At 45.0% G+C, this 576,716-nt stretch overlaps 4 protein-coding genes across 10 annotated transcripts in view; 3 read left to right on the forward strand and 1 right to left on the reverse strand.

Moving 5' to 3' along the window:
• The first annotated feature begins 77,090 nt into the window (after nt 1–77,090).
• Nucleotides 77,091–328,510, forward strand: RCAN2 (regulator of calcineurin 2). 2 transcript variants are annotated; one of them, XM_075554084.1, is made up of 4 exons: nt 77,091–77,315; nt 300,877–301,050; nt 303,681–303,852; nt 328,298–328,510. In XM_075554084.1, the coding sequence occupies exons 1-4, from the start codon at nt 77,091–77,093 to the stop codon at nt 328,456–328,458; spliced, it is 732 nt and encodes a 243-aa protein (XP_075410199.1). In that variant the 3' UTR covers nt 328,459–328,510. The 2 variants fall into 2 exon arrangements, with proteins under 2 accessions (XP_075410199.1, XP_075410200.1); XM_075554085.1 differs by lacking the exon at nt 77,091–77,315 and adding an exon at nt 218,273–218,359.
• A 51,271-nt stretch (nt 328,511–379,781) lies between these two features.
• Nucleotides 379,782–389,082, forward strand: ENPP5 (ectonucleotide pyrophosphatase/phosphodiesterase family member 5). Of its 2 annotated transcripts, none has more exons than XM_075555004.1 (5): nt 379,782–379,910; nt 380,211–380,340; nt 382,119–382,985; nt 386,346–386,522; nt 387,806–389,082. In XM_075555004.1, the coding sequence occupies exons 3-5, from the start codon at nt 382,127–382,129 to the stop codon at nt 388,231–388,233; spliced, it is 1,464 nt and encodes a 487-aa protein (XP_075411119.1). In that variant the 5' UTR covers nt 379,782–379,910; nt 380,211–380,340; nt 382,119–382,126; the 3' UTR covers nt 388,234–389,082. The 2 variants fall into 2 exon arrangements, with proteins under 2 accessions (XP_075411119.1, XP_075411120.1); XM_075555005.1 differs by having other exon boundaries at nt 379,807–379,895.
• A 6,260-nt stretch (nt 389,083–395,342) lies between these two features.
• ENPP4 (ectonucleotide pyrophosphatase/phosphodiesterase 4) lies at nt 395,343–409,365 on the reverse strand. Of its 4 annotated transcripts, none has more exons than XM_075555007.1 (4): nt 409,205–409,365; nt 400,029–400,887; nt 399,242–399,412; nt 395,343–398,709 (listed from the first exon to the last, which is right to left on the reverse strand). In XM_075555007.1, the coding sequence occupies exons 2-4, from the start codon at nt 400,861–400,863 to the stop codon at nt 398,345–398,347; spliced, it is 1,371 nt and encodes a 456-aa protein (XP_075411122.1). In that variant the 5' UTR covers nt 400,864–400,887; nt 409,205–409,365; the 3' UTR covers nt 395,343–398,344. The 4 variants fall into 4 exon arrangements, with proteins under 4 accessions (XP_075411122.1, XP_075411124.1, XP_075411121.1 ...); XM_075555009.1 differs by having other exon boundaries at nt 409,123–409,358; XM_075555006.1 differs by lacking the exon at nt 409,205–409,365 and adding an exon at nt 409,047–409,196.
• A 28,528-nt stretch (nt 409,366–437,893) lies between these two features.
• CLIC5 (chloride intracellular channel 5) overlaps nt 437,894–576,716 on the forward strand; it is a 193,455-nt gene continuing 54,632 nt past the window's right edge. Inside the window, exons 1-2 of one of the 2 annotated variants that reach the window (XM_075554086.1) lie at nt 437,894–438,451; nt 574,749–574,858. In XM_075554086.1, the coding sequence (XP_075410201.1) occupies nt 437,894–438,451; nt 574,749–574,858 (668 nt within the window). Of the gene's footprint in view, nt 438,452–504,379; nt 504,443–574,748; nt 574,859–576,716 lie in introns of those variants that run through there. The other variant, XM_075554087.1, reaches the window with a different exon arrangement.

A 576,716-nucleotide genomic window follows, 5' to 3' on the forward strand; every position in this document is an offset into this window, starting at 1 on the left:
CATTAAAAAAAGATGGAATACAAATACAGAACCACTGTATAGGTTGGTGTTTAACCACTTCAGGAAGAATTGCATGATCCAGATCTGATAGTATTGAAGGGGAAATCTAAGCTGTACTGAAGGCATTTGTCGGGGGGCGGGGGGGCATCCAAGAATTGACAGAATATCAATTGAGATGTTTCAATAAATGATGGCAGTGCAGGAGGTGCTCATTTGTCTGTGCCAAGAAATTTAGAAGACAGTTACCTGGGCCACTGACTAGAAGAGATCCCTATTGGTATCCATTCAAGGGAGGCGACGCAAAGGGATATAGAACTTATCAAATGGTGTCATCAACATCACACACAAGTGACATTTTCTTGAAAGATAATGTTTTAAAAATGGTTATAGCAGTACACTGACAAAAACTCAGAAGAGAACAAGGAAAGAGGAATATCATTACCATTTTCAGATGGATCGTGGCAGAAAGCAGAGAATACCAGAAAGATGTTCCCATGTAATTTATTGACTATGAAAATGCATTCAACTGTGTGGATCATAGCAAACTATGGGTAATATTGTGAAGAATGGGAATTCCAGAACACTTTGTTGTGTTCATGTGGAATCTGTACATAGACCAAGAGGTGGTCATTTGTACAGAACAATAGCATATTGCACGGCACGGTTTAACGTTAGGAAGGATATTTATCACTGTTTTAATCATACACATAGAAATGTTACCTGAAAGCAACCAGAGAACTCATTATCAGCCAATATCATTTAGGCGAAATTGGTTTATTGTCTGTTGCCTGGTCAAATCCAAGGAAAATCCCAGTGAAATCTGGCAAATTTTGATTGTTCCAATAAGTTTGTGTGCTTTCCTTAGAAACACAATACACACCAATGAGTCCCTGACATTCTTTGGGGTGCTCCATTGTCTAGACGCCTGTTACAGACATTTGTGGGACCTAACATATCATGTGTCCTCTGGCTCAGTGATTACGTCCTGAGAACCAACCTAAAACACCAGTACCCTCTGACTTCTGATTCCAACTATTTCCCTATTTTAGACAGGGTTCTCTAGAGAAACAAAACCAGAAAGCTAATAAATTATATAGATAGATATAGAGATGATAGAGATAACATAAGAAATAAATGGTTACTTAAAATATAAAGGAGTACAAATGACTCAGTACAACTCACTCCGGTGAGACAGCTATGAGACAAAGGCAGTCCTTCAAGTCTTGAGGGCCGCCGGGTAGTCCTCTGTAGAGCAATTCAGGCTATCCAGCCACAGGCAGCAAACAGCAAGGCAGGTCAGCAACAGTCAGCCAGATGACAGGGTCCGACAGTCCCCAGCTCAAGAGATGTAAATTCCAATGATGTGGCGAAGCAGGTCTTGAAGGAACCTCAAATTACAACGATACAGTCCACGGGTTAAGTGTCCCACAGGTAGTGTAGTGTGCAAATTGAGGCACACAACAAGCAAGGCAACTGCACACTGGTCCGATGATCAAAGAGCAAGAGACAAGAAAGGCGAGGCTCGCTGAGCCGTTTAACTCTCCACCCTTCAATTAATCCCACATGTGTTTATTGACCAGGTGGGCACAATAAACGTTAACTATCTCACTCCCTCAAAGCTTGTTTTTGTTGTTAGCTGCTAGTGAGTCGGCTTGACTTGTGCCAACCTATGAACAACAGGATGAAACACTGTTTGGTGCAGCGCCATCCCCATAGATCAAGTTGTTGTTATCCGTGACATTTCTACTGGTTGATTTTTGGAAGCAGATCGCCTTTCTTTCTAGTCTGTCTTTATCTGGAAAATCGACTGAAACTTGATATCCTCTTTATTTGTAGATGTAAAAAAATACAACAACATTAGAAGATTTAAAATATGTATGTATGTATGTATGTATGTATGTATGTATGTATGTATGTATGTATCTATCTATCCATCTATCTATCTATCTATCTCTCTAAGCCCTGGTGGCTCACTAGGTTGCAGTTCAAAACCACTAGCCGATCCCTAGGAGAAAGAGGAGGCTTTCTACTCCCATTCATTGTGGCCGTCTCAGAACCTCCAGGGGGTGGTTCTACTCTCTCCTATCTGGTTGTGAAGAGTTGGAAATAACTCCATGGCAGTGAGATGTTGGAGCAATCAATAAGTTCGACATGATGGGCTATAACTGATCTATTTTAGACGCATTCTCCGCTCCATGGACTATAAAGGGAACATGAAAAGCAAAACTCAACAACCCATCCATCCATTTTGGTTTTGATATCAGGGCTTCTAACCAGCTCATTCCAATTCAACCCCTCCCTCCCCCACTGTTGAGCATTTGCAATTCCATCTCAGATATATTTATACTGTATTGGAATCTATAGTTTAATAAGATCCCCAGGTGTATATATATATGACTAGATGTATATGTATGCATGAGAATTACCTGGGGTTCTTTAAGACTTATTTGAGACCTCTGTAAGAATCATCAAGAGTCTTATTATGATGTAGATTCTGATTCAGTGTATCTGGGGTGGAAATGGAAATTCTTGGCAGTGGGTCAAACTGAAATGAACCAGTTCTAATACCTGTTTGAGATAGAAACGAGATTGAGTGAGCTAGTTCAGTATACAGCAGGGCAAGTAGAAATGGGGAAGAGAGATAACCAAGGCTTGGAGAGGTCACTCAGGAGCAGAAGCTCAAAGAAATGAAGACTTTCCTCCACAGCCAGCAAAGAGAAAGAAATCCCCTCTAGTCAGCATCCTCAGTTAGGACTTGTGGTAGTTAGGTGGCATGGAGTCAGCCCTGACCTATGGGGACCCTCGGCAAAACAGCACGGAATCTGCCAGGTCTGGTGGTGTCCTCGCAATTGTTCTTATGCGTGAGGCCATTGCTGCAGCTACTGTGTCAGCCCATCTGGTTGAGTGCTTTCCGCTTTTCCACTGCCTATTTCACCAAGCATGGTGTCCTTCTCCAGGGACTGGTTTCTCCTAACAACGTGTCCAAAACACGTGAGATAAGGCCTCGCTATCTTGCCTCTAAGGAACGTCTGGCTGTACTTCTTTGGAGACAGAGTAGTTTGCTCTCTGGCAGTCCGTATTCTTTGTCAGCGCACCACCACTCAATTTGGACGTCGAGGCTCCCGGATTTGAAGAGGCTGACGTTCTGTTTGTTAAAAACACCGCCTGTTATATTTCTTTTATAGTAGTTCTAGAGAATAAGACAACTCAAAGAAGGACCACTGAGTTGTACTTCTAAGGCTGTACATGTAGAAATCGGTGAATTGGTTTGTGTTCAATGCATATTCTCAACAACAGAATAAAATAAGGAAGAAAGAGTCAAACTTCCCCTCAGGATTCTGGTAATGGGACCTCTATTTTTCCAAGAGCTTATTTCTCTAAGCATTTTTGGTTTGCTAAGATAAGCTGGTTCCTCTGCAAGAAACTTTTTGACGATCACCACTGACTGAGACAATTCTTTCAGTGATATTTTCAGGTTACGTTGAGTCTCTGGACTGAAATTTAGACTACTGCAAAAGCCAACCTCTTTCTCCCTCTGCCCCTTCAGACATTCCCCCACTTTCATGCCACCCAAAGGTCAGGGATTCAAAACCACCAGCTGCTCCTTGGGAATATATCAGGCTATCTGCTCCCATAAGATTCAAAGTCTCCCCATACGATCACTGAAGACAAATGGGTGCATAAGCAAATGTGGTGAAGAAAGCTGATGGTGCCCAGCTATCAAGAGATATAGCATCTGGGGTCTTAAAGGCTCGAGGATAAACAAGTGGCCATCTAGCTCAGAAGCAACAAAGCCCACAGAAGAACCACACCAAACGGTGCGATCATAGGTGTCAAAGGAATCAGGTATCAGGCATCAAAGAACAAAAAAAATCAAATCATTGTGAATGAGGAGGAGTGCAGATTGGGGACCTAAGGTCCAACTGTAGGCAACTGGACATTCCCTTACAGAAGTGTTGAGGGCAGGAGACAAGCCAATCAGGGTGCAGTGTAGCAACAATGACACATACAACTTTACTCTAGTTCCTAAATGCTTCCTCCCCCACACTATCATGATCCCAATTCTACCTTACAAATCTAGCTAGACCTGAAGATGCACACTGGTACAGATAAGAAGTGGAAACACATGGAATCCAGGACAGATGATCCCTTCAGGACCTGTGCCAAGAGTGGCGATATTGGAAGGATGCAGGGAGGGGAGGGGTGGAAAGGGGGAACCGATTACAAGGATCTACATATAACCTCCACCCTGGGGGTTGAACAAAAGAAAAGTGGATGAAGGGAGATGTTGGACAGTGTAAGATATGACAAAATAATAATTTATAAATTATCAAGGGTTCATGGGCTGGGGGAACAGGGAGGGAGGGGAAAAAATGAGGAGCTGATGCCAGGGGCTTTGGTGAAGAGAAAATGTTTTGAGAATGATTAGGGCAATGACTGTACAGATGTGCTTGACACAATGGATGGATGTATGGATTGTAATAAGATTTGTATGAACTCCCAATAAAATGATTTTTTAAAAAGATTCAAAGTCTTGGTCAGAATCAACTGCATGGCAGTGGGTTTGGGGTAGGTATGCTTGGACATTGCTAATGAGTAGATTCTGTCTTATTTTCTTGACTTCTGTCTGTCCTGTGTTACAGAATTTCACAGGACCACAGCTCATCTCCGCGATTAGTGCAGTTCCCCCCCCCCCCCTTGAAATGCCCACCATCATCATAGTTTCCTCTCCAAATTACATATATTTTGAAATCCAGCCCAAGTCTCGCCCACTCCAGAATAGCTTCTATAATAGTATAGCCTCCAGGAGATACAGACCTTGCCTCTGCCCCTCCCCAACATCCGTACAGTTCCGGCTTGTATTTCCCTGAGCTGGGAACTGTGGGCATTCACTTTTCTAGCAAAAGGCCTGTGCACGTGCTCACTATTAGTTTTGCTTATTCTCTACGTGTCAAACAGAGGATGGTGATGGTAAACACAACTCATTTCTGCTGGTGGATCGGCGGGCTCAGGTGCTGAGACCCAAGGGAAGGAGGGCGTTTCCATCAGCACACAGTAAAGTCTGCACTTCAGCGAGCGAGCAAGAAAAAAGAGTGACAAGGGAGACATGAGCTGGTGAATCTTAGTGTTCTCCCGTGGAACCTAAACAGTTGGTAAGACATCAATCCACCCATGACCAGGATTGTCAAGAGTGAAGCAAGACCTGCAATCACATCTGAACACAGAGAAGACAGGAGCATCGTCCAGCCACGAAGGTGACTCTGCATGTCCCTGTCCGACTGTCCAGAGTGACCATCGCCTCTTTAGCAGTTATGGTTTGGCTTCTGCTTCATTCCTCCTGCCTTCTGGGTAGGATTCTTCAAAGCTGCTGCTGCTGCTGCTTTTTGGCCGCTTCCTGCCTCCTCCAATCCCTGCAGACCAGCCCAAGCCCTGTGATCCAGCCCTTCCAATGCCCTGTGTGCCGTGACACCCATCATGGCCCCGGGGAGGGTTTTCCCTCATGGAAATGAGAAATGAATCCAATATGCTCAACTCCCCGTGTGTTCCGGAGGGCCCTTGGTTGGAGAACACGGACACTAGAAATTCCTTTAGCTATAAGAAACATATTCCAGTCAGATTGACTTTGGGTTGTGTGGGCTTGTGTTTTCAGGGTGTTTGAGTGCTCAGTCTCCTCCCCCCAAAAAACCACTAGGGCAAAAACAAGCAAACACTAGGGCACTTGAGAGTAATGACAAATGTTCCCGTGAGTTCACACACCTGTTCTCTCCTTTTATGACTCTCTCCCACCCAGTTCACCCCACTCCAAAATCAGACAGCGAGATGCATCAATCAAAGCAATTTAGAGTGTTTTCACAGTGTTTTTTTCCCCTTCCTTTACAGTTCTGCAACTTGACATGAAATGTTGTAAACCCAGAATGGTATACCTGCTAACCTTCCCTCCTCCACCCCCACCCCCACGTCGGAAGCAGACTCTGGCCTGAAAGAGTATCTCTTGCTTTCAAATCCAGCACCTTCCTTCCACCTCATTGCCCCTTTGATTTTTAGTCACCACAGGCATGGAGTGCTGTATAAAGAAATATGCATTTTCTTTCTCCATCGACGTAGTTAGTTTATTGTGCCAACCTGACCGATAAACACATGTGGGGTTAATTGAAAGGCAGAGGGATAAATGGCTCTGTGAACCTCGCCTTTCTAGTTCTCGGGTCTCTTGCTTTGTGATGGTCAGACCAGGGTGCAGTTGCCTTAGCAGTTCCCTGCTTCAGCTGGCAAGGCTCACTTCCTGCAAGACATCCCCGAGGAGAAGCCACTTGGACCTACCCTGATGCAGCCCTGGGTGCTGGAGCAGCCATGTGGAGACCCCTGCCAGCGCTGAGATGCTTACACATTCACTGACTCGGCTTTCCTCCTGCAGTCGGCATCATAGTGTGTGTTTTGTGAGATGGAGGAGGACTTTGTGGATTGGTGTCGGACATATGGGTTAATGTTGGACTTGTGGGCTTGGGCAGCACTGGGTTGGGATGTTTTCTTGATGTGCACTTAACCTTTATATAAAATTCTCTCTTATACGTTAGCTTCTGTGGATTTGTTTCTCTTAAGTACCCAGACTAATACATCCACATAGCATTCAACTTATCTAAGTGGATTTGTTTCTCTTAAGTACCCGGACTAATACATCTACATAGCATTGAACTTATCTAAGTCTACAAGGAATAACATTCTAATTTAAGCTATGCTGGGTTTTTTTCCCCCACCCAGTGAAGGATTGGTTTTAAAACAACCTGCACTACTGATACAGAGAACTGGGTGCAATAAAAGGTAGCCTCAAAAATGTTTATGGGAAAATCGCACCATTTGTTAATTCCTCGCTTTCACAAACATTTTGAAACACCCTTATTCTATTTCTCTTTTAATCAGTGTCGCCTCTGCAGTGACGTGATTCTTCTGCTGCTGCTCAACAGTGGGCTCTGTGCAATTGGTCCTCTTGGTGGTCAGGAGATTCTAAATGGACTCTTCCCTAATTTGAGAGCATCTCCTTGAGGTTTCCCCCTGTAACATTACACTTAGTTATCCCAAGTCTTACAACCATGCTCAAATAGCATGGCTAAAAAGGTGGGTTTATTTAGGTAGAGGAGTCTAACCACACTCCTGATTTGGGGAGTCATTTGGCAAAAGTGTAGCTAATGGCTAAAGGGGAAGGAAACGAGTCATGAAGCAGGTGAGCTGCAGAAGCATCTTTGTATCCCAGTTGTGCCATCCTCCGGCAATGAGCCACAGTGCAAAGCAGTAACGATCTGACAGAGTCCCTGCTTCAATGCTGTCTCCTTTAAAGTGGTTCCAAATGATTTCTGTGCTGCAAAACAAAGCCAGCTTCTAGAAATCACTAAATAAATAAAAGGATACTCTGGCCTGTTATGAATGCCGTTTTCTAGTAATCAGAAGGGCTGGGGGTTATGTGGAGAAAAAGAATAATCACTCATTGAAATGTAAAAGGTTTGGATTTTATTAGGAATTTCCCACACACCCACACTTCAGCTTTGGCGAGCCCATCCCCTGCAAGGCTACGTTTCCTATGCAAAGGAAGCATTTACCTAGAAACTACTCTGTCTCAAGTCATAGGAGGAAGTGTAAATCCCATCCCTCATGTAGTTTGCAAAGAATCCAGTTGGCAAGCAGGATAAAGGGATGTGTAAAGAAAAGTGCTGTAAGAGACAGAGAAGGCCTAACTCATCGCCTGGGCATTTATGACGCATGATAGACACCCTCCTGCCCACCGGGTCAATTTCAAGCCTGGCTGCTTAGGGTTCATTCTGACTCAACTGAGGTTAGACTAGTTACTAATCTCTCCATGGCTGCATTCCCCATGTGTAAAATAAAAATATTAATTGTACCTTCTCTGATCATTAAGCATCTGTGGTAGTTATATAATCTGGTGTCCATTTGAGAGGAATCTGAGCGAAGTGGAGTCAAGATATAACCTCTGTATGGGCATGGCCTCCTGAGAATTCTGGGATTCTGGAATTCTACAACACAGGTCGAAAAGAGGAGTGAGCTCTGGGCGAGAACTACTGTTGATTTAACAGTCACATATATGAAAAAGAGTCAGGAATTACAGCCCGAACCAAAATCATTGCCACAAGTCGATTCTGACTCATGGCAACTTGGTGCATGTCAGAGGGGAACTGTGCTCCATAGGGTTCTGGGGACTGTTTTGTTGAAACTACTTTGCAGGTCTTCTTTCCAAAGTGCCTCTAGATGGACTTGAACTGACAACTTTTGGTTTAGCAGTAGAGTACTTACCCATGTGTGACACTCAGGTACTCCTGAAGGGTTATAGCAGACAGTAAATTGACCATGAGTCAAAAGAGTGATCTGATAGCAAAATGACTGTGTTAGTCTGGGTACTTTAGAGAAACAAATTCACAGAAACTCATGTATAAGAGAGGGTTTTATATAAAGGTAAAGTGCACATCAAGAAAACATCCCAACCAAGTGCTGCCCAAGCCCACAAGTCCAACATTAACCCATTAACCCATATGTCCAAACCAATTCACAAAGTCCTCCTCCATCTCACAAAACGGACGCAATGATGCCGACTGCAGGAGGAATGCCGAGTCAGTGAATGTGCAAGCATCTCAGCACTGGCAGGAGTCTCCACATGGCTGCTCCAGCACCCAGGGCTGCATCAGGGCAGGCCCATATGACTTCTCCTTAGGGACGTCCTGCAGGAAGTGAGCCCCACCAGCTAAAGCAGGGAACTGGCCAAGGAAACTTCACCCTGGTGTGGCCATCAGAAAGCAAGAAACCTGAGAACTGGATGCTCACTGAGCCATTTATCCGTCCACCCTTCAGTTAACCCCACATGTGCTTCTCAGTCAGGTTGGCACAATAAACTAGCTACCTCAATGACCATCTTCAATATTATTATTTGTAGCCATCTTTCTCTTTCAACAGACTTAATAGAAAGCATGTTCAGGACAACGGATATGACTATGTAGATCAGACCACATATGGTATTTGTATTTTTTACTTGCAATTCTGATTCTTTTGTTGTCGTCATCCTCCTGGTCCTCCTCCTCCTCTTCCTCCTCTTCTTCCTCCTCCTTCCTCCCTCCTCCTCCTCATTCTCCCCCTTCTCCTCTTTTCTTCTCCTTCTCCTTCCTTTTAAAACAAAGCAGCCTGGCAGGGATTGGGTCCAGGAGAAGCAGGTATCCTAGTGAGAGTGGGAGTTGAGAACTTCACAAAGTGGAGCCGTGACCAAACAGAAGGTTGAAAAAATAAGCACATGAATTGAGGATACTGGAAGTCATGCTCCTTTCTGTCAATGAAGAGAGGTATACAATTGATGAAGAGCCAAATGAAAATCAGTTCTGTGGTGTTGGATTAAAATGACTGGATTTGTATAAAGTCATGGTTTTGAGTATAAAGCAATAGCGTGAGAAATAAATAAAGATTTAGATTTGTTTGTTTCCCTACATTTATGTGGGCGGGGAAGTGCAAAGTATTGCTACTAAGGCCCCAGTTCATACATGCATGGACTTCTACACAGGAAGTGTGATTACATGTGTGGTTGTAATCAGTGGATGCTTCAGAGACGGTCTCTCAAGCTTAGGCCCATTAGAGAGCCTTTTGAAAAGGGGCCCAATCAAAACCATGGTTTCTGAGTAGATCTGCTGGGCCAGTTACATTCAAGGCCGAACGGTCAACTCAGAAGGCTGTGGTGACTATTTTCTGTCATTTCAAAGGGTCATCCTGATAGATTTCTCAAAGGACAATCAAGGGGCTTTGAAAACTGATGAGAAAAAAGGGTAAGTTGGCACTAAGGAATTCCCACCCCACCCCACCCCACCCATCAAGACAAAGCAGTTGTTCTTTTTAGTAAGCAAGGGCTTTTCTATTAGAATTTCATTGGGATCCCCTCCACCCTATACTCTGATCTTGCCTTTCCGACGTTCACTCTGTATTATACCTTGATTACTGAGCACTCTCTTTGTAGAAGCCTATCGATGACAGTACGAAGCCATGATGGCGTGGTTACTCTTTGGGCTGCAATTTGAAAGGTCTGCAGTTCAAAATCACCAACTGCTCCAAGGGCAAACAGCACGACTTTCTACTCCCATACAGAGTTACAGTCTCTGAAACCCACAGGGGGTCTCTAAGAATCAGCATCGATTCAACGGAAGTTAGAGGCTGACCATAAATGCCCCTAATCCATTTGCTGAGTTCCCACATGGATTGTCTCCATTGAATTCCTTCTGATCATTAACTCAGGCAGAGCGCATTGGAAAGTGGATTTCCTCTACCTCATCCAGCCAGCCGAGGGAGAGGAAGTCTCCCTTAGGGGGTTGTGTGGGCGCATCCTTGAGGGACAGAATAGGGAGCCATGTAGAGTTGAGTCATGCTCTATCATTGGTACCCTGACTGCCTTGGTTGGAAGGCTTTGGGCCAATCTTGTAAGATCTTCTTATCTCACAATGCACATGTCCCAATCATGGTCCTATTCCCATGTCTGCAGTCCCCCCGTAACTGTGATGTATTGATATACCACCAGTCAGTAATCTGTGGCCGTTTTCTTTGTGTCCGTGCCTTATTTCAGCAGCTGGGTAACTATGGATCCTCCGAGACCATTTTGGCTTTGTGTTAATGGTTTTCCTTATCAGGATGATATGTCTGTATTATAAATCTTCTCTTTAACTAAATTGGAGATTGAGGTATCTCTTGTAGCTTACATGAGTTCTCCAAACTCAAAAAACACTCTTTGAGTCCCTAGCCAACAAACTAAACTCAGTGCCATTGAGTTGGTTGTGACACGTAGCTACGCTGCGGGATAGAGTCAGACTGCCCCGTTGGGTTTCCAAGGCTGTAAATCATTATGGGAGCAGAGAGCCTCATCTTTCTCCTGCAGAGAAACTGGTGGGTTTGAACTGCTGGCTTCACAGTTAACAGTGCATCGTGGCATTTACTATGCCACCAGGGCTCCTTTGAAGTCCTCAGAAGATGCTGAAACTGCCATTTAGTGTGCTGTAAACTGAAGAGGGCAGGATTCTTTGGAGAAGGGCTAGAGAGGTGGAAACATTGCCTTCAGATGTGTATAGACCTAGATGGAAGACACGTGGGGAAAAAACAGCTTCCCATTTTGTTATTTTTGTTTGAGTAAGGTTTTTATGAATTTGTAGCAACACAGTTTTTACTTAACCTGTATATTTGTGTAAATATATAAATATACATACATATATTTCCACTGTCAGGATCTTGGCGAAATAACAAACACGCAGCAGCTGTCTAATCACCAGTCTCCACTAAGGGGAAGCAGAGCTTGTTGGAGAAATGGCTGAGTCCAAGGCCCGAACTGGCAAAAAGTAATTGAGACCTGAAGGTTTTTGTTGTTCCAGAATGTAAGAGAGCACTTGAAGAATGATGGGGTATGTCAAAAGACACAGAACCGGCCATGAAAGCAGCAAATTAAATAATGATAGTGAACAATTAGAACACTTGGAATAAAAGGGAAATTTGTGAGCTCACAGCTATCGATAAGTAAATACAAAGACTCTCCTTATAGCAGAAGGACAACTCGTCCATAGGAAAAAAAATGATAGAAAAAAACATTAATCAACCCTAAGGGTAGTGAATGAAGTTAGAATGAAGAATGTGATTCTGCATGGTCTTACAGAAATAAAAATAAGGGGGAAATTAAGTTTACAGAGGCAAACTCTGGTGGATCTCATGTTACGTTACTCCGTACTCAAAATTCAGACCACTTGGAAAGGGGAACGCCAACGTCAGATGCCACACAACAAATGCAAAGAGAACAGGTCACTTCCGTGACAGGCTCAGAAACGTGTAAGCTCTACCTAACCATGAGGAAGCATCAGTTAGACGCCAATGGAGCGACAGTTTTCAAACTGACTGGTCAACTGTCTTCAAAACTGACAAGTTCACGTTATTTTCGGTGGCAGGAGAGAAAAGAGATGTCTCAGTCTGATGAAAGTTCAGACCTCTTGGATTCTTTTCAGGAAAGGGTCTCTGTCTAGGAAAAGGGATATATCATGTTTTTGTTGTTGCTGCTGTCATAACTTTTCTATAAACTTGAAATTCTCAAAAAGGAAAAACAGTACAACTACTGGAAACACTATACATATATGTATATTTAAATAAAATCAAAGTAAACTCACCGCCATCGCTTTGATACCGACATATAGCAAGCCTATAGGACAGGGAAGAACCGCTCCTGTGGGTTTCTGAGACTGGAACTGCTGCCAGGAGTAGAAAACTCCATCTTTCACTCACAGAGTGGCTGGTGGTTTCCCACTGCTGATCTCGCAGGGAGCAGTCCAGCGTGTAGCTGCTACACCACCAGGGCTCTCGAAAACACTGTGTGGTCGTGAACAAATAATGCTGAAACTAATGAGATACGACTTATTCATAAAAAAAGATAAAGTCAGCAAACAATATGCTTTTGGGCAATTCCATTCTGTCCTATGGGGTCGCTGTGACATGAGATTGCCTTTATGGCCCTAACAGCAACTATGCATCAAATAATCCCCTTTTAAAAACATTTTATTAGGGGCTCATACAACTCTTATCCCAATCCATACATTTACATACATCAATTGTATAAAGCACACCCGTACATTCTTTGCCCTCATCATTTTCAAAGCATTTGCTCTCCACTTAAACCCTCTGCATCAGGTCCTCTTTTTTCCCCCCTCCCTCGCTGCTCCCCCCGCCCCACTTTTTAATTAAAGGTCTATCTATTTAGCTATAGATAATCATAGATCTAGGAAATGCATGCTGTCTGGGGGCCATTCTCAGCTGTTGTTGGTTAAGTGCTGTCAATTAGGTTCCGGCCCAAATCAACCTTTTGTAGAATAGAATGGAACACCACCTGGTCCTGGGCCATCCTTACAACTGTTATTCTGGGGCACCCACTGTGTCAAGTCATCTCCTTGAGGATCTTCCTCTTTGTCCTGACCATATACTTTAGTCTCAGCAAGTGACACAGACGACAGCAACAGCAACAAAGGGGGAATATAGTATCCAAACCACTGAAAAGTGATCTTTATCATAATCCTTCAAAATGTCAAGGTCAGTATAGATTCATAGTGTGTAACCATTGAGAGGTCGTCTAGCTTAATAGGCAGGTTAGTTTCATTGAGGCTTCAAAGCCCTTGTCTCTGTGATTGAATTCAACTCCCATATTCTTAAGCTCCATCACTCGCCTGTTAGCTTGACACACCCATGGAAAGACTTCAACAAATTGCTAAGATACTGGAAGCATTCACGAGTCTAGGCCAAGAAATGGCCTGAAAGAGCCAACAGAATTCAGAAATTATCCAACAGTATAATTAATATTGCTTGCAAGTAAAAATTTTTTTTCTGAAGAAAATTCAAAAGCAGTTGTAGAAGTACATCAAAAGGGAGCTGCCAGAAATCCAAGCGGGATTCAGAAGGGAATGTGGAATAAGGGGTACCATAACTGACTTCAAAAGGGTCTGGGCAGAAACAGGGACTAGCAGTGCTGTGTCTTATTGCCTCTGCAAAGCCATTTGACTATGTGGGCCATAAAATCTCTGGGTAACGTGGAGAAAAACAGAAATCCCAGAATACTTCATTGTGCTCGTGTGGAACCTATACATAAACCAAAGGGCAGGTTTTGTTGTTGCTGTTGTGTGTGCTGTTTAACAGAATAAGGGGAAACTATATATATATTTTTAATCAAGAAAGATGTGTCTCAAGATTGTATCCTTTCACCATACTTGACTTGTCTGCTGAGCTAATAACCCCACCTCCCCCCCCCCCTGCAATTTGACTATATGAAGAAGAAAACAGCATTGGAAGAAGGCTCATTAAGATGACTTGAGTCACTTGCTAATGAAGCTCAAAGACGTCAGCATTCAGTGTGGATGGCAACTCATGGTACAGAAAACAACCATTCTCACAGCCGGACTGATGGACAGCATCATGGTACAAGGAGAAATGATCGAAGAGGTCCAGGATTTCATTTTACTTGCATCCACAATCAACACGCATAGAAGTAGCGGTCAAGAAATCAAACGGTGTGTTACAGCTGGTAAATTTGCTACCCAAAACACCTCTTTAAAGTGCTTAAAGACTAAGATGCCACTTTGAGGACTAAGGTGTCCCTGCCCCAAGCCATGGTATGTTCAATTCCCCCCGTGCTTGTGAAAACTTTGCAACGGACGAGGACAGCTGGACAGGTAATGCGCAGGATGGTAGTGTTAGATGAGAGGGGTGCAGAACAGTACCATGGACTGCCAGACGGACAAACAAATCTGTTTTGAGGGGGAAGCACAGCTACGTAGAAACAAGGATGGTGACACCTCATCTCCTGTACATTACACAGGTTGTCGGGTCAGAGCAGTCCCTGGAGAAAGACAACAGACTTGGCAGACAGTCCGTGAAAAAGAGCAAGCCCCTCGAGGAGACGGACGAACACAGCGACTGCAACAATGGGCCCTAGCAGAACAACTCGGAGAGTGGTTTGGGACCCGTCAGCTATTCCTTCTGTCGAACAAGAGGTCCGTATGAGTCAGAACCAGCTCACTGCCACACAATCACAGCATCAACACACAGGATCCACCTTTTCCCTTTGAGCAACCTCTTTCAGTTCTGTGTTTTCTCAATTACAAATGGAAGACCGAGTCATACTGCTGCTGGGGGTTTCTGAGGCTATAAATCTTTGTGGGAGCAGAAAGCCTCTCTTTTTTCCTGACCTTGTGGTCAGTGCCCAGTGTGTCCCCCATAGCATGGCCAGGACACGTTAAGGATAATTCATAATAGCTACTTAATAAGGTTGCTGCAAGGGTTGAATTGCTGGTGCTGCTGTTCAGTGCTCCCGAGTCTGTTCCAACTCACAGCGACTCTCCGGACAGCAGAACAAGCAGCACCGGTCCTGGGCCATCCTCACCATTGATCTTACACTTGAGCTGAATGTTGCAGCCACTGTGTCCATCCATCTTGCTGAGGGCTTTCCTCTTTTTTTGCTGCCCCTCTATGAAGCATGATGTCCTTTTCCTGGAACTGATTTCTGCTGACAACACGTTCAAAGGATGTGAGATGAAGTCTTGTCATCCTCCATTCTGTATGTGTTTCTTCCAAGATAAAGATGTTTGTTATTTTGTCCGTCCATGGTACTGTCTATATTCTTAGCCAGCAGCACGATTCAAATGAATTGGTTCTTCTTCAGTCTTTCTTATTCAATGACCAACTTTCACATATACAGGAAGCGATTGAAACTACCATGGCTTGTGTCAGGTGCACCTTAGTCCCCAAAATAACACCCTTGTTTTTCAACACTGAGGAAGTCTTGTATAACTGATTTGCCCAATGTGATGCATTCTTTGATCTCTTGACTGCTGCTTCCATGAGCATTAATTGTGAATCCTAGAAAGATGAAATTTGTGACAACTTCAGTCTTTTCTCTGTTTATTATGATGTCAACTACTGGTGCAGGTGTGAGGGTTTCGGTTTTATTGTCACTGATTTGCAATCCATACTTAAGGCAACCATCCTTTATATTCATCCGCAAGTGCTGTAAGTCTTCCTCACTGTCAGCAGCCAAGGTTCCTAGGGGGAAGGACAACAGAAAAGTGGTAAGGGAAACAGCAGTCAGTGTAGGACATGGAGGGGGAAATTATAAAGTATCAAGGGTACACGAGGGAGTGGGGTGAGGGAGGAGGGAAAATGAGGAGGTGATACCGAGGGCTCAAGTAGAAAGCCAATGTTTTGAGAATGATGATGGCAACAAATGGACACATGTGCTTGGTACAATGGTTGTATGTATGGATTGTGATAAGAGTTGTACGAGGCCCCAAAAATGATTAAAAAAGAAAACGATGATGGCAACATATGTACAAATATGCTTGACACAATGGATGCATTTATGGATTGTGATAAGAGATGTAAGAGCCCCCAATAAAATGACTTAAAAAATCCTACCTCTAATTCTGATGATGCATTCTTCTTCATATAATTTGTCTTCTCTGATGATTTGCTCAGCATACAGATCAAATATGGTGAGGACACAATCCTGACAGACCTTTCTTGATTGAAACCAAGCCTCACACTGCCATTGAATCCATTCCAACTCATAGTGATCCTGTAGGACAGGGTAGAACTGCCCCTGTGGGTTTCTGAGACAGTAATTTTTTACAGGAGAAGAAAATCTTATCTTTGTCCCACAGATTGGTTGGTGTTGGAAACTGTTGATCTTGCAGCGAGCTGTCTAACATGTAACCACTAGGCCACCTGGCTCTTTAAGCCATGCCGTAGTCCCCTTTTCTATTCACACGACTACCTCTAATCTATGCACAAGTTTCACACATGCACAATGATATCTTCTAGAATTCCCATTCTTCTCAAGGCTATCCATAGTTTTTTTTACAGTCCACACAGCAGAATACCTTTACGTACTCAATAAAACACAAGCAAACATCTTTCTGTCATTCTCTGCTTCTGTCAAGCTCCATCTGACATCAGCACTGATATCCCCTGTTCCATATTCTCTTCTGAAACAGACTTAACTTTCTGACGGCTACCTGTCAATGTACTGCTGCAACCATCATTAGATTCTCTTCAGGAAATCTTTATTTGTATGTGCTATTAAAGATATTGTGCTATCGTTTGCTCATGCTATTGAAGCGTCTTTCTTTGGCATGGGTACAAATAGGAATCTCTTCCAATCAGTTGAGCATATAGCTGTCTTCCAATTTTCTTAATGTAATCCAACAAGTGAGTGCGTCCAGTCCTTCATCAGTCTGTTCAAACATTTCCATGGGTATTTCATCAATTCCTGGAACTTTGTTTTTGGCTAATGCCTTTCAGTGTAGCATGGCCTTCTTCCTTCAGTACCATTAGTTTCTGACCATATTGTACCTCTTGAATTGGGTGACCATCCAATAGTTCTTTTGGTACACTAACTCTGTGCATTCTTTCCTCCTCCATCAATATTTTGATGCTTCCTCAAGTTTCAACTTGAACTTACATAGGAGCAATTGATGGGCAGTTCGCAGTTCGTCCCTGGCCTCGTTTTCACTGCTGCTATTGAGCTACTCCCTAGTATCTTGTCACAGATGTGGTCAGTTTGATTTGCGCCCATGTGTATATTCTCTTTGTGTTGTTGATAAAAGACATTTTTGACGAGAAGTTGTTGGTCTTGCAAAGTTTATCATGTGACCTCCAGCTTCATTTATATCAGCAAAGGCAGTTTCCAACTATTGTTCCTTCTTTTTTTCCAATTATTTTTTGCATTCTAATGGCCAATAATTATCAATGCATTTTGATTGCATATTTGACCAATTTCAGATGGAAGATTCTATTAAAATTCTTCAATTTTCCCATTGCTAGCTTTAGTTGTTGGTGCATAAATTCGAAAAGTCCTTACATTGGCTGAATTTCTTTGTATATAGGTAGATATTTTCCTACCACAGGGAGCACTGTGCTTCAAGATACATCTTGAAATGTCCCCTTTGAGGATCAATGTGATGGCATTCCTCTTAACTCTCTCATTTCTTGCATAGTAAATGATATGATTTTATGATTCAAAATGGCCAAGGCAACTCCATTTTAGTTCACTATTACCTAGAAAATCGATCTGTATGCATTCCACTCCAGTTTTGACGACTTCCGTTTATCTAGCGTCATACTTCGTACATTCCGAGTTTTAATTAGGACAGATGTTTCCAGCTCTTTCTTCTCGTTTTGAGTTGTGCCCCAGCCGCAAATGAAGGTCTCAAAAGCGTTTCTCCCACAGGTTTCAACATCACTGTGGTCAAATTTACCTTGAGAAGGCAACACTCTTTCAGCTATAGCTATATACACACCGTATATACTTGTGTATAAGCCAAGTTTTTCAGCATGTAGCCTGACATAGAGTTAATAGCAAAGTGGGTTCGAGATGCATGGGAAGACATTCCAGAAGACATGGTGCGACGTGCCTTCCAGAAATGTAGTATTAGTAATGCTATGGATGGCAGTGAAGACTGCGCTTTGTATGAAAATGACAGCAGTGATGGTGATGACGGCGATCTCAGTGAGGACAGCGTCTGTGATGACCTCACACCAGCTGAAGCTCTGCATAGGGATACGGATGATGATGAGGAATCCAGTTTTGAAGGATTTTAACTCTTTCCATTTTAGCTTGGTTGCTGATTGAACTCAGGGAATAGTACTCTTAAGGTATCATTGTTGATACCTTAGTGTTTTTATTGAACCTATTTTCCACTTACTGTTCTGGTTTACTAATGTTAAATGACTTGTTGTCCTATTATTTATGTTTTTATTTAAAATAAATATTTAAATATATTACCCCACTGATGTCTCAATTTTTAGTAATTTTATTTTCATTTGTTTTGATTATTGAAACTCACCAATACCTTCTGCATTTTCCACCCTAAGCTTATAGTCGAGTCAATCAGTTTTTCTGGTTTCTGGGTCGGCTTATATTCGAGTATATATGCTATATATATATATATATATATATATATATATATATATATATATATGCATGTCTATTTATTTATTTAAAAAGTAATGTTATTGGGAGCTCACAATCCATACATACATCCATTGTGTCAAGCACATTTGTACATTTGTTGCCCTCATCATTCTCAAAACATTTGCTTTCAACTTGAGCCCTTGGCATCAGCTCCTCATTTTTCCCCTCCCTCCCCGTGCCCCCTTCCCTCACGAACCCTTGACAATTTATGAATTATTATTGTTTTGTCGTGTCTTACCCTGTCCGACACTCTCAGACATATTTTGAGCGCCCAGGGGGCTCATCTTCTGACACTGTCTGACTCTTCAGGACGTTGTCAGTGGCTGACAAGGTTTAGGCTCCATCCTTAGGTTGTCAGTAGCTAATTCTTCCCAAGCAAGCAGTTTATCCCTTCTGTTCTTAATCTGGACACCTGCTAACACCTGTTCATTTGGGGGGACCCTGCTCCTATTGGAAAATAACAGTGACAGAGCCTCCACCATCACAGCAACACACAAGCCACCCTGGTGCAAAACACTAACCGACAAGTGATGGAGGGTCGAATTAGTGGACACAAAAATTTTGGACAGAGATGTGAAACCCAGTAATAAGGATTCAGTATGTTAGAAAACCATCAAAACGCCTAACTTTATTTAGCAACACCCTTAACAGCAGCTGCCTGTTATCTCTGCTCGTTCCACTCTCCAAACTTCACTTCAAACTCAGTTCCCATGGAGTCTGTCTCTTTGTTCCCGGCCCTTCTTTCTACTCCTCCTTTTCTAAGGTAAATTCACTAAGGTGGGGTTGGTCTCTTTCCACTTTCCATCTCATGTATTATTCTCCAGTCTTCATGCAAGATGACAAAGATTTTCCTTAGTAGCCCGAGAAGGAGTACTGTGAAAACTCATGGAAAGGCTATGAGAAGTCACAGGAAACATCTAGAAAAATAGCAATAGCCACATCCTGGTGGTGATAGGTCTCTTTATGGTGAGCACAGTTCATGTGTTTTCAATCAAAAAGTTGAAAGTTCAAGTCCATTCAGAGGTGTGCCTTGGGAGAAAGACGTCGTGATCTGCTTCCACAAAATCTGCCATGGAAAACCACCTTATGGAACAGTTTTAAATCTTGCACCCACAGGACCTGCATCGACGGGACTTCTCCTTTTACTAAAGGTTCTGGGCATCGTGTCAAGTCCTTAACATACGATTGGACTCCAAACAGCTGTGGAGAAATTCCAGTCGCTTCTAACTCAATTTTCCACAACCTTTTTGAAGTCCTCTCTTCTATAAACCCACTTAAACTTCTTATTAATCATCACGCTCCTCTAGATTGCAAACAATTTACCATGGGCATATTACTTTTATAACTTGGACATTTTATTGGTAAAGGTATACTTATAAAAATAAATCTTATTAAGATAAGGGCCACTAGATGGGTGAAGAGTCCACAAGCTACTAAGAATAGACTTTTTTTTTTAAAGGACTAAGAATGTTTGACCTGGGAAAGGGTGCCGGGAGTGGGTAGATTATGAGAGTTGCCTTCACATAGTTGAAAGACAGCTACTTGGATGGGCAATTGGACTTGGTGTCTTTGGCCTCCCAAAAGTTAGCTAGAACCTAGAGAAAATTTTAGGCAATCAAGTTCAACAAGGTTATGCTTTCAGCCATATCTATACAGACTGTAGAAGGGGCACAAGGGTTAAGCTCTGGGCTGTTAAATGAAAGATCAGCAGTTCAAACCCACTGGCAGTTCCGGGGAAGAAAGGACCTGCTGATCCGACCTGCTGATCCGTCGCTCCACGACGTCAGCCTCAAAAGCTTTAGGGGACAGTTCTACTCTGTGACAGGGGTCATTATCAGTTGGAATGAACTGGTGGAATTCACACACAGCATCGACCAGAGAAATCAGCCAAGCTCATCAGCCACAGCAACAAGCAGGCCCTGTCTGGGTCAGCAGAGAAGTAGATCAGATCGCTGATGGATCACTTCAAGGCAATCTTTATAATGTGAGGAACTGCACAGGTGATACAGAGGAAAAAAGGGAGAAAGGTCTATTTATGTAGCAATTAGAAAGGTGATAAAACACACAAAAACGACTTTAATTCGCTGATCCATTCCCAACCTCAGACTGGGTTTACACCCTTCCTCCCTTCCGTCTTCCCCACTGCCCCTATGAGGACAATTTGCATCACCCTCTCGTTCTCACTCATCTCGGTCCCGCCCACAGCTGCGCCACCCCAGAGGCACGTGATTCCTGCCCCTGGGAATTGCTTTATTTTCTAAAGCAGAAGGCTCCCCACCAGGGTTCTCTTTGTTCAGCCCTTTGCTGCGAGTTACCAAGGTCCCACTCCCCTTGTGTCGCGCACCCTCCCACAACAGGAGTCCTTGAAGCCTGAGGCGGACTGTCCAGGGGCTGATGACGGTGAATCCCAGGAGACGCTGCGAAGTCCGCTCAGGGGCACCTTCAGCGGTGTGTGCTGGGCCCGGGGCCAGGCTCCAGACAGAGGGCGTCAGCGCGCACCAAGCTAGGACAGGAGCACCCAGGAGAGGCTGCCAGTGTCCTCCTCTATCAGCCGGATTTTGGCGGGGGGGCTGGGGGGTAGGAGGTTCAGTCACCTTGAGCCCCTCTCCCAAGAACCTCACGCCTAGTTTGTCTCCCCGCAAGTTTACTCTTTGATGTCACCGTCCAATCCACCTTAGCTTCGGGGTCAGCCCTCTCCCCACCCTGAGAGTCCAGGGATCTCCTGCCAGGACGGGACCCTCTGCACACAGAGACCCTCCTGCTTCCCCCTCCTGCACCGGGTCCCAAAGGATCCCAGCCCCCTTTCTGGCACCCAGAGCGGGGAAAGTGGGGGTGTGGGGCTGAGAGCTGGGTGGGGACGGCTGGGGAGTGAGCAGGGGATTCAGAAGGGCGTCGGGTCAGCCTGGAGGGGATGCGCGGAGACCAGCCCGGGGCTCGGTTTCCCGGGGTCTGATTGGAGGCTGGCCCGATGAGTCGGAGCTGGGGGCGCGCCCAGCTCGGCGGGCTCCCGTGAGAGCCGCGGGCTCGGCCCCTCCCCGGAGCCGCTTTGTCCCGGGTGACGGCGGCCGAGGTGGCTGCGAGCAGAGGGCTGCAGCCAGAGACCAGCGACTCCCGGAGCCGGAGGCGGGGCGCGTCGCGCACGGCCCCGGCCCGCCCCCACCCGCGCTCGCCCGGCGGGCAGGTGAGCAGGCAGCGCGCGCCCGCAGTCACCGGCCCCGGACCGCCCGGACCGCCAGGACCGCCCGAGTCGCCGCCGCCTCCTGCCCAGCAGGTCGGTTACGTAACCCGGCCGGCCCCGCTGGGCCCCCGGCACCCCGTCCAGCCCCGGCTGCGGGGCTGCGCCCTGGCTGTGGCGGAAGAGGGGGACCCCGGCAGGGGAGGGCCAGAGCGGGCCGCATCTGGGGGGCTGGACAGGGGACGGAACTGGGGTCTCTTTGGGCCAAGTTGCCAGTTCCCTTGGCGACCTGGTGGACAGAGGGTTTCCTGAACCCCTCCCTCACCTAGAGGGCGCGGGTCGCTCACTTGTACCCCAGTCCGCCCGCAGGTGCAGTGGCAAAGGGGTCCCTCTCCCTGCTAGCAGCAGCAGCAGCAGCTGCAGCAGGTGCATGAGTGAGGGGAGGGGGATGACAGTGGGAGGTTCCCAGGACTGAAGAGAGGAGAGGGATTGGGCTGGAGGGTGGGGGGGGGGGGCGGCGGCCTGGATGTGGGGAGAAACAGGGGCACTTTCCTGGGGCTCCTTGGAAAGTCAGAAAGTGCTGGGGACTGGGGGGCGGGGGGAAGGTGCTTTGAGGCACAGCCCACTGGAAATTGTCCTGCCAGGGATTAACGGACTTGGGTCATCTAAAAATAACTTCAAGTTTGAAAAGTGAAATGGACGGGAGCGCCCTGTGCAGGCTTCGTCCTGCCAATGGGATGCTTCGCGCTAGAAGTCGCCCTGGGAACAGGCAAACCCCAGCCCCTGATCCCTAAGGCTGTCTCCCAGTCTCCCTGGTTTCTAGGGCGCCTGGGCTTGACGTTTAGTTAATGATTTACTCTCTAAGGTGCTAGGGTGTTCTTCTGATCCCCAAATGGTCTGTGCAGAGTGCATGCTTTGAACCTCTCCACGGGGATAGAGGTGGTCAATAGACACCCGAAAAGACTTCCTTTCCCCCCTTAAGTCTCCAAGTCAGAACAGAAAAGTTTCTGGGGCTCCTTTGAAGCAATCAATGATGGAAGGATGCTGGAGCAGGCCAGCCTGAACCCCTGCCTCCTTTCAGCCCGAATCCCCCTAGAGAGGGGACGTGGACATCTGGCTGCCTTTCTGAGTCTCCTCATTGATTTTCTTTAGCCCTAGGGCATTTATCTTCAGTACGCTCAGCCATGGCGTTCAATTAGTCTAAACTGTGAGTTGCATTTGGCTCTCAAATCCACTGCAAATCAGATCAGCATTTACTGAGCACCTTCTACCTAGGTCTGTCTGGCCCACAGCAGTGTGTGAAGGAAACGCGCACCAACTAAAACAGCAGGTTTCTGAGAGAGCAGTGGCGCAGCTTGGTGTGACAGATCCTGCAGAATACCTCCCCCAATCCCGAAGCACACACGGTTCTCTCTGCAGTGGTCAATATTTACCAGACCCAAGGGGGAACCGGAGAACTTTGCCAGTTACTAGTACTCATCCCTGCTCCTTTAAGACCAATTACACAATCATTTGTAGATAGTCCTATATGTTGCCGAAATGAGCTTTCTCTTCATTTAGATCAACCTTGACATTCGCTGAGATCTCATCTCCCGATCCATCCCCCCACCCCCTACCATCAGTTCATTAGTTTCTTCAACAGGTATACATTAAGCATCTACTGAGTGCTATGCAGGCCCAGTGCCAACGGCTAAAAGAACGGAGCTGATGCTTCTTGAAACTGCAGCACTCAGGAAAGAAGGCTGAGGCATGATAGTGATTTAGGGTGGTGTTTCCTAAGGACAGGAAGAAGGGGTGGGTAGAGGGATCAGGAGGGGTTTGCAGAGGCATTCCCAATGGGATGGAAAAGACTTAGGTTTGCCACACTGAAGAAACCAGGACATGGGGGAAAGCTCTTGTTCAAAGACATGGAGGTGTTCTGAGGTTAGAGAGTGGCAGGGGAGTTTGGGAGGCATCAGTAAGCTTGGACTATGACTATATCTTGCAGAGAAAAAACATCTTTTACCCCGTCTTTACAGTAAAAATGTTTTCATCTGACTTGTAGTTCACAGAGGTGGTCAGGAAGTGGTAAGGAGGTGAGTCTTTAAGCAGAATGAGCTCAGATTTTAGGCCCCCCGAATAGTCCAGGGAAAACATGAAGTGTGAGTGAGCCTGGTAGAGGGAGGGAGGGGGAAGCTATGGGAGAGACACATAAAGGGAGAGCCAGGGCACCTGGGTACCAGGTGGACTGGGAGTGTAGAAGTGGGGCTTTGATGTCTAGGAGGTTGAACTTGTAGCTTCCCGAGGAAGTAGATGAGAAAGAACAGGATTGAGCATGTTGAGGGTTTTTTTTTTGTATCTCCAAATGAAAAAGCCAAAGATCACCTTTCTTTTCTTTTATTGGGGGCTCTACAACCCTTATCACAATCCATCCATCCATCCATTGTGTCAAGCACATTTGTACATTTGTTGCCATCATTATTCTCAAAACATGTACTTTCTACTTGAGCTCTTGGTATCAGCTCCTCATTTTTGCTCCTCCCCATGTCTCCACCCCTCAGATAATTTCTATTTTCAAAGGTGACTTCTGCTGATCTTGCTCTCCTTCACTCCTGAGGCTGGTTAGGTTTCCCTTTTAAGGAGAGGGATGTGGTTTTTATTATAGAAACCTGTTTCTACTTTCAAAGGAAGTGTAAACATTCGCTATCAGTTACCCTACCTACTCTTAGTAGGAAGAAGAATGACAGTGTTGATGATGATAATGTCTACGGTTGGCTGAGTGCTTTCGTTGTGCTTAGGAGCCCTGGTGGTGTGGTGGGTCGTGAGTTAAACTTCTGACAACAAGGTCAACAGTTCAAACCTCTCAGCCTCTGCAAAGGAGAAACAGGAGCTTGCCAGCTCCTTTAAAAATTCAGTCGTGGAAACCTTGTATGCAGTCACTGTGAATTCGCATCAACTGGATGACAGTGGGTTTAAATCATTTCACACCCCTGCAATGTGCTTTTTACCCTCTGCTTGAGTCCCTGTGGGGAGTGCCGACAAGCAGCCCTGATCTGAGAGTCAGGAGTCCTGGGCACCTCGCTTGCTGTGTGATCCTTGCAACGTCGCAACCCCTAGCAGGGCTTGAGTGGTTTTTACTCTGTACATTGATGGGAGAAGAGGTTGCTTCCATGATCTCTAAGAGATCCCAGCATGCTGACGGCCTGCTATCCTATCTCAGATTTCCCTGCTGCAGGTTAGTGTGGAAACCCACCATCGCGGTGTGAGATGGAGCGTCCTCCTCCTTGCAATGGGAGGTGAAGGCCCGTGCTGTAACGGTGTTGTGAGAACTGAAGCAGTTAACAGAAACCAGGCATGCCATAGACCTGCTTCCCCGAAGGTGCTCAGTAAATGGGGTGCCTCGTCCCACCCCCGCAATCACAGACTTGCAGAAAGCGCAGGTAGACTGTGTTTGATGATAAACTCCTACACCATAGTTTGATAACTGCCACCTCTTTGGTGAGTGTTAGCTATATACTAGTCAATCGTGAAAGAAGGGGGGGGGCACTGCAAATATTTGTGGGAAAATTCCATGAACTTTTAATTCCATTTATCCATGAACTTTTGGAAACCCTTTAATATAGGGTCACTAGGAGTCGCATCGACTCGATGACGGTGAGTTTTATTTTTATTTCCTGAAGAATATAAAAGCATAGTCCACTAAGATAAAAGTCTTTTATGTATTTATTTATCAAATACCCTCTTAGATATAAGTTATGCTTCATCATTACACAGCACAGTTTGAACGCTCTCTTTTTGTAGCTTGCAAACATGCTGAGATTGCTGTTAAAAATCAGTATCGCCTATGGTGGCTGATTATTAATCCAGCATGGAAATCTTCGAGGAGGGACCCATGACCGATTCCATGTGTATCGATGCCCACTTGGCCTTTCTCCATAAATAATTGCTGACATGAACCTGCTTGAGGATGTTTTGGAAGACAGAAGCAGCTTTAAACTTAGCACCAGCTGTTTTTCGGTCCTTTCACAATGGGATCACCAGTCCCACATGTGACAGGGAATAAAGACACTTCTCTGTCACTCGCACGTCCTGCACTCTGCAACGCCCATGGAAAATACTACCCCCAGTCGGGAATGAAAGCGACTTACTGAAAACGGATCTCCCGTAGTCAAATCACCTCAACCACAGGAGGAAACGTGGGATTGTAAATCTGGAGCATATGCATTGAAAGACACGCTAGCGGTCACTGCTGAACAAAAGAATTGCATGACTTTTAGGGCTACGTCACTGCCAAAAAAAACAAAACCATTTGATTTGCTGCTTTGAAAATATGTGCAAGAGAACATCTACCGGGTCAGCAATCCCTACCTGTGCAGCTAATTGACCCTGGACACATTCTGTAGAGGTGTGTAACCATTCTTACCCTCCTTCTTCGAATTGTTCTGTCTCCAGGAACGTGAACGCACTCTGCCCAAGTATCCTATGGGATCTTTCTAGTTGGTGTCTTCAATTTGACCCTGTGCAGGTGGCTCTTTAAAAGAGCATGTTTGTTACTTGTTGCTTTTCTTTAAATTGTTGCTGCTTTAGTTCTGCTGTGGTGGCAACTGCTTCATTATGTCATGAGAGAATGGGACACGCCTGCTGTTAAAAAGAGGAGGTTCTCAGAGGGCATGGACCAGACTACATAGGTCTCTTACTGCCTAGGCGCACAGCCTTGGGCCCCACAGAGGAGTCTTCAGAGCTTGGGGTTAACATGGAAAGGCCCCGATTCTAGTGTCTGTGCTGTCACTTCCCAGCTATGTGACCTTGAGCTTCCCATAGACTTCCTTGCTGTAGGAGCTGACCCAGGTTGAATGCTGTCCCTGTTCCAGGCAGTGTGCTCACCGTGTTACATACATGGTCTCATGTAATCCTTATCATAACTCCGTGAGGAGGGAATGATCATCGCTCTGTGCCCATGGGGACACCCTGAGGCTCAGGGACAGCAAAACACTCCACACTGGCCTCTGCACTGGCATTGCTGTGTCTGGACAGAAAGCAGACTGATCCTGCCCACCTGGCGGAATGGCGAGGGCGACAGGCTGTGACATTTATGGCGGTGCGCTGTGCATCTGCCCGGGACAGCTCGTATGGTTGGGTGCGGCACATGTGTGAGGGGAGGGAGGCCTTCTGTCCAGGATGACCATACACATGATGGTGTGAGTTTAACACGTACAGAAAATTCTGTTTACTGCAGTTAGAAAAGCATATTTTTTTTTGGTGGAAGGGGTCCTAGTGGCACCATGATATAAAAACTTGGATGCTCCCCTCAAGGTCACCAGTTGAAACTCAGCAACTGTTCTGAGGGAGAATGGTGAGATCCTCTGCTGCTGTACTCACTTAGTCTCTGAAGCCCACAGGGGTGGTTCTGTCTTATCGGCCATAACAAGTCGCAATCAACTTGATGGCAATGAGTTGGGTTTTATTCTTTGGTGAAGAAAAAAAAACACAACACCTACTGACCTACTCCAAGAAGAGAAAAAAACCCAAAAAGATCCCAAACTATAGAACATAGTTCTGCTCTGAGCCCACACAGGATTGCCAGGAATCAGCTGGCAACTTGGGCCGGCTGCGTTGGTAGATTGTTTGGGGATTGCCGTTTCTTTCAAAGGTAACTTACTGGTTGTCAGTAGCAAGAATGGGCCAGGTCAGGCCATGGAAGGTGGCCCTGATGGTAAAGGAGGACAGAGAACATGGCTAACAGAGAAGTGGTAACTACCAGAGGGGTGTTTCCATATAAACAGGAGAGGCCCAATGTCAAAACCAAGGTTGAGGAAAGGCTAGGCCCCATGCAGAGAGCAAGAGGGAAAAGTCTTCAACCAGGTTTAGGTCTCAGATGAGTGACAGGCAACTCAGAATAGTTCTCAGTGTCCGTCCACTGCTAGGGAAAACTTGGGACTGGTCTTTTCCTGAACACATATGCTTCCTGTTCAATTGTTGGAAAACACAGAACGTTACACACATTGAAAATTAAAAATCACATCGCACACAGCCTGCAAACGAGAACTACTAGTGATATTTTTGTTTTGTCTGTTGAGGTAAAAATCATGGAACCTAAAATTGACCATTTGGAAAGAATATTTAGTACATTCACATGGTGGCACACCACATTGTGGTTCCGAAGTGTTTTCAAGACCTCAAAGGAAACCTATACTTATTAAGCTGGTTAACCCCGTCTCCCATCTCTCCAGTCCTGTAGGCACCAATCTCTGCTCTGTTTCTATAGATTTACCTATTTTTAATATTTCAGATACAGTATGTGTGACTGGCTTATTTCACACACCATTATGGTTTCCAGATTCACCCACGTGCAAACTGTACTTCATTTCTTTTGTGCTGAATCATATCCCACCAGGAGCCCTCAGTGGTCAGAAGGAATTCATCAGAAGCTTAATTCAAATGGGGACCCTGAAAATGGCTTTTTTTTGGCTTTCACTGTCATCCCAACCTTCTGTAAACTGGGTGCTCAGTGTTTAAGCTCTAAAATAATTTCCTCCGCTGACCTTGGATTTTATTATTTACAATCCTAGGGTCGCACAGGCTGCTGTGCTTTGTCCATGTCGAGTTGTCTGTCACCTCAGTTAGATGGCTCCTTTTTTTAAAAAAAAGACAAGCCTTTAAGACCGCAGACACTATTCTTTCTAGTAGCTAAGTACCAACTGATTTCTTCACCACACTTTACTACAGCGCCTGTATCTTCAGTGGCCTCTTTATGAGGGCAGGCATTGAGCAGGGTCCCATGTGAACATTACTTTTAGTAGCGTAGTGGTGTTTTCATGAATAAGAATAAGCCCAAAATTCTGCTACTAGGTTTCTAATTCATACATGCACAGGTGTGTTCCAAACATGTCTATGGGATCGGTGAAAGGTTGCATACAAGTTCTTTCATTAATACCCCTTGTCTTAGTCTTGTTAGGGTGATTTCCCCCAAAAATGTCCTGATTAAAACAGTGGCTTCCAAGGACATCTTCTGTGCCAGTTCAATTCAAGGCAGAGGTCAGATCAGGATATGACACATGTTATTTGGATCCTCAAGGGATGATCCTGGTACATTTCCTGAAGGACACAGGGTGATCATATAGTCTTTTTCTATGAAGAAGCTTTAAAATAAAGAAAAAGAAAATTGAATTGGTGAAAAAAGGCCAGGAAATTTCACTGAGGATCTACCCTAGCAGTGCATCTGCTGGTTCTTTGAGAATAACAAAGACTTTCCATGGGAATTTCTTTGGGACACCTTACACCAACCACCCTACAGCTCTGCTCTACCCCCTTCAGACTTATTTTTGTTCCCAAATTAAAAAAAACACTGAAAAGGAACACAAAATGAGTCCCTAGCGGATACCCAAACTGCCATTTTGATGCGCCAACCATCAAAGAGCGCAGAATTCTTAGGGGAAAGGTTGGCTGGGGTTCAGACTTCTAGTGACTCTGTGTACAATGGAAGGGAACACTGCCTGTTCCAGCGCCTTCCTCAGAATTGCTCTTAGGTTTGAACCCACCGTCGCAACCGCTGTGTCACTCACGTCGCCCAAGGCCTTGCTCTTTTGGCTCCCCCACCACTTTCCCAAGCTTGACGTCCTTTTCCAGCGGCTGGTCTGTCCTGATAACAGGACCCAAGCACCTGGGATGAAGTCTTGCCATCCTTGCTTCTAAGGAGCATCCTGGCTGTAGGTCTTCCCGCCCAGACTTGTCGGTTCTTCTGGCAGTCCACGGGGCCCATATTCTTCACCAGCACCATCTTCCACATGCATGGATTCTCCTGCCACTAGAGACATGTAAATGCCACCTTCAGAAATCTATAAGCCTAACCGAGGGTAGATCAAGAAACAATAACTTGGAATGTTTTATTTTTGTGTAATAAAGTTCTCTATGATATGCAGTAGTACATTTTGACTTTTCCTCATAGAATTTCATTGCAAATTATTTACCCGCTCCCCTAGTGTTGGGTATTTCTGATTATCCAAAAATATCCCAAAAAGTGCTGCGATGAACATTTCTCAGCATATTTTAAAAATGTGTTTTGGATCATTAGACTAGATGTTTCCAAGGGATGACATTGACTAGCTCGTTCTGCATCTTGAATTGCCTTTCATTGTTTTTCTGGGCAAGTTCTACCCATTAGTACTCAGACGAGCAACGGCTGAGATGGCAGGCATCTCCTCTGCCCTGCGTGGAGGCGCTCCGTGAGGTGAGTTCAGGGTTGATTGGTGGTAGTGCCTCTCACAGAGAACCCCATGCTCTGGAAATAACGGTGCCTAACAGGCGCTTCGGGGCCTTCAACCTTCTTTTTTTTTTTTTTTTTAAATTTTAACAATTTATTGGGGCTCATACAATTCTTTTCACAGTTCATATATATACATACATCAATTGTATAAAGCACATCTGTACAGTCTTTGCCCTAATCATTTTTTTCTCTTTTCTTCTTTTACATTTTATTAGGGACTCATACAACTCTTACCACAATCCATACATATACATACATCAATTGTATAAAGCACATCCATACATTCCCTGCCCCAATCATTCTCAAGGCATTTGCTCTCCACTTAAGCCCCTTGCATCAGGCCCTCTTTTTTTTCCCCTCCTCCCTCCCCCTTCCCCCCTCCCTCATATGCCCTTGGTAATTTATACATCGTTGTTTTGTCATATCTTGCCCTATCCGGAGTCTCCCTTCCCCCCTTCTCTGCTGTCCCTCTCCCAGGGAAGAGGTCACATGAGGATCCTTGTAATCAGTTCCCCCTTTCCAACCCACTCACCCTCCACTCTCCCAGCATCGTCCCTCACACCCTTGGTCCTGAAGGTATCATCCACCCTGGATTCCCTGTACCTCCAACCCTCATATGCACCAGTGTACAGCCTCTGTCCTATCCAGCCCTGCAAGGTAGAATTCGGATCATGGTAGTTGGGGGGAGGAAGCATCCAGGATCCGGGGGAAAGCTGTGTTCTTCATCGATACTACCTCACACCCTAATTAACCCATCTCCTCTCCTAAACCCCTCTATGAGGGGATCTCCATTGGCCGACACTTGGGCCTTGGGTCTCCACTCTGCACTTCCCCTTCATTTAATATGATATATATACATATATACATACATATATACATATACACATATATACACATACATACACACACTTATATCTTTTTTTTTTTTTGCATGATGCCTTATACCTGGTCCCTTGGGCACCTCGTGATCGCACTGGCCGGTGTGCTTCTTCCATGTGGGCTTATTTGCTTCTGAGCTAGATGGCCGCTTGTTCACCTTCAAGCCTTTAAGACCCCAGACACTATCTCTTTTGATAGCCGGGCACCATCAGCTTTCTTCACCACATTTGCTTATGCACCCATTTGTCTTCAGCGATCCTATCATGGAGGTGTGCAGTCAATGATATGATTTTTTGTTCTTTGATGCCTGGTAACTGATCCCTTTGGGACCACTCGCTCACTCAGGCTGGTGTGTTCTTCCATGTGGACTTTGTTGCTTCTGAGCTAGGTGGCCGCTTGTTTATCTTCAAGCCTTTAAGACCCCAGTCACTATCTCTTTTGATAGCCGGGCACCATCAGCTTTCTTCACCACATTTACTTGTTCACACACTTTGGCTCCAGCCGTTGTGTCGGGAGAGTGAGCATCATAGAGTTCCAATTTAATAAAAGAAGGTATTCATGCATTGAGGGAGTGTTTGAGTAGAGGCCCAAGGTCCTTCCGCCACCTTAATACTTGACCTATAAATATAGACACATAGATCTATTTCCCCATCCTCCTATATATATTTGCATGTACATGTCTTTGTCTAGACCTCCATGAATGCCCTTTGACTCCTAGCTCTTTCCTCCATCTCCCTTGACTTTCCTCCTGCCCTATTACCATGCTTCATCGCCACCTGGGCTAGAGTATACCTCTTCTCTAAGCAACCTTACCCTTGATCTTTCCCAGCAGGCCTGCCACTCCCACTTCTCTACCATTTGGGGTCCCATGTTTTTCCCTTGTCCCTGGGTTTGTTAACACCACTTCCTTACCCCCCCCTACCCCCCCACCCCAAGTCCCCCCAAAACTGTCGGTCCCGTTGTTTTTCCTCCAGATAGTTCATCCAGCCTGTCCTATTCAGACAGACCTGTGGAGTCACTAACATGCATGAAAACTAGACAGAGGAAAACAAAGCAACAGTATACAACCAGACAACAAAACAACAAAAACAAACCACTGATAAAGAACAGAATAAAACAGTTCACAAGAGAAAAGCTTGTAGTTAGTTCAGGGATCGTTTGCTGGCCCTTAGGAGCGTTTTCCAGTCCAGTCTGTTGGGGCACCACGCCCTGGCCCCGAAGTCCACTTTCAGCATTCCCTGGGGACCTTGCCACTCCATTCCCTTGCTGTTCCGCTGCACTCCCCCAGTGATTTGCCTCGGTGTGGTGGGATCAGGTCAGGTGCAATTCCCACACTGTGTCTCCGGTGCTGTCCCCTGTATCGCCCTTAGTCACTGAGGGGCATCATGTCTCATAGTGGGGCCAGCCATGTTGTTCTCTCTGTGGACTGGCTGCTCTACTCAGGAACATCATCATCACGGCCTGGTGGGCCAGGCTGTGCTCCACTCTCTCCTCCTGCCCCTTCATCTGCTCCCGTGTGCTCTGAGCAAATATGTCCATCTCCCAGAGCTGCAGAGTCAATGTCGTCCTTTGGAAAAAATTCTTTTCGGGGGAGGGGCAGGAATCCACTTAATTTATGGTGCTGGGGCCAGCCTCCCAGACCTCTCCGCCGGTTCCCTCCTCCACACCGGGATATTGCGTTCACACCTTGCGACACTGGGTTGAAGTCTGGTCCCATTCAACCTTCTTTATGGAGCGGAGGATACGATGACTGAAAACCGTTTAGGGTTTAGTCTGCAGGAGGGTTCTTTGAGGAGCTTTAGGAGAGCAGCGCTTCCCTGGTGGCGCTCTCAGCAGCAGCTTGGCAGTTGGCTGCCACAGTCTAGGTGCGGACTTGACCACTTGCAGCTGCTGTGGGAACCCGTTGAGCTCCTGATGCTGAGCTAAGCTGAGCGGAATAAGGCAGATTCTGCTCAGAGGAGAGCGTGTTTCCTCATCCGAGCCCGCCACAGTCTCCTGGGTTCTCGGTTCGGCAAAACAGCGTCTTCTCGGCCTCCAATGTAAGCAGCCAGTTGTACGTGCTTGTTTGCATTCGCGCTACTGCTGAACGAGGTGGTTCTGCTTGGGTTCCCTGTGGGGTGAGTCTCAGAAGCATATGCACGGCTGTTTGCACCTTCCGCTACGTGGGGTGCAGTGACTGTTGAGTAGCCCAGGCTGGACAACGTACAGTTGTCACTGTGAAGTGGCTGCCTGGAGTCTGTTCTCGATGTGTAGCGCCCCCATGTGATGGAGTAGAAGGACCCCGTGGGGTTTCCTGGGCTGTAATCTTTATGGAAGCCGATCACCAGGTCCTTCTCCTAAGGTGCCCCTGGGTGGGTTTGAACTGTCAACCTTTTGGGTTGCAGCTGAGGGCTTAACCATTGTGCTACTTGCACTGCTTGAATAAAGAGCTGGCCAATCCATTTGAAACTTTTTTCAAAGTCATTTAGATAGTAGTTATTCTAGCATTTTATTTGGATGATTCATCAGAGAATACCTTTCAAAATAGGTCTGAACATTCACTATTTTTGTTCATGTAAACGACTCATTCCAATTCTTTTCCCTCACAAACATCATTTAGGCTGTGGAGCGGCAAACTGTGGCCCTCGAGCCATCTACAGCTCTTTTTTTTTTGGGGGGGGGGGTACAAACATAAAGCACTGAAGTAAACTTGAAAAAAGTTAGAGGATACTATTCAGATAACGTTGGTTTTATTTCCTTGTGAAAATCTATTGAATGCTCTCAACTCTTTCTTTTAACTGTTGTGAGGGACAGAATTGGCTCTTCCATCTCCAAAGTTTGCCAACTCCTCATCTAGACCAACCCCAAACTAAACCCACTGCCATTGAGTCGATACTGACCCAGGGGCAGAGTAGACCTGCCCCCGTGGGTTCCTGAGAATGTAACTCTTGACGGGAGTAGAAAGTCTCATCTTTGGCCCTCAGAGTGGCTGGTGGTTTTGAACTGCTTATCTTGCTGTTAGCAGCCCATTGTGTAACCACTCTGCCACCAGGGCTCCTAAATCATCTAGAAGACAGGCTAAATTCATAAAATGCTGTGTTTGAAATTCTGCAGCAATTAGCCTTAAAGCCAATAATTCCTGCCAGTGACAATTCAAAGTCCAGTTGCTACTTCTCTCAGGAGGTTGGATAATTTGTCAAGTCAGAAATCATTTATTTGATTAAACTTGCCTGTACATGAATTTTGGAATAATGCATGTTAAATTCAGGTGAATTAGAGAGTGTTCAAACAGCATTTTACTTGCTCACATCTACATCTCTTCACCTTGACAAAGACAAGAGCAAGAAAGCAGAGTGCCAGTTCATGAATATGTTGATTTCCCCACCCCTGCTGTGGACATTAATGATGTTCATTTGACTTTTTATGATGTATAAACAACCATTTATAAAAAGCTTAAATCTCAGCTTGGGAAGATATTTAGCAACTGGCATCCTTTCAGTGCATCTACTTGGTATCCTTTATTTTCTTATTTCTCTGCCTCTTGGCAATTTTAATTCGACACACAGCTGTTGTTTAGCACGAAACTTCAACTTTTGACAAGGTGACATGTAGGCGAAGCACTAAACGGAGAGATTTGCTCTGTCCACTTTTCAAAGGCTGGCCTATGCTGACCTTGTGTCTAGGTACCACAGCTCAAGAAAGCCCCCACCCCACCCTGCCCCACATGACTCTTGGCTGGACCTAAGGTGGGAAAGGACATATCCCTTGAGTTCGGTTTGGAACCATGCTGGGAAGTCAGAGTTTGTTCTGGAATGATGGCAACAAACATTTGCAGCCCAATTTTGAAAGGTTGGCGTCAGGTGGCGGGGAGATGGAAGGAACAGCTCAGACCTGCTATGATGCTGTTAAACTTAAGGCTCCTGCCCCATGTACAACAGACTGAGATGCTGCCCCCTCCCATGCCATGATTGAGCTCTCTGCTCCGTTTGTGGCAGCGACTGTATCAATCCACATGGTTGAAGGTCTTTCTCTGTTCCACAGACTCTTCTTTACCAAGCACGGCGTTCATGCCAGGGACCCGTCCCCCTTGATAACCTATCCTGCGTACACGAGACAAAGTCTCACCAGTCCTGCTTGCTAGCCTTCTGGCTACCCTCGCTTCTACTAAAGCAGGTTGACCCTTTCTTCTGGTAGACCCTTCTGTATGCTTCACTATCGCTATAACACAAGTGCATCCGCTCTCCTGTCTTCTTCATGGACTTCCCAGCCTTCGCATTCATCCAAGGCGATGGGACATGCCATGGTTTGGATCAAGGGCACCTCAATCCTCACAGGAAAGTCTTTGCTCTAAGGCAATATGCACAGTTTGATTTCTTGACTTTGATGCGTGCTGATTGTGGCTGCCAGTAAAATGAAATCTTGGGACCCGTCAATCTGTTCTGTTCATTAGGTTGTTTAATTGATCCTAAGAAACATAGGATTGCTACATTGGAGCTACTGTTGAGTTGGTCACCTACTAATTGCCATCCACTCACACCATCTCTCCGATTAAGCAAGAGTAAATCGTGTGTGCCACACGGGGATTACGTATATAAACCCCCCACTATACTCACTGTCATCTAGTCAATTTCTACTCAGACTTGCCCTGCAAAACAGAGTAGAACTGCGCAATAGGCTTCGCAATGCTGTAATTCTTTCTTGGAGGAAGACTGCTACGCCTTTCTCCAACAGAGCAGCTGGTTGGAGATATAACTGAAAGGTTGGCTGTTCGAGCCCACTGAGCAGCACTGTGGATGCAGGCCAGGTGTCTACCTGTGGAGAAAGCCAAGGCAACCCTATGGAGCAGTTCTCTCTGTAGCCCGCGGGGTCACCATGTGTTTGGAACATTGTGGTCTATAGAATTTCCAAGGGCTGATTTGGGGGGTAGATCGCCAGTCTTCTGTTCCTCATCTGTCTTGGCTTGGAAGCTTTGGTGAAGCCACAGTTTTGCTGGAAACATCGGAATCATGCAAGCCCCACTGACGGAAGTGGCTGTACCTGAAGAGGTCAATTAGTAGGTAGAAGTGAAAGGAAGAAAAGCTCGTGTGGGCCATGAGGCAGCCCGCCGTGGCCTTCTGGCTGCATGGTTCTCCTCTGCATTCTCTGGTTCTTCAAGCTTTTGTTAACCTACACCGTTCCTGAGGCCACCAAGCCCGGTAGGGAATGACTGGATCATGGAATGACCTTCAGCGACTCACATAGGGCATCGATGACTCCTCATGATGCTTCTAATTAGATTCTTTAAAATTGCAGATCACGTTTCCTATGTAAGTAGTTAAACCCTTGGCTACCAACCAAAAGCTTGGTGGGTTGAACCCACAGCTGCTCTGTGGGAGAAGGATGTGGCCATCTGCTTCTATAAAGATTGCAGCCCTGGACTCCCGTGGGGCCATCCTACTCTGTCCTCAAGGGTCACGCTGAGTTAGACTCGACTAGATGACCGTCATTGTATTTTGAGGTCTATCTAGTCCTTGCCTGGCACACATGATTTCCTCCTGGCTACTAATTGGACTGCTAACCACAAAGTCTATGGTTCAAGCCCACCCTCTGCTTTGTGGGAAAAAGATGAGACTTTCATCTCTCGTAAAGATTTATAGCCTTGGAAACCCTCAGGATATCAGTGGTTTGGTTGTGTTTTACACTAACTGAAAGGTTGGCAGTTCAAGCCCACCCAGCTCTGTGGAAGGAAGGCCGATGTCTGCTTATGTAGAAAGTGAAGAAAACCCCACAGAGCTGGTCTGTTCTGTAACACACACGTCACCCTGGCCAGAATGGACTTAATGGTAACCAGCTTGGCTTCAGTGTCATTGTCACCCTTTATTTCACCTCTTCCTCTTAGTTGCACCATTCCACTGTGTCCCCACTACTGCACCTGGCTATTGTCTTACCACTCAACCCAAAGTGTGATATTATGAGAAGGTTATTTTATCTAGACACCATTAGAAATATACTAATGGACCTTCATGAAAGCCAATCCTGGGTATTTTTATGACAATATAAATGTCAAGGGCATACCTTATTGGAAAGAAAACCCACAGCAAAATTAAAGAAGAGGCCTTCTCCTAACAGACAGCCTGACTTAGAGGATTTGCTATCTGACCACAAGAGCTCCTTTCTCTGCCTTCAAACACCAGCTCTTTTTGAGGTATCCTGGCTCCGGAACAGAGATCCCAGGTTGTCTCTGTCCCAGGACTTTCTCTTGGTCTCCCACACTGCTCACACAGCACCGTCTTAGTAACCCAAGAATTTCAAAAAATTAACAGAGTGCAGCCTTCTCTCCGAAAGAATGGTAAAATGTAAATGACAGGGATCATCTTTCTTCCCCCAAAAGGAGGAAGGATGTTTACATGACAGGTTATAAACAGTTCTCTAAAAGTAAAATTTTAACTTTATATATATATATATATATATATTTTAAAGCAGCTGGTAGTCACTCAAAGGCAACGGATGAAGTGGCCATTATGCAGTTTGGGGCAGGCCCGTCTCTAAGAGAGAGCTTTTCTTTGCCAAAGGTTTCGTGAGTGGCTTCTCACTGTTCCCCTTTCAACCAGCCCACGGTTTTGTGTGACTTTTGATAAAGTCAACATTGGCTCTCAATTTAATTCTGACTTATGGCGACCGTAGGTGTGACAAGAGTAGAACTGGGCTCTGTAGTGTTCTGATGGCTGGGCTTTCAGAAGTACATCACCAGACCTCTTCTTGAGGTGTCTCCAACACGTTGAGCCATCCAGGGAGTCCAATAACTTCAACGAGCCACAGCAGTAGGCCAGTTGTCCTTGAAGGAGCCCTGGGCGCACTGGGCTGAGCATGGGTGATTTACACCCACTAGCCACCCCAGGGGAGGCAGATGAGGCAATCAGCTGAGGCAGTTTGCTTTTGCAAGATTTATACCTTTGCACCCCCAAGGAGCAGGGCTACTCTGTCCCATAGGGTCATTATTAGTTGGACTCAACTTGGGGCAGTGGGTTTCTACTTTATTTTCGGTTTCTATCCTATTCTATTCAGATAGTTACAGATAGCCTTTGTGTTATCCTAACCATTGTTTAAAGAATCCATTCTGATATGTATTTCTCTCCTCACGTTACAGCAATATCTCAATGACATGACGTGGTTATTCTTGCTATACTGTAGGGTTTCTGTCAGTCATGTCTTTCCATCAGTCATGGCAGTATAAAGCTACCAAATATATCCATTTCTTTTCCTAATTGCAAATTGACTTTTTAAAAAGTGGTTGCTTATTAGAAAATCCCAGGAGACCAATAGTCATAAGTGAAGCTTGGCTGCTAGAGACCCGATATTATTTCTTCACTTTCTGTTCTAATAAGTAATGAACCATCAAGTTGTTTATAAAGAAATCACAGTCCTTAAACAGCAAACTCAGAAAAAAATTGCATGTAATGTGTAGATATTAAGTATTACAGAAATGCTAGATATAAATCCCAGCTAACAACCAGGATAAGAGTTGTTTTCCTAATAATTAACTAACGAAAACAAAGTTATTATTTTATGTTCTTGTATCTTCATTTCTTTAACTTCGGGTCTTTCTTTAAGGTTCATCCTTCCATATACCTCAGTACTTCACCCCCAAATCCATCACACTTTATTGAATCTTATTTATGGCACATACATAATCTAGCCTAAATACCTCATTCATTCATCTGTTCCACTCATTCATTTAATCCCACTATGTGCTTATGGAAGAAGTCACGAGATCAAAGGATATATTGCATTAGGTGAATCTGCTGCACAAGACCTATTTAGAGTGGTGAAAAACCAGGTGGTTACTTTAAGAACTAAGGTGCACTTGACCCAAGCCGTGGTCATTTCCATTGCCTCATATGCACGTGAAAGTCAGACATTGAATACGGAAGACATAAGAAGACTGGATGCATGTGAATTGTGGTGCTAGCCAAGATTCTTGAAAGTACCCCAGATTCCTAAAAGGACAAACAAAGCTGTCTTAGTAGAAGGATAGCCAGAGTACTCCTTAGAGGACCGGCAAGACTTTGTCTTGCATACTTTGGACATATGGGCAGGACAGACCAGTCCCCAGAGAAGGCCATCATGCTTGGTCAAGTGGAGGAGCAGTGAGGGAGAGGAAGGCCCTCAATGAGATGGATGGACACAGCGGTTGAATAATGGGCTCAGGCACAGGAACAACTGTGAGGATGGCCCAGGGCTGTGCAGTGTTTCATTCTGTTGCGCAGAGGGCTGCTATGGGTCAGAACTGACTCATAATCACAACGACAAAGGTGCCTGGGCTTGCCTCACCCACTGGGGAATCCAGACGAGCCCCTCTCTTCAGTGAACTTAAAGGGACATTTGGGTAGTTCAAGTGGTTAATGCGCTTGTCTGCTAGCCAGACAGGCTGGAGGTAGAGTTCACCCAGAGGCAGCTTCCAAGCAAGGCCCTGATGAACCAGGTCCAAATGTGGGGTCATCAGGAATCAGAATCAACCGATGGCAGCTGTGTCTTTTGGAAGGCCTTAATTGTCTCATTGGTCTTCTTACACGTTCCAAATGGTTGGCAATTGCCCTGCGGGAGAAGACTCAGTTCTGTTACTTCCTCTTTGTTTCTCTTGCTACACCTGTCATAATGGCTGCATTCAGCCAGGGCTATAATGAACTGATCGTTTTACCCGCTCTAAATAATTCAGAAGCACGAGTCTGAAGATTTCAACACCCTTGCCTTTGTTCTTCTCACGCCACTATCAACTATAGGCATAGGGGGTTCCACCAGCTGTGTCTGTCTGCTTTTATTGTCCGTGCCTGTGAGGCCTCTCCTTTTCAGAAGGAAGGTTAGGACTGCCTCTGTTACATAACACAGCACCAAATGTGATGGAGACTGGGGTCCGAACCTCCCAGATGGATAGATTAAAAAGGCTTCTATTTGGAGCACACATTATTTTGAAGTGCTTTTCTTTCCTTCTTTTTTGGTAAGACGACACCTCCTCTCCAATTTGATGTAAAGCAACCGCACAGGAATAATCGTGGGCCTTTCTGGAGTACCCGGTAAGCACAGGGCACTCAGCTGAGCAATTTGCATGTTGCTCTGACAACTACCAGGTGAGGTCCATTCTATTTTGATCTCTGTTTAGACCAGGAGACTGAGGCTCAGGGAAGCACCTTGCATACCATCTTACAGGTCACAAGCCATGGCTGGGAGTCCCCAGGGGCCTCTCCTGCCTTTACAGATCACCTCTCCTCAAAGTCACATTGGTCCAGGCACGCTCAGGTGGGGTGAGGCTGTCGGATTTCTATTTGAAAGTGTTTGGTTTTGTGGGTTTGAGTTCAGTGATAACAAATAATATTCAGGAAAGATGAGACTTCCTACTCACATAACGAGTTACAGCCTCAGAACCCCATGCCCTCCCCCCCACCCCCCGGAGAATTTCTTTGGTGCCCTCTAGGGTCTTAATGAGTCAGAATGAGTTTGTTTGTTTGTTTGTTGTAGGACAGGACAGATGAGCACCTTGTAATGATGAATCCTGCCGTGTGGTCTTGGTCATTTGTGCGTTGTCTCTGTAAAAGTCAGCTTGGCACTGATCCTACTTGAGTTGCCCTGTATTTATGGGGAAGAAAGGGGGACTTACATTCTTTGCATCAAGGGAGGACCGAGCGACTGGGTGGTGGGTCTGCTGGTGCCTAATATTTAGCTTTGTTATGAATAAAAAAGGCCAGGAGTGAGGAACTTTCTGTGCTCCGAATACCTGCTTTTGGGGCCTCAGTATCAAAGTCGTGATAGGAAGGGCAGGCTATTTTTAGTGAGACAGCCCCATCTGAATATTAAGCCCTTGTAGTTCCACCTGAAGTGGCTTCATCCGTTTATTTGTATTGGCTAGAAAAGTATTTAACTGTGTTATCAGGTGGGACTAATCCCTGAAGAAGGACATCCTGCTTGGTAGAGGGTCAGTGAAAAGAAAGGAGATAACGGACACAGCAGGCGCAGATGCACCTGCAGTGGGGAGGCCGGGGCAGGAGCCGGCAGCGTTGTGTGCTGTGTGCAAAGGGGCCGATGTGAGTCGGAACCCACCCAATGGCACCGAATAAGACCGCCAACAAAGAAAGTGAAGTTGGTTTTAGAGGAGCTCAAGCAATGAGAACTGAATGCTTAGTATTGCTTAAGGATCATTATGATTAAAAAAAAAAACCCATTAAATCAAAGTTGGCAGACCTGGATAATTTTTTTTCTTCCCCCATGAAAGTGTTCTGTACATTTCTCAAACGTGAGGCTATGGAATGGCTTTGCATTACATAATGAAAGCCTTTTCATTCGAAACATGCCCCACTGATTCTTGCCCAGGGATCTGGCCAGCCCACAAGGATGTCTTCAGTGAGAAGGTAAATGCTCTCTGAGGGGAGTGACGGCTCACATAGGGTAACCCTCTCCATGCCTGTGCTTCTCCAGTGCACTTCTGATCACCCCCATCCATTAGGGCACGTTCAGAGTCTTGATCACTCTGGGTCCCAATTCTGACAGTGGGGTATGCCTCTGTACTAACCCCTGGCTGGACGTCACTTGTCCTCATCACCTTAAGTATTTGTGAAGGTGGGCTAGGAGGTGCCACCTGAGCAGAGGCATTAACAACAATGCTTGCTATTGTCAGTGACCGTCAAATCAGCCCTGGGCTTGTAGTGACCCCGCATACCGTGCAACGACAGGCTGCGTGCATTCTCAGGTGTGCGCCCAACGGTTGGGGACCACAGGGTTTTGGCGTGCGGAGTGGCAGGTATTTCCAGTTCAGCTTAGTCTGGAGGTTCTGCTGTACTCCGCTCAGCATCACAGCAACATGCAAGACTGCACTGATGGGTGGGTGGGGACAGTGCACGAGGGACCTTGGTCAGGACTGGAACCCAGTCCCCCTTGCTTAGAGGCCACTACTTTCCCACGTTAGGACTATCGGTTGGAATGTAAAAGGTTTCTGACTTAAAGATTTAAGTGACTACATTGGCTACTCTTTTTAGTACAGGAAAGTGAAAGTCTCGGGGAACAGACACACCCTGAGAGAAGGCATATAGTTTCATGTATGTGTCCTTGCTTAGCATGTCACCAGAGCTTAAGAATCATTCCTCAGAAGAGTTTGGAGCTTTGGAACCAAGCATGGTGAGTTCTGATGGTAGGGGTGGGGGTGGGGTTGAGGTGGAGACTTCATAGCTTGCGGGCCTGTGCTGTGGTTTGTGGTCAAGGGGTAGGTGGCCCAGGAAGTAAAAGCTGGCTTAAGAGCAGTGCCAACCTTGCGTAGCCTAGTGGCATCCTTTAAAAGAGGAAATATCGCTTCTAGGTACTGTCATTCTTTTTATTTTTTTAAGATATAATACTTTCCACCCTCTTGTAATAAAAGGCTGGCACATACAAGTGCCTAGTGTCTGCTGTGGTTTTGTTATCATTTCTATTACTGTTATTCCCAGGTTTCCCCACCGTGGCAGCCATCACGGTACACAGAACATGGCTGAGTACAGAGGAGAGCATCAGCCAGGGCGGCCTCAGAGTCATCCCGTAGCCCCTTTGGCCTCAGTTTCCTAGTTCATGTCACTTAAGCGGCTGGGCAAAATGATGCCTACAGCTTCTGCCAGCTCTTTCTTCCTTTGCCTATCTCAGTCTTGGCAAATAATCACAGCAGTGCTCTTAGAGCTGTGTTTCCTCGAGGAGAATGACCCTTGGGTGTTCTTAACCACGTCATGTCTGTTCTCAGTGACCCTTTTATACGACAAGTTAGACTCCGATGCGACAGCAACAACACATCACTGTTCCAGGACTTTGGTTTCGTCTTTTTCACACTGTGCTAACATGCTCAGTAATTCCCATCTGGAAGTCTCCGTTCCAGTCCCCAGACACGTTCACCTCTGCTTCAGAATAAGACTTGCCCACTTGATTTTATGTGGGTGATATTTAGAGGGGTGCAGTACTCTTTGATAAAAGGCTTTATTTTATGAGTTCATCTGTTCTTTAGAGAGAAGGGACCCCTGGCGGAGTCTTTAGGTTAAAGGTTCATGTCGTAGCTCAGACACATAGTCCTCTAGATTCTACTGGCCCAGAAAGTCCGAACTTTACATGACCTTGAGCTCTCCTTCACATTCTCTGCAGCTACGAGTGTCCGCCTCTGGTGGCCCTGATCAGAATGGGTGTTAGTAGGGGGTCAGGCACCAACTGGTTATTCTGGTCTCAGTGAGGCCATGATTTGCGTAGACTATAACTGCTGTGGACTAGTGTCTTCCCAGAGTGATAGAAGACCGATAAGCCAAAAACCAAGCTTGTGCCATTGATTGGATTCTGATTCACAGTGACCCTACAAACAGTAGGACTGCCCGTGTGGGTGTCCATGCTCTATGTCTTCATGGCAGCAGAACACTTCAACGTTCTTCCTCAGAACGGTGGGTGGGTTTGAACTGCTGACCTTGTGGTGAGCAGCCCAACTCATAACCCAGCATTCCAGTTGAACTGAAATATGACTACCTTATCCATTGGGTGTTTTTGAGTATGCTTTTATCTCCCATCTTTAAATGTAGGGCTATTCCCAGGTAGGAGGTTTTGGAATTTTTACCTTTGTCATCTCTAACAATAGAGGCTTTCAGCTCCCAATAGCTTTTGAGGACATCCTTAGGAGGAGAAGAGCATGAACCAAGCTTATTGGATATTTCTAAATGTCTAGAGCTTGCCATTTCGTGGTAGGAGCTGTGACTGCTCCTTTAGCTAAGGCTATTTTTAACTTCATAGCCTTCTGAAGAATGCGTCCACCTTAAGGCTCACGCAAAAGCTGTAGCCGACATTGCCTTCAGGTCTGAGACTCCCGGAGAGGAGAAAGGACACCGCTGGCTTGGCAGGAATCATTCATGTTACTTTATTGACAAATGTTTCTTTTGTACATGACATAAACAAGTGTCACTTATACAAGGAGGCTTTGAAAAGTTTGTTGGAAAAGTGTAATGCAAAGATCTTGGAATTGTTTTACATGAGCTTTCTGAAGCCCTCTCTCTAGCTCTTGTCATGGTCCAGGTATGGTTTTACATCTTGTATTGGGACCATGGCAGTTCATTGTTAAAGTACAGCCATCCCGTCCATTTGACAGATTAGGAAACGGAGGCACAGGAAGGTCAAGGAAGGCACCCAAGAGCACACGGCTGGTAACGGCACAGGCAAGATTGGAAGTCAGGCAGGAGGGCTCCAGAACCTGCTCTCAACACTGTCGGTGTTTCTTCTGAGGGCTGCATTGTCATTAGGCTTGGATGTTAAGTTGACCACGTCACGTTTTCTTAGTAGCATCTTGATAAATCAAACCTCTGTCTTTAGGGATTGAAAACATCACACATAAACTAAACATAAGTCATGAAAATTGACACTGAGGATGAGCTGGATGACATTAGCATTTTGTCATTTGTGCTAACAAGTATACTGGTGGAAGGTTCTGGATCATCTGAGCTGTCGCTGGAAGCGGGAGGGTATTTCTAGTCAGAAAATTGGTGTTGTCTATCTAGCCTCTCACCATCAGTTCCATGGCAAGCCAGCTTCTCACGTCTGCCTATTGATTTTTGTAACGATCAGCATCTGAGTCCATGTTTTCAAGCCGCTGAAGATCCTGGTGGCGTTTAGGAAGAAAAAGAATTCCAGTTAATCTTTCCCTGTAAAATAGCTTCACGAGCTCTCCCTTCTTGATTCTTTCCTCTCAAATCCATTGTCTTCATCTATCAGTTTGCTTTCTTCATGATCTATGAGATGTTCCTCACTGGCAATATCAAACTCAAAATCCAGCCTTCTTTCCATACGGACACTTTCCCCACTGTTCTCTTCCATCACAACTCAGCACTTTTTCCCCATAGTGTCTGCATGCATTTCCCCACAACTTCCTCATAGGAACATGCACCAAGGACATTAATTAACACCCTCCTCCACAGCAAGAAAAGGAAAATTGGGCATGGGGATGGAAGGGTGGTTTATAAGTCACATAAATTTTAAGCCAGGGACTCCTAACTTACATGAGTTTTGTAGGTAGTAAACAAAAATATTAGAAACTGAGAAATTTTCAAATTAAGCCTCAAAGTACTCACCGATAATTTTATGCTAAAAAATGAGTTGATCAATGTTTGTGGTTTGGGAGTTATTTTTGCTCTTGGTTGTATTTTGTTTTTAAGCTACTTGAAGCTTATAGGGTTCGTGTACCCTTAAACTCTGGAATTGGAGAGGTAAAGGGCAAGACTATCGAGTTAGAGATTTGCTCTTGGTTGTATTTTGTTTTTCCCCTAACATTTGGGTCTGGAGATTAAGCTACTTGCAGCTCATAAGGTTCGTGTGCCCTTAAACTCTGGAGTTGGAGAAGGTAAAGGGCAAGACTATGAAGCATGATATCGCAGCCCAGACATCCTGTAGCTTCCTTCCTGAAATACTTTCTGGTGACACAAAGGTTTACAATAATCGCTCCTTCAACAAATACCAAGAACATATCCTGAGCATCTTAATGTTCAGGATACAGAGAACTTTCTGTGTTGCAGGATCTTACAGACTTCGAGGGTCAGCCTGTGTTTTCTGACTCACCCCTTTTCCTCCATTCTAAGTGCCTGGCACATGCCAAGCCCTCAAAAATATTACTGGAATTTTGGGATTGATTAGAAGACTTTTGATAGCATTCTAATGATGCCATCCCTAATAGTCACTGGATTTTTTTCCCTGTCTAATCAAAATAGTATTGAGTAGTTTTTGATGATTGGCTTCCCTCCATGCAGGCCAATGAGCTTTGCCCCCATTTCCTTCTTCTTTTTTTTTGGCTGGTGAGCTTTAAAGAAAGAGGATTTGTATCAAGACTCAAGACATCTTTATTCAAGGTTCAGTCCTTGCTTTGTTTTAGCTCGAAACCCCAATTCCCTCTAATCCTCCCTTCTCTACTTTGTGAAATGGGCAATATTAAGAACTGCTCTGGTGAGTGAAGGGAATGGTATTATCCAACAGGGGGCAGAAGAGCAAACTCCAAAGGGGGTCAGGAACAGGGCAGGTTGCTGGGAGGTTGAGAAGTTGCTTAAGTGGTTGAATGCTAACATGTAAATCCCCACCTAATTTGCAGTAAAAGGTTTTAAAAACAGCAACAACAAAGAGGAGCTGATACCAAGGGCTGAAGTAGAAAGAAATTGTTTTGGAAATGTTGATGGTAACATATGTACAAGGGTGGTTAATACTATTGAATGATGGATTATTAGAAGATTTCTGAGTCCCCCCCACCCCCCAGTAAAATGATTAATTAAAAAAAAACACCCAAAAAACCCAGGCCTTGGTGAATTTTTAAAGTCGTGGGAAGATCAGATGACATGGTAACATTGATTACAAGGCATGGAAGGTATTATTTATTTGGGCATGAGCAGTCAGTGTTTTCCTACCACCTACACCCCACCCCCACCCCGGCACATTCTTTGATTGTTTCATTTAGTCATCTCCATAGTTCCTCTTTGTTTTCAACTTCAGAAAGGGATGCATGAGATCACTTGTGAGATGAACAAAGAAAAGGCCCATAAGAAAGACCATGTTGAGGTGAATCACACATCTCATGGGACCCAGACTGCTCTGAGACCGCGTGTCAGGTTTCATGGTCAATAGGTTTCTTTTGTTCATCAAGTGTTGGGATTTCTTCATCAAGGTCGCTGGCACTGTTAGTGGCTGTCGAGCTGATTCTGACTCCTGGCAACTGCTTCATTGGGGTTTCCAAGGCAGTGTGCTTTCAGAAGTAGATTGTTGGCCCTGTCTTCCAAGGTGCCATTGGGGTGAGTTCTAACTATCAGTCTTCAGGTGAGCACTGAAGAAATGGCCAGGGGGCCACAATGTACCTCCCCTGGCTCACAAGACTCGTTGACATGCCTCCGGCCTCCATCCCTCCTCCCCCTATTCTAACACCCACTGCCCTCCCATGGCATTCTCCTTCTGTGACTAGGTCTGATGACCGCAGAACAGACAGACAACATTCATGGTTATTGGGTTTATTAGGGAAGCAAACAGGTTGTGACTGAGGTAAGAAATGCTCAGGATATGGTTGTTCAGTTAGAATAGTTTCCTCTTTGCCACACCCACAGGCATGCCTCTCTCTGGCTGCCAGGCTTGTAACATGCTGGGGCAATGTTACGACATTCTCTAGGGCTGCCAGTATATGCCAAAAGGAAACACCACTCCACTATAAACCTCAACCTGAAGGCACCAGCTTAGTTCCCCCAATTGAGTGCCCAGAGGCACCCCACTCCATGAGCCAGTCGGCCTCCTGCCCAGAGGCACTCAGCTTTCACTTGCTCTGTGGACTGAGAAGTCCAATTCACGGTCTCATACTCAGGTTCTTGACTCTGTTGCTGCTCTGCTGTTACAGCTGCCTCCCGGACCAAGGAGGTTCAAAGTGGAGGAATCCTCGGGTCTGCACACTACGCTCCACACCTGCTCACTCTTGCTGATAGTGAGATTCCCTGTTTCCTGCTTCTTAGAGGACTCATTTCATCCCCAAGCAGGATGGCAATCACAACCAATCCTGTTCACAGTTCCTCCCTGCGGAATCATATAATCCAATCCATATCTTTCCCACCTTCTTTTCCAGACCCAGTAGGAAAATGAGCCTTCAGTGAGAGGATGAAAGGCTATGGCTAGAAGAGCCTTATTAAATCCTTCCCTGTATTGCAAGCCCTTAACTGTTTGTGCCACCAGGGACTCCTAAGGTCATGGTAGTCCCTCAATAACTGTGAGTTGGATGGATGAATATTGGATACATCCTCACTTCCACCATTGGACCTTAGAGTAGCCGTCCTGTTCTCCAGGCCATCACAGGCAGCGGTTATCTGGAGGGTTGGAGCTACTTTTTAACGTAATAAAAACAGACCAGAGAGGAGTGAGGTTTGGAGAGAAGAGTCTTGAAAATCCTTCTTCACTCCCCTGCAAGTGGAGGGACGCTGGCGAGGAACAGCGAATCTCTCGGAAACCGACTTTCATCTCCTTTCTTCAAAAGGCACCCCTCATCCCTTGACGCACTTCACAATGCACTGCCTACCTTACGTTAGAAATAAACCACTGCTCTGTATTGTCACGAAACTAGCCTGGGCAGAATATGGCTTCCAGGCCTCTGGAAGCTTGCTCAAATGGATAGTTCTTGAAGACAGGAAAACAAACAACAACAAAGAGCTTTCACACCAGAGCAGAAGCAAAGGAGTGACAGTAGCAGAACCAAGAACTGTGCATGAGACAGTGACGTGGACGTCCCAGCCCACAGAGCGAGGGAACGCTCAGTAGCTTTGGGCAGGAGGCCAGCTTGAGGAATGGGATACTTTGGTGACTTCCGGTCCATATCTCTCCTTGGCTTCTGCTATCAGTGTACTGGAAGGTGGCATGTGGTTATTCCAGGGTTTCCCTAGCTCATAGTCATAGGTCTGTGGGAGGCACAAATGACTTGCTCTCAGCCACCAGCTAAAAGGTTAGTGATAGGAGTCTTCCCAGTGGTCCCCAGGAGAGAGGGGTGGCTGTCCACTTCCATAAGATGAAAACTCTTCAGAGTATGGTTCTATACACACACACACACACACACACACAGGAACTAGGGCTTTGAATAGACCTGATGGCCCTGGGGTTGGTTTGGGGCTTTAGCTTATCGTCATCGGGAGTCTTGAGAGCGTCATAGGAAGCCTTGAATCCTTGACCATAGGCTGAAGATGCCCAGCCGATTGCTAAGTGAATGGTCCTCTGTGCCAGGTGCTGGGGATGAAAAGGGGGCCCAGACGTTGCCAATTTCTTGGTCAAATGGGGGGTCCAACCATATTGGATCATAGACTGCAGCAAAGGTCAAAGAAATGTTTAGAACAGAAGTGGGGGGCGATGATGCTGGGTGCTAGGGCGTGCGCAGCTAAGACCAACAACAGCGCTGGCGTTATGGGCGGATGTTGAGTAATTCAGCTCCACGTGGCACCGGCGTTTGCCAGAGCTCTCTGAGGACTTTCTGAAAATGGCTTTCACCTCAACTCCTAGAAGACAAAGGGTTTGCAGATGTTTACCTGCACAGAGAGGAAACATTTTCCAAGCTCCTGGGAGATTCTGATATAAAGAAACAGGAAAGTCATTTAATTTATTATTGTCAGAAATTTCAGGATATCACATACCACCTCAGCAAATCCTTGGAAACCCCAAACTGTGTCTAAGAGGGCTCCCTGTTATGACTCTTCGAATGTGAGTATTACAATACTAAGACAGACGATGTTCACCTTGAGAAAACAGCCCTCCCTTGACTCACTCAAGGTGGGGCGTCGGTCTGTGCATCCACTGTTCTTCCAAGAACACCCACTGCCTCTGTGCCTGTGTGTCTGGCCTCCCTTATACCCCCACTCCCATAGTTTTCCAAATACTGGCATGCCCAAGCTCTCCCACTGTTGAGTGAGCACTTGTTCAAGACTTTGTCTTACCCTGGAATATCTCATGAATATCCCCTTCCCCAGCTGTCTGCGGCACTCCACACCACCGACTCCATTTATTCTTCAGCACGAACTGCTCATGGACGATTTCCCCATTCCCCTCGGTGGAAGCCCTTCCTTCTTTGACTGCTTGTGCTTCTTCTGACGGCCACTTCAGTGACCCCTGAGCCCTGTCCCTGAGTCACCTTAGTGCCTTTTCTCTACCTAGCCGTCCCGGAAGCATAACTCTTAAACACTTGGCCGCCATCAGAAAGGTTGGCAGGTGGACCCCACCGCAAGGTTCTACAGAATGACATAGGCACCTGCTGGCTGAAATAATCCAGCCATGGAAACCCTGTGGGACAGCTCTGCTCAGTCATCTGGGGTGGCTGTGAGTCAAAGCCAAATCAACAACAAACAAGAGCAACTCGGGGAGCTGCCTAGCTCTGAGCTAATTTGGGAGAAGGCATATACTCTCCTGCGTGGTCTTGAAAATGTTCATGTCAATTGTTTCTTTTCCTGCGGACTTGTGTAAAGAATGCCCTTCCAGGATGAAATTACAGAAGACAACAGTCTAACCCCCATGGGTATTTTGAATAAGCTATTCAGACTTGAATGGTAGCCAGCCGTCTTTTATTGTCGGACATAAAAAGGTTTTGATGATTTACCTGACAATGACCACTTTTAAAAGAACCCAAGCCTTAGTTTAAGGTAACAACACGGGCTCGGGCTCGTGAATGCCATGGACAGCATGCACTAGCTGATTTTACACTGGGCTAGCCCTGCCATTGATCCACTTTATACATGCCTATCCTTCAGATGCGGTTCTCGGTGGTGATATGGGAGGGTTCGGTTCATTAGGGTGCTGGGAGTTTAGTAGTGATTTCTAAACTATCTTTCAGGATTAGAAAGAGTAGCGAGTAGTAAGAAAATAGCTGGTTAAACAAGTGAATTCAGTGGACGTTTCCTGAATGCCTACTGTATGCTGGTGTGTATACGTGTTTGCCTGGCCACACGTGCAGATGATGGAATCCATGCTATTGAGAAGTGCGTGGGTCCTTGTGGAGGGTTAAACCGTGTCCTGCAAGATGTGGCTTGTGGCTAACGGAAGGTAGCATCCATATGCACACCAAACCGAAGTCACTATTGTCCAGTCACTTCCTCCTCAGTGCAAGCCTATCGGACGCAGAACTACCCTTCACCCGAACTTCTGAGGCTGTACATCTTTACAGGAGGAGAAAGCCTCATTTTTCTCCCGTGGAGGGACTTGTGGTTTTCAACTGCTGACTTTGAAGTTAGGACTCTAGCACATAACCGACTACCCCAGTTGAAAATTAGTGGGAGAACTCATAAATGTATATGACCCTTCAATATGATTTATAGAAAAAGCCACCGATGCATGCCTACCTCAAGAAGTCAACGCGTGGGCTGTTACTGCTCTAGGTTTTAGAGATCAGGAAAATTGTCACTCCAAAATGAGTCTCTGGTCACCTAGAAAATGACAGATTCAGAGTTTAAGCTTCGTGCTAGAGGCTTGTCCTGCGAGAACTTGCACTCCCTCTGGTTTACCAGATGCCACCCTAAGTAGCTAGGCCAGTCTGCATCTACAACTTTTCTCCCATCAGAAGAGATCCTCCTAAGATTGGTTGGTATAACACAGCTGGGCTAATCCTCTGGATTCCTTCTTTCAGGGAGATGTTTGCGTTTTGGAGTGGGCTGGCACCAAGGTTGAGGTTTATTTTTCCCAGTCAGTTAAGAATGTCTAGCACATCTCAGTTTGATACCAAGTCCTAGGCTGAGCTGTAGAGGCACAGTGTGAACGTTACAGGCACAGCCAGTATTTGTGGAATCTACTGGGAAGAGATGAAATTCAGCAAGAGAAGGACTGTGGCGGAGGAAATCTTCACTGCCCGACATATTTCCTGGGCGAACCCTGCAGAGTGCCGTGGATGAGTCTCAGAGAAGTCTGACAAAGACTAAATGAATGTAGAAGGCACAAGGGGCTATTGGCCGTTTTCACTAGTCTTGGTTGAGTGCCTACACTACACTTATATGTTACAGCACATTGTTGTTAATTAAAAGGAGATCCCAGTACATCCATCTCTGGAATTTATGTGTGTGCTTTTATGTATAGAGGCAATCTGCAGTCTATTAAACATAGGCTTCTAGTATGTGGTTTGGACTTCATCGTGTACCCTCTTCTCTCCCCTCACAGAAAACACCAGACACGATGCCTAGGTTCTTAGAATAACCCCCAAAGCCTGTTGCATGCATGATGTACTTGAAGTATAATGTTCTATTCCTGGTTTTAGAGATCTTAGAAATAATTTCTGGAGCAGGGGGAATGAATATTCAGCATTCTCCCATTTGGAACACAGGCAAGAGAGATTTTCCCACTGTAGCCTTTATAGCAAGAACAAGATGTTGATGAGTAATACCGAAAGAAAGTCTACCGGGTTCAGGCCCTGAGGTCTGGGGTAGATAGATAGCTACTAGTGCAGGTAAGAGCTAGCAGGTGGTGTGTGTGTGTGTGTGTGTGTGTGTGTGTGTGTGTAGTTGTTGATGGTTTCAGATGTTTGTCAGTACTATTGGTGATGCGTTGTATGTATTTATCATGGAATCCTTATAACATATGCATGAAATGTGTCTTCCTTTCCTAGTGGTGTCGTAACCAAGAACACTGCAAGGGAGCTGATTTAAAGAACAAAAACTATTTTCATAGAGTTCAGAGTCTATCTGGGCATAACTTTAGTGGGGAGGCCTTCATTGTCTATTTCAATTTCAAAGATGGTAATTTTGGGATTTCCCGGGTTCACAGATGTCTTCCATCTATGTCTGTCTTCATTGTATGTGTCTCCGTGTCCACTCCACTATAACGCAAAGGGGATTAAGTATAGTATATGTTCTATAGTGCTCTACATTGGTATGACAACAGAACAAAAACCCCAGTTTCCAGACAGGGTTGTTGATTGTCAGTGTTATTTGTTGAATTGTATAACATTGGTATATGATTGTGATTGATTGAATAACATTGTTATTGACTGAATATGTATCTCCAAAATATGTGCCGTCAATATTAACCCTTAAAGTATTTACATAAGGGCACTTGGGATTGGGTGTTCTTTGTTACCGTCCTCCTTGGGAAGGGGTTTGCTGCTATGCTGATGAGTTTAGGGTGTGTCTGTCCCCCCTTGATCTAGAAGAGAGCACACTGAAACATGAAAGGAAGCATATTTCAGTGAAACCTTCCATCCTTCCAGAGGCAGGGAGGTTCATCTTGCTCTCTTGATGTGGCTGATGATTTTGACCTCTCCTTCAGCAGTGCTGAGACAGGGCGCCACCAGGGCTCCTAACTGGATGACTAAGTCAGGTTACAGGTACAAAGGTTAGGATTTCAACATATTTTCTGGGAGAAAGAAATGAAATATTATTATTGTTATTCCTCTAAAATGGGGCTAGAACTCAGGCATCAGACTTTTCCCACAGAACTCACTCCTGCAGTCCCATGGCTCTAAGCATCTTCTTTGATATCCCTTGCATCCGCAAATCGCCAGACTCAGCACCGGCTGCTCATCACCTAGGTGAGTGATGGGAATTCTTGAACGGACCTTCTCATTTCTTCCAAATGCACACCTCCCACAGTCTTCTCCGTCTTAGACAAACAAACTTTCATGTTTCTCAGTACTCTGGCCCAAGCCTTGATGATGTCCCTGCATCTTCTCCTCTACTATCTCCAGTCCAGCAGCAAAGGAAAACCATAGGGGAACTTTCACTCCGCCCTATAGAGTGGCTATGAGTTTGAGTTTGGGGTTTTAATGTTTTCATTAGAAGCTTTTATTTTGTTGGATATTTTCCCCCAGGTTAAACATCTAGAAGGGTTAGTTGGAAGAACAGGGAGGTGAATGGACTTCCTACTGATGCACACAGTATGGAAAGGTTGCTTATACATGTTGTTAGCAGCCATCAAGTCTGTTCTGACCCAGAGCAACCCTATTACAACAGAGAAAACACTACCCTGTTTTGGGACCATCTCACAGCGGGTCTTATGTTGGATTCCATGTTGCAGCCATGATGTCAATCCATCTCATCCTTTGATCCATCCATCCCTCTTCCTCTTTTTCGCTGCCCCTCCACTTTACCAAAGCATGATGCCCTTTTCCAGGGACTGGTCTCTCCTGATGGTGTGCCCAAAGTACACGAGAAGTTTCACCATCCTTGCCTCTAGGGAGATTTCTGGCTGTGTTTCTTCCAAAACAGGTTGGCTTGTTCGTTTGTCAGTACATCATGGTACTTTCAGTAGTCTTCGCCAGCACCATAATTCAAATGCATTCATTCTTCTTGGGTCTTCCTTATTCAGGGCTCAATTTTCACATGCATCTGGGGCAATTGAAAATATTACAGGTTGGGTCAGGCACCCCATAGTCCTCAACACTTTAAAGAGGTCCTGTGCAACAGACTGACCCAAGGAAATGGCTCCTTTAGTCTCTTGATGATTGCTTCCGTGAGCATTGATTATAGATCCATGCCTGCTGAAATCCCTGGAACTGCCGATCTCTTCTCTGTTTGTAGAATATACATATTTGCTCAGGTTATTTTTTATCAGGAGTTTGCTAACGGCAGTGGTGAAGCCACCAATTTGATTATAATGGTCCCTTCATGACGGTTTCAGTTCATGGCAGTTAGAAGTGTGTTCTGCTCTTAAGGACACGTGGCTGCCGTCATGGACACACCGCTTCTCACCATACCTCAGTCTGTGCATGTTCTTTGGGAGAGGCAATGTAGAAACCAAGAAAGTTAGTTACCAGATCTCAAAAGGCTTATCAGGGAGGCCTGGTGGCAGAGTGGTTACACATTGGGCTGTTAACCTCAAGATCACCAGTTTGAAACCACCAGCTGGTTCATCGGATAAAGACACCCAGAACGAGGGCAGTCTCAGAAACCGACAGAATCAGTTCGACCCTATCGTGTAGACTTACTACGAGTCAGAATCAATTTGATGGCAGGTGTGTTGAGAAACCTGCTGAGCTATTTTTCCTTGGTTCCTCTTCTGACTCAAGATCTCTCCTGAGGCCCCTCTGCATGTCTTCCCATAGATAGTACTACCCAGACAGGTTCCACCCTCCCCAAGCCCTGGTCCCTAGGGAGGTGCTGGGAGACGAAGAGGTGCGGGGAATCGGCTCTTCGGAGTAGTCGTTCCCAGTGGCAGCTGCCCAGCAAGGACTTTAATGAAGGCTTCCGTCTGTTTTTCTAAGCTAAAATCTGGGTCAGCATCTTCCTGTAAGTCATACTTGGCAGCAGAAGTGGGGGACTAATTATGGATCATCCTGAATGGCGGCTTTTTGTGACAATGTGGAAGGAAACGTGGGGTCATTTGCGCAATGAATCAGCCTGGTTTGGCTTCTCTGTTGGGTCCCTTGGTTGAATAAGTGGGGGGCAGACAGGCAGCATCACCGGGCAATCTTGAGCCTGCCCTGCAGAAGTCCAGCTTGCTCCTGTGCAATTTGACAGAGACGGCAATTATATGTGATGGAAAACATCTTCAACCAAAGGATTGTAAGGGTTTTTGAAGGTGACCTGAAGCCACGGGGGCAGTGACTTGCTTTTAGATCCGTGAGTGGCACTAGGAATCTATGCTGAAGACGAGTATGCTCTGCTTTCTGCACCTCCCAGAGCAAGAGACAGACTCTGGGAGCCTGGAAGTCACTCAAGTGAGAAAGTAGGAATCAAACGCGAGCTAGGCTGTGGGAAATCTATTGTTGGGGGAGACAATCAGACAGGCGGAACTCTGTGTGTGTTGCTTTCCACGTGTCTGGCCAGCACTACAGAACTAGAGCTGAGCCGCGTGCCGCCCTTACAGGAAGAAATAAGCATGCTCCACATATGGGAGGGGGTGGAAAATACCGTCAACGAATAGACAGACTTTGCCAAACATTGTAAATAACAACATATGTGCAGGCTGGACAGCGGCACAGAGGAGTGAGGCAGAGCAGGCCTCCCAAAGGAGTGGAGATAGGTGGCTGGTGCCGGTGGGGGGCTGTGGGAGCTTCAAGTTCTTCCTGAGAAATATGGTGACTTCTGGTAATCTGATACTTAAAAAAAAAATTCCAAGTTGGAAAGTGGTGTTGAAAGGAAAGTGAAGGTGAAGTCAAAACCTTTAGTCTGAGGGCCACTACCGGACCATGGCGTGGACTCCAATTGGTGGCAATCCGGGGTGTGTATCTGAGGAGGGTTGTGTGCCACTGGACTTTGACTGACTGGGTTTTTTTGGAAGTCCATCACGAAACCTTTCTTCTGAAGTGCCTTTGAATGAACTTGAGCCTCTAACCTTTGAATTAGAAACCTAGTGCATTAGATTAAAGCAAGGCACGTAAAAGAGAAAGCTAAATATATAGGCTGATATAACTGAAGGGTTTAAGACGGGTCCTTGTTATTGGCCTAAAGTCATGTCCTACCCTGGACTCAACACTAAAGACATCTTCTTTGGAAAGTAAACAGGTACCAGAGAATGGGTCACTAGCTTGATTGAAATGGGTCAGATGATCCACCAGTGAAAGCAAGTGACCAGGGCAAGTGCCGGAACTTTGGGAGTCATGACGGTAGCAGCTCTTGAAACACCTGACCTCATTTGGACTTCTATTGTAATTCCTGAAATCGAGGCTTGGCCACCACAACTCACGTGCCTGAGCTCCCAAGGTAAAAATGTCATGGAAGGAAGGGCTAGACCTAGGGACTGTATGGTCTGTGCCCCATGGTCAGTCAGCAGCGGCTGAGGAGGAGGGATTTGAACCCAAATCTGTTCAACTTCAAAGCTTCTGTGTTTGTTACTATAAAAATGCAGCCTTTACCAAAGAGCTGGACTCTAGTAACCTGCCAAGAGATCTGGATTTGGGAGAACATCGATCTATGTAACAACACTATGAAATCAGTACTATTTATGTTGTATACAGTGCCCCGAGAGATTCAGCAACAGGTCTGAAGTCACAGAGCTAGAAAGGGGTGATTCCAGGAGCCTGAAGACCCCGCCATATTGTACCAGCACCCCCATGCAAGAAGGACTACAAGCAGGAGAGCAGGCGCTGCAGTACCATGTGACAGAGACAGATGTAGCTCCATAGAACACTACAATGAGTCGTGCTAAAAACCATCCCAAACCAGAAACCAGTTGCCATTCTGACACTTGGTGACTGCATGTGTCTCAGGATGGAATTGAGCTCCATAGATTCTCAAATGGCTACTTTTGGTCACCAGGCCTTTGTTCCTAGGTGTCTCAGTGGACTCACCTCTCTGACGTTCACTTACAGCTGAGCATGTTAATTGTTTGTACTACCGCAGTGAATTATTTAATGTGACTGATCAAGGCAAAGGCTCCATCTTTCCCACTAAACAACCTTTTCCTGGGTGAGAAGGTGGGGGAAACCTGGATAGGATTTCCCTGTGAATAACTGGTTACAGGGTTGATTGTGATTGGCATCCTGCTGGGTCTAAAAAGAGCCCTCAGAGAAGCAGGAGGAGGGGATTTCACTACCAGCAAGGGTCAGGGGGTGGAGCATGTCCTTCGCTGCCCTTTTCTGATGAGCCTCCACTTTGGGACTTGATGTTACCAGCTTCCCTAAACTTGCGGGTAAGGAAGAACCTATGGATAGACATACCAGCACCCACAAGAGTTAAGCTATTTCCATGATGCCGTTCTGTGTGGCCATTGTAGTTAATGGCAGAACCTGGAATATGAGGGACATGGGGTGGCTGCTGTCAGGCTAGTGGAGTAGGGCAGCAGCCAGGAAGCGTGGGGCATTTAGGATATATTTGATATTCCTCGGGGTCAGTCTGTGTTCATTTTCATGTAGGAAATGGTTCCTTCAGCCCCCCAGGAACTCATGCTAAAAACAGGTAACCTTTATTGAGCTCAAACGTGTGTCTTGGTCACAGTTATGAGCGCTTTACAGGTATTAGCTGTTCGATACTCAGCGCTGGGAGGTATATACGTTTGTTGTCTGTACTTTACTGGTGAGCAAATGCAACCCAGGTTTGGGTTAAGTGACTTGCCAATGGTCACACAGTCGGTTGGAGGACTGAGAGTCAAATTCAGAGGTCCCCTTCCATGTAGAAGCCCTGGTGACACCATGGTTCTTTTGGTAACAGAATGGCTGAGCGAGTTTGAACCCACCAACTACTCCCTGGGGAAAGAGGAGGCAATCCACTTCCCTTAAGATCACAGCTTGGGAAACCCCATGGAGCGATTTTACTGTGTTCTAGTGGTTCTATATTGGGCTGCTAACTGCATGGTCAGCAGTTTGAAACCAGCAGCCACTCCGAGGGAGAAAGATGAGGCTTTCTAGTCCTGTAAAGAATTACAGTCAAGGAAACCCACAGGGGCAGTTCTACCCTGTGTTATGGGGGCGCTATGAGCTGGAATCAACTTGAAGACAGTGAATTTTGCACGCTCGGGGGTGGGTGTGGTGGTGGTGGTGTGTGTGTGTGTGTGTTTATAGGCTCACTATGGGTTGTGATTGATGGGATGGCAGTGGGTTTGGTTTTGGTGTGGAGAAAGAAAGACTTAGGAGTGAGGCAAAGTTAGTCAAATCCAACTGCTCTGTATACCATTGATGCAGATGCAGTCCTGAGAACAAACGACGTTAAGCACACACTCGCTGTTGCTGCTGGTGTGCTTATTAACATCATTGTTGACAGTGCTAGAATTTAATGCTAAGCCTGTTGATTCTCTTCTCTGAACAATGATAAGGCAGTGAATAAGCGTGACAGGGAAATTATAATCTTACAGGATTCCTGGTTTGTGTTGGGCTAATGCGATGTTTTAATTCAGTGAGTTATGGAGAAATGGTTAGCAGCAATTCTCAATCTTCCTAATGCCATGACCCTTTCATACCGTTCCTCATGTTATGCTGACCCCCAACCATAAAACTATGCTCAGTGCTACTTCATCACTGTCATTTTGCTACCATTTGAATCAGGTGACCCCTGTGAAAGGGTTATTCGACCCCCAAGGGGGTCACAACCCATAGGTTGGGAACTGCTGGGTTAATGTGGTTCACTGCTAACCCAAAGGTGGACAAGTCTATCTATAGGCACCTCGGAGGAAAGGTCCAGTGATCTGCTCAAAAAAAAAAAAAAGCCACTGGAACATGGTTCTACTCTCTGACACAGGTGGGGTCACCAGCAGACAGAATGGCCTCGATGGCAACTGGTGGTGACAGTCGTGAGTTCTGGACAGCCTTCAGTGTGGAAGAGGCATGGGTGTTTGTTTGTATTTGAGGGGGAGAGGTGGCATAGTGTATGCCGGGTTCTGAGACGGGGAGATTTTTCTTTGGTTTCCTCCTGCCCTGCTTGGAACCATTTGGCATTCAAAGTGCCTAGGCTGAGCCAGTACATTATCGGCTAGTCCTTTCAGAGTGTGTAATCTGCGCCTCTGGCCTCCAAACCAGTTCTCACTAGCTTGTTCTCCTTCGTCCCCTTTTAATCCTCCCTCAATCCCCTGATAACTTTCAGTTCTGCCTCTTCTGTTCGAGCAGACCCTTCTTGGCCGGATTTTCTTTAGAGCTGCAGCCTCCCGCATTCCCTGCTTGTTTTTCTGCTCTGACCTCATCTCTGGTTCTCCCCAGCATCCCGTGCCCCACCTGAAAGATAACAAGGGGCAGTGGATTTTGGCTGCCATGGCAACCTTCCCCTGCTTTGCTGTTCACTTTGCAAGCATTGGTCTCCCATGAAAAGTTAGTTTGCATATAATTGCTTGGCTCCTTCAGAGATCTTTGGGCATCTTTTTATAATGGGTTTCTTACAGGAATAATGGAAGGGTGGCCTTTCTAACTAAGGGGGGATTGAGAGTCTGCCTCCCACATGGGGAGCAAATATCCCGCAAGCATCTACATGGAGCCACTCGCTACTCTTGCTTTTATTCCTGAGAAAAATGCAGCCACAGAGGGTGAGTACATTGTACAAGACTGGAGTTGGGCTGTCGATTTACCCATGACTCAGGTTTACATTGGTAAAATAGGTTCACTTCAATAGCACTTGATCGTATGTTCAGATTCTAGATTCCAAAACTTGGCTCACCATTGGAATCACCTGAGGATCTAGTGGAATCACCTGAGATCCTTCGGCTGCTAACTGCAAGGTGAGCAGTTCAAAACTACCACCTGCTCAGTGGAAAAAAGGGTTTTCTACTCCCACGAAGAGTGAGTTTTGGAAACCAACATGGGCGGTTCTCTGTCCTAATGGGTCATGAGTCAGAATGAACTACAGCAGTGAGTTTGGTTTGGAAAGTGGGCTCCTCTCTCTAGAGATTCTGATCCAGTAGGCTGCAAATAGATCCAAGGGATTTGTGGTTTCACCAGATCCCCAGTTGTTTCCAATGATCAGTCAGGTTTGGAAACCAACAGTCTATGCTTTTACAATGTTTTCTGCATCTAATACCAGAGATCCACTCTCTCCCCTTCTCTGCCTTGCCCGGTGTCTCCACATAGCCTGCTTTGTTTCCGCTCTTGGAAGACTCTCCTTTTCTTGCCCATCAGGTCGAGGGAAGTTTTAAGTTTTGAAATGTTTCTTAAACGAAGCACATTCGCTAATTATCTATATATCTTGATTTTAAGGTTGTGATCAATCTACATCTATCAGAATGGATCATTTCATTCTTTGTAAGAGAATATTTTAATTTATAAGCATAACAGCTCTTAGGAAATTAAAGCAGAGCTTTTTGTAAAACAAAACATGCATCTAGAGGTGAGAATTGTATTTAGAAGGCCTGAGTTACACCAGTGGAATTTTTTCTACAGTGTACCCTCTAAATGGACGGTTTAAAACTCACCAACAGCAATTTATTAATGGACGGGGCAAAAAATGAAACACATGGAATATGTTTCAAGTTAAAGAAGTCCAAGATTGCTTCTAATTCACTTCTCTTGGCTGACTCAAAAGCAGCCTTCATCTGAACAGATGCCATTTTGAGCAAAGATCAAACACTAAGTGTCCAATTATAACTGTTGTGAGTTCAAGCAAAGGAAGACTAGTATAATGTCCAATTAGAATGATGTGAAGTATTTATTGTTTATCAGGCCAGCCCAGACTGCAGGGGGAATGTTCAAAGGACCGATCCACCATACTGCAGTGCCCGTCTTCCCTGGCCAAGCTGCTTTTATACCCTTCAGGAAGGGCGGAACACAGAAAGCAGAAGCAAAAGCAAGTTAAAATTCTTATATTACTAGGTAAGCAGCATTGACAGAAGTAAAACAAAAGCACATTTGGGTGAAGTTTCAGGTGCCTTCTTTTGATCCCATTCCTGGATTTGTCTCCGGCTTGCCCTCCTGGTGAGCACCTTGTCCCTGGCAGAAAGATGTACAGCTTCTCTTGATAAGGAGGGAGGGGTAGTTTGAACAAGAAGTGTTTTCAACCTGTGGGTCACGACCCCTTTGGGGGTCAAATGACCCTTTCACAGGGGTCACCTTAGACCATTGGAAAACACATACTTCAGATGGTCTTAGGAACTGAGACCGCTCCTCTATCCATCTCCAGGTGGGTTCACCCACATGCAGATACGCCTACTTAAGAATACCCGGTGTGATGACATCATCATGCCAACCCCATCACATACACCTCATACAAATACATACACAGGTGTATGTGACAGGGTTGGTGCCATAATGTACTTGTGTGGACGAGTCACGCATGTGTAGAGAGCAGATGCTGTGTGGAAATCAGCTACTCTGTTAAAAGCAGCTACTGTGTTGAAAGCAGCAGTATTGGAGGTAACATGACACGTCATGAATTATAATTACTGGGTAAATGTAAAATCATGTACTGTAAAATCACCAACTACTGCTATATATATGTATATATATATACATATACATATATATATATATTCATATCTGTACCATGGGGACTTAATCTAGATGCTGATCAGTCTTTTTATATTCAGCTGTGGCTGATGTGAATACTGCCCCCTTGTGATAGTAACAGGTATGTAAAAAATCGTAAATCACAGGAAACTTTAATGAACAGTATTGACTGAACTATGCCATGTATCATCTTTTGTATTATTAAAGCCATTGTTACATATTTTCATTAGCAAACCATCCCATGACAATGGATCATGTAGAGAAGAAGGTTAAAGATATATATGTATATAGTGGGAATTTTTTTACAGTATGGTTTTACCTCAATAATTATAGCAGGAATTGAGAAACCACAATGTGTTATTTAAGTTCTATTAGCAGAATCTATGAAGCCAAACAAGCTAAAATGTCATTTTGATAGCAAGCATCCAAGCTTTGCTGGCAAGGATACCAACTATTTTAGAAGCAAAGCTGATGGACTCAAGAAAGCCAGACTTGACACTGGTGGCAAATACAAACAAAACATAGCAGCCATAGAAACTTCATATTTGGTGACACTCAGAATCGCCAGAGCTTTGAAGCCTCACACCAGTGCTGAGGATTTACTGTTGCCAGTGGCCAAGGACATTGTTAGAGTTATGATCAGAGACGAGTTTGTTATGAAATTGAATGCAATTTCTTTACCTAATGACACTGTCCACAGAAGAATAGATGACATGTCTGCTGATATTCTTGATAAAGTGATCCAGGAAATTAAATCTGCTCCACTTCCAATATTAGCATCCAGCTTGATGAATCTACAGACCTTGCAAGCTGTTCACTTATTGGTTTACATGAGGTATATTAATGGTGACTTTAAAGATGAGTTTCTTTTTTCCAAACCTCTTGAAATGACAACTACTGCACGTGAGGTCATTGACACAGTTGGTTCCTTTCTGAAAGAGCATAAGATCTCTTGGGAAACGGTTTGTGGTGTTTGCACAGATGGTGCTCCAGCTATGCTAGGATGTCGATCTGGATTTCAGCGTTTGGTACTGAATGAGTCACCAAAAGTCACCGAAACTCACTGTGTGATTCATCGGCAAATATTAACAATGAAGACGCGGCCACAAGAGTTACAACAAGTAATGAAAAACGTCATAAGTTCTGTCAATTTGGTGAAGGCGAGCACTTTAAACAGTTGACTGTTTTCAAAACGGCAACGAGTTGGATGTGCTGAATAATGCTCTGCTATTGCACACTGAAGTGAGATGGTTGTCGAGAGGAAAAGTTTTAAAACGTGTTTTTGAGCTTCGTGATGAACTCAAAATGTTTTTTAATCAGAAAGCAAGACCACAGTTCAAAGCACTTTTCAGCAATCAAAGTGACCTGCAGAAAATAGCTTACTTGGTTGACATCTTTGCCATCTTGACTGAGTTAAATTTATCACTGCAAGGACCAAATGCAACATGCCTCGGTTTGTCTGAAAAGATCCGATCATTCCAAATGAAACTTCAGCTTTGGCAAAAAAAAAAATTGGATGAAAATAAAATTTACATGTTGCCTATCTTATCTACTTTCTTTGAGGATCATAACATTGAACCAGACAAAAGCATTCCGTTGATAATTTCTGTGAAAGAACACTTGCACATGCTGGCAGGTGAAATTCCATCGTATTTTCCAAATCTACCTGACACCCCATTTGCACTTGCCAGAAGTCCATTCACAGTCAAAGTTGAAGATGTTCCTGAGACAGCACAAGAGGAGTTCATTGAACTTATTAACAGCGAGGCAGCGAGAACTGATTTCTCTACAATGCCAGGTATAACATTCTGGATCAGGTGTTTGTAGCCATATCTTGTTCTGTTTCAGACTGTGTTGCACTTTCTTCCATTTCCAACAACATATCTCTGTGAAACAGGGTTTTCCAGCTTGTTGGTTATCAAGTCTAAATACAGAAGTAGACTTGTTGTGGAAGATGATCTTCATTGTGCTCTTGCAAAGACTGCCCCGAGAATTTCGGATCTGGTGAGAAAGAAGCTATCTCAACCTTCACACTAATGTTGGCTTCTTGCACATACTGTCGCAAAATGTAGCAATGTCATATACTGTTATACTAAAACTATTACCCATGCTGCATCATGCTTCAAGACAAAATTTCATTTATTTGTAATTAGAAATATTTGACAATATAATTACATATTGTTTTGTGATTAATCACTATGCTTTAATTATGTTCAGTTGTAATCATGAAAATACATCCTGCATATCAGATTATTTACATTATGATCCATAGTCGTAGCAAAATTACAGTTATAAAGTAGCAACGAAAATAATTTTATGGTTGGGGAGGTCACTACAACATGAGGAACTGCATGAAAGGGTCGCAGCATGAGGAAGGTTGAGAACCAGTGGTCTAAGGGCACTTACAGAACTTCCTTCCATAGTGATGTTAAAGCGATTTCCCTCAGGCCAAGCAGAGGCTGGTCACAGGCCTCAAAGAGAATGACCTTTGGAGACAATGTTCTCCTGACAGTTCTGCTTCAATGTGGTGACTTGAGCTTGTCTATTTCAATAACACACCAGAAGGTCACACACTGCCTTTAGAATCTGAAGAATTCTCAATCATGAAATACCACTTTCTACTGCATGAGTAAAGGTCTACACTGATGATTAGAAGAAACATTCCACCATACCAAGGGACATGTGTTCTAAATACAAAGGTTCACTGCCTTCCTCCCCCTGCTCTGGGTGATTGCACTTCTAACTCAAGGCCAACAGCAGTGGAGCAGTGCTTTGCAGCACGCCTTCCCACCACCATGTGCAAACCAAATGACCCACGCTCCTTGAGTTAGAAATGAGCTCCTGAATGCCAAATCAAAATACCATTGCCTAAATAAGCAAGTCACGAAAAACCTAATAAGCACACACATCTATAACTGCAGCTAAAGTGTTTTCAAGTAAGAGAAGGCCGACCAAGTTTTAATAATCCAGAGAAGAGTCTCCATAGCAAGTTTCCTGTTGGGAACTTACCTAATTCATTAACAATAAGACTGAATGAGACATAATAAAGCTTCAGAAAGCTCCAAGATGTCAGTTCTTTTTTTTTAAATGTTTTATTAGGGGCTCATACAACTCTTATCACAATCCATACATATACATACATCAATTGTATAAAGCACATCCATATATTCCCTGCCCCAATAATTCTCAAAGCATTTGCTCTCCACGAGATGTCAGTTCTTAAACCCAAGAGTGCCAATCCTGTAAGCTCCCCAAGGGTCCATGGGAAATTTTTTTAACCCTTTTGTTGCCAATTCCTAGACATTCCAGAGATCCCACCAGCAAAGACCATTTTGGATCCTGCAGGAAAGACTCATTTGTTGTAGGGGAAGAAAAGAGATTCAAGATCCAAATACCATTTATAGACACATTAAGCCTTGAATAAGACAAAGATATGTCAGACATATGAGCTGGAGGAGGGTGCCACTGAAACAAAGCCTTAAAGCCACCCAAAGATGTAGAGCAACACACTCTCTGAAATAGGATATGGGAGTATTCACAAGGGAACCTCACAAAAGCATGATGGGTAGCAGAGCAATACATCACAAATGTAGGCAGGACAAAGCAGTGAGCATGGGATTGTGGCACCATGCCAGTATTCTAGATCAGAAAACTTCTGAGTTTCAATCTCGGCCTTCCTGCTAACCAACTAAGGCAGTTAAGTCTGTGAATCATAGTCAAGAGGATGCCCACCCCAAATGCTCCATCAAGACAGGGCAGACCCAGTCAAGTCCCTAAGGGCTAGGCCATCCCTCCCTGGACTGGCTAAGAGAAGAGTAGGAATCTGTTTTTGAATGCACTCTGCTGGAAGGCAAGGATATTGGCTAAACCCACCTCAAACTTGCTGCCATCCATTCTAGTCCAACTCATAGACGAACCATCAGAAAGAATTCAATGGTGGCTGAATCTCTGTGGAAATTAAAAACTAATTGAAGGCTTCTGTGGTAAGAAAAACAAACACCCCCAAACCATAGGCTTCCGTAACTTTAGTGTTCAGAATTTAAACTCTAATGCACCTGCCCACACCTTTGTAAAGCATTTATTAAACTATTTTCATGGTCCATTTTGAGCGTGCCATCTGCTCCCTGCCTAATACATTGCCTAAAGTTCTCTTTTGAGTGAACGCTCCAATATTGCTTGCTTCGTTTAAGAAATCTACAATTCATTGAAGGTCATTATAAAGACAAAGTTTTGTGTCTTCCAGAACAAGCTCCACATACCCCACCCTCATAGAAGATGGCATTTTCAGCAAGACTGTTTGAAATGCCTTTTCCTGGTAATGCCATGTTTGGGGGAATGAAATACAAATATTTGATCTGCTTTTTGTAACTCATCTTGGATAAAATTGAGGCTCCAACTCACTTCTCTTTTTTTTAATGCCCACTGAAAGAATATGCTGATTCTCTAATCCTCCTGAAGAGCAGGTGTGCTAGACTCACACAGGTATCCAGACATTAGCCCATCCCTGCCCCGTGACAGTCAGCTGCAGAAGGTGGTGATGAAAGCAAAGTAGAATCTTTTTAAAAACTTCTTAAGAATTCATAGCTGCCGCTTCCTCAGGGAACTGAATTAATTGAATTATTGTCCTGTGGGAGCTGAAGTTGAACAATGCCCCCCCCCCCCCGCCCCCCCCCCCGCCACCAGAAGGTGTCCTGAAGGGAGTCCTGCATGGGGAGCACAGATGAATTGCTTTCAAAACCGTGAGTTGGAGACTGCAGTGCTCTGGGTTCTTTCAAGACCCATCTCAAATGGTATCAAGAATAGCACGGGGTTCACACAGCTTGGCAGGTGTGAAATTTGTGCAGCTGAATTAAATAGCCTCCATTATGTTTCTGAAAGAGCTCTAATGGGCTTCGGTGGCACACAGCCTAAGAAGAGCCTGTCTCTCCTTTGGAGCTCTGGATGGCTGGGATGGTGTGCCCCGGGTTATAGACAGCCAAGCACCCCAGTTACGAACCATTCCTACTTGTCCTTCCATGTGACCCGAATTTGCCCTCACTATGAAACAATGGAACCTACCCCTAAAAAAGCCCCAAACAACATTGCCCTTGAGCCAATTCAGACCCAATCAGGACACGATAGGACAGTAGAAATGACTGATAGGGTTTCTGAGGCTGTGAGGCTTTACAGACTGCCTCATCTGGATCCAGGGGCTGGCTGTTTAGTTAGCAGCCCAGTGCTTCACTTACGTGCTAACAGGACTCTGGTCACCAACCTCTTCTTTCAACACATTCTTCACCACAGTGACCTTCACTTGCTGCACAGCCAGCTTTTAGATTGCAAAAAGGGCTTTGAGCTATTTGCTGCACTCAATCCCTCCCCACTGATGGTGTGGATTCTGACTCATGGGGATCTTAGGGGACAGTCCAACGGCCTCTAGAGGTGGTGATGCTGTGGCTTGTTAGGCAAGGAGACTGCCGCATCTTTCTCTCTCAGAGCAGCTAAACCACACTCACTGCCGTGGAGTCGAGACAGACTCCTGGTGACCCTGTAGGACAGGGAAGAACTGGCCCCGTGAGTTCCCGACCTGGTCATTATTTAAGGGAATGGAAAGCCCTTAAACTGCTCACCTATCAGCATCCCAGCACATGCCCCACTGCACTACGAGGGCTGCTTTCGACACTGAAGTAAGGTAAATCAGAAACATCAGTACCTGTTCCCCCTCACCTGTGAATCCACTGAAAGACAGGAACAGGTTTCATTTATAATTCAGGGTTCTACAACAATCTGACAAGCTAGACAAAAGCACTGTAATATCCTGAAGCGTGTCCAGTTGTTTCAATACCAAAAAGGTACCAAATATTCCTCTTCAGTGAAACTGGTTCAATCATAAAAGTTAAGATGATTACTAAAATGATGGCTATTCCTACACCCATGCTCTTTTCTAGTAAGCTCCCTTGTTACGCGCTGAGTCTTAGAACTGAAGGGACCTTAAGCACGGCAAAACTATACTCAAGTGTAATGTTAATTTCCCCCCTTCATTTTAGATCGAATCCATTCAACCCAATACTTAAAATGATCATTCGCCATTTCTTTAAAAACAATCAAACAAACAAAGGTTTTTGGTGAGAGTTGACACGGAAGAGTAGATTCTCACGAACAACGTCACCACTCCTGCTCAGGGACACTGCTTTCCCTTTTCATCTCTTGCCAACGTTCGCAGGAGTCCTTCTCTCATGCTTTTATTTCCATTCGTCTAACTTCCCTGCCCGCCCCTCCCATCTCCTCATCCGTGTTTCAGGGTAAACGTTGACTAGTCATTTCGTACAGATGTTTGTACAGGAGCACAATACTCGCAGGTGATACTGCTGATTTTTGGACTGAAAGGTGATCTCTGGGAGGGTTTCCGTTTGCAGTGTCAGGGGTCTCTTGCAGATAATCTCAGGGATCCTCCAGTCTGTACTAGTCCAGTAAACCTGAGAAAAAGAACAGAGTTCTGTTCAGCAGTTTTCTCCCTTTCAATCTGGCAACATCTATTGTGCACCTGGACAGAGTGCTCTGTAGTTGTAGCTGGGAACCATTTAGTTCTTGGTTTCAGGGTAGATGAGGCCATGGTTCCTCATAAGTCTCATTCGGGACTTAGGTCCTAACGGCTATTTCCTTGTTGGAGTATGTAGCTGCTTTCTTTCCCTGTAGCTCTTGAGGTGTTGAGACCAACTGTGTATCTTACATGGCTCTTCGCAAGCTTTGAAGACCCCACGTGCTATTTTCCAAACTAGGATGCAAACTATAATAAACATTATGGGCTACCATAACATATCCAATGGCTATCTTCTGCATCTGTTTGCTAACTGTACCCGCTCAATGGGAGCATTTGTGTGAATGCCCTGCTAATTTTTCACGGTTCTGTAAAAAAAAATAATATTGATCACTTATATCAATACCTTAGGGTGAGGAGTGGGAAGCTGGGAGCAGTTTGGAAAACAGAGGTGACTTATTACTTTCTTTGGTTAAAAATATGGTAGACCATGCCAGTTGACCAAGTTGTCCTACCCACTGTGGTCCTGAGCACAGTCCTGAGAACACAGCCAACCTGTCCTGGGAGGTGCGTGGTTATGTCTGGGATAAATCCATGACTGTGCTTCTCACACACGCTTTCTAATATGTGTGAATATATGCACAGCATGTACAACGGGCATATTCAGATTGGTATGTGTTTAAACCTTCACCAACGACGCCCCTTATTCCTGTGTTCTTCTTAGTGTCGGCGATTACCTCGGTCCAGTTTGGAGCAATTCACCCGAGATATTGCCTTTCCTACTGTCAAAAATAACAAGTGTCTACTCTCTCCAGCGTGTCTTACCTTCCCTTTTCCATCAAGGAAGGCCAATATCTATACATACGCTGATATTTGTCTTTTTATAAAGGTGGGGTTATTTGCTGCTTGCCCTGCTGTAATTGAAGGTACAGGCATTTCCGATCTACTATTTGCTGAGGCAACATTACATTCTGAGTTTTAATCATTAGTATTCAATTGGTATTTTCATCTGGAAATCCTTCCCGACTGGCAAATCTCCCATAATCCATTTACTTGTTTTTCAATCAAAACTGAACTTGAAGTCAGATGAATTATTCATCCCTCATTTCCATTTTTCCTACTTCCTTATTTATCCTCTTCAGCATGGAATTGAGGTAGGTCCTCACACACACACACACACACACACACACACACACACACACACACTTGGTGACCACATTGCAAAAGGTTTTATATTTTTAATTTTAAAAGTACATGAGTTGAATGTTTGGCCTTCTTTTGCCTAGAGAAAAAATAACCCCCAATTAAGTTATTTTTACATGTCTTGCTAATTTTTCTCCTTTTGTGGATCATGACTTCCTATTCTGATAAACATTCTCTGAATAATCTGGGAGATGAAAAATATAAACAGCCATATTATGAACATCCAAAGGAAATGCTCAAAAATACTAGAGAAAGCTTTTGTTACTTTTGTTAAGGGCTTTGAGTTCCATCTTCTTGACTGTCTTTCAGCCTAGGGATAGAATCAGCAGCTTTTCTTTCTTATACATTTTCTTAGTCATGGAGAGATAAAACTCTTAAGGTGAGCAAGAGACCTTAAAGGAAATGTCAGCCAGTCATGCTCCCGTCTCACCAAGTGTATTAATGGTTTGCACCTTGCAGGGCATCGAGTGAAGGCCTAGAAGTCAAGTAGCCCCTGTGAGCTTCTCTCTAGTGTTTTCTAATAGTGATTTCTCTTCTCTGCAGCTATCGAAATGTGAGGTTCTCCCCAGGGAGCTTTGCATTTTCATAGTGGTTTCTCTTTTCCAGATTCAAGTGGAAATCTATGCTTTCCAAATGTCAAACCACAAAACAGGGCTTTAATAAATGATGGTACATCTAGACACTGAAATCCTGGAGACTATTAAGATGAATATTTTCAAAGACCATGTAATGTTCTAGGGAGGGAAATCTATCAGTGTTGCTGGATATAAGTGGGATTCTGAACAGTAGAACCTTGTTTTCTTTAAACTGTTCACATGCACAGAAAGTACTGGACAGGAAAACTCGTTCCTTGGGAGACACTGTACCCCTCCAGGTACACACGATGGAAACACGTGGACGTGAATCGTGGTGATAACTGTAGAACATGAACAACACTGAATTGTCTGTGTGGAGATTGTTGCCATGGCAAATGTTTTGTTACAGATATATAAATTAAAAACGATGGCAACATATGTACAAGTCCGCATGATAGAATTGATTTCTAGATTGTTATAATAGCTGTAAGGGCCCCCCAATAAAATGATTTAATGCCATTTTTGTCAGTGGCTTTCTTTTTGTTGTTGTTGTTGTTTTTGTGGTTGTTATTGTTTTGTTGGTCTTGACGTCCTTTGTTTGGTTTTTGCTTTGCCTGGTTTTTGCACTTATTAATGTCTCTGCATATCTATCTAGATAAGATAGGCGGATAAACAATTTGGAGATGAAAAGAATGGGACCAATGGTTCCAGGGGATATGGAAGAAGGAGCTGGGGTGTGGGGTGGGGGAGGAACAACCCAGGGACAAGGGAACAACAGGGAACGAAAATCAATGGAGAGAAGGGCGTAGGGTGCCTAGTGGGGCTTAATCAAGGGCAATGTAGTGGTAGTAACTACTAAACCTGAATGAAGGCTGGTCATGATGGTGGAACAAGAGGAAAGTAAAAGGAAAGAAAGAACCAGGAAGCAAGGGACATTAATAGGGGTCTAAATACAGGCACGTACATATGTGAATATATTTATGTACAACGAGAGGGGAATAGAACTATGTACTCATATCTATATGTTAAGAATTAAGGTTGCAGATGGACATTGGGCCTTGACTCAAGCACTCCCTCAACACAAGAGCACCTTGTTCTAACAATCCTACATTCTGTTATGCTCACCTTCCCAACACAATTGCTGAAGACAAAAATGAGCGGATAAGCAAATGTGGTGAAGAAAGCTGTTGGTGCCCGGCTAGCAAAAGATATAACATTTGGGTCTTAAAGGCTTGAAGATAAACAAGTGGTCATCTACCTGAGAAGCAACAAAGTTGCCATGGAAGAAGCACACCAGCCTGTGTGATCATGACATGTTGATGGGATCAGGTATCAGGCATCTAAGACCCAGAACAAAATCATACCTAATGTGAATTAGGAAGTGGGGAGAGGCATGGAGTGGAGACCCAATGCCCATCTGTAGACAATTGGACATCCCCTCATAGAGGGGTCACAGGGAAGAGATGAGCCAGTCAGGGTGCAGTAGAGCAATGATGAAACATACAACTTTCCTCTAGTTCTTTGATACTTCTTTCCCCCGACTATTATGGCCGGATTTCTACCTTACAAATCAGAGTAGACCAGAACATGCACACTGCTACAGGCAAGTGCCCACAACACAGGAAATTAGGATAGATAAACCCCCCAGGGCCAACAATAAGAATAGAGATACCAGGAGGACAAGGGGAAGGTGGGGAGAGAAAGGGGTAATTGATCAAAAGGATCAACATATAACCCCCTCCCAAGGGGACAAACAGCTGAAAAGTGGGTGAGGGGTGACAGAGGATGATATAAGATATGGAAATAATCTATAACTTATCAAGGGTTCATGAGGGAGGGTGGACAGGGGGAGGGGGGAGAGAGGGGAAGCTGATATTGGGCTCAAGTGGAAAGAGAATGCTTTGAAAATGATGGCAGTATATGTGCAAATCTGATTGACACACTGGATGAATGTATGGATTGTGATAAGATATGTAAGAGCCCCCAATAAAAGTATTTTAAAAAGACTATAATAAAGAATCGAGCTTACTCATTAAAAAAACTCAAAATAAATAAAAAATATAAACAAAAGACTGGAAGCAAATATGCCAAAGGGCTGAAAGAAATTGTCCCTGGGTTAATGGTATTGTAAGGAGCCATGGTGGTCAGTGGTAAAATCACTTACCTGCTAACCAAAAGGTTGGTGGTTTGAGCCCACCGGCAGCTCCCTGGGAGAAAGCCCTGAGCACGTGCATTGTAAACACGGTTTGCCTTGGAAACCTACTCTGGTTTATGGGATAGCTATGACTCAGAATAGAGTTGAGGGCAACTGGTTAATAGAATTTGACTTGTCTGTTTTATTTATACCTGTCTTAGCCAGGTGTGTTAATCTGGGTAGACTAGAGAAACAAATCCAGGGATACTCATATGTGTATAAGAAAGAGCTTTACATAAAGAGTAATTAATTGTACATTAAGAAAACATCCCAGTCTAGATCGAGTCCATAAGTCTGATATTAGCCCATCTGTCCGATACCAATTTGTAAAGTTCTCTTCAGACTCAAGAAACACACGCAATGATGCCAAGTGCAAGAAGATCGCAGGCCAGTGGGTGGGAAGTCGTATGGATCCAGCAACTTTGTAAGCATCTCAGCTCTGGCAGGGGTCTCCACGTGGATCCTCCAGCTGAAGGCATGTGTCTTGTCAGCTGCAATGTCTCCCAAGAAGTAACCCTGTCTCCTTGTTCCAGGGAGCTATTTTATCTCCTTAGCGCCTCCAAATGAGGTCATCAAGCTGTGACCTGATTGGGAGACTAAACTCCAACCCTTCACTCTTAAGTACTCCACCCTTTCACTCCTAAATCACAAATTGAGAACTGATTATGCAACTACCACACCAGGTTTCTCAGTGTATAGACATGTGTGTGTGTCATTTGTCCATCCATCCATCCATCCATCCCTGGATGGCACAATTGATAAGGACACTTATTTTTGGCTGCAAGGTTGGTGGTTCAAATTTACCTTAGAAGATTCGAGCTAGTGTGATTTGTTTCTAAAATTCAAAACCTTAAAAACCATGGATTGGTTGTGACTACACACACAGGGACACTGTGAGGCAGAATCTATTGGGTGACAGCCACCAACAACCACACATGTGCACTTGCATGCACACATGCCACCGGTTCTGTTTTTAAAGAATCAGGTCATCCTATTGTGGAATGGCAAGCACAAGATCTATAGGTCAAACAACAAGCTGAAGATTCCCATAGTCTTGTCTCCCCAGGTCCATAGGTCAGGTGATAGGGAAGACTGAAGAGAGAGCTCATCTGGAAAAAAATGTCTATTTATTGTCTGGAGGCAAGTAATCCTAGGGGATACCCCCTTTTACTCTTAAGGACTCCGCTGCTTGCATGAAGTTCGCACACATTGTGATTTACATAGAACCAACTGATTGATTCACATGTAACAACTACTTCTTCATGACATCTGAACTAGTATTTGACCAAACTAGATAATATCAAAGCCTAGTCAAGTTGACATATAAAATTACGTAGCTCTACATTCTATTTAATTTTCCAGTTTTTTCTTCAGCACAAATTTAACTTAGATAATCGAGAAACAAACTATATACAGTTAAAAATTAGGTGGGAATCTTTCATGAGATCCAAGGTCAGATTAAGAAATAACGATGACACATGCAAATGTTCTTGTGCTGTGCAGTCAGTGACTGCCTCTAGGCTTCCTTGTAGTGGTCAAGAAGAGATTTTGCATTAATTAAAAAAAATCAGTTGGCTTGGGTCATGGAACCTATAATTAAGTAATTAATTAATTTTTAATTAGGGAATTCTCTTCATCTTCAACGAAGCCTTACTGGCACTGCTACGTGCTGAACTGGTACCTCTGAGGCTAGTGGTTCAAACCCACCAGCTCTTCTGTGGGAGAAAGAAGAGGCTAGCTGTTCTTGTAAAGAAACCATATGGAGAGTTGCTATAAGAATTCACAGGATGCCAAGGGCTTTGGCTTTTGGTTTTTTAACTTCAGAGACTCCCCAGGGTGGTGTAAATGGTTAATGCCCTTGATTGCTAACTAAAATCTAGAAGTTCAAGTCCATGTAGAAGTGGCTTAGAAGAAAAAGGCCTTGCATTTTACTTCTGAAAAACCAGCTGTTGAAAGCGTTAGGGAGCCCAATTTCACTCTGACCCACATGGGGTTCTGATGTCAGACCACTTGAGGAGAACTGCTTTCAGGGGTTTAGTCTTCAGGGTCCTGGTGTCAGTGGACTGTCGATGCTTAATCATCTTGCCCTGCTCTCATCATAAAGGATTTTATAGTATGCCCTGCCATGTCCCGATTATGTAGCAGACACTGGCTTTGATCACCTCTCCCTTTCCCATTTCATTATCTTGCCTCCTGCTACACTCCGAAGGGAAGCCATTCGATGCTATTGTCCATGTTTTATAATGATAAATGGAATAACAGAATGATCTCTTGACCTCACCAGGTTATGCAATGAGTCAGTACTGGAGCTGAAAAGAGCTTCCCGGGCCGCTTGGTTCAAACAGATTACTAAACTATTCTTCCCTAGAGGTACGTAGGATAGAGAGGTTTGCCGTAAATGCATTCACCTTTTAAATCCTTACTCAAAAGGAGCTTAAAATAAAGTCTCATGAAGATAGTCATATTGCTACAGCTTAGAAGGTAAGAATATTTCAGCAAACTAGAATGAGTCTTGGGTGAGGATTAATATTTGGTCTTTTTAATTTGTTCAGCAATGGCTTTTAGTTTCTTGACAGATAAAGAACAATTGAGACATTTTCCAAGAACACTTTGGGATCACATTTTATCTATTCAAAAATGTAAATAGGATTAAAAATAAAATGAAAAATTAACCATGTCTATATGTCATGCTAGTGGATGACTATGACTTCATTATTAAAAAAGTTATAGTCCACTGATAAATAGTATTCTAATATGTCTATTAGTAATTTTTGCTATTAAAACAATTAGTATTCTAATAAGTAATAGTTATTGGGAGTGCTACACTATAAATTAAAATATATGCATATATATTTCATTAAAGATCTCTTGCAGTTGAATTATCTTCATATTAATGTCAATTTTCTTTTTAACTAATACACTCATGTATTTTAGATTGCTTATAGGATAAATCATAGCTTAAAACATGTGTCATATTTTTATTTAAAGCTATTATATTGCTGCCTTAAATATAGAAGATATTGCATTAGAATTTTAAAAGTTTTAGAATACAAGATTGTTCCATTACATTTTATATAGACTATAATTTTTTTTTACTACAGTTAAAGTAATCTTAGAGTCATTAGCTCAGATTCTATTACTTTTGCCTTCTATTCCAACTGAAAGGAGCCCTGGTGATGTAGTGATTACCTGTGGGCTGCTAGCACCAAGGTTAACAGTTCAAAACCACCAGCCGCTCCAAAGGAGAAGATGAGGCTTTCCACTCCCATGAAGAGTCAGTCTCACACTGTCCAATGTCGCCCTGCACCCACTTTTCTGTTGTCCGCCCCCAGGGAGGGAGTTATATGTAGATCATTGTGATCAGTTCCCCTTTCTTCCCCCACCTTCCCCTTCCCCTCCTGGCTGGTAGTGTTACCCTAATTATTGGTCCTGTGGGGTTTATCTGTCCTGGATTCCCTGTGTTTCCAGTTCCTATCTGTACTAGTGTACATCCTCTAGTCTAGCTGAATTTGTAAGCTAGAATTGGGATCATGATAGTGGGGGCTAGGAAGCATTAAAGAACTAGAGGAAAGTTGTATGTTTCATCGGTGCAAGACATAAAAAATTATAAATTATCAAGGGTTCATGAGGGAGGGAGGGTTGGAAAATGAGCTGATACCAAGGGCTCAAGTAGAAAAAATATTTTGAGAATGATGACGGCAACAAATGTACAAATGTGCTTGACCCAATGGATGGATGTATGGATTGTGATAGGAGTTGTGCAAGCCCCCCCAAAATTGATTAAAAAATAAAAGAGTTAGTCCCAGAAGCGCACAGGGGCAGTTGTGCTCTGCCCTACAGGCTGGCTCTGAGTCGGCGTCGAGTCAATGGCGGTGAGCTTGGTTTGGCTTGCAGGAACCCTGGTGGTGTTGTAGGTTATGTGTTGGGCCAACATTTTCTTCATTCTTAAGCTCATCATTAGCTACCCATTCCACCCCACCCATCTCCCTCGCTATAACCCTCTGAGTTAGTTAATTGTGCCAACGTGCCCGATAAGCACATGTGGGGTTAATTGAAGGGTGGAGGGGGAAATGGCTCGGTGAGCCTCGCCTTTCTAGTTCTCGGGTCTCTTGCTTTGTGATGGTCGAACCAGGGTGCAGTTGCCTTAGCAGTTCCCTGCTTCAGCTGGCAAGGCTCACTTCCTGCAAGACATCCCAAAGGAGAAGTCACATGGACCTACCCAGATGCAGCCCTGGGTGCTAGAGCACCCGTGTGGAGAACCCCTGCCAGCACTGAGATGCTTACATGCTCACTGAATTGGCTTTCCTCCTGCAGTTGGCATCATTGTGTGTTTTTTTGTGAGATGGAGAAGGACTTTGTGGGTTAATGGGTTAATGTTGGACTTGTGGGCTTGGGCAGCACTGGGTTGATATGTTTTCTTGATGCACACTTAACCTTTATATAAAACTCTCTCTTATGAGTTTCTGTGGATCTGTTTTTCTAAAGTACCCAGACTATTACACCCTCTCACAGCCATCAAATTGATTTAGACTCATAGCAACCCAGAGGGCACAGTAGAGCAGCCCCTGGGAATGTTCAAGACTAGCTGTTAATGGGGGTAGAAAGCCGTCCCATCTGTCTCCCTGCAGTTGGCAGCCCAACTCGGAACTGCGACACCACCAGGGCTCCTGCTGTAACCCTAAGAAACTGTGAATCCAGTTGCTGCCCCTCTAGATCTACCTATCCTGGGTTTCCTATAAAGAAAAACATACCCCGAAGAAAAACACACACAAACTCCAGCAACACAATTAAATGAAGAAAAATACCAAAGAGAAAGCAGAAAATAATAAAAACAAGAACAAATTTAAAAGGGAGAGCAAATAATCAAGTGTTAAATTTTAACCTAACTCTCAAAACCACAAAAACCAAACTCACTGCAATCGAGCTATTGCCAACCCAGAGTAACCCTGCAGGACAGGGTAGAACTGTTCCTGTGAATTTCTGAGACTCTAACTATTTTCAAGAATAGAAAGCCCCAACTTTCTCCTGCAGACTGACCAGTGGGTTTGAACTGCTGACCTTTCAGATTGAAACCAAACTTGTAACTACTGCCATGAGGGCACCTCTTACCCTAACTGCTATTGAAGGAGCCCACTTTCCAATGTACTTTCTGAGAGCAAGACTCTTCACATCCCTGGTCATTTGATTCTTAGAATGATTTAAAGAAAAAGTATAGGCCCTGCCATACAGATTCTAAGAAGAAACAAACACTCAGGGCCCAACTACTGTAAATATTGGGAGCTGGGCTAGAGACCCAGACTTCCAACTACTGTCCTGGTAAAGTGCTTTTTGGACCATAGCATGATACAGTCTTGCCCAGAAGCAAAGTTGTTGGAGAATTTGTGGGATAGAGAATCAGAGGATATAGTAACGTAGACTTCCTGAATCTGTCCTCCCTCAACAGCCCCTACAGCTCCTGGTTACACTCCCCTGCCCCTCCACTGAGGACGGAGAACACATCTGCATCTCTAACACATGACCTTCCTTGCCTCCTCAGAGATGAGGGGAGAATCGTTCTTCGTCGGCATGAGGACCCCGGGGCAGCCTGTGCACATCTTGGAGGACGGAGGGCTTTTGCTACTCTGCTGCATCGACAGAGACTGGGCTGTAACCCAGTGCTTCGCCGAGGAAGCCTTTCAAGCCATCACCGACTTCAACGACCTCCCCAACTCCTTGTTTGCGTGCAACGTGCACCAGTCCGTGTTTGAACGGGAGGAGAGTAAGGTAGGCTGCCTTTTTGCTGCTCCTGAAATGTGGGGACAGGTGGCATTCTCTAAAAGGCTTCCGGTTGCTAATTGGTGGTTGATGTTTTTGAAAGCGTTTGGTTGGCTTTCTTCTTGGCATGCCTGGGAGGATGAGCAAAGCCTGGCCTATTATCGGCTAATGTTGGAAGGACAGATGACAAGGCTGTAGATGAGACTGTGTGGAATCAGTTCAAGTCCTCTGGGACTCGTCGGTCTGTCTAAGACAAAACAGTGCTGCCAGGAATGCAGATGGCAAGAGACACCCATTGGACCAGGAAGCAGATGTCCTCAACTCCTTAAAGTTTTATTTTCCCTTATTCTGCCAAATCACCTAATTTGCTTTTCTCAAACAACGCAAGCTCTTTTCTCCCCGCCACCCCTCCCGTGGATTGATGAATGTTTTAAAAATAGCATCGTAAAGTGGGACTCAACTCCTGCAAGAGTTCCCTGGAGCAGATAAGCTGGTTGAGTACCGCTTTGCTCACTGATAGCATGGCGGCCTCGTGGGTGATGGGTTGGGTTGCTAGCTGCAAGGTTAGCAGTTAGAATCCTCCAGCCGATTCTTGGGAGAAAGACAGGCTCTCTCTCTACTCCTGTACAGACTGAGGCTCGGAAATCCACAGAGGTGTCTCCACTCCGTCTTTTAGGGCTTCTCTGAGATGGACTCCACTTGATGACGGTGGCTTTACTGTGGCGGGTGGTGCTGCGCTGTGTGTGGTGTCAGGGTTTGAAGGGCAGTGGTAACACCTTGATTTGTAATCCCTGGAGAACGAGGTGGTCTGTATACAAGAATTTTCCAGAAAATGAAGCATTGCATTTGAAGAAACTAACTTGATTTAATTTAAATATCTTAAAGTTTAAACCTCCTTAAATGCCCTTTTTAAGCATCTTCCCCCCAAAAGCAGAGGAAGTAGCATATTTGGAGATCTTTCTAAAGTTTAATACATATTTCTCTGACCTTTGGATGGATGGGGTTGGAAAGAGCAACATCTTTTCCTTCGGATGTGGATTTGTGGTTGTAAATATCCAGCATCAAACATTTGTAAAATCCGGGCAGCATTGGGGGTGGGGGGGCGGGGAAGAAGGATCCTTTTCTCGTCTCTAAATGAAAGGCTAGTTGGAGTCTGGGTTGGAGACCTGGGGTAGGGTTTAGGATCGATATTTCACAAATGCCTACTTACTGTGCTAATTGTGGACTCTACACTCTGTTGACCAAATATGCTGACTGGAAGCCTGTCTTGTGCATGTTTATGGTCGTATAGGTAATCCTGATAGTCCCTGAGAAAGCTACCCTCGGCTTAGGAGTCAATTCAGACTGTTTAAAGATAGTTTTATAATACTGTTGTTTTGGGGCTCGCTTCGGCAGCACATATACTAAAATAATACTGTTGTTTTGGAGCTGGACAATTGAAACGATGGCCTGAAAATAGCTTGGACTCCAAGGAATTATACATGATGAGTCGGCAGTGGTACAATCACCAGATGGCAGAAAGTCAGAAAACGACCGCTGGGAAAGAAACCAGGAATGTGTATTGTGTGATTACAACTGGGTTATAAAACAGTGTCGATTACTCAGGAGAAGTGATTTTCTGTGGCAGACTCTGTACAGAAAATTGGGACGACGTGCCCCTGCTTTCTCATTCTCTCACCTTATGTGTCTGATCAATAATTAAAAGGTGTTTCCTGTGAGGCTTCATGAGGATTAGCATTCTTTCCTGCTTAGAGATGCCTCTCACTCGATTGAAACAAAACAACCTAGAAATGGGCCAGTTTCATGGACGAGAGCTACTCAAGCATGGGTGGTCAGGGGACCAGAACTGAGGACACAGAATGACAGAGGGCTGAGAAGAATTCACACACAGTTGGCTGCCCTCATTTGTTTTGATAGTCTGATCTATGACCAAGTTCAACACATACCACCACCGCCACCAAGGCCACCCCCCCCCCTCACCACCATGGCCACCGCTATTAATTTTGGCTCCTAGTCACCCTATGAAACGAGCCGGTGGGATCTCCCAGGCTGTCACCTTGACCACAGCAGACTGCTACATCTTTCTCTTGCAGGGCAGCTGGGCGACTCATTTCACCAACCTTGTGGTTCCCAACCAATTTCTGAACCACCGGACCAGCCGGGCTCCTATAGATACAGACGGGGTGCATGGGGGCGGGCATTAATCAAGCCTGTGGGGAAGTGGAATTACAAGAGACTGGAATCTCCCTTGAACTTTTTCACGCCCTCTCATACATATATATTAACAGAGGATACGTGACAAGTATTTGCCCCCTACCCTGAAAGGTTGGGGTGCTAACATATTAGCTGCCTTATTATCCTGGAGATGGTTCCAACCGCTGCTCTCCTCCCTCGGGAAGGACTGAGAGCTTTGGAGCTTCCGCCCTGTTTGCCCACCTGCCTGACCTTTTCCATCTTGAGGTAATTTGGATGGCACAGAACTTGACTGCTCATCATACCTGAACAGGTAACACCACGGGATAGTCTCTTCTGGCACTGGGTCTCTGCTTGTTGGAGGGGCAGGGATTCTGACACGCTCGTCTCTGCTCTTCTATTTAAGTCCTTGGATTCTGACACCTCAGGAACATTTCTTTTTGAAACAGCTCCAGGAGGGCCGTGACGCTCCCTCCCATTTTCTGTTCGGCACAAATGCAGGGAGGTGGTCCTTTGGTTTGGTGCTCTTTCGCGAGGAGTGCGCACATTGCATCTGTAGTCCACGGAGAGAGGTCAACACGGAATAAGGAGACAGATAACATAGTGATGTATTGCCTGGCTGTGTGTGTAGGCACACTCACACACCCATTAAGATCATAAAACATGGGGGTCCTTAAGCTAAACACGAAAGGATACATTCTACCAAAATTGGAAGGAGTTGAAAGACCAGGCTCTACTGACCGCACTTAGTCTTTGTGTTTCTCACAAATGGATTGTCTCCATGCACGGCAAGGGATTAGAGCGATTCTCAGATTCACAGTGTTCACTCAGTGGTCCCTCACGATGAATTTCAACCGATTTCGTCTCTTGAAGTGTGCCGAAGGAAATGCGAATCTAGCCTAACACTCAACAGTAGGTATTCCCCTGGAGAATTTTAAGAGTTAAATCTGCCATTACTTGTGATCGTTGCTTTATTCCTCATGTACGTAGTAACCCCAGTCGAGTGTCTATGAAGAATGTGAGAATGCTCTTTGACCTATACAGCTTCATGTCCACAATCTTTATACCCTCAGTTCTAAATCTGCAAAGATCTAAGAACCAGGGCATGGTTTTTGTTTTGTGTTTTTTTAAATTTTTCCCATGACTCATTTGGAGACAGAATCTCACTTGACCTAATTTATTTGTCCTCAGTATCTGACCAGAACTGATGGGAAATGTGCATGTAGTGTGAATATGCCTGTGCTTCTCTGCAGAAACAGTCGTGTCTTTAATTACTGGGCAGGGTCTCTGGGTGGTACGGATAGCAGTTAGCACACTGGGCTGCTCACTGTATCAAGGTTGGAGGCTTGAACTCACTCAGTGCTTTGGAAGAAAGGCCTGTAGATCTAGTTCTAAAATTGGCATTGAGAACCCGCTGGAGCCCAGTTCTACTTTGACACACCCAGGGTGGCCATGTTCTTCACTGACACACTTGGGGTTGACCATGTGTCACAATCAACTTGGCAATAACAGGTTTGGGATTCATTGCTGGTCCCCTACGGGGTGTTCAAAATTACAAAGGAGATTAGAAATTTTGTCTATCTCAGACCTGGCTGGGGCACCAGACCATATGTGTTCCTTGCACCGAATTTCCTTTCCAAATTCCCAAATCCTTCATGCCACACTATTCAGGTCCTAAACCTTTTATGCAGGGAATTGTGGAGCTGTCGAATATTAAGCTGTGCACCTACACCACATGTCTAACAAGAAGCCAGCATGGAAATCTGGATTGGATGCTATCACACTGAGCATTCAATGCATGTGTCCATACTAAGACACCACTGTCTGTCGGGAATAAAGGACACAGTGAAGCCAGGATGAGCACTGGACAGGGACACTGTCTCTATGGCCTCCTCAGATACCATCGAGACTCCTTTTCGGACAAAAGCTTGATTTGCTGTCACTGCCTTCACTGCCACCCCTGCCCCGAAACTCCTGGTGAATGGTCCAACTCTGGGTCCACTGGGCAGCCTCCGGGTCAACCAGACACTTACCGCTGTGTACACAGGTTTGTCCCGATCCAGACAGCCTACTCCAAGGAACGTATATTACAAAACACTTGGTATCAGGCAGTTCCTTTTCTTCAGGGATGTTTTGCCTTGACTGACTTTGAAGTCCCTTCAGGCAGACAAAATGTGTGTTCTTCTTTCTGGTCCTAGCCCCTCACACAGGGCTTGGCCCATCGTAGTGGCCGTGCTGTTGTCCTTAGGTGTCCTCAGCTTGGCTTCAAGTCATAGCGACCCTAGGGAATAGCCCAACAAACACTGGTCGGTCCTGCACCATCCTCACAATGGTTGTCATGTTGAACCCGTTGTTGCAGCCACTGTGTCGATCCATCTCATATGCTGCCCTGCCATTCTACCAAGAAAGGTGCTTTTTTTCTAAGGACCGGTGTCTCTTGATAACATGTCTGAGAGTCTTGCCATCTGGCTTCCAAGACCATTCTGGCTGTACTTCCTCCAAGACAGATTTGTTTGTTCTTCTGGCAGTCCATGGTTTATTAATAAATATTCTTTACTAGTATTATAATTCAAATGCATTAATTCTTTGGTGTGCCTTATTCAGTGTCCAACTTTCACATGCATACAAAGAAACTAAAAATAGTCTTCAAAGTACCCGTCTTGCTTTTCCACACTTTAAAAAAGTCTTGTGCAGCAGATTTGCCCAAGGAAATATGTCATCCGGTTTCTTGACTGCTGTTTCCATGAGCATTAATTGGATCCAAGCAAGATGAAATAGAAGCTCTATCAATATTAAATTATACCTTCACTTAAGAAAACACTGACTGAATTAAGACACAAAGAGGTGGGTTTGCCACAAGTGGGTAATTAATTTGAGACACAGCAAAGATTAGAGCAAGGTTTCCTGATGTTTAGTCCAGTTCTTAACCTACCATATTTGACTGTGGAAAAACAGGTGCTAGAAAGAAAATGGACTCTCCTTCACCACGGACAGTGGCATCAACGGATTTCAGATGGAGACAACCTGGGAGATGCCCAGCAAGATTTAACTTAAACAGAACTGGGTTGGGTCCAAAGCACTGTGATAGTTAAGATACTCTCTTCTTGTGAATAAACCTGTTTTATTAATCACTTCATCTTTGGGACATTTTAGCAGCTCATTCAGTATGCCAAATGAGTTAAACTTTGGAAGTGTCTTGAGCACATGTATGTTTATAACTAGCCCTTGGAGAGAAAGTGGAGGGAGCGAGGGAAAGGAGGAAAGCAGCAAGGAAAGCTGAAATCAGTGCTGTTTGAAGACTTCAGAAAACATAATGGGGATGATTTAAGGCTGAGTGAGGCAGTCATGCCAAGTACATGTGGCAAAGGATGAACAAGGAGATAGCAATCTACTGTAGATTAAGTATCGCTGAATAGAGGTTGAAAACAAACATGTCATTCAACTGTGAGTATGGAAACCTGAGAGTAAGAATGCGGCCAAGCATTAGCTTAAATATGAAAACAGGAAACAGTTAAAGGAGACACACAGCTCTCAAGGGGTTCTTAGGAGTTCCACGGACGCTCTCGTGTTGTTTCTCCGTTATAGGTGGATGCGACATTTACAGGCTGGGTTGCTGCCTTAAAGAATCGCTAAATGGTAAAATGATGGTTCATGGCAGTGTCCAAGTATTTCTTTTTAGTACTTTGGTCTTGTTTCTTCCTTTCGCTGAATGGTGGCTGGACATCCATAATTAGTCACTGCTAATTACCTGGGGGCAACCTGACAGATGACAGGCCTTGTCTGGGGCAGAGTTGAAAGCTGTTGTAGGGACAGTCCCTGGAACTTGAGCCTTTCCTGATGTGACTAACATATTCTAGAAGCATCTTTAGTGCCATGTTTCTCCACAGCACTGAGTGACCCCTGAGGCCCAAGAATCAGACACACCTCTCTCAATGCCCCTAGTTAACTCCCTGGAAATACTTGAGACAGTGGAAAGAATAAAGCCGGATGTACATAGAGTTGAGAAGCACTATTTCTGTGCCTGTGAGTAGGTGAGCATACCCCTTAGATGATACCTAGATAAAAATGGCTGATGTGGTGCATTTATTCTAGGATACTGAAGAGGCCCCCCTCCCCTTCCTGGAAAAAAAGATACTTGGAATCTACTTAATGTGGCATCCACCAGAGCTGCTGCTGTGATGGAGAACCTTTGTGAATTATTAAAATGTGCCCTGTTGGCAGAGGCAGGCTTGGGGTAGCTTGCCTGGGAGGAGGAATGTGACCTTGTAAAAATGGTGCTCTCTCTGTCTGACCAGAGCAACACAGCCCTCTGTAGGAGTAGGTGTTGGAAGGCAATTGGGCTTGATTCGCTATTCTTATTTTTAAAATGGTGAGGCGTTGTTAGGATCTGACCACCTCTAACTTCATAAGGGCAGAAGATCAAGGTCAACAGGAGCCCAAAGCCAATTCCTAAGAGGGTGGAATCTGACATGGCCCGACACTCCAAACTTCCTTAGCAATTCTGACACCAGCTGTCCCTGCCATAGCGCTCTCTGCTTTTCTTCTGGGGTGGAACATTGATTGCAGTGGCCACCCAGAATGCACAGGCAATACTCATGATTTTGATTAGGGAAATTAATAGGCTCCAATTAAGCATCAAAGTTGCTCAGGACACCATTTTTCGGTTGGAACAGCCTCTTCCCAGCCGTGCTTACAGGCAGGTTCATTCTAGTTCTTGGTCTGTCAGTCATGTGGCCCCATGCTTCTGCTCTACTTGGGCAACATTACAACGATCTTTTAGCGCTGCCAATAAATGCCCATAGAGTACACCACTCCTCCATAAGCCTCAGCACAAAGGTGCTCTGTTCTAGCTCCATAGGTCAGCAAATCTAGCTCTCCAATTAAGTGCTGGGAGGTACCCTACTCTGCAAGTGAAACTCAACTCGACTCATTTGATTGGGAAGTCCTATACTCTGTCTCATGCTCTGACTCTTGCTGTTACTCTTCTGATGTCACAGATCTATGCCCTGGATTGAAGTTCAGTGTGCAGGGATCTCAGGAGCCACCGATGCCCTCTACTCCTGGCTTCTCTATTAATCCCCCTTTTCTGCTTCTGAGGTGTGGCTCCTTTCATACCCAGTAGGATAGTAATATTAACTAATTTCCACCCTCGGGGTTCCAAGTTTTCACAATCACAGTTAATCCTGTTATCAAAGCCAAAACTGATTCATGGAATCCTATCAACATCTTTTCCCACTTCCTCTTACCAGGAAAAGAGCAACTACACCTGGTCTTCATGGCCCCACCTGTTGTTTAGTAGGCGTTACAAAGACTATGGCCAGAAGAGCCATACCCAGTAAATCACTGCATCAGAGGAGGCCTTGAGAAGTACACAGATGACATAACTGTCACAGTGGCCCTGTTGTACTGAGAACATTTTAATTATTTCTTATTTTAAAGGATACTCAATTGACATTTGAGCAACATGGGTTTCAACTGTCTAGGCCCACTTACATGTGGATTTTTTTCTCTGTGACTTTTACAGTCAGCTCAAGTGTTGCATGTATCTGCTTAACATCCCAGGTGATGTTAGCTCTGTGCATGAGTAGTTTCTCTTCAGTACCTGCTAGCCCCTTACCCTTTCATCCCCTCTAACTGGAGGTCAACCCCGTGTTTGGTATGACTGTTGATTGCATACATTCTCATGTAACTTGGCAATTCTACTCTTAGGTAAAAGAATAGGAAAACAATTTTATTGAAATAAAATTTTGTACTAAAATATTCACAGCAGTATTGTTTACAATAGCCAAGAGATGGAAACAATCCGAAGGTCCATTAGGGGATGAAAGCATTTTTTTAAAGTGGCATATACATAAACCAAATACTATCTAACCATGCAGTCGTAAAAAGAATGAAGTGCTGATAAAAGCTGTGACATAGATATATCTTGAAGCTATTATGCTAAGTGAAGCAAACCAACATGAAAGGCTGAATATTATATGATTTAATGTATCTGGAATTCAATATATTTATATTCTTCCCCATTTGTATTTGGAGTAGGCTAATACACGGAGATGGAGATCAGATTAGTGGTTGGCAGGGGCTGTGGGAAGGGAGTGGAGAGACTGCGTAATAGTTTCCATTTGGGTTGAGAAAATTCTGGAACTAGATTGCAGTGCTATTACATAACATGGGAAATGCCATTGAACGATATACTTCACACTGGTTATGTCTTAGATTCTTATGCTATAGCATGGCTATCACTCGTGGGTGTCTTTAACAAAGAGACATTAATTAATGTCCTCACAATTTCAGAGGCTAGAAATTAGAATTCAAGACATTGGCTTTAAGGGACAAGAGGCCTACTGGTGTACGCTGAGCAGTTTAACACTACTAGCTACACTCTGGGAGAAAGAGAAGGCTTTCTACTTTCTATGTTTCTAGAGTAGGAATCCCTGGACCTATCTAGGAATTGACACAATGTTGTGGTTCGTTTGGGCTCTAAAGGCAGGTTTCTTCTTCCATATTAGCTCCAGGGGAAGATACTTGGTTGTTTGCTTATTTTCATATGAGCATCTCTCCCTCTATTGTACTTTCTTCTGTGTCTAATCCATTTTTTAATCTCAAAGAGAACTGGCTTAACACTCAGCCAGCATTAATATGGTCTCACTAACCTAAGAAGGAAAGTTCTTTTCCCGAGTGGATGTAGGATTTATAACACAAGTTTTGAGGGGATGAGGGTTTATTTTAAAGTATTTTTACCTCAGTATATGTGTGTGTGTGTGTGTATGTATATATATATATATGTGTGTATATATATATATATATATATATATATATATATATATATATATATATATAAATTCAAGGGATCACTCTTGAATTCCACTGCCTAAGAGGCAGTTGGAGCGGTGAATTCCAGAAGGAAGGAGAAGGCGAACGTTATTACTGTTGTTCTTTTCTTGCTCTCGGCAGCTGAAGATGACATGGGTCACCTTGACCTCTCTTGGCGTCCTTGGTGGTTGACTCTGGTCTGCGTGGAATTCTTGCGCGATCCAGAGAAAGTCAGAGCATTTTGTCATGAACTTTAAAATGGCCACCACAGTGTTCCTCACAGCAGGCCTGACATTTAGCTCAGCGGGATGAGATCCGTGGGAGGGAGATGGGCCGAGTGCTAGTTCCATGAAGAGTATGTAATATTTACGAGAGTGGGGCTGTGAGGGGGCTTCCTTTAGTTCACCGCTTTCTACTCATCAATCATTTTAGTCTCACAATGCTCAGTCAGACTCCTCTAACTCTTCGGAATAGGTGTTCACTAGCAGCATCAGTCTAGTTTATTTGTAAAAGTTCAATCGTTTATGTAGCTATGTTGACAATGCTACATTTTACTAGGATTGTTGTATTCTAACCCTATGTATGGGGTAGTGCTCTTCTGTCCGTTGGCTCACTAGGAGTCAGAATTGACTTTCAGGCAGCAGAGGTAAAAGCCAGGTAGAGTAAAGAACACACACCAAATTCATTGCCAACAAATCCGTTCCAGCTCATGTGGGGGCATGGGTGGTGGTGGTGGTTAGGTGCCAGCTAGCTTGGTTGCAACTCCTGGGTAAAGGTTAATTTCCTTCATTAAGTTACATTTGAAAAGGAAGCTGGATACTTAAATAATCCTGGACTGTGTCAACTCCCTGTGGAGGCCCAGCCCAATTGTGCTTTGACCTCCTAAGCGGTGGGTTTTGAGACTGTTTCACCTCAGCCTCTGTCACCTGCAGATCTTCTGTAGGATTCATGCTGCGGGTTGTTTGCCAGGCAAGGGTTATGCAATACATTTCTGTTAGCACATAGTGCCAGGTACGCTGTTTTCCCTGGGGAACTAGATAGATCTGTCTTGGAAGAGGTACAGCCAGAATGGTCCATGAGAAAGAGGATGGCGAGACGTGATGTCACTTCCTCTGGGCATGTTATCAGGAGAGGTCAGTCCCTGGAAAAGGACATCATGATTGGCAATGCCGAAGGGCAACAAAAAAAGAGGAAGACTCTTGACAAGGTGGATTGGCACTGTGTTGCAATAATGGGCTGAAGCATAGAAACGGTTGTAAGGTCGGTGCCGGACCAGGCAGTGTTTCTTTCTGTTGTACTCGGGGCTGCTGAGTCTCAGCTGACTAGATGACAGCTAACAACAATGCAAAAGGAGATGTACATTTTCCTATTACATAGGAGCCCCGGTGACGTGGTGATTTTGCGGTGGGTCACAGGTCAGCACTTTGAGACCGTGGACAGAGATAAGATTTCCCCTCCTGTAAAGCTTTATTAGTTTGGGAAACTCATGGGCAGTCCTGCCTTGCCCTCGAGGTTCGCTGTGAGTCAGAATCTACGCAATAGCAATGAGTTTTGTATTATGTTTCTATTTTTTTCCCTGGGTCTCAGGAAGCTCAAATTAAAAGCAAATGAGTACTCATAGCAATTCTACTTATTCTCATTGGTCTTGATCATCTGTTTCTCTTCTATCAACTTAATTATGCCAGTATATCATTTAAGAAACTTAAATTTTTTTGCCAATTAAACCTTGTTGAAAATTTAAGGATGTCTATAGCAATCATCCTTTAACAAGTGAGGAGGCTGGCCAGTGGTTATTCGGGGTATATTTTAAAATTAAAACATCCTTCGAAGAGTACCACTCAAGTGAGTAGATGTCATACTTTTAGAGTAAAATAAGTAAACATCACCGTGTTTTGTTGAAACTCACTTTTACTACAGCAATTGTCAAGCATCTTCCGGGAAAACAGTGTAACTTGGCGATCACGGTGGAACCACATTGTTTCCATTACACGTGCGGTGGGGAAAAGTACCCGGTAATAAAACAAGCCCTTGTTCTGAAATCGGATCACGAGTCTCATATGGATTCATGAGAAAATGACCACCACTGTTGACTCCTTTGAGGACTTGTCTATTTAAAGTTGTTCTCAAAATAGGTCAGTCTAATTTTGAATCCCAGAATCTAGTAACTTAGATTATTTCACGAGAAGTTTGTCATCTCAATGTCTTTTTCTTTTTTTAAAAATTCTTTCCCCTAAATAGATTGTTTTCTTTACTGGTGTTGTCTTTCACAATGTTACAAAACATGAACTGGAAATCTGCTTAGACCTCATTGCTGAAGTTCAAGGCTTTGGAAGAAGCACATGAAAGGGAAGGATTTAGGCTCTTCAAATAGCCTCTCTGGACACCGTCAGAGAAGTGTTCCTGCAATATCAGAAGTTCGGCATTGATAACTGACTGTAGCAGATTGGTCTCCACCGGCTCAGCGTGTTCTCAATGTGGGCAGAGGGGGACTTCATGGTTGGGAAGAAGAGGAGAGAGTGTTCTTGGGTTTTCCTAGGCCTGCTTTTGTCCAGCTTGCTGTTGACAACTGAAATCTCAACACCAATGGAGTCTTCTTTCCCCTTAAGTAAACGTCCTGAGGTTACATATCCCAATGCACGTGGTCCCTTGTAATGACCTCTTCTCTATAACATTCCTGGTAGCATCTTCTTTGCAGTATGTTGAGTGGTGCCAAGCCCTTGCATGTTTAGGGTGCATTTAAGTTTGTGGAACCAAGTCCCTTAGATTCAGGCATAGTGAGCCAGGTGAGCAACCGACCTGAGTCATATTCATTTGAAAGCGACACACAAACACCATAAAGAGAAATAGCCATACAAGAATAAAAATGATCTACTTTTGGAGCCTGGGAACTAACCTTTGACTTGTTCTCAAAACACACGATGAAAGCCTTGTTTCAGCAAGGTCACCATTTTGGAGAAGGAGCACTGGGTTGGCTGTATTTGGAAGAACCTAGGGTATTAAATCAGATGCAGAATTATTTTTCTTGGCTATTATACATCACTTACAATGTACCCAGCTCTGGCTCTTAGAGCCCTGTCCATTGCTGAGCAAATAGATGGGCTCTGTGGTTCGAGGCTTAATCTGTACTCAAATATCTGCTAAAGTAGCTTCGAATCTTTTGGAGTTTGAAGGCATTCAGTGGTCAAGAATCCCCTTTGTAATGAATGTATACACTATGTGTATGTGTATACATTTAGACATATACCTAGATACATATATTCTAAAATGTACCAGTGAACACAAGTTGTACAACTGAAATATTTGTTATTGAGCTAGTGCCAACTCATGGCAATGCCTATGGGGCGGGCAGAACGGCTTCATGGCGTTTTCAAGGCTGTGACCTTTGGGAGCAAATCATAAGGGCTCTCTGGCATGGGGAGAGGGGGAGGTGCACCTCCGACCTTTCAGCTTGACCACTTGTGCCCCTTGGACTCCTATACAACTGGGACTGCATGTATAAGTGTCCCAGAGAGGAGACGGATTCATAAATACAGTAGCAAGTAGAGCGATTATGCCACATTCGTCTACCAATAAGTTACTGAACGTGTACTAAATCCCAAGTATTGTTCTAGGCACTGTGAGAACAGAAATGCAATGTAGCCCATGCCCTCGTGGAGCTGAAAGTGTCTACTTATTCACTGCCCTCGAGTCCACGCTGAATCACAGCGACCCTATAGGCCAGGGTAGAACTGCCCTTGTTAATGGGCGTTGAAGGCCCTTTCTCTCTAATGTCCACTGGGGGACGTTAAGTGGAGTAGACCTCAGGCACCATGAGCACTTTCAGGTGGATGCCGTCAGTACAAGAATACAGGCACGGAGAACTACGAGGTGGAAGGCAGGCCTCAAGACATATTTTGTTCTTCAGTTCTCAATGACACGCTCTAAGCTGCACCGAGTTATGCATTCCTCCTTCAGGAAATGGGCTGGCATCGGTGACTTGAGGACATGATTTTTTTTTCAGGCCCTCTGCTTGTGTAATCAGCATTGTTGTCTGCCCTGTCTCGTTGCCTGTTGGGAAAGGATGACTGCTGAGGGAGGGAGGCAGGCAGAGAGAAAAGAGACTGCCTTTGACCTTGGCAGGAGGAGCTTCTTGTCCAAATAAACCAAGACAGTGACAGGCGAGACATGCGAGGTGTGACCCACGGGTCCCAATTTTTCCCTTCAGCGTGTGAAATGTCTGCTCTCCTCCAAAGGTGAGCTGTGAGCTGGCTGTTTTTAAAAGCTGCCACCTGTGAGCAGAGAGAGGGTGTTCTTTGACAACATGACATCACTGAAGCCTCTAGGCATTGAGTCATCATTATTTTGAGGAAGCTCTGGGCTTTTTTTGGGTGGATCTAAGAATAGCCCCAGTGTCCGGACTCAACAGCGATCCTGTCACCACTCGGCAGTTGCAGTGGAATGCCATCTGCGTTTCCACAGTCAGGGCACACGTTTTCACAGGTTACCTCCAAACCTTCCCTTTTTAGGCTCGCCTCTATTGGCATGGTGACTTTATCCAAAAGTGCTACTTGAAGCCGCCTGGTAGCCGTTTGCCATAGACGGGCATATGTCTTATTGTACACAGCAACAGCCTCCAGAGCAAAGTAGCGAGTCTGAATCCTAATGGGCTTAATATCTGCACTCAATACCCTTAGTCAGCAATCTTACCCAACTTTAAGACCTATTTCTGTGGTGGAGCTTTATGCATCGAGGGGCTCTGGACATACCTCACTTATTTCGCACAGGAGACCCAGGGGACTAGAATGCTGTTGGATTCTGTGGATGCTCTCAGAATCAACACAGACCAGCCAAAGCAAACGACACTATAGCCCGTTAGACTAAATATACATGGAAATTGCAGCGTGCATTGGACCTTGATGACAGGGCAATAAAAAGGCTTGAGCAAGCACAGAAATGGAACTTTGGGGGTCACTGCGGGGCCTGGTTTTTCCATTGCCTGGTCAGAGGATACACCCAAATATGATCAGGGTCCTTCATGTGCCACTTGTAAGCCCATAGGAGTAATAATGGTTGGTGAGCGCAGCCAAATGCTTTCCCAACTGAAGCATAAATGGAAACAGCTGCTGGGCACAGAAGGAGGCCGTTGTTCAACGTTACATCATCATGGTGTGTGTCTGTGTGGGTGTAGGTGACAGAAGGGCAGTCGCATTATCTGTGTCTGTCTGAGTCACGGGCCAGTGCATGGCCTGGGCTTGTTGCCGAGTGCCTGCTGGGAAGGCTGAACTTCATTTTGAACCATCGCTACTTTGATGGGGTGCGTTTCTGCTTTCATGATCCCAGAGCTCAAGTATCGTCCCTAAGTGGGAGAATAGGACAGCAGTGATCAAGAGAGAAGGTTCGAGAATCTATCCCTCCACCTTGGACAAAAACTCCATTTCACCACTGGTTAGCTGTGGCCTTGGGAACTTTATCTAGCCTTTCAAAACCTGTTTCTTCTTCCAGAAAGTGGCAATCAGGGACACTAGTTGCTTCATAGAGTTGCCAGGAGGGTATAACGTGATAATACTCCAGGTACCTTGATCATAGTAACTGTTGAAAAGTGTTGACTAGCAATAAGAATTTGTGCCAAACAGTCTGATCATCTGTATCATTCAAAACCCATAGGACTCTTGTCTTCCTTGCCTGTGGTTGCTGCGTAACTCACCAAAGAGCAGAGTGCTACTCACCCCCCATGTCTAGTCTTCCTCCCCTCGGAACTTCCGAAATCAAGATAAGGAAGTAAACGGATTGACTTTCTTTTGAAGTTACCATGGTTGGTAAGCTCTGGACTACTAACTGAAAGGTTAGATGTTCAAATCAGCTAGGAGGTACTTTAGGAACCAGGCTAGCTTCTGAAAGGCCGCTCAGCCTTGAAAACCCCACGGTGTAGTTTCTGCTTCGCAGGTATGTGTCTCTACCAGGCAGATGCAACTTCACGGGGACTAATAACAAGAGCCTTTACAAAAAGCAGATCAGGGACAAAACGTTTGCTCTCTTATATAGCGGATTTCCAACAGCCCACGTTTCCTTCCTCCACCAATCAAGAGCCAATCCCGTGTTCTCCCTCCGCTACCAATCTGTAGAAAACTCCACTTCCTTTCATGCTGAGTACAAAGTTCAAAAGGCTAGATATAGTCACTTGGAAGTCCTCGATGTGTGTTCTATAGTTTGAAGCTTGATATTTCCGGGCTTTTGTGTTTGTCGGGGAATCCTGGTGGTGCAGTGGGTTAGGCACTGAATGGCTAACTGCAAGATTGGTTCCAACCTACCAGCCACTCAATTAGAGAAAGTTGAGGTTTTCTATTCCTATAAAGATTTAAAGAGTTACAGATTTGAGACAGTTCTTCTGTCCTGCAGGGTCCTTATTAGTCAGAATTTACTCAATGGCAGTGCGAGTTGGGGAGAGAGAGTGAGTGTTAGAGGCTGAATGTCTTTGGAAGGTATTTTAAAAGACAGTCTGTTTTGCCTTTTTTAGCCCCACTCCTACTAGTTTGTCTTTTCATCAGTATCCAGAGACAACTGAATTGGTTAACCAAGCCTTTTTTTGGTGAGTCATTAGTCATTGAAATTTTAATGTCAGGAAACAGGCCTACTTTGCTGTTGTTTCATGCTCCTTAATAGAAAATTTTGTCTGTGTTAATTGTGAAGTGGATCTGATTACTTTAGAAGAATCCTTGGTGGTGCAGTGATTAAGTAGCTTGGCAGCTAGCGTCAAGCCTGGCTGTTCGAACCCACCAGCCACTCCAGGGGCAGAATAGTGTGCCATTCTGCTTCCATGAAGATTACAGCTTTGGAAAACCCATGGGGAAGTTCTACTTTGTCTGTAGGGTCGCTGTAATCCAGCATTAACTCGGTGCCGTGCATTGAGGTGGTTTCATTTTTATTTATTTGTCATTAAAAGGGATTTCTATTTCCATCATAAAGAGAAGGGAAATGAGAACAGAGCCTTTTAAAATCAGAATGGTATATGTATACATTCCATAGGAAGTATGTCAAGGTCCTCAGGAATCCAAGCATATTTTCTAAAGAATGTAGTTGGGGAAACGACATAGCCACCTACCACAATGGTATTATTCAGCCATGAAGAGACATGAAGTTCTAATACATGCTGCGACGTAAATAAACTTTGAAGTTATGTGAAAGTGAAATGAGAGACAAAAGGCAACTGTCATATGATCCCATTTGGAAAGGCACCTGCAGAGAGAGCAGCCGGGTTTATCAGTGATGGAGTCCTTGCGTGGAGCAAATGGTGACGTGCTCTACTACGGGGGGGAGATTTGGTGGGTGAATCCACCGAGAGGCACCTGAGGGGACAGGCCTGGCACCGAGGTAGCCTCTGTGAGCACCCGATGGAGCAAGTCTACCGGGCACACATGAGACCGCCATGAGTGGGCATTGAGTTCATGCGGTGAACATCAAGGCTAAAGGGCAGGAGGAAAGCGGGAGGGGAAATGGGAGCTACTGCTGCAGGGAGCACTGGGTTAGGTGATTGGGGAAAAAATGTGGAAAAGAGTAGTGCTAATGGTTGTTTAATGTGGTGAATGCTACTGAATTGTCCATGTAAAGATGGATGAGGTGGCAGATATTTTGTTATATGTGTTTTGCAATCATTTAAAAAATCGCCAAATGAAAAGTTGATATTTTCTCTGAGAAGCAGCATTATAAAAAATGTTTACATTGTGCTTTATACAATTGATGTATGTATATGTGTGGATTGTGATAAGAGTTGTATGTGCCCCTAATAAAATGTAAAAAAAGAAAACAAAGTTTACATTAGTATGAGTGATTTTACCAAATAGTATTTCATACGATTACAAAAAAACACCAAATTCTTCTGACAACCTTCTACAATCAGTACAAACAGAATGATAGTTAATACCATTTAGGGTAGCCTTATTTTGAGCAGTTTTATTATCACGTAGTTCACATAGTATCAATTCAGTGGTTTGAATATCTATTAAAAAGAGCTGCGCAATCATCGCCACAATTTCAGAACATTCTCTTCATTCTTGTCCTCATTATTATTAGCTCCCCATTACTGCACACCCCCCCGCCCCCGCCACAACCCCTAAGAACTATTCATTTAGTTGCTGGCTGTATAGGTTACATATGCTCGTTTTCATCTAAATAAAACCCTACTGAAAAACCCCAACACCAACAAAATAAAACAGAATACTCCCCACCCTTCCCAGAGGAAGCAGGATGCAGTAGAAACCAGAACAGAGTCAAACGGAAAGGGGACACACTGTGTTCAACGTCAACCTAACTATTCTGCAGTAATCCACTTTGCAGTGCACTCTGAGGGCAAGACAATTCATATTCCTGGTTAGTGGTCTGCAGGGGTTCCGTGGAGGTTTCATGCATGGGAGGACTCTGGAAATGGACTTAAGGGTTTGTGATGGGTCTTGTATTCATCATCATCGTCATCATCATTGATCATTCATCAGAATTGAAGCGCTGATGCAATTCTCCCCTTTGATCTTGTTGGCGTCAGTTGCTTGGAGCCAGTTCCGACTCAGCGTGACCCAGTGTGCCACAGAAAGAAGCTCTGCCCGGCCATGCACCATCCTCACAATATGGTTCCTCTGGGCGAGCCCATTGCGGCAGCCACTGTGTCGGTCCATTTTGTCCGTTCATTATGTTCTTTATTTCTAAAGATGGCATTTGATGGCAGCATCCAAAATAAAAAGCAACGTACGATAAAAATGACACAAAGTAGTCGTTTTGATAAGTGACACTTTAGAAGCTCCTACGGCGCTCAGTTGAGTGAGTAAGGATAGCTGACCAACAGTCATTCATCAACAAGACATGGGCCCGCCTGTAGTTTGAGGGAATTTACGGTAAGGTCTCCATTTCGGTCACATATGTGGCTGCATATTTGGCCTTTTATATATTTATTTCCCACACAAATCATCATGATTTGACATAAATGTGTAAACTATACATTTACTTTGTAGCTTTGAGTACAAAGTTAATGACTATTATAGCCCCCCCCCCCCCCGTTTTAATTGGAAATGGTATCGATATATTTGAAATAAAGCTGTGCTGTGAAGATAGAGTTTGTTTCTAATATTAATTCCACTTTCAATTGCCTGAAGTAGATGGGTGATCCAAACGATGGTATAAAGAATTCTTTTTGTCTTAACTTTTGATGAAATATTGTGTTAAAATTAAAAGGTTGGTGTTGCTCTACCATTGTGAGGTCTTAGGGGTGTACTTGTTGACTTGAAAGGACAATTTTAATATCACATCTCTCTTAGACCATACCTAAGAACAAGTGATCCTGTGTTCCCTTCATACCATGCAGACATGGGAATTGCCTCAGCATTCCTGGTTGTTGAGCGTTAGCACAGACAAGGAGGGGACCCTTTCTGAGATGTTTTCCTTCAGTGAATGTATTGAGGAATCATGTATTTGATTCAGAAAAAAAAACTCAAACTCACTGCCGATGTAAAGTCGATTTAGAATCAGCGAGACTCCATAAAGCAGAGTAGCACTGCCCCTGTGGATTTCCAAGACTCAATCGTTATGGGGGAAATAAAGCTTCATTTTTCTCCTGCAGAGTGGCTAGTGGTTTTGAACTGCTGAGCTGGCAGTTAGCAGCCCAACATGTGACCTCTGATGCCACCAGGTCTCTCTGTAATACATTAGAGAGGTGCAAATGGTTTTGATATGCTTGCTGCTAATTGAAAGATTGACACGAGCGAAATCTCCAAAGAAACTATTTCTGAAGAACCAGTACTTTGAAAGCCCTATGGGCACTCAGTTCTACTTTGACACCTATGGGAGGTCCCTGTGAATGGGAAGAAAACCTCCAGTGGCAACAGGTTTGCTTTCTAGATACATATTAAATCCGCGTCTCAATTTCTTTTTCTTAATATGTATCCTCTATTACCAGGGCCACTCCCCATGCTGTGTCTCCAAATACTGTCCTCTATAGTGCTGTGCTATTCTATAGGGACATCGTGTCTCAAGCTATTGTCGGCTCCTCAGCCCTCTCTGTGCCTTAGCTGCTCCAAGCAAGGATGTCGTCCTCAAGACTTGGTGTGTCAGAATGGGGTCTAGTCCCTCACTCTTTTTCTTTCTTTCTTTCTTTCTTTCTTTCTTTCTTTCTTTCTTTCTTTCTTTCTTTCTTTCTTTCTTTCTTTCTTTCTTTCTTTCTTTCTTTCTTTCTTTCTTTCTGTGTTGGCTCTCATGTGGGTGGGATGGGCTGGCCCTTCTCCCCAGCCTGTAGCTGCAGTGTAGACCTCTATCATTCTTTCTTCTAGGGCGGGGAACTGCATGGCTTGGATTGGGGCTGGCGGTAGCCCTCTCTGTTAATGGATTGATCCATGCAGTTACATTGCCCTCCAGGCTTGGTGTGCCATGATGCTGTCTGCATTCTCTCTCCTTTTCCTGTGGAGACATAAACAACACCCTCCCGTGAGTGGAGTAGTCCCGTGCTCCCCCAATGCCATCGTCGCCCCACTCCCTTTTCCCCTTCTTTATGTTGGATGCCATATACGTCATTGGGCTTGGTCTGTCCCCTGCCCTTGTACCGGTCCCTCAACCCATGCATTATATATGAAATAGATTTTCTTCTGTACCCACTGTGTTGATTGGACTTATCTCAGTGGTTTCATGTTGTACTTATCCTTTTGTGCATGGCTAACTTATGGCTTAGCATAATTTCCTCCAACTCTTCCCATGAGACAATGAGCTTCATGTGTTCATCACTGTTGTTTAGGGATGCATAGAACTCCATTGTGTGTATATGCCAGAATTTTCTAATCCACTTATCTAGCAATGGAAATTTAGGTTGTTTGGGATCTTTGTCATTGTGAATTGCGCTGCAATAAACATTGGAATGCAGATGATTGGTCGCAGTATCTATTTCTTACTTCTTCTACGTCTATGCCCAATAGGGGCATTGCTGAGTTGTAAGGTAACTCAATTTTCATTTGGTTTAAATATCACCAGATTGCTTTCCACAGTGCCTCTATGTATCTACAAGACAACCAGCAGTGGATGCAAGTTCCTATCTTGTCACAACACCTCCAACACTTGTTGCTCTCTGATTTTTTGAACTGGGCTATCCTCCAGGGTATTAGGTGGTATCTCATGGTTGCTTTAATTTGCATTTCTTGCATGGTTAATGATTGGGAACATTTTCTCATATGATTATTAGCCATTTGGGTTTCCTCCCTGGTGAAACTTCTGTTCAGGTCTTTTGCCCACTTCCTTAGAGGGCTCTCTGCTTTTTTCTTGTTGCAGGCTAGGAGGGCATTGAATTTTAGTAATAAGCTCTTTGTCTGATGTGTCATTGCTACCAATCTTCCAGTCTGTGGGTTCTCTTATGACGTTCTTGGTGAAGTCCTTCAATGCACACAGGTATTTTATCCTTAGTATATCCCACTTGTCAATTTCAGCTTCTTCTGTGTGTGCCTTCCCTATTTCGGTTAGCCTATGTATTCCCTTCTCAGGTTTGTCTTGACCCCTTTCTTGATGGCCCTAATAATTTGGGGTTTTACTTTGAAGTTTGTGATCCGCCTTGGATTTGTTCTTGTGCATGGGGTGAGGAAAGGATCCTGCTTCATTTTTCTGCATGGAGATATCCATTTTTTCCAGTACCCTTGTTAAAGAGGGCATCCACTTCCCATCTGATGTTTTTTGGGGGGTCCTAATTGAAAATCAGTTGTCTATATGCTGCTGCTGTTATTTCACGGTTTTCTGTTCTTTTCCATTGGTCTGAGTATCTGCCATTTTTCCATTACCAAGCTCTTTTGACCACTGTGGCTATATAGTATGTTTTAAAGTCAGGTAAAGCAAGCCCTCCGACTTTGTCTTTCTTCTTGAGGAGTTCTCTGTTAATTCTAGGCTTCTTCCCTCTCCATTAGAAGTTGGTAGTCAGTTTTTCCATTTCTTTGAAAAAGTTAGTTGGTATTTATATTGACATTTTACTATATTGAGTCTTCCAGTCCACGAGCATGGGATATTCTTCCATTTGTGGAGGTCACTTCGGGCTTTTTGTAGTAGGTTTCTGTAGTTTTCCTCATACAATTTTTTTTCTTTTTGAGAGGTAGAGGGTTAGGTATATCCCTAGGTATTTCAATTTGTGGTTCGCTATTTTGCAGGGCACCACCTTCTTGATCTCCTATACCATGGTCTCGTCTGAGGCTCTTGTATACAGCGATCCGACAGACTTATGTTTGTTGAACTTGGATCCAGCCATTCTTCCATATTCCTTTATCACTGCCAGCACTCCTTTTGTGGAGCTTTTGGAGTTTTCAATAAACAGAAACATGTCACCTGTAAATAACTATAGTTTTGTCTCTTTATTTCCCCAGATGATTACCTCTAACATCCGTTCGTGCCTTATGTTGTTAGCTAGGACCTCCAGTACAATCTTGAATAAAAGTGGGGACAAGGGCCGTCCTTGTCTGGTACCCTTTTTCAATGGGAATGTTTTCATCATTTCTCTATTGACTATGGCATTGGCTGTTGGCTTTTCATAGGTAGCTTGTATTAACTTGAGGAATTCCCCTTCCATTCCTGTCTTCTTGAGTGTCTTAATTAGGTATTGGTGTTGGATGTTGTCAAATGCTTTTTCTGCATGTATTGATCTTATCATGTGGTTGTTATCTGTAGTTTTTCTCAGTGTGATAGATGAAGTTAATGGACTTTCAGATGTTTAACCATAGTTGAAGCTCTGGAATGAATCTCACCTACCGTATATACTCAAGTATAAAACAACCTGAATATCAGCCAAGGCACCTAATTTTACCACAAAAACTGCATGAAAATGCTGAAAAACTCGACTTCTACACTCATATATATGGTAATTATGATGGATGATTTGTTTAATATACTCTTGTATTCTATTGGCCCATATTTTGTTAAGGATTTTTAACAATGCTTATTAGAGATATTGATCTGTAATTTTCTATTCTTGTGGAACCCTTGCCTGGTTTGTGTATCAGTGTTATACTAGCTTCATGCAATGAATTTCGGAGTTTACCATCTTTTTCTATGTTCTGGAATACTTTGTGCATGATCAGTGTCAACTCCTCCCTGAATGCTGGTAGAATTCTCCTCTGAAACTATCTGTTCCCACAGTTTATTTCATTGGTAGTTTCTTGATAACCTTATTGTTCTATTTTATTGCTTTGGATCCATTGAGGTTCTTGACCTCTATCTGGGTTAAACTAGGGAGGGATTGTTTTTCCAAGCATTTGTTCATGTCTTCCAGGTTGTTGAATTCATTGGAATGCAGATTTCCATAGTAATTTATAATTATCCTTTTAATCTCTTTAGGGGCTATTGATGCTTGTTCCTTCCTATCCTTGGTTAAGCTTTCCAATGGTCTTTCAATTCTGTTAACCCTTTCGAATAACCAGCATTTTTTGCTGCATTGATTTGTTGCATTGTTTTCTTGTCTTTCCACTCCTTTATCTTCACCCTGCTTTTTGCTATTTCTATTCTTTTGCTATTGGAGGGATTGTTCTGTTGACTAAGTTCTAGTTGCTGAAGATTTTGTGATAGCATATCAGTCACAAGTCTCTTTTCCTTTTTCAAAGCAGTATTAATTGCCATCAAATAACTTCTGAAAATTGCTTTTGCTGTATTCCATAGGTTTTGATACATTGTTTTCTCATTCTTGCTAATGTCTAGAACCTTCCTCATTTCACCTCTAATTTAGGCCAGCACCCACTCATTTAGCAGAAGATCATTATTTATCCTCCAATTATTTGCCCTTGTATTTTTGATCATCCTTTTGTTTATCTCCAGCTTTATGGCGTGGTGCTCTGAGAGGGACGTCTTATTGATCTCTAGGTGTTTGAATTAACTCAAGCTTGACTGGTGCCCCAGCATGTGGTCTATGTTTTTTAATAAGAGCCATGTGTATTCTTTTGCATTTGATTAGGGAGCTTTATAAATGTCTCTCGGTTCAAGTTGCCTAATTGTGGTGTTTAATTCAGTAGCTTCCTTGTTGAATTTATTTCCTGGTGGGAGACTTCTCTTTTTCTGATAGCGGTTTATTAAAGTCACCTACTATGATTGTTGAGTCTGGCGATTTCTGTTTTTTTTTGTTTGTTTGTTTTAAACATTTTATTAGGGGCTCATACAACTCTTATCAAAATCCATACATAAACATACATCAATTGTATAAAGCACATCTGTACATTCTTTGCCCTAATCATTTTCAAAGCATTTGCTCTCCACGTAAGCCCTTTGCATCAGGTCCTCTTTTCCCCCCTCCCTCCCCACTCCCTCCTCCCTCATGAGCCCTTGATAATTTATAGATTATTATTTTGTCATATCTTTCTCTATCCAGAGTCTCCCTTCACCCCCTTCTCTGTTGTCTGTCTCCCAGAGAGGAGGTCACATGTAATCAGTTCCCCCTTTCCAACCCACTCGCCCTCTACTCTCCCAGTATCACCCTTCACACCCCTGGTCCTGAAGGTATCATCTACCCTGGATTCCCTGTGCCTCTAGCTCCTATATGCACCAGTGTACAACCTCTGCTCTATCCAGACTTGCAAGGTAGAATTTGGATCATGGTAGTTGGTGGGAGGGGAGGAGATGAGTTAGTTAGGGTGCGATGTAGTACTGATGAAGAATCCAGCTTTCCCCCAGATCCTGATTTTGGTTTTTGAAGAATTTATTTGACATATTTTGTGGGTCTCCCATTAGATGTGTATATATTTATTGTGCTCATGGGTTCTTAATATACTGATCCTTTTAGCATTATATTTGTTATGGTTTGCACCTTGGCATTGATTTTGTCCAAGATTCGGATTGCAACCCCTGCTTTGTTGTTGTTGCCGCCATTTGTTTGCTATATTTTTCGCCAGCCTTTTATTCTTAGTATTTTTGTCTGTGAGCTGAAGAAATATTTCTCATAGGCAACAAATTGTTGTGTTATTGTCTCTGAGCCAGTCTGCTAGCCTTCATCTTTTAATGGGTGAATTCAAACCGTCGACACTCAGAGTTATTGCAACAAACTGGATTCGCTGTTTTCTTGCCGTACATATTGTGTTGGATATTTTCCTTTCTCCCCACGTAATGTGCTGATTATATGGGAGGGGGGGGGCTTCCTTCTTGCCTTCTTTTCACCATTGTGGCAATGTTATCTTGGTATTGTTTTCGGCACGTTGACTTCACAGTGGGGTTGTGCTATGTGGTGGTCTCCTATTTGTATTTCGTGAGTGTTTGTCTGCCGGCCACAGTGGGTTGGCAAGGATTTATTTTAAGGGTTGGATGTCTTATGATGTATTCTTTGAGTTTTTCCTTGTCTGGGAAGACTCTTACCTCTCTGTCTAGTTTAAGACAGTTCCAGGTGATAGAGGATATTTGAATTGGATTTGTTCTCTTTCAACTTTCGGCAGATGTTACTCCACTCTTTCCTCCTCTTCGTGACATCTGCTGAAAGGTCTAAGCATATTCTTACCTGAGTAACACTGTATGTGATGGTCTTTTTTTTCCTAGTTGCTCTTACGAGGTTTTCCTTTCCCTCAGAGTTGGATAATTTAATTATTATGTGCCTTGGTGATTCTTCCTGGGGTTTGGTATAATTGGTGTCTCTGTGTTTCCTGTATGATTGTCTGATTCTCATTCTTTAAAGTGGTGAAGTTTTCTTCCAGGAATTCCCTTGCTTCTTTAGCTGTTGATATCTTCATTGTGTCTCATTCTGGTATACCTATTATTCAAATATTGTGCTTCTTCAGAGCATCTGTCATTGGTCTCAGGTGTTCTTCCACCTTTTTGATTGCCTTCTTTGACTACCTTCTTTGAATGTCATTCCTGCCGGTTGAAGTCTGCCTGCTTGTCCTGAAGCTCACAGGTACGACTCTCTCCACCTCTTCTTGTCTGTTTGTAATATCTGTTAGCTTGGGGTTTTTTTTGTTTCTGTTATCTCACCCCTTTATGCTTGTATTTCTCTTTTGTGCATGGATTTCATCCCATTAGTAGTGAACTTTATCCCCCCCCCCCCAATCCTTGCATTCTTATTTTGTTTTGCCTCTCTCATTTCCTGTACAATTCCAAGCAGCATTCTGAGATTTTTTTTTTTTTGAGGAAGATCAATATCCTTCTATGAGCATCGTTACATTTAGGACTACCTCAAATGTTGCATTTTCTCTTGTTTTCTTATAGAGGGTGTTGAGGTAGCTTGCTGTTTGCATGTTCTTTTCGAGGAGCTCGGTGCCATATTCCCAGAAGACATGGGGACCCCAAGCATTCTTTCTATGGGGCTGGTAAGAGTGATCTGTAGAACGACCTGTGGTCTACTGTGTTTCATTACCAAGCTACAATGTTGGCAAGGTGTCACGGTGGTTTTGTGGCTGTTGGTGTTGAGGGGCCCTCAAAGGATGGCCTATGACTGGCAGCTGTAGGTGTGACCCTGGACTGGACCAGGGAAAGCCTGTGGTGTGGCAGCAGGATTGGTCTGGGCTGTCCAGGACATCACTGGGTCAGGTTGTGCTGCAGAGGGGCTTCAGAAGTGGGCCAAGCATCAAGGGGGCCACTGGGCTGGGTTGGTTCAGCATGGATACCATAGGGCTAGAGCCAGTGGATGTGGTACCTGCAGGGCTGGAGTGGGCCTATTTTGAGGGCCAAGAGATGTCTGATGGGTAAACTGTGGATCCAGGGAGGGGGCCTGATGTGGGGACCTGGGGTGTGGAGCTGCCCAGCACAGGAGCTGCAGGTCCAGGGCAGGAACATGGGAGGTGGAAGGATGTGGTTACAAGGGGGATGTGCCTGAGAGAGGGGATTGCAGGTCTGTGCCTGGCCAGCAGGAAAGTGGCAGGGCTGCAGCAGCACCGTGGGTAATATTTGGGGCCAAATAGCAGACTCTTGGGTAGGCCGCAGGCCCTTGATGCTACCTTAAGAAGTTCTCAGGGCCTGGCACTGCCCAGCAGAGAAGCCTGGGGACATCAGCAGTCCTGTGGGTCAGCTACGGGCTGGGGTTGGCTGGCGGAGAAACGTGAGGTCATGCAGGTACTGCGTACAGTCCTTGGGGGGCAGGCACTGCCCAGTGGATATACTGTGGGTAATCTCTGCGCCAGGGCGCTGCCCCACAGAGAGTCCGGGGAGCTGCGCTGGTGCAGCAGGAAAATTGCATTGTATCAGGGGCAGGCTGGCAGAAAAGCTGTTTTTGCAGCAGTCTCACTGGAAAGCCACAGTGTCAGGCTAGCGGAGAAGCTATGCAGTTGTGGTCATACCACATGTAGGCCCCTGGGGCAGAAGCAACCTGGCAGAGAAGTTATAGGGCCATAGCTGATGTGCAGGAAAGTTCCCCCATGTATGACATTTAAACGGAACTTTGGCGGTATTGTGGGATAAACTTTGGACAGCTAAGTACAAGGTCAGTGGTTCAAAATCCAGCAGCTGCTCTGTGGGAGAAAGGTGAAGCTTTCTGCTCCCTTGAAGATTTGTAGTCTCAGAATTCCAAGGGAGAAGTTCTCTGCCCTAGAGGGTCTCTGTGAATCAGAATTGACTCCACAGCAGTGGGTTTTATGACATCTGAAATTGAGACAGGGAAATAAATACGATGCTGTGCCGGCAATCAATGAAGAGAAAATCATTTAGCTCTTGCTTGAACTTTCTAGCAAATTCTTCCAACTGTGTGTATCTCTACCTTCCATAGTTTGTTTCTGTCTTCATTCATTCATTATTGACACCAGCTGTAGTCTCTGTCAGTGATCATTTTCCTGATGGATGGCAGCTGGGGACTCTACACAAAAGTATTTTACACGTTGAATCAGGAGTGATCTTTCTCTTTTTCCTTCTCCCTCAATTTTTAAATAAGCCTTAGAATCCACAGCTACTAGCCCCCCTCGGTTTCTGTGCTGGCTGTTTCCTATTCTTGGTGCAAACACACTGGGGGTTTGCTCGCGTTCATCCCTTGGAGGAAAGCAGTCTTCTATTTCTGAGTCAGAACCAGCATAAGTGAAACCATGGCTGTTATGTGATAAGGGTTGCAAGTCCACATGTCCCATGAAGACCAAACTTCCAACCAGATTAGAATGAATAAGCGGGTTGACTTTAAATACAACTGTGAATATACACTCACTCATAAATTCCTCTTCTCTGGCTCTGTCTGCTTCCCTTCAGCTATCTCATCCACATCTTTAATTGCTACCAGTACCCAAATAATTACCAAATTTCCACCCGTGCTTTAAATCACCACTGGGAGCTGTGTAGCTGATCGCTCCTCCTCAAGGGCTATTCTGCTATTCATTAATCTTTCGCAATTTTGGTACTTCATTTATATTTTGAATACTGTTTGCCTACATTAAACTGAATATTTCAGGTGCGGCCCCATGATGGGGCTCTGGACCATTCTATCTGTCCCTACTGTTCATCTTGCACTTCATCTTTTAAAATAGTTCAAACGCATGCTCTGCTGTATGGCACGCTTTTGCTTACGTGACTCCCTGACATTGTGTATGACATTACCTGACATTGTGTATGACATTACCTGACATTGTGTATGACATTACCTGACATTGTGTATGACATTAGGGTCTTCTGCCTTTACCGTTTGTTGTTATTGATGTTGAAACATAATACAAAGACTACATAAATCTACTTCCTCTAATATTTTCTTATAGTAAAAGTAATCAGTTGCCAAGGAGTTGATTCCAGCTTCTGGCGACCCTACATGAGCCTGAATAAACTATGTTCCATGGGGTTTTCAATGGTTAATCTGTTTTCAAAAGTAGATTGTCAGCTATTTCTTCCAACCCACCTCTGAGTGGACTCTAACCTCCAACCTTCTGTATACCAGTAGAGGGTGCTTGTGCCCTCCAGGAAGTAACTCCAGTACATAAAGGTATTGCAAATATAATCTGTACAGAGGAAGACCATGGAGAGAAGTTATAACCTGGTTGGAGATATCTACAAATACTAAGAAGAATGCAGGTGGGGGGATGTTAACTGCTTCAGCAGAATGCAAGAAGCTATCAGTTAAAGTGCTTCCAGAAGGGAGAAACAAAAAGAACAGGCAGGCAAATACCCAAGACAGTGAACTCCTGAGAATTCACCCACAACTTCTCAGCACAAAACATCTGAGAATTGTAGGCCCTTGGATAGCAGGCACAGTGAAAGGAATTGGAGAGCTACATTGATGAAAGAAGGCAGTGTAATGAAAATTTAACCAGCTTCTCTATCTGTCTCCAAACACCTACAGATTGATTACTTGACAGACCAGAGATTGAAGATTTTTCTCAGGCTTCACAGATCTATTTATTTAGTCAAGAGATGTGTAGAATGTTCTAGTCATTTTCCTAAAAGTACAAATAAAGCAGATAAACTTTGTTATCACTTTTCCAGCTTATCTTCTAGTGAAAAGACAGCAATATATATTATGGTTTCAATGGGGAATGAATGGCAAGAGGGTGACACTGGTGTGGCGACAGATACTTCCTTTTCATTGCTTTATTCGCACCTTTGATCAATGAACAGAAATCGTTTCCAAGACTACTCTCCTTGCGAACAGGAGGACATCTGGTTCTATTTTGTTGGCCAGTACTATCAAAGACAAACGGAATAGCCAACCTGTCTTAATTCTAGTACGGTTCATCCTGTGGCTGAGTTGGGGTCCCGAGTAAATCAAAGTTTAGCAGTTCAACTCAGGCTTCTGCCTTTGACCATCTACGATCAACTTATCAATACACTCTCTGTAATGACCACTTTCCTCCGATCCCTCAACTGTGGTTAGAGGGACTTCACCCGAGGTTTGTTTCCCCGTGTAGTTCCACCAATGAATCCTAGACTCCCACTGTCATCCATAGCCTTCTGCAAAGCAGATTCTGACTCTCGGCTCTGATACTATGCTCTCACTTCAACTTCAGATTCTATGCCTCACATTCCTTCGATGATTGATGGTGTGCTTCCATGTGGAGTCAGTTGACATCTCTCTTCTTGGCACCACCTAATTCCTTCACCACATTTTGCTATAGCACCCGTTCTCTTCCTGGAGGCGAGTATCGAGCAGGGCCATGATGCAAGAACTAATTGTTCTTATGTTAGACCTGGGAGTGAGTGTGATCCCCCAAAACATACCTGGATCTATGTTTGTTTGTTTGCCTGATTGTGGTCTTTCAACTTCAAGAGGGTGACTTCCAATGACGTAACACTCCTAAACAAAGCAGTGCTGGTGGCATAGTGGATTACTCAGTGGGCTGCTAACCAAAAGGTCAGCAGTTCAACACCACCAGCTGATCTAGAGACAAGATGAAACTTTCTACTTCCTTAATGAGTTATAGGCTCAGAAAGGTAGAAGGGCAGTTCTCCTCTGCCCTATAGGGCCGTTCTCCTCTGCCCTATAGGGCCACTGAGGCAGAATTGACTTAATGGGAGTGAATTTGGTTGGGTTTTTGACTAAAGGAAAAATACAAAACAAGCATTTTGGGGAAATTAAAACTACATTATTGTCTATTAAAACTTGGCAGCACATTTACCCTAGGATGCATGCAGGACCTGTTCCAGTTACCAAAATCTCATGTATTGGGGGGTTGCATTGTTTTGTTTTTTTAATTGTACATAGTAGGCATTGTGTGTAGATGATGGGGGCATGTTCGTTGGGTGGGTAAGACAAATAAATACAGGTCCTCAGGAGTATGTTTTAGTTCATGGTATTAATCTTTGGAAGCCTTCCTGTTAAGTATGTTAATGTTTAATGAGTTGGCACAGAGGGTTGCGGGACATGTGTTTTTACTGAGTAGATTAGAGGAGAGTGGATGTTATTGAGGTACAGGAAGCAGGTTCTAGAGGTGTGGTGGCTGGGGTGTGTGAGGGGATTTAAAATCCCCCAGAGTCCGCTGTCAACCCTGTAAATGATTCAGGGACAGTGCAGTCCTTTAATTATTAGTGTTGGTGACGGAAGGCCCCGTCATGGTCGATTACTGCACGACTAACTCTGCGCTCGGCATGTACAGTCCCAGGGTGGACAGAGGCTGGTGCAGTGGGTGCCCCAGGTGGAGGGGCTTCTGATCAGAAGTCAGTCTGGCAAAGGTCAGTGGGACCCTGTATTTGGTGCTACCTTGCCAGAGGCAGGCAAGGTCACCGAGTAACCCTGACGTGCGGAGTTGCAATTCTTCTAGAGAGGTAAGGAGCCCCGTGGTTTCCTCCTCAGAATCTAATAAGAATAACTCTAGCAACTACCTGGAGCCAGCTACCCCATGTTGAGCAGAGTCTCAGTCTCACTGGGCTGGCTCTCTCCGTAGATAGCTGGGGCTATCTATCTGGAGAGCCTACCTGCACCCTTTTAATTAGGGGTTTACTAGGGGATCCACAAGGGGACTATCCCCGTTGGGATTCACATGTGCAGACCGCAGCAGTCTCCAGTGTCCAGGGCCTCCAGAAGTCCACGTGGACATCCTTGTGATACCTTAGAGGGGGAGGCAATCCTGGGCCTCCTCCCCACCCTGGTGGGTCTCTGCACCAGAGGGGAATGGAGAGGGTAGCAGGTGGTGTCACATTGCTCAGCCAGGCAAGGCACTGGTGGGCACAGCGTCAGGGGGAGTGAGGCACACAGGTAGCCGGGGTGGGGGTGGGAGGAAGTCCAGGAACATGGCATGCAGAGGTCTCCTGGATGACGTAGAAACACAGGAGAGTGCGGCACATGGGTCCCAGGTGGGAGGTGGGCGAGGCAGATTGCTGAACGCCAGTGCCAGGGCCGTAAACACAGGGGATCATGGCACTCATGTTGTGGGGTGTGGGTAGGGGGAGAAATCTCAGGAAAATATGATGTGTGTGGGTCTGAGGGTGGGGGGGGCATGGGAACGCAGGGGAGTGCAGGGCACAGGTCACCATGGGGAAGGGGAGGGAGCAACTCAAGGGATCATGGCGGGCTGGTTGGGAAACGCAGGCGAGCTAGGCACAGCGCATCCAGGAGGGGGGGCTAGGGATCACAGGGAAATGCGGATCAAGGGGACCTCCAAGGCTGGGATAGCCAGGGAATGCGGCCCGGGGTCCCCAGCGCTGGGAAAACACTAGGGAATACGTGTCTTGGCGAGCACAGCTGCACCTTTGGTGGGGAAAGTGACAAACATCCCCGCAGATCCTGCGGCCACACACAGGGAACTCCTGAAGGGTGACCCTACATCAGTGCCAGCTTCCCAGGAGCCTCCGGTCTGTTTGTCTTGAGCTCATCCTGTATCCGAGGGATCTAATTGCAATGAGACGTTCCCCTTGGCAAGCGTTCATATACTCACGATGGACGTCTTGCTCTGGCTAACAGTCTCTTTAAACTTCCTCTTCTTATGGAGAAAATGGACTACGCAAACAAGGACTGACTGTGAATGTGTGAGCGCTTGTTACCAGTCCCAGCACTCTGTGACCCGGTCTTGCGACTCCAGAGTCTGAGTGGGCTCGACCCTGCGGTTCCATGGTGAATTCATAAGGCCGACAGTGAGCCCTTCTCCATCTGAAGAAGCAGCCAGCTCCGAGGGTTATACAGACACACCTTTATACGAGACTACCTAAGCTCTCCAGAGAGACGTGGCCAGGTAAACATCCAAGTGATCTCCATCGGAGGCTCCCGTCCTTTGCCTGTCTGTGACTTACTGGGAGGGCCCAAAGTCCATCTGATGATGACCAGTGTTTGAGGCGCTCCTTCATCTCAGTAGCAGCAGTCCATCCTACTCTGTTTGACTCTTGGGCTTATAGTCCCTGCCCCTGGCTCCTCTCCCAAAGGCCTCCCTGGGGCTGTCTTCTATCTTTTGTGTTGCTCTCTTCTATCTTGGGCTGCTCAGTGTCTCCCATCACGCCCATCCCTACCTTATGCCTATCTCCCAAGTCCCATTGACATCTTTCCTGTACTCATTGTGAGAGGATTGAAAGTGGTAGCCCGGCCCACCATTTGGTCAGGTCCTGAATTCCTCTCCTCGTGGGAGCTCCTCCTGCAAGTGGCCTGCCTTGACTTCCCGCCAGACGGACGGCCTTTTTTATCTCCTGTGCCTGCTCCTTGCCTTGAGTCTGTCATGAAGGCCACCTCTGGCCCCAACCCCCTTACTCCCTTCCAAAGAACAACTTCTCTAAAGGATCTAAAACGAACACGCTCACCAGATAGCCCCCGCGCCCCGGGCAAATGAAAACGGCCAACTTTCAGTGTTGACTGGCCCTCTAAAGGAAGGTTTAGTCTCTTTACTCTTGCGTGTGTTTGGGCCGTTGTTATAGGCAACCATGGTCATCCTGATCAATTCCCTGATATTAATCAGTGGCTTGCCCTTGCTGAGTCACTGCCTCCCTGGTTACAAACCTGCTTTGACTCCTCTGCTCATGTGCATGTTCTTTTGTCCGGAGTTTCTGCAAAGTTTCTAAAAGTCCAGTTTTCCCCGTATCTGTCCCTGAACACCTCCTTCCAACCTCACCCCTTCTTTATCGTCCTCCTTCCTCTGACCCCCCCCCACCCATTTATCCTCTTCCCCTTCTCCCCTTTCCTCACTCCCTTTGTCCACCCCCCTTCAGCCCCACCGTGAACAGCCAGAATCCCATCCCCATCCTGTCCTTCCCGGCTGGGTAGATGACCCTCATGATGAATCTTCAGGCCTCGCTTTCTTCTTTATATCCCCTTTCTGACTCCTAGTCTCACCAATTGGAAGTCCCCAAGCCCCCTTTTCAGAAAAAATCGCATGTCCTCACTTCCCTCATCCAATCTGCTCTCCGCACCCACCGTCCCACTTAGAAGGACTGCCAGCAACTCGTCCTTGCCCTTCACTTCTGAAAAACCTGAAGCAGCAAAGGCAACTCTTGCTACCCTGCCTGGTACTTGGAATAAAAATCTACATGCCCTCTCTGAGCGGCTCCTACTCCGCCAGGAACCCCTATTTTCCCTCATTCCATATGGCACTAAAAACGTATCACTGTTTCTTGTGGTTGGTATAAAGGCCACTGCTGAACCCCCACCCACCAATTTAAGTAAAACAACTAAGGTAGTTAGTTAGTTCAATGTCTGGGCATTTTTCTTCTTAAAAAAAAAAAAAGTAAAACCTTTGTTCTAAATGTCCCATAGACCCTTGTAAAGGGCCCAGTGTCCGACGCTGAGAGCATCTCAGCACCTAGCCCAGCAACACTGCCCTCTGATACTGAACCCGTAAAACCAGAGAAGGTAAAAGGCCCCTCCAGAATTCTACCTTTAGTTGAGGCAGCTAAAAATTTGGTTCTCTAATAACTTATAAGCCTTTCACTCTTAATTGAATTCAAGCAAAAAGGAGAAATGTTGGGCTCCCACAGGTCCTGGCAGCCCTAGCTAATCATACCCCATCTACTCCCTCCAAGGTTCCCAAAACCCTGGCACAGGTACAAAGTGACATGTGTGTCGGCATCCATGTCACTGGGCAAAAAAATGCCCCAACAGAAATAAGCCTCCTTAAAAGTCATGCTATTGTTGAAAGTAGACTGGCCCCAGGTGGCACTCTGTCCCACTGGGAAGACCCCAGAGGAGAATGGTCCTCTGGCAAGCCTGCAACTGTAACCAGAGACTGAAACAGCCCAGCCAGACGGCCCAGCAGCAAAGATTGCCATTGCCGGTCTGTAACTGCAGGTGCGTGTGGATGTGGGAGGTAGGCCAGTCAATATTTTATCTCACACTGTCCACTCTGTCCGACCTAACCTCCATCCTCAGACCCCAAGCAGTAGCTTGGCCCTTAGAAATGACTTACTGTCTCCATTGTGCTTGGAGACCACAATCCTCAGAGGGATTCAAAAGAAAATTAATCATCACCTACAATGAACTCTCAAGAAATCACACAATACTCAGGTAACCTGGGAAAATGCACTGCCAGTAGCTCTGTCAGGTCCCCAAATTGCCCCATGGTTCCCTCCATGTTTAAGCCCCTTCTCCTTGATCTCAGTGGGAAAAAGAGCCCCCATAGGGATTTTTAAAGGGAGAAGTACTTTTTTTGGGGGGGCATTTCAACACACCCACTTAGTTTTATTAAAAGGCGATGGCACTGATTTTTTTATATTTAAAAAATTATATAAAAGCTATTAGTAAACTGAATAATATTTCTGTCATAAAACTTGGGGTGATTTGTAAGCTTCAGCCACAGCATAGCCTGTATTGTCTGGACTCCAGCTAAAAGTCAAGTAAAATAACTAAGAATGTAAGAGGGAAAGATTGCTCTACCCGCCTGTCTCTGTAAGCCGTAAGATCATCCTGTTAGTGTGGCTGGTACCTGGATTTCACTCTTGATCCTAAACCACTTATGTAACTCATGTCTATCTGTAAAACCCTAGACACACTTTATGTAGTTTTAAAAAATTTTAAATCTAAGTATGGTGACTAGAAGGCAGGTCTCCCCTTACCTGGTTGTGAAAGTAAGCATGTAAGTGTAAATTGGTGGTGTGTAGGAATGCCCCCACTTCCCAATTCACTAAATGAAACTTGAAAATGTAAGCAAGGATCTTAGCCAATCCCCTTAGGAGCAGCCTTTCCTTGTAACAAAGTCGGCTATGAATACGGAAATGTCTTTCATACAGCAAGATGCCATAAAGGGAACCAAGTGCCCAAAGGAATTCCATCAATAGAAGTTCACCCAGGCCCCCCCCCTAAAAAAAAGAGTGCAAGAGAGCGAGAGAGAACTGCCCCTTTGTGCCTGGTGTTTTCTTGAAGGCCTAGTACTTATAAAACTTTAGACCTGTGGTTCTCAACCTTCCTAATGCTGTGACCCTTTAATACAGTTCCTCATGTTGTGGTGACCCCCCAACCATAACATTATTTTCGTTGCTACTTCATAACTGTCTTTTGATACTGTTATGAATCAGGCAACCCCTGTGAAAGGGTCATTTGACCCCCAAAAGGGCCAAGACCCACAGGTTGAAAATCGCTGACTTAGAGGAAGAAATTCCCCAAATTCCCAGCTCTAGCCAGTTTGAAAAAGTTATTTCCCAGTAATTCTTTTTTTTTTTAAAAACATTTTATTAGGGGCTCATACAACTCTTATCACAATCCATACATATACATACATCAATTGTATAAAGCACATCTGTACATTCTTTGCACTAATCATTTTCAAAGCATTTGCTCTCCACTTAAGCCCTTTGCATCAGGTCCTCTTTTTTTATTCCCCTCCCTCCCTGCTACCCCCTCCCTCATGAGCCCTTGATAATTTATAGCTTATTATTTTGTCATATCTTGCTTCCAGTAATTCTATCTGCCACAACTACTGTTAAAGTCCCACGACAAAGTGCGTGGAACCACTGTTCATGGGTCAAGCTGTAGAAACCATTGAAACCAGCTCCCTCCGACTGCGATCAGTCTGAGTGAGATAAGGACACATATGAGCCATGAGACAACCTTAAGAGGGTGTGTCACCAGCACCCTAAGACAGTTGAGTACTCTGCAGAAAATCTGACCTCAAATCCACAAGTCTTTAAGTTCATAAATGCGATCACTCAATTCCTATGTTTAAAGTAAGCTTGCAAACTGTCAATGTAGTGTTAAAAATACCTCCTGTGATTTCCATTGGAATCTTCCAGAAGTAGGCTAGTCCATCTTTCACTGGGTATTGACAGCCATAGCTCTTACCTTAGCCTTGCCGAAATGGTTCACCTGCTTTGTCTCTTCCAGAAGCCAGCAGATTATGTGTGACACTAATCCAAGACGGTCACTCCCAGGATCACCAATATCTGGATCACCTCAACCCCATTCACAGGAACCCTAAGTGGATGACATCCCTTCCCAAGAGAGCAGGGGATATGGACCCCAAATCCCATATGTCAGCCAGAAGCAGCTATAACAACTGCCCAGAGTCCCCAGTGAATTGGGTCCCTCCTTCATGGAAACTGAAGACTAGGGATCAGGGGGTTGTCTCCACCAAATGCCTAAGCTAAACAAAACTTAGCTGACCAGGCCACCTGCCCGACAGAAGCAGAACCTTGGAAATGCTTTAGCCAAGTTGTGTGAAAATTAACACTACCTAGACTGAAATGCTACCTTTGGCTCTATTGAGAAGCAGGTGTTCCCCTTCGGCACATACATTCTCCCTTTTCGAAATTATGTGTGGGCCACCTCTGCCTCTGGTGCCTCCATTTGCTAGCCCCTCCCTCATGCCCTTAACCCCCAATACCTTCTCTAGGCTCTCCAGTCTGTCCAGCAGGCACAGGCGGATGGGTGGTGCCAAGTCCCACCCAGACTCTCCTTCCTTCTGTATCTACCTCTTGTCATTGCCATCAGTTCCATCCCGGGACATTGCTTACATCCAAGGTAGAAAGACAAAGACTCGAGCTTGCTTAAAAAGGACCCTCCACCATTGTCCTGACCATGACCATAGCCTTGAGAGTAGCCGACCTGCCTTCCTGCGTCCCCTTCTCCCACGTCCAGCCAGGCCCTCCACTAATGGGAAGACTGTAAACATGTCCAGTCCCCCTTCAAGTCAAATGCTGTTCCTAAAGCTGCTATTAATGCTATGCGCCCTTGGCCCTGAAGTATCCTCCACCTTCGGGTCCAGTTCAGTGGACCCCAAAAGTTAAACCTCATCCACCCTCCTGGGCTCCAACACAGAACAAAGTGAACCCCTCTCATGGTATGTGTGCACCTCGGCCTAAGTACAGCTGGCTCCACTCCTTTCTGTACAGCAGCCTTAGCAACAGGGTGTCTTGAACTTTCCTCCCTGTCTCGCTACAAAGATATGGATTTAAATCCTACCAAACAGAAAGGGTCTAAACTTGTTTTGTTTTGCTTCTCTCTCAAGGAAGACATTGTGCAACGTTAAGCGAAACCTGTTGTTTATTGTCATTTAGGAGGGGTTATAGGTACTTTTCAAAGTCAGAGATAGCTTAGAAAAGAGACAGAAGGAGAAAGAATCATGGGGCTCTTGGTACCATAAAATGTTCAGTGGGAATCCGTGGTTAACATCTCTATGAACCGGCTTTGCCAGTCCCTTGGCTTGGCTGCTGTTAGTGTCAAGTTTGAACAGTCCCGGGGCCTCACAAACTGCCTTGTAAAGTGTGTTCAAAATGGCATTTCTTCCATCCATGTCAAGACCTGTGGGCCCAGTGTATCCCCAGAACCCAGAAAACTGAGCCAATGCTGGGACCCTCCCACTAAAAGAAGTGGGGAGTGTAGTGACTCTAACCCACAGTAGAAGTTCTCCAGAGCAAATGTCCTTCCTTTGTCCTTACCCAATGTCCTGAGCACATGTTTGTTCCTCCTGAGACCCTCTCAGACCCTAGCCTACCCGCAGATGTTCCCTCCTGACCCCTCCCAATATTCTGCTAGACCCTGTCCCTGCTCCCTCCCCATCTGACTATAAAACCCTGCTCCCCCCACCCCCCACCATCTTTCTAGCAGGAGAGTGTTTTGGGCACCCTCAGTTGCCGGCTGCATAAAGGCTTAACGTTATCACAGTGGTGTGGTCTGATCTTGCTCTGATGGTGCAGGGAGAAGAAGCTGTGTGCTCCCAGGAACAGCTGAAGCCTCAGAAGCCCACAGGGGCAGTTCTGCGCCCTTAGGAGGATCACCAACGGTCAGAATCCACTAGGTGGCAGTGTGGATTTTGAGTTTGGTGGTGCAGTGGCTGCTCTGTGCTGAGCTGCAAATGGAAGGTCGGCCCTTGAACTCACTAACCGCTCCTTGGGAGAAAGAGGTCGGCAGTCTCCTTCTATAAAAGCCACAGCCTTGCAAACCCTATGGTTGATTATCATTGGGTCAGCATGGACTCGACAACAGGTTCAGATGTACGGGTCCTGTGTACGAAGTGGGTTTTGTATTAAGGAAGAAGTTCACTCTTTTATTCTCGGTTTCGGGATGTATCCGTTTACCTCTGAGTATTTAGAGCCAGCTGCTCCTTCGATCCAAGCCTGTTGGTGAGTTGCCGAGCTTTCGGCTGCCTGCTGTTTCCCCAGATAGATCCATTAAAGTGGTTGCTACTAAAAGTGGTAAAATTCCATGCCTCTTAAAGAAAAACCTGCTTCATAATAAAAAGAATGACCCCATCTGCAAAACAAAATCTGTTTTCTTTATAGACGACGACTTTATAGGGTTGCCGATGGCATCGTGTGACTCAGTGAGCTAAGTCATGGTGTAGCCCTCCCCACCCCCAAACCATTAACCTTCTTTCAAACCGTAACATACCACGCAGATCTCTTCTTGTTGCTAGTTGCCGTGGGACGGATTCTGACTCATAGTGTCTTTATGGCCAACAGAATGACACACTGCTGGGTCCAGCACCATCCTCACACTTGTCATGTTCAGCCCATGATTGCAGCCGCTGTGCCAATCCATCTGGTCGAGGGCCTCCTTGTTTGTTTTTGCTGACCCTCTACTTTACCAAGCATGGTGCCCACTCCTAGATATTGCAGCCTCTTGATAACACATCCAAGTTATATTTGGCCAAGGCTTATCATCTTCCCTCTAAGAGGACCATATGGTTGTATTTAGTGAGACAAACCTGTTTATTCTTCTGAAGGTCCATGGTATTTTCAGTGCTTTAATGCCAAAATTCAAAGACATTGGTTCTGATACTATTATCATCAGTCCTTAGTAATGATTAATTTTAGTTATAAATCACTTATAAATATCTCTCCAATCATGTGAGTTCTAACATGGGTGCTTTGTAAACCCTTTCTACGTTGACTTTATACGTTGCAGCAGGGAAGGAAGACTTGAATTATTTCTTTCTCTTTCCTTTGGTTACTCCTCCACTCTCAGTTATTGCTACAGGCTCACAAATGCTGTGGGGGTTATAGTTAGATGCCATCGAGTGAGCTCTCCGCCATACCGACCCCACGCACAACAGAACAGAACACCGCCTGCTTCTGAGTCCCCCTCCCAGACTGCCCCTGTGCCTGAGCCCACTGTTGCAGCTACTGTGTCAGTCTATCTGCACAATGTCCTTCTCCAGAGACTGGTCACTCCTGACATGTCCAAAGTATGTGCAGACAAAGTCTTGTCATCCTTGACTCTAAGGAGCACTCTGACTACTTCCAAGATGGCTCTGTCTGTCCTTTCAGGAGTCAGTGGTACTTTCCATTTTCTCCAGCACCACAATTGAAAGGCATCCACTTTTCTTTGGTCTTCCTTATTCAGGGTTCCGCTTTCACATGCATTTGAGGCAATGGACAGTACCCTGGCTTGGGTCAGGTGCACCTCCATCCTCAAAGTAACATCCTTGCTTTTCAATATTTGTGTAGGTCTTGTGCAGCAGATTTATGAATGCAATACGTCTCTTCATTTCTTGACTGCTGCTTCTATGAGTATGGATTGTGGATGCAAGTGAGCCAAAATCCTTGACAACTCTAACCTTTTCTCCACTGATCATGATGTTACTTATCGGTCCAGTTGTGAGAATTTTGGTCTTCTTTACAATGAGTTTGTGTTAGTCTGGGTTGACTAGAGAAACAAATTCATAGACACTCATATGTGTGTAAGAGAGAACTTTATATTAAAGAGCAATTGTACATTAAGAAAACATTCCAGCCCAGTCCAGATCAAGTCCATAAGTCTGATATTACCCCATATATCAATACTAGTCCATAAACTTCTCTTTAGACTCATGCAGCCATGCAATGACATGGAGTGCAGGAAGATCACAGGCCAGTGGGTGGAAGTCTTGTGGATCTAGTGGTGGTGGAAACATCTCAGCACTGGCATGGGTCTCCATGTGGCTACTCCAGTTCCAGGGCTCTGGCTGCATCAGTGTGTCTCCATGTGTCTTGTCAGCAGGAGGACAAAGCAGAGAGCCTATGTGTATCTGGCCTTCAGTGAGCTATTTATCTCCAAATGAGGTCATCAAGCTGCAACCTGATTGACAGGCTAGACTCCACCCCTTCATAATTTCATAAATTGACACCAGATTTTGAAACTAACACAAATTATAACCCACAGCGAAGGCTGCAATCCTTGATCTTCATCAGCACGTGCTTCAATTCCTCCTACTTCCAGCAAGCCAGGTTGTGTCAGGTGCACATTTCAGGTTGTTAATATGCCTCTCTCCAAGCTGGACGCCCCGTTCTTCACATCATCCAGTTTTTCAGATAATTTCCTCAGCACACAGATTGAGCAAGTCCTGATTTCAAAGCAAACAGTGCTCCGCAATACTACCTGGTAGCTAAGGCACCAGAAAGTTCGACACCATCATCAACCACACAAACGCTGACCGCATTGCGCATGGTGTCTGCTTGCAGCCCTTGTGGAGGCAACCACTAGATGGGAAGCTGCATTTTAATTGGATGATAAGGACTGCTCTGGATGGAGCATGTCAGAAAGTCTAAAACACTAACAACATGTCATTTTAGCCTTGTAGGTAGATTGCTACTTGCAAACTGAGCTTTAAAATGTTTTTGTTGCAACTACAGGGACATTTTAATTTACAGAAAAAACGAATTGCCGTTGAGACAATGCAGGGAAGGTTTAGCATTGCTGTGTCGCCTCCAGGGCGCTCCATGCCCCTTGCACTCCCCCTAGCGACACCACTGAGAACTACTGAACAATAAGACTCGGGGAAGGGCATTTTATCCTGGAGAACACAATGGTGAAATCACTGTTTAGAAACACTTGGAATACTTTATTTAAAATAGCAACCAAAGGACAATACAATCAACTGGGGGGGGGGGGAGAAAGTACAATTTCCATGGGCACACCTTTCAAAAGAAGTGATCCGTTTTCATCTGAAGTTAGGTTGCTTTATGAACCACAGGGGAATGTGTAATGCATGTTTGGTAGAGAGGCAAACTTCATAAGGATGCTTGTGCTTTTGAAGATCAAGAATCAAGTTTGATGGTTGCTTTTTCTTTTTTTTAAAGGTAAGCAGGCATATACATGACTTGAGAAACTAATCACAGGTATTCATGCTTTCGGTTGTTCCAATTATAATATAACCTTTTCAGCTTCTAACGGTAGAAAAATAAGCAAGATGTTAGTCAAGATGGGAAGGCAGAGATACCTTTTATTCATTTTTATTTTTTATACAAAAGGAATGATTTAATGACTATCAGCAAGACAAAGTAATCAAATTGTGCTTCTTATACAGACCCGGGGCAATGAAATGGGTAGCTACAATTTCCCCGTACAAGCGTGAAACAATATTCATTTGAAATAACCCCCTAACAAATAACTGCTGGCTGATGAAAACACACGAAGTTTGATCAGCCTCAACCACAAACTGATCATTGTTGGGGTTACACATATGTGAAACTCAACATGATCCCTCTATTAAAAAACCCGAGAGTGGTAGACGCTCATAATGTCCCTTTCTAGACATGACATGGCATACTTCAATGTTTTCAACGTTCAATTCTTCAATTTGAAGTTACCGCTATATGACATGAAAATATTTAGATAACATGCCTTCTTCATACAACTTGGCCTGTTTTTAAAGCTGGCTCCAGATATTTCCACATCACTGAAGTGGATAGAACATGCTTAGAGGAGTGGCAGAATGCTCGACATCATCCACACTGCAGGAGTTCTTTCCAACCGTGAATATCAATCAGCAGAGTGGCAAAACTCTCAGCTACAGAGGACAGTAAGTGGAAAGATATATAAGGAAGGCAAAATGCTGTGTATGCACTCCTGAGAGGAAAGGGTATATACTCGTGTCCCGTGAATGGGTCCAGAGGACATCTGGATGTTCCATTGTGAACTTTATCCTATTGCCCGGCTGACGGGCTAGATCTAATTTCACCCCCTACACGTGCCTATTCGACCCAGCGCCAAATCCTTAGCTCTCTCACTTGTTGTTTTCTGAATACAGTTTTGTTCACTTATACATTTTGCTTACAAACAACTTCAAACCTTTTCACGCAGAGAAGGAGAAATACAACTTGACACGTGCTGTGGGTGGAAAGATCAGCTCTTCAGAAGAAAGAGAGTGCTGCTCTTACCATCTTTGACTTTCTCTCTCCCTCCCTCCCTTTCCTTTTCCTTCCACCCCCGACAAGATGGAAAAGTCTAAGAGGATCGGCCTGTGCATCTAGACACTGGGAATTTAGTCTTGGTCGACCATAACCAGCCTGTGACCTCAGATGAGCCACCAGGACCTTACACGCCGCTGGGACTGTGCACGCCTCATTTGGAAATGAAAAGGCCAATTGAAAACACAAAGATGTTCTCTCCTAGGCCAATTCTGGGAATTCACTTAAGCTATCCAGAAATATTAGAATTTCTCGGAATGAAATGAGGGGAACCAGATGGTGCAGCGCTCAGGGTTAGACCTATCCCTTCAGCTGGACGCGGGAACAAACTCACAAAGGAACATCAGCTGGCTTTCGCAAGTCTGCGTGGTCCTAAAGTCATACAGAGTTAGCAACAAGTTGCTTGTCTAGACGTTGTCTTCATTCCCTGTGAAAGATGCCCTGGAGGAGTTCCTCCCCTCCCTGGGCCCCTCCCCCCAGTACTGTGCTAACGTTCCTGTGGTTCATCATGTTGTAAAACTAGCTTCTCAATCTTATGACTATTTCTACCTTCTCTGACTTGAGAGAGGCACACAGCCTGGACAGACAGACGGAAATGACAAGGCTAGATGGTTTCCATGCCCCCAGGTTCTTCAAGAAATTCAGTGCATTGACTCATGGCTCGGATGCTGGTGAGGGAGAGGGATTGATTGATTGATTTTACTTCGAGGGGCTTGCTGATGTGATTGTGGAGGCTAAATCGGTAGGTAAAGCTACAGGCTAAACACGCTACAGGCTTCTGTCCCAAGGCCTGTAGGTCAGGTGACAGGGAAAGGGAAGAATGGAGAGTTCTGGGGGGAAAATGCCTCTCCATAGTCAAAACAAACTCTCAGGAAATGCCCCTGCTGGTCTTAAAGCCTTGAACTCCCTGACAAGCCTGCCCATCGTATGGAAGGTAATGTGCTTTACTTCAGGTCACTTGATTTAATTACAGACAGCTACAGCATCTACATGAGTCCTTCTCAAAGAACCAGGCACCGAAGCCTAGCCAAGTTGACCAGGGAACCTTTATATACTCCCGCTGTAGTGTCTAGATATTTTCATGTGCTGGATAAAAACGTATTTGATGAGAAGTCAGGGGAGTGGTCAGAAAAGAGTCTCCTGAGATCCCGTGCACTGAAACTGCTTTCCCCCCACTGCTCAGAAGACCCTCATGTCTTTATGCTGTGATGGCTGCTGTGCCAGAAGAGCTCCCACACCCAAGATCCTCCATGGGCTGCAATCTGCAAGGTCAGAAGTTCAAAACCACCCACAGAGTCTGCAGGAGAAAGACAAAGGATTTCTGCTTGTGCAAACTGACCCACAGGAGCTCTTAGTTCTACCCTGTCCTACAGAGTCATGAAGAATTTTTTTTTTAATCCACATAAAATGAGAATGTAATCAGTCCTGCATTTTAAAATGCAGTTTGCCGGCACGGGGCATATGATGAACCAGCAAAGAATTTAGAAATAAGCTTGACTTTGCAATAACAATTTATGTTCTTTTCTCTTAGAAAATGGATTCAAGACTCTAGGCTCCCACCCCCCCTCCCCAAAACAAAACAAAACAAAACACTGCTGCCGCCTGCTGGTCGCAATAACTAAGTGGAGAGACTGAAGGGCATGGTTCAATAAACACCTCTTGATAGAATCTTGGAGATGATTAGAAATCTCCGTGGAGCCAGGAGAGTTATCTTCCCGGGAGAACAGACTTCCTGGCATGCAGCCGAGGTGGGTTTCAAGCCGGCCTCAGGCACGGACACCGAGGGAGCAGGAGGGAGAAATTAGGTGGAGGGAACGGGTGACTGCAGGTAGAGAGGTCGGACCATCAACTGCACAAGAAAACCACTGCTGTCGGCTCGGTTCTGATTTCAGCGGACCCTGTGGGTTTGAGCGGACCCCGTGTGTAGGGTTTTCCGTGGCTGACCTTCTGGAAGGAGATTGCGGGACCTTTCTTCAAGATGTCTCTAGGGAGCCCTCCTCCCTCCAGGGAATCATTCTTCGCCAACTTCAGCTGCATCACCTTGACCTCAGCCAGCTCAGGATCCACTGGTGATTGTGTAATGCTCGGCTCATAGGGACAAGGCCCTGACTGTATCACTGGCTGGTCTCCATGTTGTTCGTACACCCTCCTGCTGTGGTTGATTTAAATCCTCCTACCGTGGGTGGGTCACTAAGTGGCAGTGTGAGGAAATTCATGCTAGCCCACCCACGGTTCACCCGTTATACAAGTGAATGCCCTCGTGGGTGCACCTAATAATAAAACCGTTAGGAAGTGTTGACTTATGATTTATGACTTGGTTGTAAGTACACTTTGTTTACCTGAAAGCCTATGTAATTTAATTTTCAGTAGCAGTCGTATTTGACCTACCTCCAGCAGGTAAAATTGGGGGCGCATCCTACAGTTAGTTTTCCACAGGGGGTAGGAGCTGGCTCTGGCACGGCATTGGCCAAACTCCCAGCATGTCGGTGGACTCAGTGGGTCAAGAGTGGGGGCTGATAATCCACATGTCTAACCATTTCCCAGGTGAGGCGGATGCACGGATTCCACGGACATCCTTAGAAACCCACTTCATCCGAATAGGCGTGTAGACCAGGAGTGAGGATTCCGTTTAAGTGGCTCAGAGATGGCTTCAGTGAAAAAGGGACCTTTGAGCTGAGCACTAAGCCATGAAAATCCTTCAGCCTCAGACAACTGGAATCAACAGCACCGTCCAAGGCAGTGGCTCTCCACCTTTCTCAGGCTGCGACCCTTTCATACAGTTCCTCATGTGGTGGTGACCCCTAGCCATAACATTATTTTCATTGCTAATTCATCACTGTCATGTTGCTACTGTTATGAATCGGGCGACCCCTGTGAAAGGGTCATTCGACCCACAAAGGGCTTGCAACCCACAGGTTGAGAACCGCTGGTCTAAGGGGTCTCTAAAGCAACAGAACCAGTGGCATGTTCATGTGGGAAGAGGGGGAGAAAGAGGTTGGTTCCTAGGATCCTGGGGCCTGGCACTTTCAAAACGTCATAGCGCGTGCAGCAGCACGGAGACGCTTGTAGGTTTGCATATTAAGCTCTACAGACAGGCTGTAGAAAGAGGGAAGAAAGGAGAGAGAAACAGCAGTTTCTCCAAAAGTCTCCATCATCCAGAGGCAGGACATGCTCTAAAGGCGACTCTTTGAACCAATGGCTCACATGACATTAGATAACATTATGGAAAATGATGACTTTTTATATGAATGCAGTACAGTATAACTGGTCTACCATCTGGGTAACGCACCGAGAGTCATAGCTTCACCAAGCTGACACAGTTGGCCATCACAATTGCAGCGGAGAGTTTGCCTGCAATAGGAGCAGGCCTATTTCATGCATTGGGATATGTTTGGAGAAAACAGAACAATATAGATTTAGGCACTTATTCTGGGAGTCTGAAAATGAGCACATTCTTGTGTGATTGCTGTTATCCTCTCCGCATGGAATAAAGCAAGTTCATCTGTCGATGAAGTGGGGAATGGTATTGGCTCGTAGCAATAGAAAACTCATGTTGGGATAGGAGAAAGCCATGTTCCAAAGAAGCATTTTTAGAGTTGCTATGCAGTGTTCATCTCAGAGTGACCCTACAGGACAGAGGAGAACGTCCCCTGTGAGTTTCCTGGACTGTAACTGTTTATGGGAGTAGAAAACCCCATTTTTCTTCCATGGAGCTGCTGGTGGTTTTGAACTACTGACCTAACGGATGGCAGCAACCATCGAGCCACAAGTCAGTGTTGACTCGATGACAGTGAGTAAATGGCCGTTTGAGATTTGGGGCAATGAATGTAAAGTGAACGCAGGTGGAGAAGTTTTGGCATTTTCTTAAGTGACACCGAGGTGCCCACGGGGTTGGTGCCGAGGCGAGGGGGCATGGTTGGGCGCCTGAGGCTGGTCAGATGAGAATGTGAGAGCAAGATCTTTGCAGTCGTTCCAAGAGTTTGCAGGCACTGATCCCGATGTTAGTGGAGATTACACGTGGAACTCGAGCTGTCTGAAGAGGCGAGGACATGGCTAATGGAGAAGTAGGAACTTGAATAATCAAGAGGGAGCATGCTGGTTACTTGAACGACTTGCTTGAGAAGCCCAAGTTGCGTTTCACTGATTTGGCTCACAGTAGAGTGCTTCTTTTGTGGAGATAATGTTCAATGACGACATCATCCCTTTCCTTTCCTGAAGTTGAAATAAGAAGAGAGAGAAATTTGTGTTTCAGCACAGCGAGGTCAGGCAATGTATACGAGAGAGGTGGAGCCTGTGGGAGAGAGCATGATGTTGGTGCCCCACAGATGGATTTCCATTTCAGATCCTTCATTTACCAGCTGTGTAATCAGGGGCACAGAAAAGAACTCTCTGGTCTCAGTTTTCCCATCCGTGAAATGGGCCCAGTAGCTTCTGCGTTAGAGTGTCGATCTAAGGATTAGAGCTCATGTATATGATTCACTTGGCGCCGTGCTTGGCACTTAGGAAGGAGCGGGATTGTTTTCATCCTGATGTCCTTATACCTTTGATAAAAGTACTTTTTAGTGTTAGCTTGTTCCGCTGGATCAGCCTACCCCAAGTGAGACAGAATATGCCAGATTCTCCCAATGGGATATATTTAAGGAATCCTCTTCTAGATATCATCTGGAAGAGAGAGACTTACAAAAATGACCAGAAGTGGAACTCTTTCCCCCATGCTCTTGCTTAGCGTCAGTGAACAGCTTCTTTCTCTGAATCCAAATTGCTAGACGTCCCTTGGTTGGCTGTGTAGAACTACATTGTCATCTGAGTTCAATGCCACAGTTTTCTCCGCCAGGCTGTTTCTCTCGACTAGCTTTGTAACCAGGAAGCTCAGAAACAAATCATAGGTCCGAAGGGAAACATCTTCTGCGAGAGCTCTGTGAGCTTGGACAGGCAGATTGAAACAGTGAGGTGTCCTTTTTATCTCTTAAATAGGCAAAGCGAATGAGAATGGTACTATTCAATAGGGACAGAATGTGCCGTGAAGCCTCAGTGGAAGGATTTTGCAAATTGATCCAAAGAAGCCGTTTGATAATACAGCGAGAGTGATACAGAAGGCCCAGGTGTTTCGACCCAGCAATTCCACACCTAAGCGTGTATTCTAAGGATGTGGCAAAAGAGAGGTTTACGAGAGCAGATGCACTCATTACACAGAAAATAGCCAAATAATCAAAGGGCAATCAACTGGAGACCAGCTCTAGGAGCATGGTTTCAAAGGCGAGTCACGTCAAATGAGAGCAAATGCTGTAAGACTGAACTCACGGGAAAGCAAGGTAACGTAAAGCAAGCTTCCCATGGCTGCACTTGGACGAATGATCGCAGGAAGAGTTATTGGGAAAGATCTATCAACAAGTTAGCCATTATTATTTCAGTGTGGTAGCATCACACACACACACACACACACACACACACACACACACACACACACCCCACATACAACACCTGTCTACATTTTCCAAATACTCTGCAAAAAGAATGCGATGATTGCATATTAAAGGCAAAGCATTGCATTTAAGAAAGATCTTGGTCTTGGGTTTTCAGTATGACACTAGATTCTCCCTTCTTACTGTTTGCTTCCGGTGACTGGTTCCCACCACCCCTTCTCTACTGGAATTCTTATTTTAGAGGTGACTGTGCAAAAAGAGTCTCTTTCAAAGCCATTTTCCCTGCCTTCATCTGCCTCTTTCCTACGACCGTCGCATCTTTGTTTTCCTGTTTCAGTAGCAGCTTTGTCAGTTCATGAAGGAGGCCTGGTGCCTTTGTGGGCTGGGCGTTGGGTTGCTAATGGCAAGGTCACTGACTAAACCCATTGCTGCTCTCAAGGAGAACGATGAAGCTCTCTGCTCCTGAAATGACTTACAGTCTCAGACAGAGGTGATGCCCGACTGCCACGCGCTGAAAGGCTTTCGTTAGAAGCTTTGAGTGGGAGCCCTGAGGACAATATTCCTGCTCAGAGCAGCCAATGCACAGAGAGGACCATGGGGCCAGCCTCTCCATGAGACACGATGACAGAATGCCTCACTGACCCATAGCACTATAGGGGACAACACTGGAGACACAGTGCAGGCGTTGGGCCCCATCTGACCCCACCACATGGGGGCGGAATGCTAAGGACATGCAACAGAGCAGCAAGGGGAGCAAAGCAATGAAGTCACTGGGGAATACCATTGGGGCCAGGGCGTGGCACCCCATCAGACTCAACCTGCAAACACTCCTAAAAGTCAACAGACCTGAAATTATTTATAGGTTTTTCTTTTTTCGGTTGTTAGGTTTGTTTTCTTTTATTGTTTTGTTTTGTCTTGTTTTTGTGCTTATTATTGTCCCTGCAGGTCTATCTAGATAAGATTGGCAGGATAAACAATTTGGAGGAGGAAACAATGGGGACACGGGAGTGGGGAGGTGGGGGTAAAAGAAAGGGGGTGTCAATAAACCCTGGGACAAGGGAACAACAGTGATCTAAAATAGATGGCAAGGAGGCCGTAGGATGTCTGCTGGGGCTTGATCAAGGGCAATGTAGCTGAGAGGAATTACTGGAACCTGATTAAAAGTCATACATGATAGTGGGACAAGAGGAAAGTAAAAGAGATACAGAATTAGAGAAAAGAACTTGGAAGCAAATGACATTTATAGAGGTTGAAATAGAGGCATGAGCATATGTAAATAAATATATTTATATATAACAATAGAGAAAGAGGTTTATTTGCATATACTTATATGTTAAGTATTAAGGTAGCAGAGGGATATTGGACCTCTCCTCAAGTACTCCCTCAACACAAGAACAGTTGTTCTAATAACCTGGCATTCTGTGATGCTCACCTTCCTGACACGATTGCTGAAGATAAAATGGGTGCATAAGCAAATGTGGTGAAGAATGCCGATGGTGCCCAGCTATCAAAAGATCAAATGTCTGGGTTCGTAATGGCTTGAAGATAAACAAGCAGTCATCTAGCTGAGAAGCAACTAAGCCCACATGGAAGAAGCACACCAGCTTGTGTGATCATGAGGTGTTGATGGGATCAGGTAGCAGGCATCAAAGACCCAGAACAAAAAAATCATATCTATGTAAATGAGATGGAGGGCGGAGTGGAGACTCAAAACCCATCTGTAGACAATTGCACATCCCCTTACAGAAGAGTCACGAGGAAGAGAAGAGCCAGTCAGGGTGCATTATAACACTGACAAAAATACAACTTTCCTCTAGTTCTTTAATGCTTCTTCCCCCCAACTCTTATGACCCTGATTCTACCTTACAAATCTGGCCAGACCAGAGCATGTACACTGGTACAGATAAGAGCTCAACATAGGGAATCCAGGACAGAGAAACCCCTCAGGACCAATAAAGAAAATAATGATACGAGGAGGGTAGGGTGAAGACGGGGGAGAAAGGGGAAACTGGTCACAATGATCGACAAATAACACCCCCCACATGGACGAACAGTAGAAAAGTGGGTTAAGGGAGACAGCGGACAATGTAAGATATGAAAATAATAATTTATAATTTATCAAGGGTTCATGAGGGAGGGTGGAAGAGGAAAGGAAAAAATAAAGATCTGATACCAAGGGGTCAAATAGAAAATATCTTGAAATGATGATGGCAACATATATACAAAAGTGCTTGCCACAATGGAGGGAATGTATGGATTGTGATACGAACTGTAAAAGCCCCCAAGAAAATGATTTTTAAAAAAATTTTAAAAGGAGGTTTGAGTGAGAAGAAACTAATTCAGAATCCTAAGAAACCAACCTAAGTGGTCAGATAGAGTGGTGGAACCCCTGAAAGTATAAACCCTTATCTCACCCCTCAGGTCTGGAAATGGACTTACCCCTCTAGCTCAACTTGCAACTACACAATAGACAGGTCTCATAAGGGGCACAGTAGCACTAGTAAAGCGCACCTTAGAATAGTCCACTATTTGAGATGAAGAAGGCAGCATTTGCTCAAGGACAATGTTCGGAGGGTTTGGGCAGGAGAAAGAATAGAAACAATAAACATGGAGCAGAAGTAGATAAATGGCACGTTAAGGGGATGAATGATTGAATGTAAAAATGATCTGCTTTGTAAACTCTCACTCAATTCTCTCTCTCTCTCTCTCTCTCTCTCTCTCTCTCACACACACACACACACACACACACACACACACACACAAACACACACACACTTTAAGGGGAAAAAAACCCAAACAAACAAGAAGTGCACTTTCGGAAGAGCCTTCACTTGTTGTTAGATGCCATTGGGTTGGTCCAGCGCCTAGGACCCCATGGACCACAGGAGGAGACACTGCCCAGTCCTGTGCCAAGCGCACCACCGTTCATATGTGTTCCGCCCATTGTGGCAGCGACTGTCTCAAGCTATCTTGTCAGGGGTCTTCCTCTTTGCTGCCCCTCTGCTTTCCCTTGCTCCCCTTTCAGCCTCTGATCTCTCCTGCTGGCATGTACAGAGCACCTGAGACAAAGTGGCTCCATCCTTGCTTCTACAGTCCTTGGTACTTTCAATATCCTTGGCCAGCACCATAATTCAAATGCATGGATTCTCCTTCTGTCTTCCTTATTCAATGTCTAACTTTCACATGCCTATGCAGTGACTGAAAAGACCAGGGCTTGGGTCAGGCACACCTTAGTCCTTAAAGTAGCATCCTTGTTCTTTAACCCTTTAAAGAGGTCTTCTGCAGCAGATTTACCCAATGCAATGGATCATTTGATCTCTTGACTGCTGCACCCATGAGCATTGATTATGAATGTAACCAAGACAAAATCCTTGACAATTTCAACCTTTTCTCCATTCATCATGATGTTACCAATCGGTCCAGTTATGAGGATTTGGGTCTTCTTTACATTGAGTTGCTATCCATGCTGAAGGCCATCGTCCTTGATCTTCATCAGAAAGTGCTTAAGTCCTCCTCACTTTCAGCCAGCCAAGGTTGTGTCATCTGCATAGGGCAGGCTGTTCCTAAGCCTTCCTCCAATTCTGATGCTGCATTCTTCATATAAACCAGCTTCTCTGATGAGCTTCTCAGCATACAGATTGAACAAGTACGGTGAGAGGGTGCAACCCTGATGCACAGCTGCCTTGATTTAACACGTGTTTTTTTGCACAGCTGTGTCATGCAGAGCTTGCCTCGGGTTCTGCACGCGTATAGTGAAGTGTTGTGGAACTCACATTCGTCTCAAGGCCAGCCATGCTTTGCTATATTTAATAAAGCACAAGTAACTATCTTTCTTCTATTCTTTCCTTTCAGCCACGAGCTATCTCATATCCTTTGATATGCCTAAGTTATGTGGCCTTTTCGGAATCCAGCCTGAACCTCTGGCAGCTCCCTGCCCTTGTTCTGCTACAACCATTGATGGAGAATCTTCAGCAAAACTTTACTCGCATTTGACAATAATGATATTATCCTATATTGTTCACATTCTGTTGGCTCACCTCTTTGCAATGGATACGAATACGATTATCTCCCAGTCAATTGGCCAGGGAGCTGTCTTCCAATGTCTTGGCATAGAGGCATGAGTGCTTCCGGTGCTTCACCAACTTGGTGAAACATTTCAGTTGGTGCTCCATCGCTTTTGGGAGCACTCCTTTTAGCTAAAGCTTTCCGTGCGGCTTGGACTTCTCCCTTTAGTACCATTGGTTCATCTGAAGTAGCTGTTGACCAGTTCTATTTTTCACAGTGACGATGTATTCTTTCCATCTTTGCCCATAGAAGCTTTCACTGGTGCCCTTTGAGGCTAGATTTGTTTCTTTAGATTTAGGTTTTTGTTTTTTTTTTCAGTTTAAGGATCTGTAGAGCTTGTTCTTCTTGGATTTCTAACTCTAGGTCTTTGCACATTTCCTTATACTATTTTATCTGTCTTCCAAAGCTGCCCTTTGACACTTTCTATTCAGCTCTTCTGCTTCATGCTGTCTTCCATTTGCCTTCGGTACTCTTGTAGGAGCAACGTGTAGAGTCGTTTCTGACCTCCACCTTATTCTTTCTTTCCTGTCTTTTTAATGACCTTTTGCTTTATTCACATAGGATGTTCTTGATGTTACCCGCTAGCGAATCAGGTCTTCTATCATGAGTGTTCAGTAGATTAATATTCCTGAGATAGCCTAGGAATTCAGGTGGAATACACTCAGGGTCCTATTGCATCTCTCATGGACTTGTTTTCTTCAGCTTCTGCCTGAAGCTGGTTTGTTTCCCAGTTGGCCTCTGACCTGGCTTTAGCTCCAGATATTGGGCTCATCGGCCGGCACTGTCTCTGACAATGTTGGGCTACTATTCAGGAGGCTTCCAATATCTGAAGGTGTTTTGCTGCTACCTAGAAGGTTTTCCGTGGCTAATTCCTCTGAAGTAGACAGCCTGTACCTTCTTTATCTCCTTCATCATCTGTTTGAGGTCTGGAAGCTCGGCTGCAACCTGACACTTGGAGCGACCCAGATGGTGTTTGAAATACCAGGGGCACAGCTTCAAGCATCACAGCATCGTGCAAGACACTGAGGTATGACAAATTGACAGGCAGGTTATGGAGACTTAGGAGTGACTTAGGGCAACAAAAAAAGGAGGGGAGGAGCTGGAATTTATAAATTTTCTAATCCTTGTAAAGCAGTGGTTCTCAACCTTCCTAATGCCATGACCCTTTAATAACACTTCATGTTGTGGCGACTCCCCATCACTAACATATAATTATTTCCACTGATACTTCATAACTGTAATCTTGCTACTGTGATGAATTGGGCAACTCCTGTGAAAGGGTCGTTTGACCCCCCAAAGGGGTCGCGACCCACAGGTTGAGAACCACTGCTATTGAGGGTCACAATGAGTAAGAATGGACCTGACGCCAGTGGTTTGTTTGGGCTTAACATTTTAGTGTTACATACACTAAAACTGACCCTTTGAAGTGCATGTGCACCCCCTTATTCTTGGCAAGCCCCCCTTTTTAATGAAACCAACTATGGCTGTGTCATATTCTGATTGATGAATTTGTTTGTAAACTGATCCTTCTCAATCTTCTTTGCTGGGTCTTCTTCTCTCTGCTATCAATGCTGTCCGCGCTCGGTCTCTCTTAGCGCTGTTTCCAGGAGCTTGTCCCTGCAGATCGCTCCCCACGTTTGCCTCAGACCAGTACATCCTGACACCCACTAGTGCACCACGAATACTTGAAAACTCGTGGGTCCATGGCTGACGTCACTGTTCTGTGGCCCCTGCCACACAGCTTCAGTTTTCTCCCCATTTGATGCCCAAACATATGGGTGTTGGCAATGCCTTCCAAGTCAACCAGCATAGGAGTTTCAGAGACGCACTGGTGTCTTCTGTATTCTTACTGGCTTGACTATTCAGCCATCGAGTCTGGCTGATTTTAGTTTAAGTCTCTGTTTTGTTTGCGTACCCCATGCCCTGGTTTCACCCTCACGGCTCCTGCACTGCCTATGAAGACACCTCAGTGGTCTTTGGATGACAGCCCCCCGCAGTTCTCCTCATTGTTGACGGAGTCATCTTTCTACTGGTCTTTCCTAATTAAATCACTTTTCTGAACCAGCGCCGCTCTGCCAAACAAAGTCAAACTCCTTGCTTTCGGAACCCGAGACAAGGATGATCTTTTTTCCCTGGCCCGTGAACCAGTACTGAGCCCGTGACACGCCTGGACTGGGCCGCATTGGAGAATTCATGATCTCTGGCTACACCCCGTTGACTCTTCTATCATGGTGCATGCATTTCCATTGTTCACTTCCTCCTCTATCTCTCCTAATAAAATAAGGACACCTTTCAGGATCTGCTCAACGAACCAGCTTCACAGAAGTCCCCTGCCTTTTCTCTAACCACAAGTAACCTTCCTCACCTTTGCTACCCCGGAGCCACTAGTCTGGAACCTTCAAGCACTGACCACCCCGGCTTTTACAATCTGTCTCCTGCTTATCCCAAAGCTGAGCCTTGTGTATCTATGTATTGTTCCTGACACCAGCTTAGAGCGATGCGACGTGAGTACTTCTGAACATATTGAGAACTGAAAAACCATTTTAAAGTATTATATTTCAGGACCCCTGTAGCCTGAGTGGCCAACACACTGTTATTTGAATCTGTAGTGTTGTTTCTAACACCCAGCGTCCACGGTGCACACAGTTGGTGAGACTGTGCCCACCTTCGTGCCACTTTTCATAGCTCTACCACCCCCTCCAGTTGCCCGAGGGTCCAGTATAGCTCATGGTGACCGCAGATGGATGCCTCTCTGTAGAACTGTGCACTCCATCGGGGGTTTCAGTGTCTGGCTTTTTGCAAGTGGATTGTCAGGCCTTTTTTTTTTAAAGGCACCTCTGGGTGGATTTGAACCACACACCTTTTGACTTGGCAGCAGCCAAGCACATTAACCATGCATACCGCCCATTGGCCACTCACTCCAGGCGCAGGTGGCTGGAGCTCATAGCTCTGCTGCGGGAGTTCAACTGATGGGGAATGCCTGGTCATCAAGCCTACTCTCTGCCCACTCCTGACTGCATCCCGCCGGTTGGTAGGGGGGTTGCTTTGGTAGAAAGCCTCCCCTTTCACTTTGCCAAGGGTCTGCTGGACCACCTTGGTGAGCAGAAGTAGCTCAGGGGTGAGCTCCGCCCCGTGGCTGCAAGGGTGCTTCCTATCCGGGACTTACACCCAGCACAGCAGGGAGAAAGGATACAAGGCAGGGTGTTTGGTCCTCACCACGAGAGTCAGCTTTCATCCAAAGGCCCCTCCACCCATAGTAAATCTTGTATTTTTAAAATCATGTGCTCTGAAAGTAAAAGAGAAGGTAAAAAACAAACAAACCCTTCAACAACAACAAAGGGGCATATATTTGAGACGCCATTCATACTAGTGTGCTACTCTACAGATTCCTTTAGGGATCTTTCCAATTAGGCTAATCCACAAGTATTAACAAGGCATTGTAGTTGCTTTTACAGAACTCCAGGAAATTTCACATCTAAAAATATTTGCAGGATCTATCATTCCATTGATCTGCCTCCATTTCTAATTCAATTAGCCTCATTAAGAGGTCGAAGTACTGATTCATTGCCATCATGTTTCTAGAATGTCATCTGGTCTTCAAAAGACGTGCTTCTGCTCATGGTCTACTCTCACTCAACTGGTTTTCCAGAAACTTCCATCACACCCTGTGTCACGGTTTGCAGCTCTCTTCCTGTCCACCTGGGTGGAATTTATTTAGGTTTCACATAGGCATTTTGTTTCCTTTCGGTATCAGTGCAAGTGCTTTTCTTCAGCAGGAGGTAAAACTTTAATGGTACCCAGCTTATTCGTTGCATCTTCTTAGAGCTGGGATTTGGGTTAAAGAGGAAGAACTTTTTGAACATAATAACAACATTGATTAAGAAAGATCTCAGGGGTAAACCTGACTCGAACAATTAAACCCTGGCCGGTTGATCTACCCTCTCATGTACATTGGACCTGATCTGGTTTATAACATTTTCTGTATTTTTTAGAATTTGTTCATTTTGGGGTTTATCTCAGATGTGTCATGTCATTGGGGGTCACCCTCTTGAAGTTGTGTCATATATTTTTCTGTTTTTCAGTATATGGCACCCAGGATTGATGAATTTATAGGGACAGCAAGCAAAATAAGGGTTTCTGGGGCATGGTGTGGTGGTGGTGTTGGTGGTGGAGGTAGAGGTGGAGATGGTCGTGGTGGAGATGGTGGTGGTGGTGGAGGTGGTAGTGAGTGGAGGTGCTGATGTCAAGGAGTCCAGGAAGAAAAAGAATGTTCGGACACTGATTGTGGTAGCAGTTGTACAATACTGCTTGGCGTGACTGAAGTATGAGATGATGTGATATATATATATAAATTCCCAATTAAAAATACCTTTTGTTTGAAAATGAATAAACATAAGGGTGCGAAGTGAAGGGCTTGTATCATTATTTATTCTTGGCTCATTTGGCTCTAAGTCAATTAGGAATTTGCAAAGGAATGCATGGAACGAAGTGGCATGAATAACTTCACCGTCTTCTCTTGATAACTAGGTGGGCTAAATAAGAATTAAGGAAATGAATTGCGACATTCATTGGAGGTGGAGAGGGTCTGGCAATGGATTAGAAAAAGCTGAAGATTCTATTGTTTTCGTTGAGCTCTTATGTTGCTACAGGAAGAGACGATTGGGAGCCACTGTCCCTGGAGAAGGACATCTTACTTGGTGAAAGAGAGGGACAGAGGAAAAAGAGGACGGCCCTTGACGAGAAGACTTGACATGGTGCTGGCATACGGGGCGAAACATAGGAACGATTGTGAGGATGGTGCACGACCAGGCAGTGTCTCGTTCTATTGTACACAGGGTCGCTGTGAGTCAGAACCCCTCACGGCACTGAGCAACAATACAGGAAGATAGTACTAAAATAGCCAGAGGGAACCTAAAGGATTGGCAGGCAGAATTGTAGAACACTAGACTTCCACCTCATTAATTCCTGGATTTTTTAAAACCGTTTTTACTTTAATATAGAGAGCTTCAACGAGTTCATGGAAAATTTGATTAGCTTTTAATTTCATTTTTCCATGAATTTTTGAAACTTTCTATGTAGGTACCCCATACTTTACCACCATCACCTCCCATATCCACGTAAGACCCCAATTCAGAAAGCAACCACAGACAACAGCGCCCGTCTTTATAAAAAGACCCATAGGCTCTTCTCACTGTTGGGTGTTTGAAGGTGCTGGCTCAAGGTCATGTGGCAAAGACATGGGTTGTGATTCACCCTAAAGCCTGCCACGTGGGAGCTATGTTTGGGCCTTTTGTGAAGCAGCTGCCTTCCAGTGTTATGTGAGAATCATGGTTGGCAAGGCCCGAGTTGACACATGGCTCAAGGTCCTATTGCCTTTGTTAATTTCTTAACCAAACCAAGTAGACTTGGTTGTCAAATTGACTCAAACCTTGGGGACTCCAGGCGTGTCCATGGAACTGTGCTCCATCATCTTCATCGGCTGTTTTTTTTCAGAGAGATTGCCAAACTCTTCTTCCAAAGTGTCTCTGGGTGAATTCCAAACTCCAGCCTTCCAGTGAGCATCCGAGCACATTCCCTGTTTGCATCTCCAAGGACTCCAAACCACATTGGCTAACAGTGAGCAGTTACCAGATAATATTAGCTAACGTGCTTTGGAATTGTTCCAAGAGTTCCTCTATAGCATAGAATTTCCCCACAAAAATAATAAAATCGTATATCCTAAACGTTGCTCTGATATGTCAGTTTTCATCTCGACCCTCTTCCAGATCAGGCATCCAGTACATGCTTGAAGACTGCAGGCAGAGGCAAGAGACTCGGGCTGTAGGAACTGCCTTGGGACCAACATGTGGATTAAAATATTAAGAAAAAATAACCCCAGTGATGTTGAAGTGATGCCAACTCAGAGCTGCCGGAGGGGACAGAGTAGAACTTCCCTGTAGTTTCCCAGGCTGTAAATTTGTGTGGAAGCCGATTATACCACATCATCTTCCCTTGTAACCGTGAGTTTCTATTCCAACCACCAACCTTTCCTTTATCAGCGGCTACACAGAACCACACTCCCTGCCAGCAAGTCATTCTGACTCCCGGTAACCGAATAAAAACAAAACCAAAAAACTCCAAAAAGCAAACTTGCTACCATCAAGCTGACTCTGGCTCATAGCGAGCCCACAGCACAGGTTTCTGAGAGGGTCAACCTGTAGGAGAGTAGAGAGCCTCATCTTTCTGGCAGGTCTCGTGGTTTCAAACTGCTTGACATTGCTGGGGGCAGCCCAGTACATAACCACCGAGCCACCAGGGCTTCTAAGAGTGGACGCATGTATGGATTGTGATAAGAAATGTAAGAGCCCCAATAAAAGTGTTTAATTTTTTAAAAAGTGATCTCTTTAAAGTGGCTTATTTTCCTGCCATGCCTTTCTGCCTTGTGGCCTGGAGGTGGCGACATACTATGCCCAGTGCCTCGCAGCGTTTCCCACTCTTGCTCCACCTCCACTTCCTATCCAGCATTCTGCTACCGATGTCATCCACCCACATTTCAACACTTTCGGTGAAATTTAAAAAAAAAAAAAGAAAGAAAACAGAAAAGTCTTTTATGAACTTTAGCAAGAAAGTATTTTTAAAAATGTATAAGAAGAAATACTAAACACTGGCATCATTCCTGGCACGACGGGCTCTTTATGCATGGTAAAAGAATGCATGAAGGACTCACCGTTTAGTAACATTATTACTGAAGAAGTGATATCGGGGGGGGGGGGGAGGGTCTAATCTTTCCATGGGTGCAAAAGACCACGTCTCTGTTGACCCCTGGGAACACTGGTGGCTTCACGTTCATGCACTGCGCTGCTAACTGCCGCTGCACGGGAGAAAGACAGGGCTTTCCACCGCTGCACAGAGGTACAGGCTCAGAAGCTCACAGGGGCAATTCCCCCCTGCCCCGCAGGGGAGCTGTAAGTCAGCCTCAACTCGATGGCAGAGACTTTCCTGTTCCCTTGACATCGTGGAGTGAAAGAAGAATTAAGCCGTCTCTATCAACAGTTAGAAACCAACACTGTGGCCCTTCCCCTGGGTGCCACACTTGGACTGCCGTCAATGCGGATGAGATGGTATTGATGCCCATGAAGGAGTTAATCAACCCTGGAAATGTTATTAATCATGTGAAAGCAAAGTCAGTATTATGAGATTTGTGATGTCATTACGTAATCTGGCACTGCCTTCGCATTTTCTAGCGCAACAAAAACCCATCACCCACAAAGGAGCCATAAGTGATGTGCCTCTGAGCCAGACCCCAAAGCAGTCCTTTTCTTATTCCGAATCTACTTGCTCGGATGTGGTCAGGAATCCAGTCAGCTAGAACTTCAATGCAGAGAGGGAGGAGGTAGGCTGTGTCTCCTGGTGCTTGGTCTCCATCACAGGAACGGAGCCCTGGCCTCGCTCACTGCTCTAGGAGTCCAGTGGCCACGAAGTAGATCCCGACTCTTAGTGACCCTGCAGGACAGAGGAGAGCTGCCCCATAGGGGTCCTCCAAGGCTGTGGTCTCTATAGAAGCCGATGGCCACACGGTTTTTCCTGTAGAACCGCTGGTGGGTTTGAACAGCCAACGTGTTTGGTTAGCAGCCGTGCACTCCTGCAGGGCTCCCCCTACTGGTAGTCTCCAGCCTCAGTCTGATACCGTTCATGGAAAACACGAACAATGCTGACATGATTGAAATTATGTCTGCTGTTCCTCCAGCCGGGATTTAGAAGAATCTTCCACAGCTGAAGACAATAGATCCAGTTTTACCTCTGTCATAAATTCTGGAAGTAAAAAAAAAAAAAAGAGTTATTTTTCAGTAGGTTATAACTTTTTAAAAAACGTTTTATTAGGGATTCATACAACTCTTATCACAATCCATACATATATCAATTGTGTAAAGCACATCTGTACATTCATTGCCATCATCATTCTCAAACCATTTGCTCTCCACTTAAGCCCTTTGCATCAGGTCCTCTTTTTTATCCCCCTCCCTCCCTGATCCCCCCTCCCTCATGAGCCCTTGATAATTTATAAATTATTATTCTGTCATATCTTGCCCTGTCCAGCATCTCTCTTCACCCCCTTTTCTGTTGTCTGCCCCCCAGGGAGGAGGTCATATGTAGATCCTTGTAATCTGTTAGGTTGTAACTTATGGTGATCCGTGTCATATTCATCCTCTGTGGGTCTAACTCTGCTCATGATTAAAATCCAAACCCACTGCCATAGAGTCGACTTCAACTCAGAGATCCTACGTAGATCGGGTTCTGCGGCAGGAAACCTTCTTTTGAATTGGCATGTCATTCACATAGCATGCCATTCAATAGTTGAGTCATATTAAGATTTTTGTAATCATCGCTGTAGTCCATTTTAGAACATATTTTTCTGCTTGTCATTATTGCAGGAGCTCCCCGTTCCCCCAGCATCCCCCACCATGCTCCTATGTCATTATTTATCTGTCTCTGTGGTGGCATCGTGCTTAGGCATCGGGCTGCCAACAGCATGGTCCCAGACAATCCTCAGGAGCAAGCCAGGGTTTCCTACTTCCATACAGAGTCGGTCTTGGAAACTTGCAGAATTTATTCTACACTGCCCAGCAGGCTCACTATGAATCGGTATTGAGTCGATGGCAGTGGGGTTGGCGGTTTTGACTTTATAGCTTTGCTGGATTTCATATACAGAATGACCTACAAAACAAGAAACAAACCAGGGGGACAAGCCCAATGAAGGCAAGTCTAGTGGCTGGTTTGGGGGACGTCGACCACCGGGCATTTCTTCTTAGGTTCCTCTCGAGGTGGGTTGTTTGTGCCAACCTATTTGCACCAGCTGGCACCTCGGAAGCCGGGCTCAGGTGCTCAGCCCCGTCAGTGGCCACCACCTCCCAGAGAGACGCTGGGCTGCAGGCTGAGCAGCTCGCCAGCTGGTGCGGCCGGCCGGCAGCAGGTTGCTGCAAAATGCCTGTGGACGTCGCAGCTGCATAGCACCGATCAGAAGGCTCTGACACATAAATAGGTACCCGAGCAAAATCTACAGGCAGAGCAGCGCGAACCACCTGCCGGGTAGTAATGGGAACATTGTCATAGAACTTGAAAAGGTGCTCTCTTCCAGGTAGCAACATGCTCATGATTCTGAAAGGATGCTGCCCAGGAATGCATCAGAAACTGTTTCACAGCTTCGCTGGGGAGCCCATGGCCATGGACTCAGAACCTACTCGTCTTGCCTAGCAGAGCTGATCCTTTACAGAGGGGCAGAGTCACCACTGACATGTACAGCTGTGTGTTCCTTCCAAGTTCTTGTTTCATTTAATGCCCTTTTGGGGGATACCCCAAGGTTCGAAATCTTCATGTCGTTCCATCGCTATTTTTCCTTTGGCTCGCCATCTTTCAAGTGGTGCTTCTGAAAGTCTGCCTGTTGAGCGAGTGTGTGTTCTTGTTATCAGTCACTGTGGTGTTGGCTTAAGGGATCATACCATTGCCCAATGCTGGGCCACTGGCCTGCTCAAAGCCATGGCTGCAGCCCCTGTGTGTTTTGAGTGACTTCCAATCGACCAGTGCTATGTTGGACACTCTGCGGCTGTGACCTGTCAGGTTTTCATTGGGTAATTTTCTCAAGTAACTTGGCAGGCCTCTTTTCTTAATCTGGTTTAAGCTGGAAGCTCTTAGGAAATGTCTTCACCATGGGTGAGTCAGCTCGTATTTGAAAGACCGGTGGCATAGCTTCCAGCCTCTAAGCAAGATGCAAGTTGCCATAGAAAGCCAAATGGACAGGTAGTGGAACATTATTTAATCTCACCTTCTTGCTCTGGTGGCGCAGTGGGTCATGCACTGGCCACCAATGGGGAGGTCAGCAGTTTGAAACCACAAGTCGTTCCATGAGAAAAAGATGAGGCTTTCTATTCCGTTGAGGATTGTGGTCTCGGAAACCCACAGAGGCAGTTCTACTTCTTTCTATAGAGTTGCTATGTGTAGGAATTTACTCAGTGGATAGAGTTGCTATGTGTAGGAATTTACTCAGTGGATAGAGTTGCTATGTGTAGGAATTTACTCAGTGGATAGAGTTGCTATGTGTAGGAATTTACTCAGTGGATAGAGTTGCTATGTGTAGGAATTTACTCAGTGGATAGAGTTGCTATGTGTAGGAATTTACTCAGTGGATAGAGTTGCTATGTGTAGGAATTTACTCAGTGGCATTGAGTTTGGTTTTTTATTCTTTCCTATTATTACACCATTCACCCCCTGAGATTCACAGACATCAGCTCGAGAGGCACCTCAAACACTTCAGCATCTTACAGGCCAGTGGGCCAAACACTAACTTCCTCTACCTCACCTGGCCGGAGCAGGGAGGGATTTTGACAACCCAGGTTGCTGGGCCCCAGGGTCATTGATCCTGAAGGTCTGGAGAGGGGCCTAAGACTTTGCACTTCTAACAAGTTCCCAGGTTGATCCTGAAGGTATTGGCCTATGGACCACTCTCAGAGAGCCATAGCTGGAGCCCAAGGTGTGCATTTCCAGAGTAGGTGATCTCAACTCAAAAACTCAAGCTCACTGTCATTGCGTAGAGTCCGATGGAAACAACCAGAGCTCCTTAACTTGGCTGATAAAATAACCTAAAATACCAATTATCAGACCCTTCGCTAAAGAGGGGACTGATAGGTACCAAAAAACCTTTGGCCTCTATGTCTTGAAAGAGAGCCCCTTCTACTACTCTTCTCTACATTGACAAATCCTTCTTCTTCAAGGCCTAGGACTTCCTTCAGGAGGTGGTCACTCAGAGAATGAGCACTCCTCCAGGCTTCTGAATAACAAAGAACTTTACTCTTCCGGCTCCAAATTATTTTTGAACGTGGACTTAGTGTGTTTTTGTGTGAAAATATACCCAACAGAAACACACCACTTCATCGATCATATCTGTGTGTCCAACTCAGGGGTCCCGGTCTTGGAAAGCATGCCACCTTTCTCAACAACCCTTTCCTCATTCACCCTGTTTAACACGCACTCACTGTCCCCCATCAGCTGTCTGCCTGCTCTTTTGCCTAGGTGCTGTCCTTCTGAGCTGAATGATACCTGAGGTATCAAGTCAAAGCGGTCTGTGATAAAGAAAATGTGATGTGTGCCTTCTACTTAACCATCTTTAAGTTTATGGTCCCCATTCCATCTCAAGCCCCCAGATAAGGAAAAGTAGCCTGAACACCTGTTCATGCCACACTCTGTAATTATCCTGGGGCTTTCTAGGCAGATTATCTTTGGTAAAACGTTCGGTGCTGTTAATAACTCACCTGAGGGGGTAAAGGTACTTGAAGCAGTGCGGGAGCATGGAAGAGGTAATAAGCCAAAAACCAAACTTATAGCCATCGAGTCAATTCTGACTCTTACCCACCCTAGAGGATGGGAGAATTGCCCCCGTGGGTTTCTAAAGCTGTGCAAATCTTCATGGGAGCAGACAAGCCTCACCTTTCATTGTCAGGAGTGACTGATGACTTCTAACTGCTGACCTTGGGTTTAACAGCTGTGTTAGTCTGGGTACTTTAGAGAAACAAATCCACATAAACTCATGTATAAGAGAGAGTATTATATAAAGGGTAAGTACACATCAAGAAAACATCCCAACCCAGTGCTGCCCAAGCCCACAGGTCCAACATTAGCCCATATGTCCAACACCAATTCACAAAGTCCTCCTCCATCTCACAAAAGACAAACAATGATCCCGACTGCAGGAGGAAAGCTGAATCAGTGAATGTGTAAGCATCTCAGTGCCAGCAAGGGTCTCCATACAGCTGATTCAGCACCCAGGGCTGCATGATGTAGGCCCATGTGGATTCTCCTTGGGGATGTCTTACAGGAAGTGAGCCTTGCCAGCTGAAGCAGGGAACTGGCTAAGGCAGCTTCACCCTGGTCCAACCATCACAAAGCAAGAGACCCAAGAACTAGAAAGGTGAGGCTCACTGAGCCATTTATCCCTCTGCCCTTCAATTAACCCCACGTGTTTATCGGCCAGGTTGGCACAATAAACTAACTACCTCAACAGCACACTGCATAACCACCAGCAGTGAAAAGTATTTTCGATCTCCCCTTTTCAGCACCTTCCACTCACCTCTGTGCCTGCCAGCCTTGGAAAACATCACCGTCTCAAGAGCAGCTCCCAACAGCTCTGACCCACAGAACTGTTTAGTTTTGCTTTCAATCAAAGATACCAACCAAGTATGCATGTGTGCACACACAGACACATACATATGCATACATGCAAATGCACACACATGTAGAGGCACATGCACAATATACTTATCTAGATATACAGCATACATATGTCTAGACAAGCTATAAATAGCAGTTGTCCCTCGTACGCATGGTTTCTTCTTTACAAGGTTTCAGTTATTTGTGGTCAATAACTTTCCAACAATTTCAATTTCATACCTTCCTGAACAATAACTCGATGAAATCTTATACCATCCCCACACCATTCTGCTCTATTGGGGAGCTGGGTTCCTCCTCCTCTGCTTAGCATGAACCTGAAAAACACATTTGGGTAAGTGACCACCCTGTTCCCTGCTGTCATCTGACAGGTTAATGCTGCTCATCTGGGGGACACTGTGTTGCTGTTGGAAGGTTCCCTCAAGTTGGTTCTGACCCATCGTGACCCCATACACAACAGAGCAAAAGACTGCCGTGTCCTGAGCACCCTACATCTGTTCCTGAGCTTGAGCCCATTGTGCAGCCACAGCTTCGACCAATGTCATTGAGGGCCTTCCTCTCCCTCGCTACCCTTCCATTTTCCACACATGATGTTCTTCTCCAGGGACTGATCTCTCCTGACCACCTGTACAAACTACACAAGACAAAGTCCTTGCTGCCCAGGAGCACTCTGGCCGTACTTCTACAAAGACAGGTTGGCCTGTCCTTTTTAGCAGCCATGGGGCTTTCAGTAATCTTTTTCAGCACCAGAATTCAAATGCAGCCATTCTTTTTCAGTCTTCTTTATTCAAAGTCAAACTTTCCAAAGCCTTTGACATGGCAATTGAAAAGACCATGGCCTGGGTCAGATGCACCTCAGTCCTCAAAGTAGCATCCTCGCTCTTCGATACTCTAAGAAGGTCTCGTGCAGCAAATTTACATAAAATAATTTGTCGTTTGATCTCTTGACTGCTGCTTCCGCGAGCATTGATTGCAAATGTAAGCAAGACAAAGTCCTTGATAATTTGACCCTAATCTCTGTTCATCATGGTGTCACCTATGGGTCCAGGATTTGGGTCTTCTTTACACTGGGTTGTTATCCATCGTCCTTGATCTTCATCAGCAAGTGCTTCAAGTCCTCCTCACTTTCAGCCAGCCAAGGTTGTGTCATCTGCAGAGCGAAGGGTGTTAATAAGCCTTCCTCCAGTCCTGATGCCACCTTCTTCTTCAAATATTCCAGCTTCTCTGATGATTTGCTCAGCACACAGATTGAATCCTGATGTGCGAAGACATAGCCTTGTCTCACACATTTCCTGATTTTAAACCAAGCAGTACTGCCTTGTTCCATTCACACAAATACCTCTTGATCTATGTTTAATTTCCACACGAGCACAATGTACCAATGACCAAAACTAAATTTACTGCATTTGATGCTGACTCCTGGCAACCATATAGGACAGGGTAGAACTGCCTTTGTGGATTTCCCAGACTGTAACTCTTATTTTGGGATTCCCATTCTTCTCAAGGGCGTCCATTAGTTAGTTATGATTCACAAAGCCGGATGCCTTGGCACCGCCAATGAAACACAAACACCTCCTTGGTCTTCTCTGATTTCCCTGAAGGCCCATTGGATATCAGCAATGATATCCCTTGTTCCACATCCTCTTCTGAATCCGGCCTGAGCCTCTGGCAGCTCCCTGTCAATGGACTGCGGCAACTGTTGTTGGATGATCTTCAGCAAAATTGTGCTGGCTTGTGACATGGTTCTCTAGCTTGAGCACTCTTGATGGGAACCTGTTCTTTGAATGGGTACAAATATGGATCTCCTCTAGTCAGTTGTCCAATCGGCTGTCTTACAAATGTCCTGGCATAAACAAGTGAGTGCTTCCAATGCTTCCTCAGCTTCTTGAAATATTTCCATTGGTACTGACAAGACTAGTTGTTTGGGGTATCAGATTATCTATCTGTCTGTCTGTCTATCTATCTATCTGTTGCCATTGAGGCAATGCTGACTGCCCCTTTGAGTTTCTGAGACCGTAACTCTCTAAGGAAGTAGAGAGCCCCATCCTTCCCTCCTCCATATGTGTACGGGGAGGAAAATAGCATACATAAATAATAGGATTCAGTACTATCCACAGATTCAAGTCCGGGGATCTTGCAGCTTTTCCATGAAGATAAGAGTGGAGGAATGGACTGTCGTGAAATATACTTCATGCCACTGAAACACCTAGCAACACGCATCACCCTAAATAAGTGCTCAGCGAATCCTTGCTGGTTAGTGAGTCCAGTTCTTTTAGGTTTTTTGTTTCTTAAACTTCTGTAGCTCCAGTTATTCCAATTCAGATGTTCCTTGTATGTTTTGTAGCAACATTGCCTCTTTTCCCCAATAACAAGCCATGCCTTAAAAAACAAATCTTATGTATGTTCTGTGCGCTTCTACACAGGTTTTCAGACAGAGTCCATGCTTGCTTCCCTGGCCTTTACTCTGCCTGGGCTTCATAACCATCGCTGCCTTGAGCCTCTGCTTCCTCTCGCACGGACCTGATTCCAGGTCCCGACAGGGTGCATTTGGGGAAGATCAGCAGGCACTCACTCATTGTGGAGGCAGATGCTCCGACTATTTTCCTCTCCCAGAGTCTCGTCTCATGGGAATGTCCTGGAGGAACCTGGTCCTACTGTTGCTGTGTTCATTGTCCAATGAGTTAATGATCATTTTTGTTTCGCTCTAAAGTAATCTACCACAGAACTAAATTAATTGTTTCACTCTAAAGTAATCTACCACAGAACTAAACATGTACCGACTATTGAAAGGGGTTCAATTACTTCCGGGTGAGGCGATGGTAGAAATTTCAATCAGACAAGAGCTGCTTTCCGCGGGTAGCGTCCACAAGTTACTTTGAAACAGGTCTGAGCAAACGGAAATTAGGGGACTTTACCAGCAAGCCCACTTTGGTTAGATAAACAAGTCAGGCAGGCACAGTCTTCCTGGGGAAGAAGACAGGTGGATTGTGTGTGTGCGTGTGTGTGTGTGTCCTTGCACTTCTCCGTACTTTTGCTAGTTCGATTTCCAGCGCAGATGGGAATTTGACAAACGAGACTGAGGATGAAAGGGGGTGGCAGGGGATGAGTGGCCATGGAAGTCTTGACCCAGTGGACTCGGGCCGGCGTGAAGGAGAACAGAGCATCGTGCCAAGAAATCAGTCAAGCAGCCTACCCAGACAACGTGAGCAGCTGAATGGACAAAGCAGAAGAAGGGATCCCTGGGTTAGGTAGAGGTGGGGTACAGGAAACCAAGAGTGGGAACTGCAGGTGGGATCTCGAACTTGGAGGACTTTCGAGCAGTGAGCCCTTTGTGACTGGTTGCCCTTGGTGTAAGACGAGGAGGTCATAGAGAAGCTGCGCGTCTCAGGTACTGCATCCCCAGAGAAAGTCAATTTCAGGGTCCCTTGCGGAGGAGGGCACAGGGGGCGGAGTCTATAATTTAAGGCTTGTTTAGGGCCACAAGAAGCCAGGGGAAGGATGTGGAATGGATTCTCCCCCGGGATCCATCCAGTCAGTACCCTGATTGTGAGCGTCAGCCTCCAGAACTGGGAAAGAATGCAATTCTGAGGATTTTGTTTGTTTATTTTAAGCTACCAAGCTTCTGTCCTAGCCTTAGGAGTCTCTGGTGCCTTGCCTGCCAGTCTCTATATCACAGAGTCAGGCTGACACACTCGTTTGGAGAATACAAATACCTCGATTTATCAAGCTGTAATATGAGATTAAATAAAGCATGCCATGTTAAAGTGCTCTGTAAACTCTGAGGGATTATGTGAATGCATAATAACGTTTATTTTGTAGCTGGGAACACTTACAGGGAAGACTTGTTTACATCTGAGGACAAGCAGGAGAGTGGAATCAGGCAGAAGACAGGGAACAGGTGGTTCAAAACTCCACATGAAAATAGACCCCAGTCCCAAGGCAATGGTTCCCAACCTTCCTCATGCCCCAGCCCTTTCATAGAGTGCCTCATGTAGTGGTGACCCCCAACCATAAAATTATTTTCATTGCTACTTCATCTCTGTCATTTTGCTACTGTGATGAATTGTCATGTAAATGTCTGATATGCAGGCTGTTTTAGGCGACCCCTGTGAAAGGGTCATTTGACCTCCATAGTGGTCATGACCCACAGGTTGAGAACCGCTGTCCTAAGGCAAGGACAAGGCAAAGCTGGGGCTTTGAAATGTTCTCTTATCCTGTGGACACATTGCTCCTTCCATAAACCAGGGCATGTCTATTTGAAGGGCCTTGGTCAGCGGATCTGCAGTCTTTAATACATTTCCTCTGAGGGGGCAGTGTGTGTGAATTTGGGTTCCAAAAACCAAAGTTAGCAGCAAACTTTTGGATCATACTCAGCTGATGTCTGAGTGACATCCTGTGATGAGCCTCAGTGCACAAGGCTCAGTCCCATCTTGGTGCCCTGAAAGAGCTGGCTCGTGCCACTTTCAAAGGGGTTCTAATCATGGGTTCCAGAAGAGTGTGGCTCCAGCCTGAGCCGCCTGCAGACGCTTTGCAAAGGAGAACGGTTCTTGTGGACTCCTGCAGTGGATTTACATTGTGTTTGCAACTCCGGGTAAGTTCGACACAGAGCCGAGTGCGTGCCGGCTCCCTTTGCTTCTCTTAGGCACGTGCAAGCCACTCTTTACAAATTCATCACAGTAAGAGCTAAAACCAAGCACTCCGGAATACACAAGGGTTCCGTGTGGCTGACAGTGTGCTCTGCTAGAAATCCCATCCCCCATGACATTGTGGGTTTGCCTCTGGTGGCCGAGAGCAACGTCGTGTTGAACATTTGGCATGCCCGGGCTTCTCCAGGGCTTGCTTTGTTGTCTCAAACAAGCAACACACACACACACACACACACACACACACACACACGCGCGCGCGCGCGCACGACTAGGAACCATCCTTGATCAGCTACAGTTGCCTCCCGCTCTTTTCTCATTAGTCTGTAGGAATCAGAGGAGTAAAGCTTGCCAACGTGGCATCAAAGTCAATACAAAGGTGGGCTTTGGGATTCTGTGCCCATCTCTGCCAGGAACCTCCAGATGATCCAGAATCTGTGCATATGATTAGATAAAGTTTCCGTCCTAATAGGTACCCCTGAGTGGGACAAACGGGCCCTAGGCTTAATAGAAAGATTGGTGGTTCCAGCCCACCCCAGAGGAACTTCAAAAGAAAGGCCTGATGATTTGCTTCGGAGAAGTCAGAGCCAGGAAACTGGAAGGCAATTCAACGCTACCACACATGGATGGAGTCATCGCAAGTCTGCAGTGACAGCCACAGAAGATGGTTTGCTGTGTTTTAGTTTTGTCATCTTGGTCATAAAATTAAAAGCCATTACATTTAATATCATTGTTTCAGGAGTCAGAGACTTCCAGGGGGTCCAGTTAACAGTTTGGAAAATGTTCATAAAAGGAATTGGCTCATAATACAGGCTTGTTTTCACTTTATGTGCATTGCAAATATAACAGATATTCACTGCCGATCATTGAGAACATTTTGAGACTCAAAGGAAGAAAATAAACATTATTTATAATGCCATCACCAGAGAAACTCATAATTAACATTTCAACATGCATGGTTTCCCCCAGGAAAATATATCTGTATGTATTCTTTCTAGAGGTGCCCTGGTGGTGGAGTGGGTTATAAGTTGGGCCATTAACCACAAGGTGAGTGGTTCAAAACTACCAGCAGCTCCTCTGAAGAAAGATGAGGCTTTCTGCGTCTGTAAAGACTTCCAGCTTCCGAAACCCCACAGGAACAGCTGGACTCGGTCCTGTAGGATCCCTTCCAGTCAGAACTGACTCCATAGCTCGGCGCGTTTTCTGTATATAGTATTTTTTTGTATACTCTCTGTAAAATGATTTTCCTTGGTGAAGTATTGAGTTGCTTTCCAAATTAATAGACCTTCTTCCACAAGAACCATTTGGTTACACATGGGACTGCAATCTGCAAGGTCAGCAGTTCAGAGCCAGGAGACTGAAACTGCTTATAGAAGCAGAAAGCCCAACCTTTCTCCCAAGGAGCTGCTGGTGGGTTTGAACTGCTGACCATGCAGATCGCAGCCAATGCAAAATCACTACACCACCAGGGCTCCTACAGATAGAATATGTCCCAAATATTAGAATTTCTGGATCTAAAATTGTGCATTCTCTTGGACACAGAAATTAGAATATTCAGAACATATTAAACACTCTTGCACCTTTCTGAATTGAAATTGTGATAACTCCATACTAGGTGATAATTCAGGCTTAAGTTGACCTTCAAAATCTAATGATTGACAGTTACTTTGGACAGGGAGAGCTGAATTAAAATAGTACATTTTTAATGTTACAGAATATTGATGTTTTTCACATGCAAAGTGTCTATTACTCATTTTAATGACTTAAGTTTCTTTTTAATATAAAAACACTTTTGAATAATTCAAAAAACAAACCAATAACTGTAGACTAGCAAGGATCTGCCACGCTAATAAGAAGTCCACTTCACCTAGTTTTCTCCAAAGTTAACATTTTATTTAACTATAATGCATAATCCAGTCCAAGAAATCTACAATGGAACAAGATTGAGTGGGCTACAGACCATACTCAGATTTTACCAGGTTCTAGACGCACTTACTCTGTGTGAGTCCAGGTGTGTGTGTGTCTATCTGTGTCTGTCTGGGGTGTGGGTGTAAGTGGGTGCCTGTGGGGAGGAGAGGGTAAATATAGCTCTTTGGAAAACAGCACTGGGTGTTTCTGTTTGTGTTGCCACCTCCACAACCATGATAGATAATGGTCCAGTCATGGGGAAAGAGTCCCCCTTCCCTCTAGTCCCTGGTAACCTCTGCTCTGTTCTCCATTTCTAGAAGTTTGTGAGTTTTAGAATGTTGCACAGGTAAAATTAGGCCGGGCCATTTATTTTTAAACATAGTAACGCCCACAGATCTAGAAAAAATGTGCGTGTTATTTTATTTTCTCAACTTAAATGGCCATATAGTACTTTGCTTTCAAGGTTGTTGTGATGGAGATCATAAAGGACAGGTCCCTTTTTGAAACCATGCAAACCATCTGACAAACCCTTTGAAAACAGAAATATAGTCTATTTATTACCTTACCCTCTCTAGCACCATGGGTGACCTTAAAAAATGTAGTAGCCTGGTGAGCACAAAGAAAGGTCGGTCAAAGAACCAGGATGGCCAATACCCTTGAGAGCAACAGAATCTCAGTCCTGCGTGTCACTGCCATCTAGCACAATGCCAGGGAAATAGTGGGTGGAAATAAGTGTCATTTGGTGGAGGGAGGGAGGGAGACAATCCATGATGGCTTTTCTAGCCCTGGACCCCGGTAGCTCTTCTGGGTGGTATTCTCATGGTGAAGCAAGAGTAGACGGTGGCTCTCTCACCGTTCTTCTGTGACACCATTCAAATAAACTGTGGGTGGGACAGTAGCTCTTAGTGTCACCCACTGGAGTAAAGAAACCCAATCTGTATGTGGTACCGTTGGCTTCCTTGTACCTTCAATTCAATCTTCTCCCGCCAGCAAAAATAAAAAATTAAAAAAATCTAGAAGTATGGCCAAGATTCCAACAAGAAAAAGACAAAAATGATGTAATATTCAAGAAAGGAACCAAGACAGTAATAAAATCTAAAATTAAAAAAAACAAACCCATGGTCCACTACCATTGTTGACGCCAACTCATAGTGAATCTATCAGATAGAGTAGAACTACTCCACAGGACGTCTAAGGCTGTACCCTTCATAGAAGCAGACTCTCGGAGCTTTCTCTCACAGAGTGGTTGGTGAGTTCAAACCAAGGACCGTTTGCTCTCCAAGAAGGGTAGAAAGCATATCTGTAATTTGTTCTAAGTGGAGAATTCCTGGATTTGTAATAGACTCATCGTAAAGATTGGGTGAATGTGAAGCTTGAACTGTGTTCTAGGAAACATGTGACATTCTGGACCATGGACGTAAACTCTGCCTGGGAGAGATGGCCGCGGGGTCCCTGGCTGAGATAACACATAGCCTTAACAATTATTAAGAGATCAGCTTGTCCCCTCAGAATTTGGGGAGAATCAACTGCAAAATGGATAACAGTTCATAGATCATGTCTTGGTACTGAATCTTTAAGATAAGTGCATCACAGCCCTGAGCTTTGATCTTGGGAGTATGGTGCCCGTAATATGGCAAATACTTCTTGCTTAGTTGTAAAGTTAAGTAGGGCTCATGGTTGGTGTTACAAGAAGCAGAGTAATGATGAAATTAACCAAACCTCAACCTCATAGTCTTAATGAGTATAGACATATATTTTGTAATCCTTGACTCTTATTTGTGGCTATCTGTGATTAAAGATATTGAAATATCCTCACATTAGAGTGTGTCTCAGAGGTGTTAATGTCAATGGAGGTCACCCGCTTGAAGCTGTGTTATATGCTTTTCTGTTTGTCAGTATATGAGGTCCAGAATTAATGAACCTACAGAGACAACAAGTAGAATAAGAGGTTTGGGGGTGGGAGGTACAGTGGTGGTGGGGTAAAAGGGAGAAGAAATCAAGGAGTCCACGTAAAAAAGAATGTTTGGAAACTGTGGTAGCAATCATACATTTTATTTTACATGATTAAATCTGGAATGATATGATATATGTACTAAATCTCAACTAATAAAAAAGATATTGAAATAATCTGACATATTAGAGTGTCATCCAATTAGCCCTGGGTTTTTTATTTGAAAGTATAATAAATATTAGGTATATTGTTTTATTTAAGTATAGTTAAAGAACTTGGTTACAGTTGTGTTTTGGGTTTTGAGTGTTTGACATCACTCTTAGGTACAACTGATCACCTCGCTTACTTGAAATACTTTCTTCACTTGATTCCTGAGACTACCTCAGTGACTCCTCCTCCTTGTCTGCTCCTATGCTGAGTTGTTTTAATTTCCTCAAGTTAAAGCACCCCTAGACTCAGCCTCCAATCTTTTCTATCTCTTCGACCCCATCTAATCTACAGTTCTACCACTACCACCTGGCTTTATATCCTGTGTACATCATGATGACTCCCAATTCTCTGACCTGAGCCCCTTCCATGAATCTTCATGTGCTGTGACACCCCTCCTTAATTTTGGAGGATCCCTGGTGACAGAATGGGTTATGAATTGGGCTGCTAACTGCAAGGTGAGCAGTCCAAACTTGTCATCTGCTTTCTGTTACCTTAAAGATTTAAAGACATGGAAACTCACAGGGGCAGTTCTACTCTGTCTTCTTGGGTTATTATGAATCAGAACACACTCAGGGGCAGTGAGCGAGACTTAATTTCAAGGCATCTCAAGCTTTTCATGTCTAAAACTGAGTTCATTTTTTAAATCCCCACCACCCCTGACAAACTTATTTGGATTAAATCTTTCTCATCTCTGGAAATAGAAACTAGTTGCTTTGCCAAAAATCTTATGGGTATCAGAGGTCTTCTGTCTTTCTCACAAAGTAAACCCAATCCATTAAAAGTCTATTTAGCATGCAAAATAAATGAAGGGACCACCATCATTTCCCACTTGGGTTACTGGAATAGCCTATTAATTTGTGTTCCTTCTTTGCCTTGAACCCCGCATAGCAATGAGATGGATCCTGTTGAAAGGTAGGACAGATCCTGCCCTTGACTCTTTCCCCCAAAGCCCTACAGAGGTTGCCATTTCACTGAGCACTTATGTCCAAGGCTAATCTGTGTCCCACGATACCCTAAGTGAGCTACATTTCAAATAGAAAGTGGAAAGGAGAGCAAGAGAGGCCATGAATCTATATTACAGCTGTATCTCTGTGAGGAGAGAGCTTCCACTGAGATGGATAAGATCCTAAGGAGTAGCTGTAGTCTTACATCGACACCAAAAAAGATCCTATGTGTAACAAGTAGCTTCAACATAACCATGTCTATAGCCAAGAAGTGAAAAGGAAGGGACAGATGCACTTGAACTGTGGTGTTGGTAATACGACAGTGAATATACTGTGGATTTCTAGAAGAACACATGAAACATACACAGTACAATCAGAATGCTCGTTAGGTGCAAGGAAGGTATGATATGGGCTTACTTTGGACCCGTCATCCCAAAAGACCAGTCACTAGGAGAAGACATCATGGTTGGTAGCAGGTCAGCAAATATGAGGGAGACCCCAGCAAGAGAGATGGATACAATTCCAAACAACAGAGTCCAACTGAGGGCCTTCAGAAAGTTCACAGAAAAAGAGAATTCTAAGATCCTGGGACTTCCCCACAAATGTTTTGAAGCGCTCTCCTGTACTGCCACGAAGATGACACAAAACTAGGTAAGGCTGTGTGTGCCAGGTCATGAACGTCAGAGCTGGCCGGAGGGCACCCAGCAACCCAGCCAGAGCTCTCCAGCTGAGTCTGAATGCCCTGCCGCATGGACTAGCCCTTTGCCTAACTGTGTGCAGTCAGGCTAGTGCTCCGTACTCTTATTTCTCTAGCCTGCCCAGCCACTTTCGCAACGAGTACGTCATTCCTGTGGAACTGGCCGAGGCAGTCATGGAAAGTAGTCCAAGACTTATTCAGCACATCTGGCTTTACGCAAATGCCAACTCACAGCTCCACTGACGTCTCCCGGTTAAGACTTTGGCACGCAGGCCTCATTTCAGCACCGTGCTGCCTACATGCCTTCTGCCAAGGAATAGAGTTCTTGGATTCCAGGGCACTCGGCACCTGTCAAGGACTTAAAGCTGATCCCGGTTCATGACATCACGTGTCACTTCCTTACCCACCGAGGGAATAAGCATGAAGCCCTGGTTAGAACGCTGTGTTCTTTTGAGTTGTCGGTGCTTGGCCTCGTCACTCAGGCTCAGCCATCAGGCGGACAGCTAGCTCAGCTTCCAGACCTTCCTAGCCTTTCATGTTGTTCCAGAGGTCAGACTCTGGAGCCCCTGTGGGCCAGCACAGCCCCCATGTGGCTGGGTAAAGGAATGGAGGGAAGGATGTTGATGGCAAGGCCAATGATTCTCCTTTCCTGGAGAAGCGTGCAAAGAAGTGTCCAGCTGCATTTGCAGAGGCTGGAAGAAGTGGGGTGGGGCTAAGTGGACACCTTCCCACTGTTGTGGTTGGTGAGCTCTGTCCAGTCAACACTCCTTCACAGGGAACCCACGAGACAGGACAGGTGCTGCATGGGGACTCTGAGGCTATGAGGAGCCATTGTGGAGCTGTTGGGTAAGTGTGGGGTTAGCAGTTCAAACCTGCCAGCCACTCTGCAGGAGAAAGATGAGACCATCAGTACCCATAAGGCTTGACAGCCCAGTAGCCTTTGAATGGATTGCGATGAGTCAGAACGAGCTGATGGCAGTGGGTTTGGGTAATCTGTAAGGACATTGGTACTTCATTTTCGCTCAGACCCACTGGGTGGCTTCAGTCCACCAGCTTTTAGGTTAGCAACCAAGCACCTAACTGGTGTGCTACTAGGTCCCATGACCCAGGAGTAGACTGGCAAGGTGGCAGGCGGATGGGCAAGAAAATGGTGGAGACCCTCAGAGACAGAATGAGAGGGCGGGCATTCTCTAAAAATGTATGTGTCAGAGTAAGTAAGGCAACAGACGCAAGCAAAACCGAACCCAAACCCAAGTAAACCTACTTCCACTGAGCCCATTACCACCCATTAATCTTTATGGGAGCAGGCAGCCTCATCTTTCTCCCCTGGAGTGGCTAGTAGGTGTGAACCTCTGACCTTGCAGTGAGCAGGCCATGGGCCCACCAGGACTCGTAGAAGAGCCTGGGAGAGTGGACAATAGAGAATGGGAGAAAAAAAATCACCCTTCCAGTAACAAGTTGTTTACTATGATCTCCTCTGGCAACCCTTGTTGGGATCTAAGTACTACCTGCGTGGGTTCCTTTGGCAAAGGAGTGTGTCTAGAAAATGTTATGACCAATAAAATGATTTAAAAAATCAATAACCACACAGTGAAAGTTCGCAGTCAGTGTCCAGTGCTAATCACATCCCCCAAGGGTGGTGACCATCAATGGCTGGGGAAATCTGTAGCTCGTCAATGACATTATTCTCTTTGAAAGAATTAAGTATTGGATGTATAAAAATGGATTGCTACGGAATCATAAAAAAAATTTTATTAAGTAAAAATATTGAAATGTGAAAAAAAGAAAATGTTATGTCCGGCTACTGTTGTCCTTAAGAAACACCCCATACCTCACCATTTCCTCCGGAGCAGCAAACCTGAGGTAGAGTAGTGGGAGCCTTATTTTTTTACTGGGAACCGATTACATGCCATAAACTGTGAGTTATTTTTTTTATTTTCCACACCAGATCCGGGAATAAGGAATATTCTTCGTCTCACATCACAGGAGCACAATTGAGGTTCAGAGAGGTTAAACAACTTACCCACAGCTATGTACTTTAATAGCTCTAAATTCATGGGAACTAAATCCCAAACCCTAAACACTCTGCTGAAATTTTATAATACATTAACATGTTTTAAAACGTTGGAAAGAGCTTGAAAGTCATCTGGCTCTTGTTTTTTAAATTCCAGTCCCTAGACTACTTTGGGTCAATGATCAAATGTTTGATGGTCCGTTGCAAAATTAGAAATATAAGGCCAATGGTAGGAAAAATTTGCTCAGACTGAACTTGGAGAACTTTAACTTCCAATAGTATGATATTCTTTCTGGGTATGCCTCTATACATGACCCCTTTTTAATGAAAAGTTGTTAATAGTAAGTAGATTTCCAGTGAGTGTACTCAGAATTGTGAACCTTGCAACCTTATGTTGGCACTTAAAAAAAAAAAGCTTTTGTAAAGTGAGGTTGGCTTATAAAATCTAAAGTCTTTATAACCCATTCATTCAGCTCTATCTCCTACTTTGTAATTCTCCACAATCGTCTTAGAAGATGGCCAAGCAAGTTTTGTTTTTGACAATTCCAGGGGCGCAGTGCTCACTGTCACCAGTGAACATGGGAACCACCATCTCTGTCCTGTCCCCTCCCCGACCACCTCCAATCCTATGAGTCAACATTTTTGAATAAGAATTTTGTGATTGGCAGTTTACTCAGCTAGAACTCTCCTGACTTCCGCTGTGGAAGTCAGCCCACTCTGGATCTCATGACGTAAGACCGCACCTGCTCAACAGTTGTGTTCGCTTTTGCTCTCAAGATTTAAAGAATGGCCCTGAAGGTCACGGAGTAGTAGGCCCTTTTCCTTGAAGAAGGAAACCAATGACAACTTGAGAGGCTACTCAAGCCAGTATCGTGTCCAGTTGTTTGCTTGGTTTTTGGGTTATCTAATGGAGCAATATGCTAAACAATAACTGAGCAAAATGCTCAAAATTAAAAAACAAAACAAGTACTGTATGGAAGAGGGCATTTAGACTCTTGTCTGTTGCCCTTGTTGTTGTAAGGTGTCTTTGGATCAGTTCTGGCTCATAGCTACCCTGGGTATGACAGAGACACTGCTGATCCTGGGCCATCCTCATCCTAGCAGGTATATGTGAGCCCACTGTGGCAGACACTGAGCCACCCCATCTTGCTGGGTGTCTTCTTTTTCTCTGATCTTCTACCAAGCAAGACGTCCTTCTCCAAGGACTGTCTCCCGATTGTCCAGAGGAAGTGAGCCATCTCGCCATCCTTGCTTCCAAAGAAGAGTATTCTGGCTGTTCTTCTTCCAAGACAGATAGATGTGCTCATCTTATGGAAATCTCACCAACACCATAATTCAGATCCAAACACATCGATTTTCCTTTAGAGCAAAGTAAAAAGACCGACTTTCTGTTGGGAACAGCTCAGCTCTAGGTGTAGCAGATGTATTCTGAAAGCATTACAAGGGTAAAAGGAATCAAAGTCTGTTGATACAGTATAATAGGCACTCCGTTTATCTGCAATGTATTGAATATTAACACACTTGAATAAAGTTACAAGCTGGAACTTTGAACAATTTCACAATGTTACAGAATCAGTGACACATTTAACTTCTCCCACTCTGAGTTCTCTTTGAAGTTTGTCCACTTCAATAAAAATAATGATCAGACGACTAATTGACTTCAGAATCTCAGGGTCCCTGTGATCATAGACCTGACCATTTTTCATAGGACATACAGCAAGCGTCTGAGCCACTTGTCATCCGGGTTTGTTCAAAGCCTGGCCAATTTTCAGTTAGTTGTTCTCAGCCTCAGAAAATAATTGCATGTTTTATTCACTTTTCTTTGTTCGCAGCACTTCACGAAGTTAAAAACAAACATAATTGAGGTGAGGCTTTAGCAAAACTTTTTATGAGATGATAGAAGAATTTTGTCAGATCCATATAACTTCCTTTCCAAGTCGTCCTACTGGGCCTTCGAATCGCAGGCTCTTCCAATCGCAGGACCTACTTGAAATGTCACTCCCTAAACATGTGGCAACCGGACTAGAGGTATGACTATTGGTCTCAAGGACACCATAGTCACAGGGGAAGGGGGTGCTGGGGAGCACTGCGACTTGACTCTCTTTATATTCACACTCCACACTACCACTGTATTTGAGTTCAGCACACGCTCACTGCGCACACGCAGACGACTGGGCACTGGACTAGGTGCTGGGGCAGCAGGATGCCTAGCAGGGGTCCCCTCCCCAGAGGGTCTCACAGACCCACGAGGAGGCCGGTGCCCAAGCACGAATGTCACTGTTGTCGGTATTAAAGGAAGAGACTAGTTAGCAGTGCTGGGGAGCACCAAGGTGTGGCTTGGGCTTGCGAGGACTCTTCTTGAAGGAAGTGCATCCTGGTCTGGGTCTGGGAGAGTAAAAAGAGAAGGAACGGCCTGTAGACAATTGTGGTGGCTGCAACCAGGCCGGCTCCAGTTCTCTTGTCCTTAGAGTCGCGGAGAGAGTGTCGAACAACAGCGAAAGAGCAGATTGTGTTCCAGTTGATGATGATGCCGCGTGCTGTTTTCAATGGCCCCGTAGGGTTTGCTAGGCTGTAATTTTTCTGGAAACAGATCTCAGTATTTCTCCCTTGGGGTCACTGGGTGTGCTCTAACGTGACACTTTTGAGCTGGTCACCAAGGGGTTTTCCATCGCATCACTGGGGCTCCTGTGAGTTTAGGTAAAGGCCCCCCAAAACTACAAAGTGCCCTATTCAGAGGGCAAAGTGGCAGGCGGGTGAAGTGCGGAGGCAGGCTGTAGAAAACCTTACCTTCTTCGCTCTTATGTGGCCCAGAGTGTACCCTGGGCCTGGGGAGCCTTGGGACGCTTTCATTTCATTGTTAAAAGCGATTCAGACAGTATTGGCCTTCCTTCAGGCATCTGGCTGCCTGTTTCCATTTTCTTCCAAAGTTGATCAACGATTGATTACCATGTCATTTCTGTCTCTAGCACTCGGTTTCATTTGCATGTTTCCATACACTTTGCATTTCTGATTCATCTCACTCATTGCCTTCTCCATACTCGAGTCCCCAAATGATTGATAGTGATGGAAAAACACACACAACCCAAAACACATCAGAAGCAGGGCAAGCGTGCCTCTCCATGCCCAGATCTTCGGCATGTTGTAGGATGCTACTTACCTGGATGCCTGCTCTCTTTTCCTTCTCACAGAGTTGTGCCCCTGTGGGAATGAGGCCTCCCCTCTGCTTTAAGAGAAGGTTTCAGTCGTTGAAAAGACCCCTCCGTCTCTGTGAGGCCAAGGGCTAAACCCTTCGATGCAGGCAGTGGTGGTTCCGTGGCGGCATTCTTGCCTTCCTTACGGGGGACCTGCGTTCGATTCCAAGATAATACTCCATAGCAAAGCCACCGTCTCTCACTGGAGGCTGTGTGTAGCCGCCAGGTTATAACAGACTAGGTTCCAATGAAAACCCTATGGATTACATCGACCTTTTGTCCTTAGATTCTCTTATGAGTTGGGAAGGGGAGGGGAGGGGTATCAATTAATAGTCCTGACCAGGTATCCATGGGTGAATACATTACCTTGGTCACAAACAGGAACTTCACGCTAAATTGCTCAAAGAGAAAGACTTATTTTTCTCAGGTTGGTTTTTCTTGACATATTTCCAGGAAGGAATTGCAATGAAAAGACTGCTTTCCATTTCTGGCAAACACGGGAATCCGAGTCAACTCCATTTAGGATTTATTTTGACATACTAATCAAGCCTAATTTCTATGTAGCTGCATTTGACTCAAAAAACACCAGTCTCTGCGACAAACACAGGGTGGCTCGAGCAGTGCGGACGCCAAATCACGCACCGGAGCATTTTTATTAATAGAACCACCGTACACGTGCAGTGCTGGCTTTCTAAACTCGCCTGCCGTTTATTTTGCTGGGTTTGCACCGCTTTCTTGCTTGGATTCTGTGGCGCACCAATGGGATCATTCCCATTCTTTCTGGAAATTGTGCTTCTTCTCAGAGGGAAATATTCTCTTCTGATACGGCTTTCTGAGGCCTCCAGGGCTGAGCAGGTTTGGTCTCTATTACGTAAATGAGAGAGTCGCTGGAAGATGGAATCAACTTCAGACTAGAAATTCTTACTATGAAGCAGGTACTGTGTTAAGTAGGTAACAAAGGCCATCTTACTTAATTCTCACAACCCCCCAAGAAAGGAAATACAAATATTTCCCATTCAAGATATCCAGACAATAGCACCAGGAAGTTAAATGGCTTAGGTTCTCAAGATGTAACAAGCTAATGGAAGACAACATGGGATTCTAAGCCTTGGAAATCTGAAGCTCCATTATCTGGAACCTAACCCCTCTCACTACGCTATCTCCCACAGGAAACATACAAATCAAGGATAAGGAAGGGAAGATGTGTGCTACATGCTTCAAGCCAGTTTTCAATCCGCAGGCATCTCGGTATGATGGTACTTGTAAGAGTGTTGGACTTTGGCAATAATGGAAACCACAGATCCAGGTGAACATCAGTCCAGGCTTTAGTGTTCTGGGTTGATCCTCCAACAAGATACATTGAGGTCTTAACTCCCTCTGATCTGTGAATGGGGGTCTCTTTAGAAATAGAAATTTTATTTTCTCATGTTCATGAGTTAATGAATTCATGCTGAAGCTGAGAGGACCCTAGACTTAATTATTTCTGAACAGAGGCCCAATAGCAATGGAAAACACACACACACACACACACACACACACACACAGCCATGTAAAGATAAAGCTACAAGCAGTCAAGATGCCCAGGAATACTCAAGGGCCCAGAGAGAGGCGTAGGGCCCCCCTGTGGAGCCAACAGCCTGCTGATTGGACTAACAGCTTCTCAAATTGTGAGGCAATACATTTCTCTTCTGTAAAGCCCGGCCCCCACCTCACTTCTGATTTGTGACATTTTTGAAACCACGGCCCTTGAGAATTGAAATACATTTACTTTGTGCTGCAAACACTTATACTCCAGGTAAGAAATCTGCCAAGATGGTGATGCAGGATGAGCAGGTAGGAATGCTTTGGGCTGAAGTTCAATCATTGGACTTGACCAAGGTAGAGAGGAAAAATTCTGTGCAATCTTGGCAGGACTTTTGACAGTAATGGCGTCGCTCTATAGAAAACTAGCATCCCCAGGGACATGGTGCTCTGCTAACTGAAAGGTAAGTGGTTCAGACCCATCAGCCTCTCTCTGTGTCCATAAAGATGTAGCCTATTGGAAACCCTATATCACAATGCTGTGACTCAGAATTGACTCAATGGCAGGAGATCCTGTTTTGGGAGTGAGAGGGTGGGGAGGTTTACTGGAAACGATGACTTAAAACATTTCTCCCCTCCTGTAAAGTGGGAAGTCAGTAGGCTTGCTTCCCGAAGCCTCAGTATTCTGCAACGCAATGTGTCTTGCATTTCTGCACCCCACTCGAGCCTGTACGATAGAAGTCAGCTCGTCTTTCTCCTCCCCCCTGGATTCCTGTGCTGGCACAGATGCCATCAGGCTACCGAGTTGGATTTCAAATGCCCAAACCAAGAATTTTGTTTTTTCTATTTCACTTTGCATAAGAGAACCAAATTAGCGAGCAGTGCCCAGAGTTGGAAACTGAAGTCCAGAGAGGTTTCCCAAGGTCACACAGTCAATTAGGGGTAGAACTCGTATAACATTCAGGTTCAAAATCTCTGGGCCTACGGATCTATCTACCTCTCTAAATTGTTCTTGGTGCTACTTAAACAGAACACATCATCTGTCTTTTAATATTGCCATCGTTTTTTTTTTCCTGAAATGAAATGTGAAAGGGGTGTGAAAATATGTGTGTGCGTGTGTGGGGGGTTGTGTGTAAAATACACAAGAAGCTTGAAAAATTTGTGGGGAAAATGGAATAGAAAGATAATGGATTTTTCCATGATCATTTTGAAGCCCCCTTATATAATTGACTATTTCCATCTTTTTCCCCCCACATTGCTCTGTTATAATGTGAGCTGATTGAGAATATTACTCTGGATTCCCAGAGACAGGAAACCTGACCTAGATAATAATATTGTGAGTATATTCACAGCATCGTATCTATCGTCCAGGCACAGCCGTGCCCATCTGCATATCTTGTTTATTTGCTTTTCCTTATCAAAGGGGTTCATCTCCTGCTTCATTTTTGTTCCACCTGATAAGGATGCTATTTTGTTCTGCTGTGAAATAGCAAACAAACCCACAGAGTGCTTGACAGCATACATTTTATATGCTTTATCTCTTTACATCTGCATAAAATTGTACTAAGTCATAAAAATGGCATGTAGGATGGATCCTTATTTTGCAGATTGGAACTCAAATTATTGAAAGATGATGTCTCGGCCAGTTAGCCAAGACTCAGGTCTCCTTTCTCTCAGACCATGTTTAGAGTGTGGAACTCCCCAGCACTGATGGTCAACTGAGTTTCCAAACACTCTGGAGTATTTTTTAAAATGCATATTGCTGGATTCCTTGTATTTGCATACCTGCATGGGGGCCTGTCTTAGGCTGGCCTCCCTAAATACGCACAACCAAACTCACTGCCATCAACTTGGTTTCGCCTTATATAGAGACCCTAAATCAAAGGATAGAACTGCGCCTGTGTGTTTGCAAGACTGTGATTCTTTATGAGAGTAGGAAGCTCCTCTTTCCTCCCATAGAGCGATTCACAATGGCTAACCACTATGCCACTGGGGCTCCGAAGCAAAACCAGAGAGGCTTATAAATGGATATTTATAAGAGAAAACGATATCAAGAAAATGGCTCACACAGTTGAAGTGGGCAAGTTCCAAGTGTATGGGTCAGATGTTAGGTTGGAAGCTTCTCTTGGCTCAAGACTGAATAACCCAAGATCCACAGGAAGAAAACAGACTGGTGCCTGTAGAGGCAAATGGATCTGAGGTCAGCAGGCCTGATTGCAGGCTGTGGATCTGCAAGCAATAGGGCACAGTTTGGTGCTAGTCTGAAGAACTGGAGGCCAGTGAGCCAGATGCAGGATCCAGACCCAGCAAAAAGGTAGCTTTTCCATAGCATCCACTTATATTGGAAGAAGGCCCCTGTGTTAGTGCAATTGGACTAGAGAAACAAATCCAGGGATACTCACATGGGTATAAGACAGAGCTTTATAACAAAAAGTAATTGCATATTAAGAAAACATCCCAGCCCAGTCCAGATCAAGTCCATAAGTCCAATATTAGCCCATAAGTCCAATGCCAGTCTATAAATTCCTCTCCAGAATCACGCAACACATACAATGATGTCGAATGCAGGAAGATCACAAGCCAGTGGGTGGAAAGTCCTGTGGGTCCAGTCGCAGTGGAAGCATCTCAGTGTTGGTGTGGGTCTCCACATGGCTCCTCCAGCTCCAGGGCTCTGGTTGCTGTCAGCATAGCTCCATGTGGCTTGTCAACAGGAATGTGAAGAGAGAGAACGTGTGTGTCCCACTTCCAGAGAGGAAGAGGAGTTCCCAGAATCCCCAGGGGAAGGCCACACCCACACAGAGTCCTCATTGGCTATGACCTGATTGACAGGTGAGACTCCACCCCTTTGCTCAAGTTGACAGATTATGTAATTGTCACAGCCCCCCAGCCTCACCCCCAGGAAACTTAGTTTTAATTGATTGTTAGCTGCGTAAGTGCTGCATCCCACCCCAAACCTTTTTTACAATCGGGCCCCTGGTAGCCGATCCAATTCTGGATTTGGTCATATTGTGCTAGATCCCATCATGGGGGTTTCCTGTGAGTAGCGTTACCCATGTAGCACTAGGTGCTGGGGGTGCTGTCTGTGTTGTATTGGAATGCCCAGCATAAGTTCAGTAGTTCAAACCAACAGCTTTTCTGGAGAATTATGAGGCTATCTGTTTCTATACAGAAGGTACTACCTCAAAAATTGTATAGGGGTCACTATGAGGAAGAATCAGCTTATTGATGGTGCAAGCTGCCTAACCACCAAGACATCGGCCCATCCATTCATGTTTCTCACCAGCTGCCAGAGGCTACGGATGCCCTGGGTCTGAGAACCGCTGCTTGACAACTTTGCAGTAATACCTTTGAACATTTGGCAGGTAATCAACCCCTCAGCTGCAATACTGAAATCACCAAAGCTCAGAAAACCCTTTCTTCTCTGCCCCCCAGCCCCCAGAAGGTTGGTGCAACCTCATTTGGCAGCCCTATCTGACCTGAGCGGAGGTGGAGCTATTTATAGGCTCTATTTAGCCTTGGGTGTGAATGTCCATAGAGTCTGCTGCAGAAATGTGAACGTGTCGGATGGAGAGGGGCTGCCCCAGACCGTGCTGGAGGATGATCCATAATGCACAGTGTAATTCCTTTTAAAATCTGAAAAATGCGGAAATCTGAAATACATCTACTGCCAAAGATTTCAGAGAAGGGACTATCAATTTGTACTAATCTGACAAAAGGACTGTTTTTGTTTGTTTTTGATGCTGTGAAAGAAAAAAAGGAAAGGGCAGGGGACAGTTTTTAGATAACCAGGGAAATATACAAATTTGATCTCGATATAGGCTTCTTGAGACATCTTTTTAGAAGCATGTTTTAAAGCTCTGATCCTTTAGCTGCAAAAGCATTGCTTGACTAACTGCAAAAACAACGTCGACAAGGCCCCTCCCCGTTAGCTGGGCCATTCCCCAAGCGCACAGCCATCTGAAAAGATGGTTTCCCAAAGCTTCATTAGAGTGAGCTCGAACACAGCAGCCGTTGAAAGGAGGGCGCGGGGCCGGCAGTGCTCCCGTCGGTTGTATACTGACTGGACAACATCTCACAACAACGACAATGACTTTGAATGGTGACTCCATCCATAAGACCATCCGTGCTTTTCACCTGGGTTCCCAGACTGAGGTGTGATGTCTTGAAGACACACCATGGCTTGGGGAGAGGAAAGCTTAGTATTTTTATTTAATAATGACTTAGGCTTTCATCGTGACTTAGGCTTTCACCATTTCATTTAAAGGTGCATGCTTCATCGAGCTGGTATGAAGCTGTGAAAAGCATATTCATCAGGAAACACTACCACCTGGTAGAAGTGGATTCTCTCAAGTTGCCTGAGCAAAAGTGAGTTACAGAAGGGAAGGAGAAGAGCAAGTCAACTCTCCAAGCTCGTGTATCCGGAGCTTAGAACATTGTATTGTTGTTTTCTAGAGTAGTGGAGGCTGTCGGCTGCAGGGCTGGTGTAGTCACGGCTCCTTCGTTCAGGCCTTCCCGAGGGTGTGAAGTCCCAGAATTGTGAATCCCGCTCAGAAAGTCTCATTTGCAGCAGCAAGGAGACTGTGTGGAAGGCTCAACCTCCAGCCTTTATGCGTCCACATCATTGGCAAACTCCCTAGGCCACGTGGGAGGCCAGCTTCTCTCTGTTTTAAAGTACTCACCTGCCTGTCAATCCGTCTGTGTCAATCTGTCTCACTGAAGGTTGTCCTGTTTTTTTACTGACCCTCTACTTTATCACAATGATGTCCCTCTCTAAGGATCGGTCCTTCATATGTGGCATATTCAAATGCATGAGATGAAGTCTTATCCTCCATAATTCAAATGCATCAGCGTTGCTTTGGTGTTGCTTGTCCCTGGTCTTGTTTTCGCAAGCACATGAAGTGATGAAGAAGAGTATGGCTCCCAAGAGGTGCACCTTAGTGCTCAACGTGATTGTTTTTGTTTTGTTTTCACATGTTAAAGAGGCCTTTTGCAGGGTATTTGCCGAATGCAAACATGATTAGATTTCCTGACTGCTGTTCCCCACAAACATTGATTGGGAATCAATATAAAATGAAATCCCTGACAACTTCAATCTTTTATCATGATGTTTGTTGGCCCAATTGTGAGAACTTTTGTTTTGTTTACGTTGAAGGCTATGCCATGTTGACGACTGTAGTCTTTGATCTTCATCAGCACATCTTTTTTGTTGTTGATATTATTACATTTTTTCCCTCAAATGATATTTTTATGGACATATCTTACTCATTCCAATATATCCCTTCCCTTCCCATACAGTTCTGTGTTCAATCCCATCAGGTGGGACTATACAATCTTCAAAGCTATCGACTCTCCTCTCCCTGCTTTCTCCTCCCACCCCTCACTTCCCGTGCCCTCCAGGACCCATTACTCCCGTCACTGGCTCTGAGGGGTCACTATCTTGACTACCATGTACTGAGCCATCTTAAATGAGCAAATGAACGCAAGTCTAACATGACCAATAAGGTATATCATATATGGACCATAGTTGTAAGGGAAGGAAATCTTAAAGAACTAGAGGATAGTTACATGGTTCATCGGTGCCACACTGCACCCGGATTTAGCCTCTGTTCCATGAGGCCCTACTAAGAGGGACTGTCCAGTCATCTTGCTGGTGGACTTTGGGTCTCCAGTATATCCAGTCCCCTTCATATAAATTTGGGTACATGGTTTTTGAACTTGTAATACCTCTTCCTGTAGATACCTCATGATCACACAGGCTGGTGTGCTTCTGCCATATGGGCTTTGTTGCTTCCCTGCTAGATGACTGCTTGTTTAACTCCAAGCCTTTAAGGTGCCAGAAGCTATATCTTTTGATAGCCTGGCAGCATCAGCTTTCTTCACCACATTTACTTAGCACCCATTTTGTCATCAGTGACCTTGTCAGGGAGGTGAGCATCCTACAGTACCACATTATTAGAACAAACCCTTCTTGTACAGAGGTAACATTTAAGTAGAGGCCCAACGTCCATTTGTTTTCTGGTTGCATTTACATACATACATACATAAAAATATACACATATTAATATATATTTATATATGCATATATATTGGGTTTTGTTTTTTCCCCTACCCTATTATTATGCTTGCCTGGTTTTCACCTTTCAGTAGTTTCTCTCAGATTCAATTCAATTGATCAAACACACCCAGAAAAACTATCCCCTCTATCCCCTCCTCACAGTCCGTTTTAGAACTCTTACTATTCCCCTATACCCACCCTTGTTGGCTCCCCTCTCACCTCCCACCTTCTCTCCTCTCATGCCCCCCAAGAACTGTCGGTCCAGCCACTGTCTCCGAAAGACTGCCCATTCTGGTCTTTTTGTGTAGATCAATGCCAAAAAACAAAAACAAGAACAAAATAATATAAAAAGAAAATACACACATGAATACAAACACATAAAGGAAAAACACCAACATACAGGTAACCATCAGACTAACAGGGATCGTGACGTAGAGCCACATTCGTGTTAAAAAGGCGAGTTTCCCATAGGTCCATGGTGTTATTCCCACAGTTTGTGATGGAGTGTCTTGTGCACCACGCCCCCCCCACCCCCAACCAAATTTACAGCTTTGACTTTCAGTGTGGCCCCCTTGTGAGTAAACTCCAACCAGTTCTGGCGGGGTGTCAAGTGCTGACAACTAAATCAGAAGTCCACACTCGGTGTTCCTCAGGAACTTGGTGGCTCCATTCCCATCACTGGTCCATTGTGCTCCCCTCCTAGTCTTCTTCAGGGCTGTCCTCTGCCACACTCTCATCTGGGGAGAGGCCGTCATGTCTCAGCTACAGCTGGCCCCACAGTCCTCTCTGGGAATGAGCTGCCTCACTCGCGAACATTGCCCTTGTGGATTGGCATGCCAGAATGAGGTCCACTCCTGCTCTCCCTTTCTCATGGAGACACAAACAATACCCTCCCTTTGGGTTGATCAGTGCCCTGACCTCTCTTCCCCCCACCCCATTGCCTTTGCTTTTTACCCCTACCCCTCTGTGGGCCTTAAAGGTATATGAGAGGCGGGGAGAAGATGACTTTCATCAGAGGTGCTAACTAACTCTTGTTGATGATGTATGAATCTCTGGGTTTGGTCTGGCTATGGCCATTATATCTGTCCTCTGCCTGAGATTTCTGTGTTTCATGCATTTTCCCTTACGCTGTTCTGCTATTTGAACTTATCTCAGTGGATTTATGTTGTGCTTGTCTTTTTGTGTTTGGCTAACTTTACTCCGCTTAACATCCTCCAAGTCTTTCCATGAGATGAGGTGGTTCACCACTATTTTTTAGGGATGCATAATATGGTTTTAAGCTGGTATGGTTACTTGATTTCCATCTGAATTAGGCATCACCAAATTGCTTTCCACAGTGGCTGTGCATTATAATGAGCGTTCCTATCTCACCGCACCCTTTCCAATATTAAAAAGTTGATGCAAAAATACTATGACTCCAACCAGGTGCACCTGAGTTCTTAAAGTGATCACCTGAGTTCTTAAAGTGATTGCTTTGTTCTTTAAAACTGTGAAGAGGCCTCGTGCAGCACCTCTGCCCAATGCACTCCATCCAAAATTAGTGACAATTTTCCACGACGTGTATGAAACCCTCATGCTCAAGAAGCACCACGGTGACACCGAGGCGGAGTGCTTCCTCCACTGCCAGTGTCACGATCTGAACCCATCAGCCACTTCCTGGAAGAAGAGCCTGCCCGTCTGCTCCCATCAAGATTGTCTTCCCAGGAAACCCGATGGCACAGCCCTCCTCTGCCATAGTGGCCACTACGAGTTGGGATTGACTTGAAGACACACAAGAGCAAGAGCAACAGCACTCAAGTCAAACGATTGGACTCAATGTGTGCTTTCGATGGGCCAAACATTTAATCCATCTGATGAACTGATAGCTCTTTACCCCATCAGTACCACGGACTTCAGAGTGTGCTGGCTAGCGCCTCAAATGGTTCTCCATCTAAAGAAACTCCTATTCTGAGTCAATATCTTCCATAAGGAGAAAGGAGGTTTCATGCCTTATAATTAACCACTTCTTAGCAGGGCTAATGTAACACGTGGATGGGACAGTTTGATTTAGTGTCTTACACCTTCTAATTAAGTACTTGAAGAACCATACAGGGCCTCTTGAACCATAATTGGGTCCATATACCCCAAGATGTATTGATTTTCCATAATTTCAACCTCCTCTGAACCCCGCATTTTTAACTGGACAAGATCCCTATACTAGAAGACTTGATCCCAAGTTCAAATGGGAGGTCAGTGATGATAATAGCACTTGACCATTTTTTGAGTTTCTGACACTCTGGGCCAGGTATTCTTTAGCTGTGCCAAGCAGCCTCTAGCTTTCAGTAATGCTCGCTAAGTTGTCTTTCATCACAGTTCATGCTCCCCTGTTTACTCATTCATAGGAATCTGTTTCTAAAGGACAAGCCTTGCCTATTTATAAACAAATCACGAAACCCATGGCATCTGCTAGGGAAATCTCAGCCCCTGTGGACCGACACCATGATTAACAAACAAATGGCCATCAGCTTAATTATAAGGAATAAGGTGATCAGTTCACCAGTATTCAGTTTGTGTCTACTCTGAACAAGCTGCTACGATACAGTGGGGTGGGGGTATGTGTGTAAATAATCATAGTGTTCTCTGCCAGGGAGGCAATGCCAACTCCTACTGACCCTATTGGACAGGGTAGAAATGCCCCTCAGCTTCCAAGACTGTAGCTCTTGATTGGAGTAGAAAGCCTCATCTTTCTTCCAAGGAGCTGGCTGGTGGTTTCCATCTGATAACTTTACAGATCACAACCCCACACATAGTCACCGCACCATTGTAGTAGCAGCCGGCATTTTCTGGGTGATGACACACTAATGGTGGGCTTTAAAAACCTTACACGTTTTTAAGGCCACTATCACTCTCTTTTTTAGCTGAGGAGACTGAGGTCTAGGAAGGGTAGCCTTGTCCAAGGTCATCCAATCACTAAGTAGCCACATGGGAGCTCAAACCCAGATCTTTCTGACTCCAAAGTCTGGTATTCTGAGCGATTTTCTGTACTGTTCTTCCCTGCATGACTACTTGAGCTTGTCAATATCTAGTCTTATTTTTTTTAGAAACTTGAACTGAAATAAATTTAGATAAAATAGACACAAATCTTTTTGAGCAAACAGGAAGCAAAATCCTCATATTTTCGCAAGTCCGATAGTACTATGGGCAGATTATTAGGAGTGGCCCCCAGAGGCAGTCTGCTCCATTATCTGGCTCCGGCCAGGAAAAGCCAGCTGACTCTTGGAATTGATGGGCAGCTTCACTTGGTCAGTGATAATACACACCTCTCTATACTCAGGACTTGGTCATTTACTTGGGGCCTCGTCTAGAGGTGAAAGTTGGACATCGAATAAAGAAGAACTGAAGAACTATCGAAGCATTTAGATTATGGTGCTGAAGAAGAATACTGTAAGTACCATGGACTGCCAGAAGAACAAACAAATCTGGCTCGGAAGAAATACAGCCGGAATGCTCCTTAGAAGCAAGAGGGGCAAGGTATCATTTTATGTGCCTTGGATATGCTATCAGGAGGGACCCGTTCCTGGGAATGGTCATCTTGCTTGGTAAAGTAGAGGGGAGTCAAAGAAAGAACATTGACCACACAAGTTGACACAATGACTGCAACCCGGGGCCCACACATAACAATTGGGAGGATGGGGCAGGACTGGGCAGGCTTGGCTTCTGTTGTGCACAGAGTCACTATGAGTTAGAACTGACTCGGAGGCACCCAACAACATTTTACAGTTGACACACCTTGGCAATTCTGCTGGGAATTAGGCTTCTCCAATTCAGTCGTTGTAGAAGGAATTAGGGAAGTTCTCCTTCTGCTAGTTTGGGACACTGCTCACATACATTTTCCAGGCAAAAGGCATTTCCACTCAGCTCTTTAAAGGAGAGCTCTGGGGTCTTAATTAACTTTCCGAACCTGTTCTTGAGAAGCATCCAGGTTTCCCAGGGGCATGTCAGTCACTTTTGGGGTAGGTGTCTTTGAACACCAGGTGAGAGGCAATAGCTTCTTTGGGCCTCTTCCCTTCAGGAGAGAATGTGTCCCATTCAGGTCAAGTCCTTCCCAGAGATCTGTTGTGGAGTCTTTTGCCTTGAAGAAGATGGGGGTACAGGGTCCTCACACAGCCTGGAGTCTAAGCTCTAGCTGGGCTTTAAGTTGGAGCCTATTCTGGGTGGCAGCATTCCAGTACCTTGTCTCCTCATGGGATTATCTTTGACCTTTTCCACATTGCCCTGAGAAATAGTCATAGTCAAAACAAACCTGGTCTGCTTTTTGTGCAGTATAAATTGTCATGGAAAATGATACCCCATCTGTTACCAACCTCCTTACACATATTCCCATGAGCAGCTACTTTTAAAATGTAATGCCAGGTTGGGGACAGGTGGGGACAGGAAGCAACACCTTGCTTCTGTTGAAGTTGTTCTTTATTTCCTGTTTTCTGATACACACTCTGTGACTGGAATCTCTCCCTTTGAGCTCTTATGGCAAGGAGGCCCAGAGCTCAGTCTCTTTGCTGATTTCAGCCCATCTAGTACTTCGCTCTTGTAGGAGATTTCTACACAAACAGAACCAGTGAGGTATAAACCAGCCACCACAATGCTCTAGTTTGATTTTGTTTTTGAGACTCTAGATAAGTAAGAGGCACGGAGTAGATGTTTAATTTGCAATAACTGTCTACTGAGTACTGGGCTTTGTGCCTGATGTTGTGCAGCAGGAAGACGATGAGGGCTGGGATATTCCTGTCGAGTCAGATTAGATGCAGCCCCAGATCACCATCTATTACAATCTTGAAATCTTGTCAATTACAGCCAAAGTCAAAGGTGACTGCAACAAGAGCTCGACCAAAGTGTCCAAGGGCTTGGCAGAAAGGAAGAGGCACTGGTAAATGTTCCAGGGTACATAGCGCTTCCGCTGCACATTGGAGAATGAACACGCATTAATAGATGAGAAGAAGAAACAAGATATGGCAGATAGAACAGAAGATACCACAGAAGAGAGGGCTGCAAAGGATCATCTATGGCGTAAGAGCATTTGGGTATGAGGGATGGTTTTTGACCCTTCACAGAGCTTGAAGAAAAAGATGAAGCAAGGAATGCATTTCATGGTCTGTTGAAATTAGATGAACTCCAGAGTTCAATAGCTAGACATAAACTTTTATTAGCATGCGGTCACATCCATCCATTCACATGTTGCTGATGACACAGCAGTAGCAAAATGGAATCATTTTGATGGAGACTTTATGGCCTGTAAATCCTCTGGCCCTACAGGGTTTGCTTTCCCTGGAATAGATGCATAAATGTACAGAGCTGTTTACCTTTTTACCTGGGATGACAGAGTGGTTGATGAAATGAGTGCATGTGGCAGAGAGGATGCTTGAAAGGTAAACTGAGGCCATATTCAAGATTTTAAAGAGTTTACTGATCTTTTGGGATTTATGGGTCTCCATGTAAGGGTTCTGAAAAGTTGGAATAATGTGATTTTATATACAAGTAAGGAAGTGGTGTTAACAAACCCAGGCATGAGGGAACAACAAGTGATCCAAAATCAGTGGCAAGGAGGGTGTAAGAGGCCTAGTAGGGCTCGATCAAGGGAATGTAACCGAGAGGAATTACTGAAACACAAATGAAGGCTGAGCATGATATTGTGACAAGAGGAAAGCAAAAGGAAATAGAAGAAAGAACTAGGAGGTAAAGGGCATTTATAGAGGTCTAACTACAAGCATGTACATATGTAAATATATTTATATAGGATGGGGAAATAGATCTATGTGCATATATTTATAGGTTTTGTATTAAAGTAGCAGATGGACATTGAACCTCCACTCAAGTACTCACTCAATGCAAGAACACTTCGTTCTGTTAAACTGGCATTTCATGACGCTCACCTTCCCAACATGATCCCTGAAGACATAGTGGGTGCATGAGCAAATTGGTGAAAAAAGCTGATGGTGCCCGGCTATCAAAAGATATAGTATCTGGGGTCTTAAAGGCTTGAAGGTAAACAAGTGGCCATCTAGCTCAGAAGCAACAAAGCCTACATGCAAGAAGCACACCAGTCTGTGTGATCACGAGGTGTCGATGGGATCAGTTATCAGGCATCAAAGAATAAAATCATTTCATTGTGAATGAGGGGAGTGTGGAGTGGGGACCCAAAGCCTATCTGCAGGCAACTAGACATCCTCTTACAGAGGGGTGGCGGGGAGGAGAGGAGCCAGTCAGTATAGCATTGATGAAACATACAACTTTCCTCTAGTTCTTAAATGCTTCCTCCCCACCCACTATCATGATCCCAATTCTACCTTACAAATCTGGCTAGACCAGAAGATGTACATTGGTACAGATAAGAGCTGGAAACATAGGGAATCCAGGACAGATAAACCCCCCAGGACCAATAATGAGACTAGCAATACCAGGAGGGTAAGGGGAAGGTGGGGTCAAAAGGGGGAACTGAGTACAAGGATCTACATATAACCCCCTCCCGGGACAACAGAAAAGTGGGTAAAGGGAGACATCGGACAGTGTAATAATTTATAAATTATCAGTGTTCATGAGAGAGGGGGCAGGGAGAGATGGAAAAAATGAGGAGCTGATACCAAGGGCTCAAGTAGATAGCAAATGTTTTGAGGATGGTTAGGGCAACATACGTACAAATGTGCGTGACATAGTGGATGTATGTATGGATTGTGATAAGAGTTGTATTAGCCCCCAGTAAAGTGATTTGAGAAACAAAACAAAACAAAAACCCACTGAATGCTTGGTGAGGGTGGGGTTGTAGGAGGAAGGCAAGAATTGTTTTTAGATACAGATATAGATACATAGTTATACCTCCCCAAACCAAAAACCTTTTTTTCCCTAAAGCAATGTATTTTTTTTACATGAAACAACCTTATCACTTTCAAAGTAATTTCCATTACACTTAATACATTTGTCAAATCAACATTTCCATTATTGGAAACATTTTTCAAACTTATCTGGAGGATTGACAGCACCTCCTTCATTGCTTTTCTTCACCTCTTCTACATTGTCAATTTGCTGTTCATTCGTGTCCCTCTGCATTCATGGAAACAAAAGAAGTCACACAGAGCGAGGTTAGGTGAGTAAGGTGCGTGGGGCAAGAGAGGCATGCTGTTTCTTGCCCTAATCTGGCAGACTGAGAGGGCTGTGTAAACAGGTGCATTGTCGTGGTGGCAAAACAAGTCCCCTGTCAGCCACAAATCAGGCCTTTTTGTGTTGCACAGTTATGCTATCTTTTCACAACCTCTAAATAAGCTTAATTAACAGTCTGACCTGGTGGAACCAAATCCAAATGCAATATGATTCAACATATTCAGCCATTCAGGAAGTTGACAAATGTCTAGAACAAGGTTTTCATTTATCAACATTTTACCTCTTTTGAAATGAGAAAACCACTTATACACTTGACTTTTTCCCATAGTGCTGTCTGTAAGTTGTGTTCAACATCACAACAGTTTTTTTAAAAAACATTTTATTAGGGACTCATACAACTCTTATCACAATCCATACATATACATACATCAATTGTATAAAGCACATCTGTACATTCTTTGCCCTCATCATTTTCAAAATATTTGCTCTCCACTTAAGCCCTTTGCATCAAGTCCTCTTTTTCCCCCTCCCTCCCCGCTCTCCCCTCCCTCATGAGCCCTTGATAATTTATAAATTATTATTTTGTCATATCTTGCCCTGTCTGGCTTCTCCCTTCACCTCCTTTTCTGTTGTCCATCCCCCAGGGAGGAGGTCACATGTAGATCCTTGTAATCAGTTCCCTCTTTCCAACCCCCTCTCCCTCTACCCTCCCAGCATCGCCCCTCACACCCCTGGTCCTGAAGGGATCATCCACTCTGGATTCCCTGCATCACAACAGTTTTGTGGCATTTTTTTTCTGGAGCAGGAAACAAGATTTCACAGCCACACACCTTTCTCTTAAATTGGCCCTCACAAAAAAACGAGGTTTGAGTAAAACTGCTTTTACAACAAAATTCACTAGGACCAGAAAGAACCTTCCCAGGTGATGCCACTTCATACACTAACTCAGAGTGAGTTTTTGATGCTCATCTGGTGGGAAAAAGGCGTACTACAAAAGCTCTGCTCTTCCCAGCGCAATTCCAGTTTGGGGGGCTGCCCCCTTGTGTATATGTATATATACTATTGTTGGGGGAGATTAATTTTGGATCAGTTTCATTTTCCAAATAACCAAGGTCATGGACGTCTTGGAGTTTAAGCTGTCAGTAACAGAACGCTGTTTACCTTCACTCTTTTTGTAACTGAACTGTCTGAAATAATGTGCCTACAATTTCTGTGGCTCTAAAATTATGCTCTCACAAATCGGATTTGATAACAAAAAGTGCTGAGCTACTGGAGCAAACATAGGCCAGCTTGAGGAACTTCAGGTTAAAATAGGAAGGGTAAAGGGTCAAAATGGACCTTAGCAGAAGCCTCCCAGTAGCTTTTCTTTCTTCTGACAGCCAGGACTCGGCATGGCTTTGACAAGTTGCACTTTTGACTGTGAAATGACCAAGGACAGTCTGGAGTGGGGTTTGCTCCCAAACTGGAAGAAGTCCATCTGTCGATGTGACCAGACAAAACCGTGTATCTTATTTTGTAGCTGTAAATACTCCAGGACAGTTGGACCCTTTCGGGATTATCATGTCTCAAATGTCTCCCAATCCTTATCCATTTCTGCAATGCATTTGCGTGCAGAGATCTTGCTCTTGGAGAAGAACCCATTAGAGTAGATAGGAAGAGAAGCAGAGCCCTGACCCGCCCTGGGTTGATGCCTGGGAATCTTAGTTGGGCTGTGGCAGGGCTGTGAAGAGCCAAGCATGCAGTGCCATCCGTGGGTGTATAGGTGAGCTCCAGCAAGATGCTTTATCTCTAAGCCTCAAGCTTTCCTCTGTGGTGGGGGTACGTGACATCAAGTTGCTTCCAGCTCATAATGACCCCCCGTGGAACAGAACAAAACACTGCCTGGCCCTGTGTTATCCTTATAACTAACTGCTGTGCTTGAGCCCATTGTTGCAACCTTTCTGTCAGCTCATCTCATCTCATCAAAGTCTTCCTCTTTTTCACTGACATATTTCACCAAACACGATGCTCTTCTCCAAGGACTGGTTCCTCCTGATGACATGTCCGAAGTCCAGGAGACCAAGTCTTACCAGCCTGAATTTGAAGGGTCAATCTGGCTGAACTTCTACCAATGCAGATGTCTTCACTCTTCTGACCACCATGTGCTTAATATTCAGTGCCAGCACCACAATTAGAAGACATCTAGTCCTTATTATTCATTGTTCTGATTTTGCAAATGCCTCCCTGCCTCATAGGACTGTTGTAACGTTTAAAGAATAAAATGCACTTGAAGGTCTAGCAGAGTGTGGTACAAACCAAATGCTTGATAACTAGTAATCAGGGATGACTCCTTTATTCCATCCTATGTTTTGTGTGTACAGACTGCTGGGAAATGGGATGATTGTAACCAAGCACTATCTTGTCATGGGCAAGGAGAAACACCCTGTAGCATGCTGTTGTGGAGAGAATTCTTCCTCTGGTTAGTCTATATGCTTCCTGAAAGTTAATATTGGATAAAATCTGAAAGGGGTGTCTGGCTACGAGTCCACCCCTAGTTCTGGGCCAGAAGTAGAAGTAGATTACTCAGTGAGATACGCATGGGCTTCCTTATGTTACTTACAAATCTATAGTGAATCATTTCACCTGGGTCTTACCACTTCTGTGGTGGAAAAGAAAACCGTTAAAGTGTCCACTATAAATAACCAAGTAAACACAAGTGAGTTTGTGCTTGCTTACTTACTGTGAGCTTGCTTTACTGGGTATTCCCGGATTCAAAATTTGAGTAGAGGCTTTGGAGATAGGTAAGAAGATGCTGTGGCATTGGAAGAGAGACGTGCCAGTCATTCCTAAAAGCAGAATGTTTGAGGTGATGAAAAAGAAACAAACAAAAATGTGAAAACTGTTCACTATAGATGAGTAAGATAGCATAGTGAACCTGTGTTTACCTTGCTTGTGGTTTAATTGGACCCTGTACATGGTAATTCAGTACATGTGTATTGAGTACATGCTTCTATTCAGGATATATATATATATATATATATATATATATATATATATATATATATAATTTTACTGGGAGCTCTTACAGCTCTTATCACAATCCATCCATCCATTGGTTCAAGCACATTTGTACATTTGTTTCTGTCATCTTTTCCAAAACATTTTCTTTCTACTTGAGCCCTTGGTATCCGCTTCTCATTTTTCCCCTCCCTCCCCCATCCTCCCTCCCTCACGCTTGATAATTTATAAATTGTTATTATTTTTTCATGTCTTACATTGACTGCTGTTTCCCTTCACCTACTTTTCTGTTGTCCATCCCCCTCAGAGGGGGTTATATGTAAATTATTGTGATCAGTTTCCCCTTTCACCTCCCACCTTTCCCCTTCACCTCCTGGTATCACTACTCTCATTATTGGTTCTGAGGGGTTAATCTATCCTAGATTTCTGTGTTTCCAGTTCTTTTCTGTACTGTGTGCATGCTACGGTCTAGCCGGATTTGTAAGGTAGAATTGGGGTCATGAGAGTAGAAGGAGGAAGCATTAAAGAACTAGAGGAACGTTGTACGTTTCAGTGGTGCTATACTGCACCCTGACTGGTTTGTCTCTTACTTGTGACCCTTCTGTAAGCGGATGTCTACAGATGGGCTTTGGGTCTCCATCCACAACCCCCTCCCTCCCTCATTCACAATGATATTTTTTTCCTCTGGCTCTTTGATGCCTAATACCTGATCCCATTGACACCTCATGATCACACAGGGCGGTATGCTTCTTCCATGTGGACTTTGTTGCTTCTCAGCTAGATAGCCACTTGTTTATCTTCAAACCTTTAAGATCCATGATGCAATATCTTTTGAAAGTCAGGCACCATCAGTTTCCTTCACCACATTTGCTTATGCACACATTTTGTCCTCAGTGATCATGTCGGGAAGGTGAGCATCATGGAATGCCAGATTATTAGAACAGTGTTCTTGCATTAAGGGAGTACTTGAGTGGGGCCCAATGTCTGTCTGTTACCTTAATACTAAACCTATAAATATATTTACAGAGATCTAGTTCACTATCATTGTATATAAATGTATTTACATATGTTCATGCCTGTATTTAAACCCCTATAGATGCTCTTTGCCTCTAGTTCTTTCCTCTACTTCCTTTTAGTTTCTTCTTGACCCACTATCATGTTCTGCCTTCATTCAGGTTTCAGTAATTCCTCTCGGTTACGTTGCCCTTGATCAAGCCCTACCGGGCATCCTACAGCCTCCTTGCTATTGATTTTAGATCACTTATTGTTCCCTTGTCCCTGAGTTTGTTAACTCCCACTTCCTTTCCTCCACCTCCCCTTCTCCTGTGTCCCATGGAACCATCATCCTGTTGTTTTCTCCTCCAGATTGTTTATCCCACCTATTTTATCTAGATAGACATGCAGAGACAATAATAAGCACAAAAACAAGACAGAGCAAAACAAAACAGCAGCAAAAAACCGAAAAACCCCAAACCAACAACAATGACCAAAAAAGAGAGAAAAACCTATGCATAGTTCAATGTCTGTTTGTTAACCTTTAGGAGTGTTTTCCAGTCGAGTCTGATGGGGTGCCTCACCCAGGCCCCATCTATTTTTATATTCCCCGGGACTTCATTGCTTTGTTCCCCTTGCTTCTCTGTTGCATTCCTTAGCATTTCACCCCAGTGTGGTGGAGTCAGATCGGGCACAATTCCTGCACTGTGTCTCCAGTGTTGTCCCCTCTAGGGCTATGGGTCAGTGAGGGATGTCGTGTCTGTGCATTGGCTGCAGTGAGCAGGAATATCATCCTGGGGGCTTAGTGGGTGAGGATGTGTTCCACTCTCTCTCCTTCCCTCTTTGCTTGCTCCTGTGTGCTCTGATTAGACATGTCCCTCTCTCTAAGCTGTAGCTTCAGCGCTGTCTCCTGAAGTGAATTCTTCTGGGGTGAGGGGGAGGATGTCCATATAGTTGGGATTAGGGTCAGCCTCACAGACCTCTCTATTAGTTCCCTGCTTCATGCTGGTATGTTGCATTCACTTCTTGGTGCACCGGGTTGAAGTCTGGTCCCTCTCACCCTCTCCTGTAGAGATATAAACAATACCCTCCTTTTGGGTGGGTTAGTGCTCTGTTCCCCCTCTACCCATGTCATTCCCCACACCCCTCCTTTTTAGTTGTATCCCTGGCTTGGGTCTGGCCCCTGCCATACTACCTGGACCTCACCCTAGGAATGCTTGTATACAGTAGCTTTTTCCCTATTCCCCTTTCACATTTTTAAGCTCACCTCAGTGGACTCATGTTGTACTTGTCCTTTTGTGCTTGGCTTACTTTGCTTAGCATAATATCCTCCAGTTCTTCCCATGCGGCGATGTGCTTCATGTGTCCATGGCTGCTTTTTAGGGATGCATAGTACTCCACTGTATGTATGCTTCACAGTTTTTGTATCCATTTATTCAAGACGTATCTATTGAACATCTGTGCTTCCTTCCTCCTTCTGAGATTCCCCTGACTTGGACTTGATCTCATGGTAGATGCCATGTGGCGTGTGCTGGACAAGTTGCCGTTGTTTGGTGCAGTCAAGTGGGTTCTGATTCATAGCAACCTTGTGTACAACACAATGAAATACTGCCAAGTTCTGCACCAGTCACCCAACTTTGAGTACGACAGCTGTATTCTACTGGACATTGTTGGTTGTCCACTTACCTTTCTCCTTTTCTTAGTAGAATAATCTCAAATTTCCCCCAGCCAAATCCACTCTCTTCAAAGTTACTGTCTTAGGGGACACCAAATGGATCTGATTAGTCTTAGCTGACCCCAGTTTGATCTGATCAGTCTAGGGATAATTCAGTCTCCTTTGTTAGCAGGGGACTTGAACCGGCAACTGGGCTTCAAGTTATGTAAATGAAAGAGTTCACATAAGTGTTTAACCAATACAAGTTGGATTTTCTGCAAGCATACATGCCCGCTCGATGTGATTACATTCTGTGTACAGACTTTATGGTTTTATTCCTCTCACTTGTCTCCTCTGGTGTTGGGTGGTGAATGGCTGTGGAGTAGAATTGGCCTGAAAGGGCAGTGAATTAGATGGGCTAAAGGCTAAGACTGTCACAGCCATCCCCAGTGGACTTTACACTTCTTAGGTGTTACATAAGTATTAAAGGATGCCATTTGCAATGCTGTGTAATTTAGGACAATGGGTAGGCAAAGATGTGGTTAATGGGGTGGGGGAGTACCCTTCTTTTTTCCACTTCTCTCCTTACCCCTGGCGTGGTGGACAAATATGATTGCTTCATTGGGGAATTAAAAATGGGCATGCTTAGATTGGCCAACATTTTTTTTTCTTTCTTTGGCATGGAACCTGCCTGAAAAAGGCAGCGATTCTCTTCTGCAGGCCATGCCGTAAGCCTTTACCTGGACAAACCCATTACAAAAAGGCTTCCTTGGCCCAGCGTTACCTGTGATAGCTGTCTGCCCTGATTAATAAGAGCAATATCCTGACCTTCATCTTTACTTGCTTATTTTGTTTCCAAAATTATTTAGAGCCAAAGCTATTACGTGGACACCCAACTGTGTTGACTCTCATTATAAATAGAGGTTGTCAGAAATCACCACCTAGGGTAAAAACACCTTAACCACCAGGCACAGCTAATTAAAAGGGCAGAGCCAGTCCCAACATGCACATTTTCCTATCCAGCCTTCGGTAAAATTAATTCTTAGCCATTTGGGTCATGGATCCTTTGAGAGAGAGATGAAAGCTGTGGATCCTCTCCACGGGAAAAAAAATGCGCGTGCACACACGCACATTTTTAAATACAATTTCAAGAATATATATCCCCCGCTCCCAGTCATCTCCCCACGTAACCTTTAGGGATGCCCATGTAATTAATTCTGAATTAAATTCTCAGAAGATAACAGATTGCACAGTGCATATAAATCGAAGACGACAGAAGCCCGCAATGGAGAGGCATACCCTACTGAAGGTCACCCTGGTGGAGCCTGGAGAAGCGCTTCACAGAAGAGAACGCAGAGCACACGGGACCTGGGTGTGGGCGAGTTCTGAATTACCACAGATGTAAAAGTCCGGGCATCTGTCAGTTGAGATTCCATCTGGAAACAGAACGCTCCGGAGATTTCAAGGTTAAAGCAAGACACTCGAGTCTTGCGGTATCCAGGGGCTAGCAACAGGGCAAGGCTCTCTCACCCTTAGGCCGGAAGGAGCGAGGAGATGCAGTGGTTATTGGGGAGTGCTGGTTCAGCGGTAGGATTCTCCCCTTCCCTATGGAGACCTGGTTCGATTTCTGCACACAGCAGCCCAGGCACAGCCACCACGTGTCTGTTAGTAGAGGTTTGTTTGGCTAAGATGCTGAACAGGTTTCAGTAAAGCTCCCAGACTCAGCCAGACTAGAAAGAGGCTCCTGCTGGTCTCCTTCTGAAGGGTAGCCAATGAAAAGCCCATGGATGAAAGAGGTCACTCATATAGGACCTGGTGGCATTTTCCCCCTGTTATTCATGAGGTGCCCATGGATTGGAGACCAACTGGACAGCTGCTACTTAGAGAGGCAACAATGACAATTGCTGTAGTCATGTGGGAATGCAAAAATGCCTCCTACTCTTTCGCCTGCCTCCTCCGTTCCTCCTGCAACTCCCAGTAAGGAAGATGGGTCCTGTGTTCCCCAAGCACAAGGTAGGTGAGGAACGAATGGTTCGTTGCCATGTACTCATTTCTCATTCATAGTAACCCTGGAGGGCAGAGTAGAATTGCTCCTGTGGGTTTCTTAGACTATAACTTTTTGCTGGGCTGGAAAGTTTTATCTTCCTCCTCTGGATCAACTGGTGAGTTTGAACCACCGACCTTGTAGTTAGTGGTCCAATATACAACCACTATGACATGGGGCTCCATTGAGATAGAACTGCTCCTACGTGTCTCTGAGATTGTAACTGTTTACACAAGTAGAAAGCCACATCTTTTCCCCACAGAGTGGCTGATGGCTTCGAACTACTAACCTTGTGGTTAGCGGTCCAATGCATAGACCACTATGCCACCAAGGCTGTCCAGGGAATGGAGGCAGGAAGTAGAGACTAGCCAACACAGGGAGAAGCCTTGGTTGTGTAGTGGGTTACATGTTAGGCATCTAATCTCAAGGTCGGAAATTCAAAACCACCACCAGCTCTTGGGAAAGACAAGACTTTTCTACTCCTGTGAAAAATTAGTCTTGTAAACCCTCTGGAGCAGTTCTACCCTGTCCCATCGGGTTGTTATGAGTCAAAATGGACTCAATGGCAGTGCGTTTGTGTTGTTTAAAGAACCGGGTAAGGTTAGGAGCCAGAGTAGAATTCATGGGTGCTGAGGTGACCTTGGAGGGGCCTGGTGGCCTGGTCCTGTAAATACTTATTTACAGGAACTCTATGGGGGTGGCTTTCCTCCATCTCATGCAGTCACTATGAGTCAGAATCGGCTCAACAGCGCACAACAACTCGCTACACTGAGAGAGTTCCACAATGATCTAGGTGGGCATCATACGCAATTCAGAGAGTAAAGAGACATTTACTGCAATCAGTTGAACTGCAAGAACAACTTAGAAACATGCAGTCCAGAATCCATTTGTTTTAAGTTATTTGCCTCCTACATGCATTTTAAAATGCTGGAATGAGTTGCCGTGTATAAGAACAAGAACAAAAATGGGAATTCACTGGGAACAGCTGATGAACAAGGATGTCCCTTGAGAAGTCAAATGCTTCTCCCATGCCATGATCTTTCCAGCTGCTCCGTATGCAACGGTGAAAGTTGGACAACAAATCAGAAAGGCTTGGAAGAGCAGGAACATTTGAGTTATGGTGTTGGTTAGGGTGTGGAAAGTACCGTGGACTGCCAGAGAAATGAAAAAGCCTGTCTTAGAAGAAGTACAGCCAGAACACCCTTTATAACTGAATGAGGGGAGACTGTATCTCACGTGCTTTGAACATATGACCAGGAGAGACCAGTCCCTATTGGAGACCAGTTTGAGAACCTCTTACTTAGTAAAGTTAGTGGGTCAGCAAAATAAAAAAATAAAAGAAAGAAAAAGAGGAAGATCCTCAATGAAAATGGATTGACATAGAGGCTTCACAGCACAAACCTAACAATTGTGAGGTTGGCACAGAAACTGGGCACTGGTTCCTTCTAGTGTCCATAGGGTCACTGGCATCCAGAGCCAACTCGACACCACACAAGAGCCTGTACAAAACCAGTGGGAATTAACTATCATGTACAGAGAAAAGTGGAGAAGAAAAAACATCAGTGTACATCTGTTGCTTGTATGATGTTATCATTTGAGATTATATGGATCTCAGCAAGAAAATCACCCTCCTTAGCTAAAAGATGTGAATAGACGGGTCACCTCTACCCACTGCTGCGTGCCGGCGGCATGAAAACAAAATGAATGACTTTCCGTCTCGACCAAAATGATGGCTCGGCATAATCAGATGATCGGACTTGAACCTGAACTGACATTTCATATTCATCTCACCCAGCCAAGCCTTTGAAGTTCCACCGTGGCATACTTTTAATACTGGGGCTTTCAGAGCTTTCTAAGTAGTCCAGCATCTCATGCAATCTTCAGACTGTCACTGCTTATTTAGGCTTTTAGTTGGTAAGAGCAGGTACTCTTTTAAATCTCCTCCTAAAAAAAAATAAATCAGGGATTCCACTTGTTCATGTGATTTGCCAAGCCCAGAATTATCAATGGCTTGGGGGGTGGGCCGGGGGGGGGATAGATAAATGAACTGCTCAGCTAATGCTTTTCCATTTCATCACCACACCACTTAAGCTGTGTTGTGTAGTCATTGTATTTGTTAGGTGCCACTGAGTCGGTGCCAACCCACAGGGACTCTGTTCAGTAAGAGGAAACACTGCCTGGTCCTGCACCATCCTCACAAATGTTCCTTTGCCCAAACGACAGCAAGAAGAGTTGACCAGTTCAGATAGTGGCTTGTCCCCTTCCCCGCCATCACCTTGCAGAAGCCCCCTCGAATGCTCCATTGAAATTTGTATGTAATTTCATAATGGTTGGGCCATCAGCCAGTGCACATATGCTCAAGTTGTAGCAGGTGGGGAGAAGGAGTCACCTGAGCGGGGCGGGGAACGAGAGGATGGCCGGAGGGATGATTGCACTTCAGCAAGGTCAGGGAAATGTCTGGCTCATTCCTTGTTGTGCCTCTGAGTTGATTCTGATTCACAACAACCTCATGTGACGGAGTGTAACTGCCCAGAATAGTTTTTTTTCTACCCTGCAATCTTCACGGAAGCTTGTCACCAGTCTTTCTCCTGTCTAGCCCCTAAGTGGATCCAAAGTGACCACCTTTCCGTCAGCAGTCACGTGAGGAACCAGGATGCTGCCAGGGCTCCTTCTGGATCATTTGCCCAGACCAGGCTTTGGGATATATTTTGTCTGGGGAGCCATTTAGAAAGGTCTTAACCATGCTTGTTGTTTTCAGGTGACTTCCAGTTCATTTATATTCACAACGACTCCGTGTGAGAGAGTAAAATGATGCCACGGGGTTTCCTAGGCTCTAACTTTATAGTCAGGGCGACTCTCCTGTGGATCCCCCAGGAGGATTCCAATTGCCGATCTTTCATTTAGCGAACCGAGTACCGCCACCACTCCTCCTCACGATGAAATAAAAGTGGGATTGATTTGGAGCGGGGAATGAAATGGATGGATGCAGGAAAGAAACTGGGTGACCAGGAAAGAACTGACCTCACACCGAATGACCTCTGGCTGATTGTTGTAGCAACAGATGATAGGAGGTTGAATATTTAGACTCTGGAGGGAAAGGATCCAGGTTCACATCCTGGTTCTGCCACCTTCCAGCTCCAGCTTCACCTTGAGCAAGTCACCTGAGCCTCTCTGCACTTCAGTTCCTCGTCTGTGAAATGGAGATAGGAGTGTTGCTGTCAGAGTTCTTCGAGAGTCCAATCATATATTGTATGCAGAGCATTTGGCATAACATCTGATGCAGACAAAGTCACCAACAACCCGGGTTTTTTTTAATTCTCTAAAATGTGCTTATACATGGATCAGTCCAAACGTGTTGCTACAAAATCGTTAGAACATTTATCCAACAAAAGGGACACAGTGCAATGCTATTGGTCCCCCACATTTCCTCCATCTCAGCCTACCGGTTCCTGAAGGGGGCGTTCCCCTCTTTGTCACCTGTCCCCTAGGGAGCCTGCTCTCTTGTGTTCACACCGCATGAAAACAGCAATGTCGGCGTCCTCCAGGGGCTCAAACTGTGTTTCTTGGACATGTTCTTTGAGTTTGGGGAACAAAAGTAAATCCAAAGGCGCAAGACCAGGGCTGCAGGATGGAGTAAGGTTTCCCAACAAAACTGTTGGAAACCAGCTCTTGTTGCCTCTGAAGAATGGGTAGGTGCATTTTCGTGATGGGGGAAAAATTCCTCAGTACAGCTTTGCTGATCCTTTTCTCACCGATGCAGTTTTTAATTTCCTGAAGATGCCTCCTTAATAAGTCCCTGTGACCAGTGTCTTTCTGGGAACTCTCTCAAGATGACCCCGTTAAACATTCCAAGAAGCAGTTGCCTTTACCATCTAACCTGACCTCTCTGCTTTGAGTTTGCCTGGCCCCGCAAATTCTCTCAGAAGCAGTGTCTTAGTGAAGGACTTGGTCTGCAGTTACTCACGGACTGCAGAGATGCGCTACAACACGTCTATAGCCTGGACTCTGGCATTCCTCAATGTGAAGCAAGCTCATGATTTGCTCACCAAACAGCGAACCGAGAGACAGCTGATGATTCAGAATTCAGGAAGGGAAATGAATCATAGAAAACAAACAAACAAAAACCTTAACATAGCTACTAATATTAGTCCACATGGAGACTCTTAAAATTGTAGATGAAGGCAGGACCATTCGAAGAAACGAGCATATTCTTATTGTGTCTTACCTGTGTATAATTGTGCATTTTAGAATAAAAATAGAAATGCTCAATATGTTTTTGAAGGAGGGGCTGCAGAAAAAGAAGGAAAACCAGCAAGCGGAAACACAGAACTATGACATATGGCATTGCAGTGAGGGGCAGCTTTTGCCAAATAAATGCATGTCCTGACAAAGGAAATGATGAGCTTCCGGCATGAGACCGTTGGCAGCTGTGTGAGGTTAATTTCCCTGTCGGGGTTTATTTAATGGGTCACCCTACTGATGTACATTGTACTTGGTGACTGTATGGTTGGCTTTAAAATGAAGGAGAATGCAAATGCAAATGGCTCTTTGAGCAGACAATCCGGGCTGAGCATTTTCTCCAAAATAAAACTGTGTTGCTCGAATTCACTCAAGGGCTTAGACATTGAGCAGGAGGCCAACAACTAAACAAAAAATGATGGTGATACAGGTGTCGTCCCCCACCCCCATTGATGTATAAAGCCTTGAATCAAGTTCTAGAAAAGGGACGCCTCATTCATGATGTTTGTGTTGGGTTTAGAAACCTTGGGTGGTAGAAGTGGTTTAATTCCCTCTGCAGTTAACTGGAAGGTTAATTTGAGTCCACACAGGCATGTAAAAGACATGGTGATCCACTTCTGAAAAATACAGTCATTGAACACTCTGGATAAAAGCAAATAGAGGAAAGTACTAGGAGGAAAAGGGCATTTATTGAGGTCTAAATACAGGCATGTGCATATGTAAATATATTTATATATGAGGATGGGGAATAGATCTATGTGCATATATTTATAGGTTTAGTATTAAGTTAGAAGATGAACATCGGGCCTCTATTCAAGTACTCCCTCAATGCAAGAACACTTTGTTCTATTAAACTGGCATTCCATGATGCTCACCTTCCCGACATGATCGCTGAATACAAAGCAGTTGCATAAGCAAATGTGGTGAAGAAAGCTGATGATACCTGGCTATCAAAAGATACAGCCTATGCGGTCTTAAAGGCTTGAAGATAAACAAGTGGCCATCTAGCTGAAAAGCAACAAATCCCACATGGAAGGAGCACACCAGTCTGTGTGATCACAAGGTGTCGATGGGATCAGGTATCAAATAACAAAAAATAAAGTGTGTATCTACCATAGAAAACATCCTGTATGAGTGATGGAAAATAATTATATTGTATGGTTTTAAATTTCATATGTGTAATACTAATCCTAAAGACATTATTGAAATTTAAGTTTACATGTACTTAAAGAAAAAAAAAGCTCCATGGAGTGCAGGTCTACTCTGCCATGACTATTGCTGTGGTCAGGATTGACTCGATGGTATTTGTTTTAAGTTAGGTCCAGGGTAAGCATCACTTCTCAGCCATAGTACTGTTTCCCACTAGACCTCAGAATTCTTCCCCACACACTCGTCTGTATGAACCTAAAAGAATTTTTTTTGAAAAACGAAACCTATTTCTAATTCCAAGCCTTGACTGCAGATTTAAGTTTCTAATCCCTTGTTTAATGATATATTTTTTCTGTCTCAAAAAACATTACCTCTGCTGAGCTCCCCAATACCATGATGGTAGGACTTGAAGAATTCAGATAAATAAGCTTTCACTATCTAATCCACCTGGAGAAAAATGGCCATGGGATTAACCATACATCTCTGTAGGCATCAATAATACTTCAAGTCTTTCTAATCTCTGAAATAAAACTGTTAGCAGTAGAAGCTCTATAATGGCAGGCAACCTCCTGATATCACTTCTTTCAGGGAAATTCAAGCTAATCCAATTGCCGACAAAGCTGTTATCACTGTACTCTCAGAAAAAATGGTACCTAGTTCTTGAATAAAATAGGCTGTAGCAAATGTGTTATGTGTTTGTCAAAAATTCAGCAGATGTATATGTTTTAAATAATATCTTGACGTATCCAGCCAGTACTAAAGACCCCCTTTTACATGCTAAAAAGCAAAGATCTCTCTTTGATGACTTAGATGTGCCTGACCCAACCCATGTTTTTCAGTCACCTCATACACATGTGAAAACTGGACAAAGAAAAAGAAAGACGGAGAAAGAATTGAAAATATATTGGTGAAGAATGTTGAGATAGCTATGCATTAAGAGAAGAATGGACAACTCTGTCTTGGAAGCACAGCAATAAGGATCCTTGCAAATGAGCATTGTAATGAAGTCCCGAAGAATCCCAAAAGTAAACTTTTGGGGCAAGGAATGGCACCTCACCAGACTCAACCATAAAACACTAATAAAATTGAGCAGACAGACCTGGAACTATTTATAGACTTTTCTTGTTGTTTGTTTGGCTTTATTTTTGTGTTTATTATTGTTTTTGCATATCTGTCTAGATTAGATTGGTGGGATAAACAATCCCAAGGGGGAAAAATGAGAACAATAGTTCTGGGGGATATGGGAGATGGGGAGGAGGGGGAAAGGAAGGGTGGGGAGCCAAAAAACTCAGGGACAAGGGAACAACAAGTGATCTAAATTCAATGACGAGGAAGGTATAGGATGCCTTGTGAGGCTTGATCAAGTGCAATGTAGTCAAGAGGAATTAATGAAAGTTAAATGAAGGTTGAACATGGAAGTGGGACAAGGGGAAAGTAAAAGGAAATAAAGGAAAGGACTGGGAGACAAAGGATATTTATAGAGGTCTAAATACAGGCATGTACATATGTAAATATATTTTTATAAAATGATAGGGAAATAGATCTACATACATATATTTATATGTTAAGTATGAAGGTAGCAGATGGACATTGAGCCCGTGCTCAAGTACTACCTCAATGCAAGAAAACTGTTCTAATAACACTCATTCTGTGATGCTCACCTTCCCGACACGATCCCTGAAGGCAAAATGGGTGCATAAGCAAATGTGGTGAAGAAAGCTGATGATACCCTGCTATCTGGGATCTTAAAGACTTGAAGAAGAGCAAGTGGCCATCTAGCTGAGAAGCAAAAAAGCCAACATGGAAGAAGCACACCAGCCTGTGTGAGCATGAGGTGTTGATGAGATCAGTTATCAGGCATCAAAGACCTAGAACAAAAAAATCATATTCATGTGAATTAGGGGGAGGGCAGTGTGGAGACTCAAAGCTCATCTGTAGACAATTGGCCATCCCCTTACAGAAGGGTCACAAGGAAGAGATGAGCCAGTCAGGGTACAGTATACACCAATGAACCATTCAACTTTCCTCTAGTTCTTTAATGCTTCCTGCCAATATCATGACCCCAAGTCTACCTTACAAATCTGGCTAGAGTATTTATACAGATACAGATAAGAGCTCAGGACATAGAACCTCCTCAGGACCAATAATGGGAGTATCAATACCAGGAGCGTAGGGGAAAGGTCGGGGAGAAGGGAGAACTGATCATAATGATTGACATATAACCCCCACCCCACAGGGGGACAAACAACAGAAAAGTGGGTGAAGGGAGACAGTAGTCGGTTTCAGACATGAAAAAAATTAATAAATTATCAAGGGTTCACGAGGGAGGGAGGATAGGGAAGGGGGGGGTAAAAAATGAGTAGCGGATACCAAGGGCTCAAATAGAAGGCAAATGTCTTGAAAATGATGATGGCCACATATGTGCAGATGTATGGATTGTGATAAGAGCTGTAAGAGCCCCCAATAAAATGTTTATTAAAAATAAGATATGAGCATGGTAACATTTTGTTTAACGTACTTCGCATATGTTTGTCAGAAGGGACTAGTTCCTGGGAAAGCTGTCACGTTTGGTAAAGTAGAGCACCAGGAAAAAGACGACCCCCAACAAGATGACAGACACAATGGTTCAAACACACACATGACTGTGAGGATGGTGTGGGCACGGGCAGTGTTTCATTGTGTTCTACGCAGGAGCTGAGTGGGAACCAACTTGCCAACAGTTAACAACAAGAACACATTTATTTCCAGGTTCCCTGGATAGTCAAGAGCCCGAGGCAGCAATCAATGTAGCTTCTAAAGAGCTTGTCCAATCCATTATTTGATAGGAAAGAAAAATGTCACGATTCAAACTGGCCTTTACTCACTCACTCGATGAGTTGATTGATTGCTTTACATTTCACCTAGGCTTGTGGCGTCATGGCACCAAAGTGCGTGCCAAATCAAGGTAGGCAAGCGGACACCCGCATAGTTCTCCATTTGCTAATGAACAATCAAGCCCGGGTCAAATCACTCCCCAGTGTTCTATATTTCCACAGACGCTGCCCATCTCTAGCCATTTCCGTTTGCTTTGTGGCTATAGAGATGTGATTGTACTTTACTTTGGCTTCGGATCTCCCAAATTCTGACTCAAGCTCTACTTGCTCTCTCCTTTCCTCCTGGTAAACCCGTGCAGCTAAGTGACTCCCACTCAGTCGATACGTTAGATAACTCAGCAGAAAAGATCAATGGCTAGCAAAAGGGCATCATGTTTGGTAAAATGGAGGGCCAGCAAAAATGAGAGGGATGGATGGATAGAGCCACCACCACAGTTCACTCACGCATCTCAGAGACCATGGACTTGGCACAGGACGAGGCAGCGTTTTGTTCTGTTATACATGTTGTCATGAGCTACAGCCAACTGGATGGCGGCAAGCAGCTGCAACAGCAATGCCAAGGCTGCCATCCATATGGATATCCTGGGAGCACTGGGGTGCCTCGAAATACTGGTATTCATTTGGGAGCGAGATCTAACAGATGGCCACTCTGCTCCAAGGAATAGCCAGATGTTTTTGCTTAAAATACTATAGGCATATATAGTTGAATCACTTTAAGATGGTCCCTCTCTCTCTAGGATCAACAGGTAAGCCGCCCAGCCAGATTCTTACCCACTTGTAGCAAAATAAGAGTGCATTTGCTTGAGTCAAGTTTGGTTTGTTTGGCTATTTGGTCCCAAACAGATGGTTGATGGATCATTTGAAAGGAAATGATAGCCCATTATTTTTGCAATTTGTAAGCTCAGTCTCTGTTCTCTTTTATCTTCAATTTCTCAGATAAATGGTGGCATCGTTGGAGTCTTTCCTTAGGAAGTTTATTTTGTCCTCTTATTCATGGACCAACAGCACCAGTATCTCACAGAAACTGGTTTAAACTGAAAAACTACAAGTCCTACCCCCTAGAATCTGCCTTTAGTAAGATTCCCAGAAAAATCTTATCTCATAGGTGTTTAAGAAGCACCGGAGTAGGTGGCTGAACTCTTCTTATCAGAAGGAGGCTGAATGATTATGGGGTGGCACCAATGATCTGCTCTTCTGCTAGCCAGGGTTTGGGGGAGTCCAGCCTGAGGGACACCTACTAAGTGCTGCTGAGTCCATTCCAAATCATCAGTAACATTGTGATACACGGAGAGCTGTCGAAGACCCCAAATCACCCATACCAGCTAATATCACGTGCCTCACCAAAGAGGACCCATTCCCGCCCTTGTGGGGGTGAGTTAGTTAAATGTTTGACTAGCGTGGTCTTTTAATGGTGTTATAAATATCGAAATGGCTTTTGGGAGAAAAAAAAGTTACCCATCCCTGCTTAACTACCTGAAAAGTTGGCAATCTAAACCCACCAGGAAGCCTCTTAGAAGAAAGTTCTGGCACGCAATTTCTAAAAGACCCATATCCAGCCTCACATCCAGATGGATCCTAAGAGATGGTTGTGTAATTGAAGGGAAGAAATTAAGAGACAGGCAAAAGTTTTGGGGTGCTCACCTGCAGGGTGTCAGGAACCAGGGCCACGCAGGAGAGAGAGTATGTGCTCTTAACATCAACTTATATACTCTTGGGCATGCAAGTCCCCCTAATTAGAGGTAACCACATATGTAACAAAGTGGGCTGTACCCTAACCTAGAGGTCCCTGAGTTCATTGGAAGAATAACCAGAGCTCTGAGCAGGTAAGGGGGAGTGACTGTCCTCCGAGCAGGGAGAACAATAGCAATATGTCTGCTCCCATAGATGAAACTGCCCCAGATTGCAATCAGCTATGTGCTGGTAAGAAGGAACTTTAAGGTAGTACTATTGTGGAAGGATACTGTGGGATTTAATGTTAGTTATGAGAATGTGATTGGAACTCATCTCTAACTCAGAAGTGTGAAGGTCTCCCTCCACTCAGAATCCTGACCTCCCAGGCTCCTTACAAGATGAGAATAAAGAATTCATCCGCATACCCTCTCTTCCCAGTCCTGTCTCCCTGCAAAAGACCATTGCATCTGCAAGCTATGGAGCACGATTTTGTTCAGCAACATATGGGGTAACCATGCATTGAATTCAATTAGATGATCAGACTGCAATTGGTTTGGGCTTTTAGGAGTGCATAAAACAAAAGGTTGTAGGATGCACGTGGTATGAGAGACAAGAAAATACCAAGGCTTTGAAGGTAGACACCCCCCCACCCCTACACACACACACACACACACACACCCCACCCGCACTCCTATGTTCCAATCTTCCTGCCAGCTCTGAAACAAAAGGCAAATTATCAGTGAACTTCGGTCCTGGGGTCTGTACACGGTCATCTATGTTATTAAACTGTTTCTCAGTGGAAATGAAACTGAACTGGGATGCACTGGTCCACAGCTGATGTGCTATCTCCCCCATCCCTCCCCTGTCACATGCTTCCTCCCCATTCTTGATGGCTCCGTTCCATCTTTGAAGTCACCATAGTCATTCAACACAATGATTATACACATTTTTTAAAGATAATCAGACCCATTTGGGTATTTGAAAACATCTAACTATGTACTTCCAGAAAATTATCTCATTGATAGCCCAGTCAGTAGAAGCACAGTTCAATGGCGTTGCTCCTGTGTGCAGGAGAGTTTTCTGAGAATTGGTAAGAAGTGATTGTTCCAAGTCAGCCCATGCTCCAACACACCCTCCTGCCCATTATTCCACTGACAAAGAACTGCAGTCTCAGGTCAAGTGCTGAAGTAGAAGCAGGGTGTCATCAGCATCTTCCCAGTTCCCGGACCTCCTCCTCCTTTCCCTCTCTAGTGCCAGGCAGTGCCCAGATGACACCTCGACTGTCCAGTAGCTGCCCTGTGGTATTGATCCCGACAACCCTGTCTTGTGCACGGGTTGTTTCTGTATATCAAAAGGTGCTTGTTCCAGGGTCTGTACTCACTGAAATGGAAGGCAGTTGCCAGAAAGCCACAGAGCACTGGCTCTCCACCTTCCTCACGCCGCGACCCTTTCATACAGTCCCTCATGTGGTGGTGACCCCGCCAACCATAAAATTATTTCTGTTGCTACTTGATCACTATCATTTTGCTACTGTTATGAATCAGGCAACCCTGGTGAAAGGGTCGTTTGACCCCCAAAGGGGTTGCAACCCATAGATTGAGAACCGCTGCCCTAGAGCAATTGTTTGCAAAAGGTGCTCCGTGGACCAGGAGTGGCAGCACGTGAGAAATGCACACTCTGGGGTGGTGCAGGCATCTTGTCCTGGACTGCGTGACTAAAAGTGAATGGTGGCCTCCAAACCACCTGGAAGCGCAGCCGCAGAAAGGCCTGGCAATCTGCTGGCATCATGATGACAGCCAACAAAACCCAAAGAGTAGTTCTTTTCTGCAACACACAGGGTTGCCAATTATCAACATAGTCTCCCAGGCAGCAGGTCTAGTCCTGTTGCCCCAGACCCCCTGAGTCAGACTCGGGGCTGGCATCCAGTTATCAGTGTTTGCTCAGGCTCGTCAGGTGACTCAGATGCACTCAATTTGGGACCCCAGTGCATCACAGAAAAGCCGCCGAGCTAGGTTGGGGCAGGCTGTGGAGGCTCTAAATACAACAGCAGTTTCCAGCTGAAGTCGCCCAGCCCTTTGGTACCACCTCACTCAACCACCTCACCACCATCCAGTCCATTCCGACTGCTAGCGAACCCATAGGACAGGTTAGAACTGGCCTATAGGTTTCCAAGACTGTCACCGTCTGTGGGAGTTGAAAGCCTCGTCTTCGTCCCACGGGATGTCTGGTGGTTTCTGACTGCTGACTTGGTGGGTAGCAGTGCACCAGGTCACCTCGCAGCCTGCAGGGCTCTGGGTTTAGTTTTAGTTGGGGCTGCTGAGAACTTCCCTTTCCTGCCCAGAGATCAACAAAAAAATGGAATCTCCATTTTCACAAGATGCCCAGAGGTGCGAACCAATTTCCGGGCAATTCTTATGTATAGGTCAGATTTCATTCTCAGGTAGGTACCTTGTGAAAATGGAGATTCAGATTCAGTACACCTGCGATGGAAAGGCAAATTCTCAGCAGGGGGTGGAACGGAAATGGACCATTTTGAAGCTTTACTTTACTATGGCTATATATTGCTATCATCTGGTAGATTTTAAAAAATGACTCACGCTTGGGCCCCACACATGGAGTATCTACCTGATCTCCCAGATGATTCTCATGTACACGATGGAGCGGGGGTGGGGGTGGACGGAACCACTGATTAAATGAACCTTGGTAGGGTAGTATTAGAATCACTTGGCGCCCTTACCCTACCTCTGCCTGGGTCCCAGATCATTTGAAAATAAATCTGAATATCTGTAGATTTTAAAAGGTCCTGTTGACATACTGAGGTTATGCATTTGGGTTGCTGATTGCAAGGTCAGCAATTCGAACCTCCTAGCTGCCCCATGGGAGAAAGGCGAATCTTTCTGCTCTCACAAATCTTTACAGCCTTGGAACTCCACACGGGCAGTTCTTTGTCCTGTAGGGTCACTCTGAGTTGGAATCGGCTGGGCAGCAATGAGTTCCATATGTTTATGAGGATAAAGCTTGAAGACATTATGCAGAGTTCGGTAAGCTAGACACTAAAGGACAATTAATGTATGGTCCCACTGACAGGGCAGAATCTAGAATGGGAAATGCCCAGAGACAAGGAGACCCATGCCCAGCAGGGACCAGGAGGAGGGTTATTGCAGAATGGGTACCGAATTTCAACGGCGGGTGATGGATACGTTTTGGAAACTGGGTTGATGGAGTCACACCATGGTGAGCGTGACCAGTATCCCTGGATCACATGGAGACACCGTTCAAATGGCCAGCTTTCATTGTGTTTATTTTACTGCCACTTTTTAAGAATCTTTTTCAAGATTCACCGTCAGGCTGAGAGTGCTCATCAGGTTTGACAGATGCTGCTGCTGTTAGCTGCTGGCATGGCACCCCCGCACAATGGGATGGAGTGCCCCGGACCACTGTGATCTGTAGGCAGAGATTTTGAAGGTAGACCAGAAGCTCTGCTGAAGCCTGTTCAGCATCGTAGAACCACACAGCGTCCCGTGGTGGCTGCTTCTGACGCGCAGTGGCCAGGAATCAAACCTGAGTGTCCCACAAGGAAGGAGACGACGCTCCCGGGCCTCACATGCCTTGTGGACAAGGAAACGTGGAAAACCTGTCCACCAAAAACCCCTAGATGGGTGTCGGTGTCTGCTCATCTGGCCACTCTTGCAGGTATTTACAGTTCAACTGCGGACACCACAGATACCGGCTGCAAGAGGGGAAGCTTGTGGCTGGGAGAATCCCAGCCCTTTGATCAGCCCTTAGAGATACTGGGGACTTGGGACCTGCCTCCTATCAAGGTGGGGGCGGGGGAGGGGCACATGTTCTCCATGCTCTCGTCCTCGCCCTGAGGGAAGCCCCTCCTAAATTGTACTTATGCTGGGTTGCAGGAAGCCCCAAGCAGTTTGGTCCTTGTCGAAGTGTATTTTTTCATTGGCTTCATAAATCCTTGCACCCCGTAGGATTTGCAGAAGCCGCGAAAAGGATTTCTGCAGCCCAGCCCAGTGCCGCTTTAAAATGCCACTGCCATCGTTCCCAGCACCGTACAAGTGCTTTTGCCTAGATAAATGTCATCTTAGACCCAGGGCACCGCCGGGATTAGAGCATTATTGAATTTTCCATCTGCACCTCTGATTTGCATGTTGTAAAAATAAACTAAAGATTTTATACAAAAAAATTAGTTCCCAGGTGACTGGATAGATTTTTCCAGTTCGAAACGAGCTGCTGTGTTCTCTGAGGGGAAGGAGAGATGATATCCCAGCTGGGAGCTAGGAAAGACTCCCGGGCATGACCTGAGTTTCTTCCTGGGCAAAGTGGAAACTTACTGGTAACTACTTTCAAAAATGTTACTTTGCCCTAGCCTCATCTTGATGTCTGCACAAGCCATTTATACCTCCCCTCAGTACGTCCTGCTAGGGCAACGGTTCTCAACCTGGGGGTCTCGACCCCATCGGGGGCTAAAGGACCCTTTCACAGGGCTCGCCTGCTTCATCATAGTAGCAAAGTTATAGTGATGAAGTAGCAACAAAAAAAATTTTATGGTTGGGAGGGGTCACCACAACATGAGGATCTGTCTGACAGGGCTGCGGCATTAGGAAGGTTGAGAACCACTGTGCTAGGGGCTTAGTAAGCTCGTTCGGAAGTGCTTGTGAGCAATTAAAACCAAAAAAACTGCAGCATATGCTAGCTGTTTGATGAAGTTTAGCAAGGCAGCCGCTCTGGGCTTCTGTCTCGGTGTCTGTAAAGCACTGAGAGACCTCTGGCTTACGCAGAGGGAGAGGAGTCAATGGCTTCTTGCGTTGTGTACTCCACCACTCATCCATCAGTGTGTGGTGTTTTCAGTCCCCTATGTACATGTGAAAGCCTCAGAGGCATGTGAAACAAGGCAGACTGACGAGGAATCAATGCACTTGAATTATGGTGTTGGTGCAAAATAATGTATTGTTGACGGATGGCCAGACTCAGTCAATCTGTCCTGGAAGAAGGACAGTCAGCAGGTTCCTTAGAAGAGATGATGGTGAAACTTCATCTCATATACTTTGGCCTTGTTGTCAGTCTTTGTAAAAGGATCCCATGCTTGGCAAAATAGAGGTCAGCCCCAGATAGGAAGCCCCAGATAGGACATGGTTTTTGGTGCGCGATGGATTGAAACAGGGGCTGCAACAGGGAACGGAAGCATAGAAACCATTCTGAGTACAGTGCAGACCGGAAATGATAGGGATAAAAGTGATGCAAACACAAGCAAGTATCTTTAATGTATTGATGCCTTCAGACTCCAGCCTGGACACTGATCCTTTCTGGGGACTTTACATGCAGTCTCCCCTGACTCCAAAACAGTTCTGAGGAGTCGGTGATTGTGACTGAGTAGGAGGGCTCACTGCCTAGATATCACACTTCCTAGATCTGCATGAGGGCTATTCCAACTCAAGCAGTGTCTTAGTGTGCCTGAATCAGTGTTTCCACCCAAATCCTAGGCTTCTGAAATTCCTAGTACCCTGTGTCCTGCAGTTCCTTTTACCCAATACCCCTGGTGCTTATACTTTATACTTCTGTTGTTAAGTATGCGGTGGCTGTGAGCCAGAACCACTCACTCCGTGGTGCCTGGCAACAAGGAGGCATCTTTTAGCGTACTCCATGCAGCGACCACCTTTCCCCTTGCCCTCCTCTCTCTCACACATATGGAGCATGGTGACCAGTGGACGGTCCATGACAAAACAAAAACATGGGGTTTTAAAATCAATCATTTAAACGACCCTTTCAGGCCTTATTTCCATTCCATAAATTATCATACTATTTGAAAAAATTGTTTCCATATTAATTTCCACGTGAATTTTAAGGGCATAGCCAAAACAGACACTTCTTTGGGGGCTGTTTAATAGTCTAGTGAGATGACCCAGATCAAGTCCCCTGATCATCATTTAGCTCCCTTGAGGTATGTTTTTAGATAGGGTGACCAGCAGTCCTGATTTGCCCCTGACTGGAATGCAGGCCTTTCAGGGTTCAAACTGCATGCCTCTGTTACTATTGTTTTACCATTGGCCTTCGAATCCATTCCAACTCATGGGCAATCCCGTATTGTCCAAGGACACTGAGCTCATGGGGTTTTCAATGGCTGGTTTTCTAAGAAGTAGATTGTCAAACCCTACTTCTAAGAAGACCTGCTCCTCCAGTCTTTGGTGTAGCGGGGTGGGGAGGCATGGGGGGTTGGGGGGTGGTGATGGTGGTGGGGAGCCGGTTAACCCTTTGTACCACCAGAGTCCACAACTAGGTTAACCCTGAGCAGCAAATAGGCACTAATGTTTCAGCTGATGCTTCATTGTTGGTTGGCACAGAGGTACTTGGGTATGCTGGGTAATACTGGGATGTTGGGTACTTTTGAGTATGTTGGGTAATACTGGGATACACATATAACCTGGCAACAACCAGGCTGCATTGTGGGAGGAGATCAAAAGCATCCCTACAGATGCTTCCCAACTAAATGGATAAAAGACAGGGCTCAGAGAGTAGGTATTGGGGAAAACTGGCATATTTCCTCCCGCTTAATTATGTAGTTGTGTGAACTTGATCCAAGGGATCCTGGAACCGCTGAGTTTGCATTTTCTAACTTGGTAAAATGGGAAGAATATATAATAATACCACCATCCAGGCATTCATTTCTATTAAAATCCAAATCTCACGGACTAATCCTAGACATCATTTATTCTATTTCAACTGAGCACACAACTGACCCTAAAAGCAAGTATCAAGAGAGGGCAATTCTTTCCTCAGCTGTAGACCTACCCAGGAAGATTCCAGAAAGAATCAGAGTCAAGCTTGGACTTTCCTTAGTTATCCCTTTAGATTCCTGAGCTGGACTGGCGTGAAAATAGGAATGTAAACTGCCTTCTCTATGTGCATATCTCTGCTCTGTCTCTTGGCTGTTGACTTTTTCCGACTCCGTTTCCAGGAGTACTTTGTGAAGGAGGGTCATTAACAGGAGCATTTGATGTTCCTTGAGACAACTCTGTGCCTGTGTCTTTATGAATATGTTTCCACGATTGCCCTTTCCCTTCCTGAGGAAGCCCTCTGGGGGCAGCAGGATGGGAGGAGTCAGTAGCTGGATGGGCAAGGAAGGGCTCAGCTGGTCCAACTGGAGCAGCATGTGGGGTCCATGCAGAGTCCTGAAAGGAGTCACGTTATTCCTCTGCTTTATCTTGGAGACTTTGGGGTTCCTTTGATCTGCCCCAGTAAGTTACCACAAGCTTTACATGAGCCCAGAGGCACTACTCAGTGCCTGCTCACCCCTCTGACTTCCTTTGGTGCTCTGGAAAGTAGCAGCTGATTAGCTTCTTGGTTAATCCAGAAAAGTGTCAATAACAAGCAAATAAACCTCATGGCCATCAAGTCAATTCTAGCTCAGAGTGATCATATAAGATAGACTAGAACTGCCCCTGCGTTTTTTCAAGACTGAAGTTTTTTACAGGAAGAGAAAGCCTCGCCTTTCTCCCAAGGGCGGCTAGTCAAGTCGAACTGCTGTTCTTGTGTTCAGTAGCCCAACACATCACAACTGGAAATGGAAAAAGTGGGCAAATCCCAGAACTGACGTCACAACTAGCCAGTGTCGCATACTGGGTGTGTTAGGATGGGTCGACTAGAGAAACACACATGTATGTGTAAGAAAGAACTTTGTATCCAGAACTCATTGAATATCAGGAAAACATCCCAGCCCAATCCGACTCAAGTCCTAATGTCTGATAGTAGTCCATAAGGGTCTTTTCAGACTCGCGAAGCCACATGCCACGGTGTAGAATGCCGGGACATCATCGGCCAGTGGGTGCAAAGTCCGCCGGTTCCTGTGGATGCATGTCCAGGGCTCTCGCAGGTCTCAGTGTGGCTTGTCCACAGGAAGGTGAAGGCAGAGAGTGGGGGAGGTCCTCAGGACCCTCCTGATGAGGAGGTTACTCCCACGAGGAGTCACCATCAGGCTGTTACCTGATTGACAGCCGAGACTCCACCCCTACATGTGCTTATCTTCAAGTTGACACAAAATTATGTCACTACAACACTCAACTTTGGATGCTCTATTTAACCAGTTGGAGAATCAGTGCTTTTAAAAGTCTTTTTGAGCAGCAGAGGATGAGAGATAGTCATAGGCACCCTCACCTGGTGTCTATAGGAGAAGACATCAAAGGGTCCGTGTGTTGTGGGGAGGGGGTGATTGTCTAGGATACCAAGGTGGACCTGTAGAACCCAAACTGACCCCCTTACCTCCTGTTTAGGGTTCAGAATGACAGAAGCCAAACCCTGAAGCCCTTATGTCAGTTTCACAAACTTTCTGGGCACACATGAAGCAGTCACGGATATAGCTTCCTCCGGGAGGAGAGTCTGGTTCCCATTCATCATTTGCTCAGTCATCTTTGATCCAAAATAACCCGTTTTCCAGTCCTTTACAATATGGGAAATTTACTTTAAAATTCATAAAGATGAGTGGACATGGTTTTTGGAAATGAAAGAGATAATTTAGGGGAGTCTTCAAAACGTTAGTGGAACATGTGTACTATATAGAAGCAAAGATTTCATTTTTGCACTGAATTAACTTGTACTAAGTTGCTACAGCATGTCTGACTGGGATCTAAGTTGTGGCACTAAGGTTAAGACATTGGATTAAGTGCCCAAGCCTTAACTCTGTGTAAAGAGCAGCTATCAGAACCACATGCATTCTGCTAAACTTGAAGCAAAACCAAACATCACATTCATGGGGAAATTTGGATGGAAGAATGGGAAAATCACTGATGCTTTACAAAAAGTTTAGGGAGAAATGCTCCCCAAAGAAATCAGCAGTTTACAAATGGATAGCACTCATTGGAAGAGGGGGGCAGACAGCATTGAAGGGGAAGCCCACCGCCACAGACCATCCACATCAATTTCTGAGGAAGCAATTCTTGTGAGTGCCCTCAAGTGAGGAGGGTCCAAGATTACAACAGAAGGAATGGGCAACACCAAAGACCACTCAATTTATTCAGCTTCCACAATGCTGCCCGAGTTGAGCCAACTTTCCACTCACTGATGCCCAAACTGCTGCACCCAGATCCGCTGCAGACAGGAAAATTTAAACAAATGGGATTAAGGGTAGTGTGTTGTGATGAGTATCAGCATGTGCAGGGTGAATCTCTTTCCCAGGCTGTCTCCTCACCAAGCACGGCCATGCACAAGAAACCAAAGGATCAGAGTCAATGAAAAGTCCAAGAAGGTTGTGAACAAGACAAATGGTGACATTTCTGCTGTATTTCTGCATTTTTAAATAGACCCAATCCTTCATTTGTTAATGAGAGACAGGCCATGCACTAAACATTGTTATTTAAGGACAAAAAAATTCCCCGGGGCATAAAGTTATGATAATTTTCTCTTCACCACGCTGCCTGTTGAACAACGCTATTCTTGTCACTTGGAAAAGATCCTCGCTTGGTGTCAAGATTGCCCACTAAGGATGGTAAGCATGGGCTTACTTGTGCCCAACTACTAATGTGTACTGAACAACCTCATGTTATCCACACATCGAGGATTCTGCTTTTAGATGCGACTGGCTTCCGTTTCCCCCCCCAACCCCACAGCACCTACTTCCACGATGGAAACCTCTTCAGATTTACAATCCAGACAAACTGGGGGGTACAGTTCACTAAAGGTTAGACCCATTTGAAGCCTGGACTCGCCTTGCCCTTATTTGGTAAGCTGTCCCTTACCTATCTATGAGGGAGTTTTTAATGCTATTTTTTTTAATTAAGGAAAACTGCAGCCCTTTCCAGCCACCCTAGTCAGATGTGTGGATTTCCAAGACTCTGTGGAAAACTAGAATGAACAAATAACAGGATTTCCCCCCAATCCTTTTGAAGCTGTCTTGTGTAATGGACCAACTTGGCCAGCTGCTTCCCAGATTGGAAATAGCTGTCGTGTCAGGTCCCTCCAAGCCTCCTCAGGGACCAGCAGCAGCAGCAGCAGCAGCAGCAGCAGCAGCAGCAGCATTCCCTAGGGACTTGTTAGAAATGCAGAACCAAGTGCTCACCTCGGACCCCTGGAGCTCATATCTGCATTTTGGCTAGAACTGCAGTTGAGTGTGGGACAGGGTCACCTCTGAGAAGCACCGTTGCATGTGATCAAGGACCCACTATAGAAATAATAGGCCTGTGTTCATGGTGGCCGGACAGACAGTCACTTTCTCATATATGGTGAGACATGTGGATGGAGGCTGGAGTTTATCCCAGAATATAGAGTAGTGGAGACAGATTAACACAGTGGCTGTAACAATGGGCTCAGGTATAGGAACAACTCTGAGATGGCACAGGACCGGGCAGTCTGTCTTTCCTTTGCGCATAGGGTCGCAATGGGTCGGAATCAACTCAGTGGTACCTAACAACAACATAGACTACCTGAGATCAAGGTTTGCTTCTTCTACCTACTCCATGGCCCCTAACAACAATAACACTGATTAAAACACTTATCAGACATACAGAGAGGCTGTTCTTATTACTGTGGAAAGATAATTCCCCAATCCCTTTGTCTTCCTGTTTGACTTGGTTCCTCTGGAGCTCATCCAAGGCTCCTGGAGAAAATGACTCATTGCTTCTGGAGAGTCTTCACGGATGGGTGTTTTTAGTCAGTGGTGAATGGGAGCTACGTGATTGCTTTGGTCTCTTAAACGAAACCTCTCTAGCTTTCCGGACACGTGCAAAAGTCGCACAACTTGGTTCAAGAGTTAGAAGAGCTCGGATTTGTCAACAAGGGCAGCAGGGCCCTAATGCTGAGTGCCCTCATTGCACAGTGTTCCATTGCTCTGTGGTGTTTCTGAGCAGCCTGCGTTTATAGGGATGATGGACAGGATTTCTGAGAAGGTTATAGGGCCTTGCCCTGAAGACCTGAGCCCCAGAAGCTGCGATGGAGGAGCTAGTTTGTTGCTGATGTGTAGACATTTTAGCCTGATCTCCAAGTAGAGTCTTTGGCTTTATTATGGTTGTTTAGGGAGACAAACTCTGGTTGTGCATTGTAAACATTTTAAAATTCAAGCATGCATATTAAACAGTGAATAAAACATCCTCTTATGAATGACTAGCTCTAATTGCGATTTTAAAAAGTGTTTCCACTGCCACTTACATAGGCATTTGTTTAAGTCTTTGTGTCACGACATGTTTCATTCCCGCAACTGTGAACAATTTCTAGGAAATTGTCAGGAACAGATAATGTCCATTCCAATAAAATCGAGGCATTCTTTACAAAGTGGATGTAACATTTAGTCCAAAGCATATTTAATCTTTCCCCCTGAAAACTTCCCTGCAGGCTTCCTAGAACACGAGAGGGTGGAATAAATACTTTTCTCAGTCGTTGAAATGTACCCTATCACTAATCATATGGCGCGTTCTACTGGGAGAAAGGAGTCCTGGTGGTGCGGAGGTTAAGCACCAGGCTGCTAAGTAAAAGCTCGGTGGTTGAAACTCAATAGCTTCTCAAGAGAGAAAAGGTCTGGCAGTTTGCTCCCATAGAGATCCCAACCTAAGAAACCCGGCAGGCCAGTTTTAATGTCCTGTGTGGTTGCTGGTGGTATAGTGGCTAGGCATTGGACTTCTAATCACAAGGACAGCAGTTCAAAACCACCAGCTGCTCCAAGGGAGAAAGATGAGACTCTCTACTCCCATAAAGAGATACAGCCTCAGACACCACAGGGGCCGCTCTACTCCCTTAGGGTTGCCTTGAGTTATCCTAGATGCAGTGGCAGCGAGTCTGGATTGGGGCTTACGGGGTTGCTAAGGAACCCTGGTAGCTAGTGCACTACTTCACTGAGCAGCTAACCATAAGGTCAGCGGTTCAAGTCCACGTTTCTCCTCAGGAGAAACGAGGCTTTCTAGGGGAAGGTCTACTGTACTTGTAGGGCCACTGTGAGTCAGATCAGACTTGATGGCCGCGAGGGTGGGATAGGATGGCTGTGCGTCCAAATCAACTCAACAGCCCGCCCTGCGTCGTGAGGAGATTGTAAGACAAAGGCCCGTCACAGTCATGTGGCTAGTGGGACGGTATCAACGACTATCGGGCTTGGCTATCCTGTTGAGCGCTACCTAGGGAGCTTTAAAGGGCCTGGTTGGGCCAGGTCAGGGGGCTCTCATCCCCAAAGATTCCGATTAGTTCAGAGGATTGCCGCTCCATAAAGGTGCTTTTTAACTTTACACAGACTCACAGAAAGTTGCTGCGAAGGAATCCCGAGGCGGCCTCGGGTGCCATCCACAAAGGAATCTTGGCGGCGACTAGGGATGCCACGGTGGGCCGTGCTCTGCTGTGCTGGGGCCACTGTCACTCGAAATGGGGCGGCAGCAGCAACCGCGTCTTACACACCCGCAGCCCAACCTCACAGCCCCGTCACTGAAGTTGGAAGGATAGTGTTAACTAGAAGACGTAGACCTCAACCAGACCTCACCAGTCCGAGTGCGAGGGATTGTAAATGCTTCACAGGTGATCCTAAGGGGACGGGATTAAGTACCTTTGCTTCTCTCTCTCTCTCTCTCTCTCTCTCTCTCTCTCTCTCTCTCTTTCTCTCTCTCTCTCTCTCACACACCTTCCTAACCCTGCTCTGTGATATACATACACACCTACCCCCACAGGTGACAATTCTCGATACTCACCTATACATACCTGAAAACGCAAACGGCACTCAAGTGGAATCCCAATCTTAAACCTTCCAAGGTTTGTTAGCAGACTGCAGGATCAAAGTCACTGGAAGCACACCTACCTACAGGAAAACCACATCTCACGAATCGAATCGCTCAGAATGTATCCCGTTTTTGAGCTCTGATGTCAAACAAACATGTTGACCATACCCGACAAAGTAAACTAAGGTTTACGACTACCAGGCTCAAAGTCCAAGTCAGTAAGGAGAAAAACATTCCATGAGTCTTTAACATGTGACATGTATAGACACCATTTAGGGCTGAACCTCTGGTAACAGGGTACGCTTTTTTTTTTATACAGAGTGATGCATAAGAAAAAGCCATTTATCATGTTCCAAATGCACACGGGCATCGACTGCTCCCTGTAAATAAATGGGCGAGTTCCTGTCTGCCACTGCGGAAATTAAACATGGCCCTGGGCATGTTTCCATCCCTTTACTCTTTAAAAGAGTCGGAGTAGGTATTAATCACTGAAGCAGTGGAAGTAACGAATACACGTCACCTTGCATCCTGGTTTCATTCTACTCTCGGCTGTTAAGAGTGAGGTTCGATGGGAACATTTGTAACCATAACAGGAGGCGTTGGTGGTTCTGCGGTCGAAGTCTCGCTTTCCTCTGGAGACCTGACGACAGTTCCCCACCAAGGCACCTCTGCATAGCTCCTACCATCCTTCAGAGCAGGTGTCAGAGTGCTGGGACCCGGAAGAAGCCCCAGCAGACAGACTTAGGGAAAAGAGGCTGCTGATCTGCTTCTGAAAATCAGCAATGAAAACCTCACGCGGCACAACATCCCAGACCTCTGTGCACGGGGATGCCATGAGTCTGGGGCCAGCTGGATGGCAGCTAACAACAACGACAATAACCATAACCATAACATTCTCTAAGCTAATCCTCTGATGGGGAGATTGCCTCTTATTGTGATGTGTTTTTCATCCAGAAAAATGAGTCTTCCGTCGTGTTTCAAGATTTATGGACTAAGGGTTGTCGGTGCAGGCTCCACTCGATACTACCTATTCCTGCTTCCAGCTCCCAAAATGAACAGAACAAGCCCACTGCTGTGGAGTTGATTCTGACACCTAGTGAATCTCTGAGAACTGCCCCACAAGGCTGTACACTGTACAGGGTAAATCCTTAAGGAAGTGCACTGTCTCATCGGTCACCACAGGAGCAGCTGGTGGTTAGCAGCCCAGCACTTCACTCAGTGTGCCGCCAGGGTTCTTGCCTCTAGTTCTGTTATCTCTACATATGGATGCTTGAAGGTCTTTTAGGATCCCGTCTCCAGGACACAAAGGTCTCCAGGTGTTTGGGATTTAGTGGGTGACTTGTCTTCAGAGGCCTCCCTGGACCCCCTTTGGTCTGTCTTCCTTTCAGTGACAGAGTCTGTCTTGTTCGCTGATCCCTCCAAAGTGCTCAGTGTCCCCATGTTACCTTGACAACTTCCTGCTCCTCACCCAGAGCCTGCATCTCCCAGGGGACTTTTATTTGGATGAGTTCCACAAAGTTACAGAGCGCTTACAAATGTCTGAGTAAGAGTTTGAAGAATAAATATCCTTTCTGACTCATGTAGAAAAGCAGAGAGTCAGGTTGGAAATGGCGTGTTCAGGAGGTCAGACTACGGAAGCTTGGAGGACTGTGGTAGAGCCAAATGTCTCTGAGTTTGGGAGAGAGGTCGTAAGACCTTCTGACCCTGAAGATGTGGCTCCTGAATCAATCCTGAGAGAGGAAAGGAGGTGGGGTGTGAGGAAGGGAAAGAGCTTCCTTCTCAGGGATTCTCCTTCTTACCTCCACCTCTTGACCCATCAGGGAGCCCCGGAGGTCCTGTCTGGTAAGCATTGAACTGCTGACTGCAAAGTCTTTCATTCAAACCCACCACCTGCTCGGTGGGAGAAAGATGAGCTGATCGGCTCCTGTCAAGACTTGTCTCAAAAACAGATACAGGGTTGTTGGAATCGGCTTGATAGTAGTGGGTTTGGTATGGTTTGGGTATTGGCCCACTGGGGTCCCTGGGTTGTACAGATAGTCAATATGCATAGTTACTAATCAGAAGAGTTATGGGTTCAAGTTCACCCAGAGATGTTGCAGAAGAAAGGCGTGGTGATGCACTTCTCAAAAATCAGATATTGAAACACAGGGGGCACCAAGAGTCAAATTGCCTCCATGTGTCCACTAGTGATAGACATGCTGACTACTGGAGGTCAACTGGAACAAGACAAGAGCCTTTTGAAGGCTCACCAGATCAAGCCTGTCTGGTAAAGAGGTGATTGGCTACGTTCTGTAATTTCAGAACTCCCAGAGGGACATCTGCTAGCATGTCCCCCACCCACTAGGGACTAAACACCTTAGTGGTCTATCTGACTGCATATGCTTGTCTGGGTTTTTGAGGACGTTAGCTTATTGTGCCAACCTAGCCGATACACACATGTGGGGTTAATTGAAGGGCGGAGAGATAAATGGCTCTGTGAGCCTCACTTTTCTAGTTCTCAGGTCTCTTGCTTTGTGAGAGTCAGACCAGGGTGCACTTGCCTTAGCCAGTTCTCTGCTTCAGCTGGTAAAGCTCATTTCTTGAAAGACACCCCCAAGGAGAAGCCGCATGGACCTACCCTGATACAGTCCTGGGTGCTGGAGCAGCCATGTGGAGACCCCTGCCAGCACTGAGATGCTTACACACTCACTAACTTGGCTTTCCTCCTGCAGTCGGCGTCATTGCGTGTGCTTTGTGAGATGGAGGAGGACTTTGTGGATTGGTGTTGGACATAGGGGTTAATGTTGGACTTGTGGGCTTGGGCAGCACTGGGTAGAGATGTTTTCTTGATGCGCACTTACCCTTTATATGAAACTCTCTCTTACACATGCGTTTCTGTGGATTTGTTTCTCTAAAGTCCCCCGACTAGCGCAGTCTTCATGCTTGGCAGGGTTGACTGCAGTGCCCCCCTATTTTGAGAATGGTCACGGGCTGTTATGTGGCTGTGTGCCACTGAGTCCGTTCCAATGCCCCGTGGTCTTCTAAGACAAAATCGAGCCACCTCCCTTGGCGTCTATAGGCTGTATTTTATACCGGAGCAACTGCCAGCTCTTTCTCCTGAGGAGCTGCTGGTGGACTCGAACCACTGAACTTTTGGTTAGCAGTGCAGTGCTTACCCATGGCACCACCAGGACTTCTTATCGTTAAGAACAGGAGTTGTGTGTTCAGCGCTCACTGTAAAGCATCTGATCCTTCCTAGCACCAAACAGTGAACAGGGGAAGGGAGTGACCAGTGTAAGCCTGCCCAAAGACAGAGACCCTGAGGACATGGCATGAGAAGTCTGGGTGATGGGGAGCCACAGCAAGATGACACCTTCCAGTCCCTGTCCTGGCTTAAATGCACAAATGCAGTCTATACCCTCCAGTCCCTGGGCCGCCTCTGACTTCATGCAGGTGGATGTTGTTTGGTTCATTGATCATTGCCAAGCATATTGCCTGTTCTGTCTGGGTCCCCTTGAATCACTTATTTTCCTGGCCATGAGCTGGCCTGTTCTGCCAGCTTGGCGCTGTGAACTGTTTGCTAGAGATGCTATTAAATCTCTCACCTGTGTATCTTGTGAGCTCTGCAGCCGGAAGATAAAGCCTCATGGCGTGTGGAGCAGCGGTATGTGAGAGACTTGCAAGGATGTGCTTCTTTCCATCCCTGCTAGGGAATCTCGGATGAGAGCAAAGATGAAATGTCCACACCAGCTGCCCCTGGGCTTCAGTGGTCTCCTACAATGAGACAAGACTCGACCCTAAAACATGTTGACCAGAATACGAGACCATGAACATTCTCTGCAAGAAGAAATAGAGCTTAGATATTGCCTAGAAATGCCTTAAAGAGAACAGAAAACTTTTCCTGTGAACGGTCAAATGCTGGAAGGGTTCTGTGTCCTAGAAGCAGCTGACAATAGCTAGCAAGGGTGGAAGAGCAAGAGCTTTGGAGACAAGCATATCTTGCTTCAAAGCTCCGCCCCTTTTACAAGCTGTGTGATTTGGGGAAAGGCATTTAACCTGTGCACTTGACTCAGTAATGCCACTGCTAGGCATTTATTCTATGTATTAAATGATAATTGCTAGGATGCTTACTACATTAGCCACATTTCTGGGGATTTTACACATGCAAACTTAGGCAATCCTCACAATAACCCTACAGGAAGCTGGACCACAGAGAGGTTGGCTTGCCCAAGGTCAAGGGGCATCATGGCGCATGGTTAGGGAATAGACTTATTCCAGCACTGCTGTTAACTAACTGTAAAGGGCTTCAAACAGAGCCTAATCCATAACTCCTCCAGAGATGTTTTACTTCTGAGAGAAGAGCCTCTCATGTTATTGATGCCTACAGTGCCCACTGATTTAGAAATAATTTTTAATTATAGAAAAGAGAGCGTTTGGAATCAATTTCAGCAGCACTGCATTGATTTTTTTTCAGGGGTTGTGTTTAGCCCATAACTTGACCTGGCACTAGAATATTAGATCAGTTTGACCATGAGCGTATCGGATCCTGGGGTAGGGGAACTGGTTAGCACTCCACTTCTTATTGAGAGGTCGGCAGTGGTGGTCTGCTTGGGGAGATTCACAGCCAGGAACACTCGATGGAGCAGCTCTACTCTATAATACATGGCTTGCCCTGCGTCAGAATCAATGAGAGAGTGGTGGGTTTCTGCTTTGTTTATCATTCCTGTTTGGGCATAGACACAAATGCACAGAAATAATGAAACTTATACCAAGGGTGGTCCTCAAAATCTATGCCTCCAAGGCAGTGTGAGCCCACCCAGGGATGGTCTGCCATAGTAAAAATTATAGCCTACATCACCTGATAGAACAATTCTGTTCTGTCATCCATGGGGTCGCCATGAATCCAAATCAATTGGGTGATAATAGACTTTATTTATTTGTTGCTTATCATTCCTTCTTTTAGGATATGGACTAAAGTGTCCAAACTAATGTAATTGATGCCCAAAGGTCCTCCTCAGATTCCGTGTCTGTAGGATCACTTGCTCTGTTCTCACACGTCAGCCAGCACACTTGCATGCCCGCTAGTCTCTGTGGAACTGTCTTCCTCACGAAGCAACACCCTCTCCATCTTGACAACTCCACGCAGCTCTGCACGGCTGGCTCCTTCGCCTGCAGACTAACAAATTCTTCTAACACTGGAAATAATTTCGATGTGGGGACACTCCCTATAACACAATATTCCAGAGGCTGTTCAACATCAGATCTCATGCCTAACCCTCTCCTGCTTTGACTCTTTTAGTAAAATACACACACACACACACACACACACGGATATCACAGTCTTATAGATGCTGGGCAAACAGTGGCAAATACAGTTACCAATGTCCCTGGCCTTATGATTTTACAAGCTAACGAAGGGAGAAACCAGCAAACAGACATATGCTATAGGAGATGATAGTGGCAAGGGTGCTGTGAGAAAGAAAAACACGCAGCCAAGGTGCTAAGGAATGGTGGGGAGGTGTGATTTTAGAAAGGATGATAAGGGAAGGCCATTTGAAGAGAGATCTGGATGGAGTGATGGAACGTCTTGAGGGGGGTGGGCCATCTCTAGCAGATGGAACCCATGTGAAGGTCCCGAGGAAAGTATGGTTGGTGGGTTCAGTAACAGAGTTGGTGGTTCTGTATCATCAAGGGTGTATGCAGTGTGATGAAGGATGAGAACCGGGAAATGGGACCATGTGGAAGCCACGTGAGATGGGTTCCTCCACACTTGAAGAGACTTCGGGCCTTATATCATTATAATTGGAAGCCATTGGGAGCGTGATATTGGGAGTGTGGAATGATGGGAGTTGTTTTGAAAACGTACATCATTATCGTTTAGGTGTAGAAATAGACAATCGGGAAAGTAGACGGGAAGCCAGGAAAGGAAGCATCAGTCCGAGTGAGAGAGGATGCTGGTGTCCACCAGACTGAAGAGTTGAGAATGGGCAGACTGAAGGTGGACTTTGGAAGTTTGGTCGGCAGGATTTTCAGATGGGGTGCTGACAGAGGAGTGTAAGAGGAGCCAAGGCAGACCCCATGGTAAATGCTGGTACTCCTCTCTGCTATGGACAACGTGTTTAACTTGTGTGTCTGTGACTATCTTTTGTACTAGATGTAAAATGCCTTTGAGACCAGGAATGGGTCTCAATTGTTTGGATTTCCAACCCAGCCAACCAACCCATAGCTATCATGTTGATTCTGACTCAGCAACCCTGCGCGTTGCACTGGTCCATAGTTGCCAAGGTTACAAATCTTCACTCAAGTAAACTGCCGCAGCTTTCTCTTCCAGAGTAGTTGGAAGATTTGAACTACCAACCTTCAAATTAGCAGTTGAGAGTTCAATCACTGCACCAACAAGGCTCCTTCTGTGTTACTCCTCTCTTAATGACTTTCACCGTAACTGTTACAACAAAAACGTATGAAACAAATCATTATCATGCCCCAAACATTTATTGGGGAATGGAGGTCCTCGATGTGAATATTTGCTCAGGATGTGCTATGTGGTTTGCATATAATGGCTCATAATTTCTCTGTCATGAAATAGGATTCATCATATTTGCTTTTGTAATGGAAACAGTACCAATGTGCCTAATGGTAGGTGGCAAATTGAGCGGTGATATGGCGTAGAGACCCCTCAGTTTTCCGTAGTGCCGCACTAAGAAGAGCAGACACGGTTTGAGGGGAAGGCGGTGGTGGGGAATACCGTGCATTTCAGACCTACACGCTTTGTTGCTGCTCCTGCTGCTCATGTCACTGGCAGAGAGACATTGCGGACTGAGCATTCTTTCCTTGGAGGTCTGTACATGGCCTCAGAGCCCCTCTCCCCACTCCAGGTTACCAGTTCCGACTGACCCAAGCCCCACATGGAACAGCTGAGGAAACGAAAGCTCAGACAGACTCTAGATCGCTTACGTGGATAGTGACAAACTAGTGGCCGAATGTGTACCTGGCTCTGCAGGCCAATGTGATGCCAAGAATGGGGTATCAGAATGAGGAGGGACAGGGCTCCTGTTGTCGCTGGCTACCAAGGGTCTGGGAGAGTCTGTCATTGTTACAGCCAAAGACAGTTCAGCTTGTTTTGCTTAATCCAATGTTTACTTCTGCCGGTGCTGACAGGGTTCTGAATGGCTTCAACATTCACTCAAAATCAAGCACATAGACCTTAAACAATATGAAAAGAAACAGGCTTTGCATAGTCCTAGGGGGGCAATGAAGAAGTTTGACAATGCTCAGAGAACTTTCAAGCAAGGGGACAAAAGGGAGAAAGGTTGCCAGAACAGTGTACATGTCCCCAAGGGAGTATCAGACGATCAGTTGATAGTTCATTACTCCAAGGGCTGTCAGACTGGTGCTGCGTTTCTTACCTAAATGGCCCTTTCCTGAATGAGAGCCTCCTTGAAGAAGTAAAAACTTTAAAAGAAGTGTTTACTGTGGGGAACTTTGTACTGTAGGGAAGGTGGTTGTGCCATCTTGGATCGATTTTAATAAATGAAATTTCAACGGACCAAATCCCAAGCACTTTTAGATTTCCAGTGTTTGATAACAGTATGCTAACTCTTTCACCCGCTCTGTCAAAGCGGCAGGATTGCATGTGTGTTAGTCTGGGTAGACTAGAGAAACAAATCCATGGACACATATGTGTATAAGAAAGAGATTTATATGCAAGAGCAATTGAACATTGAGAAAACATCACAGCCCAGATCAAGTCCATATTACGCCAGTCCAGATCAAGTCCGATATTAGCCCATATGTCCGATACCACGAAACACATGCAATGATGCTGAATGTAGAAGATCACAGGCCAGTGGGTTGAAAGTCCTTGGATCCAGTGGCATTGGAAACATCTCAGTGCTGGGAGGAGTCTGCATCAGGGTGGGTCCATGTGTCTTGTCAGCTGCTATGTCTACCAGGGTATGAGAGAGTCTCCCACCTCCAAGGAGCAAGGACCAGATTTCCCAGAATTCTCAGGAGAAGGCATGCCCACACAGAGGCCTCACTGGCTATGATCTGATTGACAGGCTAGACTCCATCCTCTTAACCCTCAAATTGACAAAGGATTATGTACCTACCACAGTATGTGCAAAGGAGGTGCTTCGTGGACATGTGGCTGCTGGGGCTTAGGAGAGGTGGGACCAGAAAGACCCTCAGAATGGGTTTGGGTGAATAAAGAGCTCATGGGCTCCAAAGATGTTTCTGCCCCACAGAGGACGAGCTGGTCATCATTTCGAATTCTTGTCCTTAGCCTTTCTCCCTTAGCCTTCCTATCCAATGGACTCATGCACGATGTGACCTCATGTGCCGGTGCTGTCCTTCTGAAGCGTTTACGTATCCTTCCTTTTATTAAATGCCTACAGAAATCACATTGCCAGCTCAATCAATCACTTTAGATCTGTCACACAAAGATTAATTTCCTCAGCTCAGAAAGTGACACAAATGATATTTCGGTGGTTTGACTAGAGGCACCGTCACCGGAAATCTAGTCCTGATGATGGAGACTCGCAGATCCTTTGTTTGAAATCACAATATCACATTCCACTCACGTCTGACTTCCCGTCACAGCATCCTCTCCAGACCTGGAGCAATCCAAGGCCGTGCTCATTTACATGCACACAGGTGTGGTTTACTTACTGATCCACCACACACACACACACACACACACACACACACAATCTGTCTCTTCTTTCCATGAAAGGAAGCTGCCTTTTGTTCTTTGAAAAGTTTCAATTGAACAGGTATCTCCTAATCAATCTAGCTCCTAAATGTGGATCTTTTCAGTTACACCTTCCTCTGACCAGTGACTGCTTTTTCACCCCCCTCACCCCACAGTCTGTGATATAGACTATTAAGTATGAAGCTATTTGTTGCTCACCTCAAGGTCAGCAATTTGAAACCACCAGGCGATTCATGGGGGGAAGATTGGTCTTTCTCCTCCTGTAAAGTGTTAGTTTTGGAAATCCACCAATCTCCACCCTATCCTATAGGGTTGCCATGAGTTAGAATTAACTTTTATGGCCGTGAGTTTAGTTTTTGCATTAAGCTTTTTAATGCATATGATGATTCACATTTTGACAAGTTGCCTTCATTTGAGATGTTAGGGAATTGGATTCTTCAAGCCAACATGGAAAACATGTATTCCTACCATTCAGTAGGAAAATACTCACATCCTCCACACATGGAAGGTATTTATCACTTACTTTTCAGCACTATTTTTGAGATTGTTAATAGTGTATCGTTTTAAGTGCTGGTGTTAGGTTTCTGGGGTGGTTTCCTCAGTTCTGGCTTCCGAACATTGAAAGAATTCACGCGGCAGAAGCACTTTGTGAAGAGAAGTTTCAGGTAATACAGTCGCAGAGAAGACATGTTGTCCATGGCAGGCGTGCCAGGCCGCGCGGGGGACCGCGCAGGAGAGGAGTTCAAGACTGAAGATGGCCGCTTCAGGAGAGCGTGAAAAGCCATGTGGACAACGGCGTGCCAGAATCCAAAAGGGAAGGAGAGAGGGCACGCGGGTGTCGCCGGGCACGTGGTTGAGGATGTTGGCCGTTCTTCATGGCTGAGTGCAGACGCAGGTTGCTGGTGCCTGATGTACTTGCCTACGTTGACCTCCACCTGCACTTAGGGGACCTTGGTCTGAACACGGCCAGCTTTGGATCGTCCCCATCGGTGTCTAATGGGCGCCTGATAAATTCACCCATAAATTTACCCTTTCATATGTGCTCCCTGTTTTTCGACGTTTCTATTGCTTTCCATTTCCATGTAGTCTAAGCAATTTGTGTTTGTGCGCTCTTTTAAGTAGTGTAGATATGCATTAGATGAATTCTGTTAGCCCTTTCCTGTTGAAATGTGTCATTTTTTGCCTGCATATTTTAAAACTGGATATAAGAAAGTTTACTCGGTTTTAAGTAAACAACCGAGTATTGGCACAGTTAGAGTTATGCAGCCGTTAGCACAGTCCAACTTTTAAATGGTTCCATTTCCCCCAACAGATTCGTGTCCATTTGCAGTTAATTTTCATTCCGCCCCCCCCCCCCCCACAGGCACAGCTAATCGATTCTGTACCAGTGGACTCCTGCAGTCGGGGGAACTTGCAATGGGCACCTTGCAGTTAGCATCATGCTCTCTGGGTCATCCATGGCACAGCCTGCGGGGTCAGCAACCTGCACTGGAGAGCCATCTGTACCTCTTTCAGTGCGTACACGTGGCTCTGGAATAAATGGAAAGTGTTTGAGGCTATTATTTAGATAGACAATGGGGATTTCATTTGTCTGTAAATATATCCTTCTCTCTCCGGAGTGAGTTTTAAATTGCTGTGAGGAACAGGATTGGCAATTTTGTCTTAAAAGTTTGCCGAGCCCTGGTAGAGGCTGCATTGATAGTTTTTTCCCCCTACTCTTGCTAAATAGTGCTTCATTGTACAACATTTTGAAGTCATTCATTAGTATTGTTTCAGATTGGGGGCTATTATGAATAATAGTATTGTGAGCATTTACACGTAAGGCTTTCTATCAACACATTTTTATACCGCTTCAGTGGGAAACTCTGGATCATTTATTGTACTGATGTTTAACGTGGTAAGAAACGGCCAAGTGTTTTCCAAAGTGGTCGAACCATTTCACATCCAGGTATCTGAGGCTTACTCTGGGATGAGGTAATACTGATATATGAGTTTGTCTTCATATTTGAGATACTTTGTGCTGAAAATAGAAACCTAGTTGATCAGTTCCCTCTTTTTTTCTTTTTGTTTCAATTTGAAAATGTCTTTCCATTCTCTTCTAGCCTCTACTGTTTCTCGCAAGAAGGCAATTGTCATTCTCTTTGTTCCCTTTTAGGTCATAGGTCTTTTCCTCTTTCAGATTTTAATGCGTTCTCGTTGGCTGTGATCCTCAGGAGGGTGAGAAAGATGTGTCTAGGTGTGGCTATCCTAGGGTTTGGTGAGCATATTGAATTTATGCACTGTACCCCGGTGTGCTCTGGGTTAGGTGTTGGACTCATGTGGGCATGATGGTTGCCTGCAACTTTCTACCTTTAACTGGAAGTTGCTTTGTGATTTTTTTTTTTAAGATTCTTGATTTCCAGAAAGATTATTTCAAGTTGGGTCTTTACCAGCAGCATAATAAAAGCTCTATTTATATTCCATCAGAAATAACATCGACCATTTGAATGGAGATTGCCAAGCCTTGCTTACCATAAACTTGCACTATGAGCTTATTTATGATTCCTCTGCTGAAATTCTACATCTTCCCCTCTGTTGTCTTCTATACCAGGGTCCCAGAGTCACAGCACAAAGAAAACACCAACCAAACACACACTGTTTCTTCCAACATAGAACATTGACCGCAAGTCTTTTTGCCTTACCTTCTCTGATGAACTTGGCTGGCTCACCTAGAAAGTGATCCTGGGGGTCGCATGATACCTTGGGCCCTTGAGAACTGCAAGGCAAGGAGACGTGGTTTTATACATGAAGCTGAGCGACAGAACAGACAATCTGTTTGGAGTAATACTACCACTTTCGAGAGGTTCTGGGCTGTACATCTTTAGGGGGGCAGAAAGCCTCTACTTTCTCCTGCAGAGAATTTGGGGAACCTTGGACCATTGGGATAGCACGTAGTTCATTTAAATGAGCCAATTCTTTGTGTCAGTTCCTCATTTTCTCTATTCTTTGGACCCCAACCTCATTGAACCAATCAAAAGACAGGTCTCAGCCAAAAAATGTGGTTTCTCAAAGTTCCAGGATTTCTAAAGGATGGGCCTCAGAAGAAAGACCTGCCATTCTGCTTCCGGAGGTCCCACGACCTTGAAAACCCTCTGGAAAATTCTTCTCTTCACACATGGGCTGCCATGACTTGATGGCAACAGACTAGTGGTTACTTGTTCACCTGCTAGCCAAAAGGCTCCTGGTTTGAACCCCGCAGAAGCTCTGTGGAAGAAAGATGTACCAGTCTACTCCCAGGAAGGGTATAGCTCTGGAAACCCCTTTGGGGGCAGTTCTACGCTGTCCTATAGGGTCTGCATGAGTTGAAATCAACCAGACAGCAGCAGGTGATAGCAATGACAACAGCTTCCCAGTTAAGACCCATTCATTTAATTATCCATTCACACGCACACACTGAAGGACCTCTTAAGTGTCGAGCATTCTTTTAGCTCCCGGGACAGCAATGGTGTATTAGGCCAGTTGACTAGAGAAACAAAGCCAGAGACGCTCATATGTGTAAAAGAGATCTTTATATCAAAGAGCAATTGTACACTAAGAAACTATCCCAGCGCAGTCCAGATCAAGTCCATAAGTCTGATATTACCCCATATGTCCGCTACCCATCTATAAATGCTTCTTCAGACTCACACAACACATGTGATGACACTGAATGCAGGAAGATCACAGGCCAGTGAGTTGAAAATCTTGTGGATCCAGTGGCTGTAGAAGCATCTCAGCACTGGTATGGGTCTCCACGTGGCTCCTCCAGCACCACGATATCATCAGTACCAGCTACCGTCTCGAGCCTCATCAAAGAGAAGCAGTTCCGACCATCGCATTCTGGATGAGTTCATGAAACGTTTGACCAAATATAAGCCAAACAAAATGAAACTCATACAGAGACCCAAGAGTGAAAGAGTAGAACTGCCCTTGTGAGTTTGTGAAACTAACTCTTTCTGGGAGTAGAAAGCTTTGCCTTTCTCCCACGGAGCAGCTGCTGGTTTCGAACTGCTGCTCCTGTTAGCAGACCCATTTGTACCCACCATGCCACGAGGGCTTCTCTGACCAACGATAACAAGCTGATTTGTAAGTTGATGATTTTGTATGACCTGCAAATGATGTTATAAATATTCAAATGGCCTTTGGCAGAAAAAATGGTTCTCCGCCCTGCTCTGGAGACTCTGGTCGATGGGAGAGCAACTCTGCTGTACAGTAGCTCCTTGACCCAACCTTATAAAAACCCATCAATTTTATTTCAGGATCCCTTGAAAATGGCCTACCCTCCTGTTTCCTATCATTTCACTCTCTCCCAAACCAAACTCACTGCGATTGAGTAGTTTTAGGCTCATAGCGACCCTGTAGGACAGGGTAGAACTGGTAGGAGCACTGTAACTCTTTCTGAGCGTAGGAAGCTCTGTCTTTCTCTACGGAGTGGCTAATGGATTCGAACTGCTGATCTTGTAGTTAGCAGCCCAACACATAACTGTTATGCCACCAGAGCTCCTTGATTTCACCCTAAGCACAGTCTTTATTCCACATAAAGTTTTGTCCTCGGGTAAAATAGGTTCCTCGGGGACGGGACCGCTGCAAGTTTCCTGCCACTTGATGCTGATATAAATTGTGTCCTTGAGAAGACACTGTAAAAGAAGAGAGGCGAAAGTTAGTGGGTGCTTGAGTCACAGGAAGGAGTCACCAAGGTAGAACTAAACCCCGAAGGGGAAACTGAGGATCCACCTGAGCACACTTCTGGTTTTAGGATTCTAAACAGGCCCACTTTCCTCGATAAACCAATAACCTCCCACGGAGACTCATCACAGCGGGATTCTTCCTTGAAGACACACACGTGTGTATCTCTTACAGCTCTTTCCAAAACAGAGTCTACTCATTTGCCCTACTCTTAGGCCAACGGCCCAGAGGAGAAGGCTCTGTTGCTCTTCGATGGGCCCTGTCCCTCGTCTGGGTGGGTGTCCTGTGAGGTGGCGTACATATAACATGTTCCTCATGACTGAACAGGGTTGTGCTACATGCAGCCTGAAGTGACCAGGCCACCAGGTGCTTGAAATCAGCAAATGCTACAGATTGGGGGGCTCTTCTATCCAGAGATCCATGTTGTTGTTGTTATTGTTGCCAGCAGACTGCTGTTGTGAAATCCTTAAAAGCAAATGTCAGGATAAGTCCTCGCATATAAAAAGAGAGAGAGAGAGACTGTGTTGCCACTTGATTAGATGCCTGGGGTCTTCACAGTTGTTTTCCTTTGCAGGGAGGCTACATTTGGTAGGTCTATTAATGTATGTATTGCAGCCCCTCACTCCCTTATAGGACAGGGGCAGAACTGCTCCTGGGACTGGAAATCTTTACAGGAGTAGAAAGCCTCATCTTTCCCCCTCTGAGCAGCTGGTGATATTCAAACTCATGACTGTGAAATTAGCAGCCCAAAGCATAGGCCCTACACCACCAGGGTTCCCCTCAAGGTGGTGCAAATATTTATGATACTTGGATACCAACAGAGATGTTGAAAGCTCGCTCATCAGAGGCTCATCTGAAGAGAGGCCTAGCAATTGTACTTTAGAACACTCGGCTGTTGAAAACCCTGTGAAGCCCTTTCACTGTGCACACATGGGGTCTCCCTCAGTCAAGATCAGCTTGTTGGCAGCTGTTTGTTTGGTGGTTTTTTTAATATGCTGACACCTCATTTCAGGAACTGTATTGGTGAAGTGGTTAGGAGCGCCACTGCTCTCCAGGTCAGTTGTTGAGCCCATCTGCTGCAGCGAAAGAGAGGCAGGCCCTCAACGAGATGGACGGACACAGTGGCTGCGACAGTGGGCATACGCATAGGGACAATTGTGAGGGTGGTGCTTCTTTCTGTTTTGCTCAGTGGCCCCCAACAACAGAGGCAGTTTTCCTACATCCTATAGGATGGCCTTGAATCCTAATCGGCTCAATGACAGGAGAGTTTGGTTTGGGTTTGGCTGAACTGCAGGAGAGACAGACAGATCATCGCCACAGATCATTGCCATCCTTCTTGTGTAAAGAAGGTTGATGCCCGTAGAAACCCAATAGAGCAGTTCCACTCCATCCTATGCAGTTACTATGGGTTGGCATGAACTCAACAGCAAGGGGTCTAGGCCCTATTTACCCTCTCAAAGTCTATGCCTGAAACGAAGGGGCTCGAAAGCCTATCATCGCCTCTCACTGCCTCTTCCATCCCCACACCCGGTCAAATGGATATCCCCTCAATGTGCTTCCACTTGCCCTGTTCTTTCAGGCATTCCCTGATGGCTTCCCTTGACTCTTCCCCTATTAAAGCCTTGTCCTTGCTTCAAGGTCAGAGCAGAGATCTTTCCCTCCTCCTTACCACTCATCTGGCCTAGCTCCCTTCAGCATCCATCGCTCTTTCTACAGTGTTTTCACGAAATGCTGTTATACCTCTCGGACACCAGCACCACGTGTGTGTGTGTGTGTGTTCATGCCTTATCTCCTGCCCTGGATTTTCCAGCCCCTGGAGAGAGTGATTGTTGCTCCTTCATCATTTTATCTAAAGAGTATCTGGTAGTGAGCTCTGCCTGCCATTCAGTGTTAGTTGTGTCATGGCTCTGCATAGTCTCTGCATCTTAAACCATATCCTGAACTACATAAAGAACCTCATGCATGCATGTGTGACACACACACACACACACACACACACACACAATGTCATCAGTCTAAAGCATAACATTTCATGTAACAAATGCTTCATTGAAGGCAAGCGCCAGATTAAAATGTAGTCAGTGAGGAACAAACAGATATTCTCCTCCGCAGGCTTCGGGCACGTTACCTTTCCCACCCGTGTGCAGAGAGCTGGAGCACTGTGTCCGGTCATGTTAGATAGCCTGCTATGAATCATGTTTCAATGGCCAGGGGAAAAAAGCCACCGCACTCCCCCTGGGAGGAGATCCTGCTAGAATATTAGTGAGTTCTAGTGAGACTTCCATAACTAATGACAAAATCAAAACCAATATGCTGGGTCTGACCCCCACCTCCTTGGGCACTCCCTACTGTGAAACAGCAGCAGCAGCAGCAGCAAAAAAACCAAACAAGCTGTTCCTTTTGGGTGCATTCGTTCTTTCAGCAACTGTTGTCTGCTTTCATTCAGCAAGTGCTGTCTATTTGGGCCAGTAGGCATGCTGAAGATAGAAAGGTGTGTTTTTCCGCAGCCCTGCGCTTCAGGGATTCACGGCCAGGAGAGGAAGCTGAGCAAGCAAAGGGACATGGTCAAAGTCTCCTGCGAAATTGAGCCTGGAGGCTCTGACAATGACCCACATCTGTGCGCTTGCCCATTAGATGCTGCCATCTGTGCCTGAGGGTGATGTTCGCCCAAAGTCCTCGCCAAGCACTCGCGGCGTTTGGACGACCTTGGACGCAGCCTGCAGCCCTGAGTTGGGAAGGGCGCTTTTCAAGTCAGCATCTGTACTTACGTGCTTCAGCTAGAATTTCACAAACCTCAAAGTATCCCCTCTTAGCCAGGCTGCCTAAATAACTGATGACCAAGAATGGATTGCTATTCAGCATGTGCCCGGGATGCCTTAGGATGCGCGGGACCTGCGGGGCAGAGGGAAACAGAAGCCATCCGATTTGCAAAATGCCTCAACTTCCTGTTCATCCGGGAGGCGGAAAAAGGTCAAACCTCGGGAGGCTCCATGGCAGAAGGATCCCCAGAGCCTCCGGTGTCAGGTTTTCAGGCCCCCTGCTTTATGCAAACATAAGCCCTCGAAACAACAGCCTATGACTCAGTTCCTAGCGAACGTTGCCTGAATTGATTTAGTCTGAGTTCAGATTTAGCACATAATCATGTTCAATTTGCTCCGCTGCACTGCCTGGAGATAAAAGGCTTGGGGAAGGGGGCGGGGGGAGAAAGAGCTCCAGCTCGTGTCAGTCTTGGTGGTGATGTCATTGCCAGGAGCAAGCCGCTGGCCGTGGTTGCTCCGCCGCCCAGCGAGCTGCGGGCTGCGCACAGTGGCAGCAGCTCCAGGTGCCCGCGCCTCCCGCCGAGTGGCTGAGACACAGCGGCTGGGCCTGCCTGGGTGCTCCCCCTGGGCGCTCCCTCCCAGAACTCCCACCTCGCAGGCTGCCTCTCTCGGCCGACCGCTCAGGAGGGGGGATGCCATCCCCTAGCATGGACTGTGATCCTGCCACCCTGGTTGCCTGTCTGGTGGATGTCGAGGTTTTTACCAACCAGGAGCTTAAGGTAATGCACCTGCCGTCCTGTGGGTCGCGGTGGCTGGACCCGGAGCCGCTGGGCAAAGCCTTGGCCGCTGAACCAGAGCAGACTTAGTTTCCTAGTTTTCAGCGCCGGGTGACATGCATGCACTGAGGACCAGGCTGCGTGCAAGACAGCAAGTTAGAGAGAGGGGCTGAAGCAGTCATTCTCTTTCAGGGCAAGGACATCGGCCGATATCCGGTGTTTTTCATTTTTTTGGTCTCCTGTACCAGGTGCTTCCCCGGGCGCTCCTTTCACAGTAGACATGTGCGGTGTTTCTGTGTATGTTCATGGTGTAGCCGTGTCAGGAGAATTAGCCGGGCTGACTGGTGAGAGGGGTTGGACAGGCGCACTCAATCCACAGCGCACCGGGACCCGCTGCCCGTGCGGGTCACCTAACTAGGCTGCGATGTACAGGCATCAAGCGGAACAAAAGCTGTGCTTCCGTGGAGAGCGGTGTGGCTCTTCCCAGCTCGCTGGCAATGGAAGTTGGAGAGCTGCGGCCGTAGCGTGCTTTGTCAACCACAGGCAGCAAGTCATTTGTCTGGAGCAGTTGGCTGTACGGAAAGTTCAGGAATAAATAAATGTTGCGTCTTAGGACTTGGTATGCCATGCGGCCCTTGAGCGCAGATGCGTCTGCAGGAACTGTTTAATTGTCCTTTGTGGGTAATTGTCCTTTGATGAGAGTCATTCTCTTCGCTTTCCCCATGTGGCTGTATGGGATGAGAAGAGATTCTGTTTAAGGAGGATGGGAATTTGATTTCTTCTCTCCCGTTGAATATAGGAACTGGCAGATGCTTCTTATTTTAAACACTACACACACACACACACACACACACACACACACACACACACGACAGTTTCTCCTAGTGTGATTGGAAGAATAAAAAGGGATTCGCATCATGTAATAATTTTTCCATCCGTGTCCTAGTCTTCATTTAAAGGGAAATCAGAAATTCTCTATTATTGGGTGTTCAGGGGACCCTTGGTGCCTCGGCGGGCAGGCATTTCTGTGTTCCTAGTTCAGACATTAGTGGTTCAAGATTGAGGTTTGAAATGCTCTTTGGAAATAGACTCAAGAGCCTGGTGTGCTTTCCTTGTATATTCTGTGCCGCTCTGTGATCATTCATTCTTAGGCTGGCGCTGCTATAAAAGAGTCCACCACCTGCCAAAGGTTTCAAAAATGAGACTAATGACTAGAGGCTGCCACTGGCGGCATCCAGAACTTGAGAAAAGCACGCAGAAGCTCCCAGCTCTGCTGGCCCCACCGGCTGTCAGCATTCCAGAAGGCCCAGTGACCATTGAACCTACCCCGTTTTAAGCCAATTTCAGGTGTGTACAATGGAAGGGGCAGGAAGATACGGGGTTAAGGGCACAGCCACGAACCAAAAGATTGCAGTCTGAGCCCAGCAGGGACTCTGAAGAAGAAGTAGCAGTCTGTTTCCATGAAAATTTACAGCCTCGGGAACCTACAGTTTCTGAGACTAACTCCTTCTCCCAAGGAGCGGTTGGTGGTTTCGAACTGCTGATCTTGCAGGTACTACCTAGAGTAACCTCAGCAATACATATTTGGTGTTCAATACATACTAACTTTCAGTCTCACTGTCATTGCCATCTTTTTAAATGTGCTACGATGGGGGTAGGTTATTTTGTCAGTTTCTTAGAATATCCTAATTCCTGCTATGTTTATATTAATGCTCTCAGCCACCCAGCTCACTGCCATTAGTCCTGCAAATCCTGACAGGAGCAGTCAGCCACCTATCTCTCCATTGGAGTGACTGGTGGGTTTGAACCAATGACCTTGCAGTTAGCAGTCCAGTGCCTAACCCACAGCACCACCAGGGCTCCTTAGTCCCAGCCACAGGCAGTGTTTTTCTCTTCTGCTCATCACCCAACCTGCACACACATGTGCAACTTAGAAAACATGGCTTTTCATCGCAGACTGATCGGGCTCATGAGGCACAAAGAAGACAGTCCCTTCGAGTGAGAGACGGTGAGAATGGAAAAACTAATGAGGGTAATTCTAAGAGATGGGCTGAGAAAACTCACATACTTTTATTCAAAAGTGATGTTGCTGATTGTCACACAGAGAGGTTCAAAGATCAAATCTTGGGTACCAAACAGACTTTCCCTAAGGGTCCCCTTCTCCTTAATTGATTGAGCAAACAACACACAGGAGCCAGGAGTTCCCCTCTTTGAATTCTTTGATATTCACTGTCTAGTTAAAGGCTTGTGCCTGGCAAGGATCTGCCTCCCCTGTTGACGTCCTCTTGGCTGTTGTTGGCCTTGTTTTCCACCACCCCTCCTTTTCTACATGTGCTGAGAGCTACCTTCGAGTAGGCCTGGCCTTCAATCCAGGGTGACCTCCATGCACCATGGAATGAAATGCTTCCCAGGTCGGAGCCTTCCCATGATCAAGTTGCAGGTCAAACTATTTTGCTCAGAGGTCTATTGATTGATGACCAAACCTTTTTTCCCATCATCCATCTTTGTTTGGGAGCTCTGCTGGACCCAGTTCAGCATCATAGCCAAGTGCAAGTTGCCACAGGCCTTGGGTGTCCACATGCAGACACCGTTTGGTTTCCAACACGTAGACGCCTGGAGAAGGAGCCACATCCGAGCGATATAAAAACTGGGTGCCTTCCACAAGTGTAGTAGTTTAGGTTACGTGGTGACAATAGGCTCAGGATAGAGGGTCTAGGGTGGAGGGTAGTATCTGCAAATCCTGTGTTTTACAGAATCCAGGAAGCCTCCTCCTCAATAGGGAGTGTTAGTTAATTTGATATACGGAGCCAGAGGGCCTCCAAATACCTAAATTTTACCAAAGCTTGCTCGATCAATAGTTCTAAAAAAGAGTTGTAAAAGAGGCAAATGGAGTTCTGCCATATGTGTCTTTCTCAGGACGTTCCACTGCTGGTGTTGACAACTCGGCCATCGCTCTGTGATGACATAGCAGGGCTTTCAACGGGATGAAACACTATGAGAAGCCCTTGGTTGAAGCGGTGATGCATTGAGCTATAGAATGTGCGCCAGAGAATGAGTGTGTGGGGTTGATTTGCTTCAAGGGTCTCCACCACCTTTCAGAGAACAGCTTCTCCCCTCAGCGAGGAACAGGACCTTTTAGGAAATGAAAGTGATCAAAAGATTGATAAGGAAATTCATATTTCATTTTAGCCGTGTGGTGCTGAAACCTGACTACCTGTTAGTATGACCTGGAGATCTTTTGAAAAATATCGACAATGCCCACAACTTTAGCTTAGCTGGCCTGAATGGAGCCCCACATATAGGTTTGTTTGTTTGTTTTTAAGTTATCTCAAGTGATTCTTATAGATAGCCAGTGGCCTGTATTCTGGAACATGTAAGGTCACTTGGAATAGTTGGACCCCTATCTTCCAACCAAGCTCGGATATATACAGTTTTATGTCCCTTAGGAATTGTGAGACGTGCCCAGCCCTTTTTGATCATGTACCCACATCTCCCGACTAGCAAGGGGCCAGTTTGCCACCTTGTGGAGACTTTTATGTTGCTGTCCTACTGGGAGCTGTGGCTCCGGTGTTTTAAATCCTAGCAAGGCCACCCATTAGAGATAGATTTTTCTGGAGCTTCCACAAGGAGGAAAGGCTTGGGGCAGTAGTCAGCGAAACTGCAGGGATCACTACAGCCTATTGTCCGATACCGTGCTGGAAGGTGGCCCTCTAGGTTCGAAGGTCACATACACCAGCCACGATGATGTTGTACCTAGGGTCGCTATGAGATGATACCTAACATCAGTGATGGACTCAAACATCAACGGCCATGAAGCTAACCCAGGAATAAACAAGGTCTCTTCTGGTTTTGTAAGTGAATCATCCTGAGTCATTAACAACCACATATCTCCGGTTCCTCTGTCTGGTTCTGAGATGCACTATACCCTCTTTCTTCCCCACTGCTAAGACTTTCTGGCCTCCTCAGAGTGCCAGTGTGCCTCGCCTGCTCCGGGAGCATCGCCCTGCCCTTTCTCTGTAAAGGGTAAGCTTTTCTGTCTAGAAGGAGGGGTGGAGGCATCCTTTCGGCTCAGCAGGATTCCCAACTCCTATCCCAGGGATTCAGACTTGGTTTTAGGGTGCTTTAGGAGACAACTGATGGAGCCCCAGTAGCAGAGTGGATTATGCATTAGGCTGTTGTCCACAAGGCCAGCAGTTCACAACCACTAGTACAGAGTCACCGTCTCATAGAGACAGTTCTGCCCTATCCTACATGCTGACCTCATACTTATTATATGACGCTACCCCCCACTCCTGATCCTTTTTAATTTTAAAACCATTGGAACTCTGGGGGTAGATAGCAATATAAGACATTTATTAGCTAACCTGACATTCCATGATGCTCACCTTCCTGACATGATTGTTGAAGACAAAGCGGGTGCATAGAAAATGTGGTGAAGAAAGCTGATGGTGCTCGGCTAGCAAAAGATACAATGCCTGAGGTCTTAAAGGCTTGAAGATAAACAAGTGGCCATCTGGCTGAGAAGCAAAAAAGCCCACATGGAAGAAACACGACAGCCTGTGTGATCAAGAGGTGTTGATGGGATCAAGTATCAGGATCAAAGACCCAGAACAAAAAGTCATATCATTCGAATGAGGGGTGTGCAGAGTGGAGACCCAAAGCCCATCTGTAGGCAACTAAACATCCCCTTACAGAAGGGTCTCGGCAAGGAGACGAACCAGTTAGGGTGTAGTATAGCACTGTTGAAACATACAACTTTCCTCTAGTTCTTTAATGCTTCACCATCATCCCCACTATTGTGACCCCAATTCTATCTTACAAATCCAGGTCGACCACAGCATGTACACGGGCACAGATAAGAGTTGGAAACCCAGGGAATCCATGACAGATAACCCTTCAGGGCCAGTATTGAGAGTATCAATACCTGAGGCGTAAGGGGAAGGTGGGGGTGAAAGGGGAAACTAATCACAATGATCTACATATAGCCCTCTCCTAGGGGGGTAGACAGCAGAAAAGTAAAGGGAAATATCAGTCAGTGTAAGACATGAAAAAATAATAATTTATAAATGATCAAGGGTCATGAGACAGGGAAGGTGGTAAGAGGGGAAAGATGAGAAGCTGATACCAAGGGCTCAAGTAGAAAGAAAATGTTTTGAAAATGACTATGGCAACAAATGTACAAAATGTGCTTGACATAATAATGGATGAATGTATGAATTGTGATGAGAGTTGTATGAGCCCCCAATAGAATGAGTAAAAAAAAATTTATTAGCAACATAGTAACTTTTTCTGTGCTTGAAAACTTAAAAGTGCCCCAGACCTCATACTTAACCTCCTGAATGGCCTAGGCTATTTGAAGGTCACTCCAAAGCCCTGCCCACTCGCTTCTGCTTTTTAAAAATTGCCGGTATCCCCTAATCTGTGTGATCTTGGCCAACTCCTTCCGCCTTCCCGGAGGACACACGAGGATGGTGCTGAGAAGAGGGCTCCACGGCTTCCTGTATAGTGTTTTCCCTTGAACACAGCCCTGCAGGGTTTCTACCTGCGAGCTAGGTCATGGTGTTGTGTATGTGTCAGGAGGGGGTTGTCCTGGGAGAGAAAACAGATGGCACATTGTAACCACCTACTACAATGGATTCTATTGGAGATTTCAAATGCTCGCATTGCTTGGTGGGGAGATGGGGGGGCGAATGATGGAGGTTGCCTCGGGGATGGTACACTTTGCACTGTATTTTGAGGGCCTACAGCAGACACAAGTGAATGCACAGGTATTGGGGGGTGGTTTCAAAGAGAATCTGTGGGTGTCATGGGAGTCGGTGGAGCCTTAGCCCACTGCTTACACGTCTGCAAATGTAGTGCAGAGGCAAGGCTCTGGCCAGGTCCTAGACCCAAGGCTCTACAGAACTCTCAGTGACGCTCTTCCGGAGTCTTCAGAAAGCATTGTGTTTGCTCCGGAGAATGGATGGGTTCATGGGTGTGCACTGGTGTTTCGATTCTCCAAAGTCGAAACTCTCTGGAGGTATTGGTGGTATTTCCAGGAACCACAAGGGTAGCAGAAAAACTCATTCTTTGTGCAGTGGCTGCGATAATTGAATAATATTGTTGCACATCTGTGGACCGCCATTCCTTTAGGAAAACCCGACGGAGGTGTGGGAATATGTGTCTAACAGGTTTTGACCCTCTAGCAAAGCAAAGCCTTGCCTGTTCTCTGATGAAAACGAGGTGGACTGGAATGGAGGTTATTCTGCAAATAAATTAGGTAATACCAAGTTGGGAGTTGGAAAATACAGAAAATACAGAAAATACCCCAGAGTGTTCTGACATACTTGCATTAAGACAAGTGTCTGGAAAGGTGAAATCTAGAGCCTTTTCTTCCCTCCGAGGAAAGCAGCAAACATTAATCACCATGAGGAGAGAATTATTTCATGCAAGAGATCAATGGTCCCCAAGAAGAGTGGCAGGCAGATTTCCCAGCTGTCTGTCATGCTAGGGAAGGACAAGGTAGACAGTATGATGAAGAGCTAACGTCAAGCACGAACTTAACTGTTTGGAAGGGCAGCTTAACTGTTGAGAAGTGCCCACAACTCTTAATAGAGGCCACCTCTGACCCAAGTGTGGGCTTTATTGAAAACAACCAGCACGAACCGCATCTTCATTAAAACTGCTCTCCTTCAGAAGCAGATTTTAACGTGAAACTCGGAGCATATGCCATCTCCATCCTTAGTGATTATGTGTGAGTATGAATAGCAGTCGTTTATAAGGGCCTGTTTTAGTGCTTTCTGATGAAGTTTAAATTGATATCTAAGAAGGAAACTGGCATATGAGTCATCATTTAGCCCTTTATGTGCTTAGGTGGAAAGCGTAACGCACATTTCATGGACACTGATATGTGTATAAGAAAGAGCTTTATACACAAGAACAATTGAATGTTGAGAAAATAGCCCAGCCCGGTTCAAATCAAGTCCATAAGTCTGATATTAGCCCATATGTCTATTATCAATCTATAAATTCCTCTTCAGACACAAGAAACACATGCAATGACGCCGAATACAGGAAGATCATAGGGCAGTGCGTGGAAAGTCTTGTGGATCCAGTAGCAGTAGAAGCACTGGCAGGGGTCTACATGTGGCTCTTCTAGCTCCAGGACTCCGGCTGCATCAGTATAGCCCCATCAGGCTCATTGTCAGTGATGTCTCACAGGAGTGAACGTGTGTCCTGCCTCCAGAGAGTTATTTATCTCCTTAGTGCCTCCAAATGAGGTCATCAAACTGCGACCTGATTGACAGGCTAAGCTCCACCCCTTCACTCTTAAGTCTCAAATTGACAACAGATTATGTACCTACCACACTCTCTACTTTATCTAGAGTGGAGACTTTATATTAGAGATACTTGAGGATCCAGAATCTACCCAATTAGGCCTGTGCTCAAGAATATTCATTACATGCACTTTCATCTTCCCCTTCTGGGTGAGTTTATAAAATATACCCATACGTATCCAGATGATCAACTACATGCCCATTCATATACCAGGGGGCTTCCTAAAGTCCATGGAACAATAGAAGTAGATGATAATGGAGTCTTCCCATGAACTATTAGAAGCCCCCTCATCCACACTTGTGTTGTTAGGTACCTTTGCTTTGATTTTCAGCTCATGGCGACCCAATGCAACTGTCCCAGGGGTGTTTCTAGGCTGTGATCTTGACCCAAGCAGACCACCAGGTCTCTTCACTCAATGGAACCACTGGGTGTATTTAAATCCCCAGCAGTCAAGCACTATGTGTCGTGGCTCCAGGACTCCTACACATACACTTGCACACACATACACAGATACACACATGAGGGGTCTTCAAAATTCCATCGTCTTTTCATTCCATTTTCCCATAAAATTGAAGTCCCTTTCCATATATGTGTGTATGCATAGCTGTTTTCTTCCAGGACTGAGTTTTCCTGGAAGCTCTAACCTTTCAACAATGGTCTACCTTACTAGCTTTCAATGCTCCTAAACATGTTGATGGAACTCCTAAACATGTTATATGCTCCTAAACATGTTGACGGAGACCTCACTGGACCTAGAAGTGTCTTGAACAGTAAATCTAAGCACCTCTATAAACAAACAAAGAAACAAAAAAACCAGGAACTCATCGCCCTTTCCCTTCATGGTTGTATATCAGAGGGATATTTCTAGCCTTAGAGCTCAGTAGTAAAATTACTTTTCAAACTCCTGTATGTCAGCTCTCAACTACAAACTTTTTATTTTTTAAGATTCAAGCAATGGTCTTGATCCATCACCTTCCACAAAGATGGTTTCTATCCTTCGCTGTTACATTGGTCTATGAGCCAACTTTCATGTCCCAAAATAACATCTTCCTAAATACACTGTTCCAATAATGGGGTAATTTTCTGATTAGTTGAATTTGGAAAGATTTTGGAGGATGGCAGACCTGGGCAAACTGTGTGTGTACATAGGTCACTATGAATGAGGATCGACTCAACCGCAGGAGTGATCAAGTCAATCCTAATTCAGTGGTTCCACAGGACTATGTGAGCCCCAATTGATTTGCCCACAGGGGACCATTTACTATGTTGAGTGTTAGACTGTCTCACACGATGACCAACTCAAACTTACAGAGATGTTCATCTTCAGGGATTAATATTCTATGTTAAACATAGACAACTAATAAACAAAACACAAAACAACCCCACACCATACAACTACTTTTCCCATTAACTAAATAATTCTAAGTGCCCAGCATTTGATACTCACTAGGTGCTCCCGGTAATTCCTATAATATCCCTAGGCACCTATTTATCTGGCTCACGATAGACAGGCCCTTGATGCTTTGAGAAGCCAATTTTTTGTGTAAGATCACACAGGTATTAATTGGCAGAAGATGAAAACTGTGCCTCCCTCTTTCCACTGCTGAAATCTCCTTGAGCATTAATTAATGAGCCATTAGTCAATTGCTGGTGTGGGCAATGTAAACTGTGAAAAGTAAGACATCGACCACATAAATAATATTTCCTCTGGTATTCAAAACACTGCTTTTATCTTAACGGTACATATCCGAGATAACACAACTTTCCAGACTTTCCAGAACTTATCCATTGAGATTATTTCAGCCTTTTCTAATCCAATGTTGTGACAGTTCTAGATGATTGATATTATGGGATTTAGTTTTAAATCCAGTTTTCATTTACACCTCTAAGGGGGAAATATATTGGAATATCTAAGTTCTCGCCCCAAGTCTGATGACACTTGACAGATTCTGTATCTCCTTCTGGGTGTCACTGAGCATTTGCCGTTGACTTGTAGAGAAGCATTGTAGAGAAGGATTGGTCGAACGTGTTCATAGCAAGGATCTTGATGTTTTATTTTTGAACACCACTTTCCAGATATACAAAAACTTAGTTTTCTCAAGAAAAACGCACAACTGAAGTGGAAAACTTGGACTGTGATTTCGTTCACAATACTACACGAGATCTTTTGGTGTCTTATTATTGCTTGCATCGATAGTTCATCTAGAAGAATCAATTTCATCTTCTGGGACTTCACTGTTCCACTGGTATTGACTAAGAAAATCATTGCAGGCCATCTTTCCTAGAACATCATCCAATTAGTAAACTTTATAATGATAGCAGCAGTGTATTGTGCACTTAGTACACTTGTCCGGCAATACCCAAAGCACAGGTAAACCTGATGATGCAGTGGAAAAGCACTCAGTGCTGACCACAAGGGAGGCAGTTCAAACCCATCCACCGCTCAGTGGGAGAATGATGTAGTAGTTGGCTTCCACCAAGACTCTCCAAACCAAACTCTCTATGGAGTCGATTCTGGCTCTGAATGCCCCTCTCTTAGAACTTCCCCTGAGGGTTAGCAAGGCTGTATGTCTTTACAGGCACAGAGGCCCCATCTTTCTCCAATAGAGCAGCTGGTGGGATCAAACTGCTGACCTTGTAGTTAGCAGCCCAACATATAACCTCCAAGGCACCTTTTCCATCATTATTACGGTGGTGGAACTTCTGGGAGGCCATGACACTGTGCCCTTTAGGACCACTTAGGGTTGGAATTGACGTTCATTGACCTGCCAGGATTGGGTTTTGCATTCATTATTCATCCATTCCTTCTTCCACTGATGAGTGTGTACTGAATATCTTCCATGTATAAGGTCTCAGACTAGACTGGAGATATAGAGATGAACAGTCTCATCATATGCAAAAGATGGTGCTGTCATGATACAGCGTGAAGCTGAGGAAGCTTGGGGGTGCAGGGCAAGTTCAGCAGTTCAAAACCACCAGCTTGTCCTTGGTAGAAAACAAAAAGACTTTGAAATCCAAAATCTCACCCTGTTCTGTAGGGTCAGGGCGAGTCGGCATCAACTTGATAGCAGTGGGTTTGCTTTGTTTTGCTTTTTCTCTTTTCTTGTAGCCTGTGCCTCCGCAGTTTCACTGTTCCCTAAAAGCAGGAGCTGTGCTGACCTCTAAACAGGCCTCCTTTGCTCACCAGGGTGTGTGAAGAAGCATCAAGCCCAGCCCCTGGAGTCAGTTGTCCTAGTAAGAATTCTCTACGTGGCTGCTGAGCCCCTGATGGACAATGTGACTATGACCGAGGCCTTCACCTCTGTGGACTTCCCTTCCCTCAGCTATCACGATGAAGAGACCAAGACTGGTGCCTACTTCCCAGATTTGTGAAGATGATTGCTTTTATGACGGTGTACCAGGAACTTCTCACAGTGCCTGGCATGTAGAAAATGCATATTTTGGCCTTTATCATCATCATCATGATAGTTATTAGCAGTAGATGGAATTTGGGGAGTTATTTCTGCTATACCTTACCTGTGCCTAATCATACCAGACGGTACGTAGTTTTCTTCTGACCTTTGAACCAGGCTGGAGTGCTCTCCCCTCAATGACCCTTGTGGTCACAGAACTGCAGAGCCTGTGACTTTGCGTATCTCTCTCCAACCCTCCTGATTAAGGAGGTCTCTTCAGGGCAGAAAGTGTCAAGTGCCTGGATGTGGGGGAAGGCCAGCCCTCCACAACTAATCGCGGGTTCAATAGACGTAATTGTACAGTGATAATAAGTAAAGATTATAGTAAAGTCATAGAAGATAAGAGAGATTGAAATAATGGAGTCAGACACATTTCATGGTAGCATGCTCGCTTTCTGGACGGCCATGATCTCAACAGCCATGACCCCTGTAACCAGGTCTCCACACAGCACTGACCGAGAGGGCAGGAGAAGAAGGGAAGGACAGTAGGAGAGGGGACAGGGGACTAGGGGAGTGAGGGCTGGGAGAGAGAGATTTATTGTGAACCAAGGCTTAGATATCTTTTGGGGAGGTGAAAGCCCAATTACAGGTAAAGACATACATCACAGGAAAGGGTTGTACGATAGGTAATACAGTAATGGGAGGGGGACAATCTAGGGATATACACACAATAGGAAGGGGGAGAGATTGGGGATACACATGTGACAAGATGGGCGGATCCTAGATTCAGGATGGTAGTCCAACTTTGGATGTCACTGAGCAGGTTTGACCTGTTCCCTGGCTTTCCATGGAAACCATTATCAGTAGGGTGTGAACCTCACCTACAGTGGACCAGACTGATGGCTGCAAGCCTTCAGGGAGAAGTAACCCATTGTCCTTAACACCAGGGAGTGGGCTCCACCTGTGGTGGGACCAGACAGTAGTCTGAAGGCTGAGTGCATCTGACCTCCCAGCAGAAGCTAGCGAACAGCCTCTAATGTTTGGCATAGCTTTGGGGGAGACAAAGCTGGGGAAAAGCCTTTTTATATCCCAAACCTGGATAAACAAGACGTGCCCTCATTCCTCAGCTAGCCATGGATGGTGGAAGTCCTGGATGTTGTCTGCGTAACAGGAAAGGGAAGTAGCCTGAATGGAAATGCAGGTGTAGAAGCTCCCTCTCTGGCCAGATGGGATTCATAGTCTCCAAGGCTGCCACCTCACTCACGAAGCCCAAGACAATGAACCCAGCAGACGCTGCCTCATCCTCTTTGTTGAACTCATTTCCTGCGTGTCATCTCTCCTCATACTCAGCTGTAACCACGCTGCTCCTGATCTATGTCAAGTAGCCTCCTGACCTTGCATTCTTCTCAGAATGCTCTTCCTCCAGGCGACCACCTGGCTTGCTCCGTAGGTATCATAGAGCCCTATTTTGACCGCCAGATCTAAAATAGCACACCCTTCTGGCCACTCTCCATCCTTATTTGTCGCCCTCCCACTCATCACAACATGGCAGCCAATGGGCTTTTTCCATTTGTTCCTTGTCTGTCTCCACCCGCTAGAATGTATGATTGATGGGGGCAGACTCTTTTCTCTTCAGTAACAGCTGGGTCCCTCTAGACGAACATGGGGTCATCTGGAAAAAATATGTGTTGAATAATGAATGAATGACAGGCTCCAGTTCTCAATATTCTAGAGTGTGTTATTAGATCACCTTCTTTGAAAGGATGGTCTACGCTTCTCTTAGATCCAAGGTCAGTTTTAATGAGCACCCAGAGACGTGTACATGGCAGAATGCAGAGATTCTGAGTCAGATTCCCAGTAAGGAAAAGAGAGGTTATACTCAGCATTCAAGTCTTGAAAATATTTAAACACCTCTGCGTAGGAATATTCAATGATGTCACAGACTATCTCCACCACAGTGATGTGAAACCATAATTGCAAGACACTCAGTATTGACCTTCACATCCCATTTCAACTCTAAAGCTGTAGAGATAGGTGGAAATTAGATTAATTACTCAAGCTGAGCTAAATTTCTCTTTTGCTTAATGGGCATCTTGCTCCCAAAGCACCATACTCTGCCACGTCTACCTGCTGGTGACTGCTGATGAACAGAGTTATAAAACCCATGTAAATGATCCTGGGATTCTTTCAACATTTAAGAGAATGAAATGCACACTGTTGATTGCTGGACTGAATAAACGGTAAATATGAATTATCAATGAGAGGAGTATGGATGGTCTGTATTATATCCTTATTTTTATGAACATATTCCATATTTAGTAGTGTGTGACTAAGTAATGTTCTATATTTAAGTAACAACATATGACTAACGTATGCGTGGCCTCAAAAGATTTGAACCCTTATTCAGTGAATAATTGCTCATGCCACTCCTTTAAAGTAGATAAGTAATATTCTCCATGAGAAATTCAGGTTAGAAGGGTTCAACCAAAGGAGATTCCAAATCAGTTCCTGTTACCCACTGCCAAATGGATCCAATTGATCCCGACTCACAACAATCCTAAAAGCCAGGGTAGAACTTCCCCAGCGGGCTCCCAACGCTGGTGGAGTGACTGGTGGATTTTCACTGCTGATCTTTCAGATAGCAGCTGAGCACAACCACACGCCACTAGGGCTCATTCCAAATCGTGACAGAGAATAAAAATGATGACTTTTCTCATATGTCAGAGATAAAAATGTAGGTGGGTGTCTATTGGAAGTAGTTATGGTGGAGGGGTGGCACAGTCGTTCATGTGCTCAGTCGTTCAGCAAAAGGATGGAAGTTAAAGTTCACCCAGAGGTGCTTTCCAAGAAAGTCTTGATGCTTCACTTCAGAGAAATCAGTGTGTTCATCCGAGTTGACGAGAGAAATACATCGAGGGACACTCGTGTGTGTAATGGAGAGCTTTATATCAAAGAGTAAATGTATACTAAGAAAACATCCCAGCCCAGTTCAGCTCAAGTCCCATAAGTCCAATATTAGCCCATAAGTCCAATACTAGTCCATAAATCACTCTTCAGACTCATACAGCACATGCAATGGGGCAAAACGCAGGAAGATGACCAGTTGGTGGGCACCCAGTCCTGTGGATCCAATGGCAGTAGGGAGACACATCTCCAGGCCTCTGACTGCCATCAGCCTGGCTCTATGTAAATTGTCAACAGGGAGGTGAAGCAGAGACAGGGTGTGTGGCCTGCTTCCAGGGAGAAAGGGGAGAACTTCCCAGAATCCTCATGAGAAGGCCACACCCGCAAGGAGACATCATCAGCCTGCGACCTGCTTAACAGGCTAGACTCTACCGCTTGACTCTTAAGATCCTCAGGTTGACAGGAGATTATGAAACTACCACAATCAACCATTGAAAACCTCATGGAAGGTAGTTCTGCTCTGCCACAATAGGGTCAGCATGAGTGGGAATTTGCTTAATGACAACTGGCTTCTCATTATGTAGAGCAGTGGTTCTCGACCTTCCTCATGCCGCGGCCCTTTACTACAGTTCCTCATGTGGTGACGTCCAGCCATAAAAGGATTGCTACTTCATCAATGTCCTCTTGCTATTGTTATGAATCTGGCGGCCCCTGTGAAAGGGTCATTCAATTCCCAAAGAGGTCGCAACCCACAGGTTGAGAACCCCTGATGTATAGAGTTAGTGAGCACTCTCATTTGTTCAGTCCCTGTTTAATAAATGTAATGGAGCATTTGATATCTATCAAGCATTGCTTCAGCACCTGGGAATTCAGGAATAAAATCCATGTGTCTTGCCCTCAGAGTTTGGCCGTAGGCTAGTGAAGGCATGGAAGTAGTAAATAGATGCTAAGTATGGAGGCAGTGCCATGCTTTGAGTAGGCCCCCGCGTGCTATGGAAACGTACATGAGAAGATGAGAGAATATTTTACCAAGGAGGTAGCTCTTGAGGCGCAGCTTTGCAGTGGCTGTACCTCAGGTTAAGATACATGGGAAGGAAGAGGGCTTAGGAAACTCAGAAGTGCCAGAGAAAGAGGAGAATTCTGGGAAGTGACGTTCTGGGTAGATGTGAGGCCAAAGTTACACCATGAAAATTTGACCCTTTGGTTCCAGTCCACTGGATTGGGCCATGGGAAGCATTGAATCAGGAGAGGGGCTTTCATTGGGCCGAAAGTTCTCTGTAGTCCAATGCATGGCTGCATGAAGGGGTAGAAAGCAGAGAGCAGAGGAGGGCCACGTGGCCACGTTGATCCCAGACAGAGGCCGTGAAGGCTTATGAAACACAGAGGTAAAGTGTAAATGTCTGGACTTATATTTAACATTTGTAGCTGCCTCTCTGTCTATTCTTTGTAAAAGGACACACATCACAGTAGGAAAGAAATCATCTTGAGTCTGCCACTGTCATTCAGCTGGGTTTTGTGAGCCCGGAGCATATTCACGGATGGTATTTAAAACGTGTGTTCAATTCGCCTGGTTGTCTCACAGGGTCAGGAGTCTAAAATCACGAAGCTAACCCATTCCGCTCTCTGGCAAGTTGCCTAGTCCAGTGCGGAGAGAGGCGAGCATGCCATAGCAAATGGATGCTCTCTACCCACAAATGACACCCTTCGGCCTCTTCAAATTTCTAACTACTTGGAGGAACTTGATGATGCCGTGTGCTGAACCCAGACTAGTCTGGGTCCCTTTGAAGAGAAAACGCTTTCACAGAGGCAAATAAAATAAAAGAGAATCCCGTGAGTTCATCATACCCAAATGGAAGAAACAGAAAAGCGTGCTGGTCGTTCCTGTCTTTTCGTTGCTGCCTACGCTGCCTCGGCTTGGTTGACACGGAGGAAATGCCGGATGAGGGCATGCCTGCTGGCTCCTGACTCCGCACCTGGCTTTGTTTTCAGCAGCAGAAAGGACGAAACTGAGCAGGAGGAAGCTGACCGGTCTACCAAGATGGGCATGATCTAGAAGCTGTGCAGCTCACTCTTCTCAGATGCAGCTGGCTAGAACACAGGCACTTAGACCCATCTGGCTCCCAAAAAAGGCCTAGAAGTACCGCCCTTGTCCTGGGTGGTCCTTTGTCCAGGCAAAAGTCAGGGTTCTAGTATAAACAGAAGAGGGACGTGGATATTAAGGGACAACTAGCAGTTCTGGGATAGGCGACAATGAAATATTTTAAGTCAGACATTTACAAATTTAAGTCCTCACATAAGCAAAATACATATAGACTTGAGTATAAGCCAAGTTTTCTCAGCACATTTTATAATGGTTTCTGTGGTAAAATTAAATGCCTCGGCTGATATGCAGGTCGGCTTATACTTGAGTATATACAGTAATCGTCAGAAGGGCTTAATGAGTCTTCCCATCACACAGTCCTTGGTGAGTTACTTTAAAAGGATTTCATTGGCTGTAACAAAATAATAATTTGTAATTTGTCATGGGTTCATGAGGGAGAGAGGAGCAGGGAGGGAAGGGGAAAATGAATTGCTGATACCAAGGACTCAAGTGGAGAGCAAGTGTTTTGAGAATGATGAGGGCAACAAATGCACAATTGTGCTTGACACAACTAATGTGTGTATGGCTTGTGATAGGAGTTGTTTGAGCCACCAATAAAATGATTAAAAATAATATTTGTTTAAAGGGGCAGGGTTTGATCTGATGTTTGAAAGGCAGGGCAGGTACTAGGTACTCTTCAGTCTGGCTTTCTCCATTCGAGGTCAGCTGCTTATCTGCGAGCCCTGTAGGCTGCTTCTCCAGTTCACCTCCAAGCCTCGGCCCTTACGGTTCTTCTTCCATACTAAACAAGAACCACCCACAGCGGTTCCATTTTGTAAACCATTGCCTTCTACTTAGATAGTTCTCTTCATTTGCCTGTAGCTCTTTATTAGCAGATGATGAGACCATTTATCATCAGACCCAGATGACCATTCAATTCTTCAGTCATTAGATGAAACGAGTTATGTAAAATAAGAGGTAATCTTCTGTCTGCATGGGTGCTAAGGTGCCTTGAGACTTTCTCCATACTTCATAGACACAAGGATCTCATGATAAAGCTACGGGAACGGGCTGCTGAGAAATGGAGCACTGACCAGAAGGTGGAGGCACTGGCTACAGGGACTTCAGGCAAGTTGACCTCCCTAGATGGCTGGTGGAATGAACCATCTCTAGATAAGCAGTGTGTGGCTTAGATGAGGAGGGGACGGGTTTTTAGAATGAGACCATTCTAAACTGGAACTGTCCATAACACTTAATGGCTTTGCAGTCTTGACAAGGTTTCTGCTTCTTTGAATAGCCATTTTCTCATGTGGTTGTGACGATGCCCCTCTGAGTTGTGGTAAGGGTGAAATAACACATGCAAAGCACAGGACAAAACCTGCTGCCTTCAAGTCACTTCCTAGCCTGTACATCTTGATGGGAGTAGACAGACACATCTTCCTTCTTTAGGACAGCTGGTGGGTTTGAACTGCCAACGTTGACGCTAGCTGTTCAACGCTTACCTGTCAGCACCAACGGAAAACAAGCGCTCACTAAAAGGCTGCTCTTTTTCTTGCCTCTTCCAACTTTAAACTTTGAGATTAAAATGTCTGGAATTGAGTTCAGTCTGTATGAGACGTAACTCTGCTAAAGATACAGCAGTTCTCTCACAGTACTCTAAATTCGGTGCCCTCCAGTCCATGCCGATGTATAGCACCCTGTGGGAGAGGGTAGAAGTCCCCCCCTGTAAGTTTCCTGGACGGTGGTTCTTGACAGGAGTCGAAAGTCTCATTTTTCTCCCGCCAAGCAACTCATGGTTTCCAACTGCTAACCTTGTGACCCCCCAGCCCAACTCATCGCCACGACACCAGCAGGGCCCCACCGAGGAGCATCCATTAGCTACATCCATCAAAATTATATGTCATTTCCTAAAATCCATGAAGCTTCTGAGCAAAGCTCCTCTATGGCCATCATTCATTTTGGCTGAGAAACTGAGTAAAACGCCACCAAATTTCAGGCTGAAAACATAAATATCAATCCGTCCTGTTCTCCCATGAGATCTCAAGCATTGGTGACACCGGCCAGTAGCTTCCTTTGGGTCAGCACTGTGTCAAAGGGATTATCAGACAGTTGTTTGCTTGCCCTGCTGGGGAGAGGAAAGCACGCACCGTTTGCATTCAGCCAACCAAGAGATGGCTTTGAAGGGAATATGAACTGGTCTCTTGGTATTATTAATATTTTACACAGATATTAGCAAGCCAAGTTTTCTACTGAGTTTGTTGAGCCAGGGCAGTGAGTGCTCCTCGTTGAATCCTTTTCGTTTCGGTTACAGAGCAGAGGCTCGGAGCACATTTCATAAAGGCTTCTGGATGCCTCCTCACTTGAGAGTCTTGCGCATGGAAGGGAAATAAAGGGAAAGCACCTGAAGCTTTTGAATTCTGAATGAGCCCAACATAAGAGATGCCGAATGTGTCGGCCTTCTCGGGAACCTTCCACCACATCCACCTACACGCTTGTTCTAGGCAATTATCGTCACGACCCAGGCTTAGAATCCTTACTCATCAACCACTTTTCACTGACTTCACATTTAAGCAAAGGCACATCTTTTCCGGTTTTTCCCCCCTCTGCTAAATTTGAGTTGAAAAAAAACTGCTTATAAGAATGTAATAATGAATGAGATGCTGTGCAAACCCTGATATATCTATACCTACATCTATATCTATACCTACATCTATATCTATACCTACATCTATATATCTATACCTATATCTATACCTACATCTATATATCTATGCCTATATCTATATCTATACCTACACCTATATATCTATACCTACATCTATATCTATACCTATATTTTATATATCTATACCTATATCTATATATCTAAATATATCTATATCTATATATCTATACCTACATCTATATATCTATACCTACACCTATATACCTATACCTATCTCTATATCTATACCTATATCTATATCTCTACCTACATCTATATATCTATATCTATACCTATGTTTGTCTACATAAACCTCCTTACCCTAAGATCTTAAAATTGAACAGGGCTATAGTTTGTGGACATTCATTCAGCCTCCTTGGTTCCAGAAAATCTGAATTTCATTTAGAAATGAAAATTCTGTTCTTCTACAGAATCTTTGGTTAAAATGTTCCGTCAAGGTAGCCTAGAACCAGGCACTTCTGGTCTCAGTCAAAGGGGGTGGTTTGTCATGGTAGGAGTAGTTATCGATTTCATTGTTCCCTCCTACTCCTGCCTCTTCTTTTTCCTCTGTTGCTTCAAGGAAATCGAGAACAGTTATTGTACCTGAAATGACATTTAAGACTTGAATCATAAATATCTCCCTAAGCCTTCTTAAAATGAAAAACTAATTTTAAAAAGAGTCTTCCTTGAGCACTGTGCCACTTGAAGAGCTGCCTGGATGGGATCAAGTGACAACACCAACTGGAATGAGTAGACAGGGACTTTGGGGGCAGTGAGCTTCTGGTAGTGGGAGCAACAATTCAGCAAAGGAGGGTGAGAACCGTGGAACAACTTAAAGAATGTAATTGACATCACTGAATTGTACATACAGAAACTTGAATGGGTGTGTGTTTTGATGTGTATATTTTCAGCAACATAAAATATATATATAAAATCTAGTAGAGCTGAAAGTGTAAGTGCCACGAGCAGGTACAAAGTCAGTAACCAAGTCTTCTAGGATGCGTGACTTCCCTCTAGTTAAGAAGGTGAAGGTGAGGGCAAGTTTCAACTATAGTCATATTTTAAGGGTAAAAGTTATACAGTAGTCACTTGTGGTCCATAGCTATAGATGAGTTTTAGTTCTATGTGATCAGTTGTGTCACTAAATGGAATAATTTGCTAGCCTGGGAAAATTGGATTTTACATTTAAAATCCACACCCTTACTCCTCTTCAGTCTTGGGAGACTTAACATGACTGTTCTCCATTCCAATGACAATAGTGGGTTCAAGATGGCCTGGATGATTTTCAAGAGCACACATTTTTCACGTCCTCTCATTCCCTGTCCTTTCAGCTTGGACCAACTTCTGTACTTAAGTAATCCACTTGCGGATGCTTCCATTTGTAACTCTTGACTTTTGAAACCCTTAGAAGAGGCATAATTTTAATAGAAATAAGTGATGTTCTTCCAACTGTAGGAAAATATAGGTGAATAAGCAAAGAGATAAGAATGTTAACTTCAGAAAGGATAAACATTCTTGTGTATCCCTAAAAGACCAAAATATATGAGCTGGCTGTAAAAAAAAAAAAATGTAACAATCAGGGAACCATTGATGCTAGGGGGCAATGGTGACTGAATCCTGGATGTGCCCTGTTGTGCCACACATAAACTCTTTGGTGGCTGGCTTGTGGAAAGGGCTGATGAGACTGAGGGGAGGGTCTAATGTGGGAATGGTGGTGACTCTAGCACCATGGGATCAGCAGCTATTGATTAGCCAGTAGGGGCTTATTTCAATAGATTCATAATTAGGATGGGGGTAACAGTGTGTACTGCTGCAGGCTTATGCAAGGTGCAGTGGAAGTTAATACTGTGGAGTGAGGCTAGGTCTTGCTTTCTATTACCTTAAGCACCCACCAAAGTGTTTACAATGAATTCCATGAACCCTGGGGAATCAGCTGAGTATAAGAGCCATAATCTAAGAAGATGGTGCTGCTGCAGAATTCCACCCTGGATCCAAGAAAGGAAAACATGGGACAGGAAACCAGGAACCTTTTGCAATCCTTGTGTCAACCACGTGTCCACTTCGTTGTATTTTCTAAACCCTCTCCTGAACGCTACACTGAATCTCTGTAGGATGGACTGGAAAGAACGCTGAACTAGACTTGAGAAATCTGAGCTCAAGTTTCATGTCTACCCTTGCTAGCAATAGGCAAGAGCAAGACTCTTGAGATTTTTAGACCTCCCTTTGCTGGTCTACGAAATGGTGAAAAAGTAATTAATATTGACTCCGGGCTATGGTGAAGACTACATGACAGCATTTTGGGTGGTCTTCTGCCTTACATTGTCATCGCCTCCTGACTACCTTTCTGCATGCTTTTCTTTATCATCTGCTTTACCCCTCCTCTTTCCCATCTGTTAGTTCGTATGTTACTGAGTTGATTTCCACACTGAGCATGCTCCAGCTCCTCCATTATCCTTCCTCTTCTTCTGTTTTCTGGTTAAGGTGTTTAGAGTTCCAAACAGTTAACAATCAACTCAACTCTTAACTGAAAGATTGGAGAGTTAAGTCCAACCATAGACACCTCAGAACCAAGACCTCGTGATCTACTTCCAAAAAACCGTCCATGAAAACCTTGTGGAGCACAGTGCTGCCCCCGCCACACATGGAGCCACCAGGAGTTGGGGGTCAGCTCAACAGCCAATGGTAGTTTAGCCTTTCAGCCAGGATTTTAGGGATTCAAAGGGCTTTAGAGACAATTCAGGGAATGGATAAGGGCATCATCCTTGGTAGAGGGTCAAGGAAGAAGAGGATAGTCCTCCAGGAGACTGCGTGCCTCGGGCTGTAACAATGGTTTCCAGCAGAGCAGTGATTGTGAGCATGGGGCAGGGCTTCATTCTGTTGAACATGGGCTCCCTGTGAGTCAGAACTGACTCAAGGTCAACCAGCAATAACGTTGATCTCCTCCTGTGATTCACTTGTCCCTCCTCACAGACACTGTTTTAAAAATTATTTTTTTCACTTTTCCAACCCCACCACTAAACTACCGCACTGGGCCCTCCCCTTAATCTCATCAGACCTCTCCACAATCGGCAGCGAGAGAGTTCATGGGTGGCACAACAGGGCATAGCTAAGAGTCAAGTCTCCATGGCAACAGCCAGCGTCCGTGCCTTCCTGATAGATAAATAGCAAGTTTGTTGTGTGTTTTTGGCTTTCTGCCATAAACCTATTTTGTTCTTTGAGGCTAGTTATTGGGTTCTCACTCAGCACCCCGGTCTTTTTTTTTCCATATCAAAGCCAAAATCTCCCCCATGCATTCTTTTGATGACATGGTAGGTCCCGTCTTCCCAACACGCAGCCCTGCTTACACCATACTTTATATTACCAGATTTTCGCTCCCTCTTTCACCGTCATCTGAAGCCTCATACTTGGCCATGTTTGTCTCATTTCATCCTAAAGTATGTGGAAAGAGCACCCAATCTCTGTCCACACACACACACATCCCTTGACTTTCCCCATCTCCCTCATCTCACACATGTCCTTTCTATTGACATTGCAAAGTGGGCCAATCTGCCGAAGGTAAGAGTTCATAGTCACTTGGGTCACTGATGAAGGGCCTCAACAATTATAGCTCGGAAACCCCTCTTTGGCTACAGTAAGTGGTTAACATGTCTTGACACCATACTACTTGCCTGGACTACTTTGTTTTACCTATATTTTCCCACTGAGTATGTCCAACCGCATGTGCACTGAGTGCCACGTGCATGGTCCCTGCTTCACGGTTGACGAGAGTGAGATTAAGGAAGTGCTACTCACACGGCCAGAAGTGGCAAAGCTGAGACCCAAGCCCAGGAGCTCTGGTCCAGAGCCCGTGCCCTGAAGAACGGCACCGGGCCTTCTTCACACCATGTTTTTCTCTGCTGCCTGTTGATGAGAGGGCTCCTTCATTTGTTGTTTATATGTTCAATAATCACATTAGGGCTTTCGCAGGATTTAATAGAAAGTGTAATTACTGTTCCAATTACTGTAATACATGAAGTCATCTTTTTTTCCCTTCCTCCTGCTCATTAAAAAAAAAATGCTGCTACAGTCACAGGCCAGCTACCGCCATTCAGGCAGACACCAATAGAAAATAGTAGGAGGCCTCCCAAGAGAGGTGGTGACATTGCAATGCATCTGCTCCGCGGTGCTAGCCCTGTGCTCATTGGGTTCTTGCCCAAGGCCCTTCTTGTCTACTGCAGAGTTGAATTCCTTTTATCTCTGCCCTCCCTCCTCTAGAATGTAAACTCCATGAGGTGAAGAATTGTCTGTATTGGTTCTTCCCAAACTCACAGCTTGGTGCAGAATAGGAGCAAGGGCAATTGCATGTTGCATGAATGCATGTCTGGACTAATGAGTGAAATCATAATTAGTGACACATCATAAAACAGCCCCACTACCCTTTAAGGACATCCTGCATTTCTTTGTTGTTCCTGAGAATACACTCAATGCAAAAACACACCAATTCCATCGCTACACGGACATTTCAGGGGCACTGCTTATGTTCTTGGATTACACAATCGTTTCCACCCTCCATCTCAGAGTTGCTCCTCCCCCTTCACATGAACTCATTGCCCAAAACTTCCTATCTAATCTATTGAGTGTCTATCCGTTTGATCCCACTCCATAACTCTTATTACTTTCTGAATTTAGATATTTGGGCTCTGAGATGTACTTATTGTCCACTCACAGCCTCTCATCTTTAAGTCGCAGATCACCAAGGTTGTGATTTCTCCCAGGACCTTAGCTTGCTCTTTTAGGCACCTGTGCCCCTCCTCTGCATTTCCTTACCCCCTTGTGCTTTTCCATGTCATTGCATTTAGTGCATCATCCAACAATGGAGCGTGTTCATGAGTCTCTCCCTTCTGCTGACCTTAAGCTTTTGAAAAAGTACGACGCCATCTTCTCTAGGTTTGTTTTCCCCGGCACCTGTGACTGAGTTCAAATATGGTTTCTTCCCATAGGAGTTTGGAGCCACCAGAGTAGACACAAACTAGCCAAGGGTGAACGGAAGAAACAGAAATTGCCTTTTCAGGGTGGGGGTTCTTTTCTCAGTCCTTATTGACTGCTCTCAGTAGAACAGTACATCAGCAAACAAACCAAAAATCCCTGCCTCTGGAATATTAGAACAGAGGGAGAAAGAATAAGAAACAAGTTGTAGACCAGGCTTTTCACTGGAGTGATATGGAAGAAACGGGAAAAAATAGTGGAACGGGATAGGTAGGAGCTTATGAGTGGGAGAGTTGGGATTTTCAATCAAGAGTCCTGATAGACCTCGCTGAGACGGCAGCCTTGGAGCCAAGACTTGAGAAGACTTTCAACAACGTTCACTGAGTTTCTTCGCCAGTGGTTCCCAACCTTCCTCATGCAGTGACCCTTTCATACACTTCCTCATGTGGTGGTGACCCCCCCGCCATAAAATTATTTTCATTGCTACTTCGTCACCGTAATTTTGCTACTGTTATGAATCCTAATGTAAATATCTGATATGCAGGATGTATTTTCATTGTTACAAATGGAATGTAGTTAAACATAATTAAAACATGACTAATCACAAAATAATATGTAATTACATATCGTGAGATATTTATGTGTTTAAGGCGACCCCTGTGAAAGGGTTGTTCGGGCCCCAAAGGGGTTGTGACCCCCACGTTGAGAACCACTCTTCTACGAGGAGTTGAAGTCTGCTCAGGGTTGCGCTCCAGTGCAAACATGGCCGTGCCACCCGGAGCGCGATGAGTGTGAGACTAGATAGAACCTGACTCCAGGAGAGAGAGCTCACCATGCTCTGTACATACCGCACCCCGTCCCCATCCTTGCCCCTCTGGGTACTCCCTACCCTACCCTTTCCTAGTGCCCCCTCCCGCCCCCCGCCTTTAAAATGGCCTGCCGCGCGAGGAGGAAGATAAAATTGGAAGCTGTGCGTTTCTTTGGAAGAATTGCAGAGGGAGGTTCTCTGGGGTGTGTGGGCCCCTGTCCTGGAGTATCGGGGAGCCTTCTGCATCCACTGCGTGCATCGCATACATTGTCCCTGGATGCTGGGGTCCTTGGAGCAGAAGAGCAAGGAGCAGGCCAAGGCGAAGATGGTTTCAGTTGAGCCATCTGCTGACAATGCTGGGTGTGGAAAGAAGCCAATCCAGGAGCCCCCTCAGATGTCACCCTGCTACTGACAGGTTGCTTGCTTCTCAACACGTTTCTTGTCACCAGGTGTCATTTTGCATACAACGGTCCTGCTCTGGCACGCTGGCATGTCTGCAGTGCGCTGCCTCTGGGGGTCCCTGCAGGCGGTCCCTCAGAACTACACCAGCAATATGGACAGAGACCCTCAACTTACCAGGGCGGTGCCAGGCCCACAGAATGTTCTCCCTGCAGTGGAGAATAGGATGACACCTTGGTTTTGAGAGCCGATGACCTCTTCACAATTCCTGAACAGTCTGTTCCATTTCTGACCTATTAAATTGGTCTCAGTGATTTCCGTGTCTTGATGAGCTCATGAACCAACAGAATTTTTCATCACGCTCTTGGCCTCTTGCCAGGAGCTATCTAAGAAGACTTGCTTCAGCTCATGGCTAACAAAATCCACATTTATTCTTGAATGAATGCTCCATGTCGTTGTCTTGTGTAGCTGATTGGCTGGATTTAATTTATCATGATACCTCTCCTATTAAAACTATGGCGTCTTCCTCTGAAGTTGGAGATGTGTAACATTGACCATGTTTAAAGGCTGGTGAATGCAAACAAGGAGAGGTCTTATTTGAGTTCCAGCTCATCCTGGGTCCCTCAGAAAGAAGCCTCAGAGACAGTAGTAGAAATGCAAGTATAAACGAATCGTGGGTGTGAGCCCGGGAGCAGGGATGGGGACCACGTGGCAGAAAGTGGCGAAGGTTATGGAGTTAATAAAAGATTGTCAGTGGATCAGACACCCACACTCGATGTGGTACGCGGTACCTAGAGCCCACAGGATACGGCTGGAGAGACTGTTGGAACTCAGATACAGGATCTTCTACCAAGGAAGCAAGGGAAGCAATAACTCATTAGTTCCCACCCCTCGTTCGTCCAAGTGTCTCCTCACAGAGAGTCAACTCCCTTGTTTTGACCAAGGTGAGTCATGGAGCCACCTGGTCTAGGTCAGCAAGGGAGACTGGGATGGGAAGACACCAGCCCTAAGTCAAGGCCAAGCCCTCGGGTTGTTGCAGAGTGCATGAAGCTGACCCAAACCACCCAGAACTGGCTGCGGAGGCCGTGATTGGAATCAGACTCGTGGGGGCCAAGAGAATGTAAATGCACAAAGGTATCCAATACAAGCACCTGCTATTTCTGATATTTCACTGTTTCAGTGTAGTCTGTCTTGTTCCAAAAGGGGATGGAATGTAAAGTTACCTATCATTCGCATACCACTCACTGGGTCCCAAGTCCTAAACCTGGCCAGTCAATTATAGCAATTCAGCGTGTAATTGTGATGTCTTTCTATCTCTGTGGTCTGTTTGTTGTTGCTGTTGTTTGAAGTGAACTTGTTTGTCACAAGACTCCAAGTCCACTCAGTTTGGCTTGTCCTCCGTTTTCCTTTAAGCCACTCAGACCCCTGTTTAGGTTTGAGGGCTATGGAATCTGAAGGTCTCTGTGGTCTTATTAAAACCATTTGAAAGAGTATCAGTACAGTGCCTAGTCTATGTAAGACTTGGATTTGTTTTTCATTTTATTTTGTTGGGAATTGACACGGAGAATATAAGCTATGGTAATATGATAAATTCTATTTTCAGTTCCTTCCACATTGTATTATATATCAAAACTTCAGTTCTCCCACTGACTAAATAGCAGTCTATTGTATGTATGTGCCACGTTTTGTTTACCCATCCATCTAGTGATGGGCATTTAGGTTGTTTCCACACCTTGGTTATTGTGCTGCGATGAATGTTGATGTCACATTTTTTTTGAGTCTTTGCTTTCAAGACAATGTGCTGCATGACTCGAAGATATGCAGGGACCTATGGTAGTTCTATTTCGTTTTTGGTGTTTTGGGGTGGTTTTGTTTTACTTTTTATTATGGATAGGGTAAAAATGTACTGAGCATATCAGTTTTCATCCATCAATTTCTGCACATGTTGTTTCACCTCAGTGATTCAATCCCCACAATGTAGCATCACTTCGTCCACTGCCCACCCGTGTTTCCTGTTCCATCCCTCTATTTCTCTTTATCTACTCTGACCTTGAGTAATTGCTACTCTTTCCATCGCAAATAGCTGATTATTCTAAGATGTGCATAAATCACTGATGTGTTTGTTCCCATTCTACACCTGGTTATTGTTGAACTGAAAATTGAGCCAGCCATGGGCGGAGTTCATTTCCAGTGCTGATGGGTCACTCGGGGTCATAGTTTCTGGGGTCTCATCAGTCTCTCTAACTGGTAAGTCTGGTCACTTTTTGATTTGGAGTTTTATTCCACATTTTATCCCACTCTGTCCAGGATCTTCTCCTGTGACCCCTCTCGGAGCAGTTGGTAGTGGTAGCCAGGCACCACTTAGTTCTGGGCTCGGGGTCATAGAAACTGATATTCACATTGTCCACTAGTTCATCACACTAATTGTTCCCATGTGTTTTCATTTTTCATCATTTTTCTTACCTCCAAACAGGGAGACACCACTAGTTGCCCCTGAGATGAACCGCTCGTAAGCTTTTAAGCACCCAGTTGCAGCCTACCAAAGTCAGGCACAGAGCACTCTTTGTGGACTAGGTTAAGTCAATCGACCTGTGTGTCCCCTGAAGCAATGGACCTAAACTCCCAAACCAGCATCTCATTCATTCAAGGTCTTTGGGCATGTTTTGCTTGATGACTTCTATCAAAACGCTCCTACTACAAACAAACCCTAACTGTAGGTCCTTGGTTACTGCGGTGACTCCACGGTAACGCTAGGGTATCCTGTGGGGCTCCTATTTTGGTAGCTCTGTGCTGCTGCTCTTCTGGCATCTCCTCCTCTTGTGCTTGAAACATCTTTCTTCTCTTTCTACTCCTGTGCTTGGGGGAATGGGGGGGGGGGGAGACGGGCCGTGGGGAGGTGGAGAGAAGCTTCATTGTCAGCATCTTTCAAACCTGTCAACTATCCAGACAACTCCCAAATGGTTTCTGAGCTTCCGGAGTTTCTAACGAGAAGCTTTAGGTTAGGGAAAAATTTCATAAGCGAGACACAAATAGCATTAACCATAATAGAAAAGATGGATAAATGGGACTGTATTAATATTAAGAACTATATTCATCAACGTCACAGTCAGAGAATTCGATGACAGGCCACAGACAGGGAGAAGACACTTGCAACGAATACAGCTGATACAATTGTTTCCAGAATTTAGGAAAAACCCCTACACATCAATAAGAGAAAGACAACCTAATTCCACATGAGCAAAATACTTGAGCAGAAGTTAAAAAAGTATTAGATATGCAAATATCTCAAAAGCATTTGAAAAGATGTTCCAAATCATTATTGACCAGGCAAATGTAAATTCAAACCACAAGGGGAGACTATTATTCAGTCAACAGAGTGGCTAAAAGCAAAGAGATAGTCAATGCCAAGGGTTGGCAAACATGTGAAGTAACTGGGACTCTCTCACATGACTGCCAGCACGGGCACAGTATGACAGCCTTTTGGGGAAATTGCTTGCAGTTTCTTCCAGAATGGAGTATCTTACCTATGATCCAATACGTCTACTTCTCAAGAGAAATGAATGCAGATGCCCGTGAGAAGACAAAGACAGCAACCTTATTATGCTAGTCCCACAGTAGAAAGTGCCCACATGCTCCTCATCAGAAACATGGATGACTACGCTTAAATATATTCATACAATGGAATGTTGCATGGCAATATAGACGAATAAGCCTCAATATGCAACAGGGTGAAGCATATAAAGTAAGTGAAGATTACAAAAAGTACTTATTATCCCATTTATATGAAGTTTAGGAACAAGCAAAAACGAATCTGTTGTGATTATTAGGTACCACCAAGTAACTTCATTATAGTCAGTCATGGTCCGTGATAGAGTAACTGCCTCATGGGAACCCCTAGCTGTCCCCGTGGTTGTTACATAATCTGCTATCAATTTGGGATTTGAGAGGATTACATGTGAGGGGTGGAGGCGGGAGTCACTTCTCTCCCTCTGCTCACTCCCTGAGAGACGCTCAACTGATAAGATACATGGCACTATGCCCGGGGAGCTGGAAAAGCCACATGGACCGCCCCTGATGTAACCAGACCTCTGGAGCCAGAGACGCCACATAAAGACCCCTGCCAGTGCTGAGATGCTTATAACGCCACCGGATCCACAAGACCTCCAACCCACTAGCCCATGATCTTCCTGCATTCAGCATCATTGCATGTGTTTCGTTAGTCCAAAGAGGACTTTATAGATTGGCAATTGGACATACGGGCTAATATTGGATTTATGGACTTGATCTGGGCTGGGCTGGTTTCTCAATGTTCAATTACTCTTGTATATAAACCTCTTTCTTATTCACATGTGAGTCTCTATGAATTTGTTTCTCTAGTCTGCTCAGACTAACACATCCCCTTTTCAAGAACTGAGACCAAACCTTAGCAATCTTCCTGGACTATTTTCTCTCCCATCCTCTCTACTTCAGTAAATGTTACTGATTTCATCTCTACAATCTGTTTCTCACCAACCCCCTCCTCCCCTCCAAGTTTTCACACCTTAGCCCCATCACCTTTGTTCTGGACGCTGCCTACAGGGTCTCTTAACAAAGTCCCTTGGTTCTACACCTGCTCTCCCAGTCTCCACTTTCTACTTAGAGGCCAGACTGATGCTTTGCAAATATTCACTGGGGTGTGTCACCTAATGCATAACCCACCCCCTCTATCCCCCTCCCCCAGTAGCTTCTCCTCTGAACCTGGAATACAATCCAAATCTGTTTGTCCAAGCTCTTCTTTATTCAGCATCTTTTGTGGTACAGATGGTTACAGGTTGGAGACTCGAGTTTATCAAAAGGCACCTCAGCAAACTGCCTGGTGATCTTCCTCTGACAATCCAGCCCTTGAGAGCCCAGTGGAGCACAGTCCTCTGACACCTTTGGTGTTGCCCTGAGTTGGGAGTCTACCCAACAGCAACTGGTGAAACTTATTCATTCTCTATGCAGAACACACAGGCCCTCCTTCAGTTTGTGCCTGGAAGGATCTTCCCTACCTGGTGGGTGCTTTCTTTATCACATCTCCAAAAGAGGCCTTTTTTCACTGTGCAACCTGAAGTACCTAGTCCCTTTATCCATTGCTCCCCATCATGGCACCATTATGTAAAACTTACTATAGTCTTAGATGTTTGCTTGTTGTCTCCACCACCCTGCTCTCAATAGAATGGCCATGCTTTGAGGATACCATGCTTGTCAGTCTTGTTCAAAAGAGACCAGAACGGTGTTTTTGGCAGACACTTCAATGGCTGTTTGTTGAATGAGAGTGTTATATTGCTTGTGGAATTTCAAATACCTAGGAGGATAGGGTTGTCCCAGCCTGGGTTGGAACGTCTGCCTCTGGATTATTTATCTCTAGCCAAGGTTTCCAGGTCCCCAGGCAGACTTGGCCTGAAGGCCTATCCCTGTGCCTCTTTGTGTTCCTAACTGCTATTCTAAGCGCTGTTCACTATGAGCCCCCACTTTCCTCAAGTGGACACGTGAGACCCGGAGTGGCATTAGGGCAGCCACGACAATCCATCCTGTCATTTCTCTGTTAGCAGAGCATGTGTCATCTGTTCCTGTCTTTGACTGTCTGTCTTGAAATCATTGGTGTGAACTGCATGTGGATAAATGTTTGCCTCCATCTACACCTCCAAGAAAGACACGTGAATCTCGTTTCCTCCAAGAAAGACACGTGACCTAGGTTTTCACTGGTGGACAAGATGATCCTCTTACTCTACACATGGTTTTATGTTGTTGTTTGGGGGTGGGGGGACACCATTGAGGGTTAACTGTTAATATGATCTTGCTGTCCTTTCATTTAAAATCTGAGTTTAGATAACCCATCTGTGTTTTGAGTTTTCTATTTCTTTTAAAAATTGAGTACTAACACTAGCAGGAAAGTGAGGAAAACAGAATCCTGTTTTAGCTTCTTCTAGCTAAACGAAAACTCTAGACCGTGGTCATGGAATAGTGAAATATATGTCTAGCTAGTGGTAAGAATTATAACTTGCTTTCCAACTAGTTAGAATTCATACACAACTTTCAGTCTAATAGCCTTATTCATTCATATGCTACTTTTCCCGAAGTTTATCTTAGCAGATAAATGCATAACATACAAAGGGGCTTCAGAAAGTTCATGGAAAACTAGAATTAAAAGATAAAGGAATTTTTCCATGGACTTTTTGAAGCCCCTCTCATATGCTTGTAAAGAATAAAACAAAAAAGATGTCTTTGAAGTTAATTTGTTAGGTATAGAGCATGGGAAAAGTTAGAAAATACAATAAATTACGTTGTATTTCCGAATGTTTATTTCTCAGAGACATGTACCTTTGTTACTAGAGAAATAGAGGATGAGATCGGTAAAGAGATTTTTCAGATGTTACTTACTTGTTTCTTAGATAATAAAATGTAATATAGCCACTCCAGAGTTTTTATTTCTATTTGTATCTCTTTTTACAATCTTTTACACTAATCCTCCATAACAGGCCGCCTACCATACTTTTCTCATTTGTTATATATGAATGATGAGGTCTACTTTGTAGGTTTTATTGTTCTATCAAATGGGATCATTCACATTTTATATTTTGGTACATTTGGTCCAGCGTAGGTTCCCAAATGGTGGCGGTAGTAGGATCGTTATTGTTCCTGCTTGACCCATCAGTCAGCTTTGCTGAGAGCAGTCGTGTGCCAGCACCTTGGTCATGAACACACGCCTGGCACACGTTTGCGTCACAGGGACCATACCGCGGCTCTTGACTCTCACGCGTGTTGATGCTCTGACCCTGAGAGCCCTTTTCTTCAGAATGTCACTACCCACATGTGCAGGTGTCTATCAGGGCACTTCCAAAACTTCATGGGAAATGTAGAATGAAGAGATAATAGGAATTCCTCATGATTTTTGAGGGTCCTTCATGTCTTAATTTTTGTGGCAAACTTCTCAAGGAGAATGTCTAACCAGGATTAGCTTGTGTGGCATTTATTATTAAAGTGTGGGAAAACCTTTTGGTTCATGAGGTTTTTAAGGTTTATCAAAATAAGAGGAAATATTTTTAGTACACGTATTGGTAAAAGTGCATTGGGAAAAAATTGATGCACTGGCAGAAAATAAACTGGAATTCAAGAAGCCGGGGTGAGAAATTAGTCTACACAAAAGAGACTGCATTGTAAGCGTTGAAAGAAGGATGAGCAGTCTGTGATAGCAGATGATTCACCACCGGAAGAGAAGTTGAAGCTCTGGCTGGTTGATCAAATTCTATAGCTTTCAGTGTGGATTTCACTTCAACTTCAACACAGCATACATCTGACAGCCGAACTAATAAGCAACATCACGATAAACAGAGAAAACAATCGATGTTTTAGTTGCTCGTGGAAGGAACAGACAAATCAAACGATGTATTGTACAGGGCAGGTCTGGGGCAGAGGACTTCTGGATTGTGTTGAAAAGCCAGGATGTCACTGTCGCTTTGAGGACTACAGTGTGCCTGACCCGAGCCAGGACATTTTCAAACCCTGGTAGAGTGGGTAACACTGTCCAACAAGACCACCAGCCACTATTCAAAAGAACGGTGAGTCCTTTGACTTCTGTCAAGAGTTAGTCTCGGAACCCCCACGGTTAGTTCTAGCTTGTCTTATGAGGTCACCATGAGTCCGAATCGACTATCCAGCCTTGAGCTTGGCTTTTGGAGCATTTCTCTGCCTGTGTGCATGTGAAAGCAAGACAATGAACAAGGAAGACCCAAGAAGACCCGACTGTGTGAATGAAGGTGTTGGTGAAGAATGTTGACTGTTCCATGAACTGCCAGAAGACCAAGTAGATCTTTGTTGGACAAGTCCAGACAGACAAAGTGGTCCTTAGAAGCAAGGCATGGCAGTTACACAATCTCCTGTCAACTTGCGAAGAGGTGCAGTCTAGCTTGTCAATCAGGTCCCAGATTGATGACCTCATTTGGAGGCACGAAAGAGAGAAATAGCTCACTGGAAGCCAGAGACACTCACTTCCTGTGAGACAGTCCTATTATCAAGCCACATGGAGACACATGATAGAGCCAGAGCCCTGGAGCTGGAGGAGCCACATGGAGACCCATGCCAGCACTGAGATACTTATACCACCGCTGGATCCACAAGACTTTCCACCCACTGGCCTGTGATCTTCCTGCATTCAGTAGTCATTGCGTGTGTTTCATGAGTCTGAAGAGGAATTTATAGTTTGGTTTCGGACATACGGGCTAATATAGGACTTAACGACTTGATCTGAAATGGGCTGAGTTGTTTTCTCAATATTCAATTGTTCTTGTAAATAAAGCTCTTTCTTATACACATATGAGCGTCTATGAATTTGTTTCTCTAGTCAACCTGGACGAACACACAAGGATAAGGAGACTTTTGCTCACTTGTTTGAACAGGTTATTTCGAGGGGCCGGGACACCATGCTGAGTTAGCAAGTCCCTCAGAAAGATAGATTGCCATGGTGGCTCCATCAGCAGGTTAAAATATAGCAATGGCTGTGGGAATAAAATCAAGACAGGGCAGCATTGCATTCTGTTGTTCGTAGGTGATAGTAATTACTGTATATACTTGTGTATAAGCTGAGTTTTTCAGCACAAGAAATGTGCTGAAAAACTGGGGTTCAGCTTATACACGAGTCAGTGGTACACCAATGAGGTGTAACATCTCACGGGTGATTGCCGTTCCTCCGCTGTTCATTCAAAGCCCCATTGACACTGTAGGGCTTTGAATGTTTGTTTACTCACATCTAACCAATCAGAGCCGTCCTATGACATGGACGGCTCCAATTCACAGAAGCACCCGTAATGATTCACTTACAGGAGCAGCAGAACTGGTAAGGACGTGTCTGTGGCTGTGCTCCATCTCTCCCCTGTGGTCTCTGTGTTAATTCACATCCTGCATTTCCCACCCTAGGCTTATCCTCAAGTCCATCAGTTTTTCTGGTTTCCCAGGTAATAATTAGGTACCTCGGCCTATACTCGGGTCGGCTAATATTTGAGTATATATGGTAGGTGCCATCGAGTTGATTCGAACAACAACGACTAGCGTGGGAGCAGGGGTCCAGGTGGCACAGAGATTAAGCGCTTGATGACTAAACAAAATGGTAGTTTGAACCCATGCAGTGACTTCAGGGGCAAAAGACCAGATGATCTGTCCCCCTCAAGATCATAGCCTAGAAGATCCACGGAGGAAGCTCACAGGAGCTTGCAATGAGGTGAAATAGATTGAACAGCAACTAACACCCACCACCACAGCATGAGAGTGGTACTCCATTTATTTGCCTGCTGACCTCACTGCTGCCCCCAGTCCAACCACATTATTTTCCCTTGCTTGATCATTGACAAGATGCTGCTGCATCTACCTGGAGCATCAGCTACCGGGCACTCCCAGGAAATCAACTGTAGTCACATCTACAGGTAAAGGCCGGCTGAGTTGGAAAAGCTCACCGAATACCTCATGGTACTGAAGGCAAAGAAGGTTATCAGTTATTCCCATATTATTCTTTTGTACGCTGCAGAGAAAACCACGGCACATTGGAAAGCGTGATAGTGGTGTTCAGCACTGTGTCCTTAAGCAGTGCAAGGTCCTTCAGCAAGGTCCTTTGGAATGCAAGTCCCTAACCACAGCAGCCCAGCTTCTGTATGTGGAAGCTGCAGTGTTTGGGACGCTTCCGAGCTAATGAGGGGATTCTAAGTAGGTGCAATTTGTTTCAAGGCAGCTCCCCTCCCCTTCGTTCACTTGGGTCTCCCTTTGGTGAGAGTTTTCCCAGCAGAATACCCATTTCCTTTTCTTCCCACTCTCTCTCTCTCTCTCTCTGAAGTGTCTACCTTTGGGGGGCCTTCGAGACTTACACCAATGATTTTTCTAGTGAATTAGAATTTACTGCCTTATTTGTTAACTCCTTAGGTAGGAAGCATTTGGAAAACCTGCTAAGGAATTGTCTATTAGAGTACATAAAGCAAACCAAGCCAGGACTGGCCCATCGACCGCCTTCCAACTCCTGATGGCTCCGTGAGTGTCAGCACAGAGCTTTCCTCCATGGGGTTTTCAAGGGCAGCATTTGGGGGAGCAGAGCCTCACCCCAGGGAAATGCACTGTGATTACTCCCTTTCTGGGGACAGTCTCTCTCCTTTGTTTTTTTTTCTCAAGTAACAAGAGGTTGCATCTTCTCACCTCACAAGCCTAGTGGAACCCATGCTGAGCCAATTCATGTCTGCAGAATTTTTTGTGCTGAAATTCTGGCTTGCAAAATTGGATACCCTGGGAGGGTGCCTGCTACGGCAAGGGGGTGCCAGCTTTGCAAGCTGCTTAAATTTAGGAACAGTCCTGGAAACATAATAAAGGGATGCTATGGAGTAGGATCCAGCCTTTATCACCAAGTTCTCTTGTGGAGAGTGCAGAATACAGGGGGTGGAGGGGGGGATATTAGGATAGCTTACCCTGAAAGGAAGGAAGGAACGTAGAGGGCCTTTGGTGAATACAGCGGGGTACACGAAGAGAGTAGACTCTGACCCTTGGGAGGCTTGGCTTTGAAACCTCTCTGCGTGACTTGCTACCTACATAGCCTCTCTGTCAGGAGCAGAAACTGGTAGTCAGAAAGATCTATAGGACTTTTTTTTTTTAACTTGTAAGAAGGAGGTTCCTTGTGGGAGCAAATCTTCCGATAGGTATTTGTAGTTTTTTAATGGAATTTTTCTCGTTCCTGGAGCTTTTTCAACACATCATATATACTTGTTGGGTAGAGACTGTTTCTTTACAAATACGAGATTGCATGGTAGATTGGACAGGCTCTGAGTGTTATGTAAATGTATCCCATCCTATTAAATCAGCCATTATGATTTAAATATGATGATCTATTCCTAAGATAAAATATTTACTTTTTAACAATTTGGAATGAAATAGGGAATTCAATTTCCCACAAAGGATGATATATTGAGTAAATAAAACCTGAAGGCAGAAAACCATTAGCGTCTATGAGGGAGTTAAAAAATTTCATGTGAGAAAGTGGAATGAAAGGACAATGGATTTTTTTCCCACGTACTTTTTCCATCCCCCACTCACTGCGCTTTGTTGTTATTGTTAGCTGCCATGGAGCTGGCCCTGACTCATGAGGCCCTAATGTGTAAGGACACATTGCCCGGCTCTGTACCATCTTTAGGGCCATCTTTGTTGAGTTGGGGATCTTCAGAGTCAGGTCAGAGATGCTAAGGATACTTTAGACCTGACTTATCTAATTGTTTTTCATTTGGAAGGGAATGTGTGTCCCTTTCAAGAAATGTCCCCAGGGAGAGCCACGAGAAGCGTGTCCCCAGGTGACACCGGGTTGGTAAATCGTTATATCCCAGTCATGCCTCAGTGACTCAGAAACACAATGTTGTCCCTATCCTCAGGGTGTCACAATGTCCTAGCTGCTCCCTCATGCATACACACTAAACAAACTCACAGGAAATTGATGTGCAGGCCCGAATGCTGTTTTACTAATATGTACTGGGAAATTTTTACCCACAAAAGCAACTGGGTGCTCACATCCTCTGGCCTAGTCCGAAATCAACCTGAAAGCCAATGGTCATTCCAAGATTGTTTGTGGAAGGTGGCAGCAGAGCCAGGGCTCTGTGTCCACTGACTTGGTGCTCTTCCTGTGGCATCCCTTCTGTATCTGGGGCACAGCCAGCACACTGTTGGGTGTGGTCAGCCAGCCCATGTCCCTTACTGGTATTTGTTTCCTTTGAGACATGGTGATATTCAAGGTTATACCCAGGGCTTCCTGTCCATGATGCTTTCCAGTTCTAAGTCTTATTGCCTGGCTATTAGGAGATTTCCATAATTCCATGGGGCTTTTTTCTTTTTGGTAGATAAGTTAATTTTCAGTATCTTGCTCTTATCCTTGTGGAGTTTATTTGGGCACTCCAATTCCATTAGACATTGATATGATTTTTAATGTCTCCATTTTAAACAATGGAGGGCAATGGTCATTCAAAGATAGGATTCTGGTCTCTGTGTTTTCCTGGCTGGTGTACCCCACGTGTAGCCACACATCCGTTACTGTTGAGAGGATGTCAGGCACGATGCAACAGAGCTTCCAGACTAGGAGAGGGTAGGAAAATAATCAGGAGATCTACTTCTGAGGGAAAAAGTCCAGCCACTGAAAACCTTAAAGATCATGGTGGATCCATGGGCAACCAACCGTGAGGCTGGCGTAAGACCAGGCAGGATGCCATACCATTGTCCATGGGGTCAGCCTGCTCGGTTGACTGAATGACAGCTAACCACAGTAGAAAGGATAAACAGTGCCTTCCTAGCAGGGGCTGGTGTTTATTTATTGAGTGCTTACTTTGTTTGCTTATCCCACTTCCTCACTTCCTTCCCCCATTTCAAAGGAAGATGGATTTATTTCTTCTTTAGCCGAAGGTAGCACTACTTTCTCTTCCCTGCTGCCTTTCCACATCCATCAGCTTTCCTTCTCATGCAGAATCCTCAACGGTCCTTTGGGCGGAAGTCCAGCCTCCATCGCTTGATTTAGCAGTGGAGTGCGTAACCATCTGTACTAGCCAGGGCATCGCCGATGACTACAGAGGCCCCAACTAGCCTTCCTGTCTTCCTTCTACACCATCTCCAGCCCCTTCTTTAGACCACAGATGGATGAATGCTGCCCTCTTTCGAAAGAACTTTAAAAGGCAAAAGTGATTCATGCTCACACTAACACCCCACCCCTTACCCCTGGAAAAAGAGCGGAGAGAAAAGCCATGGAAACATAGCAACGGAAATGAGTTTTCTAGGACTTAAAAACTCAGATCTGGCCTTGATGAAGCACACTCATGCATCTCCTTCCAGTTTCGTTTAAAATGTATGCATGTGCGGGACTAATCAGGGGCCCTTGTGGCCTAGTGGTTACAAGTTGTGCAGCTAACAGTTCAAGGTTCAACCCATTCAAAACCACCAGCTGCTTTGCGGGAGAAAGACCTGGCTCTCTCCTGCAGAGAAGAGTTACAGTCTTGGAAAGCCATAGGGGCAGTTCGACCCTGTCGTGTGGGGTCACCATGAGTCAGAATTGACTCGATGGCAGTGGGTTGAGATGGGACTAAGACTGTTGGGATCCACTGGCCTTGGGCCGCGCTCCACGATGGAGCCACTCTGGTGCTGAACATGTGCGCGTGCATTTCTTCATCACTTGAATTCATGCTAATGTGTGTAATTCTGTACCTCCTATCTCTGATTATTTCGTAGGAGAAACCCCTAGAAGTAGAATTCTTAGGCTTAAAATGTATGAGGATTTTTCAGGATTTTGATACATTTTGACCAATTGCTTTCAAGGGGAAAAAAGGCAACTGATTATTTCCCTCTGTGGCACATACAAGGAGCTATCCCCAATCCTCCCACCCGGATTTTTCCCCCCAAAGCTATGTATTTTAAATTCCTTTACAAAATAATCTTATCACCTTCAAATACTCTCCCTTACATTTGTCAAATCTGCGATTCCATTCTTGGAAACATTTTTCAAGCTCATGTTTGGATGGATGACAGCACCGCCCTTGTTTCTTTTTCTTCACCTCCTCTGCATCGTCAAGTCGCTGTCCTTTCACGTCCCTCTTCAGTCACAAAAGCAAAAGGAAGTCTCATGTAGCGAGGTCAGGTGAGTAAGGTGTGGGGGGCAAGAGAGGCATGCTGGTTTGTTTGATTCTTTGCCACAAACGGGCACACTGAGATGGCTGTGTGAGCAAGTGCATTGTCATGGTGGCAAAACCAGTTTCCCAGCTGATAAAAATTAGGCCTCTTTTTGTCCAACACTGTTATGCAATCTTTTCGGAACCTCTAAACAGAAAACTTTATATACAGTCTGACCTGGTGGAATGAACTTCAAATGCACTACAAGTCAACATTTTTGTCTGTTTGGGAAATTGACAGATGTCCAGACTAAGGTTTGTCATCAATCAATATTTCACCTTTTTTTGAAAGGAGAACACCACCAGTAAACTCGAGTTTTCCCCAAACTGAGTGCTGTGCTTGTAAGCTGTCCTCGGCACCGCGACAATTTCTGTGGCATTTTTCCTGAGCAGGAAACAAAATTTCACAAACGTATGCTATTCTCTTAAATCGACCATCACACACACAAAAAAAGAAGGTTTGAATGAAACTACTTTTATAAAAAAATTCACTATGACCAGAGAGAACCTTCTCAGGTAACGCCACTAGGTGCAGTAACTCAGAGTGAGTTGCTTGATGCTTGCCTAGTGGGGAAAAATGTATACTGTAAAACTCTGCCCAGCAGAGCTTTCTCAGGGATTTTTTTTGTACTTCCTAGTAAAAGCAGTTGTCTTACTCACCCTTGCTTGGATAAAGGACACCATTTAATAGTGTGTTTTATAATTCAGTAATTGAAGAATGGAACCTTAGTGTTTCTTCAAGGAAATTGAACATGTTTCCATAGGTCAATTAGTCATAGATATTTCTCACTCTGTGAATTGCTTATTTATATTTTCAGGTTGTTTTCACATCCCTATGTCAGTTGCTCTTTTATTCTCCTTATGAATTTGTGTGAGTGAGGAGCATTCTGAAATCCGGTGCTGGCCCTTAAAGTCTGTTTTGCCTCCTATGATCTTCAGGATAAAGTTAAACCCCTCTGCTTGGCACACAATCTGCTCTTCGCTTGCCCTTGACTGCCTGTCCTTGCTGTGCCGAGTCGCACACAAATACACCACAGGCCATTCGGAACTCTTTCCGGTTCTCAAAATAAGGCATTTTCTCTTTATGCCTCATGTCTTTGCAACCTACTGGCTTCTTTTTGTCCCCATACCACCTCTCTCCAGCTCCTCCTGCTTTGCCCAGCAAACGCCCGCTTCCCTTAAAACTCACCCAGTAGTCGCCTCCCTCTGGGTGGGACCCTCTTCGACCTCCTTTCTGGTTTGTGTCCTCCTCTTCTCATTAGGGTCCCCGGTAAGCTTGTCGGTTAGCCTCTGGACTGCTAACTGCAAAGTTTGGTGGTTCAACCCCACCAATTCATGAGGTCAGTTATCATAGCACTTTATTTTTCTCAACGAAAAATCTAAACAGAACAAAAGAGCACTCATTTCCATCAAGATGATTCTAGACGTAGGGAGCATAAAATCAGTTGCTAAACACTTAAAGAAGGGAAGGATGGTCTAACGATGGGATGAGTGGGGAGGGAAGTCAGGAACTCGAGGGTTGCTGGGTGGGCAGGTAGATGGATGGATACTAGTTCTAACAGCATACTTGTTCTGTAGGAAGTGTGCTGCTTTGGGAAAGAGCAGCTTGTCTGTTAATAATGAATCCAAATCATTCCAGCGGATCATTTAAGGCTCGGTGCAGTTAATTGCTAAGATACAGTAATTATTACAGCGCTAAGAAAAAACTAGCACAATTTTGCTGTGCAACTAAAGACAAAATCAGCAAGTGAATCAGACCCCAGAATCTGTCAGAAAGATACCAGGGATGCCTATGAATTATCTTAATAAGCATTACTTTTTAGACACATTGCCTTGAAGGAAGTTAAAACAATGACTTTGTAATTTCCCTTGAGTCTTTAATCATGTACTAGCCATTTTATTGTCTCATATTTAGGTTAAGGAGCCCTGGTGGCATGATGGTTGCGAGTTGGCCTGCCAACGCCTTAGGAGCCCTGGTGGCTTAGTGGCCTAAGCATAATGGTCTGCTCACTTCAAGGTCAGCAGTTCAAACCCACCAGTTGGTCCATGACCTGTCTGTTCCCCCAAAGATGCAGCATCTCAGACTTTAAAGAACAGTTCTGCTCTGCCCTATAGGGTGGCTATAAGTCAGAATTAGCTCAAAGGCACTGAGTTTGGTTTGGGGCTTGGCGAAGGCTTTCATTTTTATATTTTTAGGCATATATATTCCACTGATGCATATTAACTTGACAGCACTATATTAATATTGCTCCAATGATTCATTTCCCCCTACACTTTTCCTGGGTTTCTAAAATAGATTTTTCCCATTATTTTCTTTATTATTTTAGGAACAGAGATTTATTAATATTTAAAATTGTCCGGGAACAATAATTCTCATCTAATTAAAGGTGACTGTGACTATCTTGGGAGGGAATATAACTGTTACAAGAGGGAAAGAAAGAATTCACATAAAGTTCAAAGCCACTGAATTCCATTTATCACTGACAGAACAATGAACGAAGGATAGACAAAGGACTTCCTGTAAGCCTCCTGCCAATGACCTTCATGCATTCCTCCTCATGCTTTAGCATCTCAACACTGACGCATTGTATATTTTACATCAGACTCACTGCACAGCTATCGTGATTACGGATTCCATTGTGAAACTACGATGTGTTTTCTTATTTGCATTAGTTCCTGTTCTGCATGCTCCAAGGATGCTGAATTAAGGAAATCCTATAGTGGGCCACAGGCTAAGGCACTGTAAAAAACAAACAAACAAACCCCAAAAGCAAAAACAAACAAACCATGAAATCCAAGGTCTTATATAAGATGGATGTATATTATTGTTATTATTTTGTATAATAGCTAAAAAGATAACTGGCAGGGTTTCACTCCTGGGGGGGGGGAGGGGTTCACTCCTGGCTCCACCTCTGGGCCTAGCATGGCTGTGCTGGTCTCCATTCCCAGCCTGTGGCAGACAAAACAAACAAACGAATACCATGCATTAGAAGGCTGCGATATTGCTTTAAAATGACGTTCAGAAACGTCGTGCATCACTTCCACTTGTAATCCACGGGCCCACTCATCATCCATCACCTGGGTACACTCAGCTGCAAAGGGGGTTGGAAAATGGTCTGTGGCTGAGCAGCCTTATTCTGAAATGAAATTTGAGGAGGTAAGATCTTGCTGTTCAAAGAAGTGGGTGGTAAGAGGCGAGGGAAGGTGGACAGCACACAGTGCCTGTCACATATCTTTCGATTTATTCTGATTCGTAGATTTCTAAGAAAGGAAGGACGTTACTTTGGGGACTACCGTGCGCCTGGCCCAAGCCAGGATATTTTCAAGCGCCTCGTATGCATGTGAAAGCGGGACATTGAGTAAGGAAGACTAGAGAATGGGTGCATTTGAATTAAAGCGCTGGTGAAGAATATTGAAAGGACCGGGACTGTCAAAAGAACAAATAGATTTGTTTTGGAAGAAGTACAGCCAGTGTTCCTTCGAGGCAAGGATGGCAAGATTTCATCTCACGTATTTTGGGCATGTCAGGAGAGACCAGTCCCTGGAGAAGGCCATCATGGTTGGTGAGGTGGAGGGACAGTGAAGAAGAAGAGGCTCTGGACAAGATGGAGTGACACGGCGGTGCCACAATGGGCTCACACATCACAACCATGATGAGGCTGACGCAGGACCAGATGGTGTTTTGCTCTGTGAAACATCGGGTCACACTGTGTCAAAGCACCTTACAATAACAGCAGCCACGTGTTCTTGATTGTCCTTGCATGGCCCCCAGTTTCAGTGTTTTCTACTCTTGAGACACATAAGCTAATAGGAAATGAAGGTGCTTTTCTCTCCCACACTGTGCCCATGGGGAAGTGTCTTTCTGTGTCCCTCCCTGTCTTCTCACCCGGCCACTTTCTGTATCAACTCATAGTAACGTGAAGACTGTGTGTCTTCTTGGTCCTGAAATAACCGATGGAGTTGGAGACAAGCCGATCATTTATTTCAGTTTCTTGCATTTCCTCTTGGGTTTTCCCAGATGTCAAGACTCACCATCCCATTCTTGATCCAATACGTCCCTCTGCCTGACTTGTTTCACTCGACCTAATGTTTTCCGGGTTCCTTCATGTTGAGCATGTATCAGGACTTCATTTCTCTTCACGGCGGGGTCCCATTCCATTGTACATGGATGTGCCAGCCTTTGCTTATCCGTTCATGTGTTCATGGGTGCTCACTTTATTTCTACCTTTTAGTAATGGTGCCTAGTGCGGCGGTGCAATTGGTGTACATGAAAGTTGGGAGAAAATGAGGAGCTGATACCAAGGGCTCAAGTAGGAAGCAAATGTTTTGAGAATGATGATGGCAACAAATGTACAAATGTGCTTGACACCATGGATCTATGTGTGGATTGTAAATAAGAGTTTTATGAGACCCCAATAAAATGATTAAAAAAGAAAAAGTTTGGGAGACAGAAGAAGGGATCTTAGTGTAACAACTTGAGCAGGATTTGAAGCTTGGAAAGAGTATAGGAATGTCTCTTGATGCCTCAACTCTACTTTTCCTATTTCCCCGGGAATGCTGATTATTTTTCTAGCCCGTTTTGACGCAGGGGAGAGAATGTTTCCCTGTGCATTCAAGCTATAATCATCTGACATTAGAATCTTCTAAGGGGACTGATGGGGGATTAGAGAAGATGGATTCGCTCAGGTGGGCAGTGGGTACTGTCAGGTGGCCCTCGGGTCCCTCTCTCCCCTCTCCTCACCTGATGGTGCCGGGATTCCTTCATGGCGGGGGTTCCTCACGAGAGATGAAGAGGGAGTGTCATGCAAGCTGGTCTAGTTTTCAAATGCCACTCTGATGTGTTTACTCCTTTCTTCCGTGTAGTTGGCTTATTTTTATTGTTCCTCACAATAGCCTTTTATAATACATCCAGTTGCCCCGGTCTCGGCTGCCTGTGCAGCTGGGGAAAGGAGGGCAGAGTGAGGGGGATTGGAAGACAGAGGCTTCATTGTCTTTGTACTTCAATTTGACCTTGAAAAACCTCTCATGAGTATCATCATCCGACAGCAGTAAGGCGCCCAGTCCCCTCCAGGAAGGACAAGAGAATAAGTCTACAGTGGGTGGCGATGGAAGCCCTTGGGTGGTACAAGTGATTAATGTGCTGAACATTCAAGGAAAAGTGGGAGGTTCATGTCTATTCATTCAGAGGTACCTTGGACGAATGGCCTGGGGGGTCTACTTCCCCAAATCCATGCCCGGCACCCTGAGGAGCACAGTTCTTAGTCTGACACACACGGTTGTGGTGAGTCAGAATCAGCCCTATGGCAGCGATCCGGTGAGTTGGGTGGAGACTGAGATTGGGAGGAGAAACATAATTGGCTTCAGTTCGTATTATCTTTAGCTATTTAGAAAGCACTTTCACTTTGAATAACTTTTCTGATGGTTCTAACCAACCATCAAGTAGGCAGAGAAAAGATCACCTTCATTTTTGCGGCAAAGGAAACCTATGTGATAGCTGCCCCTGCGTCACAGAATCCACTGTGTCTGCCAGCAGTTCAGTGATCCTTCACGCAGAACCTGTAAAAGGTGCATTCAACCAGGCCCTGAGGTAAACCCCTACCGGGCTCACTCGGTTTGGCTTTGAGTCTTCTCTAAAGAGATTAAATGCATGGCAGTGAAAGGCTATTAGGTGTGTGTACACTTAGGGGTCATGACTATTTTACTTCTTTGAAAGGTTTCTAGCCTGGCAATTCCATTCGAAGAAGCTCCATTGAATGGGACCTTTAATGGAAGTCATGTCTGATCATGCCATCACAGGTGGGATGCCTTGCTTCAGTAAGATGCTCACCTGAATCCAGGGGAACATTATTACCAGTTCACACTAGGTTGTTCCGATTCATGACACCCCTATGTGCAGCGACATAAATGTGTGCTCCATAGGGTCTCTGGTGGTTGATTTTTCAGAGTAGACTACCAGGCCTTTCTTCCAAGGGCCTTGAGGTAGACTTGAACATACAATCTTGGGTCTGGAGCCGAGTGCATTGACTGCTTGGGGACATTGCATAGGCCTTAGCAGACCATTGAAGGGGCATTGTGGGAAAGGAAAAGACTTGCAGAGAGGCTAAATGAACTCCTCCAGATTAAGGGCCTATCTGATGCTTCCTTATACGGCATCGAGTCTTGCACAGTGTCTGGAATTAGGCTCCATAAATATTTGTGGAACTGAAACGGAATAGAACATGGAAACTCGGCTCCTTTGCAAGGTTGAGTGAAAATCAAATCTTGCCATGCCTGCCGAGTTGTGGTGTAGGTCAGAGGGCCTGGACATAGTTATGCTCTTGTCTGTTACTCTCCCTTCAGTAGAAAGCAGCATGTCTACACAGTTGGTATCCTTTTCATGTCTCCCGGGGCACAGGGCAGGGTCTGCCAGCCATTTCCTCAGAGGCCACAAGGTGTAAGGGTTCTTTGCTTGTGTCCTTAAAGTGCCTTGTTGTGCTGTTCTTCAGCCCCAAGATAAGCTGCAGGGCTGGAACTACAGAGTCAAGTCCAACACTCACACATTTCCCTAACCACTCTTGCCACAGAAACTCAGAGAGTACATCTCTGTCCTGACCCCATGGAATTAAACACATTCTACTTCTTGTTTGTTTATATAATCCTGCTGTCTGTCCTTGGAAACGTGTGCTACCTTTGTGGACAATGTTATACCCCATCCCCCCCACCATCATCCAGCAACAAGAAGATATATCATGGTATATAATAGCTACTTACAATGGCTCTTGCTTATTAGTCATCTATAGGTCAGGAGGAGCCCTGTTGGCAGAATGGGTGACCACTTGGCCTGGTAGGTCACCAGTTCAGACCCACCAGCTGCTCTGCAGAAGATAGATGAGGTTTTCTACTTCCAGAAAAATCTACAGCCAGGACACCCAGGGAAGCACTTCTTTGCCTTGTGGGGTCAGAATCGACTAGATGGTAGTGATTTGGTTTTTGGTTCTAACCAAGTACTTCCTGATGACACTGTTGTTTATCTGTTGGACTGCTAATGGCAAGGTTTCCAGTTCAAACCCACTAAGCACTCTGAGGAAGGAAAATGAAGCTATCTGCTCTCGTAAGAGGCACAGCCTTGGAAACCTTATATAATGCCACCGTGCATCAGGACCCACTTGATGGGATTGGTTTGGTTTTTGTTTGGCTTCACAGCCACCAGGCAAGCCAGTCATTTTTTCCCCATATTACAGAACTAGGAAACAAAGGCTAGGCACCTCATACGACAGCAGGTCTGTGGCACAGCTTCTGTCTACTCCAGAGTTGCTTGCCTCTAGCAAAAGTAGGCATCTTCCACCGTCACATTCAGAAGGTAGCTCACGCCAAGCAACTTGCCACTAAGTGCGCGCTGAACACTAAATTGAGTGGCATTTCCCAACTTTAGTCCACATGTCACCTGAATCAGAACCCCCAGGCCCCCGTCCTGGGTCCACTCCACTAGAACCTTGTGTTAGTGACTTGGGACTGTACATGGCTCTCAAGTTCCCCCAGGGAAGACTTACACTGCTACAAATGTTGTCAGACCCGGGGACCAAAAGCAGTGTTTTTCAAAGTACAGCCTTGGAACCACTTGCATCTGATTCCCTGGAGGGATGAATCCAAAGGGTCGGACTCCCTCCCTCAAGACCCGATACAGACCAAAGTCTGTTTATACTTTAGAAGGTACATTTCATTTAGTGTTTCCCATTCTAGTGTGTACACTCACACACAGATAGGGGGTGGGTGACTCTGGTTCTATGTTACATGGGTGACGCGGTGTAGAAATCAGGACCTAAACTACTTGACAAAGTGCTCCCCGAGACGGACTCCTTCCTCTTAATCTTCACTCCTCCTTTTCCTGACTCAGGAAACCTGGTGGCGGACTGGTTACACAGCGGGCTGCTCATCGCCAGGTCCCCAGTTTGAAACCACCAACTGCTCAGGGGGAGAAATATGGTGCTTCCTAAGCCCCTAAAGAATTACAGGGTCAGAAACCCACAGGCGGCAGTTCTAGCTTGTCCTGCGGAGTCGCTGTGAGTCAGCATTGACTCTGAATTTTGGTGGGTTTTTTTGACCTACATCAGAGAACCAACAGACATCTGCTAAAGTAAAGCAAACACACATGGGTGAGTAAGTGGGTATCAAAGGCAGCGCAGCGTCAGACAGAAGGCCTGGTATGGAAGCAGTATGCAGGAATAATAAATAAGAGGAAAATGAATGAGGGATTGATAGAATGTGATGGCTTTGAGAGGAATGGCTTGAGGTGTAGCTTAGAGGAGGAATATTTAAGACGTAAGCCCCATAACCCACGAAGTTCACCGGGCATGCTGTTTGGCTCAAATAAACGACAGTAAAGAAAATCTCCTTCAGCCCTTGTGGGTGAGAGTCCCCCGGAACACAGCCATCTGAAGAAGCTATCGCAGGAGGGAGGGGTGGGGTGGGGAAGGTGGACGCAGCGTGGCAGGCACCTGGTGACTCACTTGCACGCCAGCCCTGCATCGCCCATGACTCAGGCTCCGACCTCAGCACAAGCCCCATTCTGTAGAGTTTCAGGACTGCTCAGGAGCAGTCAAAATTCCAAAGCAAAAAGTGCGTGATTCCCCTTTGCCCAGGATGTGTCTACTCCAGAGGTTCCCAAACCTGGCTGGTGGTCTGAGTCCCCGGGGACTGCCTTTGAACCCTGCGGATTCTCATCTATCGAACTACATATAAATCCTGTTTCTCCTTTCCCCATTCCAGAGTTCATGTTTACAAATCACTCGTGACAGTGTCTGTCCAGTCTTGGGCCAGGAGGAACATCCGTCCTGCTCACAGTGCAGGGTGGGCTGGCCAAACCCATGGACCCTTTCGTTTGCCTATTTCTGCCTGGACAGTGACTCCCACTCCGTCAAATCCTATCACCTGCCGTGGAACATTTAGGCTTTTACTAAATGATAGGGCTTTGGAAAGACAGATCGATAGACAGGTAGATGAATGGAGGAAGGGATGGGAGGACAAGCAAACAAATGTGTATTTCGTATTCAATAAATGCTTATAAGTTAACAACGCTGGTTAACCCATTCTTCTTTCATTCCACCCCAGACTTCTACAGCACTTCTAGTAAGTCTCAATGGAAAATCCGAAAATAGGGTGGCTTCAGTCAGAAGCAACTAGTCAGCAGCTGGTTCAGGTTTGGGCTGGGCTTGATTTGGAAAATTCAAAACTAGGAGCAAAAGGCCTCCGGGAGTGGATATAACTTTGGCCTGAGACCATTTATGAGCAAAAGCCCTGGCAACTCCTTGGAAATCTGGACATGGTTACTTGAGGTTTCCTGCACATATCATGCCACCAGGAAAAATGGGCAGACTTGGGCACCTGATGAAGAATTGCTCCCTACGTTGAAATCACCATAAACTGATAAGGATTGACAAACTCAACTGTTTTTTTATTTTTGAGAACTTGAGTCTAATCCAAATGTACAACAGCAAGGGGGCTATTAACCCAAAGAAAACCCACTGTTGTCTTTTGAGTCAATTCAGACTCATAGGACACAATAGAACCGTCCCCGTGGGTTTCCGAGCTGTAAATCTTTGGAGGAGCAGGAAACCTTCTCGTTCTCCTCCAGAGTAAGTAGCTGGTGGCTTTGAACTGCTCCTCTTGTGGTCAGCAACCCAGCATGGACCCGACTACACCACCGAGACTTCTTACAGAAAGAAAAGAGCGCCCGAGTTCTAGTAGGAACGTTGTGGTGGTTTTGACCTTGACTGCTATCCCCCAGTCCCCGGTCGGGTGGTGGCGGTGATGATTGCAGCGGTGGCAGCGGTGCACCTCACTGGTGCCAAGGGATAATAGGGCCGTGATTTTGAAATACAGTGGCTGTAAATTTGATCCATCTGCTGGTTCCCTGAGGAACCTTTGCAGAGGCTGACTGGTTGTCTTCTAGCTCCCTGGGGTTGGTGACATTTGGCAGACATTGATGGCATCTCCTGAAAGGTTTAATGTCATGGACACCCCATGCCCACCTGGGTAATGAATCACAGAAGGGACAAGCAGCTGGGAGAAAACCCAAACATCTAGGAAGGAAGAGGCCAAGGGCAACGTTCCTGAGAGACTGGGGCTTGGCAAGGGGACTGCAGTGCACTATGGGAAACAACAGTGTGGTGCCCACACTCTCGGCTGACTGTGTGCTCAGAAAAGATCCAAGAGGTTGGTAGGCCACCTCCTCTGGTGGTCCTGTGGGTGCCACAGAAAGAAACGGCCACAGAAAAGATGTAGGGGGCCCGACTCAGGGCTGACGGGGGTGGTACTAACTCAGGGCTCACTGCAAAGACTAGGGGGCAGTGTCTGCTTGCCTGCTTGTTTGGACCCAAGTATTTAAAGGAAGCTCTTTCAGGTCATTGGCTGATGCCTAAAAGAAAGGCAACAGACTTGAATGATTCCACACAAAATAGGGAATGCCATCCTCAAGAAACACAATTTGGAAAAGTCGCCCAAGGCGGACAACTGAGGCTATCTCTTTGCCCTTCAAAATGATGGCCCAAGGTAGTCCTCATCTATAGAGAAGAACAATAAAGTATTCTCTGAACGGGCTTGGATTTAGAACCAAGTTTACCAGGACATAATTTTAAAACCATGTGCAATTCACACTCCATCTCACCTTTTCTTTTTATTTCAATTCGATCTTGACAAACCTCCGTAAAATGAAGACTTCGGTGAGACGGCCCTACAATTCCATCAAATTTGGCAATCTGGAGGCTTTATTTCATGTGTTTAATACACAGAAGGAAAGACAGAGAAGATTTGTTACAGACATAACTCTGTCTTTGTCTCTCGAACTGAATTTTGGGAAAGGGCGTGCAACTGTTTACCTGCAAGGCCAGGAGGCGCCTCATAGATGTTCTCTGCACAGTTGCTTGGAACACCTGGGCCCATCAGTAAGATCAAGTGCAGGAGGCTTTAGGGCAGCGCCATCAATGAATCCTAGAGCAGGATGGCTCCTTCTCAGCCCAGCTCAGGGGTCTGTCCATAGGGAGCCTTCTGGTTTGGGGGCGTCATTTAGAAAGTGAGCCTCAGCAGGTCCAACGGGTCAAGACAGAAGGCTTCTTCTCAGAGGAACCTCAGAAGTAGCAACGTGTGCTCTTCCCATAGCACTTCCGTGTGACCCATTTTTGAGTTATCAGTCACCACAGTTTACAAGCTGTGCCTAAGTTGCATGTGGGCCATTTCCATGGTTTCTTTTGATGGGAACATCGAAGTTATTAGGAAAAACTCGCATTAGTGTCCTAAAGTACGTCTTTACATTGTCTCATACAATTAAGAAAACCATTTAGTTGGCAGCCAGGGTGGCATTCAGTAGGTGGGTGAGTCGACAAATTGGGGGTGTCCACGCTGGAGCTAGTCTACAACAAAAGAGAAAGAGCATCAGGGAATGAAAGGCACGGAAGCCCATTACAGGCATTTTGCTAAGTGGGAGAAGCTAGGCTGCAAAAGGTTACCGTATATACTCGAGTGTAAGCTGACCCGAATACAAGCCAAGGCACCTAATTTTACCACAAAAACAGCACTAAAAATGTGCTGAAAAACTCAGCTTACACACAAGTCTATACAGTACCTTTACCTACTTTATACTCTGAAAGAAGCAAGACTATAGAAACAACAGAAAGAGAGGTGGCTTGCTAAGAGCTCAAGAAGGATGGAGAGAGGACAAATGGAGAGGCGAAGCCCTTTCTGTATGATACTCGGAGGCAGACACATGCTATTACACATTTGTCAAAACCCACAGAATTGTACAACCCAGAGAGGGAACTGTGCTGTGACGTTGGACACGCTGCTTAACCTCCCTGAGCCTTAGTCTCCTTAACTGAAATGGGACCAATCCACCCTCCTTTGTGTAGCCCGTTTGCAGCATCAATTCTGCACAATGCCTGTCCTTGGACTGATGCCTGCCATATACTGCGTGATCATTACCTGTCGTCTCTGATGACTAGTAGCTAAGAACCATTAATAATAAACTTTAAATAGACTTTGGCTCCAGCCTCTTTGGGATCCCAGGGGAAAGCATGTTCCACATGCCCACAGAAACACTTTAAAAGCGGTTCCCTTGTGTCCAGCTCCTCGCTCTTTCTGCGTGCACCATGAAGGTCCCCCTTGGACCCTTGTCACAGAGAGGATGTGCGGTCCTCCTGAATCACCACCTGCAGAAGCAGCGTCGTTCATGAATAGCCTCTTGAACCATCCATCCAAATCTTAGCTGCTCAGGCTTCACTTGGGGAGCTTGTTTCAAACACTCTCCCTGAAATCTCTTTGCAAGAAGCAAACCAGGGCATTCTGATGCCCGTGCCAGAAGTGGGCATACGAGGACAAACTGTGCCCTTGAGGCCAGGCTTGCCCACCTAGGCAAATCCCCTCACCTGGGCAATCCTCCTGGGCTGTGTTTAGCTCGCTTGCACCTGTGAAGGTGTCTAATTACCCTACCACAACCCTCCTAAATGGCTGCTACTGGGTGCTTCTCAACCTCCCCAAAGCCCCAGCTGCCCGGCTCCTGCCCAAAGAGCCCCTCACTAGCCAGCCAGTAAAGAAAGGTAACACCTAGCACCACATAAGACAGATAGGGCCGCTATACTCTTCCTGATGCTACATTGTTATCATTTTCTTAAAAGCAAATGATCGTAAAGGGAAGACACTGTCCCTGGGTGCAAAAGCCTCCCCCGCTATCTCTTTCTTGAGGCACCTGCAGCTTGCTGACGACTAAGAGGCTTCGGGGCCCTTCAAACCCAGTTTCTTTCCTCATTGAGAGAAGAGACAGGGTGACCCAAGCTGCCAATCCATCAGCTATGATAGTGAACCTCTGCGTTTCTATTTCACAAGCTGCAGTCGGCCAGCAGTGCACGTAGCCATGGGAGCAAATAGAATGCCCTCTCCCGCACTGCTCTTTGAGGGAGGGAAAGGCTCTTGTCCTTTACATGGCTAGTGGGTACCTGGGGATGCCCTTTATTGTTTGTGGAGTTCATTCATCTTGCCAGATGGATCTTTTTTTTCCCTTTCTCTCCTCTCCTTCCCTCCTCCCCTTCTTCCTTTATTCCTTTCTAACCACACACCCCCCGCCCCACCCCACCTCACCCCAGCCCTCTCTAACCCACAGTAGCCACCATTTCTCTGTGTCTTCTGCAAATGCCCTTTTAACTGTTGAGGGCCAACATCAGGTATGTCGTGTTCTGGTGTGCCATTGTTTTTCCTTGAAGAGATTAAAGTCTTCTTAATACTTTTTGGTTGACTTATTTAAAAGTTATTTTCAGAAGCTGGTTCTTCAGGGATTCTGTGCCTTTAGATGTTCGGGTGAGCCACATTCCTGCCGGCCTCTAATTTAGAATGATGGATCACTCACCGGCACTGCCAACTCCTGGTTACTGCAGCACTGCCCCAAGCTGGTCTGAGCTCCCTGAGATTGCCCTTGATCTTTCAGGGTGCTGTGCAGTAAGGAACATTTCCCTGAGAATACCGAGGCATGGGTTCTGATCCTGGTTCTTCCGCTAACCAGCCATACGACCTTGAGTCACACCTCTCCATCACTCTGTGCCAGAATGTCTTCATCAGTCAGACAGTAATGATGACACCCAGGCATTTGCATGTGCTCGCCGCTTAACATGGTTTCATTTTGCGATGCTTTTTTGAGCATCAAAAGGCGATGGGAGTTCAATGGTAACATTCTCCCCTTCCACGCAGAATATCAAAGAACTCTGGTGGTTATGCCTTGGACTACTAGCCACAAGGTCCACAGTTTGAAACCACCAGCAGCTCTGTGGAAGAAAGATGAGGCGATCTACTCTTGTAAAGAGCTACAGTCTCGGAAAACTGCAGGGGCAGGTCTACCTGTCCCGTAGGGTCACTGTGGATCGGCAAGGTGAATGATGCCTTAGGCTGCTAACTGAAAGGGCAGCATTTTGGAACCATCAGCTGCTTCTGGGGTGGGCAGTGGGGGCGGGGGAAATATAGGGCTTTACAGTCTCAGAAACCCACAAGGGACATTCGACTCAGTCCTATAGGGTCGGGGGTTGCTCTGAGTTGGAATTGGCTGGATGGCAGTGAGTGAGAGATATGGAAGATTAGTCCCAATCTGTGCATCTCATGAGCAGCCACCACCTGGCTAGCAGTGAGGCTTGTGTGCTATATTGTGAATGGATTCTAGTGGAGCTTCCAGACGAGGAAGAAAGGTCTGGCGATCTACTTCTGAAAACCAGCCAAGAAAAACCTTGCAGGTCACCATAATCCACTCTGAAACCAATCGTGGCGACGGCGTAGGAGGGGAAGCATTGCATTCTGCTGTGCATGACACTGCAGTGAGTCGGCGGGCAGCTTGACCATCTCTGAGGGATGCCCTTTAGCCGCACGCCTGTGTGCATGAGCTCAGTGACTTCCTCAGCAACTCTAAGAAGCCCTTCTTCTTCCCATTTGGCAGATGAGTAGATGAAGTATTACGTAAAGGCCACGTGACATGAGCAAGACTGTCCTACAGGCAGAGCAGAAAAGTAATCCCGCGCAGCCTGATGTACGCGCCCATGTTTTTCATCACTGTCCTGTCCCTGATCTAACTGACCTCCAGCTCTCTGAGCCCACGCGCAGGCTCCTAAGACATCTCAGTCCAGTGTGCCTGCCTCCAGGGTGGCCCCTCGATGTCGACTGAAGGGCCTTGGCACAGCCTGAGAGGAGATGCATTCTCTCTCCTTGCCTCACACAAGTGTCTCAGGCTGTTGCCCCCTGTGATGGATGACAGAACCCTGCACCATGAGTCAGGAGACCTGGAATCATGTCCCAGCCTGCCCTCTTTCTGATCCAATGCTCTGAGGTGATTCATTGAAGGGTAATTGGACAAATCAAATGCCCTGAGGGTTGTGAAGTCCTTTCTAGGCTCCATCAGTGAGGTAGAACCATTCATTTGATCAGGCAGCCACAGTGAGGGGCATTTTGCCCTCCCTGTCCCCCAAGACCTCACCCAAAGTCTTTTGGAGCTGAGTTGAGGTCGTGCAAACACCACCCCCTCCAGCCCTGAGCCCGACAGCTCTCTGGTTTCAGTTGCAGATGGAGTTGGCATGGTGAACAGTTGGCTCCCAGGCCATGTTAGTCCTGGTCCCCTCTCTCTCTTTACCTAGGTTTTTCCAGATGCCACTTGGGCCACGTCCTTGCTTTTTCATTGCCCCTTTGGACAAGGCTGGTCGGTTTAGTCATTCTTTTTAAGATGAAGTTGCTGCTCTGCTTCTTGCCCTGATGTTCAACAGAAGTATCAAGAGTCAAGCTGAAGGGCCTCCCACTACCTTGGAGTCAAAATACCTCCTTGTGTGGATAAGAAGACTGAGACCCGTAGAAAGATCATGATTTGCCTGAAGTCATCACAGGTTTAAGGACTGGAGAGACCCTGGCCTCAGGATTTATAGCTTAATTCCAACATCTTCTCCTCGTTCTTTGATTCACCTGCTTCCAACCCATGTTTGGTATTACTTTAGCTAAAATAGTAAATACGCGGAGCGTGTCTGGAGTCCCTGGTGACAGCAGGGGCTCATAGGCTCGGTGGTTAACTGAGGCTGGTGGTTGAACCGTACCCAGAAGTACCTTGGAAAGTAGGCCTGATAGTCTGTGTCCAGCCATGGGAACCTATGGACCGTAGTCTCCCTCTGACATATGTGAGGTCACCCTGAGAGAGAATCACCCCCAAAGGAACTAGTATTGGGCACCAGCCACTGGTATGCTACACTCTGAGACGTGCGCCTGCATAAATCATTTAACCCTCAGGAGGTGGTCACACGGTAAAGGGGAGGGCGTTGAAACACAAATAGGTTAAGTTGTTGGCCTCATGGCTGGAACGTGACGTGATCATTGCTTTGTAAAGATGCGTCAACCACTTGAGGAGTGGAAAAAGTATCACTTACTCTCAAGTGATTCAGAAGAAACGATTTGGTGGGGGGGGGGGCAGTGGATGCAGAGGGTAGCTAAATGAGGGGGCACAAAAATCATGCAAATATGATGAAATGTTTGGGGAATCTTGGTAAAGGGTTTGCGGAAAACATTGTTGTACCGTTCTGTTCTTGAAGCTTTTTTGTAAGTCTTCCAATCAGGCCAAAATACAAGGTTCGAATAAGATACTGATGGATGGATCACTATGTCTGGTGGCCTTTGGGACTGAGATACTTTCCATACGAAGGACTTAGGTGACATCTTTGTGAAGGAGAGGGGAAAAAAATAAAAGGCAAATGGCTGGAAATGGCCATGTCATGGTCTGAAGGTTCTAAAGTAATTTTATTTTTTTTTCAATCAGGGAACTTCAGTTGTGACTCCTGAGCTAGGTAAATGCCCTCAGTAAGTCTCCTGATTCTGCTAAGTCATTTCTTCCGACCTTTGAACATCTAATACCAAGTACATTTCAAGTAAGTCAGCATTTCCGGTGACTTAGCCACCTTACTGCTCCAGCTACTCTGAGCACTTCTGTCTGAGAAGATGCAGTTCAGGAGGTGAGTGGGAAGGGTGAAACTGAGAAGTGGCTAAAAAGAAAGAAAGAAATCAATTCAATAGTCAATTGAAGCCAACTCTCCAGCAGCGCTTCCCTTGCCCACTCTCTCCCATGCTCCGGCTCCTCTGTGCCTCACTCTGGCATGGATAAAATATATTTTGGTGGAGGAAGGAAGTGCCAATGTAATAAAGCACAAAGGAAAAGGAAAATCTGCTTTCTAGACAGTCCATGCCGAGAACAAAGTCAGTGAGCATTTCTGAGCATGAAAGAAAATGTCTTTGTTTGGAGTTCTGTTTTTATTTCATCGTCTTTACTCTCTCTCACTGCCATTGAGGCCATTCCGACTCATAGCAACTCTTAGGACAGGGTGGAACTTCCCCTGTGGGCTTCTGAGTCTGTAACTCTTATGGGAGGAGACAGCCTCATCTCTCTCCCTCGGAGCAGTTAGTGGTTTTGAACTGCTGACTCTGTGGTTCACAGCCATACATGTCATCGCTATGCCACCAAGGCTCCTCCATAGGCATTATATGGATTCATATTGCCCTATTTGCCCAGGACGGTCTCAGTAGGGACCAGGACTACTTAGTGTTATCATCACTACCTCCTGTCACACTTAAGGAATTGCCAATTTTGCACGATAAATTCACAGTTATCTATTAATATGAAAAGCCTTTCCATCCCATGGAAGACTAAATTACACCCAGGGCACTCTCTTAAGTAGACTGTTGGGCTTCATAGAAGGAAAATCAACCAGATCTGGAAAAATAATCCAAAGAAAACCTCACCCCACACAACAGAGATGGATATACAAATAGAAAGCAACCTTTTTCCCTGGGACAAATGAAACAATAGGAGACTTGAGAACAACAACAAAAATCAATGGAACAGAGCTGTTTGGCTGATCTTCCATTTTCCCACGATGAGAAACTGGGCTAGAACAAAGCTGCCGTGACTCCGGGCCCTGCCAGGCAGAGCTTTGCCTGGTTTGCCTTCTGTCCAGCTTCCATTTCTACAAAAAGGCGTGAAAGCATCGGTGCCATCGGCTCGAGAACTTCAGGAAACGTACACCCAGGGAAGTCCACCTGGAAGCCACTCACTGTCCCTTCATCGTCCGGCCCTCTTGGTCCTTCTTCAGTTCACAAAGTGGCATGCACACTCGCCGATCCATCTGGAAGCAAAGCTCCACCGAGAGGAATGACAGTGTCGCTGATGCTCAGCCAAAGGGGTGATTGAAGGCTGTCCAGAGAATCCTCAGTGCAATTTTAACTCCCATCCTTGAGTGGTGAAGAACTGAGGAGGCAGCTTACACCCTTTATTTATGAGCGTGTGAGATGGCTTCTTTCAAACCCGGACAGGCTTTCATGTTTAAAGAGTTCCCCAAAGCCACATTTTGTGGAAACTCATAAAGTGCATTGCGTGTAGCTCTTAAGATCTGAGAGACAGTTCTGATCATGACTAGATTGTAGTTTGAACATGTGAGACCTGTTTCAGGGACAACAGAGTGATAGATCTCGATAGTTCTTTGAAAGGAGCATCATTTATCTCTGGACCCACCTTAGAGATGCTCCTAGCCACGACGGCCAGTCCTCCTGGTGGGTAGCTTGTCTCTCATCAGAAGGTGTTTTCTGTGAAAGTATGCCTTATGATGGTGTGTTAGTCTGGTTTTCTAGAGAATCAAAGCTAGTGGCACACACACACACACACACACACACACACACAGAGTCGGCGGGGGTAGGGGGATTTGATTGAGAAAATGGCTCACACTATTGTAGGAAACTTCAGTCCAGTTCAAGTATGTGGCCATACGTCAAGTCAGAGGCTTCTCCTGACCCATGTAACTGTAGGAGCTGGTGAATTGGGAAGCAGGAAGACCATAGGCTGGTAGACTTTGGATTCCCAAAGTCAGCAAGTCTAGCTTGTACCTGCAGAGCCCAATTAATCCAGAGTCAGCAGGTCAGATGGCAGGCTGTTGGTGGCTCCCAGAGTCAGCAGGCAATATGGTGGGACATTGGCTTAAGTCCGTAGAGCCATGGCCAGATTCAGCAAGAAGCAAACTCACTTTGCAAGAGCATTGACTTCAGTAGAAAGTAGGCCACACACACACCCCACCAGGACATTTTCTTCCAATTGCATCAGGATAATGACCTGAGTAAGAGGGTTTGTCTCCACCCACATCCTACAACGGTGGGGCTGCTCACAGCAAATCCCGTCACTGTGTTGATTACATTATGCCAGGTCACTTCACTGCCAAACGAATGAGCTTCATTGCCCAGACAAGTTGCTATAAAACTTATCTATCACATGTGGGTGCTGCTGACTTCGTTACCCAAAGGTACATGTTATAATTTTAAGTCTTACCCTTTGGGTAATATTTAATCATGCAGTGAGACGCCCAGAATTCTATGCATTCAATCTTAGTTCCATATGTATTTTCTCTTGAGATACTCACATTCCTCATTTGGGAAAATGTACCAACTCACAGAGAGGGTGGTGGCCTTCGGGGATGTTCCCCTGCTGTTGTTCCATTGGAAGGGCATCTTCTATCCTGGGTGAACTTCTAGGTAGGATCCATTCATCATGGAAAGCCCATGAGAAACTAACCAAACTGCAAGGTGGACATGCAGGCTTTCTTAGAGGCAGGTCGCAGACTCGGTGGTTCAATAACTATAATGCCCCATATTTTTGCAACCCGAAAATAATATCCTAAAACCCCTATGGTAGCTTGGCCACTTCTGGCTCTTCTCTTGGTCACTACAGTGTTTTCTCTGTCATTTCCGACCATTCCCAAATAACACCTTGGAAATTCCATTTAAAACCTTGTAAGTACTGAGATGGGTTGGCTGGGGACGAGGGTGGTGGTCTTGCCGACATTTACTCATCAAGCATGCACTACTATGTCCCCCACTTGCTAGTCCCCATTCTCCCCGCCTGGCATTCATGAAGCTGCTCTGATGTTAAAGTCTGACCTTCGTCTCCTTGGGATGACGCTCTTTTGCTCCTCTTTGAAGAAGCCTAGAAAGTGTTTGATTGCTCTTTCATGCCACTGTGGGGCTCTGGGAAATCCACTGGAGCAGGGATCGGCTAACCGCGTTTTGAGAGCCATTGGTGGCTCTTTCAGTACTACAATGGCTCTGAAGCAAAATTGAAAAACTTTAAAGGATAGGATTCAGATCACAGTGGTTTTATTTGTTTATAAAAGTATATGTATGGCTCTCAAATAATTGTCATGAGGAACAGCATTGGCTCTTCTGTCTCAAATTAGCCCACCCCTGCACTAGAGCGCCGTGGGCCTCTCTGCTAGGCATGCCACACAGGCTCCTTTATTCCACTGTCTCTGTGCAAATTAAGATGTAGGAGATCCTGGACCCTCACTTTCCTTGACACCCACCATTCAGGAGGTTCCGACTGGTATCAGCTCTTCTCAGCTCTCTAACCTCATTTGAGGATATGTGTTAGTGTGGGTAAACTAGGGAAACAAATCCACAGAAACTCATATGTGTAAGAAAGAGTTTTATGTAAAGGGTAAGTGCACATCAAGAAAACATCCCAACCCAGTGCTGCCCAAGCCCACAAGTCCAACATTAACCCATATGTCCAACACCAATCCACAAAGTCCTCCTCCATCTCACAAACACATGCTGACTGCAGGAGGAAAGCCAAGTAAGTGAATGTGTAAGCATCTCAGCGCTGGCAGGGGTCTCCACACGGCTGCTCCAGCACCCAGGGCAACATCTGGGTAGGTCCATGTGGTTTTTCCTGAAGGTTGTCTTGCAGGAAGTAAGTCTGGCCAGCTAAAGCAGGGAGCTGGCTAAGGCAGCTGCACCCTAGTCTGACCTACAGAAAACAAGAGACCCAAGAGCCTTAACTCGCTGCCCTTCAATTAACCCCACATGTATTCATTGACCAGGTTGGCACAATAAACGTTAACTATCTCAGGATACTAGCCTCCTACTTGTTGTTTGGAGACTTGGGTCGGAAGCATAAAGCAGAGCTCCTCCACTGACGTCCCACCACTATAAAACTGCCACCGACACCCCACCGGTACATAACTGCGTTGCTGTCCTCTCCAATTTCCTCTTCCAGAGCCTAGAGAATTCTTATCTTCTCTCTGAGGGGAACAGCTGCCTCCGCAAACCTGCTTACAAATGTCCTAGATCAGCAACTGCAGCTCAGCTTTTGAACTCCAAACCCAAGACGCTGACTTGTTTTCTGCTTCCGCAGCTGAAGACATCGATGACCCACCTCTAGCTACCTTAATAGAGCAATGTGATTGAGAGAAAGAATCCATCCCCTAATAGATGCACCTCTACAAATGCAGTCAGCATCCCAGAAGCAGACCTTCTTCAGCGAGCGCTTTGCCATTGTTATCAAAGATTTGCACATTGCGCACGTCCTTGTCTGCACGAAGTTCCAGGGCAATCTTGGAATCACACACAGGAAGGCAGCTGAAATGCTGCTGGAACGTCAGTAAACTAATCCTGGTCCGCCGTTTGCCGCGTTATCTTCAGTAAAGCGCTGTGATGTGGCCCATTCAGCTCAAACACCCACCATCATCTTTATCAGCCTCTTCTGCAGCCAGCATTTCTCCGAGCTGACTACACGCCAGCTTTGCCTAAGAGCCAAATGCAGGGGTTAGGCTTGCTGAAAAATGAAACACAAATCGTGGTTTTCATTTTATTTATGCTGCCGCATTCTTATAATTCCCTAAAAAGGAGATGAGCATGATGAACATAAAGCCTTTTCTTTGTGAGAAATCAGCCAGGTGCGGTGCCGGGCTCCTTGACTTTGGCTCTTCCAGCCACAGTAAACAACCTTTTCTTGGTGGATCTGAGTAAGAGAACGTGAAGGGAGACACTTAAGGAATTCAGTTGTAAGTGATTGTTACAAGGTTAATAGCAGGTGCCATCCTTCTGGGTACAAAATGAACCATCTCTGAAGCAGGAAGGGGGAATTTCACCACCAGCAAGCGAGAAGGGCAAGCATTGGAGTGCATCCTTGAACCCCAAGATCTTACACTGAACCACCGTGATCCAGGAGAGAGCTTTGACATCAGTAGAGGACTGGCAGCAGAAGAAGCAAGAGTCAGAGCACCAGACAAAGTAGTGGACACCCTAGCCCCAAGATCAAGTAAAGCTGAGTGCCTTTGGATAGGAGACTGGCTTGTGGAGTGGAGTGCCTCCAGGAATTTAATTGGGGGAGTTGGGTTTGCTGACCTCTGGAGCTCGAGCTGAGTGCCTTTGGGGGTAGGCGTATGGTGGAGTGGCATGTCATTTTGATATTTAGTGACAGCCCTAAAGAGCTTTGTAACACTGCCTGTGCCAGGCAGAGGCCAGGCCAAGGGGTTGGGCATGGCAGAGACTGTCCTCACTTAAAGTCAATAACCTGGGCATTTCTCACCTGATGTGTTAACTGATAACTTCCCCCAATAAACCCCATAGTCATGGGGCAGCCTTGGGCAGCTGATGCTGCTGATGGTGATTCTTTTCTGTACCCCTGGTGATACAGTCAGAGGAGGTGAGAGGACACCATCCCCACTCATGCACTTTGGACACTACCCCACAGTGGACACACAGTCATTCAGCTAAGTCGATGTCGGTGAACACCTGTACTACACGAGAACATATCGTAATAGCTATGAATGGCCCCTTTTTTCTCTTGTATGAATCTATACCATGCGCGTATTCAAGTATATTTTGCTTTCTTATGTGATTTTAAAACTATGATAATAACTTTGAGTTACAACTAGAATGTAGAGATTATCTTCAGCAGAGGAAAATCACTTAAGCGCCTTAAATCATATTTCCCTTATCTGAAAAAGGATAATAGTAACATAAGGAGGCTTTATAAAGTTAGTGGCAAGATGGAATTGAAAGATAATGGAATTTGTCTGCAAACTTTGTGAAGGCTCCCCTCCCTCCCACAAAGATTCCCCAGCAAACCTCATAGGATTGTGAACATCAATGATATAAGCAACAGAAAAGGTAGGTAATGTATGTAAAGCAATGTATAAGGATTCTAAAACCTTGTGTTTAATATCATCACCACCAGCAGTAGTATAAAAATGTATTTTCATGGGCAAAGCAGAGAAAACAGAAATTCCAAATTCTTTCTTCATGTTAATGGTGAGAGAAACACATATTTGAAAAATGTTTTCACCAGATTGCTTCAGTGGCCACAGAAAGACCGCCCACTATGGGTGCCATCAACAAGGGCACTGGGAATGAAAGGTAACCGTGAGCTGCCACTTCAACGTTTTGAAACATGAACTTGCAAAATAAATAATACGGTTCAAAAAAAACGGGGGAGTCATCTCTGCTTTTACAGAAGTATCTGTTGAATCTGGGTGAACTTTACAGCCTGGAGTTCTTTTTAATTTAAAAAAGTTGGTAGTTTTAAAAATTGTTCTTGTTTTTTCATTCACAAAAGCATAGTGTTTCTGCATGGTATAAGTTTTGTATTTAGGTGGGAATTAATACATGTATCAGGTCATTCCATATTTCAATCACGTCAAGCAGAATTGTACACTTGCTACCACAGTTTCCAAACATTGCCCTTTTCATGGACTCCTTGACTCCATCTCCCTCTGAACCCCGTATTCTACCTGCCGTCCCCCTAGGTTCATCTATCCGAGGATTCACACAAAAAACGGAAAAACATGTAACAGCTTCAAGAGGGTGACATAACGCCTCTGACATACACTCAAATATGAACAAAACAAAAACCAAACAACACAATATATACCAAAAAATGCAGAAAATTTTGAAAACCAGATCAGATCTGGCCTACATCATAGGGGTGTAGCTACTGACAAAATTAATATTTTTAGTAGCGCCTGATTTTTATTCTTTACGTATTGTGTGATGGGGGCTTTAAAAAGTTTGTGAGGAAAAAATGGTATTAAGAGATCATGGGATTTTTCCATGAACGTTTTGAAACTATTTATATAATGTCATCTAAGTCGTGAAGTGTATCGTAAAATAAACCCACCACCTAACTTAGGATGATGGAGTCAATAAATCTTATTTCAAAGGCCTAGTAATAAAGTTCCATCAAGTAAGTATACTTTTAAATACATGTAATAACGTGCCAACTGGTTTAATGATAAAAGAATATGCCACCCATTGCCACCAGCCAATCAGACTCGCGTTGCTATTAGGTCCCATTGAGTTGGTTCCCACCCATAGCGACCCTATGCACAACAGAAAGAAGCACTGCTTGGTCTGTGTCACCCTCCCCATCGTGCCTATGTTTGAGCCCATTGTTACGGCACTGTGTCCATCCATCTCACTGAGGCCCTTCCTCTCCGTGGCTGCCCCTCTCCTTCAAGAAGCAGGATGTCCTTCTCTAGGGATGGGTCTCTCCTGACAACATGTGGAAAGTATGTCAGATGGAATCTCACCATCTTTGCCTCTAAGGAGCACTCTGGCCGTGCTTCTTCCAAGACAGGTCAGTTCGTCCTTAGTACTCTTGGTATTTTTCACCAACATCACAATTCAAATGCATCCGCAGATGAATGGTCGATCGAAATTCATAGGGCTTCTGTATGTTCCAAAGTAAAACTATGCTCCATCGGGTTAGGCTGGAGTCCTTAGGACAGCAGATCACCAGGTCTGACTCTCATGTTGACCTAGGGTGGGTTCAACCCATCAACCTGTCTTGACTAGTGATATGCACCCTGTTTGCCATCCAGGGGCCTTCAAAGACTGTTGGCATTGATTCAGTTCAATGGCCAAGAAGAGTTTCACTTGGTTGCGAGTGAGGGGATGGTGGAACTTGAGGACAATCTTGAAAGGGTGCAACCTAAACCCAAACTCACTTGAAGTGTCAAATGGTCATTAGCTCGTGACAACCTGTGTGTCAGAGTAGAACTATGTCCTGTGGTGCTTTCAGTGGCTGGTTTCCAGAATGAGATCACCAAACCCACCTTCTGAGTGGACTCAGACCTCTTTTTGTTAGCAGCTGAGCTCCTCAGCCACCTGCACCACTGGGAACTCCACCTGGCCATTCCCACAAGCTCATTGTTGTGGAGTGAGTCAACTCCGACTCATGGAGCCCCATGTAACTTGCCTTTTGATCGCTTGACTGCTGCTCCCCAGAGCATTGATTGTGAATCCAGAATCCTTGACAACTTCAACCTCTTCTCTCTTTATCATGATGGGTCACCACAGGGGAGGGAAAAGAAACAAGCAAAAAAGCAGGAAGTCAACATTTATTCAGCACCAACCATCTGCCAAGGTTTTGTTGATGTTTTATCTAATTCTTGCCACGGTCTTTAACATTTTTGTTGTCTGGTGCAGAATTGGGAGTTCGGTGTGAGCTTTACTATCAAGGTTCACATAGTGTACATAGTTTTTATCCATTGCTGTGTAGCAAATTACTCCATAAGTTAGTGGCTCAAAACAACGTATGATTCCACAGTTTCTATGAGCCTCGAATCCAGGTACAATATGAGTGGGCCCTTCCTCTGGCTTAGGATATCCCTCAAGGCTGCAAACAAAATAATTCCTGGATCATTCACAAGTATTGTAGGCTTATCTTGACTATTCAACTGGGGAAAGACCCGTTTCTCAACTCATCAGTGGTTGTCGGCAGGGTTAATTCCTCCCAGGCAATTAGACTGAGATGGCCAAAACATTCCTACCTGAAGCCTGTGCTCAGTCCCCTGCCATGTGAACCTCTCCAATGAGCACCTCAGAACATACCAGTTGGCTTCATCAGAGCAAGAAAGTCAAAAGAGCTAGGGAGAGAGGACAAGGTGCCAGGACAATTTGGAGGTCTGTTTGTTTGTATACTTGTTGGTTTGAGAGGGTTGGTAAATGTTTCTCAGAAGTGGTATTCATCCCACCACGTTTGCTGTATTCTGTTTCTTACAGGGCGGTCTCTGTCAGGCGTCAATGCTGTGTGTTAGACTGATCACCCAAAGTTCAGTCTTGATCAGTCCAGCACACGCCATTTATTCCAACGCAGAAGCAAAGCCTGGCAATCTCTTCCTGTAAAGATCACGGCTAAGGAAACCCCATGCAGCAGCTGCACTCTGACACATGGAGTCACCATGAGTGGGAATGGCCCAGATAGCTGTGCTTTGACTTTTTCAAGCACATCCTGGTCTAAGCCATACTCGAGGAGAAGGGGTTACACTAGGGCATGTACGCAATCTGGGGGGGGACATTGGGATCCATTTAGGATGATAGCCTACCACACAGCTAGCCAATGCCGACCATCAGCACACAATACAACACACATGGAACCCAGAGTGATTCCAGAGCTCACCCTCGCCATGAGGTCACCATGAAATCACAGCGGCTAGGAATGCTCCGCAGCCATCTGAAACCAGAAAGTCACTTGGCGACTTGGTAGGTAGCACATATTAGTAATGCAAACATAAACTAAGTGGCAGGGTATAGGTCACTGAGCAGGAGGTTTCTAAGAAAAGTGGAAGAGAATAAGGTTTTCAAAAAGTGTACATTTTGACATGATCCACAAAGTGTTCAATTAGTTATAACTTGAATGCATCACAAATTGAGGATTCCCTTTATAACGTAGACTAGGGCATTGGTTGCTGTTCCAAGCAAAACAAAATCCTTAATTTTAATCTTTTCTCCATTTATCATGACAACGTCTCTTGGTCCAATTGTAAGAACATTTGCTTTCTGAGAAGCAGCCCATACTGGAGATTTTTTTTATCGTAACGTCTTTTTATTTATTATTAATCATTGCTTAATTTGTTATCTAAGTTTTGTTTCTAACTGTGGAAGACTCTTGCAGCGCTAACAGTCCTTCCTTGAAAGAAACCTTTATCTGGAAGACAGTAATTTGATTTTCTCTAAATATTTTTTGATGGATTCCACTAAGCTTAAACAATGTTTTTGTTTAATAAAAATGTTCATTTTAAAAATAAGATGATAAATTGATAAAGTAGTATAATTTAGTAGCTGAAAATATAGTAGAACAACACATCTACAAAACCAGAGTTGATGCAAAACAAAAAAAACAACCAAAAAATCTTCCCAATGCCTACCTCTGGATGGGGTCATTTTTGGTTCTTTGCCCCAAGTTTATTTTTTCAAGGAGGAAAACAGTAACCCTTAGAAGTTACAATGGGGTTCACATTTGGAGCTTGTCGATCAGACAGGAACTAGGGGCCTGATGCTACCATTCCTTGTGCCTAACCTTGAACTTTTCGGCACTTTGCCTTGGTTTCATAAAATCAAAAATGGGGGTGAAATTTACATTTGAAATTTCCTTTAAGAATTATCACCTCAAGCCTGTTTTTATTCGTGATCTCTGGATTTCCAACATTGCAGCCTTGAAAATCTTTAGATTACTCACAGTTTAGCATCTGGGCTAGGTGTTATGCCATCTTGGGTAGGCCAAGATGCTCCTATGATATGAGGAACATGATGGGTCAACTGCATGATGGGATCTTCTAGGAAGCAGCCAAGTAGTTGTGGGGGAAAATTGGGTAGAATAGCACCTCCTTCATCTCGTCACAGTCTTGGTACAATGGAAGGAGGGCTCCTTCAAGGAGGGGCTGACTCTTGGTGTGGACCGCCAGTATACGGAAGCTCGCTCACTTTTGCAGGGTCCAGACCCTGCATCTGGTCCACCAAGCTCCTGTTATATTGCCTGCCAATCCCAGGAGCCATCAGTAAACTGCTGACCTTGCATTCGTTCAGCCAATCCGGGATTCAGTCAGCTGTACCTCTTCATCTTCTTGCTTCATGTTTGTCAGCCCCTCAAGCTACATGAGTCAGGAGGACTCTCTTACATCAGTCACATGGACTTGAACCAGGCTGGACTTACCCACTTCTACAAGCATTTTAAAAATATAAATCATTCTATATTGACACATATAAGCTTTACTGATCTTGCATCTCTAGAGAACACAGCATCATTCACAAAATCACGTGCCTCTGGGGGGAAAATCATAGTTTTAAATGTTGCTGTCATTTAATGTGTTTGAAAGTTCAACGTAAATCATGTTCCAGAGTACGTTTTCCCTTGACTAGTAAGGAGGCCTAGAACATGTGGTGTTACAGCTCTATGCTTTATATCTTTCAAGCTTCAAGTATAAAAAGTTGCCATAAATCATCATTAACCTCCATTCTAGGGTCGCTGGGTGGTTCAGTTAATCACTTGACTACTAATCAAAAGGTTGGTGGTTCAAGCCCACCTAGAGCGCCTTGGAAGCTAGGCCTGGCATCCTGCTTCTGAAAGCTCACAGCACTGAGAATGCTGTGGAGAAGTTGTACCCTGCACCTGGGGCCTGTGCCCAGATGGACTTGCCGTGAGTCAGAATCCACTCAATGGCAACTGCTTGCGGTTTCTCATGGTTGTTATTTAACTTTCCTTCTTAGACTCGTGAGAGAAGTGATACAGAGGAGAAAAGTTGATCATTGGGAAGCTTTGGGAAAATTAACTCACGTTGAATGAGGAAGTTGGTGGCTTACAGTCCTGTTGTAAAGCCTGATGACAGCATTCTTTTGCATATACAGCTGTCTAAAAGACACCATTCAGACATAAAAAGAAATATCTTAGCAGAAGTTAGGACATGCATGTCAATTAGATCAGCATGAACCAACACATACCAGAAATTGTCTCCTGCGAATGCCCATAGGCTGACCTGGGCCTAATTTATCCATCATGTCAAGGCTTGTACCATTTAGAAACCCCTTCGTATTCTCTTCTTCTGCTGTTCATGGAAACCCCTGGCACCGTGACCTGCATACTGCCTTGTGCTCCCTCTTGATAATAGGAAAAGGACTTAGTGAAAATGAAGAACTCACAAAGCATAAAATAAGAGAGTTAAAGAAAAAAAGAATATAGCGATGAAATGCAAAGTGGTCAACGGGAGTCATTCTGAACTGAATGCTATGAGCACATAACGAATGCCAGGGATTGAAAGCCAACTGAAAACAGAAGCTAAACCCACTGCGATCCAGTCCGTTCTGACTCACAGTGAGCCTCTGGGACAAACTGCACTGGCTCCATTGGGTTTCTGAGACTGTAAATCCTCACCGGGGCAAGCAACCTCATCTTTCTTTCATGGGGTAACTGGCAGGTTGGAACCTTAGACTTTGAAATTAGCAGCTCCATATTTAACTCACTGTGCCACCAAAGCACCTTCAGTAAAAACCGCTGGACCCAAAGTAACCCCGGTAATTCTTCGGAGCCCAGCTCTGTACATCAGTGTATTTGTTCTGTCTGGAAGTTGGCAAGTCTCAGACACCTTTGTCTTCTAATCTGGTATTTCCCAAATGCTCATGGGATACTGTTCACCTTGTGGATCTTGATAGAAAGCGAACTCTGAATCAAGAGGTCTCGGGAGTGGGGTCTGAGATTCTACTTGCCTGGCATCTCCCGGGAGGTGGTGGTCTGTGGTTCCTAGGTTGGCTGTAAAGCGTTAAAGCACACACAACAGAGTCTGATACTTGGGGGGTGCTGGGCGTGTTGGCAATTATTATTCGTGCTGAAAGGCGCTGGGGTTCCAACTCTGCCTGTGAACATATACAAGCACGACGGGTTTTTCAGTTGAACACCCTACTTAGGATCCTTTTATACATCCCAGTTTATGAATCTCAGTAATCCTGAAATTTGTACTTACCTTTCTCAAAAGATGATAAAAATTAGTCTTTGATGGAAGAAAGCCTGCAGACTCTGCACATTGTTCTGCTGAGAACAACAGGGAAGGTTTTGTAGATTGGGTTGGGTATTTGACCCCATCAAGAGGATGGTTGCAGCTTTCCACTGGGCATAGAGCACTGTTTCAGAATCTCTGCCAAAGGAGACTAGCCCACTGGCTGGAGCTGGATCTCACAGAGTCGGTGAGCCTGGGACAGAGCTGGCTTTGTCCCAAGGGTCCTAAGGTAATCAACAGCAAGCTTCCAAAGCTGTCTCTGTTTAGATCATATGTTGTACAGTTCCCTCTCTTGGTTATCTAGTGCTGCGTTGACAAACGGGATAGCACCCAGGTGGCTTTCAAGAACAGAAGGTGATTCTTCACAGTTTTAGAGACGTCAAGACCAAATCAGGGTCTTGGTTGTGTTGAGTCCTTCTGTGTGTGTGTCTCTCCTAATTTCTAGTGTCTGCTGCCAATCCTGGGAACTCCCATGTGTTTAGGCAGCCTCTCAGGTGGTACCTGTCTTCTTCCCCCAGGTGTGTCTGTCGATAAGAAACCATTCAGAAGCTATTAGATTCAGAACCCACCCTGTTTGTTAACATAAAAAGAGAAAAACCTTAGCAGAAGTTAGGACATCTGTGTAATGTGTTGAGGGACATAATTCAAGCAATCACATCACTTTATACATTAATTATACAGTTGTACATACCCAGTTTCCCCAGCCTTTTGCTTCTATCATATCATCCAAAGTGGATTCTGAGTCACATCGTCTTGCTTGACTGGTACCCAGCACAGGGCACTCGACTTGTTTTATCTTCAATAATGAAGTTGGTTTGTAACACATATAACCCCTCTCCTCCACCCCACCCCACCAAAAAGTATGTGTTCTAGAAGAAAAGTCGTGTGTGCTGTATTTCTAATCTATGGTCCAGTGTGCAGCTATGCTAGTCTGAACCGACTGGTTGAAGTTGTCATCCACTTGACCAAGAAGAGCTTCGTAGGATTTCCAGCCATTTCTCCCAGGATGACACAAGCGTGAATTAGCATGTTTATTTATCCCATTGGGTGAGACGTACGACAAGGGAGTGAGGCCCTGTTGGCCCAGGATCTCCCTGACATAGGTGGGGTGACCTGTGAGTGAAGACAATCAACTCGAGGACCAGACTCTCTAGGTTCAAGGTGCTAGTCTATCACTTTAGACAAATTATGTCAACTCTGTCAACATGTTTCCTCATCTGCCTCATCGATTTATTGTGAACATGGAATGAGTTGGCATATGTAAGGTGCTCATAGAAGGTGGGCTTGCTACTTAAAAAACACTCATCCATCGGCTGCCATCAGGCTTATCTGACACCCTTCGTTGCTGTCTCATAGAAATCCACAAGTGAAAATTTAGCCACTGGGCAAAATCACCATCTAAAATCAGGCTTCACATCAGTGACAGCTGTAGCGTCGGCTTTGCGGTGAGGAAAGCCCCGTCATCCGCAGTCGATGTTGACTTTCCTGGTTATGTTTGGAATGCTTTCATCTAGGTGCCGTGTGTGCCGAGTGCTTAATGGGCTGAACCAATGATATTAGTTTCAAATCCCAAGGAAATTGATCAGGAGAGTTTTAATTTCCGGCCAGGTTTTATCATTAATGAGCAGTATTCGTTTTGTCATTCTTTATAAAGAACAGAGAGGACAAGGGCTACATGAAATAGAGAAGGTGTCATTGAAACGAGGAGGAAGGGAGACCATCAGGAACTTAACGAGCGGCATGCTGCTTTTCCAGGTTTAACGGTGGGGTCATACAAAGTGGCTCTCTGTACCTGCGTCTTGAAAGGATGCAAATGCCATTTCAATTTTGTGGGAAAGGAAAGTTGAAAGATTCTTCGCTGCCTTTGAAAAGCATTTAGTTTGATCATACGCCAAGTGGCAAAATGAATGGATTAAATTTTAACTTGCCTGTATCTGGAAGGCTATGATATGGGACATAGTTAGGATTGAGCCCTTTAATTTAACATTAAAGTTACTGAAAATGTTCTAAGCAATTATTGACAGCCCAATATTAAGACAGACTTTGCCTGGGTCTCGAGAAGATAGAGCGCTGCTTGTGTTCAGAAGGATATGTCCCACTTCTTCCAACCACACCACTGTGTGGTTCTGTAATCCAGATCTGCCCCCTTCGAGTTGATCTCCACTCATACTCAGAGAAAAGTCATCCTACATCGGGTCGATCTGACTCATCGTGATCCAGGAGGACAGAGTAGAACTGTGCCTACAGGATTCTAAGGCTGTAAATATTCACAAGAGTAGAAAGCCTCATCTTCCCACTTGAAGTGCCTGCTGGTTTCAAACTGCTACCTGATGATTGGTAACCCAACACATAACCTGCTACGCCACCAGGTCTTCCTGTCCGCTCTCATAACAACTGTATCTAGGACAGAGTGAAATCACCCCCCTTGGGTTTACAAGGCTGAAATCTCTGCAAAGCAGGCTATCACTTCTTTCTCTCAGAGGCCATGGAGCAGTTGGTGAGTTTAAACCACCAACCTTTCAATTAGCCCGGTGTTTAGCCCACGTTGCCACCAACGCTTCTTGTGGTGTTCTACAAAAAACAAGCACCCTGCCATCCAGTTAATTCCAACTCACAGTCATCCTAAAGGGTTTCTGAGACTATGAATCTTTATAGGGACAGACAGCCTCATCTTTCTCCCATCGAGTGTCTAGTGGATTCGAACCATGGACCTTGCTTTTAGCAGTCTAATATTTATCCTACAGTCCCATCAGAACATCTTTGTGGTGTTCTAGAAAGGAGTAGTTTCCTATGTTTGTCTTTGAGATGGTGAGTTGTTTGTCCTATCTGCATCAGCATGCTCATAGCCCAAAGTTCAGGTGAAATAATAATAATAATAATATCGTGCTAGGAGAAGGAAGGTTGTAAGAAATGTGCAGAAGTGGCTCCTGAAAATGCTAAATTCCCAATCTTTCGTTGTTGTGTTGTTTGTGGGAGCTGGCGTCCTATACCGGTACTCAATAATGAAAACACGAGCAGAGTACACACAGACAGAAGTATGCCAGCGTTGCATTTGAAGTACCTACCGTCTGGGTAATGAAGAAGCAGCTCCCTCATTAACCTGATGCCTCTGATATGGGAGCGCATAGAAAGGGTGTCAAACCCCACGCAGATTCAGGAAAGATGGGATACCTGAGGTGTCCTTTGAGAATCAATCATTTGTTTCCTGAGGCAGGGTGTCAGGAAGAAAGGATGTCCTTGGCAGGACAAAAGAATAGCTGAGAAGAGTTGGTGATGTGGAGCCTGCCTTTAGGAACATGTACGTGGCGGGAGTGTACAAGAGAGTTTGGCGGTGGTAAGAGATGGGCGGGCTAGAGAGTCATTGTAAGAAGGATCCTCTATGCCAACGGTTCTCAACCTGTGGATTGTGACCCCTTTGGGGGTTGAACGACCCCTTCATGGGGGGGGGGTGCCCAATTCATAGCAGGAGCAAATGACAGTGATGAAGAACGGTTCAACTCTGTCCTGTAGGGTCACGGAGTCAGAATCGACTGGATAGCATTGGGTTTGGTTTAAGTATGGGACATACTGCTCTAAATGTTCAGGAAATAGTGAATGGAGAGTCTGAAAGTAAAGGGAGGAAGGAGGGAGGGCTTCCATGATCACTTTCGTACACTGGCTTTGGATACAGTCCCTTGTGGCTCGTGTCTTTCCTTTGCCCACTGTCACTCAGAGTTCCAGGCCCCACTGATGGTACACAGTCCTGAAAGGGAAGCATGGAAGGCGACACTCTGCTTGATTGCCTCAATCAAAATTACTTAACTTACCATTTTGTTTCTGCCAAGGCCATTGTTAAAGCTTAATAAGCAAGACAGAAGTCTTGATAGTTAAGTTGGGAATCCGCATTTTAAGTTTTTAATAAAGCGAAACAACAGATTCACCGGCACTTAGTCAATTTCAAGCCATGCCAACCCAACAGGACAGAAGAGAATTAACTGCCTTTTGGTAGCTGCCCACCATGTATTCAGTCCCCCGACCCAGCATGGAGTCAAGCATATCAGTAAATTAGTTAAGTATAATAAGAGTTGAAGTTAACTGATATGACATTGGACATCCTCTGATGTCTCTTTAACGTTCTTAAACTTCTCATACAGGTACAAGTATAGATATAAGTCTATAGAGAGATAGACATACATATAGTCATACATGGAGTTAGACATTAGGGGGGTTGTACAGCAGTCTGAACAGACCAATTACAGGCATATAAAGCAGCATTACTTATCTACCAATATGGGGTTCATATGGAGGAAATGGCACGCGGGCCTTCTCTGACCTCCTGTGGCTAAACAAGGGACAAGAAGAACCGACTCTGTAGCAGCCCAAGGCTGTTTGCCACAGGCAAACTCAAGCATGCGTCCACTATCCACCCTTCTCTACCTTATTCTGGCACACTGTTCCTCCTGCAACGCGCTACTTGTCTGCTAGGCTCAATAGTACCTTTCAGTGGCCACACAGAGCTCACAGACAATACAGCTATGAGAGCTTATTAGGGAAGTTAACGGGTTATCACAAACCAGGATCAGAAAACATTAAAGGTAGTCCTTGGTCCATAGCAACCGCCAGCAGCCAAGTCTCTCTCTTATCCACAGTCTCCCGGTCCCGTGGCCCCTGGGCCTCTGCTTCCATGAGTCAGGAAGCTCAGCTGCCACTAGGCCCCACTTTGTAGGTCAGCTCCTCTGCTCAGACTCCTGGTCTCACTGCCTTGGTCTTTGCGGCTGCCCCAATTTCAGGCAGGGCTCTTGCACATGCTCTGCAGGTCGCTCTTTTTCCTTGGCAGGCAAAGAGGCATCTCTCCCTTCCCGCTTCTGAGATGTCCCTCTGATGCCCAGAGGAATGCCAGAAACTCAGGACCACTCCTGAGTTAAAGCCCACTCCATGTCCCTTATTTGCATGGTTGTAGGGAAATGGATAGAAGAGCCATAAATAAGTCATTTCACTTCACCATCAACAATAACAGCCACCACACACTTACTGAGCACTCACAATGTGCTCGGTACCTTGCTAAGTGATTTTAAATATATGAATGTACTTAATACTCAGGGCAGCCCAGTAAGTGAGTTACTAATATGATCCCCGTTTTGCAGCTAAAGAAACTGACCATGATACCAAAGAGTAAGTTGGTCAAGGTTGCCTAGCTGAGGGCCAGGGTTTGAACTAGGTAGGGTAGCTCCAAAAATCTGATAGTAACCTGACTATGCTTCCTCTTATCTGTATTCAGTAGAGAGTCAATATTTAGGTGGATTTTAAATATCCATCTTATGAGATCAGGTAAGCTGCAAAGGAAACGATGTCTTCAGTCAATTAAACATGCTCAATTAGAGCCTGTGTCTGCTCAATGCAGATGAGAACCACAGACAGATAAATGATCGGAGAAGAGTTGGTGGCCTGGAGCAGGATAAAGCGGTCATTAACCGTCCACCAGGGCAACCACTGGCAGTGTCAACAGAACCGTGGCAGCTGTGAAAAGGCTTCGGCAGTTCCTTCCTCTGCTCAGAACCACGCTCCTGACTTTTCGCCTGGTCTGCTCCCTCCCCTCCTCATGGGAGAACCCCTCCCTCCTTCCTAAGTATTCAGAAGACCCTTCCTGGGCTTTCAAGTTCCTTGGGAAAGAAGGGGACATACAGGCATCTGTGCTTGGCTCCACCAGGCTTCATGCTTCGGCGCACTCTGGTGTCTTGGTGGAGGCTGGGTTACCCACGAGGCAAGGCTGGGGTCCACACAACGGGAGCATTTCACTCCCCTAAAAGGTGGGCAGTCCCTGAACAGTCAGACTATGCAAATCACAGCACTGAAATACCTGCCAATCTACTTTCAAGACATGAGCCAGTCCTTACGGGATAGCTACCAGAACCCATCCTAAGCACCACCTGACCTTCCCCTTTGGCTCCATCCTCCAGATCAGATGTTTCCAAAGTGACTTTAAGCAAAGCATGGACAGACTATGGCGTCTATTCCGAGGCGGAGCCTGAACGTTTACAGAGTCAAGCCTCCTTCACGCTCAGCCTTGGAATGAAAACTGTTTAGATAAAGATCCTCATCTGCCAAGAGTGATCTAAGCCCTCTGCTTGTTTTCTCTGTTCTGGAAGATGCCTGAACTCCCAACTCCTCTGTTCCACCACCACCACCACCACCACCACCACCACCACCATCATCACCACCACCACCACCACCACCACCACCACCTCCACCACCACCACCGCCGCCGCCGTCAGTGACAGGCTGAGCAGAAAGCTAAGGAAGCCTCGCTGCAAGAACCCTGATTTACACTGGCCCCTACCAAGGGCCCGATCATGAGATTTTGTAAAAGTTATTTCTTATGCTGATTGTTTTTTCTCATTCTTAAAAAAAAATCCATATTATGCCTAGTTTTGTGTTTACTTTCTTTTAAAATGGATCCCCGAATTGTAAGACCTTTATTTTCACAATACCTGCATTGACTGCATCTAAAGATAATTGTGCATTTCCTTGGTTTTCCATGGTTTCATGTGGTGGCGGTGGTATGTGTACATGTGAGAGAGAAGGTTTACCCCTCTCCTAATTTCATAGGTGATGGCCCATGAGAACCAAATGAATGGAGACTTGCTTGACTTCAGAGAGAATCTCCCATTATGTGTGGTTAATGTGCTTGCTGTTAGCTAAAAATCTGGAGGTTAAAGTCCACCCAGAAGTACCTCCAAAGTTAGGTCTGGTGTTCTGCTTCCAAAAGCCCAGCTATTGAAAAACCTACAGAGTACAGTCCTGTGCAGACACATTGGGGTCACCATGAGTCAGAATCCATTTGAACACCAGTTGAACTAAAGAGAACTAAAAATATGCTCTTCAATAACAGCATGATCCATCCACAGGGAACATGAGGGGTGCTTCTGAGAACCATGCAACACAAAGTTTGGACAGTACTGAGCTGAGAGAAGGGTGTGTTGACTCCTCAGTGTACTAGCACAAAGCAGTGTGTTTTAAGAGTGTGGCTAAACTTGACATCTCCATCTCACGTCATAACTCTAGCAGAATAAGGGAAAGACTTTTGTACCTTTTCCAGTGAGGTATGGTTGAGGATGTTTCTACATACGTATTTGTAAATGCTGCATACATCCTTGTCTATAAAAAGACCACATGAGGATGTGTTGGGATTGAACTAGTGAACTTGAAGCCTGGGGTCATGTTCGCATGGGACAGCTGAGTCACTAGCAGAAGACAGTCCCTAAAGATAACCTACAATTCAGGGGTCCTCAAACTTTTTAAGCAGGGGGCCAATCCACTGTGCCTCAGACCTGTTGGCGGGCCAGACTATAGTTTTAAAAAAAAAAACCATGAACAAATTCCTATGCACACTGCACATATCTTATTTCGAAGTAAAAAAACCAAATGGAGCAAAAACACCGGCAGGCCAGATAAATGTCCTCGGCAGGCTGCATGTGGCCCGCGGGCCATAGTTTGAGGACCCCTGATATATAATAGTCTGGCGAGTTGCATCTGGGGTCTTAAAAGCTTGAGAGTATCCATCTGAGAAAGTACAGTTCATCTTTTCCAACCTGGAGCAAAGGAGAATGAAGAAAACTGAAGATTCAAAGAAGCAATGAGTTTAGAGGACAAATGACCCAAATGAAGTATGGCCTTTTCTAACCGGAGCTCAGAAGAACTGCTTATTGTCTAGCTACCACTACCACCAATGCTGTCCAGGACCACAGCGGAAGGCCCTGCCCTGAATGGGTGAAAACAAAGATCAAAATTCAAAAATAGAAAGAAGGCCATACTTCTCTAAAAGAGTCTGGCGAGACCTCTGAGACAATTGCTAAAGACGGACTTCTAACTTGAACCTGAACATACTCTTGGAGGCCATTTCTCGGCCAAGCAGATGGGTCTAGAAAGTGAACAGTAACACTCAGGCATACGCTCCTCAGAACAGCCCACTCTGTGAGCCCAAAAGGCAACATTTGCCCAAAACCAAAAATAAGGACGCAGACAGAGAAGGGAGACTGCACGAAGGACCTGGAGAGAGCTGCTAACACATTTGGGGGATCACGCACAATGTCACACCACAATTTGTGTATGAATTGTAAACTTTGTTTGCCATGTAAACTTTTACTTAAAGTGCATACAATGCCCCCCCCCGCATAAATGCATAAAGACAGAGGCGTTTGAAATACACAGAAAGGCGCTCATCAGCTTCTCTGACAGCGGTGTCTTTCAGCTGTGTGTGTTCTAAATTAAAAAGAACTGGGGGAGGAGGGAGGAAACAAAAGAGAAGCTGATCCCAAGGGCTCAATAGAAAGTAAATGTCTAGGAAGAGTGATGGCAAAATGGGTACTAATATGTCTGTCTGGTACCATTGATGGATGGACAGATGGATTGTAACAAGAGTTGTAAGAGCCCCCAATAAAATGATCTTAAAAAAAGAAAAGGGAAACTTATTTTCCTGCTCATCTTGGGACCTTTCACTAACCTGCATACAGTCAGTGACACTTGTGTAGTGTGAAGAACTTGAGCTTCCTGGCTCTGCTTTTGCCCCCGGGAGCTGCGTGTCTTTAAATCAGCAGGGAAATGCTCCAACTTTCATTTGCTTCGAATGTTTTTCAGAGATAATAATCGTCCTACTTTCCCCCAAAGGACTTTGATAAGCGTCCAGTGAAGTAATAGATTAGAAGTGACTGTTTTCCTGCAGCCTGCTTGGTTTGAAGTTAACCCTAAGAGAAAAGATGAAGGTGGATGAATGTATTATCTTACAAAACATTTGGAGGTTTTGAATAATTGAATTGTATGGTATGGGAATTCTATGCCCATCAAACTGTTGTTTTTTTTTTAAATGAGGTTTTATATTAACCAGTCAAGTACTGGGTACTTACTAAGTGCTGTTACTAGATGTTGAGGATGCTGCTTAATGCCATTGAGTTAGAAGAAGAAGAAGAAGAAGAAGAAGAAGAAGAAGAAGAAGAAGAAGGAGGAGGAGGAGGAGGAGGAGGAGGAGGAGGAGGAGGAGGAGGAGGAGGAGGAGGAGGAGGAGGAGGAGGAGGAGACTTGCCTTATAGCTTGGCACCTATAGTACATCTTCTATTGCATGGTTCTTGTGACCATTAAAGACAATGTTCTTCACAGATCACTCCCCTCTTTGTGAGACTCGTGAGCTGATCTTTCTGCCTGGTTTAACATTCAGACTCATCTTTAACCTAACTATAAAAAAAAAAAAGAAACCAAGTAGACACCATCTAGTTGATTCCAACCCATATCAACCCTGCGTCACTGGTGGTGTTCATCAAGTTGATCCCAACACATCATGAGCACCTATGACAGAGTGGATCTGCCCCATAGGGTTTTCTTGGATGTGATCGCTATGGAAACAGCTCGCTAAAGACTTTCTCCCATGGAGTGGCTAGGCTGGTTTGAACCATCAACTCTTCAGTAAGCAGTTGAATGCTTAACCATTTGTACACCAGCATTAACTAAACAGAACTTGAGAATTTTATGACTGGGGAAAGTCACTTTATTGTGAGAGCTTTGACAAGGCCTAGAAGGAACGTTTCACACCACCCACAGCAAGAGTTCCACTCTGCGAGGAGAGCAGCTCAGTTCTTCTGACCGGGCCACCTTTTTGGTTCCGATATGAGTTGAAGAACGATGGAAAGGAAAAGGTGGGGAGTTTCTGCAGGTGAAAAAAAATAAGTAATGTTTCCATTTGCAGAAATACAATGGTGCTTGTCTCTGCCCTTTACAAAGAATATCAAGAAAAAACACATGTCTTCCAGAGTAGAAAGTTTAAACTGCCGAATGTCCATATCGAATGCTTTCTTTTATTTTCAAATCTGGCATGAGAAGCTAGATCTACATTCTTCTTTGGTAAGGAAGCCCACGTTGATGGTTCTACTTGCTATGTCTTTAGGTGCATCGTATCATTTTTGCTATATAAAAGATAAAATGGGCAGGAATGGATTGAAGGTACAAGATCAAATTCTATTTCAGATCTCAAACACCCCAGACCTATGTGACCTCGCCATGTATCTCACCAGGTGGTCCTTTGAAAAAGAAAAAGAAGTCGAGTCAATCCACATCACGGCACCATGCAAACCAGTGCAGTCTGACCAACTGGCCGATGGGTGGTGGGGGTAAGCACTAGCTGTTTATAACTATGACCACTGGAGAAATCTGGCCCTGAATGTCCGCTGGGCACTGGGCTCTGGGCCATATCTCATGTTTAGTGAAACAACCTCATGTACTTGCCAACCCAAGCCTCAAAGGGAGATAGCCATTCCAGTTTGAGGATAGGAGCTGCCCAGAGTGCCCTCTGTTGAAGACGGGTGGAGTTAACAGCAACTGGTGTCTGCCAAAGTCTCAGCATAGAGGCAGAGCAAAGCCAACTTATTGTCACCCCTTCCCTACACTCAAAGCCTGGGCTCCTTGAATTCCTTTCTTCTCATCCAAACACTCATTCCAGAGAATATAAAGCATTTAAAAGTAAATGTTAAATGAAAAGCATAGAGTCTGGCTCCAAAAACAAGAGGCTCGTCTTCTCAGAGGTTCGCCTTCCCTTCCCACCATGAGACCTTGGAGAGGGATGGGAAATGGGCCTCCCAATCTGGAACTGGAATAATGTGCTGGGCCCAAAGAAGACCCAAGGATTTTGTCCTGAAGAAAAGGTGACACACTCTGGAGGAACGAGAACTTTTAATCGCTTAATTCCTCCTCGTCTGGAAAACTCCCCCAACCCTGCAGGCAGGCAGCTGGGATCGGAAGCATGTCGAGCACTCAGGGTGAGGAAACAGAAATCATTCTCTTCACGGGGATTCCTCTGCAGGAGAACACTCTGTTGGTGGGTGTCTAGAGGAGCCCCCGTGGAGTCGTGGTAGGTAGACCCCAGATCTGCAAGTTAGCCGAATCCTAAGGATAGAGAAATGAAAGACGGGAAAGGCCAAGTTAAGTGGAAACGGAGCATTGGGGGTGCAATGGGTGAGGCCTGGGGTTGCTAACCTCAGCGTTAGAGGTCCAGCCCCCAACTGCCCTGTAGGAAAAAGTTGAGACTGTCTGCTCTGGTGACCTTATGTAAGGTCCCTGTGAGACCAGAACTGATTTGATGGCAGTGCGTTTGGTTTGTGGCTTTTGGTTTATGTTAGAGGAGATAGAATTGTGTTTTGTTCTTGATCGGGAATGAAGATTAGGAAGACAGTCTCTCAAATCTCCAGAGAAGTAATTGGTGGGGTGGGTGGGAGAGAAAGAAACCAGCTTTATATGAGTATTATTTTAGGGTTGTGCAATGCGTTGATACTCTGTAAAACAGAGGCTGTAGACACGGAATCAAAAGGGAGGAGCTATGGTGAGCCACACCCGGGCAAGGATTAGACCCTGGAATGGAAGATCGGTCTGAGACATGGGCATGGATGCCCAGGAAGCAGAAAACACCATCCTTGACGTCTGAGTTCCATTTCCTGTGCAGCTTCAGGTGTCAGAGTTGGTATAAACCCACTTTGTAAAACTGAATCTTTTTGATAGGCCAAATGTAAGCCCAGGCTCGTTTATGGGCATCCATCTGCCTTACTTAACCCAGGGCTGCTGTAAAACTACCACAAGTGGGTGGATTTTACAAACAAATTCATTTTCTCACAGGTTAGGAGGCTGGACGTCCAAATTCAGGGTGCCAGCTGTAGGAGAAGACCTGCGCTCTCTGTTGACTCTAAGGATTGGTCCTGACCTCTTTTCAGCATCTATATGGACACAGAATTCCCTGGACATCTCCATGTGCCTTGTTGTGATTTGTCCCCTGGGTATATGAGGGTCTCAGTTCAGGGGTCTCAAGGTCCAAAGGATGTACTCCACTCTCAGCTTCTCTTACAGGGCAGGCCTACATCGGTGCTCCCTCCTCCCTCCTTCCTCTTATAAGCATAAAGGTGTGGCTCAAGCAAGGTGTGGCTTGAGGAAGGAAGTGACTTGAATGAGAGTGAGACTTGAGGCTCACCTTCCTGTAAAGCTTCCAGCTCTGATATGTCCGCATCCGTCCTCCACTGATGGAGGTTAGGATTCACAGCACGTACCACAAAATGAGTGGTAAATATATCAGATAACAAAATGCAGTCACAGACTCCTGGGAGTCACAGCCTGGCCAAGTTGACAGACCTTTATGGAGGATACAGTTCAATCCATAACATCGTCTCTTACTCTTATGAAAGCAAAGGTTTCTTCCTCCCCAACGAGCTAGGTAATTCTTCATGTTACCAGAAGCATCGCTATAGGCAGGGTCAAGGGGCTGTGGCCAGTGGCCAGGTTAGGGTGCTGTTGCTAACTGTCCCAGTGGCCATGGTCAGCTCTTTCTCTCTTTATGTCCCAGGGCTCTGATCTGTAAAATGATGCAGGTATGAAGGAGCCAGAGGTGGTGTTGATCAGCTCTTAGACCTGTTCCGAGTTAAAACTCTGTGAATCTGGCAGCATTCATTTTTCAGGCATCTCCATTTCTGCTTGTGCTCATTCTTAGGACAGACTCCCTTTCCTTGTGGTAATAAAGGAATCAGGTTTGCTTTAGCGAAGCTATTTCCCATGGAACCATGTCGCTGTGATTGATGTTACTTTATTATTATTATTATTATTATTATTTTTTGCTTGTAGTTCATTCAAGGTTCGTTTTTTGGCCCTTAGGAGCGTTTTCCAGTCCAGTTTGTTGGGGCACCATGCCCTGGCCCCAAAGTCCACTTTCAGCATTCCCTGGGGACCTTGCCACTCCATTCCCTTGCTGTTCCACTGCACTCCCCCAGTACTTTGCCTCGGTGTGGTGGGATCAGGTCAGGTGCAATTCCCCCACTGTGTCTCCGGTGCTGTTCCCTGTATCGCCCTTAGTCACTGATTGGCATCATGTCTCATAGTGGGGCCAGCCATGTTGTTCTCTCTGTGGACTGGCTGCTCTACTCAGGAACATCATCATCACGGCCTGGTGGGCCAGGCTGTGCTCCACTCTCTCCTCCTGGACCTTCATCTGCTCCCGTGTGCTCTGATCAGATATGTCCATCTCCCGGAGGTACAGAATCAATGTCGTCCTTTGAAACAAATTCTTCTTGGGGGAGGGGCAGGAATCCACTTAATTTTTGGACTTATTATTATTTTTAAGACGAAGGGGAACCAGTCGTAGTGTTTATATGTGCATCTTATTTATATGGATAGATACAAAGGAAGGAAGCCCTGCAAGGTCAGAGGTTCCAAACAAAAGCTCCTTCCTCCGTGGGAGAAAGACAAGGCTTTCTACTCCTGTAATGAGTGACCATCTCTGAAGCCCACAGGGACAAATCTACTCCGTCCCACAGGGTCGCTATGAGTCAGAATCGACTCGATGGCAGTGAGTTTTGGTAGATAGATAGATAGAGATAGAGATAGAGATAGAGATAGAGATAGAGATAGAGATAGAGATAGATAGATAGAGATATAGATATAGATATAGATATAGGTATAGGTATAGGTATAGGTATAGGTATAGGTATAGGTATAGGTATAGGTATGGATATGGATATGGATATGGATATGGATATGGATATGGATATGGATATGGATATAGATATAGATAGATATATTCCCCCTCTGTTGAAAGTAGAGCATGCCTGTGAGACCTGCCAAAAGCTGAAATGCCATGAAGTGAAGGCGATTACCATTAATTAATAAGGGAAACTTTTGTGAGTCCTCCAAGATACCCCCCTCCAAATAATCACCATAATCACACCAAATAACACATAAAACCTCAAATAACAATACCATCTAGTGGTCACAGACTCGGGACAAATGCTCTCTGCTCGGGGTGTGCACTGCCTCTTTAAGGGAGCCCCAAACAAATTAATCTACTTTTATGGAAATTGTCTTTGGATTCCTTCAGTTCCTGAAAATGGATATTAATGTAGGTGTTTTGTATAAGCAAAGTGGTGTTTTTAATATGTAATATGGTGTTTTTAATATGTAATATGGTGTTTTTAATATGTAATATGGTGTTTTTAATATGTAATCTTATAGATCTTTTAAGTATCATTCTTCACAGCCTTCTGGGTGTGTTCTTATTTGTCTTTATTTCCCTTGTGAGACTGTCAGATCATTGAGGGTAGGAACCAAATTCTATTCACTCTGGGCCCTCCCACATTGATAGACCTGTGCTCAGGTCAATTGGAATTGTGTACTGAATCAAGTCTCTTAAATTATTGCTTTATATTGAGATGAGCCCTGCTATGCTTCAGGAAGAAACCAAACCCCAAATATCAGTGGTTTCATGCAACAGGGAGATTTTCCTTGATAAGATAAAGGACTGAGAGTTGGTTTTTACAGATCTTTTTAAATGATCTAAGACAGAGAAAATTGTGTTTGGCTCTTGATAAGAAAAGGGGGGAAAGAAGAGAGACTCTCAGTACGCCAGAAAGATCATGAAACTAAATGAAAACACAAAGAAGCGAGCTTTGATCTGAGGGTGCTCTGCGGTGTGGGCTGAAACGCAGTGAAGCAGAAAGAGCAGCCCTGGGGTGAAGAAGGTGGTCCTGCGTCACACTGCAGCATAGGGCTCTGGTGAGGGCAGTCCTGCAGCTTGCGGCTGTCTCTGGGGACAGAGGGACACCCCTCACCTAAGGCCTCTGAGAAAGCAAGAGACTGGAAAATGATTCCGAGCCTGTCCCCTACTTTCCACACACCTTTCCTTGGCCAGGACTCTTACACTGCTACCCGCCTGAAAGAGGTTGGGTGGTCTGAGGCCCCCTGTCCTTAAAGGGGAGGAGAACTGCCCCTAAGGTGGATGCTCACTAATGTCTACAGCACGTTTTAATCCGCAAGTAATACGCTTCTTTAAGGACTTGCTGTAAACTAAGTTCTCTCTCCTCCGGGAGAAAATTCTGTAGACAGACATACATACGCACATGCATACTCAGGTACTTCAGCATTTACATAACATCCGGGGTTGTTATGCCCTCTGAAACCCATTCACTGGTTCCCTGTGGGTCCCTGAACTCAGAATATGAATCTGTTTGAAGTTTATGTCCCGAGCAGCCCATTTGTTTATTTCTTTACCCAATGCTGTGTTTCAGGAAGGACTCAGGCAGGGGTATTTATATGATCAGATCCGGCAGTCAACAAGGTGCATGACCAATGGATTTTCCGCTTGTGTTTGTTTTTATCAGGAGAAATTTGAGGGCCTTTTCCGGACTTACGATGACTGCGTGACATTTCAGCTCTTTAAGAGTTTCAGACGTGTCCGAATAAACTTCAGCAATCCTAAATCTGCAGCCCGAGCCAGGATAGAACTTCATGAAACCCAATTCAGAGGGAAAAAGCTAAAGCTGTACTTCGCTCAGGTAAGGAAAGTCTTTACTCAAGTTCACCCTTGGTCCTACATCATCCTTCGCCTTGTTCGATAGAAAAAGGGCCCCTTTCGGCTTTTAGATGAGTGGACAGTCTATAACTAGTCCATTGAGAACCAGACCCAGAGCACGGCCCTCAGGCCAGGGCCACATTGTGGTTTCAGAGCAGATCCTGAAGTCTAGCAGCCTGCATTCTAACCTGGTCAAGTGATCTAACCTCCCTGAGACTCAGTTTCCTCATCCCTAAAATGGGCGGGATAATGGCCCTTGGCCCATAGAGCTGTGCTGACAATTCAGTAAATGGCCCTAGGTGGTTAAGTGCCTGCAGTCAATGTTCAATAAATCCCAGCTAGTCATTGTAGTAATGTAGTAAGGATGATCTCATCACAACCCCGTGTAATCCTGTGCCAGAGTTATAATTAGAACTTGAATTATATGGCAATCTTAGTGGACTGTATAACTGCCCCACTGAAGAATCACCATAAGGAAGGATTGCACATGTCCATACGCTGTGCTTTGTTTCATTGAAACATGAATTCTGACTGTTCACAAGGTGTGGCTAATTCTTGATCATGCGCACGATGCCCACGACAGTACAAAATCAGGGTCCATGTGTTAAATCATGTCACTGCCCTTGCCGTACCTACCTGGCTCCATCTCTTAGGGACCACACAATTTCTCTCTTTCAACTCTGTAGAGATGCTGCAGGAAAAACAACACAGTCTTTGGTCCCTTCTAACTGCTACTAGCTCATGGACATTAATAGCAAGCGTCATGACTGCTACTGACTCATGGAATTTGAACAGTCCTCAGTATCTATTCAAAACGTGTCTATTGGCCCCTCAAAAACTTAAGCGTAGGACCCAGAAGTTTTACTCCTGCGTCTGTACCCAGGGGAACTGCAAGTATGTGTCCACAGAAACATGTGCCCTTCTCCTCCTCGCGGCAGAATTCACAATGACCAAAGGGAGACGCACCCAATGTCTCCCACAGACGATGAACACGTGAAGAATGGACTATTATTCAGTCATAAAAAGAAGAGAAGTATTGATACATGCTACAGTGTGTTTGAACCTTGAGAATATGAGGCTAAGCAAAAGAAAGTTAGCACAAAAGGTCACAAAGTATAGGATTTTATTTATATGAAATAACCCCCCAAAACAACAACAAAACCTCATTGCTATGGAGTTAATGCTGACTCCAAATCAGCTCAAAATCACCAGCCACTCAGCAGGAGAAAGAGGGAGATTCTACTCCTGTGAAGAATTACTGTCTCAGAAACCTACAAGGGCATTCTGCTCTGTCCTGTAGGGTCCCTCTGAGTTGGCATCAACTTTACTGGCAGCGAGTGATTAAATATCTAGATTGGGTGAATACATAGAAACAGAGCAGCCTGGCATTTGCTCCCAAACTTATTTGACCTTTTCGGGGGTGGCGGGGGGAGGGGAATTACTCGGTGTCACCTGGCAACTATAAACTTTTGTGCTATATAGTCCATCCAAACCAATCCAAAACCAAACGCATTGCCATTGAGTTGATTCTGACTTGTAGTGACCCAGATGGAGCCCTGGTGGTGTAGAGATTATGTCTTGGCCTGTGATCCACATGGCTAGCAGTTTGAAACCACCAGCAGCTGCACTGGAGGAAAGACCGTGCTTTCTACTCTCATAAACAATTACAGTCTTGGCAACCCACACGGGGGCAGATAAGAATTACCATTGACTCGATGGCCGTGAGTATGCAAGATAAAGTGTGCTCATTCTCTGTGGGTTTCCAAGACTGTAACTCTTTATTTATGGGAGTAGAAAGCTCAGTCTTTCTCCAGAGGAGCTGCTGATGGTTCTGAACTACCGACCACGCAGATTGCAGCACAATGCATAACCATGACACCACCAGGGCTCCTAACTCACAGCCATCAAATTGATTCCAACTTCTAGTGACCTTAATGAAGGATAAAGTGTAGGTATCTGCCTTTACAGCACCCCGTATCATTCCAGCGCCCCCACCAGTACGTGGCACCTCCCACTGGGAGACATACTGCTCTAGAAGAAGCGCATGGGGAGTGATTGGTGGATGGGTACGGGCTGCCCTTTGGGGGTGAGGAAAATGTGGGATCCGCATGAAGGCGGTGCTTGCACAACAGTGAGAATTAACACTGCACCATTACAATGCTAAAACGGTTCTTTTTGAGGTGGAATTCAAATAACAAAGTTAAAGAAGTATGTTTGGGCCCAGGGGGAGGTAGAGGCAGCTAGGAGATTTGTTTTATGGTGATGGTTCTCAAAGGATGATCCGGAGACCAGTAGCAGGATCAGCCTCACCTGGGAATTCACCAGAAATGCAAAATTCTTGGACCTCCCTTACTGGAGCAGAGCGTCCAGGGAGGAGACCTAGCAAAACCCGCGTGCTAGGAAATCCTCCTGGCGAGTCTCCTGCACGCTAAAGGTTGAGAACCACTGCTTTAAGGCCTGAGCCAGATCCCTGAGCGCCTGGTCTATGATAGGTCGTTAGCGATGATCGGTTCCTTGTTAGCGGAACACAGTAAGAGTCCGCATCTTAGTGTCCCAGCGTGGCACCTCTGAAACCTCAATGAATGATGCGTCTTCATTTCTACCCTTTGAAAGGTGCAGACTGCCGAGACGGACGGCGACAAACTGCATCTGGCCCCACCGCAGCCCTCCAAACAGTTCCTCATCTCACCCCCTGCGTCACCTCCCGTGGGCTGGCAGCCCATCACTGATGCCACTCCCGTCCTCAACTATGACCTCCTCTATGCGGTGGCCAAACTAGGACCAGGTAAGCACCGGGGACTCTTGGAGGGTAACCATTTGCCAGCAACCGAGGAGAGCCAAACAAGGTGAACCACCTTGAATTCCCGGGTTTGTGGTGACGTCTGCATATCTAAGGGGATGCATTGCTGTTCTGTGGGCCTCAGGAGGGAAGGATGGAGGAGGACACAGCCTCAGACAGCACACCTGTTTAAAGGTAATTCAGGCCACGCAACATCTGTATCACGGCACAAGGTTATTTTTCACGATCCGAACTTGCTACCTAATTCTTCCTGGATTTTTTTTTTTTTTTTTTTTGGCGACCCCAGCGAAGATGTTTCTTAAAGCTGGCACGATGTGCAGGACCCACAGCAGGAGGCTGCTGCTACTCGGTCCTGGGTTGCTGCTTCCTCCGGGGTTGGTACTCACGCAAGAACCCTCTGCTAGCAGGCAACCTGCCTGCCAAGGTGAAGCCTCCTGGTTTCCAAAAAGTCAGGCACGATCGCCTTTCACTTGAGAGGCAGGGAGTGGTGTGGTCCCTGTGGTCTGAGGCTGGCTCACTCATGTCCACTGCTGTGTAGTTTGTCCCTCGTGTGCACATGCCACTTTGCTCGTCCACTCTTTTCTTGGTGGCTCCTTAGACTGAGGTGGCTTCCTTGTTTTGCCAATGGCAGGCAGCACTGCCCGTCACCCTGGCAGCTAGCTCCGGAACTTTCTGTAAGTTTGTATCCCCAGAAGTGACCCTGTTCTCCGTTTCAGCAGAGGATGCCTGACCTCCGACGTGGATTTCCTACCCTGGATCAGGCAGGAGGCTGTGGCAGTTCAGTGGCAGAATGTGTGCCTTCCATGTGGGTGTCCCCTGTTCCATCTGCAGCCCAGGCCCTCTCTGTGCAGCCCTCCCCTGCCAGTGGAAGCTCGTGTGTTGCTGTGTTGCCGGACAGATTTCACTGGGGCTTTATCACGGGGACTAAGAAGAAAGGCCGGGTGACCTGGTACTGAAAACTCTCCTTTGAGTAAACCCTGTGGCTCACCTCGGGTCGGGGGCCAACTTGACAGTAACAACCAACTGCGCCCACAGGGGACAGAGTGGGGACTGGAGAGGCTGAAGCCAGGTCACAGCTGAGATTTTAGGCTTGCAGACTGGAAGGTAAATAATGGAGATAATCTCTGCTCTGTCTGTTGACTTAAAACAAAAATGCAAAACCCTGCCTGCCCCGGAGTCCGTTCTGACTGGCTGCGACCTTATGGGAGAGAAGAGAACTGTCCCTGCCTTCGCCCTCTGTGGGTTCCTGAGACTAAGTCTTTACAGGAGTAGAAAGCCCATCTTTCTCCCAGGGAGTGGCTGGTGGTTTCAAAGTTTTGACCGTGGGGTTAGGAACTAGACAACTCACCCACTACATTGCCGGGGGCTCTTCATCTACTGCTCGTCCCCTTGCATGGGAGTGGGGCTTGACAAACACAGTCCCTGTGCCCTGACTTCACCCCCAAGGGTTCTTCTGTAATCGAGTGAGCGTAAAGCTCATGGTGAGTCGAATGTTCAGATGGATTTGAGGACCATTGGCTGCCAAGGACCAAAGAATGACAGACTGAGACTAAGTTCTGACATTTCTTAGGGTGATCAGGAAAATATTTTCATCAGAATTACCCACCCCACAGAACTGTAGCTTTGATAACCAGCCATGTTGATTCTTACACATCCTGCGATTTATGAGCCCTGAGAACTCGGGAGGTTACCTGTCCTGCTTCGTCCAGCTCTGGGAGTTCCTGGGCAAGGGGCTTTACGGGCTAAAACCGAGCATGCCATGGTCAAAGCAGAATGAGCTGGACCCCCAAGCAGGCACTCCGATTGGGATGAGGTCGATTGATGGACAAGCACCTCCTGCAGGGGGGTCACTGCGCTTGCCCGGCACAGGACGCTGTGGCCTGAAAGTCAAGTAGAGTCCTCTCAAGTGCCGACTGCTTCGGAGTCTCTCTAGAATCGCCATCGAGGCACTTGGCTTCTTGCAAATGGTCAGTGATTTGCCCTCAAAAAGCTTTGTGAGCAGCAGTAGGTGTCCACCCAGGATGGGCACTTGAGGGAAGCAACGCAATAAGGGAGATCCGTTGTGAAGTGGGGTGTTTGGGGAAGTCTAATTTACATGCCAGAATCCTGAGTCCACGCACTCCCATTCCCAGAGAATCGTGCTTAGGATGGGTGAGCGTTCATTGCAAGCATGAGACACTGGTGCTGCTCTAACCAAGCCTTGTGAAGCCATTTCTCATGGTCATTCAGGCCACCGACCACACCCGGCTGGCACAACCCAGTGAATGGACCGCAGAAAGATGAGGCCCTTTGAGCTACCAGTTTGACACCTGCCTACAGATGGTAATAAGGATTCATCTGGAAATCTGATGGAGTGGCTTCGTGTGAGCAACTAGCTCTTCATGGGACCACTGCGGGCTAAGCTAGAGGAGCCATCTGACTAACCTGTGCTGTACCCGAGGGGAAACAAGGTCCAAGGAGGGAGACATGACTTGCCAGTGACAGAATAGGGACTTCCCATGCAGCGACCTCCTAATTCGCTCCTTATCAGGAAGGCCCAGACTTAGTCTCAGTCCCTGGGCATCAGGTCTCAGTGGGTTTCTGGTCAACTCGGGTTAGAGCCAGGAATCCACTAAGACCTTCTTTATTTTTAAAGTCAGAATGTTAGAGAAAATTTGCAGCCAGTGTTTTTCAGATGGATGCGAAGAGGAGGTGAGGGCAAGTCTTAGACAACTTCACCACGGAAAGAGCTGACTCCGGAGTTTAGAAGACTCATCCAGGGACAACTATGAGCCGGGATTGAAGAAGGCAGATGGATCGGGTGAGATTTAGGACCCAGAAGGGGCATTTTCCAGAGGCTGGCACAGAGGAAGGAGGAAGGAAATGGTCTTCGAGAGATAGAGGAACACCGGGTTCTTCTTAGGGTTAGCAGCAAGTTGGCAAACATACTATAAATACATGCCTTTACCTCAATTGTGCTAACTGAACAGGCAACTTCGCCCCTGACCTTCACCTTCTGCTAGAACGATGACAGTGCTGTCTGCCATTTACCAAGTGCCCTGCAGTGTGATAGGCACAAGAGATGCTGTGAGGTGCCAACCAGTCAGTTGTGACGCAGAGCAGAACAAAATGCCTGGGCCTGTACCATCCTGATAATTGTTCCTGTGCTCCAGCCCGTTGCTGCAGCCACTGTGTCGATTGACCTGGTTGAAGACCTTCCTCTCTTTCCCTGCCCCTCTACTTTGCCAAGCAGGATGTCCTTCTCCAGGGACCGGTCTCCCCAGGCAAGAGGTCCAAAGTACGTAAGAAGAAACCTCTCCATCCCTGCCTCTGAGCAGCACCTGGGCTGCGCTTCCTCCGAGACAGATGTGTTTGTCCTCTTAGCATACTCCAGGGAATTCTCAGTCTTCTCGGCCAGCACCATCACCGAAGCACATCAATGCAAGATGGAAACGCTCACTTTCCGCATTTTACACATCAGGAAAGTGGGCTGTGCACCTGCGGATGAGCTTGGTCAAGGTGATGCAGCTGGCTGGTGGCAGAGGCAGTATCAAAGTCTGAACCATCTTAGTTTAGGGAGTGAGGCCCACCACTGCCTTCTCTCAAGGATAACATCAACACCAAGCCAGCCACTCTCAAGTGGACTCCGGTTCAAGGCGCCCCCGTGCCAGAACAGAACAGTGTTCCATAGGGTTTCCAAGTGGTTTGTTTCTTAGAAGTAGACCTCCAGGTCTTTCTTCCAAGTGCCTCTGGGTGAAAGGTAACCTGTGGGTGATCTGCTGAGCCTGTTCACGCTTGTACCACTGGCTGCCTTTGCTGACTGTAAGCCAGCTGTGCTCTGACATCAGTGACACATTGCCCCCAACCTGCTGTGACAAGTACCTAACTGCATCCTGAGCTTCCAGAGAGCCATGCTCCATGTCTACTGAATGTGCACGTAAAGCCCTGTGCACCATCGGGAGCAGGAGAAATTAAGGAGCATGCCCCGGTTTCCTAAGGACGATGGAGACTGAGCTGTTCCCTGGAGCAGCTGCAATTTGGATGTACTTTGAGCCTGTTCCTCTTTATTTGGTTACCCACATGTCCCTTTTCTGTATCTTTGGATTTCCCTTACCCTATACAGGTGAGTGATTCCTATCCAACAACTGAGGTGAAACATCACAGTGGCTGTATCCAAGGGCCCGTCCTTGTGGCTGCTTGAGCTGCAGCAGTGAATGAGCGAGGGGACAGGGTGCTTTCTCCCCATCCCCATACTTCCCCTCACCCCAACCAGTTACCAGGCAAGAGCTTGCACCTCTAGACTCCTCCTGGCACTTGGAATAAACGTTACCCCCTCCTTATGATAATTTCCTATAGTCCGATGTAACCCACTCCCATGTTTTCTGAAGAGAGAATATATGTTTTATTCTGTTGGGTATCCCTAGTAGCTGATAACAGCTGGCATATTGTGCATGCATAGTAAATACTGGATGGATGAATGAGTGAATGAGTGAGTGAGTGAGTGAGTGAGTGAGAGAGTAAATAAATCAGACTATTACCTGCCTACAGATATTTTCTCCACTGGCAAATTATTGCTTTCTTATGACGTTAGCCAGACTGAGCCGGACGGCACCAAATGAATGTTTTCTCTTTAAAAATAAAAATAAGAGCACCTCTAGCCTTTTCAGTTGGGAAAAAAATATGTGTTGAAGTGCATTCTTAGTCTCTGCCAGACTCATCTCAGAAACACACGGTGACCCGTTCCACGGTAAAAGACGGCAGCCTCGTTCCGGAGGTGGAGAAGCAGATTAGGAGGGGCCGAGGGGAGGAGAGAAGGGAACTCGTCTGATCAAAGGAACAGGAGTTTGGTTCGGCAGAAATGGCTAACAGTGCTAAACTGATCGGGCTGAGTAGCTGAGAGCTAAAGGTGCTGGGGCCAAGTCATGGTAAAGCAAGAGCCTTCTGGATCCGGGGCTGAGAGGCCCTTGGGCTAAGGACCACTCCTGTGCGCGGGCTGGCTTGTGGGAGCTTTGACCATTCAGATGTTGTGGTCCATTCAGGTGTTGAGAAATGCCCCTTCGGGACCCTTTCCTGGGGACAGAGTGGTCGCGTCGGCCACAGGAAGGACTAGCACAGCACTCTCAGAAGGTGGCCTTTTCCACTGAGGGACGCGTGGGCTCCCTGGGGCTTTTAGGCAACTCCCTGAAACAAGCAGGAGGGAACAATGGGGCTCACACTGTACCTTTGAAAAGCTTCATGTGACTGTCTAACATGAGACTAGGGCCACGTGACCCTAAGAAGCATCCTTCAGTTCTGTTTATGACCATCACAGCAAGGTCATAGTCCAAAATTTATGAAAGTCGCAGTTTCATACATTCTTACTTGTCGTCCATGTGCCTATAGGCCCTGTTTTTATTTAAATATATAGAATAAATTAGGAGGGAAATTAAATAAGGACAATGATGGTTGAAACTTAATTTTTAAAAATGGCATTGAATCTAATTGGCTCATAGTAATAATGGGCTATATACAGGAGCCCTGATGGCATAGTGGTTATGAGTTGGGCCGCTAATCCCAAAGTTGAGAGTTCGAGCCCCCAGCCACTCCTCAGGAGAAAGAGGATACTTTCTACTCCTGTAAAGCATTTCAGTGTTGGAAACCCACAGGGGCAGTTCTACCCTGTCCTGTAGGGTTGCTCTGAGTTGGCATTGACTCAATGGCTGTGAGTTTAGTTAGGTTTGGTTTGAGTTAACCCTGTGTGCCATTCCTGACATGATCAGTCTTTATGGGAGCGGGGAGCTTCCTCTTCCTCTCTGAGGAGCAGCTGGTGGGTAAGAACCTGTATCCAGCTGGGAACGGCTTGGCCTGGTAGCTTGCCTAAGGATGCACCGCTGATAGGTTAGCATGGCTCCCTTTGGCAGTGTCAGGGTGAAGACAGGGTGAGTGAAATTGGATGGGGGTTGTTGAACGTGTATCCTTTATCCCAGTGCCACGATGGTGAAAAGGTTCGCCAAAGACTGCCAGAGCAGGGTCTTGAGTGGGACGATTAATTTCTTCAGAAGAAATTCAAAGTGATCATGAAAAAAATAATGTGTAACATACCCAACAGGATTTCCATTTTCTCCTTCCGTGTCTGGTTCCCCTTCAAACACATGCCCTGCATCCACTGGGTTCGGCTCCTGGGATGAGGTCTGGCATTTGCCATCCTCTCTGGTCTGCGGAAGGGTCGTGCATGGGGTCTCTAACTCAGAGATGTTAGTAAGAGTCTCCCTGGTAAGCTTAGAGGAAGCCAGTGGTTAGCGATGTCCGGGACAAAATAAGATGGACCCTGACCTTGAAGTGGAGAATGGAATTCAGATCTAATTTGTATTTACCTCTGATGATTTCGAACACCCAGAGCAACGGAGCGTTGTGTTCTCTTCTGAGGTAGAACCAAATGGACAAAGCAGAAAAGCAGCCTAGCAAAATAGCTTCTCCCTTCCCAGCAGCAAAATGGCAAAGCCACTTTTGTACTCCACACTAAGGGACAGGAGCTCAGATAGGGCATGTGAAATGCCAGCCTTTGTACTGCTCTCTAGGATGGCTCATTGTGCCTGAAACTGCCTGCAGAGACTGATATGAAAAAGTCATTGTCCGCTCTTCATTTGCCTCCTGCTATATTTAGCTCTTGTTAGGGAGATCGATTTTAGTTAACTGCAGGGGAGGGTTTAAATTGGTGCTCGAGTTTCAGGTTGTGAGCATCAGCTAAATTGAATTTTTTTCTTTCTTTCTTCTTCCGAGTTCTTCTCCACCAAAAACATGCCGTAGTAAGACAATTTTCTTGGGGTGAGTTGGTACTTTCAAATGGAAAATATATTTCATCGATCCAGGTAGCTTATAAGAAAGAAACTTTTTTCCCTAGCTCATTATTTGATTCCAGGGTAGTAGAAATTCCATTTTTGAAATATTAATGAGCACCTATATTTTTTTGTGCATGTGGTGTACGTATTATATAGAGCCTTGTTGCCCAGAGGGAGCGATACCACCCTCTGGGGGAAGCAGTGCAATAATCCAGAGGGCGCTGCAAAAGCAGATACCCATAAATTACCATGGATTATGGGCTAGAGTACAAACGTTTTCATTGTGAGTAATTTTTTTCTGAAGAGAAGATGGTAGGACAGTGAGGTGGTTTATTGTGCTAACCTGGCCGATAAACACATGTGGGGTTAATTAAAGGGTGGATAAATGTCTCAGTAAGCCTAGCCTTTCGAGTTCTCGGGTCTCTTGCTTTCAGATGGTTGGACCAGGGTGTAGCTGCCTTAGCCAGTTCCCTGCTTCAGCTGGCAAGGCTCACTTCACATCCCTGAGGAGAAGCCACACGGACCTACCCTGATGCAGTCCTGGGTGCTGGAGCACCCATGTGGAGACCCCTGCCAGCACTGAGATGCTTACACATTCACTGACTCAGCTTTCCTCCTATAGTTGGCATCATAGTGTGTGCTTTGTGAGATGGAGGAGGACTTTGTGGATTGGTGTCGGACATATGGGTTAATGTTGGATTTGTGGGCTTGGGCAGCACTGGGTTGGGATGTTTCCTGATGCGCACTTAACCTTTATATAAAACTCTCTCTTATGCATGAGTTTCTGTGGATTTGTTTCTCTAAAGTACTCAGACTAACACAGACAGGTAAGTTGAAGAACCTGTGGTTATGACATCTCAGTTCTCATTCGACAATTATTAGGGAGGCAATCTCCAGATCCCCAAAAGTTGTTCCTAAATCTGTGTCCCATGGCAAACGTCTCCCACACTCAGAACAGTCGAGTTTGGTGCAGATCTACCTTCGGTCAGATATTAGTCTTACCTAAGACTATGCAGTGTCCCTTTCACCACATCAAAAAGTAAAGATATACTTCCAGATGCACTAAGCATCTTTAACTGAGCAAGATAGTAATAATAACATTTAATGGGTATCACAATGGTGCCAAATTATTTTTTTCCTTTAAAAAAATCATTTTATTGGGGGCTCATACAACTCTTATCACAATCCATACATAAATCCACTATGTCAGGCACATTTGTACATTCATTGTCCTCATCATTTTCAAAACATTTGCTCTCCGCTTAAGCCCCTGGCATCAGCTCCTCATTTCCCCCTCCCTCCCCACTCCCCACTCCTCTCTCCTTCATGAACCCTTGAGAATTTATAAATTATTATCTTGTCATCTCTTACACTGTCTGACATCTCCCTTCACCCGCTTTTCTGTTATCCATCCCCCAGGGAAGAGATTATATGTAGATCCCTGTAATCGGTTCCCCCTTTCCACCCCACCCTCCATCCACCCTCCCTGTATCACCACTTGCCCATTTATTTTTACAAACCATTGTATGTGCCTTGGGTTTTTAATATAAGAGGCTTTATAGAAGCTGGTTCATAACTACAGAGTTTACATGAGTTGAAACCTGAGAACCATTTATACTCTGATCACAGATCTGAAAGACAAAGAAAGCCAGTTCACCAGTGCTCAGCTAAGTGTGGTCTCTGTGTGTCGTTTCCCACCCATGAGAGTCCCATTTGTGGCTGGGCAACACATGCTCCCATGTTTCCTTTCCTTTCTCAGAATGTTTCCCTGGAGGGAAAATGGAAAGGGCTTCCCCCCACCCCAACATATATTCCACAATCATCTTCAGTTACTATAGAGAAATAATTTATCTCCTTATCACACAGATCAAACACGGTCAATGGCAGAAAATTAGAAACTATAGGTGAGAAGGGGGAAGGCGGGATTAGTAAATCCTACCACCCCCATGTAAGTACTTAAAGTGTGTTGTGTCTCTCTTTCAGATGTGTGTGTGTGTGTGTGTGTGTGTTTCCCATAGCTATACCTTTTGTAGGGTTCCTAATATCCAGGAAGGTAGAATAGCACGGTTTAGTCCCAGGGGAAAAAATCACCAAATACACTTGTGAGGAAGTACCCCCAGCAATTTTATACATTCATCTCTCAGTTTCCTCTTGCCCTGTAAGGACAGACCCTGCCTCACAAGGACACTGAGAGCCCTTCTTCCTTGGTCTCCCTCTCCCCCATGATGCTCTCTGAGTTCTTCTCTCCCTTGGTCTTCCCTGTGGAGTTCTTGGGGCCCAAATGGTTAAACACGCCTTTGCGGACCAAAAGCTCAGGGTTCTGAGTTCATGCAGGAGCCTTGGAAGAGAAGCAGGATGATGTAGTCCTTTCACCCACACATTTTTGGCGAGATGTGCAAACCGCATTGCCCCCCACCAGGAATTTTGCGTAATAAGTGTGCTGTGCTAACGTTTTGACAACTACGTGTTTAAAAAGCAGGATAGTGTTTATAAAAATAACTCAGGAGGGAGGGCACAGTTGGCATGCACTTGTACAAGGCGGGCTTGTACTATTTGCATAAAGTTCCATAACTTCGGAGAAGTCAAAGGCCTTGAAAACCCTGTGGCACTATTATGGAATGCTTTGTTTAAATCAAAAGAAGTGCAATTTAAAATAAATAAATAAAACCAAAAAAGTGCAAAATGTCCAAAAGTCTCTAGAAGACCATTTCCCGATCCAAGGAGGGAAATCAGAGAATATAATGTCAAATTGTCTTGGAATTGAGATGTTTCTGGAGCCACAGAGGCTGGATGAGCCCCCCAAAACTATTGTCCGGAGATCATCTTTAAACTGGAAACCAAAAAATACCCTTGAAGTCTTCCTGAGTCAATACTTTAGCTTAACTCGTAAAAATCATCTGCTTTGATGTTTATTCTTTTTCAGAGAGGACAATCGCACTGAGGACAAACTCACTGCCCTTGGTCGAATCAATTCTAACTATGAAATCAAATTAAGAGCAGCAACGTGGGAGGTTAGATCGCATGCATAAGGGACTGTGAATTGATGTTAATACTAGAAGAACCCTTACAGAAGGAGGATAAGAAAGATGCAGGATGGCAGTGTCAATGAATTGTCAGGGTAGTCGTGGTTTGGGTGTGTATAATTTCAACGGCAGCAGCAACAACAAAATGAAATCGCATATATGAAAATCCCGTGGACTGCAGTTGGACCCTGGCACCCTTTGAGTCACCATAAGTGAAAGGGACCAGCTGAGGACAACTGGTAAACATCCTTTACAGGTTCTGCTTTTGCCTCCCAACGCTGATTCAGGTCCTCAGTCCAGCAGTTGTCCTGTGAAGTTGTTTAGTTTTTTAAGTGTCTTGGGAAGAAGTGAATATAAATAGATTCCTAAATCCAATCTTTAAAAGCAACTTCCAGGAGACAAATAAAGCCTCTCTTAATTAAGTAGAGTGCTTCTTATCATAAAACTAAAACACATTTCTCCCTCCCCATTCCCTCTTCACCTCGCTCTTGTTTTTCTCATTTGATGTGGCTGAACACCGAGGGTAGGCTAAGAAGAAGAAAAGCTAATTGTTCTTGGAGGTAGAATTTTCCTGAAGTGAACTCATGCTATGCCAACTAAGGCAGGGAGCTTAATTTTCAGACCTCATGTAATTATTGCACTATCCCAAACTTCAACCTAAATTCCAGAAGGAATGTGATGTTTACATCTGGACGCCACATCATCTGGTATTCCCCAAGAGCCAAATCAAAAATATCTGTGGAAACAGACTATGAAGAAGCTCCATGTCATCATCAAAATAAGGCCGGAGCCAACTACAAAAGAAACCATCAAGTGCTCACACACAAGTCCATGTTGAAGGTCAAGGAAAATTAAAACAAGTCCATGAGAACCAAGATACAGCCTCAACTAGATCCCACTAGGACTTAGAGACCGGCTGAAGAAGAGACTGAAGGCACTGAAAACTGATGGCCAAAGACCAGAGGAGTTTGGGGTCGTCCTATATAAAGAAAGCCAAAGCTCATTAAGAAAGAAAGCAAGAAACACAGAAAATCCCAAACTGCGTGTCAGCACCGACTGTGAAACGTGTGCTTCGATGGAATAGTTAAAGTGAATGAAAGACATAAAGTCAAAGAGCTGCACCTGAGAGTCCCAGGGTAGCTTTAGAAGACAAAGCATCAAAATGAACGGGGCAAAGACCTGGATTTAGAAAACCCAAACAGGACAGACTCAGCACATCTCATGCTTAAAAAAAAAAAATTTTTAAGAAGTACAAAAATCCGAGTCTTGAGTTGAAATATTGCCTCTAAGAGCAAAATATTGAATAACCTAGAGTTTGGAAGGGATACAGAGAATCATTGTACCCAAAAGTATTGGTTATTAATCAGCCGTTTCAGCCATGATTCAGAACCAATAGTCCTGAAGTCCACGTTGTACTGAAGGCATTGATGCAAAACCCGGCTCCAGGAATTGATGGAGCCAATTGGAATGTTTCCATAAATGGATGCAGGGTTGGAAGCAATCACTTGCCTATGCCAAGAAGTTTGGAAGCCCACTACCTCATCAGCCGGCTTGGGAGATATCAATATGCGTGTTCATTCCAAAGTAAGATGGTCCAATAAAATGTGGAAAGTATCAAATAATACCATCAGTGTCACGTCAAAGGAAACTTTGCAGAAGATAATTTAAAAAGTGTTGCAGCAGTGCATTTACAGAGAACTGCCAGAAATTCCAGATGGATACAAAGGTGCCTTGGGAATGGTGGACAATGCGAATAGCTAGCAGAGAAGACCAGCAAGATCTTTACGTGTGCTCTAGGCTCTGCAACGGCATCTGACTGTGTGGGTCATAAAACTATGGGAATCCCAGAATGCTGACTTAATGATGCTCATGTGGAACCTACCTGTACGTGAATGTGGAAGCAGTGACTGGAACAGAACACGTGAATACTGCATAGTTTAAAATAAAAAACTGTGTGTCTAAGGGTTGTACCCCTTCACCATGTTTATTCTGTATGCTGAGCAAATCATCCAAGAAGCTGGATTATTGCTGAGACTGTAGCCTCGGGTTTACAGTGAGACTCATTAGGAAACTCTGTACTATACAGATGATGCAACCTTGCTTGCTGAAAATTAAAATAAAAAAAACACTGAAAAGACCAGTGAATATAAAAAATCGTCACTACTGCTAATCAATAAATAACATTGAAAATATTGACATCAAATGATGTACTACATGGGGCAAAAGACTTCTTTAAAGTGTTAAGACAGCAAAGAGGTCACTTTGAGTCCTAAGGGCCACCCGACTCAAGCCAGAGTATGTTTAACTGCCTCACATGCATGTCAAAAGCAATAACATTATTAAGGAAAACTAAAGAAGAATTGATGTTTTTGAATTATTATATTGGTGAAGAATATTGGACTTCTGGAAGAACAAATAAATCCATGTAGGGAACATGGATTCAGAATTCTCCTTAGAAGCCAGGACGGTGAGACTTTGCACATGTTATCCAGAGGGACCAGCCCCTGGCAAAGGGCATCATGCTCAGTATGGTAGCGGGTCAGCAGAGAAGAGGAAGGCCCTCTACCAGTCAGTCACAGTGATGTGTGTGTAGAGCAGGTCTGGGCAGTGTTTCATGGGGTTGAGAAGAGTCATGACCAACAGGACAGCAGCTAACAACATCAGCAAGGTCATCATGAAGATGAAAGACGTATACGTGAAGCACCCGGCACGTAGTAATTGCTCAGTAAGGAGTGGTTGTTACGATGATTCTGCCGTGAACCTTTTTGTTCCATGAGGCATGACTCAGAGGGAAGTTTCCTCTGAGGTTACATGAGCTGATGTGTATAAAGCATTTCACACAGTACAACCACTCACCAAGCACCATGCGTGTGTTCACAGTGGTCGTGGTGGTGGTAACTGGCATGATTTCTTTTCCCCTGAACTGCCAGGGAAAGAGGTGCAGTTTGTCTATGCTTTGCCTTATACTCTGTGCCACCTTGTGTAGTGGACAGTCTGTGATAGAAGCAGCTACTGCACAAAGTTGCCATTCAGTGAGTACCCTCACCCTAACACTGACCGACAGCATCATCAAAGTGACTTCATGGAAACGACACATGAGGAAGAGAAAAGAATTGTACAAGACAACACCCCCCTCCCCGCCCCTGCCACTCGATCATTTATTTTCATCTTGAAATGTACCTATATACTCGAGTATAAGCTGAGGTTGGGTGTTTTTTTTTCAGCACATTTTTTTTATGCTGAAAAAGCCCCCAGTTCTGTAGTGGTAAAATTAGGTGCCTTGGCTGATACTCGAGTATACACAGTATATATCTATTGTAAAAAAAAATTGTTTTCTCCATGTTCAAATTGACCGTATTAACAGGTAGGGACCAAATGATCAATTTTAAGTTTCCTTTAAGTGCTTCTGCTTTGAGCCAAGGTCAAATCGGCAATGCGATCCCTTGTTCTACGTCCTCTGAATCAAGCCTGAACTTCTGGTGGTTCCCTGTCAATGTATTGCTGCAATGGTGTTGGATGATCTTCAGTAAAATGTTCCTCATGTGAAATATCAATAATATCGGTCTCTAGTTTGAGCAGTCTGTTGGGTCACCTTTCTTTGGAATGGGCACCAATATGGATCTCTTCCAGTCAGTTGGACAAGTAGCCATCTTCCAGATTTCCTGGCAGAGATGAGTGAGGGCTTCCAGGGCTTCTTATGCTTTCTACAAGATGTTCACTTTTCGTAAGCTGTTTATGTGTGTCTCATTGACTGTGCCATGAGACACTGTGGATAACCCTGAGAAGAATTCCAGAACACTTCATTGTGCTCATTCGTAACTTTTATATGGATCAAGAGGCAGTTGTACAAACAGAACAATGGAATGCTATGTGCTTTAAAATCAGGAAAGGGGTGTGTTGGGCTTGTCTCCTTTCATTATACTTGTTCAAACTGTGTGCTGAGCAAATCATCAGAGAGGCTGGATTCTATGAAGAAGAGTGTGGCATCAGAATTGGAGGAAGGCTTATTAATAACCTATGATATGCAGATGGCACAAGCTTGCTTACTGAAAGGGAGGAGGACTTGAAGCACTTGATGAAAAAGATCAAGGATTACAGCCTTCAGTATGCATGACAACTCAATGTACAGAAGACCCCAATCCTCACAACTAGACCAACAGGTAACCTCATTGTAAATGGAGAAAAGGTTGGTGTTGTCAAGGATTTTGTGTTACTTGGATACATAATCAATGCTCATGGAAACAGCAGTCCAGAGATCAAATGACATAATAGATAAATCTTCACAAGACCTACTTAGAGTATTGGAAAGCAGGGATGTTGCTTTGAGGACTAAGGTGTACCTGTCCCAAGCCATAGAATGTTCTATCGCCTCCTATGCGTGTAAAAGTTGGACATGCAATACAGACGATCAGAGAAGAATCGATGCGTTTGAATGGTGGTGCTGGAGAAGAAAATGGAAAGTACCACGGACTACCAAAGGGGCAGACAGATCTATCTGTATCAGAAGAAGTAAGGTCAGATTGCTCGTTAGAGGTATGAATGGCAAGACTTTGTCTTACATACTTTAGACATATTGTCAGGAGAGACCAGTCCCTAGAGAAGAATATCATGTTTGGTAAAGTGGAAAGGTGGCCAAAAAAAAAAAAAGAGGAAGGCCCTTGACTAGATGGCTTGACACAGTTGCTGCGTCAATGGTCCCAGGCGTAGCGCAGGACCGGGCAGGGTTTCATTCTGTTGTGCACAGGGTCGCTATGGGTGGGAGCCGACTAACACCAATACCAGCAACGAGATCCCTCTGCCCAAGACGATCTCCTCAATGCAGCTGCAGATAAAAACTCACTATAAAGAGAAGCTTTCTTTTGCTTGTAGTGATAATGACAACTCAGTGTGTGAGTTTCAAACCGGGTTCCAATGTCGATTAGCTGTGTACCTTAGACAAGTGTCTGAACCACTCAGTGCCTCGGTTTCCCCGGCAGTAGGATCGAGCTGTGGGAAACAAAGAAGAGAATCCATCTAAATCTATAATTCCAGCACCCCAGTGAGTGTATTCAGTGTGCATTGCCTGTTGACTACCATGTGACCTTGGTATGTTGTCCCTTTCGAACCATCTTCTGGTGTCGTATTAAGATGTAAGTGCCTGTGTTGCTAACTCAGTTTTCTCCATGCGAGGGCGCTGGTTTTATTTTACTCTGTCGTTTGGAGTTGACAGTTCTACCCGTAGAAAGCACCCTTGGTCCTGTCCTCGTCCATGCCAGACTCTGTCTCCTAGGACAGCCTAGGCAACCCCATTCCATTTCCAGACGCCCTTGCTGTGATAACTCCCTTGTTTGAGAACCGCACTGTTCTTACACTTCCACAACATTTATTGGGTGGTTCTCAAATGCAATAAAGAGTTGCCGGAAACCTAGGGCGAGGAATGCCTTAGCCGGGGCCAGAGGCACCAGTGTGGGAGCAGAGACGAGAAGAATGGGAGGGAGAGAGGCAGCGCAGAGGTCAATAAAACCCGCTCCATGGTTCTCACCGCCCCCTGCTCCCCCCCACACACACACACACTTCTTTTAGCCAGAACACTGCCAGTTGATACTTTAGAGTGCTGTTCAGCAGCACCTCTGCATGGGAGAAGGGGTGTCTCTCTGGGAAATTTTGTAATGTTTTTCATAGTAACTCAGGCTTTGTACTGGGGAACACTTTACCCAATAACCAAGCCCGCTCTCTCTATACCCACATGGACTGAAAGTGAGTCAAGAGATAGGTGAAGTTCACATTCTGGCCGGTGCCTGGACTTTTTATTTTCTCATTGCTCTTGGGTCACCTCTGACTCACAGCGTTCCTCCTGGTGGCGGAACATAGTGCCAGTCCATGGCATTTTTAATGCTGGGTTTGGGAGAATAGCTCACCAGGCTTTGTTTTAAGGTGCCATTCCCAGTTCAACCTTTCGGTTAGCCAGGGAAGCAAGTTAACAGATGGTCGCCCAGGGATTCCAAACTCTAGTACACTTCAGCAGATAAGGATCCCTTAAGACAGACGGCTTCATCCCACTGCTTTTGTAAAGAGAATTCAAGAAGGAACTAGCTCATGGTTATGGAATAATGGGGAATTTCCAGTGGGACTTGGACTGAGAGCCACCACCACGTGACCACACCCTTCATGCTCTGGACTAACCCAGGAACATGAGCAGCTCCCTCCCAAGAACGGAGGAGCAGCCCATTGGCACCTTCACTCTCTCCTCCAGATTTGCCACAATCGGGACTCTGTCATCAACCTTTCTCCACCCACTCGGGAAAGGAGGAGACCGAATTGAGCAGTGGCCAAACCTACATCAGTTCCAAAGACCTACATGAGAATTTAACTTTTGGCCAGATGCTAAAGGATTTTTCAATAGCGTTGGTGGGAATTCTATTTCGTGGAAGTAGGTGGGAAGCCCTGATCAATGCGATTTTATTTAATAATAATGACTCTTATTGCTATTATAATGGTAGAGCACACAGCTAAAGACACATCACTTCAACAATCTCTACACGTGTGTTTCAATGACATGGGTGACCTTAGTCAAGGTGTGCCCCCATGCTCACTCTCCTTTTCGACCTCATTCCACCACCATTATCTTAAACTCATGGTCTCCCTAAGCTTCCCATCGAACCTTTTGAGTTGCCACTGTCATTTTGATCTCACAGAGATCATGCTCAACGCAGACAAACTTTACTAAGACGACTTCAAAGGATCATCTTTGCTTAAGATTGAAAGTTTCAATATTATCTCAGAGAGATAGTTTCAGGCACTCATCCAGTCTCAGTGGCACCCAAAAGTGTGAATAGCCACAGGCTACGATGGGTAGTAAACCTTCCCTCTGTTCCCTAAAGGAAACACAGGCCTTCCCTGGCTCTTTCTCACTGCACAATGGCCAGATTTGTCTCGGCCGGTATGGCCACGGCCCATTGGACTTCTCGTCCCCAATCAAGCCCAATGGGTCCCTGTGCTGGCTGATCGCATTGACGTCAGCCCTGGTGGTGGAGGAATTAACTGAATCCTAAAGGGAAAAGAGGCCAAAAAAAGAAAAATTCAATCCAGCACGATCCAAATGATTTCTTTTTATTTTATGGCCTCTCAGCAGCTGTTAAGCTTTGCTGGATTTTGATAGTAAGGAAGTTTCCCAAAATAGAACCGTGAAATGTCAGAGTTAATGGGATCAAAGCAATAAACTATCCCTACTACCAAGAAATGTGACTTGATTAACCTTACAGGAAAGTTCTTCTGTGCCCTGCAGACAGCATGCTCCAGGGCTGCCTCCCCCCAGTTGTTATTCCTGCCTATCTATTTTGAGAGGAAAGGCAACTGAGTTGGGGTAAATGTATTACAACAAGAAGTGTCTCAAAGGGACTATTCTTTAACTAAGGTAGAACACAACAAAGGTTGAGTGGAAAGGTTAGTGTCTTGCCAAGAGATAAGAAAGGGGACTGGTGTCTAGTCCTTCCTGTGTTTTGGGTACTGGCATAGTCTACGATATCAGCCTAATTCCTGCAATCATAATGCTACGCTCCACCCCTCTCGAGCACTGCCCCACACCCTTTGGAACATTAGGAACTGTCATCCCTGCCATCTGTGACAGCAGCTCCTGAGCTGCTTCAGAGAGTGATGCTTCTCCAAACACGAAGCTTCAGAGAGCTCCAATATGCAAAAACAAACAAACAAAAAGCGCCGACCTCCTCTAATTACTCATAAATTATTCCTCTGTGTCTCACTTACGGGCATTCGACATCACCCTGAACTGCATCTGGAAAGGTAGCAATTTTGGAAGCCTTGATTATGACAAATTCAGCTATAGCTTGCTGCCCAATTTCAAAGGATTTCCTGTTGTTTCGTAAACATAGATGAAAGGAAACCACGCTCAACTGCCATCACGTTAATGCCAACTCATAGAGACCCTACAGGACAAGTTAGAACTGCCACTGTGAGTTTCCCAGAGAGACTTTGATTATTTATAGGAGTAGAAAAGGCTCCATCTTTCTCCCAGGAAGCTGGCTGGTGGTTTTGAACTGCTGACCTTGGGGATCACAGCCCAATTTGTAATCACTGTGCCATCAGGGCTCCTATAGAGGAGAATACTCAAGATTAATTAACATGGCTGGCTGGGAGTAGCCAGGGATCTGATCCAGGATTTCATAACCCCTTTCCTATTTGATGACCTCAGTCTCTCCCTAACCTTCATTATCCTCAACCTGGGTGACTGCCGTTTTTCCGATGCAAAATTAGGATACCGAGTGGAGCAGAGGATAGGCTAGGTTATATTTTGCTATTACCCTTGTGGAATCTATAGCCTCCTGCCTATCATACAGGTGACACGAGGAATCATCTGTGGGATGCTGGGTCAACATGTAGAGTCTACTCATGCAGCCTGTGCAGGGCTACATCCCTATACTGATAAATTATGATTTTAATAAGCCTCTGCTGCAAATTGTTGAATACACAGATGCTGGAGAAGCACAGCTCAGAGAGACCACCAACCAGCTCTGTCCAGGGCCAGTATCATTGGCATCCTGAAGTGGTTCCTTAACCTTGAAGATTGGAAGAAGGAGAGGGAGAAGGAGGAGGAGGAGGAGCAGGAGGCAGACGAGGAGCAGGAACAGGAGCAGGAGCAGGAGGAGGAAGAGGAGAAGGAGGAGGAGGAGGAGAAGGAGGAGGAGGAGGAGAAGGAGGAGGAGGAGGAGGAGGAGGAGGAGGAGGAGAAAGAAGAAGAAGAAGAAGAAGAAGAAGAAGAAGAAGAAGAAGAAGAAGAAGAAGAAGAAGAAGAAGAAAAGATACTTGAAGGAAAACTGAGCCCACACAATGAAATGAATTTTATTTAGCATCAGTGAGTACATCCCTCTGACAGACAGGTATGGTATAACTTCAGAGCAGGCCACAGTGTGGTTGGGCACACGCTGTCCAATCCTACTTGTTGAGGTGGGAGAGTGAACTTCCTTAGCCTGAGGGACAGCAGCAAGAGTCTGCTTCCTCGTTCCAGCCTACGTGGCCTGCTTTGATCACTCTTGTTGGAACCCAAACTCCTCCTCCACATCAGTGCTGTAGCATCAAAGATTTAATAGCCATTGGCACAATTCCCCAGCCTCTCTATCTTCAGTTTCACCAAGTCTAGACTTTACAACGCCAGTCTTTGTCATGCAAGTCTCTGATCAGCTCTCCCCCTCATTGCTGCTGTACCTACCCAGGGAACTGCTAGAGGGGAAGCTATCTCCAGGTTTGTGAAAGGTTTGATGTGCTCACCTGGGAAGGCATTTACTCTGCACATGGTGGGGAAAGGGTAGGGGTGTGTGTGTGTGTGTGTGTGTGTGTGTGTGTGTGTGTGTGTGTGTGTACCTTGTCTTGGCCAAGCACCGTTTGGATATTTATAATATATGTTCTTGTTCTCAAGTCATATGGGTCAGATGCTTCATTAGCTCACCCCTGATGGATGGTTGGAACTGCTTCTCTTGGTGGGATGTGTGATGTTAGCTGACACTGAGCATTTCCCAGGCTGTATGGGGCTTGCAGGTCAGATGATCCCCACCCCTCTGCTACACCATAGGCTCCCAAACTTAGTTAGCCTACTACCTCCTTCTCAGGAAAAAGAAATCACTCAACATTCCAAAAATCAAAAGCTTTTGTGCCCTAGCCCCAAGCTCGTGATAGCTTTTGCAGTCCTGCCTGCCCAGATCACTTCATCACCCACTCCCAGGGGGCAGTATTTACCACTTTGGGAAACAGTGCTCTACAAAGGTGGATGTCCAGAGAGTTCAAGGGAAGCGTTTTTTGCCAATCGTAACAGGAAGAGAATGCTATTGGCTTACTCTGAATGGCTGCCCCTTTTTTTGCCTTGAATTTTTGTTGTTGTTGTTGAATCCATGGAAGGCATTTAGAGTTCAATGGGGGGGAAATAGTATGTCCCCTTGGTCCCCAGGGTTTACCGGTGCTGGGAGTTTAGGGCATGAAGCCTATTTCTTCCCAGTCATGCTGTTTTGCAGAGCTTCACCAGATAGCAGTGTGCACTAAAAGTAGGTAGCAGCTTTTCAGTGAAGCCCAGAGGTAAACCATGAAACTCAACTCAACTCATGGCCATGGAATCAATTCTGCCTCCCAGAGACCCCATCGGGCAGGTAGAAGTTCCCGTGCAGGCTTCCGAGAATGGAGTTTGTTTTTAACGGGAGTCGAAAACCTCATCGTCCTCACACAGAGTGGCTAGTGGCTAGTTCCCAGAACATATAAGGGACCTACACATCCGCAAGTTCATTCTTCCCAGCAACCCTTGGAAAAGCATCGATGTTTGTTAAAGTAGCAGTGCTTCCTTTTCTTGAATATCCGCACCTGGAATTGAAAGTGGTGCCTTATAAGATTGTGCTTTGGTAAACTTTGGTGTTTGCTAAGCCATACCCAGTAGCACCTAAGCATACAATCCCTGCACCTGAGAATGATTGCCATAGGGATGCAGAACAAGCACGCCCCACGGCATGGAAGACTTCAGGATTTGGTGGTATTTGGCCTTTATCCTCAAAGAAGAGCGGGAAAGGGTTTAGGTAACTCAAAGCTAGATATGAGATGATGCCAAATGAAAGTAGCTGATTTGGTGGGGATAAACATAGCTGTCATGACTACAAACTAACAAGACAAACAGTGTGTCAATCTCTTATACTCATGTATAAGAGAGTTTTATAAAAATGTTAAGTACACATCAAGAAAACATCCCAACCCAAAGCTGCCCAAGCCTACAAGTCCATTAACCAATACGTCCGACACCAATCCACAGAGGCCTCCTCCATCTCACAAAGCACACCCAATGACACCGACTGCAGGAGGAAAGCCGAGTCAGTGAGCGTGTAAATATCTCAGTGCTGGCAGGGGTGTCCAGATGGCTGCTCCAGCACCCAGGGCTGCATCGGGGTAGGTCCGTGTGGCTTCTCCTCAGGGATGTCTTGCAGTAAGTGAGCCTTGGCAGCTAAAGCAGGGAACTGGCTAAGGCCACTGCACCCTGGCCCGACCATCACAAAGCAAGAGATCCGAGAACTAGAGAGGCGAGGTTCACCAAATCATTTATCTCTCCATCCTTCAATTAACCCCATGTGTGTTTATCAGCCAGGTTGGCACAATTAACTTTAACTAGCTCAGTTTTAAAGCAAATAAGAAATCATTGGATTTGCTGTTGAAAATTCAGAGTGCAGCATTATGGAGCCACATCTCTACTAGTCTAAAGATGCTGGTTTGGGATCTATTAAGACCTGGAGAACTACTGAAAAGGAAGATGGAGACATTTTTCTTTTTCTCTTTTTTTAAAAATCATTTTATTAGGGGCTCATACAACTCTTTTTACAATCCGTACATGCGTTATTTGTGTCCAGAACATTCATACATATGTTGCCATCATCATTCTCAAAACGCGTGCTTTCTACTTGAGCCCTTGGTATCAGCTCCTCATTTTCCCCTCCCTCCCTTCTCCCCCTCCCCCTGAACCCTTGATAATTTAGAAATAATTGTTATTTAATCCTATCTTACACCATCCGACATCTTCCTCACCCAGTTCTCCGCTGTCCGTTCTCCAGGGAGGAGGTTACATGTAGACCTTGTCATCTCCCTCACCCTCCCTCCACCTTCTCAATATGGCCACTCTCACCACTGTTTCATAGGAGCTCATCTGTCCTGGATTCCCCGCATTTCCAGTTCCCATCCATGCCAGTGTTCATCTCCCGGTTCAGCCAGTTATGTAAGCTAGAATTGGGATCATGATAGCGGTGGGGAGGAAGCATTCAAGAACTAGAGGAAAATTGTATGTTTCATCGTTGCTACACTGCACTCTGACTGGTTCGTTACCTCCCCACAGCCCTTCTGCAAGGGGATGTCCAATTTCCCCCAGATGGGCCCACTCTGCACTCCCCCTCATTCACAATACTATGAGTTTTGGGGTTTTTTTTGTCTTTGATGGTTGATACCTGATCCCTTTGATGCCTTGTCATCTCACAGGCTGGTGTGCATTTTCCATGTGGGCTTTGTTGTTTTTCAGTTAGAGGGCCCCTTGTTTATCTTCAAGCCTATGGGACCCAGAATCTATATATTTTGACAACTAGGCACCATCAGCTTTCTTCACTGCACTTGCCCATGCACCCGCTTTGTCTTTGGCATTCGCGTTGGGGTAGCTGGTGTGCTTCTTCCTTGTGGCCTTTGTTTCTTAGCTAGATGGCCACCTGATTGTATTAAAGTCTTTAAGACCCCTGGTGCTATATTATTTGATAGTCGAACACCATCAGCTTTGTTTGCAACTTTTGCTTATGCACCCATTTTGTCCTCGGTGATCTAGTCGGGACAGGCCGGTGTGCTTCTTCCATGTGGGTTTTGTTGTCTCTCAGAGAGATGGCTGCTTGTTTATCTTCAGGTCTTTAAGGCTTCCGGTGCTATATCTTTTGGTAGCTGGGCACAATCAGCTTTCTTCACCACATTTGCCTGTGTACCCATTGATATCAGTGATCGTGCCAGGCAGGTGAGCAACTCAAACTGCCGAATTGTTAGAACAAAGTGTTCTTGTGTTGAGGGAGTACTTGAGCAGGGCCCCACTATCCATCTGTTTCCTTAATACTAAACCTATAAATATATGTACATAGATCTATTCCCCCCTCATCGTTTATAAATATATTTACATCTTTATATGTCTGTATTTAAATCTCTATGACTACCCTTTGCCTCCTAGTTCTTTCCTCTGTTTCTTTGTACTTTCCTCTTGTTCCACTATCATGTTCTGCTTTCATTTGGGTTTTAGGAATTCTTCTCAGTTACATTGCCCTTGATCCATCCCTGTCAGACCTCCCACACCCTCCTTGAGACTGATTTTGAATCACTTGTTATTCCCTTGTCCCTGGGCTTGTTAACACTCTCTTCTTTTCCCCCGCCACCCCTATCCCCATGTCATCCCACTGTTCTCTCTTCTGCTTGTTTTTTCCGCCTATCCCTTCCAGGTAGGCATGCTATGTACTATCACAAGATTGAGTACCATGAAGCAACAACAGAAAGTAAAACAATAGCTACAACAACAACAACACACACACACACATAAACGTATGAATAGTTCAGGGTCTGTTTGTTTTGATGGAGACATTTTTCAATGACCTTTTCCCATTGATCCCTAAAACATGAGCAGTGACAACCTCCTCCTCCTGCTCCACCTCCGAGAAGTCTCCTATGTGTCTTATAGACCCAGTTCAGTGACCCCAAATTCTGAGCAGCCTTCTGGAGTGACTTGCACTTGGTGACTTGATGCCACAGCCCTGGACATATGGACCATGCTAGGGCTCACCATGTTTTAATGTTTTGTTTTCATAAGCTTCCAATGGACTCTGCTCCTGTGAAAGGCACACCTTTTTTAATTAATCATTTGATTGGGACTTCTTACAGATATCATCACATTCCATAGTTCAATCACATCAAACGGTATTGTACACGTGCTACCACAATCAGTTTCAAAATTTCTTTCTTCTTGAACTCCTTGATATCAACTCCCCTTTACACCCACACCAGAAACCCTTTTTTTCTTCCTATAATAGGTTTTTGTTGGGAGTTTTTTTTTGCCATAACTTACATGATCCAATGTATCCATTCACATGCAATTCTGTTGTCCAGTCTCATCGAGTGGGGTTATACAGTCATCAAAGTGATCAGCTCTTCTCTTCCCTCTCTCTCTTCCTGTACCCCAAGGGAACCATTACTCCTGTTACTCTTTCTGAAGGGTTATCTATTGAAAGTCACACCTATTTGTATTATGTGTTGTATCCCTTATTCTTTGCAATGGACCAAACTGTGAGAGGGGCTCAATAAATAACTAATGGAATGAAACCGACAGACAAGAGACCAATTAACTAATAGCAGTTTGACTGTAAAATTAGCCAGTCATGAATGATAGACTCTCAGCACTGAAGGGACTTTGGCCATCATTCAACCCAGTTCTGCAGTAACCACTGTGAATTGTGGACAAGAGATGATCTCTCCTTGGGTCAGTCCTGGTAAGAAATGTATAGCTACAGAGAACCTTAGAGACTACCTTCCCCATAAGATGAGGACATGAACTGAATGGTTGGGGCAGTTATGTAGATAAATAGCTGCAACACTGGGAAATAGAATAGAAACTAATAACTGCCCCCCACCCCAAGCCCAGAGTCAATTCCAAGTCATAGTCACCCTGTAGGACAATGTGGGACAGCTCCCTGGAGTTTGAGATGCTCTTTGTGGGAGCAGCAAGCCTCATAGCCCTCCCATAAGCAGCTGGTGTGGTTGAACTGTCAACCCAACAACTAGCAACCCAGTGCTCGACCCACGGTGTCATCAGGCCTCCTTCAGAACTCCCAGGCCCATTTAATCATCTCCACGCAGTAAAGCAGTTTGTAGTTGAGGATGCCAAGGATGCTTAGCGACTTGTTTAGGGTTGCACCGTTGACAAGCGGTGACAGTCAGCTCTCATTCCACTTTCTGATATTCCATGCCATCCCTGGATAAGACCTTGGGGGTTCGGAGATTCTAGGGAAATGTTCTCGCTGCACACTTTGCCCAAGGTTCCATCTTGAAACGCCACCCATTTTAACACCCATTTCCCTTGCTTTTCAGGAGAGAAGTATGAGCTTCACGCAGGGACTGAGTCCACCCCCAGTGTGGTCGTGCACGTCTGTGACAGCGACATAGAAGATGATGAGGATCCAAAGACTTCTCCAAAGCCAAAAATTATCCAGACCCGGCGTCCCGGCCTGCCGCCCTCTGTGTCCAACTGAGCACAGGCTTCCCCTTGAGGATGATTAATCTCCATCCCCACTTTATCATGCCCCCCCCATTGTTTGCTTGTGGAAAAAAATGCCTTTAAATCCCAGGGTGTTTGGTTGTTTGCCATTGTAAGCAAGCCTATCGGACAAAAGGGCTAGGAAAAGGTGATATGTTTCCTGATCATATCCTACTCCATCACGTGTCATTCATTCTCTAGAAGGTTCTAGAGGATTAAAAAACAAAACATGTTCTTATCAAACCATCAGGACCACCAGTATCTACATTCCCTCATGTTGATCCAAGCCAGCGACATGAGGAACAACTAGCGCCTGTGTCTGTGAGATGTTTTGGCCCCAGTCCTAAGACGTGTGCATTGTTTTTGTCTTGTATTTTTTTTCCTGGCCACGTACATAGGACCATACGTAAATTTGACTTTGACTGCATGAGATATCCCTATCTGGTCTCACTCAGTCTTCTGCATCCAGACATTCCCAGGACCTGCATGATCACCAGCATTGATGTTCATGATTGGAGAATACACTAGAACTCACACATGTGTCAGCAGCCAGCCATGTCTTCTCTAGTTTAGGAAAACTTATCAGCTATGTCCAGCTCAACAAGTCTGGGTGTATTTACTATTTTGAGTCAATACTTTATAGCCTGTTATAACTCCTGGAAGCAAACCCAAGCTTTGCCCCAGAAATGTTCCTTATTAGATTTTTAACATCACTTCCAGACAGAATTGTCCCCAGCCCTAAGGGGGAGGCTTGTCCAGGGCCATAGAGACTGATGGTGTCAGACAAACTTATTTATTACAAAGTTGCACGGTGTCTGAATGATTTTGGGGTCCCCCTCTTTGTATATTTGTACAAATGTCTCAGCTGTGCTTTTAAAACCTGGATGTTTTTTATTTAGTGACTGTTCAGCCCTTAGCTGCTTCAGCACACAATATGTGCATTGCTTATGAATGCATTCATATACCAATACAGCTAATCGGATGCTATTACATCTATTGTAGATAATGCTGAATTTTGAAGGGCACAAACTATCTCATGCCATTATATAAACAATCAGCCAGCATCTTTGCTGCCCACAGCCTTTGGTTTCTAAATAAAGTAAACAGATGGGTGTTGATGGACAACCTTCTTGGCTGAGCTAAATCTCCCTGACGCTGCTTGGCATATTAACCTGGGGAAGAATCAGTATGTGAACGCCAAGCCTACTCATGCAAATACTAACCTGCTCAAGGTAGCGACTTGTTTTTGTTACATGTGATTTTTCTATTTCTCTAGCCCAAAGTGCATTACAAAAGATACACCTGTAAGAACCATTCATTACCTTCTGCTGTTAGGTGCCACGCCTCATCTGTTCCTGTATGTTCATGAATTATTTAGATGTAAATCCGAGTGGGGGTGGAGTGGGAAATGACATCCATTACCCAAGACACGCCTGAGAACAATAACACAACTGGCTGCCTGACGGATTGCTGTGGCCTTTGTGGACCAGGGTGTACACTAGTTTCATCTGAAACTTAAAAGCAGACTGATCCCACAGAAACTGAAGTCCGTTCTACTGTGAATATAGCAATATCGTCCTGGACCTGGTACAGGTGTAACTAAGGAGAGCATTGCCAGTGAGTATCTGTCAGAAACATGAAAAGGCCTTCAAACTCTGAGGCGGGTGTCATAAGCCAATGCAGTGGCTGGCCTTTGTTACGGACATTGTGGTCCCTGGAACAATGAAAGACTGGAGACAATAGTAGCAGGATGGTGCCCCCTAGTGGAAGAAACATTGCCCTCCACTGTCCGCTGTCTGCTGTCTGCTGTCTGCTGGGGGGCTTTGCCTCTCTGCCCCGCAGCAGGTCATTTGACTTTACAGCTTGCCCAGAATTTTCAGCACCACGGATTCTAAAGAAAGCTGGATGGGGAGAACATGTGTGGAAATTATTTTTAATTAAACAACAACAACACCCACACACCTTCAACATTGGCAACCAAGTTTAGTACCCGTGGCCATGACCATCCTGTGTGGTCATCACATGAAGTCAGCGCTTAGGCTTAGTGAGGTTTATCTCAAAGCAACAGTGTGAACCAGTCTCAGATCAAGTCATTCTTGGGTTTGAGGACGGTCCGAGGGGCGCTTTGGCCAGGAAAGGGATACCCAAAGACTCCTTGGGGTGTTTTTAGGGACAACTCATAGCACTGTGACAGTCGGGACTGCCTGTGTTCTCCGTGATGCACACATGCAACCCCCTTGGGCCCTGGTTTCCGTTTGCACTGTTTGAGAATGGAAGGGGCGGAGGTTTCCACCCCTGTGTCATTTGTGCACGTGTACAGCTCACAGAGCTTAGGCTTCAAATATACCTGGTGAATGACTCTGTCCATGCGGTGTGATTTCTGTGTTGTCCTGAATTCGGTATTTTTTGAGGGGACTGCAGTTCAACTTAACAGCCCTATCGTATTATTATTACTTTTAGCCTGTCGTCTTTCTAAGATGTTACCAGTGTATGGGGTGACTCTCTCTGGGTTCTTCCTGAGACGAGCATTGAGGTGGACTGTGTGGCAGGCACCTCGCGAGGAAACAGTTGTTCTCAAGGCCTGGAAGAGTGGGTTAGGCTCGGATAAGGGGAGCTGAGAGAACTCTCTCTTTTCTGGCCCATGCTTCTAGCACTAGGAACTTGAAAGCCATTTCAACTCAATGAAGACCTACGGGTTCTCTGACCCACTTTTAATGTCTCCCTGCTCTATCCTTCGGTTACAAACACGAAGAGACTTAGGTCTGCAAAGATGTGCTAAAGAGGACACAAAAATCACCCAAAATAAAAGATGCAGGGGTTGAATTTCTTAAAAAATCAGAAACCTCTGTCCATGAAATGCCACCATTTTGAGAGTGGTAAGACAAGCCTCGTGTGAAAACAGGTGAGAGACTCGCAGTGCACACAACGGTCACCAACAAGCTGTCCTCGACTCCCGCGTAGAGCAGTCCATGTCTGTCAGGGGGACATAGGGGCTTTGAATGGTTGGTTTTTGAGAAGTTGACCACAAGACCTTCCAGGGTGCCTCTGCATGGACTCTCACCTTGGGGTTGGAGCCTTGGGTGCTGGCCATTTGCACTACCCAAAGACGCCACATGGCTGCTTTGTAGCTCATATCCAAAATGTACACAAGTCAATAAAGGCACACCAGGCATCATTTTATTCAAGCACTTAACATAGAGGCAATTACATGCTACATGAAGGTATTCGAATTTTAAAAGTGCTGGATACCATTTGTCATAAGACAAAGTCAAAACTTCCAAGAGAGATGTCTCATATCCATCAAATGGCTAAAATCAAGTCTGGGGGACTAGTAAGTGCTCTCTCACCCTGCTGACCTGTATGTAAACCGGCACAGCCACCTTAGAACGTGGTTCAGTAATATCCACTAAAGCTAAGCACGTGCCTATCCAGGAGCAATTCCACTCCAAGGCACACAGAGTGTCCACATCTACAAAAATATTTGCATGAGAATGTACCTGACAATGTTGCTTATAATATCTAAGGACCCAAATGGTCTTCAGTGGTAGAATGGATGAACTCTATTTACTCAAAGGATATTAGAAGGTAATGTAAAAGATTGCTACATATTACAACATGAGTGGGTCTCAAAGCACCTCAAAATACGGGGGCTAAACAATCAAGACATCCAAGAATACATAGGTATGACTGTGAAGTATCATCAAAACTGATCTATTGTGATAGAAATTATAATGTGCTTGCTATTTGGGGGAAATCAACTGAGAAGGGACAGAGACTCTTCTGGGTTGTTGGGACTGCTCTACATCTGTCAGTGTGCACATGTTAAATCATTCAACTATTGTGCACTATACTGTATGCAAGTTATACCACGATTGAAACAAAACCACTCAGATAATAGGCAGGAAGGGACCGTGGTTTGCACTGGCAATGCCAAAGGCATCTGGCATGTCTGCATACTAAGACGACTTTATCTCATGTCTGGGAGATACTTGCATACATGTATACTCAGTCTTCATTTAAGAATCTATCAATATTTTTCAAAGGGGAGCACAGGTTGGAGCTCCAGCACTAAATAACTCTTATTCAATTAAATATTTATCGAGCATCAAACCACCCTGCCAAAGATCTAGAGATGAAACTACTGGACTGAAGTACTCACATGAACCTTGGCCTCATCTCCCCTGAATCCAGAAGTAGATGATGCCCACTACCACTAACAAGCATTCTGATCAGGGCCACAATAAATAGATCTTCACAGAAGGGGAGAAAAATGTGGAACCGAAACCAAATTCTTAAAATGTCCAGACTCACCAAACCGGTTGAGACTAAAGGACTCCCCAAGGCTATTCCCTGAAGATGCTCTTTAATCTGTGGACCAAATCTGCCCTCCACCCAGGGCTCCTTTTAGCTAAAATAAAAACACAGATTAACTATAAATAAATAAAACCTATTATCAAAGAGTACTGCACACATTTAAAGCAAAGGGGAAGGGGACAGGGAAACCAGATTATTGGAAACAAAATATCCAGAAGAGACTGAATGAAAAATGGTGAGACGTGGTGTGAAGTGTGATGCACTCCTCTCACCAATAGGCATGGTCAGTTTCACTGTAAAATTACCCTGCACTGGAGATTCCCATGAAAACACAATGACATCTTGGAAAGCTCAAGCACTCCCAGTAGCTTCACAGCCAGACTGCTAACCAGAAAGCTGGCTGTGCGAACACACCCAACATCCCCCCCAGCCACCCCCTCCCCCACCAGGTTTCACAGGGGAAAAACAGGTGGTGCCTATCCATGAAAATGACAGCCAGGAGAACGCTGCGGGCATGTTTTCTGGCCACCCAGGGTAGCCAGGGGTCAGAATTGACCTGAGAACATCTGATAGCAACTAGGTCCCTGCCACTGGGTTTGCAAAGATAAGCAATGGGGATATGACCCCTGCCCTTCGCATGACTAGAATCTAGAGTGGGAGAGAGACAATGAACGTCTACACCAGCCAAGGGACCGTGACGAATTCGGACAGGTAAGTGTGGTGGAGAAAGCCCAGAAGCCACTACGGGGACAGAGAAGGAAAGTCGAAGAGTGTGGTCAGGGAGGGCTCTGTGAAAAGGTGGCATTGAAGTTAACCGGAAGGTAGACCCAGCCATGGCCAGCGGGGCAAGAGGGTGATGGCCATGGGTTTGGAAAGGTCCCTTCCTGATGGAGGAGCTGGAAGGATGGTGCCAGCGGGGTGCAAGCACAGGCCATGAAGGAGAGCAGGGCGCCCAATAAGATAGGAGCAGACACAGACAAGTTCTGCACAGCCTTGGAAAACCAAACCGCAAACCCACGGACGTAGAATCAATTCCAGCTGGGGTCGAGTTGCTCCCTACGGTTTCCAAGGCTGTGCGGGATTTTACAGCCGCAGACTGCTGGTGGGGTCAAACTGTTGACCAGTGTTTAACCCAGCTGGGTCCTGGTCCCTGCAAGAATGGGAGTGGGTGGGAAGGAACAGCTGCTGGTCAAGGAATGTCAACTTAGGGTGTCCTGTATATACAGGAGAAGAACGAGGTCACGGAGGGGCGTCAGTAGCTATTTTTCCAAAGTGGACCTTGGGGCCTTTCTTCGAAGCTCTCTCAAGTGGATTCAAGCCCTCAACCTTTTGGTTAGCAGCCAAGTGCATTAACCATTTGCACCACCGAGATCGCCATAGGCCTGGAAGGGGCTTGTATTTTAAGTCTAATAAGGGCTGTCAGCAGGGGAATTCAATGACTCGTCACCTTCTGAAACATCCTGGCATTCTAGTGGTGTTGGTGGGCTGGGGGTGTAGGGGTGGGTAGGGGTGTGGGGGTGGGTAGGCGGTGGGGGTAGCGGGGGCCTTGGCCTCTCCTGCTCAGTTTAGGCTTGAAGATAAATTTCCATAGCAGGGCGGTAGTCACTGCTATCTTATCTACCAAGTGAATTCTCAGCAGGGTTGGTCCAGGTTCTGGAAAAAAAATGTCTCTCTCTGCCCCCACCCCCACCCCTGCCCCTGCCCCTCTCCAAGTCATTTAGAAGGCCTTGCTACAGAAAAGGGGTGGGGGTGGACAGAGCAGGTGATAAAAAATGATAAGTCAGGGATTCATGGAAACATTCATTTTGGTCCTGGGACAGAGTGTCCCTGCCAGAAGCTACCATGCAGAGCATCATAAGCTCTTGGCAGAATCCCCCTGAAATTTATGTAATCCGAGAAAGGGAACATTTCCAGCAGAAAGCTTTCTGTGAAACTCATTCGTCCATTCCTTCCAAAGCTAATCTCGGGGTGTGTTATTAGAGTTGATTCTGGGCTTTTTTAGGTCTCTAAACGAACGGGCTCTAGAACACAGCAGCCACACAAAGAAACAGCACCCAAGGTGAAGGGTGTGAGTGTAGAAACGTTTGCAAATGTTTGCATGTTTAGTATGCGTGAAAGGATGTACCTATTGCTGATAATTTTGCACACAAGACTTCTTTTGCATTATTTCCCATTTTCATCCAGGGCTCGAGTTGGACACCCATTAAGGCTCAGCAGGTCTATGGGGGTCGCTTTAACTAGTTGCGATTGTTAGTAAAATCCTATTGCTTAAAAGATAGGATTTGCATTTGTCTGCGGGGTCATCGTAACCTTGTTTTTTTAATCTATTGAACTTCTTTATGTTATGTAAAATACACAAAGTAAGATACATCTCGGCAGTCATTATACAGAACATCTCTTCGACACCTGTAGCTACCAAAGACCAGAGGTTTTACCCGACAAACTTGACCCTCCTTCCACAAACACAATTATATCAGGCAGATATTTTTTGGTGCCTCACACTTCCTTTTCAAGCCTTTTTGTTTTTTTTAACGGGTGGGGGAGGACTTTGCTAAATATTTATTTTTCAAAACATTTGACATTTCAACGCTCTTTACATGGAACGGTTCCCTGATGTGAATGATATTCCTCATGTTCCCTTCACCCTTAACAGAAGTTCAGGTTCAACTGGTAGGTGCGTGAGTAGGCCTTAGAGAAGACTTCCTTTCTCTACTTTCCTCTGCACAAGGCATTGTCTCTACAATGTAACCCGCATGACTTTGTTACATTGTGTCTACAATGTAATCCATGTGACCTTGTTACATTGTCTCTACAATGTAAGCTGTGTGACCTTGTTACATTGTCTCTACAATGTAAGCCGTTTGACTTTGGGCACATTATTACCATCCCTCTAGTTGAGTGTCTTCTCTTGTTAAACTAGTCTGAAAACCCACCATGCCCCACTGTCGTTAGAGGCTGTTAAGTTGCTTCGACTCATAGCGTCCCACTATAACAGAGCGAAACACTGCTCATCCTGAAATTGTTTTTCATTTAAACCCATTGTCGCAGTCATGGTGACAATCCATCTCCTTGAAAGTTCTCCCTTTTGTCACCGCTCCCTGCATTACTGAGCATGATGTCCTTTCCCAGGAACTGGTCTCACTTGATAATATACCCCAAATGGTTGTGGTTAGGTGCTGTGACCTGGTTCCATCTCAAAGCGACACTATGTACAATAAATGAAATAACACTGCCCAGCCCTGCACCAACCTCATGATGGATCTTAGGGTGGAGTCCACTGTTGTGGCCACCATGTCAATCTGTCCTGTGGAGGAGGGCCTTCCTCTTTTTCATTGGTCTTCTGCTTTACCAAGCATGATGTCCTTTTCCAGGAGCTAATTTAGTCTGCCAACCCTTGCTTCTACAGAGCATTCTGGTTATACTTGCTTTGAGATATTTGTTTGCTCTGGCAGCCCATGGTACTTCCAATATTCCTTACCAACGCCATCATTCAAATGCATCCGCTCTTCCAGAATCTCCCTTCTGGACTTGCTAGCAAGCACATGCATATGAGGCCATTGGAAATGCCCAGACACGGATGCAGTGCATCTTAGTACTCAAAGTGACCAAGAACAGTAGTACTTAATATTGGAGTACATTCAGAGACTAAATTCCTATTCAAATCTCCTGAACTTGAATTTCAGCACTATGACTTACTAAATTTCTGCTTTGAGTACATTTTTTTTAACCTCTCTAAGCCGTAGTAGTTCTGAATACCACCAGTCCCAGCACTCGTAGTAATAACAGGCTGGTCTCAAGCAGGCATGCCAGGATGCTGGGCTTCACACTAAAATAGAGTCATCTCTACTTGCGGGGATAAGTGAGCCACCAAGAAAGCCATTCACAAGTGCCAAATTGGGCATCTGTGAATCCACCTTTGCATTATGTGAGTATTGTGCCTACACCTATGAAACTGGTAGGAAAATGTCAGAGTCCACAAAACTAGAAAATAATTGAGTCCTTGGGCAATAGCAACAGAAGTTTACTTCTGGAAGTTTCAAAAGCTTTAAAACAAACACCAGGTGAAGAGCTACAAACAATAAAAATTCTTCCTATCATTTTCAATGAGTAGATGTTACTTAAATATAGTCCACCCACTTCAACAACCTTTTTACCATAATTTAGTCAAAAATATTCAACATTATAAAGATTAGGTCTTGCTTAAAACAGCTTAAGTGACATTTCTTCACTTACAACTAAAAATGACCAACTACAAAAACAGAAAGACTATTTGGAGCATGTGGGTAATTGCCTCCATGAATTGCTGTTTCAGGTCAGAAGAACTGGACAATGCCCAACTACCATTACTGAACATTGTGATCAAAGATTCTATAGAAGAATCCTGATCAAAAGGGGGATAATGCAGAAAAAAATGTTCAAATTGCATAGACTTTCTGAACCCATTGAAGTTGGATGAAGCCCTGAAACTACTGCCCTGAGATAAGATTTAAATTAAATATATATATATATATATATATATATATATATATATATATATATATATATAATCTAACTAGATTGCCTAGTGTAGCTTACTCCTTCTTTAATATATCACCTACCTGTAAAAAAAAATTCCCAAAGTCATCTTAAATCCAAACAATAATATAAGTGAACTACTAAAAAACATTGCTGTGAGCTGTGGTAGGAGCTATCTACACGGAATCAAAATGACAATATCACTCAAAAGATGAGTATCTTTAGGGACCGGGGCATATATGTTAATGAGGGAGGAACAAGTCAGAAACGACAGATGAGAGTGGTTGCATAACTCAGTGGGGTCAAGGTCACTGAATAGAGTACATGTAGAAAGTGTTGAAGTATGCTTCCTATGTATGTTTTCAACAACAACAAAAAGATAGTGACCAGTTAAAAATTAAAGGAAATGTAGTAAGCATAAATGCAAAGTTTTATGTCTAATTATTCTTTTAAATGCACCTGTGTTAGTCTGGGTAGGCTAGAGAAACAAATTCATGAAAACTCATGTGTATAGGAAAGAGCTTTACATACAAGAGCAATTGAATATTGAGAAAACGTCACAGCCCAGTCCAGATCAAGACCATAAGTCTGATATTAGCCTGTATGTCTAATATCAATCTATAAAGTCCTCTTCAAACTCATGAAAAATATGCAATGATACCAAATGCAGGAAGATCACAGTCCAGTGGGTGGGAAGTCTTGTGGATCCAGTGGGGTTGTAATCATCTCAGCTCTGCCAGGGGTCTCCATGTGGCTTCTCCAGCTCAGGGCACTATTATGATTGACAGCTAGACTCCACCCCTACACTCTTTTTAAAAATCATTTTATTAGGGACTCGTACAACTCTTATCACAATCCATCCATACATCAATTGTGTAAATCACATTTTTACATTCATTGCCTTCATCATTCTCAAAACATTTGCTCTCCATTTAAGCCCCTGGCATCAGCTCCTCATTTTCCCCCACCACCCCTACACTCTTAATCCTCAAATTGACCCCAGATTATGTGACTACCACAGCGCAAGTATATGGAGAAAGGGATTAATGTGGGGATGAGATGACATAATAAATGTCTTCGGCTCTTCCTTGATTAGAAGCTCAAAATGAAGCAATGTGGAAGAAGAAACAAAACTCTGCTATCGATGAGTCTTTGGGGTAATAACAGCAGTGGACACTCATGTTTATCACCCATCTGATTTCCAGAAATCTTTTAGAAATTACAGAATGAGCCATTGAAAGAAAATAGGTTGTAGCTCTAGGACACAGTTCCAGAAAATCCGAGTCCCTTGTAGGTAGCAGTTTAGCTGGGAAGCTAGAAGTTACACTTCATCAAACCACAATAGGAGGCACGTGCAAGCACAGGCTGAAGTAAGTGGAGCAACCTGTTTGTTTTGTTTCTCCTTGCTGAGCCTAGAGAAACTTCAAGCTCAGAGCCAACAAAGCCAACGGGAAGAAGAGAAGCGGATGTTAAGGCATCCATTTGGAAGAGCTGGGTCAATTGAGGGCCCGCTACAACTGCTGACAGCAGCCCTGGTGACATAATGGTTACGGGTTGGGCTGCTATCCCCAAAGTCACCAGTTCGAAACCACCAGAAAGTCTTGAGGAGTAAGACAGGGATTTCTACTCTTATAAAGAATTACAGTCTTGAAGACCCGCAGGGGAAGTCCTGTCATGTCCTATAGGTTGGCAATGAGTTAGAATGAACTCGTAGGCAGTGTGTGTGGTTTGGTTTCCTACCACTACTGTTTTCCACAGCTCCAGAATCACCCCAAGCCTTCTTTTATAAACAGCATGGAAACTCTGCCTGGCTAAGGTTCCGAATGGGGTCTGGGGACTCCTCAGAGCCTCCACACCTGCTCTTTGTCTCCACAGAACACATGGATGAACAGAGCAGATTTGCCAGAGGTTGACTGAAAAGGGTCAGCCTGAACTTTTAATACCTGGCACGTCTGAAAATGACGTCACCACACTTTCACTGTTGAGAGTTTGGTTTGTTTAAACTCCTCCATCATTTTGAAGGTGTCACTCCATTGTTTGGGGCTTTCTGCGTGGTTCTGCTGCTTGGCTGCTGCCAAGAGGCTGGTTCTTGGAGCCCAACCAGTGGCATGTGGGAGAAAGGCTTGTCCATCTGTGACCGCAAAGATTGCAGTCCAGACAACGCTGTAACTCTGTGAGGTAGCCTCATTTTGTCCCTTGGAGGCCCTAAAAGTGGCGACTCAGAGGCATTGTATTTCCTCCCAAGGGGCTTTTAGGACTGCTTTTGTCCTTACGTACTGAAAAGGTGCTGGAATCTGTGTAGGTCCTTTCAATCTAAAAACTTAGAGCCTGGAATTATAGAAAGTTATTGTGAGTTAATTATTAAAAATGTACCCTTCTTTGTTCTTTTAAATGATATTTTTCATATGAAAATGGTGAAAATATCAAATCTCAGTTGATGACTCTTGAGGCATAATATAATCACGAAATATCTAGTGCACTATTAACTCATTCTCTCTCCCTTTACCCCTACTTCTCCCCAGTTTATCCCTCTTGGCGTCCTTTTCTTCTCTTTTCTTTTTTAACCTGAGACATTTCTTCAACTGTATCTTCTAAACCTTCTGTTAGGCATTTCAAATTTCTGCTGACATGCATTACATTCTTAGAGCATTTTTTGCAAGTTTCTTTTTTCTATTCCCTCCTGTTCATGTTTTATAGTTAATAATAAATTCTCCTATCATTCAAGGGATGTTAATTTTTTCTTCCATCTCTTACACATTCTCTTTTCTCCTCTTTCCTTTATTCACATATTCTTACTCTCCATCTCCCTCTTCCTCGTGTTACAGTAATGGTTCTTCCCAGGAGGAACTCTTGCCCCACAGGGGATGTTTGTCAATGTCTGGAGAGGACCTTGGTTGTCACCACTGAGGTGCAGGGAGGCAGGAAGTGGGAGTGTTACTGACATCTAGTAGGTCGACCCAAGAATGCTGCTACCCATTCTTTGGTTCACAGGAGAGTCCTCACCAAAGACTTGCTAGTCCAGGATCAAAGGAAAGAATGTGTGAGAGGATTTTCCCAATGTTTTGTGATTCTCGGAATTTTGCTCATAATTTAGATAAAACACTAAAAATGTGATTGAATTGACTATGGCTATGAGTAGAGCTGATTGACTGTAAATTTGATCAAGGTTGCCAGGGATGTGGAGCTGCCCTGTAGAACTTCTAACTCTCTGTACCTTTGCATCTTTCCTCTTTGGCTAGACAAAGAAATAATGAGCATTTACTGAGAACTTTATACCTCACTTCCAGTCACCAGTTGCTATGGAATCAGTTCTTAGGGAGACCCCACTGTGTGTTAGTGTTGAACTGTGCTTGATGGGAATTCCAAGGGCTAATTTCTTGGAAGTAGATCTCCAGGCCCATCTTCCAAGGCACCAAGCATCCAACCTTTGGTCAGCAGTGAGTATGTTAAACTTTTGCACCCCCCAGGGACACCTTATGCCTGGTACTGTCCTTTAGGTGGATTTGTGTTCCCCTTTAAAGCTCAGAGCAGCCTAAGGAAGTTTATTTCTGTTATTATCCTTCCATTTTGTAGATGAAGTAGTCTATATTGATATAACTTATACATATAGTCCCATACAATGGATTCCTAGTCCAGGCAGTCTGAGCTCTGAGCCTACAGTGGTAAACACTGCGCTGCATGGCTGGTGTGAGGACACGGGTAGCTGGGGTGGCACTGGGGGAGCAGTGGTAGCTGACTTGTGCTTTGCTCCTGGACCATAACGCTTTCAGAGTACTGTGACTGTGTCCTCTTGTTTGAGATCTCTGACACCCACAAAACTAGGTGATGCTCGAGGGTAAAATGTCCTGTCTCAAAAGGGTGGGCAGAAAGAAAACATGTTACTAGCTCGTTGATTTTCAAAAATAACCTTCACTCTTGGCTGGTATCTGGCCTTGTTTCTGTTCCTGAAAGGGCGGGTGGGACATGCCAGGTAAGCAGTGCTCAGGTCATTCATTATTAGTTCCCCAGGTTTGTCTTCATAATAATTCAGTTTCATGTCAACTTGGGTGGACCAGGATTCCCCATGATATGACCTAATGCAATATGGTCAACTCCATGATGGGAACTCTTTCGAGACAGCCCAGCAGTTGTGGGGAGAATATTGTTGTTGGTAAGTGCCATCAACTCACAGCGACCCTATAGGCAATGTCTGAAACACTGCCCCGGCCTGTACCATCATCACAAATTTTCTTAATTTGGGGGCCATTGTTGCAGCCACGGTGTCAATCCATCTTGTAGACAGTCTTCCTCTTTTTCACTGCCCCTCCACTTTACCAAGCATGATGTCCTTTCTCTCCTGATAACATGCAGAAAACAGTGAGACTTTGTCTCACCACACATGATCCTAAGGAGCCCTGGCGGCAGTGGATTGCCTGTGGGGCAGCTAACTACAAGGTCAGCAGGTCTAAACCACTAGCTTCTCCTTGGGGAAAGGATGAAGCAATCTACTCCCATCAGGTTACTGTTTCAGAAACCCACAAGGGCAGTTCCAGCCTGTCCTATGGAGTCATTATGAGTCGGAATTGAGTCCATGGCTGTGAGCAGGGAGACTAGACCTCCTTAGTCTGGTCATGGCCTTTGTACAATTGAGGGGTGGCGGACTCCAACCATAAATTGACAGAGTATGGAAGCTAGCTCATTCCTACTGCTGGATTTCGATCCTGTATCTGCTCCGCTGATTGCCTGCCATCCCAGGAGCTCTTAGTGGACTGCCAACCTGAATTCATTTGACTAACCTCAGATTCATCCAGCTCAGCATCCACAGGCCAGTGGTCTTCCCATGTCATCTTCCTGCTACCTGTGTATCAGCTCCAGAAGAGAACAGAAGCCTTCAGCTTCCATCTGCTCATGGGCTTGAACCAAACTGGGCTTAGCCGTTTCTACAATGATGTGAACCATGACTTGATACATATCTCTTTCTATATACTTACAAGCACCAGTGGGTTTGCTTCTCTAGAGAACCCAGCCTAACCCAGTCTTCATTTCCAGAATTGGACAGTGGACATCATCAGTGTCCAAGGGCAAGAAGAGACATGAGGAAAATTGGGACTCAGGCCCCTATTCACAAATGGGATGGTACCCCATCTATTCAGGGGCCACAGGTAGCTAACCTTGTTGCCAATACTGAAACTAATAATGATAGCAAAATAAGTGAAGTCCAGCATTTTAAATGTGGGCCATGTGAGTTTGAGATTGATGGGTGACTGAGCAAGTCTGAGCAGTTGCCAGCCTTGAAGCATTGCCTATGACTTCATGACCTGTGGTGGTGTCCTCTTCAACTGAGCTATAAATAGGGACAATCCTTCATTGTGGGGCTGCTTTTCAAGTTCATGGATGCCCAGTATGGCAGCAAAACAATGCAAAGACTCTCCTTGCAATCGTTGGCCCCGTTCAGGAAGCTGGGGTTAAGAGAATGTTAAGGACCCACCTTTCTCTTACCTGCTTCTGCAGGCAGACAGGGTGGCAGCCCTGCCTACAGGCGCCCACCGCTTCCCTGTCAACCTCTTTCCCTTTGGTATCCCTTGAAGATTAAAACTTGAGCCTACTCCTTTTTTTTATGGGCGTTAAGCACACAGTGGGAATCGATGGCCAAATGCTGACTTTGCATGTCCTCAGGTGACTGACAGTACAGCCCTCTAGCACTGCCTTTGCACGGTTACTTGAGTTAGTTCTAGCAATTCTAAGGGAATTCTACCTTTTATCTTGTCGGGATCCTTTCTGTTTTATGGAAGCCTGTATTTTCTTCTTAGATCTCCAGAAAGGGAGTCATCATCCCTCCAATGATTCTACTATATGTATTCTGTGTGCAGCTTCTTTTGTTGGCCCCATTCCTCAAAATGCGTGTAGCAAATGCTCTCGGTCCAAGGGTAGTGTTTGATTGTCTTGGCCTTGGCTCTCAGCATCTGAACTCAATAGGCCCTTGGTGGATTAAAAACAAAGTGAATAAAGTAGGGGATGAATTCTTCATTTTGAAACCCAACTCTCTCTCTCTCTTGCAATGAAATGGAAAATTACTTAATGAAAGGATGGATGAAAAATATTCTTCTTTTATTAAAAGAAAATACCTGGCTCTGGCCTGTTCTCAGAGCTTTCTACCATATGAGAGTATCGGGAAGAACCAGGGACCGCCCTTTATTCATGGAACAAACGTTGACTGAGAACCTACTGTGTGTCAGCCGCTCTCATGGAGCTTGTGAGTGCCAAGCATCTTGGCCGCAAGATGGGGTAACTCCCTGTCCTCTAGATCAGTGGGGGCGGGAAAGTGGCTAGAGATGGCAAATGGGTGAGAGAGGGTTGCTGTTGTTTTAAGGAAGACTCTTAATCACAGAGCAAGAACACTTTATTATTTTGAAAATCATTTAGACATTTTTCATTTATCTAACAAGTTAAGATTATGCTGTTTTATATTTTGTTTAATGGACCCCAGTAATGAGAGAGCTACAGCTTCCACTCCCTGGTGTGATTACGTGACTCTCTCCACTCCCAACAAAGCCTTTTACTGCTTGGTTAAGTGTGATGTTTACCTACCACCTGAGCACTATCTACAGCTTCCACAGCTCATCTCTGCCCCATTTCATATGCCAGCTGTGGCTGCTCAGAGTCTGGTCAACACGCCATATTCATACACAAAGAACATGTGCATGACGAGGTTCACATCAATGTCCTGTGTGCACTGTGCACATGATATGTATAGGTGGTACCTACATGAGTGCTTCACGTGAGGAGAATACAGTACAGCTGTGTCCTCTCAGAATTTCTCAAATGGTTGGTGCCTCAGTTCTGGTTTTAATTGTCTAGTGGGTAATTTATTTCTACCTACAAGCAATCTCTCTGCTGCGTTTATGAATCACCAAAGACAGTCTGCCCTCCGTTGGCTCTTCACATTAAATAAGCGCATGGGCTTGTTCCCTTACCCCCCAGTCTGCTGAAAATCAAACCAGTTGCCATTGCGTTGGCATCATCAAGCAGCCAGATGAAAGCCAGTATCCATCGACCTCGAGTTTTCTTGTCCTCTAAGAAAAATAAATCTCCATGCGCTTAAACTGCTGGTTCCCAGGAACTGTCTTATTTACAAACTGAACGTTTTCCTCCCAGTAGATGCATACATCAATCGTTTGGAAGTCAAATACCTGAAAATGCATGCCAGAAGTTTGGTCATAGGCCACAATCTCTATCGGTCTAGAACATGAAAACTTGTTTCAAACTAGGTAACTTCTTCTCGAGGATACAAATGCAAGAAAATTGTGGGATAATTATAATATGCTCCACTTATTCTTTTAAATAATTGATTACATTTTCCTAACACCTATACTCCTGAGACCAGTGAAATATCTATATGCTTAAAGCTCTCGAGGTTTGTCAGAGAATTCATAGGAACAAGACAAAAATTATTCTGAACAGAAATGAGAAGCAGAATCCCTGAAAGAGGCCCCCAAAATGAGAAAGGGGTGGATCATTAGATAACCACACTCCCCAGGAACCCTTACCTCTCAACGGTTTTTTGATAGTTCTGATAGTTTAAATTTTACCCATGACAAAACCTTATTATGAGACCTTTCATTCTGTATCTTCTGAGAGTCCTCCTCAAAGGTGATATTTCGTGTGTGTGTGTGTGTGTGTGTGTGTGTGTGTGTGTGTGTGTGTGTAGAGAGAGAGAGAGAGAGAGAGAGAGAGAGAATACTGGGCACAAGAGATACCCTTCTAATCTGTGTAAGAAGGATATCTTCAAGATATCTAGCCCATGGAACTTCCTAAAACTGTTAAAAGCTAGTTAAAAATACTATCTTGAGCTGATACAGCCAAGAGTCTGACCCTAGAACTATAATGAATGGCAACCATAGCCACTATGCACTTAAAAGGTGACCAGTGTTATGTGCTGAAATAATGATATTTTTAATGTATTGAATTTAAAGGCTGCTTAAATAAGCTTACCTGTTTCTTTCCATTTCTTAAGTATTGCTAGTAGAATATGTTGTGCTAATTGTGCCTCCTGTTTCTGTTAGACAGCGCAGCTCTGGAACCAGGATTGCTCTCACTCCAAGCCTGAAATCATTGACTCCTAAGCAGATCAGCCGCTCCTGGCAGCAGATAGAAAGATGGGCAAGGAGAGGTCTCAGCAGAAAGAGGGTGTGGTTTTGATCATGCTCAGTTTTATGAGAGGTTGGGGAAGTGGAAGAGAAAAGGCCAATCCTTAAGGAAGATAGTTAGTTACAAAGCCATCTTTGGGCTATGTTCCAATCTCCCTGGGGACCCAAACATACTTTCTTGTGTTTCTTGTGCTCTTTGACCACACCTCAGTGACTGTGGTAGTTACATAATCTGGTGACAACTTGAGACTATTAAGAGTGAAAGAGTGGAATTTAACCTGTCAACCAGGTTGCAGCTTGATGATCTCATTTGGAGGCTCTACAGAGATAAGTAGCTCACTGGGGTCCAGACCTACACACTCTCTCTCCTTGTCTCCCTGTGAGACATTCCTATTGACAAGCCAGATGGAGCTACACTGATTCAGCCAGAGCCTCAGAACTGGAGGAGCCATGTGGAGACCCCTGCCAGCGCTAAGATGCTTCCACCGCCACTGGATCCACAAGACTTTCCAGCCACTAGCCTGTGATCTTCCTGCACTCAGCGTCAGTGCATGAGTCTGAAAAGGAATTTACAGGCTGGTATCAGACACATGGGCTACTATCAGACTTATGGACTTGATCTGGACTGGACTGGGATGTTTTCTTACTATACAAATACTCTTTGATATAAAGTTCTCCACTACACACATATGAGTATCTCTGGACTTGTTTTTCTAGTCATCCCTGACTAACACAGTGGCCTTCCCAGCGACATTTGGTCTCCATGATCCATCCCTTCCATGATTCCCATAATGAAGAAGGATTTGGATGCCCTGGGGCCACTGTTTGAGAAATTCTAGGTGCAAGGCGGGTAAATGGAGTGTAGTGACAATCATGTTTCTGCTTGGCTGAGATGTAGGCAGATAAGTCAGATACAGAACTACTGGCCTATTCTGGAAATGAGCTATAGGCAGGGAATCTCATCTATCTTCGGCTTAAAGTCTTCAAATACTTCATTTCCTGTGATACATTGTCAGTTTCCATTAAGAACCTGGCATCCGAGGGCACTTTCGCTCCAAAGAATGTTGGCTGTGCTGGACAAATCCATTAAGTGAACAGGTCAGCAGAGTTTTAATAAACACTCAGATTAACAGCCCAGTAGGAGAGGTATGATTCCATAAGTAATAGACTTAAAACCCCACTGGTTCCAAGTTGTAGGTCAGCAGAAGCATTTGCCTCTAAATGTCTTCTGGGCAAAGAGCCATTATGTTACCTGGTGGTCCCTGTATGGTTTCCTTTTAACTTGGTCCTCTTTGAGAGTAGGAGAGGGAAATAATTCTTCCAGATGAGAAGGCTCTGATTTATAATGCTCGGTATGTCAACTAGGAGCCCAAAGAGCTCTCTCAGTTTGTGATTGGCTGCTAATCTAAAGTTGGCAGTTCAACCCACCCAGCAGCTTTGTGGAAGAAAAGTCTTGCACATTGTTTTTGTAAAGTTTATAGCCAGGAAAAGCATACGGGACAGTTTTACTCTGTGACACTCAGGGTCTCCACGAGTCAGAACTCCCTGGAAGACAGCATGCATCCGTCAATTAGAAGGTAAGAGCCTTTCATAAAAGTAACTATATTTGCGTTATCTGTGACTTCTAATACAAGTAATGATGTCCTTTCCTTTAAGGATAAGTAACAGCATTCTGTTCACGTTTCATATGTGAAATACAGTTACTATTGTTTTTCCGAGTCTTTACACAGTACTGTACTAAGCAAATAATATTTTATGTAGAGGAGATGAATTGTCTTGCTCTTTATTATTTGCATGTGCATAAGGAAGAAAAGCAGAGAAGACACAGTGGGAAGAACAGAGGCAATCAGCAGAAGAGAGGAACAGAAATGAGAAGGGCACAGGCCCTTGGGAAGTTCCCCCCTTTAGAATGAGAACTGGGGGAATGAGGAGTCCACATGAATGGAGCTCACCAGCTTCCATTCATAATAATTTAGGAGGTCTGAACACCCCTCATTCACCAACTTTTCAGAACTATGGCTGTGTTTGACAGTAAAGTAAGTATAAGAATCGCTTAAGAGCAGACAGAATAGTCATAGAATATGCCAAGTTTTCATTTGCTGCAGGGTAAGTCCCCCCTCTACACACACACACACACACACACACACGGTAGAATTAGGGATAAACAAGATCAAGGATAAAATTGGGAATTGATTTCTTGCCCAGTTCTGACTATTCAAAATACTAATTTCACATGTGAATCTGAATATATATATTCCTCAGATGTATTATTGCTAACTGCTAAAAAGCAATCTGCAAAATGATACAAAGGGGATTGGGAAAATATATGTGGAAAAATGGGATCTCCAGGAGCCTGTAGAAGCCCCCTGGTGTGTACAATCATCGATGTTTTCAGAAAGGGCCCTTTGTGGCACAGGAGTCCAGCGTCCAGCTGCTAAACCGGAAGGTGGGCGTTTCAAACGCTGAAGAACAATGTGGCAGCCTGCTTTCGTAAAACTGCAGCGGGAAACCGTGTAAGGAAATACTGCTCCTGCCGGTATGGTGACTGACCGTGACTCCAAATTGACTTGAAAGCAACACGTATTTTTTGCTTTCCTATATTTTGAGTTTGAGTGTATGTGAAAATAAAATTTCTGGGAAACTGCTATGATATTCTTAACTAGACTCTACCTTAGAAATCATGAAAATTTAAACTGCAGGAAATTTCAATGATTTAGTCCATTTCTGATAGTACGAAGCTACTCAAAATGCCACTGGGGAAGAGTTGCTTCCTCAAACAGAATCAACCTGACTGCTGTGTGAACAAAGCCTTCAGGACCTGCACGTGTTGATGGGGCAGGATTCAAAATAAGAATAAACAGCTGCAATCATGATGATTAATAATCATCATGTAGGTTGGATGACTTATGAATCTAGGAAAACAAAAATAATATATAACACATGGCAATCAATATTCTAGGTATTAGTGGGCTGTAATGGACTACTTTTGATCAATGAGTTGATTATTTGGTTTCCTACGTCAGGAATGAAGACTTGAACAGGAATGGCTTTACATTCATGATTAAAAAAAGAACCTTTCAAGCTCTATCTTCAAGTAAAATGCTAAATGTGATAGGATAATATCTATATGGCTACCAGGAAGACCAGTAAATATGACTGTTATTCAAGTTTAAGTACCAACCTCTAAAGCCTGTTTGAAGAAATCAAAGGACTTTACTAACTTCATTGGCCTGAAAGCAATCAAATAGGCAATCAAGATTCATGAAAGTTACTGGTGATTGGGTAAGTGTAAACAAAGTGCGATTGGGTAAGTGTAAACAAAGTATACACAAAGAGGAAGAATTCGTAGCTGGAAAATATGGCCTTGCTGATAGAAATAAAGCTAAAGATTGTATGATAAAATTTTGTAAGACCAATGATTTCTTCATTAGAAATACCTTTATCCACAACACAAATGGCGATATACAAGTGGCCCTTGATAAATGGAATACAGAGGACTCAAAATGACTGCATCTGTAGGACGACACGATGGAGAAGCGCACTATCACCAGCCAAACAAGGCCAAGTCTAGGAGACCAAAATGCAGCCTTGAATATATATCACTGAAATTTAGAGATCATTTCAAGAGCAGATTTCATGCATTGAACACTAATAACCAAAGACCGGATGACTGGTGGGATGGCATCACAAAGATCAAACAGGAAGAAAGCAAAAGGTCCTCAAGAAGGCACCAGAGAAAGAGAAGACCCGAGTGGATGTCAGGCCTCTTAAACTTGCTCTGGAAAGCAGAGTAGCGAAGCCACGGAAGGAATGATAAAGTAAAAGCGTCAAACAGAAATTTTCAGAAGGCAGTAAAGGAAGACAAAATGTTACAATGAAATGTATGAAAACCTGGAGTAAGAGAAACCAAAAGTGAAGAACGCTCGGTGTATCTTAAGATCTAACAACATCAGTCCATAAGTTTCAAAACTAGAGGATTATATAGGCAAATGTTAAACGACGCAAGAAGCATCAAAAAAATATGGACTACCCAGAATCACACTGTACAAATAAAAAGAGCCACTATTCCACTATTTTAAAAGGTTGCAACAATAGTACTAAAGGAAGAAGCCCAAGATGCACTGAAGGAATTAACAAAAACCAAGGCTTCAGAAATTGACAGGACATCAACTGAAATATTTCCATGAGCTGGTTTCACACTGGAAGCACTCACCAGTCAATTAGCTAATTGGACAACTGATTGAAAGTGATTCATATGTGCCTATTTCAAAGAAAGGTAATGGAATGTAAAAAATCATCTAACAAAATCAATATCACATGCAAGTAAAATTTGGCTAAAGTGAATTCAAAATCAGATGCAGCCGTGTATCTACAGGGAGGTACCAGATATTTATGCCAGATTCAGAAGAGGATGCAGAACAAGGAGTATAACTGCAGACTTCAGATGGGTCGTGGCTAAAAGCCGGTGTTTATCTATTTATTCCCTGAGCAAGCACATTTACCGTGTGCATCATAACAAACTATGGATAGCATTGAACACATGGGGATTCCAGAACACTTCATTAGGCTCATGCAGAACCTGTATATAGACCAAGAGGCAGTCACTTGAACAGAGAAAGGTTATTTTGCAGGGTTTAAAATCAGGAAAGGTGTGCATCAGTTTTGTACCCTTTCAGCATATTTATTCAGTCCTTATACTGAGCAAATCATCCATGCAGGTGGCCTATATGGAGAAAATTTCAACACCAGAATTAGAGGAAAAAGTCTCAACAACCTACCATACACAAATAACACAATTTTCCCTGCTGATAGTGAGGAGGAGATGAGGCACTACGAATGAAGATTTAAACGCACACACACACAACTGCCACCATCAGTATGATTTGCTTACAGTTCAGTGTAAAGAAACCCTGCATCCGTACTAGTGGAACAATATATAAATAACACCCTGGTCAACAGGGGGAAGACTGAGCTTGTCAATGAGTTCCTTGGCTTGGAGCACAATATGCTCATAGAAGAATCAGTCAAGCAACCAAATGATGTATTGGGTTGAGCAAACATACTGCATAACATTTCTTTAACGTGACACTGAAGCTGTCACTTGCAGGACTAGGGTGCCCCGAATCCAAGCCATGGTATTTGCAATCACTTCGTATGCAAGTGGAAGCTGGACACATGCCTATCAGGAAGACTGGGGAAGAATGGATGGCTTTGAATTGTGGCGTTGGGGAAGAATCCTGAAAGTGCCGGAAGAACGAACCGATTTGTCTTTGCAGAAAGACTAGTTAGAATGTTCCTGAGAAGCAAGGTGGCAAGACTTCATCTCATATGATTTGGGTATGTAACAGGAGAGACCGGTTCCCGGAAAAGGCCATCATGTTTGGCAAAGTAGAGGGTCAGCAAAAGAGAGGAAGACCCTCAGCAAAATAGACTGACACAGTGACTGCAACAGTGGACCCGAACCTAAGAAGGACTGTGAGGATGGTCCAAGGCCCAGGGGTGTTCTTCCTGTTGTACTTGGGGTCCCTATAATCAGGGCTGCTTCAACAGCACCTGTCAACAACGGTCTCCCTTCCAATTACGCTCTCTCTGTCACATGGTCTCTCACTTAGTTTCCTCTGCCCAGTTTTGAAACAATAGTGTGTGACAGGAGGCACATCGTGAATGAATGTTTCCAAAAACACTAGTCATGATGGAAGTTATTAAAAATGTGAAATTTCGGTCTTGACGTCCTGCCTTTCCCAGGACTTCTCAATGACCAAAGAGAGTAAACTAGCAAACCCCTTCATTCATGAATCAATGTCGCATAGTTATTTTTTTCCAGAAAATGTTTGCCTAGGAAAATAAGTTCTGTTAACCAAGAAGCAATTTCATATCATTAGGAAATTCCTGCAAGCACATTTGTCTATACAAAGTTTGTTTAAGTGGAAAAACAGATCTTCTATCAGGACAATAAATTGCTCAATTTGGCAAATATATCACTTCCCAAACAATAGTTTACTTACTAAGACTGCTTCAATACTCCTACCAACCTAAAATACATGCCATAAACTTTGTTCAGGAGCCCTGGTGGTATAGTGGTTATGCATTGGGTTGGGATCATCGTATTCGGCAGTTTGAAACCACTAGCAGTGACTCAGGAGAAAGACTGGGCTTTCTACTCTCCTTAACAGTTACACCTTTGGAAATGCACAGAAACTGGCTAGGATTCAGCATTGACTCTATGGTCGTGAATTTGACTGTCTTTTCTTTATAAGATCTCCTCTTGACTCTGCGCAAGTGTTCAGACTAGATCAGATGGGGTTCCTCTTCACTAGTAAACTTAGCTTGTTTGCTCAATAGGTTTTCTGGTGGTCCTTTGAGGGTGTCAACAATGAGCACCTCTACCCGTCTGAGTCGAAATTGTTTCTTGATATGATATTAAAGTCTAAATTCTAGTCTGGATCCTGGGCAAGACAAATAGAAGTGAGGATTTACTAATGGTTGCTTATACTCCTTTGATATTTTCCTTTTCTGTGTTACAGAGGCTACGAACGCTAGGAGAACCAGCTCCCACTGTCCTCAAAAAGACTCTCTCCTCACTGTGGACAACGTAGCTGGAGGAAGGCTAGGGAATTGCTGCATTATGTCGTGGTTTGGGAGTCCTGCTTATTGTGTGTTTGCCGTGCATGTGACAGTGTCTACGTGCCTGATGTCATAGTGTCTACATGCCTGATGCCTCACGAATTCATGCATGGCCCCAAGGCTAAGAATGACTGGGAGAAGTACTGCACCATTTTAAAGCAAGGTTCTAGGCACCTTCCTCATAGGACTTTGTTAACTAAATAGCAAAATGAGATTTGCAGCCTCTACCCCATCACCCACCACCCACCTTTTAAAGAGAAGATCATGCATGAGAGGCCTTCAAAACAGTGGGCTTAGAAGCAGCAGAAAGTTGAGATTCTAGTAAGACCAGCTATTGCATATTCCAACTATCAAGGTTCTGCTTCCACCCTAAAACACAGCTTTGAAATTTGTTTAGATCAGGCCCATAGGGGGAAACATATTTTTTCACTGACATTCAGTATGTAATGTTAGTTTGGACAGATGTGTGTGCACATAAACTGAAACAAAAAAATCTCATAACCTTATGAGACTACATCACTTTGACAACTGATAGGCCCACAAAACCCAGAATTGGAAAAGATTCTCAGAGATTAGGAACAGGGACATCTAACAGTGGTAGTCAGTATCTGATTCCAGGCTGGTTGTTTCCTGAGCTTTGGGATCTCATTCCACACAAGTCATAGGATCAAACGTTAGGCTAGATTGACTTCAGGACTCACTAATGGATGGCAACCCACAGAATGGGGCATGGGGGGGGGGGGGGAACCTGACAAAACAATTGGGTTTTTCCCCAGACTTTGTTTTGCTTGCTAATTCCCAGATACAATGACTTGGTAGGAACAAGAGCAAGTCGGAACCTCTCTCTCTGATAGGGGCAGCTAATCACTGCAACACATTCTGACAATACTTTCTGACAACCCTGTATCCTGTGGATGACAACCCTGAAATGCTAAGGGTGCGACAAGGAAATGTGTTCCAAGCCTCCTGTTACATGGAGAAGAACTCACTCCCCCCACTCCCAGTTGAGACGCTAACAATTCATGTTCCATTGAGAAGAGAGACTCCTTCTTCACGGCGAAGGGAACCCACTGCAAGGCTCGTCAAAACACTGGAAGACAAACTGTACTTTTTCTTTCTTTTGGAACTTCAGATACCTGTTTGTTGCATCTTTTTATCCATGCATGACTTTCTGTATATTGTCCATTGGAAAACATTAGTTCACTCAGTTATACGGACTTTCTAATGGACACATTTCATTCAATAACCTTTAAACATCTCACCACTGATCTTGGAAGAGAAGTCTTTAGGCATTGGATACTACAAAGCCCCTGGTGGTGGATAACAGTTTTCTAAAACGCTAATGTTCACTTGACAGTCTAATTTTTTAAAACCATTTTCTCGGGGGCTCTTACAACTCTTAATCACAATCCATCCATCCATTCATCCACTGTGTCAAGCATATCTGTACATATGATGCCATCATCATTTTCAAAACATTTTCTTTCTACTTGATCTCTTGGTATCAGCTCATTTCCCCCCTCCCCCACCCTCCCTCCCTCCTGAACCCTTGATAATTTATCATTTTTTTTCATGTCTTACACCGACTGCGGTCTCCCGTCATCCATTTTTCTATTGTTCATTTCCTTTGGAGGGGGTTATATGTAGGTCATTGTGATCGGTTCCTCCCTTTTCAAAACTATCTTCTGCTCTCATTTATCATGACCTTCCAAAGAAGAAAACTTTTCGCCATAGCTCCTGAGAAACCACAACACGCAGATGTATTGTTTCAAGATTCCGAAAGTCACGACGATGACAGTGGCACAACATTGTGAGTCCCTGGCTTAACTTGGAGTTGAGAAAGAAACAGCAGTGTATGTAAAAGCAGGTGAATAATTTCAGTTGTGGACACAGTGTCTTTCCCATCTTTTCAGTAACAAAGCCTCTCTTGGTCCTCCCCTAATCTGCTGTAGCTGCTCTCGCTAAAGCAGAATGCCTCATTGGGTATCAGGACACTGAGTTGAGTGCTACTGTTGAGTGTCAGAGTTGATGCTGACTCCAAGTGAGCCTGCAAAATGAAGCACTGCCCAGTCCTGTGCCACCCTCAAAATGATCGTTTGGGGGCCATTCTTGCTTTTGTTGCTGATAGGTGCCACAGGGCACGCAGAGCGACCCTTTGTACAACATAGCACACTGCCCAGGCCTGCACCATCCTCACAATTGTTCTTATGCTTGAGCCCATTGTTGAAGCAGCCATTATCAATACATCTTGTTCTGGGCCCTTTTCGCTCTTTCACTGCCCCTCTACGTTACCCAACATGATGTCCTTCTCCAGGACGGGTCTTTTCTCATCACGTGTCCAAAATACGTGAGATGAAGTCTTGCCATTCTTGCCTTGTCAGAACATCCTGGCTGTGTGTCTTCCAAGACAGATTTGCTTGCTCTTTTTGCAATCCATAGAACATTCAACATTCTTCACTAGCCCCATAATTCAAATGCACTGATTCTTCTTTGAGTTTGCTTATGCAGTATGCAACTTTCCTTGTACATGAAGTGGTTGAAAAATGCCCTGGTTTGGATCAGGCACACCTGAGTCCTCAAAGTAACATCCTACTTTTGGACACAGATTTACTTGAGGCAAGGTGTCCTTTGATCCCTTATATTAAAGGAAGGCACCGTATTAACAACTTGCGATAAGCAGGTACACCATCTTGCTTGCTGAAAGTGAGAAGGACTTGCAGCATCTGCTGCTGAAGATCAAGGACTGCAGCTTTTGGTATGAGTTACAAATCAATATAAAGAATACCCAAAATTCCACAAGTGGACCAATACATAGAAGTTGTGAAGAATTTCATCTCGTTTGCATCCACTGTAAATGCTGCAGAAGAGCCGCCAAGAGAAAAAAAAAAAAAGATACATTCCATTGGGTCAATCTGCTACACCAGAGCTCTTTAGAATGTTGAAAAGCAGGAGGTTATTTTGAGGACTAAGGTATACCTGACTCACGCCATGGTTATTTTAATCTCAAGAACTGTTCTGTGATCAGAGGTTATTGTGCCAACCTGGCCACTAGGAACATGTGGGATGAATCAGGTTGCAATTTGATTGGAGGACAGAGACAAATGGCTCTGGGAGGCTCATCGCCTTCTCGCTTGCTCTCTGGTGATCAGATCACCATGCTGCTGCTTTAGCTGCTTCTCTGCCTCAACCTGTGGGTACACACCACTTGTGGGCCAAGCCAATCCGTGGATCATAGATCAAGTTGCTAAAGCTTGAGGATCCTTGGAGACCTGTTTTACCACACTGCGGATATGTACATCGCTTGGGCTTGAGGCTGGTGGATCCTATCGCCTTGCATTGAGTTTGATATCCCATCCAGGCCTGCCTCGCTATGCTCCTGAGTTAATGACTGTTGATGACCCACCCTGCTGTTTGCTGCTTGCAGGCAGATTCTGCTTTCCTTGCCCACAGGAGGACTCTACTGTCTGCTTCCTTGACCTTGGACCCGGCAGCCTACCTAAGTCAAAGTACGTCTTGAATATTAACTGTTCCACAAAAGCAAGTTGAACTGAGCCCTCTGTACTGCTGTGTGGACTAATTAGCTGTTATATTCCTTCTTGCTGTATAAATCAAGCTCTTTATCTCTATCTCTCTATATCAATATGTATATATAAAATCATAAATGTCCTAGTTTTGTTTGTCTAGAGAACCCTAACTAACACAAATTTATACAAACTACTGTTTATGTTACTCCAGCTTGACTACAGAAACAAATACAGAGACACTCATATGTGTGTAAGAGTGAGCTTTATATCACAGAGCAATTTTACATTATGAAAAGGTAGCAACACATACCAGAGAAACTCTGCAGACTTCAGCCCAGGAGAGTTGCTTAGAGGGAAATCCAATGCTGCTGGAATGCAGGAGGAGCATCATAAAGATAAGTAGGCACAGACCAACAGGGTTTTGAGGGGCTGAGTGCTTTGGGCTTACCTCTGTAGAGGCTGGCTGGGGCTTAATCTTGGCTCTGCCACTGTCTCTGCCAGAGTTGGGACCATTTGGAGCCCATAGGGGCGCTTGGTCTCAATACAGCCACAGTTTGCCATCGCCTGCCTTGAGGCAGGGACTGGACCCTTGCAGTTCCACTGGCAGGGATCAGGTTCAGCTACATCATTGCTTTTATTTCCATCTCTTCTCTCTATCCAGCCACAGTCTTAGAGGCCTGCATATGGGCTTTTTCTCCACACAGCCACAGCTTGCTGCCACCTCAGGGCAGGGACTAAACCCTAGCAACTCCACCTGCATGGATGAGAACTCAACTACATTGTTGCTTTTGTTTCTCTTCACTATATCCCCCCACAGTGTCAGCAGGCTTACTTTTTAATTTTTTTTCTCCTCTTTATCTCCTGTTCTCTCACACTCTACTGTTGACCTCCAGACAACTCCCCTTAGCCTAGGGCATTCAGTCCTGTGCCACACCCAGCTAGGTGAGCTCCACCCTGTGTAGCAAGCCCAAGGCTAGGAAACACCCTGCTGACCTCCACCAGGGCATACTCTGCCTGGAGAATTCCTGCCTGTGTGCCTGGGGCTCTAAGGCAGCTCAGCCAACACTCATCAACATTCCAAGCTGCTGCAGGAACCTGTGCCCAACCTCCACAACATTAGAATCTGGGGGATAAACTAGTAGGTTAATTCCATAGTGAAATTAGCTGTAGGCAGTTCAAAGAAGCATTCCTACAAGTCTCCCAGAGAGAGTCAGTGTTCTTTGACTCCCTGGAAAATGGCACCTGGCTCCTCTAAAACAACACAACGCAAACAGCCATCAGCCCCAACAACCTCAACGAAAAAACAGGAGAAACAAAAGTCAATGGCAGAAGAGATCCTGAAAGTAATGACATGCATAGAAGAAGCAGACATTAAGCTGCCACAGAAAGAAATTTTCAGAATGCTGCTTGGAGTCATACAGGATATGAGGGAAACAATACAGTAAAAGGATGAATGATAGAGGAGATAAAGGCCATACGCCAAAGGGAAATACAGGAGTTTAGGGAGGAGATTACAAAAACCAGTAGCAGAAACACAGTCCTCAAGATTCGACTGGTGGAAGCAGAGAACCACTTCAGTGACTTAGAGGACAGTCAAGCAGACTTTAACAAAAGCAAACAAAAATTGAATAAGATTATCAGAGAAGCTGAAGAAAACTTAAGAGCTACATCTGATGCTATGAAGTGGAACAACATTAGAATTATTGTCTTACCGGAGGAAGCCACAACAAAGAAGTCATCTGCAACAATAGTGAGAGAATTCCTGGAGGACAACTTCCCCAGTTTAATGAATGAAAACCAGGCAACCATTAAGGAAGCTGAAATAACACCGGACTACACTGAATCCTAAGAAGAAGTCATCAAGGCACATAATAAACTATCCAACTTTGAGGAAAAGAAGAAAATCATGAGAGCATCTAGGGAAAAACAAACAATCACATATAAAGGTTCCCAAATAAGAATATGCTCAGACATATCAGCAGAAACTATGAAGAAGAGGAGAGAGGGAAGTAACATATTCCAAAAATTGAAGGAAAACTATGCAAACCCAAGAATACCCTACCCAGACAAATTATCGATCAAGATAGATGGAGAAGTAAGAGTCTTCCCAGACAAGGAAAAACTCAAAAAATTCATTAGAAGAAACCCAACCCTACAAAAGATCATTGCTGATCCAGTATGGTCAGAAGAACAACACTCACAAAGCATAAATAAGAGACCACCACATAGAACAACCTCACCCAGAGGGCATAAAAGAGAAAACAGACCCCAAGATTGCATTGGCTTAAGCATGGAAAGAAGTCAAGAATTATACACATACACACACATGAACAACACACTAATGAGAAAGGAAAGTAGGAAAACACCCAATACAAAAGGTATGATGATATCAGAGTCTGCAGATGTAGATATTAACCCTGAATATCAAAGACCTGAACTCAGGCACTAACTGGCAGTAATTCCAAGTGTAGCTCTGGGTAAATGTTAACTGTCTGAAGAAGTTTATCATACCTGGGATGTCTACTAGAGAGATTAAAAATGAGCAATTTCTTAAGGATTACAGGCCTACAATATAAAACAACAAATTGTATGCAAAACAATGTACCACTTTGGGTACAAAATCGCTGACATAATTAGACCATGAGGGAGGTTAAAAGACTGAGACTAGCAGACTGACTTAGAAAACACAATCCATCAATTTGCTGCCTACAGGAGACACATCTCAAGGATACAGACAAAAATAGGTAGAGAATCAAATGCTGGAGAAAAGCATATCAAGCAAACAACAATTCAAAAACAGCAGGGTTGCAATCCTAATCTCGGATAAAATTGACCTCAAAGTGAAAACCATAAAAAGAAATAAGGAGGGATACTATATAATGCTCAAGGGAATAGTAGACAAAGAACCACTAATCATTGTAAACATATATCCCCTGAATGAGAGACCCGCTGTATACATCAACCAAACACTCCAAAAGATGCAAAAAGAAATAACAGACTCAAAAGTTATAGTGGGTGACTTCAGTACACCACTCTCTGAGAAAGATAGATCACAGGAAAAGAAACTCAACAAGGAGGCTAGAGATCTAAACACTACAATTAGACAATTTGACTTAATAAATATTTACAGAGTTTTTCATACAAATTCAATTAATTCACATTCTTCTCAAGCTCATACGGCACATATTCAAAGATAGACCACGTGCTGGATCATAAGGTGAATCTACATAAAGTTAAGCAAATTGATATCACACAGACCTCTCTCTCTGACCACTGTGTCATAAGGCTGGAAAGCAACAAAAGGAAGATGAAGAAAACAATGGGAGGATGAATAACTCTCTACTGCAAAAGGAGTGCGTACTGGCACAAATCAGAGATGAAATTAGAAATTTTCTAGAAACCAAGACAATGAGCACACAACATACCAGAACTTACGGGACACAGCAAAAGCAGTTATCAGAGGAAATTCATAGCAATACATGCACACCTGAGAAAGGAGGAGAGACTCATGATCGATATGCTGGCACAAAATTTACAACAACTAGAGCAGAGTCAGCAGGACAATCCTACTAATAGCAAAAGAAAAGAAATGATAAAAATAATAAAAATCCAAATGGCTAACAAACAGATGAGAAAATGTTCCCGATCCTTAGCCATAAGAGAAATGCAAATTATAACAACAACGAGGTACCACCCAACACCTTCAAAGATAGTCCAGTTCAAAAAATCATAAAACAACAAGTGTTGGAGGGCTTGTGGGGAGACAGGAACTGTCATCCACCGGTGGTAAGTATACACAGCCACTATGGAACTCAATCTGGCGATATCTAAAACAGATGATATCGATTTATCATACAACCCAGCAATCCCCCTACTGGGAATTTACCCCGAAGAGGCAAGAAACAAACCAAGGCCAGACATCTGTGCTCCAGTGTTCATTGCGGCACAGTTCACAATTGCAAGGAGTTGGAAACAACCCACATTTCCATTGACTGATGAGTGGATTAAAAAGCTGTGGTATATACATACAATGGAGTACTACACATCGCTAAAAAGCAGTGATGAACGTATGAAGCACATTGCTGGTTGGGAAGAACTGGAGGAAATCACGCTAAGCGAAGTAAGCCAAGCACAAAAGGACAAGTACAACATGAGTCTGCAGAGGTAAGCTTTTTTTAAAAATGCAAATGGGGCATAGGGAAAAAGCTACTGTATACAAACATTCCTGGGGTGAGGACCAGGTAATATGGCAGGGACCACACCAAATACAGGGATACACATGGTAGAAACTGAAAAGGAGGTGGGGAAAGGAAAAAAATAATAAAAAAGAAATGGGTAGCGGGGGCACAGGCCACTAACCCACCCAAGGGGAGGGTATTGTTTATATCTCTACAGGGAAAGAGGGACCAGACTTCATCCCAGTGCTCCAAGATGTGAATACAACATGCTGGTGTGGAGTAGGGAACCAGTGGAGAGGTTTGGGGGGCAGGCCCCAATCCCAACTACTAAATGGACACCTGCCCCTCCCCCCAGAAGAATTTATTTCAAAGGATGCCATTGAATCTGCAGCTCCAGGAGAGGGACATAACTGAATGGAGCACACAGGAGCAGATGAAGGGGGAGTAGGAGAGAGTGGAGCACATCCTGGCCCACCAGGCCATGAGGACGATGTTCCCAATTAGAGCAGTTAGTCCACAGAGAGGACCACATGGTGGGCCCCACTATGAGACATGACACCCCTCACTGACCCATAGCCCTACAGGGGACAACACAAGAGACACATTGTGGGAATTGCACCCGATCTGATCCCTCCACACCAAGGCAAAACACTAAGGGTTTGCAACAGAACAGCAAGGGAATGGAGTGGCAAGGTCCCCAGGGAATGCTGAAGGTGGACTTTGGGGCCAGGGCAAGATGCCCCAAAAGACTGGACTGGAAAACACTCCTAAAGGCCAACAAACAATCCTTGAACTAACTACAAGCTTTTCTTTCTTGTTGTGTGTTTTTTGTCATTGGTTTGTTGTTGTTTTGTTGTATATTGTTGCTTGGTTTTCTCTGTCTTGTTTTTGTGCATGTTATTATCTCCGCAGATCTGTCTAAATAAGATAGGCTGGATGAACAAGCTTGAGGAGAAAACAACACTACCGACAGTTCCGGGGGAACATGGGATAGGGGAAGGTGGGGGGAAAGGAAGTGGTGTTAAGTGATCCAAGTCGGTGGTGAGGAGGGTGTGAGAAGCCTGATAGGGCATGATCAAGGGTAATGTAACCAAGAGGAATTACTGTAATCCTGGTGGCGACTGAGCATGATAGTGGACAGGAGGAAAGTCAAAGGAAATAGAGGAGAGAGCTGGAGGGCAAAGGGCATTTATAGAGGTCGAGATAAAGACATGTACATATGCAAATATATTTATATATGAGGATGAGGAAATAGATCTATGTGCATATATTTATAGGTTGAATATCAAGGTAGCAGAAGGATATTGGGCCTCCACTCAAGTTCTCCCTCAATGCAATAATACTTTCTTCTATTAAATTGGCATTCTATGATGCTCACCTTCCCAACACCACCGCTGAAGACAAAGCGGGTGAATAAGCAAATGTGGTGAGGAAAGCTGATGGTGCCTGGCTATGGTGTCTGGGGTCTTAAAGGCTTGAAGGTAAACAAGTGGCTATATAGTTCAGAAGCAACAAAGCCCACACCAGCCTGTGTGATCACGAGGTGTTGAGGGGATCAGGTATCAGGCATCATCAAAACAAAAAATCTTACCATAATGAATGAGTCGGGGAATGTGGAGTGGAGACCCAAAGCCCATTTGTAGGCCACTAGAAATCCCCTTACAGAAGGGTCTCAGGGAGGAGACCAGCCAGTCAGGGTGTGATGCAGCAATGATGAAAAATATAACTTTCCTCTAGTTACTAAGTACTTCCTCCCCCCTCTCCCCCACTTTCATGATCTGAATTCTACCTTGCAAGTCTCGCTAGACCAGAGGATGTACACTAGTACAGATAGGAATTGGAAACACAGGGATTCCAGGGCGGATGATCCCTGGTGTGAGTGGCGATACTGGGAGGGTGGAGGGAGGGTGGGTTGGAAAGAGGGAACGGATTACAAGGATCTACGTGTTACCTCCTCCCTGGGGGACGGACAACAGAAATATGGGTGAAGGGAGATGTAGGACAGGGCAAGATATAACGAAATAATAATTCATAAATTATCAAGGGTTCATGAGGAAAGGGGGAGCTGGGAGGGTTGGGAAAAAATGAGGACCTGATGCCAGAGGCTTACATGGAGAGAAAATGTTTTGAGAATGATGAGGGCAATGAATATCCAAATGTGCTTTACAAAAAAAGAAAGAAAATTCCCCAGCCCACTCCAGATCAAGTCCATAGTTTGATATTACCCCACATGCTAGTCAATACTAGTTCATAAATTCCTCTTTAGACAGTCATGTAATAATTCTGAATGCGGGAAGATCACAGGTCAATAGGTGGAAAGTCATGTAGATCCAATGGGGGTGGAAGCATCTCAGTGCTGGAATGGATTCCATCTGGCTCCTCCAGTTCCAGGGCTCTGGGTCCATCAGGGCTCTCCATGTGGCTTTTCATCAGGATTACAATGCAGAAAGAGTATGGGTCTGGCCTCCAGTGAGCTAGCTATTTATATCCTTAGTGTCTTCAAATGAGGTCATCAAGCTGTGACCTGAGCAAACGCCATCCCTTCATTCTTAATAGTCTCAAGTTGACATCAGATTATGTAACTACCACCCTGTTAAGACAAATTTGGAGGCCTATGTGTTGTTTTTGTTAAAGGCATTATGATAGGTGCACGGCTTCTCTGACAATAAAATTTCCTCAAAAAATGAACTATGTCTCTTTTCTATTTGGTTCCAGAGAGGTATACAGAACTGATAACCACACCTAAGCCATTTCTTGCATTTGACTTCATTGCTCCTAGCAACCTCACCTCTCCAAGATCTTTCTCTAAATTTTTTATTGTCGATATGCAGTCTATCTGAGAAATACAGTCTCTTTGTCACAGGACATTCGTTTTTACCCAAGGTAATTTTCAGTCTCTGAGTATACCATTTAGCATTCAAATATAGAGAGGTGTTTCAGTGTCTCCAACCTTACAAAATTTTCCTCTCTACTTGCAAACCTTCTTCTTTTGATTTTATGAGTTTCTTGTAATTTTTGGCCTCGAAACAATTCCATCAGAGACTAACATGCTTTAAATCATCCATCATTTGCTCTAGAGTTAAAGGCTCATCAGGAATGCCATCTGCCTTCAAAGTTACGTTGGGTGATTTTTGCCCCTCCAAATATATTATCCCTCATAGCACAGGCACTCACCCTTCCCTACTGTGGCATCTCTTTCCTCACTGCCTGGCACCTGGCTGCTATGCTAATGACTGCAAATTAGGTTTCCTTTAAGAGAGTATCACACATTAATGGTGTGGCTTATGCAATAATTTGGATAGATTTAGCTGCAGTATATTTCAAAGTTAAAGAATACTAAAGGTACTTCTTTCTTTCTTTTTTTTTCCTTTTCTTTTTTGTTTTTGCCTTCTACCATTTTCTTGGGAGCCAATACAGATATCATATCAGATTCCATAGTTCAGTCATATCAAGCAGTCTTGTACAGTTGGTACCACAATCAGTTTCAAAACATTATCTTCCTTCTTGAACTCATTGTCATCAGCTCCTTTTTTATCTTTCCTGCTCCCCCCTCTGCCCCCAGCCCCCCACCACATTGTACCCCCCAGAAATCCTTATTCTACTTGCTGTCTCTATAGGTTCATCAATCCTGCGCTTCATATACTGAAAACATGTAACAAACACTCAAGAGGGTCATGCACAATGACAAAACGCATCTGAGATAAACCCCAATATGAACAAGCAAAAACAAAAATTATAGAAAATGTCGAAAACCACATCAGGCCCAATGTGCATCAGCGGGGGGATCAACTGACAAGGTTTTAACTGTTCAAGTCAGGTTTATTTTTTTATCTCCTATAATCATCTTTCCAATGTATTGTGTTTTATAGCCAGTTTATTCCCATCCCCCCATTATATGGGGAGGGAAATCACTGGAAGCTTATTTCCTGCATAGATCTCACAAATGTATCTTAGGCTCCCACGGTCACCCATAGCTTCTGTAAACTAGAATCTCACAGTTCGGGCTCTGATACCACCTTCTCCTTTAGCTTTGGATGATATGATTTGCCATCTTTTGGTCATGGATGTTGGAGGGCTCTTCGATGTGGACTTAGTTGGTATTTCACTTAGATGGCTGCTTGTTTGGAAAAAGACTTTATGACCCAAGACCCTATTCTACTTGATATCCAGGCACCATCTAAATTCTTCATTACAGTTCACTGCTAACACGTATCTTCTGTGCTCCCTTCCTAAGGGCAAGTACTGAGCAAGGCCATGGTGTCAGACCAATTGTTCTTAAATTGGAGGGAGGATTTCATGTGTGGCCCAAACCCATTCCTGTATCTTTGTGTTTGTTTGTTTATCTGCTTGTGACTCCCTTTAAAGATCTCCTTGTTAATTTACAGTAAAGAGTTTTATCAATCATTTCCTGGGGCATAAAAAAAATCTTCCATTATTATTGTCATTGGTTAGTCCCTGGTACTAATTTTTTAAAGCACTGTCAAGAGAGGGATATTGGGCCAATGTAGGCTAGCTCCATATCGTAATATGAAGATAAGTGTTTCTCACACGAACAATCCCACACAAGTGGTTGTGTTGATAAAGCTGTTTTTCGCACGCACTCAGGGGTCCACCCCATATGCAACGTGTAGCTTTGAAAAGCTCTTCTAGTAAACACATATCCTTAATATTTGCATGAATCAAAAGCATGTCATGGCTTTCCTTTGCTTACAGGACAAAGCACAAACTCTTTGGCCTGACTGGCCACAGGAGCTCTTTTCCTTCGTGTCTTTGCTCTCACTCCTTTGCCCATGAACTCTGTACAGGACCACCTAGACTTCTCATTATCACCCGGACAAAAGTTGTCCTTTCCTATGTTCCTTCCACTAAGCATGACAAAAATCTCTCATCCTGGAAACACTCCAGATGTTCCCACTAAAATTAAACGGAGCTGGGAGAAAAACGTGTTGTGACTATGCGATTGCCAGATGTGATGAGCCCTCCCTTTACAAGTCTTTTTTTAAACTTCTTGCCAGTTGTATCTCCAAATACTAAAGAACAGTGAATTGAGAACACTGCACAGAATTAATGTGCCTGGGCTGGTTCTATGAATAAAGCTGATCCTTGTCCTTAAATTTGCCAACACAAAAAGGACAAAGGAAACTCAACCTAATTTGCCCAGCACTCTCTCTTCCTCATTCAGTCATCCCGAGATTCCGGAAAGGCTTTTTGAAGTTCTTGAGAATGGATTGGTCTCAGTGACCTGGCACAATAAATAGAAATCAGAAGGTAAGTGTCTCCGTATGCTCCGGTTGGGGGACAACATGTCTTGAGCTGTTGGCAGTCCCACAGTCCTCTCTGTGCCCTGGAAGCTCCATGCAGCGACCTCATCCTCTCGGCTTGGTGTGCCCATATGGAGTCTAGGCCGACTGCCCCTTTCTCTTTTTCCTTCTTGGTTTGCTTCTGTCTGGGTATGGTAGGTCGGTTCCTTTCCCCACCAGAAAGAAGGTCTAGTGTCCCTCTCTGGGTGGGGGTCAGGCTGGTTCTGGTTGGGGCCGGCCCTGTAGTCCAGTGTTTTCATGCATCCCTTCACATATCATGTTGCCCTCCTGGCTTGGCGCACCATGGTAGGGTCTGTGTGCCCCCTCCAATTCTGTGGAGACACAACCAATACCCTCCTGGGTTAGTGCCCTGGTTTCCCCCTGAGACAGTAAATCTTTATGGGAGTAGAAAGCTTCATCTCTCACCACTGGAGAGGCTGTGGTTTCCAACCGCTGACTTTGTGGTTAGTAGCCCCACGTGTAACCACTACACCATGCCAACATGGTTCCTTCCAAAGTTAGCTAGTGAAAACCCCAGAGAGCCCATTCCACTCTGCTGCACACGGCGTCACCTCCAGTGAGAAGCAATGCATGGAGACTGGATTGTTAATTCTTTTCTTAAACTCTCTTTAACTTTGGCACGGTTTCTCTTCACTTGCCTTCCTGGGAACTCATGCCATTTTGGAACAGTATCCTGTGTGGCGCACACAGACACCTAACTGATGAGGGGGTCTTGGTAGGATGAAAAGTATAATGAAGCCACTAGGAACCAAAACTTAGATAAGGGTTGAACTTGACAGTTTCAAGAATGAAGTTAGGATCTGATTCGGCTTTGTTTATACTGATTTCTTCTGTTTATGATTGAAATAATTGATAGAAATGTTTATTGGGAAATACGAAAATAGAACGCTTGTAAGCATACTTGCCTTGCGCCATTAAAATTTGATCTCTAAATGGGTTTGGGACATGCCTGCAAAGAAAGTTCTGCAAAGCTAAGCCCCACCCACTGTCATGAGTGCTCAGGAGATTCGAAGGTGAAGAGATTGAATAAAGAAAAAAAAAGGAACTTTTGGGATTTTTAAATTTTGAGTTAGTGGTTAGTGCTTGAGGCTGGAAAAAGTCTGGAACCATGAAGACACTCTCCTCTCTAGGACTGAATAAGAAAGGGAGCCTGTGGGAAGGCTGACATACTTGCTAGGTGACCACCTGGATCCACTTGAATGGAAGTGAGAGAAATGCAGCAATAAAGAGATGGGTTGAACCTGATCACTGACACCCGTGGATCTGGTTCACAGGGGCTAGTGGAGAAGACAAGAGCGGATTGACTGGTCTGAAGTTTATGACCTAGGCCAGGGGGCTAGAGTTGTTGAGAATTTGTGATGGGGCCATGACCTAAGGCAAGGTGACCCATGGGCACCCTGGTGAGGCTAAATGAGGCAGCCTACATGGAGTTGACCAGATCCAACCAGGTGGAGAGAGAATATTTGAGCCTGTTAACTGGTCCATGTTGCTGCTGACTTTATGGATGGCCTGTCCTGATTTGACTTTGTTTATGGATGCAGACTTCACAAGCTTCCAACTGGAATGAAGATTCTTCACATCAAAGATTAGGATTGCCTCCATAGAGCACTGGGTTGGTGTAAGTGGGCAGTATAGAAATTGGATGCCCAAACTGGTAGGATAAAGGCATGAAGAGGCTGACTTACAAACATTAATAGGTGGAGGAATATATTCGTAGAACTAAGATGTGTTACTTAACTGCAATTGTAAGGCATAGAGTATTGTATTATTCACTTATAGAATATGTTTAAATGAGGCTTTGGCACATTTTAAAATTGAATGCATTTTAGTTTTATCCTGTTAGGTAAAGATATGATTTCATTATTGTTTTGTTTAAAAATCATGTATGGCTGAAGAGTTTTATAAAATTGTCAAGCTGACAAGGGGTGGTCTGTGGCAGTTATATAATCTCCTATCAACTTCTGAAGGGGTGGAGTCTAGCTTATCAATCAGGTCGCAGCTTGATGACCTCATTTGGAGTACAAAGGAGATAAATAGCTCACTGGAGGGCAGATATACACAGACTCTCTGCTTGGTCTTCCTGCTGACAAGACACATGGAGCTACACTAGAGCCCTGGTGCTGGGGGAACCAGGTGGAGACCCACATCACTGCTGAGATGCTTATATTATCACTGGATCCATAAGACTTTCCACCCACTGGCCTGTGATCTTCCTGCATTTGGTGTCATTGCATGTGTTTCATGAGTCTGAAGAGGAATTTATAGATTGATATTGGACATATGAGCTAATATCGGATGCCTGGACTTAATTTGGACTGGGCTGGGATGTTTTTTCAATATTCAATTGCTCTTGTAGATAAAGCTCTCTTATACACATATGCATATCTATGAACTTGTTCCTCTAGTCTATCCAGACTAACAGGCCTTCAGGTTGTTTCTCATTTGGGAATATTGCCAACAAGACTATGATGAATACCATCATGTGAAAATCTTTGTCCACACCTCTAACAGAATAATTTTTAATGGGGATTTTGTAAGTCTGAATTAGTACCCCTTACTAAATTATTTTTATTAAAACAACAAGCACAACTGACAAAAGTGGATACCAGAAAATAAAACCAACAACAGAATTGACTCTAGATAAGTTAACAATACTCTTGGCAGAAGTGGAAAAGTTATGTAGAAATAGAGAGCAGCCAACAATTAGAATGCTTATAATTCCACGGGGAGCTATCAATATGAACTGCAGAGGGAAAAAAGAGTACAGGAGATTCTGATGAGTCAGTAAGTAAAGATACATTTGAAACTCCGGTTGCGTTAGGTCCTTAATCTTGGCAAGTCACCACTCACCTGTCAGGGTATCCTACTGTGGTGGCTTGTGCATTGTGACGATGCTCCCAGTATGTCACATACCATTTGGCTTGTCCGTGGTGGACAGATTTTAGCAAGAGCCTGCAGACTAAAGCAGACTTGGAAGAAAGGCCTACTTCTGAAAATTAAGCATAGTTGTCACAAGCATCCATGGAGCCCAGTAGCATATTGTCCCATTAAATCCCGCGGGGCTGGGTAACATTTCATTTTGTTGTTTGTGGGGACACAATGAGTCAAAGCTCAAAGGCAACTAACAACAAAAACAAGTCACTTCCCCTCATTGAGCCTCAGTCTGCTAATTTTGAAAACTGGATTTATTAAGTGACTTTACTAATGAAAGATTATATTACTAAATTAGATTTTCCTCCCAAGTCCACATACAGAATCAATGTAGTCAGTTCTGATGGCAGAATGAAGCACAAATGTTCCTATGTTTGAGCTCAATGTCGCAGTCATTGGGTTCATTTATCTTGTCGAGGGCCTTCCTCTCTGCTGCATAAGCACAATGTCCTTCTCCATGGGCTTGTCTCTCCTCATAACATGTCCAAAGTATGTGAGACGAAGTCTGACCACCTTGGTCTCTAGGGAGCATTCTGTCTGTACTTCTTCCTAGACAGATTTGTCTGTTCCTTTGGCAGTCCCTGGACTTTCAATAATCTGCATCCGCACCGTGATTCAAACACATCGATTCTTCTTTGGTCTTCCCTATTAATGCTCTTATAGAGGGTGTCTGAGATGAGTTTTTGATGGGCGCAAACAGACTCATCTTTCTCCCTCAGAGCAGTTGGTGGGTTTGAACTGCTGCCCTTGCAGGTAGGAGCCCAATGACTAACCCATAGTCTTACCAGGGTTCCATAACCAAGCAAAAAACCCAACCTTACTTCCATTGAGTTGATTGCAACTCACGACTGTGTAGGTCAGGCTAGAGCTGCCCTGTGGGTTTTCAAGGCTGTAAATCTTTAGGGGGTGGGAGGAGCAGAAAGTCTCCCCCTTCCACAGAGAAACTGGTGGTTTCAAAATGCTGACATTGCAGCCATCAGACCCAAGGGCAATTCACTAGGCCACCAGGGCTCCTGGCCACAGGTAGAGGGTTAGGATTTACAACACATTTGGGAAGGGGTGGGTTGGGGAGACACAATGCAATCTGTTACAGTGGTAAAATGGCACATTGATAAAAATCCTTCTTTCCTGGATTCAGGGTTGGGCTTGGCACTCCTTGATTGTGTTCTCCACCCCAAAGAATCACACCACTGCAGACCTCCAGAGAGTGAGGATCCTGGATTTCCTGGATCCAGGATCCCTGAAGTCCACAGGGTCCTTGTGTATCCACATGTGGGCTTAGTTCCTACAGAGCTAAGGCCTGGTTCATATAAAGATCCTGTCTGTCCTAAGAATGGCTTTCTGAACGGAATTAACCATGTGTTTCTGCCACTTGCTAGGTGTGTGATCTTAGAGGCGTTACGTATCTCTCTGAGGGTCTCTTACCTGAATTGGCATGGGGAAAGGTGTGTTTCTATTTCATAGTTGTGGTGAGGTCTAAGGTGAACAAGGTTGCTCAGCACAGTGACCAGCATCTGTTGTTAGATGCGATTGCACCAACACAAAATGCTGGCACAACAGGACCCCATACGCAACAGAGAAGAATGTTGCCTGGTCCTGTGCCATCCTCCCCATCACTGCTATGTTTCCGCCCAGTATTACACACGCGGAGCCAATCAGCTTCCTGAGAGCTCTCCTCTTTTGTGCTGACCCTCTCCTTGACCAGGCCTGATGTCCCCCTCCCCCGAGGGACCAGCCTCTCCTGATAGCATGTCTGAAGTAAGGGAATCAAATATTAACATTGTTATTAAAAATTGAATGACAGTATTTACCCTATTCTATACCCACTTCATTTCCCCAACAGGCCACAGCTCTAGTATTATAATGACCGTCGCTTCAAATGGCCTCCTCCTCATAGACATATGTGTCTAGTGAGATGTATTTGTTATAAATTCTGAAAATGGAACAATACACATCTGATCAGAAGCCCTTCCCATATCTCCCTTCTCCTTGCATGTCACTCCTTTCCCCACTAATTTCTAGAGATTAATGGAGATGTTCAAGCTTGCATCCTATGACCATGATGTCACCTCCTTCATTGCAGAGAAAGCAGAAATCCATCCAAACTGGCACGCCTCTTTCTTCTGACTCACGGGACAGGCTCATATTCCAACGATGGGGCGGCACTGATGACATGCCACCTGGAATGGACCACGAGGTATTACTAAGAGAAACAAGGACAGAGAACCGTACCACTTCTCAAAGCACACGAATCGGCAACAGTCCAAAGGTTCTACTTCAGAAGAGTCACATGCAGGAGTGAACCGCGGGCACGGCAACTTACAGTTCCTGCCAAATGCATCAGGCAGAGGCAATGCTGGTTTCCAAACCAGCTCCGCGCCGATAGCAATGGAATGTCAAGGTGATGGAACAGTGCGCCGTCTGGCATCCCCGGGGAGAGAAATTATCTTCATGGCTTGGCTTATGACACAGCCTTCCTCAACACTTCCCCCCCCCCCCCCCCGCCCCTGGCAGACTCCGAATTCCTAACAAGTTCCTAACAAGGCCCACTCGCCGCTCCCAAATATAGCTCCTTCTTTCTCACCCTGGGCTTTGACTTACCATCTTCTCTCTCTGGTCCATCTGCTCTGTTGAAATCCTACCCAGCTTTCCCTGCCTTCTTTAAACACAAGCCTCTTCATGATTCACCCTCCATCCAACTGCCACCATGAAATCACAGTGTCTTCTCTAGGTACAAGGCAATTTTTCTGCCCATGGACTTCTCTTTGTACCACGTTTCTCTCTACCTCCCCTCTCTTCTTTCTTTTCTTCTGTTCTCTCTTTCATAAATTTTTAAGTATTTTGCTCTGATTTTTTTAATTGTACAGATGCAACTCTGGTCACACCACCTAGTCTTACTGAGTGACGGTGAGAAGCGAACTGGTAATATGAGTGAATGCCTTCAAAACAGATGGGGAAACCATAATGCTTCATGTAAATGTAAACGTTTTACTGCTGTATTTTTGTCCTGCTGGGGTCAACGTTTTGAGATTAGAAATCATTCAAAATGGTCATTGTACAGAATGGGAGAAAACATACACTAGTCAGGCTTGGCTGAGATCAGAGACTTTGATTTTTTTTTCAATTTTAAAAAATTTTTTAATAAAGTTTTTTATTGGGGCTCATACAACTCTTATCACAATCCGTACATACATCAATTGAGCAAAGCACCCTTATACATTTGTTGCACTCATCATTCTCGAAATTCACCTTCTACTTGGGTTCCTGGAATCAGCTTGGTTTCCCGTTTTCTCCCTCCTCCTCCCTCCCCACTCCCCCCTTCCCCCTGGTCCCTTAATAGTTTATAAATAATTATTATATCTTATCTTACACTCCCCGGGATCTCCTCTCACCCACCTCCCCATTGCCCATCTCCCAGAGAGGAGGTTACACAACCTTGATTTTTATATAGGCATCAATCTTGCATGATTTTACTCCAGCCGCATCCAGCAGTCGGTGGGAGAGAACTGGCGGGGAGATGAAGGACTTGGGTTTTCTTGGGTTGAAGAAGACAATGGCAAGACGGTGTCTGAAGTACTGTCCTATGGGATCTAAGGCAGAAAAAGGAGAGTAGCATATTGCCAGACACAGGTTCCAAAACTTATTTTTGTCTACCACCTCCTTTAAAAAAAATTACTCGGCACACCCCGCCTAGAAATGAAAGACTTTTATACTGTTACTCATACCCCAGGATAAAATGTAGGTATCTGCTTTTGTAGCCCGTCCCCTATGACCATTCTAGTACTTGCCAGGGCAGGGCATCATCCACCTTGGGAACACTGTGGAGATTGAGATATCCATAACTGGAGGTCCCTATAAGAAACCGAGAAGGTGAGGCACTGATCAGGGGCAGTTTGACATTTTTTATAACAATTTTTTTCATTGTAAATTAGGTGGGGGTTTACATTTCAGATCATCAAATTTGTGTTCAATGGTTTCAACCACAAATCAAGCCCCCCAATAGTTTACCTTTCCCCTATTCCTTAATTTCTCCTTTCCCTCTTACAGAGTATTATTGCGCATTTCACCCAAGTTAACACCTGTCAACAGGCTAGTCATTTCTTCGTCTTCCGTCCCTGTCCTCCCTCTCTACCTCTGACCCTGCTGTGAATGTTTAAGGTCTGTTCCCTTCATACAGTATAAAAGTCTTTAACTTTGAGACGTGCACCCATTATCACAATACTTTCATATCATATTTGTCTTTTTGTGGTTGGCTAATTTTACTCAGCACAGAATTTCAGTGGTTCCATTGAAAAAGTATGTGTGTTGATAATTGAAGTGTAGTTTATTCACTAGAAGCAGGGGGTGGGGTGTCCAAAAATGTAAGAGAGAAATGAGGATACTGAGGCCTTTCTTAGAAAGTTGGTTGGCCTTCACAGTGGACATTCAGTAGCGTTACAAGGAAGCAATCGGTGGAAAGAAGAACTGATGGATAAGACCATCAAAGAGACAGAAGGTGTATACTTTAGCGTGCGCACCCCAGAAATGCAGGTGTTTGGGATGGAGGTGGAGGATACGTGATCTGGACACGTTAGTAAGAAGTGAGGCGGATGCTTTGCAGAAGTCTGCTCCTGAGGGACTTGTTGGAGAAGGAGAAACCATCCACCTGAGAGGCTGAAAAGGAAGCAGGGACTGCCGTTATGAGAAAGACAACAACACTGGGAGTGCGTTCACCATGGGACAAAGAAGCAAGGGTTCCAGAGGGCATGATGGAAGAGGCCGTGATAGAGGACTATGTGAGGAAGATGGGTAGGAAGAATAAAAGTAGGGTGAATAGTGCTGGTGTGTGTTTTCCCAGGCTTTGAGGTCATGAAAAATTTGGTCCCTGGGGACATCTGTTGGAAGGGAGGGGATGTGACCTGAGTCATACTAATCTGTTGCACTTGTTCATAACCTCAGAAACCCTATGGATCAGTTCTACTTTGTTTGGTAAGGTCACTATGAATTTGAATCAATGTCACAGCAATGGAGGGGTTCCCCCCCCCCCGGGGGCCCCACCAAAGACTAATGAAATGAGAGGAATGGGGTAGTTACCTAATCTGGTGTCTATTTGGGACTTGGGAGGATTATGAGTGAAGGGGTGGAGTCTAGCCTGTCATTCATTGTATAGCCAATGAGGCCTCAGTGTGGGCCTGGGCATCTTCTGAGAATTCTGGAAAATCCGGTATTCCTTCTTGGAGATGGAGACACTATCTCTCTCTCTTGACAAAACTGACTCCCTGTGAGACATCCCTGAGGAGAAGTCACATGGACCAACCCTGATGCAGAGAACCCTGGACCTGGAGAAGCCATGTGGAGACCCACGCCAGCACTGAGATGCTTCCAATGCCACTGGATCCACAAGACTTCCCACCCACTGGCCTGTGATCTTCCTGCATTTGGCATCATTGTATATGTTTCATGAGTCTGAAGAGAACTTTATAGATTGATATCAGACATATGGGCTAATATCAGGTTTATGGGCTTAGACTGGACTGGGTTGGTGAGAGGTCAACACTGAAAATGGAACGGAGATAGGTAGGGAAAGAGCTCCCAGAAGGGAAGGGAAAGCACAGAGAGGGAGAGGAGCATCTTGGGCTCCTGGGCGGTTCTGAGGCCCAATAAGTTGGGTCAGGAAAATTACAGCCTGTCAGTGAGGCGGTGTGAGATATATAGGGCTCGAGCTAGGGAGCCTTGACAACAAGAGGAGAGATTTTTTTTTGCTTGCAGCTGCAGGACCTTGAGTCAGGATGTGATCTGTGAGAAGTGCCTTTGTTGTTTGCCAACACACTCCCTGGAGAGCTGGGACAGGGGCTGCACAACCTTGGTCTGGGGAGATAAGCTCCTTGGAATGTTGGGGCAGAAGTTGCATACTTCAATAGGTCATTTATCCTCCCGAGAGGCTGGAAATTCTATCTTCCTGAGGAGCCAGGGAGGAGTTGGGGGCTGCCTAGTCTGGACCCAGTCCAAACAGTTGGGATGCTTTCTTAATGTACAATTACCCTTTATATAAAACTTTCTTATACACATATGAGTTTCTACGGATTTGTTTCTCTGGTCTATGTGGGACTAACACAAATGGGGTGGGTATTAGGTAACTGAACTTTCATAAAACTCCTCAAATATTTCACATGCATAATACTGAGTTTCTGCACTGGCAAGTTCTTATAACCTGACCACTGAACTGATAATGTGCCCTGTTATAGACATACAGTAGACCATAGAGGGAGGCAAACACTCCTAGGTCTAATTCACGCTATTTGATGCTGGGGCACGGAGAGGTGACCAAAGGATAGGGCTCTTTTCTTTCATTTGTTTTGAAGTTGGACCTTGGGTTATTCCATTATTCAGAAAAATAATGACTGACTTAATGATGCTTCTTGTTGTTGGATCCCATCAAGTCAATTCTGGCTCATAGAGGCCTTCTGCGCAACAGAACTAGACACTGCAGGGTCCGCTGCCATCCTGACATCTTTATGTTTGAGCACCTTGTTGCAGCCAGAGCGTCGATCTTTTTCCTAAGGACTTCCTCTCGTTTTTGTTGACCCTCAAGTTGACCAAGCTTGACGTGCTTCTCCAGGAACCGATCCCTCTGGATCACCTTTCCGGAGTACATGAGATGAAATCTCACCATGTTCACATCTCAGGAGCATTCTGGATGCGCCTCGTCCAAGGCAGATTGCGTCATTCATCTGGCGGTCCATGGTAGAGTCAACATTGTAACCAACACCTTATTTTGAATGCATCCCCGTCCCCCTCCCCTCCCTGCTCCCCGATCTTCTTTATGCTTTGTCCAGATTATGCTTGCATAAAGACCACTGGAAATACCATGGTGTGGGGCGGCTGCACTGGAGGCTTCCAAGTGACATCATTGCTTTTTAACACATTAAAAAGGCCTGTTGGGACCAATGTCTCCAATATAATGCAACATTTGATTTCTCAACTGCTGCCTTCCTGGATCTCATGATTGTGGGTTACTAAAAGGAGATCCTTGATAACTTCAAAACTTTCTCTGTTTATCATGATGTTGCTTGTTGGTCCAGTTGTGAGGTGGTAGTTTTGTTTTTTTTTTATTACCTTGAGATGTAATCCATACCAAAGGCTGTAGTCTTTGATCTTGATCATTAAAGATGTCAAGTCCTCTTCGCTTTCAGCAAGCAAAGTTGTGTCATGTGCATATCTCAGGTTAATTTCTAATTAATGATCTCGAATCCCAGTACCATATCTATCTTCGTATGGTCTACTCTCTCTGAGTATTTGCTCAGTATACAGATTAAATCAGTGTGGCGAAAGAGTACAAGGCTGGTGCACACCTTTCCTGATTGTAAAACGTCTGGCTTCTCTTTGCTCTGTTTGGCCTCTTGGGCAATATATTGTTTCCTCGGGAGCACAATTAAGTGTCCTGAAATTTCCACTCTTTGCAATGTTATTCATAATTTTTAATGATCCACCAGTCATATCCTTAGGAACTGAAAGGCAGAGTCAAGAAAACACAGATAAACAGCTGTCTGGTGTTCTGTACGCTAGCCACCACCCATCTAACATCAGCAGTGACAGCCCTCTTTCCACGGACATCGCCGCGCCTGGCTTGAACTTCTGGCAGTCCCTTTTTGATGTACTGTTGTTCCCATTTTTTGCTTTTGTAAATTCTTTTCCGCAAAATTGTATTTGCCTATGATGGCATTGGTCTTTTAAAAAACAATTGCTGCATTTGGAATGGGGATAAATATAAATTTCCTCTAGTCATTTGGCCAGGTGGTCATCATTCAAATTTCTTAGCATAGATGTGTGAAAGTTAGGGTGGAGTCCACCTATATCAACTAGGTCACAGCCCGAGGATGCCTCCTTGGGGGGTGTGGTCTTTCTACAAGAGAGATACTGAGAACTTCTCTCTCGCACCCCTCTTCACCTTTCTGCTAGCCTGTGTTGTGTGTCTGTGGAAACCGGGAGCTGTGGAGTCCTGCCATGTTCCTACGGACCTACGACCCAGGTGACTCTTCACCCACCTGTCTGTGATCTCCGAGCTTCCTGCTTCTTGCTTTATCAGCCTGCAGCTGTGTGAGCCTGAAACCTGCTCCTGCTAGCATCTAACCCATGGACTTCAGCTGAACTGGGCTAGGTTGCTTCCTTAACATAAAATTCTTCCTTGAGATGAAGTTATTTCATATATTTATATATGTCACGGGTTTTGTTTTTCTAGGAAACTGAGTCTACCCAGTGAGTGAGTGATTCCAGTGTGGCTTCTGTTTCTGGAAAGTTCTCAGTTCCTGCAGGGTTGTTTTTTTCAGTGCTTTCAAAGCAGTTTGAACCTTTGCCTTCAAGACTTCATCCTTTATCGTGCTTGCCGGGTTGTTAAACATTTACCCATAGACTCCTTCAATACTGTTGCTCAAAGCCTGATGTTTTATACTTAATTCTTTCAGCTTGAGGAAAGCTGAATATGTTCTTTCTTTTTAGTTTTATAACTTCAAGTGTTTGCAAATTTAACCTTATTTTAATACATTCTTGATGTTAGGTTCCATTGCGACAATTTTTCACCTCATGACAACAGAGTAGAATGGCCCACAGGGTTTCCTAGGCGGAAATTTTGTAAAATGGGTGCAGATCAATAAACATTCCTCCCCTGGAGCTTCTGGGTGGATTTGAACCACCAACTTTTGGGTTATGAGTTGAGCATTTCCCCATTGTACCACCAGGGCTCCAATGAGGAGTGTATGGATTCAAATAATATAAAATAAAAGAACAATGACAATTAATTAATAACAGGCTGGGGCTTATTCTGGCATTGTTGATCTGTTCTTGTAACTGGACACAGACTGAAGTAATAAGGCCAGGCACTTCAAGATAGAGATATGCAAACAGAAATACCATGTTTGTGAAATGTTTCTCTTCCTCTCTATTTATGTGAACTTATTTCTCTCCATTAGTGACATGAGCTATATTAACAAGCCTTTCAGGTCCGCATGCCATGCCACTATGTGGAGGTGGGAATAGTGCCTCTGTCACTTGCTGAGCCCCTTGTGAGTCATCTTGGTGTGGTAGGCTATGGCTAACAGCGGTGCCATGTCTATTTCACAAGGGGCAGCTGGTGATTGCGAGCATGCCATCCATAAAGGTTTGCAGGGCGAGGAAGACCGTCATCTGACCAGAGTCAGACAGTGTTCAGTGACCCCTACGAAAGGTCACTTTTTACTATTCTGCTCACTAGTCAGCATACATTGTCCTTTAAGTGTTTGGGGAAAGCACAAAGGTGGCCTCTTTGGCAAATCAAAGACTAATAAGATTGGGCCACTCTGTTCCAAGCCTGGGCAACTTCAAACCAGGGTGTCCGGGACTTAGAACAACCCGTACAACCTCACTATCACTGGGTCTGCTTCAGTGCACGAACCAGCTACCGCCCCCTTTCATTCATCCTCCCACACATGGAAAACCACCAACTCACCTCACCCCAACATGGAAGAGTGCTCAAAGGCCTCCTGGGGTGACGCAGTGAGAAGGGTGTGTGGGTGGGTGTAGGAACTGTACCTCTATTAGACACTGGGGAAAAGCCAAGCAAAGACGAACACAAACAGAAAACTGAGGGCCCAAAGTGCTGGGCTGCTCTGATTAAGAGCAGCAGGCACATCTATTCATTTGACAGCCCCTCCACTGGGGGATCAGTCTCCCTGTGCAGCTGCCAGCCCAACACCGATGACATCCCCCTTGGGGTTTGACAGTCTAGGTCGAGGGTGGAGTTCAAATGAAAGGCACCAAGCCACTAGTATGGCTCATTGTGGAGTGGTCAGGGTTTGGGCTGGGAATTGTGTAAACATGAATGAATCCTCTCAGGGCAGGCCCTTGGCATTACTGCAGGGTGACTTCCGAAAGTTCATGGAGAAATGGAATAAAAAGATAACGAAATTTTCTTTCTTTGAGAGCAGACATGAGAGTTTATTTGGAAAGGAAAGCACCTGATGGAGACAGCAGGTGGGTATTCCAGTGAGTTGCCGATCATAGAATTTTCCCACCAACTTTCTGCAGCCCTTTCATATAGTTTAAGGTGAGTAGAGTCGGAATCTGCAGCCACACTGGGCATCTAGCCAAAAATAGATTGGGCATTGAGTACCCCCCGAGTTACCTCACAAAAGGGGCCTGGGGATCTGCTTTAGAAAAATCAGCCGCTGGAAATCCCACGGAGCACAGTTTTGCTCGGACAGACATGGCATCACCATGAATTGGGAGCAGGCGTTTGACAAAGGCAGCGGTGTTGACAGCAGAGTCAATGATCCCTAGCCTCTCTCCCAGTGTACATCGACCTTACTCTGAGTCAGTCTTGAACTCACCACTGGGTACCTGACCTGGCTGCAAAATGTTCCTGGGAAAGTTTTCAGATCCTCCAAAACCCTCTGCAAAAACCTGAAGGGATGTTGGGATTGAGTACTGACCGGATTACATCCTTTCTAAAGTAATGCAGATTGTTAGCAACCAATAAAACAATTATTATTAACAAACTTGCTAGCTGAAAGTTTGGAGGGCTTGTAGAACTTGCTGAGGAAGATCAAGGATTGCAGCCTTCAATATAGATTACAATTTAATGTCACGAGTAGCCAAATCCTCAGAAGTAGACCTATAGGTAACATCATGATGAATGAGGAGAAAATTGAATTTGTCAAGGGTTTCGTCTTGTTTAGACCTGCAATCAACGCTCAAGGAAGCAGCAATCAATAGATGCAGTGATGTACTGTTATTGGTGCATCTGCTCTACAGGACTCTATTTTAGAGTATTCAACAGCAAGGATGTTACTTTGAGGACTAAGGTGCACCTGACCCAACCCATGGTATTTTCAATCGCCTGATATGCATGCAAAAGTTGTACATCAAAACAGGAAGACTGAAGAAGAAGTGATGCTTTTGAATCATGGGGCTGGCGAAGAATATTGAAAGTAACACGGATTGTCAAAAACAAAACAAAACCCAGATCTGGCTCATCAGAAGAACAACCAGAATGCTTCTTACAAGTAATTATGGTGAGACCTCGTCTCGCGTATTTTGAACATGTTATCAGGAGAGCCCAACCCCTGGAAAAGAACATCATGCTTGGTAACGAGGGGTGCAGAGAAAAAGAGCCAGACCTCTGACACGATGGATTGATACAGCGACTGTAACCATCGACTCAAACCTAACAATTGTGAGGCCCGAGCAGCAAAGCCAGTGCTTTGAGCTCTGGGCATAGGGTCTCTGAGTTGGAACTGGCTGGAGGGCACGGACAACCACAATGAGACTGAATGCAAGAAATGGTCGTCATCTCATCAGTGCGCCTGAGCACAAACCGTGGGTATGCTCCTCAGGCCTGGTGTCCTTGTCTGAGATCATGAGGAAGAAGACAACTTGCTGTAAGGGATCAGATATTGGGGTGGGAGGAGAATGTAGCTTTTAACCAAACACAGTGGGTGTGCGAACACACAAGGTAAGGCGTCCTGCTGGCTCAGCACCACGGAGGTCAGTACAGTTGTCCCTCTAGAGAAGACACCAACGCGGTGAGGTGTTGCGCCCAGAGAAGGCCGCAGTCCTAGACGACTGGCAGGCTCCTAGGCCTCCCTTCCCCTCCCACCTCCCAGCTGGGTCCTCGCAGGCCCTTTGCCCCGCTGGGTCCCGCCCCCTCCATCCTCCAAACCCGGGCGCGCGCGCTCCGGCTCCTGCTGATTGACAGCCGATCCCGCTACTCCCGGGAGCCCAGCCTTCGCTTAGCAACCCTGGCCCGTGTAACCGTTAGGCCTTAGCCAATGGGAGCCCATGGGCGGAGCCGGCGGCGAGGAGGCGGAGCAGGTCAGGTCCTCTGCGCCGCCGGGGCAGCTACAGCCACCTTCTCTCCCTTCGTCCCCAGCACTGAAGGACTGACGGGGTACCTACTAGGAGGGTAGGAGTCGACACGGGGGGTGGGCGCCTTGATTTCGGGGGGGGGTCCCCTGAGCTACCGCGCCTCTTGCCCCTGCACACCTACAAACACCTGTTGGCTGCACCTGCCGGTCTCCGTGTGCGCGGTGTCTGGGAACCCCGCGCGCACCCACGGCCCAGACCCTCCCCAGTGGCTAGGGTGGAATCCCGCGGAGAAGATGGGGCGCTGCACATGCCCCCGCCCCCTCCCTTAGTGACGTGCACTTGCTCCACACAGAACCCTCTCCTTCCCTTCCTCTTCCTCGTCTTCCTTTTCCTCCAGATTCCCAGGTCGGACTGTGGGGCGAGGATCCAAGGGAGAAACCGGAAAGCAGCCCGGTGACATCAGGGCGCAGATCTAGGGACGCACTCCCCTGCATCCTGCAGGCGCGTCCCCTGACCAGCTGGAGACGGTAAAGCAGCTCTTCTTCCCAAGCACTTTTAGCCTGTGTTGGCCTTCCTTTGCCCAGATACCTTTCTCTCCTGCTTACCCCAAACTGCTGACTTAATTAACGAAGGGGGTGGGTGTGGGGAGAGTGGGATTCAAGTGTTCCATGCAGTTGATTCTTTCTAACCTCAGCTTACATGTTGCGCTATTTGCCCTCACTGTGTGAGGGAGGTTGGAGAGAGAACTGGCAGACAAAAGAGAAGAGAACCCCACCTGATGTGGCGGTAAATAGATTTGCAGTTTCCAACAGGAACTGGTTTTTGACGTTGCTCCCAGATTCGGCAAAATGATTGGCCTTTAAGAAATTTTAAGTGTAATTTTTGGATTTTTTTTTTGCCTCAAGACCAATATTTACAACAATGCAAGTCATATTTTGGTATGATGAATCCAGTTGAAAAGCAAACAAAAATAAAATGATTCCTCTCCAGGTCATCCACCAGAGTTGATACATAGTGTGTGCTTCTGAAGCGAAGCAAGCTTGTCAAACATTTTTATTTACTCAGACAGGTACATGCCACTTCAGGTCTTTGCCTGTCGGCAGGGAGGGGGTGACGGTCAGTTTGGCTTTGGGTTTGGCAATAGAGTAAGTCATCACAGTTTGTGATTAAAAACATATTCAAATTAGGAGAGTTTAAAATTCCAATTCAGACATCCCTTGACACAAAACTTAGACCCAACTTTGGAGGATTTCAAAAACCTTATGCTAGAATGAACTAGTGTTCATTGTTAATGAACAAGAGAGTTAACAATGAACTAGTGTTTATTGTTACCGAACAAGAGAGTTAATGAACAAAAGATTCTTGTTTGAAGTACAAACCAGACTGATAGACAAAATTTACCTATCCTTTATCCATACTGGTTAATAGCTTTCATAAGTAAAAACTTTAAAAAAATAAATGCATATTAATTTCTTTCCTTCAAAGAGATTTAATCCTAGGAAGTATTTTTTCTACACATATCGCCAATAAGTTTAAATGTTACCTAACTTTCAAGTTAGGAGGCAGTAAAATTTCAGAACTATATGTCTGTGTGTACTTGGTTAAGCACCTGCTTAGTTGAAAGACGAGGTTGTGTTTTGGTTTGCATAAAGGAATGGACATTATATTTCACTAATATAATATTTAAGTGTCACAATGTTATTTCCATTCCAGAAACCTAAGTCCATATATGTTCTCCTCTTGCTGGTAACATCACTAACCACGAAAAACAGAACATAGAAGGGCCTGGTTTGGCAAACAGAAGTGCATTAAACAAGAGAGAGAGTGCCGTTATTAGGTTTACTAATAGTGAGATCTTATTGCTAGGTTCCTGTACTTGATTTAGTCATAGTCGTAAATGTGAGGGGGCCTGAAGACTTTCATGGAACTTAAAGATAATGGAATCTCTCCAGGAACTTTTTGAAAGCACCTCCCCGCCCCCCCATCAGAAGGCAGAAGTTTGAACCAACCTGAGCAAACTTTCCTAAAAAGTTGTATGACAAGCATCACTTTTTGAATACGCCTGAGGAACTTACTGAACAATTCCTTAGGAGAAGGTTTTTATGGATTTGTGGGAAGCATAGAATGGTTTTACAATGTCACCAAACTTCCTGGCTTGATTAGACAGCTACCCCAGGTCTTCAGTATAAAACAGGGTTCTGAAACCTGATTCCTCCAGGTGTGATTGATGATATACCTGGCTGGCTAAAGGGAAAATATAAAGGGCACAGTTGTTGCCATTACCTTGTATGTGTTTGCTCTCCAGATTGTCTTATGCTGCGCCCACCACGCACTTTGAAAATGGCTGGGAGACCTCTCTGGGTGCCCTTCCTGCTGGCTGCTGCCTGCACGCTCCCAACGACATCGTCTCTCCTTCCAGACCAGCAAAAGGTTCTGCTAGTTGCATTTGATGGATTCCGTTGGGATTACTTGTTCAAAGTTCCAACACCCCATTTTCACTCGGTTATGAACAATGGGGTTCGCGTGGAGCAAGTTACTAATATTTTTATCACCAAGACATACCCTAACTTTTACACGATGGTAACTGGCCTCTTTGCAGAGAGTCATGGGATTGTTTCCAATGACATGTTTGATCCGGTTCTGAACAAGTCTTTCTCCTTGGATCACATGGACATTTATGATTCTGAGTTTTGGGAAGCAGCGACGCCAATATGGATCACTAACCAAAGGGCCGGGCACAGCAGTGGTGCGGCAATGTGGCCTGGGACAGACGTGAAAATCCACGGGACCTTTCCTACTCACTACATGCCTTACAACCAGTCCATCCCATTTGAAGAGAGAGTTGCCAAGATTATTGAGTGGTTTACATCGAAAGAGCCTGTTAACCTTGGTCTTCTCTACTGGGAGGACCCGGATGACATGGGTCACCACTTGGGACCTGACAGTCCACTCATGGGCACCGTCATTTCCGATATTGACAACAAGCTAGGCTATCTCATTAAAATGCTGAAAAAGGCAAAGCTGTGGGACACTCTGAATCTAATCATCACAAGTGACCACGGGATGACACAGTGCTCAGAGGAAAGGGTAATAGAGCTTGACCAGTATCTGGAGAGAGACCACTATCTCCTGATCGACCAATCTCCAGTAGCAGCGATCTTGCCCAAAGAAGGTAAGTCTGTCCCGGCGGTGAGCTAAGGCTAGCAGTGTATTCCCCTATCTTGCTACAGATTGTACAGCAGGAGGACGCCGGAATAGGGATGTTGTATCTCTTCTTGTGAAACGCATATGCTGTGCCATGGAACGATACTGGAATTTCGTCCTAAAATTCTGGAAATAGACCTATTCCTCCAGTTGGAAATGTTTTCATTTTCTTAAAATATTGTTAAGTAATGCCCTCCAGATAACGCACACGGTTAAGCCCTTAACTAGAGCGAAAGGTTGGCAGTCCAAATCCGCCTAGAAGTGCTTCAGAAGGCAGACTTGGCGATCTGCTCCCAAAAGGTCATGGCTCTGAAAGGTCAATAGAGCGGTTCTCCTGTGCACACATGGGGTTGCCCAAGTCAGCCCTGACTCCAGGACAAGAGCAACAATGTGGTTGTAGCAGTAGGTTTAACCTTTTGGGAATCATGTGATATAACAAAAAAGAGCTGAGAAGATAGATACAAAGTTGCATTAATTACAGCAATTTCATGGGAGATCTACAGGCTTTGGCAGCCTACTTGGTTCTCACTGCCATTAATTTGACCCGTTAGGATGGGTTAGAACGGACCCTGTGGGTTTCTGAGACTCTTTGCAGGAGTAGAAAGCTTCATCTTTCTCCCTCAGAGTGGCTGGTGGTTTTGAACTGCTGACCTTGGTGTTACCAGCCCAGCACGTAACCACTACGCCATCAGAGCTAGAACCTTCTTAATAGGAAAGCAATATATAGGAAGGCGAGTGTGTAAGAAGTATATTATCCTACACATAACAGTACATAGGCAAGAGAAAGAGTTATGGACCAGACATAAGACTTCTGTTCCATGTAAGATTTCTTTTCCTATCTATACGTAAAGAGAGCTCCTGGGTGACAAAATGCTAAGCTATTATTTGAAAGGTCGATGTTTCAGATCAGCGGTCCTCAACCTTCCTCAGGCCATGACCCTTTCACACAGTTCCTCATGCGGTGGGGACCCCCAACCATAACATGATTTTCGTTGCTACTTCATCACTGTCCTTTTGCTGCTGTGATGAATCGTCATGTCAATATCTGATAAGCAGGTTCTATTTTTCATTGTTACAAATTGAACATCATTAAAGCATCATGATTAATCACAAAACATGTAATTGTATATGCTGAAATATTTCTTTCTAATGACAAAATTGAAATGTTGTCTTGAAGCCTGGTGAGCGTGGGTAAGTCTTCATGGCAGTACTCGTATGTGAGTGTATCTGCACGTGGGCAGGCCTGGCTGGAGACGGATAGAGGAGCGCTGTCTCAGTTCCTGAGACCATCGGAAATATGTGTTTTCTGATGGTCTTAGGTGACCCCAGTGAAAGGGTCATTCGACCCCCAAAGGGGCCGTGACCCACAGGTTGAGAACCGCTGCTTTCGACTGATCCAAATGCACCTCCGAAGAAAGCCCTGGCAATCAGTTTTTGAAAGCACACAGTTCTACTGTGACACACACGTGATCACCAGTTAGAATGCACTTGGTGGCAACCACTTGTTTGTGTTGATGTTGTTTTATTAAATAGAGATAATAACGAATATACCTAGAATGTTTTATAAGCCTCTCCTCAAATCTTCTTAGCACCCCCAGCATCAAGATAGTATCCTCATTTTAAAGATGGGTGGTGATTATTGTGTGTCTTCCATTCTGGCACTAACAGCCCTGTGTGACCGAGTAGAAATGCCCCGGAGGGTTTCCTGGGCTGGAGTCCTGGCGGTACAGTGGCTATGCAGTGGGCTGCAATCTGATAGGTCAGCCGTTCAAAACCATCAGCCGCTCCACAGGAGAAAGATGAGCTTTCTACTCCTGTTAACTTATAGTCTCAGAAACTAACAGGGGCAGTTTTACCAGTGAGTCTGCCCGATAGATCCTGTCCTGAAAGGTCACAGAGTCACCATCGACTTGAGGGAAGTGAGTTGAAGGTCTTTCTGGGAGTAGGTTACAGGTTACTAGGTTACAGCATTGACTCGATGGCAGTGAGTCTCACTTTGAGCAGTTGTGAATTCAAACCGCCAACCTTTTGGTTAGCAGCTGGGCACGTAACCATTGTGCCACTAAGCTCCTTTAAAGGCAGGGGAACAAGTTAAAAACCTTTAATACCCCTGAATTCCCAAAGTTAAGTGGTCGAGCATGATTCAAAGCTGTCCCTTTGTCTGTTTTCATAACTTTGGAGGGTAGATCTGGATTGGCACAAGCAGTTGGCGATGGGCTGCTAACCCAAAGTTGGGCAGCGAAACTTCCCCAGGGTTCCCCAGGTGAGGCTGGGCAGTCTGCTTCTGTCAAGTTGACAGCCCGGAAAACCCTTTGGGGCAGTTCTACCGTGTGACCCACGGAGTCACTGTGAGTCACAGTCAACTGCGATGGGTTTGGTTTCTCAGTTGGATGGTCCAAGTCTCAGAATGGATTTGGGGAAGTTGGGATATCTCTCCAATGAGAGTTTTATCCCTCACTAGGGAGTTAAAAGGAAACATGAAATAATGGACATCAAGATATGCGGCACATTTGATATAAAACGTTTATGTTGTTCAAGAGCACTCACATTGCTCCAGCTGCTTCCATTATGAATCGCATGGGTGCTTTGTTATTGAGAAGCTCCACCAGATGAATTGGAACAACGAGGAAAAGCCCAGGTTGGTTGCGTTTGAAGTTGCCGAGAGTGCTTTGGCAACGCCTCCAGGGATTTGAGAAATCTCCCATTTCACAGTGCTGTAGAGGTTACACTCTGGGCTGCGATCTGCCTGGTCGTCAGTTTGAAACCACCAGCAGCTCTGAGGGAGAAGGACTGGGCTTTCTACTCCCATCAACAGTTAGAGTCTCGGAACCCACAGGGCGTCACTGTGAGTCAGCATTGACTCGATGGCAGTGAGTTTGAAATTGGCGCTATTGGCAGAAATAATGGGTAAGCATCAGGCCGCTAACTACAAGTTCAGCAGTTCAAAACCGCCAGCCACATTTTGGGAGAAAGACAAGACTTTCTGCTCCCTTAGAGACAGACAATCTTAGAAACCCACGGGGACATTCTACCCAGTCTTATAGGGTTGCTATGGGTTGGAAGGGACTTGATGGTGGTGTTGGAAGTGATGGCTGGAAATGCTTCTCTTGGGCGAGACGTGTGATGTTAGCCGGTGTTGCTGATTTTGTGGGCTGGCTATTGTCCACTCCTGCTTCGCAGTCTCAGAAACCGTGTGGGACTGTTCTGCGCCGCCCTCCGGGCTCACTATGAGTTGGAATCCACTTGAAGACAGCAGCTGGGTTTCACATAGCTGTGGCTTTGCATCCATGAGCGTCTGACACGAGCATCTCTCCTCCCTTCCGTCCAGGTAAATTTGATGCAGTCTACGAAGCGCTCGCTCATGCGCATCCTAACCTCACTGTGTATGAGAGAGAGGAGATTCCGGAGAGGTGGCATTACAGATACAACGATCGGATTCAGCCCATCATAGCAGTGGCGGACAGAGGGTGGCATGTTGTACAGAATAAGTCAGAGAACTTCATGCGTGAGTACATCCCCGTGCTTCTTCCCATCACCGTTGGGTTTTGCGACTGTGCGCACTAAGGGGAGTCAAACTATTTACCGGTCACATGACTAGTGTCACACCTTCTTCGCCAAGTGAGAATCCTTGGGCCGGACATCTCTCGAAACCTTCAGGCCAGAGATGCACATGTGGAGACATGCCCTGATAATTACATCTGTTCTGCCCCTGCGTGAAACGTCACTGAAATGCAGGCGCCGAATGATGGGCTGCATGTTTTTGTAATATTCTAGCTTAATATGAATGTCGTTATGATGTTTATTTGCAGTAGATAATTGTAAATAGCTTTTCGACTGCTCTGCCCCATGGGTCCTACCAAAGGTAGGCCAGCTCTACTGGATAGACTGGAGACATTCGCAGATAGAAAGACATTTGGCATGGGTCCTGTATGTCAGAACCTACTCTCCTGAGAGCTCATGACGTTATTTGGGGGTGGTTTCCCCCGACGAGCTGTAGAAGACATTCAGACTGTGACGGAAGCTGCATTTAAAACTCCCAATATGGGAAATTGAATGTTTTCATTTTCAGAGGGCGCCATCGTAGGAGGATGCTCTGCATCCCAGTACCCCACTGGCATACGCCTTCCAAATGCAGGATTCTTCTCCCTTCAATCCTGCATCACACGACTCCTGTTGTTGTTGTTTTTCTTTTCTAATTAGTGTGGCCACACTGAAGCACATGATGCTAAGCTGGATCCTGATCGAGACCTCGAGAGTCAATGGCTTCCACTCTACCCACCAGTCCTCACCGCTGCCTTTCTGAGTGGGTGGAGCTGTCAGGAGAGGTCGGGGTTTTGTGGATTCTGTTGTTTTCTGTTTGGGTTTTCTCTCCTTGATCAGTAGCCATGAAATTAGGCATTGACTACCTTCCCAGGACTACCTTTATCCTTAGAACAAGAAATAGAACAGGGTAGGCACTAACCAGCATTTCAGTGAATCTTAGGTTACCAGCCGCCTCTTCCCACCCCTAAGCACAAAGGAGTACTTTCCTGTTCCCCTGAGGTGAAGACGTCCCGCCAGCTTTGCTTGTGTCACTTTCCTTCAGTGGTGCTTATGGGTTAGGCTTGAACTTTCCGTTTCCTGAGGGGAACTGACTTGCTGCCAACATCAGGGATTGTTTGTAACATTATTTGCCTTTTAAAGACAAAACAGATAAAAATTGCATTTGGTTTCAGAACTTGACCATGCAAGAGCAATGTCCATTTTAATGCTGGCTGGCTAACTCACGCATGCGCTTTCTCTCCACAGTAGGTAACCACGGTTACGATAATGCTTTGCCGGAAATGCATCCAATATTTTTAGCCCAAGGGCCTGCCTTCAGAAAGAATTTCACAAAAGAATCCATGAACTCCACGGATCTGTACCCACTGTTGTGCTACCTCCTCGACATCGCCGCCATGCCGCATAATGGATCGTTCCAGAAGGTCCAGGACTTGCTCCGTTCAGCAGCTCCCAGAACAACTCCTGACGGGAAGAGTGCCACACCCCTCCATGGTGGGACCACGCCCCAAGAATCCGAGCAAGAAGAGTCCTACGCTTATTTCATAGGGGTCTCTCTTGGTAGCATCATAGTTATTGTCTTCTTTGTCATTTTCATTAAGCATTTAGTACGCAGTCAAATGCCTGACTTACGAGACATGCATCCTGAAATAGTTCAGCCATTACTACATGCCTAATGCTACTTTGAAATGGAGAGCTCGCTATCATGATGTCAGTGTTCCGAGGTTTCAAAATCTAGGAAACCTCTCTCAGACATTTGCACAAACGATCAAGCAGTGCTATACATCACACAACCACAACCTGTGTCTTCCGCCCTCTGTTTCCCTCATACACACACACAAAGAGAACAAAATACAAGTATGGAAACTTGCGAAGGACTAACGATATGAAAGTGTATTTCCGTTGTTCTCTCTAGCTTAGGGGTAGATAAGATCCTGCTTCCTTTGGGCCTGGCACATATAATGCAATGCACAACAAGTATGCATTCTTTAAAGCATCGTATACATTGCACTTTACACGACTCTCTATTGAGCGCTTCTTTTTCAAATGCACTTTATGGACCACTCTGTCTGAACATTTACTTGGAAAGGGTAACTCTGTATGCATGCCCGTGTTACAGAAAAATGTGCTATTGCTTGTTCAAACTGAACGTGAGATTCCTGAACAATGTAGGATTGGCTCTCCTTATATGGGGAAGGCAAGAGGAAAGTGAAAACTGGAAAACGAAATGTGACGTCAGCACTTGGGTTTTTTGGAGAAAGACCTCCCTAACAGCATCTTGGGTGTTTCTTGTCATATTTTCCCAAAGGACGTGATATACATTTTATGTATCCCACAAAAGTGATTGATCCTAACAGTAATTATTTCTATCATAAAATGACTGATATTTCCTGTTTAGTCAATGCACTCTGGTTTTCATAAGCATGGGGGCACCGTGCACACACATTTCTTTCCCATGTAGTCCAACAATAGCCTGGATAGAAGTAAAGTGACTGGGCATCGGCTCAGCAGTGTTTTCTCTTGTTCTGCGATTGTTGTTAGTTTCTTTGTTTTTGAAAAGGAAATCACTATCAATCAGATTTAACAGCAAGTTCGATAAAAGCTCTTTAATTTTTTATTTTGGCAACATGTAGAAACAGAAAACAAACATCTTTTAGATTTTTAGCATTTGCAGATGTGGAGTTGGAAATGAGCATAAAGCATACTGGGTACCAAACTGACTCATAGCAGCCCTCTAGGACAGGGCAGAGCTGCTACACAAGGTGCCCCAGACTCCAACGCTTTATAGGCGAAGACAGCCTCATCTTTCTTCTGAGAAGCAGCTGGTAGGTTTGACGCGCCAGACTTGTGGGCAACAACCGAATGCTTATTCCCTCACTGTGTCCAGTATTAAGTGGGCCATTTAAGCCGTGGAAAGAACTGTGTGAAGCCTACTCACCCTCACTCTATCAATAAAAAAACCAAGCTTGGTAGACCATGTCTGAGACATTCACATGGTAGCCAGAATGATGCTCAAGGGCATCTTGCTAGTTGCCACTGATTCTAACTTAGGGAAGCCCCCGTGTGCAGAATAGAACTGCTTCAGAGTTTGAAAGGCTGTGTGAAGGATGCTCAGTGACGAACCAGTTGAGGTAATAGGTACTGAAGCATAAAAGGAGCTGAGCCTATAGCCTGTTTCAGGGAAGATTTGAATGCTTGCCTACTAAGTTCTCAGAGAACTCAGATCCAATGCACAAATGGACTTCTAGCTCCTCGTGGGTACCATTCAGCTGCCTGGTCACCTGGAGCCCTCTCATCCCAACAGCCCAAGCTGTGCTTTAGACCTTCGTGATCAAGTAGTTTGGGGGAGTCATAGTATATCCCATTTCTCTAGAGGACAGAATGGACCTGGAACAGAAGCAGAATTCTACCATTGGCACAGCGCACCACCACTACTGCTGTTGAGTCAACTCAGACCCAAGTACCCTGGAGGTGGTTTCAAAGGCTATGTATCTTTATACAGGAGGAGAGAGCTACCTTTCTTCCCAGAGTGGTTGGTGGGGTTGAACACCGACTTTTCAAGTAGCAGTTCAATGTTTACCTGACATCACCACCAGGGGTCCTAGGTGACACACGGTGATTTGATGTGTATTTATGCACCTGTTGCCTAAGAGGTACATAAAATCACATTTGTACTGCAGAAAGAAAGGAAAAATTAGGAACAATCAAAGTGACATAGTTTATATATATATATATATATATATATATATATATATATATATATATATATATATATATAATATGACTGCTTCCTAAAATGAAAGCGAATGGATTTTTTTTAAGTTAAGACCTAGCTTTGACTTCATTATGAAACCTATAGAACAGAATCACCAGAAATGGAGGCTGCACCGAATAGCTGAAACATTAGGTGGTAGGTACCAGGCTCCCTCAGAAGTCTGGCTCTGGTGTACATAGCGTTCATGCTGGCTGGCTTTGTAGCTCTGCATTTATCCACATTATTGAAATATTAATATAATGACTAAAGTATGGCAGTTCGCCTGTCCTAGTGCTTTGAAAGATATTGTGATTCAAGAACCATGTCCATTTAGGGCGACTGCTGCATGATGTCCATCTGAGAAGGTGCTATTTATTACCTTAGTAAGAAGGAAGTATATTCTATCACAGTGATGGAAAGATTCAAATCCTGATTTGAAGATTGAACACTTATTTTCAAATATTGGTATTCCTTATAAGATACGGGTGGGTGTGTTTAATTGAAGGAATGTACTCTTTTAGACATTGCATTTTAAGTCTAGTTATTCTTAATAGCTTATGAAGGTGGTGGTTTTGTTTTATTTGCATATGTCCAAGGTCAAATGGAATTTAGACTTTACTTAAGTATTTAAAGGTGGTTGAAGGTGGAGAGACTGGAGCTCCCCCCACCCTTTTTTTGTCCAGTTTTCCTACAATAACTTAAGATGTTTCATATATATGTATATATATTAGTATCTTCTCCCTCTGCCACCTGTCATTAAATTTTAAATTGCTTTTTAAAAATGTATGTGATGCTGTCAGGTGAAACCAGCACCCTGTTATAGTCTCTGTTTCCTACAAGGACCTAGGATCATTAGCAAATCCAGCTCTTCAGTTGTCAGTCTTTCCCCTAACTGTTCATTAAGTGAAGGGACAAACTCATGAATCAGTGCACGATGGATCGAAGGGATCTTTGAGCCACACGATTTAACCAGAGACCCGTTGAAGCTGTGTACGAATTTGCATGACATGCTGGTGCCAGATAGGACTCATGTTTCCTGGCTCTCCTTGGTACTGCCAAACAGCGACCCTGATCAGCTGGCTTCTGATTCATCTTGGAGAGCTGGGGGGAGGGGGGGCGGGGATTGTAGCCCTTACAGATCCAACATCAAAGCTGGGTGTGGGGTAGTCAAGACCCCCACTTCACGCAGCCTCTCCACTCCAACCCTTGTTCTTCAGTTCTGCAAGGTGCAGCTGTCTTCCGGATTAGTCAATGTCACCTTTAGCCAGAATAGCCCCGAATGCCAGCTTCACAGTCTCCTCTCGGTGCATCAATACCTTGTGGGTACATCATTTGATGCTTTTCAATAGACGTTTCCAAATTTACTTAGAACTTCTGGTCCGGACAAGATGGCGGAGACCAGGTGTTTTGGGGTTCCTTCCTGCCAAGCCCAAGAGTGCCAGAGGCAATTAAGAGTTCTGAAAAGTGATATGAAAGTGCATTAGAGGAGGGGAAGAGGAAGGTGGGGGAAAAAGGGGGAACTGATCACAAGGATCCACATATAACCCCCTCCCTGGGAGATGAAGGGAGACGTCAGACAGTGTAAGACATGACAAAATAATAATAATTTATAAATTATCAAGGGTTCGTGAGGGAGGGAGGGGAAAAATGAGCTGATACCAAGGGCTCAAGTAGAAAGAGTTTTGAGAATGATGATGACAACAAATGTACAAATGTGCTTAACACAATGGATGGATGTATGGATTGTGAAAGAGTTGTGTGTAAAAAAAATTATTAGATTCCATTGGGTACAAGAGAGGTACAGTGGTCAAGTTTACTGAATATCCTACGTAACAGAAGATGGACACCCAGATCTGGTGTTTCCTTGCAGCACCTAATGCAGCAGTAGATGGAGGTCCAGGTGGGCTTATTCCTTTCCTGGATCAAACAGGAATCTGACATCACAAGAGTGTGAGATCACCAGCAAGGGATATCCACATCAGTATTCACTTTGTTCTGTCCACACAACTTCCTTTCGATCTACTGACAGATACTGCATGTGCACAATGAAGTGTGCTGGGATTCCCATTCGTCTCTAAGCTATCCATAGCGTGTTATGGCTCACACCATTGCACAGTCAATAAAACACAAGGAAACATCTTTCTGGTATTCTCTGCATTCAGCCAAGATCCATCTGGTATCAGCAATGATATACCTTGTTCCACATCCTCTTCTGAATCCAGCCTGAACCTCTGGCTGCTGTCAATGTACTGATACCATCATTCTTGGATGATCTTCAGCAAAAAAAATTTACTTGCATGTGATATTACTATTGTTCTATAATTTACATGTAGTTGGCTCACCTTTCTTTGGAATGGGGGCAAATACAAATCTCTGGCAGTCAGTGGGGCAGAGAGCTATCTTCCATCTTTCCTGGCATAGAGGAGCATGTGCTTCCTGTGCATCATCAGCTTGTTGAAACATTTCTGTTGGTATTCCACCAATGCTTATAGCCTTGTTTGGGGTTGGTACCTTCAGGGCAGCTTGGACTTCTTCCATTAATTCTTGATAATATGCTATCTTCTTAAAATGTTTCAATGTTGACTAGTTTTTGATACAGTGACTCTGAATTCTTTCTTCCTTCCAATGCTTGCTGCATGGTTCAATATTTTGCCCATAGAATCTTTCAGTATTGCAAATCGAGGCAATGTTAAATCTAAGTAATGAGAATATACTTACCTTATTCCTAAAGTTAGAGGGGGGGGGCTGAAATTCAGAATGTCAACATTCAACTTGATGTTAACTATAGGCTGTTTGTAGGTATCCTTGATGAGTCTGAGGAGGCCTGGTTTCTTAGTCGGTGACACGTTGGATCAGCAGCCAGTTGCTTTTTATTCTTTTATTGGGGGCACGTACAACTATTATCACAATCCATCCATCCATCATGTCAAGCACCTTTGTACATTTGTTGCCATCATCATTCTCAAAGCATTTTCTACTTAAGCCCTTGGTATCAGCTGATTTTTCCTTCCCAAACGCTTGATCATTTATAAATCATTTGTTCATGTCTTATGCTGTCTGATGTCTCCTTCACCCACTTTTCTGTTGTACTTTCTCCAGGGAGGGGGATCTATGTAGGTCATTGTGATTGGTTCCTCCTCCCGACCCCCACTTTCCCCATTACCTTCCTGGTATCTCTACTCTCATTATTGGTCATAAGGGGTTTATCTGTCCTGGATTCCCTGTGTTTCCAGCTCTTATCTGTACCAGTGGACATCCTCTGGTCTAGTCGGATTTGTAAGGTAGAATTGGGATCATGATAGTGGGAGGTGGGGGGGAGGGAGAAAATTAAAGAATTAGAGGAAAATTGCATGTTTCATCTGTGCTGTACTACACCCCATCTCTTCTCTTCCTTGTGACCCTTCTGTAAGGGGATGTCCAGTTGCCTACAAATGGGATTTGGGTCTCCGCACTCCCCATCATTCACAATGATAGGATTTTTTTACTCTTTGAAGCCTGAACCTGATCCCTTCGACAGCTCGTGATCACACAGGCTGGTGTGCTTCTTCCATGTTGGCTTTGTTGCTTCTGAGCTAGATGGCCGCTTGTTTACCTTCAAGACTCCAGATGCTGTATCTTTTGATAACCGGGCACCATCAGCTTTTGCATATGCACCCGCTTTTTCTTCAATGATCATGTCAGGAAGGTGAGCATCATGGAATGCCAGGTTAATAGAACAAAGAGTTCTAGACCACCAGCCACTCTGTGGCAAAGACAAGGCTTTTACTCCCGTTGCAGTGTTTTAGAGGGTAACTATGAGTAGGCACCAACTCAATAGTCGTGAGGTTGGTTTGTGGCTTGAGTTCTGATCAGTTTGAGGAAGTTGCCTTCTGTTCTAAGTTTGCTGAAGTGTTTGTGCTTTTTTAGAAAAATCATCGATGTTACATTTCACCAAATGCATTTTCCACATTGACTGAGATGATGTGTTCTATTTTGCCTATTACTATAGGGGATGACACTGATTTTCAAATAACTAACAAATGTTACATCCCTAGGATAAGCTCCATCTATTGATGATGTATGAACCTTTTGAAATATGGACTCTTAAATTACATTAGCTAAGTTTGGTAGCCTTTTTGTTCATAGGGACAGTGGTACATGATGCACTTTGAATATTTTTGCCCAGTTTGGGTACCAGTATTGCGATGTCCTTCTAAAACCAGCTGGGTTATATTCCCTTCTTCAGGTTCTCTAAGGTTGGCATGATTTCTTCCTCAAGTGTGTGGTAGAACTTATCAGTGAAATCATTTAGAGTAAGAGGTTTCTGGTACACTGATTTGTGACAGATCTAAGGCGTACTAAACTTTTCCATTTGATTTTGTGCCATTTTTGGTTAGTTGTATTTTTCAAGGAATTAGCCATTTTACCTATATTGTCCAACTTATTAGCATATTCTTATCCTTTTTCATATACATAGGCTCTTTTGTGACAATTTCTCACATATTACAGCTAGAACAAAATCTCTACTTTTTTTCATGGGTGGTTTTGCTAGGGGGTTATCAGTTTTCTTAATATTTAAAAACTTAAAATTTTGGCTTTTCGGTTTCATTAATTCTGATTTTTACCTTAATATTATTTCTTTCCTTCCATTTGCTTTATTTTCATCTTTTTCTGGTTTTGTAAAGTGGAAGATTAGCACTGATTTTAAACTTTTCCTCTGCTACAATAGACATTCTAGGCTATTACATTTCTGAATACTACTGCTCTAAGTCAATGGGTGAAAGTTCTAGAAGCTTTACACAACTCCCTTTCCAGGGAAGGTGTTATGCTGAATTGTGTCCATGTGCAATGTTTTCATTTGGTTAAATGTCAGGCACATAATCCTGAATGTACAAAATCTTTGTATCAAGGTGTGAGGTTATGCAATAACACTGTTATCTCAACATTCTATTATACTATGGATATCTTACAAGAACGTGACCAATGAAAAAAGTGCATCAATGACATAGAAATTAATATTCACATTTAATAATTACAGTAAGAACACTCTGGTAGATTTCACTCACATAAAAAATGTTTAATCATAAGCAAAGTGGTTAACTATGAATTCAAACAAGTCAAAACATTTTACTTTAACTTAAGGTACTACACATACATTTCTTGAAAGAATACTCATGCCACTTCATATCCACACCATTTAAAAACTCACAAAAAACACACACTCGCCACCCCATCTTTGTTCTTCTTGTGAAGCTTTAAGCGTTCACTGTGAAGTCCCCCAAACAAAAGGCATGAAATGCAATCTCCTTTCAAGTTTGTGAGATACAGCTCACAGAAGGGTCCGCCCCCGGACCATGAAATGCACTCTTATCCCTTCAGTATTCCAAGAACTTTGACCTTCAAATACTTACACCAAGCCAAAGGGAGCAGTAACACAAAGCTATGGTGCAGAGCATTCAAACACGTCTTAGTCTAGAAGAACCTGTACAGTAACAGCAGCAGCAGAGCTGTCCCGGTTGAGTAAATATACTTTTAATTCTGAAAGGGGTCCTCCACTGAGTTAACCAGAACAGCAGCAAAAAACACTTGACCCGACTTTTTCTAATTGCTGGTTATGGCTGTTGTCATGACCAACTGAATACTTTCTGGATTCCAGGACTTCTGACGACCCAGAGAACACAGAAGCGTCTTAGTCCATTATTTAAAAAAGACAAAATCCACCAAAATCTTACTGTAAGAGGATCACTTTACCAAGAGATATTCTCAGGGTACTGGAAGAGAAATTAGCTTGAAGAGTGATGATTTAACAAAACTAACACAAATTAATGCACAAAGTTCAATAGAACAACATAAACTCTTTGAAAAAATACTGTCCTCATACATATAAAGCAATTTATCTCATTTAAAATGCTATTTTTAAAAAAAATGAAATGAAAGACAAACAGGTGAGTGTCTTGTTGAAAGGATTAAGCCAGTGACAGAATATCCTCACCTGTTTTATCACATGGGAATAAACCCCACTCACAGGCTGGGAACCTGGATCTGAAGCTCACAATCACCAATCAACCGAATGTAATCACTAAACCTCACAGCACTGCCAGGACCAGGATAAAAATATGTCCGCTACTTAAAGGGGAGGGGTTTCAGTGTGACAGCTCGATTCTGTGTTGTTTTTAAAAACTGAAACGGAATTTCTATTTTTTCATTCCTATCATCTCTAGCTTTCAGAGTTTGTGTGTTTTTGGGGAGTGGGGGGTGGAGACACATTTTCCAAGCAGCAGCAGGCCTATCGACTGTACTTCCTTTGTTAATGGTGGTCTCTAGACCACCAGCTCTTTCGAGCAATCGGTAGCCCGTTACTAACACAGGAGGGGAAAGGCCTCTAGGGGGACCTCAAATGCCACTAAAGACTGGGCTCTGGAAATTAACAGTAACCCAAGATGAACTAATGTTTCATTGGCACGGTATTTTTCACCATCACAGGTAATCAACACTGAGCTATACTGCACATTCCTTGTACGTTATTTTTGCATCCGTAGCACAATGACCCAGTTTATCTTGCTAACGAATGAACGATCACATTGTTGATACTAATGCATTCTTTTTTTTTTCTACTAATGCATCCTGTCTCAAGTCCTGAGTGGTTCCTGGATGCAACGTCTCTCCTACTGGATAAGGCCTGGTCTGCCACGGCTCAGTTTCTGCTTATGAATCTGTTATTCTCAGGAGGCACCCCAGCCAAGGCACGCTATGGTTTTCCCATAGACAATCCTTGGCTGAACAGGCATGGTAAAAGATGGAGGCAGGGCCATTGTTTCTGTCCTCCAAAGACTGGAAAATAAAAATAGAGGCAGCATTTGGGCTACTGAATGTCAACAGAGTTTTGAGAGAATATTCTATGCCTTAGCTGACTAATTAACTTTAAAGGTCAAAAAGGGACATATTCCATTTCGAATTCTGAACTATTCTAATGCCTAAAGTAAGGCCAAAAAAGTCTGTCTTCCTCATTCTTCCCAACCTAACCCAGATGCGCATTCAGTTAGTAAATATCTATCTCTATAGCACTTGCAAACCTCATGTTCCAATAGACAGGAAAAAGTTAAAAATGGTAAAGAAACAGAATTTTGAAAATTAAGATTTAAACTTGTGAGTTAGGAGAAAGTACATATGAAATGCAAAGATAAGATTTTCTGAGAATCGTGTTTCAGGGGACTGTAAAACCCAACTGCAAAAACTCCAACTCACCTTCAGCTTCCTTCTACGAAAAGTCACGTAACATTGGTACGTGTGTGCACGCACACGCAAAAATGACTTGCACAAATGCGTTAGCCGCAAAGCATTAACCAAATGTCCACCCCACTTTTCCACATTCCAAATTTCTTCCTAGTGATTATCTTCAAAGAGAAAGCCTTTAAAGGCTTTAAAGAACTTATAAGTCTTAACAAAGAAACCAGTTACAACTGAGACTACTCCTATCAAGTGACTTTCGTTAGTTTTGGTTTTTAATAGCTTTCCCTAAAGTACTTTACATGTGCAAAATCTACTGCTTGGTTAACCAATTTTATTAACCATTGAAAGGGACTTCCTACTACAAGGGTTTACTTGGGATACAAACTCTATTAAATAGCATTATAAAAATATAGGAAACATTTCTTCCCTGATACAAAAAATCAATAATTGCATAAGGATTTCTATCTTTCATGTACAAATATATAAATTTAGTAGAAAGGCGTGCCTACTAAATTTTTAGTATTCTAGTATTCTAATTTAAAGATGTATCTATCACATCTTCACAATGAACACATAGAAAACAGTATTCTTCTCAAAAGCTGTTTCTGGTTCTAGAAGTAGCCTGTGTAATTGATAATAATTTACTAGAGACTTTCACGATGGTCAGGCATACTTCATATTGGCTGATGCACCAGAACAAGAGACAAAACTATGAAACATGTTGGAGCTAACTTCTTTGCCTTTCATAATCACTTTCAGAGTTACGACACTATTCCTTGTGTGCGTCCTTTGTGACTTTTATTTAAAAAAAGCCCCAGTACAGGTTAGTCAATTAAAGGATCATCATCATCATCTTGTAGCTGAAGTCGGGAAAATGGAGGTGGTACAGATTGTCTATTCTTCATGATTATTATGAGGCCAGTTAAAGTGGTTAATACCAAAAGTGCGCCAATAACAATCCCAATGGCTTCTGGGAGATTAATGCACCACTGGTCGACTAACAGACACTTAGTATTCCCAAAAGTTCCATTATTGGGTTGTGGTTCCAATCCCAGGATGTGGCACATCATTGGATAAATATCCACACTGTCGATTGTCCTCTGCTTGTATCCTTTGTGAAATGCAGGGCCATGGGCAGCTAAAAACGGATGCATGCTGGGCAATGCATTGTCATAGCCATGGTCACCCACTAGAAAAGGAAGAAAGGATGTTAGTAAAGAAGATCAGGTTCTCTGTTGCTATGCCGCCCAATGGTTTCCGTGAAACGTTCTGAGACAGGTGAGGGAGAAAGGCCTGGTAACTGTCCTCCAACACTCCGCCAAGGAACACCTGATGGTGTGCTCCCATTGAACACGGGCTCGCTGTATGAGTCCAGGGCGACTCCAGAGCAGCTAACAGGCACCACCCTCTTCCCTCCCTTTCCCTCCCTCCTATCCTGCACACCTCGAGACCCAATCAGAAAGTCGCCTACAGACATTGCGGTTTGGGTAGGACAGTCAAACTGCACTCCCTCTCTAGTTAGAGGCCAACCGCCCTTCCAAGCCAAGGGTGAGACTGCTGTCAGTAAAACTGCTCTCAAATGAATACCCGAAAACCGTCTAGGAAAACACAGACTGGAACATGTCATGTAAGGATCACTTAAACAGAGTTCCATGTTAACACAGCGCCAGGATTGCGCTGTATCCCCACAGTAACCAGAGATGCCCTCAGCAAATACTTACATTTCATCAGTGTTTTATTTATTACAATTGTCCAGCCCTCATCAGCAACCAAAATAATAGGCTGAATGCGATCATTATGCTGGTAGTGAAATCTGGCAGGAATGTCTTCCTTGAGATAAACGCTCAAATGATGGTTACAGACTTTCAGTTTGTTGTACAGCTGCGTGACATCTGGAAGAGGAAGCAATCGCAAAGGAGAAAAAGTCATGGTTGGCTGTTAGGGAGAAAGAAGCACCTTGAATAGCTGAGAATACATGCTCAACAGTGCCAGTTACTAAGGCACTTGTGATCCTCAATGAAACCACAATCATAGGACAGTGATGAGGACTCATTATGGACCTATGCACACGCACCTTTAAAAATTTATAGAACACACATGCACAGGCGCACCCCCTCTCTGTTATCTTCTGGGAATTAGCCCTCGTGCGTTGCTACAGGTGTGAGGCCCTACGCTCGTATAAACTTGCTTTGAGCGTGGTACCAAAAGACGGGTCTTACACAAAAATCCAAGACGCTTTTCAAGGTAAAGGACTTGTTCTTTCCGACAGTGTAATTAGGACATCCTTCAAAAAACAAGGAACTGTATCACTTGGGAACCAGACCATTAACTCAGTTGCCCCAAATTTGAAAACGATGGCAAAGACCCATATTCTCTTGCTGAGGTAATGCCACCATACATGCTCTTGAAGTACAAAAAGCCCGAGCTTCATTCCTTTGCACGGCTCCCCATCCGCAATCAGTTGGTCCCACTCAACCAGCTGTCCCTTAGGACATCATGTGCACTCACTTATTTTGGGAAGGATTGCTGCGACCGGGGTCACATCGATCAGGGTGTACTGTGTTTGATTAATGCAGCTGTCCAGGTGGATCAGTCTTTTCTTAGAACACTGGGCCATCCCATGGTCACTGGTAATGATCACATTTAGAGAGTCCCACAGTCCCAGCATCTTGAGTTTATGGACTAGGTCACCGATGTGGTTGTCTACTTTCTTCAACACGGAGCTCATGTGCTCTGTATCTTCGGGCCCATACTTGTGGCCACTGGCATCTGGTTCTTCCCAGTAGAGCGTTGCAAAGGTGACTGGTGGGCTTGAACTGCTCAGCCACGTGGTGATGTTATTGAGTCTCTCTTCAAACGACACGGACGGGCTGTAGTTCATAAAATAGGAAGGTGTGGTGTTGTGAATGGACACGTCGGTGCCAGGCCACATGGCAGCAGCGCTGGATCTGTTTCCGTGGAGTTGATTGGTCACCCAAATGGGCACGGCCTCATTCCACCAGAAAGGATCCTTGTCATCAGCATCAGAAAAATGTTTCTCTGTGCTGACATCGTACATGGAGTTGGCCACGACTCCGTGGCTTTCCTCATACAAGCCCGTCACGATGCTGTAGTGGTTTGGAAATGTTTTTGTGATGAAGACATTCTTCACATGTTCGACCAGGACGCCTTCCTTAATGAAATTCTGGAGGTGAGGGAAGTCGTAGTCCTGCAGGTAGTCAGCTCGGAAGCCATCGAAGGAAACCAGCAGTAACTTCGGTGGAGAACTGTCAGAGGAGTTACTGCTAAAACCAGCTAGGAGTCCAGGAAAGGCAAGTATTAGTAACAACTTCATCACGAGCATGTTGAAGAAGAGCAATCGGTGTTTCTACAATAAACAAAACACACAGACACACACCACAATTTAGAAGGAATCATGGTCTTTGATGGAAATTAAGTTTTAGAATTTTAGCTACTGAGAGGTCAATCAGCATTAATAAGCACTTTATAGGCCGGCTGCCCTAGACCAACTGAAAAATTAAATATCATCATTGATTGAAAGGGAACAGAATAACGCTAAATTGGGAGAAAAAAAAGAAAATTGTCTTTACTTGGCTAGTTTCCTATTTCTATACCGTATATACTCATGTATAAGCTGTTTGTAGCACATTTTATGTAGTTTTTGTGGTAAAATTAGGTGCCTTGGCTGATATTTGGGTTGGCTGGTACTCAGAGTATATATGGGGGTTATTTCTTATGCGAGCTTTACACTCTGCAAGGAGAACAAGTCATCCCTACACTGCACATAAATGCACTGTCTGCCTGCCTTGCCCCTCTGATTCAAGACATTCAAAAAGAATCCATGAAGAAACAGAGACACACCTGCTCCCCACTTATCATGCTCGTGTTTTCGGCCATTTCCCATTTCGGACATTAAAACACTCTGCTAATTGTGCATTTAATCAGGGTTTCTGCTCCCTGCTGTGTCTGCAAGGCTCCAAGCTGACCCAGGAGGGGAGGGGTGGGTCGGAGAGTTGCTGCTCCCCTCTATGCAAGTGGCTTGGAGGGACCAGGTCCTGCAAGCAGGAAGGGCAATGAGGGGTAACCAGAGCCTGGGGGCTGCAGCTGAAGACCCCGCTTACCCCTGTCCGTGGATTAGACACCTGAGTTCCACTTCTGAGAACTCTCCCAGCCCAGCAGCATGTCACTGGCTTCGGTGGAGTCCCTCCCTGGACTGTGGGGCAGTGGCAGGTAGCTGAGGCGGAGGCATGGGCAGGAGCAGCAATTCCCACCAACCATCCTGACATCTCACTCAGCCGGTGTCTAAACCCCAGAGCTGCCTGAGCACCAACCCCAATCTCATGGCTTTGGGTTCTGGAACACAGCAGTCCCCAGAGTCCAGACTGGGGACCACCTCTTCCTCCTCCTCCTCACATGATCCTGATGGTGCTTAGCGACCTGGTCTCTGGTACCTAACCATGCTGACAAGTAAGGAGCAGGGGTATCCCTTTTCCCAAAATACAGAAATGCCAAGCTTCCAAAGGGCCCCGGAAGGGATGCTAGTGCACGAAGCTTCCCCTGAAGCCACGGAAACTGGAGCTAGAAATTCTACCATATTTTCACTACCAGCAGCTCTGGTTGAGAAACAATGGCATAAAAAGGGGAGAAATCAGAGATAGAAATATGAATGCTTTTTAGAAAAGTCCCACCTTAGTCTTCCTGCCCCCAATTCACACAAGGCTGACTAAGACGCGGTCATGGTCATGACCTGCGGGGACCAGAGGGCCACAGTCTTTTGTGAGGAGATTCTGAGGCAGTAGGTGAGATGAACTTGATCACCACCTCCTTCTTAAACCTACTTAATTTAAACCGTTCGCTTTTGCTGTTAAAGGTGTTAACGCTGCTCCCTGATAGCCCAGGCTCCCAGCTGTCCCCGATAGTCCCTTCTTTCTTATTATCCATGTGCAGTAGCCACAACTTCCCTCTAGCAACCCCCTTGGGCCTTCTGTGGCTAACAGCTTCTATTCCAGAGAAACGGGGATCTTCGTTGAAGGTGGACTGCTGCACACCTTGGTCATTTTGACAGGAAGAAGCAAAAGAGAGGAAGCTACACAGGTGGGCAGTGAAGGGAGTGGCCTTCTTGGTGCAGCAGGGGCAGGATCAGTTCCTGAGGGCGGGGGTAGGTAATGAAGGCTCAGTTTTAGGACCATGGAGAATGTCTGAAATGGCTGATTTGGAGAATGAGAGGGTGAATATGGGCGGGGGGGGGGCACGTAGAGATCTTTGGAACCAGTGGACAATAATGACTGCTGGTGCCTTGAATTGTGACACTGTTGCCTGATTTTCTTCAGCAATTTGATGTCCCTGGCCAGGGCATGAACAGAACCTGGCAGCTGAACAGACCCAGGCTTGTCATCCAGTTAGAAATGAAATGAGGAGGAGGAGGAGGAGGCTGAAGATGCCGAGGAAAGTTTGGCTGATAGTAGAGCTGCAACAACTACACTGATGCTCACGTAGATGGGAGAAGAGCCCGTTGGGGTCCAGAGGTCCAAGAACTGATGTTGGAAGAGTACTCTGGGGGAATGACCACGGAGCCGGGAGGGTGGATTCAATATTTTGGAGTTGTCAGACCCGAGGTTCGGGGTCACACCCAGCACAAGCTGTACCAGCCAAGGTCCCAGAAATGAGCAGCAGCAGGCCAGTGTGTTGGCAGGATTGTTAGGAGGAAGCAAAGGTGTGTGGAGCTTTCAGCACAGGGCTCGGGAGCAAAGTCACAGTGCACAGGTGCATACTAGTCGGGTTTTCCATTCACCGGTCAATTCTCGTGTCTTTATTTTTCTCCCAGTTCGACTTTCTCTCGTTCAAATAGACCAGCTGGCTGTGGTGAAACAGTCACCATGCAGTCTCCTCCCACTCAAAGCACTGACTGAACATCTTTGAAGATCCAAGGCACCCATGGGTCCTATATGGAAGGGACCTTTGGGCCTGGGCAACGTCGGTCTTTTTAACATGAGGTGAGCTCTCCTCTGAGTGTGATGCTGGCCGGCCCTGTGGTGACTTCCTAAGAAGCTGGAAACAGGACAGAGGAACATGGCCGAAGCACATCCTCAATGAGCAACAGGGCAGACAGCCCACAGGGCTGGCCCGGCCCCATCTCAGCCATGGCAGCTCCCAGGGCTCTAGACTGTGTCGCTTCCATTTTCATTCAGAACCTCACGTGCCCTGACACGGTGTTTACATACAGTTCATTTCCTCCCTCAGAGGCCTGACTGGGCTCTGTAGACTAGTTACACTGAGCCAGCATGCAGGCTGCTGCCCAGGTGCCAGCAGGCGGAGGACTCGTGGAAAGAGCACTCGGGTCTCCGTGATGTCGCTCTGGGTACAGCTGCTTCCCTATACGTGACTATTTTTCTTTTAAAAACACAGTAGACTGAAACAGCACATAGATGACCTATTGTTTCCTCAAGGGGGAAGATAGATCTCTTGTAAATAAGAACAGAAGGACTATTTATTGCGCTGTCTCTTTCCCGTGTGAAAACCCCACCCAATCGCATAGGTGTTCTGCTGCCAGGCCGGCCCTGCAAGCCTTCTCTCCACTCCACAGCTGTCCCCCTGCAACAGGGGCCAAGTCCAGCCTCTTCTCGGCCACACTGTCATCTGGCAGAGGAGATATGAGGATCACGCAGGAGAGCTGGCTGAACTGCCGTCCCATGTCTACACCTAGAATCTTCTGATTGTGGATACTGGTATGGGGATCTGCATTTCACAAGCTGATTTAACAACAATCCACTCTTTCTAGCTCCAGTGTTGGAACACTCACTTCTTAACACCCTCACCCCTCCTTCCTGCCCAGGGCACTACGGCTTTTAACCCAACCTTCCCACCTCTATTCACTCAACATCTTTTCTTTCTCATTCAGCATCTGCTGCCAATGGCACTTTCCTGGGGTCCCCTGCCTGTAATAACATTGGAACACCTCTGCTTGGCAATCAGACCCTCTGTAGCTAGGCTAGTGTTTCCCAAAGTGGGAGAGCCTGCCCCTTGAGGGGAGGGGTATGGGGGGTGCTTGACTGGATGGGAGGGGGTGTCACCAGGGAAGGCCGCAATGCAGAAGCAGATACCTACACTTTGTCCTGGATTATGAACTATAGCACAAACGTTTTTAATTGCCAGGGGGAGCACTGATTTCTCCCTCTCCCAAGTAAGGGAGATGGTAGGCCCATTAAGTTTCAGAAGCTATAATCAAGGTTCAACCAGTACACAAATTACTGTGAAATAGCTACAGAAGATAATCATCACCTTGAATTCTCATTTATTGTACCACGCTGTCACACTATCTGAAATGGATTAGCCAGGTGAGCAAAGGCCAGTCATCAATTATTTACGTGACCACTAACAGCTCTTCAATAACAGTCTGTTTCCAGAATACCCTGAAGTTCATTCCTACACATGAAGTCTCACCGACGTACACTTTTAGGTGACTGAAGAAAGAGAATGCAACAAATATTTACTAAATCCATTCACCAAACACAAAATACAAGAATGGTGCCATTTACCAAAGTGCAGAAGTCTTTACATTTTCAAATATGTGAGACTCAGAACAGGCATAGGCTGTCAAAATATTGACTCCGGCTGTCATCATGGAAAAACAAGGACAGGCCTCACCCACTGCTTCCAGCACTTGCATTCTGCCACACCAAAATTTTACAAAGCTGTACTGGAGATTCATGCACCATAAGGTACTGATTTTAAAACAAAAACTTTGTCAAAGTTCTTTATATATAAATATAATTATGTAAATGCATAGTTTATGTTAAAACCTCAAATTGTACTTCAAAGAGTCGAGAGATGGGAAGTATTAGATAGAGGGAGGGGTAAGTAGGAGTCTTTTCAACAAAGAGTGCTGGGCAAACAGATATGGAGTGAAATGCTACCAGGCCCTGCACCATCCCCATGACTGGTTACAGATTGGCCTGTGAGGTTCCATAGGGGTTCACTGGCTGATCTGGGGAAGCAAATTGGCAAGTCTTTCTTCTCTGCCTGTCTTAGTCTGGAAGCTCCATTGAAGCCTATTCACATCGAAGCAGCACGCACACTTCCATGGACAGACAGACAGTGGATGATGGCTGTGTATGAGGTGCACTGGAAAGGAATCCTACCCTAGTCTCCTGTGAGGAGAGTGAGATGTCTACCACCCAACCACCAACTGTAGTGCCGTCTCACACACTCTGTGGCCAGATTCTAAGGCAGTAAGTGTTGATGAGGCTGTGGGGAGATTCGAACTTTCACACACTGCTGGGAGAAGTAAAATTGAACAGCTACTTTGGAAAACTTGGGCAGTTCTTTTAAAAAATTAAACATAAAATTACGATTTAACCCAGCAATTCCACTCCTAGAGATGTACTTAAGAAAAATGAAAGCATGTATACCCAACGGAAACTTGTACATGAATTTTCCTAGCTGGAATATTAACAATAGTCAAGAAATGGGAGCAACTCAAATGTCCATCAACCAGTGACTAGGTAAATAAAATATGATGTGTTCATACAATGGGGACAGCAATAAAAAAGAATGCAGGTGTGATGTGTGCTGTAACACGAACGACTGGTGAGAGGAGGATGCTAAGAGAAAGAAGGCAGTCTTAGAGCTTGCCCATTAGGATGATTCCATTCATACAAAATGCTGAGATCAAGCCAATCTTCAGAGACAGAAAGTAAACGAGTGGTTTTCTGGGGCAGAAAGCGTTGAAAAAGTGCAGAAATGGGGAGTAATTGCCAGTGCGAATGAGGTTTCTTTTTGAAGTGAAGAAAATTTTCTAAAAGTGATTATGCACAACTCTGTGAAACATGTAAATTATATGTAGATCTAAACTGTACCTCAATAAAAGTTACATTTATTTTTAACGAGTGGAGGGGAATGACATTATAATCTTAAATTCACTTGCAATGCCTGGTAACAAAACAGAAAACATCTATGAGGTCTCATTTTGCCTAAAAAATTATGAGAACTCCCCCCCCAATATCATGATCCCAATTCTACCTTACAAATTCAACTAGAGCAGAAGATGTACACTGGTACAGATAGAAACTAGAAACACAGGGAATCCAGGACAGATGATCCCTTCAGGACCAGTGGTGTGAGTGGCGATACTGGGAGGGTGGAGGGAGGGTGGGGTGGAAAGGGGTAACTGATTACAAGGATCTACATATAACCTCCTCCCTGGAGGACAGACAACAGAAAAGTGGGTGAAGGGAAACATCGGACAGTGTAGGATATGTTAAAATAATAATAATTTATAAATTATCAAGGGTTCATGAGGGAAGGGAAAGCGGGGAGAGTGGGGAAAAACGAGAAGCTGATACCAAGGGCTCAAGCAGAATGCAAATGTTTTGAGAATGATGATGGCAACAAATGTACAAATGTGTTTGACACATGGATGAATGTATGGATTGTGATGAGTTGTAAGAGCCCCCAATAAAATGATTAAAAAACAAAACAAAAATTATGAGAACTTTGTATTCTACTTCATACTTCAGATTTATGTGTTTCAATAAAAAATGTTTTATACCACTTTTTATATTCAACAATGAAACAAAACTTGTATTTCCACCCCCCCCCCCGCCCTCACACACACACACACACACACACACACACACAGACACACACACACACACACAGATCTCTTTTCTCCCCTATTAAGTGGATGAAAAGGATAATCAGAAAACATATCCTGGGGTTCATTAATCCCTTAGTACTGGCTAGAATCTAGTAGCTGGAAAATGTGGGGCAGATCTAACCTGATAGCTTGTTTCCTCATGTGTAGAATAGGGTGCATACTACAAAACACACAGCCAAAGTTAGTTCCTTTATTATCTATTTCAGTAACAAAGGTTCTAGGTTAGAAAAAAAATCCTACACAACATCATTGTGACAGTATAAAACACAGTAAAATAATTCAGTCTAAGCCTTTCTTTTAAGATATGAAGTCGCTATTGGGAGTGGGAGGAAGGTTTGAAAAAAAAAAGATATGATGAAGTCAAGTCTACTGACTGGCCAACTTTAGCAAGCAATTGTAGCTTTGTTGAGCTCTTATTAATTTCATGTCCTCAATTCTCCAAGTCAGCGAGTCTAGTAGTAGTAGTTACAGTTAAACTGTACTGGTTGCTATTAATTTCTAAACTATTCACAGAATGTATTCTGCCAGAGCTCCATAAATTAGCATTGCCTACATCTATGTTCGCCACATCCGGTTTCATTCTAACAGGAAGTGTTATGCAATAAGCAGATCTCCGCTGAGTTCTCAAGTAGTTTTCACATGGACTGCAACTCAACAATTTCTAGGCAACCAAATATGAGGGAAAATTCTGTAATGTTCCAGGGATCCACCTGAACTATAGGCAACTATCCCAACAGCAAGAGGAGGGCTGAGCTCTCTGAAACAAAACAGTCTAGCTCTTGTGGCAAGACTTTCTTGCCTGCTGGAATGCATGACAGGCAGAATTGTTATTTTTAACCCATGGCGGTGGGGGGGGAGGGGAGGCAGGAGAGGCAGGGGGTATACAACAAGAGAATATGGGAAAAGATATCTGTCACTATTTGCATGTCCTCCATTTGTAATACAAAACTTTATTTGAAGCAGTGTCCTCACCAGGCTTTGCCTGTGTGCTCTTTGATGTTTGAGACCACTGGGATTCCTACAGGCCCTGTCTGTGCCGCTGAGAGAGAACTTTAGAGGCTTACTAGTAGTGATATTCTTGACCGCCTAAGGGAAATATGTAAGCGGTCCTTAAATACTTAACAGAGCCCCCGAATTCTAACGTTCTCTAAACTATTCTCCAATTCTCTGGGTCACATTAAAATCTTTGAGCAACTTTCTTCAAAACAGCTCCACCTCACTTACTTTCTACACAGTAAACAGAACCAAATCCTATTTGCATTTGGCAAGTATTTGGCAAGTTGTCCAAGTTGGGTACACTAGGTCACCAGGTGGCTGAGCAAAGCCCTTGTGGCGTCCGCCCTGGTGCACACCCAACAGCCCCTTTGTTATTGACTGCGCAAGCTTGAGCAAGCTTACACGCCCTGTCTGTGCCTCTCAGCGCCGGTGCCCAGTGCGCAGAGCCTGACTTCCCAGATCTGTGAAATGGGGGGGGATGCTGTATCTCACATGGAAGAAGGAAAAGGAGTTGTCTCAAATGTCAAGTGCTTCACACAGTGCGGATCTGAAAAAGCCCTTACCTGGTTATCTAAGGGGGGTAGGGGGGCGCGGGGGTTCCCAACAAATTCTTTTCTGGTGTAATTATAGAATCAGATATAATGAAACCGATATCCTGATCGGACACAGATGCATCTGGAAATCCTGCTCGGTTTTTCCACAATTCGACGCCTTCCCCACTTCCCCCGCCCAGCGCCCCCTCCCTCTCCAGGGCTGCTCCCCAGTCCCGGCTCACCTCTAACGCCCAAAGCCAGTCCCTCCTCTTCCCGACACGCCCGCCGGGGCCGCTTTCCTCCCCGCACCGCCCTCCGACTCCCCTTCGGCCCACTCCTTACTTCCTTGCCCCTACGTCCCGGGCAGCATCTTGGAGGATGTGTTTGGAAAGGGGGGTGTGGGGGGGTCCTATACCACCTCAATTCCGGAAGCTTCTAGCGGGCTAGGGGCCCGGAGGGAGCTCTCCTCAAAGCGCAGGGCGCGCTCGCCTCGCACTCACCGGCCGTCGGCGACGCTGTCGGCGTCGCGGCTTCCTCCGTGCGCGTGCGCGTGCGCGCCGATCGCAGCGCTCGCGGAACCCGGCGCCGGCGGGCACCGAGCGCCCGGAGGACCGAGATAAGGGGCGGGAGGATCAAAGGCTCGCCGGCAGAGGGCTCCGTGGGGCGCCTGCGCAGTAGGCGGCGCTCGCAACGCGATTAATGTGGAGCCCGCGCCCGAGCGCGCCTCGGGGTTCTCTGGTACGTGCGCGGTTTGCGGGTGCGCGGAGTGAGTTAGGACCCGCGGGCCAACGGAGACTGAGACGTATTCTCTGATTGGCTGCTGTAGGCAGCTTTTAATGTGACTCGCTTTCTGATTGGCTGGCTTCGGCACTCCCCCCCCAACCCCCCACGACAGGTGCTTCAAATCGGACCTGGTCAAAAAGGTTCCTTTCTCCCAGTCACTACCCTCCCTTCCTTACCGTCACAGGTTTAGGTGCCCTTCAGGGACCCTGGATCACAGGGAGAGTTCCCACAAGACTTTGTGCAGTTGCCAAATCCAAGGCTTTTGTGCACCTGACACCTTAGACAGTCTAGAATCAGGCGTGCTCAAACTATGGCCCGCGGGCCACATGTGGCCCACGGAGGACATTTATCCGGCCCGCGGGGTGTTTTTGCCCCGTTTGTTTTTTTACTTCAAAATAAGATATGTGCAGTGTGCATAGGAATTTGTTCATATTAAAAAAAAACTATAGTCTAGCCCTCCAACAGGTCCGAGGGACAGTGAACTGGCCCCCTGTTTAAAAAGTTTGAGGACCCCTGGGGGTTTTCAGGGATGTGGTGGGGGAGGAGTGGGAGGGGTGGGGTGGCCGGGAAGAGTTGGGCTGCTGCAGAGCCCAGCACAAGTTTAGGGGGGCGCCTCAATGAGTTCAAGTAACTTGAAATAAATGTACAGTAGTTCTCCCAAATGAGCGTTTATCCTACCAGGGAGATAGGAATCAGACACCTTTACATGCAAAATGAGGTCCTAGACAGCAGCATCCTCAGGCAGAGAGTCAATAGTAAGTACCCCCTGAGAAACGGGCACATGTCAGACCTTGCTGCTATCTTTAGTTGGAATGTTAGCCAAGCAGTCTAATGTACATTGATATTTCATGGCAGAGGCCTAGGCATCCTGGTGATGTAGTGGGTATGCACTGGTTTGTGATCCTCATGGTTGGCAAAAGTCTACTCACATAAACCCACAGGGGGTGGTCGATGGCAGTGAGTTTGGTTTTTTGGAGCAGAAGCATAGTGGCATAGTGGTACATGCTGGTCTACTGACTTCATGGTCAGCAATTCCAGACCACCAGCTGCTCCCTGAGAGGAAGACAGCACTTTATACCCCTGTAAAGAGTTATAGTCTCGAAACTCAAGGGCAGTTCTACCTTGTCTTATAGGGTCGTTATGAGTCAGCATCGACTCGATGGCAGTGAGTATGGCTTTTTTGGAACTGAAAGAGAAGATCCCTGGTAAGCTGTCAGGTAAGTGTTGTTAAATTCGAGGTTAATGGTTCTATCAGAGGAAGATGAGGCTGTGTGCTCCTTGTGAAGATGTGCAGCTGAGTGAGTGGATGAGTGAGGGAGCAGAAAGAGAAATCATAAGTAAACTTACAATTAAACCTTGGGCTACCAAGTCATATACTTGGTAAGGAATGAATATAAATATATATATAATCTGCAATGTCTAAAACACCCCTTCCCTTCAGAGAAGCAAGCACTGCTAGGAAATCATGCTGACTTTGGATCAGTGGTTTGGGACTGGATCCCACAGGACATGATTTTCCTATGCTTCATTCTTCCGTGTCCTCAAGTCAGAAATCTGCCATCTCGACATCTTCTTTTCCATCATTCCTCATGTTCCACCCAGTTATAAATTCCTACCGCCTGTAAAATAGCTCCTTACTTTCCTTTTTGCCAGAAACTGCCATGACTTTGAAACCTGGTGGCAGAGTGAAAGGCTGAGTTCTGACATCATCAATACAATGGCTAATTCAGCAACCTTAAGTTTGCAGGCATTTGGGGCATCTAATTGTGTTTACCTGTTTGTCCAGTCACCAGGTGCCTGCTGGCTGCAAGAGTAAACAGGGCTGCTGGTCACAAAGATCCCATGTGTAGTGGAGGAAAGGTCTGTGTGGCTGGTGAGGCCCTGCAGTCTGACGCCACCTCTGTCAGGTGACTGAATAGATGAACAAATGAGATATCAGGGATTTCTGGGGTCACCTTTTCTTATCCTCACCATATATCCTATTTCAGCCACACTGCTTTGGACAGACTTCAGTAATGATGCCACTCAGCATCTCTTGGAACAGGAAGTTCAGACATAGGGCAGACTTCAGCACTAGATGGATTAGCAGTTCACAGTATCAGCAGGCTCTGGGTGCTTTCTAACTCTCCATTTGGCTATTCATGGAACTCACTCCCCCCACCTCCAGTGGCCCTGTTGACTATCATTGGCCATGATAACCATATGATTCATTTCCATTTCCCCTGGGAAGATCAAGTGACTTCCAGCTCCTCTCTCTCTCTGGGTGACCATCTCCTTCAGCCACTAAGGGCAGAACTGTGTTGCTTGTCTAAAGCAATGGGCTAACTCACCCCTGGAGTAAGACCTCTGTCCCTGCTCCACCTCTTTTCCGAGTGCGAGTGAGGGAGGCATGGTGTGGGAAAGTCGATCCCAGGGTCCACTATAATGATAATCAAAGAACATATCATACAAAGTCGGCATTTTCAGTGTGTTTTCAGAAATAAATATTGTCGTATTTAGGTGGGCCAGATAAGAACCTCATTCATACATTCGCTCTGCTTTTGAAAGGTGGAATTTTACATAAATTTTAGAAATGTGGAGAATTTTGAAACTGCTTTGCATTAGAAATAGAACTGAATTAGATGTAAGTGTTTAAACCTGTCACTTACAAAGGATTCCTGTGCCCCCAAGAGAAGTCTTGAGACACATTAGTACAGTGGATGGCTTTGATGTGGCCTTTCTCTCCATGGTCTTGTAACGCCTACCACACAATTAGGGAAAACTATCCAAACAAGGTGTATGTCACCCACCAATGGGTTTGGACAACATGCTAATTATGTAAATATGTGGGGGTAGGACCATGCAGGTAAGGTGCAAGGAACCCTAATAAGGGGATGGATTAATCTGGGTTTACAATGAACCATCCCAGAGGCAGGAAGTAGGGACCTCGCTATGTCCAGGAGGGAGAGACAGGAGTACAGCGCATCCTTTGGACCAAGGCTCCTAGGAAATACAGAGAGGATGCTGTAACACCAAACATGGTGTCAGATGATAAGAAGCAGAGAAATGGTGACAGTAGGACCAGGACGCCTGTATGAGCTAGTGTGACAGGATTCCCAGCCCATAGTGCAAGGTGGTTACAGCAGATGCAGCAAACCATGGAATAAGATAGCTGAGTGCCTTCAGGCAGAAGGCTTTTTTTGTGGAATAGGGGCCTGTAACTGCATTGAAATGCTAAACAGCTTTGTAACACTTGCCCTAGCAAGGCAGAGGTCAGCCTGAGGGGCCCAGGGACTGAATGAGCAGCCTGCCTATGGGCATGGCTGAGAAGTTGTCCTGACCAAAGAGCTACATCCTGAGTTGTTCTTAATCCTGAATTGTGGTAATCTGTTACTTCTCTGATAAACTCCATCATCCTACTTGTTGTCGGTGGGTTCTGAGTGACCGTTGCAGTGAATTTTTGAGTGCCGTGGAGAAGTGAAGAGTGCTTGGAGAGGAATGGCTGGTGTCAGAGTTGGTTAAAGATTGGTGACAAGAGCTCCATCTGACCCCTCTTCACAAGAATCAGCCTCGGGCGGATGCTAATGGTTATTGCCCTGCCGAGGCATGAATTTAGAGGAGATCCATCCCCGCCCTACCCCCTTCGTACATTGGCAAGATTCACAGAGATTGATTCCAACAAGAATGTTCCCCACCTTGGCAATGGCAGAGGTGGAAGCAGCAGGTCAGAGAAAGTTTCTCGTTTATCCTGTCAGGATTTAGGGTGTTCCCATTAGCATGAAATGGTATTTAAAAAATCTTACCCTGTTTTTAAGACCAAATGCATGGCTGCTGCTGCTTCTACTACTACTACTACTTCTTCTTCTTTTTTTTAGAGACTCATTTTATTATTATTTTGTTATGTTTTTCCCCCAACAGTTTTATTGACATTTATTTTACATTTCATATAATTTAGTAGTTCAGTCATCCAATCAATCAAGGAGAATTTCACAATCATTACCACATCAATTTTAGAATATTCCTCCCCACCCCATGGTTACATGGTTACATCACCTTTAAAATGAACCATGCAATCACAGTCCAGTGTAGTGCTCCCTCCATCCTCATCCTCCATTATTTACTCCGGAGATGCCCCTTTCCTCTGTCACCCACCCCCACCCTGTATTCCCCATATCTCCTACTATCAGTTATTATTATGCATCCACTCTTCCTGGGCTTCTCAGCTGGGAGACCCAACAGAAAACAATGTCAAACAAAATTACATTAAGGTAGTAAGGCTAAAATCATAATAGGACAAAGACAAAAATACAAATAATGTATATGAAGGAAAAGACTCTCATCAACTTTCAAAAAGCCGGGTAAGAAATTTCTATCATGGAATCAGTAAGAGATACTTTCACCCAGAACAAATAGAGGTTGTGCCCCTAGGGTGGTCAATGGGCCAAGCCACCTACACAATCAAGATTACAATGGTCTCTGAGACTCTTGCCTGTGGTTAGAGCGGACCAGACACTCTTCAGATGGGTTTGGGGCTCCCTTCATCCCCCTTAGCCCTCCATAAACTGGGTGTTCATAATTTTAGCACTGTTGCTTTTCTCCTCACCATATTCACATTTTGTAATTGCCGTCTTTGGATCACACAAACTGGTGTGCTTCTTCCCTGTGGACTTAGTTGACTCTGCTTAGATGACTGCTTATTTGAATATGCCTTTAAGACTCCAGACACTATTCCAATTGATAGCTGGGTACCATCTGCTTTCTTTACCACACTTTGCTGTAGCACCCTTATCTTCGGTGATCATTTCATGAAGGTGAGTATCAAGCAGAGTAAAATCAAAAGCATTGGCTTCTTGTGTAATTAATTATTGTTAAGCTCACAATCATGAGATATAATTCAGTGCTGGCAGGAATACATTTCAGAACTAAAGCCACACACACACCCTGGCCAGAGTAAAACACTTCTGTCTGCAGCTCAGCAACAACAAAACCGAAAGTATGGACTTAAGTTTCACACCAGAAGGGCGGTGTTTTAGGTTTCATTTTAAAATATGTACTAGAGGAGAATAAAGCAGTGTAGCTTTAACATCTGAAACTCAGGGAAGGAGAAAGGATTTCCTGCATCATAAGTTTGTTTAATCAGAACTCTCCACCCACTCCATTTTCCAGCAAGAATACATTTGATTAACCTCAACCAAGCAAGATTGTAAGTTAATTTAAGAAATAGACCAGTTAAAGGTGTTATCTATCATTCAGCATTGAAGGTGCTAGAAGGGGTCAATCAGTCTCGTGTCTATAACGGTTGAGTCTGTCATATTATAAGGTGTCTGAGGTTTTCCTATGTGCCAGGCAAAGCACATGCTTGGTGTTTCAGAGGCTACAAAAATAGATAAGCTTTGGGCGCTCCACTCAGCCTTCCTCTAACTGGAGAGAGGACTGAGGAGGATGCGAGGCCTGCTTCTCCCTGCCTGGCATTTGTTCTCTCTTCTTGAAGTGGCTTCTCTGGGAACCGCCCTGTCTTCACTCCATCTGTGGAACTGACCTACATGGACCAGAGCTCCCTTCGTAATCAGGGTGGACTTAGGGGGTGAACAACTTATAAGGTCCTGGCTTGTCCTGAGCGAAGACGTTTCCCAGGGCACAGAACTGAGCACACAGCCTCCGGGAACATCCTGGGCAACCAGGTGGGTTGGTCACCCCAACTCTGAGAAGACCATTCTTGCTCATTAGCTGTAGAAATTGGTTCAGTGATGGAAGGGCACAAGCCCCAAACCAGTCCCCCAACCCCCGACCCCCACTACACACACACATCATTCAGAACCTTTTGCCGAAGCTATTAGGAAAGAGCCAGTCTTTTTAGCAGCAACTCCTAGTAGATAGAATATAAGCCTGGGTCCTTGCCATTGTCCCTTTATGGGGGACAAAAAGACCTCCCTGGGTATGAAATCAACCTAGAGGAAAGCAGAGTCACAAAACGCAGCCAGACACCTGGGGACATCCAAGGCTTGTATCTGAGTTTACTTGACAATGTCCCTCTGGACTTTTCAGTGACATGAGCCAATCAGTCCTTACTCTGTGTAACCAAGTTGGAGTTGACTGAGAGAACAGCAGCAGCCTGGGCACCAGGATTAGAGAGGAAGTGTCTTTGTCCTTGAAAAGAATGCATTTCCCTGGGGAAATATATGTATAAATATATTTGAAATAACTTCATTTTCTTGGAGAAATATACAAGGGGTACCCCCCACTGGGTGGAGTGAGGCTTTCAGAGTGTGCATTTTACTCTCTAGGTGAGCATGGAGCAACTCACTCTTGAGTTAGTGCACTCAGTGGCCTCACCTGGGAAGTTTCTCTCTGGTCCCAGTGAATTTTTTCATAAAAGCAAGTTCATTCAAGCCTTATCTTTTGTGATGGTCAATTTAAGAGAACAGTGTGCAGCTGTGAAATTTTGTTTCCTGCTCAGGAAAAATGCCGCAGAAACTGTTACAAAGACAGAACTGTGGAAAAAACTCAAGTGTATGACTGGTTTCCTCGTTTCAAAAAAGGTGAAATGTCAATTGATGGTAAATCTTGTTCTGGACGACTGTCAACTTCCCAGACAGATGAAAATGTCCACTCGTAGTGCCTCTGAGTTCATTCTACCAGGGCATATTGCTAATCAAGCATTCTATTTAGAGGTTCTGAAAAGATTGTGTAACAGTGTGTGACAAACAAAGGCCTGGTTTGTGACTGATGGGGGGCTGGGGTTTTTTATTGGTACCCCCTTGTATATATGGAACTTTATTGGGATTAAGGCTAAAGAGGTTTATTAAACCATTTGTCAGCAGAGAAGGAGTTATATTAATATTGGAGGAGGGACGGTGCAAAGCAATGCACTGTTTGCATGGGGGTAATAGGAATGAGCATACTGTCCTCAGAAAGTTACCATCTAGCTGGAGAGAAAGAGCCTTATATGCAGAGCGATCATGCGTATCCAGGGAAGCCCTGGCTTATGCCTTTGGTCCCACATCAATGTTCACAGGCCCCTTCTCCCTCTTAGAAATGTCTTGATTTGGACACGTGTATGATCACCTGACTTCCATGCCATCTCTAGCCACACTTTTCTTGGATATGGGCAAGCAAGGACTCTGGGTTAGGCCCTACAGAAAATAAAAAATGAGAGATACAGGCAAATGTATTAGAGGTGTTTACCATTTAGTTTTATTGTCTAAAAGCACCTTACGTGATAGCAGAAACAGTCGAACTAACGAACGAGGCCCTTTGCTCTCAGGTGAATCCCAACTCATGATGATACCCAGTTGACCAGACAAGAACTATTTCCAGGTGGGGAGGGAGGTGTTCTGGGCTGTAATCTCTACGGAAGTAGATTGCCAGGCCCTCGTTCTGTGGCATTGCAGGGGCAGGTTCGAACCCCCCACTTTTAAATTAGAACTCAAACTCAATAAATTGATAAAGTCATATGAAAACGGACTCATCACAATGGACCGAAGGCAAGAGCAAGAGGGAAAACATGCTGTAGACAGGCGCTGTCAGAAGATGGACGCCCTGCGGCCTGGAGCAAGGGGCAGGTGGTACTAGGGGCGGTTGGAATGGTTGGGGCTGCGAGGGACAGCATGATTGCTGAGGCACAGAGGCAGGGGAGTCGTCCAGGCAAGAGGGCCACCCAGGTCACTGATACATGCCACTGCACAGAGAAAAATGCCACCGTCTTTTGCTCAGTTTCAGCATTCCATCAAATCCACAGCACAATTTATGTTAGGAAGCCCGGTGACCATTATGTCACACTCAGGGGAAAACCAGTATTGACAGTCAACTGTAAGAGATACCTACATTTCAGACACGTGAAAATGTGAAGGAAACATGTCTATTTTAAAACCAGTGAAATAAGATGGTTTTAAATTAAAAAAAAACTTCTGTCAGGTTGTTCTTTTCTGGATGGAAATAAATAGAATTCTTTTCATTTCTTTTATTCATTCATTCATTTTTCCTGTTCAGTGTTTCCATTCATTTGATCATCTTATAGTTTTTCTTCCACGTATTTGCCTATCTCTTTTCTACTCTGGAACCATAAAAAATGTCAGAAGACTTTTATGAACATTCTTTCTAAGAGAAGGACTGAGGCATTTTTATTTTTTGCCCCCGATTCTTTGTAGAATCTTGCCAGGGAAAAATCCAGAGTTAGCTTAACTTCTTAAAACCCATACTTTCTATTTGGTTTGAGTTCAGATGCAGTAGATGGTACTAGTTAACTAACATTTTTACATGTATTGGTTAACTGTTTACAAAACTTGCCCAATCAAAGACTCGCCTGTGGTGCTTGCTTAAGATATCCCCAGTTCCCCCTGGTAGATTCTGGTGGAGTACATTGTGTGTGAGGCTGGAGTTTCAGTAGGGTTGGTATTAGCCAGGGCAGTAACGCATAGTGTCACGTCCACTCCCTGCCATTGACCTCCCTCCCATACCTGACCAGACAATCCTTAGTAATGTTGACTACCAACTTCAATCCTAGAATCTATCGATTAAACCATAGAAGAGCATGGGCTATAGTTGTACATTTCTTAATTCTTTTCTTAGAGTATATGAATTCTAAAAACACAATTGTTTTACAAATTATACATTTAACACTATTCTAATATTAGTAACTGAGAGCCTATACAACTTGTTTCTCCTTTTCATTTAATTACAACTTCATTAAAAAAAAAAGTCTTTGCTATACATGCTATAACCTGATGGCTGAACTCACTTCCTTAAATCAATGACCTGCAGGCATACTTATTTCTATCCACTCCATTGAAACCTCCTTGCCTCAGGTCACCTTCTCTTCTCCTCCGAGCCCTGGGATAGCCACGCCCTAGGCTTCCAGCTTCCCTTTCCTTCCTGCTTCTGTCCAGTCTCCACTCAGCAACCAGTCACTTCCTGGTGACTCCTGGGCTCAGACCCCACGGATGGCTTCTCATCATGGTTAGCATCCTCACCTCACACCATCTGCCCCAGTACTTCTGAGAGACCTCGGTCCCCGCCAGTTCACAGCCTCACGTGCCTCTTCCTCCATGAACTGGGCCCTTTTCCCTGCCTCAGGACAAAGCCCTGTCCTGTCTCTCAGGCACCCTCCACACAAAGCCTTGCCTGTCTCACTCCCCCAGTCATGACATCTCAACCTCGGGATCACTTCCCTTGCTGATTCTAGTTTCTACAATTGTTAGGAATGCAGGGGCGTTGAAAGCTTCGATGACTTTTAAAAGCTCAGAGTTTTAGGGATAACATTTCTGCTAAGGAAGGTTCTCCATGGGCGGTACTTTATCCTATTTGTCGTATGAGCTCCTTCCAAACTAGGTATGTGGCCACAGGCAAATTAATTGGTCTTTTCAGGTCTCTATTACTTCCCTTGAAAAGAGGAAACATTTCTTTCTATTTCCCAGGCTCAGAAAGCAGCAGGACACTCACAGGGGACATGCCCGCTTAAAAGGATGCTTTGAAAGGGCTTTTGAACTCTTCAAAGGTTACCTTGTTTTCTCCATCCATCTATATAATTTGTATGTCATTTGAGTCTGTGTCTCCCCCTGCAAGGCAGATGGAGAGCGTTAGATAGATCCCTTACATAGCTATCATTGTGGGGTTACAGGGTCCGAATGATGTGGGGGTTAAGTAAGCATTTGGCTACTCACTGAAAGAGCGGCTGTTTGAACCCGCCCTCTGCCCTGCGTGAGAACGAGGTGGCAGCCTGCGTTCAGAGAGCCCTCCAGCCTTGCCCTCTTCTGGCAGGCTCACCGTGAGTGGGTGGGTGTGCCATGTGTATGCGCATTTTAATTCTTTTGGAAAAACTTATGATTTGAAGATTGTTGGGGTCACTTGAACTGTGAGGGAGCAGAAAACATTTCCATCACCAGATACGAGTTTATCCTTTTGTTATCTGACACGCATTTTCACGTTTGATTTCACAGTACTTACAAAGAAGCCCTGGCAGCCTTGTAGGTGAGACTTTGGGTTGTTGTGGGTGAGGCTTGTGACTGAAGGCTGCTGGCTGGAAGGTGGGTAGTGCAAACCCACTGGCTGCTTCTGAGGGATTAAGATGAGGTCGTCTGCTCTCATGAAGATTTAGAGCCTCAGAAACCCACTAGAGGGTCAGTTGCCATCAGAATCCTCACAATGGCTAGGGGGTTTGCCTTTGGGTTTTGCCTTTGAATGCCTTTCTGAGACACGTTTATACCTGCTTCTCAGGTTCTTTACAAACTTTCTGAGCAGGGTGCAATCCAGGTGTCTTCCATCTGAGCATCTGATTCCCAGGTCTGAACCTGACCTGTTGGGCACAAAATCCTAGGTGACCCTGGGTCACCTGGCTCAGCACAAAGATTTTAGGCTCCCATGACTCTCACACAGCAATCTGTTCCACAAGGATCTGGAGGGAAAGGCAAGATGTCTTGGCCTAGATCTTTGCACACAGCGGATGGTGCAGGGCCTTCCATGCCCCTGACTTTGTGCTAACTCAGCTTAGAGAAATCTGCATCAGTTGGCCAGCAATTCAGTTCTCTGTCAACCCGACTGGGAGCTAGATGCCCAAGCGCATTTCCAGATGATGGTATTGGCAGTATCTCCTGGATCCAGTGTATAAATAGGTAGTTGACTAGTCCAAACAGCAGGGCAGGGAGTGACTTGTGTGTACTGCACGTTACTCATTGTTCCGGTTTCACCAATAGAGGGAAACCTAGTCTCACTTGAGCTGATGGCCCAAGCCAGCGTCAGGTTGGGAACTTCTAAATAGGCTTCCTGTCACAAGCCTGGGGTGCGTTTCTCCTTTTTCCCCACCTATTTATAGCTCCCACCTATTTATAACTCCCTCAGTTTTTTAGGCAAGAGCTCGGTGCCCGGCGGCAGCTCTACTGATGAATTCTAATCAGTGCCAAGAGAACTGGCTCCTTGGCTTTGTGCATTGTCAGGGTTGTTGTCTTCATCTCAAGGCACGTGCAGGCTGGGGGGTGCTCTGAAGTTGCCTCTCAGCTCATCGCCATCCAAAGGGCCATTTCAAGCCAAAAGGAAGGCTGGGAAGTAGAGAAGCAGGCAAACTCTGGCGTGAGCGTAGACATAAGGCCAAGCCTAAGATGGGCCGTCTTCATAGCCATGCCGCTCCTGCTGTTGCCTCCAGTGCTGCTGTTTGTCAAGCCCATGACGCCACTCCCCTGGCCTTAGAAGGCCATTCCTAAGTACTGCAATCGCCCCCATTGTCCTGGTCCCCTTTAAATAGGCCCTCACGAGTGTGGAACATCAAGCTGAAGGTACTGTAAGAACAAGAGGTTGACAGCAGGCATGGTTCCGTAGAACTGTTTCCTACTTCTCCTTACAGCAGCAAGTGGTTGTGCCAATTGTTACACTAGATGTTGTTTCAGTGGCCTCGGACAGGCGGACGAGACGGAGAGTCTGGGTCTTGAGAGAAAGGGGTACGTCAGTGGTCATAAGACAGATGATTAAGAATTTCTACTCTTTATAGGCTTTTCTGTTGTGTGAATTACCTTGCCTTATGACCGTATCTGTTTATTTCTTATATAATTTAAAATAGGGAGGATGTAAAACTATTTTTTTTAATTGGATGATCATGGAGCTGATGAATGGCACAAGTCGGTCCACTCGAGCCCCAAGGAATTGCTGCCACTGCGGCCTTAAAGGCGTGGACACGCACACTTAGAGGAGGCAGGTTCGGCAAGAAGGCATGAGGGACAGAGTTCATGCAGCCTGTGCTGCGGCAGCTGGGACGGCTAGTCGCCCCTTGCTTCCCCAGCGTGCCAGCACCAGAGCCAGGTTGGGGAATCCGGGTGAATTAGGGCACCTCTCAGAACCTGCCCGGTCTCGGTCTGCTCATCTTTGGAATGGGAGTAGGGGAAATCGCCAGCCCCAGCCCTCTCTCAGGGCTGTTGTTTGATTCTGTTAGGGTTTGTTTCCTGGATGTTCTGGGCATTCAGAGACGCCCTGGTGGCATTGTGGTTACTTGTTGGTCTGTTCGCTGCCAGGTCAGCAGTCTAAAACTCTGGCTGGAGAAAGGAGAGGCTTTCTACTCCAATAAGAGTTACAGGCTCAGGAGCCCACAGGAAAAGCTCTGCCCTGTCCTATAGAGGCGCTATGAGTTGGAAATCAACTGGAGGGCAGTGAGTGAGTTCTAGATATTTAACCTTTGGCCTAGTGAATTGAGCTTGACGGAGGTGTAAGGTATAAGCGAGACAAAGGTGGCTGGAGTCAAATTAGAATGAGTTAATGAATAGATATACCTTTCAGGGACCTATTTCTGCAGGAAATCTCAGGAGAATGAAAGGCCGGAAGTAATTAGCAGTTTCCAGGAAAAAGGAAAAACAGCTGGCGTTCTGTCAATAGCCAAGACATTTCTTCAAGCGCTCTCTGTGGCTGTCTCTGCAAAGCCCCGTGGGCATGTTTCTATCACCCAAAGCCCTAGTCTGCCGGTCAGGGAAGGCAGAGTGTGTTTTCATGTGTTTGCCTCTCCTCTTGGAGGCCCGCACAGGGGACGAGGGCTGGTGTATCTACGCCCACAATTAACTGCACAGGGAATGTGAGTAAGCCCGTGTATTTTGTAATTTAAAAATTTTTATTTTATTGCAGAACCAGCTTAGCTTTCCCCTGAGTTTTAAAGACATGAATGGTCTCTGTGAAAATGAATGAATGAATATATAGTTAACATATATACAGATGAAAGTCAGAAGTTTCTCACAGCACCATACCACGAGATACCACATATGCATGGCACTTTTGTCTGGTTACATTTCTAGAAAGTATTTTCTAATATATATTTAATTTCCCCCCGGTATACACAATCTTAGTAAGATTCATAGCAATATCATATTGCTGTATAGCTTCTCCCTTAATGACCAAGAACCACCTCCACCTTCACTGCCATCGAGTGGGTGCCAACTCACTGCAACCCTCAAAGATAGGGCAGAAATGCCTCTGTGACTCCCCATCTCCCAAGGAGCGGCTGGTGGTTTTGAACTGCTAGTCTTAGGGTCAACAGTCCAACTTCTAACCACTGTGCCACCAGGTTTCCTCTCGCTTATGGAGATAATGGAGACTTTTCTTCTCCTTTCCATTAAGTCCTCTTTTCCAGGGACCTTGTCTGCCCGAGGCTCTCCCCTGTTACTCACAGCCTTGGGAACTGTCCTTCCACCAAGTCCAAGCACCCTGCAGCCTGAGAAATGTGTTTGCCATCTGGGCAAGGCTCCTGCCCTCGGGAGTATTGCACATTTGGACGGCCACGGGACACCCTCTTCTCGGAATGTTGTGTTTTCATTGGCTCCCTGCTGATTTGCTATTGTAGACATTTTCTGTGTCTTTCTTTAATACGATAAACACTGCAGATCTGAAGTGTGGGGTGGACTAACTCAGCCGAGAAAGCCCTGTGATGTTTGTGCCACTGCAGTGTCCCGTCACCACCACTGGCAGCCGGAGCAGAGGGCAGCTGGTGCTCCGGCCCCACACCTGGCCACCAGGCCCTGGAAGCTTCTCCGCCCCAGCTCTACAGTGGCACCAGCTCCACCAGCTCAGCAGACAAAGGATAATCACCACATTGTCCCCAATCTAGTTCTCTGTGTTAAAACTCTTGGGCCAGGCACAAACTCTCTCCTGTCATCTCTGTCGTTTGACTTGCTAATTGGCAGGGTGTTGGATCCTGAGACTGGGGAGGCTTGGGGGGAGGGGTGGACAGGGGAAGAGGCAGCCCAGGAAGCTATGGTTATGCCTTCAATGTGGAAGAAACTTCCGCTCCCCCTCCAGGCTGGGGAAGACTCTTCATGGTGTTAGACTTGGCAAGGGTTCGGGCCTTCCCACCTCTCATACAGTAGATTTAAGGCAGCGGTTCTCACCCTTCCTCATGCCGCAGCCCTTTCACACAGCTCCTCATGTGCTGGTGACCCCAACCATAAAATTATTTCTGTTGCTACTGTATAATTCTAATTTGCTACTGTTATGAATTGGATGACCCCTGTGAAAGGGTTGTTTGGCCCCCAAAGAGGTTCTCACCCACAGTTGAGAACTGCTGATTTAAGGGAGGCCAAGAAATTCTGGGTTGTTATTGTTTGTACAAGGCTATTTTTAAAATATCAAATGTTATTCTCCACACCCCACCCCACCACCAAAAAAGTATTTTGATGCCTGTTTTAAGGACCTGCTTAGCTTCCTTCCAGGGTGAGTGAGCTTTGCTGAACGGACACATAGCCATTGCAATTTGGAAAACTTGCTGTTATGTGCTTTTGAGTTGTTTCCAACTCATAGGAACGCTATGTACAACAGAAAGAGACACTGTCGGGATCTGGGTCATGTTCGCATTGTCATGTTTGAGCCCATTGTTGCAGCCGCTGTGTCAATCCATCATGTCAAACGGCTTCCTCTTTTTTGCCGCCCCTCCACTTGACCAAGCACGGTGTCCTTTTCCAGGGAATGGTCTCTGCAGACAGCATCCACAGTACTTGAGACAACGTGCCTATCCTTACTTGTAAGAAGCACTCTGGCTGTGCATCTCCCGAGAGAGATTGCTTGGTTCTGTTGGCAGTCCGTGGAACTTTCAATGGACTTCACCAGCACCATCATTCCAGTGCCTCAGTTCTCCCTCAGTCTTCCTTATTCACTGTCCAGCTTTCCCATGCATGGAAAGCAATGGAAACCATCACGGCTTGACTCGGGTGTACCTTCGTCCTCAAAATGACATCCGTGCTCGTCCCTGCTTTAAAGAGGTCATGTGCAGCAGATGGACCTGATGCAGTGAGTCATTTGAATTCCTCACTGCCGCTTCCGTGAGTGTTGACTGTGGAGCCCAGCGAGATGAAGTCTTTGACAACTGCAACCTTCTCTCCACTTCTCGTGATATCACCCATCGGTCTATTTGTGAGGATTTGGGTTTCTTCACATGGAATTGTAGTTCACCCTGGAGGCTGCCGTCCTTGATCCGCACCAGCAAGTGCTTCGCCGGCAAGTCCTCTTCGCTGTCAGTAAGCAAGGTTGTGTCATCTGCATATCGTAGGTTGTTAAGCCTTCCTCCAATCTCGATGCCACACTCTTCTTCATAGAGTGCAGTCTTTTGGATTTGTTCCGCATAGAGGTTGAATAAGTAAGGGGCCAGGACATAATCCTGAGGCACCCCTTCGCTGATTTGAAGCCATGTCACTATTCCCTTGTTCTGTTCAAACGGCTGCCTCTTGATACATATACCGGTTCCACATGAGCTCAGTACAGGCCTCTGGCATTCCCATTTTTCTCCATCGTGTCCATAGTTTGGGAAACTCCTAGCAGTTTAATAGATATCAGTTTCAAGGAGATTAAAATGACTTCTGCCACTAAGATCTTGTTATTTCTGGGAGTTCAGAAGGAATGTTTGTTCTGGTTGTATGTGAACTCACACTTGGGTAAGTATCTCTAAGGACTGGAAGGAAAAGATAGCAGCAAGCCTTAAGAAGCTTTGCCCTAAACAAAATTCTTTTAAGGAAAACTTCATTTTCTTTGCAAGACAAAGTATTGTTATCTTTGCTTCTAAAGAGCATTCCGGTTGTATTTCTCCCAACACGTACGTGTTTCTTCTGCCTGTCCACGATTCATTATTCTTTTCCAACCCAGTCATTAAAATGCAGCTTTTGCATGCGTAGGAAGCAACGGAAAGCTCATGTATTGCCTTAGGCATAGTTTAGTAGTCAAAATCACACCTTTGTTTTTATTTCATTTATTTTTAAACACTCTAAAGAGGCTGCTTGCTACAGATTTGCCAAATGTAATATTTCATTTGGCTTTTGGACTGCTGCTTCTTCCATGGGTATTAACTGATCCAAGTAAAATGAAATCCCGGACAGCTTTAATGTTAATTTATCACTTTGTTGTTTATCAGTCCAGCTGTAAGGACTTTTGTTTCCTTCACATTCAAGTCTACTCCATACTGAAGGCTGTAGTCTTTGACATTTAACACTAAGCGCTTTAAGTTGTCTTTACTTTGTTGGGCAAGCAAGGTGTGTCTTCTGCATGTCTCAGGTTGTTAATCAGGGTGATGGTTAAATTCTGTGTCATCTTGGCCTGGCCGAGATTTTCAGTGGTTTGACAGTTGGAGTCTGGTATTCCTCCATAAAGTGACCTAACAGTGTAATCAATGCCATGATCTGTTGTCAGCAACAAAGCCAGTATAAGAGGATTAGGGAGGAGTGCTACCTCCTTACTCACTTTAGACCCCTGGTTCATTGAAAAGGAAGTCTCCTTGGGTGTGTGGGCCACTCCTATTTAAGGGCTTGTCTCTTCTTGCTGGTCTGGATCCTGCCTCTGTGTCATCAACCTCTGGTTCTTTGGACTACCTGACAACTACCTGCCATTTTGCTTGTCAATCATGGGAACTATTAGTGTCAAGCCATTCTGTCTGCAGACTTTAGATTCATTTCCTTCTGCCTCCACCAGCCAGTTTTCTTCCTGCTTCTTGGTTTGTTGGCACCAGAATCTATGTGAGTCAGGAAAAGCCTCCAATTTAACATCTGCTCGGCAGACTTGAACCAGACGGGACCTAGTTGCTTCTACCTCTGCGCTAGTCATGTTCTTGATATAACTTTCTTTATATGTATGTACATATGTAATCCTCTATTCCTGGTGCCACGTTCTTTTTCAGATAGCGCCACTTTCCAGATTATTTTCCCAGAACACAGATTGAATACGTTCGGTGAAAGGCTGTCTCATCCCATTGCACACCTTTGTTCATTTTAACTAGTGCAGTGTCCCCCGTTCTGTTGGGATGACCGCCTCTGGATCCATGCATGTGCTCTCAATGAACATACCCTGAAGGGTCCTGGAATGGAATTCCCATTCTTCATCAGGCGATCAGTCATTTGCTCTGACCAGCACCGTCAAATGCTTTTGTGTCATAAACGTCGTTCTGATGTATTCTTCCTTGGACTTGGACTTTATAGTAACATTGTGCCCCCTGTTCCACACCTGTTTCTGAATCTGGCTTGCTCTTTGGGATGCATTTTGCTAGCATTTGATTTTGTTCAATAATTTCCACATTATTTGCTCACTGTTTTTCGGCATGAGCACAGAAACAGGAGTAGCTGTCGTTCAAATTGCTTGATAAGTAAGCACTTCCTGCAAGCAGCTCATCCATTTGTTGAAGCCTTCCAACTGGTCTGCTGCCAGTTCCTGGGGCTCCCATCTTCCACCAATGTCTGTAGTGCAGTTTGAGCATCTTCCTTCAGTGTGAGCACTGATCATATGCAATGTCCTGAACTTCTCGCATGCTAATCAGTTCTTTTAGGTTCAGTGACTGTTTATTTCTTCTATCTTCTTATGATGGTTCCTATATTACTCATTTCTACCCCTATAGATTCTTTCAATATTGCCACTCAAGACTTGACTTCTTCCTTCTGTTCTGTTAGCTTTAGAAGAACAGCTAAATATGTTCTCCTTTGGTTTTCTCGCTCCAAGTCTTTGGGGTTTTCATCACAATACTTTACCTTGCTCTCTTGATTCTTTCTGAAATTGTTGGTTCAACTCTTGTACAACATGTCATGCTTCTCTTCAGCTATCATATTCTTAAGAGGAAGTTTCAGAGATTCTTCTGATATCTCTCTTGGCCATTTTCTCTTTCCCTGACTTTTTAATCAGCTTTCACTCTTTCGAGAGACTCATCTTTGAAGAAACTTAACACACAATTGGGGAAGAGCTGCCAGCTCCAAGTGGAATCGCTTCACAGATGACGTGACATCTTTGGGATTGTTATTCCCCATAATGTTTTCATTGGCTGAGTCCCTGAAGTTGACTACCAAGCTTTTCTTCTTACTCTGGGAGTTCTGGTGAAAGTGTCCTCCTGTGAGAGCGGCCCTGCTGGTATTTGACACACTCGTGCTGTAGCTTCTAGTGTCATAGCAGCACAAGGCATCACCTTATGGTAACCTGAGAGACAGGTGGGGAAGGGGGGCGGGGCGGCGCGGAGTGATGGTTCTATAATTTTGTATAAAAGTGAACATTCATATTTTCTATCTGACTTCTTTCACTCAATGTTCATATCTCCTTCGTAATAGTGTGATCCATAAGTCATTATGACTTGTACAGTCAAAAATCCTCATGTAGTTAACATCATTCAGATGTATTCTCCACTGGGCTTCGACCCATCTGGCTGAAGCAACAATAGCCCTTTTGTTAAGGGTATCAGTAATTCACATCTTTATATCCCATAAGGATAGGCACACCACTAGCTCATATCTTTTTTATTAGAAACCTTTGTCCCAACATTAATCAAGAAAGACCCCATGCAGGCCTGGCACATCTGTGGGAATCAACTTGAAGCCAGGCTAGGCCACATCTCCCGGCTAACTCACACTGACCAGTCAGCAACCACACTCCAAAGGTGCTCACGTGGCCCTGTAGAACCCAGCCTAGATTACTTCAGCTCCACAGGCATCTGGACTGCAGCCTCATAATGACCCAAGGGGAAAACTGTTTATACATACTTTTTTATGTATAGATACAATGTTCATACATTTACACAAAAGGGATCAATCAGGTTTTGCTGTGGAAATTAAAAAATCCAGATTGCTAATTTCTATGTTTGTTTGTTTGTTTTTTTAAGCCTTTAAGACCCCAGACACTATGTCTTCTAATAGCCAGGCACCGTCAGTTTTCTTCACCACATTTGCTTATGCACCCGTTTAGTATTAAGAGCTGAGGCATGCATTGATATTTTAAAGGCATCTAATGTGGGAAACAGAAAGATTTCTCCCAAGTTGTCTCCCCCAAATATATGTTAGACTTAGGACACTGCTTGCAGCTAATGGTGAATGATTATCAAGTTACTTCCCTGAAGGCAGTCAGCTTCCAGACTACTGTCTGGTCCCAACTTAGGTAGGGCCCACTCTCTGCTATTAAGGACAATGGGCTACTTCTCCCTAAGGGCTTGCAGTCATTGGTTTGGTTCTTGTAGGTGGGGTTACACCATACTGATCATGGTTTCTATAGTGAGCCAGAGAACAGGTCAAACCAGCTCAGTGACATCCAAAGTTAGGCTGCCATCTTGAATCTAGGATCCGCCCATCTTGTCACATGTGTACCCCCCTTACGTCCCCTTTCTATTATGTGGATACCCCTAGATCACCCCCATTATTCTATTACCTATAGCACAACCCTTTCCTGTGATGTATGTCTTCACCTGTAATTAGAGAGCTTGCACCTCCCCAGAGAATATAAAAGCCTTGGTTAGCAATAAATCTCTCGCCCACATGGACCACCAAGTGGGGCTGAGGTGAGCATGCTACCATGAAATGTGTCTGACTCCATTATTTCAATCTCTTCTATCTCTCATGCTCTGTATGACTTTACTATAATCTGTACTTATTATCACTGTACAGTTGCGCCTGCCTGACCTGTGATGATGTGTTGGGGGCCCTTCCCCCCACAATGAACCTGGGCAGAAACAAGACAGAGTCAATACTGTGTATAGATTGGTGCTAGAAAGTCATCCTTACAGAGAGAAAACTCATCATCAAAGAAAAACATGACGCTCACTGCCAGGGGATTTTGTAATTGACATCGTTGCAAAACTGCTTTTCTTCTTTATTTCTGTGGGTCTAACAAGTCTCAGAAGAAAAATGTCATGAGACGGTGATCATGACTTCCCTTTCAGAGGCTGATTTTTTTTTTAGAAGATGGAATGAAGTGAACAGGCATAGGTTTGGGACTCAGACAGGTAGGGATTTGCATCTCGCTTCCTCATTTATGATCCACCTGAATTGGGGCCAGGTAATTTCTATCGGGTGTAAAGCAGCGCTGCCGTGAATCTCTAATGTGCCCTGGGAGGTGCGTGCCTTTCCCTCGCTATGGTGTGATGGGCTTCGTTCTGCTGTGCATGGGGTTGCCCGGAGTGGGAAATGGCTCGAGGGCTCCTAGCAACAATACAGTTTGCTGTATACATCCATCCACGTGGCAAAACATTGTCCACTCAGCAGCCCCTTTCATTTTAAGACTTTTCAATAAACTGGAAGCTAGGAATAAAAGGGAATTGAATTGGGAATAAAATATTCGAAACTATATGTTTAGTATTTGAGGCAGTTTGAACTCAGAGGCAAGATAGTTGTGAAATGGGCAAAGCTCCACCTGACCAAAGAATCCAGAAACTGCAACTTTGACCCTGAACTCCATGCTGGCAGAAGGCATGTGAGCTCTGTTGGGGACTGGCCAAGGGTGCCCCCTGCTGGACTATGCTGCAGACAACAGCCACAGGCTTCAAATCTTTTTTAAAAAATCATTTTATTGGGGACTCTTACAGCTCTTATAACAATCCATACACCTATTGTGTCAAGCATGTTTGTTTATATGTCACTATCATCCTTTTCAAAACATTTTCCTTCTAGTTGAGCCCTTGGTTTCAGCTCCTCTTTTTCCCTCCCTCCTCCCTTCCACCCTCTTGAACCCTTGATAAATTATTATTGTTTTCATATCTTACCAGGTCTGCTGTCTTCCTTCACCCATGTTTCTGTTGTTAGTCACCGTGTGTGTGTGTTGTACATTGATGATTGCCATTGGTTACCCCTTTCTCCCTCCACCTTCCTCCACACTTATGGTATTGCTACTCCCATTATTGTATCTGAGGGTTTATCTGTCCTGGATTCCATGTGTCTAGAGCTTCTATCTGTACCAGTGAACATGCTCTAGTATGGCTGGATTTGTAAGGTAGAACTGGGGTCATGATAGTGGGGGCGTGGGGGTAGGAAGCATTAAAGAACTAGCGGAATGTTGTGTGTTTTGTCAGTGCTATACTGCCTCCTGGCTGACTTGTCCCCAACCCCTCCCATGATCCCTCTGTGAGGGGAGTTCCAACTGTCTACAGATGGACATTGGGTCTCCACTCTGCCCCCCTCATTTGCATGAATATGATTTTTTGGGGGGTTCTTCTGATGCCTGATAAATGATCCTGCTGATACCTCATGATCACACAGGCTGGCGTGCTTCTTCCATGTGGGCTTTGTTGTTTCCCTGATAGATGGCTGTTTGTTTAACTTCAAGCCTTTAAGACCCCAGACGGGCACCATCAGCTTTCTTCACCACATTTGCTTATGCACCCATTTTGTCTTCTGCAATCCTGTCAGGAAGGTGAGCATCACAGAATGCCAGGTTATTAGGACAAAGTGTCCTTGCTTTGAGGGACAACTTGAGTAGAAAGCCAATGTCCGTCTGCTTCTTTAATACTTAACATATAAATATATGTACATAGATCTATGTCCCTATAGTTATATATAAATATATTTACATATGCACATGCCTGTATTTATACCTCTATGAATATACTTCGTCTCCTAGTTCTTTCCTCTATTTCCTTTTACTTTCCTCTTGTCCCATTATCATGTTTGACCTTCATTCAGCTCTCAGATGAGTGTACGCATTTCCAGCCAGGTTCATATTTGATTCATGCATTGGGCTGCGAACCACAGGGCGGGCAGCTCGAAACCATGGTCTCAGAAACACACAGGACCACTGCTGTCTTGTCCAATAGGGCCACTCTGAGTCGGAATTGACCTGATGGCAGTGGGTTAACTTAGGGTGGTGGCAGTGAGTGTAAAAGTAACCTCTGAACGGCTATTGTGCCTGATACTGCTCAATGGTAGTGAGCTTCATTTCCAATGCCTGGGACCTCTCCCCATCTTTCCTGGGTGGCTTAGAATGAGAGCTTGCATTATAAATAGGGAGAGGAGGACTGAGAGAGATTGCTTTCGATTTCCTAATACCAACCCTAGCTCCCCAGACGTCCTTTAGGGAAAATAAAAAACACCAGCAGAAGAAAGCCCAGGAAACTCTCAAATACCAAACTCAACCCCAAGGATGGAGAAATGTATTAGAGGAAGAGGGTGAAGCCATGGCAGAATGCACATTCTCGTCGGGCAACCTAAGATTGGGAATCGACTTGATAACAGCGAGTTTGAAGATTGTGGCCAAGTCCATTTTGACTCTGAACGACTGTTTTGAGAATGATGAGGGCAATGAATGTACAAATGTGCTTTATACAATTGATATGTGTATGGATTGTGATAAGAGTTGTATGAGGCCCTAATAAAATGATTAAAAAGACAGAGAAAAGAGAGTAGAGTCGCCCCGTAGAGTTTCCAAGGCTGCACATGTTTACAGGAGCAGCCCGGCTCCTCTTTCTCCCTCAGAGCGGCTGGTAAGTTCAAACCCCACACTCCTGACTCTGAGGTTCAAGCTACCCAAAGTCTAGCCCTGTTCTGGCTTCTTTGCTTTATTTCTCACAATCCATCCAGGCTGGTTTTATTGTGAAGGCTCTGCTCTGCATCACACTTTATCCTGCACCCTCTATTCCACCTGTCCTGGTCTCGTCCACTTCCTAAAACTCTTACCTTTTCTTTATCCATCCCCTCCGCCCCCCAACCACCCAACCCTTCTGAAATCCTACGACGCCGAAGGCCGATCCCATTTATTTACTGTCCACTATAGCGCTTCCATTAGCTCTTCCGTCAGCAGTGTTACATCATCCACGCCGTCAGATATTCAGACCTTGATGCCATGAGCTCTCTCTGCTGTCATGCTTATACACTCAGATCTTTTTTTGGATCCAGAAAGTTTGTTTCATTCTCAAAAATAAAGACAACAGATCCATTCCGAGTCAAATATCTAAGGGATACTTTTCTTTTAACAACAGTACCAGTTAGAAGCCAACCTGGTGTTGCAATACATTGTTATTTACAGTTTTGAAGTAATTCCTCCAACAATACATATATTTATTCCCATTTTACTTATGGGAAAGTTGAGAATTAGTAGAGAACACCAAAACTTCCAAACCAAACTCGCCACCATTGAGCCAATGCCTACTGAGAGCAACTCTTACAGCATGGGATAGAACTGCTCCTCTCAGAACAACGCTTTATGGGAGTAGAAAGCCCCGTCTCTCTCCCGAGGAGAAGTGGTTTCGAACTGCTGACCTTACAGTTAGCACACCAATGGGAGGTGAGAGAAAAATGGGGCAGGGGCTTCAAAAGGGTGGTGGGAAAATTCCGTTATCTTTTCATTCCATTTTCATTTTTTAAAACAGTGTTATTGACGTGTCATATATCATACAAATCAATAGTTCAGTCACATCGATAAGAGTTGTACAATCATTGCCACAATCAATTTCAAAACATCGTTCCGTTTTCCATGAACGTTTTGAAGACTTCCCTGTGAAGAGTGGAGTACGTTTTCACTATGAGGCATTGATTCCTTTGGGTCAGACCTTGCATCTTTTGAGATAAAAATATGGCTGAGAGTGTAGTTCACTAGCCCCCAAGCTCCTGCTCCAGAGATAGCAGACATAGTGGTCAGGGAAGAGGGAGGTGGGTTGGGAAGAAGTGGGCAGAAAAACATGCGGAGCCTCAGGACGTGGAGATACATTACTCTTCCTAAAAGAAATCACTCATCTCTCTCCTCTCTCTAATCATCTTGTGCCGATTCTCCAAGTCCATGTAGATATCTCAGCTCCAGACACCCATGTAGTTATCTTAGCTCCTGCAGCCCATGTCGTTATTTTAGCTACTTCAGCCAGAGGAGGCGTTCTACGTCATGGGCTTACCAAATGTAGCCCGAACCCCTTCAAAACAAACCACTTACTGTACAGTTGACTCGGACTCACAGTCACCCCATAGGAGTTTCCAAGGCTGCAATCTTTACAGAAGTAGACTGCCACCTCCTTTCTCTTAATAAGTGACTGTGGAGTTACAACCAATGATTTTTTTCATTAGCAGCCAAGGGCTTAATCCCTGTGCTACTAAAGTCTCTTCCCGATTATAGCTGGCACCAGTGAGTGATGCTCAGACCTGCAGTTGAACTATGGTCTCCTTGTGTCTTCCAAGTCTAGGTGTCTATGGTTTGATGATATTCAAATTGGCTGAAACTGGACTGAGGACTTGTCTTAGTGATCTACTAGTGCTGCTACAATAGAAACACCACACGTAGGTGCCTTCAACACACAGACGCACATTCTCTCACGGTTTGAGACTACAAGTCCAAATTCCAGAGGGCCAGTTCCAGGGAAAGGCTTTCTCTGCTGACTAGACAGAAGTCTTTCTCTCCTTTCAGCATCTCGGGGCCTGGCATTCCTTGGATATCTCTGTCTGTGTTGGCAACAATCTGCCCTGCAGTCTAGGAGGTTCTCAGCATTGCGACCCCAGGTCTGAAGGCTATCTTTCCTTTCTTGCTCATACTAGGTCCATCTCTCTCTGCTTGTTTCTCTCTCTCTCTTTATCTCTTTGTATGATAAGTGATGTTGCAGTGTACACACATACATACACACACACACACCCTGCCCCATTGCAACGTTCCTTAGGTCAGGACTATTGTGTCTCATTCTTAATCCTCGGATTGGTTTATCACACCACATCACATCACAGGGGATCACCTGCCACATTGCATCGTGATATAACTGCCAAACACTGTGACACATAGCCCAGCTAAGCTGACACAGACTTTGGGGGACCACAGTTCAGTCCCTGATAGTTCTGGGTGAATGTCAAATATTTGAGCTCTGTACAAAATGTAGTCTTCTAACAATTGTATCTTCATAGCTCTTTCATTCCCCTTGCAATGTAGAGATCTGTTTTCTTCTAAAATAGCCACTCTGACATATCCTCATTTCCTTTCTACCAGTCATCTTCTGCAAACCACTGATAAGAGCGATCACAAGGAAGGGGACCCAGGCAGAACATGGCTCCTGGCCTGCTTTCACTACCCTGGTGCTCTGGCACCTCCCGCTGTCGCGGGAGCTGAGCCAGGTGCATGCTTTGAAGGTGAAACAAGTCAGCGCTCCTCCTTCCGTGGAAACGCACTGTCCTCCAAGTCTCCTCAGGGAATCTCTAAATCTGAGCATCAGTACAAGACAGAGAACATTCTCTCTGAGGAGAATTTGGATTCCCTTCAGAGAGAGTTCTGTATTGGATTTGAGAAGATTCTTTGAAATGCGTGTTAGGGTGTGTAGTCTCCGTGCCCCCGCCCCCGCCGCCACTCCCTGTCATCAAACAGAAGTAGACAGTTGTCTGTGGGGGAGAATGGAAAAGTTGAAGTTTACTTCAAGAATGGGCAAAGGAAGAACAGAAAGGAGAGAAGAGAATGTGGGAATGGGATTTGTGAAGTGGTGCTCTCTGCTTTGGTACTCCCCCCCATCTTTATTAAAGGTGCTTTTTTTTTAATCCCAAGACATTTTTTTGGGGGGGGAGTTGTGAGATTTTGAAGGATCAGGCTAGCCTCTGATGTTCAGCTCACTGCCACAGAGTCAATGCTGACTCAGCAACCCCCTGTAGGATACTGAGACTGTAACTCTTCACAGGAGTAGAAAGGCCAGTCTTTCTCGTGCAGAGCTGTTGGGGGGGGGGGGTTGAACTGCCAACCACATGGATGGCAGCCCAATGTGCAACCACTGTACCATCACAGCAATAGGATGCAATTTGGTATCTGAGTGGTATATGAATGGAATCTACATGGAGTATCATGAAGAAGATTGTGAAATTGAGAACTTGGAAGCACATTTATTCCAGTCTGTACGGATTGGGGAAGGCTTTGTCGATGACTGAGTCATATAAACTGATGTGAGATAACCAGAAAGCTTAGCAATTCTGTTGATCGCCTGCATCCCTCAGCATTGTTAAGTAGAGAGAACCTGCCGTCCAACTGTCTTCTGGGGTGGCTGCTGCAGCCGCCATTCCCAAGTGCACAGTGCATTTCCTAAGGGACTAGATGCTGCTTAGGAGGCCGTTTCCCCCTCCTTCACCCCCACCTCCAGACACTTTACAGTGTCATTTGCGACACCCCCACCCCGTGTTCTTTTTGCGGAGTTGCCTACTCTCCTGGGTGTGTGTTTTCCCAGGCAGTTACAAAGTCCCACTTAGAACACACGGTGATGCTGGAACCTGGTCAGGTCTCCAGTCCGGTCTGCACTTCCATTTCATTTGCTTCAGTGTAACAACCTGCCCTTTGTGTGGTTGATACCCTCGTCAACCTTCCAGGACTGCAGCTATCCCAAAGTGGCTTTTGTCCATAGAAACCAGCTAATCTAGAAATTGCAGGAGTTGAGAGGGAAAAGGGGCATTTTAAAAAATCATTTTTAGGGGCTCATACAATTCTTATCACAATCCATATATACATCAATTGTGTAAAGCACATTTGTACATTTATTGCCCTCATCACTCTCAAAACATTTGCTCTCCACTGAAGCCTCCGGCATCAGCTCCTCATTTATTCCCCCTCCCTCCCCACTTCTCCCTCCCTCATGAACCCTTGATAATTTATAAATTGTTTTCTGTCATATTTTACACTGTCTGACGTCTCCCTTCACTCACTCTCTTGTCCGTCCCCCAGGGAGAAGGTTATATGTAGATCCTTGTAAACGGTACTCCCTTTCTAATTCACCCTCCCGCCACCCTCCCAGTATCGCCACTCTCACCACTGGTCCTGAAGGGATCATCCGTCCTGGATTCCCTGTGTTTCCAATTCCTATCTGTAGCAGTGTGCATCTCTGGTCTAGCTAGATTTGTAAGGTAGAATTGGGATCATGATGGGGGCGGGGGGAAGGAAGCATATCGGAACTAGAGAAAAGTTGTATGTTTCATTGTTGCTACACTGCACCCTGACTGGCTCGTTTTCTCTCCAAGACCCTTCCGTAAGGAGATGTTCAATTGCCTACAGATGGGCTTTGGGTCTCCAATCCACACTCCCTCTCATTCACAATGATATGATTTTTTTGTTCTGATGATGCCTGATGTCTGATCCCTTAGACACCTCCTGATCATACAGACTTCATCTCATGTACTTTGGGCATGTTATGGGGGGGACCACTCCCTGGAGAAGTCATCATGCTTAGGACAGTAGAAGGCCAGTGAAAAAGAAGAAGTTTCCCCCGTGAGATGGATGGACAACCGGACTGTAACAATGGGCTGGAACAAAACAACGATTGCAAGGCTGTTGTAGGACAGGGCCATGTTTCATTCTGTTGTCCCTCAGGGCACTATAATTTGGAATTGATTCAACAGCACCTAACAAAAATATCATCAAGGTGTTTGGGAAGATGGAGGATTTGAACTTGGGTGTTATCAATGCCTGGTGATGAAACTTATAGTAATTCATCAGATATTTGCCTCCACTGAACCTCACTTTTCAGTCAAATTAAATATCAATATCAGTATCGATCTCCTTTAATATCGGCCTCTGGCCTTTTACCCCTTACTCATTGTTTAAGTTAGAATTCTAGAACTACTGCTCCAGTTCACTCTAGAAGATTCCTGGTTATGTTAGCCTAAGAATACAAGGGAGTTTTACCAACAAGATGCTCAGCGCATGCTTTAGAATGTGCATTGCTTTTCATTTCCACATCATTTCTAGATACTAAAATCCCCTTATGACTTATCTAAGTTGTCACAGGAAATAGAAAGATGTATGTGATACAGAAAAGGGAAGCGAGCATTAGCCAACGAGACTACCACCCACGCTCAAAAACAAAGACCACCGCTGTCTACAGCATTTGTAGTTGGAGTATGCGCATACTCCACGTGCATCCAGCTCTTTGTTGCTTATTCCAGAGCTGGCCCAATTGCATGAAGCAAACCTGGAACCGATAGTCTGATCTGTCTCTTTCATGGTCTCAGTTTCTCAACTGGGTCCCTTGGAGGACAGATAATGTGTCTTTTCTTTTGAATCTGTCTGTGCCCACCTAAGTATACTGGACTTAAGAGCTTCTTAGTGACTAGATGTTGACTGTGGTGAGAACACTGATATAAGAAGGGAAAATAAAACTCAGAATCAAGTGCCCCTGACTCGCTCAGTGTGGGTAGTCTGTACAGATGTGCCCACAAGCCTGAGCATTTATCTTATTTCCCCCTTTGCTATTTAATCACCATGTGGGCTTCCAGATAAGAAATAGAAACGTGATTCATTACTTAACAGGAGCACATGTAACTCTTTCATCAAAGGGGTCTTAACACTAAAGACTTGTTTTTCTGAATAAATGGGTTGAAGGATTACGATTCTTCTCCGAATGGCACAGGTCTTGGAATGTTGTCAACATTTGGAGACAATTAGAAGAGGGAGCTTTGTTTAGTAGCAACCGGATAAAGACTCAGAATTCCAGCTTATACAGAGAAGGTAATTCGACCCCTGCTTCAGGCAAAGAATCGTGGAGTTATGGCAACGGGGAAACCCCAGAGCCTAATTGAAAGACCCCTTGGGAGCGAAGGAGTTAACTGAGTGTGTAAGCTTTATCTTTGGTCCATGGACTAGTGGTTTGCCGATCATAGTCTCCGGTAAATGATTGTCAGGCTTGCCGTTGAGAGCCGTGGCGAGTGCTGCGTTTCAAAAGGCCATCGATTCCTCTGGAAGGCTGGGCAGCATCTTTGAGCCCTTACTCCATTGGGATCTTCTCGGGTCTGTTGGCAGAAGGCTCTAGCTGATTACCCAACATGAGCGACACCGGCTACGACAGCATCTATGACACCATCCCCAAAGAGGCCATGTATGAGGATCCCGAAGAGCGGAAAGAAAATAAGGTGCCCCTCTATGACGACGTCCAGAAAGACGTGGAGGCAGAAAACAACTTCTATGAACACCAACTGGTCTCGTCCGAGTATGCCACTGTGTCTGACTACGCCACTGGGGAGGAGGAGAACAGCCTGTATGCCCAGCCAAGAGCAGAGGGCTACCTGCTGCCGGATGAGGTGCAGCCTGAGGACCAGGAGCCTCCACCAGATGAGCCCCAGGAGGACCAAGGCGACTCGAGGGAAGAATTGCATTCACCTTCCCAGGCCCAGGCTCTCTTCTCAGAGGAGTTTCACCTGGAGTATTCCCAGGAGAACGGGCACACGATGGCAGCAGACCTTCCCTCTTCGTCCAGCTTCACTGTCCAGCAGAGCAAGGCCTTCTCCGTCGGCACGGATTCCCCCACTGGATATTCCGGTGCCACTGATTCAGAAGACATCGAAGCTTCTTCCATGAACCCCGAGATTATTCTCTTTGTGAAGGTAAGAAAGCACAACTGCACATGCAGATGGCTGATTGGAGGTTCTATTTTGTTCTATGTGTCAGGAAAGGGTGTACAGTATCATGGTCCCTGCACCTTAATGCATATACAAGAGTAAGACTGAGTCAATGGATCATTCCAGCATTAAGCCAGGACTTCTCGAAATATGAATTGGGAAGTAGATGTAATATGTGTGTCTAATGATTGACTTTTATATACCATGGACAAAGTATTTTTTGAGTTCCCCCATGAGTACCCAGAAACGGTTGCTCCAACGCTTACCTTTGTGACAGAAGGTGAGTATTTGTTCCTGTATGGTTAGATTTCCTTGGTCGACATGGTTTTTAAAAACATGACCCATCCGTGAGGGAAAGTCAAATCTATAGTCAAGGCACTAGAGTTTCCTTCTTACATTGCTAAGGTCATAGATTCTTCAGATAGCTGGTCAATAAATGTTGCTGTTGACACCGAGTTTGCCCTTTTGCCACCAATATAACGAAAGTATTCCATCGTGTGAAAGGATTTCAGTAGTAGTAAGAACGATAATGAAAAGGTTAATATTTAATACCTATGATGTTTAAACAGTCCTTTGGTGATCTTTGTATTAAACTGCTACTATAATAAAGATTAGAGTTTAACAAATTATCAAAACGTAAAATAATGCAGGGATGTTTAGTCATCAGGATGACAGAATCTTTTTGCCCTCAGTTTTTATATTTTGGTTATATATAACCCAACTTCTCACTCTCTCATAATATTTCTGTTTTCCAATGCGTGGGGAGATGTCAATGAGTAGATATCACTATTTCTGGCTAACAAAAACAAATTATTCTGTAGATTCGGAAAAATCCCAGTCCACTCTTGTCTCTCCTTTTCCCTGCTCCCCAAAACACTTCTAATATTTTATGTCAATTTTTGCATTAACATTTGCTATGTAGAACTCTTCTTAGTTTTCGTGTGTAAGTGTAGCTCTTCCACTAAAGGCTTCTTAGAACAGTGCCTGGAATCGTACTTGGCTTACACGTACGCAGTTGCCAAACCTTGCGTGGTATTGTGTTGAACATAGGGGGTGGAGAGGGATGGGTCAGGCACAGTCCCTGTTCTCCAGAAGGCAGCAGCAAGGTACAGGACACCCGCTCGCACATGGTTAACTACTCTATACCACAATCAGAGGGGAGAGAAGGGGTGCGCAGAGTGCCACGCACACACCAGGAGGCGGTGCCTCTGTGCACATGGGGGCGTCAGCAAAGACTGCACAGAGGGGGTGACCTCAGCACAGTGCATTGGATGCCCAGCCGCCATCACTGACATCAACGGGCTGCTCTGTTTGCAGTATATATTGCACAATGGCTGAAGACTCGGAGTAAGTTTACAAGCCTTTTGATTCTGAATTCGGTGAAGATTCCCGAGCAGAGCAGACCATCAGTTTCTCATTCAACCTTTCGTTGTCTTCCCGTCACCAGCACTCATGGCCCATCGCCCTCTTGTTGTATATCCTCTTCCTCCGCACCCGAGTTAGCACCTACCGACCCCTCTCCCCTGCGCCCCACCCTGGTCACCATCAAAGTCTGTTTGTTTTAGTGTGAAAACCTTTTATTCACTTTTTATTAACAATGGCCTCAGAACAATTTTTGGAGGGCATAAGCATCCTTGTAACTTCATCTAATAGGAAAGTTGGGTCATCCTCCTCCTCGTCATCATCTTTCACACCTGGAGATTTGTAAACTGGAAAATCGTTAATCTCACCAGAAATTAACTCACTGGTGTTGAACCAAACAAACTTACTAGAGAAGTTGACCTCGGCTGGTACCAGCAATAGAGAAAATAATTTAATGACCTGTGATCTCTAAATTATTTAAAACTTGTATCTCGCCAAAGCGAATATTGGACTTCATTAAGTCTTTGAAGTTTACTCACTTTTAAATATCATATGGTAACCAAGAGGCCACTGAGGGTGCCACAGACCTCTGCTGCGATGTGTGGTTTTCCTTTTAAACGACATTCAGCAGCGCTCTGTCAGAAGAGCACCAGGTGTGGCCTGTTTCCCAGCCCCTCCACTCTTTCCGCCATCGGACTTCTTCATTCAGCGTTGAATGGAACGGTAACATACACGGATGGGGAACACGGGAGCTGCTTGCCTTGCAGTCGGAGTGGAGTGGAAAATCTGAGTGGAGCCTGTGCAGGCTCCTTTCTTCTCCCGGCATCAGGCAGTAGATGACGAGAGCACAGCGGTGGGTAGGGTATGGTTATACATCACAGCTCTTCATCTTCCGAGGAGGGCTGAACACTGAGCAGTCTCGGAGGTCCTTCTCCTGGACTGATTTCACGGAGACCACCTGGGAGGTTTGTGCATGTTCCCATCTTTTCCAGATGAGTCTGTGAATGTGTTGCGCAGGTCTGTAACCATATATGGAACCAACGCTTTATTGAGGCTCAGCCATTTCCCAGTGTTGGCCAATTACTCAATTCATTAAATCTAGCACTCATTTATTTTATTCAACAGGTAGTTGCCAGGCATTGGGATTACAATGATGGAGAGACATTCCTGGCTCTCAGGGACTTTGCCTTTAGTGACAGAGATGCTGAAGGACAAATAAATCATATAATATATGCCTTATTTACATATAGACTGGTATACATATATTATAGGCTAAAATGAAATTTAAAACAGGTTTATCAATAATTAGTTCCTTATTATTACTGGAGCAAATCATCACAAACAGTGGCTCAGACCGGAAGTGAGTATTGCGGCATCAGTAGGGCTGGCTCCTTCTGGAGGTTGTGGGGGAAAGACCTTTCCTATGTCCCTTTCATTGTGTCCTGGTTGTCCTCATTCCCCGCATATGGCCCCACATCTCATGGCCCCCTCTCCTTGCTTGCCGTCCTCTTCTGACTCTGCCTCCTGCATCCCTCTTTGAAGGACCCTTCTGATTGGCATAGACTCCACCTGGGGAGCCCTGGATAATCCATTCATCTCAAATCCCCGAATTTAGTCATATCTATTTAGTGATTTGGGCCATAGAAAGTCACACTCGCAGGTTAGGACAAGAGCATATTTTGGGGTCCAGTAGCCAGCCGGTGTCTCTGAATAGGGGAGTAAGGGGCAGTGTGGCTGGATAGGTGTGAGTGTGGCTGGATAGGGTGTTAGGAGAGGAAGCCCAAGAAGGGATGGCAGGATAGGTCAGGCCTGATCTTGAGCGAAGAATTTTCACTTTTGCTCATAGTGATCTGGTGAGTCATAGAAGAGAAGTGAAAAGGTCATTCTAGCTGCCTCTGAGAAAAGACTAAGGGGTGCGGGGAGTGGAAGCAGAGAGAAAGGTTGCTGGTGGGTGTGGGGGCCTGTGAAAACACTGCAGGTCAGCGATGATGACAAATTGGTCGATAGTGACAGTGGTGGAAGTGGTGAGGCTTAGGCTAGGATTGATTTGAAGAGAGAGCCTGAGGAATTTGCTGATGAAATTGAGGGGGGATGCAAACAGAGCAAAGGGCCGTGGTTGACAATAGAAGTTCTGGCCTGAGCTGCTGTGTGACTGGGGGTGCCCTTTCCATTTCCGAGATGGACGGACCCCTTCTTTGGGAATGTAAACATCGGCTTTGATGGTACTTGGCTGTGGAACATTTCTGCATGCAAGTTTCCTCATCTCTAAAGAGAGATCCTTCCAGGCTCTTAACATGTTTGGAAGCTTGTTCCTTGGAGAGTGTCTATTGCCATGGCCTGTAGAACTTCTCTGACCATGGGGGTCACCCAGGGCCCCCTCAAAGCAGGAAGCTCAGGCAGAGGCGGTGCTTGAACGAACTTGGGAGGGTGCCCCTCATGGACAATGGGAATGGCGTCTCAAAGCAGCTGTGGTGAAAAATCCATACGCTCATAGTGAGACTTAACATCTTTATTCGAAAACTGAGGTTGGCAAACTTCAGAGAGAGAAGAGCCAATCCTTCCCTCACAACTACTTACAAAGTGCTCGGAAGTAAAATATGTTTTATCTGAATGATATCCTTTGAATGAAACTGATAGTTTTAATTTCATTTTCCATTTGACTTCAGAGCCACCTGTACATACTGAAAGAGCCACATACAGCTCAGGAGCCACAGTCCACTGACCCCTGTTCTAAAGGGGTGAACGTCCTAAATGTTGGCTCAGTGTTTCACAAAATGGTTCAGGGGCTAGAAATGGTTCAGTAGCACCAGCGAGCTTGTAAGAAATGCAAATTTTCTGGCTCCACTCCAGTCTTAGTGGCCCAGAAACTCTGGGAGCGGGCCCTGTAGTCTGTGTTTTCACACATCCTGCAGGAGACTCCGGTACAAGTTTGATGCATGCTGCATCCGAGGCCAGGCCATCCATCCTGAGGTCTTCCCAAGCACCCGGTTCCTCTGCGTTCCCAAGGCTAGAGGAGTAGTGTTCTCAGGCATTTCTAGGGCTTCCTGTTGGTTTGATGCCTAAAGCAGTGGCTGGGGGGTTCTAGGGCTGTGCAGGCAGGTTATGTGGATGAAGAGCACCCCTTCATGGCTCACCAGGGTCCAACATTTGGTACATACTACCATTTGATGTTTTGGCAGTGCTGAAAAACTTCCATCCATCACCTGCCTGTTAGCCTGTCAGAGGTCTTGTCATCTTCATGCAGTGCTTCACTTCTTGACTGATCCAAATTTCACCAACCGCTCTGCGGCTGGGCCTGCCTCCTCCAGCCACGGGTTCCCGTGCTGCCGTCCAGACTCTATGGAAAGGTTCTCTGAAACAAGCCAGCGTATGGCCTCAGTCTAAGTAAAACCAACCCATATCCTACCTGCATGCCTTCTGAATGCCGCTCAGGACCCATGTGTTTCATTCAGGGTGGTAACGCCAAGGGTATTCGTTCATCCATGGGCATAAGCCACTTTTGTGGTTGTTCAAAGTGTTCGGAATAGGAGCATTGTCCCCAAAGCTTGAACATTACACCACCTTCGATAGGTCCCCTAGAAAATGCTCCAGTGTGTCTTTGAGGGGGACCACGTAGACTGGACGGTCTCATCCTGAAAGATGAGAAATGGGTCAGATGAGACATCATGTAGCAGAATCCCCCATGCAATCCCCCCAACCCCCATGCAATCCTTATCATCACAGAGTAACCTTGGGGTAGTTGCAAACTTTGAAGGATACCTACTCTTACCCAGCAAATGTCAGCACCAGTGCCGATGGCTCCTGGGAAGTTTTAAGGTGACAGCATGATGCAGTGCCATGGATATGAAACTGGGGCTGAAAGCCCATATTCTATCCTGACTCTGACGCTTTCAGACTTAATTTCTCATAGCTTTAGTTCCACAAGAAATGAGGTTCATAAGACCTCCCTCTTGGGTCAAACGGAGCAGTGAAGGGAGAGGGCTTTGCAGAATGTAAAGTGGGAGGGAATGCGCATTCATTATTGTTACCATGACACTGGAACTTTATGCTGACCCGGGGTCATGTGGCCCCAGTTGACATCATGATATCAGCACAATCCAGGAGGGCAGAAGAAGAACATATTAAATACTTGAATGGAAATAGTAATCAATGTTTTGGTTTACTTTTGATATCATTCTTTAAATTTGTAATACTTTACATATTTTCTAATGTTCAAGTGTATTAAACTCACATAGATGGTGGGGAAACGATTATGCTTTAAGTTGATCTTTTAAACAAAAACAAAACCCATAGCTGTCAAGGTGACTCTGACTCAGAAAGACTGTAGGACAGGGGAATACTGTGCAGTAGGGTTTTCTAGGCTGTAGTGTTTATGGAAGCAGACGAGCACAGCTTGCTCCATGGACTGACTGTAGGTTTGAATTGCTGAACTCTTGGTAATCAACTGAGCTCTTAATCCCTGTGCTACCAGAGAGCCTTCCTGGTATTGAGAGAGATGTGCAATTGAAAAAAAAAATCTGGTTGTCCTGTAGCTTTTTCTTGCATTTCTACCACCATCAGAGAGTCTGGGGACTAAAACCTAGTGCAAACAGGTCTCCTGAACAAACAGGTACTGCCTTGCACTCAATTTTCACAAGCAAAACACATTCAGTCCATTTGCCTTGAATACATGTACACACAACTATGATTTTACAGTTTTTTAAACAGATATCTGTAAAACTGTAAAAAAACAAAAACAAAACCCTGTACAATCACTGAGGAAATAGGGAAATGGGACTGGATTTGAATGCTGACATGTGGCTCAATTGAGGAAAGGGTGCTCCAGGCAGTGGACGTAGAAAAAGCAACTCCAAGAGCCAGACTCACTGCCAGATAGTTGATGCCGACTGCTAGTGACTCTAGGGCAGGGCAGAACTGCTCCCGTGAGTTTCCGGGACTATAACTCTTTACAGGAGTGGAAAGTTCTGTTTCTCCCTCAGAAGGGCGGCTAGTTTTGAACTACAGACCTTGCAGTTCGCAGCCCCATGTGTGGTCGATGTGTATGCCAGCAGGATTCCAGAAAATATTAAAATGCACTGACAACACACACGTGGGCGATTAGATTCCTTTGGCTGAATGAGGCCCAGACAGGGGCAAGAGCTTAGTTTTTATCCTTCAGGTAGTAGAAAATAACACTTCTGAATAAAATTTCTATAGAGGAGATCATGCGCAAAGCGATATTCTAGGTGATTAGTAAACAAATTGACAAAGCTTTCCCCCTCTATGTGGAGCAGAACTAGGCATTAAAGCATCATTTATATTATTAGTTCAAGCATCTACATGCAAATGCATTGTGCGTAAAAAAATTCTGTGTTTTTATAGTTACTTTTTCATGGAACTGACCCTCTGAAGATGCCAGGGTTTTAGATCCTTGGTTTTATAGAAAAATTTTTAATAGGAAAAAGTATTATCCATGTGTGATGTTGATGTTATGTGTTACTGATATATCTTCCTGAGCCTATGATGCACCTGAGGGCGGAGGTAGAGTGTGCTGCGGGCAGCCCAACTCCATTTACTGTCTATGGAATCACCCGTTTGTTCTATGCATTCATCGTACCCGAAAAGCCGAAGGAGAAGTCCTCATGACAGAATAAAAAGGATGCAGGGCTCTAAGAATCATACAGCTGTCACGTCAGTTCTGAACTTAAGATGATGTGCAGCTTTGGGATAACTGTCTCCATATTAGCACCCATGCAGCTACTGCACATGCGATTTCCATGCAAGATATGCATTGTTTTACTATGGTTTCCATGTGTTTGTGTGGGATTGACTTAGCCTAGCTACTTGAAGTTGTGTGTTTGGCTAACTAGAAATAGCTGGAACTCTGGATGGGTTCTCTTGCTCCATGATCCTCCAACATAAATAATCAACATGTTTCAGATGATGTCCTTGGAAGCACTTGTGAGATCGTGCAGGTCTGGCCTTGTCCTAGGGGCCCAGTTGTTCCTTTATGGGACAAGAAAGCACATCAAAATGAAACCATGAGCAGGGTTGACCAAAGACTTCTGCCCTCAGCCAGAAGATCTGCATGAGGGAGCTGGGAACACAACCAAGGCCTGACTTTACTTAAAGATAATCTAGTAGGTGCCCACACAACCGATCTGCTCTGTAAATCCATACCATCAGCCAGAGAGGCCACGGGATCTCAGCTAGGTAACAAGACCATTGCTAACCGGAGTTGTCAAGTGACTCCTGAACGTCCTGCAAGACTGCCTGCGCATGAGCTGTGCGGTGAGATCAGGTGCTTTCAATCCAGTGTATACTCTTTTGTATTGGCTCTCTTTGCCTGGGGTGCTGGATGCTCATGAACGTTATGCTTCCGAAGTTTCAGGAATGTTCTCAGCCTCTGTGATCAGTTGTGTGGGAGATGATACTCGGGAGGGCCCAGGAACCCTCAGAGATGTTTAAACTCGCTGTGATGCGTTCACCTTCCCTGCCCTTACACTCCATGCCGTCTGATTTATGATATGTGGTCTTAACTCAAGCTCTCCCCTTTCAATGCGCTTTCTTCTGGGGATCGCCTGCTGTCTTTGCAGGCCCCCGAAGTCACCTCCTCTGAGAAGCCTTCCCCAGTCCCTGCAGACAAGGTGGCGTTGGGTTGTCTCTGTGACGTCCTCCATGCTACAATTCCCTGGGGAAGTTTTTATCCTTCTATCTGGTTGTGAACCACTCACGAGGAAGGATCTGCACTTCATCTGCTTTTCTAGACTTGACTCTAGGATACTTAACAAATGATAGTTGAATAAAGAAAGAAAGGAGCTAGCCACGCCCAGAGATCCTCAGAGCAGCAGGGGGTGGAGGAAAGCTTATCCAAGCAGCCTGCCACAGCAACAGGTGTGATGCTCCAAACCTCTGGAGGAGAAATGAGTTGAGACAATGCATGGGACCTCTGGTGGGGTCCATCTGTACCCCCCAATACAAAGGGTTTTATGAGGATTTGGTGAATTATGTGTACTTTCATCTCTTTAGTTATAAGACATTCATAAGACTATGTTTCTAGCTTGGTCCTGAACTTTAGGCAGACATTCAGTATGCTGAGAGCCTGATTTGATGTACAGACAGTGGCCAGGTGGTGAACAAAATCTGTTCCTGAGTGTCTTTAAGAATTTGTAGGTAAATTGAAATGGGTGCACACAGTGCTTATTTCGCTTACATTAGGGTAAGGCATTCTGGCGGCACTATGAGTCAGGTGGAGGCTGCTAAGAGCAAGGTGGTAAGTCACATCATCATCTGCTCCAAGCGAAAAGATGAGTCTCTCTGCTCCTATAAAGCTTGGCAGTCTCAGACATGCTGGGAAGATCGCGGGGCGTTGTCTGTAAGCCAGACCTAAGTCACCAGGATTGTGCCTTTACTGACCTTGGAAAGGACGTTCAAGTCTAAGAACTTGAAGATTCAGGCAGTGGTTGGTGTTAGCACTACAAGGATAGCGCAAGGAGGCGAGGTTGCCATGCCTAATTAAGGTCAACCTTGTCGGTGAGGTGAGCCTGCTTTTGTGTTTTTCTGCATCTATATAATTTACTGAACACTGTTCTGTCAATAGACACAGAAGCCAAACACAACTCAGTGACAAAGAGAAAGTGAGGAGTGTCAACACCTTAGGGCATAGAACACCCCCTGGCTGGCATATGGCTGCCAATCAGAGAAGACCCGGTTTAGACCAGCAGGTGAGGGACTATTTTCTTGGCTCCAGTTATTTAAAGGATACCCCACGGAACTGTCGGCTCTGTGAGGGAAGGGATCACACCAGCTTATCTTTTTAGCTCCATGTCCTTTGTGGGATTGGTTTTGTCTTAGAGGCCCTGTAAATGTTTGTAAACGTGAACTGACCTGAATAGTTACCCTTGGGACCCTTCGGTGGCCTTCATCTGCCTCATGTCATAAAGATAACCCATCCCGTGGAACAAACTTTCAAATTTGGTTCTTAACTTCTTTGCTTTGCAGCTTGCCCATTGCCAAGAGGACTAAGCTTAACCTTTACTATTACTTGCAAGAACTTTGATCCCCTGCAATCTAAGCGACTTAAACAATTCCATTTCATTCCATGCTCGGTCTTCAAAAGAGAACTATGTCCCAGAATACTGAGTTGTTTACAGAATCCCACAACCCAGATGCGATTTTGCATCTCCCAGCATTCACCATGCTTATTCCTCTACGTCAAGCACTTCCTCATCTCACTTGTCTGGATAACTCCACCTCATCTCTCTAGGCTCATATTCCGGGGAAGCCATCCCTAAACCTCCAGGTCATTCCAAGTGATACAACCTCATTTCTTACCTTCCTCTTAGTGATTGCCCCCTAGTTTTACAACTATCTGCCCAAGTGTGTGTTTCCCAGAACCAACCACTAGACTGAAGGCTTCACATGGGAAGGATTTCCCATCCATATCTTTTTCACCATGTATAGATCCTTGGACAAGACCCGTTGCCATTTAGTTAAATATAGCTCATGGTGAACTTAGATGAGATTAGATGAGCAATGCATATGTAATGACTTATCTTAAAATGTACTGTTAATGATAAAAAATTTTAAACTATTGAAATCATATTGAAAATCAAGAATAATACTCCTGTTATCCAATGAGAAATCAATCACTCAGACACCATTTGTCGTGGACCATTCTTGGTCCCTGTGCTCTGGATCTGGTTGTGCCCCTGAGGATTTTAAGGGGATTATCTAATCTTGTCAAGAGTGGCCTCTTTGTTTGGTCTCTCAGGCAAGACCTGCCCCTGTAGAATTTACTGGGCAGGATTAGTGCTCCAGGCCACACTAGAGGGGATGTTTCACTGCACTGTCAAGCTCAAACACAAAACCTCCCTCTAGTGATGGGAAAGGGATCTCTTTTGGAGGAAAAGCTAAGGAATGTGTTACAAGAAATGGAGCATTTTCTGCCTCTACATCCATTTATACTTGACTTTGGGTGGAGTGAACAGAGAATCCTGGATGAGGGCTGACTGGTATAAAACAAACAAAGAAGAAACTTTGATAGAACCAAGGTCTGGGCTAGGTTGCCCTCTTCATTTACATTATCTCTGAAATAGGACTTAAGAGCTAGGCTTGCATATTGATTCAGACACTGAGTGTCTGTACAACTTTGGGCAAGTCATTTGTACTCTGTGCCTCTTAGACTTATTCTTAGTAAAAAAAAAAAACAACAGAGGAATGAGGTGAGTCCTATAGCTCCTAACCTGCTGTGTATTGAAGCTTTGCTTTTTTCCCTGTGGAAATCTCCCTCCCATAGGGACCCTTCTTCACATAGCTTAAAACATATATCTTGTCATTCTCTCAAGATCTTATGCACCACCGTGTGTTTTACTTATGAGGAAGGGGAGTCACAAAGAGAGCTATTCTCATAACATAGATGATTTTTAAAAATTTTCTCATGACACAGAAACAAGATTTTAAAAAAATCATCTGCTTTGGTGGTTGAAAATAGACACAGCAGAACATAAAGCAATTCACCATTTTCTAGCTGCACAAATCTGGGGCACTGGCTACATGTTTCAAGCTTTCAGGTAGTCACTCCCTCTTTTCTGGGCTGTTCTTGCCCCATCCTCACAAACACCCTGCCCCTGAGGGTTTCAATCCAATCTTTCAAGTTGCTGTTGTCATTTACTAAAATTTTGGATGCAAATTCCAGAGAAGAATTGCTATCAAAAGGGGGAGAAAATGAAGAACTGAACTGCAAATGTTATGGAATCTGGACTCTGAGGATCTCTATGGAGGTCAGATGAGCCCCTGCAACTCTTGCCCTGAGTTATTATTTCTTTTTTTCAAAGCTGTTCCATTGAGAGTGAATACAGGTATCATATGATTCCATAGTTCAATGATATCAAGCAGTATTGTACAATTGCTATCACAATCTGTTCCAAAGCATTCTTTCCTCTTGACCTCCTTGATATCAGCTCCCCTTTACTCCCTGCCCCACCCCCACTGTACCCCCCAGGAACCCTTATTCTACTTGTTGTTTCTATAGGTTCATCAATCCTGGGTTTCATATACCAAGCAACAGAAAAACATATAACAAAAATTCAAGAGGGTTACCCTCAATGACAAAATACATCAGAGATAAACCCCAATATGAAACAAACACAGAAAGTATTGAAAACCAGATCAGGTCCAACATGTATCATAGGGGGATCAAGTGACAAGGTTTTATCCATTCAAGTCAGGTTTATCATTTTGATCTCTTATAATCATCTGCAACATTTTCAGTTTGGTACCCGGTTTCTTCCCACCGCTCTACTATGGATAGAGAGAAATCACGGAGACTCATTTTCTTGGTGGATCTCACAAATGTGTCTTGGGCTCCCACTGTCATCCATAGCTTTCTGAAACCAGAATCTCAGAATTTAGGCTCTGATGCCATTCCCTCCTTTGGCTTTGGAATATATCATTTACAATCCATGTGTCACAGATGTTGGGGTGCTTCTTCCATGTGCCATCTTAGTTGACTTAGTTGACATCTCACTTAGATGGCTGCTTATTTGGAAACAAAACTTTAAGACCCCAGATGCTATTCTGATAGCCAGTCAGCTTCTAATTTCTTCTCCACAGGTTGCTATAACACCCCTATCTTCTGTGGCCCCTTCCTGCAGGCAAGTATCAAGCAGGGCCATGATATAACAACTAATTGTTCTAGAGCTAGGAATTAGTGCGAGCCCCAAATCCATCCCTAGATCTGTGTTTTTTATGTGCCTTTGGCTTCCCTGAGAGTCCTCTTTGTTAATCTTTGGTAGTTTAACCAATTTATTTCAACTTTAAGTCAAAAATATCCCCTGAAATCATCTAACTAAAACAATAATCCCCTGAAATCTTTTAATTAAAACTAAACAATGACTTAACTAATATCAAATGTTCACCTTGAACATTTTTTCTTTTAAGATCTATCTTATAGGATCAAAATGACAATGCAACTTGACAGAAACAAAATCATGACTCAAACCACTTTGAATAGTGTAGTTTATTGCCCAGCTGACTCCCATTCACTCTGATTCAGTTGACCATTTGCATGCACAAGAGCTGAACGATACAGTGGAGTCCCACGCCCCACAGTCCCTCAAACACTTTGTTTTTGTTATGTGAGACAACTCATTCTAAAAATCTTCGTGTATATGCTTCCTGAGATAATTTTAGACACATTCTGGGAAATAGGTATACATACATATATTTAAAATTCTCTTTTATCTTTTATTGAGCATAGATGACATTATGCCTTGTCATGTACTTTGCTTTAGGGGGTTACTGTTATTGGATAATAAGTTGTCTCTCTCACGGCCATCGAGTCAATGCTGACTCAGCCCACTGTAGGTTTCCAAGACTGTCACTGTTTATTGGAGTAGAAAACCCAGTCTTTCTAACTCAGAGCTGCTGGTGGTTTTGAACTGCTGTCCATGCGGATCACAGCCCAATGCAGATAGCCACTATACCAATTTTAAGTGTACAATTCAATGTATATAATTGCCAACCACCACCACAAGCATGATATAAAGACATTTCCATCATCTCACAAAGTTCCCTCCTGCCCCTGTGCCAAGAGTTCCTTCCCTAGTTATCTGGCAGCGACTGATAGCCTTCCTCTCACTACCGTTTTCCCTTTAGGAACACTTTATAAAGAATTAAAATCTACGTAGGCTTTTGCATGTGATGTCTTTCACTTAACATAAAACTTCTACATCATGCATGTTGGTACATGGATCAGTGGCATTTCCCTTTTTATTTCCAAGCCTTATTCAATGATATGAACATACCACATTTGTTTATTTTATTGGCCAGTTGATGGGCATTTGGATTCTTTCCTGATTTGTGGCTCTTATTGAGAGAGCTGCTATAAACATCTGAGGATAAGTCTTTATGCTGATTATATTTTCAGATCTCTTGGGCAAATATTTAGGAATGTGATTCTTGGGTCATATTGTGAGTGAAAGGGTAAACTTAAAAAAAAGTACAAAAAAAACCCCTTTCAAAGTGTTTTCAAAGTGGCTGTCACCTTGCCAGCACGTGATATTGTCAGTCTCCTAAAATTTGGGCATAATGGTGAATGCATGTTGTAAGTCAGCTCCAACCCATAGCTACTCCGCACAACAGAAAGGAGCAATGCATGGTCCTGGGCCATGCTCACCATTCTGCCTACATCTAAGCCCCTGATGCAGCCACCGTGTCCATCCAGCTCATTTAGGGCTGTCCTCTTTTTCTCCACCCCTCCACTTTAGCAAGCATGATATCCTTCTCCAGTGACTTTCCTCTTCTGACATGTGTGTAAGATGAAGTCTTGCCATCCTTGCCTCTAAGGAGCACTCTGATCTTACTTCTTCCAATTTATGTGAATGCATACTGTTACTTAATCATAGTTTTAATTCTCAGTTCTCCAATAACAATGATGTTGAATATCTTTCCGTGTGTTTAGTAGTTATTCCTATATCTTCTTTAGTGATATGTCAGATCTTTTGCTTATTAATATTACTATTTTAGTATTTTGACTTGTTGATATTGAATTGTAAGAGTCTTTTACTTATTTGAAATGCCACCTCCGTATCAATAAATATTTTGCAAGCTCTTAATCCCAATCGGTGGTTTGGCTTTTTATTCTAGTAAAAGTGTCTTTTTATTTTCATAAGAGAACTGTTGATATTTATTTTTTGATATAAATATTTAACATTTACAAAGTCTATTTATCAAATATGCTATTTGTTTCCTACCTAAGAAATATTTTGTCTAAATTTGGATAATAAAGATTTTTCTTATATGCTTTATTCTAGAAATTTTATAACGATTAGTTTTATATTTAGTTCTGTAATTCATTTTGAGTTAACTTTGCACATGATTTAAAATACAGATTAATTTCCTTTCCGCCTGCTTTCTTTCCTTCCTTTCTTCCTAGATGTGTCTAACGGTCTCAGCACCACTTAATGAAAATTTACTCTTTCCCTAGTGAATTGCCTTGGTAATTCAATGAAACACAATTGTCTATATACATGTATGTCTGGACCAATTTTAGACTATTCTGCTATTAATTTATGCCTTGCTTCATAGATTGGAAAATCAGGTAGCTCGTGTCTTCCAACTTTGTTATTCTTTTCCAAAATTATTTTATTTTCATGTAAATGTTTAAATCAGTCTGCCATTCTCTCCAAAACAAGCAAACATCACCACCACAAAACATCATCGTGTGTGTTTTCTTTTTCATTGAGGTAAAATATTTTCTAATTTCTCTTGTAATAATTTTCTTTGGTGTATGAATTATTTAGAATAATATACTTTAATATCAGATTTTTAGGGGTTTTCAAGATGTTTTAGGTACTGTCTTATAAAATGGAATTATTCTATTTTGATTACAGAATGTATTGTGATTAATTTCAATCCTTTTAAAGTCATTAAAACATGCTTTGTAGCTCATTAGATGGTTTATTTTATTAAACATTCCATGTAACTTTGAAAAAAAAGTGTATTCTTCTTGGTTGAGTGGACGTGTCAATTAATGTCAAACAAGAAAACATGTTTGATAAAGCTAATGTATTCTATTTTTAAAATAATTTTATTAGGGGCTCATACAACTCTTATCACAATCCATACACACATCAATTGTGTCAAGCACATTTGTACATATGTTGCCATCATCATTCTCAAAACACCTGCTTTCTACTTGAGTCCTTGGTATCAGCTCCTCATTCCCCCCCTCACTTAGTCTATTTTAACGGATTCTTTTTAAATCAATTATTGCGGTGAAAGGGCAAGCTAGACCTTTGAAAAGGAATGTATATAGTTCTGTTTCTACATTCAATTCTATTGTTTGTGTGTGTGTACTTTGTTTTCTTTTTTTCTTTGTGTGTGTGTGTGTGTGTGTGTGTGTGTGTGTGTATACTTTGCACTTCTCTACCTAGGTACATTCTTATCTAATTTGATATTCCTCTTGATGCACTGATCCTTTTAAATGAGCTTCTCTTCTTAAATCGGGTAATAATTTTTGCTATGGCATTTATATTATTGGCTAGTAACACAACCACCCAGTTTTCTTTAGATTAGTGTAAACATAGAGCATCTTTCTCTATCCATTTTATTCTCGCCTCTTTGTACCTTTATAACTAAAGTCAGTTTCTTATAGCATCACTTAGTTGGTGTTTATTTTAAGAACCAGTCTAACAACCTTTCCTTTTAAATGAAATATTTAGAATAATTATATTTAATCAAACCCTGTGGCTGCGTGCAAATGGACCATTTGGCAAGAGATTTCTTTTTCCATTTATCCATCTCTTCCTTGTTCTTTTTACACTTCTTTTCATGTCTTCCTGTCTGCTGAGTTTTTAAAAAAATTTTTAAAAAAGGATTTCATTTATTTCTACTGTTGATTTATAGCTCTATTAATTGGCTTATTTTGGTTTCTCAAGGGTTTGCAATTTACATCTGAACTTACATCATGATCTAGCTGCAATTGAAGTAATGTCACTTCACATGCTGTGAAGATCCTTATGGCTGTAGACTTCCCAATGTCACCCTCTTAGCTTTTGTCATGTAGTATAAACTCCACGAAGTAAGGTTATTATTTTACCTGTAAACAATTGTCTTATAATGAAAGTAAAAGTGAGGGGGGAACTTCTTTTAGATTTACCTATTCATGCCATTTCTGGTGCAAATTTCTAACTAGAACTATTTTTCTTCTGCTTGGAAATCTTTTTTTGATTATGTCCTTTATTTCAGATTTTCTAATGATGAATTAGCTCAGCTTTTGTATGTCTGAAAAATGTGCTAATTTTCCCTCTAATTTTGAAAGCTGATTTTTAAGGTATAGAATTTTAGCCCGATAGTTTTCCTCCTCTTCCTCCTCCTCCTCCTCCTCCTCCTCCTCCTCCTCCTCCTCCTCCTCCTCCTCCTCCTCCTTCTTCTTCTTCTTTCTTGGTACATTAAAGACACAGTATTGTCTTCTTTGTGTAATTTGTGATAAGAAATAGACTTTCATTTGTACTGTTATTCCACTGTAGTTAATCTACCTTTTTTCTCTGACTGCTTTAACTCTTTCCCCTCCATGTCATTGTCTTTTAGCAATGTCAAACCACCATGTCTCTTCTGCTTGGGGCTCATTGAGCTTCTTGGACTTGTGGGTTTATAATTTTCATCAAATTTGTTCACTCATTGTTTGTTAAACTAAAATTTCTGCTCCTTCCCCCATTTTCCTTTCTGGATTCCAATTGGGATTCTAAAAAGTATTGCTACAAAATCATAGGAACCTATATTAAACAAAAATAAAAATGTGAAGCTACTGTTTCTTGACATATATATCCTCCACCTAGGTCTGTATGTTTCTGAAGCCAGTATTTCCACCTTTTTAACCTTACCCTGAAGAATTCTCGTCTTTTTAATTTATACCACATTTTGACATTCCCAAGGGATGTTCTTTTTAAATGATCTTGGACTTTGGGGAACAAAAGGAATTCTGAAGGGGCAAGATCAGGACTACTGAGTGGATTGGGTAGCATTTCTCAATGAAATTATCCTAGGCCAGCCCTTGCGATGATTGAAGACTGAGCAGGCGCGTGGTTGTGATGAAAAAAGAAATTCCTCGGCACAACTTTCCTGACCTTTTTCTCACCGATGCAGGTGTCTATTTTCTTGAAATTTCTTCCTAGTAAGCCCCATAGTCATCCTGGATCCTCAAGAAAATCCATCAGGATTGCCACCTTGGGTGCCCCAACAGCAACCTCCATAGCTTTCTGAGCTGACGTCTCTGCTCTTAATTTCACTGGCCCAGTGGACTCCCCTCAGAAGCTACTGTTCTGATTGGACCTTAATTTTGTTTCTTAAGGCATTCTAATGAAACTAAGACAAGTGTATTACTGAGAGAACTTGTCTGCAGCCATCCACCAAGTGCAGGGGCAAATTGAAGTATATTTTGTTTGCAACAAACCTTTGTATAAATACACGGGGACTGTAGTAGCAAGGCCTTTTTAACTGACCATGGGATGGATCGCGGTTAGGAGGAGCCTCGATTTTCCTACTGCTTACTGATTCTCTGCTTGTTTACGTATTCAGTGTGATTTTTCTCAGTATGGTGTTCTAGGAATAGTTTATATGGCTATGTACTAAAGTCACTGTTATATTCCATTGTGTCGAATCTGCTATTAATCCTAACCAGTATACTTTTGCATTTTAATTATTCTATTTTTCTGTTTTAATAGTTCTATTTGGCTTTTGTATCTCTTCAATTACTCTTTTTATCACGTCCATATCTTCCTTCTACCTTCAAAATATAGCATAAGCTCATAATTTATAATAGTAGTTTTAATGTCCTTCTGAACTCATTTTGGAGCCCTGGTGTGCGGTGGTTATCTGTTGGGCTGTGATCCACGAGGTCGGCAGTTTGAAACCACCAGTTTCTCCATGGGAGAAAGACGGGGTTTTCTACTCCTATAAAGAGTTACAGTCTCTGGAACCCACAGGGCAGGTTCTACTCTGTCCTACGCTATGGGTCGAAATTGACTCGATGGCTGTGAGTTTTTTAATTGAGTACTAATTTTATTATCTTTGTCCTTTGGAGGTCTGTTCTGATTGATCGATCCCACGCTCACCTTAGTTATGAGTTGTAATCTCCTACATATTTGTGCACTCTGGTTAATACTTTTCTTGGTTGTCAGGCATGAAAACCATCATGTTGGTGGATACTAGATTTCGTTGTCAGGCCTCATTCTGAGGTGCAGCTAAGTTACTTGGAATGAGCTTCATTCTCTTTAGGTTTACTCTTCATTTTTTGTGGTCTAGAATACTCTACTTGAGAATTAATTTGGCCCCACGCCTGGAGCAATGCCCTTCTGAGGACCCTGCCAATGCCTTCTCTGTTAGGTCTTTCCATTCTGACTTTTAACTCTGACCACAAATGATTGCTGGTCCTAGGTGACCTCCCTAGGGAGGTAGTTTTCCTACTCTTCCGGTGGTTCATGTCCATGTGAAAATCAGTGGTTGGCCAAAGATTGGATGGGGCTCCTCTGCCAATGGGCAGCCTTCTCTTTCTCTTATCCCCTCCTCTCCTCCTGGGACAGTCAGCTCCCTCCTCTCTGGTACGTAGATGGGGAAAGTCTCGCTGCCTTGGTCTCCTCCTTGCCCAGGCTCTACTGTCTCTTCAACTTGGAGAGACTGACAGACTTTGTGAGTCCCGTATTTCAGGTTTCCAGTGGTTCACATGGCCAGTCTGATGTCCTGTTTCCTTAACGTAGGAGGACAAACCTGACTTCTTTTACTCGATCATGACCAGAAGCAGGGGTTGTTCTAATTAATGTTAAGTTTCCCATTTCTCCTGTAAGTTAATTCTCCTTTCACTTGAGAATATTGCCCTCTTGAATTCAAGTTTGAATTGGAACTTGGAATGTAATCCCAACCCTCTATTGAATGAACACCCTCTAATTTTGACATTGAAGTCATGTTGTGGGGTAACAACTCTTGTGTAGTATTTTGGCCCTCGGTTGAGAGGTTCCTTCCTGATCCCCTGATTTTCCGTTCTCTTTGAAAGAGTAGGCGGTATTTTACACAGCCAGATGTGCTCAGAAACTGGGAGAGAGAAGAAAAACTATCGCCCAAATCACTCACGAACACAAGCTGTGTCATCTTCTACGTCCTATTACTCAAGCTCCTGGTGGCGCTGGGCCCTTACTTGAAAACCTCCAGGAAATACATACTTTGGTATTAGCCTCAGGGAATCCCAGCTCAAGCTATTTTTCAGATGCTGGGTCTACAGTGTCCTGCATGATTCGGTTCACACATTTTACTGGGTGTGAGGGAGAATCTGGTGTTTGGAAGCTCACACCCCCTTAACATCACAAGATGACTCTTGTTGTGAGTTGAGTATGTGCTTCAGACCCCAAGCCAAGTGTCTTTTTGCAGTCTTGTGAGGACAGAGATTAGAAATCTCGGTTCGGGGGCCATACCTCCCTTCTTTGCTTTATAAACAGACCCCTTCTGCCTCTCTTCACAAGCCTCTGGGTCAGCAGAGGTGCCAGGCTTGCCAGGAGCCATCAACCCCTCCCGTTGCTACCGGAGCTCAGTGGACAGAGTAACATGGCAACAAAGGAAATAAATAGGAGAATTCCTTGATTAGGAACCAACTACTGTGCCCAGGTTTCAATAGTAAGAACCACAAGATAAACATGTAAGGTTTGCTTGTTTACATGAATAACGGACAAGAGTACTTTTGTTAACTAGACTACAGCTGCACGCTACCTCACCAACTCTATCCACTGCAGATATTCTTGTGTTACATTCTTCCAGGATAGCAAGAAAGGAATGAATATGGCGCACAGAGAAAGCAGCGAGCCTCAATCAACGGTCTTGATTCTTTGAGAACTGTGCTGTCCATACGCCCACCTGTGCAATTTACACTCCTTCACATGAAATGAAATGAAGAAGTTCGGTTTCTCAATCACACGAACCACATTCAAAATTTTCAGTGGTCACAGGTGGCAAATGTGTCCCTTATTGGACAGTGCAGATATAGGTCATTTCCTACATTAAACCAGGGGTGGTCTGAGTTCAGATTTGCCACCAAGGTCAATCAGCTATCTCCAGACAGTTTATGTCCATCCTCTAGGACTTTAGAGGAGCTGTCATGGTATCATGGGTTATGTATAGGCTGCTGATTGCAAGGTCAGTAGTTCAAAGCCACCAGTCATTCCTTGGGAGAAAGATGAGTCTTTCTACCTCTGTAAAGAATTAAAATCTTGGAAATCCGCAGGGGCAATTCTACTCTGTCCTAAAGGTTCACACAAATTGGAATCAACTATCTGGCAGGGAGTGGTGGATAATTGAACTTTACTCCTTTGAAAAGAAAGGGTTTTAGAGCTTGGGTTTAGTGAGGTGTCACATGCCCACAAAATAAAGGAACCACCAGTACGAATTATTCATACTGATAAATGGTACCTGTCATACATGATCATACAAATAAATTGATTGAAAATATAACTATCTATTCACAGGTCTACAAGTGCTAGTCAGTTCTTGCCAATCTCCATAAATACCCATGGGCCATGCCCAAGCTCATTGACAGCGGGGATCCATCCCAGCTGCAATAACTGTGAGGCTCCAGCCACCCGGTCTGATGAAGTCTTAATTCTGGACCAGACCACAGAGCTCTGGAGCTGTCACTTGAGTCAAAACAATTGGTCGAGTTAAAGCAGGGATTGATATTGTGGTGGGAGGGAGGTGGTTGTTCGTAACTACTCAGAAAATGCGAGGGTGAAGGTTGGGCATTTCGCTGGTGAATGTTGAGTCCTATCCCATGATAACAATTTTATAGCTTCGAAAATGAAGCCAGATCAATATCTTTATTTATTCCTTTTTATCCCTCAAGTCAACAGGTTGATAAATCTTTATTGAGCCTGTACTTTGTGACTCATGTACAGACACCAGGCAAGGGATGCAAACACTAAGATAGGGGGCCCTTCTGTTAGACATCAGTATGGGGGGGTGCCGCTACTCAAGATTGACCAAATATCAATCCCTAAGCAAAAGGATCTTCTTGATCTCACTGACAGGCATTGCATGGAAGGTATTGATCCACAGGGTCAAAACGCTTTTGGGGGGAGGGGGTTCTTGCTGCCCGAGGAGGTCTTGCCACAACTCCTGATCTTGTATGTCACAGGAAGAGAGTGGAAACTCGTTCCCAGAGGTTGTAAATTGTCCAATCTCAATGACAGGGTTCTCCAGGGCAAGGTTACAGAATGGTTTGCCTCTCCCTGGGGTAAAGTTCCAGCCAGCCTCAGCCTCGGGAGGTGATTGGCTCCAGCAGTCACTGCTGACAACACCTAAAAATAGCCACGGTATAAAGACTCAGCTCTGGGAAAAGCTAGGAGGAAATGATTTGCTGGGAAGAGAAGCACCAGCTGTGATCAAGGATCTCTGGCATTTTCAACCACATCGTTGGGCATGACCTGGCTCCCACAATCATTCATGCCAACCTCGACAGTTAAAGACGATTTCCTGGGTGGGATTGAAGGCCTCACACATGATCCAGGGGAATGTCTCAGTTTACCAGGAGGACAGTGTGACTCTCCCCTCCTCATCCTCTTCCAGCTCCATATGGTCACCTTTCCTGTCGCTCAGCAAATGCTGATTGAGCGTGGCCTTGTTCAAGTACCATCTCCTCACTACCTAGGCTAGCACGCGGTATTGCTGTTGTCATTTTCACACTGGTATTGCACCTTAGGTTTATTTTATATCGTATTCTATATTATATGACTTATCGCATATTAGTGGACTGTCTCCACAGCAGCAGTGGCCTTTGCCTGCTGACAAGTGAAGCATTGTCCTTAGCCTGGAGAGGTTCTGCTCCCCTGCAGCTCCCTGGAGATTGATTCTGTGCTATGGCTTCCTCTGTCCTTTATCATCAGTCAACACATCCCTAACCGCCTTCTATTCCACCAGCGTCTTTCAATCCTGCACCCAGGAATGGCCCTGTCTCTTTTTCTTTCTTCATGTGGGATTATTCCTTTTCCTACTCCTGTACTTTTTTGAAGAAAATAAAAAGCAAAAGAAGAAAAGCCAGACATATCAGGAGAATGTGTGGACAGAAATCTGTCCACAATCGTTTATGAATCAATACACGTTGGGACTCTTTACTATAAGACTTTTGAATCCCTTTACTCAAATTGCAGCTGTCACTTGAAAATCTTTAAGTGAATATGCAGTGTGGAGGTGGTCTGGTCACAAACTTTTCTTTCCCAGAGAAACTTCATCATGCTAGTGTTCCATGGAATTCCTATGGACAACACTAGATTAACCTTCTGACATCATGTGACCCTAGAACTGGAATCTAGGCTATATTAACAGTGTTTTGGTGAATAAAAGAATCAGTTGAGAGGTACTAAATACCACTCCTAGATAGACAGACAGCAGATAGACTATATTTATTTGTTTAGTAGAGGAGATGCCTTAACCCAGACAATGGGCGCAATAGAAAAAGCAACCAGATTAATCTCAGGCCAGCTTCGTGCTTGGATGCCATTCACTAAATTGACTTCTCTGAGGTTCAATTTCTATATTGTTGATATGGCAATGTATATATTCCTTATTTACTCATTGATTGCTCTTCTTATTTTGAAGTAATCGTGCACACCAAAGGATGAACTATAGGGAGCCCTAATTTGAGAAAAAAATGTAAAACACTACAAAGAATATATAAGGAATTGTTGCTACTGATGGGAAATCCAGTTACCAGGTCACAGGGAGTTAGGGGCTGAAACATAAAGTCAACGGAATGTTCTACAAACCTATTGTATGGCTGGTGGCAAGACCATCCCACCCGTAGAGATGGCCTGATTCACAGTCACGGGGAGGAGCGATGGCACACACAGAGGGGGCCTTAGCCATTTGCATGGCTCATACCTGCAGCTACATCAGGATCTTATCCTGAATAGGCAACTGAAGATAGTGAGGGAAAGAAACAGAGACTCAAGGTCTTGAAAAGACTCAAGATGGCATTTGATATTTCCATGTGGAAACCGTGGCCCAGAGAGTTTAAATAACCTACCCGTACTCCTACTGAGATGGTGTCCAAGACAGAGCTAGAAGTAGGTCTCTTGGTTCCTGGCCAAAAGCACTCAGTCCAACCAACAGCTGTTTGCCATGGCCCCAGGTGCTGCAGGCATGCACTGTGTGGTTTCTACCTGAAGGCACTAACAAGAACCTGTGGATAAAAAGTTGAACAGCAAGCACTAGAAGACGGTTGCTAATTAAAGACTGAGTTGTTTAATCAAATGTTCTAGGAGCTCAGAGAAAAAGAACCTTGTTGATGGGTGCAGCAAACAGGGAGACTTTGGCTTGTAGTCGGTATTTTCCATTTCCAGAATCTCTGCCACTTCGCCTGGAAGGTCTTTCGTGAGAAAATTACAAAGATAGGTGTAGGTGTGTATGTGAGAGGGCTTCAAAAAGTTCAAGGAAAAATTCCATGATCGTTTAATGCCATTTTCCACAAACTTTCCGAACCCCATGGTATAGAGCTGTGTGTTATTTAGTTGACTCAGACTCATAGCAACCCTATAATAGAGTCAGGGGTCCCAAAGGATTTTCTGAAGTAGACTCTTTACAGAAACAGAGTGCCATGTCTTTCTCCTGAGGGTTTAAGCCACCAGTCTTGGTTAGCAGCCGTGAGCTGAACCATTGCGCTGATACAATGAGATGCGTAATTTCTGCTTAGACAGGAGTTGAAGAATCTGCTGTGATTTCAGGAAAACTCCCATAAAGAGTCACCGTCTCAGAAACTCACAGGGGCATTTCTAGCCTGTCCTACAGGGTCGCTGTGAGTTGGTATCGCCCCGATGGCAGTGAGTTTAGGGCAGCCACGTCCAAAGTGCCTCAGAGCTTGTGCTCCTTTCATGGAAAAGGAGTAGAAAACATTCATTCCCCTGGCAGCGATTTTTATTTAGTATTGCTAGAACATCCGTGGGTTTGGAAGACTATTGCATCTATTAGTGTCTTAATTGCTAACGTTTAAAGAGCAGCAAATTGGTCTGGCATCTGCTAGCAACCCTGCTGTAAGAGGGGATGATTTAATCTTGGCAGTTAGTGGGTACTGTCTCCCATTAGTCAGAGTAATGAGATGATGTGGTTGAACATCTCAGAAGGCCAAGTTTATTTTGTTTGGACAAGTGGCATATTGTTTTGGTTTTCATTTCTTAAAAGATCTCCTGAAAAATCTCTCTCTCTCTCTCTTTTCATTTATGTTGGGATTTAACCAAATTGAAAGCAATCATCAGAACCATAACCCAAGATATTAAGTGTTGGGGCTGGGTGTACCCACTCTGCACCACCCTACGCACAACCGCTGGGGTGACGACTTTCAGTTGAGCAGATGAACTTTGGTGGCTGTGCGTAGGGGCAGTGGACCATGGGTGGGACTCTGCGGGTAACAGCAAATAGCACACTGGGATCCACAGGACTCTAGGTGGCTTGCTGTTGAGAAGAGGAATCAGCAATGGACATGGTGGCATCTCCCAGGGCTGGCAGGTGTTTCACAGAGCACATGCAACAAAGGAATTCAATAGTTAAAGAAATATTATCAGTGCTTTCCTCTTGTTAGAGATGCATGTTACACATTAGCCTATAAAAAGAAAGGAAATCAGTCAAGAAGCCCATTGGATATTGTTTAATACAGCATTTCCCAAACCATTTGGAAATAAGAGCTCTAACATACCACCCAGCAGAACTGACATGTCATAAGGCAGCTCTACCTGTCCTCTAGAGTCACTGTGAATCATGGCAGTGAGTTTGGGGATTTGGGGGAAAGCTTTCTGAATAAAACTGTTTATCACACCAAAAATAATGGGTGGCAATAAAATGAAAGTTTTATTCTGTATTTCTACATGTTTTTACCCCTGAAGTAATTTAGCCAACCCAGAGTTTTAATCACTTGTTGAAATAAGTTCTACCTAGATCCTGGTGGTGCGAACGTGCTCAACTGATGGTTTGCAGCCACTCAAAGGTGCCTCGGAAGAAAGGCCTGGAAATCCTGTTCTGAAACATTAGCCACCGACAACCCCATGGGATTGCCAGGAGTAGGAACCAACTCGATGACAACTGTTGTTACTGTTGTTGTGTATCAACAGTGAGTTCTGACTTATGGGGATCTTGTCGGCTTATAGAGTTGCTATGAGTCAGAATTGACTCAATGGCAGTGAATGTTGTGTAGGCTCATAATTGTTCTCTATGTTTCTGAGACTGAAATCTTCTTGGGAGCAGACAGCTAGGGCTCTTCTCCCATGAAACAGCTGCTGGGATCAAACCTTCCAGTTAGCAGCCTAGTGCTTAACCATTGTGCCTCCATGGATCTTTGATGACGACAACTAGTTACTGGTCACTACTTCAGCTGGGGGGAACAGGAATTGCCTCCATCTGAAAGACCTGGAGAAACTGGGGCACATCATTGGCATCTCTTGGTCTCTGGTGTTCATACGTTTAACGACCAGGTTCATCTAAACCCTGTCTTTCTCTGCAGACCATTCATAGACTGGACACTCTCCTTGTCTCTTATATTGCTTAACTCCCCCTGCCTGTAAGAAGTGAACAAAAAAGAGCAAAAAGAAAAGGAGGGGGTGGGGAGGGAGGGAGCGAATGAAAGAAGAAAGGTAATATTTGGTTGTTGTAGAAATGTGGGCGAGGACCTCACCGTGGCAATACTTTGGAGCCTGTGACACGTGCTTATTTTCTAACCACACGTGATAGCTGGTATACCTCCCTGAGATGTTATGCCGGGCATACATTCAAAACAACATTTAGATGGGCAAATGGTTCCCAAGATAATTGTGACTAACTGAGTAACCTGAGTTACTCTCCAGTTTTCCTAGCCCAGATCTGTGGATCAGTCCCTGAGTTACAGCCATTCTTCTCAGCCTTCATTTGCAAAGGAAACCGGTTGGCATCATTCATCTCTTCTCGTTCCCAAATCTGCCTTCCCCTGGCTATTGCAGAGCTATCTAAATAGGAAGCCTTGAGGAAAGGGCTTTGGAACAGTAAGCTTCTTTGTTTGCCTCCCTTGCCTCTGACCATTCTGCTGTTAAAATTCTAGCCTTTAAATCCTCAAATTAGATTTTGCGTGACCTTCGGTATCATTTTCCACCCAGGCAGATTCCATGTTCCCCTCTGTTGCCATCTTCCTGCGTCCTCACGCTGATGGCTGCTCCAGCCACAACAGGACTGATTGAGGCCCCACCACTCAGGCCCTCTGCCAAACCTCTCCCCTGGAACCAAAGACCTGATCAAAGTGCCAGTTTCTTATTGGTTAAGCTGTTCTGAGCTGTCCTCGAGTGCCAACCTAAACTGCCTTCCCAGGCAAGGAGGAAGGCCAGGATTCTGGCTTGGGCTCAGGTTCCAGGAGCTGGGGTGACTATGAAGGACTAAAACTAGGGTTTGAGTGTCTGTACATAGGTGGTGGGGACTGCTGGGTGCAGCAAAGCTATCAGTGTCAAAGCTGAGATTTGGAATAAGTAAGCCATTTACCACAGCACTTGAACTTGGGAGGATTTAGAAGAGGCACATTGAGTTGGTTCTGACTCATAGAAATCCAACAGGACGAAGGAGAACTGCTCATGTGGTTGTTTTGTTTGTTTGTTTGTTTTCATGTAAGACTAAATCTTTACAGGAGTAGAACTCCTCATCTTTCCCCAGGAGAACTACTGGTGGTTTCGAACTGCTGACCTTTCAGTTAGCAACCCAATGCGTAACTCACTATGCCACCAGGACTCCATGGAGAAGAGGCAAGGCCTGAGCAAATACCCATGCCAAAGGTAGGGTTTGAGCAGAGTGAGATCCATGTCTTATGGGACTTGAAGCTAACACAATCAGGGAGCCCTCTTCAATAAAGATACACATGATTATGCATATACAATTAGAGAAATGAATATTTATTTATCATGAGACAAATGAAATGGGACACGTGAAAAGTAAACCACAGAAATTAACAATATTTTAATAACTAAATGCTTAACACACATTGATGAAACCTTTCCCCCTTCATTTTTAGATTGTGTACACTGCTTTCATGCTCATTTGACAATTATTTTGCATGGGATGTATGGACAGTACAATGTTTCACAAATATCAAAATTTTCTATTTAATATTGATAGTTGGGATGCAAATCGATGCCAACTACTTATAGAACTGCTACAGGGTTCAGCCTTCAGCGTGGATTAAGCCTCCACAGAAAGAAAACAAAATTTCACAAATTAAAAAAAAAAGTCCACACAACTGGATCAATAAGCAACCTCGTGATAAAATGCAGGAAAGATTGGAGCTGTCAAAGATTTTCTTTCTCTTGGATCCATAACAATACCCAATAGAACTGGTCATCAAAAAACCAAACGACATATTGGGTTGGGCAAATCTGCTTCTCAAGATCTCTTTAAACCATTAAAAAGCAGAGATGTCACTTTGCGCACTAAAGTGCTCCTGACCCAAGCCACAGTGCTTCCACCTGCTTCAGAAACATGTGAAAGCTGGAGAGCGAATGAGAATGTGAAGAATTGATGCATTTGGACCGTGCTGTTGCCAAAGAACATTGACTACGCCATGAATTACCAGAAGAGGGAACACATGGCTCTTGGAGAAAGATTGGTCCTTAGACACCATGGTGACTGAGACTTCATCCTCTGCCCTTTGGACATGTATCAAGAGAGACCAGTGCCTGGTGGGAAACATCATGCACGTTCCAGTAGATAGTAAAAAAGAGAAAGCCCCTCAATGGGACGGACCGGCCCAGGGGCTGCCAAAATGGGCTCAAAGGTAGTCATGAGGGTGAGGGCAGGGCAGGACAGGCAGGGTTTCACTCGGTTGTACACTGAGTCATCATGGGTTGGACTTGGTTCATCAGCAACAAGCAGGCTTATGTACTACTAACACAAGGTATCTATTTCGAATCCTTCCTGTTACTTATATGCTGTATACCGGGATGTATTCCTGATAGGGAAGAAGTTTGCTCACATGGTAACGAGCACCTTTCTGGCCTGTGGAAGGGCGCAGTGCTCAAAGGAGGGCCCCAAAGCTGCTTTTTTCAAATTAGACCAGAGCAAAACTTCTTCTTCCACCAATTGGGTATGTAAGTTAGTTGAGGTAGGCTTATTTTACAATCAAATACATGGAGATTGAATCATGTATTGCATTCCACATTTCCTCTAGGCCTATATCATAAGAATCGGTGCCTTCAGCATTGAAAACAATGCTAAAAGATAACTAATTTCAATCCATAGCATAGAACTCCCAGTGTCACTGAAATTTCTGAACAGCCTTGGGTTTAAGCAAAAGGATTATGTTAGAATCTGATGTTCTGCCTGCAGTAACGACTGCCTGCCCCTGAGTGTCTCTGTCAGGAGCAATGTCTCCTCTGACTTTGGTGTCACTGCTAACTGCTTCCGTGGAAGGAGAAAGAACTGGTTTAAACAGAACACTGCGTTACTCCGAATGGAGTTCCCCAACAGGGAAAGCTGGAATGCCATAGCCACTAAGACCAAGTTCATGTCTGGACATTGGGTCAACTTTGTACCTTCAACGTCAACTGATGTTTTGTCCAAGTCAAAGTGAGAGAGGTATCCACACAGTAATTCTGAGTCATTCTTCTCCAGCCCCATCCCTCCACTCCCACTCCTGCCCACTGACCCCAACGTGGCTGCACCTGCCTGTCCACAGTTAACGTGACAGGAAATTGTCATCTTTCTGTTGGGGGTTACTTACCCAGTGATTCCAAGAACTAGGATATGTAATAAATCTTTTTTACTGTGACTTAGTGGATGAGAAGAATAGGATGTCAAAGATAAGAGAATCTTGATATGTTCCAACAGGTAGAATACAGTATCATTTTAATCAAATGAATTTTAAAAAATGGAAACCATGTATGAGACACACATAGGGAAGGGACATACTTTGCAAGTGCTTGCGATTTTCTTTCTTCAGTATATTTAAGATAGAAAATATAGAGGTATAGTTTTATATTTTTCAGATTATTTACAATTAATTTTTTTTAGAGCCATGGAGGTTGGATGAACTGAAACTATTTCTCTGAGATCATCTTTAAACTTTAAATCAAGAATGTCCCAAGGGGTTATTTTTTTAAAGTATTTTTATTAAAAGATCATTTTATTGGGGACTCTTATAATTCTTGTCATAATCCATACATCAATCATCACAAGCATGTTTGTACATATGTTGCCTTCATTCTTTTCTACACATTTACTTTCTATTGAGCCCTTGGGATCAGCTCCTCTTTTTTCCCTCTCCTTCACCCCATACCCTCCTGATAGGTTATAAATTATTATTTTCATATCTTACGCAGACTGCTGTCTCCCATCCCCCATGTTTTCTGTTGTTCTTCTCCCTGGAGAGGGGTGTATGGTTATGTGCCCTTCTCCCTACCCTTCTGGTATCACTGTTCCCTCTCCTGTACCTGGATTCCATGTTGTGAGCCCTCATCTCTTATCTATACCTGTTTACATGCTCTGGTCTAGTCTGAATTGAGAAACAGCATTGGGGTCATGATAGTGTGGGATGAGGAAGCCTCAAGGAGCCAGAGGATTATTGTGTGTTTCGCTGATGCTTTACTGCACCCTGGTTGACTCATCCCTTCCCGTGGCCTCTCTGTAGGGGAATTGTTCCATTGTCTACACATGGGCTTTGGGTCCCTGCTGCACTCCTCCTCATTCTTAACAATATGTTTTTGTTTGTTATGTGTCTCTTCTGATGCCTATTATCTGGTCCCAATGACTCCTCATGATTGAAGCAGCAGTGTGCTTCTTCCATGTGACCTTGATGCTTCTCTGCTGAATGGCTGCTTGTTTAAGTTCAAGCCTTTAAGACCCCAGATGCTATATCTTTTTATAGCCGGACACCATCCACCTTCTTTATCACATTTACTTATGCATCTGTTTTGTCTTCAGCGATTGTGTTGCCAGGGTGAGCACCTCAGAATGGCGATGTTTTAGAACAAAGTGTTCATGTATTGAAGGAGGGTTTGAGCAGAGGCCCAAAGTTCATCCACTACCTCAGTGTATTGCTGTATAAATATCTTTAAACAGGCCAATACCTCTATTTTTGTGGATTAATGCATTTGCGTCTGTACACACCTATGTTTATACCTCTATCCATTGCTTTGCATCCTAGGTCCTTCCTTTGTTTCCATTTTCTTTTACCTTCCTTCTGCCCCACCATCACTTCCCCCTATTTCTGCCTCTTAGTACTCTCTCTTAACTAGTTTCTTCAACACCCCCAGGATGTCTGTCTCCTCCTTGTTGACGCTTCAAACCAAACACTAGCATAACTTAACTCGTCAAAAGAGTCTGCTGTGAGCCTGATGCATCTAAGAACTTCCTAGATGGGATCAAAGTGACAACTCACTGCCGTCTAGTGATGCCCACTCACAGTGACCTTATAGGACAGGTTAGAACTGCCCTGTGAGTGTCTGAGACTGTACTCTGTGTGGGAGTGGAAGCCCTGTGTGGATGCCAGAACTCCTTGAAATGCCATCAGCAACTAGAATGATTAGCTAGGAACCCTAGCGGGCTGGATTCACGTTAGCGGGGGACAACTAAAAAGGAAGGTGAAAAGGCTTGCAAAGCTCAAAGGTGGAAATCACCTTCCTCCTACCAGTTGAAATCCTCGAGTGAGTGCCTGTTTTCCTTATGTATGCAGGAGGGTGGAGGCTGGAGAGTCAATCGAGTTTGTTATTTTTATTTTTAAAACTTTGTTTGCAGTTAACTTGTCTGTCACTAAAGAACCCAAGTCCCCTTCTGTTTCTCTTTTCCTCCTTTTACAGCCCCTCAGGCCAATATTTAGATCTGAGGGGTAAGGAATTTGGAGGGTTCTTAAGGCTGTGAACCTTTATATATATATATATTTTGTAATGCTAACCTTATTTATTTTGGTTTTAAAAGAAAAAAACACATTCTATGTAGTATGGTACCTCATTCAACCCTCCCAATATAGTTTTTTTTTAAGAAGATAAGATTACCTTGAATTGTGTAACGAAGGAAAATTGCACTTGGTTTACTGGTTATGACTCAAAGTGGCCCTATAGGACAGGGTAGAGCTGTCCCTATGGGTTTCCAAGACTGTAACTGTTTGTGGCAGTAGAAAGTCTCATTTGTCTCCAGAGGAGCGGTTGGTGGTTTTGAACTGCCAATATTGTAGTTAACAGCCTAAATTAAAACCCAGCTGAAGTTGACTCGGTGACAGTGAATTGTTTTGCTTGCTTTTGTTACTGGTTTGACTCCGTTGTGCTCTTTGATAAACAGGGCATGTGTAGACCTAGGAGTAGGAAGTAAACTTCTACCAAGATTCCCCAGGAATTGAGAACTTTGACGGCACATCTTCCTGTGGCCACAGGCCCCCGGTTTCTCAGAACCCAGTGTTTGTCCTGGGGAAATGACAAGTGACACTCTGTCCTCCCCGAGCACGACTTGGTTGGGGTTTCATGAAGTCACTGCCCCTATGAATCAACTAGGGTGAGTCATGCTTCCACTGGATGGGCGGTGCCCACATCTGCTGGAGGAAGGAAGGGAAGGAAGCTAGAAAAATAATAATAAGTTCATTTCCACTCTAAGTGAAGGAAGTTTCAGTGTGTCAGATCAGGTGGTGAAATTATACAACCCTACCTTTCTGAACATGGAAGATGCAGCCTGCTGGATCGAGGGTTTTCTTTCTAAAGAAACCAAAAAGCTGATGTCAAATGTGTTGCATTTCTGACCTCTTGGGACTGACCATTAAATAGAGCACCTAATTTCTCTCTCAAACTTGGTGGAAACCCAACCCAGGATCTTGGTGGCATTAAAAATGTGAGAGGGCATTTACTCTCTGGGGAGTGGGGCTGGTGGGGGTGACCAAGGGTGCTGGCTGCAGTCTCTTCACAGCTCGAGGTCAGCACACAAACAAGGGTTGACGTATGGAGAGTGTACTGGGTGCCACTGAGGTGCTTGGGGAAGCCAGGTCCCCTGCTGAGTCAGGGAAGACTTTCACATTGGACTTGTGTGCGCCGACAGATGAGTTCCCAGATAACATTCTGAATTCAAGCTGCTGATCTTTCATGTTCTTTGGAGCAGGTGGCACAGGACCTTGATCGTGACTTTTCTTACTTGGGGTGTGACCCGGCAATCAGCGGATCCTCACTTTGCCCATCCAGCCACACTGCGGTGCCCCAAAGACATGCCCTGTGAAACTGAAGCAAAAGAATTTGTGCCCACAGTATAGACCAGATGTTGATACATTGCTGGAGAGCCTTCGTTTTAAGCAAAGTGAGGAGGGAGATGGTGTCTGACTTTGCAGGAGGCACGGAGGTTGGGTGCGCCATTGATTAAAGCACTCAGCTCCTCATAGCAAGGACTCCTCAAGCCTCAGAAGTTCAAACTCTCCAGCTGCCCTGTAGGAGAAAGATATGCCAGTCAGTCTGCTTCTGCGAAGATGCACAGGCTTGGAAACTTAGGGGACACTTCTACGCCATCCTACCTGCTTCCTGTGGAGTTGTGGGTTAGAATCGATTTGGCAGCAATGAGTTTGATTGAGTTGAGTCATCTCTGAAGTGGATCCTTACTTTAACTTCCTCCAAGAGTGGAAACACCTTTCAACTGGAAGCAGCTTCTCCCAGATGTAATGTATTATAAATAGAACATGACCTCTAGCACATTAGGGATTTACCTTATTTGACATGGCAGCACAAGGGATCCCAAATTAGTTTAGAGCAGCGATTCTCAACCTGTGGGTCACGACCCCTTTGGGGGTTGAACTGCCCTTTCACAGGGGTCACCCGATTCATAACAGTACCAAAATGACAGTGATGAAGTAGCAATAAAAATAATGTTATGGTTGGGGGGTCACCACCACATGAGGACCTGTATGAAAGGGTCGCAGCATTAGGAAGGTTGAGAGCCGCTGGTTTAGAGGCTATAGTCCTTACACCGTAACTTTCCCAACCGCAAGGCAAGCCCTATCTCAATTCTTAGACTTTGCAGGTATTTGAGAGCATGATGCCTCTGGCCTGTTTAGCACGTCCACAGCACTGTTCAGGTCGTGATTGTGGCTGCCCACTACACGCACTGCTTTCCAGTCAATTCCAACTCATAGTGGCCCCGTAGAAGGACTGGGTAGCTGAGCTCTGTCTCAGCTCTGGATTTCGTTTCCTTTAGTTTTTTGTGACAGTTCTGGAGGCCAGATCTGAATTGAAGATGTTGGCAGGACCATGCTGCTTCTAAATCTCTCGGGGGCAGAGCCTCACCTGCCTCCTCTGGTGCCACCTGAAACCCTGGGCATCCTTTGGCTTGTAGGTCCATCACTCCAACCTCTGCACCCACCACCTGGCCACCCTCCCTCTCTACCTGCCTATGTCTCTTCTTCATTGAAGGCTTCCATTGTGATTTGGGTGAGAGTCTACAGTGCAAATTGTCTTTCTGTTCAACAATTCGTTACACATTTTGTTTGGTGATTCCGATTGCAACGCCAGGCCTCTCGCTTGTCTCTGCTGCTAATGAGTGAGCAGAGTGACTTTGGCCAAGTCACCCATCTCTCTAGGTTTCTGCAGCCTCATCCCTCAAGGAGAAACACAGACTCAGCTCCCTTGAGTCCCCTTGGTCGTAGACACCTTTAATTTATGATGAATCAACCTTGTTTCTCTTTTCCCCACGTCCAATTAAGAAGACATGACAGTATCAGAATGAGCAGGTGAAACCCATCAAAGAAACATGGACTCTGGCCTGACAGCCTCGCTCTCTGAGCAGCACATGCCGGGAGACACTGGTGGAGAGAGCTGTGCTTTACCTGGGTTCCGAAGCCACCGGGGTGGGAGGGGGATGGGGGGGTGGTTTCTAGGGTCGTCATGACAACACAGGTCTGCCAGGTTTGCCATTACTTTTTCTCTAAATTTCCCCAAACCTCCACTTTAGTTCTTTCCATTGTACTTTGTGCTCAGTGGTTGTCTTGGAGGTCTTGGGATGGGCTGGGACTCTAGGAAGGCCATCTTGGTGAAATCTGTCAAGTGTTTCACGGGTTCCCATTTCCACCGCTTCTAGTAAACAAGCAGACACAGGCAGGCGGGTGGGAGATGACTGTAGAAGTGATTCCAACAGGAGCACAGTGCCCTCTAGGGCTTATCAGAGGAACGCCCGGACTACAGGTGTGTGAGTGTAAGTGGGTGTAAACTCGGAGGCAGCTTCTCTGTGGGGCCTGGGCACTTCTTCACACTACCTGTCCCTGCCTCTTAGACGAGCTGTATGATATTGTTTTTACCTTGGTGTAGAATGAGGCAATTTTATTAAAAATTTTTTAAAACTAACTCTCTCTCTCTCTCTCTCTCTCTCTCTCTCTCTCTCTCTCTCTCTCTCTCACACACACACACACACACACACACACACACACTCACACATTCACACATGCAGATCTGGAGAAAACTTGGAGGTACAGAAATCCAAGTTAAGGAAAGATGTAAAGATTGAAGGGAAAAATGAAATTCCATGTAAAGAGACCCAGCATTAATTATTTATGCCAATAACAGGTTTGATGCTTACCAGTAATGAAGAAATTCAGCCTTTTTGGTGGTTCTGTTGTGATAGTAAGGAACCCTGGTGGTGTAGTGATCACAGGATAATGCATTGGGCCGCTCACCTGGCGAGATCAGCAGTTCAAAACCACCACCTGCTCCTGGTGAGAAAGATGAGGCTTTCGATTCCCGTAAAGAGTTACAGTCTTGGAAACCCACCGGGGCAGTTCTGCTCTGTCCTGTAGGGTCGCCAAGAGTGAGTGAGTGAGTGAGTGAGTGAGTGATTGATTAAGGTAGTTTAGAATATCTAAGTAAAGTAAACCAGTATTTTATTGACGGAATGTTTTAGTTTAAAAATAAATATTATTACAGGAAGTCATTTGAAGGTTATGTGATGGGATTTATTATTCTCCATTCTGACTCAAGGCATATATCAACAGAGGCAATTTACCTGGTAATTTGGGTCATAAATTACCTGGTATGATGGGTAATAAATCCCACGGTACAGATGAAAAAGCTGATAAGCCAGCTTTTGTTTCCAACCCAGAGCTCTGATACTCTCTGGGAGACCAGACATGATAGTGCATGTACTGCTGTCTGCCATTGCATGCACCCCAACTCATAACAGACACAGAAAGCAACTTACTGCCATTGCGCCCAGCCTGACTCCTTGCAGCCTGTGGGACAGAAGAAAATGTTCCCCCTGTTGATGTCTGTGGCTGAAGAGCTTCAGCTTTCTCTCTTGGATCAGGTAATAAGTTCAAACGGCTGACCTGGAAGTCTGCAGCCCAACATGTCCCATTGGCTCTCACAGACTGTCAGCTTTACAGAAGCAGTTTGCCGGCCATTTCTCCCATGGAGCTGCTGGTGCGTTTGAACTGACAAGCTTTTGGTTAGCAGTTTAAATCATTGCCCCACTAGATCTCCTCAGTACTAGCAATAGTAACAATATTATTCAATACAAATTATAGCAAACCTTGCATTTGCTATGTACGGGATGAAATGTAATCCTCATCTAATCCACACGATGATCACTGCCAATTTGAAACCGAAGGAAAGGAAGCATGGGGCAATGAAGTGGTTTCTCCCAGAGACACAACATATCACTACGCATGGCCATTTTCTGTGCAACCACAAGTCCTATCAGGCAGGGTAGAACTGCCCGTGTGGGTTTCTGAGAGTGTAATTTTTTACAGGAGTCGAAAGCCTCTTCTTCCTCCTAAGGGGAGGATGGCAGTTTCAAATTGCCGATCTTGTGGTTAGCAGCGCAACATGTAACCACTACTCCTCCAGGGCTCCTACCACTGACCTCGCTCACAGTAAAATCAATAGACAGAGACTTAGACACCACTTTGTTTCGTTTTTAGGGTCTCTGTTTTTTGGGAGAGCCATTTGAAAAAGCTTATTGAAAACGTTTCTTAATTTATGAGACTATAAGGGGTGGTGGTCCCCAAAGTTGATCGAAATAAAATGAAAGGATAGTGGGATTTTCCCACAAACATTCACGAAGCCCTCTACATGGAGTTTGGAGCAGAGTTCAGCTGGGTGGTAAATGGGCTCTAGGGAAAGATGAGCAGTGGCGAGTCTCAGCACTGGCCCGGTCGGGACCAATTAATTATTTGTAGAAAGGTGAAACTTGAGGGTCAAGCATGAGTTTTCATAAGTGTGTACCTTGGGTGTGTACATTGAGTGAGTGTCTATAAAAGCTTAATTCCTATGAAACCTATGATAAGCTTTATGCACGTGCATGTATAGCCTTCTGATAAAAACATACAAACACACTGGTTCCCTGAATACTTGGCTTTGTGTTTCATATTCCCTTTTACTTCTGTCTCACTTCCAATAGCTCTATATTATTTCTTCATCATAATTTGCTTAGTCATTTCATTATTGTTAAATTTTTGGGTTGTTTCCAGATTTATATAACAGGGCTATACCACCTCCAGACAATTTCTGACTTGGATAATTACCACCACCACCACCCACACCACTGTATAGCCCCGAAAATGTAACTATTAGGTCCAAGTGTTGAGTACAGTACAGTTCTTGACTGTATTCTGCAAGATCAAGTTGTAGGAAGTCTGAAATAGAAGGGTCAATACCAATGGCAAGCACTGGATATGCTTTCCATTTCTCTCATTTACCCACCAAACTGGTGTTGTATCATTAAAACAGTTTTAACCAAAACACAACAATCACTGGCAGCATCCCAACTCACCTTCACCAGCGGAACCACAGCCAACAGCACCACTGCTGTCATTGGCCACCATCACCAGCAATACCGCCCCCACACCACCGCCAACACTAGCTAGCATCATCATGACCTTCAACCAGACACCCAGAAGCTCTGCTAGCATGGTCGTTGTCATGCATCGTATCACCACCCTTCCGAAAGACTTCCCCCGCTCCCAACCCCAGCACCAGCACCGACACGGCTACCACACTCTTAGTTTTACTGTCATCACCAGGTACCCTCACCACCACCTTTTGACGTTGTCTGTTGTTTGTTGTGGCCCCAGAGACAATTTCACTCATAGCGTGTTCAAGAGAACAAACCGTAGCCTCATCCGGCACCATCCTCAAAATGCTTGTTCTGTTTGAGCCCATGGTTCAACCACGGAGACAGTCCATCTGATTTTTCTCTACCCAGCATGGTGTCGTTTTCCAGGGACTGGTTCCTCCTGGCAACATGCCCAATGTACGTGAGATGAAGTCTTGCCGTCCTTACTTCTAAGGAGCGCTCCGGTGGACTTCGGCAAACACAGATTGGTTCCTTCATCTGGCGGCCCATAGTACATTCAGTGTTCTCTGCTAACATTATAATTAAAATGCAGTTCATGCCCAGCTTCCACACGCATGTGAGGGGATTGAAAATCCCATGGCTTGTGTCAGGCCCACCATAGTCCACAAAGCGGCACCTTTGTTTTAAAGAGATCTTTGGTCCAATGCAATATGTGGTTTAATTTCTTCGCTCCAGCTTCTGTGGGTGTTGATTGTGGAGCCAAGCCAAATGAAATCCTTGACAGCATCAATTTTTTTCTCTCTTTATTGTGCTGTTGCTTCTTGGTCCAGTTGTAAGGGTTTTGTTTTATTTATGCTGATGGGTAGCCATACTGAAGGCCACAGTTTTTTAAAATTTCGATCAGCTCGTGCTCTATGTCCCCCGATGCTTCTAGCAAGCAAGGTTGTGCCATCTGAACATTGCAGGGTTTTCATGAATCTTTGCACAATCTCAACACTACATTGTTCTTCACATAGTCTGGTTTCTCAGATTACTTGCTCAGCATACAGGTTGAGTGATATGGTGAAAGTATTGTACGCTGATGCTTACCATTGTTGATGTTAAACAATAGTATCCCTTGCTCTGTTTGAATGGTTGCCCTTTTGTGTATGTACAGGTTCTGCATGAGCACCATGAAGTATAATCAAGTGCAGATGCTTCCATGCTATGCGTGACCTCCTGTGATCTACTTAGTCATATGCCTTTGCATAGTTAATAAAGCGCAGAAAACCGTCTTTCTGGTGTTGTCTGCTTTTAGCCAAGATCCATCTGGCATCAGCAATGATATCCCCCATCCCACATTCTCTTCTGAATTCAACTTGAGTTTCTGGCAGTCCTGTCACCTTTACCACCAACAATGCCGCCAATTCTTATCTACCGTCATTAACATCACTTTCACCACGGCCAACGGCAAAATCAGCATTGCCGGCACCACCAGCTATGCCAGTGATAGCATCACCATCCGCCTCCTCAGTCCTATCAATAGAAGCACAACCATCACCAGCATCTACACTACTGTCAGTCTTCGATCACCACCACCGCCTAGGAGCAGTGCCAATATCAATGTGTGTCAAATGCTGGATGAAATGTTTTGCTTCATGGGTCATTTTATCTTCGCAGTCGCTCCTAAAGATCTATGACAATCCACTGTTACTGATTAGAAAGGTTTAGTTGAGAGGCTGGGAACTTTGACCCATACCAAGGAGCCCTGGTGGTGTAGTGGGTGATGAAGTGGGCTGCCAACTGCTAGGTCAGAAGTTTGAAACCATCAGGTGCTCCTCAGGAGAAAGATGAGGGTTTATATTCCCACAGTTATAGTCTCAGAAACCCATAGAGGCAGTTCCACTCTGTCCTATGGGGTAACTTTAGTCAGAATCATATTTTTAAATGTTTTCCTTACTACTACAGCCTCGTCTCAGTACTCTCAATGACTACATCTAGTCTCATGTAGTATGCCTTTTTTAAAGTTCTTTTGTTTCCATTTCTTTAGTTGCTATCGAGACTGAGCTTTTTACCATGTGGTGATTCATTGTCCGCATTTCCTGGTGTATAAATTCTCTGCTTATTTCCTGTGACCCCTAACTAGTGGAGACTCATTAGTGCAAATTAAGTGTGGTTGTGCCTGCTATAGGTGAGTGCGGGTAGTAGGAGGGTGTTTTGATGGCACTAAAATCCCTTTTGCCCAAGCACTGAGGAATGCTCTTTCTCTGGAGCGAGCCTGTTACTCCCACCCAGCCCGTCTCCCTGCCAGCACAGCCTCTGGCTGCCCCAGTTCTCACAAGGGTGGGCCTACCTGAGATCCTGGGGCACGAAGGCTATTGGGGAGGCATCGCTCCAAAAGGCAGAGCTAATCTAAGTGTGGATCCCTGGTGGCCTAGTGCATTCAACACAGGTCAGTAGTCCCTTCACCCTCTCGCTTTTTAAATTCTTCATTGATTTCTCAGTCACAGTCTGTGTACCAAGTGGACAGAACGGGAGTGTCAAGTTGGCTAGACATGCCATTTGGAGGAAAAAGTGACACTAAAATATTGTATTTGTAAATGTTTAAACCCACTGTGCTTTGTATGTCCGTCTGCACAAATAACTTTCTAGCATTGTTGTGAGAATTGCGGAACCCTGGTGGTGTAGTGGTTAGGAATTGGGCTTTCATCCAAAAGACCAGCAGTTTGAAACCACCAGCAGCTCAGCAGGAGAAAGACTGTCTTGGAAGTGCACGGGGGCAATTCTGTCCTATAGGCTCACTAATGAGCCGACATCAATTTGATGGCAGTGAGAATTGAAGGAAGGAAAATTGATAGTCATTTACTTAACCAGAATAACAATGATGGCCTTATAATGAAGGTTCCTTGGCTATTCATGAGGGGAGCTAAAAAAAATGTAGCACCTACAAATGTAGAATCTGAGGCTGAGTGCGGCTGTTCATCTAATTTCAACTAGGCAGAGGATGCACAAAGAATGTAGAGGGTAGGGATTCTCAAGAATAAAATTTTCCCTTCTTTCTTTCCACGTAAGCTATTACAACATTTACGCTACAAAATACATAAAATTCGTTAGTCTTGAACCCTTGGGAATCTACTAATAAAATGCTGGCTATTCTAAAATGCCACTGTATTCCATCAACATCTGCTTATTTATTCAAGTGGTGCTTATTGAATTTATTTTCAGCATACTTTCCAATCTTAAGAACATTGAAGACCAAATATGAGCCAAGGCTTACCGAGTGAGGAGAAACTAGTAATCGGGCACAGGTTAGGATTGCATAGAAAGGGGATTAAATAATTGCCGAATGCAGCAATAAGAACAGGCTTGAGTTTCAGGAGAATCAATCACTGCAAACGGAAGGTTTCCTGGTGAGGCAGGATGTGAGCATTGTTAGGCTGGGTTAAGTACAGATACAAATCCAGTGACACATATATGGGTAAGGAGGAGCGTTATATCAAGAAGTAATTATATATCAAGAAAACATTCCAGCCTAGTCCAGCTCAAGTCCATAAGTCTGATCCTAGGGCACAGGTCCCTCTTCAAACTCCCACAGCCACAAGGAATGGTGCCGAATGCAGGAATAACACAGGTTGGTGTTTGTAGTCATGTGGATCCAAGGGTGGAGGAAACATCACAGGGCACTGGCAGCAATCAGGGTCAGCTAGCAGAAAGGTGAAGGCGGGCGGGGGTGGATGGGGTGGGGAGAGGTTCTCAGGGCCCTCTGTATGAGAAGGCCACATCCATAAGGAGGCACCTGGTTGACAGTTGAAACCTACCCCTACACTTTCATGTATCTTAAAGTTGACATGAAATTAGGTAACTACCACAAGCGTTTAAGTACAAGATGAACATACTCATGGTCATTTAGTGGATTGAACTCTTCTAGACCCTATAGGACAGATTAAAATTGCCCCTTTGGGTTTCTGAGGTTGCCGATCTTTTAAAAAATTATTTTAAAATACTTTTATTGGGCACTCTTACATCTCTTATCACAATCCATACATTCTTCCAATGTATCAAGCACACTTGCACATATGTCACCACCATCATTTTCAAAGCATTCTCTTCTCACTTGAGCCTCTGATATCAGCTCCCCATTTCTTTCCCCTCCTTACCCCACCCACCCTCCCTCAGGAACCCTTGCTAAGTTATAAATTATTTTTTCCATATCTTGCATCGTCCTCCATCGCCCCTCACCCACTTTTCTGTTATTCGTCCTCCTGGGAGGAGGCTCTAGGTTAATCCTTGTAATGGATTCCCCCTTTCTCCCTCCACCCTCTTATAATCTTTTTGTTATCTCTACTCTCATTGTTGGCCCTGAGGGGTTTATCTATCCTGGGTTCCCTGTGTTTCTAGGTTTTATCTGTATCAGTGTGCATACTCTGGTCTAATCCGATTTGTAAGGTAGAATTGAGGTCATGATAGTGGCGTTAAGGAAGCACCAAAGAGCTAGAGGAAAGTTGTGTGTTTCATCGGTGCTATACTGCACCCTGACTGGCTCATCTCTTCCCTGTGACCCCTCTGTGAGGGGATGTCCAATTGTCTACAGATGGGCATTGGGTCTCCACTACATGCCCCCCACCCCATTCATCTTGGGTATGGTTTTAGAGGTTGTCAATCTTAAACAGAGGCAGAAAATCTCATCTTTCTTCTAAAGGGAAGCTAGTGAGTTTGAACTTTTGACCTTGTGGTAAACAATCCAATGTATAACCGTCGACACCACCAGGGATCAAGAGGAGTAGAGGAGAAGCCATGTGGATGGTAAGAAGTTATTAAAAGCTTGCGCTGGTTGTGACTCAGACACTGCCTGCTGGGTGCCCTTGTCAATGCACTGGTCATGAGAGTGACTTGACTGCTTATGAAAATGAGGCACGATCTCAGCCCCCCATGTAGACAGCAGACCGTGCACAAACAGGCTGTGACGCTATGCTGCCTTTCAGACTCAGTCCTCAGAGATTCAATATCCAGGAGCAAACAATCCCAAAGAAGAGTCGAGATGGAGGCATTGATGGGGGAGTTCAGGCGGAATGAAATCATTTTCAAGGAACCAAGGCACCAGACAATTGCAGGTAGTTACTAAACAACGCATCTGGGCCCTGAAACTTGCGGTTACATACTGTCATTTAACCCATGGGCCTTTTACTCCATGGAGATTAGCTTCAGCTCTACTCCATTGTTCTTTCTTTGTGATGCTAGTGACTTAGAAATTTCCATCTTTTGAGGAAAAAGGTTGAATGAAGCACAACTTAAAATAGGGAAAGGAAGTTGGTTGTTGAGAGTCAGGAGACCAGTGTTTCCCACCTGTTTTGTTTTGTTTTCTCCAAAAGATAATCCTGATAACACCTACCCTAATTATCACACAGGGTTAGTTGAGTGGAGAGTAAGATGATGCGGATAAAAGACTCTAAGGCACCGAGCCCCTCTTTTGAATCAAGTGCTTCCACGGTCTCCAGGTGATTTAATGCGGAGGACAGTAATTCCCAGGAAGGATCCTTGGTGATGTGAACGGATACATACTGGCCCCGTTACCAAACAGCTGGAGGGTTGAACCTACCCAGTCGCTCAGGAGATCAGCTCTCATGAAGAGTACAGTCATGAACACCCTGCAGGGACATGCCATTCTGTTATTTAGGGTCGCTAGAAATGGAAATCTACGCAGCACCTGGGCAGGATACAAGAACACTATAGCCCTATTGCAGGAAAAGGCAATGTGGAGTGCCTAAAGCATTTAACCAAGGCCCTGCACTCCCCTTGAAGGCAAACACCCGCCTCAAGCTCCTATTGAGTCCAGGTCTGCCTCAGCCAGGCAGCAGAGAAACAGCTGTGGGACGCTGCCAGCCTGGGTTGGGCTCACTTGGAATTCTCCAATTCAGGAAACAAAGGCTACTTGGGGCATGTGGTACAGAGCACCCGAAGCATTGGCCCAAGATGGACTTTATTCTGGAAGTGTTAAAGCGCTCCATCCAAACAGCGTATTGATTTTATTCCCCTGCTCAGGGTTGCCTGAACGCTAAGTCCGCACTCTCTCTAACAGGCAGTCGCCGCCGCTTGGGCTGCACATTAGAATTACCTGGAGCGTTTAAAAAGAACCCTGGTGCCCAGACCACCTATGGTGATGGGCATACATACCTTTAAAGCCCCCAAACACAGCCAAGTTTGAAAATGGCTGCTGCAGATGATCCTGGACAGGAGAAAGGGGGCAGGGCTCGCCTAAGGGCACTTGTGCTCCCGGGCTGCTAAGGGCCGGACTCCTCCGTCGCAAGGAAAAGCTGCTCTGGCCATTGAACTGCCAGAACTGAATTGTTCCAACATGTATTTGTGTTTGAAATTTGTTTCAGCATCCATGCAAACAAGAGTCAAGAAATCACATAATGTATTGCACTGGGCAAAAGACCTCATTAAAGTGTTAAAACCAAAGGTTTGGCTTTAAAGACTGTGATATACTTAACTCAAGCCTTGGTATTCGCAGTAGCCTTGGATGCATACGCAAGTGGGACCGTGACTAAGGAAAACCCAAGAAGAACTGATGCAAAGGATCGTGGTGTTGACAAAGAAGATTGCATAGCCCTGGACTGGCAGAAGGACAAACAAATCCGTCTCAGAAGAAGTACAGTCAGAACGCTCCTTAGAAGGAAAAATGGCGAGACTTTGTCTCGCATACTACTTTGGAAATTTTGGAAACGTTACCAGAAGGGACTGTCCCTGGAAAAGGCAAACATGTTTGGTTAAGAGGATGGTTGGGGACAAAAAAAAAAGGGGGAGGGTTGGACACAGTGGCAGCACTAGTGGACTCAAGGGTAACCACACTGTGAGGACAACACAGGCCCTGCCGCTCCTTAGTTTGACCTAGGATTCAGGTGTTAGATGTGGAACAGACTAGGCTGCACCTGGCAGCAAGAGCAGCATATGAACAATCAGCAAATATGGGTTCTGGGGCTCCACACTCTCCTCGTTAAAAGAGTTCCCTGTAGTCCTAAAACATCAAAGCCCCTTTATGGCCATGGGACTCTGGTGGCGTTAGACCACTAACGGAAAAGTTGGTGGTTCAAAGCCCCAACTGCTTACTCTGGGGGAGAATGAGGAGGCCACCTGCGCCTGTCAATATGTACAGCGTGGGAAACCTTGAACAGGATCTACAGGAGTTAGAATCGCTAGCAGTGGATTTGCTTTTTTGTGTGACCCCTGGTAGTGAAGTAGGTTAAGAGTTGGACTGCTATCCCAAAAGTCGGAGGTTCGCATCTCCTGCTGCTCCACAGGAGAAAGATGAGGCAGTCTGCTCATAGAGCTACGGAGTCTTTGGAACCCCATGGCGTAGTTCTCCTCTGTTTTTCAGGCTCTGTATGACTCAGAAAGGACTTGACAACAATGTTGTATTTTTTCTCAATTAAAAACAAAGTATCAACTCAGCATTTTATGATCATCTCTTCTGCTTACATTCCCCTGCCTTCTTCCTTGTGCTCACGCATGAAATCCGTCATCCACGTCCAAATGGTGCATGAAAAAAATCAAATCACATCGAGTAGAGAGATTACTGATGGTGATCGCTCCTTCTGGTGGCGGTGTTCAGGAGTCAGCACAAGAAAGACTCTCCCCAGAGAGAGAGAATTGATCAGTGGATAGAAATTTAGGGTCACAAAGTGCTGTGAGTCTCCTGTCCTTTGGCCTTTCCCCTCCCTTCCCCACACAGGATCTTTGTGGGCCTCAGATTTAAGACATAAAATTGTATTGGGTCGCTATTGTCCTATAAAATCATGTAGGTCTTTCTGTGTGGGCTGATGAGGTTGGGTGGAAACAGAGGAGCAGGAAAGGGCTCAGTCTCTAACTCTCCTGCCTTCCTTTCCTCTATTCCACTTGCTGTGGAATTTTAGGGAGCAGGAGAATTTAAAAAATGCAGATATGCAGATAAGGGGTGGTGGGAGGGGTTCATGGAAACTCATTTTTATGAAGCTCTACGAGGAGTCTGGTACACATTGTTCTAGGAAATTCTGCTTCTCCCACACCCCTTTCTTGGAATGCAGACCTTGACGTTGTTTATTATCTTCTCCAGGTGATGCCTTTTAAAAGTGCAGATGTGACTAGCTTGGGCAGCTCATTTTGTTCCTCTCTGCCGTGGGTGGATGGGAGCATGGCAGCTACCAGCGGAGCATCTCAGCGCATGCTTATTGAGTGAGTGAAAAGAGAGTAAGATCTGTTAGTAAGCTGAAGACGGTAGGACTGGTGAGGAATGACAGATCGGAATTCTGGAACAAACTAACCGAAGAAGAATTTGGCTTCCCAGAGACAGAGGTGGCTGATTCAGACAGAGATAGGAAACTTACCTAGCACCAAGAGGTCTGAGAAGCCTGGGCAGAGGAGGCTAGGTGAGATGCCTGGGTCTTGAGGAAAAGTAAGAAAAAGGATTGGCGCAACAAAAGCAAAGACATGAAGACGTGAAAGAGCAAGGTGGAGATGGAGAAAATGAAACCACGCTGGAGTCCCCAGGTTTACGGAGCCTGGGGTCAAGTGAGGCAGGTTGAGACCGTATGGAAAAGATAAGCCACCACCTGTTGTCGTGCTGGGAGCATGGTCCAACAGGGAATGACAAAAGCTCTGGGCAAGGGGCACGGTGTGACCTGGTGTACATTGTAAATGACTTACTTTGGCCACCAGGCAAAGGGTGCATTTGGGGCAGGATTGGTGGCCGAAGGAGAGCTCAGTTAGAAAGGTCCCATGGCCCTCAAGTCAGGAATGAGGCGATATTGCTACCGGAACAAGGATGAAGAGTAAAGAGATTTGAGAGGAGGGACTTGGTGATGGGCTGGATTTGGGGTGACAGGGGAAGTAAACAGACATATGGGTTTGGTTTCTGGTTGGTGTGACCAGACAGATGATGGTGTCAGTGACTTGGGGAGGCTATGCAGGGTAAGGGAAGGATCTGGGGTAGAACATTATTTTGGAAATGTTGAATTTGAGGAAACGGGGCACTCCAGGGATCTCCCCGGTGGACAATTACATATTAGTATGAGGCTCCCTGAGAAATTGTAAGGGCTAAAATGTAAGGTTTAAGAGGGGATTTCAAGGTAGGAGCTTTGTGGAACCTCACCCATAATTCCCTCATAGATGGGTATAACTCTTGGGGGAAGCTCGTTGTCCTCAGTGGATTCCTACCTCAAGTGCAGCTCTGAAGTGCATGTGGGCTCAACCCCGTGTAGCTCTTCTGAGGCTGACAACAGCAGGGGAAGCCCACCCATGGAGTGACCAAGCCCCTAGTTTTCGCCATTGAAGGAAAACCGGCTCTTGTTGCTCAGCTGTTAAAGGTTACTTCCTCAGAGAATCAATTCTGCAGTCCAGCAATAGTTAACTTGGGGTGAAGGGAAAATTGGGGTTCACTAGTATATACCTGAGATAGTTAAGGTTTATTGTGCCACCCTGTCTGATAAACACATGTGGGATTAATTGAAGGGTGGAGAGATAAATGGCTCTGTGAGTCTCGCCTTTCTAGTTCTCCTGTCTCTTGCTCTCCGATGGTTGCACCTGGGTGCAGCTTCCTTAGCCAGTTCCCTGCTTCAGCTGGCAAGGCTCACTTCCTGTGAGATATCTCTGAGGAGAAGTCACATGAACTTACCCTGATGCAGCCCTGGGTGCTGGAGCAGCCACGTGAGAGCCTGCCAGCGCTGAGATGTTTACACCACCATTGGATTCAGAGACTTTCTACCCACTGGCCTGTTATCCTCCTGCATTCAGTGTCATTGGGTGTGTTTTGCGAATTGAGGAGGACTTTGTAGATCAGTGTCGGACATATGGTCTAATGTCAGACTTATGGACTTGAACTGGACTGGGTTGGGATGCTTTCTTAATGTACGTTTAACTTTTATATAAAACTCTCTCATATATACATGTGAGTTTCTGTGGATTGGTTTCTCTAGTCTACCCAGACTAACACAATACCATATTGCCAAGTATAGCAGGAACCTTCTCTGTGAAAAGTTGGGTTCTCATTGGCAACAAGATTTGACCGGGAGTGAAAGGCAATTTTTCACCCCTTACTAACAAGCAGGACATTGTTTCTTGTTCAACTAAGCTTGCACGAGGCAGAGTCCAACTTTAGGAGCTATTCATACCACTCAGGCGCTCAGCGTCCACTGTGCAGTGGCAAAGGCTAGGCCCTGCCCCTCTCTGGGGCATTTAGATGACTAGTTTTACTTCTCTGAATCCCTGATCTTCTCGAATGAGGATGATGAGAATAGCAGCAGCTCTCCTCCCTCTCGTGGCAGCTGGTTTGATAAAGTCATATTTTGGCAGTTCCATGCAAATGCTCTAGTTGTTCGAAGCTGACCGACAGAGTGCCCGCACAGAGTTGACCAAAGCTACTGTGGAGTTGGTTGCAACTCCTGGTGACCGCAAGTCTTAGTAGGCCCCCCTCACTGTTGTTGAATGAAGTGCGCAGTGGTCATTCATTGGCTTTGTTATTCAACAAGTGCTTATTGGGTGCCTACTGTGTGCCAGGCCCTGTCCTCGCTGCTGCTGTGGTGGTGGTGGTTGTGTGCCATCGAGTCGGTTTCAGCTCACCGGCACTCCACGTGCATTTGTGAGGCTGTCATCCCTATGGAAGCACATCAGCAGGTCTTTCTTTCATGAATCCCAACTACATGCTTGCAGCCAGCAGGTCAAGGCTTAGTCATTATGCCCTACAACCCTGTTTAAGCTTCAACAAGGACCACTCAGCTAACTGGAGTAGAGAGGAAAGTGAGAAATCGTAACATAGCTGCATGGCAGGTACAGCTGTGCGGGCACAGTGCCTTCTCTTCTTTGCGGGCCGTGGCTTTATCTCCATTTGTGCCAGGTGAGAGCCAAAACTATTTATTGTTGAGACAGGAACCCCCCGCCTTCTTAATTATTTACTGCAGAAAAAATGGGCTACCCAGTGACTTTGACCACCCTGGAGTTCCCGTGTGTGTGTGTGTGTGTGTGTGTGTGTGTGTGTGTAATCAGCATTCTCAAGACCAGGCCCGCAGCATCCTCAGGAACAGCGGGGAGGTCGGGGAAAGAGCAATTGGAGTTGGCCCGGGAACTCAGCCACACCACTTTGGCGGGGCTGTTTTGCAGGCCTCTGCCCTTTACTTTGACTATTTCCTGCAAGGAGTCCAGTGCCTGTGAGTAATTCAGCTTAGGTTAGCATTCAGCATTCTGACGCTTTGGGCATTACCACTTCGAGGCTTTATGCAGGGTTTGAAACGTTGTGTTTTCCGATGCAATTGCACTGAGCTGGGTTAATGTGAGATAGATGACTGACTAAGTACTTATTCAGCCTTATTCCTCTTGGGACTTAATTCCCTGCCTGAAGAAAAGGCGGCAGTGGCGGTGTTTACAAGATGCCAAAAGAACAAGATCAAAAGGAAGGCATTCGAAGACAACATGATTAATTTAAATGTAATGTGTGTTTGTTTTTAAACATAAACTCACTTAGGTGAAAAACATCACCCATTGGAGCAGAGCTCTCCCATTCCCCCGATTTCCCTGGCAGGCAGAGGTGCAACCAATGAGCAAGTGTGAGTGAGAGGCCTTGGAGTGAGAAATGAGTGTGGCAAAGGAGCCGGAAAACAAAGTCTGTCTTTGGCTCAGGGCTGCACGGAACTTCTTCAAGGATCTACTCAGACAAATCACCATCATTTATTGATGCTGGAATTTTTTCACGGACTGAAAATTTCTGGGAAGATTTTCTCCAATGATGTCCATAAAGGATCAAGATTGCGCAGTGTAATTACCTAGGAATGGGTGCGCATGTGGCCCCACAGCGTAGAGCCTGTAGGTACGTTTGCTGTTGCAGGCGCCGTCAAACTGTTTCTGAGTCACAGTGACCCTATGCGCAACAGGCCGAAACACTGCCCCGTCCCGTGCCATCGTCACAACCACAGTGGTCCTTACAGGTCTACCATGGAGCAATTCAATCCAAGCCAAGATTTCCGTTAGCCAGGTGGAAAGCGCTTGGTCCTGCTTCATGGCCCTCACCTAAGCTGTTCTCCTCTCTCTTCGGTTCAGCTCCTTTTCATCTTACAGGTGCGACTTTAAGTAGCACCTCCTCAGAATGCTTTCCCCTTTGAACTCCTGCAAAGGAGGTTCCCTCCGTCCATTGTGATTCTTTATTACTGTAACCCACATTCCCTTATTAACAAGATGACGGCTTAGGATATTACACAGAGTTCTTTGATTTCATGCTCGTTAAGTGTCCCACACAGGGTGGTGAGACCCAATAGGTAAAGGCTACCCAGAGCTGTTTCCTTCCCCAAGACAGCCGATGGCTCCACGAGTGGTGGGGCTGTCCATGGAAACATGAGGGTGGACAGACCTCCATGGAAGACGACTCATTTGTGAGGCAGGCGCCTTCTAGTTATGCAAACATAAGCAGCGGGCATCTTTTCTCAGTACGAGCAGCTGGATTTCATTTCAGTTCTTCTGAAAGCCCATCATATGGGCTCAGCTATAATCGAGTCAGGAGTAGGAGTACCCCACAAGTGGTCTGGGCACTCTGAGCTCCTTGTGGCCAGCGACTGCATAGACTTCAGATGTATCCCCAACAGCAAGCACAGTGGCTACCCAGAACAGGCGTCCAGGAAGGAGTTGTTGAACATCATAAAGTTGGGATAGTTAAACGCATCCTGGCTTTGCCAGGGCATCCGTTTAGAGGAATGCTTTGTTTTTTGCTTTTGAGTTAGTCACCGCGGCTGGATGCATTTTGTGTCTGTTTGTAAATAGGCACTCTTACTTAGCTAGTCCACAAACTTCAGGGAAGTGACTGGTAATCCCATCGTATGGAGGAAGAAACCGAGGCTCATGATTAAGTGGTAAGGTGTGACAGGAGCCAATTCTTGAATCAGGGACTTCTGGATGGAAGTCCAATGCTCTTTTCACTACACGAGGCTGCTAAAAAATTCATAGAAACCTTTACTCAGCAAAAACAGAATCGTGTGACTATTTCTCTACATATCCTCCATCCATGTCTATTCAGGTCTGAGAGATTCTTTGATTTCTCAAAAAAACAAAAAGAGAGTCACTGCCATTAGGTCGATTCTAACTTAGGATGAAAACAGAACCACTCCTGTGCATTTCCAAGACTGTAAATCTTTATAAGAGCAGAATGTCTCATCTTTCTGTGGAGCTCTGGTGGTTCTGAAGTGCTGGCTTTGTGGCCATCAGCCCCAAAGTCACCCAGTGTATCAGTAGGGTTCCTACTCTTACACTATATAAAAACGACAGTTCGGACATTCTCCAAGGATTCTAGTTGTTTTTTCTTTATAAGATCCTCTGAGATTTGATAGTAATGGAAGTCTGGGAGCAAGAACAGAACAGCAGGCTGCTGAGTTAAGGCTTCCCAGGGAAACTCTGGTAGGAGATTACATCATTGATAGTCCTGGTGTAAAAAAGCTAAACCTGGATGTGATTTACCTGCGATCCTGTTCCTCACCAATATTGTTTTCAATTTCCCTGAAACTTCTCTCCAAAAACTCCCTTTGATTGTCATAGGGGTTTTCCAGAAAATCTGTGCCTTGAGAATCCATCATCACCATCATCACCACCACCACCACCATCATCATCACCATCATCATCATCAAGTTGCTCTAACCTAAGCTGGCTTCTCTGGCCTTGCATTGAATTTGTTCAATTTAATCTGTTCAACCCCCTCAAAAGCCACTGCTTTGACTAGACCTTTTTTTTTTAAAGTAATTTTATTAGGGGCTCATACAACACTTATCACAATCCATACATCCATCCATTGTGTCAAGCACATTTGTACATTTGTTGCCATCATCATTCTCAAAACATTTGCTTTATACTTGAGCCCTTGGTATCAGCTACTCCTTTATCCCCTCCCTCCCCAACATGCCCTCATGAACCCTTGATAATTTATAAATTATTATTCTTTTGTCATGTCGAACACTGTCTGACATCTCCCTTCACCCACTTTTCTGTTGTCTATCCCCCAGGGAGGGAGTTATACGCAGATCCTTGTAATCGGTTCCCCCTCTCTACCCCACCCTCCCTCTACTTTCCTGGTATCACCTCTCTCACCACTGGTCCTGAAGGGTTCATCTGTCCTTGATTCCCTGTATTTCCAGTTCCTATCTTTACCAGTGGACATCCTCTGGTCTAGCTGGATTTGTAAGGTAGAATTGGGATCATGATAGTGGGGGGTAGGGTGGGAAGAAGCATTAAAGAACTAGATGAAAGTTGTATGTTTCATTGTTGCTACACTGCACCCTGACTGGCTCGTCTCCTCCCTGCAACCCTTCAGTAAGGGGGTGTCCAGTTGCCTACAGATGGGCTTTGGGTCTCCACTCTGCACTCTCCCTCATTCACAATGATATGATTTTTTGTTCTTTGATGCCTGACACCTGATCCCTTTGACACCTCATGATCACACAGGCTGGTGTGCTTCTTCCATGTGGGCTTTGTTGTTTCTGAGCTAGATAGCCGCTTGTTTTCCTTTAAGACCCCAGACACTGTATCTTTTGATAGCTGGGCACCATCAGCTTTCTTCACCACATTTGCTTATGCTCCCATTTGTCATCAGCGATCGTGTTGGGAAGGTGAGCATCATGGAATGCCAGTTTAATAGAACAAAGTGCTCTTGCATTGAGGGAGTACTTGAGTGGAGGCCCGATGTGACTGGACCTTTTTTAAGAAGCCACTCTAATGAGGCTAAAACAAAACTCAAACACCCTGCTACCAAGTCAATACTGACTCACAGCAACCCCTGTGTGTTTCTGAGATGGAACTGTTTACAGGAGTAGAAAGCTCAGTCTTTCTCTCATGGAGCTGGCTGGTGGTTTCAAACTGCAGCACCATGAGAATTGCAGTCTAACATGTAACCACTACACCAGTGAATGTATTCCTGAGAGAACAAGTCTACAGCTTTCCACTGTTCTCAGAGACTTTTGTGAGGCTGGCTTGTCCAGAGAAGTAAGACCAGTGATATTCATATATGTATAAGAAGGAACTGTATATCAAGAAGTAACAGTATCAAGAAATCACTGTAGTCCAACTCAAGTTCATGGAGCGATGACAGCTAGAGCCCTCTCACACCCACTAGCTAGCGGTAGGCCAGTGACATAGAAAGGTGAAGTGGGATGCAGGGACATCACAGGCTGGCACGGGCAGAGTCTTGTGGAGTCAAGGTCGATGGAAACACAGTGAAGATAACTTGAAGGTTGACTGCCAGGGTCAGTGGCTCACATGAGGTCGCCTCTGGAGGCAGGCACAGAGTCCCAGCAAGAAAGAAGATAAATGTCAAGAGAGAAAGAAGGAAAAGTTCCCCATTTCTCATAAAAATGGCATCTCCCCAAGGAGGCATCACCAGGCTACCACCAGATCGACAGGTTGGACTCCACCTACCTCTACACAGGTACCATCCAGCTGGCAAAATCTACCACCACACATGTTTAAATACTTTTAAAAAATAAACTTGTTTTCAAGTATGAACAGGAGCCCCAGTAGCAATATTTTATGACTTCCCTTTGATATTGACAGTGAAGGCATTCTGTTAATGAAAATCAATAAATTGATAGAGACCTTGTTTCGACAATTTTTACCGTTTTGTGCTCTAGCTCTCGAAGTTCCCCAAGGGGCTGTACAGAAAGCCCCCCCCCTGCAATTTTGTCAGTTTTCAAACCAACTTTTATTTTTATTTGGTGTTTTAGCTATTTGATTCTGATGTACGAGGGTGCTTCAAAAGTTCCATGGGAAAAAGTGGAATTAAAAGGCAACAGAATTTCCCCACAATCTCTTTGAAGTCTCCTAGTGCATGTATGAATATATGTATATGTATATAGATGCATATGCATGTATATACATACACACAAGGGTAAGTAACATTGCTTTCATTGCTGTGAAAACAGAAATACGGGTTAAATAATGTGTGTGTGTGTGTGTGTGTGTGTGTGTGTGTGTGTGTGTGTGTAGGAGCTGTTACTTTTTATGATCTTGCCAGTGCTAAAGTAGGAGTTTGACCATTACACAATGACAATCAGCCGAGCAGTAATCTTGCCAAAAATGCACAGTGATGCAACAGAGCATGACCTCAGATGGAGTGTCTCCTGCCTTTTGCCTCCTCCCAGGCTTTGCCTTTTCCTCGGGGCCAGGTACGTTGTGAGTTTTTGTATGCCACCTCTTGATCACTGTGTTTCTCTTGTCCCGTTCCTCCCTGGGCGTCTCCTAGCTTACACAGTGTGAAGGAATGGCCAGAATCCCCAAGTCTAGCCATTTCCAGTTACTCAGAGGCACACCGCTCAGTGAGCAATTTCCAAATTCCTAGTAACTTCCCACCCTTCTCCACCCAACTTCACACGTGTGTGTGGGTGCACGCACGCGTACATTTGAACACAGAATTCAGCACTGTGGTTAATGGACAACTCAAGCTCACTGTCATCGAATTGACTTCGACTCATAGCAACCCTAGAGAACAGGATTGACCTGCCCCTGTGGGCTTCTGAGACGGGCACTCTCGAAGGGTATAGGAAGCCTCGTCTTCTTCCTCAGATCTGCTGGTCATTTCGAACTGGCCACCTTGTGGGAAAGACAGAGATAACCTAGGCCAGAGGACCAGCTTTGTTAATTCCTAATCATTTCTCTTACCCTGGATGAATTAGTTAAATGCTTGAAGTCTTTGTCTACTTCTTTGTGAGATGGGGACAGTAGCTCGTGTTTCCCTGGGTTATTTGGGAAGTGAAGGGAGCTATGAAGGCATTGAGAGTTCTAGGCACATGCTAGGCTCTTAGTACACAGTAACTATTACTATTATTACAATATCATTTTCTATGACTTCCCACGCAATTAGAATCTTTGTAAAATGCCACATGGAGCTGTCCACATCACCGACTTTAGTGAGTGATACAACGGTAGGATCCCTGGTGGTAGAGGCTGGGAATAAAAGATGTGTTCTTTATTTCTTCGATTTTCTTTTGACACCTAGTGACTGAGCCTATACACTGTACTGGAATGACATCAAACTGCATACAAGTGTATAGCCAGGGACCATACACACACACACACACACACACACACGAGAAGCACAAAACTGGATTTCCAGCCTTATGAGCTGTGTGTGTGCGTGTGTGTGTGTGTGCGTGTGTAAGACAGGACTGCCCAGGCAGGAGTAATGCAGGGGTTTGCCATCAGGAGGCGATGTAGCACTTGCAGCACGCTGTCCTTGGAGCGCGGCAGCGAGAGTACCAGCAGTACTGGGCACACGGGGTTGCTGTCAGTAGGCACGGACAAGTCGGTTCCCCTGCATCACCACTCTAGAATAGTAGGGGACACTGTGTGCCACCCTCACAATCGCTCTGGTGTTTGAGCCCATTGTTGCAGCCACCATGTCCATCCATCTCGCCGAGAGACTTCGTTTTCACTGCCCCTCTGCTTTACCAAGCATGCTGTCCTCCACAGACTGGTGGCTCCTGGTAATATGTCCCAAGTACATGAGATGAAGGCTTGACACCCTTGCCTCCAAAGAGCATTCTGGTTGTACTCCGGCCAAGTCAGATTGGTTTGTTCGTTTGCCTGGCACATGTAGGCGCCTCTAAACACTCGTTGAAGGGATGAGTAACTAACGAGGGACTCAAAGGGATGACTGATAGTTGTCTCTTGGCGTCAGTCCAACCACTCCCAGAATTCTCCTGCTGCCCAGTAAACAGATTGCTCCATGGACCAAGATCTCTGGTGATGTGGGGCACGCCCGAGAGCACCTTAGTTTACACAGGAATTAATTCAGTGTCCAACCGATCCCAATCCTTCTCACAGACCACTTTGCGACCTCAGGCAGGTGGGATCCCTCCAGAATTTACCTCCCTTTGTTCCTCACCTCCTGGTCCTACCACAGAGACACAATGTGGCTACCACCTCTGAAACTGTTCTCACAACCCTGTCTTCTGACACTGAGCCCTTGGATTGCTTTGCAGTATTCCCAGTGGGAGAATGTAGGTGTGACATACAACCTGTTTTAGTTTCCACCAAATGCAGAGAATGGGTTTAATTCAATACTGTTAAGTACAAAGAGATCGGAAATTGTAATTAATATTATACTTGTATCCTGGTGCTAGGTAAAGTGACCATATTTAAAAATCTCACCATAAGTATTGTCGTGATTTCATCCTATCAGGGTAAGTCAAAAAGTATTGCTACAAAATCACGGACACTTTCTTAAACAAGAGTATCACAATGTGACACTATTGTTTCTTGCATTTCCTACAACTAGGGTCTATACACTTCTGAGGGCAGCATTTCCATCTCTTTCAGACTGCCCTGAATGACTATGTGCTCTTTGAGTTATACCACATTCAAGGGAAATTTGGGCATCGGTGAAAAGCTCAAACTATGTATAAATGTTCTTTCAGTTTTGGAGGATGAAAAGAAGTTTGTATGGGGAAATATCAGGTTTGCAGGGTCAATGGATGTGTTAGTTCAGATAGACTCGAGAAACAAATTCATGGACACTCATGTATATAAGAGAGAGTTTTATATAAAGGATAATTGTACATTAAGAAAGCATCCCGACCCAGTCCAGTTCAAGTCCGATGTTAGCCCATATGTCCAATAACAATCTATCAAGTCCTCTTCAGAGTCATGAAGCACATGCAATGAGGTCGCATGCAGGGAGATAGCAGGCCAGTGGGTAGAAAGTCTTTGGATTCCGTGGCAGTGGAAGCATCTCAGTGCTGGCAGGGGTCTCTGCATGGCTTCGCCAGGTGCATGGTTCTGGCTGCATCAGGGTAGGTCCATGTGGCTTCTCCTCAGGGATGTCTCATAGGGAGTCAGCCTTGTGTCTTGTCAGTACAGTGTCTCCAAGGGAATGAGGAGAGAGGGGGGAGGGGTGTCTCCAGTCTCCAAGGAGGAAAATACAGCAGTTCCCGGAATTCTCAGGAGAAGGCCAGGTCCACACAGAGATCTTATTGGCTCTCTCTAGCTTGACAGGCTAGACTCCACCCCTCTTTTTCTTTGCTTGTTTTCTTTTTCTTTGCTTGTTTCTTTCTTTTTGTATTGTTTCACTGGTAAGAAATTCTAGTAGTTTGATGCTCATTAGGAGTGATGAAAACACTCTTTTTTTGGGTTCTTTTTTAAAAATCGTTTTACTGGGGGCTCATACAGCTCTTATCACACAATCCACCCATCTATCCATTGTGTCAAGCACATTTGTACATTTGTTGCCATCATCATTTTGAAAGCATTTTCTTTCTACTTGAGCCCTTGGTATCAGCTCCTCATTCTTTTTCACTCCCTTCCTCCCTCCCAAACCCTTGATAATTTACACATTTTCATTACTTTTCATGTCTTACACTGACCGATGTCTCCCTTCATCCACTTTTCTATTGTCCGCCCCCCAGGGACCAGGTTATATGTAGATCATTGTGATTGGTTCCCATTCTTGTTTTTGTTTCTGATTTTAGGGAAAAGCAAGTCGTCTTTTCTTATTAAGTACACATAATCTATGGCTACAGGCTTTTTTGTGGGGTATATGTCTTTTTCCAGGTGAAGAAGGTTCTTTCTACTACCTTTCTGAGAGTTATTATTTTTAAAAAACATGAGTAGATACAGTTTTTCTTGTTTAGTGTATTAATATGATAAATTCCACGGATTGATATTTGAATGTTGAATCAGCTTTGCACTCCCAAGGTAAACTTTACATGGTGATGATGTATCACATCTTTACATATTGTTGGATTCAATTTATAAGTATTTCACGGAGGACCTTGACATTAAGTACTGGAGGGAACCTGGTCTGTAATTTCTTTCTCCTGTCCTACCCTTGTTTTTTATGTCAAAGGAGGTTGGACTCAATACATGGGGTGGAAAATTGGTCTTCAGCAATAGCCTATAATACTGGTGATTTCAGTCTTCCTTCTTTTCTTTATAAGTCTAGCTAGAAGTTTGTCAATGTTATTTCTGTTTTAAAGAAAACAGGGTCTGGCTTTATTCTATTCCATTGTCATATCTTTTAAAATTTCATTAATTTGGCTTATTATGTTTATTATCTCATTCCTTCTGCTAGTTTTGGGTTTGCTTCGCAATTTCCCCCCTCGTCCCACACAGTGAAAGCTTAAATCGCTGATTTAAGACTTTTATTCTTTTCTCATATAAGCATTGCATGCTATTAATTTCCCTCGTAACCACTGCTTTAGCTGCATCTCACAAATCGTCATGTGGTACATTTTTGTTTCCATTCAGTTAAAACATTTCCTAATTACTCTTGCTACTTCTCTGTTGATGTGTGCATTATCCATACACCAACTAATCGAATTTGTTGTTTAATTCCCAAATATTTAAGGGCATTACAGCTATCTTTCCAATCTGGTTTGATTTCATTATGATCAGAGAAGAAACTTTGGTTTAAATTATTGTCAATTTAATGAAGTTTGTTTTGTGACCCAAAATACCATCTATTTTTGTAGACTGTTTTATGTACATTTGACAAAGGTTGCACATTCTCCTGTTGCTGAGAAGGGTGTTCCATACATGTTAAGTAAGTCCAGTTGGTTGATCATGATGTTGGCTCTTGTGTTGGAGTCTCCTAGGTTTGGACTCAACCTTCTATCTTCCTACTGATTTCCCTCTATCTGTGCTTTTGTTTGCTGAGAGCGGGGTTTGCTTGCAGGCTCCAGCTGTACATGGTTCCTGCTTCACGTATTTTGAAGCTGTGTTATTTGATGCACACATATTTAGGATACAACTTAGGGAGTTGGTTCTTTCATCATTATATCATATCCCTCTTTATGCCTGATCATGTTCTTCATTTTGAAGTCTCTTTTGTCTGATATGAACATAGCCCCTAATTTCCTTTTGACTTGTGTTTGCATGCGATAGCTTCACGCATCCTTTGAACTATATCATTATGTCTGAAGTGCCGTGACAGTGTAGGGTTTGGCCATGTCTTTTATTATCAGATCCATCTAACAATCCCCATTTTATTTGGATGCTTCAGTGTAAGCATCAGTATGGAGGAATTTTGTTGTACTCTTTATTATTGGTTTTCTGTTTCATTGCTCTCTTAGCTCCCTCTCCATTTTCCCTTTCTAAAGTAAAAAATTTTTTTTAATCTTTTACCACTCCATTTCAATCTTTCCTTTGGAAGTACACCTCTTTGCATACTTCTATAGGTGCTGCTCTAAGGATTGCAATTTCCAGACCTAACGTTTGTTCATGTTCTTCAAGTTAATAGTTTGTGACTTCAATTAAAATACAGAAATCTTACAACCATACGTTTCTTTAGCCTCCACTCTTTATACTATGGCTTTTATTTGTATTACATCTCAAAAGGCAAAAATCTAACTGCCATTGAGTTGATTTTGGCCCATGGGCACCGAGTAGGACAAATCAGGACTGCCCCTTTGGGTTCGTGATACTTTAGCAGTTCAATTCATAGCCCACTGTGCCATCGGGGCTCCTTTGAACAACATCTTAGATATAGTGCAAACCCGACCAAGCAAGGTTATAACTTTACCTTTCACAGCATACCAAATGTTGTATTTGCAAAGAGGCCTTCCTAATATTTTCTGTACCGTTTCCATTTTAGAATATGTGGGACTGAAGTGAATACCTTGAAGTGTTTTTCTCATAAAGATTTATCAAGATATTGTAGGGTTTGTGAAACTGTGAGCTAAAATTAGAAGGCCCGCCTGTTTCGGAGGAAGTGCTTTTCTATGAACAAAGCTAGACTTGACCCTAACCAATGATGTTTTTCACATTACGGGCCAGAAAACGGAGTATTTGTTCTCAAACTGGAGTGTGACGTGGAATGAAACATTAGAGCTATTCATAGACATAGTTTATGATCAAAACAGACTTTTATCTTCTTGAGTTTTAATTTTTGAAGCGCGAAGATTTACCATATGAAAACCACCAGGTTGTTGCAGGAATGTCCACCTGGGAGGTGTTATCTACAGCCGGAAACAGGAACTCTCCCGTTTTCCCATAAGCAGTGGTTACTTGGGAGAGATCCAGGCAAAGCAAACCTTGTCAGACGTGACTATGAGAACTGTAGAGGCCACACCATACATGCTTTAGATATGGATCATGAAAGTCACCACATCTGTCAAGCATCTTTCATTCCAATAAATAATGGAATTTTATGCACATCATTTTATTTACCTTCGCCAAATTCCATGTGCAAGTATTACCCACATTTCCTGCTGGGTATTGTGGGTGCAGAGCAATAAAGTGAGGAGACCAGGTGACATGCTGTGGAGGCACCAGTCTTCCCTGCCACCTGTCTTGCCCAAGATATGTAGTCATGGGCTTGGAATGCACAGTGGTGAAGGTGACAGCTTCTCTAAGGGCTTTGGTGATATCAGCCTGAAACCAAGGAGGGGAAACAATTAAGCTTCACCTTGCGCCAACTAGAAGGTACCAGGAGGGTTGCAGTTCAGGCTTGGTAGCTGCTTTCTTCAATGGAAAGAGTCTGTGAAAACAGCCAGGATGCGGGAAAATCCGAATACTCGGCCCCTCAGTGACCATTGAGCAAGATTCTCCTGAGCTCCCTCTGCCCCATGATGCCTTCTCCATGCCAGCCCCAACCATGGTGAACAATCGCTCTTTTCCTAAACTTATTATTATTTTTAATCACTTTATTGGGAGTTCCTACAGCTCTTATCACAATCCATACATACATCCATTGTGTCCAGCACACTTGTATAGACATTGCCGTCATCATTTTGAAAACATTTTCTTTCTACTTGAGCCCTTGGTATCAGCTCCTCATCTTTTCCCTCCACTCGCCTTCCTCCCTAATGAACCCTTGATAATTTATATATTATCATTTTTTTCATGTCTTACACTCTCCTGTGTCTCCCTTCACCCATTCTTCTCTTGTCCGTCCCCTTGGGAGGGGTTTATAGTTAGATCATTGTGATAGGTTTCCCCCTTCTCTTCCTATTTTCCCCTTACCCGCCTAGTATTGTTACTCTCAGTATTGGTCCTGAGGGGTTTATCTGTCCTAGATTCTCTGTGTTTCTAGCTCTGATTGGTAACAGTGTACATGCTCTAGTCTAGCCAGATTTGTAAGGTAGAATTTGAGTCATGATAGTGGGGGAGAGAAAGCATTAAAGAACTAGAGAAAAGTTGTATGTTTCATTGGTGCTATACTGCACCCTGACTGGCATGTCTCTTCCTTGTGCCCTTTCTGTAAGGGGATGTCCAATTGTCTACAGATGAGCTTTGGGTCTCCACTCTGCACTTCCCCTCATTCCCACTGATGTGATTTTTTTGTTCTGAGTCTTTGATGCCTGATCCTCTCGACACCTCATGATCACACAGGCTGTTGTGTTTCTTCCATGTGGGCTTTGTTGCTTCTCAGCTAGATGGACACTTGTTTATCTTCAAGCCTTTAAAACCCCAGATGATATATCTTTTGATAGCCAGGCACCATCAACTTTCTTCCTCACATTTGCTTATGCACCCATTTTGTCTTCAGTGATCGTGTTGGGAAGGTGAGCATCACGGAATGCCAGGTTATTAGAACAAAGTGTTCTTGCACTCAGGGAGGACTTGGGTAGAGGCCTAATGTCCATCTGCTACCTTAATACTTAACATATAAATATATGTACATAGATCTCTTTCCCTATCATAATATAGAAATGTATTTACATATGTACATGCCTGTATTTAGACCTAAATAAATGTCCTTTGCCTCCTAGCTCTTTCCCCTGTTTTCTTTTATTTTACTCTTGTTCCACTATCATGTTTGACCTTCATTGGGGTTTCACTAATTCCTCTCGGTTACAGTGCACTTGATTGAATCCCACAGGGCATCCTATGCCTTCCTTGCCATAGGTTTTAGATCACTTGTTCTCATGTGCCTGGGTTTGTTAACCCCCTGGTGAGCAATCTCTCCGTGGCCCCGTTTATGCAGCCTCTCCATCCGCTCCATTCAAGAGCAGGCTTAGTTTGGGGAGCATGTGCTCAGTCAGCCTGGGTTCCAATCTCAACTACCACTTCCTAGTTAATTGTCTAGGGTCAAGTTAATTCATAATACTATGCCTAAGTTTCCTACCATAATATTTCTTTTAACACTACTTGATGATAGGTGACTACTAGGTAAGATGTATAATCTTAAAAAATTATTAGAATACAATATGTACAGCACCAAAAGCAACAGCAAGCAAACGCACTGCCATTGAGTCAATTCTGACTCATAGTGACTCTGTAGGACAGGATAGAACTACCTCTATGCGTGGTCTGACACTGTTAGTCTTTTGTAGAGTAGAAAAAAAAATTCATCTTTCTCCCACAGTGTGAGTGGATGGTTTAGAACTGCTGATGTTGGAGTTAGAGGTCCCACAGCTAACCACTACCTCACCAGACTCCTAATCCACAGCCCCAAATTTGTCATTTTAACCATGCCTATCACAAAAAGCTAGACAATGAAAGAAAAAAAAGACAGAAGAATGGATACATTTGGATGGTGGTGGTGTCAAATAATATTGAATATTCTGTGCACTACCCAAAAGACACACAAGCCACTCTCAGAAGAAGTACAACCAAGATACTCCTTATAAGTAAGGATGTTGAGAATTGTTTACTTTGGGCACATCTTCAAAAAAGCCCAATTGCTAGAAAAGAACATCCTGTTTGCTTAAAATATCCCTGTAGTCAGTGAGAACAAGGCAAACCCCCAATGAAGTGAATTAACACAGTAACCACAACCATGCGCTCAACTAGACCAATGACCGTGAAGATGGCACAGGACTGGGAGTGCTTGGCTCTGTGCTGCATAAGGTTCCCATGAGTCAGAGCTGACTCAATGGCAAGGAACACCACCACCACCACCCAACGCGGTGCTGCCTGGCACAAACGTAGTGTTATCGGTATCCCTTGTTGTTTACTGCTTATTTCTGCCCTATAAAGCGACAAAGCAAATACAATTTATTATGTTTGAAAGTAGAGCAGGGCAGAGCACAATCAGGTTTAGTTCAAGAGAAGGAAAACCAAACAGAACAGTGGACCAGGTTCTAGAGGCAAAAGTCTTTAGGAGATTGAACAGGTATACAAAGGCCTCCTTTAGGAGCTTGAACAGGTATACAACCACTTTGAAAAAACGTTTGCTGGTATTTACTTAGGAAGAACATTCACATACTCTATGGCCCAACAATCTTGCTCTGTTTTCCTTCTCTGTTGAGTTCTGATATCAGCTGTGTACCATCCCACCCACCCTCTCCAGCCCCAATGCATGGCAGTGCTTCTTCCTCTGACCCCGGTCCTCTCAGAGCTTTGTAGGTCAGGTCTCTCACGGTGAAAGAAGATTGCCCAAATCAACAGACACCAGTCCCAAGTTGAGGGGCTATGTAACACTATCATTTGTGATCCACTGGCTCTAACTCTAGGGATTTCCTCGAGTCAAAATGAAAACCTAAGCCAATGGCCATCAAGTCCATTCCAACTCCTAGTGTCCCCATATCACAGGGTACAACCGTATAACTATCCCATAGGGTTTCCAAGTCGGTAATCTTCATGGGAGAAGACTGCCATATTTCTTCTACAGAGTGGCTGGTGGGTACAAACAGCCAACCTTTCCATGAGCAACGGAACATGTAACCACTGCCCCACCTGGTCTCCTAAATTCCCCTACTTCTCCTATCTACCCCCCACCACTCTAGTTCCAGTCTAAGCTAGGGCTCACCTGACCTCCCTGACTTTTAACCTGCTGACTCTCATTATTCCTTTGAGTTTGACAATTTGCTGGAATGCCTCATAGAATTCAAGGAAAGGGTTGCATTTAAGATGATCGCTTTATGACAACAAACTCCATTATGAACAGTTGCCTTCCAGCTGATTTTGACCCATAGAGAGAGGTCCTACAGGGCAGAGTAGAACTGCCCCACAGGATTTCCAGAGTTGTCAGTGTTTTTGGCAGCAGACCCCCACATTTTCCTCCTGAGGAGCAGTTGGTGGTTTTGAACATCTGACTCTTCAGGGAGCAGCCGAGCACTTTAACCACTGTGACACTAGGTTTCCTTATTCTAACAAAAAAGCATCAAAATTAAGAGATGAATAGGGCAAGATTTGGGAGGCTTCCCAGTGTTACCCAAACACTACCCTCTCCTGTGCATGTGGCCTGAGCTTTTATTGGGGGGCGGAGGGGAGCTCAGTATATTACCCCAAGTTCAACCACTCTTCCCTGAGTTGATACCATGCAGAGGTCACAAAGTAGGTCTTTTCAGCCGTGAGAGGCACCCTGGGGTGGGTTCGAACTGCCAACCTCTTGGCAAGGAGTGGAGTGCTTAATCATTATACCACCCACGATTCTGATGCATAGATGGACAGAGAGATTGCTAAATATATCACTCATGGCCATTGAGTTGATTCCGACTTATTGTGACCCTATACGAGAGCATAGAGCTGCCCTGTGGATCCCCCATACTATAAATCTCTACTGAAGTAGAAAGCTGCATCTTTCTCCTATGAAGTGGCTGATGGTTTCAAACTGCTGACTTTGTGATTAGCAGCCCACCTCAGAACCCACTACAGCCCCAGGGCTCATAGATAGATAGATAGATAGATAGATAGATAGATAGATAGATAGATAGATAGATAGATAGATAGATAGATAGATAGATAGATAGATATGTGGATATGTGGATAGGTGGGTAGGTGGATAGGTGGGTAGGTAGTAGGTAGGTAGGATAGAAAGAATAGGTATAATCCTAATAATAGGTAGATCGTAGGTAGGTGGGATAGAAAGAATGCTATAATCGCAGGTAGTCCACTAGAAGGCAGCAGGTTTGATTGGTTTGGATCCATACCGCATAATGCCCATCTACAGGACTGGATAACTGTATCGTGGTAATGAAAATGGCCGGTCGACCACTCAACACTTGAGAATGGTCGAATCTCACACATATGGTGAGCAAAGAAGCCAGGCACCACGGAACTCGTGCTGTATACCTGTAAGATCCCATGCAACACTCCTCTGTGCCATTGGCATCAGGATAGTCGTTTTCTGGGGGAGCGAAGGGCTTCTGAGATATAGGTAACAATTGTTTCTTCAGCTGGTTACATGGGTGGCTTCAAACTGTGAGCATTCATTGAACCCTGCCCACCATACACCTGAGCACTTGTCTGTGTATCACACACTTCACTAACAAGAAGAAAGAGAGCAAAGGGCTGACATGGAGGGAGAGAAGAAGGGAGTGGAAGAGCATCTGAGACCCAGAATAAGACCATACCCAAGGTGAATGGGGAAGGGGGGGACATGGAGTGGAGACCCAATGCCCATCTGTAGACAATTGGACATCCCCTCACAGAGGGGTCAGAGGGAATCGATGAGACAGTCAGGGTACAGTATAGCAATGATGAAACACACAACTTTCCTCTGGCTCTTTGGTGGTTCCTTCACCCCACTATCATGACCTCTGTTCTACCTTACAAATTGGATTAGACTAGAGCATGCACAGTGCTACAGATAAGAGCCCGAAACACAGGGAGTCCAGGATAGATAACCCCTCAGGGCCAACAGGAGAGTAGAGATACCAGGAGGATTAGAGGAAGGTGGGGGGAGAAAGAGGGAATTGATTGCAAGAATCAACCTAGAACCCCCTGCAAGGGGGATGAATAATGGAAAAGTGAGTCAGGGGCGATGGAGGATGATATAAGATAGGGAAAAATATAATTTATCAAGGGTGTGTGAAGGAGGATGGGTGGGAGAGGGTTGGGGGGAAGAAATGGGGATTTGATATCAGGGGCTCAAGTGGGAAGAGGATGCTTTGAAAATGATGATGGTAGCATATGTGCAAATGTGCTAGACACAATGGACGAGTGTATGGATTGTGATAAGAGATGTAAGAGCCCCCCAATAAAAGTATGTTTTTTAAAGAACTAAGATTATACTGGGTAGAGCCTAACAAATAAATAAAATATAAAGTAAAAAATAATATCGAAGGGAAAATGTACATGAATTAAGTCTCCAGTGAATCCCTCTGACCACAGACCAGAGATGTGAACAGCATTGCTTTCGTGCACAGTAGATAAAGAGAGTGGATTATTGCAGATGCATTAGGATTAAAATGTTACACCTTATCATTTGATATCCCTTTTGATCCATTTAAATTTGTTCTAGTTTTTAATATTGTCTGCTCTCTTTTCAATTGAGATTTTTTCCTCTGTTTTACTTTGTTATCGTTGCTTATTTGCATGTTTTTCTGGATGTGAAATACAGTATAGGTAAATCTATAGAGATAGTAGATGGATTAATGGTTTCTTGCGGGCTTAGCTGGGGGTCTTCAGAGGGAAATAGGGATCTAATAAATACAAGAAGAAAACGTTTTAAAATTTATTGAGGTGATGATTGTACAGCTCTTTTTAATATGATTGAATATTGAATTGTATGTTATGTGAATTATATATCAATGAAACTATTAACAAAAACTAAACAAACAAAACCCAAAAAAGAGTAATCGGAAGGATAGGGGCAGGAGAAGAAAACCTTGCAAGTTAAAAGTCAGATATTCTGAGCTCTGGCTGCACCTGACCCTGTTGGCTCAGTCTCTGGCTCACCCTCTCCCTGCCCCGCCCCTCCCGCCTGCCTGTGTTCAGCCAGAGGACCACAAATCCCCAGATAGTGGGGTCCTTTCCATCCCATCCCTGCGCCCTCCAGCGACTGCTCATTCTGAGCCTCGCCCAGGCAGGAAGGGGCTTTCCAAATGGGTATGGCTGGTGGCAGAATGGCTTGGAGGAGCTAACACTTTAGGAAAGAAACTTAAGACCACAAAGCCCTTTCTTCTCCACTGCCTGTCTTTCCCTCTCCGTCTTCTTGCACCGCTCCCAGTTCCATCCCCTCGCTATCCGTGGCCCTCCTGGGAGTCCCTAGGTGGGCCTCTCGGGTCCCACTGGGTCCCTGTGCGGGGCAGGGGCCCAAGAGGTGGGCGCTGGCAGGGTGCCCCGCCCCCACGGGCTTGACCCCGCCCCCGGCCGCCGGCTATTTTGGGAGCGTTGGCGGCAGCGGGATCGCTGACGGGCGCAGATCCTGTGACACCGTGACACCTCCCGGCAGCCCAGCACTTGTTGCTCCAGGGACCTGCCTGCTGCCTTTCCCAATCCGTATTTGCCCCTGCCCTCGCTGGCTCTGATCTCCTGGGACGCGAGTCTCAGCCCCTGCCGTCCCCGGCCCGGGAATATAGAGGATTTTAAATAATAATAATAGTAAACAGCGCTCGGAGGAGGCCTCGCTGGGCAGAACCAGGAGTGTGGAGCGCTGGCCCCAGAGTCGCAGAGCTGGCGCCTCCCCGGCACGGGACGGTGGCCCTGGGCACAAACGGCATGACGGACTCGCCTATGGCTAACGGGGACGACAGGGACCCCGAGATCGAGCTCTTCGTGAAGGTAGGTCAGTAGGTCGGCGTCTGGTCCCCACCATGCACCTGCCGCGCCAGGGACCCGCTCACGTGCCCCAGCGCGCGCTGCCAGACCCTCCCCAGGGAGCTCAGCGAAGCGCCGAGCCCGCCCGGTCCCCCGGGGCGCTTTCCCCAAGCCAGCGCCTGCTCTGGGAACGAATGGAGCCCAGGGCAGTCTGGCAGGTGGCCTTTGCTGGAGAGTTGGCCGGCAGTTTGTCAAACCCGCCGCCGGACGGGCTGTCACTGATGCGGGGCCAATCTGCTCCCGCCTCTGCCTGGGTCCGAAGGGCATCTTCCCTCCTAAGGAGACCGCAGCGCCCGGGGCCACTGACTCTCCTAAAATGGGGTGCGGAGGGGAGCCTAGCAGAGATACCATTATTTGAGGCAAAACACCAATAACATATTTCGGAAAATCTGGTTTCTCTCTTTTACTCAGAGCTGCTAAAATAAAAGCGAGGCACACGGGTGTTTTATTTCACTGTGTGGCTTGCCAAGCAGGCAAGCCCCCTCGCTGACGTGGACCCTGCCTTAAGCATGAGAATGCAGGGTAATTTTCAGGAAACACGGAGGGTCTGGTAATAGGGGGCAGACTGGCATGAGAGGGCACGGGGGTGGGGGAGTAAATGAAGTCTCCTTATTCCAGAAAGCAGGAACAGGCATCCTGGTCCCTTCTCAGGAACATGCATATTTCTAGGGACATTTTGCATTCTAAGGGTTTTAGGTTTTTGTTTTGTTCTCCTTTGTGAAAGGTTTGGGCGCTCAGGCAGCCTACTCCCGCCCCCTCCCCCAAGTCCTGGCAACTCTTTCTGCTCAGTGCAGGAGGCCGTCTCCCCCAGGCCTCAGGTTTCCCAGCTTCTGTGGTGCTGGCAGCTAGGACTGATCAAATGTTTCTTTCTCATTACACCAGCGAACCTCGAAGCAGGGCCTTGGGCTTCCATCCTTCCTCCTACAGGTTGCAAAGGAAGCAAGGTTGCTTTTATGGCAGCCTGTACCTGCATCAGCAACCCTGCCTAGGCTTGTAGGCTCAATGTCAACGAGTAAAAGGAACCTCAGCAGACCTACTACTGTCTGGTTAGCATGGGGCTGCTAACTCCAAGGTCAGCATTTCAAATGCACCAGCTCTTCCACCAGAAAAAGAAGAGACCGTCTGCTTTGGAAAAACTTACAGCCTCGGACACCCTATGCAGCGTCATTCTGAACCAGAATGAGTTCCCATTGGCCTTTCTTGTTGTTAAAGAAGGCTTGGTGGAATAGGCAATAGGCAGCCAATTACATTGTCAGTGGTTCAAACTCACCAGCCCCTCCTGGGGAGAACGTAAACATTTGCAGAACCCTTTCTATAGGATTTGGTCTGGGTTTTTTTGTTTTTGTTTTTCTGTTGTGACTTAGGGGATGGTCCAGACTGCAGAATAGGTTGGCAGAATTTCTTCTGATTAGCTATATCCATTCTTGGTGTTTAATATTTAAAACTGTCCATAGCTATCATGCTCATTCTTTCTGTCCCCGTGACTTGTGCCTTCCTGTGAATATTGGGGCCGCTGTGGGTAGGATTTCCAGGTAGTCTGGCCCACATAGGTAATAAAAAGAAAGAAGGTCATGCCCCCTTGAGGGTGTGTCCTGTGGCCAAGCTGGGCAGTGTCAGTCCGTAGGTCAGTCGGGGGGTGCCCCGATCCTCCACGCCCCGTCCTGCAGTCTGAGGAGTGAATAAAGGAGCCCTGACAAAGCGATGAGCCGTTAAAGAAAGCTCTCCTTGAAGAAAGCTATTTATTCTAGGACTTAACTCAAATTCCCTGGGAGTAGGTAGTTTCACGGTATCAAGTTCCTGAAAGATATTTGAAACATAAATTGGCTCTTCAGAGCCAAAGCAGCCCTTTGCCCCTCTACTAGGCGGGGAGACCAATTCTATCTGCACCTTTGGAATTTCAAGTTGGCAGCGCTGGAAGTTTGCTTCATTTATAGAAAACGCTCACCACAGAGTCTCAGCCCCCCGCCCCCCTCCAAAGAATTCTAGAATGCCCTTGTAGTGATTTTTTTCCCCCTTAGGAGAGCCAGGTAGACTTTCCTGAGCAGCCCAAGGTCCGTACTGGTTGGGAACAAAACATACAGGTAGAAACGCCGTGCTGGTTTTCTGGGGTCCCGGCTTTGACCTACTGTTCGCTGCAGCCCGAGGGACACATAAAGGCTGGCAATGGGAAAGGAAGCAGCCTCCCAGGCCTGGCACTGTCTGACTGTAGGAAAGCCACGTCCTCCTTTGCAGAAACAACTTTTCCCAAGTTGGAGGCTTCTCGAGGCTCTAGGATTGATCCCCGAAAAGAGAAAGAACTCCTTGTAGAAGGTGCTAGTGAATGGAGGGCCTTTCTGCAGGGCAGGGCAGTGGGGTTCTGTGAAGCCTCTCAGAGTAGGTCTCAACCCGGCAGAGTGGTGATGTCTGGCCATCTCTAACATTGTCCTGGGATGGGGCGGGGGAATCCCTTATCCTCACTGGGCCCCTGACTGCCATCCGAACCTTCAGTTACTCAGGGATTTTCCAGGGCATTCACTCTCCCATGCCCAAATCAATTGACGGTCACCTGTTAGTGCGACTACTGTTAACTGGCTGCCAGTCAGTTTCTGGAGCACACTCAAAAACCCTATCTCATTGGATCCGCAGCGTTGTTTCTTTCCCGAGCCTTTTCACTCAGGTGAAAATGGAGAAAATAAGGCATCCTGGCTCCCATGGCCTGCTGAGGCTTGAACAGCACAGATGCTCAGCGGGCCTGTGTGCAGTGCCCAGAGGAAGGAAGCAAATTGAAGGCTCCCTGGTATTGCTATGGGGAAAGGCAGACCTGGGTTCAGCCTGGGAAACTCAGTGGAGCGGTTCTGCAGTACCCTCAAGGACTGAGATGAGTTGGGTTCAACTCAACAGCGCTCCTGGTAACCACAGGTAGCAAATAAAATGCTGCCCCGGTCCTCCAGCCTAGCACTGCAAACCCTAACTCTTGCTCTCATCCCAGATACTCCCTTATCAGGCCTTGTACCTAATTTTTTACCAAATTAGGCTCTCAAATGCCATCCGAGATGATAATCATTTATCATTTTCTAATCGGCTCTAAAAAGGAGCCCTGGTGGTGTGGCTGGTTATGCATTGGGCTGCGATCTGCTGGGTCAGCAGTTCAAAATCACCAGCGGGGTAAGTCAGGATGTGAGGTACCACTAGATATGAGCACCCTGTCACCCCAGACCTGCTGTCAGGATTCCCTAAGGACATGCGGGTGAAACCCCTGTGTAAATTGAACTCGCCCCAAAGGAGCAGACCTCCTGAACAACATGGGAGATGCGAGGCAGATAGGACCTTGTTGGGTCTGCATGTCCCTGATGTGCTTAAGGGAACAAAGACTTCCATCCTCCCTCCCTGATGGGGACATTTTGAGAATAAGATCATATGCAGTCTGGACTTGGATCAGGAAAGGAGGGCAACAGGTTAGAGAATTGCTAAGGACAAAAAGAGTAAGAAAGTCAAGCAAAATGTGTGCTGGAGGTATGAGAGCAAAACCTTACCCCCCACCCCACCCCTACAACCTGTATACACTACCTCCTCCACCCAAGCCCCGTCATTAGCCCCCAGAAGTCGAAAGATAGGAAATCAAAGCGACTACGGTAGGCACATTAGTCACAAATGTTGCTTGAGCCAGAGGCACAGATAGGCTTCAAGAGAAACCAGTGGTTACTATGACCAGACTACGTCTTCCAATATTCAAATAATCTACGGAGCTTTTAAAATTCCTGATGCTAGGTTGCTCCCCGGGTCAATGACACCAGTCTCTGTGGGTGGGGCAAACTGCTTTGCCGCCTCCCCTGAGTGATTCCAGCATGCAGCTGTGGAGGAGAGATACTGGGTCTTAATGAGAGGCGAGTCCCCTCACGAGCAGCATACCCCGTGGGTATCATGGTAGAACCTATCTCCTCGGGGATTTTAAATGGTTGACTTTGGGGACACAGATCTCCAAGCCCCTGAGTGGACTCAGATCTCCAACCTGTCATTTAGTGAGTGAGGCAGTCTCCATTTACACCACACAGGGCCTGAGGGCAGGGGCGGGGGCGCGGAGGAGGGAGCTTGCTAGTGTGAGTTTATTCCGGAGCTTCCAAAGGCTTCCGGAGGTCCTTCTCTGTTCTGCTGTTGATGAGAGCTTACATCTCATTGGTGCTGATGGACTACAGCCCTGGACTATAGCCCTGTCCACTGGACTCCAGAATGGTCAGCCTGTCCATTTAGCCAAATACACATCCATTCTGTGTCGGAGAAATAAAGCAGAGTCCTGTAAACTGCCCAATGGAAAAGACCAGTGATTTCTGTACTGAGTGACCCAAAATGTACGGACCACGGTGAGTGGCACAAGTCAAGTCCTGGTGACCCAGGATGTGATCATCTGACTGTGGGACACAGCAGGATTGAGTCTTGTGATATTCCCTGACAGTCCTTAGCTGCCCACGGGCTGCCCAGTCATCCTGGGCACCATGGGTTCATTGGGCTTTTGAAACTTCCTTCATCACATTAAGCAACAAGGTTTTCCTTTCCCACTAGCTCCAAGTCTGATCCGCAGTAAATAATCCAATACACCGAATCATCTGCCCCGTTAGGTCAGTCAGTGCTTCCTTCCCCAGTACCTGAGCCTTAGGAGCCCTCGTGTCCAAAGGTCAAGCGATGCTTATTCCAGGGGCCTTGGCAAGGTAATGGGAGTGATGCCTTTGTCTCAGCAGAGGCTCAAGTTCGCTCTCCTGGTGTCCACGCCTGTCTTGCGGTTGCTTGTGTTCTCTTGATGGACCTGTCAAGTTCTCTCTATTCCTGGGAAGAGTGCGTTAGAGAGTCAATGGTAACACAAACTTTTCATGGCTGGTTCCCTTGAGTGATCGGGTACAGAGGGAGCCCAGGTTAGGGGTGGCAGGAGGCAGAGTAGAGAAAGTGGCCTTGAGTGCCAGGCAGGTCTGCAGTATCACCTGTATGGGTGCATCTGTGCATTGGAAGTCTGCTTGACGTCTCTGAACGACAGTCCTCCTATAAGCGCCATGAGAGTATCTATGAACTGTCTGTGAATCTCAGGTACAAGTAAGTCCTCCACTACAGGCCCTCAATAGCTCTGTGAGAAGTTCTAGCACCTGAGCGTCCGCTCTTGATATGTCCAACACTCAGAGATACATGCCAGCTCCTGTTGACTACTGGTGCCCGGACTCAGAGTGTTTTGGAAACGGGGGACAGTACTACCACTACAGGGCTGCTGGGCATCAGAGGCCACTGTCTGAAAGAATGTGCGTGGGCCCACCAGCAGACCTGTTCAAGATCTCTGACCCTTCTGTTGACTTCTTTGATGGTTCAGAGGAAGTGAATCCCTCCTAACAGCTCTCAGGGATGGCTGGACCCGCTGCCTCATCCACTGGGCATACTGCCCTGGGCCCTGATCCTTCCACCCCATCCAAGTGTCATCTCAGGGGCCTCATTACCATGTCTTGTTGCTGGGCTCTGGTCAGGAGCTCTCAGGCTCACTTGAAAGACTCCTCTAACTTGGAGCCTCGGTTAGGAAGGCACCATGGTCTAGGTCATCTGACTCCAGAAGGTCCCCTCGACATAAATATTTCCACCAACACCTCAGGAATCTTCCAGCTCCACAGAGCAATAATTGTGTGCATAGAAAAAGTGCACACACATATCTATATATATTGTCTATTTGGACTATTGGCAGGGCAGGGGAAATGTAATACATAATATATTCTCAACCTAGAATTCACTACCACCAAGTAGATTCCAACTCATCATGACCCTGTACAGGGCTTCTGAGGTGGTAAATCTTTATGGAAGGAGACAGCCTGCTCTTTCACCCACAGGGGGGCTGGTGGGTTTGAATCCCTGAATTTGCTGTTAGCAGCCCAATGCACAGTGTCACCAGGCACCCAATTTTTACATACAGTATTGAAAAAAAACTATTATCTAGAAGAACTGCTCAATGGTCTTCATCATCAAAGCCTAAGGATCAGAAATGCCCCAGTGGGTTCACGTGGACTTGCCATGAGTTAGCATTTACTCTACGAAAAGATCCACATGGATAAGCACGGGTCTCCTGAAGACGGGTACTATAATAGGACTCTCTTCCCTTGGCACCTCAAGCCTACCACCGGTACCATAGAGCAAGTAGATCTGACTTTGGGGGGAATTTCTCTGCCAGCTTCCTGAGTGAGAACCTACCTTCCTGTTTTCCCATGGGGAAATGATCGCTAGTCTCTTGTCATACTGAAACAAGTCTATCCTGGGGGGGGTGTGGGGGGAGAAACACCCTGTTAACCTCCAGAAGGGCCCGCGAGCACTGTTCATGTGACATAAGTTACATGTATCCCAGTGACTAGCCCAGTGATGTCTGGAGCATGGAAACATCACTACAAAGTGCCTTCACTGTGTGATTGCCCAGAGATCCAGGTTGGGGTGATCGGACTGAGACCCGGGTATCTTTATCCTTAAAGAGTTACCCTAGGTGAGTCTGATTCACCAAAAACCCAGAACCAGTGACTCCGACAATCAGTTAATAGGCTAAATTTCCCAGAGCCCATAGCAATGGAAAAATGCAGTACACTCCCCATGGGAACACGGTATGGAGGAAATTCAGGCAAATGTGCTTATTGACACATACAAATTCAGGCAAATGTGCTTATTGACACATACAAGTCACAAATAAACAGATGAGAAAGATGGAATGCTTTCAACCCTCTATTAATTTGTCTTTCATTATAATTTTTTGTTATGTAAGCATGAAAAGTAATTTTAATCAAAAGTTAAGCATGAAAAACATGGTAAAATAATGAACATGCAATGTTTGGGATTGGAGACAAGCAATCCATTACCCAGGGAACAAAGTGCATATAAGCCCCTACTCTGTGTGAGACTCTGTGTGAGAGTGGAGGGATCAGAGAAGAGGAAGACGGGGACCCATAAGTCTACGAACTTGCATCTGAAGAGTGCAGATGCAAACACCTTTCAGTGTCATGTAAGTGAGAGGCTAGAAAGGAAGTGTGCAGACGGAGGAGCCCGGTGGCTCCAATGGCGATCTCCAGGTCTAGTTTGAGGGCAGCTGGAGCTCCCGTTGTGCCGTGAGAGCTACTCAAGAGTTCCTAGCAGTGACTGAAAGTGGCCCACCGCTAGCTGTCCTCGGATGTGAGGACATGCAGGAATGAGTGATTATATGAGATTGGCTAAAGGGAAGAGATAGCAGCTTGAATGGCAGGGGAGTGGTTTCTGTTTGCTTATAAGTAATGGGAATAACTGGACGTTTCTACTGAGGGTGGAGGCTGATCAAGCCTGTGCTTCTAAAGGCTCTGGTGCTGGGTTTCAAGGTCAGTGAACTCAAGTCAGGATGCCAGTCTGCTTCACCCTGCTTGCAGGACTTTCTCTTTTTTTTTTTTTAGGAAACAATTTAATTGGCATATATTTTATATTTCATAGATCATATAATTTCATTGCTGAATCATAATACCAAGATTTAGGCAATCATCACTACAATCAATGTTCAGAACACTTTCCTCTCATACTTTGCATGACTTTCTTTACGACCATGCTTCCTGTTTGTAAATGGAATCAGTAATCACACACTAGTAGACTTTCAGATTTTGGAAAGCCTCTTAGAAGTCGTCTACTCTGGGTCCCTCTTTACCAGCTAAATTCACAGGCTGGCCTTTTGAGATGCGTGCCCACGGCTTTAAGGAAGAGAAGTGAGAGAGGCACATAAAGTGCTGCCTTTGGTGTTATTGTTCTGGCGTGTTCGCTGTGGCCAAGTTAGAATAAGGAACGTCTAGGGGCACAGGTCCGTGAGGAAAACACTCCAGTGGCCTGTTTCCGGATACTGGGAAGAGTATGAAAGGTAAAGTATGCCGTGGGAGATAGAAGATGTTGTGAAGGCATGCCATGGGAGAAATGAAAAGTCGGTACAGTTTGGGGGAAAGCTTGTGCAAATATGGTGAGGGACCCCAAAACTTACGATTGCATCGTTTCATGAGAAACTCACCTCTGGAGAAATAAGTCTTCATATTTTGAATGGCGGTATCAGGATGGATTTGATGACTGTCCTGGATGGTAGTAGACTGAACATAGATAGCCTAGTGGAGCTCAGGTTTTAAGGTTCTTTTTAACATTGGGCCCCATGAATTGATGACGGAATAGGGCCCTGTGGAAGGGAGTTGCTAATGGCAATCCTGCTCCAGCTTTAGAATGTCGCATTGGAAGGGTTTGGAGAAAAGAGGAAGGTCAGGACCAGGGGTGTGGGGGTGGGTTTCAGCTTCATGCAGTGCTTCCGGGAGCGCCCACTGAGCGAGGAATGAGGCACTGGAGGAGGTAGCAAAGGTGAGGGGGAGCCCCCAGGAAGGTAGAAAAGAGAAGGAATGTCTCAGTGGTGCAGACGTAAGTGATGGCAGCATGAGTCCAGGAGGAACTAAGAGCTGGCTGGGCTTTGAAAGGATGTTGGGAAGGAGCGGCATCTAAGTTAGGGTGGTGTCATGAGGGCTCCGCTGATGGCAAGCTGAACGAGTTGGATTTTTATTTATACCGTAGAGATTTCTATGCTTGTGGGGCAGTTACGTTCTAAAGCACAGTGATTAGTGATCTGAAGATGGCATCCTATCTCTGCTGTGCCTGCGGAGTGGGGTATTTTAAAGTGAGGAGTTTTTGAGGGATTTCAATGTGCAGAAGTTCGGTGCCAGGGAGGGACCCCCTCCCACCCGAAACCAACCAATGTGTGGATTTAAGGTGCTGTCTCTCACCTGGGTTTACCATTATTCTCTAGTTAAGGGGGAAAGTACGTCTCATGCCAGGGGAAGAACACACAAGGTGAAGGAGACAAGGATCCTGCAGTAAATGGTGTCCAACTGGGAACCCATTACCTAGAATGACGAGCAAGTGAAAACCACGTCCCAGTTCCTCTCTCTTAAAAATCCAATGTAGGGGGTTGTCATGGCAACAGGTAATGCGCTTCTTGATTCATCCCAAGGCTCTTCGCCCCTCCGTGCACTCCTCTGCTCCCTAATGCTGGCAAGGGGCATATTTGGATCAGAGACCCAGGACATACAGCAGGTGGGTGTTTGGTGGGTTGGGGTCGTCCCACACGCTTTTTTTTTTTTGTCACGTTCACATTTTAGTCTGTGGCATGTTACAGTCGTATCATAGAATACAATATCCACTGTGTCTATGGAATGTGGCTTCAGAAATCGAAAGAAACATTATGTCTGGTCCATTATCACACATGACTCTGCGTTTTCTTGTAGGAATGAGGGGTTCTGAGAAGGGCCTAATCACAGGTCTCTGCGTGAGGAGGGTCACACAGGAACAGTAAATGACTTCTCTTTGTTCAGGTATTTCATGAGTTAAACAGGGATTTGGTCTATCTCGCAGGATCATTTTAAGGAACAAATAAGAGATACGATGTATTTGTAGAGAATTTTCATTCTTCTGGTTGCATAGGTCAGTAGAAACCAACTGCTGGAATACCAACCCAATCCATGTACTTGTTCACATCATTGCTCTGTGAAGGTGCTTGATTCCATGTAGTCTTCTCATCTTAGGCCCCTTCCACTTGTAGCTCTGCCATTCCCCACTCCAGGGCCATTGCCAAACCCTCTGCGGGACCCGGATTCCTCCAGCCCAGAAGGGAGACTGTAGGGAGAGGATCACACAGGGAGTTTGTATGGTGCCTGCCTGAATGTGGACTAATCACTTCCACCCACTTTCCTGATCTCAGTCATGCGGCTGGTCCTATTTGCCAGGAGGGTGGGGAAGTGCCATCTAGCTGTGTTCCTAGGGGAAAAGACAAGTCATTCTCAACTGCGGAAATTGTTATTTATTTCCTAGTGACCTCATCTCCTCAACCTCCAAGATGGCATCGTGCCAGCAACCAACTTCCCCCACCTCCAGTCCAACACGCTTAATCCTATTAGCGTAATCTTCCTAGAGTACGCCGTCACTCTCACTCACCTACCTGTTAGGTTACTTTCAAACTCTTCAGACGGATATTGGAGACAGTTCAATAGACTCATGTCCCTTTCTGACCTTTATTTCTCATACTTCCTTATCAATCCATGCACTTTTTAAATGTTTCTGAAATATTTATAGTCTGTTAGTGATTCCATCTTCATGCGCAGTTCCTCACCCACGGTGCCACCAGGCTCATGGAAGCCCATATGAGGAAGGAAGACATGTAATCCTTGTTACAAGCAGGATGACTTACCAGGGACAGTGCACTATATTCTTCTCTGCAAGTTGGGGAGCAACCCAAGATCCTCACAACAGAGCTGAGCTCTCCCACCCGAATCAGGGTCCCCAGCTTTGCACGGTCGTAAGAACCATTGAGGACTTTACAATTTTGATTCAAAATGAAGACTCTCGGTCTTCAGAAGAAGGAGTCCCAGACAGCCGTAAGTTTGGTCCATTGTCAAAAACTTCTCAAGTGCCAGTTGATTATGGGAGCACTACCCATACCCTGAACCAGGGCGGATTTTGAACCCAAAGACCTGAGTCTGATGCTGGGACTCTGAAGCACGGCTAGCAGATGGGCGAGGAATGTGGGGAGTAAGAAGTATCTTCTGACTATCCCCGAGTCACCCCGTGATGTAGTCTTCTCGTCGCCTTACATACGGATCCTTGACCTGGGAACCAGTGTCTGAAGTCCATGAAATGCTAAAAGCAGCCACGATCTGATTTCTTTCCACAGGCCCTCATCCTCCTCCCTGAATGTCAAGTGCTTGAAGAGCTTCTTTGGGGCGAAACTGAAAGTAGGGCAGGGAGACAGGTGGGAGAGATGGAGGGGAAGCGGACATGACGTATGAAGTAGAAAACCATGGTCTTTCCAATCCCCTTTGGTTCCATGCGTTTCCGGGCATTTCCCGAAGCCAGAGAATCAGTTCAGACACTGAACAGTGAGTGTGGCTCTGCTCCCGCTCCGTTCGGTGTTCCCTCCTTAATTTTATGAAGTCCGTCCTGCTGTCACTCCCAATGTGCAGCCAAGGAGTTGGAGAGGGGCTTTTTGGGCACCCGGCCAAGGCCACAGAGCTGAGACTTGGTAGAAGCCAGTTTCAAATCCATGCCTTGGTATCAGGGCACGTGCTTTCTCCTGCCTTCCTCCATGTAGAGACTCAGCTTTAGGAGAAGAAGGTGCCTAGTGCTGAAGACGGGAGCAGTCTCAGCATTAGAAAGTTCCTCTTTCACGAGGTCTCCACAAGTCGCTGTGAAGAGCCTAAAGTCAAGCTCAGATCGCTACACGTAAGCAAACGAGACAACTACCAGATAGAGAGAGTTGCAGTTAGAGCTGCCTGAAAACACACACACACACACACACACACACACACAGAACAACTATCATTTCCATCTAGTTCATTGGGATCCAGCGCAATCCTTCAGGACAGAGCAGAACTGCCCCTGTGGGTTTCTGAGACTGGAAGGGGAGCTCAGAGAAAGGCAGTAGGGTGGTGACCCGAAGGAAGCCATGCATGCGACTGTGGGATCTCTGAGACTTGGGGTTTGCTCTTTAGAAGGCATGGCATGGAGTTTCACAGCACAGGCAGGGCAGAAGGTGGGGCATGGGAGGGGAGAATCCTAGTTAAGTTCACACAGAGAAACGGAAGAAAGCCCACTCATCCTCCCCCTGATGCCTTAAACGGTGGCCAGAGCATGTTCTACAAAGGATGATGAAGGGACCCAGAAGGCGCCCTGGTTGGCTGCTAACCAAAAGGTCTATCAACCTATCAGATGCTCGGAGGGAGAAAAAGGAGGCTATCTACCCCCTTACAGATTTAGAATCTCAGAAACTCAAAGGGGCAGGTCTGCTTTATTCCTTCCATAGGGTCTCCGTGAGATAGAAGCAACTCAGTGATGATGAGCTTGTTCCTTGTCAGGACACAGGCGCCTCTCTTGAATCCCCCCCTCCCTGACCCTCAGGAGAGCAAGGGCACGGGCACAGAAAACCCAGGGCACCCCCACTACTGGATCCTCTCCCTCATTAGCTCACCTGAAAGGTCCCTGTGAAGCCAACTTAGGCCTACAGCTCCTCAGAAAACATTTCTCCGTTCGTGGGTCAGGAATGACTCTACCTAGGGCGAGGCGCCTTTCATTCCAGAGTGGGCGATAAGCAGCTTTCAGTGGGAATTGCCTGCTTGCCGTGAGGCGGTACCTCCCTGGGTGGAAACAGACGTCAGTCAAGGGGGGAGACGGAAGGCTGGTTAGCTGATGCGCCTTGTGTTGATGAAGGGCTTGTGATGTGGGGGATGGCTGGTCATGAGGGAGCAACAAGATGCTAGAAAAAGACACAAGGGGAGAAGATGGGGCCCAGCCTGCCCTGGCTCTGCTCCCTGGAAGCTGATTTCTTCCAGCTGGGCTCCGACCAATGTGAGCTGCTCACTACAGACGGTCACCTTGAAGTCACAGGTCACAGCACCCTCCTCAGACTGGTTGTTCATGTCAAAGGTGTGTGTGTGTGTGTGTGTGTGTGTGTGTGCACATGCGCACGCACCAGCATTAAATTGTTTCAATACGCACACACTTTTTTCCTAAGAGTTGGAGCCCTAGTCTGAAATATCTACACCCATCTACTGTTTGGGATACACTCAGCCAATGATATATAAATCCAGCCTTATCATTAAATGTATTCAACATTCACGAAGTATTTGTTGAACAGCTAAGAGTCATACAACATACATTCAGGAAACCTGAATTTTGGTTGTTTCCTGATATTTTGTAATCACAGGCTGGTCCCTCGTGTTTCTTTATTGCTAGAATTCAGGGATTAGTAAGTTGACAATTGAAGTCCCTTTTAGCTCCAGAAGCTGACTCTTGGATTCAGCTGTTTACTGAGCATTGTGATTTCCCTGGTAGCCTGGTGATTGCATGTTGAGCTGCTAAATCTAAGGTCAGCAGTTCGAAAGCACCAGTCACTCAAAGGGAAGCAGATGGGGCTTTCTAATCTGGTAAAGAGTTAAGGTCTCAGAAACTCACAGGGGCAGTTTTATACTCTCTATAGTGACCCCTATGAGTTGGCATTGCCTTGATGGCAGTGAGTTTGGTTTGGTTTGGCGATGCCCCTGTGGGAAGCTTCAAAAGGTTTCTGCCCACAAGGAGTTTTCAGTCTACTTAGTGAAGGGACTTGCAGTTCCCTTAACTTATGGTAGGTCAGGGGTCAGCAATACTTTGTTTGCTATAAAGGATCGCATAGTAAATATTTTAATGTCTGTAGGTCCCGCAGTCTCTCTGTCAGGTACGCCACTCTGCCTTGAAGCATTAAAGCAGGTAGAGGCACTGCATAAACCAATGGGTGTCATTGAGTTCCAATAAAACTTTATTTATCAAAACAAGTAGCCGGCTGATTCCTGGCTTATATGGTCCAACCAATAGGGAATTGACCTGACTGTGTGGCCAGAGCTTTGGGCTTGCTTCCACTACAAATGGAGATGAGGGCGAGGGTTGTCCTGCTGGAAGGGCAGCCCCACTCCCTTGTTCCGGTTTAGCTCACCACCCCTTGAGACATGGTGACTGAGATTGGGGCTGAGCTATACAGAGGGCTCCAAAATGTGATCTTCTAATGCCATTTCGCATGAACTCTCTGAAGCCCCCTCATCAGATAAGGTGTTCTGAACTTTTGGGGGTGGGGTATGCTCTTGTGAGAAGCACGTTATTAGGATTCCTTTTCTGCACTGGGAGAAAGATGGAGGTTTCTACTCCTCTAAGGAGTTACAGTCTAGGACACCCACAAGGGGTTCCTGTCCCATAGGGCCATCATGAGTGGCATTGACTCGATGGCAGTAAGCTAGTTCTTAGATACTGTAGTTAGTTAGTTACTCTGCACTGGATGGAATGCTCACAGAGGCTGGGGCTCAGGACTTGCTTGACTTCCACAGGGCCAGCAAACCGTGATCAGGGAGCTCAAATTCTGGCGGGGAGCGCAGCATGTGGATAGAACTCATTCTCGTTCCCACCACACTGTTTCTCACACCTCCTGGACCTGGGGTGCTGGTCTGTCAAATGAAGCCCATCAAGCCATGTACTGCTGACACGTGCCCTTCTCTGGGCAGCACCCTGACATCCTTAGGCTGGGAAACGACTGCCTGACTGTAGCAAGAGGTCACAAAGCCTATCCAGGGGTATTGCTGGGTGGAAAAAATGGCATGACTACCTAATTTCTAACCGTATTTTGCACACTGACTAAAATGGGTAAGTTGTTTAAACCACCAGCCCATCAACAATGCCCCAGCAAACTGTTCCAGAAGGTCGATTTCTTGAGAAAGGAGAATGCTTTATTACGAAGCCAAGCATTCCTAATGGTAAACACTTGAAGTAGTTTCTGCCCTTGACTTTCCTATGACCTTGACCAAGACAACTTTGGTCACTGTGCTGTTGAGAATTTCTCAGCTCTGAAATAGAAGGGAAGCACATTCCTGGGCCACCCTAGTCCTGGCTTTCACTCAAACTGAAAATGCATGGAATCCATTTAAGACCCTTGGCTTTCACTTTGATGTTAACCAGCTTCACTTGTATGTATGAGTTTCTGTATGTCTAGTTTCCTCATGTTTGAGGCCTCCTTTTAACAACAGTCTCAGAGGTCAGGATATGGCTGCAAAGAGATGTGTTGTTTTTTCTACCTCTATGCCCAACAAGTAATAATAAAAGACATTTTTGCTTATTATTTATGTGCTCTTATCTTATGGGGTATTTTCCTTGATTTTTTTTGACATATCAGAGAACCTTCTTCCAATAAGAGTCATAAAACACAAATGAGCAGTGTGTTAGTCTGGGTAGACTAGAGGAACAAATTCATGGACACACATGTGTATAAGAAAAATCTTTATATACAAGAGCATTTGAATAATGAGAAAACATCCCATCCTAATCCAGATAAAGTCCATAAGACCTATATTAGCCCATATGTCTGATACCAATCTATAAAGTTCTCTTTAGATACATGAAACACATGCAATAACACCAAATGCGGGATGATCACAGGCCAGTGGGTGGAAAGTCTTGTGGATCCAGTGGTGGTAGAAGCATCTCACGTGGCTGGCAAGGAGTCTCCACGTGGCTGTGTCATCTCAGGGCACTAGCATGGTTCCATGTGTCTTGTCAGTAGAGAGTCTCTCAGGGAGTGAACATGTGTCCCATCTTCAATGAGCTATTTTATCTCCTTAGCACTTCCAAATGAGGTCATCAAGCTGTGAACTGATTGACAAGCTGAACTCCACCACTTCATTCTTAAGCCTCAAATTGACAACAGATTTTGTCACTACCAAAAGCAGCATTGCACCAAGTTGATTGCAGTGCACGAGATGAACCCAAATGTATGTGAATTGTTGAATGTAGAACTGCTCATCAGCTCTGTGAGCAATTCTCAATAAAATGGTAAAAATTAAAAAGTTGGAGTGGTCAACACAGTCGTGGGATTTAGAGAGATGGGTGAAATCTCCATGAATGGATGGATTTAAACAGTGATCAGACCGGATGATAAGTCCACATGGGTTCACATAGGAGGAATCCTTGTATTTGGACCCAACACATAGTACTTAGTTCATAAAACAGTAGCAATCATTATCAAACCCATTTCTACTCTAAGTGGCACATTATTTGAGTCTTCTCCCTGATTTGCTTTACTTACTGTCAAATAGAGAGGAAGCAAGTGAGAACCTCTATGGTGGTAGCCAAGGTAAAAAAGGCATGAAAGATATTGTACCTTTGAAGAGCCTCAATTACTCAGAAGGATCAGGGAGGGGCTTCTTGGTCTGTGTCTTGCAGTTGATGTACATTCCACAGGGGTTGAGGTTCCTTTTATACCTAGCACAACAAAACTAGCCTGAACGGCATTTGAAGGTAGATACAGTGATGGTTATTTAATTCCAGAATATACCAAAGGAGCCCTGGTAATGTATTGGGTGTATGCGTTGGGCTGCTAACATCAAGGTTAGCAGTTCGAAGCCACCAGCTGCTCTTCTGGAGAAAGAGGAGGGTTTCTACTCCTGAAGAGCTACAGCATCAAAAACCCACAGGGGAAGGTCTATCCCATCCTATAGGGTTCCTATGGGTAGGAATTGACTTAGTTGCAGTGAGTTAAAGGGTATTTTTCTTTGTTTGTTTTTGAAAATGCATTGATGGTCCTATTTTGCTAAAAAAAAATGTGTTGTGCACATTTACGTCAAAACATATGGGGTTTTTCATGGCCGTGTAAAACTTGGAGTTTCAGGAATATATTTTGTTATGAGCAAGTGTATGTTCCTGTTCTTACAGTCTCCTAAGGGCTCTCCCAGCTCTGAAAATTTGGTAACCAGGCCCTGCCCCATGAGCTTGGGCACTGTCTAGAGTTTCCTGGTTTTCTCATGACTGGTTTCTGTCTCCCATCTGAATCCCTGCACCAGGCTGCTCTCCTGGTTGGCTGTCACTGATGAAGAGCCTGCTGGTGAGAGCTCAGAATGCTCTACTGGGTGGTAGGCAAATTGGTATACCAGTACCTTCTCCAAGGGAGTGCTGTCACTACCAAGGGGGATAAATTGATGCTTGTGGGATGCAAATAGCTTCCCCTTTTACTTAGGAAGCACAAGGCGCAATACATAAGCAGATAGACATTATGTCTGCGATAGTAACTTTTCATGGGGCTGGTGACCAGGAAAGAAATGTGTGAAAGGTCTCATATATATACACGTAGATACCTACATACATACACATCATCCATCGAGTTGACTAGGTCTCCTGATGCCCTAGTGTACGACAGAAGAAATGCTGTATAACCCCGTGTTATCTGCATCATTGTTGGCTGCTTCAGCCCACGGTTGTGGCTGTTGTGCAGGTCCACCTCTTAACACCTCAGTGACCCTCCACTTCACCAAGCCCGATGTTCTCTTCTGGTGACTGATTCCTTGTGATGACGTGTGCAAAGCAGCGAGCTAGTCAGGTGATGCCCTGTTGTGACCCGTAAGGTTTCCGTTGGCTACTTCTTGGAAGCAGATTGCCAGGCCTTCCTTCCTGGTCTGACTAAGTCTGGAAGCCTTGCTGACCCTGCCAATATTTGAAACAGTGGTGCATAACTCCCAGCAGCGTGCCCCTCAAGCCCCCACTATCTGACCAACAGACAGGTGGGAGATAGAAAAATAGTCCTTGAGGGAGACACTATTGAGCAAAGAGGTAGAAAAGCACTATGTACACACAGACACAGACACAGACTTTTAATCCATGTGCCACTGCTGTGGTTAGGCTTTTGACTCAGCAGCAGCCCCATGGACCAGAGTAGACGGACCCCACGGCATGTCCTTGTCTGTCATCTCTCTTGGAGAAGAAAGCCAGATCTTTTTCCCATGCATCCCTGGGTGAGTGAACCTTTCATTTAACAGCCGAGTGCTTAAGTGCTGTGCCACCAGGGCTCCTATTATGACTTGTAGAATGATATGTAAAGACATGCATCTACATGTACCCCACACACTATTATTAGGTATAAACACAGTGAAGTAAGTCCACCCCAAATAGTGAATTGATAGCAGGGGCACCCAATACATTCTTTCTGAACCTTGCTCCTGCTGGGATTCTCCCCCAGGAGGGCTTGCTCTCATGTCTCCCTCTCATGGCCCCCATCGAGAATCAGATGATTTATAAGTAGCCAGTCTCACTTTACAGCATTGCTAGGAGGCGCAATGGACCCAGCAGACATGCCAGTTAGCATCACACGGTCCTGAACCCGTATCTGCATTCAATGCCACGCTCCAGGAATGCGAGAGATTCACTGGGGAGACACTTCATTTCTGTAGACATCCACTGAGCCCCTCCGAGGAGGGTGGCGTGGCAGTGGACAAGGGCCCTGGGTCAGACCCCAAGACAGAGGCGGAGTTAGGGAGGGAGCTTCCAGGTAGTAAGTCTGAGATGATTGAGAAAGGAGAGCAGACCAGGTCGCACAATGGTTCCTCTTTGGGCTGCCGGCCACCAGGTCGGCCATTTGAAACCACCAGCTGTCCTGTGGGAGACAGACAGGGCTTTCTATTCCCGTAAAGAGCTGCAGTCTCAGAAACCCACAGGGGCAGTTCTATCCTGGGCCCATAGTGTTCCTATGAGTTGTCATCCGCTCCCTGGCAGTGAGTAGGTGGTTGGAGAAGCCCTGGGAGGTGGCATGGAGAGGAGCTCTTTTGACATCCTTGGACCTCGTGACATAATTTTCTCCTTCATCACAACCGTGTCACTCATACACTCATTGCCACAGTGTAGGGTCCACCTCATAGCAACCCTGAATAGCCATCAACCTCTTTGGGCCCATTTCCCCTTGTGTTGACGACTTCTACTAGGATCATACCTCTAGTTTTTATTTTGAGTGCCCTTAAAGTCTGTCTGTCTATCTATCTATCTATCTATCTATCTATCTATCTATCTATCTATCTATCTATCTATCTGTAAGTGGTATATACAAAATTCATAGCATAAAATGAAAATCTAATTCTTAAAAAAACTAAATGTTCACACTCTTTCAACTAATATCTGTATTTAACCAGAAGGTCAGATATGAATGCTGTGTTCCTCCCACCCTACCTCATAAACCTCCTCTTTCATTAGAGGGACATGGCCACACGTAATCCTTTGGGTGGTCTGGATGCCCCATCCTCAGCCCTCTTTAGAAACCACCAGGAACCCTTAACAAAAGCCAATAATTAGGTCAGAATCTCAGGGGCTTTTGCAGGTCTTACAAGCACCATAAGTGATATACAGCCAGGTATATAGACTGGGGTTCTCCCAAATGATTTTGCAGCAGAACCTTCTGGAAAGCTTCTAAACATGCAAGTGCCAAGATGCCATCAGGAAATCCTTGAGAGCCAGACCAGCTGCCATGGAGTCAGCTGAGTCACGGTGACTCCGTGCGTGTGTACCAGAGCATACGCTGCTCCATCGGGTCTACAGTGGCTGTTTTCTTTCTTTCTTCGTCTTCTTCTTTAATCATTCTACTGGGGGCTCTCACAGCCCTCATCACAATCCATACATACGTCCATTGTGTCGAGCACCTTTGTACATATGTTGCCATCATCATTTTCAAAACATTTTCTTTCCACTTGAGTCCTTGATATCAGTTCCTCATTTTCTGCATCACCCCCCTCATGAACCATTGATAATTTATTAGTCTCCCCCCCTTGTCTTACACCAACCGACTTCTCCTTCACCGAATTTTCTGTTGTCCACCCCCCCTAGGAAGGTGTTATATGTAGATAATTGTGATCCGTTCCTCCTTTTACCCCCCATCTTCCCCTTAACCTCTTGGTATCTTTATTCTCATTATTGGCCCTGAGGGGTTTATCTGTCCAGGATTCACCATTTTGTGAGCTCTTATCTGTACCCATGCACATGCTCTGGTCTACTCAGATTTGTAAGGTAGAATTGAGGTTATGATGGGGAGGGGGGAGGAGGAAGCATTAAAGAACTAGAGGAAAGTTACATGTTTCATGTGACCCTTCTGTAAGGAAATGTTCAATTGTCTACTGATGGGCTTGGGTCTCCACTCCACACATCCCCTTATTCACATTGATATGATTTTTTCTTCTGGGTCTTTGATGCCTGATACCTGATCCCATCGACACTTCATGATCACATAGGCTGATGTTCTTCTTCCATGTGGGCCTTGTTGCTTCTCAGCTAGATGGATGCTTATTTATCTTCAAGGCTTTAAGACCCAGATGTTATATTTTTTGATAGCCAGGCACTATGAGCTTTCTTCACCACATTTGCTTATGCTCCCAGTTTGTCTTCAGCGATTATGTCAGGAAGATGAGCATGAAAGAATGATGAGTTATTAGAACAAGGTCTTCTTGCATTGAGGGAGTGCTTGAGTCAAGGCCCAGTGTCCATCTGCTACCTTGGTAATTAACATATAAATATATGTACATAGATATAATTTCATTATATAAGTATATTTACATATGAACATGTCTGTATTTAGATCTCTGAAGATGTCATTTGACTCCTAGTTCTTTCCTCTATTTGCTTTTACTTTCCTCTTGTCCCACTATCATGTTCGGCCTTCATTCAGGTTTCAGTAATTCCTTTTGGTTACATTGCCCTTAATCAAGTCCCACCAGGCATCCTATACCCTCCTCGACATTGACTTTAGATCACTTGTTGTTCCCTTGTCCCTGGGTTTGTTAACACCCCCTTCCTTTCCCCTGCCTCCCCCTGTCCCATGTCGCCCAGAACCATCAATCCCATTGTTTTTAACTCTGGATTGTTTATCCAGCCTATCTTATCTAGAGAGACACGCAGAGACAATAATAAGCACAAAAACAAGACAGAACAAAACAAAGCAACAAAGGAAACAAAACAAAACAACAGCAACAACAAAATTACAAAAAAAGAAAAGCCTATAAATAGTTCAAGGTCTGTTTGTTACCTTTTGGAAGTGTTTCTGGTTTAGTCTGTTGGGGTGCCACGCCCTGGCCCCAAAGTCTATTTTTGGTATTCCCAGGGGACTTCAATGCTTTGCTCCCCTTGCTGCTCTGTTGCATGCCTTTAGTGTTCCACACCAGTGTGATTGGGTCAGATCGGGCACACTGTGTGTTTGTTGTTGTCCCCCATAATGCTTTGGGTCAGTGAGGGACATTGTGTCTGTGTCTTGTGGTGAGGCCGGCCCTATGGTCCTCTCTGTGCATGTTTTTGTTTTTGAAGAGTAGGTCATCAGACCTTTCTTTTCAGGTACTTTTGGGGGGGACTTCAGCTTCCAATCTTTCAATTAACAGCCAAGCAGAGTGTCTGCCCTTGATCAGCCCAAACCAACTATGGGAGTAGAAAGCCTCATTGTTGAAGGCTTTGAAATGCCGACCTTGATGATCTCAGGCCAACATGTAACTACTATGCCCCCCCCCCAGGTCTCCTTTGATCACACCAGAGGGTGATAATTACTACTTCCAATAGCTTTTTTTTTTTTTTTAATAATTAGGCTGTGATCTGCAAGGCCAGCAACAGTTTGAAAGCACCAGCAGCTCCAGGGAGAAAGATGGCCCTTTCTACTCCTATAAAGAGTGACAGCTTTGGAAACTCACAGGGGCAGATCTACCCTGCCCTATAGGCTCTCTCTCTATAAGTCAAGACAGTTGATGGCAGTGAGTTTGGTTTGGATCGGTATCTGGCCTCAAGTTACTGAGATCTCAGCTTCTCTGAATCCAGTTCTACTTGGTCTCTGAGTTGCTGCTCCCAGGTTATCCCTTTAAGCAGGTTTGGATGACCCTTGGAACCCTTTCAGCATAAGAACTGTTGGCATTCTTTTTATTTAAATGAATAAAAACAAAGAACATGTTCTTATAGTGATTATGTCATCATCCTCACAAATCATTCTGATCTGGGAAAAGCAAGGGTAATTATACCCATTTCAAAGAAACTAAGACATTCTCCCTTTCCTACGTGATTAAGAAAACCAAACTCACTGCGATCACGTTGAAGTGGGTTCATGTGGAGCCCTGGTGGCATCATAGCTGCAAGGTCAACAGTTTGAAACCACCAACTCCCCTGTAGAAAGATGAGGCTTTCTACTTCTAAAGAATTAAAGTCTTGGAAACCCACCAGGGCAGTGCAACCCTGTCCTGTAGTGTCTCTGTGAGTGCTTTAGTGCTTAAGCCTGCTTACAGGATAAATTACACACCACATCTGGGTGGACACTGCAAATTCCCATGGAGACCAGGATGTAACCAGAAAGCCAATGGCCAAGAGAGAGCCCAGAAGGCTACATGAGAAGCCTTGTCAATGCTGCACCAGGTGAATGCCTCAGAAAAGGCATCCCAAGTGCCTGGGCTGTGTCTTTTCCCTTCTTCAGCCCCACATCCAGACACTCAAAGGATGGGGTTAGACCGGGGCGACTCCATCTTCTTCAATCCAAGCTTGTTTTTAGGAAATGATTTCCATAATTGGCTTCTCTTACTCTGAAACAAATTACCACACATTTAGGAGTTTACGACAGTACACGAGAAGAAAGAGTCCAGGTGGTAGAGCAGCTAAGCACCAAAAGGTTCTAAGGTCAGCAGTGGGAACTCCCCAGCTGCTTCCGGGAGAGGGAAGCGGAGATCTGCTTCTATAAGGTTGACAGCCTGGCAAACGCTGTGGGGCAGTTCTGCCCTGTCGGTCGCTTTGTGATGGGTAAAGCAACATACATTTCTTATCTCACAATTAGGAGTCTAGACATGGCTGAGCTGGTCTTCTGCTCAAGGCGTTAACTATTGGTGTTGACCAGAGCTACATCCTCATTGCAGGCAAGAGCCCTTCTTCTGAGTTTATGATGTCAGAATTAAATGCCTTCTGGTTGTAGTACTGAGGCCCTCAGCAACCAGAGACTTCCTATTGTAGCCTTTTTCTAGGTAGTTCACATCACAGCACTTTGCGTCTTCCAGGCCTGTAGAAGAGGCTCTCATTTAAGACTCTTCACCTGTTTAGGTCAGGCCCACCCTTGATCAATTCCTTCTTGAAATTAACTGACTTTGAAACTTGATTCAATAGGCAAAATCCCCTTTCTTTATTATAGTTTAGTGTTTGGGAAAAAAGCCATAGACCCCACCCACACTCCAGGGAAAAGGGCTGTGTAAGCAAAGAATCCTAGAAGACAGGAGTCATGGAGGAACCAGTTAGGCTCTCTTCTGTCATGGATGATTGAACTCACTCTCCTGCATAACTAATAACTCTAGCCAGATATTCCATATGTTTTATTGATTTTGTTGATTCTTCTGATTTTATGAGGGAAAAAAAACCCTACCATCATGGAGTGAATTCCCATCCATAGTGACCCTACAGGACAAGATAGAATTGCTTCCTAGGTTTTACAAGACTTTAAATTGTTACAGGAGCAAAATAGCCTCCTATTTCTCCTTCAGAGTGTCTGGTGGGTTCAAACCACTGACCTTGCAATTAGAAGTCCAACATATCCCCCAGGCTTCTGGTTTCATGAAGCAGAGGTTGATGTGGTCTTGTTTTGCATGTTAAAACAAACAAACCCGAGGCTCCAGAATCCAGTTCCTTGTTCTGGCACATAGCTAATAGAGGCAGGATGTCTCTAATCCAAGTTTGTCTGACTGACATGCAATCACCCAACCAACAATGTATGTGCTGCTTAAGAGAGTTGGAAACCCCACCTACTCTGAGGAAACCATGATGTTGAAAACTGAAGTTTCGCTTTGGCTTTCTGGAAACTCATCAACTAAAATATTCTTTTTGCCCACGCTTAGAAGAAGAGCTGGCTGCTGAACTTGAACCTGGACTTGGTGTGTTTCCTGAGGGGGAAGAACTCCCCTTACTATGTCACAGAGTTCCCCGCCTTTATTTACTTGCAATCATCCTGCAGTGCAAACAGTATTATCTGCATATGAAGAAACTCAGCTGGAGACTCTGAGAAATGTTGTGGCCCTGTAGCAGGACTTCATGCTTGGTAAAGTCTCGCAGGTCAGCTTAAAAGAGAAGGATGGACACGTGGCTGCAACGACAGGCTCAAACATGGAGAGGATGGTGCAGGATTGGGCTGAGTTAGCCCTCTGCTGCCCTAGGAGTGCTCTGTGAATCAGAGTGATTGGGCAGGACATGTAAACCCACAACCTTTCTATACTATTTTCTTCCGCTGGGTACTCATGAGCCAGCTCCAGTGGTCCCCTGAAACATAGAGGAAAGTAAAGGTGAAGGTCAAGTTGGTTTGAGGTGGTGATATATTATTTTTTCTTACTTTTATTGGGGGCTCTTACATCTCATTACAATCCATACATTGATTCGGTGTGTCAAGCACATTTGCACATATGCCTCTATCATCGTTTTCAAAGCATTCTCCTCCCACTTGAACCCCTGATATCAGCTCCCCATTTCTTCTCACTCTGCCCCCCCTTCCGCCCACCCTCATGAACCCTTGATAAGTTATAGACTATTTTTTCCATCTCTTACATCGTCCTCTGTCACCCCTCACCCATTTTTCTGACATTCATCCCCCTGGGAGGGGGTTATAGGCTGATCCTTGTGATCGATTCCCCTTTTCTCCCCCACCCTAATCCTCCTGGTCTCTCTACTCTCATTGTTGGTCCTGAGGGGTCTATCTACCCTGGATTCCCTGTGTTTCGGGTTCTTATCTACAGCAGTGTGCATGCTCTCATCTACTCCGATTTGTAAGGTAGAATTGAGGTTATGATAGTGGGGCAAAGGAAGCACCAATGAGCTAGAGGAAAGTTGTGTGTTTCATCAGTGCTATACTGCACCCTGACTGGCTCATCTCTTCCCTGTGACCCCTCTGTGAGGGGATGTCCAGTTGACTACAGATGGGCGTTGGGTCTGCACTCCATCCCTCCTGCCCCCCAATTCACATTGGGTATGATTTTGTTCTGGATCTTAGATGCCTGATACCTGATCCCATCGACACCTCATGATCACACAGGCTGGAGTGCTTCTTCCATGTGATATTTTTAGCTGTCCCTTTAACTTTCTGACCTGCTGCTGCAATGGAAACTAGTGACTTAAACATGAATGGAAACCACTTTAGAAAATAATAGCACCGCATTGGGCCCTCCCACAGCGAAACTGAAGGGGGAGGTTTCCACATGAGCAGTGTCTACCTTGTTTTGTTTGCAAAATAAACTTCAGTTATAAAGTATATTTACATAATCGCTCAATATAATTGAATGATCCACCCTCCTCTCAGGTCCCTACTTCACAGGTTAGGTAGAGTTTCAGGGCGGGGCTCCATGTCTTGCTGGAGGTGGTTAGTGTTTCGGTGGTGTGCCCTGGAATCTGTCACCACTCGTGGGGACCACAGGCAACAGAGTGGAACGGCCTCACTGGGTGTTCTTGGCGGTAATGTTTACGGAAGCAGCGGGCCAGCTCTCCTTCGCACATTGTTGCTGGGTGGGTGTGAATGGCACACCTTTTGGTTAGCAGACAACACATAACCATTGCACCCTTGTAAGAAGCTGAGCTTATCCACAGTCTTATACACAGATAGTTATTCCCTAGCCCTCTCTCTACACTCATGAAGAAAGACGGATACATGCGGCCCTACCTTTGGCGACATTCCAATGATGAAGTGCTTCAAACCCTAAGACCAGAGCTGCTGGTACTTTGGCATTTGGATGTGACTTGCCTTGACTTCTGCCTCTTGGGAAATGCAGTACCTTAAATGGGATATCTGGCTTGCCACAGGGTCCCTGGATGACAGCTCTTGACTACAAGCTGCAAGGTTGGCACTTCAAGCCCGTCTAGATATATCTTGAAGTCGAGCCTGGCAGTGGACTTCCAAAAGGGCACGCCTTCAAACCTCCACCCTGCCCCTCCACCCCGCCCCCTGCCAGTGGAACAGTTCTGCTCGGCACACCTGCGGTCACCATGTATCGGCAACGACTCCATGACAACTAGCAAGAAGTTTGCTGCTGCTACTGTTTTGAGAATGGTAACACACCCTGTTCTGTTGCCAGGAAGAACAGGAGCAGAGAGTCATTGCAGAGAGCAAGAAGGGCCTTTTCCTATTCAGGTTAACTGTCCTGCCTGCTTGGCATCATGATGTGAGGCTTTGAAAATGGCACCCAGGATACTGGTCACACAGTGATGTTTAGCATAGAAATGTGGTGAACCCAGAAAACGACTCCCACTGACCTTCATCTTCATGTGGAGTTTTTTCTTAATGGTGTACCAAGAGTTTCAAAGCAGCCCCGCCTCTTGCTAATCCACGAAAATATTCCTTTCCAGAGGTTGGCACGGTGGGTTACATGCTGGGCGGCTCACTGCCAGATCAGTGGTTTGAATCTTCCAACCGCTCCATGGGACGAAGCAGAGGCTTCCTGCTCCCATAAACATTGACAGCTTCAGAAACCCACAGGCAGTTCTATTTCATCTGCATGAATCAGACATGGCTCCCTGGGAGGGAGGGAGAGGCATTGTCATCAGGGACAGGAACCACTTGTGGAAGGAGTCGGAAGAGGAGCGCTAAGAGCTTTGTGAAGACAACCAGGAGAGGACGCAGTTCTGGAATACTCATCCTGGAAAGCATTGTTGTGGGGGGAAGGCATACCCCGAGCCAGAGCCAGCCACGCTGTGCGCTGTGTCCCTTCCTACACCCGGCAAGAGCCGAACAAGATCCAGATGGATGTCAAGTGCACCCTGGAAGGGCATTTTAGATCCATGTGAGCAGGAGATTCATACTGCTACCTGGGCCAGGGAGAGTCTCAGACCCTCAGTATTGACGCTCACCCTCAGGACTGGACTTCGAAACTAGGACTGGCCTTTAGCTTGCTCCCCAGCCATTACCCACAGCCAGAGGCCAAAGTCTGGCCAGTGACCTACTTGTCCTGCCTGGGAAAAGCTCTGCTCTCCTGTGCACACTATGGCTAGTGTGCAGGAGGGAAATTTGCAAATCAGAGGGCCAGTTGCTTTCATCCTCAGACTGCTGTCACTTGAGTCTGTGCTCTGGAAGGCAGTCTAATAGAACTCTGCTCTACAAACCAGTAAGAGTGGTGGGGACTTCCTATAGGAGCGAGCCCTGGTAGCACTATTGGATAAACACTGATGCTAACCTTGAGGTCAGTGGTTCAAACCCACCAGCTCATCCTTGGGAGCAAGATGAGGTTATCTGCTTTCATAAAGGTAGAAGACTTCAAAAGTTTTCTTTAGAGTTGCTATGAGTCCAAACTGACTTGATGGCAGTGGGTGTTCTGGTTTTTAGATGGACTTTGTACGTGACAAATGGCAGATGGCAGGTCAAAACAATACTATCAACCAATAAAGCAAACAAAAAGAATTAAAGTATAATCTCTGTATAAAGTTCTGTCAAGAATATTTGTTGTTAGTTATCATTGAGTCAACTTGGTGACTGTGTATAACAGATCAAGACATTGTTCCTATGCCACCTTCATGATCACTGTATGTTGGCATCTTCCAGCACTGCACTAGACAATGTTGCTTGCAATCCTTAAGGTTTTCCTTGGCTGGTTTTTGGAAATATATTGCCAGGCATTTCTTCTTAGTCTTAGATCCGTCTGTCTACTCGTCATACTGTGTTGACTTGTGTATTGATACAATGCTGGAAGCTATGCTGCCAGTGTTTCAAATACCAGTGGGGTCAGTTATGCTGGACGGGTTTCATCAGCCCTACTGGATTAAGAACGTATCGAACAAACACTAGGTAAAACATCTCTTGGACACACACCAACGGGTTTCTAACACCAAGGGCAGCAAAAGATGGTGTTGAATGTTGAAATTGGAAGGAGGAGCAACCACTTCTGGCAGGGGACTATCAACAGAGGTGTTGCCGAGGGGGGAGTGGTGTTAATAACTGTCCGTAGGAAGCAAACATTTTACTGAGCTTTCAACATACCAGCTAAGTTAATGGGGTCAAATGCTTGGGTTAAATCCACAGCACCGCCCTTGTGCTGCTCTCAGCATCCCCTATCGGCTGCCAGAGGAAGACTATCAGGTCTCCCATTTCATGAACAGCATGGGAGGTGCTCTGACTGTTTAGGGAGACGCTGCTGCCACCAATACATACAAGTGTTAACAGAGAGTGATTTAGGTTTAATGCCATGCTGGCATTTTGCTCAAGGAGTATGGCTCCGGGGACCTTTCTCCTTGCACAGGTCTCCTTTCTGTTGGCCCAGGGCAACGGAACGTGCCGTCCCAGGCTATCCCTGTCCATTTGTAAATGTCATCGCCCCAGGAAACTATGCTCAGACATTCCTTGCATTAGACTGAAGGCCTGGCAGGATTTTCACTCACACAAGGTCTCACCGAGTCTCTTGGATATTGCCTGTCATTGTAGGCAATAGTGGGACCAAGGATGGTAACTTAAACTCAAGCAACTGGGCAGTTTCTGGCACAGAATTGCTTAACACATGCTTGCATGGGGAAAGTTGTTTTATTATTGTTATTATTAGCTCCAGTTTTCTCCGCCTTGAAAAGAAATTGTCATGAAAATCTGAAGAAATTATCAAGGGAGTTTGGATGGCTATAAACAAAGGTACCCACCTAATGATATATTCCTATTATGAATTTTTAAGTCTGTTCTTTTTGCAAACATTTTATAGTGGTTTGGATGAGCGTTTATGGAGCACGGTGCTTCCCATCCAATGCAGCATGCGTGTTTCTCTTCGCAACACTGGTGGTGACGTCCAGTATGGGCAACACTCCGCACATGCGCACGTCCTCCTGCTGGGTCGCCCACTTCCCTTGGTTCTTCTTTCCTGCCCTTCTTGCTCTCGGAGCTTAGGTTTGGGGTAAACGCTGCCTTTCTGGTCTCACAGGGTGGCTGGTTCCGAGGAGAGAGTTCCCCATATTGTTGATTCGCCCGTCTATCGTTTGGTTCATTGACTTCATGTCAGGGAGGCGAGGTGATTGCCTAGAAGGTGATCCATCCTTGGGGTGTTACTTTCAGGTTTCCAAAGGGCCATCTAGGGCCTTGATCTAAGGGGACCCGCCAATCTTTGCCAGACCAGCAAGTCAGGTCTTCTTATGATTTGGAATTTTGTGCTATATTCTGTGTAAGATCAGAGTGGTTGGTCGTGATAACTAGGCAGCAACTAGTTCTTTTAGTCTCTGGCTAGTGGTGGCTATGGTGGCACGGTCTGTTAGTCCTTTGGACTGTGAGTTTCTCCAAGGCCTCTTTGTTTGTGTGTTTGAATCCCAGTGCAGTACTCTTTTGTGTTCTAGATGGGAGCTGCACCCTAGGTGGCCATTTGCAAGCTCAGGATCACTCGCTACTCCATTCGCTACTCATCAAAGTAGGATGTCCAACCTGGTCTTTGTGGACGACGTTTCTCCAGTTGAGCCCAGGATTGTGCCTTAATCACATTTATTCTCAGAACTTCATTTTGTGAGGAATCACGCCCAGCAAAGACAATAAGCCCCTGACGGCCTCACCCTTCAGTGAGTCACAGGAAGAGACATCCTGGCCAAGTCTATAAGTTGTTTCACTGTTTATGAGTACATTCACTTTGTTATCTAATTTAGGCCTCCAAGCAACACTGTGGGAGAGGTGCCTAGTACAAATGTCATGATCCCCATTTTCCTGAGAGAAACAGACACTCCCAACCAAGGCCATGTGTCTTGTCTCAAAATCAGGAAAGTCACCGTGGGTTGAAGGGGGGTGGTCATCTGGCCTGATGCGCTTCCTGTGCTGCTAGCACCTTGAGTCGCAGGACCCCACGGGGTGCGAACGAGCCAGACGGGCTCACCTGAAGATGGTGGCTCCTTGGTCTAGGAAGACTGGAGAGCGTTTCCTCTTGGACACCTGGAAACAACATCGATGATTCCTCTGACTTCAGATTCGTCTTTAAGGGCCAGTTCCTTTCTGAATTGGGGCACGGGGAACCAATTCACGATATGGATTCACTGCCCTTTCCTTTCCTGTCTTGCTCGATGCTTTTCCACATTCTCATTTTAGAAGGACTCACGTTACATCCATTTCTGTGTGTTTTAAGGGCTTTGGTGTATATGCTAGGTGCCAGGGCCGCAATAGATGTGGTAGTTCCAACTTTCTTGAGGCTTATATTCTAGTGGATGGCACAGATGCTTAAAAAAACATATAAAGGAATTTCCCATAGTAAAAATTTACATGAAGGAAATATATAGAGCCTAATTTAAACTGGTCCCCAAATGGCATAAAGGGTTAAGCACTTAGCTACTAATTGAAACGTTGGCAGTTCAAATCTACTGAGAGGCATCTCAGAAAAAGACCAGGCCAACTACTTCTGAAAAACCACTCACTGAAAATGTTACGGGGCCCGGTTCTACTCTGAAACAGAGAGGTCTTCATGAGTTGGGACTGACCGGTAAAGGTAGATGAGGAGGCATGAAAGAGAAAGGAGGTTTGGTGTGAGTGGTGAACCTGGGAGGGCATAGGGAGGGTGGGTTGTAAAGGGAGAACCTATTTCAAGGACCTGCATTTGACCTCCTCCCTGGGGGACATACAACAGAAAAGTGGGGGGAGGGAGACGTGGGATAGAGCAAGATATGACAAAATAATAATTTATAAATTATCAGGGGTTCATGAGGGAAGGTGAGGGGGCACGGAGGAGTAAAATGAGGACCTAATGCCAGGGCCTTGGGTGGAGAGCAAATGTTTTGAGAATGATGAGGGCAACGAATGTACAAATGTGCTTTACACAATTGATGTATGTATGGATCGAGATGGGTGGTGTATGAGTCCCTAATAAAATGATTTAAAAAAAAGAGAAAGGAAGTATGTTTTAACTCCCACTTCAGGGCTTAATATTGATCAGATATTGATGAAATGATAATGTTAAGTATAATTTGAATGAATGAAGGGAGGATTATTTTTATTCCCTTAACCAGACAACTTCCACCAGTAGTACCCTCCATTGTCCCTAGACTTCTCCCTTCTTCATACCAATCATGCTGTGCCTAACTCTTCCCTATGTCTCTTCGCTCTTACTCCCCTAACTCCCTGCAGCTCCCATAACCCCCTGAAGCAAGCAGCAATATAGGCCTGAGTTGAGCTCTCAGGAAGGGCCCTGCCTCTGGGGTGCAGCCCTCACTTCTGCACATTGTGATAAAAACTACCCGTGGTGCTGTGGGGTGTACTAAGCATTCCTTCCTGTCTTGGACATTATATTTTGACATCACTCCACCAAACCTCAGTCCCCACACCAGGAGAGTAGGGCCGTTCCTGTTTCAGTGGCACACTTGTGGCTCTGTGCGTGACGGCACACGTTCAGCCGAGAAGGTTAGGATGCTCACCCCATCACCCCTACACCTGCCCATCCCTAGCCTAGACTCTAGGGAGGAAAGACCCCAATTCAAATGCCTGCTCTAAGAGATCCCTTTAAGTCTTAAACAGATCAAAGACAAATCATCCAGCATGAGGTGTCTGAAGGAGTCACAGCCATGTGGCCAATTATATAGAACAGGGAAAACAAAAGAAATTGTCACACTATCATGACTAGGCTCAAGTAGTAGCAGGCAGGGCCATAGAAAAGGGAAGGCAACCCTACTGGGGTCCTCTACACTGTTCCAGGTTAGACACGCTTACTGGATTGGTTCTGAAACCCTCTGACTCTCTTGGTTGGGGTACGACTCATGACCATGTGCCCCGCTGTTCTAATTGCCATTAAGAAGAAGCCCAGGCAAGCCCCTGAGGGTGAGACCATCCCTCCCTGGGGTGGCCAGGGGACTCTAAGCAATGCACTTTCACACACCCTCTGCCCGAACATATGTTTTACATTGGCCATCAATGGTCAGAAAGAACTCACCAGAGACTGAATTTGTGTGAAGACAAAAAATGGATTTAGGGCTCCCACGGTAAACCCCTCACCTTCTGCAAATCTAGTGCGCAGGATTGAAGATCTGATAGACCTGCTGTACAAACATTTAATCAGGTGCAGTCAGCTTGTGAGAGAGCCCCTGCCCAGATCAAGGTGTGATGATTCAATAGAGCTAAAGGCTCACACTGAATATGTGCCACAATGAAGCCTCATTTGATGAGTCTTTCAATTTCCCTCCATTTCCTTAAAGTTGCAGGTGTTTCCAGGTGCCGCTCATACAAATAGGCCACCAACCTCAGTAGTTTATTTGAATCATTTCTCAACTTTTACCGAGGCTTGTTCCACCTCTTGATTGAGCCACTAAAGGCTATTTGACCTCTGTCCACTCTTGCAGCCAGTCATGTGCCTTATGTCTAGGAACCCTCTGGCCTGCACAGTCCCTCCCAACCCGGGTCTGACACCCAGAGGGCAGAGCAAGGGGGATGTAGACGCTGCTTTTCACCAGAGTGTCTAGTGCTTACAGGAAAAAAATGTCAGATAGCCTTTCACCTCGAACATCGAATCAGATTGGACCCTCCCTTAAACTTCTGCTTGGATGTAAATCACAAGACATTGGGAAGTGGCATGGCTTTTCCAGATTTTCAGAAGCTGTTATCAAACTTGTTTGCTTACTTATTTCCAGCTGGCTCTCTGTTGGGCTTCTAAAAAATTCACAGTGTTCAGAAATCTGGGAACTCGCATAGGACAAGAAAATGTACTCGTAAGAAGTAAAAGTGTGTAAAATAAGTTAGCACTGAAATAGAAAATTAAAATGAGGACCATAAGAACCACACGTAAAAGTTATATCTCTTGACAGTGAGAGTTTATCAAATGTGATATTGACTATTTTGGAAGTTAAGGAAAACACACACTGAGAAAATTTTCTTCTTGAGAATGGAAGGAGTCATCCAGTTGCTTGGAGGAAATAACATTCTCTAGCACTGTATACTGCAAAAAACAATCTCCCCCATTATAAAAAGAATTCATATCCATTGTTATAAAAGTTGGAAAATGTAGATAGATATGTTGTTGTTAGGTGCTGTCCAGAGAGTCCAACTTCATAGCAATCGTATGTGCAGCAGAATGAAACACTGCCTAGTCCTACATTGCCCTCTTAGCTGTGTTACGGTTGAGTCCATTGTTGCAGCTGCCGTGTGCATCCATCTCATTGGGGACCATCCTCTTTTGCACTGACTTTGTATTTTACCCTGCGTGATGTTCTTTGCCAGGGACTGTTCTCTCCGGCTCACATGTACAGAGATATGCAGTGAAGGATTGCCACCCTGGTGCCTAAGGAGCCTCCTTGCTGTACTTCTTTCAAGACAGACTTGGTTGTCCTTCTGGTCGTCTGTAGTACATTCAACATTCTTCCCCAACATCATAACTCAAATGCATCGATTCTTCTCAGGTTTTCCTTATTCACTGTCCAGCTGCCACATGCACTGATAATACCATGGCTTGGGTCAGGCGCACCTTATTTCTCAAAGTGACATTAATAATATATGCCACTGCCCAAATATTACCTCAAACATTTTCGGAGCCACCGTGGCTTAATGACACATTGGGCTGCTAGCTGCAAGGTCAGCAGTTCAAACCCATCAGCCACTCCCGGGAAGAAAGCTCAGGCTTTTTGCTCACATAAAGAGTTAGCAACTCTGAAACCCACAGGGGCAGTTCTGCTCTGCCATAGGGTTGCTTACTGTGAGCCAAAACTGCACCGAGTGAGTGAATGACATTCTGGTTTCTTTCATCCTAGTCACATACCTTTTGTAGTCTGCTTTATACCTGCGACAGTTTTCCCAAAGCATTTTCTGTTAACATTAGGCTTCTTTTTGCAGCGTGCTCTGGATTTAAGACCATTTCTTAGATGGTGTTTTCAGGTTACTCTTGGAGGGAACCCACAGGGATGGGATGAACAATGCCATCTGCATTTTTTCCCACAGCTCCTGCAGAAGAAAGCTTTAGTTGAGTATTGCTTCTCCTCGCAGATGCTAAAAAGCCAGGTTGCCCTATTGTAAGGTAATTCAGTGAGGATAGTTTTCCTAAGTGCTGGTCAGGCCGTCCAGGAGGATCCAAGATCTCAGGCAGGGGCCTGGAACAGAGGGCAGCGGTCATGTGGACCTTCCCTACATGTCTTGACTCAAAGCTGCTTCAAGATTTTTTTAAGCTGCCAAGAGTCTATTCAGCCAGTTAGTTGTGTAAGAGACTAAACAGCACCATGCTCAACAGGGAATGAATGTGACTTGCTAGGAGGGAGGAAGTGGAAGAAAGAAAGTGTACTATCCCCTGCGCTGAGTTTTATGTTTGGTCCTCTGTTAGTCCGTAGACTACTTTACACTCCTCCTGGGCCCTCACTGCACCAGAGACGTGGGTAGGGGTTATTCCTTGTCTTACTATTCCAGTGAGGAAAGTAGGGCTCACAACGCATAAGTGTCTCAAGTTGAATTCTATTTAGTGATGGAATTTCAGGCTGTCTAACCAGGCCTGGTAGATTATAAATTGGGCTGCTAACCACAAGGTCAGCAGTTTGAAACCACCAGCCACTCCTCAGGAAACAGAAGAGGCTTTCTACTCCAATAAAGGGTTACTGTCTCTTGGAAACCCACAGGGGAAGTTCCACCCTGCACAATAGGGTTGCTGTGTGTCTGGGTCCACTCCATGCAGTGAGTTAAACTGGTTAACCTGGTCTGGGACCTCCGATGTTGCAGTGGTTGAAAGCCATTCAGCCTTCATCAAAAAGTCCACAGTTCGAACCCACAAGCCAGCCACTCACTTGTGGTAGAAAGATGGGATACTTTAAAAAACTAACAATGTAACTATGTGTATTTTTACAAGCATTGCTAGATTGATAGACATCTGGAAAATAAGAGCTTACTTGTAAACAGGAACAGGTCACATCGAGGATGCCAACGATAAACCTGCTGGACATCCCCAGGAGACCGCATTCAATTTGCATTGTTATTTTCAACATAAATTCTTTTGCTTAAATTTTACTTTCAAGGACAGTAGCCATGTGAGCATCCTTTCAGAAGCTCCTAGCACCTAAATAGCTTTCTCATCCATTTAAAAATATTTTATCTTTATTTTCTATTTTGCAGAAGTATGCATGGCACACAATTTTCCATTTTAATAATTTTTAAATGTACCGTTGTCCCAACCCATGATATTGTCAGTAGCTTCTTGATGCATAGACCCAACCCATGGTATTGTCAGTAGCTTCTTTATGCATATGAAAGTGGGACAATGAATAAGGAAGACTGGAGAAGAATTGATCCATTTAGATTACAGTATTGTATTGGTGAAGACTCCTGAAAGTGCCTTGGACGGCTAGAAGAACAAGCAAGCCTACCTTGGAAGAAGTCCAGCCAGCATGCTCCTTAGAACAAAGATGTTATAACTCATCTCACATACTTTGGGCATGTTTTCAGGACCGGTTCCTGGGAAAGGACTTCATGCTTGATAAAGTGAAGGGTCAGTTACAAGAGAGGAAGACCCTCGATGAGATAGATTGACCCAGTGACTGCAACCATGGGCTAACATAAGAACCGTTGTGGGCCTGGTGCAGGATCAGGCAGTGTTGCATTCTGTGGTGCAGAGCATTGTCATGAGCTGGAACCTACTTGAGCTCACCTAACAACACAGCAACAACAGCCATTTGTTGGCATTAAGGACATTCCTAATGCAGTGTAATCACCACCACAATCTGTTGCCGGAAGTTTGTTATCATCGTGACAACTTTGCATCCCTTAAGCAGTAAAACCCCATTTCCTTCTCCATTCAGTCCCTGAAAGCCTCTGTCCCTTGTCAAGATACCTTATACAAACATGATCACCCATTATTTGTCCTTTGATTCTGACAGATTTCTCTCCGCTTGTTTTCGAGGTGCATCCATGTTGCAGTATGTGTTAGAACTCCAGTGCGTGTTTATGGCTGAATAATAGTCCATGTTGTGGCTAGCTCAACCTTTTGCTTATCCATTCATTTGCTGATGGAGACTTAGATTGCTTCTACCTTTTACTTATTTTGAGTAATGGTGTATAAGAATCCATTGGAGTCCAAATTTCCAGTCCTTTGGATGTGTACATAGGCATGAAACTGCTGAGTCATATGGCAATGACCTATTTTATGTTTTGAGAGGCCACTGACTTCGTTTCCATAGTGTCTCCACCATTTTACATTCCCACCGGGAATGGAACAGGTTTCCCATTTCTCTACATCCTTGCCAGCATTTGCTGGTTCTCTCCCTCCTCCTCCTGTATAAAAACAATAGCATCTTAATGAGTATGAAGTGTTCAGATTCACGGCCCCCGAGGGAGCATGTGATTGTTCATGTGATTGTTAGCCACGTGTATATTCAAACCCTTTGCCCATTTGAAAATTGTTCCCGTTGTTGAGTTGTAGGAGTTCTTTAGAGAGGGGCTTCAAAATGTTTGTGGACCATAGAATTAAAAGGTAATGGGATTCCCCACACTCTTCCCAAATCCCTCGCGTATTCAACTCACAGCTGCTGAGTTGATTCTGATTCCCTGATCCTGGGCAGAGTTTTAGAAATTGAGCATCTTTAGACTCAAGCAGAAAGGCTCAGCTTTCTCCCTAGGAGCGCCTGGTGTGTCTGAATCTCAGATTTGTCAGTAGTAGTCTACCACCCAACCTACTGCCGATGTTCTGAAATTCTGTGCGCCTCACTCTTAAGTCGTGTCCTTTGATAAACAAAGTTTTCAGTTTTTACGAAGTCCAATTTATTGATTGATTAATAGTGATACTTTGGGCATCATAGTTAAGAAACCCTTGCCAAATTGAGTTTCCTAGAGCTTTCACCTGTCTTTTCTTCTAAGAATGTTACAGCTTTGTATCTTACATTCAGGTCTTGGTGCTATTTTGAGTTAATTGTTGTATATAATTTAAGGCCCCAACTTTTGGTGTGCGTGCGCGTGGATGTTCACTAACAGTGTTTGCAAAGGCTGTCCTCACGGCGGCCATCAGTGCTGACTCAAGCCGCACTCCTAAGTGTTTCTGAGACCATAACCGTTCACAGGAGTAGAAAGCCCAGTCTTTCTCCCCAGGAGTTGCCTGTGGTTTTGTCCCAACTCGTCACCTTTAGGGTTTATTTTTAACCCCTTTGTTTTCCTCCATGGATTCTGTCTCTCTCTCTCCTCCTGCCAATACCTCATTGTTTTGTTTACTGTACCTTTGCATTTTGAAAATCAGGGACATGTGAGTCCTCCAACTTTGTTCTTTTTTGAGATAACATTGGTTATTTGAGAAATTCATGAAATCCAATACAGATTTCAGGATTAAAATGTTTTGTGTCTGCAAAAAAAAAAAAATGCCACCGAGATGGGGGTAGGCTTAATTACATTGAATAGGTAGATTTCCTTTTGCCATCTATTCCATGAACATGTTAGCTTTTTGTTTATTTAGTCTTTATTGATTCTAGCTATGTTTCATACATTTCACTGCGTATGCATTTTGCTTCCTTGTTTAAATATATTCCCAAGTATTTTGCTCTTTTTGAGGCTATTAAATGGGATGTTTTTCTTTTTTCAGTTTTATTTATTTTAAATGTTAATAAATCATTTTGTTGCGGGATCTTACAGCTCTTACAACCAGCCATATATCAGTTGTATCAAGCACATTTGTACATATGTTGCCATCAACATTTCTATAACATTTTCTTTCTACTTGAGTCCTTCATATCAGCTCCTCTTTTTTTGCTCTCCCTCCCCCACAAGCCACTCTCATGAACCCTTGATAATTTATAAATTATTTTTATTTTCATGTTTTACACCATCTGCTGACTCCCTTCACAACACGTTTCTGTTGTTCATCCCCCTGGGTTGGGAGTGGCGGCAGTGTTTGTGCATAGATCATTGCAATCAGTTCCCTCTTTCACCCCCTTCTTCCCCCACCTTCCCCCTACCCTCATGGTATTGCTACTCTCATCATTGGTTGTGTTAGACAGGGTTTCTAGGTAAACAAAACCAGGACACTTATATGTAATTTATGTACATGTAATATATGGATAGATATATACAAAATGAAAAAAAACAGCTAATTAGTCCACAGAGCAGTATAGAAGGTTCAGTTCAATTCACTTCCATGAAACAGTTAATGTGCTGGCAGTCCTTCAACTCACAAGGGCTGCTGGGTGCAAGTCGAGGAAGCAGACAGCTGAGTCTTCCGTAGAGTAATACAGGCAGTCCGGCCACAGGCAGCAAACAGCAGGGCGGGTCACCAACAGTCAGCCAGATGACAGGATCCAACAGTCTCCAGCTCAAGTGATGTATATACCAGCAGTGTGGTGAAGCAAGTCTCAAAAGAACCTCAAACTATAGTGACATGGTCCATGGGGTGGGTGTCCCACAGATAGTATAGCTCGCAAATTGAGGCAGAAAACCAGCTAAGGCAGCTGCACACTGGTCTGATCATTAGAGAGCAAGAGACAGAAAGGCAAGACTCATTGAGCCATTTACCTCTTTGCCCTTCAATTAAATCGTGACCTTATTAATCCCACATGTGTTTCTTGGCCAGGTTGGCACAATAAGCTAACCTATCGCATTGGTCCTGAGAGGTTTATCTGTACTGGATTCTGTGTGTCGAGAGCTCTTAACTGTAGCAGTGTACATATTCTGGTCTAGCCAGATTTGTAAGATAGAACTGGGGTCATGATAGAGGGGGCTAGGAAGCACTAAAGAACTAGAGGAATGTTATGTGTTTCATCAGTGCTATACTGCACGCTGGTTGACTCATCCCTTTCTTGTGACCCTTCTGTGAGGGGATGTCCAATTGTCTATAGATGATATTTGGGCCTCCATAAGGATCCCCCTCTTTCCCATTGAAATGGTTGTTTTGGGTCTTCTGATGCCTGATACCTGATCCCATGGACATCTCATGATCACATGGGTTGGTGTCCTTCTTCCATGTGGACTTTGTTGCTTCCCTGCTAGATGGTTGCTTGTTTAACTTTAAGCCATTAAGGCCCCAGATGCTATATCTTGTAATAACCAGACACCATCAGTTTTCTTCACCACATTAGCGTATGCTCCCATTTTTGTCTTTAGCAATCATGTCAGGAAGGTGAGCATCACGGAATGGCAGGTTATTAGAACCAAGTATTCTTGTGTTGAGGGAGAACTTGAGTAGAGGCCCAATGTTCACCTGCTACCTTAATACTTACCCTATAAATATATGTTCATAAACCTATATCTCTATCATTATATATTAATATATTTACATATGTACATGCCTCTCTTTACACCTCTATAAATGTCTTTTGGCTCCTAGTCCTTTCCTCTATTTCTTTTTAATTTCCTCCTGTCCCACTTCCAAGTTTGACCTTCATTCGGCTCTCTGTACTTCCTCTTGGCTACATCACACTTGATCAAACCCCACCAGGCATTCTATGTTCTCCTCGCCATCAATTTTAGATTTCTTATATATCCCTTGTCCCTGGTTTTGTTGGCTTCCCCCTCCTTTCCCCTTCTCCTCTCCCCTGTCCGCCCTATTTTCAGAATTCCTCGGGGCCTTTATTGATTTTTTCCCTTTGAGCTCTGTTGCGCTCCCTTCATGTTACACCGTGGGGTGGGGGGTGGTCAGACAAGGCACACTTCCTGCACTGTGTTGTCCCCTGTAGCACTGTGGGTCAATAAGAGGGCACTGAATCTTGTGTTGAGGCCGACCCTATAGTCTTTTCTGCACTGACTGCTCTGAGTGGAATTGCTGTCCTTGAAGCTTGGTGGGTCAGGATGCTTCTCTCTCTCTCTCTCTCTCTCTCTCTCTCTCTCTCTCTCTCTCTCTCTCTCTCTCTCTCTCTCTCTCTCTCTCCCTCTTCGTCTGCTCCCGTGTGCAGTGGGCAGACATGTCACTGCTCCCAGGCTGTATCTTCAGTGCTGTCCTTGGTAGTGCATTAGTCAGGGGAGGCGAGTCGGAGTCGATGTAGCTGGGATAGGGGCTGGCATAGCCTTGTAGACCTCCCTGTTAGTTCACTGCTTCATGCCTGTGTGTTGGGGGAAAGACAAAAGCATTGGGGGAACAGGGCGAGAATGGTTTTCCTAATTTTCTCTTTGGATCATTTATTGCTAATGTACATGAATGCAGCCAACCTTTGAGTGCGGGTTTTCTATTCTGCAGCTTTACTGGATTTATTTATTAACCCTAATATATTTTCTTAATAACTGTTTAGGGTTTTTTAATATCTATGCTTCATTCTCTGATACCAGTTACAGAGCCCTGGTCACTCAGTGGGCTGCTTGCTAACTGCAAGGTCAGTGGCCCAAACCCAACCAGCCACTCCTAGGGAGAAAGATGAGGCTGTCTCCTCCCATAAAGACTTATAGTCTTGGAAACCATGTAGAGCAGATCTACTTTGGGTTGCTCAATTCAAGAATATACTGAATACTGAGACTTATCTCCCCACCCCCACCCCCAGTAACTATCTGGAACCATATATAATAAAAAAATTTTTAAGACTTTTCTTTAAACACTATTCCTCTTCCTGTGGTAACTGATGTTACCAATGTCAAATACTGCCCTCGTGTGTGTGTGTGTGTGCGTGTGTGTGTGTGTGTGTGTGTATAAGAGAGAGCGGGGGAGGACTTTCTATTCCTGTAAAGATTTAAAGTCTTCAAAACCCAGAGGGACAGTTCTACCCTACCCTTTAGGGTTGCTGTGAGTTAGCACCAACTGCGCGGCAGTGAATTTGGTTATTTATTGTGTGTGTGTGTGTGTGTGGTATAAGATTTCGTTTCTAACTAGTGATGATATAAAGCTCACACTACTCACCCTGTTTTGTGCCCTGCCTTTTTCTACTGACACGGTGTTCCCACCAGAACAATACTTAAGTGTTCCATGTATTCTTTTAAAAATAGAACTATAGATTAGCTGCCATGCACTTGGCCCTGATTCATGTCAACAGAATGAAACTTTGCCTGGTTCTACTTTATCCTCCTGGTCACGGGCATGCTCCAGCCCAGGATGCCAGATGTTGCCCCAATCCATCTCACAAGAGTCTCCTTTGCTCTTGCTGGGCCTGGACTTCACCAAACATGATGTCCTCTTCCTGCGACGAAGTCTCCCTGAGGACATGTCTAAAGCAAGTGCGAGGAGGAGCGGTTTCCTGCTGTGAGCCGTAAGGTTCCCATGGGCTTGTCAAAAGTAGATGAGCAGGCCTTTCTTCCAGGTTGTCTTAGTCTGGAAGTTCTGCTGAAACGTGTTCACCAGGGGAGACCCTGTGGTTATTTGACATTCCAGTGGCACAGCTTCCAGCATGAGAGCAACATACATACCGCCACAGTCTCGAGTGAGTCCCTGGGTTATGAATGCCTGACCTAGGGGAAACCCCGACTTTCCTTTTAGTTTGGTATACATTTGTCCTCACTTTGAAATGATTGAAACAACCACTGTTTTATGAATTTCTTCACCACAATCAGCTTCACCGACTACACATCTATCTTCTAGACCACTGAAAAGGCTGCAAGCCTTTCTTCCACTAACCCATTGGCATCCGCTGCCAACTAGCCAGTGCTGACTCATGGTGACCCTAGACAGTGTATATCACTCTTTCCTGGAGCAGGTGGCTTCTTCTTTCTCCCATGGAGCAAGGGGTAGGTTTGAACCGCCAGCTTTGCAGGTACAGTTGCCCAATGCTTACTTGACAGTACCGTTTTATTGTTGTTGTTTTGGGGTTTGTTTGTTTCCCTTTTTCTCTTGAATAAAGCTAAATGGGAAAATATACACCTATTCTGCTTTACATGCAAATTCAACTTAAGGACACATTCGAGACTGAATCGCCTTTGTAAACCAAGAACTTGTCTCTATGACAATTTAACAGTATATCACATACTAAGCAATCATTCCATTCTTGAGAGAGAGGTTATCCACAGTATTTCGTTTCTGAGGATCAAATTATAGTCGTTATAAAATGACAACCTCTCCCAGCGTTTAACCTAGTCTACATAGTTAGCGTCTTGGTTGGTCCGAACATTTTCCATCTACTGCTACTAAACAGGTAGAAATCCTGAGACACAGAATACTATACAAAGAAAGAAAAAAGGGAAAAGCGCTATCTTCCGTCTATTACCTTCTTATTTTTCCACAACATGTAGACTTTCTGTGCTCTGGGGTGTGCAAGCAGGTAGCATGCTAAGCCACTCCCCTGACAACCTGGAGCTTTGGGAGTACTCATCTGGCTTCAGAGATCTCAGTTTCACGAACCAAGACTTGTCAGGTCTCCAAAGCCCTTGGGTGAGGGTCTGGCCTCTGCCTCATCTCCCAGACTGAAAGGCTGGTAACTTTCAGTGGTTGCTAGAACGGAGGTGTGTAAGGACTTTAGGCTCCATGGGCTCCGAAGGAAGGAGCCAGGTCATGGAATTTCAATCAATAATTTAACCCTGGCTCTGGTTTCCACATCAGTGTTCACTTTCAGCACCTGGATGCCATTGTTGTTTGCAGGGGGCCCCGCCTCTGCACAAGGTATGGAAATTTCGCTGAGATTCACTGGTATTTTTAGGACCATTAACGCTGACTTACCATGTGCCCTATGACCCCTTTAGCTTTCTGTCTTCTCTTTTTCTTAATGTTGGGGAAAAATACACAGCAAAATATTTGACTTCTTAACTGTATTTAAGTGTGCAACTTGGTGGCATAAATTACACTTATACTGTACAACAATTAGCATGATCCATTTTCTTTTCTTTTTTGAAGCATTTCACCTTTTAAAAAAATCATTTTATTAGGGGCTCATACAACTCTTATCACAATCCATACATACATCAGTTGTGTAGAGTACATCTATACATTCATTGCCCTCATCATTCTCAAAACATTTGCTCTCCACCTAAGCCCCTGGCACCAGGTCCTCACTTTTTTCCCTCCCTCCCCGTTCCCTCGTCCCTCATGAACCCTGAATAATTTATAAATTATTATTTTGTCATATCTTGCCCTGTCTGACGTCTCCCTTCACCCACTTTTCCATTGTCCGTCCTCAAGGGAGGAGGTCACATGTAGATCCTTGTAATTGGTTCCCTCTTTCCAACCCACCCTCCCTCCACCCTCCAAGTATCGCCACTCACACCACTGGTCCTGAAGGTATCATCCGCCCTGGATTCCCTGTGTTTCCAGTTCCTATCTGTACCAGTGTACATCCTCTGGTCTAGCCAGATTTGTAAGGTAGAACTGGGGTCATGATAGTGGGGGAGAAGGAAGCATTTAGGAACTAGAGGAAAGTTGTATGTTTCATTGTTGCTATATCGCCCCATGATTGACTCATCTCCTCCTGGAGACCCTTCTATAAGGGTATGTCCAGTGACCTACAAATGGGCTTTGGGTCTCCACTCCACACTCCCCCACTCATTCACAATGATAAGATTTTTTGTCTCAGTGATGCCTGATACCTGATTCCTTCGATACTCCAGGATCACACAGGCCGGTGTGCTTCTTCCATGTGGGCTTTGTTGCTTCTGAGCTAGATGGCCGCTTGTTTACCTTCAAGCCTTTAAGACCCCAGACGCTATATCTTTTGATAGCTGGGCACCATCAGCTTTCTTCACCACATTTGCTTATTCATCCACTTTGTCCTCAGTGGTTGTGTCAGGAAGGTGAGCATCATAGAATGCCAATTTAATAGAAGAAAGTATTCTTGCATTGAAGGAGTACTTGAGTGGAGGACCAATGTCCTTCTGCTACCTGAATACTAAACCTATAAATATATGCACATAGATCTATTTCCTCATCCTCATATGTAACTATATTTGCATATGTACATGCCTTTACCTAGACCTCTATAAATGCCCTTTGCCTCCCAGTTCTTTTCTCTATTCCCTTTGACGTCCCTCCTGTCCCACTATCATGCTCACTCCCCACCGGGGTTTCAGCAATTCCTCTTGGTTACGTTACCCTTAATCATGCCCTACCAGGCCTCTCACACCCTCCTCACCACCAATTTTGATCACTTGTTGTTCCCTTGTCCCTGGGTTTGTTAACACTACTACCTTTCCCCCAACCTCCCCCTCTCCCATGCCCCCTGGAACTGTTTGTCCTGTTTTTTTCTCCTCCAGGTTGTTCATCCAGCCTATCTTATTTAGACAGACCTGCAGAGATAATAACATGCACAAAAACAAGACAGAGAAAAACCAAGCAATAATATACAACAAAACAAACAACAACAAACCAATGACAAAAAAAATCAAAACAAAACACAAGAAAGAAAAGCTTGTAGTTAGTTCAACGATTGTTTGTTGGCTTTGGGAGTGTTTTCCAGTCCAGTCTGTTGGGGCACCACGCCCTGTCCCCAAAGCCCACCATCAGCATTCCCTGGGGAACTCGCCTCTCCATTCCCTTGTTGTTCTGTTGCACCCCCTTAGTGTTTTGCCTCGGTGTGGAGGGATCATATCGGGGGCAATTCCCACACTGTGTCTCCGGTGTTTTCCCCTGTAGGGCTATGGGTCAGTGATGGAGGTCATGTTTCATAGTAGGGCAGGCCATGTGATCCTCTCTATGGACCGGCTGCTCTAATCGGGAACATCGTCCTAACAGCCTGGTGGGCCAGAATGTGCTCCACTCTCTCCTCCTTCCCCTTCATCTGGTCCTGTGTGCTCTGATCAGAGATGTCCCTCTCCTGGAGCTGCAGATTCAATGCTGTCCTTTGAAATAAATTCTTCTTGGGGGAGGGGAAGGTGTCCACCTAATAGTTGGGATTGGGGCCAGCCCCCCAGATCTCTTCACTGGTTCCCTACACCATGCCAGCATGTCGAATTCACATCTTGGAACACTGGGTTGAAGTCTGGTCCCTCTTTCCCTGTAGAGATATAAACAATACCCTCCCCTCGGATGGATTAGTGCCCTGTGTCTCCACTACCCATTTCTTTTTTATAATATTTTTTCCTTTCCCCACCTTCTTTTTAGTTGTCTTCCATTTGTGTCCCTGTATTTGTCTGGTGCCTGCCATATTACCTGGTCATCACCCCATGAATGTTTGTATACAGTAGCTTTTTCCCTATGGCCCTTTTGTATTTTTAAAAATACTTACTCATGTTGTACTTGTCCTTTTGTGCTTGACTTACTTTGCTTATCATGATTTCTGTGAGTTCTTCCCATGCAGCAATGTGCTTCATACGTTCATCACTGCTTCTTAGCAATGCGTAGTACTCCATTGTAGGCATATACCACATCTTTTTAATCCACTCATCAGTTGATGGAAATTTGGGTTGTTTCTAACTCCTTGCAATTGTGAACTGTGCCACAATGAACATTGGAGCACAGATGTCTGGCCTTGGTTTGTTTCTTGCCTCTTCTGGGTATATGCCCAGTAGGGGGATTGCTGGGTCATATGGTAACTCGATTTCCATCTGTTTTAGATATCAGCAGATCGATTTCCATAGTGGCTGTACATACTTACAGGTCCACCAGCAGTGGATGAGAGTTCCTGTCTCCCCACAGACCTTTCAACACTTGTTGCTTTCTGATTTTTTTTAATTGGGCTATCTTTGAGGGTTTTAGGTGGTATCTCATTGTTGTTTTCATTTGCATTTCTCTTATGGCTAAAGATCGGGAACATTTTCTCATATGCTTGTTGGCCATTCAGATTTCAGCCCCTGTGAAACTTCTGTTCAGGTCCTTTGCCCACCTCTCAAGTGGACAATTAGGTGTTTTTTTTTTCTTTTTGGAAGCTAGGAAAGTATTATAAATTTTAGTAATAAGGCCTTTGTCTGATGCGTCATTGCTAAAGATGTTTTCCCAGTCCATAGACTCTCCTATTACTCTCTTGGTGAATTCTTTCAATGTATACAGGTGTTTTATCTCCAGTATATCCCATTTGTCAATTTGTGCCTCCTCTGTGTTTGCGTCCTACCCTATTTCTGATAGCCTATGTATTCCCTGTGCCAAAGTTCTCAAGTTGGTACCAATTCCCTCATTGATGGCCCTAATAGTTGGGGGTTTAACTTCAAGGTCTGTGATCAACCTTGAGTTTATTCTTGTGCATGAGATAAGGGTCTTGGTTCATTTTTCTGCAGGTAAATATTCATTTTCTTCCAGCACCTCTTGTTAAAGAGGGCATCTGCTTCACATTGACTAGTTTATGGGCCCTTATCAAAGATCAGTTGTCTGTATGCTGATGATTTTATTTGTGGGTTTTCAGTTCCTTTCCATTGGTGTGAATATCTGTCATTGTAGCCGTACCATGTGGTTTTGACAACTGTGGCTGTATAGTATGTGCTAAAGTTAGGCAAAGAAAGCCCTCCCACTGTGTCTTTCTTCTTGAGGAGTTCTCTGTTAATTCTGGCTTTCTCCCCTCTCCATATTAAGTTGGTAATCAGTTTTTCCATTTCTTTGAAGAAAGATGAGGATAACTATATCGGGATTGCATTAAACTTATAGTGCCTTTGGCAGAACTGACATCTTGACTATATCAAGTCTCCCAATCCACAAGCATGGGATATTCTTCTATTTGTTGAGGTCGCTCTTGGTTTCTTGTAATAGTGTTCTATAGTTTTCCCCGTATAGATCTTTTGTTCTTTTAGTCAGGCATATCTCTAGATATTTCCATTTGTGTTTGGCTATTGTGAAGGGTACCACTTTTTTGATCTCCTCTTCTGTGGTCTTATCCGATGTGTATAACAGTCCGTTGGACTTCCGTTTGTTGAACTTGTATCCTGCCACTCTGCCAAACTCCTCTATTGCTTCCAGTACTCCCCTTGTGGAGCTTTTGGGATTTTCCATATATAAAATCATATCATCTGCAAATGATAGTTTAACCTCTTCCTTACCCAGATGAATACCGTTGATGTCTTTTCTTTGCCTTGTGCTGTTAGCTAAAACCTCCAGCATGATATTAATTATGAGTGGAGACAAGAGACATCCTTGTCTGGTCCCCTTTTTCAGCAGGATTGGGTTAGTCTTTTCTCCACTGACTACTACCATGGTGGCTATTAGTTTTTCATATATAGTTTGTATTGTCTTTAGTAATGTTCCTTTTATTCCTATCTTCTCAAGTGTCTTAAACAGGAATTGGTGTTGGATGTTGTCTACTGGTTTTTCTACATCTATCGATATTATAATGTGGTTCGTATAATTTTTCATGTCAATGTGACGAATTGCACTAATTGTCTTTCGTATGTTGAACCATCCCTGCATCCCTGATATGAATCTTACTTGGTCATGGTGCATTATTTGTTTTATTTACTTTTGTATTCTGTTGGCTAGTATTTTATTAAGGATTTTTACACTGATGTTCATTAGGGAGATTGGTCTGTAGTTCTCAATTCTTGTGGGATCCTTGCCTGGTTTTGGTATTAGAGTTATACTAGCTTCATAGAAGGGGATCGGGAGTTTGCCGTCTTTTTCTGTGTTCTGGAAGAGTTTGTGTAGAATTGATGTTAGTACTTCCTTAAATGTTTGGTAGAATTATCTAGTGAAGCCATCTGTTCCAGGGGATTTTTTGTTGGTAATCCCTTGATAACCTTGTCTATTTCTTCTATTGTTATGGGTCTGTTGAGATTCTTGAGGCCCATGGAGGAAAGTCTAGGGAGGGATTGTTTTTCCAAGAATTTGTCTGTGTCTGCCAAGTTGTTGAATTCATTGGAGTACAGTCCTTCATAGTACTGTATAATTATCCTTTTTATTTCATTGGGGTCTGTTGTAATGTGCCTTCTTTCATCCCTTATTCTTGCTATTGAAATTTGTTCCCTCCTTTCTTTGGTTAGGTTTGCCAGTGGTCTGTCAATTCTGTTTATCCTTTCAAAGAACCAATTTTTAGCAGCATTAATTTTTTCCATAGTTTTCTTATTTTCCCTCTCCTGAATTTCAGCCCTGATTTTTATTATTTCTTTTCTTTTGCTATTAGTAGGATTGTCCTGCTGACTCTGCTCTAGTTGTTGTAAATTTTGTGCCAGCATATCAATCATGAGTCTCTCTTCCTTTCTCAGGTGTGCATGTATTCCTATGAAACTTCCTCTGTTAACTGCATTTGCTGTGTCCCATAAATTTTGGTATGTCGTGTGCTCATGGTCTTGGTTTCTAGGAAATTTCCTAATTACATCTCTGATCTGTGCCAGTACGCATTCCTTTTGCAGAGGAAAGTTATTCATCCCCCCATTCTTTGCTCTTGTTTTCTTCATCTTCCTTTTGTTGATTTCCAGCATTATGACAAAGTGGTCAGAGAGAGAGGTCTGTATGATATTAATGCGCTTAACTCTGTAGATTCGCCTTATGACCCAGCATGTGGTCTATCTTTGAATATGTGCCATAAAAACTTGAGAAGAATGTGAATTTTTTTGTATTTGGATGAAAAGCTCTGTAAATGTCTATCAGGTCAAATTGTCTAATTATAGTGTTTAGCTCTCTAGCCTCCTTATTGAGTTTCTTTTCCTATGATTTATCTTTCTCTGAGAGCGGTATATTGAAGTCACCCACTATAATTGTTGGGGCTGTGATTTCTTTTTTCATCTTTTGGCGTGTTTGGTTGATGTATTCAGCAGTCTTTCATTTGCGTTGTTTTAGAGGTGCCAGGTACCATTTTCCAGGGAGTCAAAGAGCACTGGCTCTCTCTTGGAGACTTGTAGGAATGCTTCTTTGAACTGCCTACAGCTAATTTCACTATGGAATTAACCTATCACTTTATCCTCTGGTTTCCCTCTTAGGGGAGTGCCCCAGAAGGCTGGTGAAGTGCCTGCTTTGATGTTGCAGAGATTGGGCAGAGGTTCCTGTGAGCTGCCTTAGGGCCCTAGGCACACAGGCAGGAATTCCCCAGTGAGAAGTTGGGCAGAGTATCCCATGGTGGAGGTTAGCAGGGTTTTCCCAACCTAAGGGTAGCTTCACAGCGTGGAGCTCACCTAGCTGGGTGTGGCATAGGTGTAAATGCCCTAGGCTAAAGGGAGTGGTCTGGAGGTCAGAGAGGAGTTTGAGAGAACAGGAATGATACAACGTGGAGAAAAAAAAGTAAGCCCTCTAAGACTGTGTGGGGATATAGAGAAGAGACAGAAACAAAAGTAACAATGTAGCTGAGTCCCAGTCCCTGCCCCTGGAGCTGCAAGGGTTTAGTCCTTGCCTAAGGTGGTGGCGGCTAGCTGTGTTGAGAAAAAGCCCCTGCACAGCCCTCTGAGGCTGGGGGGGGGGGGATAGAGAGAAGGGAGGGAAACAATAGTAATAATATAGCTGAACTCTGATCCCTGCCTGTGGAGCTGTAAGGGTTTAGTTCCTGCCCTGAGGCAGGCAGCAGCAAGCTGTGGCTGTGTTGAGATTAATCCCCTTACAGCTCCAAGTCATCCAGGCTTTGGCAGAGACAGTGGTGGGGCTATGGTCAAGACCTAGCCAGCTTCCACTGTAGTAAGCTAAAAACCTCTAGCCCCTTAAAACTTTGTGGGTCTGGTTGTACTTATCTTTATGATGCTCTTCCGGAGTTCCAGCTGTGTTGAATTTTCCCTCTAAGCAACTACTCTGAATTCTACAGAGTCCCTCTGGAATGTGTTACTCCATCGCCATATTCCTGGAAGTCAATCCACGATGGTCCATTTTCAAATGCTTTTTATGCCACTCAGCAGGGTGACTTTTCCCCTTCAACAGGTGTTATGTGGAATCTAGATGTGCACAGATGTCATGTTGAAAAGAGAAACTGGACATTGCTAGAGTATTTCTTTGCTTATGAAGATCTTCACGCTGTTGTACTGCGAGACTTGTGTCTTCCAAAGACTTTGAGGACCAGCCTTGCCAAACACTGTTAGGCCTGGAGATCTCACTAAAGTGCAGATTCTGGATTCAATGTGTCTGCAGTGGGGCTGGGAAATCGGCATGCCTAACAAGTTTGAAGGGGCGTACGGTGCTGCTGGCCAGAGAGCCCAGTCTGGATCATAAGGCAGGAGACAGCATAAAATGTCTTTCCATCAAAAACAACCTTTCCTTTCAGAGCCACTGCTTGGAATTCTTAGAGGGAGGGAGAGAGCTCTTCAAAGGACTTGGGTAGGGAGTACACTGATGCTCATTTTCCTATGGTTGTAGGACATCTTGTCCCACTAATAATTCCATGCCACGAATGTAGAATGCCTGGGTGTGGGAGTTGCAACATGCACTAGTTTCCTAGAACTGCTGTAACAAAATACCCCAAACTGGGGGGCTTAAAACAAAGGAAATATATTATCTCACTGTTCTAGGGGTAGAAAGTATGAAATGAGTTGTCCTCAAGAAGTTGTCCTTTCTGAAGGCTCTGGGCAACAATCTTTGTTTGCCATTGTCTAGCACCCAGCTGGTCCCAGAACCTGGTCTCTGTCTCTGCCTTCCCGTGGCCTTCTTCCCTTATAACAGTGTCACTCTGTATTTCTTCTCTGCTTCAAGAGCATCATCATGTGCAACGAGGACTCGTCCTACCCCAGGATGACATCCTGTTAATGAATCACATCTTCAAAACCTCTGCTTCCAGACAAATTCATGCTCACAGGCCTTGGGACTAGGACTTCAGCTTCTCTTTCTGAGAGCCAACCAATACTGTAGGTGCTATCGTTGGGTCACATCTTTTCAGTGTACTTTCATGTCCATTCTCTCCTTTGATCCTCCCAGAGAGCCTGTGAACCAGGTGGGCAGCTCTTATTATTCTCCTTCCAGATGAGGGTGGGGATTTTGAAGCCAGTTCAATTCACTGCCTCTCCCCACTTTATGTCTGAACGAAGGGATTGACTGACTCAAAATTGGTTACATAACTGGAAGTAGTTTAGGCAAAAAGTTGGTGCTAATCATATACTCTACTTCATTCAGATGTGTTGCTTTTTCTTTTGTTAGTTGGGGCTTCACATTTCAGATCATCAACTCAAATTGGCTTCTCAGTCCTTGCTTCTCTTTAGCCTTGTCCTGGGTCTCTGAGGCAGCCTTGGCATGTAATCTATATTTGGCTTCAAGTGGTATCAAACTCCAAAGAAAGCAATAATATAAAATTGGATCTGTCTTATGACATTGAAAGAAGTCATGTGTGACAAGATGTGACAAGAGCTAGGAGAACACACAAGGGAAGATTATGCTCCTCTTTTTATCTTTGTACCATTTCATCGAACGCGTGATCAGGCCCCTGGCCTCCTTCTATGAATGCCAGAAGAATTCCACCCATGGTTAGTGTTCTAAATATCAAACAAGGAATCAACGAGTGGTGCTCGCTCACATGCCCGCTGGTCCTAATGAAGACCTCAGAATCTTATGCTTCCAGCAAGGGATGTGCACTAGTTGAAACTGTTTTACCATTCATGTCCATCCATAGAAGAGTCATTTGCAGGATGATTTGAAAGATTATTAGATGGGATTTAGAAGTCAGCTGCTATTCATGCCGTCATCTGTCTAAACATAGCCTAACAATAGTAGGCTTCCTTCCTTAGACTGCTGGTGCAAGTTAAGGGAAGCTATTGTGACTTTGGCTCATCCTTTCTTACAATGGTAGACATGGTCTGGTGTGGCTAGTGATATGGAGAAGATATCCAAAATTTTAACAAACCGGTGGTCGCTCTCTCTCTCTCTCTCTCTCACTTTCAAACTAATAGACATACCACATGATATGCTTTGATAACTACTATTGCAGACCTCTGGATGGAGTAATCTCTGTTAGAATTGGAAACAGGACTTCACATCTTTTGATAGGCCAAAATGACTAGTTTGAGGGATCCACTCCATGGGTCCTATTAGTAAGATACTTGTTAACTGAAGTCTCCTGAGAGCACCATTCGGAATGTTGAGGCTTACAGCAAGGATCCTCACCAAGAAAAGAACAATCCCTGTTCCCTACGACTGTGGGCATCAGCTCACTGGGGTAATCTTTGTGTCTTTCTCATGGCCACTTTCTGAGTCTTCTTCTGGGCTTGAAAGAATCTAATGGAGACTTTAATAGTAGAGCTCTTGTCATTTCTATCTTAGCATTACTCAACAAGTGAGTATGGAAAAATGCAGAGAATTTGGGATTGGGCATTATTATCTAGTCGTTTCTTCATTTTAAAGATGAGGATTCGGACATTCAGACTGAGGCCAATGACTTGCCCCCAAACAAAACCTGTTGCCACCTCGTCAATTCTAACTTATGGCGTGACCGGGTAGAGCTACTCCTTGGGGTTTTCTTGGCTGTAGTCTTCATGGCAGCAGATCTCCCAGGCTTTTCTTCATGGGTATGCTGGGAAGGTTTAATAGCCAACCTTTAGCCATCTGCCCTCCCTAAGGACCTCGTGTTTGGGCCAAAGACACATTTGTCTTACAGACCACCAGGCCTTCCCCTGCTCTTCTGGCCCCACCTGGCAGGGGAGGATGCAGGGATCTCTAAGAGCAGTTGGTAGGCCTTGGGGCCTACCAAAAAATGAATCCCCTTCCTGAAAAGAAACAATAGCTCCTTGATCCCAGGCTGTGACTTTCTGGGTGACAGCCTGGACTATTGTGTGGACACTATACTTATGAGGGCAGACTCTTTTTACATTTTTTGCATAAGCATACAGTAAATAGAACATTCCCTGCCTTCATCCCCACTTGGAAAAGGGTTTCCTTTCCCCTTTGACCTGGAGAATTACAAAAGACAGATCCCTTTTCAATTATACCCTGGCTTAAGCTTCAACCTGCAACTCAGCTGGGAGTGAGTGAGCTCAGCTTGTTCTACTTCAGGATAGAGAAAGCTCATTTAGGCCTCCGTGACCTAAAGCCTGGCTCACACTCCGTGTGTGCAACTAGAAGCTATTTGTAAAAGCTCCCGTCTACAGCCCAAATATGACCTCCCGGGGCTGTAATCTTCAGGGGAAATTCTATCAGAGCTCCGATGAGATCAGTTGAATGGGCTTCATCTGATGAGGCGTGCAGCTGGCAAGAATAAGAAATATCACCGCCAGGGAGTCGATGGCGACTCTAAAGAACAAGGTAGAACTGCCCCTGTGACTTTCCCAGACTGTAACTCTTTATAGGAGCAGAAAGCCTCTTTTTTTCTCTGGAGGAGGGCTGCTGGTTTCCAACTGCTGACCTTGGTGTTAGCAGCTCAATGTCTAACCACTATCTTCCTATGAAAGGATGGGATAGCAGACTCCCTGAGCCGGCTAAGAGTGGGGAGAAGGAGGAAGAAGGGATGATCGTAGAAGGCAGAGTGAAGATATGTGGAGTGGCTTGTGTTGAATCTCTTCCAGGCACTGTGCTATTGGTTTACCTGTGTTGTCTTTCTTAACCCAGTGAGGAAGGAGGGGTGGGAAGGACAGGGATTTCGTGCCAAGCCTTCTTATTGTTCTTAAGTTTGGGAAACACTGCTATTATTGAATTCACAATAAGATATCCCTGGATAAATTTAACATGCTCCAAAATATGAAGGGGCAAGTGGCTTAGGATTTTATGAATTCGGATTTACATTGTTGTTGTTCATTGGAGAGGAATTTTTGTTTTCGTTTTCAGTAAGCAAGTGCTTTTTACACATTTATTGGTATGTCATGATTAGAATGTAAAAATGAAAATGTTTAGTGCAGGGGTCTTCACACTTTTTAAACGGGGGCCAGTTCACTGTCCTTCAGACCTGTTGGAGGGTCGGACTATGGTTTAAAAAACAAACTATGAACAAATTCCTATGCACACTGCACGTATCTTATTTTGAAGTAAAAAAACCAAACGGGGCAAAAACACCCAGTGGGCCAGATAAGTGTCCTCGGTGGGCCGCATGTGGCCCGCGGGCCGCAGTTTGAGGACGCCTGGTTTCGAGTATAGGTTAAGCGAGGATCAAGAACTCAGATAACGGCGATGTGACATTATGCAGCAGTTTGGCTAAAGGTTCCCACGTGCATCCCACGGTTACCCACTACATCACGTTGAGCTAAATTTCCAGAGTGAGAACATATCCAATTGCTCATCCTGTAACTTTAGTTCAGTGTCATCTTATCAGCATGCATTTCTATCCAAAACTAATATCTTTAGATTGTGTACTTTGTGGCTTAACTATCAAAACTGAGAAGAACTCAGAAACTCCCTATCCTTTAGCAGGAGAGGCTCCTTGAATCTTTGTAGTTTTTTATTTCATTATCATCAAGTCAATTCCAGCTAGGGCAACCTGGTGAGTGCTAACGAGGACTGTTCCACAGGGCTTTCGAGGCTGTGATTTTCTTTGAACGCTTTTTATTCGCACTCCCACCCCCGAGGCCCCTGCAGTATCATTCTGAATTCTCTAAGGCAGAGTGAGGCCTCTCCAAATTCCGAACCAAAAAGCAAACTCACTACCATCCAGTTGATTCTGACTCATAGTGATCCCATATGGCAAGGTACCACTGCCCCTCTGGGTGGCGAGGAATCTTTCAGGGTGCCCCTGGTGTGTTCTTGAACCACAAACCCTGTGATTAGCAGCCTAACACATACCCTACTATGTGTCAAGAGATCTCCACATTAAAGCAGATTAAGCAGGACTCAGACCCAAACCCTATAATAACCTCATTTCATTCTGCTGAGTCATAAGCATTTTACTCTTTTAAGAATGCAGGGCAGGGAAGTGAGGAATAGCAGGACCATCTATCTCTAAGGATGGCTTTCGAAAGGATTCAGTTCTATTTCTCAGAGCTTCCGAGAGTCTGTCCAATTTAGTGATTATCGAGACTGAAATTTCAGCTGTCTGTGTTGTATTCCAAACTCCATGCCAACCAATTAGCGCAGGGACCTCAGCAAAGCCATCTAAACCCTTTGACCCTCTTGTTGCACTCACTGAAAGGTGAGGGCTTTGGATGAACATTGAGTGGAACAAGAAGGGGGCCTGTAGCCTTCCAAAAGGGTTGCTTCTTTGACAGTCATTTAAGCCAGAGGTGGGGAACATCTGGCCCCCGGTGGGGTGGGGTGGGACAGTCATCAGCACCAGCCTGCATTAGTTCCAGCTGTCACCTTAGGCGTGAGTTAATGACATGTTTGACCAAATACAGCAGTATAATTTTTAAGTTGAAATTTTTGAATGACCTCTGCATGACATTATAAATTTCGAAATGACTCTTGGCAGAACAAAAGTCCCCGCCTTATAAATGTGAAACTAACAGCCTGAGAAGACCATAGAAAAGAGGGAAGCTGTGAGAAGGCAGACGAGCCCTGGTGGCCCAGTGGATTATCAGTTGGGCTGCTGACCCTCAGGCCAGTAGTTTGAACCCAACTGGAGTGCGATGACAGCCTTCCAGACCCACGGGAGCAATTCTGCTCTGTCCATAGGATGGCCAGGGGTCATTGACTTAATGACAGTGAGTTTAGCTTTGAGTTTTCGGTGGGAAGACAAAAGCCCTAAAGGGATTGCTGAAGGTTCCCCCAGCTGTTTCTTGCTTTCCCCTTTTAATTTACAGCATAAGCTCCTGCCCCCAGGGCCCCTGCTTTGCCTTTAGGAAGATAGACTTGTTAGAGGATAGAGTGCCAGCCAGCAAACTCCTTAGTGAGCCAGGATCGGGCGGAGAGGTGAGGATCTTGCTAGTTCACTGAGGCATTGGACTTCTTTGACACAGAGACAGTGTCGCACTCACAGTGACCGTCTCCCAGGCATATGTTATTCCAGTTTATTCACTTCAAAATTACGAAAATTATGTCCCAGGGAGGGCAAGTGACTTGCTCTAGACCACATCACTCTTTGTTCCTAAAGTAGGCAGACTTCCGATCTACACTCACACCACACCCCCACACTTTTTTTTTTGTCTTTAAAATGCCCTTTAAGGGGTAACCTAGGAAGTCAATTCAGTGGGGAGGGAGTGGGCAGGATACCTGATTCTCCACATATTCTGGGCTCCCTTCTGTCTTATGGCAAGTATGCGGGAAAGTGTCATTACTTTGAATTCAGTGTTCCTATTAAAGGCGGATGAAGCTCCCTATGCCTCTCACCTCCAAAGTAATGAGAGAAGAGTATTTCTCTGTTCGCAGATCTCACCATCCCTATGTGCCCTTCCCAAACTCCAAGCTCATTGCCAGACATTTGGGATGGCAGTGGTGGTACAGCAGGGTGAACAGTGCCACTGAAACTTACACGTAAAGAAAGTCAGGTGGCAGATGTTTTGTTGCATGTGCATGCACCCCAACTAGACTCATAGCCATGGGGTTGCTGCAGACCTTTAGGGGCCCTATGGGGCAGAGCAGATAGGGTTTCTGAAACCACAGTGATCTACATATAACCCCCTACTGGGGGACGAACAGCAGTTAAATGGATGAAGGGAGACAGCGATTGGTGTAAGACATGAAAAAAATTAATTTATAAATTATCAAGGGTTCAGGAGGGAGGGAGGGGAGGAGGATACATGAGCTGATATCAGGGGCTCAAGTGGAAAGAAATATTTTGAAAATGATTATGGAAACAAATGTACAAATGATGGATGGATGGATGGATGGATGGATGGATGGATGGTGATTTGAGCTGTGTGAGCCCCAATAAAGTGATTTTTAAAATGTATGGGAGTCGAGAGCTGCATCTTTCTCCTGAGCAGTGGCTGGTGGCTTTGCACGGCTGACCTGTGGTTAACAGACAGATGTGTAACCCTCAATGTATTTTGTTGTTGCACAAGCTTGACCACAATAACTCTAGTTGAAGAAAAGGTAGGAGAAAGCAATGTCCAAATACTACAGTGTGGTCTGATTCTAGCTGCCGCACCCATCTCCCCGCAGGGATTCTGACTCCGAGGCCCCGGGGGACTCGTGCATCTCTTCTGTTTGTTGGACTCATTTTCCTAGGTGATGCAGTCATGCATCCGTAACTGTGGGCATCATTAGGAGTTTCTCAGTCCTGACTAAGCACCTGGAGAACCGTGGGGGCTGTGGGTGGGGGACACTGGTGTCTAAACCTTATCTCAGATTAATTCAATCAGACTCTCCAAGAGTGAGCCTTGGGCTTTGATTGTTTTCATGAGCAGGCTGTTGGAACTCTTGGAAAATACCCTACTGACATCTTCTAAATTACTGATTTTGCACATGTCTGCAAAGTTTCTCATGATGGCCCTGGGTTTAAATAACTCAGTTTAATACATCTCATGACTCTGATTTGATTTCAGTGTCATAAGCTTTTCACTTGTCACCTTTGATTGTTGTGAGTTAGTGAGACTTCTTTGAGAGAGAAGATGACATAGCTTGTGATTTCTCTAAAGTCTTTCCAGACCAGTGGAAGCTATGAAGATGCAATATTAAAATCTCAGCACGCAGACCACCAGAGCCGAGGGGAGGACAATAAAAATTGAGGAATCTCAGCTATCAGAGTCTCCCAAATACAACCCTTTGTAGATGAATCAGGACTTGAGGTACAGATACTCTTGTTGGAGAGTTAGAAGATAAAAGAATTCTGGGTCATTTTCTGAACGTAGAGGAAATGGTTTCATGACTGAGAGCTGGAACGAATTTCCCCAGCATCTTAAATAACCAGTAAAATGCATGTCAGGGGAGGAAAAGAAAAGTTTTGACAGTGGCCCAACAAAGTAGGACGCCTGCTTCCGCCTTCAGGACTGGGATTCTCCATGGGCAGGCTCAAGTGAGAAGACATCTTCTTCAAATTAAGCCCACGTGGGAAGGAATTCTGTTGATTTGAGGCCGCAGATTTGTATCACACTCTGGTTTCCTGTGCTTTTGGTATATTTCTGGGATGGCAGAATGCCAGCTTTCCTGATTCGTGCACCGTGAACACAAGAATAACATGATGGTTCTGTAAATATTTGTGACAAAGATGCCCCAAACTTGAGAGAACAGGAAGACGGTCCACTGGGCTTCCATAGAAATTTGCCAAGAATCTGCCACAGACCTGATCCCTCCACTTAGCCCATCAATCTTCCTTGGGTCCCAGCCCTTCTCCTCTTTGGCTCCTGTTCTACTCAAAACAATGTTTGGCTACATTAATGTTGCTCCATCTACAAACGCAGTGGCTTTGTAGAGAATGGACATAAGCCTTCTTATACGTTTACCAACAGCCAACCAAATATGAGTCCCTTTCTCCTGGCTCTGTAATGAATGTGAAACCAGCCTGGGTTAAGAACCCTGATTGATAGTCAAGAGTCAGTCAGTGGCCAGAGTCCCTGTGATTTCTTTCTCTGTTGACTGTATTGTCTGCCTGCCCCAACTTCACCAAAACCCTGAACATTGAGGTACTGTTGAGTTTTGTGTCATTAGAGAGAGGTCCACAGACTGTTTACTAAGGCATAGCATTTCCCAAAGAGCATTAGTGCCCCCTTAATGTTTGTGTCCATGGTGTGTTAGTCTTGGTTGACTAGAGAAACAAATTCATACACAGTTGTGTGTATAAGAAAGAGCTTTATATAAAAGAATAAGTGTATAATAAGAAAACATCCCACCTCGGTCTAGATCAAGTCCATGAGTTCAATAATAGCCCATATATCTGATACCAGTCTATAAATTCCTCTTCAGACTCACGAAACACATGCAATGATGCCAAATGCAGGAAGATCACAGGCCAGTGGGCAGAAAGTCTTGTGGACCTAGTGGTGTAGAAGCATCTCAGCGCTGGCAGAGGTCGCCCACGTGGCTCCTCTAGCTCCAGAGCTCTGGCTCCATCAGCATGGCTCCATGTGACTTGTCAACAGGAATGTCTCACAGGGAGAGAATGTGTGTCCCACCTCCCTGGCAGAATATGGGAGTTTCCAGAGTCCTCAGGAGAAGGCTGTGTCCACACAGACGTCTCATTAGTTATGACCTGATTGATAAGCTAGACTCCACCCCTTCGCAAGTTGACCGGAGATTATGTAACTGCCACACGTGGTCATAATGAGAATAGCTGCAAACGTATCCAGCAGACCTCACACACTTTATGGATACTACCAACCAGCCATAGAACAACCCCTAGGGCAGGCACTATTGCCCCCAGGTTGCAGATGAGGCAACTGAGACTAAGCTGATCAGTTTCCTGCTGGATGACAGCAACAAAGCCTTACTTAATGGCCTTCACCAGTGCACATTTACTTGGCCATGGGCCTGTCATTTGGGAAGGGCTTAGTTGGAACAGCTCATCTTTCTTCCGGGGAGGGTTCCCTTGGGGCAGTTCGAAGACCAAGGATTGGAGTCTTTTGAAGTCCTATTTACTCCCGTGTCTGTAGGCTGATCTAGCTGTCAGAGCTATCACCTAGACCTCTACACAATGCCTCTCCTCAGGCCCTGTGCTTCCTCCCATCGTGGGGACATGGCCCCAAGGACAGGCATCCCCAAAGAGAGGGAACCCGGGAGAGCCTGGCTGCCCAGTCTCAAAGTCACAGGTCCTTCGTGTCACTTCTCTCTCGCATGCCATTCGTCCAGGCCACCACAAAGGCATGCCCCATTTCAATGCGCAGGGGAGAATGGAGACCACCTTCGGCTGGGACTGGGGCTTCCGCTCCCTTTGCAGACATAACAAGGCCACCAAACTTACATTGCCTGTGTGCCTGCTGGCTTCCCGGAGTTTCAGAAAAATGAAGGAACGAAAATAACACGGTCCTTTCGCCCCCGTCGCCTGGGAAAATATCTCATTGAAACGAGGTAAATTCTAGAGTGTTATCTCGTGAGTATAAGAGGTTATTATCCTACAACCCTGAAGTCAGAGGTGGCCCCGAAATGCAGCGCTTGGCCACTAACTAAAAGTTTGGTAGAAGCAAAGTAAGAGCTGGTGGTCGCTTGGAAAGGATCAGAGCCATCGAGACCCGCAGGGAGGGTTTGGCGTTGGAATTGAGGCAGTGGCAATGTGGGTTGTTTGTGTACAATATTGGAATGAGACGGCGTCGATGATGGCGCCAATATGAAAGACCTGAACCAAGTAAGCCTTGCAGCATTTCAACCTATTCACTTGCCTTCTCTCCCCTATCTCTTTTCGTCCTTTTACTTTCTTCTTTAACCTATGGAAAAATAGCATATTCATATGCCTACGAGTCAGAGGTATTGCTGCATTGGGCCGGTAGTTATATTGCTGTTTTACTCAGTGCACTTGATCCCTTGAGTCGAGCATCGATCTGCACCCGTGGGTTGTTGATGGCGTAATTATTCCCAGGGAAGAACAGGCAGCTGAGGAAGGGGGTGTGGGGGGGGGGTGTCAGAGCAGGAGCGTGTCAGCCAAAGGAAGAAGAGGGATGCATGCAGGGCCCCCTTTGCAGTCCGAGGGGCCCAGCACAAAATGACAACGGACTGTTCAGAAATTCAGCCATTCAGGGCAGAGGTTGATATTATAGTGTGCCAGGCGGCCCAGTGACTCACAGTGACCTCATGTGACAGAGTGGAGCTGCCCTATGGGGTTTTCTGGGCTGCATCTTTACAGAAGCAGTTTGATGGGTCTTCCCTGACACGGCAGGTGGGTTCAAACTGCCAACCTTTCAGTTAGCAACTGAGTGCTTAACCATTGTGCTACCATTTGCTCCTTAAGGAAACAATGACCCTCTGCCATTGACTCAATTTCCATGCAGAGAGACACTTTAGAGGGTTTCCAAGACCATAAATTTTTATGGAAGCAGGCAGCCTCATCTTTCACCTAAGGAGTAGCTCGTGGGTTTGAACCTCCAGCTCTGTAGTTAACAGCCCACTGCCTAACCTACTATGCCATCAGAAGCTCCTTTAAGATAGCAACCAAACCCAAACCAAACTCACTGCCATCAAGTTGATTCCAGCTCATAGGGACCTTATAGGTTAGTGTAGAACTGCCCTGTGGGTTTCTGAGACTACTATTTTGGAGACTGTAACTATTTGCGGAAGCAGAAAGCCTGGGCCTTCTCCTGAGGAGCAACTGGTGGTTTCGAACTGCTGCCCTTCCAGTTAGCAGCCCAACTTGTAACCACTATGCCAAAGCTCAGTACACAGGTTGCATGCTCAGGAACTTGGCTCTGGTGTGTGATAGACCAGGGGTCACAGAGAGGCCACACAGACCCCAGTTTTAAGAATGAGGAATCGGCCAGAGTCACAGCTACAAGAAAACGTCAGCTAGAATGAAGACACAAAAGGGAAAACAAAGTGCATTGTTGGGGCTCTGAAAGGGCATCCCTTTAAAAGAAGGGGCTAAGTAGAACCAGACTGGCAAGCAGTTCAAAGAGGCTCATTCACTTACTCAAATAGTTTGGATGTGAAAGACTGGGGCAGGAAGGGGGCGGTTGGAAAGGCACATAGGAGAGGCAAGGAGAAGTTGGGAGAGGGGGTCTTGGTGTCATGTTGGAAAGGGCAGTTCTTTCTCAGAGAGTGTGTGGGAGCATGGAATGGTGACTGCAGACTCATGCAGACTCAGTTGCTGGTAGGCTTTTATGAAACTGAAGGCAGGCTGAAGGAGACCCCCAGGAGCCTTCCAGCACCACTGGGTTACACACAGAGAGGGCTGTAGGTGGTCCTGGGCTTAGAGCCATTCTCAGAGCAGATTGGCAATGCACAGGGTAAAAGACCTCTCTCTTGCAGAATCTGGAGGTGGTGTCTGGGTGTTCCTTTGGGAGGAGATATTTAGGCATCTCTCTTCAGTGGTTTATAAACACTTTTGTTGAGCTAAGGGGTGGTAGTTACATAATCTGGTGTCAATTTGGGACTTGAGAGGATTAAGAGTGAAGGGGTGGGGTCTAGTCTGTCATTCAGGTCATAGCCATTGAGGCCTCTCTGTGGGCATGGCCTTCTCCTGAGAATTCTGGGAACTGCTATATTTTTCCTCCTTGGAGATGAGACACTTCTCTCTCTGTCTCAGCTCACTCCCTTGGAGACTCGCGACTGACAAGGCTGACTCCTGTCAAGATACCCCTGAGGAGCAGCCACATGGACTTACCCTGATGCAGCCGTGGGTGCTGGAGAAGCCACGTGGAGACCCCTGTCAGTGCTGAGATGCTTACAACACCACTGTATTCACAAGACTTCCAACCCATTGACCTGTGATCTTCCTGTCATTGCATGCATTTTTCGAGTCTGAAGATGACTTTATAGAGTGGTATCAGACATATGGGTTAATACTGGACTAATGGACTTGATCAGGAGTGGGCTGGATGTTTTCTAAATATTCAGTTACTCGTGTATATAAACCCCTTTCTTACACACATATGAGTGTCCATGAATTTGTTTCTCTAGACTAATGCGTAAGGTATGTGACTCACCATCAAGATGATGGAAGTCTAGATCATTTGATCTTAACAATTAATAATAAGTAACATCTGACTCAGCACTAAAAATGGACAGCTCCAAGTACTGTTCTTTGAAAGAAAAACTCTTTCTCACCTATGTGATATGAATCTGTTTAGTGGTATAGAGATGAGTTGGACTGTGTATTCTCTTAAATTAAAAAAAACCTATTTATTGACATATAATTCACATATCAAATCTAATGGTTTAAATATATCAGAGTTATGCCATCATCCCCACAAACAATTTTAACCCCTGCCCTATTCTTGTACTCACTATTAGCTCTCCATTTTCCCCCAGCCTCCCCTGCCATAGTCCCAAGAAACAATGGATATGGCAGCAACTGAAAGGCTGCCTCCCTCTCCCCACATCCTGAAAAATGGGCCCTGGCTCAGGTGAGATGCCTTCACAGTGGTTTTTTAAGGTGTTCAGCTAGAAGGTGATGCATAGTTCCTGGGAGAGTCATATGATGCCCAAAGAAAATCTCGTTAGCTACACAGGGAATGCCTGAACAAGGCTATTTCATAGAGCTGTTACAGTGGGATAATGGTGTTTCTACTAGTTATTGGCAAATGGCACCATTCCACCTCAAATGGGATTTTTTTCCCTCCTTCTCTGCTGTGTGAAAAATGCGGGGTGCAACAGTGGAATGAGACCGCATAGATGCTAGAGCCAATACCAAGGACTTGAAGTCCGTGCAGCATAAAAGAGGAGAGCATGACCCTTGTGTCACGCATGAGCTGAAGACTTTGCCCATCTGCTTTACAAATATTCTCCTCAGGTCATTTGCTTACCAAAGGAGGCCCAGTTTCACTCGAAGGCTTTGAGAGTCGTGTTTAAATAAACTCAACTGGAGAGAGGGGTGGGGGTGGGGGTGGGGAAGGTCTTCAGGGATCCTTCGCCACTTTGTCAAACTTTTATAGATGCAACCAAAAACACACAAAAACATTTTGTGCGCTCAATTTTTTTTCTATAGTCAATATGTTGTGATAGTACGGGATGAAAATTGCAATATCTTCTAAGTATGCCTTTACCTGGTCTGTTCAAGAGACATCATAAACCAACCATTCTCAAATGAATGCCTAGGATCTTGTAGAATCCCTTCTTGCCCTTTCTCGCTTTGTGTGGTTGGCAGGCAGTCCTTGCCATGCCTTGACTCATAGATACATCACTCTCTTGTTTGTGTCTCTCTACATATGGCCTTCTCCCACGTGTCTCTGCTCTTGCAGTCAAATTTCTTTCTTAGGATACCTCCTGATCCCACAGGACCCTGTCTAAACTTGATGACATCTTCAGGAGGGCTGCCAGGTCAACTATTTTCAAAGTAATTTCAAGATAGTATGAGGAGGCCTGCTGCTATAGAGGCTACTCATGTGACTGCTAACTGCAAGGCCAGCCGTTCAAAATCACCATCTGCTCCATGGGGAAAAGTCAGGGCTTTCCATTCCTATAAAAAAATTAGTCTTGGGAACTCACAGGGACAGTTTTACCCTGTCCTATAGGGTCACTATGAGTTGGCATCGATTTGGTGGCAGTGACTTTGCTTTTTTGAAGTATCAAAATAGTATACCATCTCTGTGTTGATAGGTGATTTAAAACTGCTGGTGCCTTAGAACAAATCAAGGCAGAGACTCCGAAGGTACTAGTCGTCAGACAGATGCAGGATCAAAAAAAAACCCCAGCAAAATGAAGGACCAGGCTTATTAGAGGAAAGCTGTAAAGCTCATGGACTGTCATTGAATCTCAACTTGATCACATGCCCTTCAAGTATTCTGGAGATGAAGTGGAAAGAGCACATTAAGCTTTTCAATGTATTCTGAAATATGATCGTTTCCTAAGGAAAAGCACTTGTGTGATGGATTTGTGAGCAGAACCAGAACTTTCTTTCATGGAACATGGTTTGACTTGAAAGAGTAAATGGCCAACAAAATAGGGATAATCATACTTGGCATGTTCCCAGAGCTCTTCTGGAAAATCGATGATGTCAGCTTGCCATTTCAAGGATAATAATGGGTTGGACTTATTGTCAATGATAAAATACAAGTGTTCCAGAGAAAATAAGAATCTTGGAAAACCTGTATTCACCACCTGGGGCTTGGCAGTTTCCCAATACTTTTCTGATGACAATGGTGGTGACATGAATGAGTAGGAGAGACTTGATATTGTGGGATACTATATGAACACACATGGAAGAGATGTCTGTACAACTGAGTCAGACACAACTTTCCAAATGAAAAATTCATGTTGTGACAAAGTCATTCATGGCTTATTCAAAATTCAACATAGACCAGCAGATAGACCAAGATAGATTAGTGGAACAAGAGAAAAAAAGCATTTGTTCTATTATGTTTCAAATACAAGCAATCTTGAAAAAACTACCCCTTGTTGAGTTTCAGTGTGTTATTGAAGAATAGTCACAATTACCCAAAAAGGCTATTTAAAAGCTCCACCTTTGTTCAACTATGTACCTAAGGCCAGATATTCGTTAGATAGCTCAGTAAAATTGAACTTGATTCAGATATGAGAATATTGAATTTGATGCAGATATGAGAATCCAGCTGGCTTCTATTAAGCCAGAGAATAGAATTTTTGCAAAAGCATAAGAGATTGCCATTCTTCTCACTAAATTTTTTAGACATCTTGTTCTTCTATATTAAAATGCTATGCTAGCATGAAATGGTTTATTGTCATGTTTCAATAAGAATTTAAATCATTTTTAAGTTTTAATTTATAGGCTTAGACATCGGGCTGATAACCACAAGGTCTGTGGTTCAAACCCACCAATTGCTGAGAGGGAGAAAGATGACATTGTCAACTCCCATCGGAGTTTACAGTCAGGGACACTCTGGAGAGCAGTCCCACTCTGTTCCACTAGGAGTGGAAATGACTTGATGGCAGTGGGTTTGGGTTTGGTAAATGGTGACAGCTATAAACCACATTTTCAAAGCGCTCCTGGAGATCATCGGCGATATGTAAGAGCATTAAGAGGCTCTGAGACTAAAATGCTTTCGAACAGGTGCCTTAAGTGAATCACCATTAACCACTAGAATTCATAAAATTTCAGGAAGTGATAGAGACAAGGGACCTCAGAGAAAAAAATCTCTTTCCTTTTGCCTTTAGGGAAATGAAGCCATACGAGGGAGGTGACCTATTTGCCCAAGGTCAAATGGCAAGTTACAGGCTGAGAAGAGACTATAAACAGCATCTCCTGTTACAGGGCCCATGCAGACACATTTGTGTTGTTTATTTATTTGTTTGTTTCTTCTGTTGGGTCCTTTTCAGAATGACAGTATTAGAATTTCTAAATCCTATTGGGCACAAAAGGTGACTGCTATCCTATCTGAGTCATAGTGACCCTATAGTTTAAAATAGAACTGCCCCTTTGAGTTTTCCAGGCTGCAAATCCTTAAGAGAGCAGAAAAAGCCTTCTCTTTCTCCTGTGTAGCACCTGGTGGATTTGAACCGCTGCCCTTGTGGTAATTAACCCAACATATAATTTACTAAACCACCCAGGCCATTGCGCACATATTATAATCTGGAAGGAAATAAGCAAAGAGCAAGATGAAGCAAGGCCTGGGAGAGGTCGCCACCTAAGGCTTCCATAGCCACCCAGGACGTGCCACATCTTTCTGCCTTTCACCCGGTGTCCCCACTCTTCCAGGAATCCCTAAAGAGAGCGCTCCAAGGCCCTAAGGCAAAGCACACCCATTGTTCTCAGTTGATTCTAACTCAGGCCCTCCAGAACAAGAAAGAGCAGAGCTGCGTTGGGGTGTCTCTAAGATGAGAAGCCAGGTCTTTTTCCTATGGAGTCGTTGGGTGGATTTGAGCTGCCAGCTGTTTGGTTAGCAGCCACGTGCTGAACCGCAATGCCACCAAAGTCCATTATCCACTGCTGTCTCCAATGATTTTCCCTCAAAAGTCTTTGGAATCTCAATGTACATGTATGACTCAATCTTCAATATAAATGCGGAATCAATGAATAGCTTCCCCCTCCCCCCAGCATCACCGGTTGTCTCTATAAGAAGGACATCATGTTTGGTAAAGTGGGGGAGTGGCCAGAAAGAAGAAGATGGAACAAGATGGATTGACACAGTGGCTGCTTTCATGGCTCGGGTATGGGAGCAATTGTGTAGACGGTGCAGGACCTTGAAGTGTTTCATTCTGTTGTACATGGGGTTTCTCTGGGTCGGAATGAACTCCATGGCGCCAAACAACAACAACAAGAAAAATGACCCTTTCTGAGGTCTGCTGCTAGGCTGGGCTTGGACTCCAGCCTCTCCTGCACACATTTAATTATCGACTTATCATTTTATAAAACAAAAGGTGCACCCTGATTGCTGGTGAATTCCAAGTGCAATTTTCAGAAAAAGGAACCCTGTTGGCAGGGTGAAGAAGTGCTATGCTGCTTGCCAAGAAGTCAGTGGTTCAAATCCACCAGCTGCTTGGAAATGTGGAGACCTGCGTCCAGAGAGATTACCTTCCTAGAAACACTGTGGGTGGAGCAGTTCTGCGCGGTCCTGCGGGGTCTCTGTGAGTTGAAAAGGATTCAGTATTAATGAGTTTGTTTCAGAAGGCCAGAAAACAAGGCCCAAACAAGGTCTTTGTCCCCACAGGACAATCTAGAACATCATATACCAGAAGGCTTCAGAAAGCTCCTGGGAAAATGGAATTTTTCCACAATGGGAAGCCCCCTTATAGAGTCTTACAACCTTTTCAATTTTGTTAAGCTATTATGGATTTAGTCATATGTGATATTAGGCACTGCACAAATATTTCATTCAGTGTTATTCTATGTATTCTGTATGGTGGCGTCGTGAGTTATGTGTGGGGCCACTAGCTGAGAGTTAGCAGTTTGAATCCACTAATTGTTCAGAGGGAGGAAGAGGAGGCTCTCTGCTCCCGTAAAGAGTTCCAGTCTGGGGAACCCTATGGAGCAGTCCCGCAGTGTCCCACGGGGTCACAGTGCGTTGGAATGGACTCCATGGCGTGAGTTTGGTGAACAGGAAGCCCGATGGAGTCAGAGCAGGCAGTTTTGCGCATGCACACAGGCCTAGTGGCCAAGCAGAATGGTGAGCTTGCAATGTCCACCCTTAGTTGTACTCCATCCTCCTTGAGCCTTTCCTGGTTATGTTCATTTCCCAAGGCGGCTGCAGCATATTACAACAAGCTGTGTGCTCAGAAAAGCAGGGGCTTACTGTCTTCTCCTGGAAATGGAGGTTTGCCAGGGCTATGCTCTCTTTGAAGCCTCTCAGGGAGAATCCAGGTGCCCTGTGGTGTAGCTGGTTCCATGCTGGCATGCCAACAGTAAGGTCAGCAGTTCAGAACCAGCAGCTGCTCTGTGGAGAGAGATCTGTCCTATGGGGTTGGAATTTGGATTTGGAAGGATCCTTTCCCCTCTCTTCTAGCTATTGGCAAGGTGCTAGCCATCCTTGGCATTCCTTGGTTTGTAGCTGCATCACTGCAGACAGACGCTGCCCCTGCCTTCCCCTGTGTCTGTTTCTCTGCATCCATTGACTTGATGGCAGTGAGTGAGTTAAATCCAATATGGACACCATTTGCACTGGCTTTAAGACCCGCTCTAATCCAGAATGGAGCTAGCTTTACGTCATCACATCTACAAAGGCCCTGCTTCCCAGGGAGATAACATGCACAGGTTCTGGTGGACATGAATTTTGGGGGGACACTTTTCAACCCAGTACACCACTTTTAGCTTATCCCAAGTGAGCCCCCCTTGGTTGGAACCTATTTGGATGGATATCCATTAGGATTTTCCCTTCTAGTTTTCAAGGCAAAGCCTCCTTCCGAGCCCCATCAAACTCTTCTTGTTAATATTTCCAATGGGTGCCACCAGCTCACCACATTTAATTTGTGAGTGTAACAGATGGTTTATCAGGACTGAGAGAAAAAAGGAAGTTGACAGAGGAATACCAGGACCAAACCTAAAACCCAAACCCACACTGCCTTTGATTTCAGCCAATTCCTAGTGACCCAATGGAGGAGAGAGAACTGCTCAACAGGGCGTCAGAGACTAGACATCTTTCCAGGAGACAGCCTCAGCTCTCTTCTGCAGACTGCTGGCGGGTTCAAACTATCGACTTTCTGGTTAGCAGCCCAATACATCACCCACTTGACCACCAATGCTCCAAAGTACAAGGGAAATCACTGACTCTTCACCTGCTCCTGGCCTTTGGGATGCTTTGATTCTTAAGCCTAGAAGGGTGCTTCTGGGCCACGTTAATACAGCAGAATGAACACGTGGAAGATTCCGAGAGCCACATTACCACCTGTGCTTCTGGTCTGTGGGCACCACTGGAGCACCGTCACCTCCCCCCTTTGGGACATTGGGACAGTGCTACCTGTCTGAATCCGAGGTTGGGTTTGGGCCATGGTGACTTCTGTGGCAGACCTCCTAGGCTCAAACCTACTTCCCCACCATGGGATGCTTAGGACGAATGGACGGTTACTTCTCTTTTCTGTGCCTCAGTGTCCTCACCTGCAATAGAGGGATAAGGTCCCACATCACTGGGTTCTCATGAGTTCATCACACATGTCAAGCACTTAGATCAAGACCTGGCAGTGTAGCCCTGGTTTCTTTGACTGGTTGCCATGGATTCCGACACACAGTGACCCCATGCACGGTGACCCCATACGCGCAGAGCAGCGTTTCCAAGGCTCTGTCCCTTTGGAAGCAGGTCACCAGGCCTCCTTTCTTTGCAGACTGCCAACCTTTCAGCGGCCAGTAACTAGTAGATGAATGTGGAATGCCCCGGGCCTCCCAGAGACAACGAGAAGCATTCATTGTGGTTGTTCTCTATTATTCTATCAAAGTTTGTTGTTTTCCATTTTTATGAAATCAATATTGAAACATAGGACCTTTGTTCAGGTAATGGGCATTCCAGTGCCTCACTAGTTCTTCTGGTAGTCTTATCATCACCCCTCCGCCCCCACCCCTCATCGCCTCCCACTCCCCACCGAGAAAAAGAGCTCCCCACACGTGGCTGCAGCTTTTGCTTTTACATTGAAACACGTGCCTTCTAACTAATGCTGAGAATGAAGTTCCTTTGTTAGCACGACATAAAAGGCCCAGAACCAGGTATCTGCCATGTACTTCTTGGGCAAGTTAGAGAACTGATATCAGAAACTCATTAGTTTACATAACAACCCCCCATCCACTGCCATCGAGGGGATTCTGATTCATAGTGACCCTCCACAGGGTTTCTTAGACTGTAAATCATCCTGGAAGTTGACAGTCTCTTTTTTTTCCTATGAGGCAGCGGGTGGGTTTGAGTAGCCAACCTTGAGGTTAGCAGTCCCAGGCCTATCGGACAGTGCCACCAAGGCTCCTTGTTAGCACCATGCTGCTGTTCAATTAACAGCTGCTTGTTCTGAGTGTGGCTGCAGGCTACGACTTGATCAGTCAGCTAGCTCTGTGGTCATGTGCGGTACCCACGACAGTGCTCCCCTACCTCTCGGATTTCACAGAACAGACCCTGCGCCATCTCAGCTACTCACAATGGGTCTATTTCTAGCACGAAGGAAAAGTGAGAGTTGAATAGTGAGTGGGGCTCAGAGATAGGCAAAATGACCATAATTTCATAGCAATTACCTACAGCCGACACTGTAAAAAGCTCTGGTTTCCCATTAGAAACCTGAGCCTCTGCTGGGTATGATTTCAAGGTAGACATTAGTTCACAATTAGTCTCTAATATGTGAGACATCCATCGGCCCCTCTCGGCCTAAATCTTTCTGGATGTGTGTGGAGGTTTTTTTGTTTTTCTCTCCCGACCTTTAGAAGGGAAAAAAAAATCTTCATCTGCTCCCTTTCCAGGATGTTGGGGTTGGTTGGTTCATTGTGAGTTTCAGGAAATGAAACTTTACAAGTCCCCCCGGACCATGTGCAGCGCCCCCTCCCTGTGCGTCGGGCTCCCTGCCCTGACTTCAGGCTGTGGTTGTGTGGAGCCAACATCGCGGACAGGAAGGAGGGCCGTGTTGGGAGCCAATAAACCACTCGGTAAAGACGAGTTATACCCAGGCTGCTTACCCAATTTTGTTTTTCTCTATGTTTGCTCGAGATAAATACTCTAAAAAACTCCTAGCTCTGAAGCACACTCAGAAATGCTGTAGACTTGTGTTTCAGATACGACACGTCACACCACTACCACCAAGACACTTCCCCCCCCCTACCGCCCCCCAGAGAATCCTATTTGAGAAGGGCGGCAGGGAGGAGAATTTAATACGCAAAAGTATATAGGATTCAATGACTTGACTCTCGTATGTATTCTGTCTTATCCCTCCACTACCCCACAGATGTCCCTAAACGCCTGAAAGTTCACTTTTGAATCCTCTGTGAAACTGCTTACAATGATCTGCACATAACTGATAGTTAATATGCCTTTGTTCAGTACACAAAGGTCAAATACTACTCAGAACTATACAGAGAGTATTGATTAAAGTGTTGAGCATGCCAGCTAGTTTAAATATTTTGGGAGAGGGGCCAGCAAAGTTGAAATCATCATGGAACAAAGACCAAAGGGGATTGGGAGATAAGCTACAGAGGACATTGCTTGGGTTAATAAACATAGCCAAAGAAAAGCGTTTTCATTTGTTAGACTTGCCCTGGGATAGAATGAACTGCTTCACGGTACTCCAGCAGAGAGCAAATGACTATGTGGACCTGCTGAACCTGGTATTCCAGCTTCATTTCTGTTTGACTGTTGAATATCGGAGGTCCTCTTTCACTCCGAGGTGCTAAAGTTCTATTGTGTCTGTCGGTTATGATTCTACATCACCACGATTCTGGAGACCTAAGGTCAGCTCCGTGAATCTTTATGGAGCCCCTGCATTGTGCCAGGCGTTGCTCCAGGTAGACAGTAGAGGGGTAAAGATGAACAAAGAAGACAGGGCTATTGCCTTTTGAGGTTAAGGACCAGCATGGTTTTTATTGTTCTTAGATGGAGGGTTTGAACTTTGCATGCGATGTTTCTTCCTGATGATAGGTACCTGCCAACTCAGGACGCTGGCTTTCTTTCTTGTAGGCTGGAATCGATGGAGAGAGCATCGGCAACTGTCCCTTCTCTCAGCGCCTCTTTATGATCCTCTGGCTGAAAGGAGTTGTCTTCAATGTCACCACTGTGGATCTGAAAAGGTAAGGACACTGCATTGAACCTTCCAGCCTTCTGCATCTCCCTGTTGCCTAGAAATGTACATAATAGGACTCACCACTATTCACAAAGGATGCTGAAACCAGTGAGTATCTCACTTGGGGCTGAGCACTGCCTGCTCTGATCAGCAACGTTTGTTTAGCAAGGGGGAGGACTTCATGCTGGCTTTGCAACGCAGAGTGCTTTGTGCAGATCATCTAAGAGAGTGGTTAGCCCTTTGGGTAACACTGGTGTCCTCTTTCTGGGAGATCCTATCAAGGACCCAGCTGTGAAAGTCAGAGTCTTCAGGGATTTGACATTCAGGTGGCCTCCCATATTCCAAAAAGGGTCATATTTACAGTCATGGGGTCACATTCCAGGTCCTGTTAGACTTCAGCAGAGCTTTTTAGGGTAGAAACAGTTCAACCCCTAACACTTCACTCTTCCATTTCCTAAGCTCTGGAACTTTGGGGTATCTTCCATTTGCCGGGCTCCTTTCTCTGCCACCCCTATGTTCATTGCCTCGCCTCTTACCTTCCTGCTCTCTCAGGCCCCACTGCTGCTACCTGACTGCTTCCAATAGGCACTCTCCCCCCCCCTCCTCTTCTTCCTTTTTCTCTCACTCCCACTCTTTACGCTATCATAAGGTGTCCCCATCTTTACAATTCCTCAGTGGGAGCATTCTGGATTTTAAGTTGGATCATAACGAGTGTTCCATTTCTAAAAGGACAGTTTCAAGGTAGTTAAGAAACACAACCAAACAAAAGAGATTGCATTCCCTGTGAGGAGTCACCCTCTTCATTCTGAAGGAATGTACGAGGAGGGAAGTGCAATCCTTGCTAGAGTTGCAGCTCCTCCATCCAGGGATTTATTCCAAAGGAAATGTGTTTAGACCTGTCACTGTGATCAGTGGATGGCTGCAGACAAGCCCTCTCAGTCACACGCTGGTCTTCCTAGTCTCATCAAGGTGCCTTCAGTGACTTAGGAGAATCTGCTGGGCCAGATAAATTCAAAACAGAGAGGCCAGCGCAGAAAGTTACAGGAATTGTTGGTTGGGATCTCAAAGGGTAACCTTGACAGATTTTTCCAAAAGACATAGACTAATCATGGGACATGCTATGACAATGTTTTAAGAAAATGAAGAGCTGCATTGGTGAGAAAAAACCCAAGAAAGTCTTTCCAAGGAATTGATTTTCCTCATGCCAATACAGCCTGTTCATTCTCCAAGAAGAGCAGGCAAGGCCTGTGCCATGAACTTCAATGGACATTCTGACCCAGTTCATCCACCCTACAGCCCTGACCTAGCCTGTGGCTCACACGCTCCCTGTCTCCTTTCTGTGAATTCCTATAGACTCAAAGCCCAATATATTTTCTAACAATTTCCACGTGGATTAAAAAAATAATCTTAACCCCTGTGTGTCTAAAATGATATCTATTACTCCCTTCTTAAATTCCATTGCCTCCTAGTTTGCTAGGGCTGTAGTCATGGAATATCACAGGGTGGAAGCTTTCAGGAATCAAACTTGCTCACTTGTCTCCCTCTTTATGCTTGGCACCTACCCTCTGTGTAACCCCTTATCTAATCTGCTCCTTTATGACACCACTCAGAAGGATTTCACTAGAGGACCCACCCTACTCTTGCATGACCTTATTCATGTAACAGAAGAGAGCCCCTCTTTGCACCAGCCCTACTTACAGGTACAAGGGTTAGGACTTGAACGTAACTTTGGGTGAAGACAATTCAATCCATTTAACATTTTGCTCTTCTGTTTTCTGGACTCTGATAATTTGGAGTCATTTCTAGCTCTTTTCCCTCACCACCCCTGTGGTCAATTATTCACCAAGTCCAGGACATTCTCCCAC

The sequence above is a fragment of the Tenrec ecaudatus genome, chromosome 7 (genome assembly GCF_050624435.1).
Source record: "Tenrec ecaudatus isolate mTenEca1 chromosome 7, mTenEca1.hap1, whole genome shotgun sequence".
Taxonomy (NCBI): domain Eukaryota; kingdom Metazoa; phylum Chordata; class Mammalia; order Afrosoricida; family Tenrecidae; genus Tenrec; species Tenrec ecaudatus.

What these genes read in the sequence shown, in the direction of transcription:
- RCAN2 (XM_075554084.1), top strand. Translation starts at nt 77,091, where the DNA reads ATGAGGGGAGAATCGTTCTTCGTCGGCATGAGGACCCCGGGGCAGCCT. An exon ending in TTGAACGGGAGGAGAGTAAG is followed by an intron (nt 77,316 to 300,876) that starts GTAGGCTGCCTT and finishes TGTTTTTATCAG; the next exon opens with GAGAAATTTGAGGGCCTTTT. An exon ending in GGTGGCCAAACTAGGACCAG is followed by an intron (nt 303,853 to 328,297) that starts GTAAGCACCGGG and finishes CTTGCTTTTCAG; the next exon opens with GAGAGAAGTATGAGCTTCAC.
- ENPP5 (XM_075555004.1), top strand. Translation starts at nt 382,127, where the DNA reads ATGCTGCGCCCACCACGCACTTTGAAAATGGCTGGGAGACCTCTCTGG. An exon ending in AGCGATCTTGCCCAAAGAAG is followed by an intron (nt 382,986 to 386,345) that starts GTAAGTCTGTCC and finishes CCTTCCGTCCAG; the next exon opens with GTAAATTTGATGCAGTCTAC. An exon ending in TAAGTCAGAGAACTTCATGC is followed by an intron (nt 386,523 to 387,805) that starts GTGAGTACATCC and finishes TTCTCTCCACAG; the next exon opens with TAGGTAACCACGGTTACGAT.
- ENPP4 (XM_075555007.1), bottom strand. Translation starts at nt 400,863, where the DNA reads ATGCTCGTGATGAAGTTGTTACTAATACTTGCCTTTCCTGGACTCCTA. An exon ending in AGCAATCCTTCCCAAAATAA is followed by an intron (nt 399,413 to 400,028) that starts GTGAGTGCACAT and finishes TTCCTCTTCCAG; the next exon opens with ATGTCACGCAGCTGTACAAC. An exon ending in AAATAAAACACTGATGAAAT is followed by an intron (nt 398,710 to 399,241) that starts GTAAGTATTTGC and finishes TTCCTTTTCTAG; the next exon opens with TGGGTGACCATGGCTATGAC.